This window comes from Poecile atricapillus, chromosome 10 (genome assembly GCF_030490865.1).
Source record: "Poecile atricapillus isolate bPoeAtr1 chromosome 10, bPoeAtr1.hap1, whole genome shotgun sequence".
Taxonomy (NCBI): Eukaryota; Metazoa; Chordata; class Aves; order Passeriformes; family Paridae; genus Poecile; species Poecile atricapillus.
This window is the reverse complement of record NC_081258.1, coordinates 2,992,514-3,485,850: the sequence shown is the minus strand read 5'-3', so window position 1 is coordinate 3,485,850 and position 493,337 is coordinate 2,992,514. Positions and strand designations below refer to the sequence as shown.

Here is a 493,337-nt window from a genome sequence, read left to right as displayed (position 1 = left end):
AAGAACTTAACCTTTCATAAGCTTTCCCATTGGTTTTGAAAAATCTGGCAGCTGCCCAAAGGAAAAGACTGTCCCAATAATAGAGGCTGTGCTGCTGAAAAATGTCATTTCTAAAACTGTTGATCATTAGCAAAATACCATAGATCAGGATCTTTTTAACCAGAAGCACTAGAATAACTCGAGAGGGTAACTAAAGCCAGTGAACAGTATTCCCCATAATTACTGAAAAATGAAACTAATTTCTTTTCACCCTGAACAGCTTTCACCTCTTGCCAGAGGCATTAATGTAGAATACGGATGTTAGTAATGAGGATAGTAGGAACAAGAAGTGTTTTAAGATTTAAAGGCTGATTTTTAATGGTGTTCGTGTTGTAGCGTGGCATGCCATATAATTAATGCAACTCCTTTTTACCAGTTCACAGATGTGTACTTCTCTTCACAGAGCTGCGGTTCTGACACTATTTAGAGCAACTCTTGGCCCTTTTCAATCCTCTCTTATCTCAGATCATTAAGTGCTTTGAGTGACACCACAGTAATGCCACTTACTTTCATTTTGTAAAGTCTTTAATTTCCAAATATAATATAGCTGTAGGATGGTTTATGCTCTCAGCACCCCACCTGATAAATAAGAAGACTGACAAAGTATTCACTAGAAATGGACACAGCAAATCTTTCCTACCTTTCTCCAAGCACTGCCTACATTTCTCTCACAATTGCAATCACCTTCATTCCAACTTTAAGGAAACTAGCTGGGGTATGAGCAACAAAACTGGAGCAGAACAAGGCACTGTCACAAAATCACAAATTGTGGAATATTCTTGGGCTGCTCACACTGAAAGCCAGGCAGCTTCATGCTCAGTGGAACCTGGAACCTACAGTAGCTACATGAAATCAAGGAATCCCCATCCCTGTCACACCTTTCCTACAGTTCACATACATTCAGAGGTGCATAAAGACTGACAGATTTCTTGAGGGAAAAAAAAAGAAAAGAAAAAAAAAAAAAAAAAACCAGCACATACCCCACCTGAAAAATACGATTTTCAAAATTCCCTATTTTTCCTCAATTACTCTAAAGCCAAATTTAAGCAAAAATTTTTTTTTTTTTTTTGTTTAGGGCGAGGGGGGAAAGCGTACTAACAACTTCTTCACAGCTATATTCCACAGGCAAATTTAGATTAATGACCAGCCAGGCTATCTTTGCCCTTTGACCTTCAGTTATTCCCTTTACTCCAGTTCCCAGGAAGCTCAGGAGAGCCTACACAGTAATTGAAGAATTTAATCTTTTGTGGCTTTTAATCAAAGAAATTAATACTGTTGTACTGCTTTAAAACTCACACATCTATGACAATATTATTTCAAAAGACAAAAGTATTCTTTGTTAATGATGATAGTCTTGCCACTATCTGCTGCCCTGATCTCACATATTCACTGTAGACTTTCGTCTCAAAGTATTTTTAAAATACAGGAATGTCTTCATGCACTGTTTAAGTGCTGTCCTATCTATAGAAATAGCCTGAACTTGACTTCATGACATTGATAGGAGAGAAAGAAACCCAAAAAAATAAACCCATGTTTAAACATGTAAAACACCAGCACCAAATCCCTAAATACCTACCACAGAGCAAGGCCGACAGGGCAAGGTTTCTGTAAGTCACACAGGAGCTTCCCCTTTGCCATGGACTTTTTCTCAGTCACTTAAATAAAAGGAACCTATAAATGTCTATTCTGTATCTTCTGTAAGTGATAACATTTCCATGAATAGCACAAATTGATGGGGAAGGTGCCTTCTCTAATTACTCACTGTAAAAGCAGGGAGTCCAAACTGAAATTCATGATCAGCTTAAATAATAATCAGTCTAATGACTAGCTTGGCAACAGAGGCTTGAAGGAACAAGATGAGTTGCTGCAGGGTTATCATGGGGGAAGCTGTTGCTTATGAGCCAGGAGCTGTTGAAAAATCTCCTCTGAGAGTTTGAAGAAACTTGCAGTGGAGGACCACAGAGATCCAGCACCAATTGAAAGAGTTATGAATTTGTACCAATGCATTTCCCATACATGAGCAGCCAGAGGATGCAGCATCCCCAAAGAGACCAGACAAATTTAGAAAGATCACCCCCATAGAAGAGGAGACTACAAACATTTTTAATGTACTGCAGCAGCATGACAGACAAGGACTGCAGAATAAAAACCTACATTGTGAAGGTGTCATCTTCAAGATTCATACAACTATTAAATTGTGAAGACTACAAATAGAGCTAAAAGAACGAGTGACTGCTTTCAAATAGATAAACAAGCATTGGTTTACATGGGGTAAAACCAGTTGGTTTCTGCTTCATGATGATCCACAGCTATAAAGACATATATAGAGCCATATTCACAATCCTGACAATACCTAACTCTGACAATGTCTGTGGCATGGAGAAGTCCTCCCCACCCTTGCTCCAAAATACATTTGCTCTTTGCCTACTGCTACTTGTAAAAGATACAGAAGTTTGCTTTGCCATTTCTGGCAGTGGGTTTTACTGTATACACATTTTAATGTTTCCAGTTAACAAAAGATGGCACAGCTAAGAATCAGTGATTTTTATCTTCAAAAGGCTCCTGACGTGGTAGGGACTGAATTCTGTGAGCTTAAGGAACACCAAAAAGGCTGTGCAATCATTGCTGCTCTCTGCATGCATATACACCCAGTGTAGAGGGAGCCTGGGGACAGTGTTCAGCAGCAGCCTTCTGCATCACTCCCTCTAAAATGGACAAGGGATGAGGGAGGAAAAAAAGAGGCAGCAGCAGCTCATTTATTTCATTCCTATGGTATGCCTTTTTAATCCTTCTCTGGCTTTGCCTCTACATAAGCTAGCTAGCTAACCTGACAACAACCTCTCAAGAACACAGGCTGGAATCCTACTCCATTCCATCTTACTTTTTACCAGTACACACTACATTGAAAAGCCCAGGCCTTCCTGTGCTGAAGTCAAACTTCATCTAGCTATTTTTCTCTGGCAGTTGCAAACCACAAAAGGTAGTGATGATATATTTAGGCTTTTGTCCAAACATACCAGAGATGTCTGCTTCTTTTATATTGCTGTACCTCATGTTATGGTTTGAGCAAGCCCACATCAAGCAACCGCAGAACCACTTAGCATTCTCCAGCCATGAAACTACTCCAGTCCTACTGCAAAAGAACAGGGGGAACCTTCTCTCTGCATGGCACAACAAATGAGCACAACAGAAGCCTTGTGAATTGTGAAACCTTGTCATTTCCACCTCAGCACAGGAGTGAGATGAAGTCGTGGCTAACTGCAGAGCTTCAGGGAAGGTAATTTAAAAACTAGTCCTGTCCCAGGTCTAGGCCAGAAGTAGGAACCAAGCAGAGGTTGGTAGATGAGGGATAAGGGCACAAAAGCTCTCTTTAGAGAGCTGTCACATTTAGATGACTGCTGGGAATTCTCAAAACACATCACAGAGCCCAGACAACCATTTTGGAAAGGTCTTTTACTAAGAACACTAAATCACCACAATTACCAAATAATTGCAAGCCCTGTGTATTTTCTGAATTCACTTGTACAACTGAGTGAAGCCCAGCAGCTCCCAGAGCCCATCAGTTTCTTGGGTAGATGGGGCTTAAGGGCAGGAACCACAGCACAGCTGGAGCTCTGCGAGGGGCTGGAGGAGACATTTATTCCTCCTGACACTGTAACTTACTGTGTCGGTCACAATGTTATCTGGGTCACCGCTACAAGTTTATGCGGCATCAACAGCAGCTCTGCTGGCAGGCTTCCCCTCGGAACCTACAGCGAGGTAGGGCAGCATCCAGCCCCGATCACAATATCTAATCCAGGCAAATCTTCAGTTCCAGAAGAAAGAGGGGAATTATCACCGAACAGTAGCATCATTGAACTGCATTCTGGCTGTCAGACATCCAGCACGAGGATTCTGCAGCCCATCCTTGAGAGTAAACTTCCTACATTTACTTGATGTTTTCCTCTCCCTCAGTCTGCCTGCTAAGCGGGTGGTGAGGCAGCAGAAGGGCGGTGCATTTTAACCTTGCTCTGCCTCCCGCGGGTGGTGTGTGTGCCGCTGCCTGCGGGGCCGGGAGCCGGAGGGATCGGGCTGTGCTCGGTTTCCATGGCACTGCCGAGGCCCCGCGGCTGAGCCCGGCTCCTCCCGGCCGCCTTGCAGCGGGAACAGAACGCGCTTTCTGGGGGCTGCACGGCTGCTCCTGCCTTCAGAGCCCTCGCAAGAGATCCTTTCCATTGTCTTTGCCTTCCCCACATTCCCACTGTTGCTAATTAGGCTGGAACCGACAGTATTTGTGCTTACCCAATTAAGCAGGCGCGCAGCAGAAGGTGGACTGTCTCCGCAGAAGCCGGGCATGGCACTAGGAAATCTCTCACGGTTTTTTCTCACATTTTTCTTTTCTTTTCCCATAGGAAAGATTAGGAATTAGATGCACTCGAAATAGAAAACTCCAACGATCTGATCTGAAACTTATGAGTCAGATGTTAGGATTTTTATTTCTTTTCATTTAATTAAATTAATTACATTTAGGGGGTTGCTTCAGTTAAAAAACAAACAAACATAAAAAACAACAACAAAAAAACCCCAGCTATTTACAAAACCCCATACTGTATAACTTAGAGAAAAGTCCCAGAGTTGCCAATCAGGTGATTACAAATGTACCTGTAAAAACAAGCAACAGCCATCAAAAATTCACCTGGTGACCTTCACCCTCTCTGTTTCCCCAAGGCAGAAAAAATTGTAACGAGTGAAAAACATTCAAGTACAAAATGTCCAGCACTTGGGAAAGGAAATAAACAGGTATTTGCAAAAGTGACCTCCTGCCCTGCTCTGTAGGATGACATTAAACCAGGAGTAAAGGCTCAGTGTCCAAATCTAGTTGTGATTAACACAGAGACAGAGAGAAGGAATTTAGTTACAAGGAAAATTGGCTGCTCTTTCATCTGAGCCTTTCTTCTGTTCAAAAAACATATTTTACCTTAGAAGAGGAAGAAAAAAAAAAAAAAAAAAAAAAAGACAAATTTTGTGTCATTCCCTTTTCTTTCCTATGACAAGCTGTCACTTCTAGATATGGAAACCATATCACCATGTTGCTGGAGAGAATAAGTGGGGCACGATTTCTCCTTTCCTTTGATATGAACAAAGATTAAAGTAATAAAAAACTAAGAAGATGAGAGTGAAGGAAAAGCAGAATTTTTCAGCAAAGCTGACATTATTTTAGTATGATATTCTATGAAGCAACAGTGGCATCCAGTGGTACATTTCCACAAGCAAGCTTCATATCCTACTTTTACTAAGTTTGGGCTTACATCAGATTTTTTTTTTTTTTTTTTTTGGCAACAGGTTCTCAAGGAACCTTCCCCCTATTCCTCCTATTTACACCACCAAAACAGCCACCATGCACCCAGTCCTCAATACCAGTAATGGAGACCAAGCTATCAGTTTTCTTAAAGGCTGTGCATCATGTCTGCAGAGTCAGAAATCCCAGTCACTACTGAAAAGCTGCAACATTGATACAAACACATTTTTTAAACCATTCTCAGAAAAATAAAGAGCATTTTTCTACTGATGCCCACAAGACTGCAGAAAATATAATTCTGTACTGTCCCTTCCTCAGTCCCCCTTCCCATTTTATTTTTCTGCAAGGCAATACAATCATTCTTTTCTCATTTAGTGACATTAAGATTATTTTCACTTTATGATATCTCCTAAGTAGGTGCCCTGGGCAAAAAAAGAAGGGTTTATAATTATAAGGGTATACTACAGAAGAAAGTCCATTCAGTGGATTTATTATGGTATTTTCAGGCTGAAATCACATTTGCACTTAAGAAAGCACCTTGTACTAGCACAAGCTCAGTATCATTGTTAGTTATAATTTGGTAAGAAGGAGAATTGCTGAAAACTAAAACCTGTTAGTCTGGCTCTTGGTCAATCAAAATTTCTGGTCGCATTTTTTTTAGTATATGTCAAGATATCTTTTGAAAGAGTTAATCTCAACCTGACTGAAAATTATGTTTTTCACTTAAATTTCCAAAAGAGTTAAACTAGACTACCTTCTCCCTTTTAATAGGAAATTTTTTCTGTCTGCACACCCCAAATTAACCTTCAGAAAGCCATTGACTTATACACTGAGGTTCTCTGGAGGAAAGCATTAGGTTTGTTTCCCTCCCAACATGATAAAACATAAAACATTTAATGAAAAAACTGAAGCTTGGCCTACGTCCCATGTCTTCATATGACAATACAGTAACAGAGTTAACTGTTTTTTAATTGATGTGCTTCCACAAGTATGGAAACTACTCAATCCATCCCAAGAAATGCAGACAGAAAAGGATAATTACTGCTACCCTGCTGAGGAGGAGGGGTAGATTAGGAAGAAATTGTTCAACACTGAGCTAAACTGCACTGAAGTGTATCAGCAAACTCTTCTGCCACAGGCCTTCTACTCAAACCCATTTGGATTATCCAAACCCCTGCCCACCAGAAGCAGAGCAGAACTATTCACTCTTTGGAGTAAAAAATGTATTTTATTCATCATGGTACCAAAATACCCGAGTTCATGAATATCACCCATTTGTGACTGTAACAATGAGGAGACCTGAGAAACAAGTTATTCACACATGCTGCTGTTAAATGCCTGCAGAGCAAGAAGCCAGTCACCTGAGATGGGTGCACCCCATTGCAGTCTAGCATTGAAATGCTGGATTTGTGGGTTTAGGTATTTGTTAATTTGTTTCCTTCCTTGAACTGGACAGTTCCCAAAAAGCATTATTTTTGTGTGAGCAGGCAAAAACTTGCAGATGGAGTCTGCCCCTAAAGCAGGAAAAGGAATCAGAACTCTTATAATGTATTGTCCTAGCAAGTGAGATGCTAACATTAAAAATAGAAGAAAAATGCATAAAGAACAAAAGAAGCTGAAGATTTATTGCCTTCTGATGAAGGGGGAAATCCCACATGATTGGGGCAGGGAGTTATGCACAGGAGATGAGCCTGAACTACAAAGCAGAACGACGACTGAACTTGTGCTGTGCTTGGGATAAAGCGATCTTTCAGTAGCAAAGTTGTAACACAGAAAAATCTCAAGACTGAAGTGGAATGATCAATATCCTATGGAATGAAACCTCAGAAGAATCAGGTATTTTAAAGCAGAGCTGAAAGATTAAGATGAATTCTCTTTTTTTTTTTTTTTCCCCTGGGCTTTTGAGCTGAGCTAGGAGGTTCCTGAACATCCTTAATCCATAGAGCTCCCAATGAATTGCAAACTTTTTTTCCACAGCATACTTTAGAAATAAACACAATAAAGCAAGATCTCTGCAGCTCTGAGCCCACCTTGATTTTATGCAAGTTCTAACTCTAGCAATATGACACCAAGCAAAAGGCAGCTCAGGTTCCACCCCCCTTCTCCTGCAGAATTCCTCCCTTCTCCTCTCTCCTGCAATCCAAAGCTATTCCCACACTCTGCAGAGGAGCCTCCCACCAGCAGCTCTGGGAGCAGAGCAGCAGAACCCAAACAGAGGCTCCAGTGCTGGGCACCAGTTATGCCTCCAAGGCAGGGTCAGACCAGTATCTCCCAGAACAGCAGCATCAAATGATCCTGATCATTTGGGGCTTGCACCTGGAAGCAGTATTACAGAAGACTCAATAAGAACTCAAGAATAAAAAAAAAATTACTAGGATCATCATAGATGATAGATAAAAAACGTATTTAGATTACATTTTTCTGAAAAAATACTTGGATACCCAAAGGTGGTTAAATCTGTACCATATTAATTTATTTTCAGTGTAGATTGAGAGTTTGGGGGAGGAACTTAACAAAATAAGCTTTCTTTGGTAGCTTAGAAGAGTTCACTATTCATTAAGAACATAATAATATTGCCATGTATTTTGGTTCCGACAATATGAACTATGAGATCACAAAATATGTCACTCATGTGAATTTCATATCCAGCAGTGATTTCAAACATCATATAATGCATTTTCATGCCAAATAATGCCATTTATCACTAATGGATCTCTTGCTCCTGATACCATCTTTCCACCAGATGTCACACTTCCCCTTTACCTGGTAACTCCAAACCTCTCAATAGAACCCTGTACACAGATTCATTTGTTCTTTTGCTGACCATTTCCACACTCTATCCTTAATTAAATATTATCCTTTCTATTGAGTTTGCAGTAGCAACACTGCATTAAGCACCTAAACATACCATTTGTGCAGCTAAGTTCAAGACCTCACCTGTGTACTGGCACTTATGCTGTCATGAACACTAAAAAAATCTGCGTTGTTCTGTTGTGGTCCAAACCCCACACATTCGTATACATCAACAGGTTATTTGAAATGACAAAAATGCCTTTCCTAATGCCCATTTTTAAACAGTATCATCCTTCAGGGTCTTATTTTTCAGGCCTCTCAACAGTCTAGATTAACTAGAGGAAAAAAATCCATTCACATTGACCAAATGCACAAAACAGAAGCATTATTCTCAAACCCAAATACCGATGTCCCAGTACTAAATAAGTGTTTTACAATATCATTTAACACATAAAAAAATGGGAGGTTCAAATCAGTAATATTTTAAGCATAAGAGCAAAGTTTGGTCCAGCCCTGCCACCTTCTGAGATTGTTTGTTTTACTTTACTGTTTCTAACTGCTGTGTCAGAAGTAACCCATTAGCATTAGCTGTCTTTAGAGTCTAATTTTATAAATGCAATGTTAATGTATTATTTTAGAAAATAATCCATGGAAAGCTGCAATTTTGAAGATAGCATTACCTCAGCTTCAGAGTATGCTATCCCACTAGACTGCAATGGTTTAGTTTATAGATTTATACAATTCCTTTCCTGTCCTTTGACAATGACCTATTTTTAGACACACATCACACTGAGTGGGTATGTCACTTGATAGAATACCATCCTGAAGATTCAAGTCTGTCATAAATAAATATGTAAGACAAACTGGTACATACAAGTTGCCTCTGAGACCTGCTTTCAAGTCCATTCCAGAATGCAGTGAATGAAAATCATTTCAAATGAATGTCTGCTGGTCTCTGCCATGTTTCTTCTCCGAGAATTGCACATCACAACATAGTCAAGCATTTCCAAACAGACAGCTCTAAGAAGGGACAGAGGAAGATAGAAAGGAACCCTTCTACTAACCAGGTGCAACCCTTTTCCAGCTCTTCCCTTGCTGCCTCTTAGTGGGGAATGTCTCTATTGAGACTCAGCTGATGCATCTATCTTGCAGAAGGAAAATCACTTAATTAGAAAAACAAATAAACAATAGCAAGACAACTTGCAATAAGAATTATTCTGAGGAGAGAGCAGCTGGGTTTTGGGGGTTTTGTTGTTGATATTTTTGTTGGTTTTTAACTCCACCTAGGAAATATTGCCTAGCAACAATGGGAGAACCCTTCTAACAAAATGAATCATGCAGGTATTGGCTGTTTATTCCCATGAAGGGCTGTGTTTCCACCCTGTCAAATGACATCAAGGCCATGTTGCCAGAGGCATTGGGAGTTTTGACCTCTAAAAGGCAATTTTCTCACTGTCTGCTCAGAATTGTAACATTTTTCATATTGAAGGCTTTTATATCATATCTTGTAGGTTTCAGATCTATAAATAACATACTAAAATTCTCCAACACAACAAAGCACAGCTATTATCTTTACCTATTAACACTGTAAACATTAAATATCACAAAGTTAACACTCTATTAGCATAACTATCAGCTACCACCACAAAAAAAAAAAAAAAAAAAAAAAGAGAGAGAGAAGAGAGAGAGAGAGAAGCAAACCACATTAAATTGCATGACCAAGTTTAATGGAAATGAACAGAGGCCAGAACTTGGTTCATACTAGCTCTGAATTTCAGGAAAAAAGTATCTACTAGATCACCAGATACCCATGCAAGATAAACTTTGGGTTTCCTTGCCCAACTAAGTCCTCCCTTAATTTCTTAATGGAGCTATTACAAAGAAAAGTTTGAAGTTACAGGCTGGTCTAACAGCATGTAAACAGAAAAGCTAAGACCTATTATTTGCAAAGAATGTAGAAGTATAAGTCTCACCAATAAATGGGCATGTACAGTGTGTGTGTCCCTTCCCAAATTAATTCTTATTAAAGGCTTCCTGTATTTTAATTGCAGCAGCTCTACTAAAAGCAGAGTGAGCCAGTGAGCTTTGGTCCTAAAATTACTGCTTTCTCAGTTGCTCTGCAAAGAATGAAATGCAGCTTGTGACAACTAAATTTATCCAACAAACATAGTTAAGTACAGCCTTATACACCAATATTATGTTTTTCAAGTAAGGAGACAATGAGGAGACCCACAACACTACAAGCCTGTTCTAACTGCACAGTTCAATACCATCAGGGGGTTTGTTCACTTGCTTCTTTGCCCACACTGAAAGAGTCATTAAATCTTTAAGAGAATCAGCATTTGCAAGTCATGGAAAGGCAAGCAGGTTGTCCTGAGAACACAAATATTTTCACAAAATTATTCTGTCTTGGGGTGATGGTTGATCGAAAACTCACCATGAGCCAGCAGTGAGTGCTCACAGCCCAGAAAGCCAAGGGCTTTTCTGAGCTGCATCCAGAGGAGCATGGCCAGAAGGTCAAAGGAGGTGATTCTTCCCCCCACTCTGCTCTTGTGAGACCCCACTGGCAGTGCTGCATCCAGTTTTCATGTTCCAAACACAAGAAGGACATGGAGATGTTGCAGCAAGTCCAGAGGATTGGGGCACTTCCCCTGTGAAGACAAGCTGAGAAAGTTGGGGCTGTTCAGCCCAGAGAAGAGAAGGTTCTTCTGTGTGGAGACCGCACAGCACCTTCCAGGGTCTGAAGGGGCTACAGGAAGGATGCTTCATCAGGAGCTGTAGTGGTAGGACAGGATAGTTACAGATAGACTGGATATTAAGAAGAATTTTTTCACTGTGAGGCTGCTGAAACACTGGAACAGGCTGCAGATTCCTCATCCCTGGAAATGTCCAAGGGCTGGTTGTACAAGGCCTTGAACAACCTGGTCCAGTGGAAGGACCTGCCCATGGCCATGGCAGGGGGTTGGGACCAAGCAATGTTTAAGGTCCCTTGCAATCCCTTAGCAGTGTGTCATTCTGTGATTCTCTCAAGCTTTTTCACTAAACTATTCTGTACAGCTCACAGAAATCAAAGCTCTACATACCAGAACAGGTTGTTCTGGTGCACTTCTCAGACTGAAGATTTCAGACTACGCAAGTAGATGGTCAAGAAATTAAATTCCTGGGGACTTCAAATCAGCTTCCACAATCACAGACAATCTGCACAGTCAGGTGTGAAATGAGGTAGAAGAACTCTTAGTGGGCTGGGTTTTATAAACAATCAGAAACCATTCTCAAAATAATAGAAATCATTAACTGAATTATTAAGTAATAATTTTCCTCAAAAATATTCAAGAAAGATCGTGCTTTGCTTCCAAAGATAAGCTACAACTTCTCCCAGATATCTATACTTTGGAACAGATATTTTTGCTATGTTCTTCAACAGCATGATTTTTTTTTTTTTTTTAAATTTATTGAAGTAAAAAGGCTCAAGACAAATAATTGGTTAGGACTTCTTTTATATAAAAGCAAAATATTAAAGTGCTTATTCTCTTATTCAATGAATCTACTCACAACATTTTCTTAGAACTCACTCTTATACTTTGTATTTTCTATCCTAGAAAGGCAGAATAGCTCTCAATCAACCACATTACTACTCTGTCATTTTCTACAGGCCACAAAGAAACAGTAACACAATTTCTGTTTCAAACACCTGAGTTAAACACCTATTTCTGGGAAGCCAAGTGTCAGCAGTGTTGGCACCCTACCCCCTCGGAGAGGAAAAAAAATGAAGAAAAAACCTGATAGTTGAGACAAGCTTACCATGCTTTGCAATGCAGTGTGAAACTCCAGAGTTAATGTGTACCTCTGTGGCTAGATTTATCCAACCATACTGAACCCAGCTTCTGTATTATCTTCTTTCAGTTTGGCTTGATGAGAGAGACATTCTCTCTTGTTATCAGTCTCAGAAAGAAATTAACTCCAAAATAAACAGACACAAACACAGATGTGTATATAGAAATCAGGTATTTTTCATCAAGTTTTTGCTTGAACTTCATTACTATAAGCAAATCAGACACATCCTCACAAGTATGTGTTTAAGTGCATAGTTGATACTGAGTTTATAAGAAGTATATAGCCAAAGAGAACACATATTAGATACTTCCACATGTACTTGAAAGAAAAAAACAGGGGTAGGTAGGGGGAAGCTAATTATAAAATAAACCATGACTTAACACATGTCATCTTTCCAGTTCTCCTGAGGACTCATGACATAACTTCATCCCAGCACAAATCTACCTAGAGGTGTGTGCTCCAAGCTCCAGCCCTGGAACCAAGTGCCCTTAGGAGAGCAGGCAGCCCAAGGCTGGCAGCAGGACAATCCCCAGGGCTCTGGGGACGTGCTCTGCTCCCAACACGGGGAAAAGCAGGTGTCAGTCCCATGTCCCCACCACAGCGAGTGAGGCTGACAGCACTGCAAACCCTTAGAATCCCACGAGGAACACCCGGGAAAAGAGCTCTACAGGAAATTAGCCAAACTACTGCTGGAACTGCATAAATATTGGGTATTCCTTCTGTGGTACAGCCACAACAGCGGAGTTAAGTGCAACACAGGACCTAGGCAGATTTATAAGCAATTTTTAATTAACTGAACCCCAGAATATACCTTTGGTGCGACAATACTCCTGAGAGCCCGGTAACACAGATTAGGCTACCACACAGGCATTAATTAGAAACAACAAGGCTCGGTGGCTCTCGGAGGGCCGCGCTCCCCGGCAGATCGCAGGGCCCGCGCCGCTCCCGCCGGGAGCTGCGGGGAGCCGGGGTGGCCCTGCGGCCCCGGGCACCCCTGCCGGGGCTGCTCACAGGCCGACAGGCCCCTCTGCCCTGCCACAGGAGCCATGGGCCCTGCAAGGCGCTGGACCCCCACCCACAGGGTCCCGCTCAGCCCCCGGGGCTGCTCGGCAGTGCCGGCCCCCTCAGGGACCCCGCAGTGCCGGGCGCATCCCTCAGCCCGGGGCGCCGCTCCCCTCCAGCCCCTCAGACCCCGAGCAGCCGCCCGTCTCCACGGCAACGGCGGGCGCGGGACGGGGCGGGAGCGGGGCCGGGGCTCAGGCAGGAGCGGGGCTCAGACAGGAGCGGGGCTGAGGCTCAGGCAGGAGCGGGGCTCAGGCAGGAGCGGGGCTGAGGCTCAGGCGGGAGCGGGGCTGAGGCTCAGGCAGGAGCGGGGCTCAGGCAGGAGCGGGGCTGAGGCTCAGGCGGGAGCGGGGCCGAGGCTCAGGCGGGAGCCGGGCCGAGGCTCAGGCAGGAGCGGGGCTCAGGCAGGAGCGGGGCCGAGGCTCAGGCGGGAGCGGGGCTGAGGCTCAGAAGGGAGCGGGGCTGAGGCTCAGGCGGGAGCGGGGCCGAGGCTCAGGCAGGAGCGGGGCTGAGGCTCAGGCGGGAGCGGGGCTGAGGCGAGGCTCAGGCAGGAGCGGGGCTGAGGCTCAGGCGGGAGCCGGGCCGAGGCTCAGGCAGGAGCGGGGCTCAGGCAGGAGCGGGGCTGAGGCTCAGAAGGGAGCGGGGCTGAGGCTCAGGCAGGAGCGGGGCCGAGGCTCAGGCAGGAGCGGGGCCGAGGCTCAGGCAGGAGCGGGGCCGAGGCTCAGGCAGCAGCGGGGCTGAGGCTCAGGCAGGAGCGGGGCTGAGGCTCAGGCAGGAGCGGGGCTGAGGCGAGGCTCAGACAGGAGCGGGGCCGAGGCTCAGGCAGGAGCGGGGCTCAGGCTCAGGCAGGAGCGGGGCCGAGGCTCAGGCAGGAGCGGGGCTGAGGCAGGAGCGGGGCCGAGGCTCAGGCAGCAGCGGGGCTGAGGCTCAGGCAGGAGCGGGGCTGAGGCTCAGGCAGGAGCGGGGCTGAGGCTCAGGCGGGAGCGGGACTCAGCTGCTGCCCCAGGCCCTAGCACGGCTCCCGCACCCGGCCGGGCCCTGCGGGCTCTCCCCGATGCCCTGAGGCCAGAATGGCGACATGGGGACTGCCAGCCCCCACTCGCCCCACGCCAGGTCTGAGCAAAGCCCAGACCTCGGCCATACAAACGGGGACCACAGCTTCTGTCCTGCATTATTCATTATCTCGCCAGTGGATACGGGTGGAAAACCCACCGAAATATATATATCTATATATTCATTTAAAACTATTTTTCAGATCGCTTCAAAATTCAAATTAATTAAGATTAATTAAAAATTAAATCAAAAATAAAAAGCTCCAAAAGTTTTTTTTTTTTTTTTATTTCACTTACATCTTTAATGTAGAAGTAACTCCAGTGGGGTTGGTATTTTTAGTTTCATGCAGCATAACAGGAGAGATGGGGACTTGCTATCCTACTGTGGCAGAGCTGCTGAGCAGAGAACAATCAGATGGGGGCCTTCGTCTGGGGAAACAACAGGCAAAACTGTAGGGATGAAGAGGGGACACAGGAGGAAGACTGTGGCCGAGATGGCCTCCAAGAGTGGCCTCCTTTCCCTTCCTGTAAGCCGTTCCAGTTTCTAACCAGCTCCACCAAACGTGAAGAGGAAAGGACAGAGTCTTCCCTGCCTCTGCCATCACTGACCTCAGGAAAGCCACGGCCACAAGTCACGCACCCTGCTTTACCATTCCCCAGATGCAATTAATCCTTAATCCTCTTGGAAGATCTGCACTCTTCACAGGCAAAACGTGTGCCCTCCCGTCCCTGCCATTCTGGGAATATGAATGTAGATGCTCATGAAAAGCAAGTAAATACCTGGTCCACAGAGGGACGAGTCTGCGTTTGAATTTCAGGCCTGTGACAGAAGAGAGAAACTAAAAAGCAGCAAATGAGAAGAAATATGGGATCCTGCACAGACCCAAGTGTAATTTTTTACTGCATCCCTTATCATTTAATCAGAGTTGATGACACGACTCTTGCAAGCAATTGTGTGGTCAGTGTTGATGCCCAGATGAGAAATGGGCTCCTGTGTGTTGGATACACAAAACTATCACTGCTCCAAAAATTACCAGTGTCACCTGAAATAGGAGGCAAGAACTGAAGCAAAGCAGCAAGGGGAGGAAACCGGAGAGTCTTGGAGACGTAGATGAGATTACTTGTCCTTGGACACCTCCATGGTCCTGTTGAATGAAGATTATTTCCACCTGTTCAGTTCATTTACCCTTTTACTATTAAATCACCAGTTCCTCAGAGGAAAGGCAGTTCCTAGCCAGGAGGTTCCTTGGTTATGTCATAACTCAAGAATATCTTGTGAGGAACAGGAAGTGGTCTGGAAAACTAACTCCAAGATGAGGTTTTACAAGAAAAGACACTTCTGAGCAAGCAGCAGATCAGCCAAGGCTGATCTCCTCTCTTAGACTTAACACAGTGTCTTCAGAAATGAGGGATTAAAGTGAAACTGTTTCGTGCAAGGACTTTTCAAATGCCTTTATTCACTAGAGAATATCACATCTGAAAATACATGTGCATCTTTTTCCAAAGAGGAGGCCTTGACAACAGAAAGCTCAACCGAATAGCATTCACAAAAATACTAAATGTGTACAACAACCCTTTGCATAAAGCAGATTTAGCATAATGTTCCAAAAATTAACAAAACAGAAACATGTAATTTTTGCTACAAACCGAGAAGACTACTATGCTGGGGCTAGTAGTATCAAATAATTTTTATTTCAAATTGTATTGAATTCATCTGTTTACAAATTTCTTCTACAGGTTCTACATCTCAGGTGCTAATTGCAAACTAAAAGTTGGATATAAAAATACAAATTAATTCCTTCAATAACCGTTCAAAGTGAAGACTGGAAAAATCTGTGACACTGTAATAAAACACTTGAACTAAAGTTTAAACAAAGGTTTAACAAAGACCTTTATTACTCTCTTCTCTGCACACCATTCAACATGCACTTCAAGATGAGAAATATGCCTCTTAAGGAGTTTATTCCAACAAGCATTCTCTTCTTCTTTTTCTGAGAAGAAACCCACGACAGAAATGTGGAATAATACAATGTTTACAAAGTCAAGAGTGCAAATCCATGGAAAGCGAACATGCATATGAATCCTCAAAGACACAGGTTAGAACAGATAAGTATAATTTCTACTACTTGGCAATGCTGTTTCTGTATCAGTTGCTTTAGGGATGCGTGTTTTATTAACTTCACATACTTGCATGACATCTGCTGTGACACCATGAATATAAAATATTCTACAGAGTCAGGATGCTGAAATTTTACTCCCACAGAATATCCGGCTCTGCTTTTTCAACCAAACATGCTGTTAAAGTAAAGAAGGATATCCCTCTGTGTCTGTCTGAAAGAATGCCAGACAGGGAAAATGGAAAGCTCTGACTAGCTGCATATCTGAAATCAGTGAAGCAAAGGAGAAGAGACCATCAGGGAGACTGCTAAGGTCCCTGATTCTCAGGCCCAGTGTAAATTAGAGCCCAGCTGGCAGTGGTACTCGGGAGACCATACGCTAGCCGAGGATGGCTGGAGCACAGCATGTTCCAACCATATGTCTGACATACTGCCTCCCTTCCAAGGGTCTCTGGCATAGCAGGATCTGGATAGGCTCTCGCTCAGCTGCCCAGGTTCAGAGCTCTCCTCTTCTTTGTGCTGAAACAATGGCAGCGAGGCTGCAGCGAGGCTCTCCCGCAGCCCAGGCACAGCAGCACTGAGGCATCAGCCCCTGTGGAAGGGGCACGCTCCAGCTGAGCCCGCCTGCGTCACAGGTGGGCAGGGAGAACTAGCGGGGCTTAGCACGCAGAAATCATCGGCCACAACACTCTGACTGCTCCCTTCTCATACTGTTGGCAGTAATGAGTTCTTTTCTGTATTGTGTCTCACTCTGCAAGTTCACCACGGTCACACAAATTCCAATTTGCTAATCATTTTATCCAACAGATGATTATCACTACCTCAAAATATTATTTTCGTTTTCTCCTTTCAATTCTGCTTTTTGTTTCTATTATTAGATATTTTTCAAAATAAAGGTGTGCTTAATTCCATTTCTGTGTGCTGTTAAATTCGGGTCCTGGAAGAATTTGCTCCATTTTCTTTTTCTTCCATTTTCATGTCATTGTTGAAATATTTTACTGAGCTGCTGCTCTCTCAGGTTCTGTCCCTGCCATGCATGATCCAAAGCCCTTTGGTCTGATATTTGCCAAAGAAAATGCTGAAATGCTGCTACACAAATAAGCAATGCACTGATGATTCTAGAGGTGCCTGTGCCCAAAGATCCTAAAAAGTGGAAATGATTTGTTACAAAAGAGCCATTATAGCTCTTTTCTTCATTCTCTATATTCTGTTCAGTGATTTTTTTTTTGCAGTTTAACATATTCCAGACCTTTGCTGGCAGAAGCAATGCGTATAACCTCCCTTAGAAGTGTATTCAGTTGGGAGCTGCCTGGCTACACAGGATTTTATACATCGTTCAGCTAAGTCAGCGATCCATATGCAAAAATCAAGCGTTCAGGGACACCATGTGGATTTGTGACATTCTTCAGAGCACATTGTGTCTCTAATAAACCAATGAATGGATTAAACTCAGCCATAAAAATGTTTTCTCCTCTCTGTGACATATACAATATGGATAAGCTTTATTTAATAAGTAGCTAAAAACTAACACCACATACGTTACTTAAACAGGTTAAAAAACACTCCCCAGTTTTATAACCTGTTTGAGAAGAGGAGGCAGAGCACTAAACAAAATGTGTGAAACTCGAAACACCATGCTGAACATTAACATGGGACATCTTGATTATGTAAATTTCTTTTTGGAAGCTATCTTTGCCTTATAACAGCTGGAAGCAGAGGAGACAAACAAACCTTTCCTATACTGTATTTCCTGACAAGCTATTTCGTCTTGGCATTCCAGGACAGATTATTTCTTTGTATCATGCTGTTGTCACGAGTTAGGCACTGGGTAATGGATAGTTTTAAAAACAGTCCATCTGTATTTAGTCAATAAAGTAATGGTTTGTAAACTTACTCAGCAGCAAGCTGTTTCTTGAAAAGAATAGAAGAGCATTCAAGGGAAAAGACTGACAAGACTTGCTTATTTCCTAATGATCAGATTTTGTTCTTTGCATGGTCATGCTTACTGCTCTCAGGAAACCCCTCATCTGTCTACAAATGACAAACAATTATTTGACTTAATTAGCAAACTCTGGGTCAAGTTCCTGTTCCAGAAAGACTGGCACTGCAACTGGCTTGAAAATTTCAACTGGGAGATGTCCTTTCTTTTTATTATTCTTTATATCTCAACTGACTGTAGCAAGTCTGGGGTTTCCAGATGCTTAATATTTCCAGGTTCCTCACAAGAACAGACCTTTCTGGAGGCTCAACACATATGTAACACCAGCTTTCCACAGCTTCTGCTTTTCTCTCATTTCCAGTGACAGAAGCGATGGTGGCAGTCAGAGCAGCCACGGCCACCGACCCCTGAGTTCTGATGTGTTTGTTCCCGGTCCAGGAGACAGAGCCAAACCCAGGTACAGCTGTGAAAATCCACTGAAAGCAACAGTCATGTAGCCTTTGCTGTCTGAGTGTGCACCCAGTGCCCAACAACTACTTTTGAAATCCCAGTTATTTACTCAAATCTTCTCTTCCAAGATAAAAGTCCATCTAAGCTACAGGGGTATCTTAACTGTGACTGGGAGGAGTATTAATCTACATATAGACATTGATTCCTTTGTTTTAAAGGAACAATCCCTTAATTCTCCTTTATCTGCCTTAATCATTTAACAAAATGATCCATTTCCTCCCTTACTTCCTGCTTTATCCTAAAATGCCTGGTAGAACATGGTGAGTTTCAGCGAGGACCAGGCACTCCAGTTTTCTCCTCACATTTACTGTAGCTGGTGGAAATGTTGGTATCGTCATCAGGAATACCTTAAGTTAAGTTGTGTAACATAACAAGTGCTGAGGACAGGTTCAAACCTCAGGATAAAACCCATAACATAAGGAAAAGAGTAAGGGCTAGGACGGGATGAGGTCTACTGCCACAAAGTCACGCAGGGCCCTCAAGAACAACAGCTGGATGTTGTCCTGCTTTAATTCAGAAAGAATTGCAGAAGTGCAGAAGAGGTTGATGTTGTCAATTTATGATACTTTCTTTCACACATCTCAAAATACATTTGGAGCATCTTTTTGATAGGAAACTTGTATTCCTTCAAATCAGCATATTTTCATGCTCTAGTAATATTCTATTCTGTAACATACATACAATTCATTATTTTTTTGGAGGGAAAAAAAAAAGAAAATGAGCTGGAGTTCCTTATGAGCTTCTCTCTCAGACTACCTTAGGTGTATCAATAAACACTTTACCCATGTATGAAAAAAATGAAAGTAAACCATGGAATAATCAGATATAAAAACAGATTACAGAATAGTTCTGCCCAATTCTATTTTTAAGCATCTGCAGAGAATATAAAGAACTGTTGGTAAGAAAAAAAAATCCGAAGTATGTATTTTGGAGTACTTAGGATTGTAATAAACACATGCTGGGCATTTGGTTAAGAACTTTTAAGCACCTATGATAAATTACAATGTATAATTAATAATTCTAATATCCTTCAACTGATCTCAGGAATCTTCTGCTACAAATTTTATATTTCTTTTTAGGGAGGATAATAGAATTGTTGAAAAAATAAGTTATATTAACTTCTAACGGTATTTCTTCCTTTTTGTTCACTACATACTATTTAATATTTTCCTTTGTACACTTCTTGATAGTTGAGCTTTAAGTGAAACTCTGAAAAACAACATTAGGATTCAAAATACAGTGGAAGATTTTATTTTCAGGGTCACAAGTAGCATAGCGAGATTTCTCTCTTAAACAATGACACTTAGTATCTCTGTAGTTCTATGAATACTTTTGAAGTGTCATATTAAAACCAATCTCTTGGCCTTCAGGCAAAGAGAAGCAATTAGTCTTGGAGTTGTGAATAAATAAAAATCCATTTATATACCCGTCCTTGACACGTACCTTGCAAATCTTAGAAACTTCATCTAGTGGGAAAAGAAATGTTAAATCATGAACACCAATACTAATCATACCGCAATGCTGCTTCCTCAAACTGTTTAGTTTATATCAATCTTTTAAGTATTGATTCATATGTATATATTCATACATATTGAAACAAAACAACAGAAAAGCACTCACACACTTGAGTGAGAAGAAAGAAACGAGAGCGTGCATATAGAGCTGTAACGCGTACCTTTATTACCCTCAACATTAATAGAGGCAAGAAAAAGCACAGAGCTCCCAAGTACATTGTCCTTTTCTCAGATCCAGTAAAAACAATCCCGCACAAGTTACGTACCACGAGCAGGATTTTCATCCCAAGTGCTACCGTGTCTTTGCTTTGATCTACGAGCAAACAAACAAACCCAATCTTTATTATCCATGCATCCCGTTTCCGTGCAGCACAATTAAACAGTGCCTGTCACAGATGTGTTGGGATGAGTCAAATCACAATTTCTACTTTTCATACAAGTGCAGTATTTTTAGGTCTTCTCTTCCCTCTTTAGCGTGCTTCAGTGCAGAAGTATCCTATTTTTACGCTGCTCTAATTGCTGTTCGAGATTCTCATATTTATTTTTCACTTAGCAGTCAGTAATTCACAATGGAAGTAAAAATTATGATGCCAAGTCATTCCAAATAGTCCTTACAAAAGGACCCTTAGAAAAAAGCTGAGTGAAGCTCGGGCTGTGTGGCAGGTCGCCGTCTCAGCGGAGCTCGTCCTGCCCGTATCCACTTGTTGACCAGAGTGCTGAGGAAATGAGAGTGCTCAGGCTACAGCCCAGTGCAACCATCAGGTGAGGCAGCTGGCTGGGGACACGCTTCTGTTCCGAGCTTATTTTAGAATAAAATCTGCCCCTTTGTGCCGTGCTCACACAGGCACAGATCCCCAGCCCTGGAGGTCAGAGGTGGGACAGTGACCCCCACAAAGGATCACACCTGGGCTGATGGGATGGTCAAGGAAAACAAATTTTAGTCTGTTCTGGATGCAAATCTCTCTGCTGACCTAGTTCTCATTCTCCTTTTCATTTCAGAAGCTCAGCTAAAAATCCATAAATTAAGGAAATTAACTGATGGAGCCTCCGGCATCTTTGTAAGCTATTTAAATCTTTAAATTTACAACATCTTCTGCATATATCAAGTAATTGAACTAACTGCAGGGATGTAACTTTAATGAGAAAATTTCCCTCTTCTCCTGTAGTTTGTACTCTAGAAGGAAAAAAAAAAAAAAAAAAAAAAAAAAAAGAAAAAGCTCCCCTAAGGAGAAAAGTTTCTGTTTATTCCTGCCACGGACGAAAACTTTAAACCCCCCCCCCCCCCCCCCAGTTTTAGGGGTGTCGTGCCCGCGTGGCGGCCCCGCCGCTGTCGGGCGGTGGCGGCGCAGGCCCCGCGGGGCGGGGGGCGCGCGGGGGGCGCGCGGGGCTGACCTCGCGGGGCCGCGCAGCGTTGCGTAACGGCCGCGCGGCGGCGCGCGCTAGCGGGCGCTGCGGCCCCGCCGAGCCGCGCGCGGCGCCGCTTCCGCGGCCGCGGAGGGTGCGGGGCCGCCCCGCCCCGAGCGCCCCGCGGGGCCGCCCCGCCGGCTGCGCCGAGCTGGGCGCGGAGCGATCCCGCACCCTCCGCCAGACTTCCGCGGGGAGCAGCGCGGAGCGGGGGGCGCATCCCCCGCGGCGGCGCGCAGGAACGCGCAGGCACCGGCAGACCCGCGCCTCTGGCTGAAAGTTGAGGGAGAGATTTGCCCCTTTTTTATTTTATTTTATTTTATTTTTTTTCTCCCCTTCACGGTGGGGGTTCCCTGCCGGTCCCCCCCCGGTACGTGGGCCGGGCGGGCTGCGCGCCCGCGGAGCCGCCCGCGGAGCCCCGCGCCATCGCGCCGCGCGCTCTAATTGAAATGGCGCTTTTGGCCGGGGGCGGGCTGCCAGGGCGCTCCGCAATAGCACAATGCATGTCGATAGACGTCATTTGGTTTTAATGGCCTACAGGAAATTTGGCGTTTACAATGCGAGACATTAGCAAAGGGTGAAAGGGAGGGGGAGGCAGGCAGGATGGATGGCTGGGAATAATTGCAGCCCCCCCCCCCCCCGCCGTCCCCGAGGCCCCCCGTCCGCACCTCGGCGGCGCTGGGTGCTGCAGGGAACGGGGGGGTGGGGGCTATTTTTTTATTATTTATTTTTTAACTTCATCTAGTTTATCAACAAGTGCAGAGTGGGTGCTACCCTAATTGTAACAGAGGAGTCAAGAGATGTGAGAAACGTGCCCTGTGTTACTTATTTGGGAGCTGAAAATTTATGCCTAGTTGAAAATGCCTGGGGAAATATTACATCAGACCAAATGACAATGATTAAAATCAGCTTTTTTCCCCCCTTCCCCCCCCCCCCCCCCCCTTTTCCTCCTTCTTCTTTTCAGTAAGTCTGTTGAAGGACGTGACAGTGGCCTGATCCTCCCCAACACCGAACCGTTATCCCCCGGCAGGGCCGGGTCGGGCCGGGCCGGGCTGCGCGGGGCTCCGCGGGGCAGCGCAGGGCTCCCGCCCCGGCCGCGCCGCGCGTTCGGGCTCTGCGGGCGGCGGCGCCGGGGGCGCGGGCTGGGGAGCCGGCCGCCTTCCCAGCCTTATTTCATTTTCAAGGGCTGTATTTTATTTTATTTTGGGGCTGGGGGGTGGACGGGGGGGGATGTAAATCTGTAGACCTTCACCAAAAGGAGGGAAAAATATCCAATTTTCATCGCAAAATTAGCTAGGGCGAGAGCAAAGGGCTGAGCTAATTGTAGCCTAATCCTCTGCCCTGCAGGCGTTTGCAAAGCCCTGAGCAAGAATTCGCTTTTTTTCCTCCTCTTCTCCCTTCCCTCTGTTATTTAGAGACGGGATTATTGCCTTTCTTCTCATAACAGCCTCGGCAGTTTCATTTAAAGGCTTTTTTTTCCCCCCCTCTCACACACACACATACACACACACGCACAAAATAAATAGGAAAAGAAGCAGCAAAAACAGGGGAAGAGAGAGGAGGCAGAGAAGCTTTAAAAATAATAATAATCACAGCAGGATCTGCGAAGCAAAGATAGTAATAAAAGCAAAAAAGCTGAGCCCATCCACACACAGCCCCGGCAGAGCCCAAAGCCAAAGGGGGGCTCGCAGATCTCTTCTGTGCTCAAGGTAAGGACGGCGGCAGCGGCTCCCGCAGCTGCCCGTGCGCCCGCCCGTGCGGGGCCGGAGCGCGTCGTGCGCGCATCGCGCCGTGAATCGCATCTCGCCGCGGTTCGCGCCTGCTCGCGCTCCTTCCTCCCCCCACCCCCCCCCTTTTTTTTTTTCCTTTTTTTTTTTTTTTTTTTTTTGGAAAGTGCCTCTTCAAACTCACTCAGCTGCCGGCTCCGGGGAGCAGCGGCGGAGGGGTGTTTTTTTAAAGCTACAGGATCCGTTTGCAGCCGCCCCGCTTTGGTAGCGCTGCGTGTGTGTGTGTCTGTGTGTGTGTGTGTGTGTGTGTGCGTGCGTGTGTATGTTTTGTTTTGCTCCGCTCCAGCATGGGCAGCGCCGGCGGAGCCCCGCGGCCCGGGGTGGCCGCGCTCCCCGTGCCCCCCCGGCCCCGGCTCTGAAGACGGGAAAGCGGCAGCGCGGCGGAGGCAGCGCGGCTCGCTCTGCGCGTTCGCATGGTACACGCGGAGCCGCGGGCTCGGGCGGCGGGAGCGCGGGCTGCGCGGGCCGGGCGCGGGGGCTGCCGGCGGGGCGGCTCGGCACAAAGGGAAGGCGGGCGACAATGGGGAGCGCCGCGTATGGAAAACACGGGCGGGCTGTGAATGAAACTCTGGCGCCAGTGAGAGTGGAAGGCTTGGTTTGGGGTAGACTTCAAACCACTCTAGGCTATAGTTTGCATTCCTGCTCCTGCATGCGATGTGGCACACTTCTGCAAAATTAATACATTAGCCTGGCTAATGCTCACCACCATTGGCTGCGCGGAAAATGTGCAGGATCGGGGATTCGGGCTTGACTTTTTTTTCTTGCATTCATCTAAGACATCTCCTTTCTTGTTATGTGGGAATAAGTAAAGGACGCCATGTTGTGCCTTTTTTTTTTTTTTTTTTTTTTTGGTTGAATTTTACCTTTGGGCATACAGTGTGTTCAAAAGAAAAAGGCAGAAGTTGAGTGACCGGGTGCGTTGCTCGCTGGTGATTTCCCTGACCATCAGTAGGGAAAAGCATTTGGGTGACGTGAAACTTGCACTAAATAGACTGGAGACTGCCAGAGAGAGGCGGGTTGCGGGGGGGGGAAGAGGGGGAGGAAGGAGAAAGCCTTCCCTTTTTTTTTTTCCTCTTTTTTTTTCTTTTTTTTTTTGTGGGGGGGGGCAACCAGAGCTCCAGAGGGAGTTCCCCATTTGCCCCCCCCACCCCCCCCCAAAAAAAGTTTTGGGCACGATCTCTTCTTGTCTCTCGGTGCAGCGTTCAGTAAAGCAGCGTGGAGGTGTGTGCAAATGTTTATGGACTTTTCATTTCGGAGCCACCGAGGCCAAGGTTTGTAGGCCCCCCCGGCCCGCTTTGTCTTTGGGCAGGGAGCACGGCGTGGGCAAGTTGTCTCGGAGCGGCTCCGGAGGCAGAGCCGGGCTCTGGCCGGCCCTGTGTAGGCAGACAAAGGTAATTGCCCAGTCTGGGGCTGTGCCCCTCGGGCAGCGCACCCGGGCACAGACACTGCCCCGGAGCCACGGCAGCGCCGCGGGAACTTGCGGCCCGCACTGCCGAGCATGGGGCGGGCGGGGGGCTGCAGTGGGTGGGTTTATCCCCAGTGGGTTTGCTGGTACACAAATGAAGGTCCCTGGGGAGGAAGAGCAGCTTCCCCGAGGCTCCAGCAGCCCGGGGGCTGCAGCCGGGCCCGGCTCCTGCGGCCCGAGCCGCCCCCAGCCCGGCTCCCCGGGAGAGCAGCTCCATGGCAGGTCCCTAAACCTGCCGTTCTCATTTCACGTCTTAAATGTGCATGAAGGAATTAAACTGCACGAGTGAATAACAGCATTAGTTTCAATTAATTTTTATCCTGGCAACAATAAACTTTAGAAACAAAGCGCTTTTACATCCTTAATTAGTCTTGCTTCCCATCTGTAGTCTTTTAAGTGCCTGCTCCTTGATTTAACTTTGTCCCTCCTTCAGAGCCGCCTCCTTTTTTATTATTTTCCTTTTTTTTTTTTTCGTTCCCCCTTCCAGACTGCTGCCTGTTTCTTTCCTGCAACCTTTCACCTCCCTTGTCCCTGTCTGCTCTACTCCGTGCAGTTTATTTCTCCTGTATTTTCCCAACATCAACAGCAGTATTGGTTACCATGGCCCCAAGCTATGTGCAGAGGTGGGAAAGCTTCATCCGCCCAAAACTTCTTACACTTTTGAAGTCTTTCTTTTAGTAGGATCTGAAATGTATCATCTAGAGTGTGTATTAAATGAACAGTATTCCTGAAGGCTTTAGAGCAAGAAAGGCAACACCCTGGAAAATTCTGCAGTCTTTCAGCATTCTCTGCCCTAGGGTTATAGCCCTGGGCACGGAGCTGAATGGAGCTCTTACAACTGCCTTCTGTTTACCTTTTATGGTTAAAATAACAGCTTAGCAAAGAAGCAACTTCATGGAGAAACGATTCAGTGAAATCATCTCAAGCTGTAGCAGCATAGCTAGTTTAATCACCCCTAGAGAGCTGAACAACTGTGAGCACAATGGGACACAAAATCATTTTGTGTGTAAATGAGCATGGCATTGTGATTATTTCACTTTGCATGGGCAAATAGTTTTTACAAGCAGTTAGCTTAGGAAGGCAGAAAAAGATAAGCTGGCTCTGAAAGATCTTGGTGTGTAATGTTTGAAAAACTAAATATTCACATAATTTGGGAATCAGGCTCTATTGATTTTGCCTTCAGCAGGTTCCTGTGTTACTTATTAGAGCAGGGTTATTGCCTGTGCCACTAGTTGGGATGCTGTATCCTGTTGTATGCAACTAAAGAGCAAGGATTATTTTACATGGTTTAATAAATGAAGTTTTTTAGTGTTTCTGCGATATTTACCCTTAAGGTTTTAATTTTCTCATCCATATTAGAAAATATGTGCATAAAGACTTTCACTGGATAAATACATTTAGGATTTTGCTTTGTGCATATAATAAGTACATTACTCAGTGTGATGAATTTTTGCTATGTGTTACATTATGAGGAGGAAGGCGTCATTAGAAAGAGGTTTACGGTACCTTAAGAAGCAGGGGGTATTTTTTTTTGGAGCAGTAGTGCCCTTTACGGAGTGCTTAGCAGTTGTGCCACTTGATAGTTTGCTCATACAAAAATGATTGAATTCCACAATTTTAATAAAAATCTAGGATTCATTTTTTAATATGAATCCTCTCCAGCCAGTGTTTTAATTCCCCTTCTCCTCCTCTCCCCCCAAAAGCCAGTGGCACCTTCAATAAGTATGAAAAGCCATAAAAGTTTGAGAACTATTTTAGCTTTCCAGTGATTTTCTATAATTAAGTGTTTTTTCAACACATGCTCTAGCTGAGAAATGCCAAAAGCAGAGGATTGTTCAAAAGGTCCCTCCAGTGAATAGTATAAATTAAATATCTACTGTGTGAGTATGGCCTCACTGAGAATCTCAGTCTTTACAGATCAAGGAATTTACTGGTATACTAACATTAAACAAAATCCTAAGATAGCAGCAGTGTTTAAATATGCACAAATAGATTCATATCACTTGATCTTTAGCTATCTGTGCATATTTTAAAATTGATTTCTCTATTTCGAGACAAATGGTTAAATGTAAGACGCATGTACAGAGGACAGGAAGTCCTTTGATTTCATTTGGAAATTGTAACAAGGGGTGCAGATGAGCCCTAATTAGACTCTTGTTTTGTGAAACTGCGTGAGATTTATTTCTAAGGCAGCCCTGTACCGTGCAAGGTCTGTACCTTTATCATTAGTGATAATGGTTGGGGTCTGAACAAAGACAGGGTTGACATTCAGCCTGGGTCTTCTGACCCTTTCATTTAAGTGAAGGAGTAGAGACTGAACATGAGTTTACAGTGCTCTTTGGTAAGAAAAATCCAGCAACCTTTGTCTGTGTTGGCAGACAGGTTAGTAAACACCTTGCTAAAATACTGTAGGTACTTACATACCAAGTTGTTTTTAAAAGTTAGTTGTTTTATTTATGCTATATGACATATTTACTGAAGGTTGGCCACAAGAAGCTCTTGTGGGAAACAAGAAAGCAACATCTTCAGTCATGAGAGGATTCAGTCACTTTCCTTGAAGGTGGTGCTGTAGTGAAAATGTTAATGCCCAATTTCGCATCGGCTGACACAGAAGTCCTAGGACAGAGTTGGCATTTGCTTCGTGTTCAGTGCAGATGTCCATCCAGCCTCTGAGGAGACAAGGATGTGGATTCATAATGGGGTGATGTATTTCTGTGCTCTAGATGCAAGAAATTCTTAGGAGCTAACCAAGATGAAATACAGTAAATGGAGATGTTGTGATGACTTTGTGAAGCTGTTCAGATGTGTTAAGATTTTTCAATCCCTTTTTCTATAGCTTGGAAATTATTTTGCAAAGAATGTTGCTAATTTATGTTCATCAAGTGGTGTAATCAGGCATCTTGTGCAAAATACTGCTGAGATTAAGGCAAGACCAGCTTTAGATTTCTAAGAAATGTTGTCAAAGTAATGTGGGAGAAATAGAAATTCACTTTGCAGTGCTGCATGTAAAGTGCTTGTCAGATGCAAGGAAGAGCCTGGGTGCTTGGTAGCATGCTTGAATTACAAAATACCAGGAAAATTAGATTATATTCAGAAATGTCTTCAACTATAATGTTTTGCATATGTTACTTTCCCCATAAGGGGGAGAATGGATGTACATTTTCTTAAACTTTTCTAAAAGGGTTTTTTTCCTTTTGACCTATGTGCCGTCTGCACCGATTGAACTGAAATCAGCTTTGAGACACACATTTCGTGCAGAATAAACTGTGCTTTTCTGAAGAAGAGAATGGAGGAATTTTCTTTTGCTTGGTTGTCCTGTTCATTTTTAAGACATTTCAATATTTTTAGCTTTGATTTTGCTGAAAATTTTTGGATTCAGTTCAGTAATTTCACTAATTTTCCAATATTTTTAGGGCAGGAAACATTAGGTGGATTGTGGAATTTAAAATTTCATGTTCTAGATTATTCAGTACTTTCTTGTTCTAAAAGCATGGGTCAGTTTATTTATCTTTCTGTTTTTACTGCTTCCAGGTATTAATTGCTTTCAGTTTGAAAGCTTATTAGTTGCTTAGTTCTAATATTAAGGCTTAACTGAAAATTATCCATTTATTTCACAATTATTGAAAATAAGCCAGAAAATTGATCTTAGTTTGATGTGAAATTTACTACATGTATAAACTAAATGCCTTAGGTACTGAGGAAGTCACTAATTTAGAGGTGTCTTGTTACTGAGACAAACTTGCAAAAACCCCCTGAATCCCAATTCACAAATTGGTTATTCGTTTGTCAGGGGATATTTCACATCTAACACATAAGCCCACGACCTTTAATTAGAATTTTGCAGTTTGTTTTATGCCCCTTGAGGCTGACACCTTGAAAATTTTTTTTTCTTGATTTCTTATTGCTAATAAGCATCTTTCTCTTCCCCTCTGGTACTCAGAAGAAAATGATGCAAATACACTTAATTACAGTGGTGGCAATAATTTGTTAGCTGAATATGTGATCAGGCAGATGCAAAAATGATCTGATTAGATCTGTGATCACACTGGAAAGAAAGGTAACACACTGCTACATTTAAGAGAAACTGTTCTTTTTGCCTCCCCATTGCAGGAGGGAAGAAGCATGTCCCGTCTGTCTCTAACACGGTCCCCGGTTTCTCCTCTGGCTGCTCAAGGAATTCCTCTCCCAGCTCAACTCACCAAGTCCAACGCTCCCGTGCACATCGATGTAGGAGGACACATGTACACCAGCAGCCTTGCTACCCTGACAAAGTACCCAGACTCCAGGTAAGACCTTGGCATTGCCAGGCTCACTGCCTGCTTCTGTTCCCTGCACGTATCTGTGAGGAATATTTCAGTGCAAAGCACGATTTATTATATATTCACCACTTATGAATAATTCAGTTTCTGATTTATACAGTAACTTCACTGGGGTTCTGCAGAAAAAAGGCCTGTACAATTTATATATTATTTAGAGAGTCTATTCATTTTCTTTCTCAACATCTTCTGCGCTCTGCTGATACATTTGAAGCACCTGTTGGTGTGCTGCCCTAGATTATTTCCAACTGTACCAGGAAACTTCTTTCTTTCAGGTTTAGGGGGAAAATTTGTTTTTTTCTTCCTCAAGGAGAAAGAATGGTTCTACTACTGTGTGACTAATGGATGGTTCTGTTGGCCAGCCAGAATTCTGACCTCAGTGGTAGCTGTGTGCCTCAGCAGTCAGTTCCTGGCTGACCCACTCTGGCTGCTGCAGCTACAGCCTGGATTAAATTCCTGTGTTTTAATGTAGTGCCTTGTGCTGGACAGGTTGGTGACATGTCTGGCAAGATTTATGGAGGTCTGGCCAGTATTATCTCAGGATAGACTCCAGATATGCCAAATTAGGAATAGATGTGGCATGAGATTGTATTTGTGTATGACATGGAGTCTCTTTATTGTTTGCCTGGCTGCCAGCCCTGCAGGGTGCTGGGCACCATGAAGGATGGGGGATCCTGGGCAGCGTGGAAGGCACTGCCCTGCGAGGGGTTAAAGCACATTCATGGGAGCAGGACGTTGAGAGGTGCCTGATTCTGATTTACAGTTCTGGTCACTAAACCAATTCAGTTTTTGTCACTGAGGCTGCTCACGGTGCAGGGGCTGAGCTGCAGGGGCTGTGGTGTGAGTGCAGGGCAGGTGTGGCTGTGCCAGGCCAGGGTGCCCAGGGTGCTGTTGGCTCCAGAGCAAACCAAAGCTCAGGTTTTCTTGCCAGAGGTTTTGCTACCTGCATGGCCAGTATTCTATAAGAAAGAGATTTTCTTTTCCTTCTTTTTGGGTATGACAACCAGTGTAAAGAGCTAGTTTCATCTGGAGATTTTTCTTTTGAAAGAACTAAGGGGTTCTGCGGATTTGGCAGGTTCCCAAGCAATAAATGACATTTATGGAGACACCTTGAAATGCCTCTAATATCATAAAGCATATGGCTGTGATTTCATTCCAAGGAAAGGGAGATGCTGAAATTCTCTATGGAAAAAAGCCCAATTATTAAAATACGTATATTTTATTATCAGACCTAAACAATATGATTTTTTTTTGGACAGTGTCTGTTTACTAATGTCTTTGTGGTACTGCTTTAATCATAGAGAAGAAATCTGTTTAGTGAAGAGAGATTTATAATGGAGAAACATACAAATGCTTCACAATATTAAAAAATACAGTGAAGATTCAGCAGTTGTAATAGAGTGACGCATCCGTTTCCACATTTTAAAATATCGCTGCTATTTTTAAAATATGCCCCACATCAAACTTAATAAAAGCTTCAGTTATGGAAGCTTTGGGAGAATATACATAAATTCACAGATTTTATTTCAAGAGAATACAGTACTGAACCAAAATAATTTTTTTTCTGCTTGATAAATAACAAAAGCGTGTTTCTTCAGGTTTTGGAAGTACAGAACTGACCAGAGCTTACATGCTGCCTGATGTTTTGCTGTGTACTGTCTTGTTTATATTGCTGTGTTGTCTCATAAGGCTTGAATGCTTTATCAGCTGCTCAAACTTCATTTCTCACTGAAGTGAGAGCTTCCAGGATGAAACCTGTAGATGACATTATTTATATATAGCAAAATATAACCATTCACCAGCATCCCAAGTAGAACATTCTGCTCGATACGTTATGAAACTGGGTGAAGGCAGTATCTTAATTTATTATCTTTTTTTTTTTTTTTTTTTTAAAGTATTATTGTTTTTTCTGCAGTGCTGTGTAGTAGATTTCATTGTAAGCCCCTCATTGAGTCTGGCCTGCTCTCATTGCTGGTTGAGGCAAAGTATGTGCAGTGATTGCCATGGGGATGGTTGGAGCTCCTGATGCTGCCCTGTTGTGTATCTTCCATGTGACACAGACTGGCTTTGCATGGTGTGGCTGGGACAGGATCCCAGGTCTCTCATGGGGCAGGAGGAGGGAGATTGCTCTTCTGAGCAAAATATCTGGAAATCTGAGCAAAATATCTGGAAATAGTGTCAGGGCACTGCTGGCCTCTGCTCAGAGGTAGCAGAGAGAGGCACACTGATCCACATGCAGAGCTTTCTGGATTATTTTGGACAGCATGTTAAACTCTCGTTTTGAGCGTGATTTTAAAAGCTTCAAATCCAAGAAATCACAAAAATTCGTGGATTATTTTTCAGTAAAAGATATAAGCATATGCTGAAATGCTTTGCTAAATCTTAGCTGCAGTCACATGAAATAGTTTGTGCTCACTAAAATTGAAAACTGTGGGAATAAACTTCCTTTTTATTTGTTTTACAATTTCTATTGCTTCCTCTGTGCTCCGAGATCCCAAAGAGCTTTTAGCTTGTAGGCCTTTTAGCATATACTGTACTTGGATTTTTAAGGACTCATGGATTGTGAGCATGTGTATAAATGCAGCTTGGGTGTGCATACACAGAAACATCACACGCTGATGGAAAACAGGAAAAAATAAATCACCAAGTCGTGTTTCAACTTTCTCAATATTTTGAGGAGGTCCAATCCTATTCAGTCCTGAGCAAACTCAGTTCATGTTGAGTTGAGTGAGAGGGAGGAGCTGCCAGCAGCTGGCCAGGTCAGGCCCAGCAGGAGCAGGTGTAGGTATGAGCAGTTCCTGCCTGTACCTGCTCTGCAGTCACCCCTCTGGTGTGACACAAATCACACCTGACAGCAGGCAGTGGGATGCATTTCTTACTGTGAGCTCTGCTCTGCCCACTCTGCCTGCCTGTGCCAAGTTATGTGTGTGCATGGCTCTGATTTGGGAGGAAAAGGACCATATTCGGGAAATCTAACTCAAGTTAGTGAATGGCTGTTAATGTGAAGCCAGAGGCCAAATCTTGCATTTCAGAGATCCCAGAGTTGTTTCAGAGCAACTTTGACAAAGTCTTTGATGTTGTTTGTATTAGTGCAGCTGCTGTGATCAGAGCATTTGTCCATTGATTAAATTTGCATAAGTAAAGGGTGTCAGATTAGGCATTAAAGGGGGTAGATGTCCTCTTTCTCGTAAATTTTTATGGTCTGCATAAATTCTCTTCAGAGGAGAAATCTTGAGCAGGGAACAACTGGTGTGACAAGGGAGAAGAGGGTTAAACAGCCACTATCAGAGGTGGTTTCTGAACCACTCACACTCACCCACTACTCTTGCACATCTTTCCAGCTGGCTTTTTCAAATAAAACAAGAAAAAAAAAGCTGGTCTTTCAGAGGGTGAAAGGCAAGGGAAATGAGAAACATGGAAAGAAATTGTGATCAACAACAGCACAATGATGGTGGTCTCAGAAGTTACCTCACAGATAATATTATTCCCACATCCTGTACCTACTTGTGGCCACTTTCTGTGCATACCCAAAATCGTTGAAGTTGACAAGCTTCAAAGGTACAAGGAGGTCGATGTTGTCTTACCTGGATCTGAGGCTCAATTTCAGTAGCTTGTTTTCAGCAAATTCTCCTACTTAAACCCCCAATTCTTCTTGTTCTGAATTACAGGTAAAAAAAACCCCAAAATCAAACAAACCAAAAAACTGTTCAATTATAGTGCTTCTTACCATCAGCATCTTAATTCTATAATAACTGGCTAAGTAGAGAGATTATTCATCTTTGTAGCATTGCTCTGGAAATTTCATTCCTGTTTTCACCCAGAAGACCTCTAAAGCAGCCCCTTCACACATTGACACTTGAATGTGGATTTATATGACAGATTGTAAAGGCTGAAAAACCTCTAGCACATCTACAAAGTGAGTTGCAAATTGTATTTATCCAATGGAGTGATACTATTTTTACATTTAGAAAACAAACCTGCGCCGAAAGTCCAAGCTCCTTACATGCGGTCAGGAATACCCAAAGGCATTGCCAGATCCCCCAGTCTTATTCCCACTGAACTCTGGCAGACATCTCATTGAATTCAAGCAGAAAAGAACCTCCAAATCCCTGTAGACCACAGCAAGCCCCAGCTTCTTGATTTCACTGGAAATTTTGATACCACTTTGAATTTTTGTTAGAAAGGAGAACAAGATTTTTCATCAGAAGCCTGTCCTTTTCACAGTCCTGAGTAGTGTTTTCATCTCAGAGAATTGCTGTGAGCTCTCTCTGAGTTGTTCTGCTATAAGAGGTAAATATATTTCCCTTCCATTCTCGGGCAGTTTGTATCTGTGTCTAACCCTCTGTTAAAGATCCTTCCATTTACGATTAAAGTAATGCTTTCTGTGGCATTACTCGTGATAGGGGAGCAGGAATGATCTCCTGTTCTGGGTGGGAGCAGGAATGATCTCCTGTTCTGGGTGGGAGCAGGAATGATCTCCTGTTCTGGGTGGGAGCAGGAATGATCTCCTGTTCTGGGTGGGAGCAGGAATGATCTCCTGTTCTGGGTGGGAGCAGCAATGATCTCCTGTTCTGGGTGGGAGCAGGGTGGGTGCACAGAGCCCAGGGAGCCTCCCTGGGGGTTTGCCTCGGGGTTTGGGAGATCTGCTCCCAGCCTTTCCCCTGGGACATGGAGCTCCCTGGCCCCAGGGCAGCACATTGCCCTTCCTGATCTCAGCTCTTGGGCACTGGGCTCTCCCAGCCCATCTCTGGATCTTGTGCCCTCCAAGGAAAAGCAGCAGAGGTTTTGTTATTTGTTTCAGACACTGATAACCTCTCCACAAGACAGTAGTTTTCCAGGCATATCCCTGCCTCGCTTTCCTCTGAACTCACGGGCTTCTTTGGTGATTTACAAAGGAGTCATCTAAAGCATGTGTCTTCTGCTCTGAATGTTTCTTGTCAAAACACATTGTCATTCATCTGACCCACCCTTAGACAAGCTCTCCTGATTCCAGCTGCTCTTCAGGTATCTTTGGGTTTTTATTCACCTGCCTTTTCCTCCAGCACCTCCATCTCTCTGGTTGTTGAAGCTCAGCACTGGCACCTGAGATCCGCTTCTCCCTCCTCCTCTGCAGCCTGGGCTGGGTTCAGGGAAATTCTCTGCTCCAAGTTTGAGGACCCCTCTGTTTTCCCTGATGGAACATGATTACTGACCCTGTACAGCTGGATGCAGTGGTTTTAAAGCTCAGACACACCTACTGAGATCTACAAGACAGATTTTCCACATCATCCTTTACAAGAAGGGCTCCGTACTGAGCCCCACTCTGCACTTCTTGGGTGGAAGCAGGGAAATTCTTAATTTGGATATATTTAGGATACATAATTCTCCAGATTTAGCAGGGCTGAGAACATCTCATATATCTTGCTCATGTATTCAGTGTCAGTCTTATAATAATTTATTTGCTAATTTTCCATCAAATCTGTGTATTATTGAGGTTATTGCCTGAAGACAATGTCCAATTAGCAAATTTTGTCACTTACCCCATGCTGACAGTTAGGGTGTAAATCAGTGATTAAACAAGGTCTCTGCTCAAGACAGGTTAAGTGGGGTGAAGGCCAGATGTGTTCTAAGCAGTGAGTGCTGGTGGCTGTGAAAGCACAGCACAGCTGGGGGAAGGATCCCCATCTGGAGCTGTGTTGGTTCTCCTGGGACAGCAGAGCCTCCTGTCAGCCCTGTGCTGCTGCAGCCCTGTGCTGCTGCAGTCCTGCACCACTGCAGCCCTGTGCTGCTGCAGCCCTGCCATGCTGCAGTCACACTCATCCTCACTCAGGGGTCTCCCAGGTCTCCCCACACTGCTGCCACTCCTTGCTGCTCACCCACCCAGCAGCTCTGCAGGGTCCCTCTTCAATCCCTCCCTCATCCCCTGCTCTTCCAGGCACAGGGAGGGACGTGGGGCCCGTTTTGGCTCTGAGGCATCGCTGTTGGAGCCAGGTCAGCCCTGTCTGGGGGTGAAGCCAGGCTCTGGCAGGCCCAGCCTGGGCACCGTGCGTTCCCCAGAGGCACATCCAGCACCCCACGCTCCAGCAAAGTGCTACAAAATGTGCCTGCATGTGAGCTGCAGCACAAAGCTCATTAATTTTAATAGCTGTTGTGAACTTAACCCATACACAGACTTTTAAGCAAAGCACCTGAAGAGGCAGGAGCAGGTGTTTTCCCTGCACATTAAGAAGGCTCTGAGAGGCAGATTGTGGGCACGGTGCAGGAGCACTGCCACAGCTCTGGAGCGAGGGGTGAGCCTGCCAGGGCTCCCCAGGGTGTGTTCTGCAGATGAGAGCAAGGATCCAAAACCCAGAGGTTTTGGTTATGTGCAGTGCTTTTTCTGAATTAAAATATGAGTTCTTATAGAGATTACATAGTTTTTGAATTCGTATCATGCACTTGAGATTCAGAAATCTGATTTCTAAGGGAACTTTGACCAGCAGAACCCCTAAGAGAAAAACCCAAAGGAGGGCCTTTCTCCCTTCACATCCTTCCCCCCCAGTCTGTCTGTGGATGTTGTACTTAGTAACGCAGGAGTTGGAGCAAGCAGAGGGTCTCCCTTTGCCAGTCTGCTTTATCAGGTGGTGCAAGCTGAACCTGTCTGTCCCCATCTGCAGAGCCAGTTCATTACAGGTGCTACATGGCCAAGGTCACACAAGTCCTTGCAGCATTTTGATAAGCTCTGAGAAAGGTGTGAAGTGTTTGCTCCTACAGGCCTTGTGTCCTACAGCACTGTGTGTTGCTGCTTGGACACATCCAGCACAGCTCCTGGACACATCCACATCCAGCACAGCTCCTGGACCCATCTCCTGGGCACATCCAGCCCAGCTTCTGGGTACATCCAGCACAGCTCCTGAGCAGGGGGAGGACTGACCACAGCTGCTGCAGCTCGAGCTGCACCAGTGCCAGAGGAGGGGTACATGGCTTGGTCTCTATGGAAAATAAAAATAATCTGTAATAGGGATGTATTTACAGCTGGGAATGATGATGTTAAATACCTTGTCTCTATCTGTCACCAGCTGGACAAAGTTCTGGGTGCAGTGTCTGTCAGATGAGAGTGCAGCACACTGTGACAGCAGATTTCCATGTGTTCTCTCTGTTGTTGCACAGCTGGAGCAGCAGCTTTGGTGGCAAAGGAGAATAATCCCTGTAACCCTAACACTGCATCCCATTGATTTAGGGAGATGGGAAGGATGGAATTTATATGAAAACTGATTCTTCAGACCTGTTTGTGTCCACCTCTCCAGGATCTCCTACTAACTGGCATGTAGGGAGCCACAGCAGAGCTGAGCTGTCTGCTGTGATAAAGGTGTTTACTCCTTCCTGGACTTGATAACCACTGCCTTGCCCAGCACAGCCACAGGCTGGCAACTGCCCACAGGCTCTGGAGAGGAAAGCAGAGTTTAGCCTTTGGGAGTGCAAATCTTACTGCTGTAATTGGGTGCTGAGATTGGGTCCTGTCGATGAACGAATTATTTTTGTGTTTACTTGGAAAAGTTGAAATGTTCAAGAAAATACTGCCTAGCTGATCTCTGATGAACATTTTTTCAGAAATTATTTTTTTTCTCTCTACAGTGGCAGCCTGGGTTGTGTGGAGTTCTAGGCATAAGTGGGTATTGCTGTGACTAGGAAGGGGCAGACTGAGCTCCTGGTGTGGAGGAGCAGATAGCAAATCAACACTGGGATGACTTAGAGAAATAACATGGTTGTTGTGCTGTGCCTGGCACAGGTTGTTCAAAACCCCTGAATCTGAGGAAATTGCCCAGTCCTACCCAGATAGCAGCTTCCTTGCCTCAGGTAGTCAAAAGGAAGAGCAGGGCTGTCCATGCAGCTGGTGCAGCCAGGCTCTGGGCAGGAGGGATGGCACTGGTGGATTGAGGACAATCCAAAAGATGAAAGTTGAATGGTGTGTGAATGTGAATGGTCCAGTACCTGGGGTGCAAACCCCAGCTGACCTTGCCTTGTTTCCTGCTCTTCCCTTTCATGTTCTGCAATGATAACATGACATAGCTGAGTTACACTTACCACATTAGTAATTCCCACCCTTCCTGCTTACAACAGGTTGAAAACTAGTGTGGGTTACTAAAACACACAAAGAGAAGCTGGCAGACGAGGAGACCAAAATTTCAACTGGTTTTTGTTGTTTTTGGGTTTTTTTTTACATTTAGCACACTGTGTTTATCTGAGTTTCTTGTTGGTCAAGTTTAGTTTCTCACTTCTTTTGTTGCTACTTTTGCTTACCACTTACCTGACAGGGCACTTTGGTGCCAGCAGCATAATTTAAGTTTTTTTCAGCAGTCAGGTTCAGGATGGTAAGAAGAAAAGCATTAGCAGCATATTTTGAGAAGCCACTCCCACAGGATGCTGTGGAAGTAACTCTGCCTCTTTCTTTTGGGTGCTGCAAGTGGAGGCTCTTTCCTGCTCATAGTGTGGCATAAAGTACTGTAACGATACTGTGCTATGAAATTCAGCATCTTTACACTTAAAACAAAGGGGGATCTCCTTTATTGATTGCTGCTTCCATGTGCTGTGCATCCAGCTCCCTCATGGCATGCAGAGGAGTTGTGTAAAGACGCAGGTTCAGTAGCTTTGTACTGGAAATCGTGTCCCGAGGTCACAGCTCACCACCGCACCGCTGGAGCTTACGAGGCGTTACCCCGTCACAGCTGCTCTTTGAACACACATCACTGTGTTTGTCTTTTGATTCATAAACTTTTGATTTATAAAGACCCTGCAATGGCAAGTAGACCTATTCTGCTTAGGGGGATATTTCATGAACTACTTAGGAAGTTTATAAAACAGACTCCCTAGATTATGAAGCAAGGGGGTATCTGTTTTGTAAGGAACATGTTATGAAATGAATTTGTCTCTAGGCCTAACTTAATTATTTTAATGATCCCACTGGTGGTTGTCGTAGGTGTCGTTCTGTGTGTATATTGTGACCTACATGCTTGTGATCATTTGTGAAATCTAAAGATTTAAAAATACATTGGACCTTATTATTTCCTCTCCTTCTTCCACTGAAATAAATGGAGGTGGTTTGGATGTTGGTATGTAGTACCACATTTCTCTTCCAGTGAAGTCAATGAGAGTTTTTCTGTAAGCTTAAATGAAAAAAAAAACCAAGCCCTGTTGTTTTAGAAAATGAGCCCAATAATAGACCTGGCCAAAATAATCCTTAGTGTAACCCTGTTGTCCTCTGTGGAGTTAAACCAGGGATCGAGCTGGTGTGCTGCATGAGGAGTTAGCACAACCTGAGCACTGCAGCCAGATGTTTCTGCTGGGTGTCCACAGTGCTCAGTCTCAAAGACTTGTGAGGGTGTAAAACCAACATTCAAATGAACACAAAGTGTCCTGCCCTTACAGGGTGCATACACAAACCTCTCCTGGCCTTCCCAAAAACATGACTCTGCTGGTTTTGAAGGAGTTCCTTTCAATCTGTGTCTGTATAACTGAAATCAGAATTAATCTATTCATGGGTTAATGAAATCTTTAAGAACAAAGTGCATATTTAAATAGAAGAAATATGCTGGCATGCAAACACAGGATTCATGTGTGAAAGCAGAAGGGAAGCTGGATCTCTGGAGCACAGAGTACCAAGCTGGTGTGGAGGATGCCAGGTGGGAGCTGATGCAGGCTGTGCCCTGTGCTGCTGTTACCCCCATGAAATTTGCCAAGATTTTGTTATGTGAAATGTAATAAAATGATGAGCATAGCTAGGCCTCAGCTTGTTCCCTTGTGCTGTCCTGACATTAAATGCGTAATCTGATGGCAGGGACAGGTATTGTCAGTCACTCTGTAACTTTTGTCACTGTGTAACTATTGTCACACTGCTGTAACTCGACTGATACAGAATTACACCAGGCTGGTGGCTTTCCTGACCCCAACTTACAGCTGGGAGAAGCTGCAGAGCTGGAATGAAACTCCAGAGTTATAGACTCACTTGTCCATGCTCTGTCCACCAAACTGCTTACTCCTTCATCTCAGCTGCTGTGATTAGCATGTACTTTGTTCTTTTGATGCTTAAAAATGAAATGGCATCTGTAAAAACTTTACAGGGGTTTGTTTTTACCTGACTTGCTCTCACTTGAAACTGCCAGGCAGGACAGCTCTTAGCTTCACAAGTGTGCTTGACTGTGTTCCTTCCTGATGCAGGCACTGGCACTGGCCTGTCGGTCAGAGCTGGGCACCAGGACACACAGGCACAGCAGAGGAATTTGGTGTTCACCTGTACAGTGTTCAGTTGGCTCTACTGCAGTACAGTGTGTGTTCAAAGGCTAAAATTACTGCTTTTTCATCTGCTGAAGATCACATAAAACCTGGGAAGAGTTCTGCATGGGTGCTGGGAGGTTATTCAGCATTTGCACCATTCCTCTTGGTCAGACTCAGAAGAGGTCGGTTGGCAAGCGCTGGGAACTGAGATTTGCACCATAAAGCTGAAACACTGAAGGAATCCCAGTGCTCCCCTTTGCCTCCCTGCTAATGGAGTGCAGATGCTGCCAGTGCTGCAGGTAATCTGTTTAGATCTGGGAGGCACTTTGGCAGCAGCAAATCTCTCTCTTGAGAAAGTGGACAATGAAAACCAGGGACTCTCTTTAACCTCTTTGGTGTCATACTGTGTTACACCAGCAATTTGTACCAGTGCAATTGACACCAAAGGCTGCAGCTTTGGCATTTGGGGAATGTGGTGTGCATACTGCTGCCTGAACTCTACAAAACTCACATGCAGTTCCATGGGCAGGTTTGACTAGTGGAACCCCATGGGAACCAGGACAGTGCAGAAACTGGGTCCTTTGCTTGTGCCAGGGTTGTATTGGAAGGAGTGAGGGCTGAGTTTTGGGCAGTAGTGCATGAGATTGCTGTTGAACCAGGCAAAAAATTCAGTGACTGCTTTTTAGTCTTGCGGAGGGAGCATAATAAAGCTTGGAGTTAATACCAGTTTCAAACATAGTTCTTCTTGGTTTCACATCCAGTTGTATTCTGTTTGCAGGCATGAGGGTTAAAAGAGGGTGTCTGCTTCTGTTTCCAATTAAATTAGAGGATGTTTTGGCCTTCACCAGAACCAGATCAAACCCATGACCAGAGTATTCCATTTAAGAGTTAATCTCTCAGTCACTTTCTTTCATAAGAAAGTCAGGTTCAGCTTTCAGTAACTCATCAGAATTCAACAGTTAACAGTTTACTTATTATTTTAAAGTTCTTGATAAGCTTAATTTTGTAGGGCAGGTGTCCTTTGTGCAGCAGGTGTATTGCTGTGTCCTTCCCAGGGGTGGGTTCCTTCTCCATAGCCCCTAGACAGGGGCTCCTTTTTATGGGAATATGGCTGTGGGAATGGGCTCTTCTCAGCAGACCTGGTGGTGGTACATTGCTTCCTGTCTGTCCCTGCTCTCCAGCTGCAGAAGTGAAAAACCAGGCTGGAAATTCCTCTTTGTTTCTGTCCATCTGCCAATGACTCAGGCTCACCCACAAAAAACACAAATCTTCCTGCTTGGTGTGACTCCGTGGGCTTTGGGGATTGTTTTCTCTCAAAATAGCTTTTTAACAAGTTGTTCTTGATGTGTTCAGTTTCTTTAAATACATTGGTTACAGCTTAATCAAGAGTTACAATAAACAAGAGAATAAACATTAATCGTTCATCATTTGAAGCGTGATAATAAAATACGGATAGAGAGAGCTGGATGCAACTTCCCAATCCAGAAATAGGACCAGTGACAGTGTCCTGTACCTTCCTGCAGTGTCTGCTCCAGAGCAGGTGCTGACAGGAGCTGTGCTGGAGGTGTGCAGTACTGTACTGTCACCCTGAAAACTCAGCTTCTGAGCTTGCTGACATGGTTATCTAAAGACTTTCCCAGGACAGTAACTGTAAACGTAGATATGTGTACATTCTTTCTGTTACACGTCTTGTGATGGGCATCTCTCACAGCCAGTGCAGTGGGAAAGTGTTATCCTGACCATCCAATCCCTGGCCATGGTCAGAAACCTATAAATCCTGGGAGAAGAAATAAACTTTCTCTTCCTTTCACCACACCTTGACCTGTGTCTGTGTGATCTATTCATCTTCAGCGGCAACACTGTACTGCAGCAGTTTTACATTCTGGGACTGGGCAAAATCCGTGTGCTTTACTCAGTGGAGGACACAAGGATGGGCTGCAGGAAAAGCAAACAGAGCAAGAATGTAAGACAAGCTGGGTTCTTTCCAAGTTATTGTCAACACCAGGAGAGCTGTAGCAGTTCAGTGGGTCAGCACACCAAGGAAATGTCCGGGCAGCAGGGGCAGCTGCTTGCAAGCAGAGAGCTCAGCACCCAGAGCTTGGCATCATCGTTCCTGTTCACAGCACGGGCCAGTGTGGGCACCAAGGGACACTGGGTGTCCCTGCTCAGCCCAGGTGATGCAGAGCTGCACAGTCCTGGGCAGCCTGTGCTGGGAAGTGTTTCCTGTGAATCTGGAAATAAAGGAGATGATCACAAGCAAAAACTGCTGAGGTTTCATACGTCTGGGACTAGAGGTGAAGGTCTGTGACTCCAGCAGGTTAGCAGGTCAGCGTGTGCCAAAGTCAGTGTGTTGGTTGTCACCATTTGTGCCTTATAAAAGGTTGTGAAGCCCTTGAGTCAATGGCATCCCTCTTTCTCCTGCTGAAACGTCCTGGTTTCACAGCACCCACACATGCAAAAGATGTGGAGGGCCAGACTCACACTCTGAAAGGGAAATGAGTTCCATTTGAAATTTTCCCTGCCTTCGCTGAGTCTCAGTGGGAGTTTCACTCTTGACTTCAACGAGCGAGGATTTAGCCCATTTATATTATAATCTAACCAGTGTCTGCATGTTTCCAACCTCCCAGCATGCCCAGTTGCACTGTGGTGTTGGTAATGGAAGTAATGCCCAGATTTGGTCAGATTGAAAATCTCAGTAAAATACTGAGCTATCCTCCACTCAAAGTTACAGGGAGAAGGTGAACAGCAGGAGAGCTGGTGTTTGCAGCTCTGCCCTCACCAGGGCCCTGGTAGCACCATGATTAGGGGAAAGGGATGGTTAAAGGAATAGCAAGAAAAGACTTGTACAGGCAGGAATGTTTTATTTGAAATTTGTATCTTCTCATGTATTAACAACTTAATTTTCTTGAGTGCCTGCAACTCCCACAGAGGTTGAGCTGCAGTGCAGTTCTTGCAGGATTGGGACCTTTGGAAAAACAGGGAATACTTTGCAAAACTAAGATGCTAGATTAGAATTTTGGTTTAAATTAAAGAATTTTTGTTCTGAGTCGATTTTCATGGCCAATATTTAGTGTAAATTATGTGTTGTGAAAACATGAGAGGCCCAGAATCCTCCCAGGCCTCAAATCAGAGCAGCTGGAACAATTGCCATTGTTTATAATAGAGGATACAATATAAATTTATATCAATGTTTTTAATCTTCCCCAACTATTTAGTCAAAAGTTCAGTTAGAATAAAGTAAAAAGCACAAAGAGAAAAAAAATAGCCTGAATGTAATACTGGAAAAAATCAATAGCACCAGAAATCCAGCGTACATGCTTCTTTAACTTCAAGTCCACAATTTAAAATATAGAGAGGAATTCCCAGGTAGATTGATATTACCTACAGTGTAGCAATGTCTGTGTAGTTACTTGGCATATTTCATTGAAAGAAGAATATTCAGCTTCTACCCTAAACACATGCTGTGTTTTGAAGGCTCATAGTGCATTGTCATATTATTTGGTTACTTTTATTAAAAATATGCAAGTCAGCCAGACTCTGCTGTTCTCACTCTCCCCAGACAGTCAGTGCTTGTTTGGAGCAGGGTGGCAGAACTGGCCTGTCTTGCACTACAGTAACAAAAACCTCTCTGCTTGGGCTGGGATGCCCTGGATCCTCACACCTGATGTGGTCAGAGCTCTGTTCTGGCCATGCTTACTCCAGAGCAGCTCAGCCAGACCAAGCAACGGGAGTTGGATGTTTAAGCATCATAAATCATGAGAGGCTCTTTGTCACAGTCCCTGATAAAAAGATGTACAAACCATGGCAGTGGCAGGTAGGAAACTTCTAATGAAGAAATGCAAATTGTACCTGTATTTGAAGGTTACCTTTTTTTCCCTTGTTGAGCACAGCAAATGTTTTTTGTCACTGATGAGTTAGATAGGTGTGGTGGGATGCTGATGTGTGTGTAGCAAAAGGTCTCTGTCCTCTGTGGGTGTATCTGCTTCCCTTAGCTGTGGATGTAGGCGTGTGCCAAATTAAATGAAAGGATTCGTGATGCAGCAATTAACATACTAGAAATGTTTGGTTAGTGAAGTATTTTAATAGCTGTTAACACACTGAAATAGACAAACTCCTGAATAAAGCAACTCATGGCTAAGCAGCACTCTGCTCCTGTTGGTCATCCAGGGAGAAACTGGCTGCTGAGAAATTGGGATAAGTGACCAGTGCTGATGGGCCTGATCCTATCAGCAGGTCAAGGGTTTAGGGTTAATACTTTTGTAAACCTGGTGAGAATAAAAAGCTTGGAAAGGAAAACTTGGGGGAATCTCAATTCCCTTAATATTTGGTCTGCTCAAATTGTAATTGCCCACTCCTCCTCCTCCCTGGTGGGATGGGTGGCTGAAGGGGTACAGGGCCGGAGTGGCTCTTGGCTACCAAGAAAATTTTTTCGTTCAGGAAAAAACACAGGCTCCTCTGCCTGGGATTAGTTTCCACTTCCTTGTCTTACCTGCTAATTTATGTCGAGTTCTTGCTGTTTCTACAAATTAAGAGATAAGCGTAGTGCATCAAAATATGAATACACACACATTTCCAGGAAATGATATATCAAAGTCATCTGCTAAAGTGTCTTAAATGTGGAGATAGGCTATAAACAACAAGCATTTCTCACCCTTACCATGAATGCTTTGTGGTATTTCAGAAATAATAGTGAATTTCCACTTCAGTGGATTTTATTACCTGTTGCTCCAGTGGACTTTAATTGATAGTAACAGTGAGCAGAAAACAGAATTGTCCATGGCTTTGTTTTAACTACAAAATCCATTATATACCTAATTTTGCTTTTTTATTGGTGGCATAGAAAGAAGAAAGAAAATCCTTCCAGAGCTTCCTAAGAATGATTCTGCATGGTAGATTATAATGCTCTTTATGGATTATTGACTTTTAAAAATACATGTTGATACTATACAGACTACCTCTGATCTGTAACAAAAATAGATACCATAGCCTGAACAGCAAAATATGAGGTATTAAATCTAGGTAATAGATCCTGCAGTTCCTTCAGGTGCTCAATAGTTAATGAGTGTAATATCCTTCAGAAGCACGGCAAAGTGAGCATATGGCTCAAAAACTCCTATGGCATTCCAGGATCAGCACTGGGAGGCAGGAGCAGGAAGTGATAGGAATTGGAGATGGATAAACATGTTACCTTGTGAGTTACCTCCTTGTAGTGAGTTGACCCTGGCTGGACTCCAGGCACCACCAAAGCTGCTCTCTCACCCCTTCACAGCTGGACAGGGGAGAGAAAATATAACGAAGGTTCATTAAACACTGGGAGAGATCACTCAGGAAATACCATCACAGGCAAAGCAGGCTGGAATTAAAGATATTAATTGGATTTATTTCTAACAAAATCAGAGCAGGATCATGAGAAGTAAAATAAACCTTTCCCCCCTGCCCTACCTCCTTCCCAGCTCTATGTCCTCCCCTGATGGCACAGGGAGACAGGGAATGGGGGTTTTGGTCAGTTCATCCCCCATAGCTTCCCCTGCTGCTCAGGGAGAGGGGTTGTTCCCCTGTGAGACCGTGGGGTCCCTCCCACAGGAGAGTTCTGCAGCAACTTCTCCCACGTGGCTCCATCTCAAAGCAGCAGCTCTCTGTGAGAGCATCCCTGCCCCAGCACGTGGTCCTGCCAGAACTGCCGTGCCGTGGGTCACTGTCCCACAGGGAGCAGGGACAGGGACAGGCTGCTCCAGCCTGGGGGCAGGGACCTCTCCCCACTGGGTCTCCCACTGGAGCAGAGCCTCCTCCAGGCATCCCCTGCCCTGCTGTGGGCACTTCTGCCATGGGCTGTGGCTGGATCTCTGAATCCTGTGGATCTCTGAATCCTGTGGATCTCTGCTTCCCACATGGATCTCTGAATCCCCTGTGGGTCTCTGCTTCCCACATGGATCTCTGAATCCCTCATGGATCTCTGCATCCCGTGGATCTCTGCATCCCTGTGTATTTCTGCATCCTATAGATCTCTGAATCCCATGGATCTCTGAATCCTGTGGATCTCTGAATCCTGTGGATCTCTGAATCCCGTGGATCTCTGCATCCCCATGGATCCTCGGGCTGTAGATGGATCTCTGCATCCCCATGGATCCCCAGGGGCTGTGGATGGATCTCTGCATCCCTGTGGATCCCCAGGGGCTGTGGGTGGATCTCTGCATCCCTGTGGATCCTCAGGGGCTGCAGGGGCACAGCTGCCTCACCATGGGTCACCACAGGCTGCAGAGCTTGGCTCCAGTGCCCCTCCTCCTGCACTGACCTTGGTGTCTGCAGAGCTGATCCTCTCACGTGTTCTCACCTTGCTCTTCTCTGGCCACAATTACAACTGTGCAGTCACCTTTCATTTTTCTTCTTAAATCTGTAATCACAGAGGTGTTACCACCATTTCTAATTGGCCCAGCCTTGGCCTGTGGCCCATCTGCCTTTGGAGCTGCCGGGGGTTGGCTCTGCCAGACGTGGAGAAGCTTCTGGCAGCTTCTGACAGAAGCCACCCCTGTAGCCCCTCTGCTACCAAAGCTTGGCCATGTCACTCCTCCACCCTTCTGCTGAGGTGGGACTGTACTGCTTGATGCTCTTGTTAAAAATTGAGGCTGTTTTGTTCTCACAGGTTGGTTTTGTTTTGAACATCTGTGGTAGCTCACTTGTGTCATCAGGATTGACAGCTCTGGGGCTGAGTGATGCCTGTAGGACACGGGCACTGAGCCTGCCTTGCTCAGGGGTAGCTGCTTGCCCCAGCCATGTGGGAGTGTGAGGAGCCAGTGGCCAGGGTGGCTCGAGCCCATGGAGTGGTGGGTGACCTGTCTGACACCACAGGCTTGATGCCTGCACCACACCTGGGGCTTGATCTGGTGCCTGCTTTTGTCAGGAACCCCTTTTGGGGCACCTCTCTGTGCCTTCAGGCACACGTGGCTGCTTGGATGTCACAATTTGCAGAGCAGCAGTTTATACCCAAACTTTAAATCTCAGGCTCTCACACACACAGGTTTTCCTCACCACTGTCCAAACAAAAGATGCTTAAAATTCTCCCCAGCCAAAACACTCTCCAAGCCAAGCACACTGCCTGCAGCAGCCTTGGGTGGTGAAGATGTTGTCTTTGATTAAAAGGGAAGAGCTGCAGGGGCGAAGCCTCACAGGGCAGCCAGGTTGGGTGGGCACCGACCACCCTGCACCTCCTCAGTGCTTTCTTCTCTCAGCTGCAGAAGGGCTTAAAAACACTGCTCAGAGAGCAGGGAGGGAAGCTGTGGTACAGCCATACACTGGCACACTAATTGCAGCTGGAGTTTTAAACTGAGGCAGATCAGAAAAGCTCCTGCAGCCAGATGCAACTTTTAGCCACGTTCCTTGCTGTACAGGGCATGAGGGAGCTTGTGTCCTGGCAGAGACAGTGCCTTCACACCTCTCTCATAACTAATGCCAGGCCAGAAGGCAGAAGACACCCATCTGCTGGGTTATCCCTGTCCTCCTCTGGCCAGCCTGGCCTGATTTTCAGACAGACTGGGGATTTTAAGGTACCTCCCTTGGGGAAAGCAGCTGCAGGTGCTTTCCCCATTATGGTTTGCTTTGCTGGGAACTTGTGCGCAAATCCAAACAGTTTTATAGAAATAATGGAAATAGGAAAAACGCTGCTGGGAAGGTCTGACAGTGCTGTCCACTGCCCAGCTGGGCTGTGGCAGTGCCAGCAGAGAACTGGCTCCTGGTACAGGCACTTGGGAGATTTTCCACAGAGCCTTCCCAGCAGTGGCTGCCTTGAGACGGGACAAGGAGCAGGCTCCTGATGCAGCTAGGCAAGCTGTGCCAGACACAGTGTGAGGCCTGTCAAGCACCTCTGCTCCAATTCATGGCATTCTTTCTCTTCCAAGCAGATGACAGTATCTATCCTACCCACCTTGAGCAAATATTTAAGAGATAAGCAGCACTGTTTGTGCTCAGCAGCAATGACTGGACTCTGCTCATCCACCATAGACGCTTTGCTTGCCTGTCCTGCAGGGCAGTTTCAGGTCATGCTCGGTGTCCCACCTCTAAACAACCCTCTTCTCCCTCTCTGTGGCATTTCCCACAGCCTCCTCATCCTCCTCCAGCTCCACAGCCAGGCCCAAAAGCCAAGTACAGCTGGCAGCCCCCATAAAGCACAGGGAGATCTGCAGAGCTCGTGTTGGTTCCGCTGTTTGCACCGAGGACAGGAGGGCACACGGAGGGGACAGGTTCAGCAGGGAGGACACCAGGTGCAGCACAGACCCCCCACATGTTTGCAGGACCCACTGACAGGCATTTCTCCCTTCTTCCCCTGCCCTCCCATAAAATTAGGAAAGAGACACATTTTAATGACAGTTCACTGAAATGTGTGTTCCCCGCTGATTTGACATTGGGCAGAAAAAGTGTCTACAAAATCAATTTTTAATAAATGTAAACAACTAAATTATGAATGACAAAAATATCACTGAACAGTTAAATATTAATCGTGTAATTACTTAAATTAATACTTTTAGTGCAATATTGTGATAGAGAGTTCTACTTACGCTGTGTCACTGCGCTGGCCAGAGCAGTGCACAGGGGACAGCAGGACCACAGTGACCCCCACAGCAGAGGGACCTGGGGGCCTTAGGGCCTCATGGTGCCACTGTCCCAGTTGTTGGTTGCCCCACAGGTCCCACTTTGCTGGGTACTCTTCTTAAGACATCTGGAACCAGATTTATTAGGAAAGAACTTCTATTTTCTGTTCAAAATAAAGCTGTCAAGAAAATGGCTAAACTGGCCAAAGCCAGAGAGCAAACTGCCCCACCCCAAAAACTTTTCTGTCCCAAAGTGCCATGAAACTCCTCAACAGCTGTTTATGATGTGCAGACTCACAGCTGTGCTCAGTGATGATCTTTGGGAAGACCAAAGGTGCTCTGGAAGGTGCCAAAATCCCTGTCTGCTTCTGAAATGGAGTTGGGAGAGGTGATGAAGGAGTTGTGAGCTCTGCTGTGGAGGTTGGACTTACTGCCCTGCCCCTCTGTGCTCCTGCCTCAACAGGTGCTGCAGGGAGCCTGCAGCTGGAAAATTGGTCACCAGGATGAAGGGGGTGGGCAGCAGCCTTCTGTAGGTATTTGCAGGCTGCACAGGGCTTCTTTCCTTGCCCAAGAAACGAAGGAAAGAATTTACTGGCACTCTTGTCCTTGTGGGTTGGCTGTCTTTGTTGTTTGTTTTTAATCTAATAAAAGAAGATCTTAATATCATAGTAAAATTGGTACAAAGCTAGAAACTCACCCCTCGGCGTTTTGGCGAAACATTATTGAAAATGTAAAAGCCTTCAGCAGAAACAACAGAGGCACAAAGAAACAGCAGGAATGGGATCAACAGGTTGTGTTGCAGCTCTTGGGAGAGGCAGAGAAGTGCATCCAGCCAGGGCTGAGGTGCCAGGCTGGACACAGCCCCGTGGTGGCTCTGTGGCAGCGGTGGCCGAGGACAGGGACCCTTTGGGGGCTGGGGTGGGCAGCGCTGCAGAGCAGTGACCAGGCAGGTGGGAAGAGCACATTGCTGGGAGGGCAGGAGCAGCTGAGCAGGAGGAAGAGGTGACTGGGAGGATCTGTGCACTGGGCAGGAGGTGTGAGCATGGCTGGTGGAGGCAGTGGAAAGACGCGCTTGGCATCCTCAGGCTTGCGAGTGCTGGAGTCGATCCTGGCTCAGTCGCCTCCCTGGATGGGAATGAAATATTGGACACACATTATACAAGTGTTTCTAAATTAGAAAGTGAAGCATCTCTTGCAAAAAGGTGGGAATGCTGAAGAAGTGTTCATTGTTCAGACTCGCCCTTCGCTGTAGGATCTCAGTGCAGCTCTTTTTGCCTTGTCACCCTTTCCCTGTGCCTCCTGCCTCTTCACAAGCATCGCTGCAGGTACCATTCCTGTGTGCCATATGTGCCTCCTGAAAATGCCATTAACTAATCTGTCCACCAGTACAGTACTGGCTGCCATGACCACTCATAAAAACAACATTTTCAGGGTGACTGAAAATCAGGGTGATTTTCAGCCCAGTCTGAGCTGCAGCAACTCCCCGTGGTTTTAACTCACAGTACATGTTGGGTCACTGGAGGGAGCGGCTTCCTGAGGCTGCCAGCCAGGCTGGTACCTTATTTCTGACTGATCATCAGCAAGTCTGTACGGTGCAAAGCCCCTCTGTCCCCCTGCTCTTGCTGACTTGGCAGCTCTCTGACAGCCTGGGTGCATTTTGCTTCACTGCTCCTGTGTGAGGAGTTTTGTTCTGGCCACCAAAGACCCATCCCCAGTGAGCTGCAGGTCCCACTGCAGAGCATGGAGGTCACTGTGCTCTTTTCCATGGCTTCACATGGTGAGGAATCCTGTCAGGAGCTGTCCATTTGAAGCTGCCATTTGAGTTCATTTTGTGCTCTCTCAGCATTGCATTTTCCAAAGGACTTTTCCAGGTATGGTTTAAACTGGTGAGATGGGAGAAGCGGGAGCACTTTCCTCATGCAGCATTACAACATGCTGCAATGAAGTTGGTTCTTGGAACATAGCAACCCCCTAAAATGTCAAATAAATCCTTAAACTATTCATCACTCTGTTTTTGGGGTGGCAGTTAAGTCTTTCAACACTCTGTGAGTTTCTTTCCCCAGCAGTAATTTTGCTGGTGAAGAAATACAGCTCAGGGCACTCCACAAAGTGGAGCCTCAAAATTCATGTTTTGTTTTCATTACCAAAAAAATGCTTTACTACATTAAAGAGTGGCCCATTAAAATTTTGTACCCTGTCTTCTCTGCACCCTGTCGTTGTTGGCAGACCTTCCCCTGTGCCTGTGCAGAGCTGAGCAGCTTTGCTTCAGCAGACTCCACCGAGAAAGGGCAGCAAAGGGGAGGAGGGTTCAGCCACAGCTCAGCTTCTTTAGATGTAAGATCTCAAAACTTCCAATAGCCATGCAGATTTACTCAGTAAACATATGTACTGAACCTTAAGCTATCCGTGCTTCCTCTGCTTTCAGTGTATCCCAGCACAGCACACTGCCAACAGAGATAAATTAACTGTCTGGTTCCTGGAATAAAATGGAATGCTGTACACAGCAGTATCTTTAACAGTCTTGGGCAAATGGCCCTAAAATAGCAACAAAAAAGAAAACAGTGAATTACAGAAGTCTTACTGAACCTTGTGATTATAAAAATGAAATGCTGCAAGGTGAACTGGATGGTATTCTCTGATTCTGTAGGAACGCTGGAGGTTGGAAAAAACAGTAAGTGTTATAATTAGGGTTTAGGAGAGCACTTGGTTATTCTCACAAGTAACTCAGATGAGCTGTGTGCTGGCATGGGCATGAGAGCAGGCAGTAAAACCTGGAGCTTCCTTAATTAAGAGGGCAGAAAGGTTTTTTTAGCAAAATTCTGTGGAGACTTACTAAGTCCAGTTTTATTTAGTATTTCCACATTTTATTTAGATATAAACGGCACATTAATAAACTTCCAACTATATTAGCAAGTTAGGAGATCAGAGCAAGGTGCAGCTGTGTGCCTGGGCCCAGGGCACAGCCAGGAGCCCCAGCAGGGCAGTGGGGCAGCAAACCTGCCCCTTCCCAGGATGGGCACTGGGATCACTTCCAGACGCTCCCACGCTGCTGGGCCCACTGGTGCTGGGAGGAGGGAGGCAGCAAGGCTGTGGCTGGTCAGCAGAGCTGGACATTGCCTGCAGCAAGGCTTGATGAGCTTGTGTTCCAGGGAAGGGGAAAGCCCTGCCCTGCTCTCAGCCAGGCACAGGGGGGATTTCATGGGCGATTTGAAGGGGCGGCTCAATAGCGAAATGCAGCCAGCTGTGGGATGGCCTCTCTGGGAAATGGAGGAGTCCTCACTGGCAGGATTATTTAAGACTCGACTTTGAAAGATGAGACACTCTGCAGTTGGGAACAATGCTGCACTGTCAGAGAGATGGACTCAATTACTTAATAGGTCGTTGCTGTCTGTCTCCTGCGTTTTCCCTTTCAAGAACATATATTCAGCTGGGTTATTTCTCATGGGAAGACAAAGCCTTGTGAGAGAAGCCAGGCATTTGGGAGGGAGAGGCCGGAGGAGCAGCAGCCAGGCAGATGCCTGGTTTGCTCTCTGTGGAGCAGGCTCCTTGGGACTGGAAAAACCTGGAGTGCTGTAGCTGATGTGGTCCTTTGGTCCCCTAATCAGCTGATGCCCCGGTCTCACAGGTCTTGCTCCCATTTTTTTCCTTATAAAAGATTTGCCATGGTGCTCTCCCCCTGCCAGGCACATCCCCAGGACTGCTGGTGGTGACGCTGTGGCCCCACAGGCTGTGCTCTAGGGGCTGCATGGGCCATTGGTTTGTGTTTTTCCAAAACATTCTGCACTGGATGGACACTGCCAGGTCCCCTCTCGGTGCTGGGCAGCCTCTCCTGCAGCACAGAAAGGCTTGCATGGTGTTTGATCAAATGACAGCCACACTCGTGGCCAGGAGCTGAAGTAAGCGCTTGGTTCCACTGGCAGGACGTGGTGGACAGGGATGTTCCACAGCCAGGGACTTGTGTTCTCACCAAAACCACTCTGCCAGCCCTGGGGAGCGCTCCAGGGCGCTCTCCTGGTGGGACCGTGGCCTGCCACCAGGGCACCTGCCCTCAGACATGTGTTTGTCACCAAATTCCCATCCTGCATTACCTTCTGCACACTGCATTGATGCCCCTAAATTGCTTGTTCTTAAGGCTGCAATGAGATTTTGTCTCTTTTGCCCATTTCTTTTTCTCTTCTTTTTTTTTCCAGAATAAGTCGTCTGTTTAATGGCACAGAGCCTATTGTCTTGGACAGTTTAAAACAACATTATTTCATTGATCGAGATGGGGAAATTTTCAGATATATATTAAGCTTCCTAAGGACATCTAAGCTACTGCTCCCAGATGACTTTAAGGTAAGGAAAGCTATAGTGTGCAATCCAGTTTTTCCTGCCATTCTGTCATTTGTTTTGGTGCAGGTTGGTTTGTGTGCTTGACCTAAACACACCTAACTAAATGTTGCTGTTTATTTGTTAGGATTTTTAGTACTTGTGTATTACACCAGGGATGCTATTATTTAATAAATGGACCAATGGTTGTCATGGATACCTAGAAAAGTTAAACGATGAAGCTTATGGCTAAATCAGTTTTTCTAAACTAATTGTATTTTCTCACATTTTTAGCTTCTTTATCAGGGTATAACAACAATTAAGAAGCAACATCAGCAACTTGCACTTAGCAGGGTTTAAGGCCCACCATCTGAAAGAAATGTTTTAAATTTGATACGAAGAGGACTTGAACTGTGTAAATATTTTTCTTGTTGGTATAAAAAAGAAACCCTTAAACAAGCCCATGAGGATTTGTGTTAGACATAGCCAGTGCAGATACTTTGACTTCTGGAAGTAATCTGCTCACAGTTAATGTCAAAATATTCTTGGGAGATGGAATTGACTGAGGGTTTTTTAAGGAGCAGGACATGTTTTGTATGGAGTCATGGTGCTGGGTGTTTCTCTGAAGGCCCTGATTGTTTAAAGGCTCTCCTTTTAGCCTTGTTTATTTGCAACAACATTGCACTTCCAACATTGTCACCCTTATGTATGAAAACTAGAAGACAAAAGTGTCCAAACTGTAGATGACAGGATTGAACAAAAGCACTTTTTCCAGGATGAAATGATGAATAAATGGGGATGGCAGATGGGGATCTGCTCATTTAGAGGATGCAGAGCATTGCTAGGAGGAAAGGTCCTGCTTTCTCTGAAATGCCATTTCACTTTGTCCTACTGGCTGGGCCACAAGATCACTTGGTCAGTTGTGACTGAGCCCAGAGCTGTGGTGGTGGTGGCTCTTTGGAGCAGAGCTGGTCCTTGTGCTGCAAACTCAGCCATTCTCTCCTAAATTAGGAGGCCAATGATGTCTGACCCCACGGTGGGAGGGTCTGCAGCTCACCTTGGCCCAGGGCAGGGGCAGGTTCTGGCAGTCCTGGGTGGTTTGAGCTCTGGCCCAGAAGGGCTGTCCTGAGCACTGCTGTTCCTGGTGATGGGCTGGGTGGGAGAAAGCTCTGCAGAGAAATGAGAGAAAACATGTGTGTAGTAGAGAAACTAAAGACCAGACCCGGGGTCCTAATATGGATCAAGGAAAGGGCATGGGAGAGGTGCAGGAGAGATGCCTCAGCAGCAGTGTTTTGGACAATCCAGTGGGACAAGGTGTGAGAGGAGAGGGTGGAAGAGAAGAGAGGTGATTTGAGCTGATCCTGGCATCAACCAGCATCCAGATTTCAGAGGTGCTCAGTAAAAGAACCAGCAGGATTTGGCTGGAGCCTGGAGGGGAGAGTGCCCGTGGGTGCCAAGGACGTGTCTGCACAGCGAGCCCTGGCAGGGCTGGAGAGGCTCGGGGAGCCGGCGCTGTGCCCGGCTCAGGCCGCTGCTCCAGACCATCCCTTTGCACAGGGTTCACTGCTTTTTATTTAGTTCCTCCCTGGGAGAGCTTTAGAGCAAACCCCAGGCTAATGAGGGCTCAAGAACAAAGCAAAGCATTGCTAGGTAGGGAGTAACTAAATCAAAATGCATAGAAGAATGCGCTGTAAAGCTGTATTAAAACTGCACTGTAAACGGATTTAACTTCACAGAAATAGTGTAATTTTGCCAGCATGATTAAAGTGACAGAAGACAATAATCAAAGGCAGCAAATGGAATCACTCGGTGTTTCTAAATGCAAAACTCTATTTAAGGTATAAAACCTGACAGCTTTTCCAGTGAGACTTGCATTAAATGTTCTTTATGTCAAACAAAGCATTATCAAGTGTTTTGAATATTTATTAGTTTTTACCCCTTAATTTAATCAAGCAGTTTATTAGCCTCAAGGTTTAGCCAAGTTGCTTTTCAACTTGAATTGCTGCTCAGATGGTTATTTTGGAAAGTTTGGAATGTTAGTACCACACCAGCATTATTGTGTTTGCTATTTCAGTGTTGTTTTCAGACTGAGTTAACACTGAAATGCAGAGGAAGTGGTGTGTGTGTTCCGAGGCTAGTGATTCTTTATTATCAAGTCTGAGTGGTGTGTTTACAGTGAATATTAATTACACTTGCAGCTACTACTAAGTCAGAACTTGAAAGTGACTCCCTGGTCTTCCTGCTGAAAGCAGCAGTCTTTGGATTCCTGTAATTTCCCTGGGTTTGGGGGATTTTAAGGCACATGAAGTGTGCTGAGGAGTGTGAGTGTTTGCCAAGCTGGTGATGGTGCCGGGCCTGGAGCTGCTTCCAGCTCCCTCTGCCTGCTCTGCTTCAGTGTCCTGTGCATGGAAACCACACCTGAGCATCCCTGGGCCTCCAGCAGAGCCAGGGCACCCCAGCTCTGCCACACTGCTGGGCTGGGGTGCCTGCCCCAGGACTGCTCCTGCTCTGGTGCCCAGACACTCCTTCCTTCATCTTCCCCATCCTTAGAGGGGCTTCCCCAGGACATCAGGAGCAGCACATGTCCCCTTCACTGTCACAAAACCAGGCTCTTGTGTGGGACTCACTCCCTGCTCAGAGAGCATCAAACAAAACCAGACATAGGCAATGAGTGTATTGTTACTCCCTCCCAGAGAGGGGAGGAGCACAAGGCACAGGACAGCTGAGTTTATGTGGATTCCAGAGCACCTGTAACACCAGAATGACAAGGCCACCACTCTAATTAATTAATACAGTTACAAAATCTGTGTGTTTGCATCTAAAGTCTTCTCAAACCTCAGGAAATGGTGCAGTTGTCATCGTAGAAGTGAGCAACTTCCTTTTATAGCCAGGAGTCAGATGTTCACCACACTAAAAATGAAAAGGAAACACTGAGTTAAGATGACAGTTTGTTATTTCATGTAATAAAGAATAACAAGTGAAAAATGGACAGAAAGAGCCATTTTAGCCTGTTCAGGAGTCAAGATTAGGTACAAAAATAAAGAATGTCTTTGGTCCTGAGAGAACAGCATCAGGTCTGTGGGACACATGGTCTGAGTCTCTGCCAGGGTAGCAGATCTGTACCAGCCCATTGGCACTGACATGGGCACAGCAGCTCTGCAGGTCACACCTCACATCTCCTGCTCAGGAAGATGTCACCCTTGTCACCCTTATCAGAGGTGACTGCAGAATTTAGCTTGAAATCCACCACAAAAATGCTTTCTTACTGAACAAAAAGCTGATAATTATTTTGTGAAATCTGCATCTTTGAAAGATCTGTTTGTGTTTCCCATGAGATCTAAACGTGGGCCAGAGGCTGTGGCTGGAGAAGGGCTGTGTGAATCCCACCTGCATATCTGCTCCTTTTTTCAAGTGACCTGGCAGACCTTCCTCACTAATTCCTGCAACAGGCACAGGAAGTCAAAGGCTCATGGTAGCTATAAAGGCCTTTTGTGGTACTTTACAGAAAATTTAAAGGCTGTGCTGTCTGTCTCCCCTTTCAGTCTATCAAAGAACACCCTGCTTGTGACTGCCACTGGTGCTGGGAATCACCTTTGCAGTAAAATGTTTTCTTAGGCCAGACAGAAGCAGCTCCACTGTCTGTCATAGTGCTTGGTTCTAGTACTGCATTTAGGGAGCTGGGAACACAGAGAAATAATGCTTGTAAGAAATGGAGATGTCTGAGTCCTGCAGGACAAGGAGCTGGGTATTGTACAATATCTGCAGTGGAATGCTCTGCCAGCAGGCTGGAGCCTCTGAGAGAGCCAGGCTGAGTGTCCATGTGCAGGGATCAGGGCTGCTGTGGCACTGTGCTCTGAGTTTCAGTGAACCTCCTGTTGCAGTGAGGTGTGCCTCTCCTGGATGGGGCCAGGAAGGTTCATGTTTGGTAACTTAACAAAAATTACAGCATGGAAATGTTTTCATGCAGCTCCTGTGGCACCTCCCTGGTGAGGGCTTTTGTGGGTTTAATTCTTCTGCCTAACATTTCATATCAAACATCAGTAAATCTTCAGGGTAGGATTTGTTATCCACAGTGCAGGGTTGGAAATACCTATGCCAGTATTACCTGGGCACCCTAAGCATGCAGTACAGATAGTCCAGAGCTGGGCTCTCCCAGTCTGGTCACAGACAGAATTCTGAACAGTGTATAAAAGCTGAAGGAAAAGACTGTGGGCTTGCTGTGTGGAGCCCATGACTCTGCCCAAGCACAGGATTTAGAGAACCCCTGTGCTGTGAGCCACTCATTCTGTATTCCTGGCTTTGTGAAATCCTCTTCCTTCCCTAAACACACTGTCAGATTCCCTCATGATGCCCCAGCCCCTCCCTGCAGAAAGGCCAAATGTCCCATGGGCAGGGCAGCCTTTGCTGCTGGTGGCTGTGGGCAGCAGTGGAGTGGGGTCACACGAGGTGTCCCCTCCCAGCACTGTCTCTGGTGGACAGCAGGGAATTTCTCTTGCCTACAGGAGACACTTCTTTATCTCCTCCACTTATTACTGTTATTATAGCACAACAAATTCCCTCTCTTGGCAGTGCCTGACAGTCCCTGATGCCCGGACATCACCTCAGTCCCCAGGGTCTGTCACAGGGCCCTTCTTCAGGTGCACAACCCTTTCCATATTTGTGCTCAGCCCAGAAAAAGTGTGGGATAGACACAGGCATGAGACTCCAGAGACTGACCCAACACCTTGGCTCAGCCCAGGCTGTTGTGGCAGGTGCCCACCTTGTCCCCCAGAGTGTGTGATGCTCCTGATTTCCACACAGCCACCTCAAGTGTGTCATTCTGGGAACAGCAATGGGAAGAGCTGTTCCATTTGAAAGCAGTTTTTCTTCTCACAAAATGGTATCAGAATGTAAAATTTATCCTGTTCATTTCAGAGCAATGACAGCTAGCAAGAGTCACTAAAAAGCTGCAGTTGATGGGGTGGGCTGAGTTGGCTGTGGGAGAAGTAGGGCTGGTGTGACCTGGGTTTTGCTGGGTTGATGGCATTGCTGTTCTGGCCCCAGGGTGCAGGACCATTGAAGTCCTGTGGCTCAGGATGCTGTCAGGCTGGTCCTCAGCCAGTGAAGGCAAAGACTCTGTAATGTAATGGGCTTTGCATCCAGCCTCAGGAGCACTGTGCCACTCTCTGCTCTCAGAAATGAAGGACTGCTTTTTCTGTCACTACCATCTCTTCCAGGTTTTGCTGTTGCATTTTCTTAGCACACATTCACTTGATTGATTTTACAAATAATACCATATTTTATAGTGTCTATGAACCCACATACTCTATAACTGTTTTTTCAGGACCTGCTGAAAACAGCAGATGACTTTCTGCTGCCTTCAGAAAGGACTGGCTGCTCCTGTTCACTCCACACCATTACATTTTTCCTTAGCATTGCATGTTTCCTTGCTTGACAAAGCAATCCATGGCACCAGCAGATGCCAAGTGAGCATTTGGCAGGCCACTGCACAAACCTCTGTAGTGAGCACAGTTAGGTGGGAGACTGTGCTGATTCAGTGTCCTGCACAGAGATTTCTGAATTTTATTTTTTTTTAATTTAGGCCACTAATCCCTGTAGGTTTAAACTCCCTGTTCAGTAGGCAGGGAGCATCACAGATGGACAGAGGAAAGCAGTAATGGTTCAGCAGGGAGTGCTGGTTCTGGGACAGGGTGAGAATGCCTTCCATCAGAGGACGAGGCTTTGGGGCTGATGTTGTCTTACCTGAGACCAGGTGGTGCAGGCAGCCTCCTCAGCTCTTTGCCTGTTCCCAACACGGCTGTTGGTTGTTTGCAGCATGCTCTCTGCATGATTTCTTTAATCTTCTGTTGTTTTCCATCTTCAAGCTGTCCCGTGAGAGTGTTTGTTGCCCTCATTTCTTCCCACTTGCTCTCATCTCTCTTCCTCTCTGCTCCTCTTATCCTCCAGTCCTTTTTTCTCCCTTAGCCGTGTGCACATTGTCCCAGCCTTAGCAGACATCAAAGAGATGTAAAGGATTGGATGTCCCTTTTGTAAGTCGATCACCTTGCCCTGTCACTGTGAATATTCATTCGTCTCCAGGCTGCAGGCAGCCCTGGGGTGAAGGAGCACCTCCACTACCGGTGGGTCTGTGGTGCCAAATTTGTGCAGAGCTAACTGCTTTGGTTCAGTGGTACCCTGCAGCAGGAGATTTTACAGGTTAATTCCAAACCACTATGAAGAGTCGCACCTTTTTGTGCTGCATGTTCATTGGCCTTTGATTCCCCCTCCTCCCTGAGTCCCAGGGCAGCAGCACACCCCTTATTTTTCATGTAATTTTGGTGCCCATTTCTTGATTGTTTCTTGTCATATCATTCTTTCCAGTCCAAATTAGTTCAGTCATTTCAGTCTTGATTTTTCTTTTCATTTAATTTCATTTTATTTTTCGTTTCACTGGTGTAGAGCCGGCCTTTGTCCCAGGTGTTGACCTCCAGCACACCCCACAAAAAGCACCTGTGGTGCAGCATTTGCACTTGTGAAGAGGTGCAAGAGCCAGGAGAGCAAAGCCTGGCTTTGCAGGGAGGAGCTGGTGCTGAGCTCTCGTGTCTGCCCTTCTCTGGGAGGCTGCAGGAGGCTGGGGCTGCTCCCTCTCCTCCCCCTGGACCCGCTGGGCTCAGGGGATGCTCACACCCTTTGCCTCTACGTGTTCTCACATACCTCAGCTGAGGTGGGAAGATCTGTCAGAATCTGATAAAACAATCACTGAACTGGGAATTGAATGAAACTGGGGATTTGGATTGCCCAAAGCCCAAGTGAAGTGATGGACAAATGGCAGGGAGGAGCTGTGCCCAGCTGAGCTCACAGCCAGCAGGATGGTCACTGCCTCCACGCAATTCAGCAGGCTCCAAAGCACACTTTAAATACATGAACACAGTCATCAAGTGCAGGCAGCAGCTCAGCTGCTGGAGCTGAATTTCAGCCTCAGCAAAGACAGGTGAGAAGTGAAGCTGAACTGACATCTCCATCTCCTCACGTGTGTGTGAGCCGACAGCAAAGCCTGAGATCTGCTGGGAGATCAGAAGTAGCCGAGACCACGAGTGGAGATTAGGGCTTGGAACATCTTCTCTTACATCAGTAAGCTTTGTTTATTGCAACCAGCTATTTTGATTTCTTAATCCAAGAGTAAAGCCTTCTGGCATTGAGCTTGTGGGATAATAAATGAAAGGATAATTCAGTGCAATGGGAACTTCTCAGTCAGCTCAAAGAGATTCAACACCAGCACGGTGTGGTTTTCTGTGGAGGTGTCAGTACGTGGGTACCTGTTGCCTTTGCTCTCTTGCTGACAGTACATAAGCCTAAGTAGGTCAAACAGGAACAATACTCATTTTTAAAAGAGAACTATAAGCATTTCTAGTTTCTCTCTCTCCTTCTCTCTCTCTCTTTTTTTTTTTTTTTTTTCCCAGGACTTTAATCTTTTATATGAAGAAGCAAAGTATTACCAGCTGCAGCCAATGATTAAGGAACTTGAACGATGGAAACAAGAGAAAGAACAAAGGAAACATTTCCAGCCTTGTGACTGCTTGGTTGTGAGAGTGACTCCAGATCTGGGGGAAAGAATTGCATTGAGTGGGGAGAAGGCTTTGATAGAAGAGATCTTCCCAGAGACCGGGGATGTCATGTGCAACTCTGTGAACGCGGGCTGGAACCAGGACCCCACCCACGTTATCAGGTTTCCCTTGAATGGATACTGCCGGTTGAACTCAGTGCAGGTAATGAACGGCCTCAGCCATTGTGGGGTGATTTTTTTACTCTGTCTTATTCAATTATATGCAAATTATTTGCTTCTGCCCAATTACTTTCAGTGCTTATTCTGCAAGGAAACATTTTTCTGCCTGGTGAGATCACAGTCTTTCAGGTTTTCCTAAGTCTAAGCAGAAAAATACATTTAGATTTTGTGTATGTTAGTGCCATGCTGGCCTCATAATGGTGTTATACTGATAAATGCTAATTTTTTTCATCAATGTATAGCCTTTGGCAGTTTTTTTTTTTCCTCCAAAGTGCCTCTAGGAAGAAAGAGAGAGTTCCAAAAACTACAAAAAAAATCTCCACACCATTTTATAGAAAATGCAACAATGTGTAAATGCATAATTTATGTCTCACTCATAATTAAATGATGGTGCCTGCGGGATGGACTTAAAAAAATTGATCTCTGCACTTTTTTTTTTTTCAAAAGGATGTTCTATAAAAATTGCCCAGAGTATTTTAAACAAAAATGTATTTCATTTTATACTCAGAGTTTTGACATTAGGTTTAAAATTAAACATACGAAACAAAAGAAGATAACTGGACAGATAGGTGGATGGCAGCAGGAATAAATAGGTGGTGTGTGTTTGGGCAAGCAGTGCCATTTCTCAGGGATCCCCAGAGCTCTGCTGCTGTTCCTGTCCTGGGGCTGTGGGGAGCAGCCAGGCCATGGTGCCCTTCCCTGGGCTTTCATTAACTCAGGCAAGACAGAGCTCCTGCTTTGCTGTGTGTTCCTTTGGAGCACGCTGCAAATGCTCCTGTTATGGGAAGGGAAATCAACCTAGAGGGGAGCATTTCCCAAGTTACCATCCTGTGCAGAAGGGCTGTGGGAAACGCCACGGCTGCCGTGACAAACTCCTCTGTGGGCAAAAACCCACAGCAGAGCTGCTCCGTGGGCTGGGCTGCCTGGGGAGGACAAGAACCCGGAGCTCCTGTGCCTGTGTGGGTGTTGCACGGGCTCAGGCACCCTGTGTCCCCCAGGCTGCCAGGGGACATCTGCAGGAGAGCTGCAGTCACCTGCCTTTGTAAAGCTGGGTGGAGTCAGGAGTGATCCCAGTGCACTCACCTGAACCCAGCCCAAACCCAGCTCCTCGCTGCCTTCTGGATCCACACTCCCAAGAGGTGTTGGTTGAACTTCACCAGGCTGTGGTTAATTCTGCACAGTCCTCAGCAATTTCACACTTGGCAAGGTTTGGGGGGGTGGGTTTGGGGTGGGTTTGGCAGGGTTTGGGGTGGATTTGGGGTGGGTTTGGCAGGGTTTGGGATGGGTTTGGCAGGGTTTAGGGTAGATTTGGGGTGGGTTTAGCAGGGTTTAGGGTGAGTTTGGGATGGGTTTGGCAGGTTTAGGGTGGGCTGGGTGTGGTCAGAAGCAGCTCTGGGGACAGGGAGGTGTCTCAGGCTGTGCTGGGGGGAGAGGGAGCAGTGCAGCTCAGGAAGAGCATTTGTGTCCCAGCCGTGCTGTCCATGGGACCCATGGACTCCATGCTGGAGGAACTGAAAGCAGAAAGGGTCACTGAGAGCCACTGACCAGCTCAGCACAGCCTGGCAGAGCTCTGGGTGCCCACATGGCTCTCCTTTACCCAGTGCTGAAACTCCCAGGATACATGTGCTACATGTGTAGTAAAAGCTGAACACTAATTACTGGTATGATTTGAATGTGTTTTGAATTCAGTCAAAATTCAGACAGAATCAAAGGGTCTCTTTGCAAGTTCATGTTGTGGAAAAAATTAAATTTCTGTCAAAGAGTCTACAGTATAAGTAATGCTCTTAAATTACATCATTTTACTAAATTACATCATTTTACTATATAATTAATAGAAAGTGTTTTCAAACACTTTCTGGAAAATGATGCATTTCTGAGACCAAAGGCTGATGAAATCAGCAGCTAATTGGCATTGGCTCTGATGAACTCTGGTCAGCACATGGGCACTGCTCTTCCCCCTCCAAGGATTTTCTTGGCAAAACAATATTAAGTGAAAACTTGGAAGTACAGTGAGGCAAATGCACAGACTTAAGGGAGATGGGTAGTGATTGGAAGAGCAGAATTGCTTGCAAAGAATCCCAAAGAGCAGCACAGGAAGCCTGTCTGCTGTTTGCTGAGGTGATACATTACTTCTGTCTCCCTGGGGTCTGCTCAGTGTATTTGGTAGCACAATTGCAATATTTCTACATTTTCTTCTATATTTGAAAAATATTTTCATTACATGCTTTATATCAAGAACTGTGCATATAAAAACAACATCAACACCTAATAGGCAAAAAAATTACATTAACTCTTAGTTTTACACCCATTTGTAATTATATGTAGGTATAGGTTTTTTCAGCTCCTTGCAATAGGTTCTGGTGGGAATCCTGAATTTAACTTAGAGAAAATTCTGTTACACTTGTGAATATTGAACATTAGGTCTTCATAATTAAGAATGTATTTGTTAATATTCTGCAAAAATTAAATGAAATGCACTAAGTGAAAGGATCAGGTTTCCATTTGGAAAACCTTCCAACAAAATCAGATGTGCTTGGAATATTGGAAGGCATCATATATTAAATCTGAGCACAAATCCTCTATTTAATAATGTGCATGTGTCCCTGTACATGGGAGAGTCACAGCTGATACTCAGTCTTTGGCATATTCTCTTTGGAGATTTGCAGCAAGGTAGCAGAGATGGTCACTGCTTTCCCCCTGTCTGTATCTTACCTTCAGAAGAAATAATGTGTATGGAGTCAAATTCTCTAAATGGAATTTAAACCTGTCCATGTTGAAAATGCTGCTCAGTCTCATGCAAGGAGACTCATGGAAGGAACCTTTCTCCCGTGACCCGAGCTCAGCCTCATCCCAGGGACACTTCAAACTGCAGTATTTAAACATCCTCAGCATTGTTTACAGGATTTGGCCTGTTCCATTTCTTGCTGAGAAAATTGATGATCCCAAGGTTTTTTACACCAGATTATAGCCTGCAGTCTGGTCCTTCCAGCACGTTCTGAGCAAAAATGAATGGCTTTGTTTGGCGCTCTGAGGTGTGCTGCCTATCTGGGCTGCCTGTTTGCAGAGAGAGGCTCAGTGAAAAAGAATCCTGTGTTAACATCCAGCTTTCCATAGCTTTGGTCTGAGGCAAGCCAAGGGCACCCCCCTGCTTGTTTTGTCTTAGAAGCAAATTGATCTAAAAAACTTTTTAGCAAGGATTTTGAAGTCCCATCTCTCTCAGAAAGCTTACCTGTCAATCCTCTGTTCCACTATCCAGTTCAGTGGGAGAAGCCTCCTTTCCCATGGCTGGGTTGTCTCATCTTCATCCTGTCAGGGCTGGGAGCAGTGATCATAAAACAGGCAGAATATATTCCAGCCTGAGAAACAGCAGCCTGCTGAAGTCTTATTCCTCCTCCTGTCTCAGACTCCTCCTGCCCTCCTCTCTGAGGAGGAACACTGTTGGTGTCTGCACCCCATTTCTGTCCTACAGGCCACTACAGCCTGGGTGAGTAAGAGGGATGAAAGCTTCCTATCTTAAATGTGTTTTATTAACCCACTCTCCTGCCTCTTCTTTTCTTCTCTCCCACTTCATTTTTCTTCCATACTCTGGTGTGCTTCTTTGATCTTTCAGTTCTACTACTGTCTTGCAGTGTGGAGTATGTAAAAATCAGGGCAGAAGTCAGGGAGGTTTGGCAGATGTGACTTTCTGAGAATGTTAAGTCCCTGTGTCCCAGGGCCAGGCAGAGCTCCTCAGGCAAGTTGATTTTCATCAGACTCGGCATGACTTAGGCAAAGCTCTGCTGGAGCAGCCTCTTTGCCCATCCTGAGAGCCAGGGTAGAAGGAGTAAAACGTTTTAGTTAGTCCTGAAAAGCCAAAGCCAGGATGAAATGCAGATGGATAACACAGGCAGCCCCGAAGGAGGGATCGAACGGATTAAAGCCAGCAAATGCTGCTGCCATGGTTTGCATTGCACCATGACACCACCTTGGACACAGCTGTCCTTCCAAAATCACGTTTCTGCAAAGAGCAAAGCCAACACTCAGAAGAAATGTGCACTGAGATGTGCATGGTGGCTCTGTGTGAGGGCAAGGGCAGTGCTCTGGTGTAAGCACTGAGGAGCTCACACTCAAACTGAGCACAGACCAAACTCTTCTAGAACCTAAGTCCAGGAAAGCAGGGGTTGACTCTGTCTGGAGGTGCATGTGTTGCTTAGACATTTCTCTAGGATGAAGAACAAGTTCCTAAAGGGCTTGGTCCAGGTTGCTGTGGGTGCAGAGAGGCATCACACGGGGCTGGTGCTGCTGTGACCGGGATCCTTGGGTTTAGTAAACCATGGGGTCACATCCCTGTTCCTCCAGTGGGAGCCACACTTTGGGTGAGGTCTTGGAGAGCAGTGCAGGCTGCTGCTCCTTGATGGCATTTATCAGTAGAGAAAAACACTGCAGCCACTTTTCCAGGCTGCTGCCAGGACTCAGGAGAGCCTGAGTGAGTCCTGCACTGTGATCTGCCCAAGGTGGGTCTGGCACTGCCCTCACCTGACTCTGGGAAAAGCCTGCTGTGTCCTGCTCTGCTGGGGAGCCAAAAATCAACGATGCCAGTGCCAGGATCAGTATATCCTGGGGAAATGTGCTGCGTGACAGTCGCAGAAATTAAAGTCGCCTCTGGGTTCCTTAAATTCGTGCATCCAAACTGCACCAACTTTTCTTTAGGAGGATAAAGAGAAAATATATATTTGGGCAGTACAGATTAACCTCTTTCTTGGGCCAGAACATTTCTCTGTTGTCCATGTCCTGGCTCTGCATCCTGTCCCTGCTGTGCTTTGCTCCCTTCCAGCGAGGGCAAACAGCTGGGATTGCCACAAAGGTCTGGTGGATGTGTCATTGAACCCCCAATACATTTTTATCTGCCAAGGAAGAGCTTCTCAGCCCCCCTTTCTCTCTGACTCTTCACATTACTGATGAATAATTGGCACTTTTTATTAGAACTCAAACCTGATGTTGCTTTCTATAAGCAGTGAGAGCATCACCACAGTCTGGTATTTTACTATATAACCTACTAAACTGCTCTGCAGAGTGCTTATTTCTTTGATTAATTTTTGTTTTCTACAGAGGTTTGCTGAGAGCGAGACTTTAATCACAGGATAGTCATTTAACAATAAGTTATAGAATTATTGCTGAGTAATATTCATTCAACGAGGACTCGAAAGACTAAATCCATTATTTAGACCTGGTGCTTCTGAATGCTTTTGTCACTAAAATTTGCTAAATATTAATCTGATTTTTTTTCCCCTCCACATTGCAGGTGCTCGAAAGATTATTTCAGAAGGGATTTAACGTGGCAGCTTCCTGTGGTGGTGGGGTGGATTCCTCCCAGTTCAGCGAGTACGTGCTGTGTCGCGAGGACAGACGACCACAGCCCACCCCAACAATCAGAATAAAACAGGAGCCCCTGGACTAGACCCTCCCTGTGCCCCCTTTGTAACCGTAGAAGTGTTTAATAGTCCCTGATGTGAAACACTAAGGATTTGCAAAACAGTATTAGCAAACAGATTTTGACTTTATGTTGCCAATTAGTGGTATTCTGAAACTACCTGTCACGTAGCCAGCCATGGAATGCATTTGAAAATCCAGCTGTCTGCTCACGGTGGAGCTCCTGGGCACACTCAGCGTGGCAGGGCTGGGATGTGCTCTGGGCTGACCAGCAGTGGTGTGGAACAGGCAAAGCTTGGGAAACCCTGGCCCTGGACTGGACTTCTGCAGCAAGAGCCATGGAAGCAGTGGATGTGACCAGCAGGAGCCCAGGGACACCCCAGAGCTGCTGCGCTGCGGGGGCGTCTGCGGGAGGAAGAACCCCAAAAGCTGCACTGAGAGCCTCCCCTGACTGCTGGCCCTCCTCCATATCAGACGTGCTTCACACCCCAGCACCACGCTCAGCTGGTGATTGTACTCACCCACATGAGCAAATGGCTTATTTTTATACTACATTTCCAACTGAGGTCTCTCTCTGTGAACAGGATCCAGAAGCAGAAAAGGACTGATTCGTAGTCACTGGTGCTCAGTACTTAACCCCCTCCCCAAACCAAACCAAACAAGTGACAAGAAATTAGACAGGCCCACTTATGGCAATATTTGCAACAGTAGGGATCTGGAAGCACAAAATAAAATGCCATCCACCATCACACGAGGGTCACACACCCCACGTGGAGCTGTAGCTCTTTTAAAGCCAATCTTGTTTTGACACAACATCTGTTAAGTTCTGCATCATCAAAGAAGCGTGGTTCTACCAGGCAAGCCACCCCTTGTTAATCATTTACCAGCCATCTTAGGAGCCCACTTTAAGAATTTTGGACAAGCCTACTCTTTGTGGGCCTGGAATTCTTGCAAAGAGTTGTTAAAACCCTGTATTGCCATTGCCAGATGAAAGCAGGCCACCTTCAGTTTAAATTGTTTGATTATTTTAAATTATTATTAAAATTTGAATTCTGTAGCTGCCCTCTATCTGTGTAACTTTCTCTGTAACAAAGTCAGGGGTCTGTCTGCAGGAGGGTCCTGCTTCTGTCAGGACTTGGCACTGACTCACAGGGCTTTCTAACTCAGGAGACAGCACCGTGTTTGCAGGTGCAAGGTTATAAATAGCATTCTGCTAAATCCTGTTTATTGCTGTTTAGCATGATTGGGTCCTCAATCACTAATTCACATGGTAATCACAGTTTAGTTTCTCCCACATTAATTTATAGAATACTGTTGTAGATGCTGAATTTTAATTAAACTCTTTTTAGATGCATTAATATGGCCATATGGAACAAGGGACAGAGTATTAAGTGGTCAACAGTTCTTAATGCAAATTGGTCGCAATCAGGCAAAATTTAAAAGTCGTGTTTAAGACTAATATTTTCAAAAGCAATGAGCTGTACTGACTATCCAAGGTAAAATCTAGGCAGGGGTCTAATTTTTGGAAAAGGGCTGGATACCTGTCCATGGAAAATCAGACCTCTGCAAGGTTTCCTCACCTTGGTCACCCAACTCAGAAATCTCTAATGGCAATCCTGGCCGGTCGGCCTGCTACCTTAGCAGAACAGTTGAGCAAATCTGTCTACTTTAAGAGTTGTAAAGTTATTTTATTTTGTGGTTTTATACTTGTACAACATTCTAAAGTTGCTAGGCATTGCCATATTTGAATATATGGCACAACATTCACCTTTGTATGTAAGATATCTGTAGAATTGTATATTATACATTTAATATTGTAAAGAACTTAACGTATAATTGTCATGTATTTGTGTATGCACATTTCTTATACAGTACTTCATGCCATAAACATTTCTGTAAAGTAAATGAACAAAAAGTAGCACATAGGGTGGAACACTCACTGTATCTCCCATGTTGTTTGAAAGAGGTGAGAATTTTTGATTGCATCTTCTCCAGCCCTTTGCTCCGTTCAGCTTGATGTAGCCATGTCTTACAAAAAGATAGAAGTGTTTTATTTATTACTTTCATACCTTTAAGTCCAAAGTATCCTTCAATAATCCATTCAGCTTCTTGTTTTTATCCTGTATCCACTCCTGCCCTGCCCTCTGGCAGCACACCCTGTCCAGTTCTTACCTCTCAGCCAGGGAATAAAGGTGATTTTCCATCCCAGGGGCTGCTGCTGCCCCTGGTGCTCTCCCCAGCAGCTCTGGGGAGCGCAGACTGGGATGGTGCTTTTACACATCTGTGGAACGTTGGAAGTATTTGTGGTTGGTTGGGTGGTTGGTTTTTCCTCAGTTTGGTGTTTACTGTATTTTTTTATGGCTCAATAAAGCAGCTCCCGTAGCTGGGGCAGCTTTGCTGAGGTGGCATTGGAAAGGGTTCCAGGCTGCGCCAGCCGAGTTAAATGTGAACTTGAGATGGAAAGTTGAAACCATGACATCACAGCATTGACTGCAAAACAGCACAAAGGCAAGGAAGACATGTGGAAACAATCACTTTCTTAGAAGAAATATGCCTTTAAAAAAAAAAAAAAGTTAAGCTAGGACATGTTCTTTTAGTTAGTAACTTCAGGTCACTTATTTAAAGATTATTACAGTTTCATTTATATATTTTTTACTTATTTCCCTATATTTTTAGGCATCAATATCAGCAAAAACTGATTTGAATATTTCCTTCTGGCCTTAAACCACAGCAACATAACCTAATGAAGAACATTGCTCAGCATCAGTAAGATGTTTCAAAGCACCACAGGAGCCAGAGAAGCTGTGGTGTGCAGCCAGCACATGTTTGCGTGGCGAAGGCCGAGAAGCAAAGCACAGCCTGGTTTAGGTTTTTCACCTAATCCCATTGAGCAAAACTGTTCTGATTTGCTGTTGCTGAGCACTGGCCCCGTGCTTGACAAGCACGAGGCTTCACAAGCACTTTGTGTCCAGGCTGTCACAGCTCCAGTGGCAGAAAGTGAAAGAGAAATGTTCTGTTGTGCTTGTTGGACTCCTCGCTCCCGAGAAAGCCACTGCTGAGTGCATCCATTCTCTCTACTGATGGCACCGAGGTTTGTTGACAATTTTATTAGATGTTTCACAAAAGGATAAGAATCAGCACAACAAAACATTGAAGTATTTGGTTTTAATATTTGTTTGTGGGTATTCTGTTAATATTTTAATGCAAAATGTTTCTGACCAGTGCTTAAGAACTACAAGACAATGTGAAATTCATGTTTGATAAATTAATACTGTATGTCACTCGATGTGTTACTTTAGTAAATTGTTTTATTTCTTTACAAAATAAGTACAAATAAGGGAGTATGTTTTCACACAAATTGGGGGTATTTACCAGTATGTACAGAAATCATCAAAATAACGTAACTCTAATAAACACAAGGCCTTTATAAACAATATGTACAAATTATCAATACATTTAAAACATAACTTTACACTTCCTGGCCTTAAATACCTTATGAATAATCTTTTGGCTAAATAGCAGCAGTATAAATTTTCTTCTGCTTTTCATAAACCTTAAAAAATAATTAAAACCTTTGTTTTTAAAACTATTGGACAAATAGTTCTATTTGTGCTTTCGCTATGGTTTCCCATCAAAAAAAATATTGCCTCAAAAAAGTGGCAAGCATAACATAGTAAAACCAGAGAAGATAAATAAGCAAACGTCTCCCTTGCGTGGTGAGTGTAACACTGTGAACTCTGCAGCTCGTGGCTCCTGCCCGCTCCTGTCCCACTCGATCCCCATTCCTCAGGCTCACACCAACCCCGCTCGGCTCCCTGTGGGCCCAAATTCTGCTTCAGCAAAGCTTTTCAAAGGCATCCACCCCACCTTTAGGTGCTGGCAGCTGCTCCTTAAAGCCACTCCGGGCTGGAGGCTTTGGTGGCAGAGGTGTCCAGGAGAGCTCGCCTGCTCTCCCCACTGCAGGAGCAGGAGCGGCCCCCAAAAACCTTTACAGCGACTTTAAAAATCCATATAGAATACTCTAAAATCTTTACTGAACAATATTCTCTTTTAAAACCACCGTTAAACCGTACTCTTTGCAATAAATAAATTAACATTTATTTTTTTTTTTAGAAAATAAAACCCAACTTTGAATCTTGTTACTAACCGGCTGCTACAAATGCGCAAAAGGTTGATGAGATTTAGAAAACAAGAGGAAGCAAGTCAAGGTAACTCAGCTGAGACCCCGCACACAGATTTCATACACTTAAGATTTGGTTCAGCAAATGGCTCAGGAAATGAGCTGTGCAGTAAAAGCAAAAATCCTAAATATATAAAATTTGTGGGAGTGTGCAGTGGCTACTCTCTGGGCTGTGCAAAAAATTGCCATTACAGCTAAGTAAAATAGCAACAGGTATCACCATGGTTAGTGAGACAGTGCTGGTAAACTGAAAACAAAACCCAGCACCGTGAGCAAACACTCAGGTGAACACCCAGGCTGGGACCCACTCCTGTGAGCCTGTCCCTGGCCTGGCCAGGAGATGGTTTAGCTGAGCCATTGCATTTGTGTAACTTCAACACCAGCCTTACCTAAACTGGCCAAATGAAGCAAGATTTCCATGTTGATTTGTGGAGTTAACATTTTAAAACCTTTTGCACATTTTTTGTGGTTTTTATATATATATTTTTTTTACATAAAGGGAATTTATTGCATGTGTCTGACAATTTTACAAAACAAAATTACTGGAACATTGACTTCTGAAAAAAATAGAAGGCACATTAAAATGACAGCTTTCAATGCAGGTTGAGCTTCTGTGGAGCAATCAGTAGAACTGTTGGCTTTATTTAAGCAGAGCTCTGTAGAGCAGGAGGGAATGGCTCATTTCTCGCTCCTGTTCCATGTAGAAGATGAAGTCCCTGAGGTTGACTCGTGTTATTTTCTGCCGCGGGTACTGCCGGGGGGAGGCCGTGCCCAGCCCAGCCTGGCTGCCCCCACACACCCCCACACCCTGCAAGAGAACACAGCACAGCTGAGTCCTGCACAGCCAAGGGCTCTGCATTCCTTTAAACAGCTCCAGTGCATCATCATCATCATCATCATCATCATCATCAGCCTCCTTCTCAACACTTTACACGAGGGGGTTTCTTACTATTATTATTTTTTCTGTTCCTCTGAGCCTCACCGAGTTAACCTGAGTAAACCTTGCTCACACACAACCCAGGACAAATCCATCCTGCTGCAGTCATGTTCACTGCACACACACCTGACCAGTTTCAATTCAGGAGCCTTTGAAGAACAAATCAATTTTCAGCAGAAAAGGCCATTAATGAATCAAATGTGTGCACGATGCTGCTGCTCATGCAAGGACTGGGAACAGGTGAGTGGTGTACTGGGAGCCCAGCTCTGTCCTCTGGTCTGCTCAAGAGAAGGGCTCAGTGTGCAGAGGTACTCAGCAAACAACCAAAAAATTAAATGGAAAAATCAAAAAGGCCCAGACTTTGTGTGATAATAAACACAAACATTAATATACTTGTTTTCACAGCTATGTTAAGTAATTATGCATTTTTAATTGGTTCATTGGTACTGAATACCTGCTGGCTTTGTATATAGAGAGGAAATTCTTAAACTGGGCCTGAGAACACCGTGATCTGAATATTTAGAGAAGGAAAGGACATAATTACAGCTCCAGTTTCATGCAGTTTAAACTGAAACCTGATGCACACACATGTTCAGTCGTTTTTTCACCCATAACAGTCCATTGTTTTTATCAATTCCAATTGGTTTGTAGCAAAATAAAGTGTTCTAACTTCGAAAAATAGGTTTTAATCTCTGAAAAAATTTAAGCTATTTTTCAAACCTTTAAGACATCTGGTAAAATTTTCAATACTTTTAATATCCCAAATTTACTTACTGCTGCTCAAACCTACCTTTCTTTCCCCAGGAAATACTTATTCTAGGATCTTGACTCCAGACATTAAGAATACAGTTAAGGGTAATTTTAATAGTGAGAGGTTGTAGGGGAAACAAATACTGAGAGCCTGGCACAGCTTCCCTCAGTCCACCAGGTCAGTCTGACTCCTCTGGTGGTGTTATTGCTCCCATACCTGCTCATTCAATTACAGCACTGGGGCAAACCCTGTTCTGTAACCACAAACACAAAAGGTTTAATGGAGTGCAATGAATGTGGCTCAGCTTGCAGGGAGCAGAGGGAGAAGCCCACAACCTTTGGGCACTCAGAGCATTTGAGCTGAGGGATTCTGCTCTCTGGGATGGAGCAGTTTTTGTTAATTAATTGATTCAGCACTGAACCTCACTGCTCACAGGAAATGCAGCTGCAAGGGCTGCTCATCCCTGCTGGAGCCAGACACGTGCTCAGTGCATAATCCATGTATTCAGCAGTGCTTCGAGTTCACACCTTAACCCAAGAAACACTTTGCATTCCTAAAAGTAAAAAAAAATAAATCATTTAAACTCTTCCTCTCTGTCTTCTACAGGTTGGAACGTCTGGACCTGCCTCTCACTGACCATGCACCCACTCTGCCAGGGCTGTGCCCACTGTTCCTAAGCCCTTAAGAAACCACTGTGTTTGTTTATTTTAAACCAAGCTGACTCAAAAAATACTTTTCTTATTCCTCTGTTCTCCCCATGGTCATCTCTCCCCTGCCCACAGCAATAATTTCAGATTTATCCTGACCACAGGACCTGTGACAAATACACTTGTAAGGAATGTGGCCACCTTAAACTCAGTGGAAGCCACTGTCCATAGGACTCTGGGCTGGGAGCATCCCACACACACCACACAGTCAGAGAAAAGCTGCAGCATTTTAAAAAACTTTATATAAAACTATTTCTTAATCAGTTGAGTTACATTTACAGCAAGGAACTGCTCTCTATTTGGACAGAGTAACTGGAATTAAGATGTGCCAGGTCATACTCATTGTATTTATCACTGGATGTACAGAACTTCAACACAGGAAGAGCATATCCTTAACCAGAACATGGCACCAAGCTCTGCACACACCTGTGAGCCCATCAGTCACCTGATCATGCTCTGGAGTTGTTTCCCAAGATGAAAAATAAGAATAAAAATTATTTTAGAAATACAGAAGCACCTCTGTAAGCTGACAGAACAACAATTTATAGGTGTCAATATGATCCCTCATATAAATCAAAACCAGTTTGTTTGGTACTGCATTGTACTCAAAATGATTCTGCAGATGCCCTATAGAAAAAAGTAGATGCCTAAATGCCATAATTATTTAATTGCATGCAGGAATTCAAGTACAGTTAAAAATAATGGCCAAGAATAGTGGGATTGAAGTAATTCAAAATTTTCTCAAGAAAAATCACATTTTTTATCAGCATGACAGATTTTTCATCAACCCAAACAAGCCCCTGTGTTGTCTGTATCTATGGCAACTAATCAGAGTTACAGAGACAAAAGCTCTAATAAAAGAATAAATGCTTGTAAATTGTTTACCTCCTTTATTTCCTGGCCTGCCACACGCAAGCCATTCCCAAATCCCACACACTCACAAATACATCAATGCTAGTTTATCTATCAGTCAACTTCTAGTTTTAATTTCAGGAAAACTTGAGACATTCCAGACCAGAAAAAAAAGCCATGTAATTTATAAATGAACTCTCAGCCTCTTCATTTTGAGACAGTTTTCCAAACATGAGTTACCTGCTATGCCCTTCCCTCCCAGCCTCTCTCTCTGTGCTCCTTCAGTCCCTCCTTGTGCCACCCCTGGGCTCTGGGGACACATCCCCCAGCCCAGCCCAGCACACTGGGGACAAACAGCCCCTCCTGGGCTCTCCCTGCAGGGCTGCAGAGAAAATCAACCCATGGAAAATCACAGGCAGGGATCTGTAACCCTGCCATGGTGCCCTGCTCTTGGTTAACCTGTAACCCCTGAGCAGCTTCACTGCACTCCTGGGAGCTGATGGGACAGAGCTCACAGCATTCCAAATCACACTGCTGCACTCACGAGCTGCATTCACCTGCTGGAAGCTACCGGGCTTCAAATGATGGCTTTGGGAGAATCAGAGTAGTCACTCCTTCAGTATGTGCACTTTGAAGCAATTCTGAATTTCTGACACAAGATTTGAGCCACCTGTTTGCTGTTTTCATTATTTTCCTCTATGAGAAAACTCATGCTGTTTGCAAAGGGAAATACAAACAGTTCAGAATAAAATCCTGACTCAAGATTTGGTAGATCAGTAGCTAAATATCCAAGAGTCTGCACAGGAACAAACCTCTCTGCGTGACAGGGACACTACACTGTGCACAGAGGGGCCAGCAAAGCCTCCTTTGTGTCTGACCACAGTAAATGTGGCTCCTCCTCAGTGTGTGCATCACCTCTCCTCTCTCCAGGAACAGTCTGACCCTCGAGGATCCCCAAAGGTTTAAAGGGGAAAGGGGACTGAGGCACACAGACACATCTCCTCCAAAATGATCTCATTCAAAATGGGCCAACGCACCCACTGCTCACAAAGCACAAGTGTCTTTGTGCATTAAATTACAATAGTTACAGCAGCAGGTGGATGGAAATCAAAGTGTGTAAGTCCCAAAAATGTGCTGTTCCCTGCTCGAGATGGAAGTGCTTTCACAGAAGAAAGCAAATGTAATACAATCTACACTTATTTTTATAACAATGATTTCTACTGTCGAACAATTACTTTTCTTTCCTTCACAAACCTGCATCCCTTCAACTTTGAATTACAGAACCATGGAAATACAGTACAATATTCCTGTCAGGGAACAGAAAGATAAGGGCAAGTAGAAGATTGCATTTAATATTTTATCCATCCTTCCTTCACCAGAAAACAATTCAGTGCTGACATCCCTGCTTTGAACAGAGTCTTGATCTGGGGCTATTGCTTCTCTGTGAGCCAGAGACAAGGCAATAATGATAAAAGATCTGCTGGGTTTCTTCCCAGGCTACATGGCACATCCTTGTGGCAGACTTCACTTCAAGCCAAAGTCTGAAAGTGGGAATCATACAGCAACAATTCAAAGCCAAGCTATGGAGTAAAATACACCAGGAATTTTGTCTCTGCAAGCTGCATGCACTGCAGAGCAGTGGGAAGATAAGGTATCTATTAGTCTGCTCTTATGAATAAGAGGTCTTGAATCACAAGAAACATTCTGGAGATATTCTGCAGCAATTATGTTTTTACTTGCATAAAATGCTATTAGATCTCTGGCTGAGAGGCACATGAAAAACAGGTATAATACTATGTATGATTAGCTGTCCCACATAAATTAGGGTTTAATTCAACACCTAGTGAGGCTAATAGCAATGATTTCACTGAAACAGCCTAAAATTAAGATGCCTCTAAAGTAGAGAAATGTAATAACTGTTCATCAGCACCTCAAAGATTAACAATACTATATGAAATATAATTACATCTACAAAAATACTGTGCATCTTTATATGTGCAACGTGGTGGCTCTACAAGTGTCTTTAGAAAGCTTCATCACCAAAAGCTATCATTTAGGCCTTCAGATGAGCAGCATTTACAGGGAGGATTAGTCCCATGCTTTCTTCAGAAGCTGGTTATTTTCATTTGCCAACATTTTTACCCTGTACTATTTTAGTGCAACTGTTCCTCCAGACTGTTTTGGCACTCGTTCACTTGCTACACCCTCCTGGATGCAAATGCATCTCCTTTCCCCTGGGCACACAAACACACGCCTCGCCCTGCAGACAAACATCAGAAAAACTGATTTGCACAAGTACTTACAAGTACTTCAAATACCAACACAATTGCAACATTTCAAAGACAGCATGCAGTAATTTTGAAATTAAGAAATAACAAGGGGAAGGTAAATCTAAAACTAAGTCGTGGATACCGTGAAAATTTTTTCTTCAGATGTGATCACTTCAGTTTATAATTACCTGATGTTATTTGAACCCAAAGAAATGGGCTGCCATTCCAATCAGCAGATTTTATATGTACCTGCTGCTTGCCTTATTACATTACACCAAGTCACATATTCAAGTGCTATTATAATAAAAAACCTGCTTGGTAAAGCAGCATCCAACCAAAATCTTGCAGCTGAGGGAACTGGGCATCTATTGCAGCCTCAGCACTCATTGCTCCCTGTGAGACAGCATTTCCCCCCAGCTGAATGAGAGCAGGGGCAAAAAGCAGCCAGTGAGGCATTTCAGTGGGAAACTGTCTGGGGAGAAGGGGACTCTGCCCCAATGCCAACAAATAATGAGATGAATTGTAGGGCAGCTTTGGGCAATGACATTTACCTGCTCAAAAGAGATGGGTGTTCAGTAGCCAGTCCTCAATGGGTAGGAACCAGATTAACTAATTTTCACCCCTTAATCAATGTATCCATGCAGTGTCTGAATAATCACTGCATTGATGTGAGGCAGAGAAACTCAGGTTTTTAGATAAGCTCTGCATTCTGCACAGACTTTTGACCTTTCCAAGATATTTTGGTCCCCCCACTGCCCGTTTGGTGTCTGATAAGAGCACAGTGCCTTGTATCCCCCAGCTCCCTGCAGCACACTCAGGATGTGCTGGTGCTGAAAGCTCTGGGTCTCCTCATCTCTTTGCTGTGAACCTGCTCTTCAGAGCAGCTACAGGTCCTGCCAACATCTTTATCCACAAGCATCTCATCCTCAACACAACCCCCTGCCTTACTTGGCCTTAAAAGCAATGACAATTTTACCTGATTAAGAATTCTTAAGTTTGGGCTGCATTCTTGCCGTGGTAATTATAAGTGGAATATTCTATTTATCCTCTTTCCACCATACATGTATATTTTCATTTTGCTTGGAATGTTTCTCCTCACATGCTTTCCAAATGTTTAATCAAGTGCTGCTCCCTTTGAAATACTAATCCTGCTGAAGTTTTTTATTGCTATTTTTCAAGCATTGTGGTGCTTTACCCTTCTCATCTTTCAATACTAACATAGTGATTTTTTCCTTGCTTTCTGTTGTTTTGTTGAGGTTTTTTTTAAGGATTTGCCTCTGTTACTCCAGCCTAGTCACTTTGTACATCCCTGCACTCTCTTACCCTGGGAGTCAGGAAACATCAAACCAACTTTGGGAGAAGCCCTACAGCCCAGATTGAAGGATTCACATTTTCCTTGAGACATATTTGATTCCCATCTGAATTTTTTCTAATATCCTTGATATTAGTTTGAAACTATCTCAGTTTTCATAGTGGGTGGCCCTTGCCTTTCTAACCTGTATGACTGTGACTTCCATTAAATCAAAACCATAAAATAATTAAAATATTCTTGACTTTCATCAATCTCTAGACACATATAACTTTAAAATTCAATTCTTTAAATATCTAATTAAAAGACACTGATAATTGCCATACAGTAAAGGCTGTTTTTTGGCCTTACTGCAGACACTCTGAGCAGAAGGGCTGTAGGGGACCAGACTCATTCACAGCAGGTTTTGGTGAGGAGAACTCAGCTCTCAGGTGAGAGCAGGGATCACACAAAGCTGCTCCATGTCCTGCCAGCCCTCCCATGACAGGGGGATGGGCAGGAGACAGAGAGAAAAGTACCCAAATCTTAAACACAAAATCACTTTCTCAGCTCTTGAGAGCATGAATTGCCCTCATTCATCTCAGCTGACTTTCGGTTCTTGAGCCTAATTATGATGTATAACACCCAGACTTTATAATAATTGTGTTTCCAGCTGTTGGCCATCCTGCTCTGTGCAAGTGCCAATCAAGGGACTTCATGCACCAAAGGACAAAAATACCCACAGATCCACCAGCTCCTTAGGACTTTACTCCTGTGTGAAATCTGCTGCTGGATTAGTCACTCTCTCTGAACAGTGATCTAAACCTTTCCTTGTAATTACCACAGGCTCCTCTGTGGATTGAGGGTAGTGCAGGGCCCTTACCCGTACCCAGCCCATTAAACAAACCAAAATAAAGCAGGCAATGCAGTTATCTCTGGATTGAGTGGCAATAAAATTAAGCCCTAAATGCTAATACCTTCAGCTTGCAGGAGAAGCACATTGCCAGAACACAGTCCAGTGTGCAGGAAACAAGACATTAACATTTGTAAATAAAAGGTGGAAGACAGCTAACACTCTATTACTGCAAATATCATGGAATATAATTAAGGCTGGTGCATTTCAGACATTAGGGAGAAGTTACCAGATCATTCAGCCATTCAGTTCTTGATTTCTTCACATTTCTTACAGCTAAGTCTCACTCTTGGCTCTTTTTAAGTTAGTGGTCTGCTTGTTTAAAAGCATTTTAAAAACTTAGACTGGCACAAAGAACTGTCAGAAAAAAGGCTCCCAAAAGGAAACAAATCCCTACAGACATCAGTAACCTTAAACAAGCCCCACTCCCTGCACTGCTTCCCCTTCCACACTATGAGGAGAGTCCCCTGCACACCCTGATCACCGACTGCTGCTTCCATCATGCTCTAAGTCCTTTTCCACGCTCCTGTCTCTCTTTCCCACACCAGGATCACTTCTCCAGGACTCACAGCAGATACACTTTGTGATCTGCATGTCTCCACCACTTCTGATTGCTCTGCATTAGACTGCCCACCTAATCTGTCCCTAAACTTCCAAAAGTGACCCTGTGCTTCATACTCTCCTCTGACCTCTAAATGTCACCCCAGGTTTTTCCTCTGACCTCCAAGTGTTAATCCAGGTTTTTCTCCTCCCTCCATTATTAGACAAAATAAGATGGCCAAGCCTTGAATAACAAGCAGAACATTTTAATTTATGAACACATTACAATTTCAACTTTGCTCTACACTTCAGAAACCCTGTGATCCCCTCTTACTCACAAATTCCCAAATCCTTATCATCCTCCAGCCCATTTCACCACAAAGCAAACAACCCATCTTTTAAAGACACTTACATTCAACACAGCCAACAACAAAGAATAAACCTTAAATTTCAAACTGAGCTATTTGAAAAAAACTCAGTCATATTTGTCTTTTATAAAGTTACCTTTTCACTCATTCACAATTGTCCCAGATCCACCTCACTGCATAAACAGTGGGATTAAATGCATCGCAAAAACTTTCCAAAAATTTCTTTAATCAACTCTATCTTGCTGTAACAAAATGATTGGGCAATCCATACCAATATCTATAGATTGTCTTCAGTCTATAGATGATCATGGAGGAGATGTAGTGATGTAGAAAACCATTTTTTTCAGATGTTAAAGCTCTACTCTTAGCTACCTCTAGCTTTTCATTTTTCCTTTTCTGATAGGTTTGAACACCACTCAGACTACCTCAAGGAAAGATTTAACAAGTGAATGTCACAACTACAACCACCTTTCCTTTATTAAAATCACCCCCAACATATATAGTTATTAATTAATTAAAATAAATTAAAAGCCAGGTAGTGTGCTCCACTACAAACAACTCTAATTAAAACAGACCCTAAAATATATTATAGAAATAAGTCTAAGCCAGACACAAAATCACCTAATCAACCATCTGATACATGCTGAAGAGCTCTTACAGATGGGTCCTGACAATTGACAGTAATCAAGGCACAAACTGACAAATCTATCAGCTCTAATTACTCCCAAAACAAAATAAACATTAATATTATATTTAAAAGAAGGTTGTAACTACAAAAGGAAAACCTTTACCAAAGCACTGGCTGAAAGCAGAGGCTGGTGATGTGATGTTTTTGGCTAAGTTAAACAAAAGGCAGAGGAGCTGGCACAAGAAGCCAGGGCAGCAACGTGAGAATGGAGCAGATGCTGGGCCAGGGCACCCAGGCAGACAAACAGCGAGGGATTACTGCAGTAATTACAGAGCCAAGGGAAAGGGCAGTGTGGAATTCCCAGTGTGCTCCATGGCATGGAATGGTGCTACTGGCCTATTTTTCCCATTGGCAGTAGGAGGGGAGGCAGCTCCAGTAGGAGCAGAGCATTATGATACAACACAACATGAGCATTAGAAAATGCGAGATGAATCTCAAGCCCAGAGGCTCTTTAGCACCACTCCAAATCACAACTCTCTGCCTTCATTTTTCTTCTTTGCTACTATTCCACTTCTTCTCTCAGTACTTCTGACTTGATTAACCCTTTTTTCTCTTTCTTGTCTTGTACCTTCTTGTTTTCATGGTACCTCAGCAGATTCCTTAAAAAGCATCTGAGTATTAGCAGCAGAGATTATAGATCAGCAGGCAGCTTTTCTGACCTCCTCTAACCCAGTGAATGAAGCTCCAGTTGTTTCCAGTGAGAAATTTATCACTTCATTGGCACCTCAATAAGACAGCATGCTCTTTTGATGATCTGGCCCCTGAATAAAAGTTACAAAAATCATAAATCAAACTGCAACCTGTTTTTAATGGTCTGAATTCAAGTGCTGTGAATCTGTTTTTTTCTTCAAATACTTTCCCCAGAAATTCAAGTCTAACGAGCCTGAAACAGACTTCCTTAAACACAAGCTTCATTTTTCTTTTCTGGGAATTAGAAAAGATGCAGTTATGTGTTACACCTCATTTCTGCTATCCCTTTCTGGAATGGTGAGTTCTGGTGTTTGCTTTAACAAATTACATCTTTCTCATTAACCTGGCCTGAAATGATGAAATTCATTTTTCAAGCTCTTTTTTGGTCTTTCTACAAATCCATGCTAGGATCCTTGATCTTTCCACACTGTACACATAAAGTGCTACCTGAATGCGTGCAGCAGCACCATATGGTACAGTAGGTTATAACTATTTTACCATCTGTTCTATCTGAACTCTAACCTCAATAATCCCCTATCAGCCTTTCCCGTTAACTGCCACGGCTCTTAGATCTTGGCTTCTACTTACTCCTTTAAAATTAAATTGCAGCAAAATGCAGGGCCAGATCATAGACTGCTCTTCAGAAGCCTCCACTGCTCCCCAGGTGACTTCATTTGGCCAGGGTCTTAAACAAATTATGCCTTCAGAGCTACAGCCCTTCTTTTTTTTTCAGTGAAAAAGACAGATCAGTAGCTGGAACATTCTTCGCTCTGAAAAATATTGCTCAAAATCCTTCTGTATCCTTTACATACTCATTTCCAAAGTACTTTGTTTCTATTGTGCTGTTATTTAGAAAAGGGCATGCCCTTCAGTGGAACTACAGATTCCAGATTCCATACTGGAATTCCAAACTCCTTTCCAGGAGCAAACTTGAGGGCTGGCCCTGTCTAACCACCTCCCACTATGGGCCAAACTCAGTTTCTCCACAAACAGCATCATTAACCATCATTATTAACCCTTGACTCCCTCCATGTACCCATAAAACCCCAACAGCAGCATCACAGTGAACAACAAAATGTTCATTTTATTGCAATAAATCTAAATTCTAGCCAAAAGTTTCTGTAAACTGAGAGAAGACATTTGAAAGTTTTATTACTAGTAGGTTTGCTGGTTTTGTGTTTCGTTTGAGCTACAGGGTTTTTGTTTTGTTTTGGTGTTTTATGGTTTTATTTTGTTTTACTTTTAAGACTGGCATCTCATGTCATCAAGTTCTATTTCATATAGATGCTGGAATTTGAAAGTTAGCTCTAATTCCAGCTAGAACAGCTCATCTGGTGGACTGCCTTCAAATTTAAAGTCTGCTTCATTTACAAAAACTTCAGAAATAGCTACATTGTAATTAAAATCCATGAAAGACTGTGGCTTTGGTATAATTTATACATACCCATGCAAAACTACCACATACACACAGACATATGGAAAACAAAAATATATTTTTAATATATACTAATCACAGCCACAAGAATATGCCCCTCTATTTTTTACTACAGTACTTGACAACACCAGTTCTTATGGATGATGAAATTGAAGAATCAAATATGATTATCACCAATTACTATTTTACAATATCCATATTCAAGTCAAAACAGTAAATTATAACAGCTCAGTAAACTTCTCTGACTCATTATCAACTGAACCAGACTGTAATGCCTACACAATGAAAACTATATTTGTAAAAGAGTATCTTTATAAAATTATTCAACTTCTATAATCAGTATAATGCCTTCTCCTTAAAAGCAATGGTATCTTCTCCATTTTGAAATACCACATCTTGTGTAAAACATTGTTTCCTTTTGGATTCCTGTTTGGTATCGGAACAAAAGGGGAATTTGATTTTTTGAATGTGTGAAGAAATCAGTTCGTGAGATATAATTTTGCTTTTTCACACATGAGCAGTTTAAATATGTTATTCAATGTTATCTTGAGGCACAAACATAAGGCATGGAGGTTAGAGAAGTCAAAACTACATACTAGTCTGTTACCTCAAATGTCTTCCAAAACACGCAGCTGAAGATTATCATGGCATCTATGGTTTAATTATGGTTTAATTAACTTTAATTGTCATCTGGGTCCTATTATACAGAGGGTATACAGTGCCTATACAAATATACAGAGTCCCTAAATATATAATTCCACACGTGTTTTTCTAGCACACAAATGGATCTGTGTTCTATAGCTTTACTTGGGGGAAGAGAGCAGCGTTTTGTTTCTTCTGCAGTTTATGCTAAAACAGTTTTCCTCCACACCCTCTACTACAGCAGGGAAATAAGAGCTGCAATGGTTAACAGCTGGACTTCACTTTTACCCTCCACATACAGGAGGGCACAGGGTCTCCCCCCACCACCAATTCCTCTTTGCATTCTAAACATTTCCACCTCTGCATAAAAATGACTTTTTTATTATGCACTTTCACAGGCTTTCCTAGGTGGCACCCCAGGAGCATAATCCTGATTCACAGAACAAAACCATGGAATTACCCCAGCTGCATAATTCATTGGCCATGAACAGGAGCTGGCCAAGCCATGATCTTATCTGGCAGAGTCTGGGGAGCACCTGTGGGAATCTCTGCCTGGGGAGAGGCCCAGACATCCTTGGGCATCTTGGGGTGGCCAAGGGGAAGGAGGACAAAGGAGAGGAGCCATCCTGCAGCCTGGACCTCTCCAGGCACTCAGCCCTGCCTTTGTCTGCTCAGGTGAATTGGTGCAGGAGAGGTTTCTTGCAGCTGTCTCCACAGCCACATTGCAAGGAGCCAACACTTAACTGCAGGAAAACACCTGAAGTGGAAATACTCAAAGTATATACTACAGGTTTACTTCAAGCTCCTTCAGAGGCAAGACTGTAATTTGAAAATCAGACATTGCTCAGATGACAGAAACAAAACACAGTTATGGAGTATTCCTTACTTTGCATCTATTTTTCTATCATCATGCTGATGAAAAGCTCTCAGTATTCTGGCAAATTTCCCAACAGAAACTTTTTAGACGCCGTCTTTAGAGAATTGCAGCAGGTCCTTTTATTACTGTTTGTTTGTTTTAATTTACCAGAGTTGCTCTCCAGTTCCATCTAACCTTTGAAAAACAGCATCCTGTTTGTTCTGATGATCAGGTATCTGCCATTCACTAAATTACATATGAAGACAGGCCCTGGACCACTCTTGCTGCCAGCTGGCAAAACACCTGGTCTCAGGTGAATTTCAAACGTCAAGTATTTGTATTTAAAAGAGCTATGAATTGGGTTCTAGTGTGTAACATTTTACCTTATAATAAAGACTAAGCCAGAAAACATTTCAATTCTCAACAATGTTTTCATCCTGCATTATAACAAACATGAGTGGCAGAGAGACTTGTCAGCCCAGTGGTTAAGGCACTATTCATCTTTCATCTCCTAGATCTGGGCTGCAACCACTCTGCAATAGACTCACTTTCTCACTAGAAATGTCATCTCGCAGCTGAGAAACCTTCTTGACAAATATGTTTTTGAAACAGATGTATTTTTGCTAAACATTTTATCTTTGACAAAAATGTATTTTGACAGAGGAAGTTTCATAGCAATTTTTTTTTCACCAGCTTTAATAACAACTTAGACTTTTAGTGCCTAAATGGGGAAAGCTGCTCAGCCTCTGCCTTGCTGGTTGAGGTGAGGCTGGAGCAATGACCATTGCTGTGAGCATCCCATGGAAATCTGTGTCCATTTCCCACTGCTCTGAACCCATTTCCCACTGCTTACCCCGAGCCAGTGAGCCACTGTGGCATTCTGAGCAAGGCTATGGATGGGACATGAGCTGCTCTCATCTTCCTCAGCTGCTCTTCACAGCTTTGGCTGAACCTCCTCAGTGTACTTAAGTAGTAATTAACAACATAAATGTTTAGAATAAACAGTAAGGACAGGGCATTTGAAAAAAGAGTTAACAGATGTCCTTAACATTGCTGCTGGCCTAATAACGTTTCTGCAGTAATTTATTTGATGTGGAGTTTATTTAGCTGCTGCAAACATGAAGGGTTATAATAATCACAAGCAGGTTGCATTAAGTACAATACGACTTGGGTGTGTAACACAGTGTTAAAAATAATCCCAGAAACTGTATGCCTTGAAGATATTAGATGTGCAGTGTCTTCCACAACCTGATTGTGAAAAGCTAGCCAGAAAGCACCTTTCAGACTTAAAAAAAAAAAATATTAAAAGAAATATGAAACCCAAGACTTCCTTTACAGATAATTTTGCCTACAGTTTGGGATAGCAAGCATTAAATTCAAACATCAAATCCTGGCATACTTCAGTAAGCTATCAGCACAGCAGTGCTGCCTTTTTTCCTTTGAAAAATGAAAGAATTAAATTCAAAACAAACAACTTCAATTTAACACCAAACTACAGGATAACCAATCTTAAAAATGTCAAATTGTAATGGATCTTAATACCCATATAAAACACAAAAATAGTGGCATTGTTCCTTGGTAATGCATAGCAACCTTACAGAATTTCAGTGAAGGAGAAAGAAGGGAAAAACACCTTATTACTTCTAACTCCTGCGAGCCATTTTGGTCTCCAAAGGTTTTAGACTGCCTGGGGCCATGTGTCTGCAGTGTTTCGGGAAATGACTTGCCTTCGCACGAACACTGCTATGTTCTGCAGCACTGCTGCCCCCCAGCATCCCCAGCTCCATTTCTAGTTAACTCTTCCTTACCTGTATCAGCTTTTTCCCCTCCCCACTTCTTTTTTTTTTTTTTTTCAGCAATATTCCAGAAAGGTTCTGCTTAGGAAAAGTAAAAAAAAAAAAAACCAAAAAAAATCCCCAATAAAAAATTCCCCCCACAAAAATGCAAACTAAAAAACCCCTCTGGTTTTTCTGATGAGTTTTCTCAGAAAGAAACAGGACCAGAATTTAACTCTATAAACCTTTGAGAGAAAAAGGAAATCAATTTGAAAGTAAAATATTTGGCATCACAACTAGTTTAGCTAGCAATGGCCGTGGAGCTCTGAAGTTTGATACTGCTCTAATGTTTGTGTTTGCCTCAGTTAACAAACAACAGTGAGAAAACAAAAAATAAAACACCTTCCAAGAATACAATGGCACTACTAAAATCCTTCACTTATCACTGTATTTAGATTTTTAATTACACTCCCAGCACCACATTACAGGCTGTGATTAAGTCCCTGGATAAGGCCTCATAACTATTCACCAATTTCTCTTACCAGCAGTGTATTAAAAGTAGCAGGAAATAACCCATCTAGAGGGGAAGAGAAAGATTTCATCCTCCATATAATGTACTAATAAACTCACTTAGCAGAGATGTTTTGTGTTTCCCTCTATTTTCTGTAAAGATACATGGCTGCACACAAAGCTATTCTGCTTGATAGCTTTTTAAAAATCTCCAGAAAATTCTTTGCCAAGGTCACAGCTGATTGACTCAAAATATGACAGTGTGCGAGGCTACTAAAATATTCTGTTCATCTCACAGGTTGAGTAAGCAGCTCTAACTAAGAGGAAAATCAATATAATACTTCACAGTGAGGAAGAAAATGGAAAAGAGTTTAGCAGTTAAGTGGTTAATGCAATTCCTAAGTGTTCAGCAATCATTGCAATTTAGTGCCATTTCGATTATTACACAATAAACAGACCATGTTGTCTGGAAGCAAATTTTTATGAGTATAGCTGAAGGGGTTGCAACTTATTTAGCTGCTGAAACTCTAAGGGAAAGAACATTTCTGAATGCTAACACTACAGATCAGAAATATACAGGTACACTGGAGAGGTTATTTTTAGGTCACTACTATGGTAACTAACCACACTGACCTTTAAAATTAGTATGCAGTTCAAGAAAAATGAAGTTCAGTAAAATGTTCTTTAAACAGTGTAATTTTAATAAACAATATTGCACATCCTTACAGCAGAATTCTGTCACTTTTTACAGCTATTAATTTTACTTTTATATCATAATATAATGTACAAAAATATCATGATGCAGAACCGGCTGGAAAAAAAAATGTAAACAGCCAGAAAACTGATTAAACTATCATTAATTTATGTTTAAAGAATTAAAAAAAATAAGAACAGCTATATTTATTTCTGTAGAATAAAATAAAACTGCTAGCTGCAGAAAAGCAGTTTTTTCATGTCATGTAAAGTCATGGAAATATTTCAAATAGGCATAGTTAAAATCATCTTACTTTGTCTCATTTTGAAATACAGAATTTTAAGTGGATTTCAAAAGCAACCCAGTTCTTCAATTTATAAATTCAAAGAAACAGGCAAGAATTATGTGTGGGGCAGATGAGATAAATAGCATGAGACTGAGAGTGTATGGTTGATGGCAGCAGGGACTCAATAAAGGAAACAGTATTTTGAACAAAAAGGGCTCTCTGAATCCAATGTACTAAGACAAAACATCAATTAGAATCATGGCTTTAATAAATAATATATAATGTGCCAGTGCATTAGGTAAGAAATGGAAATCAAACTTTGGTTGGTCAGAAAGATGTGCTGGCTGTCCAAGAAACCACCACACAGAACACACGAACAAGTAGTTACTGCTGGCACTTGGAAAGAGCCAATTTACCCCAGCAAGCCATAATCATCAAACACAGAACAAAACTCTTCTAATTTTATTTTCTCAGCCGTGTTTGAGACAGCCTATAATGTTATGTCAATTGGCTGATAATAAATCAGATACATAATCAAAAATTATTTGATATGTCTATACATGCATGTGTACAGGGAGAGATACACAAACATTTCAGTCTAGGCCATATTATAGACCTTTTTCAAAATGTGGTTCTTCCAGAAGACTATATAAAAATGAATTTTAAAATTATATCTGCATTTTTCAATGCAATATGTGAGCAGCATTGCTCTTGAAGTGACTTTTAAATACCTGGATCACAACTGCTATGAAAGAGGGAAAAAAAAAATCTCAACAACTAGTGGGATTCTGGGTGACCTGTACAGTGTTCTGTGTTTCCTGAGTTTCTTCTCATACCTACACCTCTGTTAGTCTCAGGCAGGAGAGGTGGGTGCTGCTCAGCTGCTAACTGTGTTCACTTTAAGTCTGCAAATGAACCCTCTTACAATATTCACTGTACAAAGAGACAGCAAGGGACAGGCACAATTTCCAATCTAACACCACCAGCAACAAAATAAAAACAATCAAGACAACCCCCAAAGCCCGGATGATACACTGTGCTACATCCTCCCTGTCCTCCCAGGGCTGTCAGTGCAGCTGGTCCCCATGGCAAGGGGATAAACGTGAGCTGGGGACAGTGACCACAGGCAGGACCAGCCAGGAACCCTGCTCTGATCCCATGAGCTGGGGACAGTGACCACAGGCAGGAACCCTGCTCTGATCCCATCAGCTGGGGACAGTGACCACAGGCAGGAACAGCCAGGAACCCTGTCCTGATCCCATCAGCTGGGGACAGTGACCACAGCCAGGAACAGCCAGGAACCCTGTCCTGATCCCATCAGCTGGGGACAGTGACCACAGCCAGGAACCCTGCTCTGATCCCATGAGCTGGGGACAGTGACCACAGGCAGGAACCCTGCTCTGATCCCATCAGCTGGGGACAGTGACCACAGCCAGGACCAGCCAGGAACCCTGTCCTGATCCCATCAGCTGGGGACAGTGACCACAGCCAGGAACCCTGCTCTGATCCCATGAGCTGGGGACAGTGACCACAGCCAGGAACCCTGCTCTGATCCCATGATCTGGGGACAGTGTCCACAGGCAGGAACCCTGCTCTGATCCCATGAGCTGGGGACAGTGACCACAGCCAGGACCAGCCAGGAACCCTGCTCTGATCCCATGAGCTGGGGACAGTGTCCACAAGCAGGAACAGCCAGGAACCCTGCTCTGATCCCATCAGCTGGGGACAGTGACCACAGGCAGGAACCCTGCTCTGATATCCTGAGTTAAGGTCAGTGTCCACAGCCAGGAACCCTGCTCTGATATCCTGAGTTAAGGACAGTGTCTACAGGCAGGAACCCTGCTCTGATATCCTGAGTTAAGGACAGTGTCCACAGGCAGGAACCCTGCTCTGATATCCTGAGTTAAGGACAGTGTCCACAGGCAGGAACCCTGCTCTGATCCCATGAGTTAAGGACAGTGTCCACAGCCAGGAACAGCCAGGAACCCTGCTCTGATCCCATGAGTTAAGGACAGTGTCCACAGGCAGGAACCCTGCTCTGATCCCATGATCTGGGGACAGTGACCACAGGCAGGAACCCTGCTCTGATCCCATCAGCTGGGGACAGTGACCACAGGCAGGAACCCTGCTCTGATCCCATGAGTTAAGGACAGTGTCCACAGGCAGGAACTCTGCTCTGATCCCATGAGTTAAGGTCAGTGTCCACAGGCAGGAACCCTGCTCTGACACTGCTGGCTCAGGCTCCAGGGACACGTTTGCCAGGTTAGAAATTCAGTGGAGACAGCTCAGAAGCAGACATCCAATCTGTCCATGTCTAAAACTGGGCACCTAGGGCAGCACACTGATTTCCCTCCATTGGTGCTGAAGGAGCTACACTGGCAGCCACACTCTCTTTTTCTTTTTCCCCCATCTCATTAACACTTATAATAGTTTTTCTGTTAGCAAAAAAACAACTTAGGTGTATTAAAAAAAAGTGGTATGGCAACAGGGTCTTGTTTCCAAAATGTAAAGCAAAATCTTGAACTTTGCTTTTCTGAAAATTTAAGACCTACTGGTTAGTCTATGGGGTAATTTTGCTGATAGTAAATTATCAAAATTGTCATTTTTTGAAAGCCAAACAAGACTTTGAGCATTCTTCTTGACATGTTTTCAGCCAAGACTGCTTCCAGCTGTTGGGCAAAGAGCTTACTGAAGGAATGGAAGGCTGTAATGTGCCAGCCAGATGAGAGTCCCGAGCAGGAAGAGAAGGAGCAAACACAACAGGTAGAAAGCCTGGATGGAAAAAATCTCCCCATGGTATTCTCTCATCAGCGAGGACATTCATTCTGCTGTAATGAATGCTGCAATCTCCACATTTATATTAAGGCAGATACAGGTTCTGAAAGGTTATTTTTCATTTTGCTTGACTGATGTTTACACAAACAAATCCAAATTTCAGTTCAAACAAGCAAAAATATTCATGTAAGTACTAATTCAGAGCTAAGATTCCACCAAAATTATATTTTCCAGCCTGACATAAGAGAAATATGAAGCAGAAATAATTACTGTCTGACACTAGGAAAAACAATGCTGATTAAATACACAGATATATTTTAAAATATAGATTTCACTGCAGTGCTATGGACACATACAAATATCTAGCTTTAAAAATAAACTGCTAATTCAAAGGAGAACATGGAGGGTTTTTTTGAATGTATAAATATATATTATTCTCATCTATTTAGTGTGCAAATGTATTTAAAACAAAATAAAATGACAGGCAGGTCTAAAAACTAAATATAAAAACAGAAGACTGTGAAATGAACAAACTTTTTCACTCTGCAGTTTTTATTTTATTATTAGATGCTATTCCTAACTTGTTAAAATTGATCAAATAGAAAGCTGTGAATAGAGAAAAAATTAAGCCAACTAGAAAAGTGTGACTTGGATTTAATATTTTATAATTGCCAAGGGACATACTGAGATCAATGAATTTTTGCCCGAGATGAACGTCAGAAAGAGATGTACTTCAGTCTTTTAGGGAACATTGGTCTATTTAATTCTTGTGTCTGATGCATGTGAAATATGCCTGTCTTGGCCTTCTTGGTGCCTCAAGGCCATGCTGGAGGCAGACATTACCACTTTTAATAGGCCGCCATCTGAGGAATGGCAAGGGATCCAATAACCCATCCACTCTAATGGATTTGCCTGTTTATTCACTTACACCTTTTTTGCAGCTAATTTTAGTTTTGCATGCTGAGTTGTTTCACTTTAAATTAAATGAATAGAAACAAAGGGGAAAAGACTGTGCAGCTAATAAACCATGATTATTTTCCAAGTTCTTCACAACAGGATCCTCCATATACCAAGGTATATCACTTGAGAACAGATTTGCTGCTGCGTTTTTCCACTTGTTGTCACAATTAACAAAGCTGCTTTTAAATTTAGTGAGACAAAAAGTAGGTTATTATAAAGTCTTACTTATAATGCATTCATGATTTGCAGCAGTATAAGGCAACCAGCTTCAAATCATTTTGAGAGTCACGAGCATCTTCAAAGAATAATAGAGGTAATGTTAATGACTGTGCAGTATTATCACAAACAAAAACAGTATACAGTTTAATCTAGCCCTTCACGTGTACTTTGAAGATCACAGGTAACATTTAATGTGTTACTTATAAACTTATGGTCCCTCTAGATACAGAGGAACTCTGAGTAATAAAAATTTCCACTACATTTGATCCTTAGGAAAAATATACATTACAGGCTAAAACTTATTAGGGGATATAATCTCTATATTTGGACTGCATTAATATTTCGTTCCTTTACAGAAAAGCTCTTCCTCCCTTTCCTTAGGAGATGCCTCTTGCATCTCACTCTCCACAACTCATGGGTCCTCTGCAAAAGCTCGAGGTGAGCTTTAAGGTCCCTTCCAACCCAAACCATTCTGGGATTTATTCCAGAACCTTCTGCTCACCCAGCACTTTTTACAGACCCACAGCTCAGGTGCTTTGCTTTTCTCAGAAGGGCTGAAAGGAACTTCCCCAGGGGCTGTCACTGCAAGGCACAGCCTCAGAACAGCTTTCAGTGAGTTACAAAGGGGCTTTTGCTCCAGCTTTGGTTGAATCCCCCATTCCCAGGGCTCCCCAGTGTCCAGCAGTTAGAGAGGGACAGAGCAGGGCCAGGTGTCACCTGCTGCTGGCAGGAGCCTTTGTGTCCCTGCCTGGGGGACACCAACAGCCCCTGACCACTGCCTGCCCTGAGGAAATCACTGTGGCCTTCAGGCAGCAACTCATCAAATCCAGGCAGGAATCATCCCCTTTTAAAGGCATAAAAATAATGCAGCTCCTACTTCCAGAAAGAACAGCCCAGCCTTGGTCCCCAAGGTAACCAAAACACAGCATCACCAGGGTCAGCCCAGGAAAAACAGCTGCTGAACTGGGGCACTCCCCAGAGACCCTGACTGCTGCAAAAAATCACTCCTTCCTAGAATAAAACTGCATAAAATACAGCAGCATGTGGTCATCTGTTCCCTCTTCATCACACAAACCAAAATGCAAGACATCTACAAAAGGTTGTAATATGGGGTAAGGTTTGTTGACTGGACTGCAGGAATATGGATATGAAAAACTAATATTAAAGGGCCAAAAACTTGGGAGCCAAAACTGTGTACACCACTCTGGGCCACAGCTGCAGGGAGAGCTGAGATGCAGCAAAAGGGGAGCATGTGGACCCTTCATTTAGAAAAATACATTTAGTTCAGGAGATGTTGCCCCTGTAAATGGTGTCTGTAACACTAAATAGCCATAAAATAATGCAAAAATTCTCTTTGGAGTGAAACATTTTACAACAAAAAAGGGTCTGTGTCATTCAGAAGGGTCCACAGCAGTACCAGTTACTAACACAGAAGGAAAACGAAGCAGCTACAAGTCTTTTTTTGTCTCTAGCTGGTTATGTTTTCCTTTAAGGGATCACATTATGAATCTGACATCTCCTTATTTTTGCCAAAAAGACTTCACCTCCTTTTATATCAGTTGCTGATCTCTTACAGATTCCTTAATAACGTGGTGTGACACAGAATCAACTCCCAGGCTTTACCAGGGCTTTTGGGCTGGGTTTGGGTTTTTTGTCACTCAGTGGCTCACAAGACACAAAAGGATGTATTTCAAAGGATGAGCCACACATTATGAAAATTGGCATCTTTGCATTCATTTTATTGCTAGAGAATGTTTTCTCTTAGAACTGAGACTGCAGTGGGAGACCCTTTTTCTGACACACAACTACCAGCAGTGTCCCCTTAAATATATAGCAAGAATTAAAATAAGGCTCCTTAAATAATTTCACATCAATCTACACATCCAAAGCTTAAACCTGTTGGAGATAAATACTTTGGATAGTTACAAATCCAGCTTCCCTTTTAAAATGTTAACTTAGACCTATTATTTAAATGTCACAAACACCCAAAACCAACAGGACATTTTACAAGCACACAGACAAGTTAAAAAAACCTGCCTGCTTTAGATATGTGTAAGTGAATCTGCAAAACAGAAGAAGTTACATAGCAGCAGAATAATTTTTCTCCCCAAATTGTATTTGTAAGACCTGGATACTAACTCCCAGACACACTGTGGAAAGAAAAATGGGAACAACAGACTGAAGTTGGGATTGATTTACTTCATTAGCTGGGATTACAAGTTTAACTTACAAACCAGAGGTCAAAATTTCTCATTAACAAGGGGGCCATGAATCGCTGCAGGGCTTGGTTCAAGAGGAGACCACTCTTATTACTAACTACACATTTCAATCTGTCTTTGATGTTCTCCTTCTACCCTCCTCCCTTTTATTTTTTGGCAGAGGAGTTGATTTTAATTGTAGCTATACAACACAGCTCAGTTTGCCTGAGAGCCAGCCTCCACATCTGCAGTGAGTGCAGTTCTAGTGATATTGGGTGCAGTCCATAGCTTAGGGCTAATTTTAATGGCTCCCCTTTTCATACAAGGCTCAGATTGTTTTCCACGTGATTCCTGTTAATTTAGCTGCAGGAAAGGGCATCAGTTTTCCTTGCGAGTTTCTGATCCATACTTCTAAACTAGGTGAAATGTATTAAAGAAGAGAAATGATCATAAAATAAGAGATTGAATTTTCTACTGCCTCCCTAAGTGATTAAGCAAGTAATCCCACTATTTTAATACACAAAAGAAAAATACAACATACAAATGGTATTTTTCTTATGTCTGTATTTTGATAAACATTTAATTTAATGCCACAAAGAAGCTCTTGAAATCTCTAGCGGTGCTAAGGGTTAAAAAAGGAAAGCTTAAATGTCTGGATATTGTGCATTTTCAAAATCTACAGATTCAAACAAAGATTTCACAGTACATTTCTCAAATCAAGAGTTGTGTGCATCATGGCAGCAGATGGTGGAGTACACTACCAAATAATAAAATGTTTAATGATTATTTTTTTACTTTTGATGAACAGAACTAAAATATAACTGAATAGTCAAAGGTGGAGTATTTCAACAGATTAAAAGTGCTCATTCTACAAGACCTACTCCAGTTTTTAAAGGAAAACATGACACTGATGCTGGTTAAACAGCTGAAATTTTCATATATCACAAATAGTTGAAATCATAATCAAATTTGTCTCAGCAAAGTCATACTCTCTACAGTTGGAACAACCTTTGAGCATTGTCAAATTAGAAAACCTTCAAAACCCCCCCCCCCCCCAAAAAAAACCCCAAAAAAACCAAAACCCAAAAAAAGAGCAGTCAATTCTTACAAGTTATAAACACAGATATCCTTTTAACAAAAACAAAGTATGATGGTAATTTTTTTTTCATAATTTAAATGTAGAAGAACAATAGCTAAGGGTGATGGTTACCAAAATCATTTGCTATAGAGATTCAGTTTCTTGCCTTTGTTTACACACATCTATTTTGACTACAAAGAGGTACCATCTCCAGCTTCATAACTATTTATTACTAGTAATGAAAGACAACTCTGCACATGGTAAATTCATGCAGACTTATAAACCCCAAGGTGAAAAGACAGGAATGATTAGGTGAGTAATTTTAGTTTAGGACCAACACAAATTTCTGTTTATTCCAATTGACACAAATCTCCTGTATATCACACAGATCTGTTCCACATTTCCCATTTTCTACTGGGCCAGTTCCCACTTCCCACTTGGGGGTAGCATGGATTAAATCACTCTCTTGTTTATATGAACAGTTGCTGTTAATACCCCTTTCCAAGCTTTGCCAGCCAGCTCAGAGCATTAGAAGTTACGCTTTCAATCCACACTCATAGGCAAGAATTCACTTTCTCTGATGGCCAAGCCTTTTGTGCAAGCCCTCTATTGCCAGTGTGTATCTAATCTGCCTGCTGGAACTCCAGCAAGGTCCTTTGTGTGGCCCTGAGGCTCGGTGGCCACTCGGGTCACGGCGGTGGCCACGGCTGCCCGGCACCCTGGCGGGATCCGCGGCCGCTCGCGAGCGTCGCATCCGCACAGGGTGCGAGAGCCACCTCCAGCTTTCAACAGGGGGCTATCTTAACAACTAGACATCTTTAAAAGGTCATTATTGCAGTCTAATTTCAAACTGGCACCAAAATGAAGGGTTGTCTTTGTGTAGGATTAATTTAAAAACCTCAGGATTTGATGTCAGTGGGAAATAACCAGCGTGGGACTCATAATGCTGCCTTCTCCCGCTTCTGGCCAGCACCTAGGGCTAATTTCTTAGGAGATGAAAACTATGACAAGCCCTTCAGTTAAGCTGAAAGCAGGCAGCAGTCCAGTAACACCCACAGGCCTCAGAGGCATCCTGTGACCCCCTTAGAAAAGTCACATTCACTTTGCTCTTGAGAAAGGAAAAATAATGCTGGAGGCATTTTGTTTTAAACCATGTGAAATAAGGAAATGTGAGGATGTGAAAATGAAGTGAAAAAAGTTAGAATTCATTTCCTCCCTTTGCAATGGCTCAGAAGCAAAACTGGTTCATTTTGAAAGTGTGTGTAAAAATCTGATACATTCACCAGTAGGCAGTGACTACAAAATGCTTAAGGTGAAATATGTAAATATGTAAAATAATCTCTTGAAAACCATCTCCTTTTGTGCTTGAAAGCATTTTGTAAAAGCATCTTTATTTCTCAGTAGCATTAATAGACAGTCTGAAAGAAAACTTGTCAAAACAAAAAATAGCAACAAAATTCAAGGTACTAGAATAATATTTTGAAACAAATCTGCAGAACAGTGAAAGGGATGAAAATTAATGCGTAAGTTCCTTGGATGACTTCTGCCCTTTTAGTATTAATCTGAATAATAATAAAGGAACATGTAAATTACAGTTTCAAAATTTTAAATGGGGTTATTTTAACTATCATAGACTTAAGGCAAATCTAATCTGCCAAGTCTTCACTCTCATTTCAGTCTAAAACTGTGTCTCACTTTTTTACTCCTATTATGCCTTTTAACTTAGATGGGCTTTTTATCTCCTAGCTAAGCACATCCAACCTCATTTCCTCGTTCCCATTAAAGAGGTCTACACAAACGTGCATTCAGTCTGTTTATGACTTGCCACAGACTGCTCATCTTGTTCCAAAATATTCTCATTAATAGAAGGTTGCACTTTGAGGACCCATTAGAACCCTCAAATTAAGAGAATACTTAATTCTTTATTTACATTAACTCTTTGTCCAAAATTCTTGAGATGTATTACGTGTTATCATATTATCAACTACATAAGCAAAACCAAGTAGCAGAGAATTCATTAACATTAATGCAATTTTCAAGAACTGTTCCACAAGTGAGGTCTCAAAACTAAAAAATTAACTCCAGCACTAGAATAATTTTTCTTGATTTAATTTTTTTTCCTTCTTTGGAGAAAGCTAAGAATATACAAGGAAAATAGGTAAGGAACATGTAAGGAAGAAGACAGGAACAAAGGCAGAGGATGGAAATCTTGAGCCACTGCAACACAGAGGTACCAAATGATCCTTCTAGCAAAAGGCTACAGGGAGCTGGCTGAAAAAATTCACATGGTAGCAGGCTTCAAGGGGGTATGGAACTACAGAAATACCTGCACTAGAAAGGAAATAATGATAAATTGGAATTTTTTTGAGACATGGCAAAATTTCCACAGTCCAGGAGTTTTTATTAAAAAAAACTCATCAAAATTAAAACTTTTTCAACCTCAGAAATGACAAAAGAAATTATTTGCAGCATTGCATCTGAGCCCCAAACCAGGCCACCCCACATTCATTTATGGGGATGTATTTACCATGTTGCAGAGAACTTCTTACTACCACCCCAGAATCCTGACACTACAAGCTGAAAGGAAATCTGGGCAGTTGATAATGTGAAAGAATGACATATCCAAAGTCTTCATCATTCTCTTTTCCATGGTATTATGATTAAATAGGAATGGCAAAAGGATGGTCTGTGTCAGTATGAAAGGGAATCAAAACACCCAGCTTGATTTTCCTGCCCGCCATCCACTCCAAACTGTGATTTCTCAGTAAACCGAAGATGGAACGATGATGCATCTTGACATGCTTTTAATATGCAAACTATTCATCTTAGAGCCTATGATTCTGCAAAATTTTTAAGTCTGAAGTGCATGCTTGAGTTAAGTATTTAGATAAATTTGCCTTTTTTTTCTACCTAAGACAGCTATAGTTAATGGGTCAAAACATAATTTGCCTGTCTTGTTTGAGCTCACAGACATTTGTACAAGTGTCACAATCATTCATGTGACACTTGTCTGCTTTATTATTCTATGCCAAAACCAAGGAAATGTTTACAAGGTTTGTTTTTCTGAAGCATATAGGGAACATATAAGAAAAGGGAAAGACATGATGAATAAGAGTCAACAGGGGAGCTTCAGAGATACCCAAGACTGCTCCTTTCCAACACCACTTTTTTGAATGCAAGCTTCTCCTCCCCGTTGTCATTAAATTATTATAAGAATGTGTATCATCAACTCAGTTTTGGGCAAGATTGCACTGGCCCCTAAATTCAAATATCCTGCCCTCCCATCATCCATTCACTTCCTCACAGGCACACAGAGGAGCTTCATGAGTGAAATATCCCGGGAATATGGGCACATGCCCTCCTCTTCCTCAGCTCTGACCGCCGAGGAGGGAGTTTGCACACAGCTCTTCAATGGCAATCTCAGCACAACTAAACAGCTTCTTTGTGTAATTCCTTTATTTTCATTCCACAGCTGCTCTTTACTGAGACTTACACGTATAACCATCGCTGGGAAAGTATAGGAAAGTTAATAATTGTTAAAGGCTTACACGAAAGTAATTGTTCTGTTTCTTCTGAATTGCCAATACTGATTTTGCTGTGAGAGGGGATTATGGAAAGAAATGGAACACTAGAGACGGGGAAGTACTGTTACTAAAATAATCTAACAAATGCAAATACAGCCCCCAGTATTAACAGAAGTGTCGAGTGTAAGAGTACAGGCAGATGTTCGCTGCGGATCCAGCTGTGCTGATGAAGGGCTTTGTGCCCCCCAGCTGCTCCTCGGTGCCCCCCGCTGAAGTCATTATCCTGCAGATCCGCCCCGATTCACTGGGGCAGGGCCAGCCCTGCTCACATGGGCCACCAAAACCCAGCTGATTGTGCCCCCAGTGAGTGTCCTGGCACAGAGCCTCTGCCCCATGGCACTGACCTCCTCAACCCCTCACATGATGGAAACCAGAGCAGTCCTTGCACTGGCACGCTCCTTCTGAGGCCCTAGAGAACAGGTACTGCTAAAATATCATCTCCCTCAGTAATAGAAATAAAAAGCATTTTTAAAATCACCTAAGCAAACAAAGCAATGCCTAGCATCTGATTTTTATTTCTTTTTTTTTTTTCCCAACAAGCAAACTCATGGATTTTTCCTACTGAACTACAGACAGGATTCAAACAGCAATCATATCTGAAAACAGCACAAACAGTAAAAATGTGCACAGTTAAAATGTACACAGCACCAAAACCATCACCTTTGTTCAAATAACACTTATAAATGGTCACAAGAGCAACAACTCAAATCACAAGCCAAAACATTGGTTTGTTTGGTGATTCTTGATTTTGAGGGCACAGATTCTACTTGACACAACCTTCACACTGAAACAATCTGAGATTTTTGTTAATAACGACAAAACTAAATATACAAATCAGATAACATTCAGAGCTGCAAACTCTTTATCTAGAATGATACATTCCCTTGCCAACCTGTAAAATGCAATGTAGAAAAGTATTTTTTTTCATTTAAAATTTGCAAGATACTTTTGTATCATCTTTCACTTATTTTTGGAGATGTATTTCAAAGCATACAACACACATTTCCCAGCCTAATCACAAGGTGCCTAGTGTTAAACTACACACGTTTAAAGAGCTCTTTAAATACTAAAAACTAACTATGACCATATTTTCAGTTGGATTTCAGCCTGCTCTGGTAACTTCTCTCTTCAGGTGACAAACTAGCAGTAACTGAATTCATTACAGCCTGATTAATTATGCTGCTTTCATACAAAGGAGAAAGAGACTTCAATCAGAAGTGGTAACCTTAAACAGTACCTGTGTAGCAGAATATCAGAACATCAATCCCAGATTCATGCACTTCCATTTGCTTTGAGAATTCTTAGTAATTACTTCTCCCTTACTATCACATAGTTCAGCTTAACTCCACGGCCTGAAAAACTAAAGGAAGAGGTTTGGAACACACCAGTTCCAGCTGACAGGATTTATACCAGTTACCAGAAATACTGAAAACTGCACCTTATGCTCTCCACTTGCTTACCACGACCTAACTACACAACCAGCCTTTTTCTCCCCAGCTGAACACAGCAGGAGTTTGGGGAATAAAAGTAGAAGAGAGAAGCAGAGCCAAATGTCAGAGATCTCTTTTCTCATAAGCTGATGCCTTGCCAGGTTTTCATCTTCTACATATTTGGAGACAATTTTCTTAAATGATCCAGAAGCTGAGGACCACCTGGTTATTTCCTTCTCCTAAAGCAGGTCAATCACCCCAGCACAGAGATGGCACCCAGACCATGATACTGCTTTTGCTCACTTGCCTTTTGTGCTTGTTAACATGCAAAGGCAAATTAATGTAATGTAAGGATCTGGCATACGTGTCTAAAATACACACAGCACAATTAAACTGAGAATGAAAACAAATCAAAGGTATATATGTTCAAATAGTATTTATTGTTCCTTTACATAAAGGAACAAGGAACTTGGCAAATATTTCTTATGAATAAAGGCCCCTCTTCACAAAGTATGGGTTATGAATAGCAATGAACAAGATAAGAGCACATGAGATAAAGCCAGCTAGAATAAGCCACAGATGGAAGCAGAGCCAGACTGACAATGGAAGAATTCCCACCCTACCGGGCTACGGAGCGCTCTCCACACAACCATTTAATGCCAACACACATCAGCATTTACTCTACAGGAGACACTTCAGAGAAATATTTTTAAATGCAAAGTTTAGGATATCTCTTTTTTAATATGGATAATACTCAAAGCATGTATCTCTCTACAGACTTAGGTCTCTGGTGCTTAGTCTGTAACATGCCTGTGTGCTCTGCTGCTAACGGCGATTTGAAGAATTTGCTGTACCTACAGAATTGTATTATGGAGATCCTAGAGGGTATGACTAAAACTTGTTGAAATTAAGTTCTAAGGAAATATATAAATGTAGGTGACTGGTTAGAGTTTGGTTAAAGTCAAGAAGAAAAGGTGCTCCCAGGTCTCTGTCTCAGAGCCAATTGCCTGTAATAATAAATACACAGGGTTGGATGTGGAATTGAGTGCTTTGGAGAAAAATAATAATGCATTACAAATATTGCCAGACCAACAGACTTCCCTTTCTCATTCAAACCCACCATCATCCTGTATGAACAAAAAAAAACTGCAGGAAGACAGCTTAGACTGTCACACTTAGGCAAAAGGAGCTGGCACTGCCTGCAAACAAAATGCAGTGACAAAATGTCATCCCTCTTGTTCTTCACTTAGGAATACCCCTGCATTACACTTATGGACCCAGATTTTCACATCTCTCTTTTAATTAGGGAAAATAATGCTGAAGCTAATACCTAGCAGAAGAATTTCCTGTGGTTGTGGGGAAAGTATGAGATCAGTTTGCAAAACCTCACTCCTAGAAGAAAAAAAAAAGGAATTGAAACTCAAAAATAGGCTCTATAATAGAGCATTGTTTAAACACTTAAGGCAGCTCCTTATCTTTATCCAATTTCTGTAAACAAAACTCTGATTTTTGTCACAGATAAGAGATTTAAAACCACAGAATAACAAGTAACCAAAAAATGTTTTGTGCATTAATTAAAACAAGTTGTGAAACTATATTATTCGCTAAATTGCTAACACATTCTGCTGAAGAGAATGAAATGTAAAGAAAAATTCACTGGATTTATCTTCAATTATATGACTGCCTTCTTTTCAATATTTTTCCTAAAAATTGAACCACAAAAACAAAACTTTTCTATGTCTGAATAGAGATGAAAATATATACTTAATATTTTATCAATTACTATTAACCTTGCTATTAGTGTACATATTCAAAGACTTAAAAATACCTGTTCCAAAAATATATATAAACCAGCCAAAAATTTATCTTAAAATAAAAACAGTAGAGCAGAAGCCTCCCTCACAGAGTCTTCAGATTTGGCTGGCTCAACCAATCTGCTGTGGCCACTCAACCAGTTAAATAAATTTCTATAATGATTTCACCATTTTAGGCTGCCTATCTGCAAGTTCTTACTGTCAACACGAATTACCCTGTGTGCTGCAATTCCCCCATCAACTGAGACAAAGCATGACTGTGGCAGTGCTCTGTTAGCATGACATGCTTCTCATGGATCTGTATTCCAAACATCAGGATGATCTGGCATGGCCAGCCACAAGTGTCCTGCTGTCAGACCTGGGAGAACAATTCCCAGGAGAGGGTGAAGCCTGGCCAGGTGCAGGATTTTCTCTGCTCTGGAGTTGGGTGTCAGCTCTGAGTGCTGGGTGCTGCAGTGGCTCCGGGGATTCACGGGACACAGCTTGGGGTGCCTGATGGGACACCCATCCCAGCAGGGAGAGGCTCAGGGGATTGATGTGACACCCATCCCAGCAGGGAGAGGCTCAGGGGATTGATGGGACACCCATCCCAGCAGGGAAAGGCTCAGGGGATTGATGGGACACCCATCCCAGCAGGGAGAGGCTCAGGGGATTGATGGGACACCCATCCCAGCAGGGAAAGGCTCAGGGGATTGATGGGACACCCATCCCAGCAGGGAGAGGCTCAGGGGATTGATGGGACACCCATCCCAGCAGGGAAAGGCTCAGGGGATTGATGGGACACCCATCCCAGCAGGGAGAGGCTCAGGGGATTAATGGGACACCCATCCCAGCAGGGAGAGAGGCTCAGGGGATTGATGGGACACCCATCCCAGCAGGGAGAGAGGGTCAGGGGATTAATGGGACACCCATCCCAGCAGGGAGAGGGTCAGGGGATTGATGGGACACCCATCCCAGCAGGGAGAGAGGGTCAGGGGATTGATGGGACACCCATCCCAGCGGGGAAAGGGTTCAGGGGATTGATGGGACACCCATCCCAGCAGGAGAGGCTCAGGGGATTGATGGGACACCCATCCCAGCAGGAGAGGCTCAGGGGATTAATGGGACACCCATCCCAGCAGGGAAAGGCTCAGGGGATTGATGGGACACCCATCCCAGCAGGGAGAGAGGGTCAGGGGATTAATGGGACACCCATCCCAGCAGGGAAAGGCTCAGGGGATTGATGGGACACCCATCCCAGCAGGGAAAGGCTCAGGGGATTGATGGGACACCCATCCCAGCAGGGAAAGGGTCAGGGGATTGATGGGACACCCATCCCAGCAGGGAAAGGCTCAGGGGATTGATGGGACACCCATCCCAGCAGGGAAAGGGTCAGGGGATTAATGGGACACCCATCCCAGCAGGGAGAGGGTCAGGGGATTAATGGGACACCCATCCCAGCAGGGAGAGAGGCTCAGGGGATTGATGGGACACCCATCCCAGCAGGGAGAGAGGGTCAGGGGATTGATGGGACACCCATCCCAGCAGGGAGAGGGCTCAGGGAGGGCAAAGCTGCTCATGAGCTGCTCTCAGGTTTTGCTCTGGAGAAAAGTTGTATCAGACACTCAGCACAAATCTGAAGTTTTCATAAAGGAGCTACTCACATAAACCAGTTGAATGCTGGAGATAAAAATACCCCCCTGAAACTCTAAAAAACTGTAACTATTGTTAAGGTTTATAGGATTGCACATTTAATTTAAAAAACAGTGATTCTCAGTATATGAACTAATTAAATAACTCAGAAGTTACAGATAATACTGCTTCATTAAAAAATTATTCTGACATTAGAAAGCTTACATTAAATTCATTATTTAAATAGGACAAACAAAAACCTAATTTTGTAGAATCTGTAGTTGGAAAAACAGTTACTCAAGAAGAAACACAGCTTTGCTATCCTATCTCCCACCCACACACTCAGTACAACTTAATAAAGTTACCACAGCAGTATATAATACCCAGAGAGTAAGGGCAGAAATATAGAAAATTATGTTAAAAAGTAATTGGTCTTCATCACCACCAGGATAAAAGGCAATATATAACTTTTTAGAAGTTGTATGAAGCCCACAAAATCTTGTATCCCAGTAGAGCTAATATAAGAAATGCATTTGACTGCAGACCAACCAGGATTTACAGCCCAACACAGGCTGCACAAGCTGAATTATGGATTACATTACATTTTTTTATATATGGCACTGTAGAAAAGAAACCCCAACAGGTCAAACTGACATATTAATCACTATAGCTAAAATAAATACTCTGTGTGAATACTATCTACTCATGGGGCACAAAATAGATCAAGGTTGAGGATTCTGAAGACATTTGGAACATTGGAGCTTTCAGTACCTATCAACAATATCAACTGAAAAGCATTAAAATGCTCATTAAACATTTGTAATTTCCTAACTTAGAGCTGCAGACTGGGCAAACATCACACTGAAATACACAATGTACACATCCAGATCTGATTATGGAGAGACCAGAGTCAGGACAAACAGCTGACTCCAGCCTGTACTTTGAGACTTTACTCCAAATGATCTTAATTAGGAATTTCCTAAAATAATGCACTATTGTTTAAGTGATTTGGACACTCAAAACTGAAAATCTGTGGTGGAATCAAATCACCTGTTGTACTGCTTCTTGTCCTCAACCAGGAGAAGACACAGAACATGTCCCAGTAGTTAAGCTCCTTAATATAAGGATATTAAAAATATCCACAATATTAAAAAACAACTAATTAAAGATTCAGGCTCACAGTACTTCCTGAAGTAAATAAAATAATTCTTCTTCTGGATTCTCATCAAGACATAAGACAGGATGTCAAGTACTTCCAAAGATGCAATATTTATTTCTTTAGAGAGAGAAAACCTACCTTCTAATTTTCTTCCAGCAACCCTTCCATATTGGTTCCAAGTTACATAAGAAATATTATGAAAAGAATACTTGAAATCTTGATGCATGCTTGCTCTTAACATTACTGGAAAATTACTTTGACTACCTGCACAGCTGCCAACAACACCAGGGAGCAGTACCTGCAGTTCTTCATTGTTCTGTTACTTAGTAAGGTAAAAGCTAGTCAACAGCAGCATTGAATTTATCCCATCTCACTACAGCTATATAGCTGAAGATAAAAAGTTTTGCTAAAAGAATTTTGTGGCAACATAAGTTTTACCAAAATGTAACACACCTATGGCTGTCAATGGTGTTCAGGGGCAGGAGGCAAGCTTATGCAGAGTGCACTTTATTTCCCTTTCCTTCCTTTAATAGAGCTTTAAGGTACTGAAACTGAATGCTATTCATAAAAATTACTTATGGAGATGAGAAAAGTAATTTTGGCTTTGGAGACAAGCACTAGACACATCTTTCAAGTCCATTAGGTGCAGCTCATTTTTCTCTTTGTAAAGATATCACTTAAAGTTGCTTTTTAAAAAGCTGTAATAGTATAAAAATGAAAACAAAAAGAGAAAACCAAGGGATTAACAAAAGCCTGCAAAAGAGAGAAATGCAGGTGTGGCTTCTTTTATAGATTAGGAAAAATGTATCACAGGCCAGTGATATGGCCTGGGAAAAAAATGCCCTCTGCCAACACATCCCCTATAGATAAAGCAGGCTGCAGTGCTGCTGTCTTTTTGATCAAGAGAAGAAATCCCACACCAATGACTGTTTCCCCTGACAGACTGCTTGTCCTTTTTAATGTTACATGAGAGCCCCAGCCTGAACTTCCCTCCCCTCAGAGCTCATACCACTACCACTGATTAGAGATGCTGGTCTGCCTAGGGGTACTCACTTCTTTGCCAAGGCTGTTTAACCTGTTGTGCTCCTTGTATTCCTTACCTTCTCCTTTGGAGATAGAAAGTTTGCTTTTTTTTATGAACTTTTGCTCATTCTCCTGGCAGAGCTTCCTCTAAATTGTTCAGTAATTGGTGCATCATGCAGCAGTTCAGTTCTTGCTAGGCTCCTGTCTTTGCAAGAGAGTGTCATGCTCAAAAAGATTAGGTAATTATCCCTCTTCTTGCTAAAACTATAGTATGGCCCAACAGTATTTTCATGCTGCTACAGCACAGAAATCACTATTTATGATACCTTCTACCTTCTCAAACACAGCTGCAGAAAACCTCATCATTCTCCTCATTTTCCTTCCCATACAGCACTGCTGTTCTTTGCCCTTTTATTTGCTAAAATAATTATTATACCGAGAGTATTACAAACAGAATAACAAAAGCCAGTGAAAATGTCTTCTGCGCTACCTCCTTCAGACACCTCATCCACAGGCCAGCTCAAAACTCACCAGAAAAGTTGGAGGGTGAGGAAGGGCAAGAATTCCCAAAGTGGTTCAATGGCCCAGAAGTCTGACTTAAGGACTGAGACTCCTAAGTGACCTATGGTTTCCATAGCCAAGCTTTGTAACAATTTAACTTAGTTTTAGTTAACACTGAAATATCAGTGTGTATATTCAGTCATGCTTGGAAAAGTGATCTGTAACTCGTTAGCAAAACTATGCCATGAAACTAACTCCAGAATCCCATGAACTCATACCAGTTAAAAAGCTATAAAGACTAATTTTATGCAAATCACTGTAACTTCATATAGGCCAAAAAAGCGAGATTTTTCTCCAAAGTCAGAAGGAGAGGAGGGGAAAAACCCAAGTCTGATTTACAAGACATGCAGACACTCATGATAATTTTATCGCTACAGTCCTTCTAGACGGTAAAAAATTTCCTTAAGTTGTTGCTATTTTTTAATTTCTCTGCTTCTCTTTTTGACCGTCTCTTGGGTTGCCAGTATTAAAAAAACCCCAAACTCCACCAGTGTCAGAAATCTTGCCAAGGTTGGGGAGCTGCAGTTCTGCCTGATGCCCTTCCCTCCCTATTGCACCTCCCCTGCAGGAACTGGCTGCCAGCCTGTAACTTGAAGGCAAGCAGTAACCAAGTAACTAATAAATAAGGAGTACACCACTAAAGTAAACAGTACCCCAGCTATAATTAGCTAGAACAGACAAGCTGCTGGTGGTAGATGTCTCTCCCAGTTCCCTCAGGCCTTCTCCAGCCCCCACAGAATCCCTTTAACCAGCATGCTCCTGTTTGACTCCAGGCAAAATAAAAACAAAAACCCCCTTTTTTTCCTAGTCATTCACTAGAACAGAGTATGCAACAAAAGGAACACCAAGATGAAGATCCCACTATTAGCTATTTTTACTGTATTATTTCTTTGAAAGCAAAATGCTGCCTGTAATATTCGAGACACATTGGGAAACTTCATATACCTGCATTTAACACACACTGATTAGTCCCAAATACTTCCGTGGTCAAATAACATGAGGCTTTCCAAAAGCACACAATATTACAATTTCTAGAAAGAAAACCCTGGTTTTACTATAGAAGGAAATACAGAAAATCAAGTGTTTTCCTACACCAGAACCAGTCAGGGATTTAGCAAAGCCCAGCTCATGCAGTGGGAAAAGCAGGGAGATTGACAGGAACACAGCGCTCCAACAAAAGCTTATTGCAGGTAATTAATGTTCTACACGAGGCACATTACTGACTTCAAACAAACTCACCCCTCTGCTTAAAGTTAAGCATGTGCACATGTCCTTGCAGGTTTGGAGCTCCAAGCTCAACTTCTCATGAATGTGGCCAAACAAGACCCACTTTGCCATCACTCCCACAAAGGAAGGATGTGCAAAGCACGCTGTTCCATTATCTGTGAATAGTTTTTAACAAAGCTGAAAAGCTCGTTTCAGCTCAAAATTTCAATATTTGAGCTCCACCTTTGAATTTTATGGGTGGCAAATTTCAGCCAAATTCTGAAGGAGGAGTGTGGACAGCAGGAGACTTTTAACACATGTTAAAAAAAGGGTGAGCGTTCCTTTCCAAATTAAACAAGTATTTGCTCAAAATACTCTTACAATTTGGAATAAATCACAGGGATTCAAATGCATCGTGTTCTTTGAACAGCAAAATTGGTCAAAATAAATCTGCCTACACCACAAACCACTGATATTGTGTCATTTCATGATGACATCACTTATGAAACCTGCAATAGGGACCTGCCTTTAAATGTTGTGCACAGATATACATTAGATATGCACACATTAAACACTCAGAAAAACATCCTGACTTGCAGTGAAATCTTGGAAGACTTGCACATGGTAAAAGGAAACCATGAAAGGCCTGTTTTTATTTCTCTTTCTTACACACTAAGCTTGTTTTCAGCTAGAGTACTGAAAATGAAAGGATAATTTTTTGAACACATAAGACAGCAAGCTCTGAATGAAATGTTTATCTGTCAGGCTTTTGTTTTGTTTTCTTTTTAATTCAAGAACTCATACTTTTTTATCAACAGACCACATTCAGCTGTGGTCTGTTGCACCAGCTGAATGTGGTGTGTTGATAAAAAAGTGTAAATTTTGGAATTAATGCACAGTGCTGATGCAGAGGAGGGCACAGCCATTGCTATTCTATATAACCCACATCATCACTCGGGATGTGGCTTTGGGGGGAAGAAAACGTGGCCATACAGCAGAATTGTGGTGTTGGGGTGAGTTTCTCCCCCAGGGAAGCTGTGGGATGGTGTGGTGTGTGCTCCTGCAGGTGAAGCTCGGATTGCACACTGGACAATCTCCACACTGGACAATCCAGCTCTTCATGGCTGTGTCCATCACTGCCTCTGCTGCCTCAGGGATAGAAAATGAAGCTGCAGGAGCTGCAGCACCTTGTTTGTGTCCCAGGAACATCAGCGTGTCACGGCTGAGCCACAGGAACAGCTCTGGGCTTGGCCTCACCACACGGAGCTGGGCTGAGGTGGGAACTCCTCTGTGTGTAAATCTGCTCTTTTCTGCCCTTTTGCTATCAAAATTGTTCTGTTCCTCTGCACTTCCTATGCCACTGCTGTTTGTATTTAGCAAATTAATCTCTCTGCCTTTGTCCATCTCTCACTGGAAGCAGGGGAAGGGTGAAGTGGAGTGGTTTATTTGGAGTTTAATTCCCACCACACGGCTTGGACAATGTTTGGTTCTGCAACTGACAGCAGGTAAAATAACAAATTCTGTTCAGCACTTCTACTTTACTTTAGAAGCTGGCAACCAGATTTCCTTGAAGTTCAAGACTGTTTGCCCAAAGGCTCAGGGTAAACTAAAAATGTTAAATAACTAATTGTCACTCTCTGTAGGACCAACACGTTACTTGACTGCCTATAAAAGAATTGGCTGAAAAAAATCCAAAAATGTACATCTTAATACATTTTAAGTTCTTTAGACTCTTTCCAAACCTTAACTTCAGTAAAAAAGGTATTAGACAAAAAGGAAAAAGATTATTCCACAAAATTTGCCTAGCACTGAATAGGATCGAAGCAGAAGGAAATGAATCTATTTGATGATTCATCTAACTGCTCTAGGGAAGAATTACTTAAATGTGAAACATTGCCACCTTAAGATACAGGTATGAATCTTTCCATGTACACCTTGAAAATTTTCTGGTCAGGTTTTAAAAATTATTTTCAGTGACATTTAAAACTGTCACAGCATCTTGGGCTTTACCTCCTAAAGACAATGGACAAACCCTCTGGTGGACCCTTCCATGCTTTCTCTCAGTCTTACCAGTTTGCTGGCTAAGTTTCTACTTAGCCAGAAGAAGGAAAAAAATCTGTAATTATAAGCATCAGAAAAACAGAGACTGCGAAACAGATTCTATCCTTCAGTGTCTGAAAATCAGGGAGACAGAGACAACTGAAAATGCAGAAAAACTCAACCCAAAACCAACTCCAAAAACAGCCCCAAAATGCAAATTCACATACCCTCTGTCCCACACATCCTTAAGGTAGCTCCTTTTGCAAGAAAAACAAAACCTTCCCAGGAATAGCAGGAGAGATCCACAGGGATTGAAAAATAATGGATGAACTCTTAGCTACTCAGAAGTCTTTGTGCCAAGTTCTCATTTTCCATGCTAATAAGCTGCACACACTATATTTACAATGTATCCATAAATAAAACAATTGTAGTTATTATTAACATATTGATAAAATTTTCTTTTAAAAAATGTAGTAATTTTTTTTTGTAACCAAGGAGGAGGATTTATATTTCTATTAAAAAAAAACAAAAAACAAAACACTATTTAAGTAAGAATGCAGTAGAAACCTTGGAGAAGCAGAGAAAAAAATGCTCTCATGGTCTTCTCCTACATGCTACACCAACATCATGCAGTCAGGTGGGACCAACTTCCATCTCCAAATGAAGTAAAAATCAAATTTGTCTTGGCCAATAAGGAAAAATTATTAATATCATTGAACCTCTGTCAGAATATTTTGTGTCCCACAGATCAAAGGAATACACACAGCATGCAAACCTGTTCTACTAGTAAAAAAGAATGTTTTTCCTGGCACAGAGCCCACTTGCTATTTTCTTGCATTGCTGCCTGGCTTCTTCCTCCTGTGAACTGAGATCCATGCAAAAATGTTCTACTGCCTCCTGACTCACTGTCTGTATTCCTGCCTGTTTGCAACAGGCACAAATATGTATTTCTATACATTCACCCCCAGTTACAATTATTAATCATCAATGTAAACATCACATTACCCATCATCTTCAATTTCTTCTTTGTTTTGCTGCTAAGTCTGTAAGAAGCATTAGAGTAATGTTTGTAAGCTTTGTTTCACAAAATAAAACCAGAATTCTAAAAAAGCCCAGTTTGTGGTCATCATGGACTAAAACACAGTTTGAATTAAATTTTTAAAAATGAAAACTCATTGCTGGGGGAATTGATTTTTAAATTCAATTTTAAATTGAAATCTCATTCATTTAAGAATAAGGAAAAAAGGTGTAATTATTAATTACAATAACATCTATAGAGTGTTCCAAAATACTGCTTTTGAAATAGATATCAACATGTTTATAGTGAATTATTTTAATATTTATTTGATTTTGAAAACAGGAAGTAAAACAAAACAGAAGTAAAAGAGAAGTTGAAGCCAAACACGGGATTTTCAAAGATTTATAAAGTAGTATACATGTAATTCCATTTAAAAAAAAAAAAAGTGAGGACAGACTCCTTTCTTCTGTCTCCTTGAAAATTCAAACCCATAAATTTAAGTGATAGTTTTGGGATACCTCAAATGAAATCATAACTGTCAGCAGCAGTGACATCCTGCACCAAAACAGGTCTGAGAGAACACTGCATTTTATCATGTCAGTGAGACATGGAGCAAAGAGTGCTTGAAAAGGTAATGATACAACAAACCATAAAAATTCCTCCTGTTCTTCTCCTAATCTACAGGCTTAAAAAGCACAAAAAGCAAACTTTAACTTCTTGATCCATAAATGCTTGCAAAATGTGTTCTGCTCCATTGTATCTCTTTCATATAACTCAAGCTTAACCAGTGTGATGGGGCTTTAGATTCCAGTGCTTTCTAAACATATCTTGACCACTTTAAACAAGCAATAATTCATCAAGAGCCAGCAGGAAGACCAAGCTGAGACTTGAGTTGCTGAACAAGTTGTTCCAAGGATTTTTGAAAGTGGATGCCAGAAAATAAACTTTTAGTTCCAGAAAGGTGAGGGAACTGCCTGAAGATTTGCTCAGAGAACAGCAATGCTGATGATTGGTGGTTTTCCCCAAAATAAAAGACTAACCCTTGGTTCCAGTTCTTTTGGATCTGTCAGGACCAGTTATGCCTCATATATTGGCTGATTCATGACCTTCTAAAGTGGGTGATGTTCACCGAGTAGAAACTTTGGACAGAAGCCAAGGTACAACCCTCCTGTAGCAGAGACTTCTGCAGGACACACTACTCATCTCTTATGGTTTAAAAGGGTGAGAAAAAAAGAAAACAAGGCCAAGTTTTCCAAGAGGCAGCTCATGTCTAACCAATTCCAAAGAGAAAATTACCTAGTATCCTGATTTCTTCTTAACATTGTGAAAATATTGACAATGGATTTGAGGAATAATTGCAGGTGTTGCTGAAATGTCCATGGATAACCCAAGCATGAAGTGAGAATGTCAGCTGAAATGGTGAAATGAACCACGTTCAGTATTGCATAACCAAAAAGAGATTGCAGTCAAAAGTACTTTTTTTCCATCTATAGCACACACCCAAGTGCTCCCCACTTAACCCTGAATCCATCCTTACATTTCCACTTCGAAATTAGGAGTTACTAAAAGTATAAAAACCTAATAGTAACTTCTCTGTGTCTGCCTCTGGTACAACACAGATTTCCAAGTCTTAAACCAGAATTTTAATCATGTTTTGTACAAAACCTAAACATGAAAACAGCTTTAAAATACTCAAATTATACCATCTGAAAGATTAATTTAATTAAAAAATGTGGTGCCTCGTGCCCAAAATACATCTCACAATCACTTCAGCAATTAGCTTTTCTCTACACAAAACATCTCTGTTTTAACTGTTAGTTTTGGGACTTTCCAGGTATGCAAGAATATTCTCTTTCCTGACTAATATAATGGCTGGAATATAATGGATGAGAAAACACACAAGAGTATCAGATCTCCCTTGAGCACTGGCCCAACATATGGTCCTGCACATTTTGAAAGATGGTATTTGGGATAGTTTGCTGAATATTCTTAAGATGACTGCTCTTCTGCTGTGTGAGGAAGAGGGCTTTTTCTTATCCCTAAAATGACTGTCTTCAATAAGCGGTGATTCACTGAACTAGCCCTGAAGCTGCCTTTGGAAGCTCAGTATTCAAAAACCATCTGTGCCAGCAAGTACCAGGAGAGGGTTTTCACTTGATATTTAAACAAATTATACCCTCAGATATTTCAAACATATACTCTGTATTTATGTATTTTGGGATACTAGCCATAGGTCTTGATGAAAAGCCAAATAATCTTAGTATTATTATTATTATTAAATACAGAAAAATACTTGTATTTAACCTGTACACTTTAATTCCATAATAAGAAATGAGAGACTTGAAAATATGCCAATTCTGCATTCATGCCACCTTAGCAGTACTCAAATATTTAGCTTGTAAAGCTATCTGACCTAGTCTTGCAATGCCTAATCCTTTTCTAAAAGCATTAACTCTTACAATTACATGAAAATATCTATTTCATAAACAAAACAAAATTTTAATTCCAACTTTTAAAAGCCTTAGAATTCAAGAAAAAAAAAACCACACACTGAAAATGTGAACGGTGTAGATTGAAAATCAAACAAAAAGCAATTAAGGTAAACAAAAGCAACTCAAACCTTTTATTTAATCTGACATTAGAGGTGCTTAGGGATGCCAAGTGAAGAGTTTCAGTGCTTGCTGTCCTGAATGTTGTAACCTGTTTGTGTCAGCCACCACTGAGTGCCACATGAGCATCACAGGACCACAGCACCCATCACACCTGGGCAGTTCTGCTGCTGAACACCACATGGGCCAGGATCCTGAGATACCTAACTTGATAATCACGTGCTAAATTCCAAAAAGCTGTGACTTTAAAAGATATTTTCCAAGAATTTTTGTCTAGTATTACTAAAGAAATGGAAAACCCCTAAAAAATTCCACAAATGCAGTAATTTCAACTCTGCCTGGCAGAGAAGCTGAATCCATCCAAAGGTATCTCGCTTCTCTTTACCTCTTCTCCTTCACTCTTGATCTAAACCCCATTATAATAATGAGCAGGCTGAATTTCTGATGAGCTGCTGGCTGCTACAGAGGCAGCTGTGTTTCTAGCAGATCATCTAAAATACCAGCAGACACGAAAGGTACTAAAAAGGAAGCGAATGAAGTGCAGGTGATCTCATATTTGCTGTCTCTGGCTGGTTTTAAGTTCCTTTTCCAGTGTTCACTGGGCTCTAGGCCAAACTACTCCAACAAGCAAATCTGCAACTATTCACTTTTTACTCTTGTTAGATCAGTCTTCTTCCTATTTATTGAATGGAGATGGGTCAGCCCAGGGTGCAAGAGCCAGGGCCAAGCAAAGGGAAGGGCAGGAATGCAGGGACTGGGACAGGGCTCACAGTGACATTAGCCCAGGCCACTTTGTATTCATGGGCTGAAACCAGTCACTCACTTGCTGGCAGTGCTATTTGGGGACATTGAGCCCGTGCTCATCCACTGTTTTACAAAGTATTTTTCCCATGTTTTGGAAAGGCATTTTTTATATGGTTGCATGTAGAAGCAAATTTAAAAAAACAAACCAAAACAAACATGTAAAAATAACCTCACTCCAAAACTGCTGATTTTCCATGTCCCCCAGTAAAAGCAGTAAAAAAAAAATTATCTGTACTAGTCCAGGAAAGACAATTGATGGGCCTGGTCTTGATAATTTATAATAATCCTGCCATTAAAAAAAAAAGAAAAAAAGTCTGTTGAGCTGTGGCTTGAAAACAAGCAAAGTTCAGATGAGCTCTGGCAATGTGAGACAGAGAACAAGTTTAAAGAAAAAGCTCTCAAACTGCTGGTAAAAAATATTTACAGTTATTAATACAAGCTTTTTCACATTTCCAAGAGCTGTAGAAGAGCTATGTCTCTCTGTGTAAATAAGGAAATACTAATCTTTACCATCAACTTCTTAAGCAGAATATCCATCACTACTCCTAAATCAACCTCCTGCTCAGATAAAAAGGGTAATATTAAAGAGATCCAATTTCCAAAAATAAATTGTTGGTATTCCTGTTAAACCAAGAAGCTGGACTGAAACCCACAGCACTGCTCACTGAAAAATGGCCAATGCAACTAAGTGTAAAACAAGTTCAGAAAAGGGGAAAAAGAAAAAGGAACATGCCAGGGTGGGATGTATAAATGACATCTCTTTGGATCAGTAAACATGCAGGGTCCCAGCTACAAAAACAGCAGACAGTAAGTCAAAAAACATTAGTGAGGAGACTAGCAACAATTCAAAAACTGGGTATTTTGACCAAGAAAAAAGGGCAGGCCAAAAAAACCCTGGCCAAGTCAGACCTTGCAAGCAGAGATTATCAGTAGCAAGGGCTTTAAGCAGCTTAGAAATTGCTGGGAGAAATCAGCATGTCATAGACCATGGAGGAGGTTGGATATTTGAAGGTGGAATTGGGCTAAGGGGGTGTTGGTACCACAGAACACAGAATGATAATGATGTTTATAATCTCCAGAAACCCAAAGAAGAGCTATCAGACAGTCCTAAACAAATAATAAAAAATCCCAGTACCTTTTTACAGTGAAACATTTTGGAGGAGTTGAGTTTATTTCTGCACAGCAGCCCTAATAAAGGGAGTTTCTAAGAGCCAAGCTGTGTGACACAGCCTCTACAGCACTTTAGGTCCTATTCCCTACAAAAGACATTGAATAATGCAGATCCAGTTTCCAAGACCTGGAAATCAGCTTCCAGCCAGCCATCTATATGAGCTGGCCAGGATGGTTAGGAGCTAGGAGGAGAGGGATGGCAGCAAATCCATCTGAACTGGCACACAATTCATGGCTCCGGGAAATCCATGGACCGGCAAAAACTTCAAGGATAGTTTGCCAATTGAACAATACAGTTGTTCAGCAAAATTTGGGCTAGGAGAGCAGAAAAAGGAAGCAAAAAAATATCCAGAAGCCTTTGGAATTTGCCCCAGACCTTTCTTTTTCCTTGAAGCAGTATAGCAAGAGAAGGAGGAGGAGCTTCTGGAGAGGGAAGCTGTTCATCATAATCCATTCAGATATGGGGCTCTGATTAAAGTGCTTCACTCACTGAAGTTGATCACAATTTTGTTCATCAAATTATTAATACTTACAAAATATTTATTTTTTTAAAGAAACAATAGATAATAAAAATTAAATTCTGTTCCTTAGGAGAAAATATTCCTTTGGTGAAGGGTCCATGTCCATCTGAAGGGGTCCATGTATTATTAGAAGGTTTAAATTATTTTTTAAAGAGGGAAAGCCAAAGCTATGAACACCCAGTTGAGCTTCTAATGAAAGCTTCTTTGGGCCTATTGCTGTAAGATTTGTTACAGCTGCATGTGAAGGAGAATAGAATTCTTCACTGAAGATAAAGAAGGGAGACTGAAAGGAAGGGAATAAAAGGACAACACAAAACCTGGGGAACTCCCTCAGTCTGAAACAAATTTTACCAGAAATGGGAGCACCTCCTACGTATCTGAAGTCCTAAGTCAATTTTAGAGTATAAACAAGATCCACTTCTGTTCGAGCTCAGCTAATTCCCTAGCACTAATCTTAGCACACGAAAAGAGAGAGAAGTCAGATAAAAGCTATCCAAAATGGGAAACAAAAAAGCCTTTGGAAATGCCTGGCATTTAGACAGTCAAATGTCTGAGCCAAAACTGTTAGTTTAGTTATTCAAAACAAAATGTTTGCATTTTCCTCAGAACAGGCATGTAATAGGGAGAATTCCTCTGACTCCAGTGCGTGGGCAGAGTCAGCAGAACGAAAAGCAGCCCAAGTGAATCTGTACTGAACCACACAGTGCTCTTACAGAGCCACCCACAGCAGTGGGACCACATCACCCTGCCTCTCCACCTCACTTAATACAGATCAGGCTTTCAATTTTGCATTTATTGTGTAGCACAGCTACTTGGCCACTTAAATTAACAGGAGAATCATGCTAAAGAATCCAATCCTATTTCTACAGCACAGTATTCTTATGGAAATTAGATTTTAGCATGATTTTAAACTCATCTTTGCAGTGGTGGGGGACACCTTGTCATTCTGGAAGTTTATACACATATTTATCATAAATCCATGGTATTACTACAAGCTCATGGTTCAAACTGTAAGCAAGACTACAGTTATGGTTTTTAACATACTTCTTCATTCCCTACTCTTTTTGGGTTTTTTCAGATTATGCAGAGGAGAAAACAGATATAAAAGCAGTGAACAGTTTAAAACCTACACTTCACATTTAAAAATATACTTTTAAATATATTTTTAAAATATTCTTTAATTATCTGCTGAAAGTTCACACTTGAAAATACAACTAAAAGGAGATGGATTTTAACCGTGGCAAGATAAGCTGCGCTCCTGGTGCTGATGTGCATTTCCAAATGACACAGCTCCCTGACAGCAGCAGCAGGAGCAGCTCCAGCTGTTCCCCCGAGGTTCTGAAGGAGGGATTTCCCTCAGCCTGGTTCACACATACCTCTCCTCCTATGCTGAGCAGCCCAGGTGCATCCAGCTTCCGTTTCTTGCGGGGACCGATGGCTGCCAGAGCTGTCAGGTTGGCATCCCTCTGCCTCATCTGGGCAAGCTCTTGCTGCTGCATCTGTCACACAGAAAGAACTCTCTTTAGTTTCTATTCTGTTGCCATATCAAAAAGTTATCTTCAGACCTGTGAGCATCAGCTAGAAGTCACACATAGGCAATCCCTGGGAGTATTTTACTGCTCTTGGTACTATTTTAGCAGCCTGGCCATAGAGGAATAATGAAGATACCGAAGTTCTCATGGCTTTTCACAAGATTTCTGCTTCCAAATATCTCAACTGTTTCCAAAACCACCATTCTTTTCATTAAAAACTGTCTTAGCAACTACTATATACTAACTACACATCTCCAGTTTAAGACTGATATAAAGAATGTAAATATCAATTCAAATCCTTTAAAAACCTCAATTTTTATCTTGTATTTATTTTGAATATTTTAAACATGCTTGATGTTTTCTTAAAAAAAAAAAAAAAAAAAAAAAAAAATCTCTATCTAAAGGCTAGCCAAAGGTAACACTGACACAAAACCTTCACAAACTGGATTTACAAGTGTTTTCTGGGCTTAGGCTTTAGGTAAAAATACATTTGACTAGTTTGAAGCAGGTGCCAGCTGTATTATGTAACAATGTAGCACACTACAGAAAACAGGAGAAAACGCTCTGGACAGCAGAGAGATAAGATTGCATATTCACTCTAAATATGTATAATCATTTCAGTGTTAATGGTAAGTGTCATATTCCCAGGAACACTAATATTTAATAAATATTCTGATCAATACCACACAAGAATAATTGATTAGGCAACACAGTATATTATTTTAATTAGATAAAAGCATTCATAGCTCTTAGCAATAATTCGTATTAATCTCAAAACTTTGGGTTTGCACCATCTATCAATAAACTCAGAGGTGTTTGCTTTCCAATCCCACTGATGTCACTCTTGTCCCCCCTTCAGCAGCAGTGCACAAAAAAACACCTCAAGAAATTCAGTGGTGATAATAAAAACATTGTAGGATACAGGATAATCAAGAATTCTTCATTGAAATGGAACTGAAGTGACAAACAGAGATAGAAGTGGCTCAGCCATTACCTACACATGATCTGCACATGCAAGCAGGGCCTGAAGTATCTCACCCAATGTTAAAAGGAAAGGAGCTTCAAGCAACAAAGTGCCAGTGTGGAATCTCTTTTCTCCACCCAGCTCTGCCCAGAAAAAGCAGATCCACCTCACAGCTCCTGCTGAGTGCAGCCTCAATGTGTTCATTTAGCAGTCAGTGCACTTGTGACCAAGCCCTGTGCCTGGGCACCTTTGGTCACAGGCTCACCACGAGTGTCCCAGGCTCCAGGGCTGCTCCAGGAGCCAGCACAGGCACAGCTGGGGACAGCTGGAGGTGCCAGAGAGCCCCTGCAGGGCAGCACCCAGGAACTGGGGCCACCGAGCTGCGAGTGTGAGCTGGGAGTGTGTGTGAGTGTGAGCTGTGTGTGAGTGTGAGCTGTGTGAGTGTGAGCTGAGTGTGTGAGCTGTGAGTGTGAGCTGTGTGAGTGTGAGCTGTGAGTGTGAGCTGTGTGTGAGCTGTGTGAGCTGTGTGTGAGTGTGAGCTGTGTGTGAGTGTGAGCTGTGAGTGTGAGCTGTGTGTGAGTGTGAGCTGTGAGTGTGAGCTGTGAGTGTGAGCTGTGTGTGAGTGTGAGCTGTGAGTGTGAGCTGGGAGTGTGAGCTGTGTGTGAGTGTGAGCTGTGAGTGTGAGCAGTGTGAGTGTGAGCTGTGAGTGTGTGAGCTGTGAGTGTGAGCTGTGTGAGTGTGAGCTGGGAGTGTGAGCTGTGTGTGAGTGTGAGCTGTGAGTGTGAGCAGTGTGAGTGTGAGCTGTGAGTGTGAGCTGTGTGAGTGTGAGCTGGGAGTGAGTGTGAGCTGTGTGAGTGTGAGCTGTGAGTGTGAGCTGTGAGTGTGAGCTGTGTGTGAGTGTGAGCTGTGTGTGAGTGTGAGCTGTGAGTGTGTGAGCTGTGTGTGAATGTGAGCTGGGAGTGTGAGCTGTGTGAGTGTGAGCTGTGTGAGTGTGAGCTGTGTGTGAGAGCTGTGAGTGTGTGAGCTGTGTGTGAGCTGGGAGTGTGTGAGCTGTGTGAGTGTGAGCTGTGTGAGTGTGAGCTGTGAGTGTGAGCTGTGTGTGAGAGCTGTGAGTGTGTGAGCTGTGTGTGAGCTGGGAGTGTGTGAGCTGTGTGAGTGTGAGCTGTGAGTGTGAGGAGTGTGAGCTGTATGAGCTGTGAGTGTGCCCTGAGCTGGGCACAGCACTCGAGGTGGGGTCAGCCCTGCCCTGCTCCTGCTGCCCACAGTGCTGCTGATCCAGGCCAGGTGGTCTCTTACCCACCTGGGCACAGCTGGGCACAGCTGGGCTCACCTGGGCACACCTGGGCTCACCTGGGCACACCTGGGCACAGCTGGGCTCACCTGGGCACAGCTGGGCTCACCTGGGCACAGCTGGGCTCACCTGGACACAGCTGGGCTCACCTGGACACACCTGGGCACACCTGGACACAGCTGGGCACAGCTGGGCACAGCTGGGCTCACCTGGGCACAGCTGGGCTCACCTGGGCACAGCTGGGCACAGCTGGGCTCACCTGGGCTCACCTGGGCACAGCTGGGCTCACCTGGGCACACCTGGGCTCACCTGGGCACAGCTGGGCACAGCTGGGCTCACCTGGGCACAGCTGGGCTCACCTGGACACAGCTGGGCTCACCTGGGCACAGCTGGGCTCACCTGGACACAGCTGGGCTCACCTGGGCACACCTGGGCACAGCTGGGCTCACCTGGGCACACCTGGGCTCACCTGGGCACACCTGGACACAGCTGGGCACACCTGGGCACACCTGGGCACACCTGGGCTCACCTGGGCACAGCTGGGCACAGCTGGGCTCATGCTCAGCTGCTGTCAGCCAGCACTGGCACCTTCCCCATCTTTGTCAGCGATGGGGACACTGGGAGCAAGCACAGCCCCAGCAACCTGAGCTGGAAGTGGGAATGTTCAGCCTGGAGAACAGAAGGCTCCAGAAAGACCTCACTGGGGCTTTCCAGTGCCTGAAGGGAGCTGACAAGGAAGACAGAGAGGGACCTGGGACAAGGGCCTGGAGTGACAGGACATGAGGGAATAGCTTCACACTGAGAGAGTGTGGATTTGGATGAGATACAAGGAAAAAATCCTTCCCTGGGAGGGTGCTGAGTTCCTGGCACAGGTTGCCCAGAGAAGCAACCCTCCACCCCTGGGAGTGCCAAAGGCTGGACAGGGCTTGGAGCAACCTGGGACAGTAGAAGGGTCTGCCCATGGCAGATGATCTCTAAGATCCCCTCCAAACCAAACCATTCTATATTTTCACATTCTTCAGAAAACTGAATTCAGTCATTTAGATTTTGAAACCCCATTTTTCACACTTTAATGCTATATATTTTACAAGCACAGTTATCATAACTTCAGTATAACATCTAAAAATACACGCCTCATCTACAGGGTAAAAGAATTTCCTAAATACAAAAAAGAAATATAGAAAAATATCTAAATAATAGTGCAAAGGTCTATATATACTTCTCTTTGCCAACTCATATTAGGTTTTTAGCTCAAATATCTTTGGCTCTCTTCCAGATTAAATGCCAGTTAGACAGAGCTGCCCGCTTACCCTTTCAAGGTAGATAGCAACAGTGGTGAGCTCTAATCATTTACAAAGGTCATGATCGGAAGCTAGCCCGTAAGCAGTCATTTAAAATTCGATTGATCCCTATTTGTAGTCAGGGAAAGAAAATGGACATTTCAGCTGTATTGTAATTATGAGGCTTCAAGGCAACTGTAAATAGATGTGCAAATCTAGATACTGGCAAATACCTTAGAGAAGAAATTATTACTATAGTATAACATATATCCAGGAAAGGTTGAAGATAAAACTGCATATAAAAAAAGATCAATCATCTTTTTGCTAATTTGCCTTGCTTGCCAGCCTACAAGGGTTATCACAATTATCAGAAGTCTGATGAATATTTAAGCAAGGGCCAACTGGCTTAGAGTGATCTCAGACGAAGTTGTCAAGCTTTGCAGAATAAGAAATTTTACACTGGAGTAAGTATTCGTTTCCTGGGAGGTGCAGGTCAGAAATACAGTCTGATAGATAACTGGTATCATGGAAAGGTTATATGAATATTGTATCAGTATCTTATCCAAAGTCACCATTTTCAAGCCCACAGGAAGCTAAGACTTGTCTCTCTGTGCTACCTGTACTACACTGTACCCTGGCTGTTTCCATCTGGAATATCAGCACACAGTGCCTCTTGTCAGGTTTTTTGGCACATGTAAATTGTAAAGCAAAACATGCCATTTCTCTAAATTTCCCATAGTGGGATAAAGCTTGCCCTCACTTTGAAACCTACAAACTGATGCTGTTTTACCAAGAAAATATGGAATAGCTTCAAGAGTCTGCAGAAAGGTTTGCACTCGTCTATTCTTCAGGTTCTTTGTTCTTTCTTTTTTAATCAGTGAGAAAAACTAATGATGATTCTTGATATCATATACTAATTTTGACTAATGCACAGATTTTCTAGTACCTATAATTCATTATCTGACAGGACACTTGGCTCAACAGACAGAGCCAAAGGAGCTGGGTTCTGTTCTACCCACACTGGGTAAGATTTCATTCTTCACCCCCCTGTGTCTCTCACCCCACATCACCCAGCTTGTCTGTGGCTGCTATGGGCTCTCCAGACAAGGATCCTCCTCCACTACGTGCCTCACTTACCATCAAGCCCCAGTGGGCTGAATAGACATTACTTTAATACAAATAAGGAATATGCTGCCAGCTACAAAAGATCCAGACAAAAGCACAATACAGTTTCTGATACTGGTTTAACAGCACACACTATGGTAAACTACAGCAGGAAAGAATAACCTTGTGTAACCTTCATGAATGCTGATCAAATAATTTCTAATACATCAAACCCATCATCAGTGAGATCACAGTAGCCCAATGTTTTATAGCATAGTGGCTGAAGTGCTGAAAACACTTGATAAATACTGTAGTGCACAAATTCTCAACAATCTTTTATAAATTACCACTGGTGGTTTTCCAGGTTTTCTTTAAAGCTCATCTGAAAGCAGAGAATCATAAAATTACTTCTAAAAAATAATCAGAAGAGTTATGATTCTGCTAGTGGTTCCCAACAGAGGCCTTCATCTTGCAGAGATCAGTGGATTCCACCAGACAGGAGAGCATCTCTGTGCACTGTTACCAATGAATCTGCTTACAAGAAAACATCTTTGCAGTTTATGGATACTTATTAGCAAGACATCTGACAAGACCTTATTTAACATCCCAGACCACCCTTTAACACCCCACTATTGCTGGCTTTGTCATACCCCTATTCCAACTTTATCTTTTCTCCAAGTCACATACTTCTGTTTTTTCATAGCCTACATCAGATTACCTGCAGCAGTCTCTTTCCTACCCATCACCTGCCTTTTCATAAAAAATATTATCCCCAATCATAATCTCTGTTTAAAAGAAGTTTTTTAAAGAGCGGTGTCTTGGCTTTGGTTCAAAGGAGGGGACACTGACAGCAGATGCACACCCTGGCCTGTTCTCCCCAGTGCACTCTGGAATCACACTCTGTGTCAAGTGGAAATCACTTTGCAACCAGTTTTGCTTACCTGGTTCCACAATAATCACCCTCTGAATTCTCAGCACTAAGAATAACACTAATAAAATGTCACCATCTTCAGTGTTCTGAAATGACTCTTAGAACTACCTGTAAAACTAAAGCTACTAAAGCTTCTTACTTTACATGATCAATTATATTTTCAAGTTAACGAAGCAGCCTGTTATTACAATGCAGTTTATCTTCTAACTAAGCCAGCTACTAATTTCTGGATATTTAAACAAATGAACCACCTGTTACTATCTGTACATCCTGATAAAATAATTTCCTGTTACTTAACGTGATTTACCAGAAATGAATCTAACTCACTACATCAACCAACAAGATGCAATCGTTTGATAGCTGCATTCATTCACACTCTCATTTTCATACTGGGCTGCTGATGCAAAATCTTTCTTGAACTTGCCTCTATCACAAATAATATGGGTATACTCATCAATAGCATATTAAAATTTCTGCCTTCTGGGAAGAAAGCAATGTTTCAATTCAGAACCACACTCATTAACAACAATTAACTTTTTTGAAAGTAAAAATATTTATCTAAAACACAGACAAATATCCCAATATATTATACAAGAAAAATGCTTACAAATTAGATACTGTTCCTTGCTCCTTATCAAATCCAATGTATTTTTAGCTTGCCATTTACTTACTGGGAGATTTCTCATTTGATGAAAAGTACACCATAAGAACAAAGCATTATTCTGAACAATGACATTTTCTTGGGATGGTGGCACAGCATTAAAACCCCAGAAAGAACACTACTTCACCACTTTAATGAAGTGCAGCTAACCACAGAAGTTCTAAAATTCTAGTTTGTTTTCTGTAGATCATTATTTGTTATGATACATTTAGGTATTTAAGAAAGAAGTGCCACAAGCCATATGCCACAAGGAAGACAGCCATATGCCTGTGTGAAGTATAAACATTAGATCTTAAAAGCTAGGTTTAGTCATTTCCAAAAACCAAAAATGCACTTATTTGTCAGGCAAAACCCAGGCAAACAGAAGTGAGCTTTGTCTAAAGCAGAGATGGAGATAAAATATGGGTACAAGCTGTAGCTGCTAAGGAATAAGAGAAATTTCCTTCCATACGATCAGAAAGTAAGAGGACAGCTGGAACTCCTAAAAATCCTAGTCCACATATAAATACCTTCAAAAATTAAAGGGAAAAGAGGGAGTAGGATCACATGAGAGAGAGAAAGGTCAATGAGGTGCTTCTGTGCCTACAGGCAGAATCCAGGGATGCTTTTTGGCCAAGAAGGAAAATAACCCAGCGACAGAGACTCAGAGATGATTGTGAAGATAAAGAAGAAGAAAAAGCTTAAGGAAGTAGTCATGTATGTTTAAATACTGCCAATACAGGATTTGATAAGGGAATAGAAGCCAAGTTGTAAAAGTAAGTTTCTGTAGTCACAGAGCCAACTCAGCCCACGAGGATCTACATTTTATCCACTTCCAATTCCCAACTTCAGAAACACCAGCTAAGAAGAAACAAGAGGAGGCTCCCAGCACCACAGAAGCTATAAATAAATATCCACAGCATTCATGGGTGAAGACAGGCAGCACTGAACCCCGAGCAGGAAGCTGGCAATCAAGGGTGCTAAATGGCAGAAATGTTTGATGAAAGCAAGATCATATAAACAATGATTTAAGCATTGATTTCTAGCCAATAGGCATCAATGGAAATCCCTCCTAATTCTGTTTGCGATGGATGGCTTAATTCCTGATAACAGGGTCATATGCTGAGAAAAACTTGTCTGAATTGATGGTTCTGTACCATGTATCTATCAGTCCCAGACAGTGATTACATCCCCTGGAAAAACAGTTTTTCTGCTGAGGAGTGCCTGAAATGTGGAACCATTACACATGTCCTAAGATGCCCACAACAGAAGGTGCAATTAAAAATGAAATTCATTGAGAATGCTGGCAGGAACCCCAAGAAGCCCAGGAAAGGATGGGTGCCTCAGTGAATTTCAGGGAGCCTCACAAAGCAGCTGGGGTGTGCAGCAGGTCTGTGCTGTCCCCCAGCCCTGCTCTGCTGCTGAACCCTCTGGGGCTCAGCACAGCTCCAGTGCTTGTTAAGGAACTGCAAAAACACCAGAGCAGAGAGGTTTCACCTGTGGAACAGCAGCTCATACCCCAAACACATTCCATGAGACTTCTCAACACTCCCAGCTCTGACAAATTCTATCTGATTTTCTTCAGTACAAAGCTGGATGCTGCTCCTTCACAAGTGTTCTCCCACAAATCAGTAAAAGCTCCAGCTGTCCCCTGTGATGGCTGCACATCTATCTGAGCTACATCAAGATTTTTCTTCACTGAGAAAGTGTTTGTTGGGTTTCAGTGGGGGGAGTTTCTTCTTTTTCTTACCCACACACTTTTAACAGCAGTTGAAAATTATTGCATAGCGTTAGGAAAAAAATCACCCTGGGCAAAGACCAAGCTGGGAATGTTTCAGCCTGGAGAAGACTGTTTCTCAAAATAATGAGCATCTGAACACAGTTCTGGAATCTTAACTGGGGTACTCTGGACCAAGCATCTTTCAGATGCAACAACAGACATTTCTGTTTATTACATCTAATTTCATTATGTTTTACAAGTTTACTCAAATTTTTCATCTAAATGGGTCCTATTATTTTCAAGACAATGTGTCAAACTCTGATATAGAAAATGCTAGGTGCATCCTGCCTTTTATTTTTATTTTTCCCTGAAATTAAAAGCTTTAATTATAATTCTCTCCAGTCTTATATGGGGATTTTTTAAACAATTATCCTTATAGCTACAATTTTATCCCCTTACTACTCAAGACTACATACTGTCTGAACTGATTTATATATATAGATATATATAGATATATATAAATATTATAGTCACAGGTTTAATTTTCTTGGCATTATCCTTAACAGCTGACTCATAAAAAATCAAAAGCATGAAGAATTTGAGATTTGACTTCAAACTCTTGCAATTTTTTAACATACTGGGTTGCATTTTTTGATTTTTCAAAAAGAATGCACTATCATTTATTTATTAACTTAAACCCTTTATTTCTGCAACAGTCCAACCATTTCTTAAGCTACATATTCCTAGAGTAACACAGGGTATAATAAATACTTAAGGAAGATATGCCTCAGACACCTCTGAAAGAGTTCTACAACGATTTTTTTTGTCCTTCCAGTAACTTTAATCATTACATTCCTCCACTCCTCAGAATCTGTTGTTTGAACTCCAATATTGTTTCTCTGGTTTTGGTTATATTATTCCTCAAACAATTTATCTCCACTAGCACCAGTTCCAGGCTCTCCTATGCTAAACTGGAGACACATCTGTTTTAAACCTTGGTATTTGTTAGGTCCTGTAATAGTGGCTGGCAGATTTGCCAAGCCAAATTTGAGCAAAGGGTTTCAGAGGCACAGAGAACTGGGCAGGACCAGCACTACTAGAGCTGGCAACTTCCTGCAGTGTCAGGAACTTATCTGTAGTGAGAGCAGAAAAAAACTCTGAAAAAAATTCCCTCTCTGAAAAAAAAATAGGGGAGTATGATCAGGAATTTTATCTGCATCATCTTCTCTGTGCATCAGGAGTTTCAAGCAGAGCATGGCCTTTTGTTACTTTTATTTCTGCTCATCTCTGGCACACACTTATTATCATTTGTAATTTTATTTTGGAGCAAGGCAACTATGAGCAATCATGAATCTTCTCAGGCTGCTCCTCAAAGGACACGAGACAGCATCGGTCAGACTGGGAAGAACACGAGGCAAAGAGCTCAGTGGCTTCACTCAGGGGTGTAAAGTTCAGGAGCAGCCCATGGAACATCCTCTCTCCCTCACTCTGGGAGAAACATGGGATAAGGAATTTTCCCAAGCCCTTTCTTCATCTAACTGAGGTTTACTATCCTCCCCAGGTTTCTAGGATTTTCTTTTCCCCTGGAGTTAGACACTGTGTGAGGACTCAACCTGATGTTTTGGAATCTAAAACAGTAAAAGCTGTGTGGAGGTTGGTCATGTCTAGAGTTACAGACTGTAGCAATAAGAACAAAACCTGTTGAGCTGTGGCTTTGGGACAACTGACAGAAACACTGGCATGTGGCAGGATACTCAACAAAGAGTTTCCTATTTTAAAATCATGCACTGGAAAATATGAGTGCAAGCACTAACTCCCAAAGGCTGTGCTGCCCACTAACACACTGCTCAACGTTGGACTAGAACGTGAACCAACTGCTCTGCTTTTCACATGCTGAAGTATCCAACAAACCTTTCTGAAAATCCCCTTTAAAGAATCTGCTGTTGTGTCTGAGCTATTTGGATGGTGAGAACTCTCCATCTTTCAACTCTGTGTTAGTGCTAGGGGAGTCTGATCAGGAATTTTATCTGCACCATCTTCTCTGTGCATCAGGAGTTTCAAGCTGAGCACGGCCTTTTGTTACTTTTATTTCTGCTCATCTCTGGCACACACTTGAAATCTCAATTAATTAAAAATCAGTATACCAGAACTACACCAAGAAGATGGAAGAAGTTCTTGGCTGGTCTATCAATGGAACCAACTGAAGGCTGAGGCACACAGGAATATCTCATCTTCCTGGAAGTGAAGAGTGGCAATATTTCATACCATAAAGTCTCACATCAGCCTGAAGCATTTTCCCCATTTTTTTTCCAAATAAGTATTTCTATTTTTCAGTAAAATTTCTCTGGCTATATGCCATTAGCACAAAACTTCAGGATAGCCGAAATTTTAAGTGCATTTAAAATAGCAGTTAATCAGAAATTCCAGTAAGAGGCTTTATTAACTAGATTATTCCAAAAGAAAATGCCCAGATTTTGATACCAGTCCTCTAGCATTCTTATGGGAAATCTGCATCTTGAAACTGCCAGCCTCATTTGAGGAAATGAGGCAAACGTAGCAATCTACTAAAAATCATTTGGCTGTAATAAGTAATTTTAATCAAATAGTTAGAGAGAATGGCATTGGAGTTAATGTCTGAAGTGTCATAAACAGATGGGAAATGTGCAGTGTAGCGACTGGTTGTGCACTTTTAACGCAATATCCTCTTCTGCAGTCTGGATTGTGGTTTGATCAAGTCTAAGTGACACGACAAAAACAAATTTAATTTATTCTGAAACTCTGTTCAACTAAAGAATACACAATACAGCAAGTATGCTACTCTGCTGGAAAGTGAGGTTTGAGGCAGAACACCAGGAACAAAAATAGCCACACGCCCACCACCTTCTTCTCCTTAAAAGTTGTGGGGGTAGTGCTGGGGGTTCACTTGTAAAATGGAAGTTCCACTGGGGATGCAAAACAAGCTTGAATTTAAATAATCTACATCTTTTCTATTTTAGATTTAACTATAGCAAAACTGCTACTGCTCATTTGTGCTGCAGATCAAGGGAACAACACACCACAGTGTGGGGACAAAATATTTCAAGCAATTTCTCAGACACTGACAAGTAGTAAATTAGGGAATCTTGTAAGTACAATACAGTAGTCATCCCCTTCTATTGATCACATGTAATTTACATCTTACAAAGATGTGAATTCTTGCATTCTCACTCCACAAGGAAAATCTCAATGATTTATTCATTTCAAATAAAAAATAGAAGGTAGATGAGAAGAATTACTTCACAGGCTGTAGCTTTCTCAGGGCACTAGTGCTAGGCTCTTCTTTCGCACTGCCCGAAGGGCCTTTGTGTGCAAGTCCCTCTAATTAACAAGGTGAATCATGCAGCAGTTCCCTAATTAGTGAACATGACAAGCCAATGGAAACAAGCAGACAGACCTGGCGTACAGATATGGTCAACAAAAGGCACGGCAATACACCATTAAAAAATGCCTATTTCATGTAAATAAAATAGCAAGAGAACTAGCATAATGCTTAATTTTCCTTTTCATGTTTTATGCTTATTCCTCATTTATTGCAGATATAAATAACGACACGATAAATCAAGGTTTCCAACTGCAAGTCACACCACCTCTCCAAAATCAAAGACTACTTATCCTACGTGAACAAGAATCTGCTTAAGGGGCATTATTTGTTTTCTCTCTTGTTTTTCTGCTTTAAAGAACTGCAGTTACATTAAGCTTAGGACTTTAAGAATCCTTTAATTAATTCTATTCAAAATTATTTTTTTCTTTAAATCCTTTTTCACCAATAGATGAAAGGAGTGCAATAGTTGCACTATTATTGCAGTATAAAAAACTCCTACGTTCCCAACATGTCATAATTTCTACCTTTTGTATGAGGATAAATAAATGATATAAGTGAATAATCAAAGAATCCGATTTGCATTAAAAGGAAATGAGATGATCCTCTTTCCAAGTAAAATGTTTTTAATTTTTCACTCTTCCTTCTGCTTTTCCTAAAAACACTCATCCCATCTCCAAAACAATACAAGGGGGTTAATTAATTTTCAATTTATTGCATATTGAACCTTTGATTTAGATTTTTATAATCCTTCAGCATATTACAAGTCTAAAATGTGTGTCACCACCAGCAGAATATAAGTCTTCACAGAAAAACTCCACTGTGTTTTTTGCTCTCTATTCCTTGGCATATTATCATAAGTAAGGAGAACTACAGATTATATCCTCATTACAGGCTCCTCTTTCTCACAGTCTTGGGGGGAAAAAAATCTGACTTTCCTCTTCAAATTTTAAGGGTAGAAGGGTAAAACTTCCTTATGTTCTAAAAATGATGTTCAAAATACTAATGTCTAAAAACTCCACATTTTTCTGACCAGTCCAGTTTTAAAAATCTGGAAATTAAAATACTGTCCCCTGAGAAGTAATTGTTCTACATGCCTTAAATGTTGTTTTTTGGCTAGAAATTTGAAGATTTAATGATATTCCATTACAGAACTGACCAGCTGTTTCAAAGCAGTTTTAAATTCCCAATAAACACCATCAGGGATCACAAGGAGAACACTGGAATCGCTGCTGTTCGCTGTGTTCATTTCCCCCCTCTCGTCTGTGCGCTCTTCCCAACTTCCCTCGGATCCCTGCCTAGGACAGCTCCAAAGCCAGGCTGGGAGTATCCTCTTTTAACATCAAGGCACGATGGATAATCTGCTAACAACTGAACTCTGATCTGCCATATGCAGGCAGGAAGGATTCAGCAAACAGCCTGTCACAAACGCTTACCGTCGCACGGAGGAGTCGCCAGAGCAGCGGGCTGTGCTCCATCCATGCCATGCACAGCTGCAGCTGCATGGGAGCCCCTGCACAGGCCAACACTGCATTAAAAACCTTCCTTTTCTTACCTGTGTCTTCAATAAAACAAGGCTGGGCATGGGAAATAGACACTGAACAGGCACGCCCACAAATCAATGCAAAATCACAAAATTTGATTGACTGCAATTGATTTTTAAATAAATTGAATACACAAGCATAGGTTATTTTATATAAACAACTGGAAAAGTGTTTTGCATTTAAGCAAAAATGTTAGGTGCAGCTGATAACAGTAAATCCTAATTGTCCACAGGAGCTGATATGAGATTATATCTAATACCAGAGGGGCAAATTCTGTTTGTTTTGAATATTGCTACTGATGTCAATAGAGTTATTCCATAGGTACAATGGTGTGGCAGAAGAATTCAATTATTGCAATTAAATGTAAGGGACACACATTTAAAAAGTGACAGGAGCAAAAATGCACCCAGATTTACACAGGGCAAGAATAAAAATCTCCAACACAAAACATTCTCATACTTGCTACACAGCCTACCCTCAGCATTCCTGAATGCTGGCATGCCTGCTAAGGCAGACATTTCCTTACTCTTTGGATTTAGGACGTTTGTTTTTCAAATTTCAGTACTTCCCAGAAATTATTACTCCATAGATGAATATTTTTTAATTGAGGAATTATTTTTAAAGCCTCAGTTAAAATTACCTGAGGATATTTTTGAAATGTGAATTTATGATTTTTTTTGCTTTTGTATATCTGAGCAGATCACAGAAATCACCATATATTGCAATGTTAACAGAAGCATATATTGACAAATAGAGGAAATATATGCATTTTAGATAGCACAACAATGTACAAGGTATTTAAATATTATAATAGCTCTCTATCCAAATCATCTAATAAATACAGAGCAGAACACTGTCACATATTAGTGAAACCATGACTGCACACAAAACATACAGAAGTTTACTTCAATAGTTAAGCATATTTTATCTCTGTGTAAATTACCAGAGCAAACCTTGACAAAACTGGGACAAAAAAAAGCTCTCAAGAAACTTTGCCAGTCTCTCATGGCCTCACGTTACCTCTCTCCTCTGCTAAAATTCAGAGTATTGTTGGATTTCTGCACCCTAAAATAAGGTCCAAGTTTTCAATCTGAGACCTAATTACAGAAGCTCATAGGGTGAGCTAATTGTGCTTCATATTCTTTAGGTGTTTCCATGCAACCTGAAGGTCTGTGTCACTCTATCTCTCAGTCACCTAGATCACTAAAAAGGTAAAAACATGAAAAAGGATGCAAACAACAGGGAGAAAAAAAATCATCCCTTACTTTTGTTTTCTGACACACCTTAGTACACAAGAGATTCCTGCACATACTGCTTAAGAAGGAAAGACAGAATGTGGGCTCCCTTAAGGCTAAGGGCTCTAGGAAAACACAGATCACACTTGCCCAGAATTTAAATACAGATTTTGAAAGTAGACAAAATTATCCTGTTTCTCATAAAAACATGCTCTCTCCTCCCCAGTTTCACCTGTAGTATGTTTCAGGTAGAGTGAATGTTCTGCTCCTCTCCTGTTGTCCTGAACAAAATTAACACTTGAGTTTAGTACTTATGTTTATTTTCCCATTTAGTATTTTTGACACTTTCCTAAAGCTTACTTAAATTATCTGACACGTTTGCCAGATATGAGCTCTTCTGCCAGGACAGATTTTTTTATTATTACTATTTTTTTTTCTAAATAATAGATTTTCAAGCACCTCTCCACATGAATATGGCTTTTGGCCATTAAGAGAAATCTTCAGAATCTACATGCTGGTATTTCTGTTTTGAGAATCTAAATGTCTGTTCTGGATATAAATACATTATCTACTGATGGAGGGAAAGACACAGCGGTGTAAGAGGCCTATTCTGTATTTCATGGCTGTGCAGAGTCAATAAACCCATGAACTGTAATTGCATCACACTGTTTTTCAACTTGCTTCACTTCAACCCTACCCAATACTGAAGTATCAGTTTTTAGGAAGCTGTAACACCTCACTGTAGACACTCATCAGCATAAATGCATGTAATATACCTTGCCATCCCAGGAATCAGGTATTTATGACCATTTCCATGGAAATCTGGAAGTTAACCACCAATTCAGCAGCAATTTGTAATACTGAATGAAAATAAAACTCCTATAAATCATGAATCAACTGCTCAATAACATTAAAAATACATTAATACCTTTCAAGAGTTTACATTTTAGAGAGAATCATACCTACCTTTAAAGAACATATTTGAGGGGAAAACAGTCTATATTGTGAATGACAATAAGAAATTTTATTTATTTAAAAGATTACTACTACTACTACTGCAAGATAACTAATTTTTCAGGGTATGTTGAGCAGTATCTCATTATTCAGCAAAGGTGATGTAACTACTCTTTCACAGGCTGACACAGTATTTTTTAACAAGACTAAACTAAAAATAGGACATAGCACTACCACACCTTTCAGGACCTCTGCCCAGCCACCTAGGTTGTAGTTTCGAGTAGAGCTGCATAAAAGCTAGCTACAGTCAGAAATGCTGAGTGTTTACTCAACCAAAATGGACATTTTTTATCCTACTGTTAATGGTACTAAATAGTCTCAAAAATGGGTTGATGAGAAAGTTTTAAATTACTCTGTTTAAAATTTTACTACTGCAATTTGAAATTTTGCTTTAACTGTGCTCCCATGAACTCTTTCATCTTCAACTAACAGGTTAGAAACAGATCCCAGGTTTTATGAAAAGCAGTGTGCTGGATGAAATGTGTACATCCCAAAGGAGGTGCTTGCTGCCCTTGGGAGAACACAGAACACAGAACACCCAGCCAGACTGCAGCCAGGAGAGGGCTGTGGGGAGCAGGGCGAGCTCTGGGGGTGCTGTGGGGTAAGCACCAGAGGAGCTGGGACAGGGACACGGGATGGGCACCCAGCCTGAGGGGACAGGAGCAGGGATGGGCACCCAGCCTGAGGGGACAGGGACACACAGGAACAGGGATGGGCACCCAGCCTGAGGGGACAGGGACACACAGGAACAGGGATGGGCACCCAGCCTGAGGGGACAGGGACACGGGATGGGCACCCAGCCTGAGGGGACAGGAACACACAGGAACAGGGATGGGCACCCAGCCTGAGGGGACAGGGACACACAGGAACAGGGATGGGCACCCAGCCTGAGGGGACAGGGACACGGGATGGGCACCCAGCCTGAGGGGACAGGAACACACAGGAACAGGGATGGGCACCCAGCCTGAGGGGACAGGGACACGGGATGGGCACCCAGCCTGAGGGGACAGGAACACACAGGAACAGGGATGGGCACCCAGCCTGAGGGGACAGGGACACGGGATGGGCACCCAGCCTGAGGGGACAGGGACACAGGAGCAGGGATGTGCACAGGATACAGGGGCAGGGATGTGCACAGGATACAGGAGCAGGGATGTGCACAGGGACACACAGGAGCTGGGATGTGCTCCCAGCCCGACACAGGGACACAGGAGCAGGGATATGCACAGGATACAGGAGCAGGGATATGCACAGGATACAGGAGCAGGGATGTGCACAGGATACAGGAGCAGGGATATGCACAGGATACAGGAGCAGGGATATGCACAGGATACAGGAGCAGGGATGTGCACAGGATACAGGAGCAGGGATGTGCACAGGATACAGGAGCAGGGATATGCACAGGACACAGGAGCAGGGATGTGCACAGGATACAGGAGCAGGGATGTGCACAGGATACAGGAGCAGGGATGTGCACAGGATACAGGAGCAGGGATGTGCACAGGGACACAGGAGCAGGGATGTGCACAGGATACAGGAGCAGGGATGTGCACAGGACACAGGAGCAGGGATGTGCACAGGATACAGGAGCAGGGATGTGCACAGGATACAGGAGCAGGGATGTGCACAGGATACAGGAGCAGGGATGTGCTCCCAGCCCAACACAGGGACACAGGAGCAGGGATGTGCACAGGATACAGGAGCTGGGATGTGCACAGGGATACAGGAGCAGGGATATGCACAGGGACACACACAGAAGCAGAGATGTGCTCCCAGCCCAACACAGGGACACAGAAGCAGGGATGTGCTCCCAGCCCGACACAGGGACACAGAAGCAGGGATGTGCTCCCAGCCCGACACAGGGACACAGAAGCAGAGATGTGCTCCCAGCCCAACACAGGGACACAGAAGCAGGGATGTGCTCCCAGCCCGACACAGGGACACAGGAGCAGGGATGTGCTCCCAGCCCGACACAGGGACACAGAAGCAGGGATGTGCTCCCAGCCCGACACAGGGACACAGAAACAGGGATGTGCTCCCAGCCCGACACAGGGACACAGCACCCGGCGCTTCGCCCCCGTCCCCTCGGGCAGCGCATGTGACGCGAGCGCCCGGAGGATCTGGGGGCAGATGAAAGCTGGCAGCTGTGGCTGCCTCGGGCGCTCCAGGCTGCCAAACAGGGCTTACAAACACGTTAGCTCAGCAGCAGAATTAAAGCCCTCATTCAGGTTTGTTTTGGAGTGAGAAACCAATGCACACAGAGGGGATGGGGGAAAATTTGCCCTGCAGACTTAAGCCTAAATACACCTTGACCTCCCCCTGCAAGCTGCTATAGAGCAGAGCAGGCTTGACAAAGGGACCAAATCATCTAAATAATAATTTATGTTGCTGTCCAAGCAACCTCCTCAGTTTCTGACAAGCAGACACAGCTGACATTTGCTGCCCTCTACTTATTAAACAGGCAATCATATTCTAAAGTGGTGTTATTCAGCCAAATTAGCACGAAAGTAAATCTGTTGCAGTGCTCAGATAAAACAGTTATGTGATTTTTCCACATTCACAGCTTGCTCCAAACAATTTTTTTTTTCTTTTTTCTCCCTGTCTATGCCAGTGTGATAAATTGCTCTTAACAAGGTTGTTTCTACCTGAGGAGGACCCATATTTAGACAGAATACCACTGAAGCAAAAGGAGAACTGGAAATTCAGTCTTGACCTCTCCCTTGCACCAGCTGATCTAGTGTGTGTGTATATATATATACAGGGAGAGAGACAGTTTATATTTAAATAGATTTTTTAAAAAAATTAAAATTATTTCAGGAAAGGAAGTACCATTCATTCCTCACTGCTTCTTCTGGAACCTCTGGATGCAACTGTCAGTACTCAGGACAGGCAAACTCAAAACACCCTTATCACAAATCTTACATGCTAAACATGTTAAAGAATAGCTCCCTTATCTCTCCACCAAGCTTGGTTGTCCAGGCATCCAAAAGGGATTAGAAACAGAAGGCTGCCACCCTCCACTTGTTCAAAATCAAAAAGCAGTAGCACTGCTTAGTCCTACAGACACAGAAGGAAAACTACAGAAGATCTGAAGATTCTACTGTTACCTCCTTCAAAAAATTCATTTTACAAGAGGAAGTTCCTACTGGAATATTTTGCTGAAATTCAGAAAAGTAAAGTCATCTTCAGCTTCAGAAATTCTTAGCAAAAAGCTTTTACCATTCTAAACCCAAGCTCTGGAAATTCACATTTAAGTGGTCCTGTTGCTGTATAATGAGAGGCTACTTATTCCAAGAACCTTGTGCTGTGTTAGGCAGGACTCCATCAGGGTGTGTGCTCTGGAAGGCAATGAGACAACAGCGATATCTTTCTCCTTCCCTACCACCTTTTTGCTTTAAAAAAATGAAATCTATTAGGTAGAGCAGACTTTGTAACAGGTACTGCTCTTTTGGAACTGTTCACACACAACCCAAATATATTTCACACCAGAACTAAACTCTATTTTGAAAATGAATCTTGAGTCTTCCTCACTAGTTTTACTTAAAAATTAAAATTAAGAGCACACAGTTACTCACAGTTTTGTTAAGAAACATGAGAAAACAATAAATAATCACAAAAAGAAAATCCAACTTTTACAGGTGTATACAAGGTGAGTTGTTTCAATCCTCCCCATTCTCAGAGCACTAAATGGGAATCCTTTTGGTAGCAAGGCAAGAAAAATCACTGTATTTAATTGGTTATGAATAGCTGCTAAAGCTTTAAACAGCAGATTGCACCAGGACAAATACACTTGTCACACAAGATCTAAGGAAATTACATTGCTGTTGGGTTAATCTGAAGGTTGATACCTTTCAAATACTCAGTGAGACATCAGCTAAACAAGGAACAGTGCTTGACTACACAGCTTGCTTTCCTGTTCCTTTCTCCTGTCTTCCTTGGCTTGGAAGGGAACTCAAAGATGCTCTCATTGAATGGGCAGGGACCCCCTCCACTGTCCCAGGTGCTCCCAGCCCCAATGTCCAGCCTGGCCTTGGGCACTGCCAGGGATCCAGGGACAGCCCCAGCTGCTCTGGGCACCCTGTGCCAGGCCCTCACCTCCCTCACAGGGAAGAGATTTTCATTAAAATCTAATCTGAACCTACTCTCTGTCAGTGTGAAGCCATTCTCCCTTGTCCTGTTGCTCCAGACCCTTGTCAATTGTCTCTCTCCACCTTTCCTGTCAGCTCCACCGGGTACTGGAAGATCACAGGTCACCCTGAAGCTTCTCTTCTCCAGGCTCCACAATCCCATTCCCATTTGGTTTTGCATAAGCTTCTGCTCTCCAAGCTATGCAATCTCATTTTTCCTGCTTCTAAACACCTCCCATACAAAGCCTCCCAGATCTGACACGGACCTTTGTGAGGAACAAAACATGGATCCTTCTCACACAAGGCACTCACACTGGTGTAAACCAAGTTCTAAGAATTTGTTTTCTAGGTAGCAAGTATAAACAAAGGAGTGTTCTTACTTTATACTATAAAGATGGTGGTATAAAAGTAGTTTGTTACTTAAGAATAGCTGTGTATTTAGCTCCTCTATCAGTAAGACAGCATTTCCCTTTAAGAATGCTAAACCCAACAGTTTTCATCAGTCATGAAAAATAAGCATTCACATTAACTAAACAAGAGCTGGGCAGTATGTGTATGATGGAATAATGCATCACTACAGAATGCCACCAATGTGATTTTGTAGAAGAAAATTATTATGTTGGACAGCATTGGATTTAATTTAGATTTCTGGTAGACTAATATGGTAAGCTTGGGTCAAACTTGGGTTAGAGAAAACACAAAATAAGCCCCAGCCCTTGACTCAGCTCTAATTAATAAACATTTTACCTAAGCAGGAATAAATAATTTGACTCAGCTGGAAGATATCATGGCCATCCCCTGGCATTTTTCTCTCAATTATCCAGTTTCTGACTCTGTACAGCAAGGGTGACACCACACCTCAACTTCAGGCAGACAACTTGCCACAGCTTCTGCTCTAAGTCCAGGAGAACAGGGTGGAATTGTCATCACCTTCAATTTTACAGAGAGATATGCAAGAAGTTCTGCTGAATAGTAAGATTGCTATTGACCAAATTTCTTCAGGAACTGTAGAATTCATCACAGGGCAGGACCTCATCCTGGAAACACTGGAAATCTGGAAGACTTACACACCAAGATCCATTTGTAATAAACTTATTAGTGGTTATGGATTATCTTGTTTCCTCAGCACCATTTGCACATGCAAATGTAATGCCATTCTTCTCCTGTCCTTGGTTGTAAGTTTTATAATTCACTTGAGTCACCAGGATTTGGGACTGTTACCATAATAAACCTGTACATGTAAAGTAATATCTACTAAAATGAAAAAAAAAAAACAGCTAACACAAGCAGTAAACTTGATAATGCAGCAGGATTTCCAGGAGAGTATTTTGATTGGTAAGACAGGACCACTCCTCTTTGAGGTGCAAGTTTAGTACTAAAATATTAAATCACTGCAACAACTTTGTAACTTCTGAAAAATCTTGTACTCTGAAGCGAAATCCAGGGCAGCATTGCACTAGCTTAAACCAGATGGGAATGGTCAAAGCATTTTTCTGGTTACAAACAACATATCTGTGGTACAGGGAAAGTATTAAAAAAGTGACTTATCTGACTTTCTACATGTATTGACAAAAGGCTTTCATTCCTTCTGCATTACAGCTCTAGCACTGGTAACCTGATGCAGAAAACTATTCATGAAATAACTCTGTTCTGAGGGATCAGTGTTGCCTAAACACTGCTTCATCATTACTCAGGTATCACATTCACAGCTTTTCCTTCTTTCCACCTACTGACACTCAGATGGGTTAGAGAGCTACATGGAAATTTAATTTAAATTTATTCCTGTTCAAGTGCCCCACTTCTCACTGGACTGTGTTATAAGAAACCAATTTAAGCTAAGATTGTTGCTTTTGAATCAATATTTTTATGTCAGGTATGATAAAATAGAAAACCTTCTGAGACTTCTCATCACTGAGGCACTGCTTTAGTAGTACAATCTTTAAGGACTTTGGCTTTGCTGAAAAGGTGAATAAATTAACCAGCCAAACAAAACAAAATCCTTTTCATTTTCAGTAATTATGATAACTGCAGTAAACTGTCATTTAAATATTTTAAAAGAAACCATTCCTACTGAGTTGATACATAAATATTAGTGTGGTGACAAGAACTTAGTGTATAACTGTTTTCCTACTGTAATCACTAAGGATACAATAAGGAGTTTTAGCAACTGTGCTACAAGTTAAGTTCTGGGGGATTTAAAACCTCTAAGGAAATATTAGAACCACATAACATATACATCATAGGATGCACATATTTCATTATTTTGAAGAGAAGGAATCTATAGCTTCTTCTAGATCTCCATCTGCTAACAGTCCATCTATTTTCCTGCACATACCTCAGAAAAGGATCCAGGTCAAAGCCTAAAGCTCAGCCCAGCAAGGCTCTTGTTCCAGAGGACACTGCAGACAGGGGGATGGCAGCACCCAAGGCCAGTGGTCAGCACAATGTGCTGCCCTGCTGGGAGCATGGAGGAGCCTCTGCTCCTGCAGAACCCAGCACTGCCACAGCTCCTGGCCAGGGAACGCTCCCAAACCCCTTCAGTGCCCGACAAAGAACCTTAACCAGCCCCAGGAGTGAGCATTCAGGAACACACATAACCACAAATGGTTATATGAAGGTGCTTTACTGAAGAGCTCTGGGTGTCAGGGGTACACAGACCCAAATCTGACCCCACTTGATTTTAAGTTGAACATATTTTATACTCTATCGTAATGCAACTTATATATTAATTATTAAACTTACATTGTTCTATTGTAAGCATTGATTTTACCCAAGCATGGATTTCTCATGATCCCCCCTAGCCCCCTAACATTGTTCCTCATGTTCTTTAAACAATAATTATATCTAACCACATCTAACAATTGTATCATTTATCATATACTGACTACACAGGTGCAGTTTCACCTGATCTTTAGCAAGCACAAGGCCCAACATTTCCCAGGGCCTGCTTCTCCCAGGGCTTTCCAAACCTAACTTTCTTTCTAAGTCCACGAATTTTCTAAGATTTTAAGACCTTTTACTATCACAGGCAGCTGGGCCAAGGACACACAAAGGGCTGGCTTGTCTTCCCCAGCATCCATGGGCCTCTGGTATGGAAATCAACAGGTCAGAGACTTCCCTTGTGTGGCTGATGAGCACATCTGAACCAGATTCCAGTGGGTGTTATCAAACCTGATCTGGGGCCTGGATACATGCCCAGACATTTACGGTGTCTGGTTCAAGTTTTCATTATTGTGCCATATTCTTGGTTGGTGACGACACAAAAATTTGAACCAAGTTCATCTTTCAGGATCAAGCTCAGCTACTTGACTTTAAAATTAGAACATTTTTTTAGGCAACAGACCCTGAAATGCAGAATATCCATTACAGAAAGGATGCTGAGGATCTTACCCTCCCTGCCTTTCCTTTTAACCATTTCTATCATTAATTACTAGGTGTTTACTCAGATGTTCCTAATCTTGATCTATTCCTGATATCTGTTATATGGCCTGTTTCATGTTCTATTTAAAGAAGCTTTTTAAGGAAATTAGAGAACTCATAATTTCTTTAACTTACATTTGTGACTTCCAGACTTCATAAATCAGTGTATTTCCTAAAACTTGATTTTAAAAGCTTTAGTCATGCTTTGTTCATTGAAGTTTATCAGGGTTAGTTTATCAAAACTTAAAAGTTTCAGTGATTTCCTAATCACTCTCTAACAACAGCAGACTGCAAAAACTTAACTATGTGTTTGCTAAAATGGAAAATTCCACTGCTTATGATTAATACACTGCTTACTATTAACTACAACAATTAATTTAAAAGTTAAGTAAAACCATTAATTAGAAAAAAAAAAAAAAGGAAAGTTATATAATTTCCAACAAAACACTGTTCACAAATGATGCTATTTCTTACATCAAGTTGTACCAAGTCAGACATCTCAGAATTTGTTACAACGCAATGAAACAAATAATAGGTGAAAAGCATCATTTTCCCCTGAAATGGTCACAGTGGAAAATATTTTTCAGTAGTTTATTAAATAGGTTTACCATTGAAACAATCACATGCTGTCCACTGAAAAGAGGCTGCACCAACTTAGAAGTGTGAAAGCAAATGGAGAGCTTTGAGCAAAATAATCCTCCACAGGCGTATTTTCCTACTGCTTTCACTCAAGTCCATTTGAAACAGGTTAATACCAAAGCAAAATAAATCACTTAAACTGAAATCAGAGCAGGTTTGCACTGACTTAACTAAAACAGTGCTAGTCTGGGTGGGAATGAAACCTGACTGCTATGTCTTGTCTCTGCAATAAGACCCTGTGCAGATGAGCCTTCCCTTTGTCTGGGTAAGCATTTAAATGCAGTTCCAAGTTGATTTATGCCAATTTGGTTTAAACAATAAGTAGAGTGGTTTGAAAATTGGCTAATAAATGGATCAAGATGGAGTTACAGAGAAAAAAACAATCTTCACCTAATCAAATTAATTTTGAAACGTGTTCAAAGGATTCCACTTATATTGTCTTCATGGCACTAAGAAGCAAGAAGGAAACTTTCAGCTGGTAGACGTTCTGTGAAAGAAATTGAGCTAATCTTTTTTCTTCTTAAATTAGGAAGAAAAACAGAGAGTTATGGAGTGAAGACTCCAAAATATCCATAAAGGAGAATGTTTTTGGAACTAATACCCTTTCCCAGTTTTCTTTCTTTCCTCTTCATCCTGTTATCCTTGTATTGGTATCTTAATTTTGCACTCCAAGACAGCATTTTCCAGAGTTCCTTCAACATTTTGAATAGTTTTTTCCTTTTAAGGAAAGATTTAGAAGACTTCAAATTACTTCTTTTGGTACTTCACTTTCTCTCTCTGACTTTTATCAGTAGTGTCACTGTTCAAACTTATTAAAGCCTGAACCATTATCCATTTTCAGAACATAACAATGGTATTATCAGCTGTTCTGATGGGATGAAAATCAAGCTATCTGACAATCATATCATTAAATAAGTAATACAAGCTCAAAGAGCTGCAGGTTTCTTGGGTGTCATCTTTGTGTTTTTTAAAACACTAACACCACTTTACTATAGGCCACAAGAATGTCTGTGCTAAAAGATCTTCAGGCAATAGTTAAAACACAGATGTCATGGAATCACAGCTTCAAATCCAGATTATTATTGAAGCTAATGGTATTTTATTCATCAGCTTATACAAAACCTGGAAGAAACACAGTTCCTCTCTGAGCTGTGGGTCAAAAGCACATTTAAGAGTAGCCCAGCCTGCAGTGAAGTCTTGAAATTTTTTACATTTTTGTTGGCATTGATTCAAAATGTTTAATTTCAAAAGACAAAACCAAAGACAGTTTTACTAATCAGCCTTTTATACCATAAAATTAGGTTGTTTTTTCTTATTTTGGCAGAACCAATATAATTTGAGATGTCAGCATATATCCAGTATCCAATGCAGAAAAAATATGAACAATCTTAAAACAACATCTTGCCAGAACCATGCCACACTCCCCTTTGCAAAAGAAAATGTTTTTACTAACTAAATTTAATATTTTAAGTGAAAGTCTCTAGAGCTTTAGAACCCTGATTACTAAAACCAGAGACACTTCTTACGGTTGCAAACATGCAGAATGAAATTCAACTTCAGAAAGAGGTGCAGTGCCAGCAAATGATGCATTTCTGTGAGCAGGCTGGGAGAGCAGGCAGGGCCAGTGTCCGAGAGCAGAGCAGAGGGTGCAGCTCCCAGGCTGAGGAGCTCCTGAGCTGCCCCAAAGGCAGAACTTCACCCCCAGAGCGATGGGCTCCAGCCTCCTCCAACCCCCAGAGATCTGCTCCTCACCCCTGCACAGCCCCAGCCCTGCCTGCACAGCCCCAGCCCTGCCCTGCCCAGGGCAGCTCCTGGACAGCCACAGCTGCAGCACGGCAGGGCTGCAATGGAGCAGGGCTGCAGCGGGGCAGGGCTGCAATAGAGCAGGGCTGCAATAGAGCAGGGCTGCAATAGAGCAGGGCTGCAGCACGGCAGGGCTGCAATGGAGCAGGGCTGCAGCAGGGCAGGGCTGCAATAGAGTAGAGCTGCAGCAGGGCAGGGCTGCAATGGAGCAGGGCTGCAATGGAGCAGGGCTGCAATGGAGCAAGGCTGCAGCAGGGCAGGGCTGCAATAGAGCAGGGCTGCAGCGGGGCAGGGCTGCAATGGAGCAGGGCTGCAATGGAGCAGGGCTGCAATGGAGCAGGGCTGCAGCAGGGCAGGGCTGCAGCAGGGCAGGGCTGCAATAGGGCAGGGCTGCAATAGAGCAGGGCTGCAGCAGGGCAGGGCTGCAATAGGGCAGGGCTGCAATAGAGCAGGGCTGCAATAGAGCAGGGCTGCAGCAGGGCAGGGCTGCAATAGAGCAGGGTTGCAGCAGGGCAGGGCTGCAGCAGGGCAGGGCTGCAGCAGGGCAGGGCTGCAGCAGGGCAGGGCTGCAGCAGGGCAGGGCTGCAGCAGCGCAGGGATGCAGCAGGGCAGGGATGCAGCAGGGCAGGGCTGCAATAGAGCAGGGCTGCAATGGAGCAGGGCTGCAATGGAGCAGGGCTGCAGCAGGGCAGGGCTGCAGCAGGGCAGGGCTGCAGCAGGGCAGGGCTGCAATAGGGCAGGGATGCAGCAGGGCAGGGCTGCAATAGAGCAGGGCTGCAGCGGGGCAGGGCTGCATCCACACACCGGCACTGCCACAGCACCAGGCTGCCTCCCAGCTATTGAAGAACAGCTGTTCCACTCTGATTGCTGGGAAATGTGAGGTTACTCTCCCTGTCTTTTACTTTCACTTCCTCGAGTTTCCAATGGCCAAGGAAGAATGCCCAGGAAAGCCAACACTGATGCAGCAGCAATGCATTAAATCCCAGCTCTGTTCACTCACAGCAGCAGGACACCTGCAGTTCTCAGCTCAACAGCCCTTTCTGCCTGCCATCAATTGCTCTGAGAAATCTGATTCTTCCTTTGCATACATTGGCTACATACAGAACCCAAGTGTTATTAAAATCCAGCCTCTTTTCCTGCCAAATATTTGATTACACTATTTAATTTCAATGCTTGCTTAACAAATCTGACTCTGGAAACACTAAGGCCTGGTCTAATGTTTACAAGAATTCATTTCAGCAAGTCTTACTACAAAATCACAGAATGAAATGAAGACAAATAAAACTCATCCATGTATTTGGGGGTTTTTGACTGTTATATACATAAAATCTGTGTAGTTAACGGGTCTCCAGAATACTGCCAAGAGGGAAAAGAAACAGGAAGAACAGGTCAATACAAAGGAACTTGCTATTTGCATTTTTCTGTATATCTTACCTTCCAGTGCATAATTATTACCTGATAATATGTATATCCAAACAAGCTGGCTAAAAAGAATGGCATCATTTTGCTGAAATTTCTTTCAACTGATGGATATTTTAATCTTTCTAATTGATTTAAGTTACAACCCAATCCTAAGGCGTGAGATGCCTTAAGCAAAGGACAGTCACTCATTTATAGCAAATTAAGGTACTCTTAGAGTAACACATCACAACTTCGTGGGAAATTATTTGATATTTTTTAGATTATTATAATTTAGACAAATGAGTAAACAGTCCACTGAATCACAGGGTAGAGAAAATGATTGGCAATTACATTACTTGAAAAAAATGTTACCAGAACAAAACTGTTAAATAGCACATTTCTAAGAAAGTGACATTTTACAAAAAGACAAAGGCGTATATTTTCCACCAAAATCTAGAGCTGCTGTCATCAACAACCCAACAAAAGCTACAGCTACCTAAAATGGAAATGAAAATGTAATGTATGGAAATATTCTCTTATAAAATCTCCTTAGGCTTCACATGTATTAATGTATTAGTTTGCAAACATTAAGATCAAAGGCAAAGCAACAAATACATCCTAAAAAGTTTTTAGTCAGATTTTTATTAACGATATACAAGTAGCAAGGCATAAAAAATTAATATGTTCAAGCCTTGAAATGTCAAGTGTAATGATCTCTAGCTCTGCTTACCTCCTTTGCTTTTTGTTTCAGTCTAGCTTGCTCTGGGTCTTCTTGCCTTGAGCGACTCTACATGTTTAAAAAAAAATGGGGAAAAAAGGTTAACAGATGGTTTAAGAACCCCTCATCTGTTGCAGTAAGTTAAAAAAAGAGCAAAGAAATAGGAACAGGATACAAGGTATGTACATGGGACACTTAAATTGATAGAAGTGCAATTTCAAACCTGTGAGCCTCATCCAAAAGACTGTTAAATGTTCAGTTGTAAATGAGATGTAGAAGATTTGAATTTAAAAAAACAAACCAAACAAAAAAACCCCACCACCAAGCCAAACAAAACCCTCCACCAAAAACACAAAAAAGCCCAAACAAACAAACAAAAAACCCCAAACAAATTAAAAACCCCCAACCCACCCATGTGTTTGTCAATGTGCAACTTTCCATACAGGTTTAGATTTAATTATTTAATACAAATTCAAGCATCCAAGAGCAGAAGTTACACCTTTTCCATTATCCAAACTTTTTAATTTAAGTCCTTACAGTGACGTATTTTAAAATTTACTGTTTGCAATTAAGCTTGTATTTAGCTCTTGGTAGACAATGTGAAGAAAACCATTGTAGAGTGGTCCCCCCAAAAGATAAACCTTTGTAATAAATATGTTACTATTTCATATGAGCTTATTTTGAGTATAGCACAGAAATACACTCTGTTAGCCCCATTCATGCACTACTACTAATATTAATGTTGTCATTTTAAAAACGAGATAAATATTGCTAAATGACAACTTTTGTATTTTCCTTCAAAACCAGGAACAGCTCTAAAAGCAGATCATTTAATTGCAATAACAAGTTGTAACTTTTCTTTAGACACAGACTATTTTATAACCATATGTTAAAAACCATTAAATTTATATTTGTGCTCACTACACGTTCTCAGACTGATGGAATTCAAAACTCAAGAGGCAGATAATACACACATTGTAATTTTATAAATGTGTGATAGGTCAGCATTCAGCAAATGTTGTATGAAAAGTTGTAAGAAGCTCCAATAGAACTTGTGACATCCATGGAAAACTGTTGTTCCTGATACCTGGGAGATATAGCAGTTCTACTTCAGTATTTCTTTGAGATTTAAAGTGATATCATTTACACTACTCCTAAAGGAATAACTGTGCCCTCTCCTATCATTCTGTGCTTATTGCTGTGCTGAAGGCAGACCTGAAGGCAGACCTGAAACTTGAAAGAATATTAGCTTGCAAACTTACATATTCTCAGATTTTTTTTTTTCTGGTGTTTAAATTTTTCATACCATATTCTGGTCAGAATTCAAAAATCCATTAAGAAAACCAAAGGGAGATAGGTTTTAAGGGCTTACACTTAAAAGGGTCATGTACCATTCTTGATACCTGGAGAGTGCCTTGGCTTGATTTGGCACAGAATTTCATATCCTTTCTCCTGTTAGTTTTGTGGCTTTTGTGAGTTTGGTTGGGTTTTTTGAACTGGGATTATTTTTTTTCAGCTTATACAGCACACCTACATAAAACAGTGCTGATAATGCAAAGTGACATTAAACAAAAATGAGATTTTTAGATGTGCTTAACTCTTCCACTGTGCAGATCAGCTTCACCTTCAAACACCTACAAGGGCTTTCGTGTCTGTTGGCTAAAGGGGCTGTTGGACAGGACAGTGTCTGCAGCAAAATGACAAATTGAAATGTGAGATAGCCACTGACCAAATCAGACTCTCACACTGCAGTTGTGCCAAGCAAGGAAGAAACTCCACCTCAAGACAGGCTGAGGTTCCTTCTAACTGCTGTGGCCAGACAAAAAGAAAAACGTAGATAATGTGACCTAATATAAATTTATGACCTAAATATAAATTTAATGTTCAAAGGACAAAAGGTATTTAATGAAATATGTGGGTCTGCTAGAGAGTTGGGTTTCTAAAGAATTTGATTCTATTTATACCCATTAGGTTAAAAACCAAACTAACAAAACCCCAGTCTGTGAGAGAGCTGCTTCTCCAGGAGATGGGCTCAGGTCAGTATTTATGAACTGAGCTGAACAAGGTCCTTGCTGTCATTCTGCAATAACAATTCAATCACTGCAGCCTCAGTTTCTCCAGTATGATGTATGGAAAAGCACATTTAGCCCTTTTATGGGTTTTGATGATAAATTTATAAATGTACAACCAACTTCTATTGCCTTGTGAGTCTCACAGTGAAAGCAGTACAAAAACACAAAGTATTGTTATAGCACTGTATGAAGCTGAAAATTCGCCAAATGCAAAGTACAAGTTAAAAGCACGTCAGCTTTAGGAGAAAGCAGAGTGTCCTGAGAGAATCCAGCTGAGACTTCTAATATTGCTACTAACTTTCTACAAGGAAATGACAGAATCCTGGAAAACACACCAGATATATGCTGTGTTTGGGGACACTGTAAGAAAAATTAAAGCAGTAGATGCAAAGTAACATTGCAATTTCCTGGGTTCCATAAGTGAAAGAAAAACTCTGCAAGTGCTACAGAGTAAAGTAACACATTTAAAAGTTGGGGCTTTTTTCTTTTTTCACCAGAAACTGACCAAATAAGAGTAGATCTGGAGTTCAGGATAATCTCAACATGCAAAAGCAAATCATCTGCTCTGTGCAAACCCCCAGCTTGTTCACGGTCAATATATGATAAAAAAAACTGCAAAGGTAAAAACAGGTACTCAACTCCTGAATTATGTCAAATACAGGAATCTTGTTTCAAAAATTAAGATTTAAAATACCAGGTGAAGTTAAATACACAACCCAGACTGAAGGTGAAGATAGAATTACTTTTACATTTAGAATAATGCAATGATTTTCTAGTTATTGCCTGAATCCATGCCAAAGAGCTTTTCCAAAGAATCTTGTTTCAAACAAGCAGAATTCCAACTTCACGTTGGATGTATCACTACTACTAAAAAAACTAAGGAATTTAACTCTTTTGTGTTCAGGTAAATTTTAACAGATTCTTTTAAAAGTAGATTTGTAAGGCTGAAATATTTTCCTGCTGGTTACCATGCCATTAAGCTGCAGAAATAAAATCATCAGCATATGGACGCTAAAATGTATTAAAGGACAAGTATAAACACAACTATTTCATTAATTCTTCACTTTATGATCTAATGTAAATTATAAAAGGTTTCACCAATGCTCATGCAACACAGATTAAAGCAAATATAAGCAAATGCAAATGTCAAGCTTAAGAGAGGTGCTTAAATAAGCTTCAGAAATGTCACTGGATTCCCTTTACACTCCATTCCACACGTGAACATTTCTCCCTTCCTCTGGAGAGTTTGCACAATTTTGCTGCTGCTCAGCTCTGCTTGTCTACATTGTCAACATCACCAGGCAATTATTTTAGTATTTTATGCTTCCTTTGGTCAAGCTACTGACTAATCATTCCCAGCTTTTTTAAAATTGCAGTTTAACTTTTTTCTTTCAGTTAATTCATATTTTGGATTTTTTCTTCCTTTCTCCTTTCTCTCTAAAATCCAAATCTTAATATGCAGCACTCCACCTGTTTTGTGAAACATGCTTTTCCAAAATCTTTTAATGCACCAGTGTTTCCTTTCTCTAAAGCTTTGGAAACACCCACTAAAATAAGAGAACCCACAAAATCAAATATTTTCAAGGACTTCATCACAATTCCTTTGCCTTCCCCTCCCTGTTCATCATGTCTAGATCTGTAAATAAAGCAGGCTGAATTTACGTAATGTCTTTTCCTGTTGATGAATAAACACCTTTAGAAGCAAGCAAGCTTCCCATAGTAATTTCAGAGAAACCCAGGACTGATCCTAAGCAGATAACATACCTCTAAATATATTAAATGCTGTCTCTTACTGAGAATGTATTCAGCAAACCAGACTTGTTAACATTTCTCCCAAACACCAGCTATTTTATTAGACCAGAAAACCTGATATTTTAATTGTGAAGAACCAAAGTGCTTTGTGTTAGAGAGTTCTTTATCTGGAAACTGAAAACTGCATAGATCACATTAGGTTTATGGAAATACTGGACTTCCAAAGTATGAAAAGCAGCATATGTTAAATGTGTGTATTCAAAATAACAGAAATAAGGGGTTTCATTTACATATTACCAAACTCCCTAATGTTCCAAACCTCAGCTCTTCCCCTGGCTTGTGTTCAGGCAGGAGGCCACAAAAAGAGAGACATCTAATTACACATGGAAGAGTGTAGTTTTAAGGGTACTTCAGATTTCACAGAATTGTCTTAAATTAGAAAGCAACTGTGTTTTAAAAATTATAAAGGTATTTATAATCCCCTCCATACTTAAATTCATGCACCATTTCTTTTAAAATTGGAGCATACTCTGAATCTATGCAGATGGTCAGACTAAAAGTACTTCTGATGTGTTTCATTATCATAATTATTCAATACTTTGCTTGATTGATAATGTCAAAGTTGCACTGTTGCTAAATGTTTGCTCCACTAACAAAAATAAGTTTTCTGTTGAGATTTGTATGGGCTTGAAAGTCCCAGGTTGTCACACCTGTGCTGGGAAATGTCTCACAGGGTCTGTCCTGCATTTAGCTCCATCTGATCCCATCTAAGGCACTTGCAGCTCTACTCCCCCTTATCAGTGTATACACTGGGGGTCTTTAATGCCTCAAATTCATCTTTTTTCATTAAATAAAGGTAAGAGTCACAACTGTACTATTGAGAGCCACTGCTGTGCCAACAGTTTCAATTTTAAACCATTTTTCCCCATTGATGACATTAGAACTTCACCCACGGCTGTACCAGCTTATAACTTTCACTTTTAATTAAAGAAATTAAATTGGCAACATGAAACACTTTGCTTTCACATTAGCTTTGTTAATAAAAAGTGAAAGTTAAAAGCATCATAGCTGAGGGTAAAACGCTGCTCAGTGTTACGACCATGGTGAGGTGGAATGCAAAAGCACAGGTCTGAAAAATGATTTATATTAAAATCATTAAATTTGAAGTAACAAATTCCTAAAAATTCAGAAAATCATCTCAATACAATAATTCCCATTTTGCTCTGCTCTCGTCAGAAGTGAGTTCCAAGTGCTCGTGCAGGCAGAAGGCTGCACTGAATCCACCGATCTCTGAAGAGAGGGAAAGGATTAAATGGAATGACAGCTGAATTCATCTCAGACTCAGAATAGCCCCTCTAAGTCATCACAGCACATGTGTGAAAGGAAATCTGCAGCACCAAATTTCACTGATCTCTCCAATAAAAAAAACCCTTCAGCCTACAGTACTACCCAATCATCCACAGATGCTAATTAACTTTACAAACAACTCTGAACATAATTTTCCATTTACTTATGTAAATTTTCTTTTTACAGAACACACCTTACTCTTGTGAATGTTGTATGTAAGATCCCAGAACTTAACAGACTTGTGCTACTAATACACAACACTGACAATAATGGACTAATCGAATGAATATATTGGAAATTAAATTTCAACATTAATTGTATAATAAAATACACAGGCATTCAGCCAGTTTGAGCAGAGCAATTAACAGATTATTTTTAACATGATGTGCTTTATCACAGAAGTATGATTCATTAATTTTCTAAGAGCCAGGACAACCCCAAGCTGTAACTCTTTACTGTCATCACTTCAAAAAACAATTCAGAAATAAAAACAACAAAACAACAACAAATCAGCTACAACCTCCTACTCTTTCTGCAGCCAGAAGTATTTCCATTATTAGCCCAGAACCAGAACTTCATTCACTTTGACAGACACCACCTGCATCTTCCAGGTTTTGGAAACATCTATGAAAGCAGCAAGAAGACAGATTTACTATAATAAGACCAGTGCTTTGTTGGGTTTGGTTTGGGTTTGTTCTTTTGTTCATGTCTTTGTTTTGTTTTTTCTTAGAGAATCTGCACGAGACACACCATGTCAAATGTAAAGGTAAATTCCTCAAGAGATTTTAGCCTGGCTTTTGACCTTTCTGCAGCCTTAAGACTCTCCTCAGTGCTGCCTGCACCATCCCCAAAGGCCGGGAGAGGATGTCTGGTTCTGCACACACCTGGCAACAACAGCCAGTGGCTCTTACTGCCAAAACAAACCAGGGCCAAGAGTTGACTCTCCCAAATATTTCCTTTAAAGAGGCTGTGCTCTACTTATGTGTTTATACACAAGAAGGTCCCTCCTTATACCATTTTTTTTTTCCCACCTGTGATGTTCCTGTCAGGAAGGAAACCCAAATTCAGTGACAACCAAGGCAGCTCAGTCCCTCCCTGCACAGCTTCTCCTTTTGACACATCACATTCTCTGGGGGCTTGAGACAAGAGCTCTTCCAGCAGCAGGAGGTGACTGCATCTCACAGTTTGGGGTGCAAGATGCCTTTATACACTTATAAATTATATATTATTTTATAATAAAAACAGTTACTAGAAAGTAAATTAGAGAAAAGCTTTGGGCTGCACGTTCAAGGCTGGTATGGGAACACTGTGGAACATTCTGGAATGCTGTGGAACACTGGGGAAGGTTATGGAATGTTGAGGAATATGATGCAGGATCCCTGAGGTGCAGGAGGTCATTCTGGCTCCTGAAACAGCACAGTAGTAGTTTCAGTTTTTAGATTTTTAATGTAAGAGAAATTGTATGTTGCATTGCTACTATAGCACACTGTGATTTTTCCTTTCCTGTCAATTTTGTCTTCCCCCAAAATATTTCCCTGGAATAAGAACATTACTCACAATGCTTATCAGCTTGTGATATGAAATTTGTATTTCTCAAGTATTTCCCAGGCATGGGACATAAGATTTTGTAAAATTCTCTCATTTAACAAGCTAAATAATACTGCTTTTTTGTTTCAAAGCCACTCATGTAGCATCACAGCTAATTTTAACTTTAGTGACTTTGCTTAGAATGTCAAAATATGCATTTTTTTGAAACCTAACTTTTTTTTCCTTCTGCCTTCTCATCTGATTTGATCTCTCCTTCTCCCAAAAACATTTCCTGAAGCAAAACCAAGCCCATCAGAGTGCTTACAAAATTTGCTATAATTTCCTCCTGTAACAGCTGAAATTACAGCTGCAGATCAACCAGAACATTTGTGTCAAATATTTTGCTTTCTCCTCCTAAAGAAACCCATGCACTACCCAAAACAACAAAAACCTGCAAACCTGACACTTTCTTTGGCCATCATTTACCTTTTTTTTCTTTACCCCTTACTGAACTGCAATGCTAAATTACCAGACCAGTTTCAAGGCCTCCCAAAGACTCCTGCTGCCTCCCCTTTAATTTCAAGCTATTCCTCCATTTTTCATTATCTTCTCCATTGATTAACCTGTTCCTAAGTAGATTATTTACCACCATCTGCTTCAATGCCCAAAACATTTCCTTCACTATCTTACTCTTCGTCAAAACCTGGACTTTGGCTGTTAACAGGGCTCCAAAGTGTAAATAATTAAAAAAGAATTTTCACTATGCAACTTCAGCCTTTTTATGCTCTTCCATATGAGACAGTAGATGAGGTACCAGCAGCAGGAAGCTTTGAAACTTTCACTGAAATGGTTCTGCTGAATAACCTTAAAAACACTTTGCACAATAACCTGTCAAAACACTTCCAAGATAAAACATCACAGCATTTCTTTACAAGGCACATTAAGAAGCTGCAGTTATAAATACATATGATTTTCAGATTTAAGCATCTGTAGCAAGGAAAACAGAAATTTCATTTTAAACCCCAGAGTTTTTTAGATTTTAAAAAGAACACCATCAAGGTGACAAAGGTGCCATGACTGGGGGAACAATGCCTTTGCATGGTGGATATTCTGAGTTTCCAGAGTCAGTTTAAGCATCTCCCCATTTGCAGACACAAATATCACCAGGCCACAGACAGAGAGAAGTGGGTACTGATGGGTATCACTTCACCAGGGGCAGATTTTAACTGTGTCCCTTTCATTTCTGTGACATTACAATGACTGCATCCTTCCCACGAGGGCTGACATCTCCTCATACACAAGACATGTTGAGAAAAAAAACCCAGAAAAATCCAAACTCCTGGGTAAGGAATTAATACACAGGAATTCAGAAAAAAGGCCTCAACAAGTATCACTGTTCAAGTACAGGTGCTTTTGCATTTGAGCAGTACCAGAGAACCTAAGGAAATAATGTAAAATCTATTATTTGGAATAAAAAATTCAGTTCCAAGCTGGCATCTACACTTGAATCACAACATTGCATAAGCACCTTCCAAGGGGTCCACAGTGTCTTCTACTTCTCTCTCTAAACATTAATACTGATAAATCAGGACTGCTGATGGCTACTCTGTGCTTTGGTTTTGGATTTTTAACACCTTCATTTATTTTCCAGTTTCATATATTTTTATAGCATACCATGTATTTCTTCCAAGCTGTCTCCTGGTTAGGAAGATGAAGTATGCATTCAATAATTTCATTAAGATTTTTTTTTCAAATAAATTAGGGGATTATTTTAAATTTTTTGTAGTAGAATTCTTTAATTTGCTCTTCCTGTATTTTATAGGAATCAAACTTGTTGATGGTGTATTTATTTCCTAACTTTAGACTTCATAGGACTTCATATTATGCAAGACTAAAATAACAACAAAAAACCCCTGTCCAAAACATAATTTTTGTATCAATTCATAAAGGAATTCAGGTTGGAAGGAACACCAGGAGATCCTCTAACCCAGTCTCAGACCAGCCTGCAAAAGGCTTTGTGCAGCCAGGGAAACATTTCTGAACTAAGGATTATAAGCTACTGCATTTTTCTCAATTAAAGAAAATGACCAACATAACTAACAAGTAGCAGGACACACAGAAGATCATTCACCAAGATGTAGCCACTGAATGAAGAGAGCAGGACCAAAAATAAATAAGCATTTCTTTATTTTTAATAAATAAGAATTAAGAATGAAAATGGCAAACATGTTTTCTTCCAATTAAAGAGTATCTAGGTTGTTTAAAAATTTGTGGACTATTTAATAATGTGAACAATTATAAATTAAGAGTACAAACAGGTCAGATTAATGTAGTCTAATTGAGAAATCAATTTCTAAATAAGCAAGGCTTGGGTTTGTTTGGGTTTTGTTGGTTTTTTTTGATCTCTCAATTTGTGAACATTAATGGCATGAAATCAAGAGGCTGTGTTACAATTGAACATTGAGTTGTTCTGTATAATCTCTTCAGAATATACAATAAATAACTCAATGGAGATTCAAATACAATTAAAAATGGGATAACTAAGGGATAAACTTATTTGCAATTAGATATGATATATATGATTAAATTTACAGTTACAAGCAGGAGACTTATCTATACCTATGTGCTCTTGAAACAAAGTTATCTGAGCTTGTTCTAGTGAACCTATGAACACTCAGTCCCTGGAAATGAAGTTACAAAGGAACAAGTCCTGAGAACTGGCAGTTAACTGGAGACAGGCATGAATCAATCAAACACTGCAGTTATAGAGAAAAGACTGGAACACATTTAAATGAAGATGAACAAATGAACAAAACTGTTTGAAAACAAAGTCTAAAAAACTAAAAAGTAAAAAAGCCTCCAAAAATTTACTGAATTTGAATCAGAATTTACTGAATTTGTTTAAAGACCAGAAGTGTAGGCTATGATTCTCCAGCAGCACAGAAACCCTTGGTATCTATTAAATTTGAAAGGCAATTGTAAAAATCATTTCACCGAATTATTTTGGAAGTGTTAGCCACTGTCTCCTGGATTCTCAAGAACTCATCAGATCTGGAGCTGTGTGTTGAAAAGGCAGAGGCATCCCAGGCAGGTGGGTCTGGAGTCAGCACAGATCAGAGCCTGACTCACGAGCTCAAGGTGTGAAGACAAACCAACAGTACCTTTCTTTTTGTAAGAAACAAAATGTGCTTATGAAACACATATCACAAAATTAAATAATTGTTTGAAGGCTATGATTGTTAAGTAGCTAAAAAAAAGCCAGCAGAAGTGATACCTTGGCAGCCTTCAGCAAAATTTCCCTCTCTTGTTCATCTTTCCGTTGCTTTTCTAAACGCTCCAACTGTTCAAAGAACTTGAGCTGTGATCGGACATCTGTGGCTTGTTCGTACCATTCATCATCCTGTAAAACAGACACCGGCCTTCAGAGAAACAGGCACTTTATCCAGACCATGCTTTTAAAGACTGTAGGTGTTACACATTAAAATCTTTCCATTGTACTAATAATAATAATAAAAATTATTAATTTTTAGGCTCAGGGAAATGAAGCCAGCCTATGGTTAATAATGCAATGAGAATCCGATAATTTTATTAATATCTAAGCAATTTAAAAAAAAAACAACAAGGATTGATTTATCAGCACCAGATACATGAAAGAGTTAAAAAAGTAAAACCTACTGACTTGGTGATGGAAAACATCTAAAATGCTTAACTTTATTACTGAATAATCCTAGCTATAGTTTATAAACAGGCTCATAACCTATAATTCCTGCATTTGTACTAATCTTGAACCAGTAACAGACTTTCTCAAGATGCAGCATTATAAAAGCATTAAAGCTAAAAACTCAAGTTGAAAATAAGCCTCTAACTCCAATTAAAACAGCAGCTTAAGACAATTAAGAACATGCAAGTTTTCCTAGCACACAGCAACCAGGAGAGTTTATGGCATGAGCCACATGAAGAACACTCAGAATGTCACATCAGAAAAAAATAAGTCATCCACATTACTTTCAGCCCATTTATCCACTTAATGTTTTCCTTTCTGACAACCATGCTTTGAAATCAAAGAATAGCATAAACCAAGAAAACTACAGAATACAATGACAACGCTACATTTCAGTCAGAGGCAACACTGTTTTTTTTCCTATGGATCTTTTTAGATATTGTTTTAAATGCTTCTTTGGCTTAACACGGTCTAAGCAAACTGTTTTCTTCTCAGACACCATCCTAGAGAGAAGGAAGGAGGGATTTAACACTCCTGATGACAATAAAGAACACTGACAATAAACAAGGATATTTTAATCTAGCATAGCAGAATATATCCATCAACTGCAATGAAATATCTATGTGCAGGCAATAACCAGGAAGAGTGGACTTTATTTTTTTAATCCATTTTTCTATCACAATGATGTTGATTATAGTCACAGATCCCAGAGTTGATTATTTTTGCAAATATCACACAGAATTAGTCCAACCTTGACTCAGGTCATGGGGTCCCCAGGTTTGGGAAACAGCTGGGCTAAGACACAGTCCAAAGCTGTTTGACCTAACTGCTACTCCAGGAATACAAAGTACACCACAAAACCAAGGAAAAACTAAACCAGAGCTATTCCATGTATATATATGCTAAAAAAATCTAAACACAGCTTAGATATCACACAACTAGTTATTGCCACCTTCCTTTGACACCAGTTTAACCACTATAATAACTAACAAGCATCTTACTTCTACTGGAAAAGATATTTCAAATATATCAATAAAGATGTTAGATTCACTTGAATTTCAAACTGATTTGTAGATCTTTATTTAAATTTCCCCCTGATTTGAGATAATCAAAATTGTTTCAGTTTTCTTCAGGAATAAAATCACTAACAAAAGAATCAGTAGCATTTTACCTTTAATAATTTTTTAATAGAAAAATCCTGTTTAATTACAGTGAAGAATTTACAGTTGAATTATTTGGTTGCTAAGGCGTATATTGGCAACTTTTGTAAAATATTAATATTTCTCACATCCAGAAAAGTCACTCTAGATTCTGAAATACCAAAGCAATTTCAATCCAATTCCTGAATAGCCTGGATAAAAAAGGAGCTATCAGGAATCAAATCTTAGCCACAATCCACGAGCAGAAAAAGCTCAGCACACGCTCCACGCCAGACACTTCAGCACAGAAAGACAGAGACAATTCCACACCCAAATTCCCCAGGAGAGGAGGAAGATGAGCTGGCAGGCAGAGCCACCACCCATCCCATCATGTTTGCTGAGCAGACAAACCTGCAGTCCAGGGGAGCTCTCAGCACGAAGCAGAACGTGCCAGTGCTGGGAGCACAAACCCACTCTGGGCTCACTTACTTTGTACGACTCCATCCGGTGCTGGGTTATCACTGTCACCTTCTCTATCACTGTTCTTAATCTGTTCTGTGTTGCATGGGAAATAAAAGTAACGACCTCAGCTGGCACATCAGTAATTCCTAGTTTTTTAGCTAAAGTGAGAAAACAAAACAAAACAGAATTAGCTTACCCCTCGTAGAAAAAAAACCCCAAAACACAAACAATGCTCTAAAGGATTTGACATCACAACTTCGTTTTCCTGAATAGAAAATTCCCTGGCAGTGTATTTATGTGGCTTTGGTGACACATTCATGACCCCTGAAAAGGGTGTGACTCTACACATTTAAAAGAGAGATCAGAGAATTTCTTTCACACTTGAAAGCGTTTTAAGAACTTTGCTGAAGTTTAGCCTGGCACATTAAACCTAGGCATATCAGTGTGTGAGACAATCTGAGTTCTCAGGTGTTCTATGTAAGAAAAACCAATTCCTTTATTTTCAGAAGCATTAGTGCAGATGAATTTCAGTGTCAAAAGGGTGAGGGTGCAGCCCAAAGCATTTTGTTGCATCCTTTAGCTTACATCACTGGCATAGTACCAATAACAGAAATTCTTTAGGGAAAAAAAAATAAACTTATTAATTGAAGGCAAAGAATTCAAATCCTATGAAAAAGAGTTGTTTAGAAACACCAGCTGTCCCCCCAACACACATTCATGGTTACTCAGACATTTGATACTTCATGCTGAGTTTGTAAGGAAAGCAAACATTCTACAGTCTAATGAATTTATATATTTAAAAAAACCATCCAAGCTACAGAAGAAAAGAAGATGGGTAACATTTAAAGATTCCTAAATTCATCAAAGTAATTAATAAGTTTTGGATATAAATTCATAGGTATATGAATATATGTACTTACTTAAACTACAGTCCTACAAAGGCATATGTGGTCCCAGCAGGGCAGTTTTCTGGACAGAAAACTCCTGTGTGCATGCACAGATATATGTATTTTACACAGGAAAAAAAATGGGTAGCTGTATTTTGTATGGACCATTGGTGTTGACTCACCACAAAAGAATAATTACCCTGAGTCAGTGTTCCATTGAATGGACACAAGACTTTCAAAAGTGGTTTGGCTGGGACATGTGAATGGTTGTGCCAAACACTACAGGAAATTTGTGACTATTTTGGGAAGTGCTTCCTACAGAGACAACTGCAAGAGGAATCCTCGTCTGGGGAGAGGTCCCTGAGCAAACACTGACCTCGGTTGCAGGAGAGCAAATGTTTGCTTTGCAAGGCGTTCCTACCTTTCCCTGGCTAATTTTGAGAGCCAGAAACCATCCCACTGAAGAGATCCCATGTCTGAAGGGATCATGTGGGACCTGAGAGCGCTGCTGGCCCCAGGAGCAGGGTGGGGCTGCTGCAGGGGGGAGTGGGCAACTGCCCTGTGCCTCACCTCCTTCCCTTCCCTTCCTTTCCCTTCCCTTGGCTCCCTCTCCAGCGGGATCTCCCTCCCACACATCCCATCCCATCCCATCGATCCCATCTCATCCCATCCCAACCCATGGATCCCATCCCATCCCATGGATCCCATCCCATCCCATGGATCCCATCCCATCCCAACCCATGGATCCCATCCCATCCCAGCAGGATCTGCCCATTCCAGTGATGGCTGGACCACCACAGCCCCACTGCACTCCCCAGCACAGTTCTCTACTCCAGCTACCACTGATGTTCATTTCAGGGATTCTTTGAAGTCGTTACCTCTTTAACTTAATCACCAACTCCCTATCTTACATGTTACCTTAAGGATTTCAGCAAGATGTATATATGATTTTTAACTAATTTTTGCTTTATCATGGGGAAGAAAATAAATGAAACCTTTCTTGGTGCCCAATTTGTTCTGTGTAATAGAGCTGGAGCTGCGCTCAGGCTGCTGAAAGCTGAACGTGTAATGGGAAGCAGACACACGCATTAAATCCCAACACTGCAACTGCCACCGAGGCAAATGAAGCCCTTGAAGTTGGGAGGATGATTCCTATGGGCAGGAGAAATTCCTCCCAGTCAGACTGGCAATATTGAGGCCTATCTGAGCATGCACCATTTTACTATGCAAACACGTGTAAGCAAAGCTATCAGTCAGAAAACCCCAGTCTGAAAGATAAAATGCAAGAAAGAAGGGACATTTCATTAACTAGTATCCAGAAAAGAGGCCTGGAGATGGAAAATTCTGCCTTATTCTAGGTAAGGGTGAGAATGGGTAATTGTTACAGTTCTTTGAATTTCACTGTAACTGTAGCTATCCAACTGCCCTGAAAACACACATACTCCTTTTATAACAAAAACTGTTGCCAACTTTTTTTTTTTCACCACAATAAAGGTCTTTCTAATCTTAAAGAATTTTATGCTAAGTAAAGTCAACCATTATAGGACTTTTCTTGTCCCTTTAACTCTTCAGAAATTCATACATAATCAATGCCACATTCTCTGAGATACCTGATGCCTCAAGATTCTTGTCCTTCATTAGCCTCTGCAATATCCCATAACCTTCTTCTCCTAAAATCCCTCAACATAATATTCCCAAGTCCAGAAAACTGCCCAGAGGCCATAGAGTCCCTCGAGAATCTGCCCTGGGACTTACCCTTTTTAATGGGTGTCTCGGGGACCTTGGGGGTGACACAAAGCTGCCTCTCCAAGTCTGCACCACCCTGAGCAGTGCAGAGGGAAAGGACCTGGCCAGGGAAACAAGAGGAACTTCCCAGAACTCCTGAAGGACAAGCACAAAGCCCTGAGCCTGGACTGTGCAATGCCATGGGCTGGGGTGAGCAGCACAGAGAGCCTGGAGGGCAGCAGGGTTATCCAGGTCCCTGCACCTGGCACCCATGGGTTGTACCTACAGCAAAAACAGTAAATCAGTGGTAGCCAATCCACCAAGGGAAGCAACTACTCCTCTTCACTCAGCCCACATTAACAATCCTGCACACTTGGGTCAGCCAGCACAAGAAAAGCTCGAAAAAACTTGAATCCAGGAAAAAAATCAATGAGATGGTCATGGGGTTGCAGCACACAACCTATATGAGAGGAACGTGAGGGCTCATTTTCTTGGAGTAAGAAGACTTAAGGGAAAGTTTATTGAGAAGATGGAACCAGATCCTTTATTAAGGTTGCCTGGAAGAAGAATGAGAAATAAATTCATAAACTGAAACAGCTGTTTCTGACTGGCTATAGGGAAGAATTCTTTCATGAAGACAAATAATGGAACACTGTGCACAAACAAGTTGAAGACTATCCTACCTCTCAAGTTTTGAAGACTTGGCCAATTAAAGTCCTAAACAACCCAGTCTGAACTGAATGTTGATCCAGCTTTGCTCAAGAGACTAGAGTGATTTGATGATCCCTGTCCTCCTGCATACATGCCTCCATATTCCTTACTACTGCACAATCCTGTGACATCTCTCCTACATCTCAGATCATCTCCTGGCACATCTCCCAGTCCAGATTTGTCCAGCATGCCAGCTGAGCACAGTCACAGACCCTGAGCCTGGCCAGTCTGTGCCAGAGCTCACTGGCAGCCAACCAGGCAGAAGAGCAAAGAAAAGGAAAAAATGGGTTCATTTCTCCCTCCACTCAGACACACAGAGGGGGCTTCTATCTAGCTCTTGATTTATCAAGTGTCTCAAAAGTGACCTGAAGGGAAAGAAGAAAGGCAAATGGAATAGTCAATCACTTAAGGCTAAAATTCTTTGGAAAACAGGATAAGGGGAAAATAATTCAATTTCCCCCCAAATGAATTAGCATCAAGGAACCAGACTACAAAAAGACTTTTAAAAAGTCATCTTGTCATCCACACGATTCATCATGTGTAGAAGCATCATCACATCTTCCCTGCTCTAAATTACATTAGCTAAACCCTGTTAGCTTGGGATGTCAGAAGCAGGGTGCATTCCAAAGCTGCGTACTACATGAAGATTTGGCACGCTCCTTAAATACTCGGATTGTACTTGGGGCAAGGGCAGAAAAATTACCAATTTCACTTAAGTTTGGAAATGCTGGCCTGGTTGTACTTTCATACACAGTTGTTCACACCACTGTGCTGAATCCTCTGACCTACGAGATGTTGTGATAGCACTGCTTAGAGCCTGTCCCTTTTTAGTTTTCTGCTCCTCAGAAAAAATGCCAAATAGAAACTGAATCTATGCACAGGGCTAGCATCTGTTAATTTTCATGTTTTCATATTAAAGTCTTAGTTTTGTGGTAGTTTATTTCCTTGACTGCCACTTCTCCTCCTGAGATCTGCTCTCATTTATGAATTTCGTAAAATGAAATGTATAAAATTTCATCCACTCTCATTTATAAGAAGCATACTGGAATCCTGTCTGCCATCAAAGGAAAATAACATTTATCTCTAAATAGGAAACTCCTGACATATTCTTCTAGTCTGCTTAATTACTTTCCCCAGTGTTAATAGGAAAAGGCTTCTCTTCCCTTTTCAAGATTCCCTAGAGTGATAATGATGTGAGAACAGAAATATGATTTATACTTTTAAGAAATTTATATATACACATATATATTCTAAAATACTACACATAATTAAATTGTATCACAAAACACAAGTATCCATGTTATTACTCATTTTTCTAACCAAGTTATTGGACAGTGGGCTACATCCACTGATATTTTTATTTAGGTCCCAGTATTCTGAATTCTGGTCTTAACTGGACCATCTGATCTTTACAATAGATACACTTAAATATGTGCAGAAACTAAGGAGAAAATTCAGATTAAAAAGAAAAAAAAAAAAAACAAACTTCTATCAAAAGAGTGCTTTCCCCTGTCTTCTGTTTTTAGAAAGTTGAACTTCTTTCTGATTTTTAGGTGATCATCTCAAGGTACTTTAAGCTTGATGATGTGGCAATCTTAACTTGCAGTCTTATGGTCAAAAGTATGATATGTGGAATTTAAAAAGAGTTGCTTGCTTTTAAATAATACATTTTTTAAATTTAGACATTTTGGATAACAAGTATACGCCTCAAGTCTTTAAAATTACTTGAGCAATGTAATTTTGTACTTTTCCTAGAGCTATGATAAAAACATCATCAAGGTTAACAACAAAAAAGGAGCTGGAGCAAAGCAATGCTCCAAGCTATAATTTTAACCAATCTCTCCAGTTGAATTCAAGTTTTGATATTTTTAGAGACAAAACTAAGGTCATACTCTTTATTCAAGTGCTCTTGCCAGATCTCTTACACCAGAACCAGGTACAAAACCATCAAGAATTGATGACTGATTGAAAGAAAACTTCAATTCTTTGTGGCAGAACTCAGTTACAGCACATCCTCAGAGGCACCAGATGCTACTGAAGAGTCACACAATCCTACATGAGAAATATGAGGGACAAATTTACACTCAAAGTGCAAATTTTGAATCTGCTGAGCATTATAGAATAACACAATGAAGTCTGCCTATATGTTAATCCTTAATTACATGTCTGGAAGCTTTAATAGCAAACCCTGGTTCAATCAGAGTTTAATAAAGATCTACAGTATATGAGCATGCAGAGAAGCATGTTAGGATATTTTGTTACAAATAAACTATATTATATTTAAATTTTTTTTGATATTGCAACAGTTACTATAAAGTCAGAACTTAGATACAAGTTCCAAAAACCTTGAGGGAAAAACTGTTCAGCAATATTATTCTGATATTGGCATATGTGTCAGTAGCACAAGATTGTTTTTCACAAATAAGAAAGCACCTAAATCTTGTAACTGAAAACTTTTTAGGTCTCAAGAAGTGAAAATTCTGCTATCATCTGCTTAGATATCTGAAAGTCACTGACTTTGCTGCACTTTAGAAGTTTAATTATATTTTATTGATCAAAAACTGAAACAAATCATAAGGAGGATACTGCCCTATTTGGGAAGTAGAAGAAAAATACTGTCTTTGCAGATAGACTTTCAAAGAATCAAAAAGTTACTTCAATAATTTATACTATAAGAGGACTGACAGGATTGAGATCAAAGATAAAAAAAATTATTTGTAAAACATCAGGTCTGACTCTGATTATTGATGTGATAAATTATTGAGTGCCTGTATAAAATCTCTTCACGTTTACACTCAAAACAAAAAAACCTTGAAGAATTGGCTTTAAGCAGTTAAACAGCTCATATTTAGGGCTTGAGTTGTCCTTCAAGAGCAATGTGAGAGTGCATAATTAGTGTCTATTTGCCCAGCTGCAGGAAGCACTCACTCCTATCACCCTAACACCAGGAGCAACTTCTTGAACTTTCAATTCTGTGCATGAAATATTGGCCCAAGATCCAACTGGAACCAGTCTTGTTAGCTCCAGACCCTTTCTGCCATTACAGCTGGCCACAAAATACAAAGTCCATCCCCCTCCAATCCAAGACATTCATTATTTAAGTTTTTGTTTAACCTCATTCAACACCATCAGATCTAGGAAAATGCAGCAAAGAAGCATCTGCTCAGATCTACCCACAGCACACAAAGTGTTGGGCTGTGCCTGGGACTGAATCTACAATTGAGGCTCAAGCCCCCTTCCCACATCATCCCAAAAGAACCACAACAGTTTTGTGCCTCAGCCCCCATCAGGAATAGCAATGTATTGGAAACACTACCACTTACTATTCAATTCTCTAAGAAAGAACTCTATTCCTTCTTTTCACCAGCATAAGGGAAACTGACAATTTTATAGTGCTGCTGTAGATGCAGCAGTGAAACGTTTAAAACACCTTAATCTCTGTACAATTACATATAATTAAATACAACATGACTGGTTAAGTAGACTCTGTTCAAGAGTTACAATATACAGGAACTTCTGGAAATTACAGTCTGAAGAAATTGGGGTGAGGGGGAGAGAAGTTCACCTTCTGAAACTAGATAAGCAATATTTGTGTAACACTCAGCTTGTCTTACACAGAAAGCAAGGCATTAAATCAAGAGAAAGCAATCAGAGCTTTGTCTGCTAAATTTGTCTGTGTATTAATAATTCTAAGCTGAGCAGTCCCACTCAAACTGTCAGGCTGAATAAACACAAAGGGGAAACAACTCCACTGTACTAAGAGGCCTTAATATCCTGAAAAACACAAACAGCAATTACTGAACTCACTTCTCCCAGCCTCATCGGGTGGAATTTAAGAACAGGATATGTCTCCCATAGAGCAGTGTCCTCAGCCCACAAAATCATCCATCAGAGCTGCATTCCTAGTGCTATCAAGGGGAAAACCCAACCCTAAATATTAAGCTAAAGAATGAGGGATAGAACACAGGAAAGGAAAAAATTAAGGAGGTTGTTTAGGTTCAGAATACCCTGGGGTTGTGTTGGGGGGGCTACCAGTGCCCCAGAGAGACTTTCAGTACTAAAAACTGAAGGCAGAGCTTGTTAAACAGTGGTAAGGCAAACAGCAACTCCTAGTTCTGATGATTAAAATTAGAGATTCCTAGGGGTGCAAGATAACCCAGCGATCCCAGGCAAAGGAAGCACTAAGATAATTTTAGCTGTAACCTTCTGGTTTCAGTCCCTTGAATAAAAGCTTCAATTTAAGTCTTACTAACTAAATGCATAAATAATTTAATCAGTGTTGACTTGCTGTACTGTTAAGCTGGTCTGCTGCTAGAAGACAGTATGAGGAAAGGAGAAACTACAAAATGTTAGCTGCCCCTTCACAAAAAGCAACCCAAATGAAGTGGTTGGAGCAGGCACCTCTGAGGAAGCTGTACCCAGGAGTGTGTTTAGGAAAGCCCCAGGCCAGGGAGTGTTTGCTGCCAAACTAGAGAATCCCTGCCAAGTGCTTGGAGATTTGCTGCAGCTCTCCTGGAGCAGGTACAAACCAGCACCGCTCTGAGAGGGGCAGATGGCCAAGATACAACAGCTCCAAACCACCCCCACCTGAATGGGAAAGGTTCTGCAAACCAGTCTGATACTGGTCAACACTTCCAGCACACCTTCATGGGGAACAGCTACTTCTACAGAGAATGACTTTTTATTCTTATTTACAAAACAATGGAAAGCCCTGCATTCCTGACTTCAGTACGCTTGTTTGTAAAAAAACATCCCTCCTCTCAGAGCTTAACAACTAACTCATGAGTCGACTTCTGGACAAACTGGACAACCTTACTGGGAACTCCTGATCTGCTGGGAGTAGCTGTCCTACACTTCTGCAGGATTACCCACCTCGGGCTGATTGCCCAGGAAGCATATTGTGAAACTGAGAAACTGTTAAAACATTGGTTATTTTTTTAAAAATCAATTCCAAACTTGCAGATTAAAATCTTCAGAATACATACCATGTTCAGTGCAAGACACAGTAGGGAAAAAATATAACCAGCCATGTAATGCAACCTAAAGGAATAAAAATGCTGAATAAAACGCCACACAATTTTTAATATTGTCTTCTCCTGCTCCCTCCAAAACAAATGACAATCAAACTATTTTAGCAAAGGTTCAACTGAGACTGTCAAGCTCTGTAGTGTGAATGCACAAGCAGAAAACCATTCAAAGTATGTTTCAGGCATTCTAGTGGATTTAACTTTTTCAGTACAAACTATGCTATAATAAATACTTATGTATTTATATAACTGTATAAAAAGTTAAGTAAACCAACACTGGATAACAGAGTCCATCATCCTTTCTCTAACAGTAATATTAGGAAATGCTGCTAGAAGATTATTAAAATAAAAAATGTGTAGTGCTCACTGGACACTAAAATTATGCCTTGTCCTGTCCTGTTAGAGCATCTTATCTATTAGGTCAGGACAGAATGCTTTCTCCATTAATTTTTCAAGTAACATTTTGAATCTGCAACATTGTAAAACAAAGAGTTCCACAACTTAACTGCACAGCTGGCAAAAGCAACCTTTTTGTTTATTTTAAACTTTTACTTTTTAATTTTAATACACTTTCTTCTTGTCAACAGAAAACAAGCAGAATAGCTCCACTCTAGAGGGGTGCATGGGTGTAACTATTTTAACACAACAGAGCCAGAGAAATAGTTGCATCCATGCAAAATCCATGTGTAACCCTGGCCATGGACTCATCCTATTTTCTGGGCTGATTCAAAACAGTTCCTAGGATTTGGAGTAGGACAAAAAAAAAATCAATCTTTCTCATCAAGTAGAGAAAGAATTTGTCAAGAATCTGACGTTATCCTACCTATACAACTTGTGTTTTTTTAATGAAGTCATATAAGATTGACCAGCAAAAGGCCTCCACTTCTCTGAAGTCTCAACCAGTGGCAAATCTGGGAACTCACTCACACTTCTTGCTTTTTGGTGAAAAGAAAAACTACTTTGAGAAGAGGTCTGTGCTACTGTATATATAACCAGACAATCCAGTTTCCAAAATTCTTTCTCTAAGCTAGATAATTAAACAGCTGAAAGGCAGCTATTAATCATCCATAAAGAGTATTTTTTATTACCCTTGGTGGTTTGTCTCTAACAGAATCCAGCTAGTCACCAAACAACATTCTGCACAGGTATGTGGAGGCTTGGAAAATGGAAGGAATTGCCACAGAGCATGGAAGCATACACACTTAAACAGTGCATCTAGGAGCAGAGAACACTTGGAATTGTGACAGCAAGGAAGGCTTGCAGCTTGATCAGGGAGGACAGAAGAGTATCAGCTCAGAAGAAACATAAGGCACTACAATTAATTGTTTCCCTGCTGTCTTCTGTAATTAACCTGTGTCTCACCTAACTTCTTTTAGAAGAAATCAAAATCTCAGTGTTAAGCAAAGACAGTATCCTTAAGTTTGATATTTAGTTCCTCCTCTTTAAATAATTCAACCTTAAGATTATTGTTGTGCCATTTGGTGTGTGTATAGTAAAAGAAGGGTGGCTGCTGAAGTCATTAAAAGGAAGCATTGAAGGACAAAGTCTTTGAGAACTACAGCTCCACATCCTACCCTATAATCCCAGTAATCTGTGCTGCAGCAATTGAACAGCGTGAGGAAAATACTAAAGACAGAGGAGAGGATGAGAACTGAAACAGAGGCAGGTCTCAACAAGTCAAATAACACACAGATTACAGTTACATGATCTTTTCTTCTTCATCTTGGTTTTCCCAAAACAAAAAATACAGCATAATAAGCATGTCCAAAGACATTCAGGAACATTCAAGAACAAACACAGAGTGACTGCAGAGGACTAGAAAATATGTTCACTATTTTTATGAATAATAGTAAATGCCTTTTGTACTTGGTTACTCACTAGAGTGTCAAATCAAAAGAGATTTTTACAGGGACCAGACCAGAAAGAACTAATATGGCAATGACACCAACAGGAGTCCCTAAGAAAACAACAGAGAAGTTGTTAGTTGGGGATTTATCTGTTTTCATGCAGAGTAGACAAATGTATTTCTTGAGCTAAACTCAAAATAGTAAACCAAGAGAGGACCTCAGGCTTAAACACCATAAATACATGATTATGACAGTACACCAGGTAAGACAAAGATGGAGCAGAACCCCTGGAAGAATGTCAGAGATGACAAACAGATGCCAGCATCCTATAGCATGGTTCTCACAAGGAACAGAACACACTCTCCATCACATCCACAGGATTTAAAGGAATACCAAGTATAATAACTTGCCTATGTGGTTCTATTCTTTTAAAGCAAACTATGTGAACAGTACAGACATTTTGACAATTTTTTCTCAAGAAAAAAGCCATCTCTGATGCCACAATCAGAACAGGTATCACAGTTGTCACCACAAGCCTGATGCCAGGCAGACTAGTTAGACGTGAGACTTCGTCTAAGGAGGCAGGATGGGAATGTCAGACAGGGAGGATATGCACAAAATCCAGGAAATTCAAAGGATACCAGAAGAGTAGACCAAAGATTATAATCTGAATTTCAAAAATGTCAGGACCTTCATGTGTGTATGCCCAGGATTAGAATTAAAACTGCCAAGATCAGGACATCATGCCACATTCATCAATACCAAATAGAGCATCACCAGATCCACCACTGAAAAATTTAACCAGGTCAGATAGTCACTTAATTTTGTCAAAATAGCTTTAGTTTATGATAGTTTATATTAAAGTTGCACTTCCACACTATTGTGTGCACGAACAGATGGTGGTACCTCATCTGGCACAACTTTGTGTTGCAGCTACTTCCTTGAAAACAAATATCCTTTGGTTAGCAGCCGAATGTCTTTGTACCAGTTCAATATTTGGCTCTGACTTATTTAACACAAGGGACTGCAAAACTGGTTAAACCACAGATTAACCCTCTCTGCATTACAACCACTGAAAAAAGTGTCAAACTGCCAATGAGTTATAGTAAATTCTGGACTTTTGTGCAATAAACTCAGCATCATGAAGGAGGCTGGCAAACGCAATTCAAACTCGTGGGAGAAGGAAAGACTGAAGGAAGTTTATGAAGTTTCTCAGAAATTTTAAGAAATGAAAACACTACAACCTTAGTATGAGCAGCAGGATTGCCAAATAAACATAATGAACAATCATTTCAACATATTTTTAAAAATATTACCTTTTACTTTTTCCCCCTTAAACGATCCTTGAAGATGCTGCTCACTGATCAATGACTTCCTCCTCCACAAAGATGTTCCAACATGTGTTGAGCGCTGGGGACATTAGCACCACCTCTAGAGCATGGAGTTTGCCTACAGGGATAATGTAAGTCAGCTTTATTGCAATATTGAATGGTTCTCTAAGGTTTTCTTTTTATTGTTCTTATTTTACATCCATGGACTTTATAAATTAATCTGGTAGAGAATGCATCTCCACAGAATGATGATCTTAATTTTGCTCTCCTTTGCAGAGACCTGGAAATTTAAGCCGTTCAATTCCCAGATGCAAATTTATTCTGAGGCTGGGTAACGTATTTTGGTGGGCCCTGAAGGCCAGAACTGCCTTCCAGAAATAGCAAGACCTTTTAAAGATGGAGCTTCACTACATTCACAAAACAGAATGAAAACTGGGTGAAAACAAAATTATTATGGTGAAAACAAAACTTGAATTCTCTAAATATTTCTGAGACCAAGTAGTACGGTCATGCTCTCAGTTCAGCTGGAGTAAAACCTTTGAAAATGATGCCTGAAGAAACAGCATCATTTTCTTCATAAATAATCATAGTTTAAACATAGCTAAATTAATCATATTTATTTTGAGAAATTACTGCTTGATGAAATAACATCAGTTCTGACACCTAAAGGTGATACTGCTAAAAGCATAACTCAGATTCTGTAGTGTTGCAGAGCCAATAAGATTAATAAAAAGAAAACCTTGGAAATACACAAAAAATATTGAACAGAAGCTGCCCTACCTTTCACAGAAAGGCAGACTCCAAGCTCTCAGGTGGTACTGAAGTTACCATTCCAACACATGTTGGGACATCTTGTAAAACAGGAAGTCTAATCATGGACCTATTAAAGAAAGAACAATAATAGGGTTTAACATTCTGCTGAAGTACTTACTGGTTATGTTTATTTGGCAACACTGCTGCTGATACTAAGATGGGAATTTATTCCCACCTTTTTTGAAAAGGAAATAATAAATGTAAATAAAATATCATTGTCTTATAACATTGTAACATTTACAGTTGATTCAGCTGGAATTTAAAACCAAATTCTCTACTGAACACGTACACTAAAGTCCAATCTCAGCCTAAGAAACAACTCTCACAACTATGGACATTGATTAGCAAACTGGGAGCAGCACATATCTTCTCAACTAAACACAATTTCTAGCAAATTGTTTGTTTTATACTAATGAAAAAGCCCAAGTTACAGAACTATTCCAGATGTCAGAATGAGGATACATCTCTACACCTGCCACATCTCTGCAGTGCCAGACTGAAGTTTACAGAAACTAGAGAAAGTCCATGCTTTTGGCATGCACAATAACTTGCAATTTGGATTATACAATACCTAACATGACTGTTTTTGTTCCCTGAGAAAAAGCAAGTAGAATCCAGAGAACTCCACTGTAGGTACAGCTCAAGCAGACTAAGCTTGTCCTTAGGACAGTGCATGACTTCAATCTGCTACACTTATGAACAGGTAGGTGTTAGAGCAATCCCCAAAGACAATCAAGAGTTATGTCCACAGGCATTCACGGAGGTCATCCTGACAGAAAGATGCTGATGGAAAAAATTATATTCAAACCAATATTTCAGTTTGAAGACAAATCAACTTATGGACAGAAAGTTTAAAGTCAGCAGTGAAAACAACTAAGTCACATTAACAAAAAGTACAGTGAAAACAAAAAATTATATTCACAGGTAATCAGAGAGCTCAGAATTTCAGAACACACAACCATTGTAATCAAAGCAGCTATAAAAGCCCTCAAAAGTAAAGCAACCAGAGAATTAACTATATTCTTATGTGAGAGCTGCTCTGGATATGAAAGAGCAGTCATCAATAGGACAGCTTCATCTCATTCAAACATGAACACAAATGTTGACAAACAAACCCAAAAAAGGAGGATGAAAAAGACTTACTGAGCTAATAACAAATGCTTTAAATAGAGGCTGAAATCACCTGGCCTGGTTCCATGAAGGGTACCCCTATGGGTTTTCACATGGTTCAGCAATATAAAATGCCCTCTAGAGCACACAAATTCTATATTTAAAATATATATATATGCACACAACTGCTGCCACAGCAATGCCACGGAGTAGATTCAATACACTTCAGAATACAGAAAACACAGATAAGCTATTTCTCTATGTTTTAACATGCAGTTTTACAGCAGACATGCAATTCAAGCGGGGCTGAACAAAGAGAGAATCAAGGCAGAGCAATGATCAATATTTCATCAGACAGAATTAAAAACATATTTTACATGTAAAATAACAGCAAGGTAAATCTATAAATTATGTTGAGCCTAACCATACAACTGTTATATTGACAGAAATAGTGGCTCAATCCTAACCAGCCAAGCTTCTCTGAAGTTGTTTTAAGGAACACTGTAGGCCATATAACTAACTGAACTAGGAGAAACTGGATTCATCAGCACATTTCCAAGCTTTATAATAACTGGCATGCACCACTATGTGTCTCCTAGAGTAAAAAATTATTTATATGAAGCAAGAGAATCTTAAACTACATCTGTGGTGGGAAATATTGTAGATGTATGCTAAGTCAGTGTAAGAGACTTTTTCCAAAGGACATTGATACTGATGCTAGATAACAAATAAACACGGCATTTTGTAAAACCATGCTACAGACAATCTGATTTCTTAATGGAGATGTAAAAAACTCTGAATGAATGTGAAATAAAAGTATCTGGACTGATTCTCAAATAAATTTCTATGATACGTATTTAAGTTAAAATCATTTGGAAGATACAAGATGAACAATATTCAAAGTGTATTCAATGTGGCCAAACCAGTCCCGTATTTCTTGGAATGCCACATCTGTTCTATTCTGACAGTGCTCTGTAACAATAAAACTGAAGTAGAAAAATGTGGTGAAGAACACAAAGTGAAGAGAAAGAGAGAAAGGAACCCTCTAAGTCAAAGAATACAATATGCCAAACTCTTACTTAAACAGTATTGTACTATGACAGTTGATTTATGGTTAGGGTTCACCACAAATTGTGACATTTTAGGGAGAGTTAATAAAGGCAAAATGGCATCACCTGGTTGTAGAAGAAATCACTTAGAGCTAGAAGTTGTGGGAATTAATAAGCTGCTGCAGATTCTAAGCCTGTGAAGGTATCATGCTCTGCTGTTTACAAAATACAAAGCAAAGTTTTTTGGAACCCCCAGTGAAGGTTTGAGAGGCCACCAAGTTCCCAGGCAAGTACATGAGACAGCTGTTCCATTTTTCCAAGGATTTAGTTATCAGATATTATAAAAAGGGTCATGTTTTATGCCATCCTTCACTGTGTCCTGCTATCTTTCACTAAAATTTAATATAAAATGCAGTGCAGCCTCATTCTTATCTGTGCTCAGAAACCATGCTGTTATCAAGGAATTAAAGCCAAGAAGTCTCTGTTTTCACAAGATGGTTATGAACTACAGAAAACTGTCACACTTAAAAACCTGCTTTATTACTTGTTGCCTGTTGCTTCATTCAGTAAACAGCAAAAACTCAGCGTCAACAATTAGCTTCTAAAACCTAACTCAGCATTTTCACCCAGCAAGAAGTGACTTATGAATGAACAAAAGTGAAACAACTACAAATTATGAAGGTTATTTTTCTTGTTTTGTTCCCATAAAACCATGTGGAAAAGCAAGGATTTTTCAGCATTATTTATTTGTGAGGGTCTAATCAGCTTACTGGCCCCTCTGAAGAAACACTACTCATTCAACTAACAAAGTTGAAGACCTAGAAAGTGTCAGGAGTTAGTATGCACATGCATGATGAATATCAACCTCTGCCTCTCAACTTCCCAAAAAGAGAAACAAAAGCCTTTGTATATGTTTCATTGTGCTATGCTGTCATGTAGAAAGATCAGGGTTTAAAGTTTTATGATTCCAAGTGGAATAACAAAAGAAATACATTATATGCTGAGAAATATCCACTCTTGATTTTGCATCAAGGAAGAATTTGAAACAGTCACAGCCTTGCCTTCCTACATGAACAAATGGCAATGATTACCAACCCAAAATGACTAGATACAAAATTGGATAAGGAAGCATGTGGGAAGCGGATGAATATCTTTGCATTAATTACCTTTCAGTTACTTCTTCCATTTAAATGGATCAATATTAGTCCCTCAGATTTAAAATAAACTTTGGATTATAACACTGCCAAGCTCAAGTACAGATAAGAACATACAATATATTAAGAAACCTCTTTCACTATGACTTTGAGGCATCTGGCTGGTGGTTACTGCCAAAGTCTGAAGAGCATCTGCTCTCACTTTAGCAGTTTATATTCCAACTCTGGTGAATGGAAGCACAATCTCTGAAACAGCCTTTGGGGAACACTACTGAGTTGCTCGACAGAACTCTTACTCAGAAAAGAGAGGAGGAGATTAATATTACAGAAAACTTGAAAGATCTAGCTTCTGAGAAAGGAGACGAGCAGTTTCCTAATACTGTACACATCACAAATCTCTCTTTTACTAAAACATTAAAACCCTGCCCTAAAACTGAAGTGATTAAATATGAATAGACCTAAAGGTAGAAAATAACATCTGTTTAAGTCATATTCAGGCAAAAGTAAGAAGAAACAATGTATCTTATCTCACTGTCAACAGGCACAATGAAAACAGAAGAATGAGGACTCACATAACAGACTTTTTCCTAATGTGCTCAAGAAGGTCACAGGCGCCTTGCTCAGTCCCGGTGTTGTCACAGCAACATATGGCAATACTGAGTCTTGTCGTGAACTCACAATGTCAGTATTTTAAGTGCCCAGTAGCACAAATGACTAAATTTGTGTGTGGTCCTAAGCAAACAACAAATCTGGCCACACACAGTGAAAGCCCAGCTTCTAAAACTTCAAAATCAGCTGAAGGAATTCTCTCCTCAAGAGCCATAGATCCTAGATAGTAGCCACTTCTGAACTCCACAGCCACTTTCAAAACTATAAAAGACTTCATGTAAAACCAAAATAAAGCTCTAAAAGTGGCTGCAGGAGATCACTAGGAGTGGCCGCTCTTCTGGATTCACTGCTTTTGAGAAGTAAATCCCTGCAGCTGCTTTTAAAAGCTTTGAAAGTTTCATTTCAATTATCAAAGCCAATAAAGCTTCAAAAACAGCCATAGGGATTTGTTCCTCAGAGGAGCAAACCCCAAAAGGCAGTGATGAATAGTGTGATGGGTTGTGTGGCTCTTAAAGTATGTACAGATTCCTGTAAGTCCTGCACTTGTAATTACAGCTCCATGTTGTGCAGCAATTGTTACAGCCAGACAGCTCATTAAGCCTTATGTGGCAAATTCATTACTGATTTCCCATTCTTTAAAACAGTTTTATGTCTGCTGCCTTTTCCTTTTCTTACACCTGTATCAGCTATTATGTGAGCACCCCTCCCAACAGTTTCTCAGCCACATTTCATGAAGACCTTGCTGGCTGCAGTCTCAGGTGGTGCTAAGCCAGTCCCAAAAGGCAGGACATGCTTTCCCAGCTGTCATCACATCCTCACAGCGAGCTCACTACAGCCTGCAAAACCATTCCTTTCTCTAAAGGGGAACTTAAAATGGCATTTTGTTAAGTACAAGAGTGAAGTCTGACAATAAGTCAATGAAGAACTTGCCTGCAACTGCAATATAAAAAGGCTCCCGTTAATTCAATGAACACAAACACAAATAACATTTCAGAAGCAACATGACTTAAAGAAAACTATCTGCAATGATATGCAACAACATTGTGTTCTTATCTTCAAAACTCTGAGAATTGGATCCCTAAAAATTTGTGATGTAGGCACAGGTCTGAAAGAGATACAATTTACATCCTTAAATAATTGAAGGTTAGTATGCCACTGATGGTACTGAAAACACAAGCAAAACGATGCTGAAAATTATACATTTAAGTACACATAGTGTATATTAATAAAGTATGTATTATAAAATACATTCTGTTTTATAGAAGCATATTTCCTAACCTTAAAACATCACTGATTTTGAACAGTTATTCTTCTAAAGCTTTTAAATTTCCATTTTCAAATGGCAGAATAAATAAACATACCTTTTTGCCACGACAAATAAACACAGCTTTTAAAAACACATGATAAGAAAATCACTATGAACTTAAATAGATGCAGGTGTTAAGAACTGAATAACTGGTTTGTATGGGGAAAGAAAATCTTGACAGGAAACTTAAGAATTCTGTTAAATGTTAATCACAGGTGTCCTCTGTGACCTGTACTACTTACTTTACCTCTCTGTTTCAATCTTCTTGTGTGTAAAAGGTAAAGGAGGATTGTGAGAAATAATTAATGTTTGCAAAGAGCTTTGAGATCCTTGGATAAAAAAAAATAGGGAAAGTATGAAGTTTAAAAGTACCAGCATGCTATTTTATTTCCAACTTGAGGTAAATTACTTTTATCACAAAAACCTTGAAAATTTAGAAATATAAAATTATGCAATCAAATGCTTAAAAAACCATCTTAAGTGCTAAGCATATTCTGTTCCTCAGAACCTCATCACTCCAAAGGAAACACTCCCAGAAGGAAAGGATGTGCTTCTCACCCGTTTCAAGTATGCGTTTATGGAGAGGTATAGCAGCAAGAAAGGGTTCATCTTTACAGGACTGGATCTGGGTTCCAACCAAGTCAGAGTTGGTGGCCATAATTCGGGCACTTTCTTCATTAAGATTAACACCAGCCATAGAGGCAACATCATTGATGTCGTCGTCATCTCTACAATAAAAAAGAAAAGCCATATAAAACCAAATTCTGCATGTAATAAAATCATTTTTTGTAAAATCAACATGCCACATTCCCAGTGGGTGGGCCAATTGAGACACAACCCCCAGTGTCTCCATTTTCATAGAATATCATCAGAAACAACCATGTATTTCTCTGACCATATCAGGAAAACATCAGAAGCTGGAAAACTTGACTGGTAACAGAAAGTGTGGCAGAGGTGTCTTCATCTGAGAGTCAGTGATGTCAGTGGCACCAGGCTGATCAGGAAACTGAAGGCAATGATCACCACTAACACTGGACTTTTCTCTTTATAAAGAAAACCAGACAGAAAATGGTAAAATAACAGAAATTAAAAGCAAAACTATGAATTTCTAATCCTGCACTGTTTCACAAGTTCCTACTAAAATGGGGATGAAAACAATTTCAGTAACAGTCAGGGAAGATTCTTTGACCATGCTGAGCTCATAGGTAAACCTGGGCTCCAAGTGTGGCTTTGAGTATGTTGTTGGTATTTTCTCTGGCAACATATAAATATCAGTTGTGTCAACAAGTTTTAGGAAAATGAGCTGCATTTGAGAAGATGATAGCAACTCCCAGGTCATTTTTTGCCCTGCAACATCCTTTTCAACAGCTTGAGAAAGTACAAACAAATTTGAGTTTCCATACCGGTATCTCCCAAGCATCTTTACCTCCTACCTGTCTGAGGTATGACTCAGAGCTGTGGAAACAGCCATCTGGATTTAGCACATTCTGTTTCACAGCTATTATTGACAGAAATACTATTTCAACATATTCTAGACTGATTACACAACCTTTGAGAATATTATTTTCAGAATACATATATATGGATAAGAACATTCAAGTCCAGACTCATATTACTGTATAAAGTAAACAAACGAAGCTTAATTTAAAATGTTTTTTAAAAATTGTTTCATACATCATGTCCCATGCACCCTAAAATACTTGTCACTTGTAACAAGCTTACTGCCCACAGTAAAAACCAGTAACTGCAAGTAAGGTCTGAGAATAAAAGGAGGGAAATCCAGAAATCCATAATCTAGGTCCTCCCTCTCCTCCCATCCTTTACCTGTTATCTGCACTACAACATCCAATTTTGGTGGAAGACCACTATGGTGATACTGGTTTTGTTTTCTTTGGTGGGAATAAGTCAAGGGACTTTTATTTGTGTAAACCTGCAGAAATGTGCTGAACACTTGAGGCACAAAATTGAATATTTTAGAATGCTTTTCAGAAAAATTCTATACAAATGAGCTTCTATTAATTTCCAGGAGTGTTAAGCACTTGATTTCTTGTCTTAAAATGAAATTCCTGAGAACAGTGTTGCAACATAATCGAATGCTTTTGGTTGGAAGGAAACTTAAAAACCTGTCCAGCCATGGCAGGGACACCTCCCACTGTCCCAGGTGCTCCCAGCCCCAATGTCCAACCTGGCCTTGGGCACTGCCAGGGATCCAGGGACAGCCCCAGCTGCTCTGGGCACGCTGTGCTAGAGCCTCAGCACCCTCACAGGGTACAATTTATTCCTAACATCAAATGTAAACCTATTCCCTTTTAGTTTGGAGCCATTTCTCCTCATCCTGCCACTCCACACACTTGTAAATTGTCTCTCCCCATCTTCACTGCAGGCTCCCTTCAGGAACTGGAAAGTCACAACTGGGTCACCCTAAAGCCTTCTCTCCTCCAGGCTGAAAAATCCCAATTTCCTCAGCCTTTCTCCCTAGGGGAGGCATCTCTAATCCTGTCACCTTTACATCTGACATGGTGTGGACACAGAGAGACCCTGGGACTGCCCCAACACCACACAAACAACACCACTGAAATGTTCAGTGGCCAACTCCAAAGTCTGTAATTCTACAAATGAAAAACCACAGGTCAAAAAGAAACTAAGATTTCGCTGGGTTAAAACCTCAATGCTTGAAACAGAATGAGAATCACCCAGGACTCACAAGGCCCAAATCCAGCAGGCCTCACACCACGGGAAAAACAAACTGTTTTCAAGGCAGTTACCATAACACAAACTCTGTAAACAGCAGAAGTTTCTGGAACACAGACTTGAACCCAGAATTTCCAAGTGAAGCTCAAACTGACCAAACCACAAAAGCAGCAGTGGCACCCCACGGGCCCTGACCCTGCAGGAGCCTCCAGCCAGCACTGCCACAGCTGGGCACAGCTGGCCAGCAGCAACCCAGAGTCTGTTCTGTACCTCCAGAGCACGCTGCCAGGACAGAGGAACTTCCATCTCCTTCAAGCCATCATCCATTTAAAAATAAAGAAATCAAAAAAATCAAGACAGCAGTCTTGACTTCCAGGACATAACTTGTAAGAGATGTTTATACTTCTCTCTACTTTTATTTCATAGCTGAAGGAAGTACCATTTATCTGTTACCTTCCTTCTGCTTAGCAGTTTAGCTGCTCCAAGTTTTATTCAGTGTACAGATCTGTGACCACATTATAAATAAATATTTACTGAAATAAAACCAGACAAGTATTTTGGACACAAATTAGATTTCAATGAAATTATTAAAACCAATGCAATAGCACTTACAAAGACCATCGCTGTAACTCCTGCACAGAATCATTTTCTTACATCTTACACTTGCAAGCTACAAACTGCAAGTACATCTTTTTTTTTTTTTTCAGTATTACATGGAAGACAAGTAAGAAATATATTTATCACAGCTGGGATTATGATTTTTTCCTGACAGGAAGAAACCTATCCATATATTCTTCCTTACTTCGAGAACCTCATAATGAAAAATGTTTGGCTACTGAAACATACATTTATATATAAAGATAGTTGCTATTTTTGCTGAACAGTTTCCTATAAAAGTGAACTTTTAAGCCCAGATAAGTGAGTTTTCAGAAGTCATTCAGTGGAACAAAGATGCCATCCAGTGGTCACCTAGACTGATGATTACTGTCTATCTTTCCTTTTTCATCAGAGCACAGTATTTAACAGTTTCATATTTCTTGGCATATATTACTATGCCCATCCTAATTCTACTGTTTCAGTAAATATTTCTGATTTTCACTGAATTAAATTCTGAGTCTCATAGGATGAATCTAACATTCCAACACACATGGTATTTTTAAGACAGCATGAGTTCTCAAAATCCCTCCAAACACAAACTGTATCTTAAAACAATCCAAGAGTCCAATTCTTCCTCCTATATTCAACCTCTTGTAACAATTTTCCCTTTCATTTTCATTATAAACACTAATGTAATTCCAAAAAAAAAAAAAACTTACCTGAAAATAAGCAAGAAACCCAAAGCACTTGCACAGTTATCTGTAAAAGGTTTCAAAGATTTTCTTTAAACTGAGACAAAAATCAAAAAAACTGCTGGCATTTTATGAACAAACTGCATGATTGCATGTTTTTTCTTTCTTGTGCACTTTGTCAGATTTGAGCCACTGCTGTCCCAAACTGCAACACTGAACTGCTCCCAAAATAAGCCAGAAGGATGCATAAAGGAATCGAGACATCATTCTGCTACTGACTCCCCTCTCTCTTACAAGGGAAATTGCCTGTCACTAGGACAAAGTCCCTACATCCCACAGATTCCATGGATCACACAATCAGAGATTCACAACAACACATGGCATAAAAATGGTGACTTGAAATTACTGTAATATACTTTATAATGGCATAGATTCCATTTACACATTAATTATAATGTTTATTCTGACTTTCATGTTATAATTTGGAATGTCTCCCTAATATTGTTTGCCACACAATTCATTTACAGTCTATGTGGAATCTTCTCCCTGACAGGCAGAAGGGCTGACAGAACAGACCACATTTCTGGTCAGCATTTTTCTTTATTTTAAAATATATGGAAAAAATACAATCCCCTTATAGCTTGAAATATTCATTTGGAAAAACAAACTTCAAGGGCATTTTGAGAAGAAAACTTTAAAAATTATCCATTTAACATCCACATTAGCTTTCTACCACTTCAAGGGCAAGCTACTTTGCTTATGTTGTTAAACTTTTATTTTTAAAAATGAAAATAAGATAAAAGACAAGAGTTGGGTTTTTTTTGGCTACGCAAGAGAGGTCTGAAAACAAATTTTTAATTTCCACATAGAGTCTACCTCAAAACGCAGCCAGATAGCTGCGTTTAAAATACAAAAAAATAGTAGCTGGAATAAAACACAGATACTAAAATCAGCTTCAAATGATGTCAGAAATTTCACAGAACTATCTCTGAAAACAAACCCCATCACACTGGCTGTACAAAACCTGCCACTGCCAGGTTCCAGGATGTAACTTGGAAGTTCCATTTCAGAAAAGGAAAGGCTTCCATGGAAAGGAAGGAGCACCTGGCTACCTGGCAGCCAATGGCAAACAGAACACAGCATCATGGCATAGATGTGCTCATCTCTGGTCCTGCCATGCAGTGCTCTGAACCCTGCTCAGCACACTTTGGAAATGGTGGGATAACACAAGAGGACAAACATCCACCTCCATCCTTGGAGAAATGCAGAGCACACATGGAGCGAGCCCCGACCCAACCAGACCCGCTCTGAGCAGGAAGCTGGACCTTGCAACTGGAATTATTCTAGCTCAACAACAGGAATTAATGTTTGCACTTCAGTGACCACTACCCAAACTGTGGGTAAGAACTGATTGAGAAGCTGCTGCTTTCACCACAGCAGGAGGAGCTGGTGTCACTGGGAACTCTGAGGGGTCCAGAGGAGGTGATGAGCAGCAGCTGTGGATGAATGAACACATCCCTGGCACACTTCAGTGGGATTTTTGCTTCTTGCAACTACAGAAACCTCAAGTTGGCCTGTTCTGGTACAAACCCTGATAGTAAAAGGTTCTAAAATCTTAGAAAATTCAGAGACTTAGAAAGAAAGTTAGGTTTGGAAAGCCCTGGGAAAAGCAGGCCCTGGGAAATGTTAGGCCTTGTGCTTGCTAAAGATCAGGTCAAACTGCACCTGTGTAGTCAGTATATGATAAATGATACAATTGTTAGATGTGATTGGATATAATTATTGTTTAAAGAACATGAGGAACAATGTTAGGGGGCTGGGGGGATCATGAGAAATCCATGATTGGGTAAAAACAACGTTTAAAATAGAACAATGTAAGTTTAATAATTAATATAGAAGTTGCATAACGATAGAGTATCAAACATGTTCAACTCAAAACCAAATTGGGTCAGATTTGGGTCTGTGTACCCCTGACACCCAGAGCTCTTTAATAAAGCACCTTCATATAATCATTCATGATTATGTGTGTTCCTGAACGCTAACAACCCAAGTCTAGACCTCTGCTTGCAAAACAAACAGAACCACCACTAAAAATGAAATTCAAATTTCTGTCCTTAGGTAGTAACGGAGTTGAGAAGTCACCTAACTGGGGTTGTATGCAGTTCTCTCTGAAAAATACAGCAACAATAAATTTAATACCAAAAAAGGTGACCGAAAATTTCACAGCACAGCTTCACATTGCAGAACAGCTACTGTAACAGTGAACTCATGTGAGCAGTCTTACAGTTCATTAATTAACGTTGACCTTAAAGGCATAGCTGCAATTTGTAAAATTCTTAATTGCTGGATCTTTTATGTAATTCCATCTTGTATCTCCTACAGTTCAGAATAGAGAAGAGGAAAAAAACAAGTCAAAAACAATACAATGAAGTTCAAATTTCTGTTTCTAGTGACCAACACTTCGCTCACAAGAGTGAAAAGCTCAAATAAGTTATTTTAAAGAAAGCAGAATGTAAAATAATGAAACAAATATGCAATAATAAAACACTAAGGGCAAAATAAATTTATACATAACACAACTATTTTTCAGAATTCTTGCTTTGCTTTAGATGCCAGTTTGCCTTCTGGCTAAAAACACATTCTTCACACACGCTGGGAATGTTGAGGAAAACTAGTCAGCATTCAGAGGATTAATACAGATTTCCAGCTCTGTGCCTTTAGGCTTAATAGTCAGACATCTATTTGTCCTCAGGAGAGGTTAGGGGTTGAAATGCAAATATGCAAACAACTGAATTCTTTGTTAAGATATCAGGAAAAAGCTTGATCTTTGCTGCTGTTTAATAAATCCTTGCAATTTTATGGACTTATTTAAATGCAGCTTTGTGTCTTACTATTTTGAAGGAGAAAACAATGTAAGGAAACAAACACATTAATTCTGACTAAAATTTGTTCTCTAGAGGAAAAATGACATACACCCTTGACAGCTTATTTACCAAACTCACTAAAGATTTATTGATTTATCAATCAGTGCCTTGAGCATTTGCTTCTCCCCAAGGGAAAATTAACAATTCCAGCTAACCTAATATATTCTATGTATAAACTAAGTGAATGCAAGAATCAATCCTGGCACAGTTTACAACATCCAGTTAAAAAAATGCTGTCCCTTTTGGTGTATGTAAAATTGAAAGCTATACTAACGAAGAATAAATGCTCATGTTGCTTACAAACATAAAAAATACTTATTAAGACAGTACAATTGAACCCAACAGACATTTTAATTCATTTAAATACTCAGTGGGAGGCAAAAGCATTGGAAAATAAAAAATTGAATGATTTTGCTTCCAGATTAATACTAAGTACTACCACTATTAGTTACAATACTGACATGCCTCAAAGCAGAGATATTTCAAAGAGCTACAAATTCTCTTTTACTTCACCTGCAAAAGCATAAACCTGAAAATTAATTAGTGGTTTGATTATGTCAGAGCAACATAAAAAGTTGAAAATTAAAATCTAGGCATATTTTGTCTTTCAATAAAGAAAGCAAATATTTTACCACATCTAAAATGGTGTTAACAAGAGCGAAATGCAGAAAACATAAGATTTGCTTTTCACTACAAAAGTAAAAATACCCCAAATAGATATAAATAAAAGTTTGGAGAATAAAGAACTGGCAAGAGCAGCTCAGTGCATCACTGCTACTGTGCTGAAATTTTGCAGCACCTGATTCTTACAGGGGCCCACAGAGCTCCTATGACCTAAGGAAGCTCAGACACAGCCCAGCCCTCCCTTGGAACCAGGACCAACAATCCCCAGGCTCAGGGATCCTCTCCCCTGGAACCAGGACCAACAATCCCCAGGCTCAGGGATCCCCTCCCTTGGAACCAGGACCAACAATCCCCAGGCTCAGGGATCCTCTCCCTTGGAACCAGGACCAGCAATCCCCAGGCTCAGGGATCCTCTCCCTTGGAACCAGGACCAGCAATCCCCAGGCTCAGGGATCCTCTCCCTTGGAACCAGGACCAACAATCCCCAGGCTCAGGGATCCTTTCCCAGCCCCTGGGATTGTCCCTGGCCCAGGAGGGGCTGTTCCACAAAGGCCTTGTCCTCACAACCCCAAATTCCCAGCCAGACACATTGCACAGGAGCAGCAGAATCCAAAGCATAACCACAGATTCTTTTAAATCCTCGTGCACATAATTCCATTCAGCAGAAGTTTTATTATAATCCACAGAATTTACTGTTTTGTTAAACGTTAAAATGTTCATTTAAGAGAAAAATCCTCAAGATATGTCATGATCCCCTCCCTTTTTAAAAAATAGAATTAAGTATGAAAATTGCCATCCAATTCCAGGGGAAAAAGAAAAAAAGACAGGAATTATTGTAAAAGACTGCCCTCTGGTGTTACACCAATTCTAAATTCTGTTTTATACTTCAGATCCCCCCCAACCACCCCGCTGCATTTTTTTATTATTATTTTTTCTTTTTTTACCTGAAAGAACCACCTCCAGGGTCATTCAGCTTGTTTTTCTGATTTGCAGAGACCTGAACACCAAAGCCCCCAGGACTTTTACTGGCTTGTATTGTTGGTGCCTTCCCTACTGTGCCTGAAAAACACCAAGCAATGTTATTATGAGCTGTCTTAGACAATTTACATCAAAGAACCTTCTGTCCAGGAACTAAATTTAACTGTCTGTAAATTGCAAACAAAGGAAGTTATTATTTTTAAAGACTACATGCTGAAGAAGAACAATTTAAAATACAAAATTTATATGAACATTACAGTTTGTTCAATATTTACAGAACAGATTCCAAAACTGAAAAACATTGGTCATAAACAGCTATAATATTTATAATGGCTATAAGTGTGTTTGCAATTGCCAGTAAACCACTTTTCTGGATAATCTGTACAGAATAAAGAAGGCAAATTTGAAATGTTCTTAATACAAATACTTAAAGTCAGAGTTACTCAGGGTATTATCTATGCCTTTTACATTTTCTATACAGTAATTGATCTTTATTGCAGTGAAAAACATGTATTTCAGAGTTGAAAACACTGCATGTATTTTAAAATGTTTTGCATTGCATATAAAAGAAAAAAGACTATTGCCAAATTTGAAAAGGTTGTCTTTTGCTTTCTCATCTTGAAAACAATGACTCAAAAATAATTCATGTCTGTATCTAGGCTTTACAAGTCTTGAAGTACAGGTAAAACAGGGCTTTCTAAATGAGCCAAAGTGTGGTGGACATCCAGTAAATGAAAGAGATCTGAATTCCTCTCTGACATGAAACTGTTGGAGTAAGCCCTCCCTGACTGCCTGAACACATTCACTTGGGTTACATTTGGGGTTTCCTTTAATCCCACCTGTGTTTTGGCATGTAAAGATAACTCATGTCTACTTGATTTAGAAGATCTCAGCTCGCTGTGTGTACCACTCCATTTGACTGAGCATTACAGATGCAGTGTTTGAGACTTTGGGAAGGACATGGAGGTTGTTCCTGCACCCCAGTGACCCAGTGGCACAGGAATGGCATGGTAAGAACCTCAGCAGAGTTACAATATTTTTCTTTCATGAATAGTAAAAACCTGAAACACAACTATCCTAATAAATCCTTTTAAGAACATTTCATGGCTAATACAAAGCTGCTAGCTTTGACTGAGTCCTGCATTCCCTTTTTTTTTTTTTAATTTTATTTTAAAGTCTTCATCGACTCCAAGATATGATCTTAAAGAGAAACTAATTTGATAGTGTTTGTTGAGTTCTCCATCTGTATAAATAAACTGTAATGTGGACTCTCAACATTAGCAAATACAAAACCAGATTTAGGACTTCAGGCACAAGCCTGGGGAATAAAAATATTTTGTCATCAGAATATTCAAGGTCCATGAGATGTCACAGACAGCATTAGTTCACAGACCAGGCAATTCATTTATTTGTTTCAGATGAACTAATGGAAAGGTTTTCTACTAAGTGAACTGGAAGGAAGGAAGGAAAGAAATAATACAATAATAAAATTAGCAGATTTCTGCTTTGTACAATTAAGATCTAGAAGATTAAAAATGTGTTAATCTTGAAAAATGATTGCAATGGCAAACTTAAAGTAACAACAGCACTCCTCCAGAATTAATCTATTGTTTTTGGAATCAGCATCAATGCTTTGTTTTCTACAGATAATAACTTTTGATCGAAAAACACCCCCAAAACATGTATATCCATATGGATACGGAAGAATTAAGTCTCACATTCATCTCAAGTATATGTAATTCTACCCAATGGACTGGGCAAACTGAATGTAAGATTTGGGATGACATTTGAGTTTTCTGGTTTAAAGAAATCACAACTGTGCATGACTAAGATTAGACATAAAATATGCCTAAAACATCCATTTTTATTATGGGCAGAGCATATTTTGAAAATTATAATCACCTGTGGGCCTAGATATTTCATGGGATTGGTAATGATATACAGAGTCTTTCACCACTGCATCCTTGCTTCAAATTTTAATTAGCATGATCTAGAAAAATAAACCCAAATTTAGGAGCTCATAAATTCCTAGCTGTATTTCAGCACTGGTTAAATATCTGCAACAAGTTAATTATTTTATTATTTGGCTCAATTCCTCCATCCATAAGATGGAATTCACCTAATTATTATACTAATAGAGTGCTTTGGTAAAGGAGTGTGAATTTTTCATGCAGTAACAATGGTGTTACTTCCACTGGTGTGGAAGTAATTTTATTTATATAAAAGTCCTTAAAGCCTGCCAGTTTTATCTAAACTACTGTTTTAAGAAGCATTACAGTCTGTTCATGTGGATGTATTGAAGATATATTAGGCTTGGAGATTCACTCCTGTCAAGGAGGAAAAATGCAGCACTTTGTGGAGGTCAGCTCAGTTCTGAGGTAACTATCCTTAACAGGTCACACTCCACAAAATCATGCTACTGTAATTTTGATTTGGATGGTGTCCCATTCCAGTATATTATCTCCTTCTGCAGGAATGCCTAGGTCAGTATAAAATATCATTACATTGGCGTTTACAGTAAAAGGTTTTAACAATATACCACAATGATGCACTCTTGACAGTGCTGCCAGCACACAGGCACACTGCTCCCTAAATGTGGGCTGCAGGATGAGTGGTTTTATGCTGAGATGTTTTCTAAATGCCTATCCCTGTTTGTTTTGTCTGTGTAAATAAAACAATGTACGGGAGGGCTTAACCAAACCTGTAAATTGGAATGAGCTCACCAGAAAGTAGGACCTTGCACAAATTGGCTTTTATGAAACCATCTACCATAAGCCAAACTGCCAGTTAAGTTGCATTGTACTGGCTGATCAAGGACTATCAAGAATAAACTCATATTCCAAACCTACTGAGAGATGCCAGTATCATGCAAATTCTCTTCACACTGTTGACATTCACAACTTGGAGACTGAACAAGCAAAGAAATTAAATCTGCCTTCACTCTCAAACACATTAGTCAGAAGTGAAAGCTCATGCTATAAGATGCATGGACATGTTATAAACTCAGGACATGAGTATCAGTGCTATCAAACAAACACATTTTATGGTGAGTAACTGTATTTCTTCCTAACTTGGAAAATAGCCTACAGGATTACAGTGACAGCTTGGTCTCTGTGTCCATTCAACCTTTGGATTCCCCTAGGAGAGCAGAGCAAGTAAAACATCAACTGCTATTAAACATTTTTTATGCTTTTTTTTCCCAAGGAGAACAGAAACAGCCAAGCAATGAAGTCAAGTAGGCAGCAATAGATTTTATGTGCATTTAAACTAGTTTGATTCCTGATTCAGTACCTGAGGATGGATGACAAGCTCTGTATTCCATTACAAACCCTCAATCATGTAAATGCCCACATCCGATAAGTACTCTCACACATATTCAGGAAAAATAAATCCCAAGCCTAAGAGGTTCAGTGGCAGAAAGAAACAAATTGGTACTTATTAGGAAGCAAGGAGGCTTCAAGAATCCTCTTAGAAAGTGGGAAGTATCAGCCAGACATGAACCCACCTGTGCACAGACAGATGAGGAAGGTGTGTACAAACCACATGCCATGGCTAATCATGACATGTCAGGTTGCTGTAGCCAGTCTCTGACCTCACCCAAAAGCAAACATACAGGAGTCAAAGAAAACCAACCTGAGGCTTGACAAATTTCTCTAGGGCTTCCACCTTGACCTCTGTAGCTGCAGAGATGGGGACTACCATGTTCTGCTTCAGGAGTATGAATTAGAAGTAGGATGATTAAACTGAGGCATCCACTAGGCTTGAGGAAACTGAAGAATTTCTTTCTTGGCCCAGAGTTACAGTTTATGATAGTGAAAGCCAAGTTCCTGATCTGGTTTAGAACTTTGGATTAAAAACTGCTAAGGAGCTAAACATGTGAGAGTTTAGTCCTAAAGTTGTTTCAAAACATTTCACTGTGTTGGTCTGAAACACCTTGAAACTGCATATGAAAACATGCATTTTTCAGCCAGCATGAGGTAAAAATAAATGTCAACAATGTTGCCAATGTCAACACTGTACATTTTTCCATGCTACTCGTTTGTAATTACAACAAAATTCATACAAAGGTAACAATCTCACTAAAACATTTAAACCCATACCTTGTGGTCTAATGGTCTGAGTTATTACCACTGGCATCCTAATCTGGGTAGTCTGGCAAGCAGGGGTTCGTTTCACAGTTTGAGCAGATGTTGACTGGATAATCTGCTATTATTAAAGAAAAGTATACTTATATTATACTCTTTATACACAAACACACACAACGTAAATACACTAATACCTGTAATTACCAAGATAAGCACGTGCATCTCTACAAGCACAACCAGCTGGTGACAAAAGTCATATTCATGTAATGCATGTGGTTGTGTGTGTGTGTATATACCTATTTTGCCATTATACCTTCAAAAGAATTAAATAAAATACGACACAGATGTCATATCTCACAACCTTCACTAAAAATGTATTTCAAATTCTTAAGGTTAATATTAAAATTCAGACTTTTGTCTTCAGAAATTTTACTAGGAAGAAAAGCAGTTTTGTAGAAGAAAATGCTGCAATAATTGTAGTGGAATCCACCTACAAACATTAGGCCTTGCACTAAATATCTACGCTTTTTAAAGAAAACATACTAAAAATAAATTCTAAAATATTATGGGTTCCAAAGTCAGATATACACAAGAATACAAACCAAATTTTGTGGTGATCATTTAAATGCTAATTTGATATTCTCAGGGTTTCACTTACTACTAATTCAGGTTCTGAAGTCCTTCCCCAAAACTAAACCTGGGTTAGAAACTTAAAATGTGACCCATAAACAAATCAAATCAAAAAGAAAACGTGCAAGAGTCATGTTCAATCAACAGCAAAATGTACATTTATATGACCAAGGACAAGGTAGGCACAGACGTAATGAACAGAAGATTCAGAAAGATGTGTGGATGCTGCAGAGCTGTAAAAAAAACATAAATAAACTTTGAAAACAAAACACTGGCAAATAGCTATTTGGGTAAGATTCCAACCACAACTTGGGCATGGCAACTTCAGAAGCCAAGTGCTCCTGAGAGTCACAAGTGAGTTCCTGCCATGGGGTGAGGTGCCTGCAGAGCCCCGAGCCGCCTGTCCTGGGATGCAGCATTCCCCCCTGGAAGGCAGCACCACACTGCACCTCCACCCAGCAGCACTCCCACAAAGAGCATCTGAAACCATTTCACTCAGCTGGACAACAAATGGCCAAATCTCTGACTGCAAAGCAACCTATGGAGAAAAGGAAAGGAGAAACTGCATCTGCAAGTGAGACGCTGAAGTAGAGGATGAGCAAGGCATAAACCATTCCATTAGCAGCAACCAGGGCTCCAAAACTGGGAGGGAGACAGGTGAAAACTACAAACAAGAAAAGAGCAATCAGGGATCTGTGATGTATTCTGGAGAAAAAACAAATAGGGCCGTCCTGAAGTTACAAAACTGCATTTTGTACATCCTAAAATACAGAGAGTCGAAAAGTAATAATAAACCTGTGGATGCAGAACAACAGTCACACTCGGAAGGGAAAGAATAAAGCAGCTACCATGCTTAAAAACAGGAAAGAAACAATTGATCAGTGAAAATAATAGAAAAAAGTTGAATTTAACTGCATTTAGATGCACAGGAAGCATGAACAAATGTGGTTTTGGTAAAAAGACTGAATAGTCCACGTTAAGAAAGCATACATTGGTATGAAAAAGGAGAATGTTGCCATTTTTACAATAATTTATTGGATCAGTTTTCAGAGAATAGTGAAGAAAAGCTGCTGTACCCTAATGGGCCAGAAGCCAGGCCATAAAGGAGATTTTATGACCTCTGGACAGAATTACTATCTGGTATTACAGTGATATTCTGCAATTACATTTTTTTTCTCTCTATGAGGCAAATTCTACAGTTCAGAACCAAGTTCTGTTTCCCTTGATTAATTCATGTGAATACCCTACAAAATGAGCCACTAACACCACTAAAGACAGGACAATATTTAACCATTTAAGATGACATAAATGGCAATGTTTTCTTTACCATCTAATACATTCCAAAAACTGTCTTTTGGCAAGTACTGTACTGTGATTTCAATGTATGTACTAACGCAGAAAGTCTAGAAAATTGTTGAGAAACAAACTTTTCCAAGGGGCAGAGACCAAAACCATCATCTTAAACTCCATACAGAAACCAATCAGCAACATGCACACACTCTCTCAAAAAAACAACTGCACCAGAGTTCAGAGTAGCATCTTACACTAAATCCCAGTTTCTGTACTGGAGTTTTAAGAAGTGTTTCAACACAGATGCAATCTCCAGATCTGGAAGTCATTGAGGAATTAACATCAGCAATTTGTTTCTGAAACAGAGTATGTAACTTCTTTGCAGGCAAGCTAGGGACATAGCTATAAATTTTAATGGAGAATCCTCTGATTCATTGATTTTTACTATCTAAGCCATACTTCATCAATTAAGATAATTCAAACTGTTCTAATCCTCTTGCCTGTTTTCTCAACATGATAAACATTATTATTAAATCCTTAGCTTGACCTAGAAGTTGTAGACAATGAACAAGTGTACTAGCAAGCTGGTCTGGGAGACGATTAATTTAAATTATTTCATATTTCTCATAGACTAAAAGCACGCACAACAAGTGTATCCCATGTTATCTGTCCATATTCTGAATGAAAGCTAATTCACAAGCACTGACCCAGACTGAGAGAGCAGATACAGAAGTTTTAGGACACCAAGGTTATCAGGGACATTACCCCAGCCTTCAGAAAAGGGGAGATCTTGGTGCTGCTTCAGCCACCTTTGGGAAGATGTAGAGAAGACAGAGTCAGACTCCCTGAGATGTGCAGAAGGATGTAACACAAAAGACACAAGTTGGAATATAGGAGATTCCAATGTAGTATAAGAGAAAAAAAATTAGCATGAGGGTGGGCAAGGTCTAGAACAGGTTGATCTGAGAGTCTGTGTCATTTCTTCTTGAAGACACCCAAAACATGACTGGACACATGGGAGCCACCCCAGTGTGTAAGCAGGAGGCTGCACAAGATGCCTCCAGGATTCCTTTCCAACCTTTCACCAGTGTCCATAAACACATCATCACATATTTTATTAAATTGCTGGGTCACAGAAGATAACAAGACAGAATACAGAAGTCTTCAAAGCTTACAGAAACTGTTCATCATTCCACCTCCACTAAATAGGGGAAGCATTTTGATTATGTACACCTCTGAGGACAGCAAGCACAACAACAGAACAACAAAGGCACAGAAAATAGAAAAGACAGAATGTGATTTAGTCATTGTCTGGATTTGATAGAGTTTGGAAAATGGCAAAATTACCTAACAAAATTATGATCAAGACAGTGTTGAGACAGCAAGTACTGTCATACACTAGTTATTCCTCTTCAATTTATCTGTCTAAAGTTGAAGAATCATGTCCTAGGCTGCACTTTGGAACTCTTCAAGGGACACACTGAAGCAGCAAAGTCATGGCATTGCTTCTCCAAGTGCAATGTGTGAAAAGTTACCTGCATTTTTCTTCTATAAAATAACATTTTTCTGCAAAGATGTGCATTTCTCACTATAGGAAGTATTCTCCCTCTCTTTTTATTTCACCTTTGGCCTTCTCCCCTTGTCATCTCTCTCCACTATTCACACTCACTTTGATTCACCATTTGTCTGCTCTGCCAGACCAGTTCCTCCTCTCACCTCCTGAACACTGCAGGTACTGCTCTGCCCTTTGCTAAAGCTGACTGTATTTTCACAGGTGAAAAAAGGGATGTTTATACAAAGGTGCTTCTGTAAGGCAGCAGGCTCACAAAGACAAGAAAGGATATACAACAATCACACACTACTGATAATCAAAATTACAAAGAAGTGACAGCTGAAATACTCTTTTTTTTCTAAGGGTTTTCTTCAAAAAGCGTAGATTCGGTAACTCTATGAGAATAAAGTAATGGTTCTAATCTCAAGTCCAAAGGTGATGATCATTCCATGACATCTACTGTGGAAGTTATTGCAGGACAGAGAACAAATCACAAATATGAACACAGACCAATAATCAACAACAAAACCAACTACAGACTGAGAAAGAATCCAGCCAAGGTACATCAAACGTACAGAAGCAGAAAGAGAACAGAAGTTATCAGGCTTCCTCATGCCTGCATAAGAGACACAAAATGAAGTAAGAGCCACTACCTACAAACACCGAAAGGAAAATTCCTTTAGGCCAGTAGGATTGGAACTCATTGCTAAAGTTTCTGAGGACAGGGATTTTGCAAATGTCCTGGACCAGTGCAGATGCATGAGCTTCCAACCTTTACTTGCCTCCCTTTTACTTGACAAGGGCTGCAAAACCAGCCTGGCTCAACTCACAGAAATCACCCTTTGCAACAAAAGCATCTGATCCAAAAGCTTAAACCTATCAAGTACTGCAATAAAGACAAAAACCACAGTAAACAGGAGCTTCTGCAAAGAATGAAAAACAAAAATAAATTTGAAAAATATATCCTTTACCAAGCAATTTTTTTCTCTCAATTAAGTTAAAAAAAAAAATACTGTGGAAGGAAGAAACAAGACACGCGTAAACATATAAAATTCAGAATGGCTGTGGTCTGATATGACATTCATCTTCACTCATGAGTAAACACTTGCTAACTCACTTGTGGCTATGCCACTTGTGATTTATCAGTCTACTCACTCCTGAAGATAAATGTCATATCAAACCTCAGCTATCATGTAATCTGGCAGCATTAACTTACAATGTTCATGCTTTTATGGGCCTAGAATTCATATTTACCATTGCTAACCACACTGCAGTAGCAGCTACAGTTTTTCAATGGTGCCTCAAGATCTCCATAAGCATTATTCTTCTTCCCAAATAAAATAATTTTGACTATTTAAAAATTCAGCACATAAATTTTCATGTTAATGCAATATTATTCCACTGAATATAGGCTTTCAACAAAGAAATGAAGAAAAAGAAAACAGAAGCCATGAGATCACTTGTACCACCTGCTCCTCAATTTATTATACAATTCTTCCTACAATGGTCAAATAGTCTACTTTTGAATGTTTTCAAGTATGGCTTTTTAATCACTGTCCTTGGGAGCCTGATCTACACCTAATATTCTCTCTTATTTTAAGGATATTTTGCCTTATATCCTACCTAAATCCTACTTCATTTAATTGTATCCTGTTATTCATATTTATACCATATTGGTCTGTTCCTAAAAATGGATTCTCCCTTTTGTTCTCCCTTATAATCTGTGCTTGGCCCAGTTATGTGTGTTCAACTCTCTTAAGCTTTTATTTTAATCTTTGCTTTCAAGCCTGGCCTTTTGGTATTGGTTTCCAAATAGCAATCAGTGACAATATTCTCCTTATATTAAAGTACAGCCCACAAAATTCTGAAAATAAAGTCCATGATAACAACTCAGGAAACCACTAGGCTGTGTTTCAAATAGGCATACAATTTGTCAAGTACATGCTTTGTTCCTGTTAATGGATCCCAGATATTTACTGCTCAACAGCCATTTCAATTTAAATTACAGTGCACACCAAATTCCATGTCAGTGGCTAGATCCTTATTAGTTAATTAATAGAAAATACTCCTTTTATCCATACAGCTATCCATTACTCTTCCATTTCTAAGCTGCCTTGCAGACAAGACAAAAAGAAAATTATTTCCTAAAATTTCACTAAAAAGTGTACAAATTACTTTTATTCATGAACAGAAAAGTGATGCCAGAAAAGCTTTGGTGTAGAATTAAAAAGCCAAGGAGAACATCCCCGTATTATGTAATTCTTATTCTGCTGCTCTATCTTGTTTCCAAATTCCACTACTCTATCTCAACTCTGAGAGACTCCAACCACAGTGCAAGTGCAGGGAAAGTGTCAGTAAATGAGTAAATCCTGTTCTAATGTAACTTAGAATATGGCAGAGCCTACCCTCTGGACACTGTGCCCAATTAGTGCAGCTGTAACAGTGCAGATGTATTTCCACACACCCCTCCTAATTCTAGACCTACATCAATCTCTATACAGCTTTGTATATTAATTAAATTTGTTTCAATTAAGATGGATCACTGATTTTCTTACTGGGTTTTCTATCACTCAAGTTTAATACTTGGCTTTAATCTCCAGGAGTACTTTCTCTTTATGATGCACTCAGTGCCAACACAATAAAGTGCTAATCCATCTCCACTCCCCATCATTCTACTTATAACCTCAACATGTGCAATAAAGAGTATCTCTCTTATTCACACAAATTTTACCTGCTGCAACACCCAAAGCAAGACAGGCAATGTCTGAATGTATAAGGCAACACAGAGCACATGGACTCTAAGAACAGCAATTTAGACAAACTTTGACTATTGCACTCAGAACAATTAAAAAATTGATTGCTGGCTTATCTCGTTAGTGTCTCATCAATAAAATCTTTGCCTAAGATAGTTCCCCTTTTCTTTATGTAAAAGTAACACTATCCAGCTTTATAAAGCATTGTTTTTCAGTTTGGAACATGATTCCAGTATTTTACAAAACAGATTAGAAGTCTCCTGCTCGATCTCCACTGACACTGCACATTTCAAAGCCTTTGTGCAAGCTATGCTGCATGCTGACAGCATGCACAGGATTTTCATGTTGCAAGGAACCTCAGTGTAACTGGAGAAAGCATCACCTCAGCTGACATCCCTGAGAAACAGAAAAGACAAAGGAACAGCTAACAGACCCTTCATGTTTTAAGGGAAACTGGACTACTGTAACTGGCTGGTATGAAAATATCTATATTCTAAAACAAGCTTGCCCTTCTGCAGCTGGACAGTTTGCAAAGCCAGCTGGAACTCTCTCCAATGAGCTTCAGGCTTGGAAAACCTGGAGCTCAGCCAGTTCTTCCATCAGTGCTGGCCACCCTCAGGCAAGCCAGCTGCAATCTTCCTCTTCTGGACAAGTCCAAGGCAAGATGGCCAGCAGCTCTGTGCTCTGATTTCGAGGAGCACTGAGAACTGTGACAGTGTGATCACTGTCACTACCAAAACATCAATACTTATCATCAATTACTGGGCTGATATGGAGCTGCTGCTGTGTTGTCTGCCTGGCACCTGAGCTGATGACTGCTGTATTAAGATTTTCTGATGCAGTAACTCTTGATGTCTGATGCTGCTTTTGTCTGTATAGAACCACTCTGAGGGTCATTAAGTGCCTGGTTAATGTAATGTTTGATTCTATTCAGTAATGACTGATAAATTTAAAGAAAATACAAAAAGACAGTTTCACACTAAAGCAAATAAATTACTATTTTAATGTCTTCTCCCTATTTTTATATATATATATATATATTCCAGAAAATAAATAATATTAACCATAGTTTTGCTTTGTGCAGTGTGTGACCTGTAATGGTCATTTCCTGTACACAGTAAATGAAAATTCAGCCCTAGACCTGTGATCTCCTTACACACAGAAAAGCAACTTCTCTTGCTCATCAGATCAATCTCCACAATGTTACATGAGCAGTTTTAGCTCCTCCTGTGACACAGGTATGTCAGAAAAGCTCTCCACGTTGTTAATCTCTCAGGTTAAGATCACAGTTGTTTGCTTAGAGTACCCATTGACATGAGACAGGCAGAACATGCCTTTTCCAGAAATTTGGCTTTATCCCAGTGAGAAAATACTCCACCAGAACTATCATCATAAGAGTAAAATACTCCTGTGATTTTAACCCATTTTTGCCCTACACCAGTGTTTCTCAAAAGGTGGGGTGAGCTGCCTAGTGGGTACAGGAGCACTCAAGGTGGGCTGCACAACACTGGAAAAAGCCAGGTTACATGGCAGCAGGTTAGCTTTAGGTTGTGGAATGAGGTAAGGCCAGACTTACTGGCCATGGACATTTCTACCTGTAAGCAATCTGTCAGCTGCAGGCAGAAATTTCCTTAACCTGGGACAGGAAGTTTCCACCTGCTGCCTGTAATTATCACCAGTTTCTGCTCTTCTGTCTAGAAGAAATAGCCAAAGCTATTGTCCATTCAGTCATGAAACATGGACAAATCAAAGAGATGTCACAAAAAGTAGGAAACTTGAGGAAAAAAGTGAGGAACACTTTTCTAATTAATACAACAATCCAGACAGGGTGGGGAGAAGCCATCTCAGAAAAAGAAAGCAAGTGGCTGGACTTTCATTGAAGCAGCTGAATTAAGGTGAAAAACACCCAACTGTCTTGTGTGACAGAGTCAGAAATCTAACCACTTAAGATGTTCTTACACATTAAAACTATGCTCACTAAAGGATTATTAAATTATATTAATTTTATTTTAAAGTTCATCTTTTAACCAGTAGTAAGGTAACCTTGTAAGGTTCAAGACACAGCTCAGGTATTTTCAGACTGTGCACTCCTACTTTTAAATTAAAGCAAAAGAATTTTTCTCCACACACCTTACAAATTATTTATATGTTTTACAGAGTTTATAAACTCGAGGATAGATCACTGTAATGTTTTGCATTATCACATTTGCAATTATCTACCTTGGTAATATAAATTTTTATCAACTTGATACATGTTCTGGAACCTCTCTATATGATTTTGAAACCTGAAAGTGAAGTACTTAACTCACACATACACAGAAACCAGAGACAAGAAAACTCTCACAAAGGGTAATAAAGCCTGTATAAACTCAAGGCCTTGTAAAAATCCTTAACACCATTTAATTACAATGCAAACACACACACACAAGACCCTGTGTAAGAGCAGGATAAAGTCACCACACTCTCAGTAGCTACCTGGCTGTACAGCTGCCTTACTGAGTGCCTTTGAAATTAATGACTCTAAGCACTTAATACTCCACTATGCACAACAAAGACACAGCTCAGTGAGTAACAGAGAATGGCATTATTGCTAAACAAAACATCCTGGTACAGCACAGCTATTCTTTTACAAGACTTTATAACTATGTGCAGAAGAGTTTAAAATGAGAGAGTTAATTTTAATTTTAAAGCAAAGCAGCATATCTAATGACACTGAACATTATACTCTTGCCTGTAAATTCTGGAAAGCTTTCTGTTCTACATTTGTAATTCCCTCAGATTCCACTGTGCTCATACAACAATCACTCTACTGCAGACAAAAAGACCAAGAGTGCACTTCCTTAAATTTATGTTAATAATCTTATCTGAAGTAATGGTTGAGCATAAATGTGAAATGACAGAAAATGAGGTACTACCACATACCACAGAATATGATACAAACAAAAAAGAATTTTCCCAAACAAGCTGCAATGAGAGTGACATTGAAAACTGCTATACAGTTCATCAAGAAATCCTCTTTTATACTACAGTACCTACCAGTTGAGAACTCTGATTTGACTGTACCACCTTAACCTGAGGAGGCTGCACTGTATTTGATACAGAGACTGTGCAAATGTTGTTTGGTTGCCTTATTCCTATTGTCTGCGTTGTGACAACAGAGGAAATGCTTCCCGAGGCAGATTGAGGTATAACTTGTGAGAGCTTGGTCTGTTGGAGTGACTGCTGAGACGGCTGTCCTTGCAAAACCAAATGTTGACTATTCAGTAAAGATTGTCTCAGTGCAGGTAGACTTTTCTAAAAACAGAAGAAAGTTTATGAAATATCAAACTTAGCAGATTGACCAAAAGCATTTTGAAATTTGCTGTAAACATAATTAAAAGAATGTATCTTTCTTTCCAATTTTACTAACTGCCTGCTCATCAACTAAGATTGAACATATTTTGTAAGAGAAAGTTCAGTTTTTAATAAGCTTTCCATTTGGATTTAGCAACCCTGTAAATTTTCACACGCCCTTAATGCCACTGTAGCAGAAAAATGTAACACTCTTCTTCTCAAGACTATCTACAACTTGTAGCTTAGGTCTTTGGAAGGGCAAGAAATGGATGCAGAAAAGGCAGAGCCATGGAAGAACCCTATTCCCAGCAAGCTGCATCAGTTCAGTCCCCCTAACACACCTCCCCCTCCAGTACCTAGAACCAGATGATTTCACTCTCAGTGCCCTACAGCAGCAGCTCTTTATTGTATTATTTCTGAAGTAATGTATTTTGAGTGGACTAGAAAAGTGTACTTCTGTAAGCCCCATGCTCATACTATTTCAAGGAAAACATACTTCTAAAAGGCTGTACTGTACCTTCATGAACAAACTTTTTACTTTTTAAGTGGCAGAAGTGTTCTTTTGAAGTGCTCCCCCAGGCAGCTGTACAATGCAAGTGCTTAGCCCAAGCTACAGTTCTTTGTAAACTTCTAATATTGATTTAAAAACTTAATGCCTGTTGCCCAGAAAGGACTTCAAAGAAAGAAAATAAATCAAAACTTATCATGATGCTAGAAGTGACTGCAGTAAAAGCCACAAACAAGAGTTAATGATAACTTGAAAAACAAGGAGCAGAAGTTCTGAAGCAAAGCTGCAGGAAGAGAAGAGAGAGAAAATCTCCCCCAGAGTTTTGAACTAGACCAAAAATACTTTTACTGTAATATTTGTGGTTTTGTTGGAAACTTAAACATGCTTTTCATGTTTGTATATAATCCTGCATATGGAAGTTATTGTAGCTAATTTACAGAACCAATAAAAGTTAAATTTACCCCCACATATATTAACTTAGGACCCCACCATAAATCAATTTGGTATCATATCAGAAATTCTACTGTTGATTAGCTCCAGATTAGAAGCAGAATCATGTAATCAACACTTTATCCAGTTTACTTTTTCATAATCATTGTTATACGTGGATTGAGAGTTATCAATGACCCAAACATAGATTAGGAAAAAAGTATGGAAACATATCAAATTCAAACTTATGAAACTTATTCCAAACTATGGAAACTTCTTAAATTTCAGCTTATTAAATTACTTGAAGCATTCTGTAAAAATAACTTGGGACTCTTTGAAATGTGAATGTTTTTCTTCTCCACAAAAAATCACCCACTACCACAGAAAAGTCTATTTATTCTAAAAGTAAAGGATCACTACAGAATAGCCAATGGATGGTTTCCAAATGAGGGACTAACTGCTTGGTTTTTTTGGGTTTTTTAAAAATCTAATTACTTCAACATTCTAGATCAGGGCTACTCGAGCTGTGAACTCCAGATCAGCTCTGGAACAAACACATTTTGGTAAAACTCAGCCAAGGTCCCAAATCCACGAGGTGTCCCCTCCTTTGGGAAGTCCCTATTTCTCTGTGAGCAGCACCTGCCTGGCCTGACACACGTGGAGCCTGCACAGGACTTGCAGCCAGGAAGATCTTGGCAGAAATGGGCACCATTTAGAAGTAAGGAAGTGTAGCCCTGCTCTGGACCAGTGAAGATAACACTATTTAAAAAGGGTATTCTAACACTTAACATAATGATATTTTGCATTGAAATAGATTTATCCAAACAATATTCACATTACCTTAAGGAAAGGTACAAGATATGGCTGAGGAGATGATTTGAGTTCTGTTTGAAGGCGGCCTGTAAATTCTTCTGGATCAATTTTTGCATCCTTCAGGGTGAAGAGAAAAAAAAAAGCATCAACATCTCAGTTCAGTTGCTTGCTTGCCTCTTTCCCAGCTCCTATATGCACATATCTCTCTAACTAAATAGGCTACCATATGAAAAACTTTCTGAGCTGAAGTCCCTTAACTCCTCTCTAAGGTCCTTCTGCCAAACTCTAATTCAAACACGGAACTTACCACTCAAAATTCAGACAGTTCCCTTGGGGATGCACAGCCTAAGACAAAATGAAGCCCCAGAAGGACTCAAGTCTCTTTTGGGACTCCACTGTCTTGCTAACATTTACACAGTGATTTCTTTCTTTAAAATTAAAGGAAAACAACAACAGGTTGTTGATGTAACCTTACAAATATAAAATTTGTCAGTCTTTGTAATAACTCCAAAACCAATTCTGCTGGTACAATTTAACTTGTATAATCCATATATATAAAACTATATATGTAAAGTATGGCCATACCTAAAAAGCATGCTTATAAGAAGATATAAAATTTTCTCCTCTATGAATTTGTATGTATACTCACAAAATACACACTCATAAACATATCAAATATGTAATCAGTCATTTATTTAGTAGCAATTCAAGAGAATTCTAACTTGGATGCATTTTATGATACTTCTTGATTATCATTAGTTACAAGATCAGGTTGTAATATAAACATTAATTAGCCTTCCTGACTGACACAGACCAGAGAAAAACTAAACCAAAACAAGCTTCAATAAATATATTTATTATATATGTGTGTTGATGTCTTCTTTAAAATACTATAAGCAGTTACCTTTACTTATTTACTCTTTTCATGTTTGTAAAAGTTAGAATAAGTTTTCACTGGAATCACTGAATATGACTGTTGAATGGCTCACACTTAGGTCTTAGGCTTGTCTAAAATACACAGATTTCTCTGGGAGTGAATTCAAAGAAATGTCTAACAACTACTTTTAAATCCAAGTTTTTCACAGACTGTATTACATTTCTTTTAAGAAGCTTGACTCTTCCCAGCTCCACAGTAACCTGTGTCTGCAGCTCATTTATACAATTCACTGCAGCACCTGTTGCATGGGAGACTGCAGCAAATCCAGCCTTTTTCTGGCTCCAAGGAATCCAAGACAGCTTTACCTCTGGAAATCCCTGTGCCGCCAAGGCTCCATGCAGGGGCATCTGTCTGCAGAGTAGCTGCAAACCAGCAGCTCAGGAAAATACTTTTCCTTCAGTCCTAGAAACTCTAAAGCACATTGTGAAGGGATTGTATCTACAGTCCTTCTGTGCTTCAAAAATTAAGAGCTTCTTGTTTCAGACAAGACCAAGGTTTGGAGAAAAAACCAACTTAATGAATCCCCAAGGAAAAATCCTGTATTTTACTAAAGAAACAACCAAAATATTACCCATCAAAACAAGAGTGGTTTGAAAACTGCCTACTAAATTCTTTCCTGCATTCCCCTTTTCAAAAGCCAAGACAAAGTCTGCCTTTAACAGATTTTTTAATATATGTAACATAGAGAATATAGCATTTTGATGAAGCCCAACCCCTTTCATTACAGCCAAAAGAACAGTTAAGATCAAAGCATTGGTTTTCAGCATCCATCAATAAGAAGTTTACTAGATAATTGACAAAATAAAAGGTAACTAAAAATTTACCAACAAATCTTGAACCAGAGCTTTCACATTGCGGGACGTTTCTGGAGATGGTGAATTATGAGAAGCAAGTTTTATAAGGGTAGCTAAAAAGTTTTTACATTTTTTCACATTCTCTTGCATTTCCTGCAGAAACCAAAGAAAACAATATTAGCTCCATGCTATTTTTCCATCACAATCAATGCATGCTCTGACCACTACAAATAAGGAAAATGATTAATTTTTTCTAATTCAGACAGGCCATACATGAAATATGTTTTGCTATTACTGCTTGTTACCTGAGACTTTCTTATCTTCTTTAAGTAACTGAACATCATAGTTCACAAATAACAACAAAAATCAATGAAATAAATATATTATATATTTTACAGTCTGCTTTGGTACAAATAACCTTAAATATGAGAAGTAACACAACAATTTGCTGGAGATGCATTCCCCTTTGAGATGCCCAATAGACAATGTACAAATGTCCCCCAAGCTATCTTAATTTGTTAAATTATTGATTCAGTATGTTTTTGTACAAAGCAGTTACAGCAGTAAAATCAAATTAGAAATAAGTCTTCAAACATCATCCTATCTAATCTTTTTTCATTAGCAGTACAACAAGCCATTATTTTTATATGGCACAATTGCTCCAAGAGACAGAAACATCACACTTCAGTGTAACCAAAGTTTTGAGGCCCAGCACCAGGATAATCATGAAGTCCATAGACCAAAGGCCTGACTGTTCCAGCTACAGGAACAGAATAGTTCTTTCACTAGTGCCACAAAAAGCAGACCATGAGTGTTTTTATTCTGTCTCAGACTTTGTATCCCATTTAGCCAAAACCAGAGGAAGGGTTTTCCTGTCTGCCAGAATTTGTTCCATCAGGGGATACATGCTTGCCCCAAGAAAAAGCCCTTCCAGCTTCTGAATACACCCGAGGACTTCTTAAAGTACCAAGAAAACAATGTTTCCACAGTTTCCACACTTGCCTGTGATACAACCGTGGTTCCAGGCACAGGAGAGCTGGGGATGACCAGGGGCTGTGCCGGGACCTGCGCTGCCGTGTGCGGGGGCAGCGGCAGCCGGGGCTGGCCCTGGGGCTGAGCAGAGCCCTGGCTCTGTCCAGCACTGAGCACTGCAGCCTGCTGAGAACCTGAACTTCCAGTTGCTACTGTTGTCTTGAACAAATTTTGAGCACTCGTCGTAGCTACTGATACCTATTAATATTTTACATTGAAAAAAAAAAATAAATATTAATTTTCACTTTCAAAAAAAAAAAAAAAAATGGTTTGGGTTGGAAAGGAATTTAAAGCTTATCCAGTCCCAGTGTCCCAGGTGCTCCCAGCCCCAATGTCCAGCCTGGCCTTGGGCACTGCCAGGGATCCAGGGACAGCCCCAGCTGCTCTGGGCACCCTGTGCCAGGGAACAATTTCCTCCATGTGCCCACCCTAAATCTCCCTTCCTCATCCTCCCAGCAGAGTTCCCATTCCCAGACTGACCGTGGGATGTGCCAGCACAGCCCCTCCTGGCAGCGTGGCCGCGGCGCTGGCGGGCGCAGCCGTGGATGGCACCACCTTGGCCTGCACGGGGAGGCCCAGGCGCACACTGGACGTGCCCACGGACGCTGGCTGCTGACAGAGCAAAAATGAACAATTGACTTCATTTCTCCTGAGCAACTTGATCTACAAGGCTTTTTAATAATAGTCATTACAAGTGTAATCAAAATTAATACTGAAAAAAAAAAATCAAACCTAGTAATGTGCTAGGTTATATACTATACTATATAATATAGTATATTATATATATTATATTATTTATACTATATAATATATAATATAATAAAAATATATGTTTATACTATATAATAATATATTATACTATATATTTACTATATAATATATTATATACTATATCATTATATATTATTATATCATAATATCTATTATTATGTTATTATACTATTGTATTTTATATATTATATAATTATATAATATATATATTTATATATAATGTGTATGTGTGTGAATATATATACACACAAATATATACACATAATATTATATATAAATATATTCTAATTATTATAATTATATAATATATAAAATATAATTGTATAATAATATAATAATATATATTATGATACAATAACATGTAACATATATTTATATATATAATATTATGTGTATATGTGTGTGTATATATATATTCACAAATACTTGAAAAATTAGCTTTCCCAAGTTCAGTAACAGTTTTGCAGCATTTCTCCTATAAGCCATTACTCGTTACATTTCTCCTAAAAGCTATATGGAAAAGATTAGAAAAAACAAATGTGACCTGTAAAAAAATTGATGTTACATTGATGCATTAATTTAGTTGTAATATTTACGTGTCAGTACTCATCAATATTTGAGTTTATCACTGCCAGTAACACATATTGGTCCTCTTGGTATTTACAGGCCTGTTCTAGTGCTTTTTTTGTTATGAAAATTAATATGGATGGAAAATTTAGAAAGCAGAAAAATATTCTTAAAATAATTTGATATTGAATTATATACAAATTAACTTGAAGAGAAATGAAATCTAAGCATTGGGAGAACCTTTGTCATAGAACACAGGCTCTGTACCCAAACTGCAACCGCAACGTGAAATGCAGACAAAGGAAAATGACTGACCTACAGCCTTTGAGTCAGTGGCACATTCTATAGCTCAGGAAAATTTAGCAAACATATTACTTACTTTATGATTTACTTTCATTTCAAGACTGAAATCTCTTGCCATCTTACAAAAGGACAAGATTTAGGAATTAAAAATGTCTCCAGAGAATTTATTTAATTCTGCAGGAATGTAAATACCATCATAAAATGCATCACACAATATGGCAATTATGAGAAAATGAGAATCACACATTACTAAAAATGGAGGCCACGCTGGTGTCTTATAACTTGCATTTATTAAGATTTGCACTCACACACTTGAAAAAGACAAATTTTCTAAGTGGATAGAGTAATAAATCATGGCTGATATTGTTTCTCACAAGATAAAAATAGTTTTCCTTGATTTAAATTTTATTTCATATGTCTCTAAAATTTCTATTTTATAAAGAACTTCTTATTTTAGATTCTTACACTGTCTACTAAACCTACAATACTTCTAAAATACTTCTCCAAAGAACATCTAGTGTACTCTAAAATATTTCCAAAAGGAACAGAAGCCCAGGCAGGCATTCAAAGCCCCAAGCATTGCTTACAAATCATTCCAGCAACATCATCTACTGGATATCAATCTTCTATACTTGGGGAAAAAAAGGAGGAAAGAAAACAAATCAAATAAATCTACCTGACATCTGAACAAACCCCTTTTTTTGTTTGTATAGCCTTCAAGATTTTTAAAATCTTGACTAGGGATGCATTCCATCCTGAGACAGCCTAGAGACAATAAACAGCATCATCATGAAGAGGCAGAATTGTCAGGTTTTTTGAAAGATGGGCCACATAAGCTTTTTCTGTTTTAAATACCCTACACCTTCATTAGAAAAATGACCAAGTATTTTAAAATACTGGTTGAATTAAATTGTATCTACCTGATGAGTGCTGCATTTTAAATATAAATATTTTGTATCTTGTTAACTTGTTTATAATCAGTTTCCAGCCTAAGAACAAGACATGCCTGTGGTATTTGCCCCCTTATCAGTCTGGGCTTCCAGAAGTGAGGATCTGGGAAAAAAGCAGATAACCAGGGGCACTTCTGGCAGCTACTTGCTTCCAGGCAAGACCTGCAGCCAGAAATCCACAAACAGAGTGAGACTGCAAGCTAGAGAATTTTCCTCAGCTAATAAATGCCCATTATTCATCACAGGAACATACCTGAAAACTGCACATAATTAAAACATGAATTTTCACTAATAATACCCAACTAACAATGTATTCTAATGTTACAGACCTCAGCAGCAGCAAACTGTGAAACTTGAAGACTAAATTCACCCTTGGTTTTAAAAATCAATAGTGACAAAAGCCTTTTGTAGAAAATGGCAGTAGAATCTGCTAATGTGCTGGATATGAAGAAATCCCTCACCACCAGAGAACTGTAAACAAAGTAATGCAATGGTTTACTAATGTTGTTCCAAAACTCAGAAAGGTTGAAAAGGTAAGTATGAAATAAGGGGATGAGAAACATAACAAGGAAGTAGCCTGAAGAAATTCTTAAGTATCATGGAAATGATCTTCAAGTGACAGCTACAAGTTGCCAGAAGACACTTGAAGGATTCCAAAGATGAACACTTTGAGAACTGATGAAAATTATTTTGAAAGAAAAAGCTGTGTTCTCTATGAAAGGAAACTTGTAAACAGATCTCATGAGAAATACAACAAAAAGAAAACAAAAATTATCAACATTATTTCAATAAAAAATCGTAACCCAATGTGTCTGCAATAATCTAAAAGAATTTATGATGTTCTTTAAGGAAAAGCTGCTAAGGTTTGATAGGATGCTATTAAATTCTGAAATTACCAGAAGAGTTAGAAAGAAATACATTTTTAAATGTAACTATTATTTTTTATTAGATAAATCAGATGTTTTTACATTCCCTAAATACATGGAAGTAGCACTGAAGAGCCTTTTGCCCTGTACTCAGACATGACAGGAGGAAGGCAGACCATGAATGAGCACAGTCAATATCCTGCTACTGACAGGAGCCCATGGGGACACTGAGGATGCTGAGGATGCATCTGCACCCAGACCTGAGCTGGCTCTGTCCTCCCAGCTCAGAAAGGGGGAGCACAGCACAGAGCTACCCAGGAAAGGAGGACTGCAGGAGGGACAGCCTGGGAGGGAGGTGTCCCAGGGTTTGTTCTGCCTGCCCAGGTCACACAGGTGACACAAGTGACTCCCATTTCAGGGTGCAACACAAGTCACTTCCACTGAGGCAGTCAGAGCACATTGGAATTGTTCACAGTGCAGAAATACTCTGTGTCCCCTAAATTCACTCCTTAAACAGCATCTCCACTTTCCTTCTCCCCAGAGCTCTGGGCACGTGAATAGAGAGACAAAGCTTGGGAGAGAATCCACTGTACCTGCTGTGAACAAACAAGCTGGCTCTGTACCTCAAGGAATACACAAGGCTGCCTCTGAAAAATCAAGTACCTTGAATACAGAGAAAACAGTCAAAACAGCCAAAGATTATCTCTCACTGCCAAGGCAGGACTGCACCAGCTTTAGAGATTGCATTGAGTATTCAAAGTCAAACTGCCAGAGAGTTAGTGTGCAAATCCTTGGGAGCAGGTTTGGGACTCACTTGTATTTTGTACTACAGAAACACCTACTGACCAACCCTCCAGGTACCAGCAGCACAGGCTCTGCATTACAGCTCACTTTTGACAAATAAGTTCCATACTTTTTTCATTATCATTCCTTTCAATAAACTTCACCACTATCAACCAAAAAGAAGAAAATACCCCAACAGCATTTGAACAAACACTAACACAAAAGCCAAGTTTTTCACAATACAGACTGTGACACCTCTTTACATCTTCCAATACACGGCTTCACTAAGTGATGTGCAAAACTCAATTTTCAGAAGATCTTTAAGTTTAGATTTAAATTTGAAAAATCTGAAATGAAATTCAATTTTATTTCTAATGATTAATCTATAAGACTTCTTACAGATTCAAAAGACCATGCTAAGATGCCATCCGAGATGCCTCAAACAATCAAGGGCACTGTTTAACAAAGAGAAAACTGAAGTGGGATCACAGACACTGGCAGAAGCATAATCTAAAGGTCAAACCTGGGAGCTCACTTGCACTGGGCTGGCATGGCCAGGCTTTAGTTCTGGGGTGGCTTTGTGAGGAGCTGCCAGAAGCTTCCCCCTGTGTCCAGCAGAGCCAATTCCAGCCGGCTCCAGGATGGAGCGGCCCCGGCCAAGGCTGGGCCCATGGGTGACAGTGGCAGCACCTCTGGGGAGCCTTTAGGAAAGGGGAGAAATCCCCCTGGAATTGCAGCTGGTGAGAGGAGCGAGGATGTGTGAGAGGAGCAGCTCTGCAAACCCCCAGGGCAGGGCACCAGGGGCAGGAGCTGCTCCAGGAGCTGGAGCTGAGGTTCCCCCAGCCTGGGCAGAGGCAGCTGTGCCCCTGCAGCCCACGGGGTCCAGGATGGATCAGAGACCCCCCTGCAGCCCTGGAGGGTCCCACACGGGAGCAGGGGGTGCCTGAAGGAGGCTGTGACCCCCAGAACCCCACGCTGGAGCAGCTCCTGCCAGGACCTGTGGAGAGAGGAGCCCAAGCTGGAACAGCTTTGGTTTGCTGGCAGGACCTGGGACCCCACAGGGACCCAGAGCAGCTCCTGAAGGACTCACTGCAGCCCATGGCATGGACCAGGCTGGAGCAGCTCCTGAAGGACTGACTGCAGCCCATGGCATGGACCAGGCTGGAGCAGCTCCTGAAGGACTGACTGCAGCCCATGGCATGGACCAGGCTGGAGCAGCTCATGGAGCTCACTGTCTCCTGTGGGAAGGACCCCACACTGGAGCACAGGAAGAGTGTGAGGAGCCCTTCCCCTGAGGAGGAAGGAGCAGCAGAGACAACCTGGGATGAGCTGAGCACAGCCCCCATTTTCCCCGTCCCCCTGCACCACTGGGGGAGAGGTGGAGAAAGCTGGGAGTAAAGTAAAACCCAGGAGGAAAGGAGGGGTGAGGAGAAGGGTTTTAAGACTTAGTTTTTATGTCTTATTATCCAACTCTGATTTGATTGGTAATGAATTAATTCCCCCCAGTCACACCTGTTTTGCTGTTTCAGTAAATGGTGAGGCATCCCTCTCCTGACTCATGAGACTTCCCTTACATTCTCTCTCTTTGGCCAGCTGAGGAAAGGCAGGGATGGAGAGGCTCTGGTGCGTACCTAGTGTCCAGCCATGGTCAACTATCACACAATTTTTCAGTAACTAGCTCATACAACATTTCCTCCAGGCATGGCTGCAGCCCAAATTGCTATTAATCCATCATAACACTCCTCACTAGCAAACTCTGCTTCCTGAGACTTAAACTCCTGAAGAGTTCATGGAGAAACTTCACACATTGATTGACTGCCTCTCAATTCCTCTGGCTACAGGTCATATGAACAGGCACTTAAATGTCAGATGCAGAGAAACTTTTTATCAGAGATTTGATTTTTCTCAGCCTAGTAAAAATACAGTGAAACTGACCTAAAGTATCCCTTTAAAGCCTGATATTCACACAAAATTACAGAAAATTACTGGAAACAGAACCTCTAACAGGTCAGACAGCAGAGGCAGAACCTTCACTGCCACCAGAGTGTCACTGAGTGGAGCATCAGAACCCAGAGCAGGGAGATGCTGCTCTGTTCCTCGTGCACAATGTCTCTCTTGGGATAACAGGGCAGGAGGACACAGGACTGGGAGCAATTACACAGGACAGGCAGAGCAGTTTGGGACCACAAGAGAAAACCTTCAGAAACCAGGGGTTCTATGTCCAAAACCCCTATTGCTGAAGCAAATACTTATCAAAGTACTTTCTCAAGCTCTGGTGAAGTGGCTGGTCCTCCTGCAATCACTAAGTTCCATCCAAAATATCTGGTGAATAAAAAACAGCTGAATTTTGTCACTTCAGTTGGATTCTGCTCCTGCCTCTGGTGCTTAGTGCTGCCTGCAAATACAGATAATCCATTGTAATCAATACTCTAATGCAATGTATTTATGAGTGCCCAACTTGCAACATGGAGTTTCTGACCAGGAGTAGCCATGGCTGCAACTGAAGGGAATGAAGTCAAACTGCACACAAAAAATTAATCAGCATTTTTCATTTCATATTTAAAATAGAGATAATTAGGCTCCATTTCTCACTTACAAAAGGAGGCTAGTAATCCCCTTAAGTGCATTGTTGAGAAAATTGTTATAGGGATAAGCTTCACAAAAAAACCTGCTTGGTTATTAATTCCACTGCAGAGAGGGGCAGCAAGTAAGCCTGAAGCAACCCACTAAACAGTGGAGGAAAAAATATTATACAAATCTTCATTAATTGGGACTGTCCAGCTTATACACTGTAGAAATTAAAAATAACAGTAGTATATGGTCATGCAGCATAATGCATATGCACATGGAGCCACTGTGACAGTGCTCAGGAACCTCCTTTGTAGCACTTCCTAATCTTTGCATGTTTAAATTTACAGCCTTATTGACATTTGAGTGTTTTCTGGGTTTTAGAGCTGTGTTAATGCTACAAAAATGTAAACAGTATCATTTGTAAGTACTGAAAACCTATTGTGTCCTTATACAGAAAAGAACCACTCATTGTGAAGGAAAAGAAGGAAAACAGTTTTGTGATTAAAGCATAGTAAAGACCACACATTTCCTCCTGACCTCCCAACCCACCTGCCCTACCACCCAAATGTATTCTCCAGAACACTGCAAAGAAGCCCAAAAACCATCTATACAAAATAAACAGTATGGAATAGTTTATCTGGTAATAACGGCAGTGCATCTTAGCAACAACAAAGATTTATCTATTTGCTTAAAATTTCTGCAGACTAAAACAAGCATTTGTCCAAAAAGCAGAAAGAATGTGAAGAACAGAAAGAAAAACAAGAGTCAATAATAAAAAATAAGTGGGAAAAAAAAAACAAAGCTGCCATAAAAATATAAACAATGCTGAAAACCCAGGCATAAGTGTATGAGCAGCCCAATCTCAGATTTGAAAGGTTCTGCTTCAGCAAGAACAGCAGCTTGGGAACCATCAGCCAAGCTCAGACTGCCCTCAGCATCAAGTGAAGGCACAGCCTGAGCTGTTGCTGCTGCTCAGATCGTGTTCTGCAGCAAAAACACGGCCACGGCCACAGCAGGGGATGCAGCACTTGGCACACCCTCCAAAAACTTGGGTTTTTTTTTGTTCATTTTAAAAACAGATGGTAAAGTGAAACTTAACAGAGAGTATCGAAACACAAAAAATAAAAGAGTAAAGTTCATGATATAAACTTCAGATTCTGAAGTGCAGAAGTTAGAAAAATGCCTTAAGCAAGAAAAAACAAAGCTAGAAAAACTGTCGTTTTCTTAAAAAAAAAAAATCTGTATCAGATTGTTTAGACAATGAAAACAAAACATTAAATCATCAAACTTCACACCTAACTGCCTATTCCGATCACTAAAAATATATAAAAAAAAGCTTAATAATGGAAAACACATTTTGAGTCAAACTTGAAAACAAAAACATTCATAAACTCTGAATCCATTTTCAGTAGCAGTCCCATGAAAATTCCAATATACACTCTTTCACCTGCTTTGAAGTTCCTACAACAGATATTGCAAAATAAAATATTACAGGCCAGGCTAACATTGGTCTTTCCTGTATGAAATTCACTTTATAGTCTTAATTTACAGCAGCACTTTAATTTTGTAACTAACATAAAATAATTGCAATTAAAGATAATTTGAAATAAGCAACATTTTTTGCTACTTGGTTATGAATCTAAGCCCTCCTGGGTATTACAACACTGAAAGCCAGTGAAAAAAACATATCAAAGACATGAAAAACCATAAAGTGTACAAATGAAAAACTCAGATAAACAAAAGAAACACAGCAAAGGAAAACTAGATGGCAGCACCTCCCTATTTTTCACAATTTCACAAGTCTAAGATTCAAAACAAGATATGGATGCAAATATTTAATGCAATCTAATAATCAGTTTTAGAAGACTTCCAAATTTACTTATTATCTCAGAAGGATTCTCTATTACTTATTATCTCTGAAGAATATGTGTAAGCAAACCCACCCTGTTTGAGCTGCTCATAATACAAGAATCCAGAGCAGAATTCTTCTAAGATCAATTTAAGTTCCAGCAAATTATGGCTTGTTTCCTAAAATTCCTATACCTTAATATTCTAAAGCTGATTAAATTTTGGCAACATTAAAAATTTATTAATATTCAGCTAAAATTAATGTCCACCAAAAAGTAAAAGGAAATTAAAATCACAAAGAGAAAATAGTTAAATTGAAATTACGCATATATAAGTCCAAAACATGCAAATAATGTTTTTCAAAAAAAGCACATTATCACTTTCACAGTACAACAAACTTGCACTTTTTAATGCATCCAAAGATTATAATAATACTCAGGGAAGACCAAGTATTTCCATGTAAACCCTGAGATACCAACTTAAAAAAAAAAAGAAAAAAAAACAAAACCAAGCCCCTTGTAGCTGCACTAATATGATAAATACTTTTAATATACCTTAATATTTTGCTATTTTTCTCTAAACAAAACAAAACACCAGAGAAAAACTGCAGCTAGGAGTGGTATATTCATTTTAAGTCCAACCATTAAAGACCCCATCACAATCCCATACAATCTTATAATTTAAACCAAATTAAAACTTATTTGGTACAATTGCACTTACTCGTGTTTTTCTTGAATACTTTAAAGATACCAGAAAGACTGTAAATGGAAAAGTTCATTAAAATATCAAATGCACCTTTCTGTTACAGGTACTTTTCTCGGTTCCTGCTCTCTGTACTGTTGCTATTTCAGGTTCTGACTCTTTGGACTGGATGTGTTTTGCTGCTGCTCTGTGGTGGCTGTGCTGCAGCCACTGTCCATCCTCCTGGGACACGTGTCCCTGCTCCAGCACCTTCGAGCTCAGCCCTCAACTGACCCCAACTGACCTCCCTACAAGCTTTGTCCTTACCCCATTTACCAGATTTCCAGAATCCCACTAAGAATGGAAACAATCAGATTTTATTCATGCTTTCCACAGTAGTAATTAAGAGGAGCATAACTAAATGTCTAATCAAAGATTACCCCAGCTAAGAGTCAAGAAGAACCCAAGTCTTCCTTTCAAAATGGATTTGCCTCTCCCATAACACAAAGGTGTACCCAAAGCTGTACATCTGCCTCTACTCCTGAAAGCTGCAAAAAACTAGATTCTATAAACAGCAGAAGTCAAACAACTTAAATAGCAAATCCAAGCAATCAAAGAATAAGAAACATCAGACTGAAGTCTGCTGTGCAATTCAACCCTGTGCCTTGACTGCCCAGCTGAAGCATTCACCATGGAATGATGGATTCCATGGCTGGAATTCACTGCACACCCACAGGACACAGCAATGTGGGATCAATGGGAAGTTACAGATATTAGTCTTTCTGAACTCTTGTGTTTGGCACTGCAATCCAAACACACCTTTTTTTAAACTTGGGAAGGGAAGAGAGGCGGCTCTATCAATTCCCTACAAGGGTAAGTACTGCTGTATACAGGTATTTAATTTCTGAACCTTCAACTACAGAATATGCAAGGATAGTGCCACTGCCTTTAAGGAAAGCCTTTATTCAAGCCCTTACACAAATTCCTCAGAGGAAACACACCACACTTTCCTTATCTCAGCAGCTTCCATTGTTCCCAGAGAAAGGGGGCTCCTTCCTCACATACTGTCCTGATATCAGTCCAGCTGCTGAAGCTAGAGGAGGTTTCAGGGAAAACCTGGTTCATTTTCCCCCAAAATAATCTGTGAGCAAATGACAGTCCCGGGTATGGAAAGAAAAGTCTTGCTGTAGTACCCAGGCTGCAGAAATGGTTCAGAATCTGAACAGCTCTGTATGTAGTGACCAAGCTGATCTTATTTTAGAACATTTAAAACATTGCCTTATTTTTCCCTCCTTTTTTGACAGTGCAGAAATTACACAGTTGTCAAGGGGAGAGAACCAAAGAGCTTTCAAATTTAGATGAACACTTGGTAGTTTTTCAGACACTCTTTCTTCTAGTTTTAAAAAAAGTAATTCCAAATCTATTTTATGTTCTCCAGTTAGCACTTTCAACACTTCCTAATGAGTTGCCAGAAGTAACTGCCAGCTTTTGCAATTTCTTTGGCATGTTATTTAATATCATGTATTTTACATCTAGCTGTATAGCTCACAACAGACTCTCTCATCACAATAATTATTTGAAGTGTATAAACAAATGAACACTGAGAACAATCACTTAGCTGAGTAATTTGTGACACTTGACACAGGCTAAAAATTAGGACAGTCTGCAGAACAGCAACCATAACACCCATGAAGTATGAAAGCCATGTCTTTTTCTGATACATTCTCCATAAGGTATTATTTCCTAGAATCCTTAAGGCAGACTGCAAATTCCCACCTGTGCTGACTTTCTGCATAGGTAAAAGAAAGGTAAAATGCAAACTCAATGACTGAAATACAATGCTAAGCTCTACAAATTTAAAGCACTCTGCATTTTAATCCAAATAAAGCTATCTTAAAATAACTGAATAAAGAAACACTAATTAAGTTGAGTTCTGCACAGTAAAATACCAACCATCCCACTAATATCAGAATGAAAGGTTAAAACTCCATAGCCTGCCATGTTCATCCATCTCACAAAACCCTTTGCAGGATTTAGGCAATTAATGTTTATATTCTGTCTATCTTGAGCTACTGGCACCAGAATTTTTCTGTGTTTCAGTGAGAGTGGACCCCATGATTCTTGAATATTCAAACTCTATATACATAAAAAGCTAGGACATTATTTTTGATTCATTTGAAACTTCTTCTGGAAATTTGAATTCACTGAATTCAGCTTTCTGACCACCAGAAAGAGATTCTGAAAGAAAACAGCTTAATTAAAAATTCCCTGAAAAAAATTGCTTTTCAGTGCACACAATTTCCTTTATTTTAGAACTTGATCCCTGAATTGACTAATTATAATGACTACTCAAACAAATAACTCACATTTCTAAAACCTTAGCATAATATTTATCATTGAACATTTCATCTGTAAAACCAATGAGCAGTGTCTGGTTATGAACCATCCACCTCATCAAATAAAAGCTTTGTGTCTAGTTCTGATTAGATAAACCTTTAGAATTTATACCATTACAATCTTGTTTTAAAAGGCTGTTAACCACAATTTTTAGAGAACACTCTAAGGTCAAACATACATAAAACATAAGCATGTCACAATGAAAGAAGATCAAATGCAGAGTCAGGGAAGTTCAATGTAAATTTCCCAAGGGAAATATTAATTATTTCTTAACCCTGTTAATTACAACAAATACAGAAATGATGCAGTACAGTTTGGGCAGCTATCACTAAGACTTTCAAATTAAATGACTCCTGACAAGCTACAATATCATGACTCTAATCACTAAAATAATTAAACTTTTGCATCTTGCAAGATATTGATCATCCCTAAGGCCTCGCTGGCTTCCTCTATTCCGAGCCAGTGAGGTAGCACTAGGCAGGGTAAAGTGGGGTATTTGGGCAGAATCCTGTACAAAAAACTTTCAAATACCTGAACTCCTCCAGACTTCAGCTGACTCTACAAACACTTGAACATGCAGTATCCTCACAGGTTTATTTTTATATAAATCCATCAAGTAGGATTATACTCCTTCTGCGACATTAACTGCTTTATAAAAGTAGAGAGCAGCTGCCTGAGATCAACATGATCTACATTTGCTGAGCACACATCTTAAGGCTGACTTTGGGATCCAAACCCCAGACTGAATCCAGAGCCAAGCAGGGGGTCTACATTTCTGCACATTTCTTTAAATTCCATGTGCAGTAAAGGTTATTCCTCAGAAGTCATCAAATTACAAACAATTTGTTAATACCTGTTATGAATGCTTCCATGTTGAATTTTAATTCAGTATGCTGGCCACATAAAAAATTAACAATATGGAAGAAAAATATCTGAAACAGACAGATCCCATTGTTGGTACAGTTCCACCATACACCTGTTTTGCATTTACACTACACACTTGTCTCAGGAGCTGTTGCTAGAACATCTGCTTGTAGTAATTACTAAAGAAGTTACTGCACTTATTCACAAAGAATGCCCCCAACAACCAAAGACAGATGTACAAATTCAGGAACTGCCTGCAATTTTGTTCTTATCAAACTAGTTAAAAAAAAAAAAAGTCTGTTAATGAACACAGGCTTATCTGTCCTTATTTTTCCTGGAATACATTTCTCTTGGAAGGTTTCTACAAGTCTTATTTTTCCAGATAGCCCAAATTTAAACATTATATGGCTGCCTTTTCTGCAAAGAGCTCTTTAACAAATTTCATCCACCTACCTCTCTTATGAGAGCACAGAATTTTTCCAAGTGTTTCCAGGCTTTCATTTATGTCTTTTCTGACACTGAGCTACACTCTTCCTAGGTACACTCACTTCTAAAACTTACATTCTACTTGGCTAAAATGTAGTTGGCTGTGGTTTATACATTGCCTCATGTTACTATTTTCAATTCTCCAAATTTATTCCAGCTTCCTTCTCTTCTGAAATGTTTATCACTGTTCTCAGTTTTGAATTAAATCTAAAAATATTTTAGACTATAAATATGGTGTGATACATAAAGCATATAAAGGAAAAGTAGTTAAATTATAAATATTGGGAAATACTTCTTGAACTTATTTCAAGCAACTTCTACAACAACTAAAAAGTTGTAAAGGTACCTTTTTTATCTTTCTCTTCTGTAAACACAGACCTTAGCCAAAACTACCTTAAACTCCACCTCTTATTACCATGGCACAGCAGTCTAACATCCTACAATGTCTGTGTACACATTTTAGTAAAATAGCTCAGTTCTAGCCCTCAATGGCCCAAAGCTAAATTGTCTCTCTACAAAGTTTTAAACCAATGCAGCCTTCAAAGAAATTAAAAACAAAAAAACAACACCACAGAAACAAAACACGAAAATAAAAAACACAAGAACACCCCACATTCACTCCAAAAAATAAATTAGCTTCAAGTTCAAATCAACACAATCCACTGATGAGTTTGAGACAGGAAAGCACTCTATCCTATCAATCTCTAGAAAAAGGGAAATGTACTCACAACATGGGCAAAACTTTCAGTGTAGACAGATCACACCCAGAGGCGAATTACAAGAATCAAATCTTTCTTTTGAATGAAGTATATTTTAAAAGTTACTTAAAAATTATTGCAAATCCTTTGGATAGAATGTGATTGGCATTCTCTTTTCTAATGTCCAGTGAAATTAGCTATCCTGGGATTCAGCATGCTGGGATATGACAGTGCTTGTGATTCAGAACAGCAAGGGACACTTATTAAACCAGCAGCACACAATCCAGACTAAGATTGAGCTTTGTAGCCTCCAATCATTTCTCAGTCTGAACAGTCTTAAGAGACTCTTTAAAGCAGATTTTTTCCTTATATTAAAAAAAAAATCCTAGGCCTCATAAAATTAACTACATTTGAATAAGTATTTCCTGTTTTCACAACAAAAAGGGGAGGAAAGCACAGTTGCAGAGACATATGAGGTAATAATGGGTAAGATATAATGAACCAAAGCAAAATCAAGCCGGACATACCTGAGCTGTTGAGAGGCGAAAAACAGGGCCAGTTGTGGGCACAGAAAGCCTGGGTGACATGTTGGCAGGACCCTGTCCCTGTGTCTGCACCTGAGCCTGCATCTGAGCCTGTGCCAGGGCCTGCTGGGGCACCATCACGAGCTGTCCGGTGTCCGTGCGCACCAGCACCATCCCTGGAGAGGGCAAGAACAGTCACTACACAGCAAATAACAGCATGAGTAACATAAAGAACTATCTAACCAGACATGCAGAGTAAAATTAATGTATAGCACTCTACGTTATTCTCTATAGTGTACCTTTTTTGATTCTCATGTAACACGAGATTTTATTTCAAAGGGGAAAAGGAGCCCCCACTAGCAGACCCAATTCAGTTTGGAATTTAAGTAACTGCAGTTTATGGAAAGCAGTGATGGAAAAAGCAGCCACTTGAGAGTTTGGGGGACAGCGAATTCTAGCAATCTAGTCAGGGTCAGGAGAACCAAATTAGAAATAAATACTCATTAAAAGTAAACTTTAAGGACAACACAGCTGCTGAGAGCACAAATGAATATGTGCATACCAGAGACAACGACCCAAGAGCTTTACTAAACAACAGCTTACTAGTACATGCAAATATTAGGCCTGACACACTTCTGAGTATACAATATTTGAGATTTACTTAACACTGAGCATTAACAGATTAATCTACTTGGTACCCACCATCACCACTTTGGGAGGCACTACCTGTGGTTTAAACATCAACAATAAACAATGTCAGGCCCACAGAACCAACAGGACCCCTCAGGTATCACACAATGAAACAGTGCAGCAATTTTAGAAGATTGGCAAGTGCTTTCTAACACTTTCCAGAAGTAAATGATATTTTATTCTGACTATTTTCTTGTAAAGCTCCTCACAAATAGAGGCCTTCTACACAACAGGGCTATTGCCATCAAGCTGTGCCCAAAATTTTGCAGTCAGCAGGTCAGAAAAGGGGAGACAATGGCTAAGCTGGTCCATGGATCTTGGAGTTTCACACATTCAAGGTCATTGCAAAGCATGTAATGTTCTTCCTACAGTTCACTCAGAACTAGGAAGCAGTTCTCCAGACAGATTACTAAAAAGAATTTCCAAGCTCTGAATACAGAATACATTTTAATAGTTTAACCTAGATAGGATACAACAGGTCAAACAAACAGAAAAACATCTTGTCTGCAACTACTAGAGAACCAAAAACTAAAAACCTATGAAGCCACTTTTAATCTGCTGGTAACAGGGTCAGTAGACACTGTTTCTACAACTTATCTCTATGTGCAAATTGCTTCATATACTTTTTTAACTCTTCAAAGGAAAATGAAGAAGGTAAAATCTTATATCCAATTCTAAGGTAAAAGCTTACATCCAATTCTAATTGTTAATTTTCCAGGGAAAAAAACCCAAAGCCTTGCTAAAGGGGCACAGTTTGCAACATACCCTGAGGATAAAGAAATTCAAACACTATTATAACAAATTTCAGAACCCTATAGCAAGGAAGTCTTTCTAACATGGAAAAAACAAATCCCAGTTGTGGGATGAACACATGAGAGAACTGCAGCACACATAAAAGCCCTCACTCACGGAGTTGGGATCTCCCAGCCAACCCTTCCTGCTACAAACACAAACAGAAGGCAAATTTCTGCCACTACAAACTGAAGATTTATGAAAATCAAATTTTAAGGTAATAGGCATACAGAGCTACAGCAAGGACCACATCCAAAAGCCATAATAATAATTCTCTTTCAAAGCCAAGAGTAATTTAAAAATTAAAAAGTTGAAAGAAACTCATTAAAAACTCATCTAAAAGGTAACTTTTAAGGCCCATTAGCCATTTAAACACCAAGCCTCAGTTTATATTTGCAGAAAATCCTGCAAGCAGATGATATATTTGGCATATGCCATTCCTAAACCATCTGGACACCCCAATACGCCAACTGGCCAAACAGGTTATCACTTTTCTGATTATGTTGTGAACCTTATATAAAAATCCTCATAGGATAATGCCTACCACACATTAAAAAATACATGTTCTATTTGCATTACACAGATTCACAGGTGTGTTCTTAATTTATCTTCCCATTTTCTAAACCTAATTCTGAATATAGAAAACCTGAGTGGAAAGGGCAAAGGAACTGCACCATGTGCCACAGTCTCAATCAAAGTTGCAGACACAATTACTACTACAAATGAATAAATGCTCATGTGTTAACATCATATTTTAATTCAGTTTGGAGGACTACAAATTCCTGTTATTGAGCAGCTGGTACAAGTTAGAATCCAGTTAAATGATGAGATTAATTTTACCTTCCTGTCAGTCACATAAAGATGAAATACACAACTTATGAGCATTATCTGCTAAAATGCCCTGTTCTCAGAAAATGATTCTAAATTTCTACTTTATATAGAAGTTTGTTATATGGGAGTTTCAGATTAATTATAGCTCATTCACCAAGTTAAAAACTCAAAAATAACGTTGCATTTTCCAAGTAACTTCCTTTTAGAACATTCTACCCTCCCATTTATGCAAATTTAATGGACTTCCAACTATATTGTAATAAAATCAAATTTGAATTAAAATTTTCTGGTGTACTATTTCCATAGCATTTCCTAAATCCTGGATCAGACTGTTCAAGGCTCAGTTTTCCCTCTCCTCTTTGAAAGTAACAGATCAAAGTATTGACACAATGAATTTCAGAAACTGTGTGCAAAGTTACAATGCACATTATCATCTGCATAGAGTAATCTTCAACAGATTAACAAAGGGAGGCAAAGGCTACAGGCACACAATCTGAACAGCAACTTATCTTTTTCAAGTTAGTTGGGTCTTCATGAAACCACCAAGATTCAAAATTGTTTGGAGCATCAGACTCTGGAGGAGTTTTCGTAATCTAGGGCCACAACTACTAAAAGTCCACTTAGAAGCAAACATCTACACCATCACATCACCACTCCATTTAGCTAATAAATATCAAATATTTCAAAAAATAAGCTGGAAGAACTAACTTATTTCAGACTACATCAGCAGGTCCACATCTTAACATGCCACTAATATTAACAGGAAAAAAAAAATATCTTAAATATTAAATCCGCTTCTAAATCAAGAAGACGTGAAGATACCTAAGATGTTGCAACATGAAAATCTAAGTAGGGGACCACAGCACCCCTCAAATGGAACAATATACAGGTTAAGAGTAGGAATCATGAGGATGAAGGGATGATGGTTTGGTTAGCTAAGAACCTTGCTGAACTTAACTTTTTACTAATTAAAGTTAAGAAACTTATAGGAGTACAAAGAGGACATAATTGCTTCAGAATAGGAAATACAATCCGATGATGTGGAGACTACCCTCACGCAACATCAACATTATCACAATTACTGCAATTATAAATTTTAGGTTACACGCATTTACACCACCTGGTTTACAGCAGAAAACATTCTTTCAAGCAGAAAAACTTTCCAGGACTATCATAAAGTACATACAAAATGTACATATAAAGTACATGTAAAATGCATAGAAAGTTATTCTTAGCTACCACTCCAGCTTCTTATCCGGTGTCCAACATCACCATCACAGGGTAACTCACCGTGCCTGCCGCTCTCTCCAGGACGAAACCAGCAACTCACTCAACAACAGCTGCAATTACTCTGCATTAGCCGTACCAGTTACACCCTAATTAGCGGCAGCCTGTTCCTCACACGGTGCCCTCAGACAGGTGACTCTTCTTTGGTTTCCAGCACGTCGAGCAGCGGGGACGCCACAGCTTTGGAGGAAAGGCAAGCCCTCGGCCAAGACAAGGTTAGAGCGAGCGGCGGTGCCGGGAGCGCTGCGCAGCACTTACCGGGCGGGATGGTGAAGCCGGGCGGCAGCTGGATGGTGGTCTGCGGCGGCGGCCGCACGATCAGCTGCGGGGCCACGATCCGGGGGGCAGCGCCCAGCGCCGGCCGCGGAGACACGGCCTGAGGGGCGGCGGGCAGGGCAGCGCCCGCCTTGGCGGTGACCGCGGGCTTGGGCGCGGCGGGGGCCGCGGGGGCCGGCGGGGCCGAGCCCGGGGCCGGAGGTGCGGGCGCGGGGCTGGCGGAGGAGCCGAGCGCGGTGACCGCGGGCAGCGCGCCGGGCGCGGGCTGGGGCTGCGCGGCGGCGACCCCTCCGTGCCCGCTGACGGGCGGCACCGCGGCCGCCCGGGCCCCCGCGCCCTCCCCGTTGGGCGCCGCCTCGCCGGGGCGCGGCGCGGGGGCAGCGGCGGCGCCCTCGGCCGCTCCCGCCGTTCCGCCGCCCCCGGCCGGGGTCCCGCCGCCCCCCGCGGCCCCGGGCGCGCCTTCGGCGGCGGGCGGGCTGGAGCCGGGGCCGGGGCTCCCCGCGTCCCGCGCGGCGGCGGCGGCAGCGGCCACATGGTTGTTGACAGGCTGGGCAGGGGCGGCGGGCTGCGGCGGGGCGGGAGCGGCGGGGCTGCCGCCGCCGGGAGCCGCTCCATGTGATTGCTGCACACTACTACTGTTTACACTCGCTCCCCTCCCCGCCGCCGCCGCTGCCGCCGCCGCCGGGGGAGACGGGGACGGGAGAGGCCCCTGGGCGGGGGCTCGGCTCCCCGCGCTGCCGGGGCACCCCGCCGCCTCCCCTGCCCCGGGCGCGGGAGGGGGCGCGGGGCGGCCGTGCTGCTGCCGGCCGGGGCTGCTGCCCCCCGCCAGGCTCCCCTGCTGCGGCTGCGGCTGCTGGGACGGGGCGGAGGTCCTGGGCGGGGGCGGCTCGGCGGGGCCGCGACCGCCGGCCAGCTGCGATTCCAGGGATCCCACCAGGTCGCTGAGCGCCTTCTCGTCCACCTCCTCGGAGAAGAGCAGCATCTCCTCCAGTGGGTCCGACGCGCCCGCCGCCATCTTGCGCTGAGCTGGGAGCCGGCGGCGCTGTGCGCATGCGCGGGGCTCTGCCGCGCGCGGGGCACCATGGGAGGGGCCGCCGCCTCCGCCCCGCCCCGGGGCGGCACCGGGCCCGCCCGAGCGACCCGGCGGGAGCGCGCCCGGCACCGGCACCGGGCCCGCCCGAGCGGCCCGGCGGGAGCGCGCCCTGCACCGCCACCGGGCCCGCCCGAGCGGCCCGGCGGGAGCGCGCCCTGCCCCGGGACCGCCCGAGCGGCCCGGCGGGAGCGCGCCCTGCACCGGCACCGGGACCGCCCGAGCGGCCCGGCGGGAGCGCGCCCGGCACCGGCACCGGGCCCGCCCGAGCGATCCGGCGGGAGCGCGCCCGGCACCGGGCCCGCCCGAGCGGATGCGGCTCCCCAGGGAGAGGGCGGCGATGCCCCCTCGGGACACCGCGGGCTGCAGCGGGTGCAGGGAGGTGCCGTAGGGACGCTGCGGGTGTGGAGCAGCCTCCGTGCCCCCCCGGGTGTCCGCAGGGTCCCGGTGAGTCCCGTGCCGTCCCGCCGGGAGCAGCGGGCACAGCGCCTGGGCCGGGCCGCTGCGGCCCCTCCGCGGGACGAGCAGCGCTCGGAGCTGTCCCAAAGGCTGAGGCACACGCGGCTGGTTGCGCTGCTCCCTCCGCCTGGCAGCTCCCCGTGTCCGAAGCTATTGCTCTGGCCACACCAGAACGGCTGCGCTGGTGCAGCTTCCGAACGGGGACGCTGTTGGCAGGAGGTTTGGAAAACTAAATAAGGCTCTTTGCATCTCGAGCTGCTGCCCTGGCGTGCCGCTCCCTCAGCATCCTCGCGGGAAATTTAAGGTAGCTCGTTTTGTTGCTAACACTTTTCCTATCGCTCTCCTGTGTGCCCTTTTCCTACCAGCACTTCCTCACGCACTCTGAAATAACTTAAGAGAAAGGCAGTCTTCCTAAATCATCGGGATTTTAACTAATGACAGGACACGTCTTTAACTTTCTGTTTAACTAATGTCTTCGGTAGGACCCTTCAAACAAAAACATTTTCCCGTGTGAATAACACACAAGGGATGGCCATGGATTTGTGACCCCAGCAGCAGGCACCAGCTTGGATCTGGCCTGCAACAGCACGACTTGTCTGCAAACTGGGATGTACTGGAGCTGCTCCTCTGTGGTCTGAAACGGTGAATCATCCCTCATTTTGTGACCTCTCAGGGTTTTCCAAAAAACTGGAAAAGGTGTCTCAGTGAATAAATACTTTCAATTGCTCGATGCCCTGGTGGGAAGGAGTGGGGGCTGGCTCAGCTCCTCTCCAGTCCTGGCTCAATCTGCCCAGTCCTACCGTGTTCCACTCACTGGACTCACAGCACCAAGCTGCTCCTGGCTGCTCTGTTTCCTCTCAAAGCAGGTTACATTTTTATTCAGGATAGTTATTTTTTCCCCGATTGTCCTTTAGGAGCAAGTTTATGATGAATCAAAAGAAACCACTTTTAAAATGCATTACATATAGGTTGCACCAGTTTAATTAGGATAAGTTTAAATGTCTCCTGAAATTAAGCCAGTGCATATTTCTTCAAGAAAGAAGCAAGTGAAAATACTGGAGGTCCAAAGGTGTGGTAGGATGTATGAGCAGGAGATGGTGCAGTGTGTGAAAGTACAGCAGTGTTTGTGGAAAGCAGCACTGAATGTACAGAAGAGATCTATACATCAAAAATTTGCTTAGAAAATAAGTATTGCTTTTGTGGAGTGCTACAGCTAAATTAAAATTGGATTTTTAACAAGTGCTTCTACCTGAAAGTTTAATTAAAACAGAGTAGATATTAAGTAGATATTAATTTGCTATTGTGCAAATATAAAGAATAATTATTTGGGTTGGAAAAAACAGAAATCTACCCAATATTACTTTTTTTATGAGTCACAGACTTTATTTATTTTATCAGAGAACATTCCATGCAGTCCTCACTTAGTTGCCCTGCTCCTGAACTTCATTTGCATACAACCATCTCCAGAATTTTCATAAGAGAATGGAAAGCTAGACATATGATTCTGCAACTAGTCCTGACTATGAAACAAATTTTAGTGCTCATTTTTCTAATACTGTGACATTAAACTGGGTTTAATTAAACTGGTTTCCCTAAAAACCACCCTGGAGGAAACTGAATTGCTTTGTAACTTTAGAAATAAAAGTTACCTTCCCACTGGATGGAGAAAATGGCAAGTATTACAATTTGAATGTACATTTGTGCACAGGCAATCTGTAAAACATTAATTTGTATTTCTCTCCACTCACTTATTTTAAATTGAGCCGTAATACACATAAATATACAGGGTAAGGAAGTGTAATGGAATGTTTTATTTAATAAGACATGATGGATACTGACTCACATTGGACTTCCTTCAAGTCAAGAGGTGAGGACCTACCTAGGAATGCTTATAAACTTGTTGCTGAAACTGCCTTTGGGGTTGAGATTTTTCATAGGGAAAATTACTTCTAGTAAAGTACAGAATCTCTGTGAATTTTTGTATTCATTCTATTATAAAAATGTTTCCAAATATTTTTCATGCATTTCATCACAAAAAACATTTCTGAATATATTTGTTGCATTTTAATTTTTTGAGTTGTATATGTACAGAATAAAAAAAAAATAAAAGAAAAATCTAAGATATCATTGTGATAATCTCATCTGATCTTTTAAGATACAATCTTTCCTGAATTATTTTTTATTTGAGATAGAGAATGGTCTTTAGAAAAGTTAACTTCTAACAGTGGTTTCAAAATTGCCTGTGAAAGAAAAAATCTACCACAGAACCTGCTGAGCTGCTCTTCAGTTCTCAGCACTGCTCAGACCTGAGCCCTGATTGCAGCCCAAGTTTGTCATGAATAACTCAGCACACAGCAAAGTCCCCCTGCCCTGTTCAGCTGCTTGGAGTGCTAACAGGGCACAGGCATGAGTAACCTATTGTCTTCTACAGAAGTGCTTAGAAAGGAGCCCTATTTCCTGCTTATGTGTCATGGGTTTGTCTCAAATAGAGTTCATTTTTTAGAATTTTTAAAAGCTTGCTAAAGGGATTAAAAAAGGATAAATATTTAGTGTTGAGGTGTTTTTGGTGATTGGCCAAAAAAACCACACCTTACTTTAAGATAATGTTTTCCATACACTGTTACATTACAGAGGATACAAATATACCTTGCATGTATTATTTAAATATTCTTGTGACCTTTTTGGTATTTTAGGAACTCTTCTGTTTGAATTTACACTCTGACTTAGCTGCATGAGATCTTGTGGGTTAAATTCATATATTTTATTTTTTCTTATTTTTCACTCTTGTTGTTTCACACTCTTTGATAAGGAGTTTTTCCTTTAATTCTTCTCTGGTGTTCTGGTTTGTGTCACTGTTATCTTATTACTTTGAGAGGTTGGTAAGCAGATGTAGGGGAAACAAGCATAATTGCTTTACACCATTCCCTTACTTACATAGGAGCATTTCAACATTTTGTGTTTTGCTAAGGCATACATAGATATAAAATATCACACCACTATTTCTACAAGCTATACAGTGCAAAACAGATTGTGTTATACTAATAAACAGCTAAAAGGAGTTACAAATTGTACCATATCTAAATAATTAATAACAGCATTAATAACAGCATTAATAACCATATCTAAATAATTAATAACAGCATTAATAACAGCAGGTAAAAGCTAATACAGAAATGCAAAAGCCAGTATTATATTGTCATTTTAAACAGTTCAGTTGCTGAAACAAAAGCCAACATGTTTGAGGTTGGTCTTTGTTCTGGTGTTTTCTAGGGGGGCCTGAGGCAGTATCGTGGCCTCCAACAGAAGCCTCATTTGTGATTCCTAGTTAAGGTGCACAAATCAAGTGCAATCACAAAATCATGAGGTGTTTATGTGTGTTTACTCGTACTAAAAGGGTGTTCTTTCAGGGTTAATCCCACACTTTGGTTAAGGTTTTATCAACAATCGTGTTGCTTAGTGTTGGCTGCCAGGATCTGACTCCCAACACTGTCAGCAGAGTAAAACACCAAGCGCTGTTCTCACCCCCCACTCCTGCGCTTCTCCGCATGTTTCCACTGCTCTCGGGAGTCACCAGGATTCGCCACTCAACCACCGGGCCCTCAAACACCCCGGAACCCCCATCACCAAAGCTGCTGTCACCTGCCCGGTGACACGAGCTGAACCAGGGCCGGGGCAGCCGAGCGACGACACGGGACCGCCGGTGTGGGGCAGCGCTGGGGGCTGCTGGGCCGAGCCGAGCGGGGCCGGGCCGAGCCGAGCGGGGCCGGGCCGAGCCGAGCGGCGCCGGGCCGAGCCGAGCGGGGCCGAGCCGAGCCGAGAGGGGCCGAGCCGAGCGGGGCCGGGCCGAGCGGGGCCGAGCCGGGCCGAGCCGAGCCGAGCAGGGCCGAGCGGGGCCGGGCCGGGCCGAAGCTCCGCGCTGCGCTCCCGCCGTCACGCGCGGGACCCCGACGCACCGTTCCCGCCCGCAGTTATCGCGAGAGTAGCCGCGCTCCCGGCATGCACCTGGCGGGCCGGGCGGGGGGGGGCGCTGTGAGGGAAGATGAAGGCGGCGGCCATGTTGGGAGCCGCGGGGCGCGGGCCGTGTTGAGCGCTCCGCTGAGGGTTGTGCCGAGGGCTCCGCTGTGCGGGGAGCGGCGGGTCGGGGCGGCAGGAGTACAGCGCCTACTACGACTCAGGGTCGGGCTTGCTTGGCTGCTTGTGCCTGGCTTAAAGAGCCCTCGGCAGCGGCGAAGGGGTGTCCCTGACCGAGAAGCAGCGCCATGAGCGGGGGGACGCCCTACATCGGGAGTAAGATCAGCCTCATCTCGAAGGCTGAGATCCGCTATGAGGGGATCCTGTACACCATCGACACCGAGAACTCCACGGTGGCGCTAGCCAAGGGTAAGGACGCGGCCGGCCGGAGGAGCGGGCCCGGCGGCGCTCAGGGAGGGGCGGGAGGGGAGCGCGGCCGCGGGACGGGATCGAGGCCGCGGGACCGGGATTGAGCGAGGACCCGGAGCCGCGGCGCTGTCCGGGCGCTGGGGAGGCCCGGCGGGCGGCCTGCCGCCTCTGGGGGCCCGGCGGAGCTCGATCAGAGCCCGCCTCGTCCCGCCGTCCTCCCGGCGGGGCGGCTGCGGGGGAGGTGGAAGCGGGAGAGGGTCTGGCTGTGAGAGCGGCGCCGCGACAGCGCTGCGAGGCCCCGGTCCCCCTGATCCCCCCGCTGCGGGGAGCAGCCAGGAGCGGTACCGCGCCGGGGGCTGCTCAGAGGTGTTCCTAGTACAGTGCAAGTATGAAACCCGCGGCGGTTCAGAGCTAGTGTGTGAAAGGGAGTAGGAGGGCGAGGCTAGAAAGATTTTCTTTGCATCGTTAAGAATTCTAGACCTACAGGGTATAGGGCCGTGCATGAGTGGATTGCTCTGCATCTTAGGACGGCAGACAGCTTGGGTCTGAAGGGTATCCTGAGTGCTGGATTACCGACAAAAGCTGAACGTAAACTGTTAATTTTGGAGGTATATAGTATATGTAGTTCGAATAGGTATGAAGATGTTATCGGTCAGAAGATATAGATAGATACATTTATATATCGAGAGAGGAGGTATCTGAGTGAATGTATAAGAAAGTTAAAAAAACAGGTTTTCTGAGAAGAGATCTGGGGAACAAAAAGAATTTTTGAAACTCGGCATTCGAAGGACCTCAGTGTTTCTCATGCATGATAATTAATTCTCAACGTAAAACATTAAGTCAGAACTTTTAATAACCTTTTTATAATGGATTCTGCAAAACTCAGCATTCTTTTCCTTTACACTTCTTGCATCTGTGAAGTCTTGCTAAGTAATCTAAATCCATATGTAAAAGCAGAGAGTCTGTCTAGCTATTAGGTAAGAGGAAAAATTGCTCCTTGTGTAAATGAAATATTTGGGACAGAGAGGATTCCAGAGCTCGGTTCCTGGCTGATAGGAAAGGCTTAACGCCGGTCTGTTCCGTTCTGCACAGCTGCCGCGGGTGCTGGTGCATACCATCAGCGTGTTCGCTTTCGCGAGCCTTTGTGGTAATTCTTGTTTGTGCTTTAAGGCCTTCCCTCCTCGCAAACAACAACCCGCCCCCCAGTTATTGTTTAAGGGATAGGTTACTCTGTTTTGTAAATGGTGATACATGGGCTTTGAAACACCCTAGAGTGGGTTTGGTCCCAGGCTTGCACAGTTCGTTTACGGGGCAGTTAGCTTTCATTATGTGATTTTTACTTATTTCTAAAGTTGCCTTTAGGTTAAATTGCCTGGCTGGAGTTGCATTATCTACTTTGAAAGGACAGCTGGTTTTGGTTTATACAAGTAAAAGCTGGATACTGTGATTAAAAATATATGTTCAGAAATTCCAGTTGCATGCTGTGATTGTTAAGGTTTATGCAAAAATACATAGGAAAAGAATCCTATCTTTGAGAACCTTGTGATAGTCTTGTCCAAAATTAGACTGATTTAGTGCTGACCGAGCCAATTTTGCATGACTTCTCAAGAGTGGTTAAGTCATATTGTGGTGTGTCTGCCAAAGTGTACATATTTAAGGTAGTTCAAACTAAGTTACAAGTCTAAGCTACTCTCTTCTCATAGCTCTCATCAGAAATGTAACTCTAAACCACTCAATTTACTTTAATAAAACTTGACTGAGTTAGCTGAAGAATGCGTGTTTTGTAATAGTGTTATGATTCAGAAGAGAATAAACCAGTATTTCTAGGCCACATAGAACCAAAAATCTTGAGATTAATCTGGAGCTGATGAATTAACAACCATATTAGACTGTAGAGCAGTTCTCTGTGCTCATGAACAGAATGCTCCACTCGAGAGTATTCAAGTTTCTGAAGGCTTAGGCCATTGAATGTATATGACAGTGTATATGTATGGTGGCAAGTGTGCTTAACTGTTGGCCAGGTCTATTGGTGAAAGAAGCAGAACTTGTACTCTAGCTGTAACTATGTTGATCAGGTAATAGTTACCTCTTCTTCTTGTGCTGAGTCCAGAAGTCAAACCAAAACTGTTTAGTAGGAATCTTGACCACAAATGTCAACTTTTTTGCCAGAGAAAGACAAAAAAAATCCCCAAAACACTTGATGCTTTCATTTGCTCAGCTGTGTAGTCTGTGTGACATAACTGTTCCCTGAGCTAAACACAGGGCACCTTATCATTATTCATATTCTAACTGAGGTCACTGAAATGGTGACATAAAGTGCCAAAGTAGAGATAGAGTCTGTTCTTGAATAGCCACGGATTTGCCCAACCATAGGATTTGTGCAGGCTAAACCAAAGTCAGAGATTAATCTCACAGAGTTGTATTCATGGAATGCCTTCATTTGTCTTAAATTGTCTAGGGTTTCAGATAGAAATATGTTTTTTGAATTGCCAGCACAGACTGTAGTTCTCCCTTACTGGGGCAGTCTGCTCTAGTTCTCTAATCAGCATTTTGTTTACAATGTTGTGATCTCTTCACTAAGCAAAACTTGTAACCTGTATCTCACAATTAGAGAAAGATATGAACTGTTAAGTATTGAGCATAACATTTTTTTAACCTAAGCTGCTGTCTGATAAGATGAAGTGATGCATCCTTTTACAAAGTGTATAAGTGTATAATTATTTAAATAACAGGGAAAGCATCCATCCATAATGGATTCCAAACAGTAAGCAAGCTGTGCAGACATTTGAGGTTCTTAAATGTTATTGGTACTAATGTTTTCTTTGGATCGACAGCTTCTCAGAGACAGTGTCTGGAACCAAAACCCACTCCTATTGTCAAGCCTCAAGTTAAAATAACTTGAAATGTCCTTCTAGTTATTGGTTCTAGTTAACATTTAGTTTTTAAAAAAATCATTAATAATTTTTAAAACATCATTAAGCCCAAGCAATCTAAGAGGAGTTTGCTAAGCCATTGTTAGTTTTCTTGTTGGAAAATGATTGCTGCCCTACCTGGGGCATTTACAGAATAATCACAGTGCTTGATCTTAAATGTTGTGGCATTAAAAAGGAGATGTGATCTTTCATAGTAGTTATACGTAACACTTTTCTATTTCGAGGCACTGTTTTAGAGAGAGTTATTTTTAATGCAGGTAAGCTGTGTGGGAACAATAATGTTGGGTCAGAAAAGGCTTTGTGGCTTTAACAACAGGGAATCCTTAGGTATGTGAGTATAAGAAACAAAATTATATATTGCCTCTGCTATAATGCATCAGTTCTCACTTAGCAACTCTCGGACCATTAGAGTTGCATTGGAACCATTATAATTGATAGATATTAATGAAACAGCTTTTGGTAATTTTAAAAAGTATTTAAACTTCTGGCATTTTCAGCTATCTGTGATAGTGTTGTCCATGGCATAATGACACATCAAAAGGAAAACTTCCCTTTTAGACTTCTACAGAACATTACTTGCAGATGAAAGACAAATGCAGAGGAAAGTTGAAATCTTGTGAAGAGTTGAGCTCATTCAGGTGTGTGAGCAGGAAAGGGAAGGGTTAATTTTCTATCAGTATTTTATGAATGTTTTTAGTCAGTTTTTAGTCAGTTAAGTAACATTCTCCTTGCGGGTCTTGAAGGTTAGGGCATGTGTGCCAAACCAAACTCGTGCACAGTATGTCACAGCAGAAAAATTCCTCTTGTCAAAGCCTACTCCTGGCTACTGCCCTCATCCATCTCCTGCAAGTAAGGGAATGCAGGCTGAGTTAATTGTTCTGGAGGAATGAGCCTGGAAATGACTTGTTCCCCTGTGGTGGTCTCATTTTAGTCATCATGCTCCTCCTGGGTGCCTTAGGAGCAAGGAGGAGCTGGTTTCTGTGTGCATTTGCTCCTCAGGGAGTGAGGAGAGAGTGTCAGTGCTGTGCACAGACTGAGCTACTGCTTGCAGCAGTTCATGCTGTAGGGGAGCAGTCCTCTTGCTAGCAGAGTCAGTGGCTTCACTTCTGACTAACATTCTGCTTAGATTCCCTGTGTTAATCAACAAGTAATCATATCTATTAACTGACAGGGAAAGCTGCAATGTTCCATTTAACGCTACAGTAGTAAAATATGGTAATATGCATTAAAATATTGTATAGTAGTAATATCACAGTCAAAATCTGTACAAAAATTTGCTCACAGCACTTTAATATGAAGTTGGTGGAACTACTTGGGCACAAATATATAAATCAATAGGCTCAAGAGAGTTAGTTATTTTAGCTAGCTACTTAATTGTGTGTATTTACACTGACAAAGAATAAGTTTGTTTTTAACATGTACTGTTTGTCCTTTTGTTTGCTAGTCCTTAGGGCAGTTTAGCTCTTTCAAAAACCAAAGAAAAAAACAATCCTGAAATTGACAAGGTAAGATTAATTAGATTTACCACAGTTGTAAGATTGTCTTTCACGTGCTTATTTTCATCTCCCCTCACTGTTCAGTATTTTGTTATATATGAACCACTGCACCTTGTTCTGGAGGAAGGAAGTAGTCTGAGGAAATTCCTCAAGAGACAGAGCTGGATAGAGCTCTAAGCCAGCTGCTGCTCCAGTACCTTGTGCTCTTGATACTCTGGCAACTTAATATTTCTGAGTATGAGAAAACATGGTAAAAGCTATTTCTTTCTAAAATCCTGTTAATACAGGCCACTTCTAATATTAGACTAATTACTTTCATGAGCTCAGATTGTGTTAAATCCTAATCTAAGTGAGGAAGACAGAAACTGTAAAGAGAGGTATGCCTTTGCAAAATACAAAAAGTAACTTTCAGCTCCTGAATGCTACTCTGACTGGGGTGGACTCATTAAGTAGCCCTTCCTAAGATTGCTGTACATGCAGTTCTGGTTCCTGCTTTAAAAGGAAATTGGACTTGGGGTGGTTATTTTGGTTGCTTGTGGCAAGAGGGTGAGTCTGAACTGCAAATCAGGGGAGTTTACTTACTCTTCTCCAGCAGAGCAAATCTTCATTGGATGAAATTGTGTTTATATTTTGCAGAAGGCTGTGGTAAAACCAGTTTGATTTGAGGCAGGAGAGAGATAAAGGAAGAATCAAACTTCTAGTAGCAAGTCTTGATGTGTTTTATTGCTAAACCATTGGCAACCATATCAGTGTCTTGAGTTAGCTACATAGACAGTTGAATCTCTTAAAGATCAGTTCTAAATTTTGGCATTGAAAAACTTCCTTTTGATGTTATGGTATTTTCATGGTGTGGAGAAAGACATTGGTTTTTTAACATGCACTGAAATCCCTTTACTTCTTTCAGCGCTTTAGTAGATGAAAGTCTGGTGGTTCTCTTTTTTTTTTTTTAATTGGTTTAGAATGAAGAAAGGTAATTACCAGGTGTTAGAACAGTGTAGTGTTAGTGTCCAGTGTAGCTCTGACTTAAGAGAAATACTTTCAAAGCATATTTCTTCCTCAGTTCATCAGATTTTTATTTCCATGTAAAGGCAAGATGCAACCCTCTAACTTCCTACCCTTTCTCTGTGGTGTTGCTATAGAGTAGTTTCTTCACTTTAGCTAGAAGGTAAAATGTTTGGTAACTTCCTGATCATACTCTGGCCATTTTTGTTCACCTTTGTAGACAAAATGGCTACTGGAGAAACCATTTCAGTATGGGACAGAGAGAAGCAGTACAGAATAAACTTTGGTTTTATTTACCAAGGCAGCAGGTCAAATGATGGCATGAAAGTCCAAGATAATTTATTAATTTTCTGATAAATTAGAGTATAAAAGGAAAAGAAAGAAAAGAAAAAAAGAAAGAGGGTAGATCCATGGTTAAGATAGTGAAATAGAAAAGCCTGGTGAATAAAACGCAATGGAATGAACTACAGGAATGCACACAACCCATTGATAATATTATTAAGCTACTGTGCATTACTTTGAGTTAATTTCTGCAAATTCTTAAGCTTCAGACACTTTTTTCTGTAGAGGAAAAGAAGACAGATTCCTCTTCTAACAAGGACTGACATTAACTAAACAGTGTGTGCCTTTTTACATTGCTCACATTTTGTAGTACCATTCAGAGCAGACTTTCAGATGCACAGAAGCACAAAAGATAATGAAAGTTATCTCACTAGATGATACACAAACAAAATAATTGTAACCACTTAATACTATTTTTCTTTGTAATATGGACATGATCTCTTTACCCCTGAATTATGCTTCTTGAAAAAAATGTAATACCTGACTGTTAATCTCTGTTTATGCAGTATCACAGGAAGCAACAGTGATGGAAGATGGCTGGTGCAGCCTGAGAAATGACTCAGAATTACTTTATGCATCTCTATGGGAGACTGCTTTTCTTGACTAATGATTCTATGGCTGAAAAAAAGTGCCTAATGATGTCTCCAAAATGTTGATGCATCTGAAAATGGAGGGAAATCTGATTCTGGTAAATTAAAGCAAAGTACAGATCTTTTTTTTCTACTCAGCATAACCTGTACCTTGCAAAGCAAACAAGCACTTTCTGAAAGGCTGGAGGAAAAACAGTCATGAGGGATTGTTAAAGCCGCTACAAGTTGATGAGATTGTGATTGAATGTGACTGTCATGATTTTGGGGGCTTGGTTTTTTCCCCTCTCTGGTTTCAATCCATTGGTTAGTTTTTGCTTACAAAACTAGCCCTTTGAGACAAATCTCTTCTTCAGTTATTTGTTTCATTTGATACTCACCCAGGGTTGGCAGTCTAAGGGTAAGGAAAAGTTTCTGAGAGGGCAGTGACAGCAAAGTGATGGTATCACTTGTACAATGTAGTGATTATACGTAGTGCAAAAGGAAAAGCTTGATTGCTTCGTTGCTGTGCAGTCAGAAAGCTGTTGGAATTCATACAAGGAATTTAATGTCTTGGTATGGTGCACACTAGGAAGATAGTTATGCCCCAGTGAGTTTACCTAATTTGGCAGAGATCATATGAACCTTACACCAGCAAGAAGAATGCATTTTGCTTAGTGAAAATTGTATATACATACCACAGAATTCTTGTTGTTTTATTAAATTTTTAATCTCTTGAGAAATTCACATTTGATCATTTTTAATATTCTGGCTTCTAGTAGTATTAGCATATTTTTTCCTGTTTTGCAAATACAGAAATATGAAGTAAACTCATGTATTCGTCGATTCATAGGATTGACTTACCAGACAAAAAAAACCTGCTCTGCTGCTTCCCCTTACCTTCACAAAACAGTTGAAATATTCAACATGTAATTGGTTGCATAAATGATCTCTCAGTCTTTCAGCTTGGATTTTAACTCAGATTTTTTATCTAAAATTACTTGTTTGTCTGAGGAGAGTTCGTAATGATAAAGAATATGATGCCAATTCAATAGAAGTTTTTTCTCAATGAAATTTTATTTTTTTTTTATTTAAAGCTGTTGGTCTCTGTATATTTTAAACCCTTTTGTTGAATGTGGGACGTTTCATTCTTATTCTCCCTTCCCAACTTTGCAGTTCGCTCCTTTGGTACAGAAGACAGACCAACGGACAGACCCATCCCACCTCGCGATGAAGTCTTCGAGTACATTATATTCCGTGGCAGCGACATCAAAGACCTGACTGTCTGTGAGCCACCAAAACCTCAGTGCTCCTTGCCACAGGACCCTGCTATTGTTCAGGTATGTCAAAACAGAGTTGTAAATAATTGTTGCTGAAGAGGTAACTTGCTAGGTTAAGTGCTCTCTAGCTAAGTGCTTAAAAATTAAAGTGTTTATCGCTGTAAGGTTCACAACACAATGTAAAGAACTCTGGATTTTCTCCTTTCACAGTTTGAACTGTGAAAATGAAGGTTGAGATCTAACTCTAGCACTGTCCACTACATACCAAAGCTGCTGTCTTTTCAAAACCAACTAATGATGTTATGTAGGTCTTGATGCCTTTTTTGAAAAGGACTTGGCTTAGGGGGACACATAGTTCTTGGGAAGATCAGACTTACTATGAATCAAATGGAGTAGATGCTGAAATATCTCCAGATCATTGATTTTGCTTTTGTTTGCTTGTTTGTGTTATTTTTGTTTCAATGTTCAACATTTTTTGCTAACTATAACTTTAAAGTGTTTCATCTAGTTACGTGTTTTTAAACTGGCTTCATACTATAAGGCAGTTACTTGAGTAGTGAGTACTTGGTTTCTGAGGGGAAAGTGACTTAAAACTTGAAGCCTTCAGATTTAATTAGTCTGCCATTTTATAGTAAACAGACTGATAAAGAGTTTCCTCAGAAATTTGTTGCCTCTGATTGTGCTTATGGGGTATCTTGAAATCATCCCTGAGAGCAAGAGGAAATATCTTGCTTCAAATGGAGGTTGATAAATCCATGTAATACAATTCTACTGCTTTATCTATTCTGTAGGATAAAATTCTTGAACTTCCTTACAAGGTGCCTTTGCGTTTCTCCACGGACTTTTATTAAACTTGGTGCAAGTCCTTCTCAGTTGTAGTCAAGAGTGGTGAAGTTGTGTTACTGGGAACCCAAATAACAGTGGTAACCCCAGCCTCCTCCAGTATGCTTGGGTGTCTTATTGTACCTGTGGGGTTTGAATCTTCAAGGAAAAAGATAGGACTCTTTCTAAATTTACCAACAAAGCTTATATGTGTGTGTTGGACAAGAGAGTCCAGTGTCTGAGGTTATAGGGAAGATTGCAAAATTTTGTGGTACTGTTTCCACAGGTCTGCCATGGTGGAAGGGTAAAAGTGCTTTCTAAGCTGTACATACTTTTGAAAATGTTTATTTTAGAGTTTCTACATTTCTTGCCTCACAGAACTATTTCCTAATTTTTGTGTAAATACGCATTTTTGCTAGTGTGTGTGTGTTTTGTCTTTAGTCTTCACTAGGATCTTCGACTACATCTTCATTCCAGTCTGTGGGGTCCTATGGTCCTTTTGGCAGGATGCCTGCGTACAGTCAGTTCAGCCCGAGCCCGCTGGTGGGGCAGCAGTTCGGCGCTGTGGGAGTTGGTAGGTGTTTTCCTGGGAGTGAAGCTCTGTGTGTGCACAGACAGTAGTCACTGCTTAGAATTTCATCAGTCTTATCCTAAGGCAGAGTCTAAGTCCTCCATCTCTGTTAGTTCTGCAGTTTAGCTCAAAAGTAGACAGTTCTTCGTAGTCTTTGCATCTTAAATCAAAATAATTACGATTGAGAACTAAACACCTATCTCAGAGGGACAAGTATTCATTGTATTTCACAAGTGGTAGAGGCAGCCCCTCCAGAGAAGCCCCATAGCTGTGCTGTTGGGTTGACCAGGCGCTGTGTGCCTTAAGTAAGGATTTGGATTATTCAGCAGCCATGTGCCAGCACAGTCCTCCAGCTGTTCGTGAGGTGTTAGTTAGGTGGGAAATATGCACTGGAAGTGTTTGTGAGCTGTATGGGCTACTTGCTCCTTTATCCTGCACATTCTCTCTGAGACTCACCAACCAACTTGCCTTCCACCCTGAGAGTTTATTTCACAGCTTAGTTTTCCTCATAGGAACTTACAGTCTTGTAACTGTTATGGCAGCAGTGTTACAGCTGGTACTGAAAGTGTTAGCCATGCGAAAGAAAGGCTGTAGAATTGGCTGTAATTTGATATCAATTAATTAAGATGTGGCAGTCACATTTTTGCTGAAAGGATCGTAAATGGAGATATGTACCAATAACATGTATGGCTCTGTAAAATGACTGTTTTGTTGATACTTGTGATGGTGAAGTTAGAAGTGCTCTTTTATTTTTCATTTTAGATTAAAAAAATCAAGATATTGGTCTTACAAGCTTATGAGCATACATCTGTTTTATTAAACAAAAAGTGTATGGGATGGGCAGACTTACATGTACTCTAGAGTAACTGCCTAATAAAGCTTCACTAATCATTTAGTGCTAATTAAAAAAAGCAACTCTAAAACAGATTTTACAACTATATTATTTCTTTCAAAGCAGGAGGTTCTTTAACATCTTTTGGAACAGACTCTTCAGGCAGTGCTAGCATGTCCCAAAGCACTGCAGTTGGTTCTGCATTTACAACAGATGCAAGATCACTAAAATCACAGATGTCTCAAGGTAAAATCTTTTTTAGTGACTTCAGTCTTTCTTTGAACAATTGTGTCCTTGTGATTTTGGTGGTTGCTGGAAATGCCAACCAAACAGGTGAATTCTCTCATGAAAACACTTGGTATTAAACCTAGGAAACACAGAGAGGCTCTGTGTTTGCTCTTAAATGTGTTTTCTCTACATCTTGGACTGCTGCAGGTAGTAACGCATTTATTGTTACCCTTAAAGCATCTGTACTGAGAAATAGGACTTAATTATGTGAAGTAATGTTAGTAAACAGGTGCATGTGGAAATTCAGTATTTAGTTTCACTGATAACATGACAGAGCTGCAGATGCTTCATACTGATTGAAATGGAACGTCTTTCAGGTTAGAATTTTAAAATCTTTATTCTTAACTCTAGTTCTTCCGTTCATGTATAGTTACATATATGATATTAACAGCAGACTTGATTTCCTGTAGAGATAGTGACATGACACTTAAGTGAGCTAAACAGTAACAGGAACTGTATGGATAATTTATGTAATACTGGAAAAAATGAGATTCTGGATGATAATTGAATGGCAAAGAAAAAAGAAAGTAAACATTGGGCAACTTCACCCTCACCCTTTGTGCAAATGTTGTTAATATTGCTCCTTGAAAACTCAAACCCCATTATTTCCTGCTCTTCCACTTTTCCTTACTGTCAAAGTATGTGCCAAGATATATTCCTAATGCCATTTTTAAATTATGCAGTCATGTTAAAGAGCAAAACACTTATAACAAACAGGTTTTTTCCTAAATTCCATTTGTATACCCATTAGGAGTTTTCTAGGACTAGTTGAGTGGGTTGCCAAAAATAGGTTCTACTTTGTTGGATTTATTCAAGGGGCAAAAGTATGCTGAGAATTTCTCTGTTGAAAAAGTAGTTTTGAGTTTCTGTAGTTAAAGCCTGTATGATTCATGGACATGTATGAATATATATGACTTATGCTGCAGGTGAACATACATTCTGCCACAGCATTTCCTGTGGGGCACTAACAGGTTTTTTCTCAGTGTGTTTGCTTTGGGAAATATTTTTGGTCTTTGTAGATTACAAGCGTGGGATGGTTGGATTTATTTTTGTGTTCTGTTTCATTCATAGGTTTATGTGGGTTTGGTTTATTTTTTGTTTTTCTTTTGTTTTGTAATGAGGTAGAGCCTTGTTCTTTTATTCCCTGGGACTTGAGTCTTATTCTAATTTCTTAGTAGGTTTACCTATTTGATGTTGTAAACTTGTCTGGCTGGATCAGTGGCTCCATTCTGATGGTGCTGCTGCCTCCAGCCCCTCGTGCTGCAAGTGGCTCTGTGTGAGCAGTGCTGTGTGGGGCAGCTCCCAGAGCTGTTCGTGCACGGGCAGGGATCCTGCAGCAGAGCCTGAGCACAGCAGCACTGCTGCCTTGGGGAGCAGCCCCTTCCTACCTGGCATCCTAGGGAGGCAGAAGGAGCATTTTTATCTCCAATCAATGCCTAAGTTTCATTCCTCAGCTAAATGCACATCATTAATGGGTTGGTAGGGATTGGGTGTTCTGCCCATTATTTCCTTTTAGACTGGAGGAAGGGGTATTTCTAAATATCCTTTATTCTGAATTAGTGGATCTGATGGTGCAGAATTTTTTTTTTTTTTTGACTCAGCTGTCTTGACTGCTCAGCCAGATAAACCTGTGAGTCTAGATTGGTTGAGATCAGTAACTCACCTTTGTAGATGAGAAATAATCCTGTGGGGTTTGGTTTTGTTTTATTTTTTCCCCAGGTCGTTCAAGCCCTCAGATGGACCATTTGAGAAGGAGCCCCACCATGGAACAAGCTGTACAAACAGCTTCAGCCCACCTGCCCACTCCAGCACCAGTAGGGAGGAGGAGTCCTGTACAAACCAGACCTTTGGTGTCTGCAAGCCAAAAATCCCTAGAGAACCAAGAGCACAGACGAGGTAGCTTTGGATAGTTTTCATACAGCTTAATTCCTTCCATACACATACAAAGTGTTCTCTTAAAGGGTAATACATAGGAATTGTCCTGCTATTACTGGTAGGTTGGCCAGCAGAGATCTGGATTAGATACATATTTCTTTTTAAATTTAAGCATATATTCTAAATTTTTTTTTTCTTTTATGATTTAAACATGTGGTTTCCATTTATAGGTTTGGATTTTTTTTTAAAATCTGAACTATATATACAAAAGTATGATCAAAAATACCTAATTGGATAAACAAATCATGTTTTTATTTCCAACTTTAGCTGAAGCACACAAGGTTTCAAGATCAGAAAATGAACTCAGAAATGAAAACAAACGACAAATTGGTAAATCATGTTTTGAGAAATAGCTATCATTGCTTTCAGACCAATAAGTTTTTTTTAAATTTGCTAAAATAAATAAATTCTTTCACATTTTGCCTTGAGAGGGTATCAACTTTGCATTGAGCCAGAAGAATACAAGGAAATAAAGTCAACGTTAAAGAGAAAAATCTCTTCTTGTTGGTTTATACTAAGCAATCAATTTAAATAAAAATGTAAATCAAGGACCATTCAGGGATTTATAAACATAATAGTATGAAATAAAAGACTTTCTAGAAAAATACTTGACTGAAACACTACTAATATTTTAACTCCTGTTCCAAAAGCTTTTAATGACTTTTAGAGAGTCTTTTAACACACAGATTTAGTACTATTATGCTGTCTGTGCCATCATTACTGTAAGTGAATTTACAAATTACAAGCTGCTCTGATGGGACATTAAACAACAGGCATTCTCTTCATGCACTTCTGAAGTCCCAAGCTGTTACCCCAGGAATTAGAAAGCAAACCAAAAAACCAAAATACCCTCCACCACCCTCAGAGAAAAGCGGATCCACAAAGCAAAACCAAACAGAATTTCCCTCTTTTCAGTTCCAGGTGCACCTGCAGCACGGAGAGGCCGTGGAGGTCACAGAGGGGGCCGAGGAAGATTTGGTATTAGGAGGGATGGTCCAATGAAGTTTGAGAAGGACTTTGACTTTGAAAGTGCAAATGCACAATTCAATAAGGAGGAAATTGATAGAGAATTTCATAACAAACTTAAATTAAAAGGTAAACCAATTTTTGCTTTATATTTGAGCATGGAAAAGCTGTCTTGCTGTTTTGATCCTACCTTGGAGAAAACTCTTAAAAGGCATATAGTACTGAGTCTTGTTTGCAGTCATTAAAAAATAAATTTAAAAGCCAATTAATAAGTAAACTGGGATCATATGTTAATTAAATACTTGGCTCAATGTTTGAGTCTTTAAAAAATTTTAGCTATCAGATATTATTTGTGACGTTCTAACAAGTCTCTGTTAAAAATGCAGATTACTTACCCAGAAGTCCCAATAATGCTTGTGACTTTAAAGCTCTGGAAAGGATGCAATAAAAGAAAATCCATATTTTAGGTTTTCAATTATTAGACCAAAATTATAATGTCAATTACAGACCAAAAGCAAAGGAGTTTAGGATGAGAACTTCACTGTAGTATGCAGGAGAGCTTGTTTGAAGGTTTCTAGTATTTCCTTGCTTTTATCCTTTTCCAGAGGAACCCAGGAGTAGTTAGAAACCATGCTGCCAGCACTTGTTTTCTAGCAGGCTTCTGTTTTGATTACCTCATTCTCTTGTGACCAGCCACCTGTTTGTTGCACTGCTGCTACTATTTTTGGACAAAATTGTTGCAGGTTAATATAGTGAGTTCCCTATTTCAGTGAATGATTGGCTAAAAGCTGGGAAACAAAAGGTGGCAATAAATGGTCAGATTTCAGTGTAGAGTAAAAACATCCATTGAGTCCCATAAGATCTGTCCTGTGGTGCTCGCCTGTTTTTCTGGATCATTTTTCAGTGAGTTGGTTTGCTGTTGGTACTGTTATTTTTTTCAGAATAATAAATGGAAAAGGGAAAGCTATAATATTATGCATATAATATATCATATATAAAATACTATATATGTTTTATATGCATAATATATTAGTATTATAGTATTTTATAATATAATTTATAATATGTATTACATAGAGTATAATTTACAGCTATAAATAGCTGTAGAAATGTTTCTGAGTGTGGTAATTCTTGTGGTGTGGAAAGGCTGAGCTAGTTACATGAAGTTTATGCACAGCATTGTGAGATTTAAGCTGTATACATTTAGGAATGAGATTTGAAGATAGTAATAGCTGCAGGTGTTGAACTGTCAGCTTTGTTTTCAGTACCAGTCAAAACAGTAAGCTGAACTTTTAGCATTATTAGGAAATAAATACAACATAGAATCAGAATGCTGGCCCTGCATCTTGAAGGAGATAACAGCAAAACCAGAAGACAAAGGAGAAGGACAACAAAACCATGGGATGGCTTTCAGGAGGATTCACTGAATGAGGCTCTTAAGCCCAGGAAGGAGGTAGCTAAAGAGGGGAGAAAATAGATGGCTATCAAATCCATTCTGCCCAGGGTTTTTTTGTTAACTAAACCCACAGGAAGCATAGAAACCTCCAAACAACAGCAGCAACACATTCTAATTTACATGTGAAATTATTTGACTTCCACACTGAATTATTTTTGTAGCATTCAGTATAGTTCCTCTCTGACTGGGAAGAAGTGGATACTGCTGGGTTTTTTAGGCTTCTGTTTTCTTTTTGTTTTCCAGAAGATAAACTTGAGAAACCAGAGAAGCCTGTAAATGGAGAAGACAAAGGTGACTCAGGTGTTGATACCCAAAACAGCGAAGGGAATGCCGATGAGGAAGATCCACTTGGACCCAATTGCTACTATGACAAAACCAAATCCTTCTTTGATAACATTTCCTGTGATGACAATAGGTATGTCCTGCAAGGAGAAGCTTGTTAGTGTGCTTAATGCATGTTTATATCTTACACTACTGTCAGTGCTACTGATTCCAGTCAGCTCTGAATCAAAGGTGATTAGAGCTTATTTCCTCTGCAGCTGGCAAAAATAAAACAGGAATGAGAAGCACAAAATTTCTTTGTGGGCAGGTGCAATGTGGTCATAGCAAGGTATTTTAAGATGTTTTAGAGCCATGCTTTTAGAACTTAATGCACAGGCTCTAGAATCTCCTTCCCAGATTTACTAAGATGGGGGGGGTTTGTTTTGTTTTGTTTGTTTTGCTTTGGTCCTAAATTAACACTTCAGTTAAATCAATTATGACCCTGCTTTTGTAATGGTTTCTAAGCAGATTACATAACTGTCTTGGCTAGTAGTGTTATTCAAGTGGGCAGAAAGCATTTCAGGAAAATTAAAGCTTATCTTGTGCTGCTGCATTTTTATTAGACATGACAATGTGGATTGCTGACCTATTTTGACTTGCAGGAGGGGGAGTTGTTGATTGTATTCGAAGCCAGATAAAATAACATCTGTAACTGTAAACTGTTTTCTTGCTTTAAATGATACTGTGTGCAGAGGATGCAGAGTGTGTTCTTCAATATGGCAAACTCTTAGAGCATTATTAATATCTAATTAATGACTCTGTAATATGTTCCTTCTTGATGAGTCCAGTGAAGTGTAGCAGACACCTGGGTTCTTGTGGAAGGGATACCATGGAGATTTCCCATGTGATTAATGCATCATTTTTCATCTCGGGCGCTTTCTGGCGCCTCTCCCTTCCTCACCGAGTGTTTCACAGCAATCCGTGTTCGTTCTGTGCTGCAGGGAGCGGCGACCGACCTGGGCCGAGGAGCGGCGGTTGAACGCCGAGACCTTCGGCATCCCCCTGCGCCCCAACCGCGGCCGCGGCGGCTACAGGGGCCGGGGCGTCATCGGCTTCCGAGGGGGCAGAGGCCGGGGGGGCGGCAGGGGCGGCTTCCCCGCCCCCCGCGGCTTCCGCGGCGGCTTCCGAGGAGGCCGCGGAGGGAGGGAGTTCGCTGACTTCGAGTATAGGGTAAGGTGCACTGCTCGTGGCTCTGACCCAATCCACTGCTCTGGGAAAGGAGTGCTCAAAATCTCCTGCCTTTAGATTTGATGTTGAACAAGAATTTCTTGAGTGGCATTCGGCAGGGACTCTGAGCTACTTTTTGAAAGTCCATTAATGCTGAAATTTTAGTTACATTGCATCATTTTACGATCAACAGCAATCAAAAATAAAGGTTGTCTTTCATCACATGACCTGAATAGCTATTTGATAGCTGGTATTGGGGAGGAGAAGAAAAAGGAAGGGGAAAAAAGAGTTCTACAGATGGAATGCAAGTGTTAGAAATGTAAATTGCAAGCATTTTCCAAGCAATATTGTAAAATACAAAGAATGAAAAGGAATAATTTAACTTGCTTCCAGTGTGCAACAAACTTCTGAATCATTGTGAAATGTGTTGGCACAAATCCTATTGACTGGTGTACTGGTTAAAATCAGTAAGAAAGACAACAATCTACATTGGTTCAGATAAACTAGGCTTTTAGAGTTCTGACTGGGACAGTAGAGCAACTTCTATTAGTTTACTGCATGAGCAGTTAGAGTTTTGCAAACAAGAATCTCTGATCTTTGATAGAAATTTAATTTTTTTTAATTAAAAAAATGAGGGGTTTCATCACAGCATATTCCTCTCTGTTGTGAGACATCCTCGGCTGTTCCTTGATTAGTTCGCAACAGTTAGTCCTGTGACTAAAAGAAACTTTGGGTAGCTGAACGTGAATGGAAATGAGGGATCAAAGATTAGCAATTTGAATTTCTAAACAAGATCTTGCTGCCTTCCAGTTGAGTAGGAGATGGTGTAAGGGCTGAGGATTTGTGCTGTGCTTCTATTTGGAATGAAGAGCTGCTCTCCTCAGTGCCAGACTGAGGGGCTTTGACCAGATGCCAGCCTGATCTCCTCCGGAGGTCTCCCTTCTGCTGCAGGACATGGGGAATAGCCAGCACAGCACAACTGCTCCCAGGGCTGTTGCCCAGATTGGTTTGTAAGGTTTGTTTTGCAAAACGAATTTTAACACTGTGCTTCTCTTCCCTCTAGAAAGACAACAAAGTTGCTGCGTAGTCTACAAGAAAGCTGAAACCAGGTGAACGTCTAGATCTTCTTGAATCAGAGAATTAGTTTTGATCTCTGCAAAGAATGAATTTGCTGTATACTTGTCACCAGCACTGGGATTTAACTATTTAATTTCAAAGGGGTGTAATGCAGTTACTTTTGAGAAATGGCCATCTTTGAAAACAGTAAGCATTAAATATATTTGAGACAGAAGGATAAGTAATTTCTTATGTATAGTTAATTATAAGCAGTACTTCGATGGAGTTTAAGTATTTTTTCATCACTGAAAGGATTTTTCTTATTACTAAACTGTATTTGATAATTGCTTCAAGTTGTAAGGACAATGGTATGCAGAAGGCCGTCGATACTGTGAGTGTTTTGACCCACCGAAGGTTGTTTTTTGGAAATCCTGTAAAATCCCTTTTGAGGTAGTTGTTCTTGTATCAACTAGGGTGCTGGACAGTAGAAAACTTGCTTTGTCAGTCAGATATGTACACACAGTAAATACTGTTTCTTAGGCAAAGGAAAGTTTTTATATAGTTGTAAAATTCCATTATATCCCATTGCCAAAGAAACATTACAAACTTTGTATAGCTGTATAAAAAGCAACTAATTTTTTAAAGAATAAACATTTTTAAGTCGGTAAACATACTGTTATTGCAGAAAGTTGATATGCTGAAGAACACTGAATTAGTTGGGGGTTTTTTTCTTTAGCAGCTTTTCAAGCTTAAATGTTTGATTTTATATTTGGACTATAATGAAGTTTTGAAAATGTTCTTCCATTACACAAAACTGGATACACGCTTCACTGCTCTTGCAAGAATTTGATTTTGTAGTTTCTGGCATATCACAGGATTTGACCAAGTTAAGGAGATATTTTCAAAGAAAAGGTGAAAAGGAATTTTCATATGTCAAGATTTGCAATTAATTTTACTTAGTGAGAAATATTAACTTTTTTTAATAATGGACCAGGCACACGAGTTGGTGATTCTCCTGGAATGCCTGGGATAAAAGTCTGTCTCCATTTGTCAATTCTTGAAACGTTAACTTTGTTGTAATACCTGTAGAAATGAGCAATTTAAAGAATTCTTAGTGTTTGAAGTTGTTTGCATTTTGATAGACCGTAGCTTGGAGACATTGAGACTCTGGTTCTAAGACCACGAAGTCACAAATGACAGTATGGACTTTTTGCCACTTCTGGATAACTAGTTGCAACTTTCTGATATGCTGAAATAGAAACCTGGTCATTTGTGTCTGTGTATGTATATGAAGGCCACAGGAATAAAGGGATCCAAAGATTACATCACTTTGATCTAATTTGCTGATTTTTATTTTTTTTTTTTACTTCAAAATGTTCAGTGGTGATAAAGACGTAAAAAACTGCACTGTTGAAAAATTGGAATATTTAAAAGTGGTTGATAGAATCTTAATTTTATAACTTTTGTATAGCACTACAAGGAAGTATTTTGTAATTGGTTTCCTTATTAAGGTCAAGTATTTGACAGCTGTAGAAGTTAGATAATATTGTTTAGTAATGTTTTTGCATGTTTAACAACTGCCTTTTGGGATCCACACGTCATGATTCTGAACACCTGTTGAGATTTTTGACCGTAGAGGCAAGTGCTGTCCTGTTGCAATAACTCTTTACTGTCTGAGGTGTTCCAGCTGTAAATACCCGGGCCGGGAGCCGCGGGCGGGGGCAAACCCTGCGTCGCCCCGTCCCGCCCGCCCAGGCTTTCTGTTTTTTTTAATTTGAAACCAGAATAAACTGTTGGGTAAAAGCGGCACGGCGGCGCTCGTTTGTTGCGTTCGGGGCGGGCTGGGCTCGGGGCAGCCCCGGCGGGAGCGCCGCCCGCGCGGGCCCAGCGCGCCTGCGCGCGGCCGCCGGGGCCCCTCAGCCCCAGCCGCCATGTCCGTGGCGTTCGTGCCCGAGCGGCTGCGCGGCAAGGCGGAGGTGAACCAGGACACGCTGCAGAGGGTGAGCGAAACTGGGTCGGGACGGAGCGGGGACGGGGCCGGGACGGAGCCGGGCGGTGATGCGGACCCTTCCGGCCCGTTTGGGGCACAGGCGGGCAGGGCGGGACGGAGGCCGGGGCGGGCGGTGACGGCGCTCTGTGCCGCAGCTGCTGGAGGAGAACGACCAGCTGATCCGGTGCATCGTGGAGTACCAGAGCAAGGGCCGGGCCGCCGACTGCGTGCAGTAAGTGACCGACGTGGGCGCAGGTGTCGGTAACGGGAGTGAAACGCGGCTCGAGCTCCTAGAGCTTTCCTGCTGCCAAGAGGAAAATGCGTCTGGGCTTACAAAGGGATTTCCCCAAAAACATCTTCGGAGACGTATAAAGCATGGAGTGACCCCGCCGTCTTGGTCAGGGGGTGTTTGCTCAATGTTGCTGTGACGTGGGCTCTGCCCTCCGTGCCCGTGTGTGGCACACCGAGCCGTGTCCCAACAGGGCAGCCAGACGCTCCAGAACCTGCGGGGGAGCGGCTGCAGCTGCTCTGACCAGCCCCACAGGCTGCTCTGTCCTCTCCTGCTCCGCTGCCGTTCGGCGGCTTTCAGGGTTGTGAGCTGAATGTCCTACTTCCCATCAATGTGGGGTAGTAGCACATGCTCGGCTAGAGTCCAGTTCAGTGTGCTGTACCGGGATTCAGAGTAAGAACACGACAAGTTTCTCCTGACTTATTATTCTAATTCACAGGGCTTTTTCCCTAACTGCAAATATTAATCAGAGTACACGAGTGCAAGTATGGGTAGTTGTCTAGAAAAGAACGTGTACCAGATTCTGTGTTTCCTCCTCTCATAGGTACCAGCATATCCTGCACAGAAACCTCATTTATTTAGCTACAATTGCTGATGCCACTCCGCCCAGCACACAGAAGCCTGCAGACTGACTGCAATACCTGGATGTGAGCAGTGCTGCTTTCAGAGGCTGTAGAAATAGTTTAGAGTCCCTCTTAGAGAGCCAAGAAGGTGTGTGTTTGAAAAAAGCAGGTAAAAAGTGATCTGTATTTCTGTGTTTAAAATGCGAATGTAGTTTTCAGTGCAGTATTAGGCCAGCTTTTCCCCTGTTACTGTGACTAACAGAGTTTAAGAATTATCACAGTCCCTTTTCCCTCTGAAAAATTCAATTCAGTGTACTTCTGGGAATAGCCTGGTTGTCAGGACAGCACTATGGGAAGCAGAGCCCATTTCATGAGTAAGGCTCTATAATAACGAATGTTATACTAGGTGACTCATACCTCCAACATGACAAAAATGTGTTCCATATATAAAAGCAGTAGACTCTTTTGTATCCTGTATCAGAACAATTGTGCTAAATAAACTAAAGATGTTCTTTGTAAATTGTAGTATATGCTGAATTAATGTAATGCATTAACAAAGGAGCTGCTCCGTGATTTCGTCAAACAGAAGTGTTAACTTTCCTTTAAGTGGGACTGCTGCACTACTGAGCAATTATGTGCAAGGGAGAAATCAAGCCATTACTTTAGCAAGTTTTTGCCCAAGTTTATTAAGGCTTTTTCTCCGTAAAAATTCTCCGTAAATGCTCTGTAAACAAGTCAATTCTTGCATAATCAAAATGGGTTCATGTGCTTCCTGGGTACTGGCAGCATGTTGGCCAGGTGCTTGCTTATGTGCTCCTACCCAGGAAGGAAAAAAGCAGCTTTACACACCCTGCATATGGCATTCCAGTGCCACAATTAACACACACTAACCTAATAGCCTTGATCTCATAGCAGAGAGGGGGACAGAGTTTACTTTTTGCTTACTACCATCAAAGTTACTCTGTGATTCCTAAAAATTCAAGTAACGTGACTTTGGCAACGTGCACCTGTACTACTGGTTTGAAGACCCTGCTGAAGCATTGTCTGTACCATATTCTTCTGTGCCATCACTTGAGAAAGCAGCTTTAAAGATTGGACTGTGCATAAAGTTCATTTTTATATGATAGAGTCAGTAAGTAGGCAGTTGACAATTTTCAAACTGTTAAATAATCCCATGTTAATGAAATAAGATCTTTGTTTACAAACCAAAGTTACAGTTTAAGGTGCTGCTCATTTTCAGCAAGGTGCATATTTTAAACAGGTATGACCTATTAAATGTATATCTTTAATAAAGCAAATAGTTTACTTTTACAGAAGCTTTAAAATACAAACTGTACAGTTCCAGTTCAGAAGCGTTCGCTATTCACAAGAAGCACTGCAATAAGGGTAAGTTAACTAAGCACCAAACCCTTGCACTTGGCAGTGTAAGTGAAGTTTAAGGGCAAGACTCATTTGCCAAGTGCAACAATTCTTAAAATTACCAGTGTTCAGAACAATCGGAAGCAAAGGACAGAGTAGCACCCACGTGGTCAAAATGCAGACAGACTTTCTTGTTTTCACAATTCACTTATGTAGGTCCAGAAACTTGCCAGCATTTGTAATTATGAATAAACTGCAAAAACTGCAATCATTTTGGCACTTGTTAGAAAAAAAGTTCAAAATTAAGTTGTTTTCATTAACTTCCATTTTGGTCTTAGTATGAATAACCAAGTAAGTACAACCAAATTTGGGATTTAATATTAGATCTAAACAACAAGATTTAGGAAACTTGAAACCATTCATGAAGTTAAATAACCACTAACATTTTCAGTGGAGGGTTTTCAAAATTATAGTAGTACAGACCATTAACAATTTACAGACAGAAGCCACACTGATTGTGCAAAGCACATTACTGTAAAAAGTCTATGTACAGCAAACAAATCTTTGTAAACATGGTAAGTATGAAGTTTCAGAAAACATGGTGACAATATCATAAATACAGGCAACATTGGCATCCTCAAACAGCACAAAAGGTAACAATCTGGGCCTGCAAATAGAGCCCGTCACCATACAAACAAAAAAGGTGGATGGGTTTTAAATACCCAAATGTTTAATAGTTTTAGTGTTGTGTATACTTTTTATTTATATTTATATATATATATAATGTATTTATTTTTTGGTATCTTTAGATATAGATGTACTTAGTTTGTAAAACCAAAACCAAAAAATGTGCTTTATCTTCATTGAAAAATTATGTAGTTAGAACTAATAACCCATTTTACTAGTAGTTAACATATTAGAATGATATGACTTAAGAAAAATACAAAAATAAGATTAATACTGTCAAAACTCTTATACCAGAAAATATTGTGGTTTTTAGACTCTTTCAAAGATGAAATATGAAAATTTAAATAAGCTCTAACTATATAAAGAATCTTCTGTAATCTCAGTTCATATACAGTGGGATAGGTATACATATATTTACCATTGTTCTTCAATTTGTAAGCACCAGTCACTCGCCCCAATCCACTTTGGTTGGAAGATTATTCCTAATTCCACAGGTTCACTTAATGGCACATATTGACTGCAAATAATTACTTTATCCTTTTAAAAAAAATAATGTTCTTTTAACTAACTGCTACCCCACATTTCAGTTTTAGTATCTTCTGAGCCAGCTCACAATTTTTAATCAACTGTAGCATCTGAAATAAGACTTTAAATAAATGCAAGTAGTCTCTTAGGCTTTGCTTTCACACACTGCGGGAGCACCGTGTGGGTAATGCCTTTGGCCAAACACAGCCACAGGACACGGTTTGTGTGAGAACCAGAGTCCCACTGCCCACACAGGTGTGTGAGAACCAGGGTGCCACTGCCCACACAGGTGTGTGAGAACCAGAGTCCCACTGCCCACACAGGTGTGTGAGAACCAGGGTGCCACTGCCCACACAGGTGTGTGAGAACCAGAGTCCCACTGCCCACACAGGTGTGTGAGAACCAGGGTGCCCCTCTCCACACAGGTGTGTGAGAACCAGGGTGCCCCTCTCCACACAGGTGTGTGAGAACCAGGGTGCCCCTCTCCACACAGGTGCCATCTACATCTAGCAGCTCAGGTAACATTGGTGACACAAGGCTGAGTGGTTCTGCTGATCTTCACCTAGAAACTGCCACAAAAACTCAGTTTTGCAGCTGTTTCTGCAGCAGTTCCCAAACAAACTCGCTTGTGTGGCACAGGAAAAGCTGCTGTTGCACTTCATTTTAAAAAAGCTGCCCACAGGCTGTAATGGAGAATACAAAGGCTCTACAGCTTGTCCTTTATAAATTTAAACACAAACAGTGTTGAGCAAAGTGACCACTATATATTTGCTTCAACATATTCAATGTGTTTCAGTAAGATGTTTTAACTATAAATCTATATGAAAAATAGCTATAAAATACAGTGTTTCTTGTATGGTAGTCCTTCAGCAGTTCTTTTTAGAAAAAAAAAAAATGTCTTGAAAGTAAAGGCAATTATGCATTTTTAAAAGCATTTCTACATCACAGTTTTGGGCTGTTTCATGTACACCAAACATATTGGCCATATTTGCTCAGCACTGTAACTCAAAGTCCAAGTTTGTCTATCTCACCCAAACCCCCTCAATCCCACATCAAGAGAGAAACAGGATATAGCCAACACAGCACTTTGAATCAAAGTAATGTAATTTTCATTTGGCCCTCTGCTGCATTTCCAGTACGAAGAGCAGTTAGTACTGGTGCAGGTAAGATGGTCTGCGTTCGTGCTTTACTGGGAAGGATTTGAAGCCCTTGTTGATCTGTTTGTGCTGGGAAGCCTGTTGGGATTGCTGCTGCTGCTGCTGCGCGTAGGCGAAGCTGGAGGAGATGCCGGCTGCCGGGGCGCAGTCGCTGGCCCACATGGGCGACTGGAGCATCTGCATGGTGTCACTCCACTGGCTCATGGGGCTGCTCATGGGGTACAGGGACGTGCTCTGGCTGGGCAGCGTGCTGGGCACGGAGGATGTGTGCTGCCACGGGGCCTTGGGAGGCCAGGTTTTGGTCTTGTTATCCTGAGAAAACAAAATCAGTTGGGGGTGGTTTGGTTTAATTAACAGAATGCTGCTTTTTTGAGACAATATTTGTCACCTTATCACCTCCTGAAGATATTTTCACAAGATTAGTTTATATTTGAAAGCCAAACCGATGCATACATACAGCACTCTCAATTCTTAAGATATCTGTCCATTAAAAAACATTTACTTTGGCTTGACACACAGAGGTCTCAGTAAAAGGAAAAAAGTGACTCCCAATTTTAATATATTAAGCTTGGTGACTTTGCCAAAAGTACCTCATGGTACTTGAGTGCAGATGGTTTAGGTTTTCACTGAAGTAAGCAATCTGGAGATACAGATGCTTTTCCAGTTGACTGCCTCATGTAGACCCATCCCCAAATGGCAGCAGGAGAAAGGACAAAGCACTGAGCTCACCTGACTGCGGTCATCTGCTGCAGAGAGAAGAGGAGGCGATGGCAGTGTGCTGGGTTCCTGTTCACCACTGCTGTGTTTTCTGCCCAGAAACAGACACATTTACTTCCTGGTTTTAAATGAGTCATCCCCATTAATCTGCCACTGGCACAGATCTGGCAGCCTACAGTACTGTTTTCAGTGCAAGTGTTTTCAGAAACATCTGGTTTCATGTACTATTTGTTCAGTACAGGTAAAAGCAACAATACAGAAACTGCTAGGGTCTTCACAACGCAGTAGTTCTTGGAGCTACAGCTTCAACATTTTTGTAAAGGTAAAAGGAAGCTGAGATAGACTTTTGCCCACTTTAAAGAAATCTGCCAGAAATTGTTTAACTTCTGTTACCTGCTCTTGTGGCTGCATTTCTTTTCTTTGTTTGTTTTTTTGTGTTGACTCCAGATTACTCTGAGACTGTAAACAAAGCCAGAATATTTGGCCACTTATTTAATTTTTAGAAAAGACTGAAAAATAGTTTGAAAGAACAATCCCAGAGTAGAATTGGGTTGGTATTCATGCTTCATCTTGTGCCTTTTGTTACTATTGTTCTAACTGCCCTCTGTTGTGAAGTCACTAGGTTCCAAAGACACGGATCCTCCAGCCCTTTAGAAAAGCAGAATTGCCATAATTCACTTTACTGATAGAAGTGGACTGTTCATAGCTGAAAATCCTGGCTTAGTTTTTCCATTACTGAAATTATTTACGAAGGCAATTTGTCCTCCTCTTCCTCCTGTGAGAAACAGAGGACTAAGCAGGCGTGTATTTCCCACTCCCAGAATGGCAGCAGCAGCTGAGGTGAGACAAGTCCACACCAAGTTAGCAGCAGCTTCTCCCCAGTGCCACAGGGCTGCAGCTGAGGCCAGGCACACGCTGGCACCCAGATACCACATCAGGCACAGCCCAGCTGCAGCCAGGCACTCTGCAAAACCAGTGAGGATCTTGGAAAGCCCCAGGAAGTGGCATCCAAAGGAGACTCTCATGGAAGAGGGAAAGCATCAGATCTTTTCTAGACATTCTGGCCCTCAGTGAACAGCTGGCTGTTTGCACAGGTGCTGGTTTGTTCAAGGAGGAAGCTGCTAATACAACTCACTCCAGGAATCCCTCAGTCCACATCACCAGTGTAGAACACAAAATGTTTGTGAAGACTTGTCTCATTCTCAGGAATTTCCTCTGTCTGGCTACTCAAATTAAATTATATAAGCAAAAGGAATCTTAACAAGTGGTCTATTTCTGTTCATTTTGCTCACCTCCTCTGCTTTACAGCAGCAACAAGGTCTGGCCCTGAGAACATGGAGAACAAACTGTCTCCGTTAGCTGAGGAGGTCTCATCACTTGAGCTGGCAGAGTCTCCTTGAGTACCAGACCAGCTGTTTGTCACATCACTGCAAGACAAAAACTTGTATTAGTCCTTGGATTTACAGTGCCTGGTCCAGACTGTGTGCCACAGTTGTGGTAAATCTTTGTCACAGGTGATACCTCAGAGCACAACATGTCAGTACTTGGTTAAATGTGCCAGTAATACAAAATACTTTCACTAGTTCTGAGTGGTCACATTAACTGCTCTGTCTGTTACAGCCTCTTTATATATATTTTACTAAAATAATTATATCAACTAGAAGCACTTCTGTTCAGGAAGGAGAAGTAAGTGATGCTTGGGTTTAGAATCACTAAGTACTCAACTTTTTCACTGCACAACTGAGCTAGAACACATATCCATCCTACTGATTTTACACTAGAGAGTCATGGCTCTTACATTATGGACAAATGGACAGAGAATCTTGAAACACTTGTGTAGTAAATAGTTATAATATGGAAAAAACTACAAATACACTTGCTGTGAGGTACCTGCCTTTTAGTAGCAAGATTAAGTGGCTAAAATCTGGAAAACTGAATTCAGTCAGGCACCACAACTTTGACAGCATCACTTTTCATCAAAACTAGGTCTTAAAGTTGTTTTCAAAATACTCAGAAAACTGTCCTGAATACATCTGTGCTATAGATTCCTTATTTCCTCTGCTGGAGTCACGGTCAGTATCCATGGCACGCTGAAGATGACATCAAGCATGTCAGTGTCTTGGGATCAGCAAAGCAGGCAGGGCTCACAGTGCTCAGTCCCAACAGTCAAGTGCAGCTGTCACAGATGCATCAACAACTGAAAAAACACCCAGTATTCCCACATTCTGCCAAGTCTGGGTGCAAAAGAAACCTATACAATCAAAACATACAGCCTGTCCGGTCTCTTACCCCTCTGTGAAATACTCAGGAAAGGGCCAGGTTTTATGAGGATCATCAGGAAGAGGCCAGTTGCCACGTGTGGTGCTTGGACGACGGACATGCTGTGCTTGCCTCTTCTGTTGCATAGCCTGGTTCACCCCAGCAACATAGCGGGCAAACTCTGGATCAGAGCCAACTGAATGAAAGAAACCAACAAGTCCATTGCTGACACTCAGCTATTTCTGCTGCACTTTCAATCCTTCAGGTTTGACCATACCCCCCAACAAAGTCATTCCCTCCCTGATAAATGGCAGCCAGCAGTGGATAGGTCTTCATGGAGCAGTGAAGAACACTGAACAGGAAATGTTTTACAGAGATGAGATACACAGCATCCATGGTGAATAACGATTATCACATGAAGTACATCTGCCCTTTGCATTGCATCAGGGAAATTGTGTTTGTACTATGGCCGTGTCTATGCTGAAAGGTCCAATATCCATCAGGAGACACTGATGAAATAAATGGACACTGTACACATTTATCCACACACGTGAAAAAGAGCAGAACAATTACTGTACTTGATACCAGAGTGCAACATGATTTCCAGCTATGCTGTGATCCTGCTTAATCGGGAAATCACAATCCCAGATGGATCATACTAGAACACAGAGCGCCAAAACTGCCTCCTTCCTACAAGGATGAGACAATTCTGAAAACGTTCTGATCCTGACCTACAAAACATTTTAGAATAAGAATTATATTAACAGAAAAAAATTCTTCCATTCTCAACATGCTTTTTGTGTTCCAAGCATCCATTAAGAAATAAGCACAGTCTGGAGCAGACATAGCAAAAGCCTTAATCCAGAAGGGTTTCAAATGCTCCACTGATTAGAGTAAGCAATTGCTGTATTCAGAAGACTGCTGATAATGAGTCACTATAACTGACTTTCCATAGCTTCTCTTTCTTTTGCCTTTTTTTTCTTCTCTGAGAAAAAACTTGGCAATCTGACTGGATTTATGGAAAATGTCTAGACTACATGCACAGTAATTGCAGTGGGAAGAACTGAGCTGCTGGCTTGCCAGTCTTAGTTGGAGATTGAGTGAAGACTGAAGAACATGCAGCAATCATACACAGTTCACAAAGCAGAAACCTCTTTCATCTGACTGCTCCCTACATTCAGTTCTGCATTTAGAAGATACGTTTCCTTGTTCTCATTTGACACATCCAGAAAAGACCTCGACGATGAATTACTGGATGCAAATTAAGAAGACAGTGAAGAAAACTTTGTTTCTCCAACTCTTTTATTAAGGAAGGGCTATCTGAGAGCCATCTAGGAACAAAACATCCCCACTAGTGCTTGTTCTCCCTCTGAAGTATCGTTGTGTCTATTTCAGATGAGGCTGGAAGCCAGACAGTTCCTCAGATCTAAGAATAGAGTCTAGATGGATTCTGAAGGACATCCAGGCTTTTTTTACCTGTGGACAGCATTAAATTCTAATGTGCTGGTATATTAAAAATAGAAGCTTGCATTCATTTTTACCTCACTGAAAACATCAGTTTTTTACTCCAAAAGATTGGAGTTACCAACATCCCTTCTGCTAGTTCTTATTGCAATATTCCTTCAAGTTCTCAGTGAGGATTAAAGTACTACAAAATACATTGTTGGGACTAGTTAGGCCTTCAGCATGAAAGGGCATGTATTTAAATTTTATAAATTCTTAATCAGCAATTTTGCATCTGAAGAGAGACATTTTCAGACTCTAAAAGTATTTATCAAAAGAGAAATGTGTTTTGCTTCAAATGACAAATGTACAGTTCTAGGAAAGCTTGGAAATGAAAAACTTCTGTTTTACAGCTTTTTTGTACTACACTAAAGCTTACAATGAAAATTTCTACACCACAGCTCAACTAGGCAAGTTCTATGAAGAAAAGTTCTTTCTAGTGGAAAAGTATTAAGTTGGAAGGATTTTTGTTTGGTTTTCATTTTTTAAATGCCAGATCTGTGAAAAATACTGCTTACTTAGCACTACAACTGCAGAAGGGTGTATCTTAATCCACTGAGCACCATTTATGGAACCTGAGTAAGTCACCTTTTCCAAGTACCCCTTTCTACATCCTTGACATTCATCTAATGGAACAAAACAAGTAGTTTTATGTAGAGCAAAAGGAAAATACTACAGAAATAAAATGGATTTAAAGTGCTGAGAATGTCAGTCCTTCGCATACCTGCTACCCACACATGGATTTAGTGCTTGCTGAAAATAATTTTGTCCTCCCTTAGAGGCTGTGATAATCCTTAAGTCTATACACTATGTATGTTTAAGTAAGATGATGCTAATTCAGACTTACAGTTATTAAGCAACAACATAACTATGGTGGCTATTTTTGCCATAGAAACTCGACTAATTTATCAACTACATTGACAAAATAACTATCATGAGTCAAAGGAGCTGGTTTGAGACGCCTACACATTCCAAACACAGACGAGTGCAAATGAGCACGGGAAACTGAGCTCTGCTTTGATAAAAGGTTTCCCTGTTCTCGTGCTCCTCCCTCCAGGCAGTTGCCATAAATGCACACTACAACATTCCTGCAGCTGTGTTCCAGGCCAACAGAAGTTACATTTACAAGGTAGCAGCTGTGTGAGTTGTTCTTAATATTACCATCAGAATCACACAATCACAGAATATTCTGAGTTGGAAGAGACCCACAAGGATCATCAAGTCCAGCTCTCAAACCAGTGGCCCACATGGGGATCAAACATTCATCTCCTCTACGTTTCCACAGTCAATTTCTTGGTCTGTAGTTATTTGTTTATGACTCAAAACTTTATCTCACCTCATCTTTGAGAATGAATAATTCATCTATATTTACAATTTATTGGTGGTCCAAACACATGTGGCAAACCTCAAAGCACTTGCTCTTTAGTCTCTACTCCTTTGACATCCAAAGTTTTCATTGCAGAACCAGCTGTGGAACAGGAACCAGTATGACTCCCAGGGAATTGGGGAGCAATGGAGGGAAAATGTGGGGATATGGGAAAGATTCCATACAGCTATATCTCCAGATTACAAGACTGGTAAAGAGCAGGAAGAATAATTCTGAGGAGAGGGAACACACCTGAGCTCAAGAGTTTGATTTGAAACAGTTTTACAAACTAAGAATAGGAGGAACATCATCTGTAAGTATCTTCTCAGTACTCTGCTGTGCTCTTTACAGGATAGGTCAGACTACTACATCTGGGACAAGAAACAAGGAATTAGTTCCCATGTTTGCTTATTAATTAGAGTTTTAAGATCACCGTCTATTAAAAAAGAAAATAAGCACACACAAATCCCTGCTTGGATTGTCAGCACCCTTACACCGGGCGGGCAGCACAGGGAAATGACAGTTACTGCCAGCAGAATTTCACAGTATTCTTTTACAAAGGACCCTTACAAAAAGTATAATAAAGGAAAAGACACACACCTGCAGGGTCAAAAGGCAGGATTTCTCCCAACATCCCAAAAACTCCATCAGTTTGGTCACGATTTGGCCATGTGTTGTTTCTAGGTCCTTGTGGTTTCTGTCCTAACATTTCTGCCATCATATTGTCCATATAGCTGCTCACAAGACCCAGGCTGTACAAATCAGAGCTTAAATCTGAAAAACCAGGATTGTTCCACTGATTTATATGAGACAATCCAGCTCCAACAGCCGGGGCTTGCTGCTGTGAAGAATTACTGAGCCATTTGGCAGGTACACGTTGCTGTGGTCCAATAGGTTGAAGCAAGTGTTGATAATACTGCATTTGCTGCTGCTGTTTCTGGGACTGCTGCTGGGACAAGCCTTGCTGAGGAGGATGCAGCGGGGTGTGAGACACAGACTGCGGCTGCTGTTGAACTGCTCCTGACTTTTGTTCTGTTGCTGTAGAGGATGCAACAGAGTTCCTTCTTTTCACCATCGGAGAAGTCTGCTGGGATTTGCCCATGTTAAAACCAGACAAAAAATCTATAACATCCTGCATTTCTTGGTCAGTTGGTAAATTCATACCTTTGTCATCCTTGCCATCATCTGGTTTGAAGAAGCTGTCCCGTCTTTCCACTAGAAACCCATTGACGAGCTGGTTATTTGTGCTCTGAACCGGCTGCAGGGCATCTGCGGTCCGAGGGAAGTTACCAATGTTCAGGATGTTCTGCAACCGTGCATCCATGTTAGTGGGCATTTTAGCTTTCTCCTCTGAGCTGGAACTTATGAAGACATTTTTGGAAGGTGTATTGGGGATTGAGTAACTTCCTGTGTTACTTGTACTGGTGCAGGAAGTTTTTTTTGTAAACCGTGAAGTCAGTTTTGAGAATGTCTTTTGCAGACCCCCTGAAGATTTGCTTCCGTTCCCCGACGGCATGTCAACTTGGCTCCCAAAGTCTGAGATTTCACGCTGTAACTGGATCTGAATACAAGGCAAAGCTTGCTCCCTGCATCAATAAAAAACATGTATATCAAACCACCTAATACATAACTGAGTTTGTACTTTGGGCAAAAATGTGTATTTCAATAACAGCTCAAGAAAGAAACAACACCAAGGACTGCCAAGTCCACCAACTACTTCTTATGGTAACAAACCAAATTATTCCTCATATTTGCACACTTTCCGTTCCTTAAATTTTACTTGTGCTTCAAGGCCTAAATGGAGATCAATTTAATAAAAAATATTTTTGCAAGAGAAAAGCAAATACTTTTTTACCCTTGGATATGCTGCTGGTTTGGTTTTAAGCAGTCTCCTGTATCTCTGTATGTACCCAGAAGGTAACTGTGGGGATTAACAATGTCTCGCTCCCAGTTTGACTCTTGTTTTCCTCTTCTGATGAGCTGGCACTATCAAATCCCTCAGCACAAATTATTCAACAACAGCTTAGTTTGAACTAGAAAAGGCATGTACCTTCCTTCCTTCCACCTGTGTATATCAAACACAGCAGTATAGAGCACATCTACCAGCCCCAAAGTCTTCTCCGGATCCAGACTCCTCTGAAGCAAAGACATCGTTGCTGGATCTTCTTTCAGACACCTGTCATCAATAAGTTTAAATTAGAAATCAAAATGCTCGTTTTTTATATTAAACAATTGTACTTTATCAGTCAGAATACAGAAGGCAAATTGTTGCACTCCTGCAGAACAACATGGGAAGCCTAGAGGGGTTCCTGGGCTGCAGCCTGAGCAGTGTGCCTGCTGTGGGACACAGAGCTAATTTACCTGTGAGGTTCAGCAGCACAGGGCATTGAAATCAACACTGGCAAGAGCTCTTTAGAGCAGGCACAGCCACAACAAACAACAAACAACAGCCATTTCTGGAACACAGCGAGAGCCTGAGCCTGGCAGGGTCCGTGCAGAGATGATTCCGCACATCCCAGAGCTGGGGAAATGTCCCTGAGCCGGGACCCTCCGGGCTTGGGACATTTCCCTCATGGTCCCGCGGTACCGCCGGGCGACAGCAGGCGGCGCTGCCCCCGGCGGCGAGCACGGGCAGCGGGGACGATCCTGGAGCACCGCGACACTCCTTCCTTCCTGCCTTCCTCTGGGAAACAGCACCGCGACACTCCTTCCTTCCTTCCTTCCTGCCTTCCTTCCTCTGGGAAACAGCACCGCGACACTCCTTCCTTCCTGCCTGCCTGCCTTCCTTCCTCTGGGAAACAGCACCGCGACACTCCTTCCTTCCTGCCTGCCTTCCTTCCTCTGGGAAACAGCACCGCAACACTCCTTCCTTCCTTCCTGCCTGCCTCCCTTCCTTCCTCTGGGAAACAGCACCGCGACACTCCTTCCTTCCTGCCTGCCTTCCTTCCTCTGGGAAACAGCACCGCGACACTCCTTCCTTCCTTCCTGCCTTCCTGCCTGCCTTCCTCTGGGAAACAGCACCGCGACACTCCTTCCTTCCTGCCTGCCTTCCTGCCTTCCTTCCTCTGGGAAACAGCACCGCGACACTCCTTCCTTCCTTCCTTCCTGCCTTCCTTCCTCTGGGAAACAGCACCGCGACACTCCTTCCTTCCTTCCTGCCTTCCTCTGGGAAACAGCACCGCGACACTCCTTCCTTCCTGCCTTCCTTCCTTCCTTCCTCTGGGAAACAGCACCGCGACACTCCTTCCTTCCTTCCTGCCTTCCTTCCTCTGGGAAACAGCACCGCGACACTCCTGCCTTCCTTCCTTCCTTCCTTCCTTCCTTCCTTCCTTCCTGCCTTCCTCTGGGAAACAGCACCGCGACACTCCTTCCTTCCTTCCTTCCTTCCTTCCTGCCTTCCTGCCTTCCTTCCTCTGGGAAACAGCACCGCGACACTCCTTCCTTCCTTCCTTCCCACCTTCCCCCAGGAAACAGCACCAGGACACTCCTTCCTTGCTTCCTTCCCCCAGGAAACAGCCTCAGGTCACTCCTCCTTCTGGCCATGCCATCAACACCGCTAGGAACAGGCTGCCCCCATAAGGAGTCAGGTGAATCACATGTGCTGTACTGCAGTTCCTAACACTGACTCCTTCCGAGTTAGAGACAAGTGCTGCCATTGCTTCCTGTTCCCACTGCTCTGAATGGGAAGAAATCCTCACAAACTGCAGATCACCATTTTTCACTAGGCAGTCACCTAAACTATAAATAAATCCCTATATCATAAATGTAGGAACAGCATCTCTTGGAGCCCAGAGGTTCATGGTTCACAACAGCAGAGTGAAGAACAGCCCAGTGAAGAAAGAGCAAAGGCTCTTACATTAAACTCAGCCCATTCTTGACCTTCCTGAGATACAGCTGGGACCTGCCAGGCCAGACCATGACAGGAGTACTGGTAGATTATTATTTCTGAAATCTTCTCTTTTATCATCAAGCTTTTACATTTTCTTCAAGTCTCAAAGCCCCAGCACTGCCTCTCTTGCCTTGCCTCCTCCAGAGGCAGCTGAAGTACAGCCCATCAGGAATGGAAGTGTTCAACCAGTCCAGATAGAGGACTGAAACTTAAGGAAGCCATGCCATAATTGTTCATGTTCTCTTCCATTTGTACTGCAACAATTTTCTCCATTTCCCCATTTCAGTCACAATCTACAATACAGTATTTTTATTTACCAAGTTGATGGAACTTGCACCACAATTCTTGATCCTTCTAAACTTATCTGAGGAGCATAGGCTTCTTTATTTTCAATCTGTGCTGTGTCCACAACCACCTAGCAAATAAAAAAAAAGGGAAAAATTTTAAGCATTAGTTTATCACCCCTGTAGTTAATGTCTAATAATTTCACCTCCCAGTCATGCTACAAGTACAAAAAAAAAAACCAAATAAAACTAAACCAACTCACGAAATCATTGTAAATTTACTTCTATTTTAATATAAGATTAGTTTAGTAGAGAAACGTGTATTTTAGCTCTTCTCAGTTAAATCCTGTAGTAATGCATCACTATGTCATTACCAGCTGCTCCACCTCCCTTGCTAGTAGTTCTCAGTGGCTCCACACAACAGCCCTTATTTCAGACAAGTTTAGCCCAGTTACTACTTTAAGAGCTCCCAAACACCTACTCAGCAACATGTTTTAAATAATTTAACTGTAGGGCATGGTATGATATAGAAAAGTAATGTTCAGCCATAAAAACCATCACAATTCCTAACATACACCACTCCCTTTTAAGATTATAAAATTCCACACCAATATTTCTCTATTCCACCTAATGAAACTGTACTATTATTAATTCCTGAATAAATAAAGAGAAGAAAAGTGACTGTTCAGTTTGTTGGACTCTGAGCCATCTGTAAGATGTCATGAAGACAAATAGAAGAGGAAAGTCTTGAAAATCAACCCTGTGTCATGAACCTTTCTTTTTAGACAATGGAAAAGGAATGGATTCACTTCAGCTTTATTTAACTTTTAATTTAGTGATAGTGAATTCCATATTTGGTTCATGCTTTCTGTTGTTGTCCGGTCTGTGTGGGTTGGCCTTTTTGATCATTTCCATAATTTCCTATTTTGGTCATGCTGAAACAGCAGCTTTTTGGCAGCAGTCAGCAGTTCTTGCTTCAGTGACTAGCAGATTAGCTGTACCATTTATCCTTGAAATGGCAAAAGTCCTCTGGTATAAATAAGGCTCAAGGGACATTATTGACTTTGCTGCCATCACCTCACCTACACTGGTCCTGTTTCTAGCTGGTTGTCTGTTACTGGGTATGAAAAAATGTCAAACATAATGCTGAGTTTCTCCTCTCTCACTTTAACAAAACCATCAAATAATACTTGAACATAATTATTTCCCACCTTTCAAATATTTTAGCATAAGGCCTTCTTTTTCCTTCAGCTGAATCTAGGCATTTGCCCAGGTTTATTCAATTTTAAACATGTCTAAGCATGCTGACAAAAGGCCACACTATCACCCACCCATGAAAATACCTCTCATTTTGGAACAGGGCAATTCCAGTGTTCTTTTCTTGGTGTTTGTACCTTTTCATTTTACTTAATTTGGTAATCTGCAATTCAGCCCTACTGCAGTTTTAACTGTGAAAAGGAGAAATGAACTCAGGATTTTCTCAACTCCCAAGAAAAATATAGTCTGCACCCCACACCTGAAGTCAGAGGTAAAACTCTGATTTGTGCAGACCTGTGTCAGGTTCTGGTTGTGGTGCGTGGTTGGTGCCCTTGGTCTGGGCTTTATTGGGGTGTTCCTCCCCCAGGACAAACCTTTCTTCCCTTTACAAAAAGTTTTACATTTCTAAACATCTGTGAGAGTCAGGATGTCTGGGATTTAAACTTTACTAGGGGATTTAGTGCTCCTGCAATGCATGTTGGAAAGATCAACTAGCACAAAAAAAAGAATTTTATCTGTTAACCTCTTTGCATGAGGCCAATTGGAGGTTTTATTTTCACTCATCCTCTGAATTCAGCTATTTGAATGTAAATTACTTTCATTCAAACATGCAGATTTCATCAGCTGTCCCAAATCTCAAAAGGCAATTCTTATTATATACATGCTAAGGTAAGAACTGAAAATCTGCACTTCAAATTATTTCTTATGTGAAAAAAACTACAGCCCAAAATAACCAAGCAAACTAAGTCACAACTCATTGTGCTTTCCACACTTAATGAAAGGAAACTTAATGAAAGTAAACTTAATGAAAGTGAACACTTCTCAAAAGGCACATGGCGAGATGGTTCAAAAACAATGAGAATGTCAAGTAATGTTTTTTTGAATTGGGCATTTAAGGTACAGATCCACACACAATTCTGAATGAATGCAGACAGCCCAGTATCTAAAAACAGAATAATGCTATGTGCTATGCCACAATTCATTTATCTGCCTTCCTCACTAAATAAACTTAAAATAAACACATCCTCCCTCCCTGCCTGGTGGTGCTTAGAGAACAGCTTCCTGTACCTCAGACACCCATTGTTCTTGTTTTACAGGTGCTTCCTCTCTCCCTTCCACCCAAAGAACTCTTTCACAACCCAAATTCCAATTTCTTGTCACTGCATGAAGTGAATACAAGCATAACTGGATGTTGTAAAAAAAGATGGCACAAAGTTTATAAAGAGAAACCTCAACCCTCATACCCCTCTAAACTGTAACAAATCAAAGTGAGAATGAAGGAGAGCAGGCTTGCAGGTCTTCTGTCATGTGCATGGCTCATTATGTGCCTTTGAAGAGTGAAGCCTGCTGCTTTCAGAACCTGAGGTTCATGCAAGAATCTTTGCAGACATTGAGGATTCAACACAGGTAAAACTCCATAGCTCAGCTCTTTCATTTGGGAGAACGTGTAAGTAAGTTTTATGCTGACACTCTCCAAAAGTGATGACAAACCTGAAGAATGTCAGTGCTTCAATTACCAGCAGGTCTAACTCGTTATGTCTAGACTGGGGGACACCAGATTTCCAGATTCCTGAGTCCAAATGTGCCTCATGCCACTCCTCAAACCTCCTCGGGGCAGGACTTGGGTGTGCACAGCACTGAAACCCCCTGGAAAGGAAACGGTGGAAGGTGCAGCATCCTCCCAGGCACTCCTCATCCAGACACTCCGGAGCCACAAACTGCTCCTGCATTTCAGCACACTCCCATAGGGCTGCTGAGAAACTCCTTCCTCCCTGGCCTCATTTCCTGCACCTCACTGCTCACTCCCAGCATCCTACCACAGACTGTGGCAGCTCAAGACACAATCCCATTTAACCATACACCTTTTCCAGTCCTCTTCATATTTATTAACATTTAATACATGCTTTCCTTCAAAGCACCTAAGTAGAAATTTGATAAATCCTACTGTTGCAGTTTCTCTGTCCCTGCAAAGACACCACCTTCTTATGCCTCCCTGTAAAACTTCTCAGCCAAAGCACCACTATTTCCTACCCTTCAACCCCTGCATCTCAGTGAAGCAGCTGCACTGTTGTTATGACAGTGATGGTCTGCACCTTTGATTTTAGGCTGCCATTATAAGAATAGTCAGTTGAATTCCAGTGTCATTTCAACCTACTTCTCTAACAGGTATTTAATATTAAGGGAATACCTAAGATCTGATAGCTAGTATCAAAGGGATGCTGTATAAAGTAGAAATATCTGGTAAATTCATCATTTCAAATTTACCATTCAACATTACTGGAGAATCTTTTAGCAGTTCCAAAAGCACATGGTTTAGGATAATTTAATTTGCTAGGATAGAAGGTCTAGGTCACCGAACCAGCTGCGTGATTTGTCTGAAAAACAGTTTTAAAAAATATGCAGCTATTTGGGTCCTTTAACCACAAAATAATTACAAAGCCCTTGTGGTCTCCCATCACCCTGAACAAGGAATCAGTGATGAACCAGCAAGAAGCATTTAACTCACTGTAGGTTAAAGACAATTCAAAGAATACTTGACAATACTATCACAGGCCACAGTGCAGCTTTATCCTTGCATTTCCTCGCTATGCTGAAGGTGCAGCCTTTTCCCCAACTCACAGGAGACCCAAAGACCCACGTGTCACACACAAACACTGCACTGAGTGCAGAGATTGCAGTAATTAGGGGAGCACAAATGCATTTTCTTACCAGAGTATCTTCCAAGCATCTATTTTTATCAGCTGCTTAGATACTGTAAATTCCACTGGTTTTCTTCCCCTCAAGAACACATGTCTACAGCAAGGCATTTAATTGTTCTGCCCTCTGTTGGAGATAATCAGGTAACATTACCTGGCACAGACTCACTGGTTTATGCTGGGCAGGAAACTCAGCTTCCAATCAAAGCAGAGAGGAAATTTTAAAAATGGCAGGTTTTGAAGCTAATTTGAGAGGGGGGTAGATGTGTGTTTGGGTCTGTTTAGTTTTTTTGTAACATGGTTATGTATAGATTTGAAAATATTTCTATTTCTCCATGAAGCAGAAGTTTCATTTCTTGTGTTCTCTCTTGAAATAGAGACCAGGAAGCACCTGGTGCATTCTTCTGTTCCTGTCCACTATGGACACCACCTACAGACTCCCCTTCTACAAGGACACATTTTGCTCAGAAATCGAGTTAACTGCAGCACTAAAAATAGAGCAACACAGAACAAGACACTGCAAATTAATTCCTAAACTCCAAAATATCTAGTTTCTCTTCAGGGTGTTTACATAACCTTTGTTTTCCTATGACTATTGGTAGTCACCTACCAGTCCAGCCTGGCCAAACAAGAGCTGCACAGCAGTTTTGCAGGCTCCTCTCCACGTGGAAGGGCAGACCTGGTTCAGTACTTCAGTCACAGGAGAGTCGTCACGGGGTGTGAGTCCATTATGGCATCCAGCTTCCTTGATCAACTGCAGCATTGTGTGCTGGAAAAATAATAAACACTCTGTGCTACCCAACACATGATTTACAAATGCTATCACCAATGCTTCCAGATGGATTTGTCATTGTTCTACACACTTCTCAAACAGCTATAATGTCTGCAACCTCTGAACAGTCTTATATAACCAGGAGAGTTCCACTGCAGAACAGAAATATGGAAGATTGTCTCTGCTGTTTGGAACACAATACTGTTCCAAAATCATAAAACACTATTTCTGCTTATATTCTGGCAAACCAGTTAAATCAAAACTACAAAAAGCACTGCAAAGACAACAAAAGAGCAGCATTTTGAGCAACTTATTATTTCAACTCTCTCAGGAGCAAGGAACTAGGTTTATCTAAAAAAAAAGTGAAAGTGCTGATTAAAATTGCCCAAATTACTTCTGAATGGACATATTTTCCATTTGTTTATACTGACACTACAATTAACTTATCCATAATTTAAAATTCTTTCTAAAAAATTGATTCCAGTTTGTAAGATGACATCAAAATGAGCTCTGTTACAAAGGACTTTTTTCAAGTACCTCCCCCTTAGCTCCAGGCTGGGCTGACTTATTTGGGCACCTAAGAAGATGAAGGCTCTGACATGCATCACCTGGCTGGGGAATCTGTAAGGGCTCACTTTCTTCTCTACTTCTTCACACCTAACACATCTATTTTCAAATGTTCACAGATGCTTCATTGCCTCCTAGATCTCTATGCCTGTGCCTCTCTCAGATCAGACTGAAATTGCTCAGGTGGTCAAAATGTTACCAGGAACAGGCGTAGCTCTACAATGTTATCAACGTTATCAACATCGTGTTTCCACAGGAAGCCAGGCTGAAAAAAAGCACTTTTAAACACAGCTTTGGCACAAAACCTCTGTTACTGTTGTTCTCTACATTTTGATGAACTCTACTCCTTCTCCCCCATCTTTACTTCTGTGGTTAATTAGGAGTTATTACCGTTTTCAGCTTCAGGTTTTCTGCTGCAGACTCATTGAAGGAGATTCCTTTCAGAAAATGGGACCCGATCTGGACAGGGACAGTGGGCAGCTCACACTGAATGGGCTGAGGTGGAGTCTGTCTCCTTCCTGTCTGCTGGGCTTCAGCTTCACTGCAACAGCCCTGAAGTACAGAACAGATCAAACAGAAGGAACTAAGACATTAGAAACTCCTAATATGGGTCCAAATGTTTGTGTATTTTAAGTAGCCATTTTCAAGTGAGGAGGGATGAAAGAGAGCAGGATTAGCAGATCCTACCTGAAGACTTGCTTCAATCGCTTTTGGGTTCAAGTGGAAGCCAGCCTTCATTGCATATTCACAATGACCCAAGCTCTCCAGGGCCACTTTGTAAGCCTGACATCAAACAAAAAGTTGAGATAGCACAGGCGTATCAGCAAGGAAGCAAGCACACAGTGATTGTGTCTGGGTACAGACAGGGATTGGTACAAGGATTTACCCCACTCAGTTCTATGGCATACACACATTTATCATGGAAGATTCCAAAGCTGTAATTCCCAAATACCTCTGAGCTGTCTGTGGTACACAATTCTGCAGGAACACACTCCTTCCCTATTTCACTCCTTGACCCACTGACTGTACTACATGCACATGAAAGCAGCAGACTTGAAAAACCACCTGCAAAGCACTGTCAATTTTCATGTTTAGCTCTTTGAGCTGATGTTCAGGGATGGCCACACTCTGTGAGCAGAAAAGTTGCTGAACTTCAATTCCTGCCAAACATCCATCACAGCCTCTTTCTCGCAGTCGAGATGTGGCCTGTAATGTAAAATAAAAATCCAGGGTGAGGAAGGTCAGCATTAAACCAGGTCAAGGCTTAAATAGATTTCAAAAAAGAGCAAAAAAGCCCTTTAAAGGGGGCTTTAAACACAATACAGACTTTAAAACCTTCTACAGGAGATGAGAAGCAGCACCTGGGGGAAAGGACCTGGAGACTTTATTATAACTTACTCAACTCCTACTGCTACTTTGGAAGCAGAACTCTGACGTAACCTGCACAGCACATGGGTGTTGGCCAGCACTTGGGCTCAGCATTGTTTGCTGTTACTATTTCAGCTCCCTCTCAGGACCAGGGATCCTGTTACACACAGCACACCATGGCTGTGGTTACCTGAGGACAGACTTGTAACTCCAACATAAACAGAAAATATGGTACACCATGTGTACAAGCACTCCTGTGTTCATGGGATGATACATTTCATAAAGTTATGGGTGATTACTGCAGTGCAATTTGAGAAGAGCCACACGATGCTAAGATCAACTTAGCACAGCAAGAAAATAGCTTTGTGTAATATGATTTTGAAAAACAAGAAATAAGCCAAATATCTACTTTTAGCTGTAAAATCCTACATCACTGAGCAGGGCAAAGCAAATAGATGTGGGTTATTTTCCAGTCTAGGAGCGAGTCTTGCTCTAAAGCAGGATGTCCAAATTGGGGGTTCTGGTGCTACAGCCAATGGACAGACATGGGCTCACCTCATGGACAGAATTACTGCATTTCCCAAAGCAAATCTTAAAGAGCAAAACCAGTTTTGAGCTACTGACAAACAATCACCTTAAACATCACTCTGAAGCAGCAGTGCTCTCCTGCCAGAGAGGCTGATTTTATCAGAAAACAATGGATTGCCTTCCACTCCAAAGTACAGATTGACAAACATTTCAGTATTACAAATCCCCCTTCTATTAAAATTATTTGTATTAGTCTATCTGCAATTATGAGAGAGAGATTTTATTTATTTAGAAACCAAGCATTTTTCTTATGCTATCCTAATACCTCACACAGATACCCCAAATCAGTTATTTCAATCAATCATAAAAACAGAGACGTGTCTTCTATTGTTATTTTGGAACTATGGAGAATCTGTATTTTATCCCTTTCCTCCCCTTGTATGTTTAATACAGGATTTGATTAGTACAATACTCATACAAGATTCTTTTGAGATACTGGTTTTGTATTTCTAAAAAACATAAATAGGTGAAGTGGGTTGCCCAAAAGCTAAAAAAAATCAAGTTAATGTTCTCTGTGAAGCCAAGCTTAATTTTAATCACTGCTTAAACAAATTTTATAGCAATTGCAGGGCAGTTCTAGAAATTGTTGTAGTTTTAAGAAGCTAAGTGTCATACACATAAAATTAACTACTTCTATGCCAAAGAAGTACAGCTATACCAGGATTGGACCTGTTACAATTATCTGTAATACACCTAAAGCACTCCCAAATCCCAATTTTATCCAGTAAAATAAATTTATGCTACAGTAAAAAAATCACACATAATCCCTCTGCATTCATGCAACTCATCAGCTTTCCTGTACCTTGCAGATGTTAGTGAGAAATGGAGACCTTGACAAGATTTCCAGACAGGATGACTAACAAGCCATGTGGGCAAATGAGACTGCAAAAGCACATGCTCCAAGTCATCTGAATTTAGGGAAAACACACACTCTGTGTCTGAAGCCATTCTGATCTACAGGTCCAGACTTCAACAGTGCCAGGGAAAGCAGAAAACCTCAAAACTGAGTGTCTTTATAAAGTACTGGTTTTGGCTGGCAAAGTAAGGATTCCACAGATGACGGGTGATTGTGAAAGTACAAGAGTGGCATATTTCAGTACCATGGGTCACATTCCAACAGTGGATGGATGAAGCAACATCAAACTCACCACCATGAAGACAAAAGTGTTAAAAATTACCACAAAGATTTTGAAGTATAGAATAGAATTAGTGCTCAAAATTTGAGAGAAATAGACATTATCTAGATTATTTTTTCATCAAGATTTTGCTCTGTTTTCACAAAGACTCGTTGAGGTTTTTATTTTTAATTCCCTCTGTCTGCCCTATTTGAACAGTGGCAGTTCATTACCCATAACAAAAATCTGTTTGCACTGCTTGTGTGCTCCTTATGCACAGCCCTGTAGCAAAGAAAACTTTACACAGGGCAAAGAGTGCACTCATCACATGAGTAGAATGAGTTTTAGTGTCTGAAACCAACTGTGCCACGTTTCCCCCTTCAAATGCAGCATGTCTTTAAAATCAGCTGTTTTCTCCCTTTGTTAGGACACCCAGGCTGACTTTAGGTTTCACTAAATCTGCTGTGCTTACAGCAGGACCTCCTCACCTCTGCTGCTCCTCTCCATGATCTTATTGCATCTTCCAGCTCATTTGTGGGGCTTATATTTGAGGCTCCAGTCCCACTAATGTTCTTCCTCTCCTGAGCCACAGCTTCAGCAAAGCAGGAGTGTGCCACAGGCTGGACTTTCTGCAGAGCTTGTGACAGGAATTGGAAGTGGACCTGCATCACTGTCAAGAAACATCGCCCAAGTACCTGTGGGAGACACACAAACCACGTAGAAAACACACTCGTGTTTCAAGCACACAGAAGAGCTCACAGAAGTTTCTCTTCTTCCTTTTTGTTTGGTGTTTGGGGTGAGGAACTACGTTAAAGTTTGATCTTTCCTTATTAAAATAATGCTTCAGATCATAAGATATGATATTTAACCATTTACTTCCAATAGAAGTGAGCATTAGTTTCTATGAATGAAGGGGACATTCTGAGTTATTTTTAGTTATGTACTCAAGTTCTGACTACTTGACAAATGAAAAGCTTGTTCAGTTACTTGGCAAAATCAAGCACGAAAATGGGAGTAGCATATTATCACAAGGACCAGGTCAACACCAAAACCCACCTGCACAAAAAGCTGGCAGTGAATTTCTGATAAAAACCCAAAGCAGCAACAACAAAACATGAATAATTGATGAAAGATGAATAAAATGGTACTGCACTGGGATATTACACTGGGATATTACACTGGGATATTGCACTGGGATATTGCACTGGGGGACGCTGCACTGGGATATTACACTGGGACACTGCACTGGGACACTGCACTGGGACACTGCACTGGGACACTGCACTGGGAAACTGCACTGGGATATTGCACTGGGATATTGCACTGGGACATTGCACTGGGATATTGCACTGGGAAACTGCACTGGGATATTGCACTGGGAAACTGCACTGGGATATTGCACTGGGGGACGCTGCACTGGGGGACACTGCACTGGGACACTGCACTGGGGGATGCTGCACTGGGACACTGCACTGGGGGACGCTGCACTGGGGGACGCTGCACTGGGGGACGCTGCACTGGGATATTGCACTGGGACGCTGCACTGGGACACTGCACTGGGACACTGCACTGGGACACTGCACTGGGACACTGCACTGGGGGACGCTGCACTGGGGGACACTGCACTGGGGGACACTGCACTGGGGGACGCTGCACTGGGATATTGCACTGGGACGCTGCACTGGGACACTGCACTGGGACACTGCACTGGGGGACGCTGCACTGGGGGACGCTGCACTGGGGGACACTGCACTGGGGGACACTGCACTGGGGGACGCTGCACTGGCCAGGGCAGAGCAGCAAAGGCTCCCTGGGCTGAGGACGGGCGATGCCATCCCCGCAGCCCCGCTGGTTCCCCCAGCTGTGCCCAAGGACACTGGGGCCCTCGGGTGGCAGCAGCACAGCAGAGCTGCAGTGCCAGAGGTGCAGGGACAGCAGCACAGCAGAGCTGCAGTGCCAGAGGTGCAGGAACAGCAGCACAGCAGAGCTGCAGTGCCAGAGGTGCAGGAACAGCAGCACAGCAGAGCTGCAGTGCCAGAGGTGCAGGGACAGCAGCACAGCAGAGCTGCAGTGCCAGAGGTGCAGGAACAGCAGCACAGCAGAGCTGCAGTGCCAGAGGTGCAGGGACAGCAGCCAGGGACACCCTGGAGAGCCAAAGGCTCCAGCAGGAACGCTCTGTCCAGGGCCACACTCCCCAGGCAGGAAAAAGCTGACAACCAAGTGTAGAGAGCTGCAGAGAAAGAGGGATTTTCCAAATCACAGCAGAAAGTATTTAAAAACTATTCAAAGTGTTTCTTTTATGGAGTTTATCACATGAAGTGCTTTAAAATGTGTATTTGACTTGGATTTATTAAAAAAGAGTCAACTCCAATTCCATTTTAGGAATAATTCATAAAACACACAGATAATGTACAAAGCTATCATGCCTTGGAGGCATTAAATCATCTGCCTTATTTTCAGCTACATTCTTCTGGAGCAGAACTATTCAGACACAATGTATCTTGCTGGCAGGACTCTCCAGTCACAGGAACAGCTACATGCATTTACTATCTCCTTCCGAAGAACCAATGGTGGCAATGCTTTTTTCCACTGCATCCAGACTCCTTTTGACATTCCATTCTGCTTCAATCACTTCCCTTCTTTGTACAAGGCATAAAATTAAACATTTTTGGTACTTTGACTGACCTCTGAAAGTGGAGCTTGCCTTATTAAAAAAAAAACAGTCAGCAAATGATAAAATGAAGAAAACTCCAACTTTCCTGGGTATGAGATTATAAAGATTTATAAGAAAACTGCAGGAAGAGGCAACTGGTGATCTGAATTATTTCTGTGTAGGAAGAATGCAGTTCTCAGGGGAAGATGAAACTAGTACTCATTAGGAATTTCAAGCTGATTAAATTTCAAAGAATATTTAAGGTACAAAGGTTGAAGTTTCCCCAGCCTGGGAATAATGCTCAAAATAAACAAATGATTCAGGTTTTAAGTGGCAGCACACAACATTCCTATTATAACTTACAATGTTAAACGGTGAAGATAAATAGTAACATCTGCTTTACTGAACTTTTATTTTGTTTGAAAAAAATCCATTTTAGCCTTCCTCCAAAATGAGTAAGAATGGTTTAAACTTCACTATCAAAGTGGTGGAGGATTTCTGTACTGTTGAACACCCCCTTTGGATGGATGGCAGATGTCAAACTTGCTTTAAAGAGCTTTAAAGAGCTCCCTTGGTCAGATTTTCTGCCAAAGAGCCCAAAGTTTGCTTTATCCATGGAGAAGGCAGTGGGCTCCCCCAGGCAGGGCTGGGCACTGAGCCCTGTGCAGAGCAGCACAGGGAACCTCTGCTGCACATCCCTGCAACAGCACCAGCACAGGGATGAGGCTTTCCTCAGTTACAGACACCACCATGTCTTTTTCAAGTTTATTTTCCCTACTTTCCCATGCAGAAGTGTGTGACTCTCCTCCTTCAGACCAGAATAAACACAAACCCTACAAACTGTGCAGGAATCAAAGCTGAAATGGAATCATCTCAGGTGCCAACCAGTGAGATTTCCTTGGGAGTGGTGATGTTTTCTTAATTTCATAGATTCATTTACATTGCATAAACAATGAGGTCTTCAGCATCCAAATTTTTTGTCCCACAGAACACAGCTCCACCACCTTGACCTCCCTGACCTCCATCAGAGGTAGGACAGATGTCTGTCTGTCTGTCTGAGCAGAGCCTTACCTGAAGGAATCTCTCTTTTCCTGCTGAGGCAGTTGCATGAAATGGGATTTTTGGTTCCCTACCAGCAGGAGCACCAGGTGAGATGCAGTGTTAGGTTACACTTTATCCTCCCAATGGGGGAACACAATCAGCTTTGGAATATTCCACTGGACAAAGTGTACACAAAATTGTCAGTTTTCATTGCTAAACAGGGATGCCATACAAATTGCCTGGCAAGAAAATCTTGTACAAGTTTCCTTAAAACAGAGCACTACCAGTAACAAAGTCAGCAAATAACAAGTGTCAGTCTTCTACATTTGATACAAATGCTGACTTGCAGTTCTCCAAGTACCATTTTATGCAGTAGAACTTTCTTCTTTTTTCCCTTTTTTTTGGCTATTTCCTTAAACAAGCAGAATGCTCAAAAAGCCAAACACCACAACAGAATTACTCAGTGGTTTCCCTTAAGAGTGTCCTTAGTGGCACAGCCTGGCTGCCACTGAACTGGTGTACCCCATTATGAGCCAAGAACCTTCCTGTACATCACCAGAAGTGGGCAGAATATTATTCATTTTCACTCTGAAGCAGACCCCTGCAGTTCCAAAGAGCGATCTCATGAACAGAACACCTCCAAGGGAAGACTTGGTCCTGCCCATGGTTGGAATCATCTGCAGGCTGAACTAGAATCCAGCAGAATCTACTTCAACAGACTCATTTCTTCCAGCAGTGACCCTAAAAGCCACTCATGATAATCTCATCTTGACAGCTAGTGAAGTGGTCACTATCATTTAGCAAAAAAAAAAAACATTTAAGTGTGAAGCATTTTAAAAATAAAAGCAGCAATTAAAATGTAAGACAAAATTTTTTTTTGCTTCTAACAGTTCCTCAGTTCAGAAGAGTCTGGAAGCAATCACTGAAAATTCCAGGAAAGACTAATTTAAAAAATAGTGAAATTGGGCTTTACAATGTTTGCTAAGGAAAGCCTACATTTAATATTTACTTAGACATTTTGTCTCACATTTTGTTCAAAAATTCTTAGGCTATTTTATACACATGAAAGCCAAAAATTATCTCCATTTAATACAGAACAGAGCATCCAAGAATATATCTGGTGCTTATCTGTGCTTCCTTTCTGTACAGGAAGGCAACATTCCCCTCATTACCACCACTTCTAAGACAATTCACAAGCCCTATGTAGCTAGTATCATTCTTTATGTATTTTGCAGTACTGAGGCTTCTCCAAAGCTTCACAAGAGATGGGGAAATACACTTACTTCTACCAGTTTTACTTCTCCCTATGGATTGGCTTTAATGCTTTTATTAACAGAAGTACAGAGTTACTGCATTCCCCCAGCAGACAGATATGGAAAACGCCCTCTCATTTACCCTGATTTCCAAGCTGTTCCTCCTCACCCATACAGGCACAGAATACCCAATAATTCAAAGGTGTTTGAAAGAGGAAAAGAGAAAGAAGAATATAAAAAACAGCATTAGCATTTCTGAAATTAAGAAACTTTGGGAAACTCCATCTGTCACCACACTTTGATCAAGAGAAGTCACCCTCTTACACAGCCTGGCAGACAGTTCTGAACCAGCAAGCTTTGTTCTAAGTAACAATAAATAAATTAAAAACCTCATCCTGTGGTGCTGCCATCCAGGCTGCACAACAGTTTTCTGCCCAAATTCAAGTCAGGTATGTTCACCAAAACTGAAGTTTTCCTGACATTGCCTTCCCTGGGGGGCAGAGCTAAAGATGTGTGGAACCCCAGAAAAGCCACAGCTCTCTGCTCGATTCCTAAAGCCAAACCTGCTGAGCTTGGACTTCTCATTCCTCCCAAAAACTACAGCCTGTGTTAAGCAAGGTTTAGGAAAATTGCATTTTCCTTAGCTGGGCTCACACACAGACAGTCCCATTCTCGTGTCCTTCTCATGAATTTGGGGTTCTGCCCCACTGCACCCTGAGCTCAAGTCACCTCCTGTACCAGCAGCCTCCATCCCTCCCACAGGAGCCCTGCAGGGCCATTCTCAGAACTGCTGAGCTGCACTGGGGTGTTCCCCCATCTCTCAGGGCTGGGAGCTCTCTCTGTCACCCAGCAGAGAAGCTGACAAAGCAGCTTCAGATACACCTGCATTCCCCTCCTGGTATTTTCCAGGGGAACAATTATGCTGCCTCACACTCTTCCCCCATCACTTCCCTGTTCAGCAAACTCTGATGAAGTCAGGCAAGCCCTTTATGTTTTTCTGCTTACACTGTGAGTTTTTTAATCCTGCTGGCAGTTTTATGAAATGTTAACTTCTCTATCCACCAGGGGGGAAAAAAGCAAATCACTTTTTAAACTGAAATTTTAGCATCAACAGCTCAGTCTTCAAACCTCATAAAAGCACAAAGGGAGAGGATCTCAGGTCACCCTTCTGTCCCTAGCAAGGAGCAATTTCACCTAGGTCAGTTCTACCTGAGGCAGGTTTAACCTGTTCTGTAAGCACTGCTCCCTACCCTTTGTAGCAATCCACATCAGTGCTCCACTAACATTACAAAGGATTTCCACAGCATCTAATGTAAACTTTTCCTTCTGAAATTTAAGTTCCTTGCTCCACCTTACATGGACATGAAGAACAGACACTGACATGTTCTGGCAGCTTCTCACATACCTGAGCAATTTTGATTTTCCTTCTCAGCCTCTTCTTCTGTAGAGTCCATCTTTTCAATCTGTCCTCTGATGTCCTATTTCCTGGATGTCTGACTGCTCTTGCTGCTCTCCTCTGCTGCCTCTCCAGCTGCTCCCTGTTTCTCTGAGTGCACCAGCAGTGCTGTGCATGAGCACCGCTGTGTTTAAGGCCATAATAACCAGTGAAGTGCTCAGTTCATGGTTCTCACAGGTTAGGGTTGTGTTAAATACATGGTAACTGTCTCTTTGCACAACAGCAACAGCGCTGATTTATTATTTCCAACTGCACAATGCTGACTCTTACCCTACACACAACTCCCACAAGCCCTAGGACTGCTCTTCAGAGCTGCTGCCCAGTGGGCTTCACTCCTGAAGCTGAAAAAGTCTATTTAAATATTACAACATTCAGCTTTCCCCTCTGAATTCCATCCCAACTGGAAAACTTGACAAGATTCAAGATTATTTTTAGTTCAGCAGGTCTCCCAGCATGCTTATATCCTGTGCTTCCAAGTCACCTACAAACAAATATATTCCTGTACTGGCCTCTGCCAAGGTCCAGTTCAACAGTGAGCAGCTGCTGCTCCCTGGGCACAACCACCCAGCAGAATTCACCCTCTACTGCACAGCCCAGACCCACAGAACAACCACGAGTCACTGTCAAATCCCACATTCTGCTGCTGCTTAAGCCAAAGCAGAACACAACACTGGTCTCCTTATACAGAAGTTGCCATAAATCCTGCATGTTGACTGTTTTCAGAGCCATGTGCAAGGTGCAGTTTTAATGAAGAGGAAGACACCAGAGGAGTAGGATGGGAAGAGGTGGGACAGCCCAAGAGGAGAGGCAGGAAAGAACAGGAGCAGCTGCTCACACTCGTTCCCACCCCGGAGCTGCTGGGGCAGGGGAGGGAGCGCTGCAGGTGCCCAGAACAAGGCTCAGGCCTGGCCAGGAAAAGCTGGGACCAGAGCAGGTTTCTCTCCCTTCAAGCTGGCAGGACCTGCACCCACCTGATGCAAACCCTGCTTTGTTTCTGCTCCTCAGTTCCCTGCAGAGCGAGGGGCAGCACACAGCCAGCACCCACCTGACAAAAGCAGCTCCACACAGGGCTCCTACACTTGGGAAGACATTTCCAAGTCCACAAAAACTCCTAGAAGACATCTAGTGCTTCATGTGCTTTTGCTTTTTTTAATTCAGAAAGTCTTTCAGCTCATCTCTTATAAAGATCAATTAATTACATAAACTCACTCTTTATATATATACATTGCTACAGCTTTAGCTAAAGAGTGATGTTATTGGATTGTCTTTAAAAACATCAGCCTACAGAAGACATTTATAGCAAATACACAGCCCATCTTCATTCTATACCAAGCACACAACACTGAGAACTGTAGTACACAACTGCAGGGAGAGCTGTGACTGACAAATTGCATCCCCCTTAAGACTCCATCTGGAAGTGGAGCTAGAGAAAGCAGATAATGCCTGACAGGCACAAACATTCACTCTTACAAAGTTACCTGAGATCTAAATCAAAACCAAGAGAATTTAAAAGTAACTTTTCCATTCGGGATGTAGTTCTGAAGGAATAACTCTGCAAAGATTGTGGCAAAGTGAAGAAATATGTCAAAACACAAGGAACTGCTTAAAACTCCTGGGATTTAATCTGTGACTATCTCCTAACACTGCCTGCTATGTAACACATTTACTGGAGGAGAAATACCCACATTCCCAGGCAGCCTTGGTGGGAAGCTGGGGTTCCTCTCTGAATCCCATATATATATATATATATATATATATATATATATATATATAGGATCTAGAATATGAACATTATAGCAAAGTCATGACACATTTTACAGCACTAGTCTCTCACACAGCGTGTTATTTTTCTCTTACATAGCTCAAAATGATGAAAATGTTCTAAAGAGTGATAAAATATTATTAGTCAACTAATATGTAGTTTTACTGACACACTGATGACAATATGCTACTCCCACGTGCTCAGGTTTCCCCTCAGAATGGAAAACACCAAGGAAAGTGTAGGCTGATTTAGAATATGGCTTAACATTGCTAGGAACACTAGCTAACATAGAACAAAAAATGGTTTAAAATATTTGCCTGGTTGGTTCTTCTACCGACTAAATATAATAGGTGTAAGAAATACCTATTAAATACCTAATTTAACACAGATGGAGGTCAGATCTCACATGACTTGGTACTTTTAGGACATAACAAATGGAGAGTTTCTTTCTCCCCCAGCATCAGCCACAAACACATAGCAAGGTGGAGAAAACTTCTGGTGTAGAAGGGATTTTGAAGAGAAATCCAGTTAAGAAGGAATGATACAAATTCAAATGCAAAACAGTATCCTCCAAGGTAACTTACCTCAATGTCTTGTAGGCTGAACTCTTTTTGATCTTTGAAGTTTGCAGCTCCTGCACTCAGTTCCATCAGCATTTTTGCTATTTCTGGTTTTATTGCTGCTGTGAGTCGGCTCGCCGCTTCCATGACATGTTCCTGCACGTCTTTCAGTTGCATAGCTGCCTTAGAGTAGTGCGAGTTCCTAAACACGCTGCTGAAAAGGTCTGTGAGGAAAGTGCTCGTACGGCAAAAGACGTTGAGTGCATCCAGGTATTTGGAGATTCCCTGCTGGATGTCTGCGATGGGAGTGGTGTGGGAGGCGGGGTGGGAGCAGCCGCCCGCAGCAGCCGGGGACACCAGGGGGGTGCTGGGGGTGGCCGATGCCAGCGGGGCGCTCAGGGTCCTGCCCAGCTCGGGCATTTGATACTGCTGGTGTTGCTGCACCTTCTGCTTGGACCCGCCAAGCAAAAAGCGCCGCTTATAGTCCATTTTGCTTTCTTGTGCACTGCAGCAATACATAAGTGAGTGCTTGTCCAGAGAGTTCTTGAATCAACAATCACTTGTCAAATTCCTTCCTCGAGTATCTATGTACAGTAACAGAGCGGGACTGTGTACATAGGTTTCACAAAAGGCATTTCAGAAAGGCAAGCGTCTGGATAATCTGTATCAGCAGTGGGAACGGCAGCAGATCTGCTGACTCCGTGTTTTCAGTGTTCGGTGCAGCCCTGCTGCAGTTAGAAACTGTACTCAAAAACAAGCCCAAGTATCTTAATAATGCTCTGTCTCTTGTGTGGTGTCCCCCCTGCACACAGAAAAGCCAACTGGAGCAGAGAAGGGATCGGCTACAAGTTCCTCACGAGCGTAACGCTGTCACTTGCTCTTCCATCTACAAAAGTTGATTTTGTCAATGCAAGTAATAGTTACAGAAGCAATACCTTAATACAATTCTCCCATTAGTAGTATCAGGAAAAGTGGAGCAAACCACCGATCAACAGCGATTATAAAAGCAGTGCAGAGGCTCTTTCCTTGAAAAAGCAAATCCTTATGTCAGCAGATCAAATATCTTCAAATGTCTTGACAGATCCAGTCTGCCAACTCAGTTTACTTGTAGTGTCTCTTCTTAATATTGGAGGGGGAAAAAAAAAAAATCTGGACTGTTTACAGAAGACTTTGCAAGTATAAGCTATTAAAAACTAGAGTGTTTGTTATTGCAAGCCTTCTTCCCCTTTCCCTGTTTGTTGAGGTAGTTGTTTCTGTTGTAACATTAAGAAGTGGTGCTTCCAGACTGCGTTTGCCCTCAATTGCAGACTCAGAACAAAAATGCACAAATGTATTTGTAAGGCCTCTAGGTCATTTCCTGTGAATGGAGGGAAAAAAAAAGTTTAAACGTTAGAGAACAATGAGAAGGTTTAAAAATTTAACTCCTGCAGTGTCCTGGTTCACGTTTCTGGGCACACACTGTCAACAACACCCAAGATCCAAAGGGAGACAGCTGCACTGACAGTTTAAAACTCTGTTAGAAGCCAGCGTCATCCTGTTGCTAAACTCAACACAAATATTTTCTTGTTAATTCTTTCACTCTAGGCTGTCAAACTTAAGAGTCTGGTTAATCCCCAGTGCAAGTCTTGCACAGTTAAGAACGGTGAAAGGTGATTACTGCAGAGCTCAAGGGGAGTTAATCACATTTTCTAATCTCATCCTTTAAAAATAATTAAAGACTGAAATCAATTAAAACTTTTTCATGCACTATAATTTATTGCAGAACTCTCCATTCATTTTAATAGTTTACTAAATCAACAGATACAGGTCCTTAATATTTATTTTTTTTTTAGAACAACAACAGACAAATCTGCCTAATCCTACCTGAGATTAGCTGAGAAATACAACATCCATGTCCCATTCCAGTGTGATGGGCAGGCAGCATCTCTCATGCACAACTGCCCAAGAATCTGATTGGTGTAAATAACACTCTCAGCACACATCACAGTAGGGAGGAAATACAACTTCTGTACTGCCCTGCTCCTGCTGGCAAACCCTGGTGCAGCTGGGGAGCCAAGAGCTCCCTGAAGGTGTCTGAAGGAAGGTGAACAGAGCCTGAGCACTGGGAAAGGGCCAAGAAGGAGCACGAGGGACTCAATACTGATCAAACAGTGTCAGGACAATATCAGGATACAATTCCTTCCATCACTTTGCCAGTTCCTAGCTCCATTCCCTTCAGGCCACTCTCTCCCTCTCCTACACAGCCTTGATTCTATCAAACAAGGCCATCCTTTTCCTTACTGCAGCAATTGCAATGTCCCAGGCACTTAGAAGAATAATCCAGGAACCCTTTCATTTAATAACATTAAAATGTTCCTTTAGCTATTATATTTGAGCAATGAAATCTGTAGTAATATTGTCAAAATGGTTGGGGAACAGAGATTTTACTTTCAGTCAAAATTTCTTATTTCCATCTGTCTGAAGACACACAGTAATATTCACTCATTCCCATTTTAGCACACATGTAGGATACAAGCATCCAACAGATAAAGAAGGCAAGACACAGCAGGACAAAACATCCAGAGCTGGGGAGTCTCACTCCCATTAAAACAACCGGACACAAGTTTTTCAGGAAGTCTGAAAATGGTTCTGCTTCAGAGATCTAGTGCAAATATTCTTTTGCACTCACCCTTTTTAAAACCTAAAACTCAAAGAAACCCCCATATGCATTTCAGCATCCTTAAATCACTCCAAGCTGATACTTACCTCCCTAACTACTTTCTACTTCCCTCAGTATTCACTCTGAATGTGTCAAAATGCAAGGAACTCATTAAAACCATAATTTTCTAGCAAGTCTTGATGTCACATGCATAGCTGAAAGTAATTTTCTCCTTGTTTTACAAGCTAGGGAGCCTTACAGTGGAGAGCATGATTAAATTGATTTCCTTGATTTCATAGAAATGTAGATGGAACAAGAGAGTTGGTTAATTTTAATGCAACCTGTAAGTATATTGGTGATTGTTTTTCCTAAGCAGACATGAAATTTCTCATTGCAGAGGAACTTAAGAAATGATCATGAAAGAAAAAAATTAAGAAAGAGGGGTTTTCAAGGTCCAGGGCACTGAATTAGATGAGATTATCAAAGATGCACCTCAGCTCAGTGCTTGTGATTACACACAGAACCTTTCAGGATCAAACACACTGAACTCATCATCTGGAACTGTCAGATATTCAGCCAAGACATAAACTGCTGCATCCTAAAAGAACTTAAATGAAATGAATGAGGGGGGAGAAAGTGGCTTCATATTTTCTATAGTTATAAACAAAAACAACAAGTCATTGTGTTTTACTTCTGGGCAATTTTGTAGTCAAATTTGCAGGTACTTACTCAATCCTTCAGCTTCAAAATTCCCTTGCAATAAAACCTACACAGAAGCTTAAAGAGGACAGCTTGTATCTTCAGCTGATATTTATTCAAAGAGAGGAAAGCTGCACGTCTCAGTACCAGACATGTGTCTGAATACCATGTCTGAAACTCCATATAATGAGCTCTCTGACATGCTACATACAAAATAAACATTCCTCCTTTTGCATCTTTTTCTGAAAAAGTGAAGCACAGAAGGTTCCCACGCTCTCCCCTCCTCTCCCCACTGCTTTTGGTGCGTGGATTAAATGTGAGGGCTCCACACTGAACTCCAGGGACCTCAGGCCAATCTACCTCTTGCCACCTTAGGGGGAAATGTAACCAACTTGTTTCCTTCTAATGATACAAGAACAGCATTTTATCACCCAAAATATAAACATTAAACTTACACTTCATTTTGTGGAAAACAGAAATACTCACAGAAACCAAGTGAAGAAATTATTTAAAAAGTTACCATATCACAAGAAAAGGTGTTTTGTCCTTCCTTTATGTAATCAAAACCAAACCAGTGTTTTTCAGGTACTATTAAAGACTGTAATAGAATTAATATATAGTATAAACCCAGCTCCACACTGAACACTGCTCTGCTCAAAATGGCAAAACACTACTGGAAAAGCTCAGCACACTGTTTATATTCTCACTTCAAGGAGTTAATGCTGAAGTTAAGGAACTGCTACTAGCTTGGACTGTTTGAACTTCCAGAGAATCAGCTGCACAAGCTGCTCTAAAAATGGCCACATTTGCATAGAGGATACAGAAATTGCAGGAAAATGAGTGCAAATGCAAATTGAGTTCACTACTTTTTTAAAAATGCAGCATCCAAATTTTTTTGTTTAGATACTTCCCCAAAAAATGCTTTTTTCCAACTTCACCAGTCACAGGAGATACAAATAAACAGGGAAGACTTTCAGACAAGTGGAATTTGGTACCCTCCAGTTTGTTCTGGAGCAGCATGAGGGGTCTCATCCCCATCTGTCCTGTCTGGGATTACCCTGCTAGAAGAGAAGGCAGCTTTTTCCCTGAATTAACACAGGAAACTGAGCAGAGGAAGCAGTGCTTTAAATAAGGTTCTGACCTCAACTTTAAAAACTGGCAAAAGTTTCCTTTCAAATGCTGTTCTTTATGGATTCTGTTCCAGTGAATATGCAATAAAACACAGAAGAGTAAGATAGTCCAAAACTCCTGAGCTGATTTTGTTGAATGCAACCCTTCATGCTATTTTCATGCCGGTTTTAATTTTATGAGATACAGAGTCCAAATCTCAGGATGAACTTTACACTGCACTCACCATTTATGTAAAACAAACTAAATTCAATTAATGTTAAAAAAAAAAAAAAGCTAATTCCAAAAGACACAAGCCAGAGCAGCCAGATTGCTTACCCGGGAAAAGCCTGAACAAACAAACCCACTGCGAGGCCAAAAGGCCAGGAAGCTGCCAGAGCCAAGGGCCTCCTGTCACACACACAGAAGGCCCTCTGGCATTCAGTGATACAAATGTGCTGCAAATCTAAAAGTCACTCCACAAGGAAAGGTGTTTCACCTTCAGTTTCCTGCCACTAATGTTCATCCCATCCACCACCCAGCCAGGCTGTCCAGAGTCCAGATGTGAACACCTTAAACCAAAGCGATTCTGCACGGTGCTCAACACCTGCACAGCAAGGAGGGCAAGGGAGGCACCTCCTGAGGGCTGCTCAGTGTCCCCCTGTCCCTCTGTCCCCACCACAGCTGGCTCAGGGCTGCAAGAGTGACCAGAAACAGCAATTTGAGTGTGGGACCCAGCTACAAACACCTTGCATGGGGAGGATGCGCGGAGCTGGAGCAGCCCAGGACACCAGGCTGGCAGGAGAACAGCTGGAGCTCCAGGAGGAGCAGAGAGCCTGAATGGACACTGGAGAGCAGAGCTTTGAGAGCTCAGGCACTGCTGCAGCAGCAGTGAAGGGAAGGAGTGCCAGGCACAGCCATCCTGCACCCCCAGGGGACAGCCAGGCCCTCCTGCCCCTCCTGGCACACAGCTCACTAAGTGGAGCTAACAACACAGACACATGGTGGGAACTCCTCCAAGTAAACTTTTCAGGAGCTGCATAAATAAATAGGTTAAAAAAAACAGTCTGGTATCCTCAGCTACTTTTGGGGAGGGTTTTTAAGAGAGTCATCACATTTTTAACTGGGTGTTGATTCTTTATACACTCTTCCAAACTGAAGATGGGTTACATCTACAAAACATATCCATTCAAAAATACTAGAAACTGGAATCTACAGGCCAGGGATCAAATACAAAGAACAGTTCTCATTTCAGCAACAAATCTCAACCTTTGACTTTGACTACAACCTCTCCACTACTCTCATCAATACACCACATCTATTAATATAAAAATTGCCACAGGAATGGCACCTATCTAATATATTCAATCCACCCATGAAGAGAAAACACATCAAATGAAATGTGTGTGGGCTTTTACAATTTGTTTTCATTTTCAAACACTGTTTTGAACATAAAACTTTTCAGATTAATACAAGAGCTGAAACTATGTTTCAAAAATTAAACTTCTCAGTCAACAAGAGCCACCTTCAAGTAATGCTGACTGGCAGAAAATATGCCTCCACCTCTGACATCAACCAAGTCATTCTGCACCTGGAATTTCTTACCAACACATCATAAATACTTATAGCATGCAAATGCTTTTATAGGGGTTGACAAGTACTGATTATCTTCACTGCCAGGGCAAATGAGGCTCAGGAGTTTTCCAGACTCACTCCCACAGCTGGCACAGGACAACAGCCCCAGAGCCTGGGAATGCCAGCAGGGAGAGGATTCTCCTCACCAAACCCTGACTGCTTCTGCTCTGGAGCTACAGACCCAGGAAGGAAAACCAGCATTGCTTGCCAAGGCTTTCTAATGTGGTGGGCTGCAGCCTCCAGGAGACCCAGGAACCTCCTGGATGGGTTTTTAAGTTTGGGGCGTTTTTGTCACCCAAGTTGTAAAAATCTCCTACTAGAGGAGGATGGAGGAAAGTCAGAAATAGACCATTATACCAAAATCATTTTAGTTCTTGTTAGCTCATGAATTGCTCATTGGGATTCCTTTTTTGGCTGCTTGCCCAGAACAGTTGGAGGAAAAAAAAAAACCCTACCAAAACAAAAAAGTAGCCAAGTGAATCCTTAGTGAATCCATGAAGCTCCTGTTGGGTACATTCCTCTCCAAACACCCTCGGGCTCTCTGGGCAGATGGGTGCCAGCAGCCCCACTGGAACTGCCCCAGCTGGGGACCAGAGCTCCCAGAACACGCCCCACAGCACCTGTGGGGTTAGCACACCTCAACCACAATCAAACTGAGCACTTCACATCTCAACAGAGCTGGTTATTAACCTGGAACCTGCTACCAGTGAAGCAATTACCAACCAAATCACTGCCATCTGTTAAACCAGCAACCTGGTTTTATTAACTCAAAAGACCAATTTCACTGATGATTTATCAACCTATATATAGACCTATTTATAGACAGCCTCTGAACTGATTTATTATGCTTTTGTCTGGAGTTTTCTTTCCTTCAAAATGACACTCCTTAAAGCAATGACAGTAAATAATTTGTGCTGATTTGTGTCTTTTGCATTTGTACTGAAAAATCCTGTAGAGGCACATGTCTGGAAGGTGCCTGAAATGACAAGCAAAGACAAAAAATATGTCCATGCCCTGCCCAAAAATCCCAAATAACCAAAGACTCTGTCATGAAAACCATTCATTCAAACAGAACTGGGAAAGACTGAAGAACATCAGATTTGGGGAGTTAGGTAAATATTGAGAATCCTGCCTGGTCAGCAGTGCACCACCTCACTTCCAACTCTATAAACCCTATAAACCTGTGTAATTACACTTCCTAAAAGATACAAATGGAATGTAGGTGTCCCTCAGTCAGAATCAGACTTGTCAGCACAGCAAACTGGATTTTTCCAAGGCACAGCCTACAGTCCATCAGGAGACTTCCTGCATTTTGTTTGAAGTAAAACACGTAACACCCCAAACAGCACCAACTCAAGTCTCAGCAACAAGGTATGACAGCAAAAGGAAAAGCTGGTGAAAGGAATGTGTTAAACCAGAGCTTCTTTCAGCCTCATGTGCCTCCACCAGTGTCAAAAATAGATGCCTGTGTCAGATCAGGATCACTGTTTCAATCCTCCCTTGGCAATAGGTGCTTACATTATCTATTTTGAAAGCAGGACCGGTTCCCCTTTGAAAAGGGAAAGAAAATAATTCCCATTCTTTTGAGAGAGCAGCCTAACAAAGGCCCTGCACACAGCAAGAGCAATTCCCACACGTGAGTGTGAGCCAGGAGAGAGCCAGGGCTCCATCTCTCCTCTCCCAGAAGGGAGCACCCAGCAGCAGCCACGGGCACATTCCCCAACCAGAGCTGGAAAACGTTCTAGGATCAGGAAAAAACTCATGGGACCACACTGAGAGCAAGCATAAGCAGAACAAATTCCTGTAGAAAAGGCACAGCTCTGCCTCCCAGAACAGCTCACCTCCAGAAATCTCTGATCCCACAGGACTGCTCAGGAAGAGACAGATGCCTGTGCACAGGGACAGACATCCATGGGAAAAATTCACTTCCAAACAGGGAAAAACTGCAGGCCAGGCTTTCAACCCAGGGACAGTGAGATGGCAATTTCTAGAAAATCCAGAGATTAAGTTAACATATTCCTGTAAATTATCTTTTGAGGCCACAGATTTCACTTCCTGCTGAAGGGAAGTCAGGAAGGAAAGGCTGAGCTAGATAAATATTCAATTAAGCATATGTGGAACAGGAATATTACCTGGTCAGGCTTATGCACCAGCTACAGCCACCTGAGACAATCCCCAAGTCTGTCTTTGCACCCCAACCCAGCACATCACATCCTCACCTGAAGTCCTAAGCTGAAGCCATCCACATGGGAATTCTTCTTCACCCTGTCACTCCAGATTACTGTACTCAAAAGTAAAAATGTAAACACAAAATCTAGGATGGTGTTTTCTTTTTAAAACTTAGCTGAAAAAACAAGCATTAAGAAAACAATCTCAGTTGTGTAGTGAAAATTCCAAAATCATCATTTCCCAAGTTTATGCAGAACACCACGGTGAACATAATACAATAAAAAACAATAGCAAAAAACCCAACACAAAACCATCCTACAATCCCATGAGATTACAGCAGGCATTTTAAACCTCTGGGCTCACTTCAGTAATGAACTTCAGCACGTGTTTAGTTCCAGGTCCTGTCAGTGGTGTCTCCCACAGAGTCAGGTAAAAGTTAAACTCCTTGTTATCATCAATCACAGCTTTCCAGCACAAGCAAATACTTCATTTTCAGTAACATTAACTGGGAAGAGATGTTTTCAATACACATCTTAAAATCCATGCTAAAAATTTCTACTAGAACTCGTTAAAGGGGCTTAGGAAATCACTTTGAAGAGCTCAGTTACTGCTGAGTCAGTGCACATCAGGCAGAAAGCTCTCCATAGAGCTTTATTCTCACCAGCTTAAAATGATTTCTCCATGGACTCTAACACTGCAGAAAATGCTTCCACACCCAGAAAAATAGGAGTAATTCCCACTCTTTGACAAAGAGCATAGAGAAATAAATGAAAGATATTCTTCAACACATCTTTCAACAGTTTGGGTTTTCTGAGGAAGCTTTCATTGTCCTGAACAAATCCCACCTTAAACAAGACTTGGAAAGACAAGCAGGAGTAAGAACCCAGGTCTACACTACACTATTGAGGCATGACATACTGCACACTCTAACACATTATATATAGATACATAAATATATAAAGGACTAAGGAACTGAAGACACTAGATTAATTAGGGATAAATTTATTATTTATTAGGGATAAATTTATCAACTCATACATGGAAAAAGAATCCTAATCACACACAAAATGATGGGCTCTGGCCTGATCACTATAATTGAGGAAGGTGATTTCAGTGCTACAACTGACTGGTTTTGCTAAACATCAGCCTGATGCTGAATGGCAGAGTCACAAGAATAGATGTGAAAGGGAACAGCAGTGTTAGAAAAGCCAGACACATACTTATGCCACTGCATAAATCCATGGTTCACCCACACTTCAAATTTAGTGTGCAGTTCTGGTCTCTTATCACCCTCCCTTAAAGAGGGGCTCACTTGGGTTCCTGAACAGTCTGACCACATACTCAGGAAATCCCAGATGCAGCAAGTTGTTGAGGACAGTTTTAAATTAGTATTGCCCACAAATTCACCCTGCTCTTGCCTTTCCCTAAATATCCATTTGTAACCTCCAAAGGAGGTTGAGGTGGATCAGTTTGGAATCCTGAATCAGCCACTTTTACTTTGTCACTCTCTCCACCCCAGCAACCACTGCAAGCAGTGGAACAGTCACAAAAGTGCCACAAGGACACACTGTTTACAACTCCTCTGCAAACAGAAACATTTCCTCATCCCAGCTCAGCTGTTCCCTTTCAGACTTGCAGCCATTCTGCCGCTCCTGCAAACACAGATACCACATTGCACAAATGCCCCAGGACTTGCACTTCCCAGCACACACACATTTGAATTTTCCCACTGAAATAAATACCCCTAAGCCAAACTGTTTTAAGAGTTTGTGATGCTATACAACTTTAAAACGCCTACTGAAGTTACTCTGAGTTTGGGGTTTTTAATTATTTTAGTAGTGTTAGACAAAAGTAGTATTTCTACACATTTAAAGCTCTTCAATGAAGAAGGAAGCTCTGAGTACAAGAAACATGAGACAGATTATGTACAGCAAATCCTGCAAAGCCTGGATGTGATTTTTTTTTGCCTGTTTGCAGCGAGGATGATGAAAGCTTTCAAAACATTTGGAGTAACTCAACACCAACAATCTTTCCTCACCCAAATTACTATGCTGCTCCTGAATTCTCAACACTTGCCACAGAATTCATCTACAACATTCTCGATACCAGACTACATCAGAACAATGAAAAAGCCCTGTAAATGCACTTTCTTAGCTGCACTAAATATACTAATCCTAACATATAAATGAAGTGGCAACTACTGGCATGTATTTCCACATGGAAACTATGCTCTTTTTCATTTAATAACTATTAACCATAAACACTCCTTTGTGACTGAAATTAAAACCTAATCCAGTATTTACTAATATTTATTCTCTTCGGTACAGAGCAGGAGTTTATCTTAATGCTCTCCCAACTCATTCACTGAAAGTCTCCTACTTGACAAGTATTAAGTATTCTGAAATGATATTAATTTCTTTTCCAAAAATAGGAAACGAGTCCATATCAGAAAAACTGACATCAGCACATCCCCTCAGTGCCACGGGGCTTTTGCTGTCTGTGCACACAGAGATTCTGTCTCCACAGCACAGCTCCTGTCCCAGGAACAGCCCTTCCAAATGCTTTATGGGCTCACTGTATTTGAGCAGCAGTAAATTCATCAACTGAACAGCTGGAGTTTTGCCCAGGAAAACAAACTATATTCTGAACTGAAGAGAGGGACACGATGATTACGCCTTTCATATCCCTCTCATGTTGAAAATTATGGAATTACCAGAAAACTGTAATCATGAAAATGTTAAACTAAGGAGAATGTATTTTTACAGCAAATGAACATAATTATGTTTACCATATTTGGGCCCAAAGCTGGCTGGCAATTCAGTCTGTATACAGGCAGCAGTATCTGATTCACTGTCACAGGATATGAATAAACCAGAGCAATCCAGTGTGAATTACAGTCTCTCTCCCATAACAAAACCAAACATTAGTGTGTACATAATACTACAAAAGCATAATACTACTGTAAATAGCAATTCCATAAATAGTAGTAGATGAGTAGTTTTCACTTTAATTCTAAAAACTCTTCTTGAACTAGACCTGAGACTTTCAGAACAGTCAAAATGCTTTATTTCTAACAAACTCATGGTTTGTAATATATTATCTTATGCAGAACTAATCTCTGCAGCTGATGAAGGAACAGTGGTGACAAGTAATTTGAGATCACAAAGATTAGCAAAGTAGAAGCAGTAGCATGCATACTTCATAACCTTCCCTCATTTTTTCTGATCAAAAAAAGCTGCTTGTGTGTCCTGGGCACAGAATTCACCTCCTCACTAAGGCCAGAATTTTTCAAGCTTAATTAAATATAGATGGGATTTTTAAAATAGCCCTAACTCATCTTGCATAGCTGGGGCCGAAATAGGCTTAGTTATAAGATCAAATATAGCATCCTTCCAGTTTATAAATCTCTAATACAAATTCCAAGGAAAAGACAGAGCCCAAATCTGCCACCTGTAACATCTCCCTGAGACCACCCAAAGCTCAGTGCCCATCTACTTGTTCTGCTTTACACAGCAGACAACTGAAAAAATCCCTCCCTGAGCTGCTCAGTCTTCTGCAAATGCTCAGACACAAACACGAGGGGAAAAGGGGGGGAAAAGGGGGGGAAAAGGGGGGAAAAAGGGGGGAAAAAGGGGGGAAAAAGGGGGGAAAAAGGGGGGAAAAAGGGGGGAAAAAGGGGGGAAAAAGGGGGGAAAAAGGGGGGAAAAAGGGGGGAAAAAGGGGGGAAAAAGGGGGGAAAAAGGGGGGAAAAAGGGGGGAAAAAGGGGGGAAAAAGGGATCCTCCTCCTGCCCTGCCCACAGTGCCCACCACCCAGACTCCAGGTTCCAGTGCCCTCCATTAGCTGCCCCAGTAATCCCACCTGCTATTTCAGTCCACACAATAATTTGCTGCCTTTCATCCACACAACGTAAATGCCAAAATAAGCCACAGGTCAACATCAAAAAGCTGCAGGCTGAGGAACTCTGCAGCAACCTTGGGTCTCCTCCACCCACTCCCTACACAGAAAGCTGTAAGAAATCTCTCTTCAAAAGCAATTAGTTACCTGGGCTTTACATTTGATATGTTTTTCCTATGAAGACTAGCTTTATTAAAGCTATTTTCTTTTTATTAAGAAAAACAAGTATTTTAATATTTTACCAATTGTTTTGCTGCTCCTTTCCAAACAGAGTTAACATTCTTAAAAATGAAGTTTAACTTCTTTCAGTACAAATAAATTTACACATTGGGTAAATCAAGCTGGTGTAGATGCTACCAAGGAGTATAAATAACTCTTAGCTAACAAATGCATACATGGAATTCTGTTGGTGCTCTCCTTCCTCCTGGCTCTAAGCTGCTGCATTAACTATACAGCAGGGAAAGGCACACAGCAGTCAGAACGATGTGCACAGAAATACTGATGGCTACAGCTGATGGAATGTGATTTCTTCCCTTCAAAAAAATTGCCTTGTTCTTAGGTTAAAAATTATTCACCAAAGAACTTTCAAATATCTCCCAATAAAATCATCAGCAGTTAAATAATTATCAATCCTAATCTACAACATATAAAGTACAGTCACACCACTTTACCATGTCCTGAAATTAAAAGTACCGATAGTTTTATATAAACAACTAAGCCCTCAATCATGGGCATGACTTGTCACCAGGTTATGTGCCAAATATTTCTGCACTGAGTTGTGCAAGAACTCTTTTGTGCAGCAGAGGATACAATGGGATATTTATGCTGGTATAATGCATTTTGAAAGAGAAACAAATGTAATGCTTTAATCCATAAAACAAATTAACACAATGGGATTGATCTATTCAGTAGAAATACAACATCCAGAGGCAAACCTGGAGATTTAAACTTCCATTATTTTTTAAGGTGTGCTCCCCTGAAGTACCAAGTCCCAACGTTGCACACACACAGGTGGAAGATCCCAAGCCCACACCTAACCAAGTACATGCTGTGGCATCTCTCCATACTCCTTTAGAGGGCTGGATTTTCTTCACAAACACAAAGACAGGAGAGAAACATTTAAAATTTTAAGTGGCATCTTCTGATGTGTCAATTATACTTAAAATTTATTAGCAACATGAAAGACTAAGCTTCAATTAAATGATATTTAGGTAACTCGAGCCATGCTGACACTCCTTCCCAGCAACTTTTATTGACAAAGGGCTTTTCTGCTGCATTAACAGTGACACAGTAAAGTTCTGCCAGCCAGGAGACATTGCAAAGATGCCAAATACATTTAAGCAATGTCTCAATACCAGCTGATGCATCTCCCATGGATTTGGCCATTCCAAACACACTTCCCCAGGATCAGGTTTAGAGAAAGCGACCTTTTCAGCACCAGGACTGGTTGTGCTGGCGCCAGGACCCCCCCTGTGGTACCAAGCACTGCCCATGACTAAGCTGGCAGCAGCAAGGAGAAGGCTACAATGCACAAGGCTCAGCATCAGGGCAATTCCTCACCCTGGCAATTCCTATTGTGTTTATTACTACAAACTCCCCCAGGCACCATTTTTAGCCACTGCTGGATTTCCTCCCTTCTCCCATCCCCCAGCCAGGCTCCAAACCTTGAAGTAACCTTGTTCTGTTCCCCCCCCAGAGACAGCTCCATGCCTGAAACATAACCTCTAATCTTATTTTCTATTTCTAGCATACAATTCACGACCCTTATCCCAATTTTTTAAATTAAATATCCTCCACACTGCACACTCTGCTTCCGACAGTCAGGACTGTGCATGGAGTATGTCAGAATTTATAGCCATATGTTTCTTGTTGAGGACAACTTAACATTGCTTTTAAGAGCATTAGAAACAATGTATTTATACAATATAGGTTTAAAGCTTTCTCTGAAAAATATATTAAATGCTACTGTCAGTACTCCACTGCAATGAAACAGCTTAATTTGTTGGAAGGTTTATCTAAAGACCTTAAAATACAACAGATTTGCACTTCAGGGCAGTTTGCAATGCAGAGCATTAACTTCCAGCAATTATTCATACTTGAGAAACTACCTATGGACATTAAGTTAAAATCTTACAAATTACAGGGGTTTGTTACAAAGCAAATCTCATCTGACACCATCTATTTATGAGACCTTTGATTAAATTTGTTTGGGTTTTTGCAATGACATAAAAATGTAATTTGTTTGCCATTAATTCTGTAATATTTGTTAAACAAAGCCAATTAAAAGTGGCACACTGGACCAGACACCCACCTAGGCCACAATGGCAGCAGTCAAAACCTCCACTTTTAAATAATTCCCACTATCCATAACCCTTTTTTCTATTTTTACCAATTATACCTGATCTGTGTAGTTGCTAGGGCAAATGTTTTTCCATGAACAAATTCTCCCACAAAAGCACTTTGATACAGAACAGCTCCCAGAGGAATGAAAAAAGGTTCTTCTGTCTCCCAAGTGTTGAAAAACAAGAAGTTTCCAGGATGCATCCCAAGCCTGGAGGCTGCAGCCTGACATGGCCAGGCACTCTTGGAGCTGCCAAGAGCTACAAGCACGTCTGGGTTTTTACCAAGCACTCTGAGCCTACCCCAAAATGAGGGATTTTGGTCCCAAAAAGCATCCCAGGAGCAGGAGGGAGTGCAGGGCACAGCTGAGCTGGGTCTGTGCTCACCCTGCACGGAGGGGACGAGCTGGTCCTGCCCTTTAGGGAACTCACTGACACTGAGGGGAGAAAGGGAATTCCCATGGACCCCAAAATATTCATAAAACACCAAGACTGAAGCAAATCTTTCAAAACAAGGCCAACAATACTGATACAACTTGATTAAACATCTAGCCAGCCTAGATGCTAAGAGCAAAGAAATTGCCTCAGGTACTTCCCAAAATTACCTTCTAAATTATATTTCAGACATAATCAGTTACAGGACAACTTGACCACAGAAGCAAAATTAAGAAAGGAATAATCCTTGAACCATGACATAAGGTGTTATGACACAATATGTTGATTTATTTACATAGGTACCTTATCAATGCACTTGACAATTAATATGGATTTTTTCACACCAGTTTGCATAAGCAGTTCTAGTAAATATCATCAGTTTGTTCTACTTCTCTCTCCCACTCCTTCAGCTTCCAACTATTCTCAGCAGGGCATCATTTGAATTTCTCACCAGCTCCCCACAAACTGAACAGTGTAAGTGGGAGGACAGCCTCCAGAAATTAAGAATAAAAGTAGATAAGTGAACACATACCAGACTAGAGAAAACCAAGAGCGAGAACTTTTTAAGGGAGCAGAGCTGGATTTTGGAATGGACTGAAAAACAACAGAGAAATTGGGAAGTCAAGAGTCACCTCATTAACACATTTATCCAACACTGGGTATCACGAAACAAAACAGGAACAGCACCCCCAGGAGCAGCCCATGAGATTCATTCCCAGATAACTCCTGGGGGATAACAATACTTTCTTTCCTTTAAAAAAAAAAAATAGATAAAATTACCCTATGAACATAAAGAAATACAAGTCAGGACTGCCTCATCCCTCAGCAAAAACATGATGTTGTACACTCATATTTTAAATGGTAACTTCATTGAGTCTTAAGGGTCAACATTTGAAAACTTCTCTATCCCACCTCAAAATGAGGACTTGAAGCATCTTAAAAAACCTCACTGAGATTCTCATGTCAATGAATGACAGCCACAAAAATTTATCATGCCACTAGGAAAATATGTGAAAATATGTTTTCAAAAGGTTACTGTTAGTCAAACGGAAAAAGAGTATCACAACAGCACTGTCCAATAACCCAGCTACTTCAAAATATTGACTTAATTAAGCATTTTATGAACACCAGAGTAATAAAATGCATAATTTAAAGAAATAATAGAATATTGTTTGTCAATATAAATATAAGTTAATTCTCCCACAGTCTCTGCCTTTACTATGAAAGGTACTGAAGCAATTCTAAGTCCTCATCACGGACAGCATTAAAGTCTTTAATTTTTCAGCACTGTTTCCACTCCCATCTTCCATAAACTTGCGGGAACACGGCATAGGTGGCTTCATTTGTGCTAAGAATATTCTTCATTAGTCATAAAAATGAAGCCCAAGTTGTACCAGAGTGAATCCATACGTGACACCATTTAAAAATCATTACTTCATAGGGAAAGGGCTCCTGGAGCACAGTCACTGATGCAGGCTGGAGCTGCATGCTGATCTGTGCCTTCATTTCCAATAAAGCGTGCAATGCACATTCAACTAAGTCAAAACAACCCTTTCAACACACAATCATTTATAGGAAACATTCGAATTATTAATGAGCACATGAAAAGCATTGAAGCTCACTGAAAATTTAGCAATTTTTAACAAATTTCTGAAAGAAAAGCTGAGAATTATTTTTTGAAAAATCAGCTTTTCCCTTGGAGTACTCCAGCATCACCAGGTAAGTCAGGAAGGGCTGGCAGCAGTGCTGTTATCACCACTGTCCCTCCTGGAGTGAGCTGAAATGGAAACTGAGCACCAGAGTGCCTGATGGCTTCTCTGATATTTAGCAACACACTCATTAAACTAATGTTTAAAAATTAATTTAACAATTCAATTGAAATGAGTAAGTACATTAATATGCTCTACAAGGATACCAGGGTGAACACTGGTATTATCACTGTGCCCTGTGACTCTGCTGGGAGGACACTGCAGATCCACAGCAGCAATCTTGTCTGAACACAGATGTCAGGTAACACATCCCCACATACTCACTGCTTCCAGCTTCCTCCAGCCCCAGTGGAACCATCACACAGCACTCATGGCTCAGCCAGGCTGATTTTGGACAGAACTCAATGCCCACGCTCTTCCATAATCAATATCATGGAAACAACTTCCACAATGGCTCTGGAGAAGGTAAGTGAAACTAATATTTATGAAAAAAATTCTCCTTGCATCTGCTTTAAGATAAGGAGCACAGTAACAGAGCCCAGGGAACAATGAAGTGGTTGGGAAGAACCCTGCTGCTAGACCTTGACATCTCAGGTTTGAACTTCCACTGCAGTTCTTTATTATGCTCTCTATTTAAAGATAATGCCCCTTCTTCCACATTTTTTCCCCATTAGGCAGGCTCTGACAAAAACCTGAATTTGTGTGTCCTGTGCCCCTGAATTACTGATGGCAGCAGAAAGTGCCAATGGCTACAGCACCACCAAACAAAACAGCAAATGCTTCTGCAGGAGGATTTCCATCCACTCCTGTTCCCCACACTGCCAGATGGGAAAGCACAGGGAAATGTCTTCCTACCCTACCAAAACTCCTTCCTTCTACAGCTCTGTAAGGATTTTGCTCTGCTTTTACAATTATTCTAAAAGGCAATTACAATATCTATATTCTACGTAAGTCCACAACTGTATCTGTGGAAACCTCTCAGGGAACACTAGAATGCATAAACACAGGGATGCCACATTTATTTTCTGCATTTCTATTATAACATCAAGTCTGTCGTTTTCTGCAAATTTTGAACACTAAAAACATATCCTGCTGTCTTGCTTCCAATTCAACAACACTGGTCCATCTTCAATTTCTTTTCCCTACTTTTAGATTAACTCCAGGCAGCTTAAACCCCCCAGTATTAGACAAGCATCCTTACTACACACTGAGGTATTTATAGATTTGGTTTTATCCACAGCAATACAAAAAAAGGATTTCCTGCATGTACCTAGCAATGCCTGTAACATTCACACTACACAATGCACGTCCTCCCTACTGAGGGAGTCGAATTTCAATGAGACATTTTCACAAAATTTCAAGTCTAGAAATAAATAAAATAATTACCTTCCTTCAAAGCATCCAGTAACACTCTGCAGCTGGAGCAGGCCATACCACTTTGTGCATTTATTTTATTAGGAACAATGTGTTCTAAAGACAGAACTGGGACTAACCACAATCACAGTATTATTGGATACATCAAGGGGTTTTATCCTCTGCTACCACTTGTGCATTTCCATGAAGAAAGGAGAGTTGAAGCAGTGCTTTAGCTGCCTCAGGGACGCTAACTCGCACCAAAATGAGTAACAACAACAGGAAATCTTTTGCATTTTCAGCACGGCAGATTCCTCTCCCCGTCTTTCTGCTAACATTCCAATCCTCACTGTGCAACACATACAATCAGGAGAGTTTTATATGGGAATTGAAGTCTAAAGCAGGGGGGGAAAAAAGTTAAACTAAAAGTAAAAACAAAAAAAAAAAAAATCACAGGAGAAAAGGAGAGTGACTGGATTCAGCAGCATAAAAAACGAGATGATTCCGTGCCTGGCAATGAAACTGATGGGCTTTTTACAGCATACCAATACAAAAATATTCAAAATTAAGATGAAACTATATTTTAGGGCTCTCAAATGATACCACTGAAGCACCCTGCTGCTTTCTGAGTTGCTGCATACCTATCAGCAAATCACTGTAAATAGCAGAGTCACTTGTAAAATGGAACCTTAGCTCCTCTTACAGCTAATGTTTTATTCTCTGTCTGAAACAGAAAATTATTCCATGGACTGCTTTTCATATTTTTCAGGTGATTATGCTGTTATTTCTTTGCCTCTGAAGCTGAAACATACACTCTGTATAGGAGTCATTTCTCTGTCCACACTTTGGTCAAAATAATGGATTTTTATTAGTCAGAACCGACACTTACTTGCTACTAATAAAAATTATTTCAATGTTATATTAAGCAATCACTACTAGTAAGCAGCTAGAAGATAACTACTCGAGAAAAAGCATCAAATAAAAAATCTTGTGGCACTGATGTTTTTACCACATACCAATGCTGTAAATACCTGACTTATCCTGAATTCATAGAATGGTTTGGGTTGGAAAAACCTTAAAGCCCATCTCATCCCACCCCTGCCATGTGTAGGGACACCTTCCACTATCCCAGTTATCCTTGGTTATTCCAAGGGCTCATCCAACCCAGCCTTGGATATTTCCAGGGATGGGGCAGCCACAGCTTCTCTGGGCACTCTGTGCCAGGGCCTCCCCACCCCACAGGAGATAATTTCCTACCAATATTTAATATAAATCCCTCAGCAAAGGCCATTCTCCCCTGTCATATCACTACATGCTCTTGTGAAAAGTGACAGATTTAAGCTTGTTCTTCATAGAGGAAAGGGTTTTTTACCTAATGTTTGTAATTCAGGAGATTACATTGAATAGTCTCAATTACTTACTGAGTTCATGACTGTGAGCAGCTGCTTTGCTGTGTTTCTTACGACAGTGTTCTCATATTTAACAAAACCCAACTTTTTGAAGAAAGAAAACAAAAAAAGGAGAGGCACTGCAATGTAAGTGAAGTAAGCCACAAGTACCTGCCTCAACCTTCAGCTAACCACAGCTCCAGGATGGGGCAGTATCTTCCAGAAGAAAATGAAGCAGCACTTTTAGGTAAAAAGTCATTTCACCAGTGAAAACAAAAGCTAGTTTTTCCCTTCACATCAAATACAAAGCATTACTTTTGAAATATTAGTCCTTTAAATGCTGGCTCTTACCAAAGAGGTACACAACATCTGATCTGCTGTGCTGGAATACCCCACAGTTAAGACAAAGGCATCTTACACCTGAGGACACACACTGATATATTTAAGTCATATTGGCAAGTGTTTCCCTCCTCTGAGGGTTATTCTACAGCTGCAATTACCATTCCCTGCTTTTTTTTTTAGATTTTGTTAAGTGGGTTCCTGAGATCTCCAGGTTTGGACTGTTTCAGACAGAAACCCACCAACCTTTGGTGAAAACACTCCCTGCCTGTGACAGTGTAAGGGCAGGGAAAGCCAGTGAACTACAGCACTTAGGTCAAAGGTGTGAAGTAAAAAGAAATTTTAAACCCCCCCCCAACACAAATCCTTAGCAACAGCTAAATAAGGGAATTTAAGTCCACTAAGGCAACAGTGCTCTGAGGCATGATGAGGTTTTTCACATGCTGCCGAGCACAATAATCAATATTCACACAGAACTACTTGCATTTTTGCCTCAAGTCTACTGTTCCAAATTATACCAGTTTAACTTTGCTCACATTAGAATTCATTTTACAGAAAAATATTTAGCATAGACACAGCACACAAGATGCCCTGCCTTCATATTATAATTTATTCTTCAACACACCGAACATCTGAATCAAAACACAGCACACCTTCCTAGGAACACTCGTGATTATGAAGACTGGATCACTTACAAAGCTTTAAGTTAAAAGAAAAGGAGCATTATTATGTAGTGCAGAAAATTTTGTAAACTATACTTCCCCTTGTTTTTCTTGGTCTTTCATTTCATGTGCAGTGAAATACAATCACACAGCAGAGAGGAAAACTCATGCTCCAGATCAGAATATATCAAATAGCATATATGCAAAGAAGACACAATATATTACCTCTCTGAAATCACAAGAATTTTTGGAAAGAAGCTGCCTCATCTGTCCTACAACAATTTCAGAACAAAATACAGACACAACTTTTTAGCAGAAAGCAACTGACTGAAATACCTAACTTTCTCCTGTTTCAGAACACGACTTAAAATACCAGTAACAACATATTACATCAGACAGAGAAAAGCACCCACCAGCTGCAATGTGAAGCTGAAAACAAGCCCATAAAAATGTGAATGTCTCAGGAAAAGGAAAATCTACAACATCAAGCCAAACATTGTCAGTCATATAAAACCAGCAGTAGTCTTCTTCAGCTCTCACACTGCACAAAGTTAAAGGCCATGAAGGCCTTGCAAGTGAAACACAGCAAAAGATGCTGAAGCACAAGAGAAGGCAGTCTAGACAGACATTTCCATCAATAATCCCCCTAAGTGCAAGGGAATAATGAGTAAGGGGGTAAGGATAGAGGAGCATGAAGAACAGCAACACGCCAACCTACAGACACATCCTCAGAATCTGACTTGAGAAGCTTCATTTAAAAATCACTGCAAATTGTCACAACCTCCCCCATCAATGCACTGCACAAGCAGCAAACTGCAGCTGTTTAACAACAAATTAAACTTAGAGATTGTATTTTAAGGCAAGGGGAGCTCCTCAGCCTTGCCCTCTGCTGCCCTGAGCCACAGCAAATCCCACACTGGGTTTGTTCACCCAACACATCTGAGCAAAGAACACCTTCAGAAATGTGCCAAACACACAGAACCACCTGGTTCCTCCTGAGTCTGTTCTGTGATCTGACAGGGACCTGATGGTCACTGTAACATGGAAAAGGAGGGCACACACAGAGAGCTCTCATCTTCTAACCCTTGTTCAGCAGAAGCACAAGTACAGAGCAAAACATGGTCTGTTATTCATTTGTCTGACTGCATCAGACAACCCCAATCAAACCTCCTACAACCCAACCATTCCAGAAGCTAAGATTGGGAAAAAAAAAACCAAACAAACTCTTTTCCTGCTGCATCTTCAAAGGAAGAAAATGCACTTTACCCAAAAAACATTGCCCTAAATCTTGTGTGTCAACTACAGATTTAATCTATCATACCAATTCATCACCACAAAAATGTAACATTCCTATACAAAAACAAAAAATGTATCATTAGTGGTTTTCAACAGATTTCATATCCAGAAACATTTGCAGAGCAATGGATTCACTTACCCAGTCAAAGAACTTTTCTAACCACTAAACCAAGCAACAGATTTACTTCAAAATAGCACGGATCAGACGTACCACTTTTCCACAAGGAAAAAACTCCAAGTGCACTTGACCAGAGACTGCCAAACCAGCCCATGTACTGTCCCACAACCCAGCACTGGTCTTAAAACTGAAATAGTCATTTATGTGAAACACAACACTTAAATTAGGGTTGATAACCTGGGTCTGTACTGTCTCTTTGCTAAGAAGAAAGGTGTGAATAAGTGTGTGGTAAATTCATAGGCAAATTTTGTATAAAATTTGCTAATTATCAAAGTTATTTTATAATACCTGCCTGAAACTTTAAAATGTTTACTCCTCTTTGGGCCTGGAATGAGGTCAAAGTGTTGAATTCAACATCACAATCTGCTGCCCTGGAAATTATTGCAATGTTTACACAAAGAAGTTTATGATGAGATCTAATAGGATTGCTCAAAAGAAATGTTTTCATTCTCCTTCTGAAAGCAATACAAGACAGACAGAAAGACTCTTTTGAATAGGGACTTTTCCAACATTTCAATACAGAACCAAGCACATTCCCAGAAGCAGAATGTTGCTATAACACGCTCTGTTTTTCAGGGTTTCGTTCTAACAATTGGCATTTCCTTCCAGAACTCCGTAAAATTTTCACCAGCATGAAACAAAAATAAGCCACAGAATTAGAAGTTCACGTACACTTCCATTATTTTAGGAAATTTAATTTTTAGTTTAGTTAATTTTTAGTTTACCCTTCTCTTCTATACATAAACTTCAGCAGCTTCTCTTCAAAAACAGCCAAAACAAGTGCAACACTACCAAAGCCTTAACCTCATTTCTATCAGATGTGCATCTATTTACACTGCTGGAAGGACAATTTATTTGTACTGCACTGTGAGTTACTAAAGCATGCCAAGTTTTCTCTCTGTACATAAAGAATGTCCAAGTACCCACTCACACCTCTGCTCTCCTGCCAACAACAGCACTCTTGGTTTCATCTGCATCACGCACAACTGAACTCAGTAAAACAAAATTCTGATCATTATCAAGTTTCTGCATTCTCTTTTTTTATTTAGTAAATTAAAGGTTTCAGTTTTTCCTAAAGAATACGTGCATATTTAGCAGAAGACCAATTTTTCATCATCATATTAAAGTTTTTGATTGCATCACTTGCTTGCAAATGCTTATCTCTTACAGCAAAAAGGGTTGATCTTATTACCTTAATATTTAAATATTTGCAAGCTGTGTTGCTCAGCCAAGAAACCACAAACACTTAACCATGTCTTTGGTAAGAGGCTAAATAAAGTTTATTCTGCAGCTCACAAACATGCACTGATGAAGCAGGATTCTGTAACAACATCTTTGCACAGTTTTAGTTAACACTATTCTGCACCACCTGGCCTTAACTCCTGCTGGGACCAAGAACTGCAGACCACTAAACACAAGCAGAATTGCTACTCCCCCCTCCCACCAAGGATCTTCTCATCATCTTTCCATCTCTTACAAAACACGGAGGCCTCTAACAAATGATGAAGACCTGCATTCATTTTTACCTGTATTTGACAAACATGGTTTATTTTGAGCATTTGCAGATGACAAACTCATCCTACACTGAAGTTCCCCTGAAGAAGAACACACAGAACTGGAAGAATAGCTTTTTTAGGTACCCTCTTCCTCCTTGTACTCTTCCTCCTTCCATATAATACAATACCATCTGGTGCAAGGCTTGCAAACCAGAAAGAGGTTTCCTCAAATCTTTTGGTCTGGCACAGAATTACATTTACCCATTGTGATCCTTCCCCTGTGATTCCCCAGTCTTTTACTGCACCTGTGAGGATGCAGACATGAGAAGAGTCTTTCAAGAAGAGGAGTATCTCTGTGTGCATCCTTCCCAGGCACTACAGCTCTCTCTGCTTTTCAGCAATTTTGTTACAAGATCATATAAAAAGAGTATCTGGATTCTTCAGGATAAGATTGCCAGCTTCAAATATTTTTAAGGAACTTTTAAAAATAATACCTTGTACTTAGACTCTTAGAAAAAGATCTCCAGATTTTCCTGGAATGTGAGCTGCAGACATTCAGGTGCTTTATCTTTCTCCAGGGAAGTTCTTGTGCTTGGACTCAAAGTGTTCCCATGTACAGAGCCAACTTCTGTAACATGTACAGAAGAGCAGGAAGTTCAACTTTCATTAAAAAATACCTAGGAACATCGTTCCTGGTATGAGACAAATCATGTGGACACACTTCAAAGGAACTAATTTTACCCCAGCAAATCCAGAGGAATTCCCAACACCATCCAGAAACTCACAAACATACCAGGTATGACAGTCAGGTAATCTACTTGGGAAACTAAAAACACTCAGCTACTGACAGGATTAGAGATAAATTTCATTGATAGACAACCCTCACATGAATGAATCACACTGAGATGTCTGTGGAGAAATGGAAACATGGTCCAGCACTGTCCCTTCTTCCTGCTCTTCTCCCACCCTCTCCTCTACAACTCATTCTATACACTGCTTTAGAGTTCCCAAAAAGTCTTAAAATAAAACATTAAAGAAACAAAGTTAAATATTATTATTTATATCAAGGGAAACAAACTTTCACTTACATTCAGAAGCTGTTTAGGTAGAGGAGATTTATTCTGTTCCCAGATTGCAGAGTACGCGACACAGAGTCCAAGGAATTTTCTATAATTGGACAGTACCATTTAAATGTCAACTTTGAGTGCACAACTAAACAAGAGTCACACCTAAAACACTGTTATTAAACAGTCAGTTGACATGTTCCCTTACAGCATTCTAACCAGCACACAGGTAGTACCAGGAAAGAACAAAAATAGAAAATCTCAACACGAGGAGTGACTAAAAGGGTGGTGGAAGACTTTCCCTGCTGAGATTTTCCAAAGAATCTGTCTTTTGCAATGCTGTTGTACAGAAATGCTTATCAGAAAATGTTAATGCCTAACAAGTACCCCACTGTAATATGACTCAATAAAGCAAAACAGAGTCACATCAACCCCAAACCCCCCAACCACTTGAAAAAGCAGAAAACTGTTACAAAAGCAGCAACAAAAGCCCACACAGAAGGAACAGTGAAAATCTAGCTAGCCTAAACCAGAAAATACTCATCAGATATTTCAGAGAGAAAATGTTACTAAAAATATACGCAGGAATTGGTCACAATTTAGGGAGGTATTGTAAAGATAATAATAATAATAATAATAATAATAATAATAATAATAATAATAATAATAATAATAATAATAATAATGACAATTCCCAAGGCATTACTCTGTCTGATGTGACCCTGACAGTAAAACATGGGCAGTTACTCTACTGCATAAATTATTTTTAAAATTTTTGGTTTGCTTTTTAACTAATACAGCAAAAAAAATCTATCTACCAGTGCTATCGTGTTCTCCTACGAGGGCTTTCCTTAGAAGGAAGAATATTTATTTCCTTAGTGAAAATGGTTCTTCAAAGCCAAGTCCTAGAATATCACACTTCCAACTTCAGTTGGATAAGCTGCCGTATGTTATCACCAGACTGAAGCCAATTTGCCATCGATGGAATGCAGGATCACAGCTGGGAAAATGCCTGACGTGCTGCACAGCCTCTCAAAGATGCCTGAAAGCCTCACAGAGCCTCAGCTACTCCCACCTCAGACCCACCCATGCACTCAGACATCCCAGGACTCCCCCAGCTGTACCTGGAGTTCTTTGCATTCCCCTTTTCTGTCATTCTTCAAAGCCTGACCAGCATTTCTAAACCTTCTATTCTGTTTTTTCTCACATTCACTCCTTTTTTCTTTTACTCCAAAGCACTCCAGCCTGAATCCCTGGAAGTTTGTTTGCCTCATGCAAAGCTTGTGACCTTAACAGAACCACACAGATCAATTCCCCAAAATTTATCTTAAGTAACCAACACACTAATTCATTAATTACAGCAGGGTAAGACATGACTGATATGCCAAGACCACAATTCTCAAAACAATTTGTCTTGTCACATTAGAGCTCTTCGAAGTGAAACACACCTCATTACCACCAAAATCAAAATTTTGAAGTTTCATTTAAAAAAATCTTTTTTTCTCTCCTTATTTTAATCACCATTTTGACAAAATTCAAGGACTGGACTAAACCAGTTTATCCACAGAACACTACAAGACTGGAATCCTATCAGACCAAATTGGCAACTAACCTGGCAAAGCAGAATTTGTGAATGGAATGTGTCCTATTCTCCCACACACACCTTAAGGGTCTCTTTGATGGCTGAAAGAACAAATGTCTAAACAGCTCCTGATGTAAAATTGTCTTGAGGTACATAAAGAGCAGAAAAGAAACACAAAGCCAGAAGTGCAACAAGCACAACTTCAAGCTTCTTCTCAGGGAGTTTGGAACTCATTTCTAGCATATTCTCCTTAATTTTCAAAATATTTCTTCATCCTACAAGACAGAATTTCAGATTTTACACATATCAAGACACAGGACCTCCTATGGTTTAAATCCACAGTCCCCATTAAGTTTCCAGCACATACAAAATCCAAACAGAACCTGGAATGGCCCAGGAGCATGGGATTGCCTGCAGCACCACTGGTTGTCCAAAGGCTTGGGAAGGGTATCCAGAGCCATCACCGAGCTCTAGGAGGAGCAGAGCAATTGCAACACAGATTTTTGTCAAGGGCAGCAGCGCCAGCCCCAGCACAATGCCCTGTGATGAGGTTACCCATGCTGCTGGAAATGTCATCTTTCATGTATGATATAAATGCCTTCTGTAGCTACTAACAATACCCTGGCATTGTCTGCAACACGTAGGGTGTTCCACTGGCTAACACCCAATTCCAGTAATAATATTCTGTCTACCTACAACCACAAGAAAATACTCATTCTCAGCCCCAACTGGTCCTGCAGCACAACAGCAAGCTCCTGAGAGCTGCCACACTCCAGCAACTTCTGCATCTCCCCATGCAGTTATCTGTCTGCACTGATCAGACACTTCTCCAAAACTCTAGAAACACCTTGAGATTACTGGGAATAAAGGAGCTCTTTTCATACAGCACAATTAGTCATATCAGCAGTGAAAGCTATTTTGAGCAGCACCCATTAATCACTATCATTAGCAGGATTTCTGGTGTACCAGCATTCATTGTACCAAGAACAAGTCTTTTCCTATTACAGTACTACCACATAAACAAAAGCAGCAGCACAATTTCTCTTGACATAACCCTGTTTTGAGTAAAGCAAGTGGCAGTAAAATGACTGTCAGTGTCAGGTTTAAAGAAAAAGCTTACTTAGGACAGAAAAATACAATTGTTTTGCTGCAAAGAAAATCCAGCCATCATTTGTATGCTGGGGGAGAAGTGGTGTTGAAAAATAATAAATAGTGGGAAGAAGTGAGGAATAGAGATCTCAAGCTGGAGACTGCACACCTTCAAAAAAATAAGATGCCAGTGACCAAATCCAAGCTGATACCCAAGAAGCAGAAGAAACCTAGACTTCACTTCTAAATGTCAGTAGCCTATATTTGCCTTATTATATTTTATGAGGGATTATTTACCTGTTAGCCAAATTTCAGAGTCTCAGAACAGACTTTCAACTAGAAAAATATTCCCTGTACATATTATTTCTAGTTTCCTAACCACCCTGACTAACTCCTGATGCAGAATGAGGAAGGCCAGCAGAAGCATTCCTGCCTTACACCGACCGAGGAACATGTACATTTGACCTGAAACACACCTTCACCACAACCACAGATTAAATAAAGTTCTGCTGGGAAGGAAAGAACAGAAAATACAGGAAGAAAGAAAAACCTCCTGCAAGTCTTGAACTCGGAAAACTCGCCATTCTTTACAGAGGGGTCCAGCTTTATCTTCTGTAGAAACATTGCCTGGTAGAAGACTCGAGCCAAGTGCAAAATGATGTTGGTGCCCACGATACACAAACAGCACCTGTGCACACACCAGAATGGGCCAACACTGCTGATCCCATGAGCTGCATACCAAAACCTTCATGTGGCCAGGAGCCACACAACACATACCACACACCTCAGAGAGGTGAGGGAAGGGGAGCTTCAGCCGCCTGTGCCCACAGAATACAAAATCAGTTCCTCAAGAGCACCACTACCTCTTTGCAGACAGCACTGGGCTGAGGAAAACAGAAACATCCAGCAACAACCGCCTTAAAATGCACAAGCTGTAGATTTGAGATTGTCCAACAGCCACCCCGGCAGTTAGAGATGCAGTGCCATTTTGGGAACCGAGCCTCAGCCCTGTGCCAGCTGCGTGTGCCTCCGAAGGCACCGCATGAGCCATTCCGGAGCACCGAGTTTATGGCAGCCACGCACCACTGAGGTATGGCCGCTGACACCTGTGCCTCTATAAAAACAGCAATGATAATAATAACGGCCAATTCATACCTGTAACAGGGTTTATAACCTCACATCAAACAAACAAATAAGACCTTCTGACTGCTTTCAAGGTCCTAAGCCGACATTCACCCGACAAATACATACCTCTACCATTTCCTCTCCACTCAAACGGATAAAACCCCTCAAGCAGGGACAAGCAAGGGAACATGAGTAAAGTTTTAAGCTACAGCCCAAAATGCGTTATCCTCTTCTGCTGGCAGCTACCATATGCACACAACATAAGGCTCGGCAACAACAAGCGGCACTTGCAGCTCGCATCAGGTGAACAATCTGTACGCAGCCCCTGCAGCGGCCGGGGACGCTGCTGCCCGCAGGCCCCGGCCCGGGGGTGCGGAGGGGCCCGGGAGCCCCGAGCCCGGCCGGGCTTTGGGCGGCGCCGCTGCCGCCGTGCCCGGGGAGCTCCGGCCGGCGCCGCCCGGGAGAGGCCGCGCGGCGGGGCCGCCCCAGCGCCGGGGGCCGGCGGGGCCGGGCCGGGCGGGCGCCCCGGGTCACCGCCGAGCAGGAAGGTGCGCAGGAATTCCCGCAGGCGCAGTCCCGGCCCCGCCGCGCTGCCCGGGCTGCCCGCACACGGGTCACGGTGGGGGGAGGGCGGCCGCAGCCCCGACACCACCCCGGGCTGCCCCCGACACCGCCCCGGGCTGCCCCCGCCGCACGGCCGGCCCGGCCCGGCCCCGCCGGGGCACCGCGGCCACGGTCCCGGGCACCGCCGCCTCGCCTCGCCTCCCCCCGGCCGGGGCTCCCCCCCCTCTCCCCGGCCCCAGCCCCAGCCCCCGCCGGCGCCTCCCGAGCGGCCCAGGGGCTGCCCCGGGCGCTGCCGCCTCTGCGCCGCGTCCCCCCGGTGCCGCGGGCGCTGCCAGCCCGGTGCCCGCACGGCCGGGCCCGCGGGCCGCGCTGAGGGGCGGGGGCCGGGCCGGGCCGGGCCGCGGGGCTCGGCGGGGACGGCGCGGAGCTCACTCACCTGCCCGCGACAGCCCCGGGCCCCGCGCCGAGCGCTCCGGAAACGGCGGCGGCTCCGCCGGGGCCGGGGAGGGGCCGGAGAGGGGCGGGCGGAGCCGCGAGTGACAGCGGGAAGGGGCGGCGGGAGCGGCGGGCGGCGTCGACAGCGGCTGCGGCGACCAGGGGACGGCGGGGAATGGCAGGGGAATGGCAGGGAATGGCAGGGAATGGCAGGGAATGGCAGGGGAATGGCAGGGGAATGACAGGGGAATGGCACGGAATGGCAGCGGCAGGGTCCGGGCGGGGAGCGCAGAGCGCCCGGGACCGGCCCTAAGTGTGGGGCGAAGAGCTTGAGGGGCGGCCTGGCGGCACAAAAACGGAGAAGGGGATGAATTAATCAGTGAATATTTTATATGAGCTTAAAATTGTGAGGGTTCTCGCTCCGGTGTTTTGGGGTCAGATGCAGGGTCCCGATTCGGGAGAGCCGTTCGAGATGGAGATTGCCAGCAGCACCTGCAAAGTTGTGTATTCCTCTTCTGTCCAAAGTCACTTGCTGAACAAAATGCAGGATTCAGCACTGGTGTTCAGTGCATTTGTTTGGGAATTAAGTAAAACGCACAAACATCATCTCAAACTGATCCCTTTGTCATAATCGTCACGGTGCTACCAGCTTTAGGAATTGTTCAGAAATTGGCCTGGTCTAGGGTGTGAGTTTAAACTGCTTCTGTATTATTTCTCAGGCTTAATGCAGGCTTTATACAGAAAAGTTTGCTGTACAAAATGATGTCTTTTCAAATCTTATTTCCACAGAGTCTCTGTTAGTCCTGTCTTCCTCAGTAAAAAGTGATTGATTTTTATTTCCTTGACTTATTTAGAATCTTACTTCTAAATGGATCAAGCATTTACTAATGTACAGAAATGTCTAGTAAAGCTAGAAAATAAGGTAATGTGTAGTAGTAGGAGAGTAGTTAAAAGTCGTTGAAATACATGTAAGCAAAAATTTTGCCTACAGAGCTCAGCATCCAATCATCTGGCTCTAATTCCCCCCCCCAAAAAACCCCAAACCCACACACTTGGATATGATACTCATAAAGTGAAAATAACCATAATTTCAGTGCTGCTAATCAGAAAACTCTGTGGGAAGAAGTGAAATTGTCAATTTATTGGACACCTTCTAGCCACAAGCTAGAAATAGTCCTCAAGTAGCGTCTGCGGGGAGCTGCCTAGGAGCAATCTGTGGCTTTGTTTCCTTCTCCAGAACAGATGGTTGCTGGCAGACCGGGCTTCTCATCAGTGCCTTCCCTCTGAACTCTTCTGATTCTTGCATGTCTACTAAGCATGTCTCTTCCTAGTAAATTTAGTCCTCAAATTAAGAGATACCTGGGAAATACTTGGAAAGACACAAGGGAACAGAAGGCTGTCATATTGTTGGCTCCTTCAAGAGAGAGAGAGGTGTTGAGTATTCTTTGTACTGGAGGAGTACAATAAAGGGCTGGAGATGGTAATATTTTTTACTCTTTTTTTTTTTTTCAGCTTTTAACTAAATGGTTGGTGAAACACTGATTTTAAAAGAAGATAAAAAGACTGGTGAGGTTTCAACAAGGTTTTGTTTGGAAGAAGGTATAGCTATGAAGTGGAAAAACCGAGTGTAAAGTCAAAAGAAGCTGAAGAGGAAGGGGAAGGGAAAGAGAAAATAAAATACTGGGATGAATTTTCCTTCCTTCCAGGACAGATACTGAGGACCTAAAAGTAATCTAAAAAAACCCTACAAAATGCCTCTTGGTTTTTGTTTTTTTCTTTTTGGTTTAGTGTTGTTTTGCTTTCTGGTTTTTTTTCAGGAATGAAGAGAGAGAGATACTAACACACACAAACAGAGATGTATTTTTAGGGATGCTTCTCTTTCGTGGCCATGGGGAGGAGGGCTGTCTGGAGCAGCTGTGCTGCTGTGCTGAGGTGTGGCAGTGTGAGCTGCAGGAGGACAAAGCCAGGAGATCCTCAGGCAAACATTTCCTTGGGCTTGCTGCGTGTCCCCTCCAGGCCTGGCTCTGCTGAGCTCTTGTTGCCTGTTCTGCTCTCCAGGGCCCTCTGCTCTCCCAGCCACGTCCCCTGCAGTTCCTGGCCATCGGAGAGTGTCATGTGCTGCTTCAGGACACGGCCCCTCCTGCCCTGGGGAATCACAGAATCACGAGGTTACAAGAGACCTTCAAGATCATCGAGTCCAACCCATGCCCTAATACCTCAACTAAACCATGGCACCGAGTGCCACATCCAGTCTTTTTTTAAACACATCCAGGGATGGTGACTCCACCACCTCCCCAGGCAGACCATTCCAGTATTTTATCACTCTTTCCATGAAGAACATTTTCCTTTTTCCATTTTTTTCCCTAACGTCCAACCAAAATTTCCCTTGGTGCAGCTTAAGGCTGTGTCCTCTCGTTCTGTCAGTGGTGCCTGGAGAAAGAGACCAACCTCACTTGGCTACAGCCACCTCTCAGGGAGTTATAGAGAGTGATGAGGTCACCTCTGAGCCTCCTTTTCTCCAGGATAAACACTCCCAGCTCCCTCAGCTGTTCCTCACAGGGTTTGTGTTCCCAGCCCCTCACCAGCCTCGTTGCCTCCTCTGGATGTGTTCAAGCATCTCAATGTCCTTCCCAAACTGAGGGCCCAGAACTGGACACAGTGGCAAGTGTTGCTGCAGGAGCTGAGGGCCACCAGCACAGCTCCTGTAACCTGTTTTACCAACATGAGGTTTTACCAAGAGATCCCAAAACTACGCGAGCGGTGCTGACTGAAGTGCACTGTATTCACAGGCAGAAATCTGTTCTGCAGACAGTCTTACAGTTCAGTACACCAACGTGTTCTTTCACACTATCTGGAGGTATGCAAATATGCCCCTATTTTGTTATCCTACTGATTTAATTGTGTTCAGTGGAGTGTGCAGAATTTGGTTCTGTCAACACTAACAGTGGAGTTACACACAATAGTCATATTTTTTTTATTTTGACTCCCTGGATTTATTTACATATTCTTATAGGGGTTTATTTTACAGTGCTGTATAACAACTTTTAGCACGTAACTATCTCTAATGATCAGACATTTCATTTGAAATTTTCTGCAGATTAAATTTATAGCTTGAGAGCACAAAGGCACAAAGGACTTGTAAGAATCATAGCCTTAAAGTTAATATGTCTTACCAGATGGCAGGAATTTTAGACAGACTGTGAAATAAATAAGTTCACACTTCCTGGTATAAACAGGGCATGAAAACATGCAATTCAACAGAGTGTATAATAACCAATGCAGAATAAAGAGGAAACACTCAAGGGCTAGAAAATATGTGGTGTAGGTATCTATTGTGATACTGTACATTAAAATTCTTTTTCTCAGGTCTTACAATGCAATATTTATACTGAGTAGTCTATTTTTTTATTTTGTGAATTCTGTTTTGAAAGATGGTAGTATGCTTAATTATTTAGTAAAGTCCTAGGTAGATCAGCATATTCAGTTATATTTAGTTTTCCCCACTGATGTTACATATATGTGAAAAGTGCTTTCCAAGACCTCCCTTGAATAGGAAGGAAACCAGTGCACAGTTTAAACAAAAAAACGTAACAATGTTGTTTAAAAAAAGGAAAGCAGCTTTGAAATGTATTATGAGTGCAACTCGATGTCATGGGCTGCAGGAGGAAGAAATTAGCTTGGGAAAAAAGCAGCACTGGCACAATAGCCATGTGCAGATGTTAATAAGGATATGCCTATCAGCAAGGTGTGGGATAAGATTAGGAGGATGAACGTTAGTAATATAATCCCTAAAGAGTGTGTTAAAGGGAAAACCTCATTCACAAGAGGTTGTTTATGTTAACCAGATGGAGATATGTTTAGGAAAAGGAAATGTGGGGAAAACCATGGTGATTTTGGAAAACAGACTTGACCACTAATGTCCTATTGTATCAGCAGTGATTTTCCCTTTGAGGTTAGTAATTACTGTGAATTAGTGAGAGCATGTTGGAGTGCAGGATGAGCAGCAGCAGTGTTGTCCTGGTGTTTGGGCTGTGTGTGCAGGTGCAGTGAGCACAGCTCTGGCTGGAGCTGTGTTGTACAGTCTGTACAGTGTGTCACAGCCCCCGTGGCCACAGCCTGACCCACTCCTGCTGCCTGCATGTTTGACAATGCAGGCATACATGTAGGCAAATCTGGCTTCTAAAAATACATTTCACAAATCATCCATTCCAGCTGTCAGGGTGAGAGCAGTCCTTTTGTCCTGCAGCCCTGGACAACGAAAATCCCATTTCAGACAAATGAAATGTAGTCCTTTGCTGCCCACCAGGAAAGCTGCTGACCTGTGCTTTACACCCTCAATGCTCTGCCCACCATTGTGTCCAACCTGAGGCTCAGCACACGGCAGGAGCTGGCCTCCTGCCCAGAGCCTCTGTAAACAGCACAAACTTGCAAAATCAGGGGTGGACAGAGCCCCCAGGGCTCTCTGGAGCAGTTCCTGCCCGGTACCTCCACAGGGCCAGTCCCACTCTGCAAAGACTGAACGTGGCTGGCTATAAATGGCTAACTAAAAATAAAAATAGGGACAATCACCTTTTCTTGTCTGACAGATCAAAGATCCAGGTCACCTTAAAAAATGCTAGGCTGCAAGCCATAGTGCTTATAGGAAAAAGAAATAAATATGTAAAGTATACAAACCTCTTGATCCTGCCTGGATCAGTCCAGGTTTGATCAAACTGAACGGAGGCCACTGACTACAACTGACACTGGATGTGTCCCATGACCTTCTGGTTTATATATTTAGACTCCCCATACTTATCTTCACTTCTACAGGTCTGATGTCATCACCATTATTATAAGCAGAACTTGTCACTTGATTGACAGCAAACAACTTCTCCAAAAAGTAGCCAAGGAGTCAGAATGTTTTGTCAGAGTGACATATGATCATGACTGCCTGCAGTCCATTTTTGTTTACAGGCAGTGGAAGAATTTCAGATATTTATAAGGTCAGTGTCCCTAGTCCAGAGAAGAAGGAGAAGATGTGTTTGGTTTTAAATTGTTGTTCTGCTTAAAAGATTGACTTAAAGAATTGGACTTGAATGAAGGACTAGGCTGTGATGTAAATCCTTTGCCTGTTGCAGCCTGGAATGGGCTGCTCCCAACTGCACGCACAAAGGGGTCACTGGCATGCCATATTTTTGCTTTAGGAAGTCAAATACTTAAACATATGCATAATTCTTTTTGACTGTCTGGTGATTCAGATGTCTGGGATCTCATTTTGCTGGTTTTTTTGAAAACTTTCACAAAAAGGAATCGGCTTGCAAAACCACAAAAATGTACTTCTCAGCCAGCTACGGTAAAATAGTTTGCACGGCCATCTCGATACTGGAGAAATCTTTATATTTAAAAAAACCATTCTGATGAGTAACAAATGAGTATTAATTCAGTATTAGTAAGCCATTAGCAGCTACCTGAGAACTGTTCAAGGTATGCTGCAAACATAGAGGTGCTGAGAGAATATTTGTGAGACAAAAGAACTGTTGACATTCAATCATACTGGAACTTAGAATATTGTTTTAAAACAGATATGCTGCAAATGTGGGAATGAGAACTAAACTGACTTTTTTTTTCTCTACTTAATTTGGCATTTAAGTATATGGCACAATAAGGTTTGACAAAAATGTAAATCTGTGTAACTGACTCCACTGATTAATAGGGTGTTAAGGACTTGTAATATGATAGAGTCTAAATTCTATTTAGGACGAAGTGAAACAAAATTTAGAATTAATTCTAGCACATTTATAAAAAGGCATACAAAAATATATAGGTCCATTCTACTAAAGGTTAGAAATGAAAGGCTACCTAACAAATGATGTTGTGTTTGTTTGACCTTGTTCAACTGATTCCATTAAAGTGTTGTGCATGTTTCAGATAACAAAATTTGACTTTTTTAGTGATATATCCAATATATCCAATATATTGGATATATTGGATATAAAATTATTTTAACAGTCTATACTAAACATTTTACCATAACTGTAAATTTTATCTAACAAGTTCATATAGATACACAAAAATAATACATGTTTATAAATATACATAAATATTTAAAGTGATCTAGAAAGAAGCCTAAATGGTAGTTTAAAATCATTTCCATGTGGTAATTCCTGCAACATGGGATTGTTGCAGGGGGATTGGATAGGGGCCCAAGTGCTATTGCATTGACTTAATTTTTGTCTGGGCACTGTAACAAAGGCAACTAAATTTCAGCTGCCTTCGTGATATTGTTATTACCTTTTGCCTATACAGACTTTTATTGTGGAAGACTGCCAAATAAGGAAAAATTTTGTAATTGAGAACATGGAATTATGAAAGCAGCTTGAACAGAAGGATAACAGGGAAACATGTAAGTTAATATTTTGTGGATGAAACTTTGCTGAGTTACTTGATAATGTAGAGGAAAGTGTAGTAGATTCTTCATTAATTACAGAAATGCTCAGTGTGTCACACAGTGTATCATAGATCCAGCTGTGCCTGAGATTGGGATGGAAGTGAGCTCCTTACAGGGAGCCGGGAATCCACTTACAGGAACAACCTGTGAGACTGACAGTGCTTCTTTCCTAAACGACTCCTGCTTTACCCACCTTGCAGAGCCTCTTTGGGGTGTCCTATCAAAACCAGGCCAGGTCTCCTGGTGACATCATGAAATGGGAGATGCCCATGAGCTCGTCTTTGGCCACAACAGAGCTTTGGCCACCTGTCTGTCCTATGCTTGAGAAGATATTCAGGATGTTGCCAGAGAAGAGTGGGAATAAAACTTGGCAACCCAGGCTCATCTGTTTTCCATGGGAGATGCAGCCCTCAGTGCTTGATTGGCTGAGGACCATTTTCCTCAGGAAAAGCAGCATAGGTGACCTCACTGGCTGGTTTCAGGTTCCTGATTTGTTTAGTCAGCTTCCAATGCCTTCACACTTTCCCAGTAACTGCTGCCAAGAGTACGTGTGTGGTTTGTTTGTATCATCGGCCTCCTGCAGGGCTGGGCTCTCCTCAACACATCTCATACCAGCTTTGAGCAGCTTGCTCCTCATCACTAATGTTGATCATACAGTGCCCAGTAATTTTTTTTTAAATTTTAAACTTGCTCTTTAAGCTTTCTCAGCAAAAATGGTGCCCAGCTGGCTGTGTTATTAGGTGCAAATATCCTGCACTGCTGGACACAGGCCAGGGATGCAGAAGCAGATATCACAGGGGTTATGGTTCACTCTGCTGTTGTCTTTTTTAAAGCCCAGAAATTCCACAGTTGAAAATTAAGGGCTACCAGAAGTTATTTCTCTGGCATCCCACAAAACTGAGATCCTTCAGGTGCACCAGGCAGAGAGAAGCCCTTGATGTCTGAGTGACTGCTTAATGGTGCTCTCTGCATCCCCTGTCTCAATTTCTGTGCCCTCCTTGTTTCAAGAGACACATACAAACCTCTCTGTTGTTGTTGGGCTCCAAAGGTCACGATTCATCTGTCGATATAAATTGTGTGTAGCTTTGTTGAAATTGATAATCGTGGTTCCCATGATGCCTAATCAATTGCAGTATTGTAAAAGAAGGTAGAAAAAGCTACCAAGTGTGTATCAGACTCTCAGATCGCAGTTGTGCCTGGTGTGAGAGGCAGGAAACAAACCATCAGTCCCACCAGAACTGCACATATGAATTATGCAACTCTTGTGTGAGTTGTCACGTCTGTGAGCGCGGGGGACCGTGAGACAGCAGCCCTGTGGTAGCAACTGACAACTGAGGGAAGGAAAATCTTCCTTTGTGTGTGCACTGTTAAATAATTCAAAGACAAGATAAACAGTACCTATGGATGCATCTATTTTTTCATTTCACAGTAATGAGTCAAGATACTGTAAGTCAAATATGTGTATTTCAGATCCTTTTAGGCACCCATCAAGCCACCAGTTACTAAAAGATAAGGAAGATAAGACAAAGTGATCATAGGCCATACAAATCCTATACATCAGCTGTTTTCTGCTGTTGAGATTTGGACATGTCAGCTTTTCTTTTGGAATTCCAAGAGTAAGGAAATTATCTGATATAATTCTTGCGAAATTAAGCTTTGATAGCGGTATTGAGTGTCAACACACCGTATTCACATCTCAAGGATCATTGTAATTCCAGGAGCTGGAAGATGAGAAGGCAATAAATAACAGGATACAGGGTAAGCTCTTCTTCCTTTTTAATGGGAAAATAGCCATGGTGGTGTACTTGACATGCATTTGGTTTAGCATAAAAGAAAAAGGACAAGAAAAGAGATTGAAATGCACAGTCATATAGGAAATAAAAAACCTAATCAATAAGTAGTGACAAAAGCAGTGAAAAACTTCTCCTATAGTGCTCTGAAGTTAAAATGTAGAACATGCATATATATCCCCCAATCTGCTCAATATTGTTTCTAGAGAATAAATAATCTGTAGATTTGTTGGGGTAACATGATTTGCCATTTCCTGGAATAATTGCCCACAAACATGAGCTTGACCCCTGTGTTCAACTAACAAACTCTTGCCCTGTGTATGGAGGGTGATCCCAGGGATGGATGGTTACAGAAAAGTCAGATTTGGATATTAGATACACATGTCCCTAGCAGGAGTTGTGGTTTTCTCCTCATGTGGATTAAAAACACACTGGCAGTCTTAAGAGTTGCTAATTTAGGGCTTTCTGATTGCAAGTTCCAGGCAACTTCATGTTTTGCTTCATCCTATAATTCTAGGAATGGTGGTTTCCTGAGAAAAACAAGCTCATCAGACTTTGGAGCTCTCTCTCCTGTGTTCTGTGCATACAGAATTGGCAAACCAGCACAGAACATAATAAGAATGAAGTTCAATCTGTAGTGGTTTTACACCCTATGTTTTTAAGAGTCTGCAATCATTTTTCTGAAAACATATGCACAGAAATCCTTGTAAAGCTCTTTTCTCCAGCTGTACAATGGTATACATGTAATTTGAAGATTTTTCAGCCATAGCTATAGTAACACTCACAAAAGTTTGTTAGCTTCAGTTATGTTTTTACTTAATGATTTTAAAAATCATTGTGCTGGTCTTACAGTGAGGTCCATTTGCACATAGATCTCATTGAAGGCCCAGGACCTGCAGTTAATATGATTCCATTCTGTATCTAATCACACTCCCATTTTGCATAAAAGGAAGGTGGGAGGTTGTTTCAAGGTCAGCAATTTATTTATTAATAGTAATATTTGTAAATAGCATCAAAATCCAATTCAATAGGAATTTGAAAACGCCAAAAATGCAAAGATCTGGAGAGTTCATCCCCTGAAAAATTGGATGGTATCATGAATGATGGGGTATTAAATTGTATCTGTAATTTAAGAAACTGCAGTTATTTGCAGTGTAGCAATTTTTGCCCCCTGTATGACCAAACCTTTTAAATTCAAGTGTCTGATAATACAGACAAGCAAAATCAAACAGGCAGGTAGTTCAAACAGAATCTGTAGAAAAGACAGCAGTAACATGTAGATCTTTTTGAAAAGATTCCGTCTATAGAACTGGGATTTTAAAGAGACTGGCAAAAGAATCAGGTTCATCTGATATGCAGAGGAAAAAATGTCAACCTGAGGCTAGCATCTTCTACAACAAAATCTACATTTCCAGAGAACTTCCTTGAACTGAAACAAGCTGCAAGATGGGCTAATTTCTTAAAATATTAATAGTAAACTTGGGTGAGACATTCTTTTTATGCTTTCACTGATTCAAATTCATTAAATTGCAATGATAATAAATCTTGAGAGATTAAGTTTATAACAGAATATCAGGTGGTTGTTTCTGGGTTTTCTAAGACCCCAAGATTTGTTTGGCATGCAGCTGAAGCATCATTTATCTTTGCTGACGGCCCGGTTTTCATTCCCAGGCTTTGTGCTGCTGTGCACCAAATGCCACTGTCCAGTTGGGGGTATTCTTAGTCTGCTGTCCAGCAGATGCAGGCTGGCACATCCCTGCCTACTCCAGTGATGTGGGTCACATTCCCAGCAGCAGCCCCACCACGAGAGGAGGAAGGAAACACTTGCAGAAGTGGGAGTGGTGCAAAGCCCAAGCCTCAGAGCTCTGCTTTAGTGGGTCAGCTGCCAAGAACTGTGTGAGTGGTGCTTTAAAGCTGTCTTTGCTTCCCTGCAGGGACTCGACTTGCAATTGAAATATCACACATGGGGAATTTGCCAGAACTTTGAATTAATATGCACATGACCAAAACAGTTAAAGTCACCTCCTGTTTGGTGCTGTGAATTCCTCATCCTCAGATGTGTATTCTATTCACTGCAGCAGTGAGGGACATTTAAGAAGTGAGTGTAGAATAAGGAATATATTCCAAGAGTTTAGTTGTGCTGCTTTTTTAAATGTGCCAAGATCTTTGTGTTAAATTTAGCTGAGGAGATTAGGCCCTATGACTGCAAAAAATTTATTTTTCTAGAAACCAAAGTAACCAAAATGTCTGTATTAAAGCATTTCCATTGTGAAAAATACCTCTGATCTGGAAAGATGTAGCATTTAATCTCAATAGCATAAGACCTGTACTCTATTGTATAGTGCATGTGCAAAATCAGTACAATGTGTAATATGTACATAATCATGCAAAATTATAATGATTAATATTAATGCCAATACAACAAATTATAAATAAAACTATTACTTTAAAAAGTAATAGTTATAGGAACTGATGTAATTCAATTAAGAACAGAATGAACTGCCCATTGTTTTCAGCAGAACCCCATTTCCCCGGCTGATGGAGTCACCTTACAGAAACAAGGCTGGGACAGCTGGATCACAGACCTGCAAACCAGGCTTGGGCAAGATGGATTTCTGCTTTTACTCTGAATGTAGGCTAAAAGAACACATATTTTAACAACTTTGCTACCCTTCTACATGAAATAAAGATCTGCTTGCTTTCTTTTGAGGTGAGTCCTTCTCCGGCCAGTTTGTCTCATTCTTGTGTCACCACTAATGCACTTAGGACTGAATAAGCTCCCTGGCTGTGGCATCAGGAGCAGAATTATTGCTTGCACATCCTGAATTTATCTTCATTTTCATATTGATGTCAGCAATAGTAACTCTTAATATTAAATGAGCCAGGCTGACAACTAGTAAATTGAAACTGTAAACAAAATGTGATAGAAAAATCAAAGGAGTCACCATTGCTTTTCTTCCAAACACTTGAAATAAGAGTAAAAACCCTATTTCTGCTTCACTGCTTGCAAAGGGGAGGTAACACTGGCTTGCAGGAGATGAAGTTTCTGGTTGTGTATAAAAATACTGTGCAGGGGTTTACCTGTCAGCACAGCTTGTGGAGCCACCCAGGGCAGGGTGGAAGGGGCATCCCCAGAGTCCTGCCCATGCTGGCACGGCAGCTCAGCCCCGTGATGGCACTCAGGTGACAATTGGTGCTCTGAGGTGTCTTTTTTGGCAGGGTTTTTGTGGAAAAGGGAAAGCATCCCGGGGTCACCTGCAGCAGCTCCTGCAGCCAGGCTCCTCCACTCGTGTCTGTGCCACAGCTGCTAACTGCCCGAGAAACTCCAGCCTCTGTACATACACATATATCTGAAAGGGATCTTGCACTACTCAAGTGTTCTTCACCACTGTTAAAAGCTCTGGAGCAGTGGTACTCAAAATTCGTGGTTGTGTGCTTATTATTCAGAAGAATACCCTTACTTGTTGCTGGACACGAAATGAGTTACACAGATGGAGCTCGAGGTGTGGTGAAAGAAAGAAACTTTTCTTTTCTTTTCTCAGTATTTATAGGTTTCTGACCACAGTCAGGAATTGGATGGTCAGGATAACACTTCCCAACCACACTGGCAGTGAGAGATGTCCATCACAAGACGTGTATCAGAAAGAATGTACACATATCTGTATTTACAGTTACTGTCCTGGGAAAGTCTTTAGAAACTATGTCAGCAGGCTCAAAAAGTTGAGTTTTCAGGGTGACACTTACTTTCTGATATAATGGTAAATTATAAATTAATTTCCTACACGATGGTTAAAATCCATTGTGTAAAGAGGAATTCTACCCAAAATGAAAGTATTCCTGGGCTACCAACACAGATTTATATCTGGTAGCCAGTAATTGTTTCATCTAACAAAAACCAGCAGTCTTTGTTAGAAAAAAGACGTTTTAGAAACTCTATTACTTGGTAGCTTTAGCAAAACAATAGTTAACTGCAGAGATTTTGTTCTGTGCTAATAGAAGCCATTGTCACAATGTGTAAAGTCAGGAAATGCATCTCCTAAAAGAACTCTTCCAACTTTCTCAAGTGCAGGATTCTACTGCTGGGTTTGCCTTCCATGACCATATAAACAGTGGTACCCGAGCTCCTCTCCAAGGAAATGCAGGGTTTAACTACACGTGCATCTTAGCAGAGACAAGACCTAAATGTGGCAAAAAGGAAATTGCTCTCATCTTACAGAGCTTGATTAAAGCTTTAGGCATAGAGCTTTTTAAATGACAAATGCTCAATGAAATAATATTATGTCTTTATACTCCAGAGCACTATTAATCTGAGGTTCTAGGACTTTGAGAAATGTTAATTAACTCATTACCATTCACATAAAGTGTTACCATGACATTCATTTTGTGGGCTGATAACCAAAGCATGGAATTATTATGTTTTTTCAGAAAGAATGCGATTGGGGTTCTCTTCCATGTCTGTTCCCTATCAGGTATTTACAGAGATGTTAACTGTTCATGTAGTGGTGGATTCCATGGATCTTCAATCAAGTTAGCCCAAAAGGAACAGCAACAATTTTTTGAGAGATTGAACAACTTCAGCAGTACCTAAAGCAAGATGTTTCTGCAGCCTGAAGCTTTGTGTTGGGTATTTGGGAGCCCAAATTTGATAGCTAAGAAGCTAGGCAGTGTTCTTAAGGGTTTGAAGAAGTTGCATGCTCCAGGAAAGAACTGAGACACTTTTGGCCATTCTGCAGAAATGTAAAGGTATGCATGACTTTAAGTAATTTTTTTCCCCCAGGAAGCTGCCTGCTCTTATAATTTAGGGTAAATGCTGTGCAAATTAAGAATCCAGTGTTTGGTCCTTTGAATTGCATCTCAGGCTTGTTGCAATATGTTTGTGGTTTCAGTATAATGAAAGAATATGATCACTGCAAAACACAACTCACCACAGAAGCGTTGTGCAGTGTGGGTACAGAATTTATTCACCAAGTGCACACACAGCCTCATGCTTTGTTTCCAATGAAATCACCAGCAGGTGATTTGGGAGAATATGTAGAAGACCCACAGGTAAAGAATAATCTGCTGTATGCATTAGATCTCTGTCTTAAATCTGTTTGTATGGTGAAAACATGAAGCATGACATTTTTATATACTTAGCACAAGTTTCTAGTCAAAGAAATCACTGCTTTTCAGTCCCACTGGTAACAATTTAGCCACTGAAACTCTTTCAAATCTTATGAAACTGTTGGTCTCGATTTTTTCTTAAGAGTTAGGTTTTGTAATATAACATGTTTATATTATTATTGTTATTTTTCATTTCACAACAAATTCTCCCTTGTTTCCTGTTGCAAGACAGCAAGAACTGAGGTTCAAGATCTACCTTTTCTGTATTACACTGCAATATTTATGTTTCATTTTGTTTTGTTTTTTTATCAAGGCCTTTCATGCCTGATTCATTTTTAGGGTAAAAACCAAACATCCCTCAGTTTGCCTTTTCCATTGCCCAGGTCATTCTTCTCATCCTTTTATTAATTTCACCTAACTCTGAGGAATCCTTTATTGAGATCTTTGCTGATTGTATCATTACATTTCCTCCCATATGAAAATACTGATTTATCTAACGTTCTTCAACTTCTTAATTATAATTTTATGCACACCAACATTTTGTTAACTTGTTTTGACCACAACTAAATATGACCTCAGTCCACTCTCTAAGCTGGGACCCTTTCTAAGAATGAATCATACAAGTAACTCTTTCCAGAGCTCAACATTTCAGACTTACCAAATTTGAGTTTTGTGTGCCATCAGCCTGCCCAGGTGATGCTACCCAGCTGGGTCTTTTGAAATTCTTTCCAGGCCTCTCTAACCCTCACATTAATAACCTGTCATCTACAGATTTTGCTGCTCCCTTGTCAAATTTTGGTTTTTTTCCAAATCAGTGATAAATATACTAAATCACAGAGAACTATTATTTTATTTAGTACAATTGCTAGTATCATTCCAATATAAAAAAAGCTCTAGTTTATGTAATTTTCTGTCTCTTTGAAAGTTAGCCCATTTCCTATCTGTGTTTTAACCTTTAGTAGCCATTGCTTTTTTAGAATGGCAAGTAATTAAAACATGGTGGTTTAAAGCTCACTTCTACTCTGGCTCCCTTTCCAAGAGATGAAAAGCTATCAGTAATAAAGAGAAACTGATAGGAAATACCACTAGTATACAGAACTGGATTTTTTTCCCCCACAGTTGTAGAATTTATGTTCTTAGCCTGCCTGTGTTACAGGGGATTGGCCTACATAATTATTTCTTTAAAGGAGAAAGATTTTTGAGCAGTCCTGGGAATCTGGAGAGGTCCCAGCTGACTGGAAGGTGGTGAAGGTTGTCCCAGTTTTCAAGAGGGGCAAAAGGGACCCTGGACTGACATGGGCTTGTCAGTGTCACTTCAGTGCCTGGTAAAATCATGGAAATCTTTATTCTGGGAGGTGTTGAGGATCTGCCAGGACCACGCAGCCATCGGTCACAGCCAGCACGGCTGCAGGAGGGGAAAGTGCTGCTTGTCAAACCTCATCTCCTGCAGCAGGGGAACCCTGGCTGAGCAAGGGGAGCCAGCTGATGGAATCTTTGTGGACTTCAGCAAGGATTGGATACCATCTCTCCCAGGATCCTTCTGGACAAAATGCCCAGCATTCAGCTGGATAAACACATGGTGGGCTGGGTGAGCAGCTGCCTCACGGGTCGGGCACAGAGGGTGACAGTGCCTGGGGTGACACCAGCCTGGGGCCTGGCAGCAGTGGGGCTCTGCAGGGCTCCATCCTCAGCCCTGTGCTTTCAACACCTTCATTAATGATTGGGACCCAGGGCTCCGGGCAGCACGGAGGAAGTTTGCTGCTGACACTGAATGAGGAGGAGCTGGTGGCTCCTCTGAGGGCAGAGAGGCCCTGCAGAGAGACCCAGCCAAAGGAGAGAGATGGGCAATCCCCAGCGTGTGAAGCTGAGCAGGGCAGTGCTGGATTCTGCACCTGGCACGGGGCAGCCCTGGCTGTGGCCATGGGCTGGGCAATGAGAGGCTGGAGAGCAGCTGCAGGAAGGGGCCTGGGGGTCCTGCTCAGTGGAGCTGGATCTGAGCCAGCAGGGCCCTGGCAGCCAGGAGGGACATCCCTGTCCTGGGGATGGCACTGCCAGCAGGGCCCTGGCAGCCAGGAGGGACATCCCTGTCCTGGGGATGGCACTGCCAGCTGGGCCAGGGAGGGATTGTTCTGCTCTGCTCTGGGCTGGGGACAGTTTTGGGCACCACAGCATAAAAAAGACATGAAACCATTGCAGAGTGCCCAGAGGAGGCCACGAGGATGGGGAAGGGTCTGGAAGGGAAGCTCTCAATGAGGAGTAGCTGAGGACACTTGATGTGTTCAGCCTGGAGGAGACTGAGGTCAGACCTCACTGGGGTCTTCAACATCCTCACAAAGGGGCAGCTCTGACCTCTTCACTCTCCTGACCAGGGACAGGACCTCAGGAAATGCCTGGAGCTGTGCCAGGAGAGGGTTAGGTTGGATCTCAGGAAAAATTTCCTCCCCCAGAGAGTGCTGGGACACTGAACAGGCTCCCCAGGGTTATGGCCCCAAAGTTGCCAGAGCTCAAGAAGAGTTTGGCAACACTCACAGACACGGGATAGGATTGTTGGGGTGTCTGAGCAGGGCTGGATGGTTTTGATGGGTCCCTCCCAGTTCCCTCAGCCCAGTCTCTGATTCCATGGTTCCATGGTAAGATAACCATCGTGGTTTAACCCCAGCAGCCCCCAAGCCCTTCACAGGGTTCACTCTCCTTCCACCAGTGGGATCAGGCAGAGAATGGGGAGGGGAAAAGTGAGAAATCCCCTGGGCTGAGGTAAAGACAATTTAATAGGGAAAGCAAAAGCTGTGCACACAATCATAGCGAAACAAGGACTCAATTCCCATGGGCAGGCAGGTGCTCAGCACCTCCAGAGAGCAGGGCACATCCCCTGGAATGGTGACTTGGCAAGACAAACATCACCACTCCAAACCTGCCCCCTTCCTCCTTCTCCCCTTCCCATCCTGATGCTGTAAGGTGTGGGATACCCCTGTGGTCACTTGGGGTCACCTGTCCTGGCTGTGTCCCCCCAACCTCCCAGGCACCCCCATCTTCATTGCCAGCATGGCAGTACAAAAAGTAGAAAAGGTCTTGTCTCTGTTTAACCTCAGCACTAACAAAACCAAAACCACTTCAATATTATCAACTCTCTGTGTTCAGCACAAATTCAAAACATAGCCCCGTACTGTGAAAAAAATGAACTCTACCCCAGCTGCAACCAGCACAATGTCTTACTAAAACAATATCGTTTCATGTTTTGGAAACTGAGTTATATACATGTATGTGTATATATATATATATATATATATATATATATATATATATATATATATAGTAATTTATGCTTTGGACAAGTCTCTAGTGTTTTAAGGGTGACATCTTTCAAAAATGTTCATTATTAAGAGAACCCCCAGTGAAACCATGGACTCTCCTGTTACCTGCCGTGGGTAACGAGATGAACCACCCTGATGGCATCCAAAAGCACCATGGTGTGTACAAAGAGCGATAGCAGGGAAGATTCCTTTTCAGGACCGCTTGGCAGCTCCCGGGCAGGGAAGGGCCCCGCACGCGGGTGGTGAATTCTCGGTGCGGTACCGCCATCTCTCGGCCCCGCTCCGCACAGCAGCGACTCCGCATCCCTCACTCCGCATCCCTCATCCCGCACTCTGCATCCCGCACTGCCCGTCCCTCATCCTGCACTCCTCATCCCGCACTCTGCATCCCGTGTTCCACAATCCGCATCCCTCATCCCTCACTCTGCATCCCTCATTCCGCACTCCGCATCCCTCATCCTGCACTCTGCATCCCTCATTCCGCGCTCCGCATCCCTCATCCTGCACTCCCCATCCCTCATCCCGCACTCCACATCCCGCACTCTGCATCCCGCACTCCCCATCACTCATTCCGCACTCCGCATCCCGCACCCCGCACTCCACATCCGGCACTCCGCATCCCTCATCCCGCAATCCACATCCCGCTCTCGGCATTCCTGCACTGTACCCTCCGCAGCCCTGCTCCCCACGCTCCCTCATCCCGCTCTCGGCTCTCCCGAGCTCCCCCGCCCCGCTGTAAGTGGTTCCCGTGGGCTGCTCCCGGGAGGCGGCGTTTTCCCGGCAGGAATTGCCCTGCACGGCCGGGCGGGGCTGGGCGGGACAGCGGGCCCGAGGCTCCAGCTCTGCTCGCACCGTTCGCAGCCTCCTCCGCACCGGGGGCAGCTTCCCAGGGCAAAGCTGCGGACACCCGGCAGGTCTGTAACAGGAGTATTTGAGAATCCCTCACCCCTCCGAGGGGGAAAGTAGAGAGTATAATCTGCAGAACTTCTCTGTAGGAGTTTTAAAACCTGTAAAACCTGTGATAGATAAAAAACTTATTAAAAACACAGTTCTAGTTTCTAGCCAAGGCATGTTTGCCTATCACAAATCTAATTGACAGCTGTACTTTTAAGTACAAAATATGTGGTGCAAGACCTGGGATTGGGTGTGTGGAGTCCCAGTCCCAGTGACTCACCAGGAACCTGTCAGAGAACTGTGCAGAGGTTCAATTTCTCAGCACTGCCAAGCAGAACTGCGCTGTAGCAAGTGTCAGGAGTGCCAAGCATCTGTACAGGGAATTCAAAGTCCTGGAGGTGCTGAACTCTGCACAAGATCTACCAATATCCATGTTTCCTAAACCTGGACCTGCCAAAATTTTCTTTTATCTAATGAATCAAAAGTCCTTATGAGGACTATATGAATCACAGTTACTAGAACCAATTATTCCATACAGAAATTAATTCAAATAGACAAGCAATACAACACAGAATTAGCAGTGGGAGCCTTAACCAAAGTAAACATCACCTGTGATTGCTCTCCTGACCACCAAGAAAGACTTAAAAAATATTCTGAAAAGACAAGCCCAGGAACAAAAATGACAACATGAATATAATGGAGACATTGATCTTACAGTACATGATATTTTCCATGCACAAATCACCTTGTGGCCCAAAGGAAATGGCTAACTGCTGTTCTCTGTTCTGTATAAGACATGTACAGCTTTTCCCTTTGCAATTTTCCTCCACTGTTGCATGTGCCAGGTACCCTTTTCTTTTCCCCCTCACGTTGTCTAAACAATTTTCCTGTCAGAGTTAAATTCAGAGCAATTTCTCCCTGTCTGTGCTTAGTATAAAGTTTGCCACTTCTGAAGAGGAGTTTGTATCTGAACATCACAGTCTGAAAAAAAAATTACCTCTCCTTTCAAGACATCCCACCCTTGAAAATGCAGGATGCTTACTTTATGGGAAATATTTAAACACGTAGTTATAGACCAGCAGCTCAAGTATTTCTGAGTTAGTGCAGTGACACAGCCCCCTGACCTCAGGTTGCTCTGTGCTTTTTCCCCACAGCTGCTCCAATCCCTCTAAAGTGCTCTCAGTGAGCCCTGGTCCACCCAATTCCCCACAGCCAGCTGCAGCCACATTTGTCCCAGAGCTAAAAACAAAAGCTGATGCCTGTGAAGCACTGCAAATCTGGGTTCTTTTTTATCTTTGAAACCAGGGACTGGATTTGAATGTTTGATCCCTTGAGAATCAATTCTACTACTTTCTATGTGGCCATGCAAGTATTTTGTTCCATTACTGGAAGAAGAAAGCAGGATTCAAAACGGACAAGTTTTGTTTGCTTTCGTATAATAAGTTAGTACAATGGATTTAAATGGAAGTGGAATTATATATGAAAATTTTTTATCATGCCAGCAAATTTCAATTAGGGGAAATTAGCCACTTGGTTCTTTCCAATAAATTAATCATAAAGATTATCTATTAAACGTGCTACTTAACCTTTCTGGCATAAGTGCCTGAGGCAGTAGTATTTAGGCTCTCCACATTAATTTGGAAATATTAATTTCTAGGCAGCTGTCTTCCAAAATGGAATTTTCACTTGTCTTTTTTATAAGTAGGTCATTGTGCAGCTGTTGTTAATAGAGGCTGGCATTTTGGAATGGTAAATCCACCATTAGTACCCTATTGGCCACAAAATTGATCTCCATCAATTACAGAATATCCTTTACTAAAATGCCCTTTCTCAGCCCCAAAGGGTGTCATCCCTAGCTGTGGTAGCCTTTGGCCTTTTCTGGAATGGGAATGTGTTTCAGTGTTTCCCTGCAGGAGCAGAAGCATCACTTTGCTCCCACTCCCTGCCTTCCATGAGATAAGGGCTTGCCTTGACATTATATTATCGCTTCCATCTACACTAGAGCTGTCTTTAAATGAATCCTGAGGGAAATCAGGATGACAGCTCTCAGCTGCCAAAGGAGCAGCTGGTTCAACTGCTGAACACCCAGTCCAAACCTTCCTTGTACCTCCACCATGAAATCAATGGGTGCTTTCACTGGGGACAAGGTCTCGCTGTCCCTGTGGTGCTCAGCTGTTGCACAGCTTATGGAGGCTCCTGGAACTGCTAAAAACCTTGTACTGTGCTCTTTCAGAATTAGAATCAGGACCTTTTCCTGGTTATCCTCCTCATATATCATAAAATTTGCATAGTCTGCTGCAGGAATGATTTGAACTCTAGAACTCTCTGCATTCTAGGGGAAAAAGAGAGGAAGTAAGAAAGTGCTGGAACCAAAGGAGGCAGTCTAAAGAAAGAAAATAGGAATGGCAGGCAATTAATATAATTTAAGGTTAATGAAGTGAGAAAGAATATCTCAAAATCTTAGAATAAAATGTTACAAAAGACAATGGAATATACATTATGTGAGCAGCAGGCACATTAGTTACGGGTAACCAAATCAGTGTCCTAAAAGGCAGAACTGGTAGCCAGGCTGTGATGGCAGGGTCAGTTTGTCCCTACTGTGAACTAGAATCAGCAGATTATTAATTACCTTATTGATTACCTGAACCCATAAATTCTTGCACAGATGCAATTAAGCATAAGAGACTTGTAGACTTGGGATGTACAGTTAAAAAAATCCTGCTTACTTTGGGATTGGGTCAGATAAACCTGAAGATCTTTGAGGTTTAAGATATGGAGGGTTTTGAGACAATTCAAATGGTGCAAGGACTACGATAAAATAAGACAGGGAAGGGGAAATAGAGTTGAGACCTGTGTCCCAGCCAAAACTGAATTAATTGGAATTCAGACTTGGACTGAGATACAGCTGAGCAGCTTTGCTGCACAAGGCCATAGGATTAATATTTTGTGTGAAAAGAGAAAGAACTATTTCAATAATAACAATTCTTGTGATCAGAGCAGTAAGAAACTAATGTGGCTCTGTAGTTTGGAAAGAAAGTAGGAAAGTGAAGTGGCCAGAAAAGAGAAGTTTAGTAATGGATGAGGATTTAAGAATTGTCAAAAGACCTTTTAGCAGGTCTTGTAATCTGACTGTGAAATCATGAACATGAAGAGAGCAACAACTCAGACAACATCCAAATTTTACAGTGAAAGGCAGGATGGGAATTGCCAGTTTTGAAATAATAAAAGTGGAAGAGTTGGTGCAAAACTGACACATTATTGTCATTTAAAAAACAACAGGATAGCTGGGGGGACCTGCAGGAGAAGTGACTGTTAGTGTGTAAACATGGCAGGCCTTTGGCTGATCACTAGAAAGAGGTGAAGGTGCTCTGAGAACAATGCCTACTGCTAATAACAGCAGAGAAGCTTGGGAAAATGTGTGTATGAGATCCCTGGGTTTGATAGTGATGTGGAAAGAACACTTCAATGAATTCTGCTTCCCCTGATTTGAGAAAAATCTAACAGGTGAGTCAGGAGTGTTTCATGGCTGAATATCAAATGCTGTCAGTAAGATTAATATTTTTTAAAAGGGTATTTGCTCTTTCCCTATGACTAATAGGAGATATTTATTAAGCCAAAGTACATCACAGGTTACAACTGGGCTACAGTTTCTGATTGAACAGGAATCTGTGATTATTCAGGGTTTTATCCTAAAGGCCTTGGACAGGAAGGAAAATACGTAGAGGTGACATAGTAGTGTGCATGGTAATTCTTCTTAAAGGCTTACTGGGCACTTGTGTTCTCCTCTATGGAATCAAATCCATAGTTTAATTTTTTCCATTTTATTTTCCTGCCTTACATGAAGACATGCAGTGAAAAATGGCCAGGTAGATTTGGGTGGCATGAAAAAAGCAGCTTTGTCTTGGCAAAGTTGTCAAACCTGTGACCGAAAAGGCTGAGAGTGGCCTCCAAAACTGCAAAAAAACCCGAGAATATATCAAGTGATTCATTTGGCTGAAGAAAAATGTTTTGGTCTATTAAACAGTTTAAGTCTGAAAAAAACAAAGCTTAGAAACAAGACAGAGTGAGGTATGGAAGGACTTTTGTTAAGGATTGATTATGAATGTTTTTTGTTTTGCAGTAAGGACAAGATGCTGATTCTGCATCTTAAGACTTGGGCTGTGATTTTAGTGCTCTGAGCCAAGTTCATGCTCTGTGACTCTGATTTGGGCCCAGATCCATAAAGGGGCTTAGGTACTTAAAACATGATTTCACTGGGATTTGCTCCCCTAAGCTGCAGAATGCAATCTCTGGAATTTGACAAACTCCTTTATACACCCATGCTTAAACAACATCCTGCTTTATGTCCAGAACAGCTTTTGCCCCCAAGGATGGCACAGCTGCTGCTCTGCCTGCCCTGGCCTGCCCAGACCTCAGCCAGGTGTGATGCACGGGGTGGCAGGTGAGGGTGAAGGCAACAGGGATACAGGCGGGGATCTGGCACCCAGGGACAGGGGTCTGGCACCCAGGGACAGGGGTCTGGCACCCAGGGACACGGGCAGAGGTCTGGCACCCAGGGACAGCGATCTGGCACCCAGGGACAGCGATCTGGTACCCAGGGACACGGGCAGGGGTCTGGCACCCAGGGACACGGGCAGGGGTCTGGCACCCAGGAACAGGGATCTGGCACCCAGGGACAGGGGTCTGGCACCCAGGGACAGGGGTCTGGCCCCCTCTGTCCCGGCGGTGCGCGGCTTTCGGGGTGCGGATGTCGCGCAGCCCTGTCCCAGGCTGGTGCTGAGGCCGCCTCCGAGCGCCGCCGCAGGAGCAGCCGGGGCCAGGCCCGGGGTAGAACCGGCCCGACAAGGGACGGTGTTTTCACCGAGTAGCCACAGGAGCAGCGGCCCCACACAGCCCCGCGGAGCGCTGCGCCATGACGGGGACACCGCGATTCCCTCACACGGGAGGTACAACCGGGAGCGCCGCGTTCCCCGGGGCCCCGGCCACAGCTCCGGCCTCGGCCTCGGCCTCAGCCTCGGCTCCAGCTCCAGCTCCAGCCCCAGCCCCCGCCGCCGCCCCCGCGCAGGTACCCGCAGGCCGCTCCGCCCCGTCTGGCGCGGCACGGAGGGAATCCCACGGCGGAGGGAGGGGAGGGGGCCGGGCCGGGCCGGGCCGGGGAGGGGCGGCCGCAGGAGGCCGCGTCGCTGCTATAAAAGCGGAAGCGGCGGTAGGAGCTCCACTCGCCTTCCCCGGTTCATTCTGCCTTCCGTGCTCATCCCGCGGACATGGCGCTGTCCGGCGACCCCCATTTTAAGAAGCTGGTGGAGTGGTACAAGGCCAACTCCTCCAAGCTCGTCCTGCGGCAGCTCTTCGAGGCCGACAAGGATCGCTTCCAGAAGTTCAGGTGAGGCCGGGCGGTCCCGCGGCTGAGGGGGGCAGCAGCCCGCGGGCCCTGAGGCTGCCGCGCCCGGGCGGTGCCGCGTACGAGGCCCGGGGCTGCCTGAGCGCTGGGGCCGGGCCCGGGCGGGCAGGGCTGGCGTACGAGGCCCGGCCCCGCTCCGCTCGCTCCCCCCGCGCAGCCCCGGGCGGGAGCGGGGCCGGCAGGGAGCGGATGGCGCACGGCCCCCGGTGCTGTGAGGCCGATGGCCGCTCGGGCACATGGGCCGGCAGCGCCGCCGGGGGGGCCGGGCCGGGGCGGGGGGAGCGCCCCGCAGCTCCCGAGGGGCGGCCGCGCCGCCTGCCCTTGACTCATCCTTGCAGCAGGGTACGTGCCGGGCAGCACAGCGCCCGCTGCGCTCGCACAGCCGCACTGTGGGGCGGCACTCGCAGCCTCTCGCACCCCGTGCTTAGTCATGATAAGCTCCGCGATAGGGCCGCGCATCCCCGTGAGCCCCTTCCTCCCGTAGGACCCTGCCCTGAGCCGGGCAGCGGGGGATGGTGAGGAGGTTTCACTCTCGGCTCACGCGATCGCTGCTACAGAAAATGCCTTGCAGCGCATGCAGGAGGAAGTAACAAGTGGAAGCACCGTGGTTACGTTCAGCGCCTTCATCTTGTAAAGTGGGGCGCGTATTTTCTGTACGCTGGAGACCGTGCTGGGAAGGCACGTGTGTGGTTACGCTGTTGTACTATAGCAGCAGTCGGAAATGTCTTAAGTATGATGAGATGCACCCCAGATTTGAGTTTTAAAGTGAGCCTGAGTAACGGAGATAAACTGACCTTCCGTTTTAGAGTATTGTGATAAGACTTGTTGCGTGCAGCAAGCTTTTCATTACAGTCCTGTGTAAAGGGATTTTTTTCCCCTTCTGAGCTCATTAAAAAATTCTTAGATTGTAATTAAAGATTGTATATGAAGTCTTACATATCAGTATATGAGAGATAAAATATAATTTGCATTGATGGGGAAAAGTACGCTAAATTTTTCGAGTACTGGCTTCACCTGGTGCTTTTGACAGAACTTTTTATGCTGTTAAGAAATTGATCAGAAATATCTTATTAAATCTGCTAGGTCCTCAATTTCCAATGGCTCTCCTAATTCATGTCATGTTGTGCTGCCCCTGAGTAAACTGTTGAAGTGTCTTAAGTTTACTTCATGTATCTTAATCCTTTCTTTTAATTATTTCAGTCCTGTTTCCTGATAAGCCACTTCATTCTAGTCTAGAGAACTTCCTCATAGCAAAGTATAATTGCAGAGCTGACAGCTTCACTGCTACTCTCACCAGTGCTGGCCACTCTGAGCCAGATCAGCAGGAGGACTGTATTTAATATCTATTGGAAACCAAAGTAGTCTGGAGGTTTGGCCACGTGGTCCTGTGTAGTTTGCAACTTCCCTCACGTGAAATTAAGATTTATGAATATCTCTTAGATCTTCTACATGTTTTTGTAAAATCATTGACTCCCTTTCTTTAGAAGGAAAAGAGAAACTCTACCCAGGTGAAAGTAGTTTCTGATACTGGTTCTGGAGGAACTTCAGACTGGTGTGAACAGTTTTTAATCTGAATATTTTATTTCTGGGCACAAGTATCTATTTAATATTATTCTAAGAACCTTACACTCACTGACTGCATCCTATCAAATATATATATAAGATCCTTTCTTCCTTTTGTCCTTTTTTTTTCTAGTTCAGAATTTGTATATCCTGTGTTTCTGATAAAGAGTGTAGTCACACATGTAAGAGATCTTTGCCACCCAGGCTGGTAAGGTAAGGTGTGGTAGAAGCAGGAGTTCTTATCAACATGGGTTGTTCACTGGAAGCTGCTGGTTTTGAAAGGATTAGAACAGATATGATACAGCCATCATAAAACTCAGCAGGTAAGGGATTGGATGCTGACAAAGGTACCCTGATGCAGATAGAAAGTGCTAGAATGACACTCCTGCCGCTTGGCTTGTCCATTATCAAGGATAAGAGCCACCAGTGTAAATGGAAAATGTGATGGGAGATGAAATTGAGATGGTGCAGGTTGAGGGCTGCATCACTTAGAAGTGGCTGTGGCTTACGTGACAAGGCTCTTGTCCCCCTCGAGCAGCACTGCCACGAGGTGCTGCATTGCAGAGTGGGTACTTGGGCAGAGCACGGCTCAGCTGCAGCCTTTGGGGCTTCTGCCTATACAAAGGGTGGATGGATCCCTTGCTATAAGGGCTTAACACAGGATTACCTTCTACACTGTGTGCTTCACCTTCTGCGTGGGAAGTTAAATCTGGTAGCCATTACTTGATTTGGTTTTGCCTGAAAAGTCTTGGCTAGCACATCTCTGCAGTTTCTTCAAATGATCAGTGGCTTGAATCCAGCCATAATTTCCTGAGCTATTTTGTCTTCTAGGTCTAGTGAGATTGATTTTCATTCATGTAAAATAGTGAATTGTAGGTGGAAGACATGCCAAGTAAATGTGAAATCATTTTCTTTGTGGAGTAGAACAATGGGAGAGGCGATCATCTGCATTTTAATGTAGAAAGAGAATTTCAAGGGTTCTGCTTCTCTAAACTGAAGGGATATGCTAGTATGCTAATGGTCCTGCTGTATCATCAGTGAAATGTGTTCAAGTCTGAGATGTCTGTAAATAAATTCTGTCAAATATCAAAGACTTGTTCTTATTTTTCTTCTGTACCGTATCTGAGTAGCAATTATGGTAGGAGAGCCAAACCACTCCTTCCATTAGCTAGCCATATTCCAGGGATCCTAATGCTGGGTGCTCAGGGTTTCAGAGTTACTGTTGGCAGCCTGCTGAAGAGAAGAGTGGTTAACAGCACTGATACTGCTTTTCCTTTCTTGTCTGCATTCTCACTTATTAAAGAAACATGGTTCTAAGACTGTGCTTGAAGACACCTTCCTTTCCTTATTCACTCATATACTTTAAGACTGTAAAAAGGATGTTACTGTTAATGAAGTTAGTGCTAAGTGAAACCACTGAAATGTTAAGGCCTTGCTGGTTATTATGGTTATTGCACATTTAGCTCCATTCTTCCTTTGAAGCATCTGCTCTGTCATGTTATGTATGAATAACGGTTATGCCATGGTGTGTCCCTGTGAAGTCTTTGGCATAAGTGGTGGCTAAAATAACAGCATGTTTCTGTGCTCAGGTATGGAAAAAAGAAAAGTCAGGGGAGACAATAAACAAGGGAAAAACACTGAGAATTTAGGTGGCTGCAATTTCCTGTGGGGGTGTGTGTGTAGCAACAGGGAGAGTAAGATGTGCTTTTATCAAAGACTGACTTAGAGAATTCGGTCCTTCAGTTAGAGTAAATGTATTGATTTGCTTGGAAATTATTGCAAAGAAGATATAGATAAAAAACCAATATTGTAAGGGACTAGAGAAGCTGTAGAAACCATCACATAGATGCAAGGATAGTAAATACAAATGGGCTCACTTGGTTTCTGCTGGGCTACCATTTCAATGTTTCTTCTCAGAGATGAGCCCACGAGTGCCTGTATTCTGAAGGGTTAGGCTGTAGCTTGTAGATCATTGGTTAAATAATTTGGAGACCTCCACTGAATCAATGAGGAATGTGAGACTAAGCCATGCACAAATGGCATTTAATTCTGCATAGTAGTTGACAATGCTTCTGCTCATGATGTATAGATTTTTAAATTACACTTCTTCAAGACTCTGTATGAAAGAGTGACAGGACCTGTAGAAAGACAGTTTGCTTTTCCAGCAGCAGAAGAATATGACAGGCTCTTTACTGATAATACACTAGGAAAAAGCCAATTATTGCTAGAGAACACTGGTGGTTCAGTGGAAGCAACTATGCATCAAATGCACTTCATTGTATTTGGGTTTTCACAAACAGAAAGTGAACACTGTAATTCAGATTGGTGGAAAACACGGTTTTTAAAAAGACAGCAGTCTTCTGTGAAACTTGTTGGGCAAATTGGTCACTCACCTCTTCTTTACTAACTTAGTCTAATTAGGATTCCCATTATTTTGTAATCTACAGCAGAGTTGTATTGCTTAGAACAGTCACCCCTCAGGAATGTGCTATTAAACAATCTGTTGGTTTTGACAGCTTGACCCTGAACACTGACCATGGGGATATCTTGCTGGATTACTCCAAGAACCTTGTTACAGAAGAAGTGATGAAAATGCTGATGGAGCTGGTAACTATTTAAAATCTTGCATTAATGAACAACACAGCTTTTACCTACAACTCACTATTCTAGCACTATGTTTATAAACATAAACTAACGTAAGTTAAAAGGCATCTGTTTACAAATTTTGGCAGTATTCAAATTCTTGCATTGTCATCTAGCCCTGAGTTACAAAGCCACTTTTCAATGCATATCTGCATAAAAATTCCTGCTTTAAAAAAGGAGAATCAAATTTCTGTTACCTAGAATTTAGTGGGTCTTTTAATCTATCATAATTTGTTTCTTTGTCTCGTGTTAAATGTTCATATTCTTTACTATAGCTGGACCTTTGTAATGCATGCTGACTTCCACTATTTTAAGGGGAATCTATATTTACCTTTCTCAGGCTAAGTCAAGGGGTGTGGAAAGTGCCAGAGAGCGCATGTTTAGTGGAGAGAAGATCAACTTCACTGAGGTAAGGCTACTTCTGACCATGGTTCTTTCTGTTTTAATTGTGCCTGTGAATTATGCATGTTCATGCATCTGTGTAAACAAAGTCTTGAAAAGACTTACTTTAAATACTCCTTTGAAACCATGAGTGGTTGTGATGTTTGCAGCTCTACTTCAAGGGAAAATTTTACAGCTCTTACTAAAAATACCTCCTTCCTTTAGTATATCTTATTTTAGAGATTTTGGTGGTATTTTTTTTTCTTTTCCCTCTTTTGTGGAGAGGAAGATGAGTTAGACCTTGCAAAGGGCATGGGGCAGAGTATTGCATTCCAAGTATCTGTTATATGTTTTTGCCTAGTGTTAGTGTTCATAAAACTTAGTAAACTGCCTGAAGGGTGTGAGGGAGGATTGTGTAAGACCTTCTGCTTTGGGCTGTGATGCTGCTTGTCTTTGGGTGCATTTAACAGTAAAGGCTATCAATAATTTGGAAAATCAGCCATGTATTTCAGTAAGAGGATGAGTACCACCTTGTTTTTGTAGATCTGAAGGTTGTAGTTATGGTTAAGTCTTCACAAAAACATATAGAAAGCCAGCTGTACTTTTTTTGATATTAAGAATAGGATGAAAACTGAGAACTCAACAGTACAGTGGGTTTAATTAGTCTGCATTAAAAATTAGGCTACTTAGTATGTTTGAGGCAAATTCAGAGGAGCCAGTATTTCTTTTGACTTGGCTATTGACTGATTTAGCTATTGCACAAGCTGTTTGCTTAAAGTAACTCAGCAGTTGGACATCATATTGTTTGTGAATGATTCATGTTTGTAAAAACGCACAGACAGAAACAGATACAGTCACACTGGAAAAATGGTTCCTGTTCCTTCTGTATTAAAGCCTTCAATTTGCAGATGTGGCTACTGAAAAAAGAAAGCAGGGAAAGAGGGTGAGGAGTCTTAAATCTGTCTGGAGGATTGTTTTGTCTGATACTGCCTTTCACTAGCCTCATGTAACACAAATGATTACAGGGTTAGCCTGTCTCTGACTGTATGTTATGGAGTTGCTCTTCATTGTAGCAGTTCAAGTCTCAGAAGGGTGCAATTTTCACCATAAGCACCTAAACACAGTATCAAACTCTGATGTGTTTGGTTTCTGCCCCTAGCTCCCTCTTTGCCTACTGTCTTGATACCACTTCATGTATCTTTTAAGTCCAGAAACACCTCTTTTCTTATCAGGCTGTTTCTCAGTCAATTTTTTCCAATTCAGAAGTTGACTTAGATAAGGTTTGCGTAATTTTTCTGGTTGTATAGACTGTCAAATGAGGTTGGTTTGCCTCTGGAATAGGAGCATGTGGACAATGTGAAATTGTCAGATGTTAAGCAGGATGCTGTCAAACATCATGAATAAACCTGAAGCAGTGAGACATAAGGGTTCTTGATGGCAAGAACTGACTTGTCCAGCACTCTTGATCTGCTTTAGAACATTCTTTGGATAGTTGTCTGAAGTATTTTAGGCTTGTCTGTATTTGGTGCTGCAGGCATTGGCTGCATGGTGTGTGCTTATGTGGAGGTTCTTTATAGTGTACCCATGTGTGTCACTGCCAGGTGCTTGTCTCGGATGAGTTAAAACTTGGAGTTTGATACGGTACAGAGCATTATAAGGTAACTCATCTGGGCACTCATCATGGGAACAGTCTTCATAGCCTGCATGATGTTTAGAGAATACTTCTGCTGAAGTGTAGAGATCAGGTCAAGTATGACTGCTCTTGATTAGATAAAGCATCTTTCAAGCCTGATAGTGAGCAGCACTTATCAAATACCATTCAATGGCTGCAAAAAAAATTCTCTGTTCACCCCAAATTTGAGTGGGTATATTTTAATTAGCAAGTGAAAGAGGTCTTTTGTATTCCAAGTCAGTAATCACAAACTCAATGATTTCTGAATTAGCATTTGTATTAGTATTTAAATCATAACTTGGCAGTTCATATTGTGTGTGTTGTCTTTGTCTCACAGTGCCTCTTCTTGTAGTAAGGAACAATAAGGTAGAGCAGACTAATTTTTTAATTTGTTCATTAGTATTCCTTCATTCTGGATTAAAACTGTCAAGCTCTTAAAAAGCTGAACCACAGGCCAGATTTCAGTGCTTTGACTTATGTGGAACTATGGAGAAGTAACATAAAATCGTGCATGCTAAGAGATTTTTTGGTCTTATAGAGCTACCTACATATTTGGTGTGCAAGTGTTCAGGCACCATTTAATTGTGGGCAGTAGATAGAGGGATGTAGCTATTGTATCCTTTGTCAAATGTTTAAATTATTTATCTCTTCCTATATGAAATGGACTAATTCAGATGATTGAGAAGATGCCTGAGAAAATAACTTCAGCTGCTTGTTGTAATTGATTTTTTTAGTATTGTCATCAGTAAGAAACAATTTCATTCTCGTATTCATTTTTGGCATACTGAAAGCATGCCAAAATAAAGATCACTGCACAGTGAATATTGCTGAATTCTGAACCTCAATCTATAAATGCTTGTAAAGGGATTTTGAGCCTTTTTTCCTGAGTAAACTATTACTTTGCACATTGTGCAAGCCCCCTGCACTGAGTCAGTGAAGTGAGAGCGTGACTGAGGTAGCTGCTGATGTGTGTATACACACACACTGAAAATACTGCTCTGCTAATCCCAGTTAATCTAAAGGATTTTAAAATCTTGATGATTGTACTGCCTTCTGGAGGCATCTGAGGTCTTGGGCTGTAACTTGGAAGTTCAAGTCTCATCTTGATTATTTTCCCTTTATTTTCCCCTTCTCTTTCCACAGAACCGAGCTGTGCTTCACATTGCTCTGAGAAATCGCTCCAATAAGCCAATCCTTGTGGATGGGAAGGATGTTGTTCCAGAGGTAAACAAAGTGTTGGACAAAATGAAGCACTTCTGTCAGGTATAGTACCTCCATAGCTTATTTTTTATATATTCTATACCCAGCTAGGTTCTTACATGTGGATTGTGAAGTGTTGATTGTAGACTGGGTCACAAGGCTTAGTGTCCCTCTTTGAGGTTTACAATAGCTCTGACTCAAGCATGGACTTGGAGCTGATTTTATTGATTCACTTCTCTCACTGTTTCCAGTTGGGTTTTTCTTTAATGGGCTCCCTAGATTTTGCTCTTTCAGCAGTAATCTTGTGTGTACTTTGGAAGTCTTGTAGATCATTAAGTACTATTTAAATATTACTTTATTTCTTGTTAATTTTTCAACTAATTGGCTGCATCAGGTAGAAACTGTCTCTTGACATTTGTGTAAAATCAGGAGAGAGAAGTTCCCAGCTCAATGGCAATTTAATTATGTTTTATTTAAATAGCTTCTTAAGGACCTTCTGATTTTAGATCAAATTACTTTGATTCTATTCTGTTTGCAGAATACCAACCTGGGTAGTTTTAATGCATTTTATACAAGGACCAGGACCTGCCTGGTTGCTGTTGTGAGACTTACCCAGGTGGTAGTGCTCTGTTTCACTGCCAAGTCATACTTCTAAACTATGCAAAATGAGCTTGCATTGTGTTCTGTTCTTCATGGAAATGCCAAAACCACAATAACTGACAGCAATTGGTGTGAATTTGGTACTTTGCCCATATGCTGTGAGAATTGAATGGCCATGGAAATTCTGTGGTGTCTGCCACTGTAGAATTCCTAGCAGATTAAGGTTTTGGTAATGCAAAACAAGAGTTTTCACTGGTGCCGTCCTCTTGTTTGCTCTATGGTTTCAATTATCAGGACCTGTGAATATCACTTTCCATGCAGATATCTTCTCTGCAAAATAAAAATCATGTTAAGCAGTTTCTTTGAAAATATTGACAAAGATGCTGGTTTCAGTTGACTTACTTAGCAGCTGGGATTTTAAAACTGTGGCAATATCATCTATAGGGTCCAGGAATGCTGTTACTAAAAATGGATTCTTTGTTTGGAAAAATGAAAAGCTTAAGTATTTGTAGTGAAGGAGAGCAAGTATCAGCATAACTGAGTGCATTGTAGAAAAATTGCTTTAGAATGGGGAATGTACTTGGAAGTATTCATGATACCCAAAAGATTGCTTTTGTGATTGGAACAGATTGAATGTGTAGGTGGTAGATGATGGACAAAATTCAATGTAGAGTTTGTTATTTAATGATTGTGATTTTGTTTTGGAGCTTTCAGTGATGTTTAAAGAACAGGAATAAAGCAGGAACTTGTATCATGTGCTAAGGTGCATCCCAGAAATAAATTTTAATGCAAAGCATACTTACAAGAGAAGTTTTTAGGATACTTGATTACCAATAAATCTCTTATCTCTTTGGTTTTATTCATACTGTCTTCCAGTTTAGTTATGAAGCTGTCTCTAATTAACGATGTTTAAAGAACTGCTTCAGGTTCAAGTAATTTTTGCACATAGTTTAATGTCCAAGATGTTTTCATTTTTGGATAGATCTCTTGCCTTAGCAAACACTGTAAATGCTACAGCAGTCCACACAGAAGGGCTGAGTTTTGATTTCAATAAGTGTTTGATGTTGCAGTGTGTTTTTACTTCTTAGACATAACACAATGTGTAGCTAAGAAGGTAGCTCTGAGTGTAGGCCTTAAGGTCTAGAAGATTGAAAGCTTTTATTGGTGACTGTGTACAGCAATACCTGAAAACAAAGGCTGTTTCCAGGGTTAGCATCAGTAGCTTTAGTCTAAGTATAAAGTAGTCATTGTTTTGGTTTTTTTGTCTGCAGAGGGTCCGTAGTGGTGAATGGAAAGGCTACACTGGAAAGACAATCACTGATGTGGTCAATGTTGGGATTGGTGGCTCTGACTTGGTAAGCCCCTGACTTTTGTACACCCTGCCCATCTTTGTGTACATGCTTACAGTGAGGATAAAATCTAATTGTGGCTTCTATCCAGGGCCCTCTGATGGTAACTGAAGCCCTGAAACCGTATTCCAAGGGAGGCCCTCGTGTCTGGTATGTATCCAACATCGATGGTACTCATATAGCCAAAACCCTGGCTGAGCTCAAACCAGACACTACTCTCTTCATCATTGCATCAAAGGTATGTCTGATACAAGCACTGCCTGTGACTTGCTCTGCTGGTAAAGAATTCAGTCAGAAGAGAGGGCTGTCTGCAGGGATATCTGCATCAGGGGCTTCCAGTGTGGATTATTTCTTAACAGGCCTGTTGTGATTCTTTCTAATCTTGCAGTGCAAGGTTGTGTTGCTGCTGAAATACTTGGGGATCTGTAAGTCAAGTGCTGAGAATTTCTTTACCTAAATAAGATACATGAACAATTCCATGTTGTCTGGGGTTTATTTCTGTCAATGCAAGTTTTAGCTTTATTCACAAAAGTTTGTTTTCCTGCACTTCTCTGTAGGTGGAGTGTAGGATCCAATGTAGTTATTTCTTTAAAATTCTGGATATTCTTTCATTCCTAAAGGACTTTTGATTAAGTACAGTGTACTTGTTAACTGTTCTGATTTTTTGTATTAATGAATTACATGTACTTTAAGACTCTCCATTTTGTAGGCTAGTCACAAAATGCCTTCACATAAATAACTTAAATGCTGAGTTCCTTGAGCACTATAAATACTAAGCTGCTTTACTTAAAGACGTAAAGATAGTCTGCTGGTACTTCATAAGATGACACCTATTTTTGATTACACACTGAATAGCTGCCTTTAAGTCTTGCCTTGCTAAGAACTTACTCTGTAAGCAGTAATTGCCAGCAGCCCTCTCCCTCTGAGGAATGCTTCTGTGTGAGCAGAGGAAAGAGGTGGAGACAAATTCATGGTTATGCAACCTGGGTTGCCTTTGGTAAAGCGCAATAGAACCTTTCTGCTGTTGGAGACAATCTGCAACAAATGAACACATGTGCAATGTGGTCATGCTCTGCACAGTGCTCATTCTCTTATCTTGGCACTGCTGCAGCTGAGCAACAGCTTATGGAGTAATAAGGAAGCTGCACAAAGTAATACTAATGGTCACTTGGAATAATTGAGTCCAGGAATCACGGTTCAAAGGCTTAGAAAACTGCCAAATTGAAAAAGTAACACTTGAGTTTGTTTGCCAGACTGTAGTTAGATAATTGGGTTTGTTTGGAAGAGGATGAATGGCATTTTTTTTCTTTTCATAACAGGCTTATGTTTCATAATGAAAAAATTCTGGGGATGGATGAGAATAGGATGAATCTAGTGTTCACCCTTAAAGCTAAATTTTGATGGCTGAGTAAATCAGAATGGTTGTAGATATTTGCGAAACTGCATGACTGAACTTCTGTGCACACTTCATGAAGCAGGAAAATGTTTTCCTCTAATCAGCAAAAAAAATTATGACAGGAGTCTTGGCAGAAATGAATGTTCTTCCATGAAAAAGGAGGAATTGAAGAACAATAGGACAGTCTAGCTGGCTTATCCTGTTTAGATGTTCAATTAGTTTGTTTTTAGTTTAATATTTAGTATTTTATGTATTTAGTTTAATACTTCAATAAAAGACTAAAGTAGAAAACTTCAGCCTCAAGGTTTTGAAGAATGGTTTGGGAAATGGGAAGGCAGGAGATGGGGAATAATTATTCCAGTTTCAGATCCATACTAGTTTAGAACCAAATGGATAAATTTAGCAATATTAGTGTTTACTGGATTCATAAGCTTGCTTTTTTCTGTAATCTGGCAGCAGCTAAATCTAGAATGTCTAGAACAGCTAGAATCACTCTGCTGTGGTTATCTGAACACGTGAGGCTTTAGTAACCTGAAGTTGCTTCCATTTTAAGAACACTTTTACTTATTTGGTTGTTTTCCACTGTGCAGACTTTCACCACACAGGAAACCATCACCAATGCAGAAACGGCCAAAGAGTGGTTCTTGCGTGCTGCTAATGATGTAAGTCTGAGATGTGTAGCTTGAGTAACAGAATGGAGCAGTTTTTGTTGTGCAGTTTCTTCCTGGTCATTCTGTGTGCTTTGGAGCAGAGCCAGTAACTGCTCAAACATAAGCTTAGCAAATGATGTACTTGGATCATTTCGGTGTTTTGGTAATGACAGACTGTTTTGTCCAATCAAAGTGATAACCCACTAGTTTTTCATTATAAATGGTTCTCATGCATTGTTCCTCCAATTCTTGCCTGTTAAGTAGTAGAGTGTAGTGTTGCCTTAAAGCTAACCAATAATTTGGTAGAACTACTGGTAATGAAAATTGAAGTATAGTGTGTGTGTGGCATTTTTTATTAAATTATGCCAAATCTTTTTATTAAATTATGCCAAATCTTTAAAAACTAGAAATGAAGCTATGGTTGGAATGATACACTTGACATTTCTATGGCAGATGGCTGTGCTATGAATAGAAACCTTGTATTGGGCTCATTCTCTCCTGTTTCTAACTCTTAAAGGAAAAAAGCAGATAATGCCTGTTCAGGTAATTAAGATGGTCTGTGACCTGTTCCAGTTAGGGTAGCTGTACTTAGTTTGAAAGCTGGAGTTTGAAATTCCTCCTTACACTACTGTTCAGGCAACTCATCTTTGTTTTACCAGAACACCTTCTGAAAGACTGAAGTCTGAATCTAGAGCTTGGCATTTACCAGTAATTCCAGTTGTCTTGGTTTTTTGCCTCTGGCTGGAAGGGCAGTGGGTGTACATGGAGCTCCATCTGCTCCAGAGCCTGAGGTGGTGGTGTCCAGGCTGGTAACAGACTGAGGGAGAGGGTGTGCCCCTCTCTGGAGGGAATGATGGGAATAACATCAGAATGTTCTCTTTGGGTACACTGCCAAATCCCACACTGAATAAGATGATTTCAAGTTAATAACTGATAATAGTCAACAGTGTTTTGTTTAAATGGTAGCAGATCAGCTTTATAACCAGAAATGAAAATAGTTAACATTTTAGATCTAACTATGTGTTTATTTTTATTTAGCCTTCAGCTGTGGCCAAGCATTTTGTTGCCTTGTCTACCAATGCTGTAAGTATAGTCAATCTAGTTGATTTTTAATATGTACCTTTAAGGCATCCTTACCTTAAAATCTAGTAAGAAAGCCTATCCTTTAAAATGCTTGAATACCAAACTTTAGCATTCCCATTGAAGGGAAGCTTTTTCCTACTCAAAGTAACTGAAACACTTCTAAAAGATTGAACTGTACTAAGACTGCATGTTGATTATGGATGTTTGCTAGAGCTTTAAATCTGAAATCAAGATCTCTTGTGTTTGAAATGACTGATTATTGAGTGTTACCTTTAATTGTCTAAGTTGTGTGTGAATGCAGTTACATAAACAAATGTTTTTCTAAACTCCAGGTAAGAGCTGAAATTGTGCAGGCAATTTGAAAAATGCTTATGATGAGCACATGCTGATGTGGTGCTTCATGCAAAAGTATGAAGTAGAGAGGTCAGCAGCAATGAAAAGGACACTGCAGTCATTGACAGGCTGTCAGGGACTGACATTATGGTTCTGGTAAATGTAAACTGAATGTCAGTTCAGCTTTAACTATATGGCCACTTAGTTGCATTAGAAAATGAATCTATGTCATTGATTTTTAATAGTGAGTAGTGATAGTTATTTCTGGAAATGAAAATGAAATTTTTGTGATGGATGCTGTGCATTTTTTTAAAATATATGTAGTTGTAGGATTATTTATTTAATAGATACTAAACTTGTATTTGCTTGCTTGGTATAAAGCTTTTTATGACTGTTGGTTGTACTTACAGTGTTTTTTTGTGTTTATTTTAGCCTAAAGTTAAAGACTTTGGAATTGACCCAGAGAACATGTTTGAGTTTTGGGATGTAAGTAAATGTCTGATATTATGTGGCAGATGTTAACTGTTAGTTTTTTCTGAAGCAAGTAAGAGGATGCTGACTAGATGTCTGGAAACTGCAAAAGCAGTTTCTAAAGCAGCAACTCCTAAATTATAGGAATTGTACTCAGTGCACTGAAATACCTGAAAACCCTTAACTAAAGGCAAATTGAGAACTCTTGCCCATTCTGTTAAAATCTTCCAGTCAGAGGTCTGAAGAGGAGTCTATGTTTTTAGCTGTCTTAATCAGCTGTTGAGTAACAGGAGATAGTCTTAGCTTACTACTCTATGCAAGCAGTTATTATAAGCTGTGACATTTGCCTGTTGGGGTCTATGGTATATAAGCTAGGCCTGGTAAAGGTCAGACATCAGAAATGGGAGCCTGATTGGAGATTTTGTAGCAGATGCATATTTTAAGTATACTGCCCTTAGTCTTGGTCCTTACACTTAATTAGAAACAGGTTGGTATGTTTCCTTGACTAATTGCCTGACAAATGAGCTGCTGTTCAGAAGTTATTTGGAATGTTACCTTTCCCAAGTGTCAGTATTTTGCTGAAGCAGGCTTTCCCTGTAGAGGAGTGATATTATGGCAACAGTTATACAAGCTGCAAATTCAGGATTTGGAAGTGAACTGGAATCAGGCTATTTACTTAACAGATGTTATAAAAATTGGCCAAGTAGGATAACTTCAGACTCTCAAAAAAGACATTCATTAGGGTGCACTGTAAAGGGCAGATTCCCTTGACTATGCCAAATATATATCACCAGAAAGAGTTTTGATTTTGCTGGGGAAGGTCTAAACACATGCTGCTGATTTCTAATAGTTTGAATGTAACAGCCTAGCACTTCTCTAGCTCAACCATCTCTTTTTTTTTTTTTTGCAGTGGGTTGGTGGCCGCTACTCCCTGTGGTCTGCCATTGGTCTCTCCATTGCCCTGCATATTGGTAGGTGTTCCTGTGAGGTCACCATGCCAAAAACTGCTGTTTGCTTCGGAAATGTAACTGTGGAGTGCATTAACGATAATGGAATGTGAATCAGGTCTGGGGAAGATACTATTTACCTGCCTACTCTGAGTGGTTGGATGTGGGTGCTAAAAAATGATCTGGAATGTAATGGAAATGTTGATATTTTAGTACTGCAAATACAGTTTTGGGAATTACCCCATACTTGGGGACAAACAATCAAATTGCATTGCTTTAGTCACATAGCCAAAAGTACCTGATTTATGTAAAGCTGTTGAAAATCAGTGCTGAAAATCAGACCTTGCAACAGACATTCCTAAACCTGAAGTAGGGTGTTTAGTATCTGTAAGTATACAGCACTAACACTAAAGTCATGTCTCTGGTTCTGCATATGAGCTCAGTTTAGCATTGTTAACTGTGTTCTTCTGCTGTTAATTCCTTTTGTTCCCAGTACTTTGTCTAGGCTACAGGGCCTGATGATTACATTTGTTCCCTCATCACTGCTTTCAGATGTTTAAAGTCTGAAACTATAATGTAATTTATTTTTCTAGGCAAAAGCTAGAATTCCCTTAGACTGGGTTTAGAAGAATAACACTGGGTTTGGTGTTTTTGGAATGATATGAATAGGAGTTTTCATGTGTAGAAGAGCCTATTATATGAGCAAAATAAACAAGTCAAGCTCTTACTGTTTCATTTGCAGTAAACTGTTCATTGGTGCTGTCAGACAGATTTGCTGACATGCCAGCCTATCTGCACTTCTTTCTCTTAGACCTCTCAGCTCCCACAGCTGGCCTCTGACCATAGGTAGAGCAACTAATTTGAGTCCAAACACTTCACCTCCCAGTTACTGTGTGGAATCAGGATTTCTGTTGTTGCAGGAAAGGCTAGCCTTAGTGAAACTATTCATTTGGGAATGCGAATGGAGGTTTCAATACCCTAACTACCAAGCAAAGGAAGCTCAGGTGAATTGTTAAGAGAGAACAGGGAAGGGAGGAGGGTAGCTTTTTTCTTTGAGAATATCTTATTAGAGTTGTTTCTCCTCACACCAATGCAGAAATCCCTGCTATGCTAGCCTTGCCCTGGTTTTTGTGGAATGTGTCTCCCACTGGCTGTGATTAAGTGTTCAAATTTGCTAAAAACTATGTGGCCTCAAATCAGGCTCTGTATTAAAGGCTTCTGTTTTCCTTCTAGTTGCTCATTCTGCCTGAATGGGGATTTTAGGCAAAGGTTTTTGAATTGTTTCATGAAGTTGGAGTTGCTCTGAAGTCTGGGCTTTAAGCATAAGTGAATGTCTGGCTTATGGGATGCAAAATTCAGGAGAAGTCTAAGTGCAGCTTTAAACTCGATTAGTAGTTGGGAGCCTTGCTGCATACAAGGGATCAAAACTGTTTCACAGTTGTCTCTAAGAAAAATCTTTTTAAAGTTTGAGTTGTAATCGTAAATACAAACTGACTTCTTTCCATTGTTAGGTTTTGACAACTTTGAGAGTCTGCTTGCAGGAGCCCATTGGATGGTGAGTGTGGCATGCCCATTTCAGATTTGTTCCTCTTTAAGAGTTGGTAGTAAGGAAATGGAAGGCAGGTTGATTTCTGAAGTTCAGCTCCCCATGTCCTCATCAATTATGTTAAAATGACAGATTGTGGGAAGCTCTCACTGGGTCAACACAGCAATAAAAACAGTGTAGGAGCTGGGAGGGAGGGCAGTTGCTTTATCAGAAGTGTAACTTTCCTTTGTGTCATGCAGGATAATCACTTCCACACTGCTCCCCTGGAGAAGAACGTGCCGGTTCTGCTGGCCATGCTGGGGGTGTGGTACATCAACTGCTACGGCTGTGAGACCCACGCCCTGCTGCCCTACGACCAGTACATGCACCGCTTCGCCGCCTACTTCCAGCAGGTAGGGCTCCAACCACCTGTAGATGAGATTCTGCCCTGCTTCAGGGCCCTGAATGCATGTGGCAGATAAAACTGCACTCACTTAATTCATGTAATCAGTTGCCTAAATAGACTGGTGCCAAGATTGATATCAGCTTGTAAAGACCTTTTCCTCATATGTCTGTTATCTTGAATCCACAAATTAAGCAGCTGTATCCCTGATGCTTAGAAAATTCCTATAAACAAGCACTGTTTATTGTAGTTTATGTATGGAAGCTTATACTTATGCCCAGTGATCCTGCCCTTCCCTTCTTTAGGGTGATATGGAGTCTAACGGCAAATACATTACCAAGAAGGGCTCTCGTGTGGACTACAGCACTGGCCCTATTGTGTGGGGAGAGCCTGGCACCAATGGGCAGCATGCTTTCTACCAGCTCATTCACCAAGGTAAACAAACTGTTAAATACCTTGTTCTGAAATTAAAGTCTGCATGGATACAGAGCTGCAGGAGTCTGCAGAGTTTGTTTGTTTAGAGGTTGGACTCCTATCTAACCTAGCATCACATTGCTAAGGGGTTTTTAATTAGTGGCTTGTGAAGGCTACAAGATGCGGGTTTTAACCACAATAAGGAGGTCAAATAAAACTGAAACTACTGAGCTGTATTGTTACTTCCCCCTCCTACAAATAATGTTCTTCTCTAAAGCTTTTAAAAATTGAGTCTGCCAGTAACTCGGAAAATGGGGTGAGAAGTGAAGGTTTTCTAAGACTTACCTGCTGCAGAGTTTATTTACTTGGCTTTTTTTACAGGAACTCGCATGATTCCCTGTGACTTCCTGATCCCAGTGCAGACTCAGCACCCCATCAGAAATGGCTTACATCACAAGGTATGTTCTTTGTCAGGGCACCATATTTCTTGAGGCTCAAGGCACTGAAGCTTACTTGGTATTGCATTGTGTGATATTTCTAAATGTCCCTTTGAAACTATACACAACCGCTCTCTCAACATTGACAACAGATTTAAAAATACCTAGATTATGATTCCAAGTTATATGTAATGCAGTGGTATGTTTATTCTTGAAGCAATTGCAGTGGCAGCTGTTGAGGCAGCTCAGTGGTGTTTCCTGTGGGCCTACTGAAGCTGGAAAGAGTTGAGCAATTAAGTATTTGAAATTCCTTCAAGAGTTGTAAGAAATGTAGAGAGTAGGAAGAAACAAATTCTCAAACCTGGTGTGACACTATCTCTGGAGAAGCTTTCTGGTATGAAATTCTAGGACAAAATTTGGTGAATGTAATGGTATGGCTGGGGTGATGACCTTCTACACAGATGTTTTTAACCTGTCTAGTTTTTAGTTTATCGTCTGACTAAGGATTTTCAGTAAACTAAGATTTTTTTTTTTACTTAACTTCCAAAGGTGGAAACATATTCAGGTTAACTATTTACTGCATATTTCACAAAAAGCACCTTTACTCACTGAATTTGTCTTGTCATGATTTCAGATTACAAGTGATATTTGAATTGTGTAATAGTAATTTTTCTTCCAAGTAAGACCAAATACAGGTGAAAATTTATAGTATGACTTCACAAAAGAAGGTGAAAAAAGGTTTCATTTGACTGTTAAAAACTTACAGTATCTTCAGGTAGGATGAAGCCACAGATAAATTTGCAGGCTAACATTAGACAGGGAGCAATAAGTTAAAACCTTGCACTGCATTGGTAGGGATTGGTGTATGGTAAGCTATTTTCCTACATACAGATGAGTAAATACATCTTAGCTGGTTACCTTTGACTAATCTTTGCACCTGGCTTTCCATGAGATGGTGTAGCATGAGATAAAATCATAGATTATACTGGCTGAAAGAGCTGCATGAAGTCCTGGCTCCTCTGGTGGGGGATTTGCTGCCAGTGTCAGCAGGAGCAAGATTCTGCAAAACTGTCCTGGTTGTCTTTGGATACATGTACTTTAGAATAGTAACTAAGTCTCCTTAGGTACTCTGAGGTAAGAAGCAATAGCTAAAACTTCTGCATATTTTACTGCCACAGTGTCAAAACTGAACTTTAAGTCTAGACTAGGCCTTGGTATGGGTTCAGGTACCAGGTACCACTATTCCAGCTTATAGAAATGGTAACTTGAGTTTATTTCTACCTGCTAGATCCTTTTGGCCAACTTCCTTGCTCAGACTGAGGCCTTGATGAAAGGGAAGACGGCTGATGAGGCTCGCAAGGAGCTTCAGGCTGCTGGGCTGAGCGGAGAGGCTCTGGAGAAGCTCCTTCCCCACAAGGTACCCGGGGCTGGGGAGGTGCTGTGGCAGTGAGGGCTCTGCTGGGATGGGGTGGCACCCATGCGACCTTGGCAGGGCACTTGGAACAGGTGCAAGCAGCACTTGGGCTGTGAAGCCCTTGGGGGCATTCCAGGAAACATGGGCTATCTCAGCGTTGCCCTGGGCTAGTGACTTTTGGGTTACTTTTTGCACCCCACAGTAGCCAGCAGTGGTGCTTGGAGACATGTTTTTCCATTGTGTTTGTAAAAAAAACATGGGAATGATACAATTTCATGGTTGAAGGCCTTTAAACCTTTCAGGACTTTGTATTTGCTGCTAATGCAAATAGTCTAGTGTGGACTCTAAAGAAGATACAGCCTTTAAGTTTCTAATGTAAGTTTTATAACATCCTAGGTGACAATGTAACTCTTGTTTTGAAAGGTCTTTGAGGGAAATCGTCCAACGAATTCTATCATGTTTACAAAACTCAACCCCTTCACCCTGGGAGCCATCATTGGTAAGTAAATATATTTCTTATCTGTGAGTGCTAATGAAGGCTTTCTGGTCGAGTTTATTGATAAATCTCTTTCTGCTTATAGCCATGTATGAGCACAAGATATTTGTTCAAGGAGTTGTATGGGACATTAACAGTTATGACCAGTGGGGGTAAGTTTCCTTGGTTTGTTTCTTGTACATGTCTTGACAAATCTTGAAATCATGAGTTAGAGAAAAGACAATCAAAAAGGTTTTATACTTAGAGCACTTACTTGATTATAGTAAGTATTTATAGTTATAAATGAAAACAGATTTTCTGGGGATAAGTTACTATGCCATAATGTGTAGGTTAGCTATGCATAATGACTTGAGACAGCAATTTTGGCTAAGGACCCCTGTTAAATTTAGAAAAATACAGTGAATGTAAAAAAGATGCAGTAGTGAGGAAGATGGTCAAGTAAGCTGAACACATGCTCCGAGAATTAGGAAGGAAAACGTTTTCCCTACAGTGTGTGAAAAATTATTTTGCCTCTAGATTTAGAGGCAGTTTGAGTGGCATCTGTTGAGGAAAAGATTGATTGCCTCTTAATTTTCCTATGCTGGAGAAACAAGATTCCTGACAGAGGTCTGTGTATTCAGCAGCCCTTGGTTTCATGCAAGGCTGCCATCTGTGACTGAAGGCTGTGCTGGAGCTCCATGTGTGGAACAGCAGCTTGGAGGAGTCTGTTACTGTGTCATTTTAAAAGTTTAATCAGGAGCTAATCAGGTTCTTTAATCTGTAGTAATAGGAACTGTAAACATACTGTATGTAGGTTAGGTAGAGGGATTGGGAAATAAGATTTTTTCAGGTGCACCTGTCTATGCTGTGAGGAGGGGTTGTTTGAAAGAACACATCTGCTCTACAGGTGTAGAATATCAGTTTACACAAAGCTACCTTAGTCTTTGTATGTGTCCTTTGGTGCTTGCTACCACAGCATGTTCTATAATGAAACACTGTAGCAGAACCTGAAATCAGAAGACTGTTTAGTACAAGCTGATGTCTGCTATAAACTCAGAAATCAGGAGTGCAGTAGAAGTACAGCTTTTACTGCCACACATGAAATTCCAGAATGACATCCCAAACTGGAATGTGGGAATGCTGTAGAATCAGTCTCATTTCTTGCAGCTATTGGAATATCCTAGGTCCTTAGACAGTGAGGCTGTAACTCCTGGATAGGTGCTGGGGTGCTTCCAGGCTGCAGCTCAGCTGACCATTGTTCAGGTGACACAAATCAGTGTTCTGAGCACTGTCATGTTCAACAGGGAACAGGTGCCAGCTGAATGCATTCTGCACTGGGGCAGGCTGCATTACACAAGTGAATACTGAGGTGAAAAGACTCCACTTAACTTGTAAAACAAAATGTTCACTTAGACATGCTGTAATTTGAGCTGTCTGCTCAGCTAAGGAGCTACGGGAACTCCAGTTTTTCATGAATGGCACTGACTTGAATACTTGAACAGTAATTTTTGAGGGGTAAAAGATGGTGTTCACTGGGAAGTTACTTTTTACTGGTATCTTTTTAATATCAAGGGCTTATTATAAATACTGTAAGTTGCTAGCACTAATGCTGCTTTTTTTTTCTTTTCCTGCTTTTATAAACAGAGTTGAGCTTGGAAAGCAACTTGCCAAGAAAATTGAGCCTGAACTGGAGTCAGATGCTCCAGTGACATCTCATGATAGCTCAACAAATGGGCTCATCAATTTCATCAAAAAACACAGAGCTTGAAATTAAATACTTGGAGGATGTCGACAATCTCACCACCGAGTACCCAAATCTGTTGTAGTTGTGCTTTTTTTAGCCACTTTTAACAAAAATAGCACTTTACAGATGTAGCTCTCTTCACTTGTTGCAGTTAACCTTGTTGCGTCAAGTGTTACAAATGAAACTAGTTTTGTGAAACCCTGAGATTGTATAGTTGCTTTCTATTTCTGTGGCTGTTAATCTGTAAAGTGCAGCTGGTATATTCCTCAATTCTTATCCCTCAACTCCCTTAAAGATGGTCACCTCCTGATACTAGAAAATAAAAGGTAGGATGGATGAGTGAAACTTCTTCACTCTCTTTAAAGTGCAGCCCTATTAACATTTGCCTCATTCACTGTGTAAGGTCCTCTGAAGCCAAGTAAGCTGACTTTTGTCTTTTTGAACTGGCTCTACTGTAAGCTGGAAACCAGAATGTGTTTAAAGAATCAGGCCTACAGCTGTAGGTTGTTCGGTTACATTTCATCCCTTTTGAGCAAGATACAGACTTGTTTTTTTCCCCAGTGCTACTGTGAAAATGCAAGTTTACTGATGTTTGGTGAGATTTCCTGTTTTGTCTGTAACCTCTGTGGACAGCTGTCCAAAAAGGAAGAAAGTTCCTGAAGAGACAGCGATAGCTTAACTTTTCCTAACAGTTTTCCAGAGTTTGTGAAGCAAAAGCTTGGGATCACTTGGAGAAGAAATGTATTTTGGTTTTGGTATCCTCCAGGGGCAATTTCTCACTGTTTTATCAGCATCACTGTCTGACAACAACAATGAAAAAAACAGAGAAACCTGCTTGTCAATATGTTGTTTATCCTCTTTTTTTCTCTACTGCTGTTAACCTCTTTGCTAGCAAACTGGCATGCTCCGGCTATTGTTCTGTAACACCTTTAATAAAGGTAAGACACAAGCATTGAAAGGAAACTTTGGTTCTCATACCTCCAAGGCTGCCTACACTCTGAGCTGGGACTCCTCAGTGCCGGTCTCTGCTGTGGCTTCACTGGCAGGGCTGGGTGCTGCGGGCTGAACCTCCCTGACGCGGCCCCTCCATGGTGCTTCACCATCCGCCAGCAGGCCTTAGGATCGGACCGATGGAGCAGTATTTCCATGTGAAGCGCGGACACGAAAAGAGAACCCGCTAGAGGGAAGCATCCTGTTCTCGCAGGCGGCTTTAACCCTCTCCTCCCGCCGTGCTCAGGTGCTCAGCGCCGCTCGCTCGTCTCTCGCTGTGTCCCTGAGCGGCGGGGCCAGACCCGCTCCGCTCCCTGAGGGGCCATGGCTGCGCGCGGGGCGCCCCCTGCCGGCGCGGCCCTCAGGGCTCTGCCCCGCTCCGCTGCCGTGAGGGAAAGGTGTGTGGGCATCGTGTGGGATCGGCACCGGCACTGCCCGAACTGCCGCCCCGCTCCGCTGCCGTGAGGGAAAGGCGTGTGGGCATCGTGTGGGATCGGTACCGGCACTGCCCGAACTGCCGACCCGCTCCGCTGCCGTGAGGGAAAGGTGTGTGGGCATCGTGTGGGATCGGTACCGGCACTGCCCGAACTGCCGCCCCGCTCCGCTGCCGTGAGGGAAATGTGGGGGCATCGTGTGGGATCGGTACCGGCACTGCCCGAACTGCCGCCCCGCTCCGCTGCCGTGAGGGAAATGTGCGGGCATCGTGTGGGATCGGCACCGGCACTGCCCGAACTGCCGCCCCGCTCCGCTGCCGTGAGGGAAAGGTGTGTGGGCATCGTGTGGGATCGGTACCGGCACTGCCCGAACTCTGCCGCCCTCGGGCTCACACACTGCGGCACGGGCTGCTCTGTGTCCGGATGCCGCGGGGCTGCGGGCAAACACGGCATGAAAGCGGTAAAGAACCTTCAAAAAGAGCTAGCTTTCCCTGCAGTGGTTGAGGAGGCCGCAAGTGATGTGCAAGGGGTGGGTTTCTGGCTGCATCTTGAAGATGAGATGGTGTAAAACCCATGTATGGTTCAGGAACTTTCTGTCAGTGATGGGAAGTTTTTGCGGCCTTTGGGTCTTCTGCTATTCCCTTACAGGGACTCAGCAGTGTTTTCTGATCTGTGCCCTGACAAATGTCCTGTGGGGTAACACAGCCACTTTGTGACTCAGTTTCTTGAGCTCCACTGAACTGGTTGAAATCTTTCTATTTAATATCAAGCCACTGTATTCCCACAAGAATAAAAGCAATTTCTGCATAATTTGTGCTCTGGTAATGAGAAATTTCAACCCATTCAAGTATATCTGGGAAATTCTAATAGGCATGGGTGAGGTGTGATAAAACTGTGTTGTCATCTGCAAGGGAGAATGAAAGGTGCCTGAAGTAAGCAGAAACTTGCCATACCCCTAAAATGGGATACACAACCCCTAATCCTCAGCCCCATCCATTACCTACAAGAGCTGCTCCTCAGGAAAGCCTCTGAGGAAATACCATGTGGAGATGCTTCAGTCAATGTAAGTTGATATATTTTACACTTGTTAATTTGACTATAATCATAATAGTATCTATATGTCAATTCATCTTTTAATGTATTTCAGGAGTTCTTGAGAAGATAATTACTATACAAATGGGAAAAAATTAATTCTTAAGATTATGCTAAATTAATATTGTATTCCCACTGGACATGTACTTAATATAGATTGTGTAGGCTTGAGTTTAGTGGAGGAATATGTTTGTATAGCAGTTGGTCTAAAAAGACTGTCTTACAAGACCTATGTCTGTGAAGGTATCTTCCAGTCCTTTTGTTTAAAGAGGATTTGGCAGGATTAATCAATGAGTGATCCCTTTTGGCCAAGTCACAGTGATCTGATCTGCTGGGACTGTTCTAATTCCCAAATTATCCTGTGTTACATGTGGAGTTCCTGCAGACTTCACGAGCTTAGGCTGAAACCTTAAAGGAGAATAAGGTAAATAAAATCTTGAATTTTATTTATCTTATATATATATTAGTTCTCAAACTATACCAAGAACTTCAGTTGAACCTGTTGCTGTTATCAAGGAATAAAGAGCACTTACAGATCTGCAGTGATAGTGCTGCAGTGCTCAGGTCATGAGTCTGTATGTATCAGTCAAGTAAAAAAGAATATAGCTTTACCTCATTTGTTCTTTATCTTTACCTATTTCAGGTATAGTGTTTATGTTTAGATACTCCTGAAATTATTCTGCTTTGGCAATTCCTGCTGTTATTTATTGTTTTGCTTCCAGAGAGAACGGTTAAGCAACTTGGATTATTAATGAAAATTGAGCAGAGAAGAGCTTGCTTTTGGCTTCTAGCTCAAACTCAGTCAAACTTTAATGCTAGTAGCTGAATTGCTCTACCCTCTCTGGAAGAAAACTTCCAGTTTTTGTTAGTTTTGTGGCACAGGGATTGTCAAAATAGATCAGATAAAAAGTAGTCTTAAAGCTAAATGTTTCCAGAAGGCTAGTAATGTCCAGATAATTGTTTTAGGTCCTCCATTGTTCTTTTGTGTTCATTCTTGGATGGTTTTTTCTGAGAGAAGAAAATTATAAAATCCTGATGTTTTGTTAAAATAAGATTTCCCAAACCGTCTGGATATATCTGAAATTTCAAGAAGTATACTCACAAAATAATTTGTATTCAGGTTGTCATAGCCTGGATTTCACTTGATGGTGGTTTCAAAAGTAGTGTGTGAATGGAGCTATCCCTGGCTAGGGGAAATGAAAGGAGCTGGGGAATGGATAATCCTTGCAGAGTCTGGAAGCTGGCTGCATGCAGGATGCAGCTGAGGGAAGAGCTGGATGTCAAGGAGTTGGCCCTCGACCCTGCATCTGGAACGCTCTCAAGTATGTTGTAATTCCTAGAAAGGCTGAGCTCTGCCTTTCATCATCAGCAACAGCCACAAGAGACAAGATCTGCTAGAAAGATCCCTCACACAGGATAAAAGCAGAGCGTGTTGTTTGTTGTTCTAAGTGCTAGTGAACTGTGAAAAAAAGTTACATAAATCTGGAGTAGCAGCCTTCTGTTGAATATTTCTGTGTGGCTTTGGACTTATTAAAAACACCAGTTTTGTCATTCTAAGTCAGTAAAGTGGGTAACCAATGAGTTTGGCAAGTTCAGACCTTGACTCTGACTTTTCATAAAGTTTTCAATTTACAGTTGATATAAATTTGCTTGGAAACTGCTGGATTAACTAAAAGGCTTTGCTGTGCTAGCAGAGCTGCTCATTTTAGAACTGTTTCTCCAGGCTTTTTGAGACATGCAATACCTTTTTATTTTTTCAGCTATCTTGACAAATCTATTCAGTTTTGCTCTGCTTAGCTTAGATACTTTATCTAATAGGTCTTTATCTGTTCTTTCCTTATTTTTTTAGAGTTTGCTTTATTTTCCAAAACCCATTATAGGCATCAACACAGCAACAAAGAGCAGTTGTCATAGCTCTGTGGCTGGGTAGTCTGTGCTTTAGCAACAATGTTTCCTGAGCTGCTTTAGAAAATCAATGTTCCAAGAGCCAGTACAGGGCATCAGGACAGAACAAGAGGGGCCAACACTTGCAACAGGACAGGAGTTGCACCAGGGGAGACTCAGACTGGACACCAGGAAAAAATTCTTCACTGAAAGAATTATCAAGTTTTGGAACAGGTTGCCCAGGGAAGTTATGAAATCGCTGTCCCTGGAAGTGTTCAGCAAACATGTTGATTTACATGGACGTGGTGTAGTGGTGGGCCGGCAGTGTCAGATTAATGGTTGGGTTTGACAATCTTAAAGGTCTTTTCCGATCTTAATGATTCTCTAACCATCTATAGCCTCACTGGAGCTCTCAATAAATAATTATCAGTTTGAACTTCAATGGACTTTTAACCGTGAATTATGTAATTTCGAGCTGGCTGAGCATGCTGGTTTTGCAATAATTGACTTTTGATAAAGAGGGGAAAAAATCAGCCCTGGAAGTGATAATGTTCTATTCACAGTGAGTGATAATGGTCTATTGCCTAAGTCATGTTCAATTCTCAGCTCATACACCTGCCACATGTAATCACTGTGGATTTTATACTGACAAAGAAGTGAAAATAAAATGAGTACAGGGACTTCAGCCACTCAAATCTTAGAGCTATGAGCATGGCATAAGGACTACTGTCCACATGTACAGCTTGGGTCAGATCCTGCTTATTTATATTTCCACTGGATTGAGACTTTACTGGGGAGATTTACTATCTTAGAATTCTTACCTAGGATTTCATGGACCTGTGGAAATGTCTCACTGCCTTCAGTAGACAGTGGTCTGTGCCTTGGATTATTAACTGCAGTTCTGAGGAGTTTGGGGTGACCTGGATTATGTGGCAAAGATATTTTGGGCTATTTCAGCCCGGTTACAGATCTACTTCCCCACAGAATAAGTTACAACAGGAATCTGCAGTAAGAGGCAGATGCATGTGCAAGGAACTTAGTGTAGTTAGCCTATAGGTTCTTTCTAATCTGGCCTCATAATTCTTTGCAGAGGTGAGCAGTATTCAATAATAAAAAGCACCAATTTTGTTTGAAATATGTACCTTTGGAGCTAAATTAAAGTTGTAGAAGATGAATGATGCTGTATGATGAATGATGAGATCCTGTAGTAGTGCCCTTCCTTGCTAAAAACATTTTGCTGTTAAGTTTAAGATGGAACAAAAATAATATGGTGATGTCCTTAATTCTTTTCATTAGAAAAAAGCATACATAAATATTTAAAATAGACACATGGGTTTTACATGTATAAAAATGCATTAAACTTCTTTTCCCTTTTGAAGCCTCAGAGATCTTCCTTGTGGGAGATACTGACATTCCCCTCATATTGGGTGGATTTACCGCAAGGAAAGCTGGAGAGAACTTAAAAGTGTCCGGTTTTATTTAAAACCTTGGTGGTCTTTAACGGCTGCCCCACAGTTCCAGCCTGGTACAAACTTAAACAGAGCTCTTTGTTGCTCTTGAATGTGACATAATCCTTTCATCTGGCATGCTGAATGAAGTATGCACATGGCTTTTTTGCTACCCCTGCTGGGCTGCCTTGTTACACCTTCAGAGCAAACCACCCCCAGTAAAAAAGCTTGGGCTCTGTCATCCACCCCAATGCCAATAAACAACAGATAACTATGGCATCTTTTGCCTTTAAAATGCTGCCCCTCACTAAACTTGTGTGTTGAGGAAGGAAAGAGCTCCCCACATCATTGTTTCTTGCAGATACAGAGTACATTTTTTTGTTGTTTGCATGTTTGCTAATTTGAAGCTCTTTGAAGAATCCTACAGGGAGATCAAAGACAAAAGATTAGAACGTTTTTAATAAAGTGAAGAAGGATCAGGTTAGATCAAAGGGACAAGCTGACAGGAAATAAGTAGGTGCCGTTGTTGGCTGACACTTGCATGCTGTAGGGTGATTTCTGTGTTAATGTGAGGTCAGAAGGAGGATTGCTTTACATCTTATTGTCTCCAGACTTTGCTGACTGGGTGTGTCTTTGTACTTCACTTTAATCTCAAAAATTAAAACCCATAAAGTCACAGTTTGGCTCAGCCCCATGATTTTTCTAGTTATTTAACTTTGATTTTGAAATAAAAATAAAATATAGAATGCAGCAGCAGGGTATGGAGGTAATTAATTGGCCTGCAAGGGGATTCAGCTACAGGAATATTCATTATCAGAGGCACTGGGCCTCAGCCACCCCCACTGTCATTCCACTGACTTTAAGAGAATTAAGTCTTCCCTCACTGTCGCAAGAGGAAATGTATTTTCTTTATATACACACCAAAGCCTTGCATGCTCACAGGTTGTTCTGCTGTAGATAAACCAGTATAATAAATTAATATAGCCCCTTCAGTTTATGATGCAGTTTTATTAGTATAGAGCTGCTAATTGGGCAGAGTTTATTTCTCTGAGAGATTGAAGTTGCAGCACTAATTGGAATGGGCTCACTGGCCTCCTTGTGAACTTCAGTGTCTAGGCTGTGGTGGATGCAGGGTTGGCTTTGGCAGCCTGGTATCTGTACATCAGAAGTAAGGTGCCTCACAAAATATTCTTTTCTTCTAACAGTAAATCATAATTTCTAGCCTGATGTAGCTAGGAGCTAATCTGAGGACAGTCACAAGAAACCAAGCAGATTTCTTTACTATATGAACCAGGGGTGATTTTGTAATTCCACAGAGCTTGATCTCCCTGTGTGTCTTCACAGGTGAAGAAAACAAACAAGTGCTCAAGAGGTTTCTGTGTCTTTGTGCTCATGAAACCTCCTCTGAAAGGATATTTCCAGGCCAAGCTGTGGGATAGGGGCCACAGAAACAATCTTGTTTTGTTCCACAAAGGCTGGAAGTACTGGTTTCCTGCTCCACTCAACTACACGTGCAGTGCTCCTCCAGCACTGAGGGTTCTGCTTGTCCCAATGCAGAAGGGCACAGCAGTGCTTAGGTACCTTGGGCATGGTGCAAGCAATAACTGGCTGTTTTCAATCCACTCATGTTAAATCAAATTAGCAGGGTTTGGTACGGCCTCAACAGGAGGAGTCATGCTCAGCCCCTTGCTTAGTAGTATGATACAGATACTAATCATACTTGATTAAAGAAATATTTTTATTGTATTTTGTTATTTTTGTCTTGCTGTTGGTTATGTAAATGAGCGATCATTCTACTACAACAAAGGGAAGTATTGTGTAAAATAAAGTTACCCAAATTTTTTGGGGCAAAGTAAAACCAATGAGAAGAGGTATATATTCACAAACTGAAGAAAGTTTGTGAGTCTCAAAGGGGCTGTCAGAGCACTGGGTTTGACTAATGTGCACCAGTCGGAAAAAGGGTTCCTTTCCCTTCCTGTGCTGTGGCTGAGCAGAACTGTTCTATCCTGGGACACGTGGCTCAAAGCCAGAGCTTCACATGCACCATTGTTTGCTGCTTCACACACTCCTCACTGAGGGATCCAGCAGGGAGTGATGGAATGCCACACGTGAGGCTGTGGGAAGTGCTGCTGTTCTGGATGTGGTCAGGACCACTTCACAGTGCAGCCTGTGAAGAGTCAGTTTCAGGACACACAATGATGTTGGGGGTGCCATTAACCAACAGTAGAGGATGACATCAGAAGGAAATGACATGGTTTGCTTTTGAACGTTGTCTCAGGTTTTTTGTGTTCCGTGGCGCTTACTGGGTTGCCCACTCTTAGTTTTTGTGCTTGGTAGAGTCCAATTTAAATTGCTTTTAAGTCAGAAAAGTGCAGCATTCAGAGAGAAAAGAGACTGAAGGCTCCTCAAACAGCCCAAGTGCTTTTTTGTGCCCCTTGTAACAGCCCTGTCCATCTACCTCTGCACCCAGACCTGACCTCTTGCCTTAGTCCCTGGTGAGTCCCTTGCTAGACTTGGCTTTGGTGAGAACTACGCCCTGATGTGCTTCTTTAAGCTTTAGGACTTGGAAGTAGCACATCATTATTTTTGAGATTTATCTGTTCAGTTAGAACACTGGAATTTTGCCTAATTTTAGGTACTGCATGAAGCTGCTCTTTTGCAACAAAATATAGGACAAAGACATTGCAAAAAGGAGGAGTGCTTGTGCAGCAGAAAGCTAAGGATCTTTGGAATCTCAGTAGTGCATAGAAATGTCTAAATCCCACTGAAGTTGTGAGGGATTCTAATAAATCCATCTGAACATAGACTTCTGGATTATAGAAGTGCAGGAAAAATAGGCTGTCTCCAAATCAGAATAATCTGGAGTTGTACATTGATTAAGTTAAATTTATGCAGTCTTTTAATATATATAACACCATAAACCTACAGGCATTGCAGAAGACTGATAGGATTGGAATGTAGCAGAAATTCAAGGTACTCAAAGCAGTCTAACAGTATGAAAGGAAATGGAAGAAAAAAGAGAGTCTCTTTTAATGGACTTAGCAGAATGAAGATTAAAAATTCAGGGAGAGGTGCAAAGTGGGGAATAAGGATGTTGAGAAAGTGTTATGGTAACAGAAAATTCAGTGATGAAATGCAGAATTCCCCGAGGGAATCATAAATCAGCTTTAGTCTACAAGGTATGTTGGTTCCTAAATCAGCAGGAGTCTGGTACCTAAATAGCTTTGCAGTCCAGTCCCAGATGCTTTACTTTGGACTTTTCTATTCGCTTTAGGTTTCATGTGGTTTTAAATTTAACAAGGCACTCGTTTCTTTTGAACCAAAGCATGTTAATAGTGTCTTTAATATATTTATAAAGCAAAGAGTCTTGAAGGGTAGCTTGGTATTTTTCAGTGTTCAGAAATGCTAAGTGTTCTAATAAAGTAGAAACCATTAAGAAAAGGTTGAAAAATGACAGGGAGTGTCAAGCTGAGACTGAGTAACTTTGGAAAATTTGATTTATCCCATGCTTGAATTTTTAATGTGTCTTTTTGTGGTTCCTTAGATGGTGTGGCTGCAGTGGTCGGGTACTCAGAACAAGTGAGTATGATCCAAACACATTAATTTACTCATTAATGGCACATCAGCCGGGCCATGTGAGGTTTTCCCGTGAGGATGCAGCTGGGAGCCGCAGGACAGCAGCCCGTGTCCACTAGGTGGTAATGCTGGGTGTGGAATGGGCTCCCTCCTGCTCCGGGGCTGCTGCAGGACAATTTCCAACAGTCATTTAATGCCACCTCGGATCCCAGAATCTGCTGCTTTGTCAAGGAAAGCAGGGCTTGGTAAACATAAAGCTGGTGGCCTTGTATAGATGCACCTTATGCAGTGGCACACATCTGTAATTTCTCTATACAAGTTTTGGGATGGTTTCTAAAATTGTTGACTGTTAACTCTACAATGGCTCTTTTCAATACCTGTAATCTCTGTTTTAAAAAATCTTCCTCACAGTAAAAAGTAAAAAAAGTCTTTGGTCTAAATAATACACAGAACTGAGGGAATAGCTGGATTACAAAGTGCTGTCACTGGTGTCAATGTGAAGGAAAATTTATTTAGAGTGATTTTTGGGGAAAAAACTGCTAAGAGACATTTTAAATTAACTCAGTATAGCAATCTGTATGCTGAAGTCTTTGTTTAATAGTAGATCCTGGTGTCTTGGACTTCCACAGTGTCAGGTTAGAAATTAACCCAAGCTGAAAAGAGAATTTAGGGAAGGAAGAATATGATTATTTGATATAGAATTTGGAGATAATTATTTAACATTTCCTTGGGTCTCTCAGCTGGAGAAATCAGCTACATTTCTATTATTTTTCACGAAGACAAAATAACCAGAAGCAAAATATTTCGTGGATCAAACATCAGGTCTTTCAGGATTAACTGCATAATTACTCTTTCCTGCAGAAGTCTAGGGATGCCCACTGGAAAACTCCTGCTTCAGTCTTGAAACAGCACAGAGCAGTTTCATCTCACTTTTCACTGGTCTGTGAAACAAACCCGTGTGAAGAAGGACCACAGACAGAGATGGGCTCTGTCCCACTTCTCCTGTGAAGGTCTGTCCCTGGAGGGGCTGCAAACTTACGTTGGGGTAGAAAGCAAAAATTCTGGAGTTTTTTAACAGGATTTCAGAAAATCCTGGAAAACATATTTGAGAATATAATCCTGAAAAAAATTCTAATTTTGAACTCTATATATAAATCTTTAAAAATGTAAAAGAAAACGCAGCTTTCAGCTGCCAAGTGTTAAGGTTCAGTGTTGTGTTCTGGGTCCTCTGGTCCAGGTTTTGCTCAGGGATTTCCCTGTGTAGCACTGACTTGAGAGGGACAGAGGGTGAGAGGATATTGGCCACATTCACTGGGGAAGTGGGAGACAACTTCCACGCCCGGTGCCGGGGAGGTGTGGGTGGCACTGGTGGAGTCCCGGTGTTTATTTGAACGCGGGGCTGCTGCCGGAGCCTCGTGGGCAGCCACGGGCTCCTCCTGCCTGGCAGCGTCAAACGGCCCCTTGTCACACCCACACTGAGGTTATGAGCACCTGTAAGGCTCACACAGGTCCGAGTAATGAGCAAAATTGCAAGCCAGGTGAGGAGAGTCACTATACCATTTCATTTTGGGGGAATTGCCTTTTTAAAAATCTTTTCCCCCTGCAGTCTGAGCTCAGTCTGGAGTCAAGCTGTGTGATTGCTGCTTTCATCATCTTGCCTCTTCTCTCTCAATCAGGTGTTTATCTCCTTTCAAGTGTCGAGATAGTTCAAAGTACACTTAAGCCCCAGCATTAACTCTAGACTCAAACCAGACCAGTAGTATCACTGGTATAAATTAAAGCTTACAAGAACAATAGATGTTACTGTTTTAATGCTGGAAATAGAGATTACTCATGTCCTTTTTGAAGCAAATTTTGTATTTCTGCAGTGCACTTTGTTTTTCCCAATTAGATTTCTTGTCAGGCTGTGCTGTGTAACTTAATCTAATTTTGCTAAGCCTGTCATTATAGAAAGAAGCCAACAACAACAGCACTAAAACTCATGTTCTTGAGTCTGCAATCTCACCCACAGAGATGGCACTTTTGGTTGGTAAAGACCCCACTAGTTTAAATGCATTTCTTTGTGTGCATAATTACTCAATTGGGTAAATCAGTGCCCTGGTCAAGAACTGTACTTGCCAGGATTTACTTGGAATAGAAGATCTGTCTGTTAGAGCCTGTTAGGTCTACATGTCCTGCCCAACTCTAAGAAAAATATAGTTCATCTCTCTGTGGGTGATTCTTTTTCCTTAAAAAATTAAAAAATCTGTTACATACTTTTTTTTTTTTTTACTTATTTGTACTTACTGTAGTTTTTTACTACCTGTATTTGATGTAATTGTCATTTGCTGTTTTAAACTTCTCTCAAATACCTTATGTTTCTGTGACTGGAGAAAAAACCCTATTTTCTTAGCAAGGCAAAATTTTGTGTTAGCACTATTAAGTTCTGCCTCAAAAGTAAAATATTAACATTTGGTGGAATGAGGCACATCACCCAATATGTTAATTATGGAGACAGACAATCATTAACTTTATTAAAAGATCTTGAGACTGATCCAGGATTGCAGAAAACAAATTGTCTTTTTTGTCATATTTTGTTATTTTAAAAAGTGTAAATGCCTTGTGGACGGGATCTGAAAAATACAACAATCTCAATTTTGTAAAGAGTATGTATACTCTTTGCATACAACTCTGATAAAATGTAGGATTTAACTCTAGGATAAGCTTGCTGAAATATTTGAACAGTTCTCTCTAGAAAATGTTAATTGAAACCTTAATCTTTTCAACTTAGAAAAAAAAATTGGAGTTTTTATAGTTAAAAAAAATCAGCAAGACAATTCTTACCTAAACTTGTGTTTTTAAGACTTTGGATCTATTATTTGTTGCTGATACCAGAAAAGACATAGAAGAATGTTCAAAACACACTAAAGCCCCAAAGTTATAGTGCAGGTATTTTCTTGGGGAGACTGGAAATATTGAAAGAAGTAGTGCATATCCTACAAATGAGCAGGGCATTTCTCTTCATTGTACACCTGATATTGGCATTAAATCCTCTGGGATCACCAGGCCATGAACCCTCTGAGGAGATGTGCAGGGCACAGAGCTGTCTTTGGCCTCTGCCATTGGGAAACTCTGCCTGCCCTGGCCTGTGCCAGTGCTGGTGATGCAGGGGACACCCTGAGGATGTGCTCGTGTCTCTGAGGTGTCCCTGACCTGCTGTCATACAGCTGCTGGCCCAGCCTGCCCATGTGTAGGATCACTTTCTGGCAACAGTGAGAATGGAGAAGCATAAATTTGGAGGAATGTTGGGGTTTTAGGAGGCATTTCCTCATCACACTCCATTTTTTGCTTCTCCTAAGTTTTGGCTATCATTGACTAGAGAGTCTGGGGTCACTGAGGAATAAAAACTGCAATGTGTGGCAAATCTCACCTGGAGGAAAGGAGCAGTTCCAAAGGATTGTGTCTCACCCTGAGTAGGTGTTTACAAGCTCTACTTTGGGCTTTTTTGAGGCATGACAGGGAACTTGTCCAAGCCTCTTGTTTAAGACTACAGGTGTTACCATCTCTGGCTTCCAAGGGAAAACCGGTGCTTTTTACTGGGGAATCCTGTGTCTTATTTGCCCATTTTGAAAGGACATAATAATACCAACAATTAGACTTTTTACATTGAAAGGTAGAGTGCTCTCTGTGTGTACTGTGGAATAAAGGATTTGTTACTTTTTTCCCACCCCTAATTAATTGATAGATAAATCACATATTCTCTTGTACTTCATATTTCCTGTCCTTTTGTAAAATGTTGTCTTTGTAGGTACATGTAGTGTTTGTTCAGCCTGCAGAAGACAGATGAGAGAGGAGAGAACTCTCCTCTTTCTTGAATGTTTTAGGCACTTGCTCAGTATAGTAGCTGTAATATGAAAGGAGAGATCATCTTGGCATGTGCTGTTTGCTTTTAAATAGTAGTAGATGTTTCTTAAAAGGAAATGGGCATGTGATGTTCAGTTGGAACTGGACTAAAGCAAACACAGGTTTTCTCCTTTCACAAGCTTACAGTTCATTAGGGTAAATTACCCAGTACCGAGCTCCCTGTATGATTAGATGGTTATAGGACCCAACCTAATTAGTTTAAAGCTGGCTTGGGTATCTCTGTACAACATGCCTGTTATTTCTGTGCTGCTGTGCAGACTTAGTCTAAGTTCTTCATTTGAAGTCCATTAAAGTCAAAGCAGCCCTTTCTGTTGGTTGAATAAGCTTTGCATCAGGCTGAAAATGTGTCAAGAGTACAGTACAGAAAACAGAGAGCCTGGCAATGTGGTCCAGGCCTGGCATGTTTATGGGGATGCTGTGCTGTGGGGAGGGGGCCAGGAATGCAGGCACAGGGTGGCACAGAAGGGGAACAGCAGGCTCAGGGGCCAGAGCAGGGAGATGGTGAAGGGGTCCTGTGTGTAATGGAAAAGCACAGCAAGGAGAGGGAGTGAAGCTGGAGCACCAGAGAGATGGGGGAAGACTTGTGAGGAGTTTTGCCAGTGATGGGAGAGGCTTGGATTTTGTCTGGAGAAAGCCAGAGCAGCAGCTGGTGGAAAAGGGCTCAGCCAGCCTCTGGGAGAGGTGGGTGAGCAAAGGCAGGGCTGGCAGCTGCCATAAATGGCACGGAGGGAACAGCTTGGGGGAGTAGGCAGCACAATCAATCTAGTGGTGAATATTCACGTCTTCTTTCCCCACTGCATGAAGTGATTTGCTGCAGCCAACACTCTCTTTAAAGAAATCCATCCTGACAGCAGTGGGGGAGCAGCAGGTGAGCCCCAGGGGCTGGAACAGACAGTTGCTCCTCAGACTGGTGGAGACATGACCACGCTAAGGAGCGATATGCTTCTGAAAAAAAAAAATCTGAAAAAGCATAGCAAGCATATTTTAGGGCAGGATGGAATGTTTGCTCAATTAACTAGTCAAAACAGGATTTCTTTGTGCTCCTCACAGCACTGCAAAGGGAACTCCCTTTATGAGAATTAAGTTCTTTCCCTGTATCTTTATTACCCAACATACACCGTCTTGAGGAGTTTAACCAGCATTAGCTGATCACACTCCCTACTCCCTGTTGTGGATTAAAGAAACTGTTTTGTCCTGACCTGACTGGATACAGAAGCAATAGGGTCAAAATTAGACAGCTTGCTCAAAACCTGAAGGATTTGCAATCACAGTGAATGTCACAACACTGTTCTGCTCATGTAAGCACTACCATAAGATCAGCAGAAATCATGTTTTCATGAAGCCTTGCTCACTGCCACCATGTGTTTTGGTTTTTTTTTTTAATTCTAAAAGGGTCTTCAGAACACCCACTTCATACTCATCTACAAACTGCAGGTTGCAAAACACACCCTATAACAAACTTCAAACTGTTGATATAAATGGTTAATCTTATATAGAAGATCAAAAGCACTGAACTGCCATGTCCAAATAAAAGAGGTCTGGAGTGAGAGCTTCATTCTGGTCTTAGGTCCTTACATTAACATGAAACTTGTTAAGTGACATTCCCAGATTAACTGGAAAGCAAACTATGCACTACAGTACACAAGAAGACAGAACAATTATTGTGCTGTCCCTTAACAATATGATCAAATTTAAAAGTTTGGCCTAACCCTGTGTATCAAAGGTGTATAAATACCATAAAGAGTGTGAATATCCTGACTCTATAAAATGTTTGCTGCTTTAGGGAAAAGGCATCAATTTCAAATTCTTCATTTGAAGTCCATTAAAGTCAAAGCAGCTCTTTCTGTTGGTTGAATAAGCTTTGCATCAGGCTGGAAACATGTCAAGAGTACAGTACAGAAAACAGAGAGCCTGGCAATGTGGTCCCACTTCTTCAAATTTTCCCTCTTCCACCACAAGTCCTAAAAAGTTGTATGTAAAAGGGAGAAATATATGCAATTTCCTAGCTTATTTTGGACAATGGGAGTACCACACAGAGATGGTGCAAAAACCACAATCTCATTAACATTAGAAGACTCCATTTAAATCAGACAAGACTATACTAAGCAGATCAGCCTCCCTCAGCCTCACACCTGCTCTCTTGTATTGGGACTTGACAATGCCTCATAACTCTGAATCTTCTATAATTTTTTATATTTCCTACTTGAATTAAGGTTATCAGAAATATGGTATTTTTTACAAGGTTTATACCAACAGAATATGCAGCAGGAATATGTCATCTCTGCTTTAGCCACTTTATAACCTGAGGATTAGGTGAACCATTTTGGCCATAGTGTTTCATGGGATGCTGTTTCCCCTGCAAACCACCCCATCAAGGAGGGAGTTGTGGCCTGCAGTTTTCAGGCATGACAGAGTTACATCTGACTACTTGCAGTGCACACAGCCACTCTGTCAAGCATCTGGTTTGTCTTGGAACCCTGCTCTTATTACTATTTGCCATTCTCAAAAGGCTGTGTCAGCTGTGGATTTAATATCCAAACAGTTTGAATTTTTTCCAGTTTATAGGTAAAGATACTAAAAAGCCTGTCAAGAGCCAACCCTCTGTGATGCCACTAAAAATACAGCTAATTAATGATGAGTCTCCATTGATTGTTGTGTTTGTGGAGACACTGCTGAAGTGGTTAAAAGGATTGAACCCCAGCCAGGTTGGTTGCAGTGGCTGTTACAGCTGCAGATGCACCATTGCTGTTTGTTTCTCACTGGAGAGAACTTCCTGCTTGCTCCCAGCTGTATTACCAAACTGTTTCTTCTTGGGGTAAGAGCTATGGCTCTAGCTCTCACTCAAACAGTTGGATGAGAGGGAGGACCTGCTCTGTGTGAAGCTGACCCATCTCTATGGCCTCTCAACTGGGCTAAGGCCAAGAGAACCAGTGCACATGCTGTGCCTGCCTTGGCCCTGTGAGACACAGCCACTTCTGCTTGGTACTGGGACAGCCTGGCTTGGCTCCTTCACTGCTGATTCCTGAGCACTGCTGAGGGACCACTGTGGTCCTTAGGCTCGGGCTCTTCTGGCCCCTAACAGGCCTGTGAAGTGTCTTCCCCAGCCAGGTGGCTCAGCCTGGCTTGTCAGTGTATGTCAGCACATTGCTGAAGCATGAACCTCCTCAATGTCCAAGGAGGAGCTGTGGACTGATGTTTGCACTTGTTGATGACCTTTAATGCACAAGAGACTTCAAGAGAATAAACACTGGCTTCCTCCAGAGAGGTCTATGCCACAAAATGCAGCTCTAGGCTGCATAACTGAGGGGACTTACTCTAGACACTTCACTGACTTCTGCAGAGAAGAGCAGCATCAGGTGCAGGGTCAAGGCTGGGAAGCCCTAGAGACCCTTTAGGAGCCTATGATCTCACCAGACTGAGTTATTGCTCTCCTGCAGCCTATAATAAACGATTTAATTCATTTATACTGTGTTTTGACCTTGTGTTTCTGTATCCTATAGAGCTGAAAGTAGACACAAAAAATGATGGAATATTGCCATACCAAAAAATGGATATATTGATTTCTATTAGCCATGTGTTGTAGTCTGTACTCTTCAGAGTTGAGGTTTTAACCTCATTCCTGCTGTACTATAATGAACAGGGTGCCTAGGAGCCAGGAGACTGAGCTAGAATGGGTGCTGAGGCTGAGGGTTGAGCTGTAATTTACATACACGCTACAGTCCTCAGATCTGTGGCTGTAACCATTTTTCTATACAGTTATATGTAGTCCTGCTACATCTCTAAAACATCAAAAACTGCAGACCAGGGCCAAGGCCAGTTTGCTATTGTAGACATGTAAAACTGAGAATCTGAGTGGTGGCTGCTGCCTGACGAGGTGACAGCATTGTTGCTGTAGCAACTGCACACTGGTAAAGAAACAGAAACCTTTTTGGTGTCATTTTTGTCTGCAAAGCCCAGACAGTACAGTGCAGTTTAATGACTGGCTTGGGATTGGGTGCAGATCTCCTTGCTTGTCTTGGATTTTTGGTGGTGGAATTTTTTTCAAACAGTGCAGCTTTCCACTTTACATTGAGGAAAATATGGGTTGCACTTGCTAAGAGCAATTGAATAAAATGTAGGGTGAAGGATGATAATAACTGATAAGCAGACAAGCATTGTTGGTCCTTGTCTCCACTAAATATGTCACATGAAAACAGAAATGTAACCTGGAATAGGCTTCATTCATTCAAAAGTGAGCCAAATCCCTAAAGGCCATTAGCTATAACACGGGAAATGTGTAAGCCTAATACACCTGTTCTTTAATCTACAAAAATACCATTCTAATAATACTGCCTTGAAGACATAAAGCAATTCCTTATTACAGTATTTGGTTTGGGTTCATTTCCATTTTTTAGATATAATTTCACTAAGGGAATCAGTAGCTTATAACTGTGGACACTTCACCGTTCCTCTATATGTTGCTCAGGAAATAAAGTGTTTCTTTGTTTTGCTAGAGCCCTTTGTACTAACCTTGAGTTTGAAGGGTTTTTTTTCACTTGTTTTAATACATTTTAGGGTTTTTTTCTGGTTTGCATTCCTTCTGATGCTGCCCTGGCTACCTTTATAAACATCTGAACAGTTACTCTGTTTTCAGATACAAAGAACAATAGCACCTCAAGCGCAGTGAAAATACCAAATATTGATCTGTCTCTTGAATGCCAGAAAAGCTCAGCAGGAGGCACACAAAATATTTCTGAAAAATGATAGCTTATCACCTGCAGACCTGCAGATTGCTGTCTATTATTACAAAGACCTGCTGGGGGGCTCCAGTGACCTCGAGCCTTCAGCTATTTGTGTCTCTTTCAAGGCAAAGAGAAAAAAAATCTCAACCCTCTCCACAATGTTTGCATTCACCTCATTTCCCGTGTCTTTCACCTAAGTTATGAAGGTGCCCTGAAACACATCGGCCACAGTGATGCAGCAGCATCAAAATTTCACAACAGTGGTGGGACCTGATGCATGAGCTGCTTTCAGAGTAAAGATTTGGCTGCCTTGTTTACACCCTTGCAATATCCCTATCACTTAATCAAGTGGGGTGGCCTTTGGAGATGTGACTCTTGCTATATATAGATTTAAAATCAAGCTGCATGCTTGATAATAATGCTAATTGCACTGTGTGCTCTGATGTGGTAATTATTTCCCTGTTAAAAACATGTTTGTGTTAACCTGAAATGTTAATGTTGCTTTTCCAGTCAAATTTGGCCCTGTGGGGGCAGTGGGGGTTTCCTTTTGCTCTTCCTGACCTGTCGGTGGCAGTGGCCAAACGCTGCTGCTGAGGGGCACTCAGCAGCCACCACAGGTTGCTCAGGAAGCTGCAGGAGTCACTGTAATCTCCAGAGTCATCCATTTTGGAGAAACAGAGACTACTTCATTTTTTCTTTTGGACAGGTCCTGTGTGATCCCAGCAGCCCGTTTCCCCAGTTCTTGGTGTTCCCTTGGTGTTTTGCAGAGAGACAGTGGGTTCTGAGCTATTGGTCTCTCATCAGAGAATGGAAAGTGTGGTGTTTCAGTGAACAGCTGTGGGTGAACAACTAACTAAGGAGAATTTGAACCCTGAGCTTGTGGTGGGAAGTGGAAGACAAAGTGACCTGTGAATGGTGAACCTGCCATAGGATGAAGTGTGTTTGAGAACAGCTGCTCCACACAGCCCCGTGGGAGCGAGCTGCAGGACTCCAGTCCGAGGTGCAGTGTCCCTGTGTGTTGTGGGAATGGGTGCTACAGATGTGGCAGTGCCACCCTTTGGTGTCACACAGCTTTTCTGTCTGCCTGCATTTTACTTTTACTGTGGTCATGAGGTAGTTGTGAGTGATAGTATCCCCCTTTTAATATGATAACTCTGGGTGATAACAGCTATAACAACTCCACAGACATTAAATGCAGCTGGAAGAGATAAGTTGAGGGTTTTTATGGATGTATGGTGATGTGCAGCTGGTGTGTGTGCCTGTTTGGGGAATGCAGTAGGAGCTCTTACCTTCAGTTTACAGCTGTAAAGTGTTCCTGGTTCCACTCATGGGAAAGGTGCTGACACTCTTATTTTCTGGAGACTGTATTTTCTGGAGAGAAGATAGTAGAAGGCAGTATCTGGGATGGGGTAGATTCAGGTCTTGGCTTGGTAGGGAAGCCTGCCTGGTGAGCAGGGAGAAACAAGAGCTGGGCACAGTTGAATTGGGTTTCCTTCTGTGCTTGTGAAGCTTAAAAATATCAGCACAGCAGGTTTGACTGAGTAAAATGATTAATCTCCATGTATGGCAGAAATCCACATTAAATTACTATTTTTTTAAAATTTCAGTTAAAAATATCAAATTGATGTCTGTTATGTAGTAAATCTCCTGCAATTCAGTTGGGTTTTTATGCTTTACTGCCAGGGATGCTCTAACTACTTTCACAGTCAAGGTGATTCCTCTGTTCTCTTGCCTTAAGCACAAAATCAGGTACTTTGTGGTCCTTTTAAAATGTCACATCAGTTACTGTCACAGTGTGGGCTTTTTCCTGTCCTTTTGGTTTATCTTACTCAGTCATTTCAGTACACTCATTGTGTATACTTACAGTGTCCTCAGGACTTTGCTAACATTTCACTCAAGTTGTTAGTCTGAATTAGCCAGCCATGCCAAACATAGCATCACATGCACCCCTACTGCAACCACAAATAATGAACAGAATACTAAAGCTCAGTTTGTCCCAATATGGTCAGTCTGCCACTGACAAAAGTTTTTTTGAAAACTGTGGAAATAAAACCCAAACAAACCAATGCTGAGAGCTTTAAATCTGTCTCTCTCTCTTTTTATGACACAAAACCTATATATTCTCCTATGGTTACTAAACCCTGAGATAATTTAATTTAACTCTTTATAAATCTTATAACCTGGTTTTCTCTCCTGGATAAAAATGGTCAGTCCTTGCAGAAACTGCTGTGAGAATTAAAATTTAGGGTTTTTACTTCTGGTTTTCAACAGAGGGAGCTCTAAAGAAGCTTATCTTTCTATTGAGAGATTTAACAGACTGCATCTTCAAAAATGCTTGAGGAAACAGCAACTCCAAAGTACATGCCTTTCATGATCATGTTTCTAAGTGAACTAAGGCCAGCCTTGAATTCTCTAACAAGAGAGAGTTTTCATTGATGTATCAAGGCTGTCTGTAGCTTTTTCTTGCTTGATGAGAGTCACTCTGGAAAACTCATCTTACAGACCTTCTTCCCTGGGGACACCGGGGGCTCCGCTCCTGCTGCCCCAGGGAGCGAGGAGTCCTTGATAAAGAGATTTACAGGGAGCAGGGGTATCAGGGTGGGTGTTTCCCCAGGGGTGAGCTGGACTCACAGCTCTAATGGAAAGGTGAATTCCCAGACTGGTTGGAAATCACACCTGTGAGGCCAGCAGGGCTCAGGGGACCTGTCCCAGTACCTTGGTGATGGTGATGCTCAGGTGTCCTGTGCACAAGAGCAGAACCATGGGGTGGTTACGGAGCCAGCTGGAACGTGGGGTCACTGCCACTGGGGATTGAATGCCTCATGCATCCATGTGCTCCCCTGAGTACAAATGCACAGCAAAGGGCCTTCAGACTTTAAAGATAAAAATGTATTAGGAGCCAGGCTAGTACTGAGTGAGTAAGTGTGTGTGTAGAGACTGGGGCTGGTTTTATCAAAGCCATCTGTTGACAACATATACTTAATGTCTGGCAGGGACCTATGGAGTTTTTAAATTGTATTTGTATATACAGTACCTGGAAACACAAGGCCAAGTTCTTCTAAAAATCATTTTGATTTACACTTTTGGGAGGAAAAAGGCATACCATTGTAAAAAACAGGGTTTTTACTGTTACAATGCAAATATACATTTGGCTATGTCATTAATGCTTTTACAAAGGGTTCCTTTTACCAATCATACAGGAAAACAGATCTGAGAAAAATGACAAATGCCACCCAGCCTTGCTGCAGCTTCAGCTTTTAGAAGCAGCAGGGTGTGGTTTATGGACTCAGTATACCTTTGCTTTCATAAGATCATCTTTGCTCTTGTCCTTGAACCAAAGCTTTTTATTAACAATCACAGATTCTTTGTTTTTCAGAGGCTGTTGTACTAGAAAAAAATTACTAAAAAAATCTAAAAAATGAAAACCTAAATACCCCTGCTCAGTCCCCAGCTGACAGATATTCTTCAAAGTATAACAAGGTGCAGCAATCTGTGGATTCTGCTGACATACCAGAATTTTTGTTCAAATTAGAAATCTTTCTCAGCAGTAAAATGGCAAAGACTAAATACTAAATTTTTGTTCTTGTAAGTCTTCACCTCTGGGTTAGTGTGATTCTTATTTTCTGGTTTTCTTTAGTCAGCCAGCTCCTGACACGGCTAACATTGACGGTGGATGTTTGTCAGCTGGGAGGTGACCGTACATCAACATAAAGGATTTCAGGAGTGACCAGTTTAGCTTACTGCTTTTGCTCTGTACAATTCTGTAGCATTTTAAAATACAGTCTGCTTTGTATATCGAATCATATGATTAAGGAATGCAAACTCCTATACTATTCCATTGAATTGGAGTTCTCCCCCCCTCAATGGTGACGGTAGAAGGCTTTTATTGTTCTCTACAAGTCAGGCCCTATGCAAGCAAAGGTCAGGCTGCAGACATAACTGTATGAACAAAAACACTTGCTAGTAGAGGCTGTTTTGCTTGTAAACTGATACAAGGCAGGTTGTTTAAAGGCAGACAAACAGTATTTTTTACTCAGGATAGACTGCATGTATCCTTAGATGTTTTGTTCACCGTACATGTAAACTGCAGGAATGAGGCTTGTTTTGGAAGAAGGTATTTCATGAGTGGCTGCTTTGGAGTTTCAGGAGTGTGTGTACTTGTGCAGCAGCAGCTCCGGAGCTGTGCTGAACCTGACACCTCACCGGGAGGAAACAGCAGGAAGGCTCCCTGTGATCCTTATCTGGCTGCCTGTAATTATGAAAGCTTAGTGTGAGAGAAAACTTGTATCACTGCTGCTGGAGCTCTGTGGAAATTGTCTTAAGTAATTCAATACATTTTGTCCTTACAATCTTGGTGGGCTCAGTAGTTCACATGCACAATCAAAACCCCCCACACTGTTAGTGAAAGAGAGGCTTCAGTTAAACAACATAAAATGTGAATTGCAAGTGGGGCAATGTCTGCAACCAGCATGAACAGCTCAGAAAAGAGCAAGTCCAGGAAGCCTCACTCAGGCAGAAGGAGGAAATGTCAGTGGGAGAAGTGGGTTCAGAGCAGAAGAGGCAGCAGTCTCTCATGCTGCTCTCATCCTCTGCACTGCCTGCAGGAAAGCTCTGACTGCAAGGTGTCCTGATGGGGGAACTTAAAAAGACTCTCCAGTTTATCCTGAGGAAAGGCTGAGCCAGGAGAGGTTTATTGATTACCAGCTAATAAATTGTTGACTGTGACACATGGCATCCACTTCACATTTTTAATTCACTCCTTCATTGTGCTTAACTGAGTTTCAGTTTAATAATACAGAGCTGTTAAGGAAAGAACAGCAGTACAAAACCTTTAAAGAAGGAATAATTTGAAATAGATCTAGAGATCTGAATATGAAAACTGGTCACTGTTGTGGAGCAGTGTATTCCTTATACAGTCATTTGTATAATTTATAGTAACTGTGCAGTTCTCATAGCCACAAGACTATCAGCACTCTTTCAGACAGTGTTTTTGAAAACACGTAATAATAAATCCCAGTTGGCAAGAAATCTCTTCTTTTAACTTTTAAAACTATTTCTTTTCAATACCACAACAATGTAGAGCTTTACAGAAATGTCAGGTTCGAACAAAGTCTGTGTTCTTTGAACAAAAAAACTCCTTCAATACTAGAAAATAGGAGTAGGCAGAAATATCTTCCAAGTAGCGTGTTTCAAATTTCAGTTTGCTGCCAAGGGCAAATGGAGATATGAAGCTGGTGCCTGTGCCGTGGTTCTGGCTGGTTTGCATCACCTGAGAGCTGCTTTGCTCTCTCACAGCTGTGCTCAGCTAGTGCCAGCCTGGAGGAGACACCTCCCTCTGCCGAGTTAGCCTGACCTGAGAATAAACCCTGGCTTGTTCTCCACGTTGCTTGTCTTTCAGAAGATGTTTGAGAGTATGGTTTTGCTATTTGACAAAGTCAAGCATGTAACCACCAGCTTCCTCAGAGACTGCCATGTATTTGTGGAGCACCGGCCCTTGCAAATGGCAATTATACAGGAGAATTCAACTGAACTTTGCAAACATGAACTAGTGTAAAAAATCGTAGGTTTTTGGGGTTGGGATTTTTTGTTGTTTGTTTGGGTTTTTTTAAGTGAGGCTGATATTAAGACTATCTCCTATTTAAATATTAATGCTGTCTTCATGTTTTTTAAATATTAGTAGCTAATCCTATTTATATTTTCCCAAGATACTCATGAATGTCAGTGGACCTAATCCATTCACATTCATATTTGTTACACCAGTCACATTGCTTTCCAAAAATCAGCCAGTTGGTATGCAACACAAATGCAAAAGCTATCCTACTTAAAAATTTGAGAAGCAGAGTTCATTTGAGGAGCACAGTTGAGGTGATGATGGGAACAGGAGAGAAGGATGAGAGCGTGGTGGGACTCTGGGCTCCAGGAGGTGCATTCCAGGTGCTGAGTGTCCCCCAGCTGGGATCAAGGCCAGTTCTGATATGGGGCAGCTGTGGAACAGTGAGTCAGACTGGTGTGAAAAAAAGCTGGGAGGTTTCCTGGGGCCTCTCTCCTTTTAGGAGTCCCACTTAAGCTCAGTTCCTTGCCTGAGTGTGTGCCTGTACCTGGCTGTGTTCCTGCCTGGGCCTGGCCTTAGCTTGGCTTCCTGGCCTGAGCTTGGTCCTGCCTCATCACTGCAGACTTGTCTGGTGACTGCAGGGCTGTGGCTGACCCCAGGTAATGCAACTGGACCTGCTCTGCCTGCTCAGAGGCTGTGGGACTGTGCTGCTTGTTTGGGAGGTCCCTGCCAGCCTTGCTTTGCCCCTGGCTCCCACCTTGCCCTCCTGGCCAGAGGTCTTGCTGCTGCCAGGTATCTGTTGGGGACTTTTTCCCCCTCTTTGTCAAGAAAAAGTTGCTGTCCAGTTGGTGTGAGTGTCTGTGAGAATGAATGTGTTTTCTTGGGAAGATGGACTTGTGGAAACGTGTGAATGGAATTATTCTGATGTGGTATTGATTTGGTCATTAAAGAAATGAATTGTACTGATCTGTGTTCACAACTGGTGCTTTTTGTCAGAAGGGTAGGTAGTGCATGTTTTGGTGATGTTAAAATAAATAAAAGGCACATAATTATTGGTTATACTGTAAATTCTATAGACAAGAGGCTTGATGTGTCTTACTATCTAAGAGAAGGAAACTATATCAGATGTTAAAATTTTTGTTAATTTAGTGGGTTGAAAATTCAGAGCTGAAAAGGGATGGGGTAAATATTTCTACTGTGGGTTTCTTAGCTGAGAAATTTTTATACCTCTGAGATTTCTTTCCATGATGGCCAGAGCAAGTCAATGAGCTGATGTTGCCTGTGCCCATGGGAGGCCTTAACCAGGTTCACGTGTGCAAAGTATCCAGTTTTGAGAAGAATAAGAAAATGTAAGTCCAAAAATAATTGGTTAAATATTGGGGAATAGCATTGTGTTTACTGTCCCCTAAAATAAAGCTCATGACTGGCTAGCAGGTAACTAATACTTTCATAAGAAGGAATTCTGCAATAAAAGGGTACTTTGATGCTAAAACCCTTCACACTTTGGGACAAAGCTCTTTCTCTGGCTCACTGCTTGTGGTAGCTTTGTTGGCAGAGTAGGGTAGAGGAAGAACAAATTCCTTGCTGTGTGCCAGGCTGAAGCCTGGCAGAGCTGCTCTGTGCTGCCCTGCCTGGAGGGCTGCCCGGGGGGACAGAGTTCTCCTCCTCCACACTCCTGGCTGCAGGGTCCCAGCTCCCACCTCATTTTTCAGTTGGGTCTTTCTGGAAGCAAAGCTGCTCCTGCTCTGTGCTTGGCGTTCCCCGTTCCCGGCTGGCCCCGAGCTGCCCTCCCCTGTTGGAGACCCTTTCTCCAAGACTGCTCCAGTGCTCTCTGAGGACTCCTCTGCTCTCTCCCTGCAGCTCTGGGGTTTGGTTTGGGACTAGTGAAGGACTTTGAGGAGCTCTCATGTGCTGCTGTGCCACACCACTGCTGGTGGCCATGGGGCCAGCCTGGGCACAGGCTTGCCCTGCAGTGGCTGGGCCATCCTGAGGAAACCCTCTTCTCCTGCGGGTGGGAAGCAGCCAGCACAGAGGGACAGCTACAGGAGCCAAGGAAATAGCTACAGTATGCATAACAATTAAAAAGAATGGATCTACTGTATTGGTGTTGCTCTTAATTTTCAGCTTTGACAGGTTGTTATTAAAAGACCAGACATGTTTTAGAAATGGTGGGTGTAAACATTACTTCATCTCTTTGCTATGAGTACTTGGTAGAGCTCTGCTCCCTCTTCTTTTTATTTTTCCTTCTTCCTTAAGAAAAGAGGAATGTTTTCTCTTTGTGAATAGGTGTAAAGTACTAGCTTGTGCCAAGATGCCTGGTATTTGGCCTCCTCACATGCTTGCAGGACATGGGCTGCATGTAAAGCAGGAGAAGTGTAGAGGGTTGGGACAATGGATGTTGGGGAGTAATTGAAAGATTAAAAAGAAATCTCAGACATCGCAGGGAGACAAAAATTATAATGAAAGGAAAAGGAAGGAATAAGGGCAAAACTTTGGAGGGCAAAAGAAGCATTCTTTTTTTTTTGAGGGACAAACGCAGTCATGCAGCTTTTCTTTGTTTCTTGGCATTTATGTGCTTTTAGCATGACAGGGGCACTGCAGTACAGGTTTTGGCAAGAACCTAGGTTAAAATAAAAATCTACAGTGCTACTGTACCCTTGTTCAATTCTGTGATGGAGAGAAAAAGGTAATGACGTTCAAAATGTTTTCCATTCTTCTCTGTGAATCTCCTCTCTTCTCTATGAATTATCTGAAACCCTTCTAAATAGCTCAGACTCGAGGCCAGCTTGAAACTTCACATTAAGCAACACAAGTGAACAAAATCTCCTCTTTCTTGCAGCTTAGCTCAGTAAATAGAGGTTCCCGTTGCCTGTTGCCCTGTGCTGGTTCCTTGGGCTGCACAAGCTGCTGCAGCTCAGCCATTCCACCCTCCTGGGCCAGGAGCAGGTCAGTGCCCTCGCTGCTGCGGATCAGAGCAGCTCAGCATTGCTCTGAGTGACTCGAACCCACCCCGCTCGGTTTGGTTGGTGGAAGGGTTCCTGCTTTCCCGAGGAGTCAGAAGCAGCTGAGCTGCCAGGGCCCCATTGGTTCCTCTTTGAAGCAGGAAAAGGTGCGCGGTTGGGGGGGTCCCGGCTCCCTCTGTGCTCGGGGCTTCAGGGGCCGCCACTGCCGGGCCTGCAGCTCCGGGGGCTCTGCTGCAGCTCCGGGGCTCGGTCCCGCTGCAGCTCCGGGGCTCGGTCCCGCTGCAGCTCCGGGGCTCGGTCCCGCTGCAGCTCCGGGGCTCGGGTCCTGCTGCAGCTCCGGGGGCTCGGTCCTGCTGCAGCTCCGGGGCTCGGTCCTGCTGCAGCTCCGGGGCTCGGTCCCGCTGCAGCTCCGGGGCTCGGTCCCGCTGCAGCTCCGGGGCTCTGCCCTGCTGCAGCTCCGGTGCTCGGTCCTGCTGCAGCTCCGGGGCTCGGTCCCGCTGCAGCTCCGGGGGCTCTGCCCTGCTGCAGCTCCGGGGGCTCTGTCCCGCTGCAGCTCCGGGGGCTCTGTCCCGCTGCAGCTCCGGGGCTCGATCCTGCTGCAGCTCCGGGGGCTCTGCTGCAGCTCCGGGGGCTCGGTCCCGCTGCAGCTCCGGGGGCTCGGTCCCGCTGCAGCTCCGGGGCTCGGTCCTGCTGCAGCTCCGGGGCTCGGTCCCGCTGCAGCTCCGGGGCTCGGTCCCGCTGCAGCTCCGGGGCTCGGTCCCGCTGCAGCTCCGGGGCTCGGTCCCGCTGCAGCTCCGGGGCTCGGTCCTGCTGCAGCTCCGGGGGTCCTGCCCAGGGGCTGAAACATCACAAACACAGAACCTGACAAACACTGGAGGCAGGGAATTCATCTCTCCACAGAGAGATGATGATTATTAACCCTGATGTTAAGGGACCTTTGTCCGCCTCTGTACTTCGAAATAAATTTAGGTGATTTATGATTTCCAAAATAGAAAAAACTTCTCAGAATTCTTGAATTCTCTAATAATTTCTTAATAATATTATTAATTAAATTAATAATGCATAAGTGAGCATTAGTAAAACTTTGCAGAAGAATAAATCATCTTCAGAAGAATACAACTTTAGAAACACAAATTACTGTTTGGAATTCTTCAATCTGAAAGATCTTTCTTTTACTGAGCACCCTATTACTAATTAGAAGGAATACATAAAAATGTCGTATCAGGTTCCGTCACAACTCAATAGACTTCACAGCTATTTAAAATAAAAATTAGTACTAATATAAACAAATAAATTTACTCTCAAGTATATCTGAACAAGACTTAATGTTTACATTTTATTTTGCATAAAATTTCTTGCACTTCTAAGACCACTGGAGTTTTTTGCAGAGTGACTGTATGCCTACCCTGTAACCTAAAAGAAATAATTATTTAAACTACTATAAAGTAATACATGTAGTGCTGTACCACTGACATCATTGCATTGGGTTTTTCCTGTAACACAGAAATCCCAAATTTTCACCCAAAACATTTGTAGGAACCTGGAAAATAACTTTTATTTCCTACGGAAAACAACCACCAAGTTTTTATTTACAAAATACAAACTCAAGTTTTTTGTAGATACATTAATAAGCGCAATAAAAACAATAAAATCCTGGCTTGTATTTCGGCTTAGAGAGGACTCTGGGAAGACCTTGTGGTGACCTTGCAGTACTTGAAGGGGACTTATAAGAAAGATGGGAACAGACATTTAAGAAGATGTGTACTGATGATGGTAAAAGGACAAGGAATAATTGTTTTAAATTAAAATAGGGTCACTTCAGCCTAGACACAAGGCAGAAGTGTTTCATCGCCTTCCTCATGAAACAGCAGAATAGGTTGCCTGGGGAGGGGGTGGATGCCCCATCCCTAGAAACATTCAAGGTCAAGTTGGACAGGGCTCTGAGATGCCTGAACTTGTTAAAGATGTTTCTACTCATTGAAGTAGGTTTGGACTTGACCTTTAAAGGTCCCTTCCAAACCATTCTGTGATTTTAAGAATAATTTTTGGAAGTTGGGTGAGTTTCCCAAAAGATCTACACCCTTATTTTGTTTTTCATACATGAACATTTGGTTGACTAAGGTATCAATCAGCCTTTTGGGGATAGAAAATGAGGATTGCCTGGTGTCCTGTCCAGGTGTCACTGAGATTTTTTAAATTTATTTTAAAAAATCAGCCACTAATGGGATGCAGACCAGGACACACATCCAATCCTCATGAAGATTTATGAGGCTGCTGCTGCTGTTCTCCTCATTTCATTAACCCTGCTGGGGGCCAGTCACATGCTCTGAGTCAGGAGAGGCAGGGGCTGAGCAATTGGGCAATATCCACCCTCCCAAGGGCAGGAAGGTGATGAGGAGGGGAAGAAGGCATTTTCAGGAAGTGTTTCACCAGCATGGTCCAATTCAGAGCAGCTGCTGACACACTGCCTGCCCACCCTGTGCAGGGAAGCACCACTGGATTGACATCTGTTGGTGGGAATGTCCTAGGAATAATTTTTTCAGAGGTCTCCTACTCTGACAGAGATCTGTGATTTTTTCAGAAGATGACTCAGAAAAGCCCAGCTCGGTTGTGGAGGGCTGACACAACATCAGGAAGCGGAGTCACGGCTCGCTGCCTGGATGGAATTCTTTGAAGATATTGCTGCTCAGGAGATGTGAGGGACAAACTATAAAGACACAACCTGAAGCTTGCCAAAGTGTGTCTGAAAATGTTTGATCTGTGTGTCAAGCCTCTGCCCTTTGTAAAAGGCTCTTTTAAAGCTACATGTGTAACCCTGCATTTGCAGAGTACAGCCAGTTTGTGAGCATCGCTGATGAAATCTCACAATTACTTGAACAGTGTGCCAAGAGCAAGTTTTTCAGATTAATAGTGACAAATACTACCAGGAAATTTGGCTTGATAGCAGAGTATGAAATTGCAACAATAAATAGTCATTTGAAAACTTCACACAGTAGAAATAATTTAAATTCTTTCTCATATTTACATCAACAATAAAGGAATTCAAGGACAAGAATGAGAGATAAAAATACTGTTTGGAAGAATGGATGGCCCATTGCATGTCTGAGTAAACAGATCAGCTTCAGGTTGTTTTCAGGAAGAACTGGAACTGGAGAAGCTGTAACTTTCCTCCTCCATGGAGTCTGACAGCAACTGCTGGATGAGGCTTCACATTCTGCAAATGTCAAGGGGGTCAGACCCCAGGGGCAACACCAGCCATGTGTGCTGTCCTTGTTGCAGTCATGCAGACCTGAAGGATTTTACCTGGGAGCTTGAGGTGATTCTTCTTCATATCACATTCCATCCTTACTGAGACTGAACGCTGAAGGACAACGCGTTGGGTCCAGGAGCAGGAGGCAGCATCCCACCTCTGCTTCCCAGGAGACTTGGTTGTCATTTCTCAGCTTCACACATCTAGAGAATCTGGACCAAGTTTCAGTGCCTGGTGCACAGTAGGTCCTTTGCTGTTTACTAGGAAAAGAGGAAATGTGACCCCCAGTAGCCCTTTGTGCCAATTCTGGCATTTTTGTGAATATGGTATTTACTGTTGAGATTGTGCAGTTCTAGTCAAGTGGTAAATTTGGGGAGCAGCAGTGTGCAGAATAGACTGTGGCCTTCAGATGTCATTGTGTGTGTGATGGAATGAGCTCCTGAGAGCTCTAGGGGTAGCAACAGAGACTGCTGGCAGATGGACAAACCAAAATGTGTGTTTTCTCCAGAAAAAAAATGGAAACCTCTAGGATGTGATAATGAAAAAGGGGAAAGAGTTAAACTAAGGAACTGCCTCATTGTCACATGGCAGAAGAAAGAAAATAATGGTGGAGAAAATGAGGATAGGGATCCAAATGTCAGGTTTTCACCTGCCAATTCCATTTACACAGACTACATACCTCCTTTACAGCTGTGGCTTTGATAAGGTCTAACACAGGTGTTATGTTGGGGGTTCTTTTTAGACTTCCATAGCATTACTAAGGTTTTTCTAAGGAAATCATGCCAGACACAGGATTTTTGACATTATTTTATCAGTCCCCTTATAACTTCTGAATTTTGGGCCAACTTCTAACCAAATTTGGTTGTTCTTAAAAGTGATATGAAAATAGCTGCAGAGAAAGAGGAAAGAACTTTAACTTTTTCTGAGGGAAAAATTGTATTCATTAGAGAATCCTCTGAGGACGTCAATCTTGGGACATAAATTGTATGAGAAACAGTATTTTATTTTGCTGCTCAAAGAACTATTTGTCTTAACATCTTAACAAGATCTTTAAAAAGTTACATTTAAAGAGAGCCCTCTCTCTCATTTTGAGGCTATTAATCCCTTGTGCTACAAATGTTTATGTGCAAGAGTAGTCTTGGCAGATCATTAGGCTTTAAAGCTATTCCCCATTAAGTCCATATATAAATACTTGCAATATCAGGTCTTTGCTGAAACTAAATAAATGCTAGAAAGAGCTTTTTACTGTGGCTGGAATGAAATGTCTTCAGTGATGGTGCATCATGCCCTCCAAGTTCTGGGGTTTTTAATGAAAGGAAAAATGGTAATGAACAGCTTGCTCACCATACAGAGATCTGAAGGGATATCCTTTGTAAGGAGACTTACTGACCCTCTGCTCCAGCATAGTATAACTAGGGAAAAAACAAACTCTGGATAAATTAGATAAAGAAATTTGATTTTATGAGTTATGGTGGTTGCAAAATTCCTGCAAAATGCAATCCTGTTTACATAGTTAAAAAAAATTGATAAATGTTCTATGGCTATTTACACAAGGGAATGGAGGCTGAATCAAATGTTAAAAAAAAACCCAAAACAACACAGTTTTTCTTGATTATTTAGAAAATACGAAAAAATACCACACTGATGTCAGACTGGCACTGTTTTTCAAGATTTAAAATTAGCATTGAACAGTCTGTTCTGGAAGCCCATGGTTTTGGTACATTTTTTTTCCACCACAGTCAGGCTGGATTAACTCGCGCTGCTCTCCGTGCTTTGAGCGCTGTGGCTGCTCAGTTAGGAATGCAAAACTACAACGAACAACAGGGAGGAGGAATTATTAGGATTGTTTACAAATTTCGATTTGCATGAGGGAGCAGAGATGTTGACAGTTATACTTTGAGAATCAAGCTACCGCAGCTGGATAAACACGTACTGGATATCTCAAGGCCTCGCTTTCTCCCACTCCCATGGCAGAGAATGAAGCAAATGCAAGTCCAAGCTAATCTGAAAAATAATAGAACAGCTTTCAACAAAACCTATTTATCTATGAGGTCAAAAAGGCTCAGCCTAGTTACACTCCTAGGGAGGCTCTACTTGAACACATGGTCATACTATCTCAGGGCTGGGAGCTGTAGTGTTACAGACCACCCAGAATTATTGCTCCCACAAGGCAATGGTAATGGTGCTATGATTTCATTGCCTGCAGACCTGATCTAACATTTAATAGCTTGGGTAGCCATGGGAAACCTGCTGCATTTTTGTGTCTTATGGATCACTTTTCCTGAGTACTTTTTAGGCACTGATAAAACTAGCTTTGTAGATTGGAAAAGTAAAGAAGGGTTGCTAGAAAAGAAATGAATAAGCAAATTGGTATTGGTGTGCAGAGCTTCAGCAAAGGTAGCTGTGACTAATGGACAGGTTTTATCTTCTTGGGCTACAGTGTGTTTGACACACCAGAATTCCATATATTCCAAACTCCTTATAGAAGTAAAAAACCTGATGGTTTTTACGGTTAAAATAAAATAGTGTATTCTCTGGAATGAAAATGTGAATGAATCCCAAATGCAAAGGGCTCTCAGTTTTCTGAATCTCTAGACAAACCTCCTGGGGCCTTTGGGTGCATCCAGCAATGTGAGTATGAGTGTAGGCTACGGGAAATAAGCACTTGGGAAAGCTGTTCTGGCCTTGTGTTGAGAGAAGTTTCTAGAAATAAATTCCCATAAATCTATTCTAATTGCTGAATGGTCCTCGAGCTGATGGACCATTCCCTATGTAGATCTGTTTGAAAGAAAGCAGCAAAAAACAAAACAAACCCAAGCATAAACCCCAAACAAACTTGAGAATGTTTTTGTAGAGGTTGGGTTTCTATTCTTGCTTCCTCTGAAGTCAAAAGAAATTTTGCCATAGGTTTGAATGGGAGCAGATTTGGCTTTAGAAAGGAGCAGTTTTCATGGGAAAATATTTGTGCACATGGAAATCTGTTTGTGTAAGTGCTGATTTACATATTCAAGTGCCTGTTTGCATAAAGAAGTTTATTTGGGCCCAGCTGTTCATAAATACTGCAAGGTGCATGTAAAACTCCTTTTCTCTATTACTGTTGGAAAAACTCTGTTACCATCCAGCTGGAGCTGCAAAGTAATGTGATCTCTTTTGTCTTTTTCTTGTCCTCTGAGCTGTCTCACATCCCAAATCTAACACGATAGCTTTGAATTATGGGAACTATCATGTTGATTTCCAGGTAAACCTTTCATATCTACAAATAATTTTTTGCTACATTCATGCAGGTGTGAGTAATGTTACTAGTAGGCTGAGATGAATCTTTTTATATCATGTTCCACTCTGGATAATGAATAGCACATACTTTAATCAACATGCTCTCTCGTTTTGTGGGTTGTTGTGTTGGGTTTTGGGTATTGGGATGGTTATGGTTGATGGCTGGAATTTTTTTGAGTGCATTAGGATGTAGTGACTCACATCTGTATGTTTGTGGTGGGTTTTGAGTGTTTTGTTTGTTTCATTGGACACATTTTCAATTCTGAATACTGAAGTCACGTCTAGCACCAAACGGGAATGGTGCCATCATTGTCTTCCCAAGAAGCTCCCAGATTTGTGACTGCAGTTCTCTCTGAATTGTAATTTTGCACAATCACAAACACTGCCATAAATATCACATTGAACAGAATTCCCAGCGGGTCCCCCTGGCCACACCTGGTGTTGGGATCCCCAGTGTGTGAGCACTTCCTTTAAAATCTGTTTTGCAGTGATGATTAGCTCTGGTGTCAGGGAAAGCACACATGGAGGAGGAAAAGGAGACAGGAACTGCTCTGATGTTTCCCTCCCAGCTCATTCAAGGCACTTTGATCCCAAATAGTCTCAGAATTCAAAGCCCTTTAAAATCCTCAGTGGTTATAAAGATGGATATTTGACATCATATAGTTTTTAGTTTAGATTAGAACTAATCTTTTAGAAAAAGAGAATTTTAGCTGCAGGTTGTCAATAATGCTTCTGTAGGGCTAGAAATGTTTAATTTCCATCCAGATATTGGGAACTAAAGCTGACTTTCCACAGTCTGTGATCTGCTTTGAATGCTGCTGCTCTTGTTTACTATTTTGATATCTATAAACCTTGTCATGGATAGAGATTTTTGTGTGATTTTCTTTTTGAATATATCATATTAGTCATGGATTTCTTTGGGATTGGGATTTTTTCCCTCCTTGTTTTGTAAACCACAGAGAAACTTCCCACTCTTTGTGTTGTTGTTAATTCCTTGAGCAGCATGCCAGAAGAATGTGGTGTCATAGAAACATCTCTTCCCATCTGAACAGATGGATCCCATGGTCAGGAGTGGGTGGGTTTGGTGTGCTGTTCTTGGCAGCCTGACTCATGTAGCCCAGGAACAGGGCTCCTCTGCAGCACTCGTTTGGTAGCGTGTGGCCCTCATAATGTCTCTATAAACTGAAATAAACTTGTGCTGTTCTTCCAAAGATGGATGGTTTGGGCTGTGATGCACTCCTTGGTCTGATCTTCAGAGAGAACTGCAAAGTCTTTCTCTGTTTCTCTTTCCAGATGAAGAAGTTTTTATGTTGAAGAAAGACCCAGGTACTTGGTCTGGTTTGAAAACGGCCCCAGTGTCATTTGAGAGAGCTCAGGATGGGATAAGTGGCATCAATCCCCCACCCCCATGTGATCCCCTGGGACTGGGCATCACCTCCAGTTTCTGTTCTTTGTCACCTCCCCCATCTCAGCCAAGTCCTGGGCACAGCTGGAGGCACCCAAAACACCCCCATGTCCCATGAGCTCTGTAGGTTTAACCTCAACACCCCTCACCACACAGCTGAGTCTCCCTGTGCAGTTTGGGAATGCTCAGTACAGCTGAATCCAGCAAACCACCTGTGTGTGACTCATTCTCTGTGTGTTGTATTGTCTGTTTTGATGGCTTGGTTGGAAAGCCTTAAGAAGTCTGTATGTTTTCCAGCTAGCTGGTATTGCCCTGGATGTGGGTATTCTCTTCTAAAGGGAGAGACTGAGCTGCCCATGCCCCAAAACACCGAGGAAATGTCCCTGTCTGACATCTCCCATTAATCTGAGTGCAGCTTTTGCTCAGAGAGTACAGTGCTAGTGTTGCATGTCCTGAGATCTGAAATAAACCCCTTAAAACCTGTACTGGAAAGGCTATCAAAAATACTCCAAAAAGTGAGAGGAATTAAATCATTACTGGGAAAAAAAATCCCTTTTTGTTTCCTCTGGATCAGCCCAGGTTTTATCAACTTCCCCCTCCTGATTTTAGAATGGGACATAACTGGTAGAAAAGGCAGTTGTTCCATGGGAAATACCCATTTTGAACTTGCAAAAAGATGTTTATTTGTGATTCTAGAAAAGTCTTTGATAAATTCAGTTAATTTTTGGGAAAGATTACTGAATTCTTATTGCACTGACTGAGTGTCAGTGTTTTCAAGGACTCTCTATTGCTTTGTAGAAAGCTCCAAGTCTGTTTTTGACTTAGGAGTTACTCAGGTGGATTTTTGTGGTTAAAGTTCACTACTGAGAGAAGAATCCTGTGTGTGCCTTGAACATCAGTAAGGAATCAGCTGCATCTTTCCCCTTGCACATGAAGGTTCCCAGCCCTGGAGAAGCAGCTCCTTTGCCTCCCATCCCGAGGCTGTACAAACAAAATGTGTTCAAGTTTTGGCTTTGCTTATTTGATTGCTTGGGTTTTTTTCTAATGTGAATGATAGAGCCCTTCATTACAATTATCTGCTCCTGCTGTTGATTTCCCATTTTTCACAGCAGCCCCTGGCTCTTCCCTTGGAGATGAATCTCATCCCTGTGGCAGCAGAAGCTGATGAGCTTTGAAGGGGCAGAGGGAATCTCTGTGCAATCTGTGCAGTGCTGGGCCAGAAGTGCTGATGTGTGACAGACACATTATGGTGACCTCTGCTTTTTCAGAAGCATCACTTTGTGTCCAAGGAAAGGAATGCACTGCCCTGTTCAGGTATTCAAGGATAATAAGGTCCTAACCATAAGTTCTCAGGGGATATTGTACTTCTACCAGGCACCCAAACATGGACATTGACCTTTTTTAATGTTTTAGAAGATGAGTTTCCACTTAAATTATATCTTGAACATTAAATGAAGCCACTGTGTAACTGTAACTACATGAAGGATTTCTTTAAAAAAAGAAATAGATGCATCTACCCCTGTGAAATATTTTAGTGTTTTTCCCTCTGAAAACCAGGTTTTGTCTTGGGAAGGAAAGCTATTTTTATCTTCAGAAATCTGCTATTTATCTTGTAACCATAAGAGATGCAAGCATGTATCTCAGTTGACTTTCAAGTCACATGAAAGTGTCCAAAATATTTGCAGTGAAACATTCCACTAGGAAACAGCTTTCAAAATTTCATCTAATGACGGAAAACAATCTGTCTTGCCAAAACTTTCCCTACATGTCTAACAGGATTTTAATTTTAAAAGTCTATTTCCTACTTAATAGCAGAACAGCTGCACTTGAAATGCAAGGTGTTTTCAGATTTTGCCATGTGGGAAACCTGTATTTGAACACTCCTGCAGTAAATGTAACTGTTTGTTATGCTTCTCTGTTTGCCAACTGTATTATCAATTTATGCCAAAATTATTTCTCTACTAATATTTGTCTGTAGGTATTTTCATGGTTTCTTCTTAGTTATACCAGTACCTGAGAAATGACCACATAAACATGAAATTTGAAATTTAGTTTTGATGCAAGATAAAAATATCATCTTAAGAAGTACATTTTTGAAAGCATGGGTGGGTGTGTGTTTATCTGCTTTTTAAACACAATGTGATTTTTTTCTCCTGGATAAAACAATAAATGGTATTAAATACATGGTGGCTCTGTGTCAGGCACTGTCCCTCATGCAAGGAGTACCTTTGCAAGGAATTCACTGATCCAAAGGTCACTGCTAGCTAATTTTAATATATGTGGTAAAAGGCTCCTCATAACTTTAAAACTAAGATTTTTGCCCTAGTTCTGCTTGTACATGTGGATTTTATCTATCTGTGATTCTCCATGATCAGCAACACAGAAATTTGCTGGTCTCCTAAGTATTATAAATATTCTGTTTGTGCTTTTGTATCCAAGACAATAACTTTTCACACAGCACAATTCAAAGTGATGTGACCACAGGGAATAAGGAGAGGAGATAAATGCTAAGATTAGAGACTGTCAGACAGTTTTTTGGGGCTGAAAAAAATGTAATCAAAATGCATCACTTGACTGGAGCATCTCTGGGACCAGGAGATGGAGGAGGAAATATTGGGAGAAGAAAGATCGCTTGCACTTGGGACATGAGGAAACAAGTGCCTGCTATGTCTGAGATAAAGCAGATTTTCAGTCTAGGTCTCTGCAATATGGCAAGAAAAATCTTGAATTTGGGGATCCCACATCCCAGTGAAGACCCCAGCGTGTTCTCTTGTGTTCATGATGGCCATTTCTGTTTGTTGAGAGGAATTGTGCCAAAACAATGTTCTGTGTTTTGTTCCTTATGCAGTGTGGGTTCTAAGGAACAACAAAAACACGAGTGCAAGATACAGATCTTTCTGGTTGTCACAGAAGAGTCCCCTTGTCCTTGATCTGTTCCAGTTAGGATTGAGGTCACTCATTAGGTCTGGAGTGACCTGTTCTTTGAGGGTGATTTCTGTGGGAGTTAAGAGTGCTCAGCTGTTCTTTGGGACCTTCTGGCTGGAGTCACCTTGGTCATCCCTCTCTGTACCAGTGCATTTCTTTCCTGTCAGCCTTGTGTTCTTCACAGTCCCCACTACTGGAAATATTACGAAAAATTGTGTTGTACTCTGCTGTAATTTTTGGGAAATGAATGAGATTAGAATTACTGACCAGACTGGTTTCCAAAAGAGTGAACCTGAAGCCATGAAAGGAGCTGGAATTGAGGCAAGAAAAGCGGTAAGGAAAATAGATGTGAAATAATAGCACCAAATTTTGTACTGCAGAAAATTTTGTAATATTTGTCAACTGTCTATTGGTAGATGTTGTCAGCTGTCCTTAACTGAGCTAAAAAGTGGTGTGGGATGATAAAAAGAGTGTAACTAAATCATAACTAAAACCTGCCACATCTGAGCTCAGAAGTGCTTGCCCCAGGCACACTCTTTATTTCATTCACTGAGATGAATGACTTGTAATGCTCTTAAATTGTACCTCCCTTGGAACTGGAGTAAATTCACATGTCACCCAGCTAGTTTCAAGTCTTGATTAAGGTTTTAAGCAACATTATTTTTTTCTGGTGTTGAAGAGCCAGCTTACAGATTATTGTGGTGTCATTTGACTTCAGCAAGACACCACTCTGAATCTTACCATTTAGGAATGGAGCAGCAGGGATGTGCTGGTGCTGTGGAAGCTCAGATCAAGGCTTTGTCAGATACAGAAACTTCATGAGAATCTCACTTCTAATTTTTGCTGGTAATATTATAACTTTATTGATTTATATCAGAAGTCTTTCCTCCTTAAGTAGCAGCTGTGTGATTCTCACATGTGGTTTGTGAGGGTCTTTGCTAGTGGGGAAGGAAATCTTGATCTTGATTAATCTTCACACCAAGTTTGCTTGCTGAAGTGCACCTTATGTCCACTTGAATGGTTCCCTTTTAACCTCATCATTGTTCTAAAGGAGGAAATAAATGTCCAGTGCAAAATATCCTCTCAGTTGTCTCACAAGCACTGGTGGGGATACTGCCATGGAAAGCACAGTCCCTGGTTGGAATTCTGGCAGGAAAAGCCACACAAACCTTGTGTTGTAGTTCAATTCATTCAGAAACCCTCCTTCGATTATATCTCTTAAGTAGAAGTTCTGTGTGAGACAGAGCTGGATTTACCTAAGTAGTAAATACACATTTGCCTATCCAGAGCTGTATTTTCTCCCTTTCTACAGACATCTGTTTCTAAATCTCACCTGGTGTCCATCACCACAGAGTCAATCAGCATACAGAAATCAACAAATTATTTCTTGGGATAGCACTGGGAGATAGATACTGCAGTTCCAGCTCAATGGATGGGTTACTGGGGCTTAAACAAATTGCTCAGACAGGCAGTGAGAGAAGGCAGGAGCAGATGTGTTGAGTATTGTCCCCATCCCCACTCCTCAGGAACTGCATGAGGGAGCTGCTCTCTGTTCAGCTGACAGGAACCCAAGCTGCCTCCCTTCCAAACTTTGATAGCAGACTTGGAAACAAATGTCTCCTTGCACTTTGAGCCCTATTCCTTTCAGAAATCTCAGCTTTGGAAACTTGTTCTGCACAGAATTGGAGGGAGGCTCAAGTTTCAAAATGCAGTTCTCATCTTTGTTGTCATTTCATTGACTCTTCAGCACCCAGGTTTGGTATTGGCTTGCTTGGAGCCATAAAAAGACTGCAGAGAATTCTTTTCAGTACATGTGCAGGCCTGGGCAAAATGTCCTGTAACATTATGAGGGGTTTTAACTAAGATAAAGAGTTCTTGGTGCTCTTCATATAAAACTTTATAGCAGTTCTTAAGAATGAAGCTATTTCATCTATTTAGTTCCTTTCAGAATATCCACTTGATATGTTTATTTGTGAAGCTGCAGTGCTTTCTTGGTCCTGTGTATAAATACTGACCCACTTGTTCTCTTTCCCTGTGTATCTATGTGATCCTGGTTGTAAGCTGTTGTTCTGCTCCTTAGGATGAATCCAGTGTAACTCCAAACGATGCAGTTCTCTGCTGCTAATAGCCCTGTTACCTGGGTTTTGATTTGTTTGTGAGAGGTACATGCTTAGTGGTACCTGGGTAAGTCCCAGTCCCAGCTTTGTTACTGCCTGGATTCCATCAAGTCTCTGTTTTCACAGTGGGAAAATAAGAGGACTAGGTCCTGAAAGAATCTATTCTTACAGCTGAAATTAGCAGCCAGGCTTCTGCTCAGAAATTATTTACCCACTGTCAAATACTTGCCAAGGGATGCTTTGATCCATGAACGGGATATCCTTGTGACCTTTGTGAAATTCCTAACAAAGTGTTTTGTTAAACTTCATAAAAACATCTGAATTAGTTTCAATTTCTTGAGTGAGACTTCAGAAGGCTGGGCATGCAGAAACAAATAAAAACCAGTATGGGAGGGCTACGTGTCTATTTGGAAATTATTGATTGTACCTTTTCATTTTGTCTCCATGGTTTTCCACTCAGTCACAGGAACTGATTTATCTTGTGATGGGGCACACCAGTGATTCCTGCACAGGAAACTGTGATGTGCACATATGGTCTGGGCCTGCACCCCTAGAGACAATCAGGAAATGCAGGAGACTTTTTCCCAGAGTATTCTGCTGGATTGCCAGAAATGTCCCATTTCCAAAAAGTCACAATACAAGCTTTTGCTCTTCTGGCAATATTATCACATTGCTGTGCTACAAGCAAAGCAAGAAAACACAGATGCATAGTCCAGGTCAGTGAAGGATTGTTTATGGACAGAGAAGCTCTTTGGGATGGGAGCAAGGCTCAGCATTGCTGGTGAGTCCAGCTGTGGTGATCCCTGGCTGCCCACAGGAGGGACAATATTCAAGGATGGGAAGGGAAGGGAAGGGAAGGGAAGGGAAGGGAAGGGAAGGGAAGGGAAGGGAAGGGAAGGGAAGGGAAGGGAAGGGAAGGGAAGGGAAGGGAAGGGAAGGGAAGGGAAGGGAAGGGAAGGGAAGGGAAGGGAAGGGAAGGGAAGGGAAGGGAAGGACTGGCCCTGTAAAGGAGCCCTGGTGACAGCTGGCAGCAGGAAGCTCAGGCAGAGTTGCCAGCTCATGTGGCTCTCTGGCTGGGCAGCTGAGAGGGCTGAGCTCCTGCAGGGACAGGCAGTGTGCTGGGAGAGGTGTAACAAGCTCCTCCAGACTGTGTCAGGTTATCCTGGTCCCTCTCTCCTGCAGAGGACACCTGTGTTAGTGCAAGGCTGCTTTGGCTGAGTGTGCGTGGCAAAGTGGTAACAAACAAAGCAGCTTGAAAATAAAGGAGGCAGGTACCTGAGCATAAATTCTTGAAACTCTTAAAACTTCACTTGAAGTCTGATTTAACAACTAAAATCTTTTTACACGCAACTGACTTCTTGGGCCTGCAGTCAGTAGAGTCTGGGCTATACTTTCAGGTATTTAAGCCTCCATGTAAACATCTGAATTCCTTTTTCCATGCTTGTATCATTTCAGAGCTTGTGGCTATGGCATAAAATGAATGTGGAAGAGAGGAGTGATCCTTAGGTTTTATCTACTTATCTATTTATTCATTCATTTGTTTGTGTATGTATGTATGCATTTATTTATTTACTGCTCCTCATGAGGCCTATGAAACATTCTCAGCCATGGAAAGTCTTCATCAGTAATTGGTGAGGGAGGGGGAGGGATGGGAAAAGAGGCTGCCTGATCTATTTTAGTCCTCCAAGATGGCAAAAAGTACCCTTAAAACTGCAGAAGTAGTCAGGGAGTAAGAGGTTTCCTATTTCCCTCTTGTATGCAGCCTCTGCTGCTCTGGAGATTTTAAAAGGCCCAAGTGGCTTTGAAAGGTAGAAGTGACACTGAGCAGGGAGATGCTGACTGGAGACTCTCCCAGGCCCATGGAAGTAAGGAAACATTCTGGGGCAGTTGTTGTGTGTCACTGCTGTCACACTGTTCTTTAACTGGAGGGACAGAGCTGCCAGTCCTGTGGGGAGCCTCACCTTCCTCTGGTGGAGAAGGAGAGTTTGACAAATACAAAGGGAATCCTAAATTAGGCATGAATTCAGGACTCTGATGGTTTCACACCACGGTGCTCTGCTGTGGGGCTGTTTCAGATGTGGAGAGTTCCAAATGGCAAACTCCAAACCTCCTGAACACCATCACCCCTGTGAGCTCTCTGCTGCCCAGGAGATGCCTTCAGGACTTGGTGCTTGGAATGGTGATTGTTTCACTTGCTCAAGGCATGATTCATAGCCTTCAACTGATACTTTAGGACTCTATTTGATTTTCTTTGTTGTTTGTTCTGTGGGAAACCCAAAATATTCTGCTGTCTTGAGTTGTCACTCTCTTTCAGCAATAAGGTGTCATTTAAGACATCTTTGATAACTTAATTCTCTGTTTCATTGATATTCTACACAAGCAAAGAGCAAGAAAACATAAAGACTTCTTCATTAGGAAATCTGCCTGAAGTTTAACAGGTTTGTTGGAAAAACAGAGCATAAAAGAGGAGTTGCTGCTGTGCCACAGTCATGCCAAAGGGCTTTGCTGGAATGACATATATAAATGAAGATTTGAGAGGAATTTTACTCTTTGGGGTAGCATTGCTGTTTCTTATTTTTCAGTATATTGTAGACTTAATCATAAAACAGAATAGCTAATAGACTGTCTGACTCTTAATTACAAGTGAAGGGCAGAGCTGAAGGAACTTTTGAGGGGTTGGCCAAAAGGAACATTTGCCTCTAATGTTCAGCATTAAAAATGGCACTTCAGGGATTTTTTTCATTTTTGCTGGTTTGAGAAACAAGACAAGCTGAAAAAAATGTCTCAAGTCAACAAAAAATAAAGTGACCATGGATTAAATTTATATTTTTATATGGCACAGGAAAACTAACCTTCCAAAAGCCATTTTAAAAAACAAAACAAAACATCTCCCCCGTTCAAGGCAGAGCTGGAATCGTTGTGGTTGTACTTTATTATATAACCTTATGTAGGAAATTGAGATTTGGGAGGATTTGCAAATGGATTCCCATTGAAATAAGTGTTCCACATCCATTAGAAAACACCACGGTTGCTCTGGGAGAGCACTTGCAGGTGTCTCTCCCTGCAAAGCAGCTGCAGCAAGAGCCCTGGTGCCGACACTTTCATTTAAACACCCTAAGATCTGATATTTCTTTGATGTCCTTCTGATCCTTCCTCTTGAGGAACTGAACGAAGTGAAACCATTGCTGTAAACACAGAAGACATTCAGTGATGTTCCAAAGAGCACATTTTTGGCAGCAGCAAGTTTTTCCGGATAGCTGCCTGGGAATTTACAAATCTGTCACATCTGAATCCATTTTGTGAACCTTTCTTGAGGCTGCACCTGCCTCCCAGAGCCAGGGAGAGGCTGTAGATATGTTATCCATTTGCTGATGCTTCATTAGAGCTGAAAGGGAACAGCCACGTGTTATGGTCTGATTACAACACCTTGGGTGGCAAAAGCTTGGGAGGGAGCACTCAGTGGGTCACTTCTGCTTTCTGTCCTGTTTTCCCCACCCCAGACTAAAGGGTGGGGGTTTTCTTCTAAGCGAAGTGTAACTTTCTCTGAGTTATTCTTGCTGAGAAGAGAGAACAAGTAGTGAAGATTGAGTAACCGAGTGGGAGAGATTCCTGGCGCTGCTCTATTTATCCTGGAGCTGCTGCTGGAATAAAGAGGGCAGCAGCGAGTCACGATCGTGCAGCATCGCAAGGGGTGGCACTGGGAGTGCAGGTGACATAGCAGAGACATCTTTGGATAGCCTGGAGTGCGAATTGTGCTAATTCACATTCATCAAGTGCATATTTGCTGGTCAAATGTGGGTCACAGTAACTCTTAACTGTAAAATTACCCAAGTGTTTGTCTATAAAACATGAAAGCTATTTTATTATTAGGATTTGATAGATTGTCTGTTGTCCTGTTAGATTCAGGCATAGGAAGTGAATTGAAAGCTTCACTTTCAAAGTGAATCGATTATTCTTCCAGCTCAGCAGCTCTGGAAATGAAAGGAAGTTCTTTTAAGAACAAGACAGACTTGTTGGTTTGTTCCTGTCATTTCTGTCTGCAGGACAGTTTAATTTTGCCTCTGACCCTGGCACTCCTGATGCTCCCTGAGTGATGTGACTGTCACAGGAAGACTGCAGCTCATGTGGTTTTAACATTTCTTCAGTCCCAGGAAGAACCAGTTTGATGTGAGCAGACACTTTCTGGTGGAACTGAATGCTCTGAAATGACAGAGGGGCTCAAAAGGCTCGTTTCTTGGTAACAGTTTTTGGTCAGCCAGAAAAACAAAACCAAACTGGTGGAGTCTGGATGTAGACTTTTGGATGCAGATGCTTTACAGCCCCTTTGGCTTCAGCCAGACCTACCAGAGAGGTACAAATCTGTGAGGAGTCAACTACTGCAGTTTTGGGAGGCATCTCCTAACCCACTGTATCCCTATGGACTTTATTAAAAAACCACATGGACATAGGTATTTACATACATACAAACACAAATCTATTCTCTAAAACATAAATGCTTTCTAATTCTTTTTGAAGGCATCATTTCAAGGCTGGTAGTGACTTGAAGGTAGAGCATCCTGTTTCTAGTGAGATTAGAATAGAGAAAGCCCAGAAAGGCTTTAAGGTAAGTCCTTGAACAGTTCCAAATGTAATTTATGATGTAGCCTTATAGAGGCTAATGTAGCTTTACAGATACAGAAGACATCTGTATAAATGCACTATATAACAAAGAAGTAGATATTTGCAAATAACTGTTGGGTTTTGTTAGCTCTTCTCCCTTTTTCATGGCATGAACATTTTCCTAAAATAGTTTGGGGCAGCCTAAAGCTTTACCACAAGTATTTGTGACACTCTGTACAGTGCAATCTATCTCCACAGTAATGCATAACAAAACACTTTGCTCCTTCTCATGCTTGTTCCTGCTCATTCCTGTGGAAATCTTCTGATAAAAGCCTGGCTTTATCTGGGAAGGTACCAATATATATCTCTTTCACACCTAACTAAATAATTTTTCACATGGCAGCTTTAAAAGCTTCTAGGCTTATCAGTGGAAAAAAAAAAATGCTTGGAAAAAAAGAGATTTAATACTTAAATTAGTTCTATCAGCACGGCTCTTTTTTTTTTTTCTTTTCTTTTTTTTTTTTTTTTTTTTTGGTTGGCTGGGACTTGTTCTCACAGAACTGCAAGCTGGATTATTTGTGTTAAACTTCCTGACTGAATTCCGAACAAGTCATCTTTCCCCACAACGCTGACCTTTAGTACGAGGCCAGTATAATTTTAATTTGTTTCAAGTTTCCCTTATAAGCAAGAGAACAAGAAACCATATCCCTCTAAGACCTGGTTAGCTAGCTGCATGGCAGAATAATTTCAAATTCTAAAGGGAAACTCCCCCAATAAATTTGGATATTCCAAACTGCCATTGAAATTGCATGCATCCTGAGTGGGGTTAGCTCTACCATCTTCCAGGCAACAAGTCTAGAAGCTATGGAAAAACACAGGCTTCAAAGAAAGCTTTAACTAACTAACCTGATTTTGATCAGGGTTATGCCCTAGTGGAGGCATTGCAGGGCATTTTCCAGATTTCTGCTGGCTGTTTCTGGCTGTGGTAGGGCAGAGGTGATGACTGGAGCTGCAGTTTGCTGAAAATATCAGGTGCCAGGGCTGCCCCAGTCTCCTCCTGGCACAAGCATCTGTTTCCCCGAGTGGTGAACAGGACGCAGGTAATGGACCTGGCTGAATGTAAACCTTTTTTTCTTGTCTTTTTCTCTTTGCTGGAAGAGTTTTAATCCAGACTGGTTCCCTGATCTGTCCCACTGCACAGCTCCATGTGACTGCCTATGCCTAGGAGCAGGTGAATGGAGGAGCAAGTGACTTGGAAGGAACATGCTGTACTTTCATTTTCTAGCCATGATTAGATATGAGGACAGGAAGTCTCAGTCCCATCATGACAAGGAATTGCTGTGAAATGAGATGATTTTCACTGAAGAAAATCTTAGTAGTTCCCTGTTAGGAAGAGAACAACATGTTTGGTGAGACAGAGTTGGGAGGGCCAGCAGTGGGGTGGGCAGCTTGGGTACCCTTGAAAATGAGCAGATCTGCTTGCTACTCAGCCTAACCCAGAGTACCGAGGAGATGTGCCACAGATAACATCAGCCACAGCCTTATCATTTGTGGGATGTCTTTCCTTGTCTTTATGGGGATAAAAGCACGTTTCCTGTGTGTGGTTCATCAGCCGTTTTGTTCTCAAACTTGCTGCTGTCCAGAACTGGAAGTGCAGTCACGACTTTTGCAGAGACTTGGCTTTTGTTCCTCCTTGCCGGACACTTGGTCTCAACTGCACTTGTGGGACTGCAAAGGACAGTCGTGGGAAGACGTGGGAAGTGATTTTTTTTCCAGCACTAGGTGGCTGTATGGCATTCTGCAGTGTCCTGTATGCAAGTATTTAAAAAGCTGGGAAGTGGGCCATTCTCAAATGGAAAGGCTTCTGTGTTTTCACACCTCTACTTCAGTATCATCTTTTTGAAAGTTAAGAAATCAAGGAATGAAGGCATTTTAATTGTATAAGCTTGTCACTGGCTGCAGACACTTTTATCTGTGTGGAGGTGATGTAGGCACACAGTCCCTCACAAAAGTGATGCTGGTGGCTGGGCTGATTGCTGCAGTTGTGTGGTGTTGCTGCTTTTTGCTGACAGGCCTGGGTATGAACATTAAAGGGAGAGTCTGCATGTGGAATATCTGGTCCAGATCTCTCCTGCTACTTGGAGGTTACATGGGGCTCCCCATGGGACGCGAGGATGGTCACGAGGGGGATGTCCACTCTGCCATGGGACCTGGGGCAGTGGGTCTGTCTCTGACTTCTGGTGATCCTGAAGTGTCCTGAGGGATGGGAAGTTGCACCAAGCTTTTCTCATGGACCAAGAGCTTTGACAGGATTGAGTCGTCCAAAGAGCTGGCTGTGCCCCCAGGCTGAGTGCCTTTGCCAGGCCAAACACATTCCCCCAGGAGCTGTGCTCAGCTGCTGCTTTTCATGAAACCCAGCCCTGAGAAGCAATTTGTCTCCAAATGAAAGAGAGGCAGTTTTCCTTGGGCACTGTCTTCTCTCCTTGCTCTTTTCTCTGCCATGCTCTAGTCTCTGTACATTTCCCTGCCCATGTCCTTCCCCTCTCACTAGCAAAGAAAAAGAACGAGGTTTTGGCTTAAACATGAATATAAAATCCCAGTGCAATGGTTTGTGGAATCCTACATACATGAAGGCTGATGCAGCAGGGGTTTGACAATGCTCAGTGGTGCCTTTGGTTATTTCTTTGCACTGAACAACAGTGAAAAACCTTTCACAACTGGAATCCTTTATTGTGTTTGAGCTTCACCTTCTGAATATTTTATTGTGATTAAGGCTACTGTAATTTTCTTCTTTTCCAGAGCTCTCTGGGGTGAAATTTGTGCAACTCCACACCAAAAAAAAATGTGATGATACAGAACACTTATTTTGCATTTCCATGGTGGCATATCCAGTGTGATGACACATATTTTTAAGGGAAGAGGCCTAGCTGAGGATTAAAGATCTTGGGACGTTCAAAGCTGTTGTAAATGCATAAGGTGAGACATCTAATGAACTAGCAGGTCTGCTGAAATTGTTTTTTGGGCCACAATAATACATTAGGTCTCCATTGTGCTGGGTACTGTATGTGGGTAGCAAAAGGTTGGTTTAGGCCCCCAGATGTTTTTTGTAACTCTGCTGAAATTCTTAAATGATGTCACTTCGCAGCCTTGTTTCATGCTTGTTTTCTCTGAATGGTTTTGAATGAAGATCCCCAGGACATAAGAGTAATGTGCAGGAGTATTTGTCCCCAGGATTTTGCACACTTGATCAGACGTGAAAAGGAGACGCTGCAGTGACTCATCTGACCTTGTAGACCCAAGAGTGCCGACAGTGGTCTCTGCTAAGGTCCCCATCACAAGAATGCAAAGCATTCCAGAAGCTTTCGTCAACAATTCTAGATAGCAGCCAGCAATTTTCTCACCAATGTTACATAAAATGGACAGGGAAAGCAAAAGGCTAATTGAGTAAATTATTGCAAACTGCTTATGGAGTATCTTTAATTTATACCTAGCAATGTAAACCCACTGCAGGAATGGTACTGCTAAGGATGGCTGTGACAGATTTTTTTTATTTTTCATTTTATATATTTCATTTTTAATAAGGACAGCTTTCAGTGCTAGATATAAGAATTCTTCCTATAGCAGAATTGCTATTACATTAGGCCAAGATTTTGGCAATACTGAAAGATTTGCTGATATTTACTTGTAAACTTGTCAAATTGCAAGACTGTCTTCCTTCTAATTAAAACCAGGACTTTTTTCCCTCAGAAACTTACTGCCCAAATTTAGGCAGGACAGATAGATACAGGTCGTAGCTGTAGCACGTTACCATCTCTAATTGGCAAAATTCATTTAACCATAACAACAGATGAAGGTATTAGGGAGGGATTTAAAGGAGGATAATGAGGTAAAAAACTCCTAAATGGCAATCCTGTATAATCAGAAAGGAGCAGGCAGGGGGAGAGGGCACCCTGGAAACTGAGCTGGGAGCAGCAGCCAGCACTGAGAGCAAGGACACAACCTCTGTGCTGCCCTACCCAGCCCAAGCACTCACATACATCTAATTAATGTCTCCTTAATGGAGAAATAGCTGGGCTAGAGCTTGGGTTTTGTTGTTTTTTTCTGGGGGGGGGGAAGGTCAGTTTGTTTCAATGTCTAATTTTATATTGGAAGCCAACTCCCTTGTTTGCCCTCTGAAGGCAGCAGCTGAGGCTGATGTGTCTCAGGGGGGCAGCAGTGCTGGACGGAAGTGGCCTGCCAGGCCTGCTCTGGGATTTGTTTTCTTTTGATTATGGGAAAAGTAACCCGAGATATTTCTGTGCATACAGAGCATTCTTAATGACTGACAAATCTGTTGTCAAGTAGGCGAAAGGGGGAGGTGCCATCTTGAAAGATGACACAAATATGTTTGAATTTGGCTTAAAAACCCAAACAAACTTATTTTTAGTGACTTCCAGAATCTTCTACTATCAAAACATGGGGAAAAAAAAAAAAAAAAGAGATAGCACACAGTTAAACCTGGCCTTGCTGTGGTGGGACTTAGTGGAGTTCACTGCAGTTCACAGCAGCAGGCACAGGAGGAGGGTTTGTTCCAGATAATCATTTCTGATCTCCTCAGGCAGGAGCACAGCAGAGCTGGGGGGGTTCCTTACACAGCTGGGGGGCTCAATGAGTTCTTGTGCTTCCAGCCATTTTGGCAGAGATGGGGAGGAACTGGAGGTGCTGTTCTTGCCTTTCTAGTGCTCACTTTGGTAGCTGGGGAGGGCTGGGGACATTCCTCAAGGGTACCTGCTTTGAAATAACTTTGGTATTTCTGCTGGAAAAGGTCCTCTGGTGACATTCCCATGTCCTTCAAAGTTGGTGCACTTGACACTATGCAGGAGGCTGAGCAATGACCAGCTGCTCTTCAATCCAGCCCCTGGCTGTGTCACCTCTGCCTCTTCCCTCCTTTTGTCCACCTTTAGTTCTACATGCTGCAGCTTTTTTCTTTCCCTGAGACCCAAACACAGCAAACCCCAGAGGGTTCATCTTGCTGTGCTCACAGACCTGTGCTTTGTTGGGGGAAGCTGTGGGGCAGCACCACAGTCTGGTCCCCATCTTTGGCCATGCCTGGCCCCAGGCTGTGCCCTGCTGTGGTCACAGTGGGCATTGCCTCTGCTGCCTGTCCTTGTGAGTGGATCTGCAGCTCAGATGGAGAATTTCCTCCTGGTAGAACAGGATATTTGGTACACTTCAGCTGGAGAGGGAGTGAGGAGTAACTACTATCACACAGTGAGAGGAAATGTGCTTATGTACATGTCAGTGGTGTTATCATCTGCCCCAACAAGTAATACTGGGGAATGTGTAAAATACTCTGTAACCCTCTGTCAGTGAATCTGGTGGGACCAGCTTCCCTCTAAAAGGAGAACTTTGTACACAACAGCCCTTCAGCCCACTTACACCTCTACATGTGGATTTTTTAGCTGCATATATTGAGTACAGTATTTACAGTGAATTTATATCCATATGGGATTTGGGCTTTTTTGAGGTGGGAGGTGCTGTAAGGACAAACAAAACCTTTGCCCTCTTCACAAGCAGCTACAAAGGACAACATGCAGTGAGAGTAAACTGCTGAGACTTTGGACAAAGCAGAGACTGCTCATACACCACATCAAGAGAGCTTTGCTGTTCTTCACAAAGAGGGGCAGCTGGCACTTCATACCCAGCCAGGCTCACCAGGCACAAGGCTGCAATTGAAGATCCAGCTCAAGGAAAACAACAGCCTTTGGTACCTCCTCCTTTGTCCTCCCTGACTGTGCCTGCTAAGCCTGCAAGCAAATTCCTGCTGCAGGAGATCCTTGGACTTGGGTGCCAATAAAGCCATAAAGCTTTTGGGAAAAGTCATATGGAAATTACTGACTGCAGTGCAGTAGCTGCCTAACTTCACACTATCTTTTGGCTCATCAGCCAAGGAAAGTATTTCACCTCTGAAGATATTGTGATTAATACAGGAAAAAAAAAGATCATCAAATGGTGAAATCCATCATACTTTATCAAAGCACTGTCTGGTGCCTGCCAGAGCCATTGGTTTAGCAGGTTTTCTTCTGTATGTTGCAGAATAAAATGAGATTCACAGAATGTTAGGGGTTGGAATGGACCTTAAAGAGCATCAAATCCCAACCCCCCCTGCCGTGTGCAGGGACACCTCCCACAACATCAGGTTGCTCAAGGCCTTATCCAAGAAACATGAAAAGAAAATTTTGTCTTGCTCCACCTTCCTTCTTTTCTGATTCTGTTTGAATTGCACATTCTTTAAGGACTTCTGCTCCTTTTCATTTCAGGAGCATTCATGGACTCTTCCATACAAACTTTTTTGTTAATTTTCCCCCATTCTGATGAGGCTTCTGAAAAATTATTGGCCAGTTATATATTAACTGTCAGTACATTTATTAATTTTAAAAATAGGGGTTTCTGGCTTTAAAAAATAAGTTTTTATCTAGAGATTTGAAAATGTGCTGTGGTTAGGTGAGCAGCTAGCAACTGATTGCAAGGAGAGTAAGTAATTTAAAAAAAGGTTACCAATATTTTCTTCTAAATAGATAATGAAATAACATCTATAGCTAAGTAAAGGCAGATCTAAATCCAGTTGCATGTCTGTCACTTTTACCACTAACTGCAGTATATTGGTGTGATAAAAGAACAACGAGCCAAATAAACTGCTGTTGTAACTTTTATGGGTGAGGAATGTAGGTAGCAAATGAATTATTCCACAAGATAAGACATCACTAGAAGCAGTGGGATGTGTCTAAAGTGACCATGATGTTTGTTGGGCCAAGGCTTGCCATTTTTACAAAAGGATTCACGTGTGACAGTGACACTGCACTGACAGCCCCAGCCTTGTGCCCAGCCAGCTTCCTCTTCTGCTTTGCTGGGAAATGCCCTGTTCAGGAATGGAAAGTAAATGGTGCAGAAAGCTGTGATGCTTTTTTTTCCCCTGTTCTTTTTCTGACATAGGAAGAAGTGGGAAAAAGGATGAACTCCCAGGTGAGCCCAGACACAGCCATATATGGAGGAGTGTCATTACCATCTTGTTGGGAGACAGGCAGCAATGCCTGATGCAGGACACCAGCCCCTTTTTTTGGTTCACTGAAGAAGCTCTGTGAAAAAAATTTTGGGAGCCATGTCCATTGATACAGGTAAGTGCAGTTAAACATGTGGCTTGAAGGTACTGCAGATAACTCCTGTTATTCTCGCCTTGGCACTGCACCCTGCCTCACAGGCCATTTTAATTTTCTGCCCTACTCTGTTGTGTATCCATCCATAGTGTGTGAGCTTTGAAAACTTCAGGTCAAGACACCAAGGTGAGACCAAATCCCCACAATACCTGACCCTCACAGAGCAGAATTTATCACTGCTTTATTTCCCTCTGATAGCTTGTTGCATTTGACTCAGGAACTTTTCAGCTGCATGCTTGAGATAGTAAAAGACACAGCTTTATCCAGTGATTTCCTCTCCTGTCCCAATGCCCTTGAGGACTCAGCAGGACCCAGCACAGTGCCAGGGTCAGCAGTGCCAGGCCTGCTGACACCGTTTGGGAACTGTGCGTGTCACCGTTCCCTTCCTGTGCTGGAGGCACTGAGGGTGTCTCTGGCTTTCATTTCCTCGCCAGAGCAGCCAGTAATTAACTGATCAGTTGGCTTTAACATTCCTGCAATAGTTTAAATGTGCCAAATTTTTAATTAACATGTTTTTTTTGGATAGTCCACTTAACCGCTTGACTTACTGTGACTAACCAAAGCAGACCTTGTTCTTCAAGGCTTCCCAGACATGTACATACAAATGAGGGGGTTTGAGGATTTCTTTTTTCAGCTGTGATGCAAACCTTTAAGAATTTGTTCTTAAATGTGTTGCTGGATAGATACTTTATCACTTCTGGCAAACCAGATCTCCTCATGGTCTCTTACTTATTGTACAGTTTTCAGTTTGTCCTTCTCCTGTGCTCTTTGTGTGAGCAGTGATTTATATTCTCTAATGTTATGTATTGTCTTCAGATGGGACAGAAACCAACAGCACAGGGACTGCAGGTACTGCAGACATGAGCCAGTTCTTAATACATGTTCTTAAACAACATGGGAACTTGCCTTTGTTGTCTCAAAGTGTTAAGAGATGGTGGGAATTGTATTGAGTGCTCTGATAGGATCTCAAATGATTTTTGAACAGAAAGAAAATATTTTTTTGGTCTTCTGGAGTTTTATCAGAAGTTATGGTGAACCACATAGCTTTTAAAATTACATAAATCAGCTGCTGATTAGCCCAGTAGGGGTGACCAAGGAATGACCTGCAATTTATTCCAGAAACCAATGCCCTCTGTTTAGAGGGTGACATTTTCATGTCTGGCTTAGACACCCAGTGAAGACTGATGTCTCCTACTCCATGTCCAGTAGCTCTTGGTCGCTATTTAGCAAATTTAGCTAAATCCAATGATGACATCAAGTTGGGTGGGAGTGTTGACCTACTGGAGAGCAGAAGGCTCTGCTGAGGGATGGATCAGGACAGGTTGGATGGATGGGCTGAGGCCATCGGCGTGAGGGGTCAACAGGGTAAAATGCTGGGTCCTGTCCTTGGGTCACAACCACCACCAGCAGAGCAATGTGCTGGGGCAGAGGGGCTGGAAATGTGCACAGAGGGAAAGGCCCTGGGGGTGCTGGTGACAGTGGCTAAACATGAGCCCAGGAGCACCCAGGTGGGCATCAGGACCAGGGCAGTGATTGTCACCCTGTACTTGGCACTGCTGAGGCCAAACCCTGAGTGTTGTGTTCAGCTTTGGGCCCCTCACTACAGGAAAGACCTGGAAGAGCTGGAGCATGTCCAGGGAAGGTCTGGAGCCCCAGGAGTGGCTGAGAGAGCTGGGGAAGGGGTCCAGGCTGGAGAAAATGAGGCTCAGGGGGGACCTTCTGGCTCTGCACAATTCCCTGACAGGAGGGGACAGCCAGGGAGTGTTGGGCTCTGCTCCCAGGGAACAAGGGACAGGACAAGAGGAAATGGCCTCAAGTTGTGCCAGATGAGGTTTAGGCGGGGTAATAGGGGAAAAAGTCTTCACAGAACAGGTTGTCAAGCATTGGCATAACTATCCCTGGGTGGATACAAAAGGTGTGTGGATGTGGCATTTGGGGACAGGTTAGTAGGGGCCTTGGCTGTGTTGGGTTAATGGTTGGACTCAATGATCTTAGAGGTCTTTGCCAACCTAAACAATTCTATGATTTATGTACACGTGCATATTTTGCTTTGTGCACACGTGTGTTGATGGTGAGGTGTTGCATCAAATGACATCTTGTCCAGCCATATTTATTCTGAGTCTATGAACTGTGGGGACAAGATAACCTCACCAGCCTAGTTCACATATTCCTAATAGTTTCCATAATAGCCAAATGTCTCTGGCTCAGTCCTGGGATGACCTGGCAGAATCCTGGTTCTGTGCAGTAGGTGAGGGGTGCAGCCCTGGGGACAGCTGGTGAGATGGAAGAACAGGGCTGGCCAGGCCCTCCCAAATCATCTGCACACCAGGTTTAGCAGCCATGGGATTCAACAGTGTCAGAACACACGGGCTGTGAGCTGGCTGCCATGCCAGGGACCCAGGACAGGGCCAGAGACCCAGGACAGGGCCAGGAACCCAGCACAGGGCCAGGAAACCCAGGACAGGGCCAGGGACCAGCACAGAGCCAGGGAACCCAGGACAGGGCCAGGGACCCAGGACAGGGCCAGGGAACCCAGGACAGGGCCAGGGACCCAGGACAGGGCCAAGGACCAGAACAGGGCCAGGGACCCAGGACAGGGCCAGGGACCAGAACAGGGCCAGGAACCAGCACAGGGGCCAGAGACCCAGCACAGGGCCAGGGACCCAGGACAGCGCCAGGAAACCCAGGACAGGGCCAGGAACCCAGGACAGGGGCCAGAGACCCAGGACAGGGCCAGGAAACCCAGGACAGGGCCAGGAACCCAGGACAGGGGCCAGAGACCCAGGACAGGGCCAGGAAACCCAGGACAGGGCCAGGAACCCAGGACAGGGGCCAGAGACCCAGGACAGGGCCAGGAAACCCAGAACAGGGCCAGGGACCCAGGACAGGGCCAGGGACCCAGCACAGGGCCAGGGACCAGAACAGGGCCAGGAACCCAGGACAGGGCCAGGAAACCCAGGACAGGGCCAGGAAACCCAGGACAGGGCCAGGGACCAGCACAGGGCCAGAGACCCAGGACAGGGCCAGGGACCAGCACAGGGCCAGAGACCCAGGACAGGGCCAGGGACCAGCACAGGGCCAGGGACCCAGGACAGGGCCAGGGACCAGCACAGGGCCAGGGACCAGCACAGGGCCAGGGACCCAGGACAGGGCCAGGGACCAGCACACTGCAGCCTTTGGTGGTGCTCCCCTGGGAGCCAGGGCCTGACTCACACCCACCCTGCCATGAACAAATGTTCTTTTTTCCAGTATGTGCTTTCTGCACTGAGGCCCACACAGAACAGTTAAGATTTTAAAGTATTCTGTTCTTTTCAGTCAGGCTGATTATGAGTTGGTGTAAATTCTTGCTGCATTAAGATGTCCTAGATTTTTATTAAGTACATTTGTGTTACCCATGTAGTAAGGCCCTGTTAAAATGCTTTGAGTTGGCCAGTCTTTGTGGCTTTTTTTTTTATTTCCTTCAAGGAGGGCATGGATTGCTCATTTTGAATGAATTTTTGAAAATAACGAGTGAGAAAATAGCATGTATGTGAAGGCCCTACAGAAGTATGGTACATCTGTTTCAAAGCACCAAAGTGCAGACTGTCCCTAAAACAATTGTGGCATCTGTAACTCTTTCCATTCTGACTGTGCAGAAGAAAAATTTGCCAAAATAGCCGTGGTGGGAAAACCTCTAGGAAGTTTCTTTCCAGCTGTGAAGTTATTTGGGCTTTGCCAAGCCAGGGTGGCAGAGCTGCAGAGGCCCCTGTGATGGGAGGGTGGCCACAGACACAAAGTGCAGCCTGTGAGTGTTTGATGTCTGCTGGTCACTGGAGGGAAGAACATTCACCAGGAGAGCAGACTGGCCAGCCTGATGGAAAGGAAGGACACCATGAGGAAACAAGGAAGGAACTGGCTGTTGTACTTTCTCCCCTGGCCAGCTGGAGACAAGACACCAGAGCACGTTCTGCCCGACAGACACAGCTGCTCCTGCAGGACCATGGGGTGAGGAAGGTAAATGTGACCAAGCTCCCATCTGTGCCATGAAACTGGAGTCAGGAAGATGGCAAAAAGTTTCAAAAAGGCAAAATAGATAAACATGCATCTCTTTGATCCTATCAGAGCTTTGGCCACAGTTTCTGGATTACTGTGATTTAGCAAGAGTATAGAGAAAGTTCCCCAAACCAAGGTCCAAGTGTTTCAAGCTAAGTTCATAGCCCAGGCAAATACTTCTCTTGTGTAACACTCCAAAAAATAATGAGAGTTTTGAAAAGGAAGTGTTCCTCAATACTGACTGTCTGACATGTGAACTAGCCAGACTAGTTAAAGCTTAATTAAAAAGTGCCAGAGTGACTAAATTCTTTTCTAAGTGCAGCTGCAGAACGTTAGCTGTGGGCATATTTTAGACCTTAATTAGTAACACTTGCACTAGAGGACCAAAATCTTTCATGAATGCAGCTGCAATCAATTAATATCAGTCAGGCATTTCTGTAGGCAATACAAGGGTTCTGAAAATTCTTTTAGTGCCCACCTAGATTAAATTAAAAAAAAAATACTTACATGCAACAGACTACAAAACCAGACATAACTACAAAATGTCTTTATTGAAAAAAGCAGATTATAGCATCTAAGGTTAAATGAACTTCTGACTTTAATATTAAATAACTTAAGATGATAGCAAGTAGCTTCTTCTTTAGATAAATAAATCTACATTTCCCAATTTTTTTCTTCAACAATCAAGGGAATCAAACACTGAAACACAAAACCACAAGTAATTCTAAAGACTAAAAGACAGAAGCACATTGAAAAGTTTTACAAGGATATATATATACAAAAATAGTTAACTAATGTATATTTTCAGCATGTAAACTAGTTACATGATATACAAACTGGGAATTCATTTATTTCCTACAAAATAAAAATCAACGTTGGTCCAAGTTCTTGGAAGAAAACTATATTCTTTTAAAGAAAATGAAAATATTTCTCAAATGAAAACTTAATTTAAGTCAAATTATATACTCTAGTTACGGCATTAGTTACAGGATGAATCACAAACTTTTAAACTTTTCTTGAAACACAAGAAAGCAGCTTTTGTTTCCTTTAGAGCTTTGGTTTACTTTACTACTCTGGAATTTCTGGTCTTAAAGAGTTCCTCTAACCATGTTTTCCTTTTGAAGCTCCACCTTACAAAATATATACACACATGTGCACACAAGTGAAAGGAAAAGGAAAGAAACCCAAACAAACCCTCTTGGAACCTCAATTCTCTGAGTGCATTCTTTTGTTTTCAAATGAGTATTTTGGTCCTTTCTTTGGAACATGTCCTCCTGTGGACGAGGGACCCTGCACTGCCCACAGCAGCTGACGCTGGAGAGGCTTGGGAAGATTCCCTTCCTACAAGGGAAGGTGCAGGACTGATGCAAATGAGAGCAGGTTCTTACTGATGGGACTTTATGGAAATAGTACAGTACAGTAAAGGCTTCTGAAGAACAATTGCACTGTAAGATGAACTTAGGAAGTTTTCATCTGTGTTGAACTGATTTAACATAAGAATATTCCGTAAGAAAATAATTAAAACAAGATTTCTCATTTACGTAATTCCCCAGGCAGGAGGTAAAATGTGTAGAAACTGTCACTAGCACTAAAGAGTACAGCACATCAGTATTTTAGGTTTGATTTTATTTTTCTCTTTGATTTGAAAAAAAACCCAACCAAACCTGGGAAATCTCACTCAAACCCCAGTTTTTACAGTAAATGCTGGAAAAGCAAAGCTGTACTTCGTAATACAGTAATGGAATGCATCTGTCTGTAGAAAATACTGGAACAACAACTGCTGCTTTCTGGTTTTAAACAAATCTCTTATTCCATATTGACATATTACCTTTCAGAATTTTTACCATGATGACACTTAACAGATCAGACCTGCACAGAACTACAAGAGACTGAAAAATCAGCATGTGAAATAAAATGAAACATTATTCTGTTCTATGGGATGATCGTTTTGAGAAAAAAACCAAAGAAATGTTCTGGTATGTACATGTTTGAAAGTGTGCTGGCCCTTGGAAGGTATGTTGGAAACTTAAACCTGTCCCTGATGGAGGCACAGTGTTCAGGAAGGTGCTGGCAGAGGACTGGGCTGAATGTCAGTGTCAGTCACCTCCAGCTCTGTCCACTGTCAGTGTGAAGGTTTTGCCTCTCTACTGGAAGAGCAAAGCATTTTTCCAGTTCAGCAAGTAACTGTTATTTGTTCCCAGGAAGAGACCCAAATCTTCTTTGTGTATTTTAATCATCTTTTCTTAATCTGGGTCCCTTAATATCTATTGTGAAGACAAGCAGGTGAAAATACCTCAAGGCTAAATGTGGTCCAAAGCACCCTCCTGCAATGGAAAAAGAATTCCATTGTAGCTGATGCTAAAAGTTTATCCTGAAGCTCTGGTGCCTTCCATGTTTGTAATGACCTGAAGGAATTGACCTGGCCATACAGTCCAGTTTAAGACATTTTTTTTCCCCTTTCTCCAGCATTTGCTGGCATGTGTAGTTCCACTTCCTCCTGAGGCTGGGCTGCTGACTATGGACACAGAGAGAGTGTCAGCAAATGCAGAATTGCACGTGCACTCCTGGCCTCTCATTTGCAGGCCAGGCCTCTAGGACCACAGTGCAGAAATGGGGCACTGATTGCGCTGTAGTTCCTTCAAATCCTGGCATTCACATTAAACATTTTAATTATAAACTGATATATATTAAATACAAAATTACTTTGCCCAGGACCCTTCAGTAGGACAGGAATCTGTCCTACTGAATCTAGGCCATGGAAGTCTGGCAGAAGTTCAGGAAGCATCCCTTTTGTTCCTTACTAACAGAAAAAAAATAGTTCTCAAGAATTTTTTCTGCTCCCCTGCCCCCCACCTTTCCCCATAAGGAAATTCCAGACTATCAAAAAGTTCTGTTAAGGGAGTTAATTATTCCACTTAGGAATTAGTGGCCATTGGATGCTCTTTGTGCTTTTCAAGAGCACCACAAATGGCTTTCAAAAAGTCAATGGAGCATAAGAAACTAAACTGCAATGGTGTTGCCAAATAAGTCATTCCATCAGTCTGCATGCTGAATTTAACACAGGATCATTTCCGAACGGATCGGGCAGATTCTCAAGTGTGGAGAACTGGCATGGAAATGTCCCAGTTTACACATGCCAGGAACCTGGTCTGGTATTTCTGCTTCCTCTGGAGCTGAAGAATTTTATTTTATTTTGTTGTAACTTTGAATACAGTTAAAGACAGCAATGATAAATTGCAGCTTCAGGAAGGCTGGGTCAATTCTCATGAGAATGCAAGGAATTTTTTTGACATACAGATGGTGTGATTTGTATGTAAAACATCAGCACGTGGTAGAAAACAAACCATAAAAAAAGATTCATCTAACTTCCTATATGGAAGACATATATCTCTCCCCAGAGCTCTGAGGGTACTGTAAAAGCTTATGCAAAACATGAAAGTGTGTACATTTTGTGTACAGCTAATACTTGTTGTAAACACCGATGTTTTGTGGTCTGACTCTCTAAATTACTATTCCTAGTAATACCAGGACTTACTGCACTTTGTTTTCCAGTGAAGACAATCACCATAATCAGTTCAAAAGTAATCTTGAAAAGAACACAAAGCTGAAAAGGTAATACCAAACCACTGGGCCTCTCTTTAATAATGTCTCAACATACAATCATGAAGCAGTTGGTAACAAATGAAGTCTTGGATAAAACAAGCAGTATAAAGACAAGTGTACCTTTGCATAGAACCCTATTGAACAAAAAACAGGTTTGAAAGATGAATTCTTTAGTAAGTGCCAAATGGTCCAGTTGATAGGAATGCATTTTGAAGCCATGGCTACACAGCCAGAAATTACAGAGGGCTGCAACTACTGACCCTGCATGTGCCAATCTTTTGGATACAATCCTCTGTACCATGGGTTTTACATCAAATCCTTGCCATATTTCTTGAGCAAGCTGAATAATTAGTCTTTGGATGACTGTGGGACCCTGCAGGATGGAGAGCTGGCCTGACACTTCTTCACAGAACACAGAACACCCTTCCTTACCTTGCTGAAAACTGCCCTGGCTTAAACACCTGCTTGCTGCCTATTCCCTACTTCTGGAATCTAAGTATTCTCTAAGACCAGAATTCAACAAAACTAGCTAAAATGCAAGCATTTATCTTATCATGCTTGCTGCAATATGATAAGGTGCTAACTTTTGGAAAGTAATTCTACTCCTTACTTGGGTGAAATCTCCACTGAAGGAAGCAAGTAGGGAGTCCAGAACAGCCCTTTGTACCATTGTTTTCAGAAATGCTGCCATTTACAGTTACAGTTTAGTGGTGAATTATTTGTTCAAGTAGACAGTGTCTCAGTGAAAATGTCTAGATAAAAGAACATATGTACAAGATCAGAAAAGGACCCCCTCACCTCTGATTTAAAAATAAATAGATGGTTTAGATGGTTATTACTGGAACCTCATCTTTAAAGGAACATGAAAGTAATTTTTAAACTTTTGTCTTCTCTTTCAAACAGCTTATTGATCATGGAAATGTCTTTCAGAGTTCTGTGACATGCATGGGGTAGCTCGGAGGTGGATGTGATGGCAGTTTGATATTAAGGCGCCTGATATGACAGCTGTGGCAGAGCAAGTGGCCCTCTAGGGGATAACAACGATGGCCTTCCTCATCATTGAGCTGCAAGCCACAGTCCTAGAAGAAAGAGAGACATCTCAGATCAGTGAGTGACTCAGGCAGGCCTCTCACAGCGCTGCTGGTCTGTCCTGCACGGCCCCAGGAGCTCCCTCCCACCTCCAAAGCCAGCAGCCTCCACAGCTTCTGGGAGGTGCACCCTGACCATCTCACACTGACATTACTGAAATCAAACAGCACAGGCTGTAATAGTGCCCAGCCTTTTTTTCACCACTGTTTCCCATTCTGATCTCTCCTCCATCTAATATAATGGTGATGCAAATCAAAAGCCTAAAAGCAGGCTAGGGGCTGACCCTGACAAACACAACCTGGAAGAGGCTCAAACAGAGAAGGAAATAATTCTGCAGCAAGGCAGTGAGCAAGATGTGGGGGAGCATAAGTAGAGAATGAGAAAGGAGGGGAAAAGGGGGGAGAGGTGACATATCTTACTTCTGGAGCAGATTTACACTAATTTGGAATTAAAAGAACTTAAAGGCTTCAAGGCCAGTGGTCCATCTTCAGTAGAAATGCTGGTAACCCCTTTTTACTAACCCTTTACAGAGAGAGACTGAGAAGCAACTAACAGGGATCCTGCCTGCTGACTCTTATGTACACTGCAGTAGAGACCATCCTGATTTCCACTTGCCATCACTGTAATTCTGAGGGCATTTGGAAATGACTGAAGTTTGGTGCTCAGATTTAATGTTTCAAGGATGTTAAATACTTAGAAATTATTAACATGATCAATTGAGAAATCAGGGATTCTGAGTATGTATCTGTGCACATAATAGAAAGAAAAAAAAAACCCAGAATAAACTGGGCATAGAGATGGTTTTACTACTGAAAACAAATGCAAAGATTTTAAGTGAACACAAAGTGTAATTTTTCAGCTTTCACAGTTCAAGTTTAAATCCTCAAATTTTACAATACTGAAATAAGACTAAAAATGGGCTTTAAAGTAAGCTTTAAAACTGGAGTGTTAGTTTAGAGGGGTCTTAATCAAAGTATCTGCCAAAGTAATTTTCTGTGTGTTGCTATATATTATATAATGATTTTATAGCAATTTATACAAGATTTAAAATTAGAATTTGCCAATTTCAGATGCCTTACAGATGTGCCAAGTGTTTGTATCTTTTTCCTTCTCCAAAACTGAATTCCTTTTCTGCAAGGAGAAAGCCTGCCTTGTCAGTGGATTCCAGTCTCAGAATGGGGCTCCAGTGATCTGCAAAAGGGCTTCAGCTCCTCCACAGAAATCAAATGGTTGCACATGGAAGAGATGACACAGAAAAGCTGCAAAGTTTCCAACCTGACCACTGACTGTGCATGGCCAGCAGGTGAGGATGACATCAAAAGCAGATGAGAAGTGGTGGTCTAAGTCATGGCAACCTTTGCTGAAGTTTTTATGTGTGTACCTCAAAATCCTGGCACTCACTTTTGCAGCAGCATTTGGGGACAGCAGTGTACAGAGAGCCTGATTTGAGAGCATCAGGCAGTAACCCACCCCTGCTGACACATGGCTAACTCCTGATTTCTGTACATAAATGCACTCTGCCTTTCTGGGCAGATGTGGAGGCAGCTTGCTTTGCCTCAAATGGGGAGGAGAATGGGGAAATGAATAATGAAACGACAGAAAATAAACCCCCAGTGGGACATTCCAGCATAAAGTCAATAGCCTGAGAGCAGGGGAGGGAGCTGTCATCTTAGGTGAAGCCTGCACAAAGCAATAGTTGGGGGAAGGAGGAGGGAAGTTCAGCTCTCCAAAATACTGTGATTTCCTGTGCCAATTTCTCGTGAAAAATTAATAGAAATAGATGGAGTATCAGGTGTCTGTTGAAAAGAGATGGCTGACTGGATGGGGCCTTCCTTACATTTAGGTACATACAATTTCAAGATGCCCTGAATTTTGTAATTTTCTCTCTCAGTCAGCAGATTCTTTGTAAAACCTTTGTGCAACAGTGCATGAAGGCAGCACTGCTGTATTGTTGCCCCTGGTGTTAACAGGTAAGATCTGTGTGGATATTTGTGTGTTATGTCAGAGTGCCAAACCTACAGCAAAAGGGAAGTTTTTGGTTGATCCCAACTTAGTGAGTTTGCTTCCCTTCTTATGTTCCTGGATGCAGGACTAAGGATGAACTCAGGTCTCCTCTCTGAAGCAAAAGCACTAATTCCACAACTTGATCTATGACAATAAATGTTTAAATCTTCTGCTCAATAAGAAACTACTCCCAAAAAAATGTCAGCAAGTCCATGGTATCCCTGTCCATTTCCTAGTAAAGAATCAATATTCATTCAGCACAGAAAAACCAGATCCCCTAGAAAGGCCTTCCAGTGAGACACCTTCCCTACACAGCCAATGTAAATTCAAGTCTCCTCAGATCAGAGCCTACAGACTGTACCTAGAGATGAGGAAAAAGAGAACTGGCACCTACCTACTCTTTGCTCACTCCCCCATCCAGAAGTATTGAGAAAATTCAACCCAACAAACCAAGCCCAGCTTTGAAGGTAATATATTGGGGAAAACCCCTCCATAATAAATTTGGTACTGGTGATGCTAGCACCACTTCCAGCCCAGGCAGCATTCACCCCTTTGTCTTCCTCCAGGAGCTCTGGGGCAGAGCCCTACCTGCCCAGGTGTGTTAGAGCCAGCAAGCACAGCCCATGGGGTGAGTCAGGGTCCTTCTGAGACAGAGCAGGACTCCCCTGCAGCAGAGCAGGACCCCCAAGGCAGAGCAGAGCAGGACCCCCTGCAGCAGAGCAGGACCCCCAGAGGCAGAGCAGGACCCCCTGCAGCAGAGCAGGACCCCCAAGGCAGAGCAGAGCAGATCCCCCTGAAGCAGAGCAGGACCCCCAAGGCAGAGCAGATCCCCCTGCAGCAGAGCAGGACCCCCAAGGCAGAGCAGATCCCCCTGAAGCAGAGCAGGACCCCCAAGGCAGAGCAGGACCCCCTTGAGGCAGAGCAGGACCCCCAAGGCAGAGCAGAGCAGATCCCCCTGCAGCAGAACAGATCCCCCTGCAGCAGAGCAGGACCCCCAAGGCAGAGCAGAACCCCCAGGGCAGAGCAGAGCAGATCCCCCTGAAGCAGAGCAGGACCCCCAGGGCAGAGCAGAGCAGATCCCCCTGCAGCAGAACCAGCCGCGGGGCAGGCGGGCGGAGCCCGGGGCTCACCTCGCAGTGGTAGCACTCCACGTGGTAGTCCTTGTCCATCGACACCACCCGGATGGTCTCCTCGGAGCCCTGGGGTGGAGCAGAGAGAAAGTGACAGTGGTGTCTAAGCATTTCTTCAGTTTTCACACAGTGCCCAGCTCGTTGCTTTGGAGAGCTGTTCCCCTGTTCCCCCATGCAGCAGAGCTCTGTGGCCACTGAAGGTCTTAACCCCAGGACCTGGCACTGCACCACTCCTTAGCTTTGTAGCAGCAGTCTGGGTGTCTGGCACATCTAAGCTGCAGAGGTAATTCGGGAATTGTAGCCAAAACCTCATCCTCAAGGAACAAATCAGTCTTGAAATCAAGTAATCTTCCAAGGGCACCCAGGATCTGAACAAATTACCAGTCAAAAACCTGCTCTTTGGGTAACTTTTCCTTGTACACATCCTGCTCTGATTTCCAGGACTTGTATTCCTCTCAAACCATCTGCTGCACAGCTCTTTTGCACATGCACATGTCACTGTGTCCCCACAGGGACTGACATACCAGTCTGGCAGGTAATTACGTGCACAGGCCAAACCTCAGCGTGAGGGTGGGTGTAGGAGAGTTGTGCAATTCCTGGCTGAGCCCCAGGCCCTGCAGAGCAGCCCATACCCTTCTAGTAACCTCACAGGCTCTTTTGCTGATCCACTCTGAAGACACAGCTCATTAAATTGGTTGCCTTGCATTGTTTCCAGGTCCAGGCGTGGTTGGAGCACCAGATATGACGTGGACTATGTCTGAGAGAAGCTGTGGGCAAGTTAGCACCTGCACTGCTAGACTTGAACTAACCTAAGAAATCTCCCTGGGAAAGAATATGGAGTGTGTCCTGCTAGTCATCAGGTGAGTCAGCACTATGACTGCCTTTTATTTCTTTTTTCTTTCTTGAAAAGAAAAAAAGAACTATTTTTTAAGACCCAAATTCAGTGGCATTTACATAGAGGTTTTCTCCTCACAACCCATTAGGACAAACAGTTCTGGTTCAGCCTTTATAGGGTTTTTGGTTATGTAAGACTTGGCCAGTTAACAGAAATACTACTGACAAATGAGAGTAATGTGCAGTGATGGAGAGGTGGGCAGGTGAGAGGCTCTAGCATCAGCAGTTACTGCAGCCCAGCAGCTTACAGGAGGGAAACTCTGACTGGAGGAAAAGCAGGGAGATGCTGAGGCCCTTGTTTACAGATGAGCTGGTCAGTGACCTCAGCAAAGGCAACTCAGAGGGTTCTGCACCAACCAGAGCATGAGGGAGCCCCACTCTGGCCTAATTGTGCCAACAACACTGTCAGCCTGGGCTGAGCTTGCAAGCAGGCTTCACCTGGTTCCATTTTTGTTGCTGCCTTTTCAACCCCTTTAAAAACTGTAATTCCATTGCCACCTCAGAACAACAGACTGTGTGTGGCCTTCTCACAGGGTCAGGGTAACCATCAGATGCCTTTTCAAGGGCTTTACTCCCTGAGTTGTTCTTGGAGCCCCAGTCAGTGTTTTCAGTTAAATGAGGTTTCTAACAGATTAATGAAGACCTGGAAAGCTAAGACCTGAAGACCTAAAGATATAAAGTACTATGCTGTAGAAGTAGTAAGACTATTACAGCCTCTGGGAATGTTTGGGAGTGACTTTACTGATGAACTTTGATTTAATTTGGTAACTAACATAGTACAGAATCTGGGAGAGGAAGGAAAAGCCTTTAGTGTGTTTTTAGGAAGTGTCCATATGCCAACAGCTGTTTTCCCTAAGAGTCAGTGCATGTTAACACTTACCTGTGCTGGGAGGATCGGCTGATTACAGGAAGCACATTTTGGTGCAAAAACCCTATGGTGCAAGAAGAAAGTGTTCCAATCACATTTAAAGCATCTTCAAGAAGTAGAACCAAGAGAGCCATTCTAATCATGCCTTGTTTTTAGTAAAATGGAGATCCACAGGATTTGAAATGCCTCTAATTGTTTGATGATATTCATTGAGAAGGAGATTTGGAACAGGCTGATCTACCCCAACTTTATTGTTTAGGTCTTCCTGACCTTGAGACATAATCAATCCACCCCTCTTCCTGTATATGCCATTTTTCTTTCTTTCCTTTATTTATAAAACCATTCAAATTCTTCCAGAGCCTTGATGCTTGACTACAAAGCAGCTCCTGACTTAGGGATGTCACTCTCTGACATCAGAAAGACATAACCATGCTAAAGGAGAGGAGAGGGGCTGATCATGGCCAGAATCTTCCAGCGAAATACACAAATGGGTTTATGGTCCACAGCTGCACTGTATGACAGCCACTGGAACAGCACTCACTGTGTCCTTGTAACACAGTCAGATTGGTACCAACAGGGCTGAATTCAGGGTGATTTACTCCTGCTGCATAACTGAGTTATTGGTTAACTGGAGCTAAGAGCACGATCCTGTTGCCTTTGAGCAGAATCAGGAAGGAGTCCAAAAGCAATCTTTTAACCCTCTACTTTTTGTCAGGTAAGGCTCAAATTGTTCTAAACTAACTGTTAATTACACTTCTGTCTCAGTTAACAAAACTTACACCCGTGTTAAGCACTGCCAGAACCTCTACTCTTGAAACAGCCAGCAGAACCTACCAACACCTGCAGAGCTGGTCTGGTATAATTAGTGTTGGTAGTCCTGAAAGTAGAGGAACAGCCCCCAAGAAACACATCCTCTGATACAATCTGATTTTCAGCCTCACTTGGCTGAAGTATGCCATACTTAACATACTACTTAACAAATCTTAAAATACTTTACAAATGAAACACATGAAAGAAGCAGTTGAGGGACATCTGAGCAAATAGGAGTGACCTTTTTACCCATCACAAGGCTTATAACTACATCAGTGATTTAACTGGTATTATTTTTCTGAGCATGCAGTGGATTTGTGTACTCACGTATGGTAGTCTTTGACACAGTAAATATTGTTTTCCACATCTACAGTGAAGGGGACTCCATCCAAACACTCGTTACACACCACACAGCGGAAGCAGCCAGGATGGTAGGATTTTCCAAGGGCCTGTAAGATCTTATGAGGCAAACAACAAAATAAATGGATACTTGATTACATGAACTATTTACTCCCCATAAACTGCTGTGTCTCTCTCATTCTTTATAATGACACTGAGAAGAGCAATTCAGGATGAAATTATCACTCTGCAGATCTGTCAGCAAGGGGTGTCTTAAAACAATCAACTTGCTTATTTTAGTGGGTTTCAATATGCTCCCAATGAAGAGCAAGAACTGAAAATCAGGCTAAACCCATCAGCTTTAGCTCTGCAGGGCCAATAGTGCCAATGGAAATTAAAAACGGCTTCACAGACCACTTCTGGGGAAATCCCAAATACAAGTTACTGGGCTACAGAGTTACTTTACCAAATTTAGCAAGCTGTGACAGAATCCAAACTGGTCATTACTCAAAAAGTTAAATAACAAAACAAGCAAATAAAGAGGTGCTTCTTTATTAACTAAAGATCCTAATGTCCCAGAGTTACTGACTGGTTATCATTCAGTCATAGGGGCCCATCCATTTCTAATAAAATGCCATCACTATCCATGTGTTTGGTTACTGATCCATGCACCTGCCCAGGCTTTTCCCATGCTGACCTTCCCTACTGCATTTTAAAGGTTTCAAGGAAAGGTCTGAAGCCGCTTTGGCTGCACTGCTACAGAACAGATCCCCCCCAATCCTGACCATCCTTGTAGGTAACATCCAGTGTGGCACTGGGACATTGAGGAGGATGCTGCAAGCCCATGAACAAGCCCCTGGGAAGAGTGAGACACAGTTATCACTTTCAGGCAGCTCTCAACAGACTATAAGACCAATTCCATACATTTTGGGCATAAGAAGTATGTTTGGAAGGTAATTTCAAAATTTCAGCTGCTAGCTGTACTCAGCCTGGAGCTGCTGGGAAGCTTGAGATGAGAAATCTCCACTGACCAAGCTCCCTTGGCCCTATAGGTGATTCTATGAATAAAGGTCAAACCAGGAGGAAAGAAGTACAGAACAAAAGGCCAATTTAATTTAACCTTTTTTCCCCTCCCTGCTGAAGCCCTGTAGAGTTCAGTGAGTGCTATCAGACTCTGTTTGACTGGAAAGGCTGGAGCTGGTGCTGCTGCAGGAGTGTGCTGTGGTGCCAGCCTGGCACAGCTGTGCAGGCACTGGGCACAGGGCAGCTCCTCACCCAGCCCTGCACAGCCCCAGCTCTGCCCCAGGCCAGCACACGGCAGGAACCCACTGGAATTAGCCAAATAGAAGTGCTGAATTCCTGGAGCTCCCAGAGCTGTTTCCTTTTGTCAGAGCACACTTGCTGATGGGAGAGAGGCAGACAAGCACCTGCCAAAGCTTCCAGCTACTGAGCTCCACCAGCAAGATATTATGGACTCTTGCCTGGGATTCTGCAATTAAGGGCCAGCTCAAAGCATGCAAGTCAGGATCCCCCTCCCCCTCCCAGCATGACACAACTCTAGAAATTTGCTCTTGGGCTAAAACGAACAATATCCTTGTCCAACCAGTGGTGCCAGGATATAAGCCAGAATCCTCATTAGTGAAGTCTCTGTTCCAGCTCCAACTGAACCTCCATGTGTGCAGCACAACAGCTACTTGTCTTAGGCACACTGAGGTTCATGCACACTTTAAAGCAAGAGGAAAATAGATACACTGTAGGATCTGCCCTTCTCTGTTGTGAAAACCGCTTCATTTTGTTAGGGAATTTCTGCTTAGGAAGAGCACACAAAACTCTTTTCACATAATTTCACCCACTGAAACGATGTCAGTAGTATCTGGCCAACCCAAAGCCCTTTGATTTTTTTATTACAAAAGTAACTCTGACTACTGGCTCCCTACAAATCCCAGTGGCAATAATGCATTTGGAATGACGTGGAGCAAACAGAGGGTAAACAAAGCAAGTCACAGAGCAGGTGACAAACCTCAGGACTATTGATAATGTTCCTCTCTGCTCTATCCCAGATTCTACCCACTTGACTGAGCTCTTGTTATCTACCCACCATGCTCCTTTACCATATTCTCATATGAAGTTGTGCTGTACTTTCACCCTTTAATATTAAAATTCTATTTTATTTTAACTCACAAATGGCAGAATAACAACCTTCCATATTCTTAGGCAGAAAAGAAGCCAAATTTTCTGTACTTTATAGTAGTAATAGGGCATGAAGCTATTTTTATTTACTGCTTCAGTTTCAATAACTATATTGACAGCAGTGAAGACACAATAGCAGCCTGGGTAAGGAAAAGCAGTCTCACAGTGCACTTCCCCAGCTACCCATCATTAGGAGTTTAGGTCTCTTACCATTTCCATTATGAGGTGTCCACAAACAAAGCACTTGTCTGCTGTTTGCTGAAAACCTGAATACTGTTAAAATGACAGAAAAGAAAGGATCATTAGTAGCCACTCCTCTAACCACAGATATACCTTTTAGGTGAAAGCTGTGCTATTTTACTGTGCTGTGTATGACACAGGTTTGGGAGACAGTGACTCAGAAGCCTTTGCTTGGCTTTTGCAGCATGTTCAGATACCAGTTTGGCCTTCTGATTCACTGCAATATTTCCACTGAGATTCCCAATGTAACAGTATTATTTTAAGTTTGATATACGGAAAGTTTGTGTTTGATGTGCAGAAATTAGCTTGAATTGACTCTTTTGGTGGTTGTTTTAAATAGCATTGGACTCACCTCCCAATTCCTGCTCAAATTAGAGATCTCAGACTTTGAACCTATATTTCACTCAGTGCTATTTGCAAGCTAAAAAATGAAGACAGGCCTGAGAAGGATTTAGCTGCCTTGTGGATACCAAGCCTTCCAGGCAGGGAAGAATCCAGTGCACTCCCAGGAGCTTGGGCTCACTGCACAATGTGGGCAGCAGTGAGGTACCTCAGAGGGATGATCCAAAGCCCAGCTGCCAGCCCATGCTGCAGTGCCAAGGGCACGGCTCTGGGGAGATGCTTTGCCTGCTTGGGACCAAAGCTCTGTGTTCCCTGCCTGAGCAGTTCTGACCTTAACTCTGTACTCCTGTCCCCAAGGCAGATCCTGTTTCAGATGCCAAGGTCTGCTTTTAGTCCTCTGTTCAGAGGTATAGAAGAACCATCCAGGTAATCAGACTGACCTACAAACCACAGCCTACAGACAAGAGACATCTTCCTGAGGAACTCCAGCCATGTACATTTGAAGCTGGTGTTTGCAGGGGCTGAACTTTCTTTCTCCTCACCCTCTGCAGCCCCATCTCAGCTGAGAGCTGTGTGTGCACCATCCTGCCAGGGGAAGGGGTGCCCCCCTACCTGGGGGTGTTGTACACTGAGGCTCTTCTAGCAGAGCTCACCTGAAACGTGCTTTACTTGCACAACATAAAAGATGAGGAAGAGGAGGATGAATGTAAACCAGATTCTTCTAGAACACAGGTTAATTGGCTCAGGCACCTAATGCATCCCCTGAGCCCCAGAGTGTGTATCTTGCTCCATTCCCCCTGGTTTAGTGGGGATTAGCTGTCCCCTCACATCAAAAGCCTGTGGTTCCCTGCCTGGAGCTGCCATATGTTTTCCTTTTTATTGGAGTGAGGGGATTACATATTATGTTGGATCAATAGGTTGGAGATAAAATTATTGTTGCTATGCAACAAAGTGATTATGAAGGGAAAGGTCTCATAGACACTTAAATGGGTCTGGAAGTCAGTAAATGATATAGCAGCTGTCACAGCCCAAAACTTACCATGCCCTAAGAAACACAGCTCATGCAGTCTTAAGAAACTTTTCAACTCCCCTAGAAGAGATCAGGGTGTTGAGGAACAAAGACAGAGGCAGGCAGTCCTAGCTGGCTATTTCTGCAACATACCACTTTTCTTTGCTTTTTTGCTCTTCTTACTGATGCAGGAAAAAGGTCTCACTGCTTGGGATGTTTCTTGGCTGCCCCATGACTGAGTAACCCTCTGGCTAGACTGCTTCCTAGGGCTGGGAACTCCAGGCTTACTGGAAACAGGTGGGCAGGTCCTAGTGACACAGACAGCAGAGGATTAACAACAGCACAAACCCAGCTAATTCTAAAATCCTGCTGGAATGAATTTACCAGTACCATCTGGCTGTCATTTGATAAGGAATGCAAAGGAGCATTCACACAGCTATTGATTAAGAGGAGACATTATTCCCCAGGAAAAGAATGGCATAGTGGTCAGATTAATGGCATTTATTGCTAACTAGATTGTCATAAATTACACTTTTGTCAGAAAGAAAGGCTTTGCTGACACAAAATCACTCTTTATATAACTAACCCTATTAAATTAAAACCATTATTTGTTTTTAGCAAGAGAATTGTTATTAGTCAAACACATCCAGAACTGGATTACCCCATTAAGAAGACTTTGCAGAATGGCAGTAAGTCTAACAGCAGTGACACAGTATTTCATGGGCTCAGGGAGCTGGTCCTTTAGCACTACACTCTTTTCTCTCCTAGTCACAGGGTCAATCCCAGACAGACTGAAGGCCTGGTTCAGTTAGATCAAGGTTTTGGATCCAGGTCTGCTTGTGTTTTAAACCTAAATGGACTGGAAAAGAATAACAGCCTCAGAGCCCAGCAGCACTCTTTTCTACATGATGGCAATACTGTGGGACACTGCTGATAAAAGAAATAAATTAATTTCTCAACATTTCTGGAGCTTACTGCTGCTTCTTTGCACTGTTTGATCCTAATTTGGAGTGTTCAAACAGAGCTACAGTACTAAGCTTTGAATTTTAGAAGCAGAATTTAAAAGTCTTAAAATACTAATTAAAATTGTCAACGTCTGTCTTTGAAGCACTCGATTATTAACAATCTTCAGAGATGTGGAGAGGAGTTGTGACTTGCTCCAGACTGCAGACAAGGCAGAACAGCCTCTTTATTGTCTCTCAGCACACCAAGAGCCTCCCAGGGTGGGCTCCCAGCATGGCTGGGAGGGAGGAGCAGGTAACTGAGCAGGTAACTGAGAGAGGTTTCGTTACACAGACTTGGAGCCTTTCTTATTCCTGACAGAGTCAGAGGAGTAAAAAGAGCTTTTGAGCACATCCATTCCCAATCTGAAGGTGTGAAAAACAGGCTGAGGTGAAGCAGTGAAGTGACACAGGTTGATAGGCAAGACCCCCATGGAGATGCCAAAAATCTTGGCTCTGGTTCCTGTTCCCGTGGTATTCATAGGCACAAATTCATTCAGGATCTAAGCAGTGTGGGGCTCAGTTCTAGCCTTACTCTAGAAGGGTTCCCACTGTGCCAGGTTCATAAAAAAAGCATTTTGTTGGCAGAGCAGTAAAGTGATGTAAATACAGACCAATCTCAGTTTGGATAGGAACAGTCAGAAGTCTATGGACACTCTGTATCCACAACAAATGGGAAACGTCATTTTGAACTCTCCCTAATATTCATTACAGATACTCCTTAAGCATATATAAAAACACTGAGAGAAGTTGTTATTAAAAGACCAGTTTTGAAATTCAAAGCTGAAAATGAAGTGTTACCCTTTACTCTCCCTTCTGTGACTCAGGAGTACAATGCTGGATATACCAGGATGCAAAGAAAACAAAGTGCAAGTTGAAGAGCTGGCATATTATTTTTCCTGATTTCTTAGTCTGGTCTCAACTGTTTTCTCCCATATTTACCCTGTCCTTGTCTTCTCTACCAGGATAATAAAATCTCATTTTATATGCACAAATCAAGACTTTGTAATTCAGCTCCTCAACGACACTTATATAAAATAAGACTCTGGGAAACTAAATAAACCTTGAGAAATATGTTAATTATGTTAGAATAGAAGAGTAAAAATAAAGTAGAAGACTTGGCTGGCTGAACTTTTCTTTTGTTTGCTGTCCAATATACTTTGATTATCAAACAGGCAAAAAAACCAAAAAACAAAACTCTAATGATCCTGTCCAAGAGTCTTTGTTCCAATGTAAGAGGAAAACAAGACCCCTTCTGTCCTGAATATTTAGGCCTGTTAGTATCCTCCTGTGATAATCTTGGGATTTATAACTCTTCTATCTAATATGCAATATCTCTAAAAGAAATTAACAATGAATTTTGAGCATATAATGAACAATTATGCATGGAGGATAATCCCACCAAGTACTATGAGAAACAATTTCTCCTCTCTGTTCTCAGTTCTGCGGCAAATCTCGGTTGTCTACCAGGGTCTTTTAAAGTTCGATGTTCCCATCATGACTTTCAAAAGAAAAACATTCAGAAAATAGTGTGCCTGAAAAAGGCTTCAGGACCCAAACTTTGTACCTTAGGCAATGCCAGGCCTTTGAAAAGACATGTCACTGGCTCCTCCTTCACATGCCTGACCGTGCCCAAGGAGGGGCTGCTGCTCTTCCCTGCTGTTATGCACTCAACACAACAAAACCTTCCTCCTGGAAACAGACCCTGGAATCTCATTCAGGCCCATTTGCTTCTTTGATGAGGATGTTCAAAACCTGCTGAAGGTTTGTGCAAGCAGAGCCAGTGGGTTACATTTCAGTGGGTGTGGCAGCTGCTGTCCCGGCAATGCTATGAAGCTGTAAAATCTCCAATTCACTGCAGCAGCACTGCAAAGTCACTGAGCGTGGCTGCTCAGCCTAGGCTGCAGATTCCTACTTTTTTATGCTTTAAGAGTTTTTAAGAGGGATGATAAGGAATTTTTGCCAAAATGCTTCAGGCATTTAATTCTGAAAACTAATTTCTGAATTGGGTGCTATGCTAATAATGTATTCCAACCCCAGGCTGCCTGTAATCCCTCACAGACTCTCTGCTCCTTGCTTTCCCATTAGTAGAGCATCTGTCTTCTCACTGCTGTATTGTTTGCTCTCTGCATGGGACCCTTACTACATGGGACACAACAATGTAAGAAATTCATGGGATTGCATTAAGAGAGGGAACAAATATCAAATTTGGTTTCATGCAGATGGGGTTTTGTTGTTGTTTTTTACACTCATATTTAAATGCAGCGATTAAAATGAACTGGACAAAATGGGGCCTTCTCAGGCTCAAAGATAAAGGAGCCTCATAGCAGGTGACAGATTAATGAAAGGAAAATAGTCCAGAACTTTACTCTTCATCCTGCTGAAACCCTTTCATGTATCCTGTTGCTTCACTCTGTCTTGCTGTCTGTGAGGAAACACCACACAGCAGTTTGCCTTCTTGCTTCTGTCTTTCCACTTTGTTATGTTTAAAGGAGAAGGACAGGACAAGGAGGGACTCCATGCTCTGCACAGAGCTAGCAGGTGGTGTGGCCATGCACAAAACTCTGCCAAGAATTCAGCTGATCCTGAACTCTGCCTCTGCCAGTCAGGCATTTTATAACCCCTGAGAAGAGACCATTTACATCCTACAGTACCACAGAGATCCTGGGTAAGCACTCGCCAAGGCTACTTGCTGTGTGATTAATTAGGAGCCACTAATGATTTTCTTACCTAGACCTTCCTTAAACAAACTCCTGTCAGAGCTTCCCAGTGACAATGATCAAGAAAAAAGGCTGAATCAACAGCTTTAACTCTGCATCGTATTACAGAGCCCAACATTTACTGACTCCATTCACACTGTCCAGCACTTCACACTGCACAGAGCCATGCTGCAGGTTTACTGTCACTGCTACCATCTACTGCAAACACTGAAAGAAACTGTTTACACAAGAACCTATCTTCCTGGAAAAAAAATTATCTGGATTTTATTCAAAACAGTTGTTGAGAGATTTCAATTCAGAACATAACAGCAGTTAATACCAACATTTATTACCAAAGTGGAAACATGCCACTTTCTCACATGGGTCTTTTTCTAACCCTCCCATAGAAAAAAATTAATACTGTCTGCTTACAAGTGTTTGGCAGGAGTTAAGACATAATTAGAAAGGGCCCTAGTTCTTTTAAGTGTGCTTCAGTTATTGTAATTTACTTTCCAATGTAATATTAAGCAAAATGGATAGTCTGGCTATTTGGATCACCATCTCAAGAGGAAATAGGGGAGTAATTATCTGGCATGAAACCAACTGGACTTCGTAACAGGCTCTTCCAACATTCCACCAGCAAATATAACATACGGGATAGTTACAAAAGGTAGTGAGCAGTGCTACATCTCAGAAAAAATCCATCTTTGCCTTGTCTCCTTTGCCATGTCCCAGAGAGTGATCCCAGCAACTCATTTAACAATCTGCAACCCAGTTCAGGAAATGCTGGGAGCCCTTTCACTGAACACAGACCTCACTCACAGCCTGAAATTTCACTGCATTAGGTTTATCTGCTGGCTTCCTCTTGTGGCCCCAGTGTTGCCCAGTGAGCCCTGTGGTGTGTCCTGCACTCCTGCACCTGCACTCACAGCCTTCACCCTCAGCTTCTCTCATTGTTTATGGACCCCAGCTTTAAAACTTTGTCCTCTGGGGTGAATCCCTGGGAGAAACCCAGGTGCCCCCCTGAAGACAATAGGACTTCTGCCACCAGCTTCAGTGGACTTGTAACTTCCTGATCCAGGAGACAGAGCTCCAGAATTGTGTTGCAGTAAGAGGCAAACCCAAACTCAGCTCTACACACTCTTCATGCTGGTTCACATCCAAGTCCAAAGTGCACAGACAGACCAATATCTGACCTTGATACCCCTGGATAGTATGAAACTTGAATTTTAAGCCCATCTGTAGGTTTGACCCAATGCTTCACAATTAATCATCATTACTGTCAAATTCATTTATAAAATAAACCCAGGACCACTGGCACACTACAAACTTAGGGAAAACTAAGGAAAGAAAGTTTTCAAAATTTTTTGGCAGGGAGGGGCTGGAGCAAGACACACACAAGCAGCAACATGACTGCACTCCCTTGTGCCCCAATTAGGAACATGCTAGAAACTGTTTGTCTTTGTTTTCAGCGACAGCATCTGGGAGCACAGCAATGCTTGGCATTCATGATGCCTCTGGAACCTTCTGTCCCAACCTAGAGCAACCAGCACCTTGAAAACACTCACAGCCTTCCTTATGCTTCAGTACATCAGGAATATTGCAGTAAGTCCCTTTTCTAAGCTTTGATTCCATCATTCTTTAAATATCAATAAATTCCCATGTCTGTCTGTTCTCTGACTGGAGTATGGTTTCTAATAGCAAGTCTCCTAAATACAGGATCCTCCCAGTTATCTAGAACTCCATGTGCTCTGTGATTCCCATTAGATAGGAAATGGACACAAGCTGCAACTTCAATCATTCACCTTTTCAACTGAGTCTATTTTTTTCTGAGTCTCACTTAGCAGAAATGGGCTCTCTGACTAATGCACCAATCCCAGGGCTCCCTCCCAAGGGGGACTTCCAAACATTTATAGTCACTGAGATGGAAAATCAAACCTCTGACTCCAGCTGACACCAGCTTCCATCAGCTTCCATTACACTAAATAAAAACTATCTTCTGAGTGCCCCAGCAAGTGGGACAGGCCATTTCCCACACTGCCAGGCCTGGAAAACAGCATGTGCACAAACTGAGAAGAAAAGCCTCATTAGTATTAATATTTACATTGCAGCCATGCCCAGGGGCCCTGGCTGGGGTGAGGGTCTTGCTGTGTTTGGTGCTACAGGAGATGAAGGTGCAAGCCCTGCTCTGAGGAGCTGCCCATCATCACTCAGCTGCTCCTGAGGTGATATCCTGTCCCTTCCCCCATGAAAGGCTGAGCATTTCCATTTCCCACCTGCCTCCTGGTCCTGCACACCCTGATACTTTTGCATTTCTGAAATCATTGTGACTTTTATGGTTGTGTATCTAAGACAAGGCTCTCTATGTCCTCTGTAGCCAACTTTTGCATTGCAGTGACCAGCAAAGAGAAGTGTCCTGGGTGGTGTAGGGGAGAAAGGGATCCAGAAGCCCAGCAGACTGGATGGAGAGGAGAAGGAAGGCTGGGGAGGGACTGCAGGGCTGCAAGGGGCTCTGCTGGGGCTGTGAGCTGCTTGCCCTCCTCCTGCCACAGCCCCCTGGGGCTGGGCACCCTCCTGGGGTCAGCAGGGAGGGGACACCAAAGGCTCCTGAAGGTTTGCAATGCACCGAGTCTCTTTGTGGTTGCCATGTGCAAAACGAAGCTTTTATCCTTTCTCTCTGAGGATTTATGGGCAGAGTTCCTCCAGTCTTACTCACTGAAATGGATGAACAGCTCTAGATGAAACTTTCAACAACTAATGACAGTAAAGTTAGCCAGAGGCAAAAACCTAGCATGAAGAAGTTCAGCCTAAATGATTAAATTTGGCAAAGTTTTAAGACAGTGAAAGAGAAAATCTTAAAAGGGGAAGTTTTGGATGACCTTAATGCAATGCACTGCAGTCTGTGGTGTCTGTAATAGGTTATTTCCAGAGCATCTGAGTGTCTTCCAGTAGTGCATTAAGCAATGTAACTAACATCTGTCACGAGCTTCATTTTCCCTCTCATCTCCTCCCTCGAGGGAAATTCTCTCATTTCTTAACCTCTACTGGACCCCCACTCAATAATGTTCATTACCTCAAGAGAAAAAGGAAAAGCCTATCAAAAAGAGGGAAAAAAGAGAAGAGATAGATAATAGATCTAAGATTCAGGCTGCTTTGGTGACATTTTAAAAGTGTTTTTTGCCAAGCAAAACAGTATTTATTTAAAAAAAAAAATTCTTTACGTGATATTAAGCATAGGAAAGGATAGACAAAATTATTTTTCCTTCACCCATGATTATTCAGCAATTTATCAACAAAATGAAACATGAACATCTGACTGGGATTATTTATTATACAGTAAGGCATTTATTTTTTGTTCACTTCACCAGGAACAGTGTCTCTGTTATGGCTAGTTAGCCATCTGTGTCCAAAGAGCTTTCAGGAAAGGATTAAACTGTCATTTGTTTTATTTCCTTTCATGAAATAACTCTCCTAACAGGGCTGGGGCAAGACTTGGGTATTGCTGGACTTGTTACTTTAAGGTGGCATTTAAAGGAGTAACTGGATCCTCCCTAGAGCTAAAGCAAAGCAATGTAAAGTTTGGGAGGTTGTTTTTGTTCTTTTTGCTCCTCACACATGCAGTGTCCTACTGGCAATGGCACAGATCAGGCAACGTCTAAGGCAGAAGTAGAATTATCTGTGGATTTCTTTTTTTAAATCTGATTCATTCATTCAATTAGCCAATAAGGGTTTAAGCACTGAGAGAATGTGCAGCTAATCAAAGCTGGAAGCAGAAGGCTGATAAAAATAACCCTGGGAGGCAGAGATATTCCAAATCCTCCAGGTGCAGGGGATTCCCAGCCCAGCAGAAGGCAGAACCGTGGCTTCCCTTGCCCACTAAAAAACTTCTGACACTTCTTCCCTGCAAAGAAAGAGCAAAAGAAGCCACCTGGTGTGGAGACTGTGCCCTCAGTAGGAGCAAACATGTGGGAAAACTTTGCCAGAAGGATGTACCTTGTGGCTCTTGCAGGGTGTCCTGGGGCTCACCAGGAGCACGAGCACCAGCAGCAGCTCACTCAGGACCTGTGTCCACAAACCAAAAACACTTTTCCGAGGAAGGGGTGGATTTGGAAAGTTTGATGCCAGCAGATCCTCACACCACACTTCCACTGAGTGATTTTCTGGAAGCACTTGGCAGCCAAAGCTCTCAGGCTCTTCCTGAAGTGACAACTGTGCTCTGTTCAAACATAACCTGCACAGGAGCTCTTGGCCAGAGTGCAAACACAGGAGACCCCTGGAGCAGCTGGACCCAGCACTGGATGGACCTCGAGGGGGACACTTTAGCCAAGGAGAGCTCTTCCAAGGGCCAAACATTTGAAAGGATCAGAAAGCAGGTTTTCTCAAGGCCTTGGCTCCAGGGATCACACATGACACTGCAGTGAATTCCACATGCCACCTCTGATCGAGTGGAAGAGCTCATTTGTCATGAGTGAGTGGTAGTTAAAGAACCAGGTATCCCATGTGAGCCACTGGCTGCAGCTCTGGAGACTGCTCCAGCAGGAGCTGCTCTGCCACAGCAAAATGCAGAATTGCAGGAGAAATAAAATACTGACATCTATAGGATGTTCGATATTTCTAGCAGCTACAAAAGGAGGAAACCCATAAATTAAAGAATATCTATTCTTTACTAAAATTTTCTGCATTCATTCACATCAAGAGCCATTTCAGCTTTTCTTCCATCATTGTTCAGGGGCTACTCAGTGCAGCCCCAAAATCGCTGTGTCCTGCCTGGACTGGCCCGCAGGACACAGCCAGTGACTCCAGGGATGATAGGGAATGGGATATGATAATGAATGGGATAAACAGAGGCACAGTGGGGGTGGACAGAGCTCTGCAGCAATGACAGCCCTCCCTGCGAGGGGATGCCTCTCCTCCAGGTACCAGGGAGTGCCACCAGCTCTGTCCCCCATGGGCAGGACAGCAGCTTCCCCTGGATGCCCCTTGCTGGGAGCACACGAGGGGCTCATTCAGGCCACTGGGAGCACACGAGGGGCTCATTCAGGCCACTGCTGCCTCGGTGGCACCGTGGGCAAGGAAACATCGACCCCTGAGGCTGACCTGAGAACCCGTGGAAGGATCAAGGCTGGTGCACACAGCCTGTCCTGGGTCACCAGTGCCCCCAGTGGGGCTGTGCTGCACCTCCTGCCCTCATCTGAAGCTGTTCTGCCTTCTTTCCTTGCTGGGTTTGAAATAACCTGGTCTGGGGCTGTGAATCCACAGAGCTGTGACCCTGCTCTCAAACCAACAGGAGCATCTAATTCTCCTGATCAATTCCCAAACAGGAGCCAAGAAAGAGGAAGGACACCCAGGGCAGGCAGCATTTTCTTAGAAGCAATACAATTTCAACACAGTTAGACTGTATCTGTTTACATTCCCAAATTGAAATAATCTTTCTCTTATCCCCCTGCCTTACCTTCCCTAACATTCCACTACCATGGTGTCAGCAGGGAATCCTGCTGCACTGTAACAGAGCTGCAATAAAGAGTTGGAGTCATGCTAGAGACTGAAACTCTCAGTTATCCAGAAAAAGCATTTCATTTTCTGCTTTGGACTGAAAATGCCTCTTCTTAGAAAGAATTGGGGTTTCCCAGCGTTCAGGAGGAAGACCTGGGAAGATGAAGTAGTTAAAATAATTTCCTTATTAATGGCTATTCTGTAACCTTTTTCCTTTCAACTTTGAGAAAAGCTTTCTGCTTTCTCTATTTACAGAACTCTAAAATAGGCAAGGTTGATTGATTTCATTAGTGATACCATACAATTCCTAGGAATTCCTAGGATTCTTGCTATGACATTTCCTCAAGGGAGCTGAGAGAAGATGCAATCACTTCCTGAGAAACAGTGAGAATATCACAAGCAGGGACAATGTCAGAATTTGGTTTCTTTACTGACTTACACAAGTGTCCCTTCATTTGCTTCTCCCCCATCCCTCTGCTACTAGGAATCTGCTAAAACACACCTGTGGGATGTTTGGGCTTTTAAATCTGTGCCTTAAATGTCCCAACAGTTCCCAAACTTGCAGAAAGTTTATTCCTATCAGGTCCTTAATCTCAGTTTTCCTGGGAAAATCTCTGCAAGTATCTTCCTTCAGAAACCCAGTACACAACATGCCTGAGCTAAAGAGTTTTTCCCCCCACCCCATGAAAACTGAATGTTCTCCAAAAGATTAAGATTTTTAGATTTAAAATTCTTGTGTTTAGGCTGAAATTACAAGCTAATAACAACAATCATGTCATTAAGTCTGGATGAAAGGTTTTGATCATAGGGAAAGTACATTCCAACACAGTTCAAATGAAAAATCTCAAAGGTTTGGGCCCCTCCCTCTCACACTCCACCTCCTCTCCCCCTCCCTGTGCTGCTGCAGAAACACAGTAAAGAGCTGGGAAAAAAAAAAAGGAAGAAAAAAGAATTTTCTCTCCAGAATGCAAGCAAAACAGTAACAAGTTTCAATTGTAACAAGATACTTATTTTCTGCACAAAACACATTTTGGTTTCTTTTCCAACAGGCTCCAGCTCACAGTAAAGGTGTAACACGTAAAGGCAAATACAGCTTATATTTTAGGAATTTCCATGATTTTTATGGATTGCATTGATGAGAAATGCATTAGTGCACTTTGAACTGCCAGTAACTATTTTGTTGTGGGATATACTTTGAATAATTCCTTTGCAAAAAGCATGATTATATATTCATTAGAAATGGAAAGTCGTCCTGGAAGACCCAAGCTTCTAAATTAATGGTATTTCAATAAATAAACTGGCATAAATTCAACATACTGATTGTCCAATTCATCTTTCTCTAAGCTAAAATATATCATTGCTCTCTAATTGCAATTCTCAGCCACGCCATACTCTTCATCTTAACTCTAAATGGTCTGCACATATTGAATCATTTGTGGTGCAATGCACAATCCTCACCCTTAATTGCATGAATACTTTATTTTTGGAACAACACAGCTCAACAATAGGCTTCATTTTCTTTTTTGACTTAGTCTCTATTAAAGTAAAGCATTTACAAAAGCTCTGTGAGCAGGGAGAGAACCTGAGTTGCCCCTCCATGACCAACAGCTCCCAGCTAATCACAAGTCAGCCCCACAGCCCCGTGAGCAGAGCAGTGATTAAACTGTGCCTCAACAAAGCAACTTTGTGCACAGCTCTGCCCTGCTCCCAGCACAAACCTCTCCCTCCTGTTATGATTGGTATTCCCCAGATGTTTGACTTCGAGCTCAGCCTTGGCAGGCAAGTCTGTGGCTGCAATTCAAGTGCCAGGCTTGAGCAGCTCCTGTGTTTATCCTGGTAATTTACACTTTGTGCTGGCTTATGGGCAGTTATGTACTTGGTTTTACAGCCACCACTTCAAACCAAGGAGTCAGTGGAAGATGCTTCCCAATTCCACCACTGGCAGGAGGCCCCGCGTCATCAAACCGTCTCTCAAAGCAAACAAGCCAACATAAAAGAACAATTTGCTTTAGAAATGATAAAAAAATGCCTGAAATCTTACTTACTAGGAAGTCTTCTTCACAGTACACCTTGCCATTGACATTGTAGAATGCTTTCCCTCGTAGTCTTCTCCCTGTTGAAACACAGGAACATCAGAATTTTGTTCTTCATCCCCAAACCCAGTTGTTCAGGATGCAAAGTGCAAAGCACATCCCCTGTGTGTCTGTGGGGTCTGTTCCTGGCCCCTCTCCTCCCTGGAGGGTCCATCCAGAGCCAGGCCTGAGGGTCAGGCTCTTGGCTCTTACCAAATCAGGTACCAAACCTTGCCTTAGGTACCAAGTAAATGTTACCTTTAAGTGTTTTGTTATGAAACCCAGCTGATAACAGTGTCTGAAAAACTTGCAATCTAAGCTCAAAATTGATTTGGGGGGAAAAAGCTCCTTTGCAAATTGAGACAATTTTCTTGGCATGTAAAATCCCAGCAGGTTCACATCCACTGCCATCAACAGCAGCAGTGTTTGTCTCCAAAGGACCACACAAAGGATACTGCATATGGATGTTCCTGCACCCTCAAAAATATTAATAATCAATGCCACAGCAGTTCCCTGCAACACTAAAGCAGTACAAGGCACGTCTAATGGAGGAAAGGGCAGTAAAAAAACACTGAAAAGGAGAGATTTTGTATTAAAGTTTTGACATTTGCCATTTCATTAGACCATGTGGAACTCCACTAGCAGCCTGTGGTAGTCATGATCTGCTGGCTCCCTTTGCAGTGAAGAAATGCACAGTATTCACAGAGAGTCCCAACAGAAAGGATTCAAACCAGGAATGCAAGAACCACCAAGCCAAATAACTTTGTAGGTACAGCACATCAGAGCTGTCTTACACCAGACTTGCTCTGCTGAAAGCAGCGCTGCTTCAGCAGAGTAAAACCAGAGAGGGAGAAGGGAAAGCAAACTCATCCCAGCTCACCTCATTCCCACTGTGCCAGGGTCCCACTGGCCAAAGCTCCCAAGAGCTCTCAGCAGCCCTTTGCAGCCTCAGATGGACAGCAGCTGCCTCAGGCTGTGCCAGCAGCAACACAGGCAAGGGACAGGGCAAGAGGAGTTCCCAGGTCAACAGATGCCAGGTCACTGCTGGAGCTTCACTCCATGGAATCAGCCTGGATGTCTCCTCCAGCGGCACCAGGAACACCACTGATCCCCGTGGGGCGGTGAGCTGAGCCAGCTGGCCAGCACAGAGGGGCAGGAGTGCTCTCCACGGTTTCCATAAACAGCGTTGAGGAAAATATGATTAATTTGCAGTGTTTGAAAACACCTTTTGCATGTTGCCACTGTGATCTGATCCTGGGAAACAGCGTGTGGCACAAAGGAGCTGGGATCTGGGCTGATGCTTTTGGGAAATCACATGCTGCATGCGGTTGTCTGGTGGTTTTACTGTCGTGGCTGAGGGAAATGCTTCTTTTGTGTGCACATTCTTGGGCTGGCGATCTCACGGCTGCTGTCTCCATACTGCTGGTAGGTGGAGTCAGCTCTTGTTTGTCTTTCCAGCTCCTGGTGGCTCTGGTGGGGACCAGGACCCTGGGGACATGGGCAATGTACCCTCTGACAGTCTGAGGTAAAGCTGGGCCATCTCCTGAACAAGGCTGGGACAGCAACCAGGGGACCTTGGGGCCTCTCTCAACTGATGCAGGAGCAACCACGTCTACATTTTCCCTCCTGCTTGTCAGAGCTGTTTTTACACCGCTCTAGGGAAAGGTGAAGTACGTGGAATGAAAGGGAAAAATGAAAGAGGCCAGAATAGCCTTGTAAAGGACGTGTTGTCTCTGTCAGATCCAGCCTTGGCACACAACTTGTCTTCAGCTGGTGGACATGAAGTGTCCAGCCAGAACAGGAACCTGCCTTGGATGTGTTGCTGCAGCACATCCCCCATGCTCACTCACCCCAGAGCTGGGTGTTTGCTGCAGGGGAAGCGGCGCTGGCCATCAGGGACAAATCCCAGCGCCGGCTGCTGGAAGGGTCTCTGCAGGAGAGCGGTGCAGGGAGGCACCAGCATCTCCCAAGGCACTGCCAAAGGGGCAGGAGGACCCCGAGATCCCACCCTGTACCCCAGCCTGGCAGTGCTGAGGTTGATAGGAATGGCACAAATTCTGCTCTGGTTCTTTCCTCAGCACAGCATCACTGGCAGGAACCAGTGGGGCCAGCACTTTCCTGGACTGGGATGGAGCAGGAAGCCTCTGATCCAAACCAACAAGGCAAATCCAGTGTTCTGGAGCACCTCTCAGACACATCACAGGTCTCAGCTGCATTTGGCAGCTGCCCAGCCCCACTGGGAGTGTCCCCATGCCACCTCTGCAGCACACTGCACTCCCAGCACAACACCTCTCAAAACTGAGAGAAAATACCATTTCCCCCATTTTTCAGCTGAAAAATACAAGACACCTATTAGGGAACTGATTTGCCTAAACTCATAAAGCAGGCAAGCAGCTTGCCCACATGATAATGACTATTACTAGCAATGATTAACAAGACTGACAGGCCTTTTACCTTACAAGAATTTCATTCAAGGACTGTACAATAATTATCTCATAAACAAGATATCACTCAACCAACCATGGATGCCTATATTGGTTTCTACATCCTGCATTTTATAAATAAAGGCAAAAATGTACATTCCTGTCCTGTGGAAGGGTTGACTGAATGACAGCACTGAACATGGTCAAACACCAGCCTCGGAGTGCATCATGTGCAGACTGCAGTCGAGAGGGAAGTGCTGCCAGGGAGACAGGAATCCTGAGGAGAGGCAGTGCTGTGGCCCCAGCCCCAGGGTGGGTGCATCACCTTGATGTTGGGATGCTTTCCCCGAGCTCCAGGTGCTGGACAAGGGGGCTTCACCTCTCAAAGGGCTGGAGCAACTCGGGGACCAGGACTGTTGGGTGTAGCTGTGACCTGTTACTGTCAATAAGGCAGAAATTACGAGTAAAAACCCCCTGATGTTGCTTTAGCCAGCTGATGCAAGCACCTGGCCAGCCAGGGAAGGTAACATCATCCTGCCCACTGGCACACAGGCCCTGCTGCTTGGCTTTCCTTTGAATGACTTCGTCTAGCCAAGCCTGGTTACTATTTGCTTTCATAATACTGAAACAAAAAAAGTCAAGAGCTTCTGACAAAACTTGATGCAACTTGCTGACGGCTCATTACAATAACAATGAGCAGCCCAGCACAGAGTTCAGAGTATGGGGTTTCACAAACACTGCACTTGGTTCCTCCTCCTCCTGCTGGATTCCCACCTTGGCATCCCTGCCCCGTCAGACCAGTTTGCAGCAGCAGCAGTGAGGAATCGGCTCTGTTTCACACCCAAAGAGCAGCAGAACAGGGGATGCACAGGGGATGTATAGGGGATGTATAGGGGATGTATAGGGGATGCACAGGGGATGCACAGGGGATGCACAGGGGATGCACACAGGGGATGCACACAGGGGATGCACACAGGGGATGCACAGGGGATGCACAGGGGATGTATAGGGGATGCACAGGGGATGCACACAGGGGATGCACAGGGAGCACACAGGGGATGCACAGGGGATGCACAGGGGATGCACAGGGGATGCACAGGGGATGTACAGGGGATGTATAGGGGATGCACAGGGGATGCACAGGGGATGCACACAGGGGATGCACACAGGGGATGCACAGGGGATGCACAGGGGATGCACACAGGGGATGCACAGGGGATGCACAGGGGATGCACAGGGGATGCACAGGGGATGCACAGGGGATGTACAGGGGATGTATAGGGGATGCACAGGGGATGCACAGGGGATGCACAGGGGATGCACAGGGGATGCACAGGGGATGCACAGGGGATGTACAGGGGATGTATAGGGGATGCACAGGGGATGCACAGGGGATGCACACAGGGGATGCACACAGGGGATGCACAGGGGATGCACAGGGGATGCACACAGGGGATGCACAGGGGATGCACAGGGGATGCACAGGGGATGCACAGGGGATGCACAGGGGATGCACAGGGGATGCACACAGGGGATGCACACAGGGGATGCACACAGGGGATGCACAGGCGATGCACAGGGGATGCACAGGGGATGTATAGGGGATGCACACAGGGGATGCACAGGGGATGCACAGGGGATGCACAGGGGATGCACAGGGGATGCACACAGGGGATGCACACAGGGGATGCACACAGGGGATGCACACAGGGGATGCACACAGGGGATGCACAGGGGATGCACAGGGGATGCACAGGGGATGCACAGGGGATGCACAGGGGATGCACACAGGGGATGCACAGGGGATGCACAGGGGATGCACAGGGGATGCACAGGGGATGCACACAGGGGATGCACACAGGGGATGCACACAGGGGATGCACACAGGGGATGCACACAGGGGATGCGCACAGGGGATGCACAGGGGATGCACACAGGGGATGCACACAGGGGATGTATAGGGGATGCACACAGGGGATGCACACAGGGGATGCACAGGGGATGCACAGGGGATGCACAGGGGATGCACACAGGGGATGCACAGGGGATGCACAGGGGATGCACACAGGGGATGCACAGGGGATGCACACAGGGGATGCACACAGGGGATGCACACAGGGGATGCACACAGGGGATGCACAGGGGATGCACAGGGGATGCACAGGGGATGCACAGGGGATGCACACAGGGGATGCACAGGGGATGCACAGGGGATGCACACAGGGGATGCACACAGGGGATGCACAGGGGATGCACACAGGGGATGCACACAGGGGATGCACACAGGGGATGCACACAGGGCATGCACAGGGGATGCACACAGGGGATGCACAGGGGATGCACAGGGGATGCACAGGGGATGCACAGGGGATGCACAGGGGATGCACAGGGGATGCACAGGGGATGCACAGGGGGACCTGGCCCGGGGCAGGAGCCACCCAGCTGAGTGCAGGCTCCTGACACCAGCAGCAGCTTTTGGGGGGAAGCCCCTTCTCCCCCGAGTGCTCTTCAGCCTTGTTTTCCCACAGTAAACAAAGATTTTGCACTGCCAGTGACAAACAAATAGTTTCCATTTCCCAACAGCCCCACCTTGGAGGGGGAGCGAGCACCAGGAGAAGGGAGTCCCACCACCTTGGGTGGGAGGCAGAGACCTCACAAACGCCCCAGCAAACAGTGCAAACATTCACGAGATAATCTAGAAGATAATAAAATGAAAGCTAGCAATGACTCTATCCCAAGGACTGATCACAACTGGTGATTGCAACCAACATGACAAACATCCAAAAGAATGCAGGTTCTGTGGAACTCTAAAAAAAATGAGAAATTAAAGCAGAACCATCTCTAAGTTTTTAACAGTGGTTTGGACATTTAACCATTTTATAAATGTCTGTTATTTAAATGTGTCCATCAACTACTTCCTGCACAATTTTTATCTCCTACATGTCACAGACTAGAAGGAATGGGAGAGCTGCTCCTTTATCAAAGGGTCCAACTCAAAGACAGCTTGCAAAAGGAAAAATGAACTCCAGTTCACTTGGGTTGTCCACAGTGTTCTCCCCAGTCTCCACAACACTTTGCTGCCTGGTGAGAACACACCAGCCAGGAAGCCAAGATGCAACACAACTTTTTTCCACTCCTGTTTCAAATGCTGCTCTAGGTCCCCACGGAACTAAACGTGAATGAGCCCAGATTTTACAGTCCTGGGGACATGGCCCAAAAGAGCACTGCAAGTGTCCTGCCTTTCCCCTCCAGCCTGGAAAGCATCACTGCTGCTGCTGGCCGTGAGTGTTTGCCTGTGGAGAGGTCAGTTTATCAATCACAGCCTTCAGTGGAAGATCTCCTGTCTCACACAGGATGGATGCAACCAGAGCAGGGGCTGACACCCCCCTGGCTGCTGTAAAACAGGAGATAGGAATGTCTCATTGTCACAGCAGGGTTATTAGACCTAATTATTGTTTGCAGCGTGCTTTGAAGTTGAAAAGTGCTAAGCATTATTATAATATTTCAAGTTCTTTGATGATTGAAAACACACAACCCTTTGGTAATCATGATTTAGTAGTATTGTGAAGTAAGCAAGTTCATGTGAGAAGCCTGCATTGTCTCCGTGCCTGACGCTACTCAAACACAAGCAGCTCCCCTCTGACATCATGGGAATGCTGCAGCCCCAGCCCTGCCTCCCAGATAATGCCTGCTGCATCCCAGAGATTACCAGCGTGCTGAAAAACCCACAGCACAGCACCCCCTCACCATCAGGCTCCCTCTCCTGCCACTCTCAACAGAGATGTGCCTCTAGTAACTTCATGTGGGAAAGTTTCAGTGTTAGAGGAGACAAAGAGTGAAGTGACTAATAATGTCCAGTTACTCCTAATGTCACAGCTATGTGTTAATATCACAGGGATACTGTTTTAGCCACAAAATGTAATTAAACCTTCCCATATGGAGTGCAATCCAGTTGTAGGCATCACTGCTGAAGATGGGAAATTCATTAAAGCAGAGTTAATTAACAGTCTGAACAGCCCAAGTTAACACCATGGGATATCGCATCAGTGGCTGCCATTCCTGCTGGCTGGGGACATGGCTGTACAGTGCAGGGAGAGCCAAGGCACAGGCAGGGTGGCTGTTCCTGCTCTGCCAGAGCCCCCAGCATGGCCATGTCCTGCTCCTGCTGGGAAAGGGGCATCCAGGAGCTCCTGTCCTGTCTCACAGCAAGACAGATCCACAGCATCCCTCTTTAACAGCTTTCTGGAGGCAGAAAAAATATAAAAATCTCACATTGCTTCTCTCCTTGAGATTCTTCCTCCTTCCTATTTAATGAAGTGTCAGTGCTAAGGCTGATCAGGACACACAGAGAGGATCTCTGCAAGCTCTGGTCCATGACTTGTCTAGCTTCCTGAGCGTGGCAGCCTGAGCTCTTCATGCCTGGCTGACCAAAGAACTGTGCCTGTTTTAGTTAGCAATATTAAACATGGACCTAATTGCTCGTTAACTGCTTTGATGCCATCCCTGCAGTGACCGATGTGACACCAGCACCAGGACTCGTCTCATCCCAGCACCTTAAGTGACAGTCTCCCAAAGCCAGGCTGCAGTGATGTGTGAACACACACACAGAGCATTAATACAGAACAACATTCACTCAAATATCTCCCAGCTACCTTAACAGTGAAGGAAAGCTCCCATGTATTGCCCCAAAGCCCTGTGCAAGTGGAATGAGACACAAGGTGGCTTGAGCTGAGCAAATGCTTCTGCCTGCCCACAGCTCACCTTGCCACACTCTCCATCACTGCTCAGTGAAATGGAAACTTTTACCAAGCCAAACCTGGCTTTTGTTTTGCAAAACGCTCTGGCTCTTGGTCTGGGGCTGCTGGGATTGTGAGCTGGTCTGTGGTGCATCCACAGGCTGCCCACACTCCCAAAGGCACTTTCCAGCCAGGGTCCTCTTGAAGGTCCTGCCCACAGCAGCATCCCCATGGGCACCACTGCCCACCAGCCCCTGGCACAGGCTGCAGCTTCTGCATGTGAGCAGTGACCATCTCTGAGCTGTGTGACACCACCTGCTGACCGAGGAACTGGCCACACAGAACCCAAAAGATGAAGGGCAAGAGAAACCTCCACAACCCAAACCAGTTCTCCACAAACCCCTAGGCTGGACAGCCACTATTTCTGAACAGTAGAAGCTAAAATTTAAGTCACCAGCTGAGTCCAAAAGCTGAAACTTCAAGAAAAATACCGATTTTTACAAACACAATAAATAATTGAAAACGTTAAGTAATAACAAACCACCCCTGCTACCTCCTCTGCCCAGACACCTCTGGCTAAAACAGGAGCAGAATTTCACCTAGAGAATTGTTTCCTTTTAAGCAGCAGAGGAGGTTTGCCTGCCTAGGAATTGAAGATGTGCCAAAAGAAAACAAAAGCTTCTAATCCTTTATCTGTTACCATTGCTCCTTTACTCACATGTGAGTTTGGGCCTGGAGTTGCCCATCCTGGCTCACTCTGCCTCTCTCACAGGGGTTTTCTTTCCACAGGGTTTCTGCTCCCCACCCATTGAGCAGGGCAAACCCAGGCTGCTTTAGCCTCTCAATAACTGTTAATTAAGTTTTTCTCCTTGGTTTCCTACAGTGGATTCACACAAAGGCACCGAGCACAGGCTCTCCATGCTGGGGTCCTGTGATGAAGCTGCCACCACAGTCAGGGTGCCAGGAGGGGACTGAGCTCCAGCCCCTGGGCTTGGAGAAACTTCCATCCCCCCACTGCCATGGCCCCCTCCCCTCCTCATAATGCTCAGCCTTTGTGAAAGAAGGGGTGAATTTCTAGGGTTTTCAGGGGTTTTAAGATAGGGGAAGAAAAAAACTCGATGCCAAATTCCTTTGAATAGAAGATACTGCATGTTGGCAGAAGCCACTTTTCACAGACTCTGGCCGTTTGAAATCTGAAACACTAAAAAGTGGCTACTGTGGATGTGCTGTATTCTTCTTTTCAAAGCAATCTGGCACACAATTTTGCTCCCCTGTTCCAGGACCCAATCCTGCATTCCTTTCACGCTCAGACTCCCATTGACTTTAAGGAATGCAGGATTGGATCCTAAATGTGTGCTTTACTCACACAATAGCTCCTCATGGTTACGATCTATTGAGAAAGGCACACTTTAAAAACCATTTGGAATTGCAGGCTCATCCACCAGGCCAGAATGCCTGTAAAGATCTCCCATTATTTCAGGAAAAATGCTCAGTGTCTGGATTGCACACACACACTCTCACACGTTTTCCTGGTTTCAAGCTGCAGGCACAGCTTAGCTTGAGATGCATCAAAATATTTTGAGCACTGACCTGATAGCTCCTAAAGAAACCACGTGTAATTTTAGGTTTTTAAAAAAAAAACAAAACTCTGAGGAAAAAAAAGGGAGAAAAAAAAAAAAAAAGCCACCAAAGCAAACATATAAGCAGCTGAATCTTAAGGTCGGGTTTTTCAGAGAACTTTTGTAAAAGCCTCTAAAAGACCAGCCCTGGCTAAGACAAAACAGAGCCTTGCACTGCTATTTTTGAGGATGCTGTATATTGAGTTACGAGGCTATTACGATGCAAATCTCAAATGTACAAGCTTTTTACTCGGCCATAAACACAAAACAGTATACATTGTCCTTTCAGAAGAAAAGGTTTGCTGCTAAAATAGCAGAAGCCCTACGTAAATAACCAACATTCTTTCTGCCTGAGGTCACTGACTTGGCCTATTCAATTCCAGGCTAGTCTGGGATTTGACAATCTAAGCAGGGGAGAGGCCCTTTCCTTTTTTTCAAAAGAATGCTGGGATTTTATTTGAAATTTAAACTCTTGCAAACAAAAGGTGGCATCGTATGTTGGAGGCCTATGAAGGTGGAGTACAGGATGTGTATTGTTTTCTCCCTTTACATAGGTTCTTTCAGGAAAGAGTATTCAGAGTCTGTGAACAAATTCCAATAAAATATTATCATCAGGTAGGCAGACATAGCAAGATATGAACAAACATTTTAAAGAGATTCAATTCCAAGAAATATTGATGTGGAAAAAGCATAAAAAAACGGTTTAAAATGATAATTTAAATTATCATTTAAAATAAATTATTTTCAAATTAATAATTGGAAACCATTTTCTAGTTTAAGATCCTATACTGATTCATATTTGTACACCAAAACCGAGCTTTTCAGTGCAAATTAACCGTGGCTACAAAGTCAGCATTCTTTCTCACTCTCCATCTCGTTGCTCTGCCCTGGGGAAGCAGATGGTAGTTAACTATTTTTCCTCCCAATTACCGTTTCCCTGCTCTTCCCTGGACTCTCACAAAAGCACACTCTGGTGTAATACAATTATCATCCTCTCCCTGCTGCCCCGCCGGGCTCGCAGCTGCTGGGGATGGAGCCCCAGGTACCAGCATCCCCAGGAAGGGCTCTGTGCTCTGCACCCACCAACGTGCCACAAAATCCCAGGGAAAACACAGCACAACCATTCTGACCTGTGTGTAAGCCCGAGGTAAACTCGAGATTCTCCTCTGCAGTTTAACCTTAACCTGCCATGAGTGAAGAACTTCATTAACTTCCCCTGGAAGGGAAACACCTCTGTACCCCGTGATGCTCCTTTGCTGCGTCCTGCATCCCAGAGATCTCCGCAGGACTCTGCCCACCACAGCCCCAGGTGGGTGCTGGACACATTTCTGAGGTGTGCAGGGCACATTTCTGCCCCAACCTCTCTGCATGACTGCAGCTGTCAGCCTCCAGCAGGATTATGTAGATAGATAGCTAATATCTTTTGTTACCTTGCTGGAAAACCCCACCTTTCTTGGCAGGGTATCCCTAATCTCCGTGCCATGTTTACTCTAGTGTGGAATTCTCTCTTCCTTTCTGTCTCCTCCTACTCTTCAGTCAGGTTATTTAACCAAAAGGTTGCTTAAAGCTGCAGGGACAAGAAGCTCTCTGACCTCTGGCACTCTGGCAAGGCGTTCCTGTGCAGACTGTGTTATAAACTTAGCAGATACTTTCAGGCTTCCATATAATTTGCTGAAGTTTAAATTGGCAGATGTTTCCTTTCTCTCCCACTTACATATTTATTCTACCCCATACCACCCATCAATTTCTGGGTTAACACATAAATTATTTCCACAGAGCTCTAACAGAAGAACCTATGCTGAAAAAGGGTTTGCAAAAACAAGCCAAGTACATATTTAAAAACAGAAATACAACTGCCTGCATTGATCTAACAGCTACTTTGGGTCCATATATTAACACATATCTTAAAATATATATTACTTAACAACCCAGCAAGTGGCAACACAAGAAAATGTAAAATAAAGCTCCAAGTGTACTTCAATTTAATGTTTTTCCCCCAGGGCTGGGTTTACAAATGCAAAAAAACCCCACCAAACCATGAGAGGCCTCCCCACCACTCACAAGCTGGGAGGGCAGGAGGGGGTGCAGCTCTTCCCCCAAGGTAGCTTCCACTGTGGGAAGCTTTCACCGCTCCATCACAGCCTCTTGTTCGTTATCAGCAAGGAATTCCAATTTTCCAGCTGCTGCCTGTAAGCCAGGACTTAAAAGAGCACTTGTCTTATCACACTGTCCCAGGGTGCAAGTGCCAGCCCATTCCATGGCAGAGTAAATCCATCCCCAAAGTGCAGCCCAAGCCTTCCAGGCAGGACACGGCCTCCAGGAGCCTGGCTGGAGCCCTGTGTGCCATGGGGGTGCCTCTCATTCCAGCAAGAGCCACCACAATGTGAGCAACAAGCCTCCATCCATCCTGGCTCCACATCTGGCCAGAAGTGGAAGCTCACTGGAAGGAGCACTGCAAACAGAGCTCACACAGCTGCAGTGTTCCCAAGAATAACCTCTCAGCTTCCAGCAGCCAGCACTTAAGGCCTTCCTGCACCACAGGTTGCATCATAACTATTATGTTTAATAGCCTCACTGGAGCAATTCTTCTCTAATTTGTCTAATTTCTCTATGAGATCATTTATATTTTTGGCCTCCACGCTGTCCCTATGGCAGAGTCCCACAATTTCACTTGCATTGTATGAAACATTCTCTTTTTTTGTTTTGAACCTCTGCCGATCTCAAGCTCCTGTTGCATCCTAGAGAACACAGCAGCCTCCAGAGTCATCACCAGCAGAATAAAGAGCTCTCTAAGTCAAAGTCTGACACTTCAGCTGCACCTGGATATGAATGGGATGCACATCTCCAGCACAACTGGTATTTTTATCTAGCAGCATTCTGAGACTCTGCTCAGGCCTTCTTTTGGACACACACACGGAACAGAGTCCCTGAATCAAAGTTCACACTGTGGGATCTCCCTGAGGGAAACAGGATCAACCTCCTGAGCTCTGCACTGCCCCAAGTTCCTGAGCAGCCTTTGTGAGGGATGTGCTGTGAAACACAAAGGGAGGCAACTCCTATGGGAATGCATCCAACAGGACTAAAGGAAGAAAAGAAGGAAGAAGAAGGAAGAAATAAAAAAGGATGTTTGGTGTCAGGTGGACATTCAGAGCAGGGCAAGAACCCACTGGAGCCTCCACCTGAAAACTGGTAAATTCTGGGTAAGGTTGTTGGGTACTGCAGACCCCTCACCACTGATACATTGAACCATTGCAGGTTCTTTCCTGCAAGTCATTAATTTCCATTCAAGTTCAGCCTCAACTCAAAGTCCCAGCTTAGCCAGACTCTGAAGCATGTGAGACATCTGAACAGGAGCTGGAAGAGCAGGCAGGTTGCTGAATGTCATCTCAGCATGGAGTGAGCTGCAGCATCACCTCTCCCAACATATAAAAAAGCATGTTGAACAAAAAGAGTGGACAGAGCCCAGTCCTGTGGCAACATGCAGGAGAGCCTCAAGGGAGATGAGCAATTTCCCTAAACTCTCTCGTGCGTTGTCTCACAGGAACAAGAATGGATTTGCAGAGTTCACTCGCACCATGTGAGTCAGCACCCAGCACCAGAGCATCAAAGGGCGCTGCTGCTCAACCTCCACACGCCAGCAGGGCTTGGCTTGAGTCCTGTCCACAAAGTGCTCAGCAGCCAGCACCCACGGCACCCCACGCTGGTGAAATCAAGCTCACAGTGCACAATTCCCCTTCCCCTGAGATAAATCTTTGCAATAAAGTGAGATTGTTAAGATCCACGGTGCCTAGAAATGACATCTTGAGCAACAGCTGTAACCCTTTTCTTCATGGGACAATGGAAGAATGTGTCAGGGAGTGGTCCTTGGGTCCAGAAGCACGAAGAAAACTCAGCACAGTACACAGTGAGAGAAGTTCAGAATGACTAAGTATTAAAGCATCTGCTAGTTTTGAAGGGCATTCTCTGGGTTTAGATTATGTAGCTGTAAATTTGAAAGACCTGCACAGAGAACAACTCTCCTGTTGCCCACATTGGTGAACAATTACACTGATGTCAATAACATTACTTCAGATTTATCCTGGGTAACTTGGAATAAAACCTCTCTAGGACCTTAGATATGTGTTTTAGACAATATTCCAGTATTCTTTGCTGTAAACAAAACAAAACTGAAAATCATAGTTGTACTCAGTTACTGAAATGGACTGGGGTTTGCTCAGCCAATTTGAAATCTAATCAAAGCTCAGCCCTCCTTGATGTTTTGTGCTGGACTGACCACAGCTTCCTGCAACAGGTCACATTAGTACTGAAGCCACAAGCAGCTCCCAAGCCAGAGGGTGAATAGGTACAGCTCCTGACAGTACACTCACTTCTTCTGGCACTCAGGTACAATAAGGATATTGTTCCTTTAATGCTTAGCTTTCCTTTTAAGAAGTATGTGAGATTTCAGCCAATTCTCCACAACGATTAGTTCAGGATGAATGTACTTAACTCAGGATTCAGCTGGAAAGAGCCCAAGTAGATGCAATCAATTTTCTGCTAAATCCACTTCCTTCCTCTCTTCTCTACCCAGCATGAGACATCAGCTCTCCACTACAGCCACTGGTGACTAAGACACTGCAAACCTCTGCCTTCAGCCATGCTCCTATCAAAGCTGCTTACTCCTGATTTCCCCTGGTTTTTGGGTTTTGCATATCCTGTTCACTTGCCCAACATTTGGGCTAGGGGGAAAAGGCTAGAAGCAAATATGAAAAAGCAGCTATACAGCAAACCACAAACATCAAATGCACTGGCTCCTGTGACCCAGAAGTTAATCACTCACAACTGCAGAACTCCACTGATAAAGAACTTTCCCCTCTGTGCAAATTTTGAAACCTCCTCGAGGTTTCAATGTGCAGGTACTGTATGATCTGCTGGCTTCTGTGCTGCCATCTCTGTATGTGAAACAAATTACCTTCACCATCATCACCCAAACCCCACAGGACTTCAGAGAGAGCAGCCACTGGCTCCTCTCGTGAACCAGCCTCATGCAGCAGGGCCCAAACCAGCACATTCTAACAACAGGGATGATTTGCCACTTGAATATAAACAGGCTAATAAAAAATAACATCCCTTCAAAAACAATGATCTCTGGCTCTCACCTACATACTTTCTTAAGAGATTAAATAGATGATTTCCAGCCTTATTTTCCCAAGTGCATACATTGTGCTTTGTTAAATAACTCATGGAATCAGCAGAACAAGTCCTGGTGGCTGTGTGTTCTTTAGGCTTTCTTCCCTAGTCCAAACTTTTGATCATGCTCCCCTACCAGTAAAACAATGTTTGCACGTGCATTCCAATACATGTACATTTATATATTTATAAATTATAAACATTCACTTGTGAAGTATTTTCTTCCTGCACCCTAAAGGATCATCTTGGCCACTTGTCTGGGGAGACTGCTGCTCTAGAGACCACTGCACTGTTAATACTGATTCAGCAAATTGTTTCTATGGGTCTGAATTTACACTGCTGTGGTTCCTAAGGTCAGTAATCCACTGACTCACTCAGTGAAGGTTTTTGCATTACTTCCAGGAAAAATTTTGCAGGCAGTGCAGTTGGAAGTGTGATAGTGCAGAGAACCCAGGGAGCCAGGGGAGTTGTGTGACTGAATCTAATTTAATGTCAGGACATAGCACACTCGTGTTTTAGAGCACACTGACAGACAACTGCTGAGATGTAAGAGTGAGTAATCAAAAACAAGCAATCAATCCATTCCTGCCTTTAAATATGCACTAAATCAGGGGCCTGTCACTCTGCACAGGCACAGCTATAAGAGCTGGAAGGTATTGGTGGCTGTGTGCTGGCACAGTCACCACACCAGCACAGCAAACCCTGCTGGATGGAGTCAGAGCCACTGCTCTTCTTACAGCAGATACTTCAAAAGTGTCTCTAGTCCAGTTCCCTGCCTGGCTCATCATTCACTTTTGCTACCACTACTCCAAACACAGTGCAAGTTCACAGGAGTTTGGTAAACAGTTATGCTGGAAAGTTTTAGGCAAGAAGAAATCAGGTTGGGGGCTGGTGGAGAGGAGGAGAAAGCACCAAGCCTATGTGGACATCCAGAGCAGGGAGTGCTGCTGGAAGCCCTTTCCCAGCCATGGTGGCTGCCTGGCCCAGGCTGGGCTGCAGGAGCTGGATGAGGGAGCAGCAGGGGATGGCAGAGCCAGGGGAGCAGCAGGGGATGGCACAGCCAGGGATGAGGGAGCAGCAGGGGATGGCAGAGCCAGGGATGGGGGAGCAGCAGGGGATGGCAGAGCCAGGGGAGCAGCAGAGGATGGCAGAGCCAGGGATGGGGGAGCAGCAGGGGATGGCAGAGCCAGGGATGAAGGAGCAGCAGGGGATGGCAGAGCCAGGGGAGCAGCAGGGGATGGCAGAGCCAGGGATGGGGGAGCAGCAGGGGATGGCAGAGCCAGGGATGGGGGAGCAGCAGGGGATGGCAGAGCCAGGGATGGGGGAGCAGCAGGGGATGGCAGAGCCAGGGATGAAGGAGCAGCAGGGGATGGCAGAGCCAGGGATGAGGGAGCAGCAGGGGATGGCACAGCGAGGGCCAGGCCCAAGACTGAGCCACAGCAGAGGAGCAGTAAGAGCACATCAGGAGGGCCCTAAACAGGAATGGGAAAGGAACACAGGATTTTGTGCACCCATAAAAGGAGCCTGTGGGGACAGGAAGAGCAGGACAGTGCACAAGGCAGTGAGGGACCCCATCACCAAGCACCCAGCACTGCTGTGCCACCGGCACCCCATGGCATGAACGGGCAGAGGAGAGGGAGGGTCTCCTGTGGGACCTGAAACCTGGCCCTCCAGGCCTGCTCCTAACACCACAAGGCAGAAAGCACTCATGGGGCATTTTGGGAATGGCTCCCAGTCACCTCAAAAGCAATGGAGTTTACCTTGGGGTTTTTAAACCCAATTACAGAGGCCATGACTGTCAAAAGCCTCCTGGGCACCTTCCTGCTCCAAACAGCATGAGGAGACCAGAGCACATGAAAAACCACTGGTGCTTTGAGAGGATGAGTGACACTTTTGGCCCCATGGGCTGCCAGGTCCCTCCAGTCACGTCACACACAAACACAAAAACACACTACACACGTTACACATCATTAAACATTACATACATTACATGACATTAAACATGCTTCATCTTCATGTGTCACTTGGCTTTGCAGGACGTGGGACTGAGATGGAAATGCTCTTTGCCACTTCAGCATAAAGGGTGGGTTATTTATTGCCCAGGAACAGCCATTTTATGGGTGAAATGCTGAAAGCACTGAACACCCACCACCCCAAAACAATGGCAGGAGGTTACTCTGGCCCATGACCAGAGGGCACAACCTTCTCTCAAGTCCCCAGTGTCTGTGAGAAATGAAGCAAGAGGCCCAAGTGTTCACCAAACACTCAACACCATTCCCTGAGGAACCCCAGCACCATTCCCAGAGGAACCCCAGCACCATTCCCAGAGGAACCTCAGCACCATTCCCAGAGGAACCCCAGCACCATTCCCAGAGGAACCCCAGCACCATTCCCAGAGGAACCTCAGCACCATTCCCAGAGGAATCTCAGCACCATTCCCAGAGGAACCCAACACCATTCCCAGAGGAATCTCAGCATCATTCCCAGAGGAACCCAACACCATTCCCAGAGGAATCTCAGCATCATTCCCAGAGGAACCTCAGCACCGCTCCCTCCTCACTCCTTGCAAGCCCTGAGCCTGCAGGGATGTTTGGGACAGGCGAGGAACACAGAACTACGCCTGAAGTTATTACACTCCTGCTCTCTCCACTGCTTGAAGAAAATAACCCTCATTAATTTGTAGCCAGGAGATTGGGTAAGTCCTGCTGGGGACAGCCCAGCACCAAGAGCACAGCACAGCATCTCCACTCCATCAAACACCTGGGAATTGCCAGAGGGAGCCACTGACCCCTGTGAAGGGAGCAGCACTGGATATGGATGGACTGGACACTGGTGAGGTGTGACAGTGACCAAGGGCAGGGTTTGCTTCAGATTTCCTTTCAGAAAGCATTTACTGTACTTAACTCAAACTTGTGGGATCAAGTTTGCAAGTGTGACAATTGCATATTTTTACTTGTGTCAGTTCAGTGCAAGGCACCCACGTGTAGGATTCACACTGGTAAAATAATAGGAATTTCACAAAAAAACCCATAACATAATTCCTTACTGTTTCTGGCACGGTGTCCACAATCAAAGCCATATTGCAAAATGACATTATTTTTATACTGACCTGGGGATTGCTGTCGGTGTGATGGGAGCAAGCTCCTGCTGCCCAGCTCAGAGCTCATCACACTGCCCTCCATGAGCTCAACACTACTCCAGCACTAACTGAAACTGGATTTGGCCATGAGTGATGATAAATCTAGAAAGTCCCAGAAGTTTTGGTCAAAGTCAGGATTTTCAGGAAATGAGATATTTATTGGAAGCAAGGGAAAAAAACAGCTTTCTGGCCAAGATTGAATTTACTGAGTTTCTTCCTGTTCTGTGTTCTAAGGGAATGAGGCAGTGAGGGATGGTTGGAAACAAGAGCTCTTCATTACCTGGGTTAAAACAAGCTAAAATTTTCTGAGAAGTCCAAGGAGAGGAGAAAACATCCATTGCTGGTAAATAACTCTGACCTGTAGAAGTGAATTTACCAGAACCAAGCTGGTCAGTCCGTAACAGTAATTTTATAAGCAGACAAAACATTCAGGTCATGTCAAATACCAGGAGTTACCAAAGCACTTTCCTTGGTGCCCAAGGCCAGCCCACTGCCGCTAGAATCGGCCAATCCTCCCGAGTCCTCTCATTTAAATGAGAAAAATTTATGGTTGTTTATGTAGGCTTCATGCCAAGCCTGTTTCTCTGATAAGCTTCTCTGGTGCATTTGTGTCTCACATCCGATTTAGAGTCCTCTGAATACTGGAGACAGCATTCCTTGGATACTGAAAATAAATTAAAAACACAACGTTGGGCTTGGACAGAGGAATGGGAACGCTTTTGACGTGGCCCAGGCACTGAGGGCTCTTGGGAGCAGTGCTGGGAAAGCAGACTTTTTAAAATCTTGCATTAGTCCATTTATTTAATGATATATAATCCTCAAACTGGTCCCCCATAAACTGTAAATACGCATTATTTAAGCAAGTAATTAGTTTCAGTAGCATGCAGTAGCAGCTGTATGGTTTGGCTGCCAGACACTGCAAGTGTTTCCTCCAGCAAATGCAGCTATTTGTGCTATTTGTGATATAACAATCATTACTGAAAGATTTAAAAAACTTCTCACTCCTCTGGTGCTTTCACCTCAGGATCTCCACATAATTTCTATGTACTGAAAGCAGCACAGTAACACCCAGGTGAGGGAGGGGAGAAGAATTATGTCAACATGGGCCAAGCCAGACAGACAAAGTGATCTGTCCAAGAGGACAAGGAGCCCTTAGCAAGTGGAAAAAACCTGTCCTCTGCCTCCCTGGGCTGATCCATCCCTTGGTGACCACCAACCTACCAATCCTCTCAGCTAAGAATTGTTCCTCTGTCATTTGCCAATATCCTCTGCCAGAAGAAAGCCTCAAACACAGAGTGCTGAAGTCTGCTGCAACTGCATATTTTATAAATGTGAAGACAAACTTTAGCAAAAGAAAAAAGATTCTTTCTTTTGTTTTGTACATGGCAAGATCCTTATGGGAAAGAGCTTTTCTAGTCCCACAGGAAGTCAAAGCATCCTTAAGGTGAAGGGTGGCAGTGGAAACCTTTGATCTGTAAAATGAATTTGCAAGGTAAAACCCAGGCAGCTTTCTGGTGAGAACCTCAATGTGTTTTTAGGCCATACAGACAACTCTCCCTGGAAATAAGCAGTTAACAAGAATTAAGGATGAGATTGTAACCCAGCTTGGACAGGGGGCATGGCTGAGGAGCAAAGCCAGAGTTCTCCTGTCAGACAGCTCAGGAGGTGAAGGCAACAGAAGCAGCAAAAACCAGATTTCCTGATCATGCTGTGTCCTCTGCTAAGAGCTCCAGTCCTGGTCAGGTGGGAGCTGCAGAGCTGGACTGAGAGCTGGCCTGGCAGGAGGGGAGAGGTCCTGTCCCTGCACTGTCACCAGGGAATGACAACAAGCCCAAGACTAGAAACAGCAGGAAAACAGGTAACAGGAATAAGAACAGAAAACTATTTTGGAGTTTGGAAAAGGAATTTTTGCTGGTGAGGGAGGACAGACTAAAGTTTCCATGGCAGCAAAGTGGTATAATCCTGCCTCCTTGATATGGGGATGATGAGCTGCCAGAAGTCCTTAGACACTGGGAATTCCAGGAAAAGCCAAAGATACACATAACAAATCAAAACAGGCAATTACCAGGGCACAGTAAGATTTCAAACAGTCCCAGTGGAGCTCACTATATTCTGGAGATAAAGGTACTGACAAGCAAGTTAAGATCTTGACTAAAGTCATCCACGGTGCCTCTTTGAGATGGAAAACAAAAGACGCCCACACAGAAACAGCAACAAAGTTTGAATTCTTCAGTAGCAGACACATCAGAGCAAATGCAGGCAGAAAGAAAAAGACAACACATGAGGAATGGAAAACGTCCCACAAGATGCATCAGAGACAAAAACTGAAGTTCAATCCTTCCAACACACCAGGAAAACAATCAGGTAGTGGTGGCCCACTGAGCAGCAATGGTGAGATCAACACCAGGGGCAAAGGAAAGCTGGAGAGGCACCCAAATTCCAGGAGAGGATCCAGGTGATCCCCAGCTTTAGGACAGGCTGAACGTGTTTATAAACATGGACAGGTTTTGTATGAGGATAAAATGTACTGGGACAGGCACCAGGAAAGAAATCATCAGTTGGTTGTGGGCACGGATTCCCTGAGTGCTGAAGGACAAACCTGATTAACTGCATGTGTGGACACAGAATTGACTTTTTGTTCAAGAACTGATGATGATCTGCATTACATGAAAAATTATTTTGGAGTTTAGTTTGCAGGTTTAGTTTTCAGATGAGCAAAAATTAAGGACACTACTAAAGCATTTTTCACACTTGGCGAAATATATAGGGACAATATACAGGAGAAACAGATCAACAGAATTACAGGAAACCAACCCTGTGTTTGCCCTTTAATTCAATTTTTTCTCCACTTTTTCCTTCCACCTGTTTTTTGGTAACACTTAAAAATTACAGAACCTGGAAATGGGAAACAGAAACATCTGCTGACAACGTCAATGACTTGCCTGTGCTCTGCTCTGGATTATCTGGATTTCTTCCCTTCTGAGAGACAAACTCAACAGCAGCCCAAGGGAATCTCTTCTTTTGTAGCAACTGAGGTGTGTTCCAAGAGAACATTTTGAATGGGTAGAGGGGAAGGTAAGAAAGTTAAAACAGAGAGTAGCAGGGAAGACTGAACACCCAAAAGATGTGGGTTTCAGAGAAGACCATCAAGACCTGCAGATAAAAGATGTCGATAAGGAACTGGGGAAATTTAACCAAATCTTGTTATTCTAGAAAATAGGTGACATTTCAGATTCACAAAACTGTACAAAGAAGTGATTAGGTTCTCTGGAGTTTTTAGAGAAATAAAAAACAGAGACAGAAACCTTGTTAATTAGAGCACATTTTTTGTACTTTATGTGTTTTCCAACCCTTGAAAGGATCACAGGTGCCATCAGTGAATTATTCCACATTATGAATACAAAAATTTTGTGGAAGGAATACATCTATGGTCAATGAACACAGAAGAAAGTTTCTGTCATGAGTTGCCAGGCAACCCCACCAATTAAAACAGCCATCCAAAGCCATATATTTCATGCTGGAATCATTAATAGCAGAATGCAATTACAGCCCTTCAAGGAAACAAGGAGACAGGGACAAACCACCAGCCAACCATTGATCACATGCCCTCTGATCATCAGAAATAGAGAAGCATTTCCCAGTTCCCTGGCAGCCAGGTACTGACCCCACAACCTTTCCCTGGGGCTGAGCCTCCAGCTCCACCACAGCTGCTAAAGCAGCTCTCAGAGAAGAGTGGCACTGTGCCAAGACACACACTCCCCCAACCAAAAAAAACCTTTAAGCACCTTCATCTTCAGTATCTGGGATGCCCCCATGGAAGTAAAGCAATCAGATAAGCCAGCTCTAAAAAATCCAGGTTCTCTCCTAGAGCTGAACTAAATTTAAATTAGTCACAGAATCGAAAACATCTCATGACATAATATTTACAGCACAGTCTGTAGAAAGGACCCAGCAATGGAGTGCTTTATTTCCAGCCCAGCACACACATCAGTGCCCTGCTGGGCCACAGCTACCTGGGACAACAGGCAGCAATGCAGGAAAATACAAAATGCCTCCTAAAAAGTAAAACCCAACTACATAAATTTCAAATAAAGGAGAGTTTCCTGTGTCTATCCCATCTCAAACATTTCTGATGACCCTTTCCCATCCCATTGTTTTTGTTCTTCTAAAGCCTGGGATATTATCAGACTAACCATGGAACAAGATAAAACATTTTTCTAGCAATCAGTACCCAAAGATACTTGGGCTCTTACATGTGCTGATATCCAAGTTTGACTTTTAATTAAAATTAAGCTTACATTATTTTGCTGAGACTCAGTCATGGCTCGGAGTCTTGCACAGGGGACCCCAAACCATGTGAAGCCAGCTGAAATCTCTGCCATCCTCTGCCACCACCCTTCCCTGAGTCCTGCACTGGGGGCTTGAAATGGCTTTATCCATCTGGCAGGTGTTAAATGGGAAGTGTGGGGCTGAGCAGAGGCTGTAACTCATCCCAGAGATGCAGAGTGGCTCAGGCAGAGGAGTTATCTCAGTGACACGTCTACACCAGCCACAGGCAGCGGCACAGACTCCAAACCCTCCCTCTCACCCAACCTCGCGCCTCCGCACGCCGCTCGGCTTTTCCTGGGAATCACATCTCCAAGTGCCTGCCCCAAACACAACAGGACCTGCTGCCAGCTCCAGGCATGGCCTGGAAACCACCAAACATCCAGGTGGCCACAGATTCAATCCAGCCACGGGGGCTGTGGATGAGCAATGACGGCAGGGTGTGAGCTAAGGGAGTCGGGAGGGATGTTCCTACAGCACTGAGTCACTCCTCAGCTTGGCCCCTGAGCACCAGGAATCAGCCAGTGCCTCTGGCAGGATGACAGACCAAAAATCCCAACATTTCAGCCTGCTCCAGTCCAACAAGATGTGGTCAGAAAATGGCAGGGAAAAGAGCACAAGGACACGAGGTACCCAGCAGCTGTCACTGCACAGCTCCTCACAGCAATGCCCACCAGCCCCTCTCCCTTCAGGGCTCCTGCTGGCTTCCCCTGATGCCCAGAAGGGCTGCACAAAGATGAACAGATACTGAACCTGCAGCTAAGTCAGTGAAAAGTCAGTCGTGAGGCACCAAGGGTGAACCCCTGCCACAAACACAAATATTTGTACCACTGTGATTAACAGCCCTAACACTGATGGACACACTGTAGAGCTCACAGATTTCACACTGAATTCAGTATTATTTTATGGCAAAGTCACACTTACAGACAATTTAATTTGCAGCTACAAAGCAAGTACTGGCAGTGTGCAATTTGGATGCAGCAACTCATGCCAAACTTATAAATACGCTGTGGGGACAGAACAAATACGAATTGAAAATGAACCTTCCATTGGGAATTTGGGTATTTTGAAAACTCACCAAGTGCTGTAAATATACACTGAAGGGACACAGCTTCCTTAAGATGTTCTGTGCCTTACTACCACCAAAAGCAAACAAAGGTTCAACTTGGGGCAGCAAATACGCAAAAGACCATTTCCAGTGTCACAAGGAACTTTTCTGGGACATGAGCAGCCTCTATTAATAGACATCTGCATCCAGTAGCACTGAGTGGCCTCAGACAGAAGTGAAAAGGCAGGTTGTGACTGTGGTCATGAACTGACTCCCTTTTCCCATCAGCTGGGGGCGTGGGCTCGTTCAGAAATGCTCTTCATACCCTCAGGGTAATAATAACAATATTCCTACTGTGGTTGTCCCACCTGGGCCTTCGAAAGCAGCAGCTCTGGGATCTCAGCCCTCCCTGGGATCCCTCCCAGAGGCCTGGCTGAGCTTGTGAAGGCTGAACAAAGGCAGCAGCTCTGCCCATTATCACCTAAATGTGACTCCTTTACCAATGTCCCTCAAAACTGAAGTGCTGTCTGACCCCTGGGAGTGCTCCAGGCTGGCCAGCAGCCATCAGCTGAGACATCCATTTGGATGCCACAGTTTGCTTTAAGCTTCTGGGTGATCTTAACATGATTTTCAGTGCCTTAAAACCAGCAGCAAAAGCTCCAGTTAAAGATGAATGGCATGCTCAAGCATTTGCTTTCACACAGGAGAGCAGAACATGTTCCTGGTTTTTATGGTGAAACACATCCCAGCTTTGAGAGCAGAGCCTTCAAACCCTTAGCTCTGCAAAGCTCATTCCCTTACACCCTCTGAGTTACAAACAGAAAACTGATACCCCTCATTGTAAAGATTTACCTTATTGCAGTTCCTGCCATCATTGCCACTGCATTAAAATTTTGAGCCTGAAAAGACGCTGTGGATGACATTATGATCTGCAACCTGAAGGTGCCTGGTAAGTTCACTTCTTTAATGAGTATCAACCAGAGTTCATTAATTCCTGCAACTGTTCACCTGCACTTAGATCACACAAGCAATCTGGCATTACAGCAATTATCCTTCAAGAAATCCTGTCATGCTCTGAAATGCTATTAAGAGGAATTAGATGATGAGCTGTTCAGGCAGATATTTTTCAGCTCTTCCATAAGCAAAATCTGCAACTGAACTCCTGCCAAAGCCAAGATTTTACACTTAACAGAAGGGACAGACTATGTTGTTGCCTGAATTAATATTTGTTATTTAAAATGCAGCAAAGCAATTTTACACATGACTAATATAACATATTTAAACACATCTAAGTGCTTTGCTGAATCAAGGCCTAAAAGAGATTCTGTTGGTGTCAGTGCTGAGACAGAATCTGCATTTTAAAACCATCCTAACAAGCTTCAGTTGTATCCTCTAAGAGATCGTGAATAAAGATCTACATTGAAATACTTGATCTCAGGAAATCAGATCACTTTGGCTTCTACCTTAACTGAAGAGAATTATTTGACCTCTGAAAAAAAGCTATCTGAGGACCATGGCTTTAGGCAAAAGGCTGTAGGCAAAAATCTACTGACAGAGCAAGGATCTGAGATGCTGAACTTGCTCAGTTATGGGAGCAAGGCTCAGCCACCCAGAGCCCACTGAACACATTTCAGAGGTGGAAAAGCAGCACATAAAATATGCCAAATAAGTAATCTACTCTTCCTTTCCATTTAAACTCCAATCTCAGCTTACTGGTGCTGAGTCCTTTTTTTGAGGAGATCCTGTACAACTCTCAATCAATACATTACTGAGGCTTTTCCCAAAGTTTCCAGAACCTAGGAAGACAATTAAGAGATTTACCATCTGAGCATTTTACCAAAATGTCTAGAAAGGACAGAAATCTCCTGTTCATTTACTGAAATACTTTCTCATCTTTCTGCATTCCTGTCCTCAAGGAGGGAACCACCCTCACTGCAAGAGACCCCAGTAACCCCCATTCCATCCTCACACCTCTACACTGGCAAGTCTGGAGCCCCCAGGGAGGTGCCCATGGCTGAGAGTCTGTTTCTGGATTTCTTCTTAATTACAAGAAAAGAAACCCCCAGCAATAATGACAGATGTGATGTGATAAACCCCAGATGTGATGAACAAGGGTGGGAGCAGGAAAGGACAGCACTGGAGCTCCCAGGGAGGCACAGGAGGGAACATGCTGCCCCCTTCAAGCAGGACCCCCTGACAGATGGCACCTGGCACTGAAAGAACTCAAAGAAGTGTCTAAGAAAGGGCTCTGACTCAGGCAGAATTTCCACTTCTCTGCACAACTGCACTTGTCTTTGCAGAGTTGAAAACACTCATTGCCAAGTGATGAAATGAGGCCTTGGAGGCTCCACCATTCATTATCACATTTCAGCCTGAGTGGTCTCCAAACCACAACTTTTCCCAAGGGTTTGAAATATTATTTTATTTATTTTTTAATTGTAGCTGGTTAAATATTGAGCCTTTATCTAAATCAGGTATCTTCAGGTGCAAAATTATTGTTTTTTAGTAACTGCCTTTTATTTTCTACAGCCATTCTATTGAAAGTAAAACTGAAAACTGCTGAAGGTGAGCTCAGATCATTCTTGTTACTTGAGTTAAAAAAGACAGACTAAAAAACCAGGCAATCTCATGCTCTTATTCTCACATTTCGAATTTGCACTGGGCTGGCATGGCCAGGCTTTAGTTCTGGGGTGGTTTTGTGAGGAGCTGCCAGAAGCTTCCCCCTGTGTCCAGCAGAGCCAATTCCAGCCGGCTCCAGGATGGACCGGCCCCGGCCAAGGCTGGGCCCATGGGTGACAGTGGCAGCACCTCTGGGGAGCCTTTAGGAAAGGGGAGAAATCCCCCTGGAATTGCAGCTGGTGAGAGGAGCGAGGATGTGTGAGAGGAGCAGCTCTGCAAACCCCCAGGGCAGGGCACCAGGGGCAGGAGCTGCTCCAGGAGCTGGAGCTGAGGTTCCCCCAGCCTGGGCAGAGGCAGCTGTGCCCCTGCAGCCCACGGGGTCCAGGATGGATCAGAGACCCCCCTGCAGCCCTGGAGGGTCCCACACGGGAGCAGGGGGTGCCTGAAGGAGGCTGTGACCCCCAGAACCCCACGCTGGAGCAGCTCCTGCCAGGACCTGTGGAGAGAGGAGCCCAAGCTGGAACAGCTTTGGTTTGCTGGCAGGACCTGGGACCCCACAGGGACCCAGAGCAGCTCCTGAAGGACTGACTGCAGCCCATGGCATGGACCAGGCTGGAGCAGCTCCTGAAGGACTGACTGCAGCCCATGGCATGGACCAGGCTGGAGCAGCTCCTGAAGGACTGACTGCAGCCCATGGCATGGACCAGGCTGGAGCAGCTCCTGAAGGACTGACTGCAGCCCATGGCATGGACCAGGCTGGAGCAGCTCATGGAGCTCACTGTCTCCTGTGGGAAGGACCCCACACTGGAGCACAGGAAGAGTGTGAGGAGCCCTTCCCCTGAGGAGGAAGGAGCAGCAGAGACAACCTGGGATGAGCTGAGCACAGCCCCCATTCCCTGTCCCCCTGCACCACTGGGGGAGAGGTGGAGAAAGCTGGGAGTAAAGTAAAACCCAGGAGGAAAGGAGGGGTGAGGAGAAGGGTTTTAAGGTTTAGTTTTTATTTGCCATTATCCTGCTCTGATCTGGTTGTTAATGGATTTTTTTGCTTTGCAGTGTCAGTAACTGGTGAGGGAGCTCTCCCTGCCCCGATCCCAACTCACAAACCTTTCCTTGTATTTCCTCTCCCCATCCAGCTGAGGAGGGCAGGGATGGAGTGGCTTTGGTGGGCACCTGGTGTCCAGCCAGGGCCAACCACATGTACAGGAACTACAGCATAGACACTGGTTTAGGCAGAGAGAACCAATGGATTTCTCTTCTCTCCTGTCAAAGGCTCACAAGGAGCACCAGTGTGTGTGCTGTGACCCCTCACCTAACAAAGGTCATTAATGCTCACCCAATTACCTAAAGCTTGGCTCAACTTAAAACATTCTCCAAAGGGACATTTGGTCTTAATTTGAAAACAAAGAAGAATAGAGAATCTTCCACTTCTCTTGTTATTTTGTTCTAGCAGTTAATCATCCTCATTGCAGAAAAACTGTCTTTGATTTCCTATTTGAATTGTGTAATTTCAGCCTCCAGGAAGGATCTCTCTTGTGTTTGTCTCCAGTACAAATGACACCACTTTCTAATGCTGTTTTATGGCTCATGTACTTACAAGTTCCAGCCACATGTCCCTCCCATAATTTCAGATACCCAAAATACACTGGGCTGTTGTGATTAGCTTTTCTCCAGCCTTTAATCATCTATTTAAGTTCTTCTGGGCCCTCTCTGGTTACTTTCATCCATTTAAAGGTGGGCACCAGACCTACAGCTCAGGATTGTCACACAGGTCCCAGCAGTGTCACAAAAGGAGCTCCCTGTTCATCAGCTGCAGTCCTGTGAGAAGTCTCCATTTGGTTGCTTGCCCATGAGCTCCTGTAAAGCCTTTTCAGCACCATTCTCAAGGGTGCATTTCCCACAGACAGGACCTGCATGCCTTGGTCCCAGGGTCTGGATGTACTGGCACTGTCCTGAACCACTCTGGGTTTTCCATGGGTTGCACAGCCCAAAATACAGTGAGAAATTAAAGAGTTAATGCAACACCCTCCTCCCAGCTACTCTCACGTTGATCCTATTTCAGAGCTGAGAGGAAAAGCTCTGTTTTGGACTCACCCTTGAACACAGGTGAAGCTGAGCTTTGCTGAGGTGTTTTAGCTGCCCTCAGCCCTGCCCCAGCAGCAGCACAGCCCCTCTCCAGTGCCTGCCTAAGGAAATGCCCAAACACTCCCCTCCCAGCCAGGCTTGTACCAGAGGCTGCAAACAGAAGGAAATGCCAGTCCTCACTGGTGAACCATCCTGGAGGGCCCTCCAGCCCAGAGCAGCACAGTGAGAGGCTCAGAAGACAACCTGGAGCATCTCCCTGTGCATGGAGTGACTCAAGGGAAGCTGCCTGAATCACCAAATTCCAGGGCACTGAAGGGTGGGGCAAACAGTGCTTCAAGTGGACATGTCTCAAATTGCCCTGTGGTGGGTGAATACAGGCCACACACACCTCTCCACAACAGTCAGAAAAGCTTGTTATGTGTTTAAATAATTGAGTTGTGTTTGTATTTTGCTGTTAAAATACACTTATTGTCCCTTATACATTTTTCTAAGGAACAGTGACCTGCATACAGAACCCCGTGGTAGTGAACATGCAACCTAAGTACTTAAAAACAACATTTCTGCCCCAGAGAGGAAACTGGAATTCACCCATGCAATTAGGTTAGGTTAATGCTGTGGATAGACATTATCTGATATCCTATTTTGTAATCCTCTGCTAAGCAGGATGCTGCTCACTTTGGGAGCCAACAGAACAGCTTCTCACTGTCAGACCTGAGCAAAGTCACCAGCCATCCCTGAGGCTTTCAGATGAGCTCAGCCCCACATCTGGTAATGGTCCAGAGTCATTCAGACAGGTCAATAAATTCTACATTCAGCTTGAAGGTTTCTTTAAACCAATATTTATCAGTACAAACCTCAGGAGAAAAGACAACATTTCTCCTGTGAGCAGTGAACTTTACAATGTTCTTCTGATCATCAACTTATTTGGTTCTATGCCAATAATATTTTACTCTTTTTCTAATCCTTAATTAATCCTTTTTATAAACAATCTGTGCTCAGCACATTCTGCTCAGAATAAATTTTTTGCTGTGTATATATATATATATCATAACAAGATCTTCAATATCCAGGCACACATTTTCATATATAAGGAACTTCACTAGATGTGTGCATAAAACAAGAAAAATCACCTGACTTCTGAAAATTGAGCTCTCACACTTCCCTTGAGCTTGGTGGGAATTTGTGAGCTCTCAGCAGTTACAGACAAGACACTGAGGAAGTTTCCAACTCAAATTCATAATGCCTGACTTAAGGCACACTTCTGAAAATGCTGCCCTGAATTTTCCATTTCCCCTGGCAAAGCCAGGACTTCCCCAAATCACACACAGAAACATCTCTTTCAGATTAAAAGAGAAACCTAAAAAGGTCCTGGGAACAAGGAGGAAACAGTGATTTATTGTCTAGTTTTCCCCCACAAAAATAAAAACTTGTAATAGCATAAGACATTTCAACACACAGTTTCTATTTGTTCTTGTCACATTGAACCATAAGTGAACAATTTCTGAGCACTGTGCATACACAGAAATGACAAATACACATGCCTGACTAGACTTCCATTTGCAAATAGTGACAAAAATATGATTTTGGCTGAACAAATTTTACCTTTTTTTTTCTATAAAAATGATACATGCACATTACAGTTCCATAAACAAAAGTGATTTACAGCACATAGTGCTTCTACCAGCCAGGTTGATGCCATTTTGTAAATGCAGCCCTTCAAACAACCAAACACTACTTTTCTGGGCTGCTGCTTAGGAAAACACCACTGAGCACTTACAGATGGCAAATAAAAAAAAACAACTTTTAAAGCTGGAGCCCTGCATGGGAATTTTGCCTGGGGAAGCAGCAGGATGAGGTCTCACTTGGTGCACTGGTTGCTAAAGGAAGCCACAGAAGAAGGGCACGGCAGATCTGACTTACCACAAGAGCAGCACGTGAAGCAGTTGGTATGATAGAGGTTACCCATTGCTTGGCAAGCCTGGCTCGCTCCATACACACCTTTTCCACATTTTATACAAATACCTACAAAGCAGAAAGAGAATCAAAGTTAAAATCCTCCACAGCTCCTAAAAACAGCTCCAGGCTGTCGATTCACAGCACTCATGATACCCCCATCAGGCCCTAAATCAATGAGCTCCTCACCCTGAATAGATTCAAGTACCCAAGAGAGCAGCAGGCGGCTGCAGAGAAACAAATGCATGGAAATTCACCCAAAATGAAGGGGGGCCAAGCCTCTGCTGGTGTTTCAATGCAGGGAGGCTGAGGCTGGCTACAGACAGAAACCCAGGGGAGGCAGGTGCAGCCAGGAAGGACAGAGAAATCCATGTGCTCCCTACGAACAACCCTGCCAGTCCAAGAAATCATTTAGTGAGACCTTCCCAGTAAAGTGCTCCACCACGTGACATTCAACAGACACTGATAAAACAACAATTCAGTCCAAGCCTGAAAGATTTCTCCTTGGCCCTCTCCACAAACACAATATCAAGTATGTTTGTCTGCAGTGAAAGCCACTGGGAAAATGGATCTGTCAGTCACATTTAGTAATTGTTTGATGAACAGAGGATGTAACCTCATAACCACAACCTGGCACCTTCCCACAGCCAACAGCAAAGCCTCTGCCTTCCTTTTGGTCTCAGGGCAGAAATTCAGGCTCACAGCTGTGCTTGGGTGGGCTCAGAAATTCACCTTCACTGCTCCTGGTGATACCAGGGATGACTCCTGTGGAGTCCTCAGGAGACCAAAGCACCAGGAGCCAGCAAGTCAGAGATCAGCTCTGCACATGGCAAACTCACAGGGATGGTAATGATCTCAGTAGGCTCTACAAAGAGGGGTTTTTTTGGGATAGTTTGGTTTTGGGCTATTTCCTCAAATTTTTTTTTTAAAGTCTTTTGCCTGTGCATTTATTTCTATCTATGCATAACCTCTCTAAATTCAAACCAAGGAAGGGAATTAACTCAAGGATTACTTTGGTTTTGTCTCCCTATGAAGAAGAACTTAAATTCAGGGGAATCCATGTCCTTCTGTCACACAATTGGGACTATTGATTTGTAAGTTTTTCTGAGATGTCCACAATCCTCTATTCAATTCTAGCAGGACAGTCCATCAAGACAAGGCTGGTGGTATTTTTTAAATACTACAGTAGAAAATAAAAATGAAGATTTTTTTTTTTTTGCTTCAAACAACTCTAAAAAAACTGCTGTTGTTTGAGGCTCTATTTCTACAAGTGCAATCTTAGCATTAATCACTGGCACCAACAAAACTGCTAATATACCTAAGGACTTAGGAACTGCAGAAGTGCAAAACAGGTTTTATCTTCCAGAATTCTCCTCTGCTGTGCTGTGAACATTCTATATAAGTACAGGCAAAATAAAAATGCAATTTCTTTTTGGGGAGACGAGCATTTTATGAAAAGGTGTCCCTCTCTTGTTTGGGGAGACATCCCTCCATGAGCTGCTCCAGCCTGGTCCATGCCATGGGCTGCAGTCAGTCCTTCAGGAGCTGCTCCAGCCTGGTCCATGCCATGGGCTGCAGTCAGTCCTTCAGGAGCTGCTCCAGCCTGGTCCATGCCATGGGCTGCAGTCAGTCCTTCAGGAGCTGCTCCAGCCTGGTCCATGCCATGGGCTGCAGTCAGTCCTTCAGGAGCTGCTCCAGCCTGGTCCATGCCATGGGCTGCAGTCAGTCCTTCAGGAGCTGCTCTGGGTCCCTGTGGGGTCCCAGGTCCTGCCAGCAAACCAAAGCTGTTCCAGCTTGGGCTCCTCTCTCCACAGGTCCTGCCAGGAGCTGCTCCAGCGTGGGGTTCTGGGGGTCACAGCCTCCTTCAGGCACCCCCTGCTCCCGTGTGGGACCCTCCAGGGCTGCAGGGGGGTCTCTGATCCATCCTGGACCCCGTGGGCTGCAGGGGCACAGCTGCCTCTGCCCAGGCTGGGGGAACCTCAGCTCCAGCTCCTGGAGCAGCTCCTGCCCCTGGTGCCCTGCCCTGGGGGTTTGCAGAGCTGCTCCTCTCACACATCCTCGCTCCTCTCACCAGCTGCAATTCCAGGGGGATTTCTCCCCTTTCCTAAAGGCTCCCCAGAGGTGCTGCCACTGTCACCCATGGGCCCAGCCTTGGCCGGGGCCGGTCCATCCTGGAGCCGGCTGGAATTGGCTCTGCTGGACACAGGGGGAAGCTTCTGGCAGCTCCTCACAAAGCCACCCCAGAACTAAAGCCTGGCCATGCCAGCCCTGTACAACACACCCTTTCTAAAACTGACCTGCTTCAGTTCAGAGCAGTATCAACACAGCCATCAGTATGAGCTCTGGAGTGTGATCAGATTAATTGGGACACTGGCAAGTGTAAAAAAGTATTTTTCCTATAGTACAAATTCCAATACTGAAATGGAAAGACCATTCATTAAATCACAGAGTTTATTGGTGTTTATACCTTTAACTCCCTCATTTAATGTCATGAAGGGATATTTTCATTTAGCTAGCTCAACATCCTGGCACAATGTTGCCATTTTAGACTATTTGTCAAATGACATGATAAATTTAAAACCCAAGACATCCATTAATATTTTTTTAAAATTTTAAACCTGATTTCAGAAATTTAGGGAAGCAAAAACTCTAAGATTAACAGCTAGACTGTTAAAACTCTAAGATTACCCAAGCTAGACCTATTGAGACAAACTAGCTGCCATTCAGATCCATCAGTTCATTGCAATGTTGTTAAGAAAATGCCAGTCCTTGGGTGAGCTCAGCCCTGACACAAGAAATGGGAAGTTCAGAACATTGGTTGCCTTATCCAAGGCTGCCGAGTCTGTTCATTTATTTGTAACCCAACATTACAGAAAACATCTTCTACTTGCCCTGAGTTAGCTGAGCAAAGCTGGCTGTGGGTCCCTGCAGACACTGAAGGGGGGATGAGCTCCTCACTCCTGCCCAGGGCTGTCCCTGCAGGAGCCTGGGGCAGGAGGGGCTGCACAGAACGGGGACACAGCTGCACCAGCTGCTGCCACCTCAGCACCTGGGGACAGAGGAAGCCCCTTCAGAGCCCCTGGGCACTCCTTGCCCACCTTTCCATGCCAACCCTGGCAGCTGTTGATTATCTGACAGGTTACACCAACAGAGCTACGCTGTCCCATCTACTTTCCACTTAAAGCTACTCAAAGAAAAGCAGGAATCCACAGTCTGTAACTCTGGCAATTCTGTCTCTGAGCTCTTGTGCACAAATCTACTACAGTCCAAACTGCTTTGATAAATGAAAGTTATTACCTCATTTCTTTACCATTGCTGCACTGAACCATCACAAGCAAAAGAAGGATTTATTGTGGATGTTAAACTTGCACTGGCCTCTCCAAGCAAGTGATTTGTTAGGAGCAGCTGTCAGTTTGTTAACTTGTTTTCTCCAAAAGTAGTCATTAACTCCAGGAATTAATGACCACAGAGATGATTAGCATACTAAAAAAGCGAATGTAAAATTCCAAAAGTGTATTTTGGAAAATATATCTGCAGCTGCAGTGTGAGTTTAGTGTGAGCTCATAGCTGCCTAGGAAAAGCCCTGATTACATGGCTGCTCAGGTCTGCTTTTCCACCAGTCACAGCCCAGACTGCACACTGTGGGCTTGTGAAGCCCTGACATAACAGCTACATCACTTTTCCCCCCAGAAATTCCCAGATTTAATTCCAAGGCTTGTTAAACCAGCTGTGAAGAATGTTCTGTAGCAGAGCAAGCGTTGTCTCATTTCTGACACTTCCCCTGACGTGACTTCAGATCAACTTCTGCCTTTAGACGATCCCTGGCCCCTCCTGACACCTCAATTCTGAGCAGCCAGCTGTACCCCAGACCTTGAACACATCAGCTCTCCTACAGATCTGCTGTCTCTACCCAGAAAAAGACATTTCAAGATGCTCTACATACTCCAAGTTGCCATGAAGGCTGGCTGAGCCAGGAGCACAGTGTCACAGCAGTCCTGGGCTGGGGTGGAGGTACAGTCACACCCTCCCAGAGTGTTTAACCAGACAGGAGAGTGGAGACTGACCCAACACTCCGTGGAGCAAAAGACCATCAACAAAGATGCTACTGGAAAGAGAAGGAGCTCCCAGAGACTCCCTGCTGGACTCCAGCACATGGCCAGTGCTCCCCACACCTTTCAGCAGCCCACTGAGCCTGACCACATCACGAACATCATCTCTGGACACAAGGCAGGCGAGCCTCCAGCACGGCACAGCCACAGCCATCAGTGCACAGCACTCCCTGGGCAGCTCACACACCAGCAAACACAAATATCAGCACAGCAGAAAATCACACAGCTATTTTCTCCTGTGTTCAGTGACTGCTCCACACCTGAGACCAAATGCAGTGCATTATAATTTATATATTATAATTAGCAAAGGTACCAGCACCAACCCGTATTTCAGACTGCTGGTACTTGTGAGAGTTCCCTGTAGCAGCCTGTGCATTACAAGTTTGGTTTGGGACCTGTACATCAGATCCTCTAATGCTTTCTTGGCCACACCAGTACAGGTTGCTACTTCCTACAGACTTCACCAGGCAGCCAGAAGTGGGAAAAAGACTGATAAATGCCTTGCATATCATGGCAGATATTTAAGCACCTTTTGGCCCAGCTTTGTCCACAGACACAAGTGGAATTCAGCCTGTGCCTGATGCCATCCTCGTGTAACCTAAAGGCAAAGGTTTAGCAAGAAAAATGGTTCCACGTGGGCTCTCAACTCCAGCAGGCAGCAGCTGTGTGAGCTGGGAGGATGCAGCTGCCACAGACTGAGCACCATGGCCCAGGGAGAGCTGCAGCTTTTCTGTCTTACAGCCACACCGTATCTCCAGGATAACTGCTACACGCTGCCTACAGCAGGAAACAACCAAGCCCTGTCATCAGGAGTTATGGTAAAGCTAAAATTAACAGCTAACACATGGCACAGAGGACTCCCTGCCTCTGCAGTTCTGGGAAAAGGGCGGATGAACGTCGCATTGGGCCGTGCAAAATCCCCTTTTCTTCTCTCAGAGATGGAAAACCATCTCTGCACGAGCCCCAAACAAGATTCTCCACACCTGCAGCCTGCCCACGGCACAGGGGCAGGGAAATGGACACCCACTGCCATGGAGCAGGGAGAACAAACGAGGAGGGAAACCTCAGCTCCAAACAAGAAGCCAAACTGCAGCAAGAGCTCCAAGAGCAGAGGGCTGCAGCAGACACCTGCAGGTGCCCCTGGCCAGGGGAGGTGTTCCCACACCACCTGCAGCCAGGGATGTCACACAGGGTGCTGCTGTACATTTTACCTGTAAAATGTGTTTTGCTAGGAACCAGGTAAGCAGTGAAGCCCCAGAGCTGCCACTGCTGCTGCAGTACCTGCTGAGCTCCCGTGCACGCCCTGGGCTGCGGCAGCTCGGATTGAAGAGGTGATTTCAGGGGAGAAAAATGCTCTTTTCCTTCCAACAACCACAGGAGGAGGGATCTTCCAACACACACGTCATCCCTCAGTCAGGCACAGACAGAAGACTCGAGGCACCTGCACAGGGCAGAGCGAGGGAGGCAGCCCAGGGAGCCCTCCCAGCCCTCGCCACCACGGGCAGCTCTCACTGCACAGCTTTCATCTGTCACCTGGCAGATTCCTTGCAAATGCACCAAGGATTGGAACATTTGATTAGAGTGTCAGTACCTAACATGAAATCTGAAATACAAGTTATAAATAGACACAACCTGGATGCACTCAGCAGCAACATCCTGTGATAGGAATGATGGAGGGAATGCCTGGCTCAGCTGCCAGCGCTGCCTCTGCCCCAGGAAAGAGCAGGAGACACCACAACTTGAATTAAGGTTGAAAATGACAGGCTAAGAAAAGTGAGAAATTATCAAGTAAATGTTTTAGTCTCTCCTGCCAAGCCCCAGCCCACCCACACCTGGCACCCCAACACCAAGAGCCAGGAGGGAACTGGCCCCATCTGGCAACACAACCCCAATTCCAGCCTGGAAACCCTGCAGTGACTGTGCTGGAGGAACATGGGCCACAACACCTAACACAGATCACAGCTTAGGCAAAGCAAGGCAAGAAGCAGCCTATGGACTGGGAAACTTCCTGTTGTCACTGTTAACCTTGTTGAGATTGCCTCCAATCTTACTTTCATCCTCAAGGAATAAACAATAAACTGTTTAGGCCCTTGAGATATGCATCTGCTGACTGAAAAAGATCTCCATCACTTCAGTGCCTGCCTGCTGCAGGAGCCTTTACTCAATTAATACACAGGAGGGATGCACATGTAGAACTTTACCCAGAAAAATCAAAACTTGAGATAATTTGTGTTTGGTTACAAATGCAGCAAAGTTCACATTCACTGGAAGCTTTGCAGAAGCAAAGCTCTAAGTCCTGGAATAACTTTCATTACCTCCACTCTGCCTGTTGCTTACCAAGGTTTGTGTGGGACAGGGCTGCTGGGAGAGGTGATGGCCACAAAGGGAGGCACTGGGACCAGTTCCAGGAATGCCAGCACTGCTCAGAGCACAGGAGCCAGGCTCTACCTGCCTGAGGGGTCGGTGCTGCCAGCGGGACCCAGCCCATCCCTGCTGGCTCTGGAAGCAGCAGCACACTCTGCTTTGTCCTCAAGTGATGGGAACGCAGAAGGCCACAGAAACAATCCACAAATACCACCCTTCCCAATTCCCTATTTTAGCAGCTCTGAGCCCAGGGCATGTCTGTGCTGGTGAATTAAAGCAGCTCCAGGCCAGCACTGCAGAGTGGAGATGCCATGGGAGCCAGGATCAGCCCTGATTAGCAGCTGCTGCAAACTGGAAGGCTTTTATTCCTGCTGAAGTAGATCCACCCCAGCACACAGTGAAAGCCCAAAGCCAGCACAGCAAATGCTTATTGCTTCATACAGAATGTGAAATGTCTGCTGTGAAGCATGAAATTACTGACACTATCTGCAGGGCTCACCCCTCGCCGCTGCCTCTGCAGAGCTCCCTTTGTGTGGAGCCATCGGTACCCAAACTCTTTCAGTTACACTGATGCTTGCTTTACAAATATTCATTCATTTCTCTGTCTTGATTTAGTGCATGGCACTGCCAGGGTAATTTATACTTCTTATTTGGCATTCATAGAAAAATCTTTTGCCACTGAGGCGCTGAAGTGGAATTCGGAGGAGTTCTCGTGGCTGCCCCATGGGCTGTGCATCTTTGGGTTGCTTTGTCTGGGATTCAGAGCTCAGCTGACTGCTCAAGGCTCGTGCTCACACAATCACAGCACATGGGGACGTGCAAATAACTTCAGAACCCAAGTACTAAGCAAAAATAAAGACAGAAAAATTCCTGTTTGTAAAAGTACCTTGTGATGACCGGGATTATCAAAGCAAGGAGACATACAGCTGGGCTGGCAAAGGAGGGCACCACTGGGAATTCATAACTTGCAGGGAAAGTCTGTAAATCACATTCCCTGTCCCACTGCCCGTCCACTGCTGAACACCTGAGTGTCTTGCTATGGACAGGAGCCCTCTTACAGCCCAAAGGGACCAGGTCAATGAGGCCCTTCAGCTCAAACCACACTTACTCTGCCTGGAGCACAGTGGGTGCAATCACATTTATAATTCAGCCAGTTGAGGAGTGTTGAATTTCCAGCAGTGTAGCAGCAATCAGAGGATAGGCTATGGCCAAAATCTGGAGCTGGTACAGCTGCTGGCAGAGGAGGACACAGCACCAGAGCCAGAGTCTCAGTGAGCCCAGCACACACACAGGTAGGGCCCAGAGCCAGCAGAACTGGGAGATGCTCCTGCAGCTCCTGGTTGCAGTCCAGACTCATCAAATACCAACATCCAAAGCTCCACAGTGTCCTAGGAAAATTCCCTGTTAGAAGCTGGTGAGCAGCACCAGGGGCATTCAGCCCAGCTCTGCACACACTGACAAGGAGCAGGGCAGACCTTGGCACTGCACACCCCAAAATAATGGGAAACAGGAGAAGTGGCACTTCACAGAGGGTGATAGAGGAGATTCTCCAGAAAAAATGTACTTGGTTTTTAGTTATCATGGATACTGCAATTTCTACCAGTTTCTGGTTAGACCAGCTGGGGATCACCTCTGAACTCTGGGGCAAGATGTTTGCCCATGGCATTACTTCAGACTTTGGCACATTGCAGGTCAGACTGTAGACCTTTGATGTTTTATTTAAGCTTTTATTAAGTTGTTTTTTTTCCAGTGACAAGTTTGCAGACATTGAGACAGTTTTATAACAGTAAATAAACAAAAACCTAAATATTTGGAGCTCATATAGCCATCTTTCTTTTCTGCTGATCCCACACATTAATAATAGTACCTTTATCTACACATTGCAGACTTTTTCCTGTATAAGTGAGAGTGTTCACAGTACAAAACCAGTCAGAAAACCTACTGCACCAGCCCCCTTTTCCAGTTTTGATGTTCTTAGTTATCTTTAGTTTCTGTCTTGGCTCTTTTCTATATTAAATATGAGTCACTGTCACCTCTGTGGTCTTCAGAGAAAAAAACCTTGAGATGAGAGATGACATGGAAAAGACAGAATCAATTTAAATACTTCAGTTTACAGAAATCTGTGCAACCAGGTAACAAGAGTGAGATACTGAAAAGCCCAAACACCCTGAGCTCCACAGCACGTCAGAGCTGCAAACATCAGCTGCACAGACGTCAGCCTGGAGACTTTTCATTACATTCTCCTGACATTGCACATATGAGTCATCTCTCTAATATATGGCAGAAAAAGGTCATATATTACAGCTGCCTTCCTTGACATATTTAAAATGGATTCATGATTAAACAAGGAGACTAGTCTAAAAGTTTCCAGGTGCACTTTCCTATTTTCTTAGATAACTGTCTGTTTGCAGCACGAGCATGACAGTCTGGAAAAGGCATGGAATTACATAACCACGTTTGGTTACAAACTCAGCAGCTCCTTCCACAAGCAGCTCCCAGCCCCACACAGACCCCACAGATCCAGCACCACCCCACAAATGTGCTGACACCTCTCCACAGCTCACACCTGCCCCAGGGATGCTCTCCAGTACCCCCAGAAGCATAAATAGGTTTGCCCAAACACAAACACACGTATAGGTCGGTATTATATCAAGCTATTATTCAGAAAGACTGAACTATTCACTAAAGAAAAGCTGGAAGTGACTTAAAAATCTGTCACCTCGACCCTCTGAACCAGCTTTTTTTCCAGCCACTTCAAGTCCAGTGACTCAAGGATGCTTTGAGAATACTGGGAGGAGGAACATACTTTCCTGTAAGGAACAACCATTTCAGAAAGTCACTTGCCATAGCTTTCTCCCACCTTTAGTCATAAAGGACTTTAGTTCTGAGGTACCTGGCAAGCCCCAGCTTCCCCACAGTGGCAGCAGTGAGAAGCTGTCTCCTCTGCAGCTGCAAGGCTCAGCCCAGGGAGGTGCTCAGTGCAAACAGCCACACTCCTCCACTCAGACAGGAAGATGCTCAGACTGAAAGAAAAGCCTGTCCTGATCTAGCAAGTTGAAAACCCTTGGGACAGCTGGTCAAATACAGCTCCAACGACATGTAAACAGGATATTCTAATTTTGCTTTCTCTACCTTTGGGAAACAGCAGCACTAAATGCTGTAGATGTGGGTTCATTTCCTGCCTGTGAATTCAGCTGAGGGGGAAAAAGTAAAAGTTAGCAAATCAACATGCTGCCCACGAGTTCAGCTGCTCTCCAAGGCAGACCTCAGGTGGGCAAGGGGTTGTTCCAGGCTTTTGTCAGACTCCTGTCTGCAGTGATTCCTGCAAGAAGGCAAATCTGAGCTTCCCACAGCCACGAGAGGACCTGAGCTCCATTCTCAGCATCAGGGACTGGCTCTCCCCAGCACCACCCAGACCTGCAGGAGAGGACACATCTCCCTCTGACTGACACTGAACCTTCCATTGATGTGGGCAGCAGCACAGGAGCACATTCCATCACCTGAATAAAGCCAGCTTTACAACTCCTAGGAAAAGATGCACACAGTGTAAAGTACTGATAGTTCACTTCATCCTGGCGGGATTTCTGCTAGGTCAGGTATCTCCTGTCTGGACTGCTTTGACTTTTTGCTGGATCAGGTATTGTCAGTCCTGGATCAGGTAACAGTCTGCTTTCCAGCAGCTGGAATGAACTCCAGGGTATGAGTTCTGTCTGGCTAATTTGACACAAATGTGAACACACACTTGACCCACATCCAAATAGCATCATTGAATGATCCAGAAATGTACAAATACTACACTCAGGACCATCCCTCTCCCCCTGCTTTGACCTAGACTGTCATCTTGACGTGAAACAGGAGCAAAGTGGGTATAAAAGGGCAGAAATTGGAGAAAATAAAAAAAGAAATCAAGCCACAGTGCTAGTTTTCTCTGATGAAAAAGGTGTGAAATGGGGATTGATCACAACACTCAGCTAAGAAGCACATGTTGAATCTGCTAATGCCCTCAGTTATGAGCTCTCTCCCAGTGACAAACCAGCACCAGAGCTGGCAGACTGTCTAAAAGCACAGGTTTTTTGCCATCCACCTTTTCTGTTCTCACAGACACAAACACCAGCTCTGCAGAACCCAGGCACTGAGGGAGAAACATCCAAAACACTGAGTTTGGAATGGAGCTGGCACAGAAGGCAGCCCCCACCTGTACCAGGGTTTTGGCATCATCTGCTCTTTTCAGCCTGTCCACTGCACCTGCAGCCAGAGCTTTGGCCCACGAGCCCTGCAGAGAAACCCACAGCCCCTGAGCTGAGCTGCTGCTGCTGTAAAAAGTGTCCTGCAAGAGCACTTGGCACTGAGATGCAAACAGGGAAACAGCCCTGGCCTCAATGGCTCCTGCCAAAGAGCAATTTGCTTGAGGGGGAAAGGATTTCTCTTTGTTAATGATCCCTGTGCCCAAGGAGTCTTCACAAAACAGCACAACCACACAGCACGAGATGCCTTCCCCAAAACTACACAGAGTCCTTCTCCACCCTACTCACCAGCCCCATGCCAAGACAGACAAGAATCCTCTTTTAAAGATGATTTTTGGAAGATGGATGGATTCTTGTAAGCTGGATGCCAGACTCAAAGTGAGGAACAAGACACAAGATGCTCTTCTCTCCCACTCCTGACATCTCACCACCCAAACATCTCTTATTTAGTAATTCATCAGCTCCCACCACCCACAGTCATAAGACAGCAAAAGAGTTGTGGCTAAATTTCTGTAAAATTACAAAAATACAGCTAAAGCACAGTTAAAGAGCAAACTCCCCTGGTATAATTATTCTTTAAAAATCTTTCTAGAAACAGCAAAAATCACCTCCTGAAGAACTGCATAACCAGGGAAAGAGTGAGCAGATAGAAAAGGGTTAGGAAGGCAATTTTTCACTTTGTTAGTTACAGTTAACATCACCAAATAAATGTGAGCTTATGAATTTCATCAGCCAACCTTCCCTTCTCCATTTTGAAAGGTTACATGGAGTGGTGAAATGTTAGTTAATTTATGTGTTAGAGGACTGGCTAAAAAATAACAGAAACCTGTAATCTTTTTATAATTATAAGTCAACACGTAACTGATATGAGAAGCCTCCATTCATAGCCACTAAAAGGAGCATTCATTCCTCTTTACATCATCCCTTTACTGCTATGTCTTGATGCAATTTTCAACAGCAGGTGAAACCACTAAAAATTGGAAACAGTGTGAGAAATTTTCCTCTATCTGGTTTTAATTAAAAAACTCAGCAAAAGAGAGAAGTGATAAAGGGAGGGAGCCCTTTCCACCTCAGCTGCTGCCTGTGCAGCCGTCCTTGGAGAGCCCAGAGGAAACCTCACGAGCAATGTCAGTGGTATTTTCCCTACTGCTAGAGCAGTGGTTCGGATTAGGATCATGACAAAAGCAATAAAAGATAATTCACATCTGATTGTGAGCTGTGTGGAAGCTGTTTGGTGCCCTTTCAGGCACTGGAGGGGCTGCCTTTGGGAAGCCTGGGTGAGACCTGAGCTCCCACCACAGAGGGACCTTCCACGTGGGCACTGTCTGGGAGCTGCAGTGTCCCAGCTGCAGGAGACCACACCAGAGGTGACCCAGCCTGGTTCAGACTCAGATTCTGTGGGCAGACAGCCCCAGATGCTGGGGCTGGGCACAGGGGCACCCAGGACATGCAGGCAGCAGCAGTGTCCCCATCACCCAGGACAGCCAGCCTGACCTCCAGCTCAAGCTGCTGTTGGTTTCCTTTGCCAAACACACCCCGGGCTCCAGAGAGCCTTTCTGCAGAGCTGCTTCCAGCCAAGTGGGCTCCCAGCACTGGATGAGGCTCCCCATGTGCAGGACTTGGCTTTTCCCGGTGTTGAATTTCATGAGGTTCCCATTCCCACATTTCTGAAGCCTGACAGGGTCCTGCTGAGCATCACCACATCCATCCAGTCTATCACCAGTGCTCCATGGTGGTGCAGTCCACAGGCTGGGCTAGAGGGGTACTCTGTCCCATCACCCTGGGGATTAATGAAGATGTCAAACACTTCTGACTCCAGCGTGGATTTCTGAGGTGCACCACCAGTGATGGCTCCAACTCAGCCTCATCCTGCTGGTCACACTCCAGCTCAGCCACCTTTCAGTCCCTCTCAATCTGTTTCCAGACAAATTCACCCATTTGTGCAGAGGGATGTTATGGGTGACAGCATCAAAAGCTTTACTAAAGCTGAGATCAAGCACCACTGCTCTCCCCTAACTCCCCAAGCTTTTCATCACAGAAGGCCAGCCCAGAACCCCTCTGCTCCACGTTTTCCCATCTTCCTTTTTCTCACATTCCTGCAGAAGCACTTCTTGACTTCCCTGTCCTTCACCAGGGCCAGCTCCAGATGAGCCTTGTGTCTCCTGATATTCCCCCAGCTCACTGGCCCTGCTTCCACCCCTTATACATTACACACATCCTTCCTATTTCTTCAGAATCCCCTGCTCATCCAAGCAGGCCACTTCCAACTTCTATTCCTGAACCTGGAGATTGCAAGCCTTGAAAAATCAACCAGTTTTCCTGACCCCTTTTCACTTCTCCCTACCTACTTTAGAACTCCTGTAAGTCAGTAAAATACAGGATTTATGTAAGAAATATTCAGAGTCAGTTCAGTTTACAGAAATGCTCTCCCCTGTTGTAGGTACTGGCAGAGTCTGGACTGCAGCTTCCAAGTAAATCTTGCCCTGTCTAAATTCACAGCAAAATGACATGGCTAAGTAAAGAGCTACCTGTGAATATTTACACATTAAATGCCTACTTAAAGATTTAACTCCCCACTGGATTCTCTTTTGACTTAAAAATAAGCATAAATGCATTTCTGAGTCTGACCTTTGATCAAAACATTCGAGATCAGTGTGTAAATCACTCAGCTGGGATTTTTCCTTCTCATGAGTTAAATCACTGCAGCACAACCTAATGCAAACATTCCCTTAATTGCACAAAAGCCCTTTTGGAATCTCTCCTTTCACTGTATTCACCAAGAAATAGGTTTTCAATGCTCCCTTGAAAAAAAACACAACAAAGGAACTAACACAACCCACAAAACTTATCTTCTGAAAACTAGCTAAAAGAATTAGTTTAGTTGTTGGGGGTTTTAAAATTTATTTCTGCTTTTAAAAAAAAAATACTAGAGCCTTTGTTTGCAGATGAATGTAAGCTCTTCTGTATTTATAGTCATGAAAATAAGGGCAGCTTTTATCAAATCAATGATGAAACTCTCTACTGTGCTTTCTCTGTAAGGTTAAGAGCGAGGTATAGAGTTGGTGCTGAGCTGCTGCCTGCACATCCCTTGCTTCTCCCACTGGTGCCTTTGACAGATGAAGGATTTTATCATTTCTCCAGAGGAGCAATTGTCCCTCTTAAAGAAGAAATCTTTGTTGATCCTCAATTAAAACAGACTGTGCTTCACTCTAGTACCAGTCACAAAACGTCTTCTCTGGTTGTCTTTCACCACAGCAAGAGAGACATTTCTTCAAACAAAGAAAAATAAAAAAACAAACCCTAAGAGATCACTAAGAATGGTTGTTCCCCATGGAGAACAATCCCCATCACCTTCCCCCATTGGGAACAACCCCATCACCTTCCCCCATGGGGAACAATCCCCATCACCTTCCTCAACTGGGAACAATCCCCATCACCTTCCCCCATGGGGAACAATCCCCATCACCTTCCTCAACTGGGAACAATCCCCATCACCCTCTCCCATGGGGAACAATCCCCATCACCTTCCCTCATGGGGAACAATCCCCATCACCTTCTCCCATGGGGAACAATCCCCATCACCTTCTCCCATGGGGAACAACCCCATCACCCTCTCCCATGGGGAACAATCCCCATCACCTTCCTCAACTGGGAACAACCCCATCACCCTCTCCCATGGGAAACAATCCCCATCACCTTCCCCCATGGGGAACAATCCCCATCACCCTCTCCCATGGGGAACAAATCCATCACCTTCCCTCATGGGGAACAATCCCCATCACCTTCCCCCATGGGGAACAATCCCCATCACCCTCTCCCATGGGGAACAATCCCCATCACCTTCTCCCATGGGGAACAATCCCCATCACCTTCCCCCACCACGAACAATCCCCATCACCTTCCCCCATGGGGAACAATCCCCATCACCCTCTCCCATGGGGAAGTTCCCCACTGGTTTTCAGCAGCTGGAGCCCCAGTTTTTATCCTGCAGTGGAGTCAGTGACTCAGGCTGGCAGGAATGGCTGTGCAAGGAGGAACATGCATCCCTGTGCCCCAGCAGGCACAGCACAGAGCTGTGTGCTGAGGAGGAGCTGAGCACCCTGCTGCTCCCTGTCCTCTGCAGGGCCAGGCTGAAACCCCAGCCCTTCCCCTGCTGGCAGCAGGAGTGCCTTCAGCCCAGCCCTGAAATGCTGCCTGTCCCCCAGGCTCCAAACTCCCCTTCCCCTGAACAACACTTGCTGCTATTCCTTCACGACCTGATCGTGCAGCTCTTTGAGAGAAGAACATCTGAACTATTTTATTCTTGTTTAGGACTAAACCTGTGGGCTGCCACCTGTTCTGATCTCTATATTCCAGCCTGCACAGAACATCTTTATCTCACTTCTTCCCTCCCCCTGGTGCCTCCAGGCTTGTGCCCTGCCCTGGGCTGCAGAAGAGCACAAACCTGCAACTGTTTGCTCCAACGTGGTCACACTTGAACTGAATCAGCCCTACTTAATTCAGACCCAAGACAACACTTACTTTGTTGACTTAAGTTAACTGCTTGGTGAGAAGCTGCATGGTCCAAAAAATTCCACCACCAATTGATTTGCAGGTTTATTGGATGCCTTTTCTGGCTGGTAGCTAATTTTTTAGGAACAGTAGTGTTCCAGCAGGAAATGATGCATGCAGAACTGAGCCTGCCCCAGCAGCACATCCAGCTCCCAGATCTTCCTTCAGAACAGCAATCAGTGTCCACTCTTTAGGGAGATCTTTTACACATGGTTGTCACCTGGGTGTGCAGCTCTTGTCCCTCAAGAAGGGCACACTCATTCATCTCACTGCATTTTGGTTGCACTCCCAATCACATTTACAACATGTGCAAGCAAAACTGAAGTCATGACCTGAAATTCCCTCACAATGCCCCTATAGTTTGGTTCCTTGGTCAAAATGAGAATGGCTCAAATTAAAGTGAGTTTATACCACTATCAGCTCAGTCCTGGTGGTGGCAGTTCTGGACCAACCCCAGAAAACACTTTGGGGGATGCAAATACACAGGTATAAGCTTCATAATAAAAGTGAAATAATGTATTTCTCAGAAACTTAAGCAATTATTACCATGTATCTGCCAGAACTCTCAGCAGCCTCCCTCTTTTTTTTTTATAATCAAAGTTCTCTCTTGCCTTTTCCACATTGTAGGGCATATTAAGTTAGAATCTCCCCAAATGCAGGCAGTGGTGAGCACCCCCAGAGTGACTGGCTCCCTGAAGAGGTGTTCCCACACACACACTGCACATCTCTTCCTCTCTGCTTTTAAATATCACACCAAAGTTCACAGCAGCCTTGAGATGAGAGCAGCCAAGTCCTTGAAGAAGCTGTGGTCTCTGAACAAGCCCACACAGATCTTGCACTTGGAGGCTGAGAGGAACAGGAGTCAAAGCAGGGACAGCCCCACCCAAAATAGCAGAAGAGAGGAACTCTGACCATTGGGATCAGCCAGTGTTGATCACCCTTAACCAACAGTGTGGGCTCAGAGCTGGAGATGACACCTGGAGCAGGGCTAGAAACTCCCCATGCAGGCATTGACCCAGCTGGGAACAGAGGAGCTCCAAGTCAATGCTCATCATTCAAGGGGTACTTTGTCAGAAAAACAAAGTCCTTCCCCCCAATCTGGAAATGCACTTTTTCTCTGACCTTACTATAATCTAACACCAGGTTTCCCAATTCTGCCAGTCCAACCAAGCAAAACACCCAGTAATTTCAAAGGAAGTTCTGCCACAAAGGAGTCCAGGATTTGTCCTTCAGCTCAGGAGTGTGGTTGTTGTGCTGTGTTTTGTGGGTTCATTTTTTCCCTTTCATGAGCTACAGAAGTAAATCAGACAAAGTGAGATGTGGTGTCCAGCCAGAGGCAGACCCCACATGGGTCTGAGCTGCTCCCTGCTCCTGTCATCCCTCCTGGATGGGGAATTCAGACAAAGCCCCCGGAGGTGGGAAGCAGGGAAAAGCAGAGCTTCCCACACTCAGCACACCAGGAAGCTGATTTGCAAGTCTGCACTTGGCACAGCTTCAGAGTGTTTCCTCTGGGGCAGCCTCTGTGGATCACCTCTTTCTGGGCTGGTTCTTCCCCGGCCTGGATTCCTCCCAGGTGGGAAAGAGGGGCTGAGAAAGCTTTTCCCAAAAGAGTCACCACCAGTTTGCTCTTACACAGCAAGCAAGGCTGTCTCAGCCTAACCCAAACTTTCTTCTTTTTTTACATTTTCTTATTTATTATTATAAATTATTATATTATTTCCCTTCTCTTTTTACATTTTCTTAATAGGTCAGGGAGGGTTTGGGGTTTGCTTTTTTAAAAGGTGTGGTCTGCCACTGCAGTCATTCCACGTGGAATTGCCCCATTGCTCTCAGTGTGGGGTTTGGTGAGTGAATTGACACATCCATACTCTGCAGAAACTCCTGTGCTCAAAGCCCCAGGCCTAAACCTGCCGTGGATTTGAGTTCTTCCCTCTCTGAAGGGGGCAGTGACCAGCTGCAGGTGCTGCTGGTGTGGCTGCACCACTCTCCACGAGCAGGCAACACCTCCCAGCATTGGCACAGGAACATCTCCCTCAAAACCAACACACACAAAGACTGGGAAAAAATTCTCTTTCCAGGCAAAGCAAACCAAGCTTTTTTTCTAATTGTTTGTGAAACAAAAATCATCCGAGTCCACCACCTGGTGACTGCCATGATTTCATAAAAAGACTTTAAGTAAGACTAGGCTGGACCTATTTTTTATGAAGAAAATGTCAAGAGCCCCAGAACCTCACTCAGCACAGGCAGCACCAGGGTGATCTCCAGAAGCCCCTGCAGTTCATGTACATCACCCTCTCTGTGCCTGTAGCTGTGCTGCACCTCCTCTCCAGCCTTAGCTCTGGATTCCTTTAAGGAGCCCTGCTCTGCAGAAGGTAACAGGAGAAGAAAAGCAGAGGATGCACAGCTCACATCTGGACACAGCCTCCATCCCATCCCACTCACCTTCCACCCCGTCCTGAGAGCGCAGCACCCTGGGAGCTCTGTGCCCACAGGTGACTTTGTACAGCTGGAAGAGGCCAGCAGGACACACCACAGCCCCCTCCCACACCACTGACCCCACCAGTGGTCACCAATCTCCTGAAAATTGTGACACAAGTATTTATCTGTCAAAACACCAGGTTCCCAGGCACACAGCACACAGCTTTTACAGCCCCAGCACAAAGCAGGGATACACCAGACCATTCCATGTGGCATGGCCTGGGAGGTGCAGGGGCTGCTGGACGAGCCAGGGAAAAGCACTGGTGTGAATTTACTTATTCCCTGATCCCTGGTGTAACAAAAACAACTCGAGATGACTCCCAGCTGTCAGAAACAAGTCAGTCATGCCCCTGTGACCTAAACCCCCACGACTGTCATTCATGGGGCAGCACTGGGTTTGTCAGATGTGCTCCATCTTCTAAATAAAACTGCAAGAATTCTAAATACCTTGCATGAATTTTATTTTGAGATGTCTTGAGGGTTTTTACCCCCCTGAGCTGAGCCACAAAGGCCTGCACCCAAGCCATGGGGGGTTTCCAACAGAGCAAGTGCATCCTTTGCTCTGCATCACTGCATCCCTGCACTGCCAAGCCCAGCCCTGCTCCAGCCAGGAACAGGTACAACAAGCCAAGAGACTTTCCAAGACAACCAGCTACTGACCTACACTTCAAAAAAATTACATGCTTATTTCTGAAACCAGCTCCAAATATGGACTCTAACACACTTGATTGGTGTGCAGGTCTGGTTTCTATTGAGTGTTTAGATTTGGGAAACATGGCTTTGATTAAAAATGGGCAACCCACCAACTGCAGAGAGTTTTCACATAACTGCCTGGCAAAAACAAAAAAAAAATAATAGAGCTGCAACAGTTACTGCCATTCATCAAAACTTCTGCCTTGTTTCCTGAGGAATTGCCTGCTTGCCCCAGCTACACCTGATAAAGCACCTACACCTGGGATGCTCAAGGTTAAGAGCAACTACCACAACCAGAGAAACACAGAGAATCCAAGGTTTTACTAATTACAGCTCTTTCCACTGCCTGCTATAACAGCTGCTTGGTCTTAGCTGATACTGCACTCCAGTAGCTATTGCTCCTTCCCTTTTTCCTTAAACAAAAGCAAAAATCAACATTCCCTTTGAAGCAGCACAGTTATGGAGAGAGGAAAGAGTGGCAGGTGAGACCATGTACAGACAGTGGGTCTGATCCTGCTGCATTTCATGCTGGTCACAAGAACAGGCAGGACAGCAGCACACAGCCAGGTAACACACTTCTGTGAGCAGGGAAACCACAGAGAATTACAAAGTTTATTCACTATCCCCTTGCTCAGAACCACTCTATCAGTGATTATTTTCCAGTCATTCAATATCTGATCCAAACAGATGGATTTAGCAGGAATTTCACACCAGCAAAACATAGAAAACCAAGATCCTGATCTAACTCTAACACCACTGAAGGCAATGTCATATCCACAAAGCCAGGAAAACAGAACCAGCCCCAGCAGCAGAGCCCTTGGCTGTCCCAGTTCAGCCAAGTCCATGTTTGCTTTATCACAGTCACTATCATACCTCTCCCACCTGCTTAGAAATCCCTTCCTACCAAAGGTTTCCACTCCACACTCACACACGCTGCAGCTTTGCTCTTGACAGAGACAAGCACAAAAAGGAGCCTCAAATTCCTGGCATTAAAATTTGGGACATCCATGAACTGTTTCAACAGCACCTGAGACAACCAGGGCCCCACGTGATGCCCCAGTGGGGCAGAGGCAGCACAGAGGAGGCTGAGGAGCAGCAGCAGGACCACACAGCCCAGCCAGGAGCTTCACCCCCAGCATCCCTGCACGCCTGGGGAAGAGCTGCAGCACAGGGGAAAGGTTTGTGCCATGACCACCAGAACAAAAGGGCATTTCCCATGCCTGGGAGAGGCCACAGGCTCTCCATGGACCACAGGAAATATGATCCAAGCCAGCTGAAGCATCTAAACATGCACAACTGTCAAACTGCATTTAGGAATGGCTTTTTGTTTCTCTTCATTTTAACTTTGAAATTTTCTCATTTTTTCAAGTGACCACATTAAAGGAAGAAAACATCTTGTTTTCTTTTTCCAGGAGGTGTCTTTCTGAGGTGTCAGCAGTGAAACAATTCACCAATTAAATAAATGTTTGGATGGCTGGAAAACAACGAACATCCCTAGCAGCTCTTCCACAATAGCCATCCACTTTTCCAAAAAACTATAAATATATTCTGAACTGAAACAAGCTTTGCTCAATCAGATTCTTTAAAGAGCAATATTACATGTGAGATGTGATCTTTTGTAACCTCTTAAACACCTCCTGCTTGTCCATTTGAGCCAGTCCCTATTTCATGACAACCTCTGACATTAACATCCCTCACACTCTCATGCTGCCTTCCCTGCTCCTCTCCCCACGATCCCAAACACACATTGACCCTCACAGGACACCAAATTTCACTGCTGCTGCCTGCAATTAAAGACTTGACAGGCAAGGCTGGACTTGGGGGAGATGATTGAGTTATTCCAACCCAGTTGTATCCCTCTTCCAAAGTCATTGGGTTTCTCTCCCCTGGCACCTGAGGAACTCAGTTCTCTGTTGGGTATCTCAGCTCCCAAAAACCCATCAGGGGGTCCCTGAGCCCACCTGCACAAGGGCACCACCAGGAGCCCCAGAGCAGCTCAGCCCACCAGCCCAGGGTGGATTTTTAACCAGGCCAGGCAGAGCTGCCACTGGAGCCCCTTCCCTGAGCAGCAGAGGGTGGGACAGCAGCACAGAACAGAGCCTCAAACACAAATGCCTACAGCTTTTCATACAAAACCTGCCAGTGAGAACTCTTCCAGCATCTAAAACTTGGAAATAGGTGTCACTGGTGATAAACCCTCACCCCTCAGCTGAGTCCCCCTGTGTAAGCCCTTCCACACATTTATGTGCACGGGAGTTCTCAGCTCAGCATTAAATGAGTGTTTGTGCTCTGGGGTGCTGGGCTTTTTCCTTAATGAGTCATAGGCTTTTTCTTAAAAGTTTGCTGGAACACATAAATGTGACATTAGAAATTTAGTGAAAACTGCTCCAGAAAACAAGGAATGAAGTTTCAGACAACGTGAAATACTCCAGCTGGAAGAGATACATGACTTGCTTGGCCACTTGGCCACAGTCTCAGCACAGTAACAAGGCTATGCTGACAGGGAGCTAAAACAACCCAGTCAGGTTAATAAGAAGAGATAACACATAGCACAGAATGGAACTATCTGCTCCAGTGTAGAAAAAAAGGAGAAATTCCACTTCCAGAGACAGCACCCAGACAGGCACATTGAAAAATCACATAAAAATCCAGCCAAACACCACATTTACTGGTTGATCATTAGCACATTTGCTAATTTTGTTCAGAGCTGAAGGCTAATAAGCCAGCAGGAATCCTGCTGCCAGCCCCAGGAGCTGTCACACCCCTGGAGCAGCTCCAAGCAATGCCACATCACAACCCCAGGTACGATGGTCCTGTCAGGACTTGAACCTCTCCGGCAGCTGAACACAGCCCTCCAAAGTGAGCATTTCCAAGCTCTTAACAGAACTTACAGACATCATTCACATTCCTGAATCCCACCCTTCTGCTGCAGTTTTGCTTTATTTCACACATCCCCATCCCTGGCACTCTGTCCAGGACAGGCACAAAAATCAACCACCACATCACACTCAAAGACACTCGGCTTCTCCAGCCTCAGAACGTGAAATTATTTTGGACACAACCAACCAGACTCTGCCAAGATGCTGTGAAGTGCTGTCCTGAGATATTTGGGACACATGACGTAGATAGAAGGCCAAGCCTACAGTTTATTAAATATCTGCATAAATGTTCTGATCTTAGTAAAACTATCTGGCTTATCACTGTTAGTTTATTTTCTTACCATCACTGCACAATCCTACTATACACCTGCAAATTACTTTGCCAAATTTGGGGTGTTTTTTTTAATAATCTTTTTTTTAAATAATCACTTTATGATTAGGCAAATTCACTTCCTTTCAGAGTGTTTTCTAAGCACCCAATATCCACACAGCTAAGAGACATTTACATCTTAATTTATTAATTGTGGATATTAAGGATTTCAGCCTAGACCTGCTGCCACAAAGCCATCAGTGGTAACACACAAACTTGTACCATTTACACATTTTAGATGTAAAATTTATACAACTTTAGGGACATTTTCCACTGGAAAAAAAAATCAACTTCAATCAAATTATAAAAACAGCTACTTTGACAGTTCCTTCACAGCAGGATACCATTTCTACTCAGCAAACTGAACCCATTAAAGTCATTAAACTGGGATTTACTCCCAGTTCACACACCACCATGTATGGGCCTCCAGTGAGTGACTGCACCTCAAATGGGACATTCACACCCAAAAATCTTTGTGGAAGATCCAGCACAGAGGTGAGGGAAACAACTGCCAGCACAAGTTCAACTCTGCTACAGAACAATTTTTGACTTTCGGTCTTGCCTAGGATGTCTCCCAACCCACCTGAGAGAGCAGAGCTGACTGCACTGGGGTTTGTTTTTTTGGGGTTTTCTCCCAAATTTGCCCTAAACCACGACAAGGGGTAGGCAAAGAGGGAAGGGTATGTTTAAAAGCCTGATTTACTTCTGGATTATCCTTGAGGAAAGCAGCACAGCCTTGGCCTGGACCTTGTGATAACCCTAAAAGCTGAGCAGGAGCAATGAATTGCTGAGTGTTTCTCACAGCATTCCCACTCCAAACCAAGCTGCAGCCCAGGCTCCACCCAGCCCCTGCAAACCTCCCTCCCCTTGGCACAGTGCTGCACAAAGCCTGGCTGGGAACACACAGGAACATTCCCAAACCTCCCAGCACAGGAGGGTCCCAAACCACAGGAGGTGCCTGCACCAATTCTTGTCCTGCACACAAACCTCAGCACTGGAAACCTCACCTTGGTACCGCCAATCAAACACGTGGCAGCTCTTTGGAAGGATCCTTTCCTTCTTTCTGTTTTACAACAGAGTAAAAGCATGTGCAATAAAAAGAAATAAAAACATTTGCTATGAAACAATACCTCATTCACAGCCAAGTGTCATGGAACTGAAGATAAGAAAACATTTGTCCCCATTCATGACACAGGCTTCTCTCCAAGTTACAGCCATCCAAATCCCATTTCATGTTAATTGGACATGTTACATGTATTACTTAATAAAATAAACTCACACATGTTCCACAGCGCTCTCCTGCTGTTATTATGACACTTCCCAACCTTAAGGAGTCATAGGGACATGCATGGCTGGCAGGGACTGCAAGAAGCCACCTCAGGAGCATCTCTCACAGCACATTTCACACCACAGACAAGACTCCATTCTTCCACCTCTGCAGACTTGTGTTATCCCCTGCTTTTTTCATGTTAATTCCTTCTACTTTTTCTCCCCCCACCTTCCTATTCCTTCCTCCTCTCTGGATGATGCTCCAGCTGCAGACTTTCTCTATCACTCTGATTTCCTTGCCTCATTCATGGTTCAGGTTCCTGGTAGCTGTGAGCCACAGGATGCTGCTCCACCCCAGCATCGCCCACTGCAGCTCCTCCTGCACCTTCCCCCAGGAACACACACCTCCCTTGCCTGACCCCTTTTTGAGGGCTTTCCTGCTCTTCAGCTAGAAAAGCCTGACCACTCTCAAATTAGTTTCAGCAATGTATTTTTGAGCTGTAATAGGGAGATTAGAAAAAAAACCCAGAACTGTGAGATACACCGCCTGTCTGAACACTTCAGGAGACTCCACCATGTGAGTTTATTTCTATTTAAGTGTTTGCCTATCAAAGGCAATTTTTTCCCAGGACAGCCTCAGCTGTAAATGCTGAAGGATATCAGCTGCTTACCAACACTGAATGAATTTCTAAGCCCAGCAAAAGAGAAATATAAAGTAATTACCAGACAATACATCTTTGCTTATCCCCACAAAAAATACAGTACAATCATTACCTCTACTTTTATGGAAACAGGAAAGATCTAATATTTCACAAAGAAACCTTCAGGAACTCCTAAGATCAAAAACAACTCTACAGTAAATTTCTCAAGTGTTCTGGCCACCAACTGCAAACTCATCTAAATTTAATTCAAATTTTCAAATTTCATCCCTATGCAATAAAGCTTTTAGATATTTACCACTGTTACCTGTCTTAATTTTGATCTCACGTGCATAAACACCCTTCCATCACCTCAACCTCCACACACAGAACGAGCACAAACGTACAACTCTGAATTCATGAACATACTGCAGATTGTAAATCCAGATGTACACGGGTGACAACGCACATAAAGGGCAGAGAGGGTCTGGATGGGCCTAGAGATTTATTTCTTCCCTTCACCTGGTCTTCCCTTCCCTCACCTACCAGGCCAAAGGCTTTTCAACACCATGTTATCAGCACTGTTTCTTCGTGGTGCTCCAAAAAACATGTGCTGGTACTGCTGGATGGCTTTAGGAGAGAGACAGCTCTCAAAAGTCAAGGCTACTCACCAGGGTAGGCACAGGCTGTGCTACACTGAGGGCTGCATTATTTACAGAATCCAGACTTTGTGTCTCATTCCGAGACATCCCTGCTTCCTCTGGCAAACCTCCTCCAGGTCCCCAGGAACTCAGGTCCCCTGGCTTTTTCTGCAGGGTGAAGACAAAGGTGCCCCTGGAGGACAGGGAAGGTGGCAGCTCTGTGACAGGAGAGAATTGTTCTCGCTGAGGAGAGAATTCCACACTCATGGAATAACCTTGCTCTGTTCTGCATCTCAGCTGTGAGGTGGGTGAGGCAGGTGTGAGGGCTGGGGGAGGCTCTGGATGTCAGAGGTGGGAAAAACACCTTCACAAAGGGCACTCCCTGCACAAGGGCAGCTGAAGGACAACCACAGAGCTGCCAGTCTCTCTGGACTTTGCACAGGCAGGCACCTGCACTCCCCACCCCACCAGGCTCAGCTGCCTCCTGCATCTTTAGGAGAGGACAACGTGACAATCAATCACTTCTTGTGCTGGATTCCACCACCACAGAACCCTTGCTGGGGCACGGCTGCAGCACAGCAGGGGCTGCCAGCAGTGTGTGAGTGCTGCCTGCACCCCTCAGCCACCCTCCTGCAACTGCTGCCAGCCAGCAGAGACACCTGCACCCAAAGGAACAGCCAAACCAGCCCTCAAATCCACGGCACTGCTCAGCAGGACCTGCCCCTCAGGTGATGCCCACAAGGATGTGTGACTTGGATGGGTGTGCCAAAATACAACTTTAACCTTCACACCCTTTTTCAACACCTAAGCACCGGACTGAAGTATTCTGCAAAGAAAACAGAATTTAAGACAGCATGACTGAGCTCATGACTTTCCAACACCCACGAATGTCCTGTTGACACCTCAGGATGAACATTCAATTTAAAAAATATTCCTGAAACAACTTTTGCCTCACCTTATATCAATGTTCAGCTCAAAAGAGTTATGAAAGTGAGTGAAAGTACTTTTTTTTTACCTCACTTCTCAGCATCTGCCACTAAACCAAGCACATTTAGTAAACTGTCAGTACCCTGACAGGGGGTCTCAGAGGAAGAGGTTTGGGCAGGGAATGCACAGGAAGCAGCTACAAGGGAACAAAGTCTCACAGCCTTACCCAATTCAGCTGCTGCCAAAGGAAGGGTCTCTGCTTCCTGGAGCCCTCTGTCTGCACCCTCTGCCTTGGGTCAGCTCCAGCCATCTCTTTGACAAGGATGAATTGGAGCAGCTCACCAATCCAGCCCCAAACAACCCTCCCTCTTCTCCCTCCTCCTCTGCAGCTTTGTTTTCCTCACACCAGTGGTGCAGGTGGCTGCGAGGTGCTGGAGGGAGCACTTGGAAGTGGAATGGTGCGGTCACCTGGAAAACCAGGCAGGGGCAGAGCCTTCCTTTGGCAGCACTGCCATCTTTACTCAGATTAAACCAAGGAGGGCACCTTCTTTCTCTCTTCAGATGCAGTGAAGCCTGGGAGAGGAAGGGGAAGATGGAGAAGCTGAAGCAGTAGAGCAGAGCTCCCAGCACAGCACTGCTCAGGCCCAGCTGTGAGTCCAGCACACCTGAGGGATTGCACCCTGCTTGGCTTGGCTGCCCTGAGCCCCTCTGCAGATCAGACCCTGCACTTCTGCCCCATCCTGTACTTGTCTGTCCCAGACCACAGATCCCTCCTGCAGCACAGCAGGGAGGTGTGGGACAGCAGCCAGGGCCTACCAGCACCCTTGGGGGAACACTCACCCAAACTGACCCACAGCCAGGATGGAGGCAGGGTAGAGCTGCTCCTCCTCCAAGCAGAGCTGGCCAGTCCCTTGACCTCAGTTTCAAAATAGCACACTGCTCAATTTTTAATTTTACTGGGGGTGTCGGGGGCAGACAACAACAACAGGATAACAGGACACAGAGCACTGTAAAGACTAGAAAATCAAGCTCATCTAATTAAGGAGCATTAAAGCATCTCCTCTGTTCCCTCTACCTTGTTGGATCTACTGGCTCAACACTTCTGCTCTCCATAGGCACCAAAGAACACCCAACCACTGTCTCTGGAGTGTGCCAGACACCAGTGCTAAGCACACACTTCACAGCTGCAGCACGCTCAAGCTGCAGTGAATATCAGTGCATTTTCCCTGCTTCCTTTTATTAACACACTCTCAGGTAAGTTGAACTAAAAACAGACTTCTCCCTGTTCTGTTCTCATTCTCCTTGACTGTGACCCAGCAGCCTGTGGTCAGCCCTGTCAGCCTCTCATGCCAAAACTCAGCATTCACCTACATGGATCATCTGAACCAAAAACATGGCATCAAATCCACCAGCATTTATCAAAACCTCAACAACTCACAGAAATCAACTTGCTCTTTCAAAGCACCCCAGTTCTCTGGGTTTCATCTGCTTCCAGGATGGAAGTGACAGCAGTGATCCTTGGTTCTGCCTCAGCAGGAGCCTCCAGAGCATCCCAGAGGCTTCCCAGGCACAGGCTTACTGTTCACATCTCCTGAGGCTCGGGGCACACTGCAACACATCGCTGTGGAGCACAGTGCAGCCAAATCTGACAAACCAAAAAATCTATCCACAACACAGATTCCCCATATTTCCTCCTGGAGCCCCTGATTGCACACACAGCTTTCCCAGGCCACTGGAAACACCTCCCAGAGGCTCAGGACAGATAATTTCTTTCTTACCTCTTACTTTTTACTCCTCAGCCTCTCACTGTCCACCGTGGAAATGCTGAAGGTAACACTGCCTGCAGCTCGTGTGTTACAAGCCCCACACAGCACACCCTCAGCAGGATCCCCTCAGCTGCTGAGGAGCATCTGCCAGGTGCCAGCACTGCCAGAGATGCAGCGGGTGATCATCAGCCTCCTTATCAGCCCTAGACAGATGAAGGCAGGCAGTAAGCACCGCATTCAGCCTCCTTTGTCTGGGCACAAAAGCTTGGAGAAACTCTGCCGCTGCAGTGTACAGAAAGGTTTTCCTGCTAGAGAGGCTGCTGCTCACTTAGCTACCTCCAGCGAGCGGCCCAGGTCTCTCTCGCAGAGAACCCTGCGAGTCCTTCCTTCCCTGCAGAGCACACCAGAGCTCTGAGCTGCTGAGCCCCAGGAACACGCCGCTCCATCCTCGGGAACGCACACAAAGCACGGAGAGAACCATTCCCCCCGAGGCTCCGATGGGGCTGGCTCACCCCCAGCCTCACCCCGCCGGGCTCTGCCTCCCGGCCCTGCGGGAGCTCCGCAGCCCCTGCGCGGGGCCCTCCATGGAGCTCCCGGCTCACCGCAGCCCCCAGAGCAGGAGGGCAGAATTTGCACGCTCCAGATCAACTTTTCACTGGTGTTTTTAGCTTTTAGCCACCCAGCACAAAGAAAGACGGGAAGCTAATCCTAACTAGTGTGGCTATAAAACACACGCACTCATCATCCCCAGTTCAAGAACTTACTTTTCTTCCATAAAGAAGCAACAAAAATTCAGACGACCAGCAGGCCGATTTAACCCCAGCAAGGGCCGAGAGCTCCCCCAAAGTCCCCTCTGGTCACGGGGATGTCCCTGTGTGCTGAGCAGACCCTGCGAGGCCTCGCGGGGTGGGAACAATGCTGGGCTCCCACAGGTGTTCTGAACCAGCACAAAGATTTCACTAAGAACCTCTCCAGCACTTCTCATCATCTACAGAAGTTAGCACAGACTGAGGAGAGCAGGATGGCAAACACCACAGCCTCAGGGATGCTGGAGGATAGCGGAGAAGCTTCAGCAGCCCGTGAGGAAGGGAGACAAAAGAGAATCACTGTAAGCCCCGACTACACAAACAGCTCTCATCACACTCCAGACAAGTCTCCCATCCGCACGTGGAAAGGGAAGCATCACACATCCAAACAAACCGCGCTAGGAAGAGACGGGAGAGGGTTCACATACCGGGAGCGAACTATGGTGCGAGCACTTCGGACACCAGACAGTGTCTGTGGCCATGTGAGACTTCAGCAGGCACCTGGTCCAGAGCAGCCCCGGGCATCGCACACCCGCCTTCTCCACGGCCCGACTCGGCCGGCCCCGCACACCGCCGCCCTCCAGCCGCCCGCTCCCCCTCCCCACTCACCGAAGTACTCCTTCTTCATGTGCATCTCCAGCTCCTTCTCCAGCTCCAGCGTCAGCGCCTCCAGCCGCCTCTCCGCCTGGCTGGGGCCGCTCTCCCGGCACGGCGTCACCTGGTAGGGGAGCTTGAATTTGGGAGCCGAAGCGGAGCCTTTGGTCGGGCTGTAGGCGTAGGGGGGCGGCGGCTCGGGGGCGCCGGCCGGGTGCTGCGGGTCGTGCCGCGGCGGGGACTGGGCATGGATCCGGTGGAACGCGTCCCCCAGCTCGGGCACGGCGCCGTCCTCCTGCAGGCCGGGCCCCAGCAGGGACGAGCGGGGCGACGGCAGCTGCAGCTCGGGGTAGGCGCTCATGGAGCCGCGGGAGCTCCGCGAGCTCTGGCTGGAGATGCTGGAGCGGGGGCTGACCACGGCGGGGCCGGCCGAGCCGCGGCCCTCGGGGCCGCAGAGGCTGGAGCGGGGGCTGGCCAGGGCGAGCCCGGCGCCGCCCGCCCCCTCGGGCTCGGCGCTGCCCGGCGGGCCGTACCTGCAGTCCGAGTAGCTGGAGCGGGGGCTGGCGGTGCAGGAGTACTGGCTGGCGGTGCTGGAGCGGGGGCTGGCGTGGCGCTGGTCGTAGCCCATGCTGATGCCGCTGGTGCGGTTGCTGCTGGGCTTGCTGCCGCCGCCGTCGTAGCCGGTGAGGCTGGCGCGGGGGCTGGAGTGTTTGCTGGTGTCGCTGGCCGTGCTGGCGTAGCTGGAGCGGGGGCTGAGGGCGGCTCCGTCGTACTGCACCAGGCTGGCGCGGGGGCTGCCGTACTTGTCCTGCCCGGGCACCACCAGGCTGGAGCGGGGGCTGGAGAACTTCTCGTAGGGCAGCGCGACCGCGCCGCCCAGGCTGGAGCGCGGGCTGGAGAACTTGCCGTGCTCGGCGGCGGGGCCCGGTGAGGCGGCGGCCAGGCTGGCCCGCGGGCTGGCGGCGCCGAACTTGCCGTCCGGGCCGCCGGGCGCCCGCCCGCCGCCCTTGGCCACGTAGCCGCCCTCGTAGGCGCTGCCCGCGGCGTAGCGGTAGCCCTCGGCCGAGTAGCGCTTGCCCTTGTCGGCGAAGCCGCTGTAGCAGGGCAGCGCCACCTCGGAGCGGGTGCACAGCCCCTCCTCGCAGCACGGCGGGCCCGGGCCCGGCTCGGCGGCGGCGCGGCCGTTGGCGCGGAGCGGGGCGGCTTTGCCGCAGGGGGCGGCGGCGGGGAAGCCTTCGGCGGGCGGCGGCGGCGCGGCGGTGCCGTTCATCTTCCGGCCCCGCTGCTCCGCCGTCATGTGGGCGGCGATGACCCGCTTGGTCTCCTCCAGGTCGGGGTGCAGCGCCAGGTCCCGGCGGCCGCCCCGGCCGTACGGACCCTCCGGGCAGGGCTCGTACAGGGACAGGTCCTCCATGAACTTGGTGGCCTTCAGTGCCATGTCCTCCTCGTACTTCTCCATGCTCGGCCGGAGCCCGGCGGCGCGGGGCGGGGGAGGACGGTGAACTCTCCGCGAAAGCGCAGCCCGGAGCGGAGAAAGAAGAGGGATAAAGAAAAAAAAAAAAAAAAAAAAGCCAAAGCGAAAAAAAAAATAGAATAAAAAAAATCCCCAAATGCAGCAACACAAAAATCACCCTAGAAGAAAGCCCCTTCCCGCGGTCCTGGCGGGGCAGCGGCGGGACGCGGCTCCTTGTCCGGAGAGCGGCGAGGCGGCGGCCGGGCTCGGGGCGGTCACCCGGGCGGCATCCCGCGCCGCGGCGCTGGGCTCGGTGCGGCCGGGCTGCCCGGCGGAGCGCGGCCGGCACAGACGAGGCGCCCCTGTGTCACTTTCCAGCCTTAAATAAGTTGCTCGGTCCAGTCAATGGCGCGCTGCGCGGAGGAATTTGCACTCGGCGGGTCCCTGCCCCCGCCGCCCCCGGCGGCCGCCCCGCGGCGGGGCCGCGGCCCGCCCGCACCCCGGGCGGGGGGCGAAGGCGGCGGCCGGCCCGGAGGGGCGAGCGCGGAGCGGCGAGCGCGGAGCGGGGCGCGGCGAGGCAGGGACTCCTTTGTGTGGGGCAGGAATGCGAGGAAGGAGACTGGGCGCTGCGTCCCGCTGGAATGTAGTTAATGCCGGAGCCAAACAATGATTTTCCCCGAGTCAGTCAGGGAGAGGGCGGCCGCGGCGCTGCTCCGCGGCGGGGTCGGCGGCTCCCTCCTCGGCTGGGGCCGGCCGAGCCCGGCCCGGGGCCGGCGGCGGGGCTGTCACCGCGCCCGGGGTCGCCACGCGGGGCTCGGGGTCCCGGCCCGGGGGGGCTCCGCTGCTGGAACTCTCCGCCAGGACCCGCGGCCTCGTCCCGCGTGGGGAAGGGGCGGCTCTGCCCCACCTGCGGCCGGGGCTGCCCCGCACAAACACCGGCATCCCTGCGGGGACCGGCGCTCGGGAGCGGCCCCGCACCTGTGCGGAGTCCCCGGCGCCGGCCAGGTGCCTCCGCTGAAAGGACTTGTGTTTGTAGCACGGCAGCTGAGGGCTGTTGCCAGTTATTTATTAAGTATTTTTTTAAAAAAATAAATAAATAAAAGGCAGCGCTAAGACATATGATAAACATATTGTGGCCTAAAGCAATCTGTGAGCTGACGGGAGTGTAAAAAAGCAGCTACTGTGTGTGTCACTGCAAGAGCTTCATCTGTTGATCGGTGATGAAACACCCCGGCACCGCTTGCTATTTACATCTGTGTGCTCACAAGAAAAGGTGTCAGAAAACACCCCCTCAAAACGACAAGACCCCCAGTACTAAACCGTAGCCTACAGATTTGTTTGGTCTGGGCTTTTTGTAACTGAGCTGCAGCTCCCTGACAATCATTTGTGTTGATGGCAGAAATGGTGACAGAGCTCTAACAGCAGGTATCCAACGGGTGTTCTCACACTGCTGGGTGCTGAGCAGTGTGAGGGGAGAAATATGGCTCAGGTTTGAGCTATAGGCACTCTGCTCTGCCAAGAAGATGTTATTCTGTTATCAGACCTAATTAAACATTAAAAGCAACTGTGTGCTCCAAAATGTCCCCAGCTGTGGAGGGCAATTGATTGGCAATCTGTTTTCTTGTGTGTGCAGGGGTGGCAGGAAAAAAATTCAATAAACTATGTAAATGTGCAGAGCAAGATGTGAAAAACAAATCTGTTAGGCATGAGAGAGGCAGTCCATGACAGAGGCAGTCCATGTCCATGTGGACATACATGAGCAAACACCTCCACTCTTGAGAGTCAAGTACTCTTTTCTATGGTCACATCTTTCATTACACTTTTTGCCCATCTCCTACACGTGTGCTACTTGTGGAACAAGTTACATTTCACCTGTAGCCCAGAGGTGAAGGCACCTTTGCAGCTGTGTCCTGGTACAGCCCCTCGCTGCTGCTGCTGCTCACACAGGGGTGTGCCCTGGCTGTGAGGGGATCAAAACTCGAGTCCGTGTCCCATTCAAGCCACAGACTCTGGTAAAGTTGTGAGCACAGACACAAACTGTGCTGTCAGCCACATTGCATGGACACATCCCTTCCAAGAACAAAGAGAGGTTCCTCCCACAGAGCACATGGAGACCACCTTTAACGTGAGGCTTCATCTGCCCCACCTGGGATGAAGCTTGTTAGTGGCAGCGGGCATCTCATGACCTGCTGCCCTCAAATGTCCTGCTGCAGAGCTCCTTCAGTCCTTCCTGGGGCCTGTACGAGGCTGTTCTCTCCTGTTACTGGCTTAGCACCGCTTAGTGTCAGCTTTTGTAAGGTCGCCTTCCTGAGAAACTGGGAGAGACTCAGGCAGCTTGGAAGGTTGGTCCATCAGAGCATGTCTCAAGAAAATGTACTCTGTTTTAAGGGTGTTTTGATTTGGTTGGTTCCTCTTGTTGTTGCTGCTGCTGTTTGGTTTTTTATTTAACCTTACAACATTAGACAGCTTTATTGTTAATCTGACAGAGCGGGTGGGACGTGCTGGAAAGCCCTGCCCGTGTGCTCACAAGAAGCAGCATTTTGGGCAGGTATCCTTACAGCAGGGATGGCAGAGCTGAAGCCACAGGTTACTCTTACAGCAGCAGTGTCCTTCTGGAGCTCTGTCCTTCTGAGCCACAAATCTGCCCCTGCTCTGCCTTTTGAGACCACTCAGTTCTGTGCTGCTTCTGCTGCCAGCAGGTTTCTGCACTAAGTCTATTGGTACATAAGTCATGAAAGCATGGGCTTTGCTGGGTGTGAACTCATGGGAAAAACATTCTGGGGAGTCTAAGGAAATAACCGTTTTTAGTAAGAAGTGTGGATCAAATGGTAAAAATCACTTTTACTGTTAGAAAGCTTGTGCTTGATAAGTAACATCCTGGTAACATCCTACTGTGTTCTCATCCCAGCCCTGCTGCAGGGGCAATGCTCCTGGCCCCCTCGTCACCAGGGAGTTGTACTTCTGTCACACACATGAAAAAGCTCACATTTATCTGCAGTACAGCCCCAGGTGTGGGCAATGCAGGCCCAGGAGTGGAGTAAATAAATATGTAGGTGGAGTAAATAAATATGCTGGCAGTGGTACCCAGCACACACTGCACTGCTGCATTGCTCACAGAGGTCCATCTGTACCAGGCTGTGCAAACAAAAAGAGTGGAATTAAACCTGATGTTGCTGTACTAAGTAGCCCCATCATTCTCCTCACTGTTAGATATATAAAAATCCAAAACAGTAGGTAGTTACAGCTTGACAATCCTGGTTTTCTCCCTACCTGATTTTCAAAGTACTTCCTTAATTATAACAAACAGCAGTAATATGTACATACTGCAAAAAAGAATGACACTTCTGCAGTAAGAGCACAAGAGCTGTTGAGGGGTGTTGGAAAAGCTGAACTTCATGGTTTGGTGTGGTTATCCTCATGCCTGATTTTAAGCTATCTCAGTAAATCAGATATTAAGGAAAGCCAGCTGCTTCTGTTAAATAAACTTCATTGTCTAAGACTTAAAGGGAGCAAAATAGCCAGGTGGGGTTATTGATCTGTGAATATCAGCTGGCTGGGCCTCCCAGGCTGAGCACTCCTGTTCCCTGTAATTGCCAGCATCTACAAGGGAGCAGGGAGACCTGCTGCTCTGCTGGGCTTTGCTTCTCTGAGCTGCAAACAGTTTATTACCAACAAGGCAGGGAATCTGTCAGTGCAAGAACTCCCCGTGGAAACTTGAGCTGGGGTGAAGACAATGGCAAAAATCCCATGACTTGTGTTGTGGTGTGCATGTGTTATATCACAGCTGACACAATGCAGGAGGGAGTTCTTTGTCTCACTTCATCAACTGAACGATTTGAAGCTGCTCCGCAGATTTGCCTCCTGAACTGGATGCTACCTGTTTTTTTTGCAATTTATTTCTTTGTCTTCAGCGTTAAGAAATCAATGAAATTATACCTTGACATCCATAAGGTAACTGTTTTCCACTTTTAAAACAGATCAGTCTCTTGGTAAGGAACGTAAATGATTATTCTTTTATCTCTGGTCTGTTTTAAGCCTGATGAAAATAACCTCAAACCCAAACAAACATAAAACCCCAAAAAACTTTATGAAATTAATTCAACATTATGCTAAGAAGGGTTTATATTTTGGGATGGGAGACTGAAGCTTTGATTTTCTTTGAAGTGGTAACTGTATTGGGTTTATATTGCTTTGTTTTGCATGTTTGGATCCTGTACATTAATTTGTGTTGTAATACTTTTAAGTATTAGCAAACATTTTGGAATATGAAGTTTGGATGTTAATATGTATTTGGACTTGGGTGATTTGTTTGCAAATCACTCTGTTCTAACCTGTTTTTTCAAATTCTTATTTGCAGTTGATCGTAGCTTCTAAAAATTGCAATTCTAGGGTGTGTTTTAGAGCACCATCTTCTGGCAGACAGCACTCACTGTATTTGAAAGGCTGCCCTTGCTAGGCACAACTATTTAAAATATTTCTGACTAACACCACTCTGCAGGCTTACAGGTCATTTCTCATTCTAAATCTGCAATAAAACACTATTTAACATTTTTTACATTCTTCTTATTCACTGCAACTGCAGCTATTCACTGTGCTGCACAAACATAATTTGGGACAGACCCTGTAAAATTCCAGTCACAACAGGCGCTTTGTGAACGTGCTGGGGTAGACAGACAACATCTGTCCAAGCACTTATGATTAATGCACCATATATGTATCTTATTTCTTTTACAGCTTCATCTTCCACTTCTCTTACATATTTCAGATAATCACACTTTTGTCCAGCACAGTTTATGGGCTCATACTTTGGAGGCTGCACAGGGCACTGGCCATAATTCCTTGCACTCACAGGACACAGTCACTGAATATTCCAATGCAATCAGTGAGCAACCACTACATTTGCATAAATCCATCATTTATGCAAATCCAGCATTGGCCAGCTCAGTTAGCAGTACACCCACTTAGTGCTTTATAGCTTCTGAATTCAGAGACTTGGAGGAGCTACAATTTCTCTTGGATATGATAAAAAGAAAGTCCTGATTCCAACACTGCAAACCTTCATCCAGCAAAGGAATCAGAGAGCATTAATGCACTGAATAAAGAACAGAAACACTGAATGAGGGTCAGGCTGCCACACATGGCTCCCTCTGCTCTGCTGGTGAAAAGTATCAGCCTGACTCTATGTGCCTCTTCACACCCATTAAAGAAAGGAGGCAGGCTGCAAGCACTGACCTCCTGGCCTGGCAATACAACACACTTCAGCTGGGATCAGAAGGATCATCTCAGAAGGAAAGGGGTATTGGTTTGTTGAGAACACCAGTTACATTTACATTTCATTGTATTTTAGCGGTTATTACAGAGGTATCACTTGTTAACTGAAAATAATGACCAAATTTGCAAGGATAGAGCTGTTCCATGAGTGTAACTAATGAAGTCTGGCCTCTGTATTCTGCATCCTCTGCACTCTCCAGCTCGTAGCTCCTCTCCAAATCCTCAGTAGTGCTGCAGTCCAGTGAGCCTGTGTCCCACAGAGCCAGATCCAGCACCTGCCTGATGTTTGCCAGGTCCAGAAGAATCACAGAACCCTTAGGGCTGGGAGAGACCTCCAAGGTGTTTCCCAAAGACCAAGTCCAGCCTTCAACAGAATCCCACTACAGCCACTAATCCATATCACCAGTGTCATGTCCACTCATTTTTTGAACACTTCCAGGGGTGCTGACTTCACCACTGCCCTGGGCAGCCTGTGCCAGGGCTTGACCACTCTTTCAGTGAAGAAACTTCCATAATATCCAACCTGAACCTCATTTGACACAAGCTGAAGTCATTCCCTCTCCTCCTGTCCCTGTTCCCTGGGAGCAGAGTCTGACCCTCCCCAGCTGTCCCCTCCTGTCAGGGAGTTGTGCAGAGCCAGAAGGTTCCCCTGAGCCTCCTTTTCTCCAGGCTGAGCCCCTTTCCAGCTCCCTCAGCCCCTCCTGGGTCTCCAGCCCCTTCCCAGCTCCGTTCCCTGCCCTAGACACGCTGCAGCCCCTCCATGTCCTTCTTACCACGAGGATCCCAGAAGCTTCTGGGGCTCTGTCTCTTCTCCAGCACTGCAGGGTTGGGATTGATTGATTAATGTTTGCAGGTATCTTCAAGTGTCACTGGAGAGGACTGGCAGATAAAGATAACGTGTATCTAAACAGCAATTTTCTTCTTTTAATATAACAGCTATCAAGCCATATCTACAAGTACATGTAATTACTCCATCCTGTTCCCCCTTAAAAGCATCAAGGCCTCCAAATCAAAGCATTGCCTCTCCCTCATGTACCTTTGTCTGCAGGTATAAGCTCCCTGTAGTCATTCTGCTTAGGCAACAGCCCAGAAACAATCTCAGGCAAGCAAAAACCAGGTAACTGACGTGTGTACAATTTGTTGCATTTATCCTGATCCTGTTCCTGCTTTTTTGCACATTCTGTATTTTAGATACACAAAATGGAGGGTTTTTTTCCTTTTAGCTGCAAAGAAAATAAATATCTCTAGCACAGAAACAGAACAGCACCAAATCTATTTCCCTTAATTCTGTGTTTATTCAGTTTTCTAATCCAAATTTAAAATTTTGGGGCAGTAGAAGTAAGGCTTGAAGCAGATATCAGTGGTATCTACAGACTGAATACAAGCTGATTTTATCTTCTGAAGTCTAATAAATGGTTAGCAAGAAGTCTTTGTTGTAAAGGTCAGAACTTGAAAAGGCACATCAATCTATTCCCAGCTGTCAGAGGCAAGAGGCCAGGAAAGGATGCACCTCTCTCTGTGGTTCAGCTATGGAATGGTTTCATAAAACAAAGCTAAAATATCACACAGAAGCATCACAAACACTAAATGGTCATCTACAAGTTGCAGTGGCTCTTTAGGAAATGGGCTGGCTGTCACCAGGGCCCCAGGGTTCTTTCTCCTGGCTGGTTAACATTTGCCTTATAAAGGTGATTCTCCTGATGCTTTGGGAATTCCTTCACCCTCCATCAGAACAGCTTAATGAATCTCTGGTTAATTGCTGTCAGTTATCAATGCTCAATATTCTTTTCCATGCTCTGCTGCAGAAAAGGGATATTGAATTAAAAGCATGCAGACACTAGGTACATTC

General features: G+C 42.9%; 8 protein-coding genes across 19 annotated transcripts; 5 read left to right on the top strand and 3 right to left on the bottom strand.

The window, feature by feature from the left end:
• Window positions 1-22,781: 22,781 nt before the first annotated feature.
• Window positions 22,782-68,492, top strand: KCTD15 (potassium channel tetramerization domain containing 15). 6 transcript variants are annotated; one of them, XR_009278348.1, is made up of 6 exons: window positions 23,547-23,745; window positions 28,905-29,080; window positions 52,113-52,257; window positions 59,670-59,975; window positions 63,249-63,476; window positions 65,274-65,402. XR_009278348.1 is itself a non-coding variant. In XM_058845722.1 (5 exons), the coding sequence occupies exons 2-5, from the start codon at window positions 28,917-28,919 to the stop codon at window positions 65,427-65,429; spliced, it is 771 nt and encodes a 256-aa protein (XP_058701705.1). In that variant the 5' UTR covers window positions 22,782-23,251; window positions 28,905-28,916; the 3' UTR covers window positions 65,430-68,492. The 6 variants fall into 6 exon arrangements, 5 of the variants coding, with proteins under 5 accessions (XP_058701705.1, XP_058701707.1, XP_058701703.1 ...); XM_058845722.1 differs by lacking the exons at window positions 23,547-23,745; window positions 63,249-63,476 and adding an exon at window positions 22,782-23,251 and having other exon boundaries at window positions 65,274-68,492; XM_058845724.1 differs by lacking the exons at window positions 23,547-23,745; window positions 63,249-63,476 and adding an exon at window positions 23,488-23,533 and having other exon boundaries at window positions 65,274-68,492.
• Window positions 68,493-69,138: 646 nt separating this feature from the next.
• Window positions 69,139-217,735, bottom strand: LOC131582469 (transcription initiation factor TFIID subunit 4-like). The gene is made up of 15 exons (XM_058845719.1): window positions 216,703-217,735; window positions 212,848-213,020; window positions 199,016-199,147; window positions 198,506-198,733; window positions 197,534-197,656; window positions 195,800-195,889; window positions 193,726-193,983; window positions 184,480-184,585; window positions 180,346-180,460; window positions 172,432-172,601; window positions 154,332-154,462; window positions 152,257-152,382; window positions 142,297-142,353; window positions 114,940-115,062; window positions 69,139-70,389 (listed from the first exon to the last, which is right to left on the bottom strand). The coding sequence occupies exons 1-15, from the start codon at window positions 217,733-217,735 to the stop codon at window positions 70,222-70,224; spliced, it is 3,033 nt and encodes a 1,010-aa protein (XP_058701702.1). The 3' UTR covers window positions 69,139-70,221.
• Window positions 217,598-218,886, top strand: LOC131582472 (basic proline-rich protein-like). The gene is made up of 3 exons (XM_058845725.1): window positions 217,598-218,453; window positions 218,525-218,573; window positions 218,752-218,886. The coding sequence occupies exons 1-3, from the start codon at window positions 217,802-217,804 to the stop codon at window positions 218,813-218,815; spliced, it is 765 nt and encodes a 254-aa protein (XP_058701708.1). The 5' UTR covers window positions 217,598-217,801; the 3' UTR covers window positions 218,816-218,886.
• Window positions 218,887-222,278: 3,392 nt separating this feature from the next.
• On the top strand, window positions 222,279-241,005 carry LSM14A (LSM14A mRNA processing body assembly factor). 4 transcript variants are annotated; one of them, XM_058846326.1, is made up of 10 exons: window positions 222,279-222,649; window positions 230,165-230,328; window positions 231,532-231,664; window positions 232,620-232,739; window positions 234,501-234,677; window positions 234,984-235,046; window positions 235,632-235,811; window positions 237,382-237,553; window positions 238,401-238,629; window positions 239,690-241,005. In XM_058846326.1, the coding sequence occupies exons 1-10, from the start codon at window positions 222,529-222,531 to the stop codon at window positions 239,711-239,713; spliced, it is 1,383 nt and encodes a 460-aa protein (XP_058702309.1). In that variant the 5' UTR covers window positions 222,279-222,528; the 3' UTR covers window positions 239,714-241,005. The 4 variants fall into 4 exon arrangements, with proteins under 4 accessions (XP_058702309.1, XP_058702308.1, XP_058702311.1 ...); XM_058846325.1 differs by having other exon boundaries at window positions 232,617-232,739; XM_058846328.1 differs by lacking the exon at window positions 234,984-235,046.
• Window positions 241,006-241,523: 518 nt separating this feature from the next.
• SS18L2 (SS18 like 2) lies at window positions 241,524-243,036 on the top strand. Its single transcript, XM_058846330.1, has 3 exons — window positions 241,524-241,682; window positions 241,828-241,904; window positions 242,506-243,036. Exons 1-3 carry the CDS (start codon window positions 241,614-241,616, stop codon window positions 242,591-242,593), a joined length of 234 nt encoding a protein of 77 aa, XP_058702313.1. The 5' UTR covers window positions 241,524-241,613; the 3' UTR covers window positions 242,594-243,036.
• A 752-nt stretch (window positions 243,037-243,788) lies between these two features.
• Window positions 243,789-302,633, bottom strand: GARRE1 (granule associated Rac and RHOG effector 1). Of its 2 annotated transcripts, none has more exons than XM_058846324.1 (14): window positions 302,558-302,633; window positions 273,383-274,715; window positions 265,122-265,328; window positions 262,628-262,768; window positions 262,250-262,345; window positions 261,953-262,114; window positions 260,834-260,992; window positions 256,304-256,401; window positions 254,148-254,273; window positions 252,698-253,683; window positions 249,259-249,424; window positions 248,262-248,396; window positions 246,982-247,060; window positions 243,789-246,564 (listed from the first exon to the last, which is right to left on the bottom strand). In XM_058846324.1, the coding sequence occupies exons 2-14, from the start codon at window positions 273,875-273,877 to the stop codon at window positions 246,244-246,246; spliced, it is 3,171 nt and encodes a 1,056-aa protein (XP_058702307.1). In that variant the 5' UTR covers window positions 273,878-274,715; window positions 302,558-302,633; the 3' UTR covers window positions 243,789-246,243. The 2 variants fall into 2 exon arrangements, with proteins under 2 accessions (XP_058702307.1, XP_058702306.1); XM_058846323.1 differs by lacking the exon at window positions 302,558-302,633 and adding an exon at window positions 301,684-301,704.
• Window positions 302,634-325,224: 22,591 nt separating this feature from the next.
• Window positions 325,225-347,145, top strand: GPI (glucose-6-phosphate isomerase). The gene is made up of 18 exons (XM_058845794.1): window positions 325,225-325,464; window positions 329,562-329,652; window positions 330,029-330,097; window positions 332,885-333,004; window positions 334,813-334,896; window positions 334,982-335,128; window positions 336,877-336,948; window positions 337,975-338,019; window positions 338,785-338,838; window positions 339,734-339,794; window positions 341,282-341,325; window positions 341,556-341,708; window positions 342,004-342,133; window positions 342,494-342,570; window positions 343,838-343,966; window positions 344,387-344,462; window positions 344,545-344,611; window positions 346,083-347,145. The coding sequence occupies exons 1-18, from the start codon at window positions 325,346-325,348 to the stop codon at window positions 346,204-346,206; spliced, it is 1,662 nt and encodes a 553-aa protein (XP_058701777.1). The 5' UTR covers window positions 325,225-325,345; the 3' UTR covers window positions 346,207-347,145.
• A 54,925-nt stretch (window positions 347,146-402,070) lies between these two features.
• WTIP (WT1 interacting protein) lies at window positions 402,071-486,329 on the bottom strand. Of its 3 annotated transcripts, XM_058845800.1 has the most exons (9): window positions 484,129-484,767; window positions 483,377-483,567; window positions 456,403-456,504; window positions 427,295-427,362; window positions 414,676-414,738; window positions 412,264-412,394; window positions 411,139-411,190; window positions 409,365-409,433; window positions 402,071-406,220 (listed from the first exon to the last, which is right to left on the bottom strand). In XM_058845800.1, the coding sequence occupies exons 3-9, from the start codon at window positions 456,446-456,448 to the stop codon at window positions 406,068-406,070; spliced, it is 582 nt and encodes a 193-aa protein (XP_058701783.1). In that variant the 5' UTR covers window positions 456,449-456,504; window positions 483,377-483,567; window positions 484,129-484,767; the 3' UTR covers window positions 402,071-406,067. The 3 variants fall into 3 exon arrangements, with proteins under 3 accessions (XP_058701783.1, XP_058701782.1, XP_058701784.1); XM_058845799.1 differs by lacking the exons at window positions 483,377-483,567; window positions 484,129-484,767 and adding an exon at window positions 484,780-486,329; XM_058845801.1 differs by lacking the exon at window positions 483,377-483,567 and having other exon boundaries at window positions 484,599-484,767.
• Between the last annotated feature and the right edge of the window lie 7,008 nt (window positions 486,330-493,337).

Excerpts from the sequence above, each read along its gene's own strand:
- KCTD15 (XM_058845720.1), top strand. Across the intron at positions 29,081-52,112 it reads ACAAAGTACCCAGACTCCAG|AATAAGTCGTCTGTTTAATG; the intron begins GTAAGACCTTGG and ends TTTTTTTTCCAG. Across the intron at positions 59,976-65,273 it reads GCCGGTTGAACTCAGTGCAG|GTGCTCGAAAGATTATTTCA; the intron begins GTAATGAACGGC and ends TCCACATTGCAG.
- LOC131582469 (XM_058845719.1), bottom strand. The coding sequence starts at position 217,735 with ATGGCGGCGGGCGCGTCGGACCCACTGGAGGAGATGCTGCTCTTCTCC. Across the intron at positions 154,463-172,431 it reads TAAACGCATACTTGAAACGG|CTAAAAAACTAGGAATTACT; the intron begins GTGAGAAGCACA and ends TTCTCACTTTAG. Across the intron at positions 115,063-142,296 it reads TGAAACAAAAAGCAAAGGAG|ATGCAGCAGCAAGAGCTTGC; the intron begins GTAAGCAGAGCT and ends TCTGTGTGACAG.
- LOC131582472 (XM_058845725.1), top strand. The coding sequence starts at position 217,802 with ATGGGAGGGGCCGCCGCCTCCGCCCCGCCCCGGGGCGGCACCGGGCCC. Across the intron at positions 218,454-218,524 it reads ACACCAGAACGGCTGCGCTG|CTGCTGCCCTGGCGTGCCGC; the intron begins GTGCAGCTTCCG and ends TTGCATCTCGAG. Across the intron at positions 218,574-218,751 it reads ATCCTCGCGGGAAATTTAAG|GACCCTTCAAACAAAAACAT; the intron begins GTAGCTCGTTTT and ends TGTCTTCGGTAG.
- LSM14A (XM_058846325.1), top strand. The coding sequence starts at position 222,529 with ATGAGCGGGGGGACGCCCTACATCGGGAGTAAGATCAGCCTCATCTCG. Across the intron at positions 232,740-234,500 it reads AAAATCACAGATGTCTCAAG|GTCGTTCAAGCCCTCAGATG; the intron begins GTAAAATCTTTT and ends TTTTTTCCCCAG. Across the intron at positions 235,812-237,381 it reads TAACAAACTTAAATTAAAAG|AAGATAAACTTGAGAAACCA; the intron begins GTAAACCAATTT and ends TTTGTTTTCCAG.
- SS18L2 (XM_058846330.1), top strand. The coding sequence starts at position 241,614 with ATGTCCGTGGCGTTCGTGCCCGAGCGGCTGCGCGGCAAGGCGGAGGTG. Across the intron at positions 241,683-241,827 it reads ACCAGGACACGCTGCAGAGG|CTGCTGGAGGAGAACGACCA; the intron begins GTGAGCGAAACT and ends TCTGTGCCGCAG. Across the intron at positions 241,905-242,505 it reads CGGGCCGCCGACTGCGTGCA|GTACCAGCATATCCTGCACA; the intron begins GTAAGTGACCGA and ends CTCCTCTCATAG.
- GARRE1 (XM_058846324.1), bottom strand. The coding sequence starts at position 273,877 with ATGTATTGCTGCAGTGCACAAGAAAGCAAAATGGACTATAAGCGGCGC. Across the intron at positions 262,115-262,249 it reads CGATTGAAGCAAGTCTTCAG|GGCTGTTGCAGTGAAGCTGA; the intron begins GTAGGATCTGCT and ends TCTGTACTTCAG. Across the intron at positions 249,425-252,697 it reads CCTGCCTTTTGACCCTGCAG|TTGGCTCTGATCCAGAGTTT; the intron begins GTGTGTGTCTTT and ends TCTTTCATTCAG.
- GPI (XM_058845794.1), top strand. The coding sequence starts at position 325,346 with ATGGCGCTGTCCGGCGACCCCCATTTTAAGAAGCTGGTGGAGTGGTAC. Across the intron at positions 330,098-332,884 it reads AGAAGATCAACTTCACTGAG|AACCGAGCTGTGCTTCACAT; the intron begins GTAAGGCTACTT and ends CTCTTTCCACAG. Across the intron at positions 343,967-344,386 it reads AGAAGCTCCTTCCCCACAAG|GTCTTTGAGGGAAATCGTCC; the intron begins GTACCCGGGGCT and ends TTGTTTTGAAAG.
- WTIP (XM_058845799.1), bottom strand. The coding sequence starts at position 486,223 with ATGGAGAAGTACGAGGAGGACATGGCACTGAAGGCCACCAAGTTCATG. Across the intron at positions 414,739-427,294 it reads ACTGTGAAGAAGACTTCCTA|TATTCAGGTTTTCAGCAAAC; the intron begins GTAAGTAAGATT and ends TCATTTTAACAG. Across the intron at positions 412,395-414,675 it reads GACACCTCATAATGGAAATG|ATCTTACAGGCCCTTGGAAA; the intron begins GTAAGAGACCTA and ends TTGCCTCATAAG.